The sequence below is a fragment of the Microcaecilia unicolor genome, chromosome 4 (assembly GCF_901765095.1).
Source record: "Microcaecilia unicolor chromosome 4, aMicUni1.1, whole genome shotgun sequence".
NCBI lineage: Eukaryota > Metazoa > Chordata > Amphibia > Gymnophiona > Siphonopidae > Microcaecilia > Microcaecilia unicolor.
Window position 1 is genome coordinate 96652572 of NC_044034.1, and position 459655 is coordinate 97112226.

General features: G+C 43.3%; 2 protein-coding genes, 1 long non-coding RNA gene and 1 pseudogene across 7 annotated transcripts; 2 read left to right on the forward strand and 2 right to left on the reverse strand.

Moving 5' to 3' along the window:
- The first annotated feature begins 19267 nt into the window (after positions 1-19267).
- On the forward strand, positions 19268-103653 carry SIAH3 (siah E3 ubiquitin protein ligase family member 3). The gene is made up of 2 exons (XM_030199420.1): positions 19268-19487; positions 102729-103653. Exons 1-2 carry the CDS (start codon positions 19353-19355, stop codon positions 103314-103316), a joined length of 723 nt encoding a protein of 240 aa, XP_030055280.1. The 5' UTR covers positions 19268-19352; the 3' UTR covers positions 103317-103653.
- Positions 103654-175152: 71499 nt separating this feature from the next.
- Positions 175153-323636, reverse strand: LOC115468648. Of its 2 annotated transcripts, XR_003941898.1 has the most exons (5): positions 323567-323636; positions 252362-252411; positions 244365-244410; positions 176916-177034; positions 175153-175238 (listed from the first exon to the last, which is right to left on the reverse strand). It is a non-coding gene; the product is annotated as an uncharacterized LOC115468648 (long non-coding RNA). The 2 variants fall into 2 exon arrangements; XR_003941899.1 differs by lacking the exons at positions 175153-175238; positions 176916-177034 and adding an exon at positions 239155-239776.
- A 4431-nt stretch (positions 323637-328067) lies between these two features.
- ERICH6B (glutamate rich 6B) lies at positions 328068-452922 on the forward strand. Of its 4 annotated transcripts, none has more exons than XM_030200510.1 (13): positions 328068-328105; positions 338208-338624; positions 348863-348923; positions 349644-349774; positions 364411-364485; positions 367841-367890; positions 381675-382609; positions 384209-384276; positions 397140-397273; positions 415678-415760; positions 419221-419376; positions 438688-438916; positions 452189-452922. In XM_030200510.1, exons 2-13 carry the CDS (start codon positions 338252-338254, stop codon positions 452510-452512), a joined length of 2619 nt encoding a protein of 872 aa, XP_030056370.1. In that variant the 5' UTR covers positions 328068-328105; positions 338208-338251; the 3' UTR covers positions 452513-452922. The 4 variants fall into 4 exon arrangements, with proteins under 4 accessions (XP_030056370.1, XP_030056369.1, XP_030056371.1 ...); XM_030200509.1 differs by lacking the exon at positions 328068-328105 and adding an exon at positions 332917-332960; XM_030200511.1 differs by lacking the exon at positions 328068-328105 and adding an exon at positions 332990-333074.
- LOC115469799 lies at positions 429940-430062 on the reverse strand (annotated as a pseudogene).
- Positions 452923-459655: the final 6733 nt, after the last annotated feature.

Here is a 459655-nt window from a genome sequence, read left to right on the forward strand (position 1 = left end):
GATGTATATATAACAGAATAAATTAAGACTAAGAAGAAGTCTAAGAATGCTTTTGAAGGCAGTTAATTGATCAAAAATATATATAAGAAATATTGAATTAAGTTAAAATATATATTAAAAAATACTGATGGGATTAATGAGGATTACGATACCAGCTCTATAAATATGCTTGGCTCATAAAGAAATATTTAGCCAATTAGGAGGTGGATACGTTGATCTGATGATCCTATTATGACAGTCTGATCATCTAGACCTGAGTAAGATAAAGGATAAGCGACTGGAGAGGTTGAGCGTATAGAGAAAGACTGCCTGAATGCTCCCTTCACTATTTAAAATTATATGAGTGCCGTTTGTTGACATTATATTCCTATGGGCATCTTGGCGTTTACCACCAGCTGATTTCTACTGTGAGCTAAAAACACTACCGCAGCTTAGTAAAAGACCCCCCTTAGCGTACTAATTGTTGGCCCATGCTAAAACACACCTTAGTTAAAGGACTTGTTTATATCTAAGATTGTGTGTATTTTATTTTGTTCGTTATTCATGTTAGGTTTTAAATGTATTTTCCTTGCTCCATTCTGGGAATGGAATAGAGGACAGATGGAAAAAAAATCCACTTACCTTTCTCCTCTGCTGCCTTCCTCTGTTCTCCTCTCAAGAAGGCATCTGACCTCACTTCTAAGCACTTTGGGTCTAATGGCACAGATCTGACACCCATTAACAGTCATAACAAAGTTTATTCTGGCAGCTTTGGGTCAAGAAAAGAAAACAGTTTTCTCAACAGCAGAAATCATAGCTTGTCGTCAGCTTTTCCCTAAACACAAGGCAGTTTTCAAATAGTCCAGTTTGGAGCAAAGCATACCGATAGTTTTTACCTGCAGACTTTTGTTTTGGAATTCGCCTCATTTGGACTTATGTTTTTAAAATTTTATCTTTATAATTTTTTTTACAGCACTTCTGTTTGTGCTGGTAGTTTTTTCATGGTAAATAATGCAAGGGGAGGTTGCCTATGTGTGAAGGCCAAGCAGGCACCTATATCAAGCCTATTTTATAACGGTACATAGCCTATAGCCCATGGAGGGGCATAATCAAACGGGGAAGACCATCTCTAAGGGTGTCCATCTCTAAGGACGTTCCGGCGAAGGGGCAGGGAAACCTGTATTATCAAAACAAGATGGACGTCCATCTTTCGTTTCGATAATACGGTCGGGAACGCCCAAATCTCAACATTTAGGTCAACCTTAGAGATGGTCGACCTAAATGTTGAGATGGTCGACCTTAGAGATGGTCGTCCCCGGTTTTCGGCCATAATGGAAACCGAGGACGCCCATCTCAAAAACGACCAAATCCAAGCCCTTTGGTCATGGGAGGAGCCAGCATTCCTAGTGCGCTGGTCGCCCTCACAAGCCAGGACACCAACCAAGCACCCAAGGGGGCACTGCAATGGACTTCACAAATTGCTCCCAGGTGCATAACTTCCTTACCTTGGGTGCTGAGCCCCCCACCCCCCCTAAAACCCACTCCCCACAACTGTACACCACTACCATAGCCCTTAGGGATGAAGGGGGGGCACCTACATGTGGGTAAAGAGGGTTTCAGGTGGGTTTTGGAGGGCTCACATTTACCACCACAAGTGTAACAGGTGGGGGGATGGGCCTGGGTCTGCCTGCCTGAAGTGCACTGCAGCACCCACTAAAAACTGCTCCGGGGACCTGCATACTGCTGTGATGGAGCTAGGTATGACATTTGAGGCTGGCATAGGGGCTGGAAAAAATGTTTTTTTAATTTTTTTTTGTAGGGTGAGAGGGGGTTGGTGACCACTGGGTGAGTAAGGGGAGGTCATCCCCGATTCCCTCCGTTGGTCATCTGGTCAGTTCAGGCACCTTTTCGAGGCTTGGTCGTGAAAAAAGGGACCAAGTAAAGTTGACCAAATGCTTGTGAGGGACGCCCTTCTTTTTTCCATTATCGGCCGAGGGCACCCATCTCTTAACCATGCCCCCATCCCGCCTTCGTTACACTGCTGACACGCCCCCATGAACTTTGGTCATCTCCGCGAAGGAAAGCAGTTGAGGACGCAAAAAAAATCGGCTTTCGATTATGCCGATTTGGGCGACCTCGGGAGAAGGACGCCCATCTCCCGATTTGTGTCGGAAGATGGGCGTCCTTCCCTTTTGAAAATAAGCTAGTTATTGTAAAAGCACTATATGCGATTTCCATATAGAAATGCCAGCATTTACAAGGGAAAATAGTATCTACATGGAAATAGTACAAGTATCAAGACTTTTTATTGTATTCTGTATTCAATTGGCAACCAATGTAAGTGTATCAAAGTTAGAGAGATATGATGAACTTTAGACAGTCCACACAGGACATAAGCCATAGCAGTTTCTGCTATTTGTAGTGATTTTATTAATTTTCTAGATATCGCCTAAGAGTAAGCTATTACAATAATCAAATTTTGAATAACCATCCTAAAGTTCTCCTTATTTAAGGAATCTTTTAAATGTCTAATAATTCTGAGTTTATAAAACATCACCCCAATCATCTTCTGCACATGATATTTCATTCTCAGGGTAGAGTCAATGATTACAACTATAGATCAAATCTTTTTGACAAACTCTCAGGGGCCCTTTTACTAAGCTGCATAGGTGCCTACGCTTGCCCAACGTGCATCAGTTTTGAGTTACCGCCTGTCTACTGCATGGCCCTTGCGGTATTTTCATTTTGACGTGCATCCGCTACGCATGCCAGAAAAATTTTTATTTTCTGTCTCAAGGGCAGTAGTCGGGCGGTAATCGGCATTTTATGTGTGCACACCATTACCGTCTGGTTACTGCATGAGACCTTACTGCTAGGTCAATTACTGGCGGTAACGTCTCAGACCCAAAATGGATGCATGGCAATTTTCATTTTGCTGCACGTCCATTTTTGGCAAAAAGTTTAAAAATGATTTTGCACGTGCCCAAAACACACATCTACACTACCGCAGACCATTTGGATTTTGGAGCATTGGTGATAGGATAGCTGGATAGCAACATCACTTGAGTTTTCACCATATTCGATTCCAGAAGATTAGCCATCATCCATTGATGAATTGTTCTCAAGTACAAATGAAGTATGTCAATGCTTTTTGCAACCAACTTCCCAATTCTAAAGAAAAATTGAATGTGTCTGTAGTTTGTTATACATATATTGAATTTTTTTTTTTATTATTGTAACCTACACTGGCAGTTACAGATTGTCCAAATGCCCAAATACATACATAAATTAGAAGGATAAATAGATAGGGTATGGCTGCACATGAATTTTTGTTAGTGTGTAAGTCCTATAAATAAAGCTAGTCCAATCATGCAAAACAATTTAATTTCATTTATTTCTCCATACATGTCAGTAAAACAGATACAAAAGGATGTTGGACATCTAATGACTGGGCTACAAAATGTGGTTTGCAGATTTCCTTTAAAGGACCTGGTGTTTTCCAGAAAAGAAAAATAACATTCAATCAATCTGACCTGTTCATATTTCAATGCTTACAATTTCCTTTCCAGTTGCCGCCTTCCAGACAATGATTTCCCTCTGCTGTTTATCACATAGATGGTTGTATTACTGAAAAGAAAAGAATAATAATTTTCTTATGATATGAATTATGTGGGCAGCAATTGCTGTTAAGATCTGGTGGCTAAAAGGCGACCTTCTGCCAAAGGAAGATATTCCAAAATGGAAATCAGAATTACAGCAGCCCTTCAGATATTCCAAACTTCCTGGTAAAAAAAAATATTGACAGAACTGGGTAAATTTATAATCAGATATCTATGTCAAAGTTATGAAAAGGTGCCCATTTTATAAAGGCAATGGAGACACATGATGTGCCTTCTTAAAACAGACACCAAGAATCAGCCCCAGTAGTGCATGAATTTATATTTGCTGCAAAATTGTGCATGTGTTCATGTATTTTATGTATGTGCTCACATAGTTTATAAAATATGCACGGACAAAATGAAGGCAGATAAAGACCATGGGCTATGTTTACTAAGGCGCGTTAGCATTTTTAACACACTTTTAAAGTTAAGGCACATTAAACGCTAACGCACCAATACATTCCTGAGCCTGCAAATAGGTGGGATAATGTGGGGTACAAATGCAGCAAATAAATAAATAAATTCCTATAGGTGTGTTAGCACTTAACGTGCGTTAGCATTTAACATGCGTTAAAAACACTAATGCACCTATAGCACGCCTTTGTACACACAGGTCCATATGATGTATCCAGTCTGCCCATCCATACCACCTACTGTCCCTTCCTCTCCTTTAGAGATCCCATGTACTTATTTCAAGTTTTCTTGAATTCAGCAACAGTCTTTGTCTCTTCCACCTCCACTGGGAGGCCATTCCACAAATTCACCACTCTTTTCATAAAGAAGTATTTCCTTCGGTTAGTCCTACGCCAGTCTCCTTTCACCTTCATCCTAAGCCCCCTCAATCCAGAGTTTCCTTTCAATTGAAAGAGACTCACATCCTGTGCATTTATGCCATGGAGGCATTTAAATGCTTCTATCATATTCCCCTCTCTCGCCTTTCTTCCAAAGTGGTACATATGATGAGATCTTTAAGCTTCTCGCCGCATGCTTTGTGATCAAGACCACTGACCATTTATTAGCTGCCCTCTGGACCAGCTCCATCCTGTTTATATCTCTGCCTGCACTTCACCCAAATTATGGGGGTCTTTTTTTAAAGCTGCAGTACTGTTTTTAGGCTCACCGTAAAAATCAGCTGGCAGTAAATGCCGAGACACCCACAGGAATAACCCACAGGAATATAATGGGTGTCTCAGCGTTTACCGCCAGCTGATTTTTACCATGAGCTACAAACATTACCACAGCTTAGTAAAAGATCCTCCATGTTCCCAGGAATGTGAAATTAGGCATACTTATTCTGTGCTTCTACTTTTATTTTATAAGCACTTTTCTGCATAGAAAATATGCTTTATATGTGGAAAAAGCTTTCTTCCAGTTACCTCTAAAATGGATTTTTTTTGTTGTGCTTCATTATTTTCTTTTGTTTCTGTTCATTTTATTTCTTCTAATTAATAAATCAGATTTATTTAATAAGCTGCATTAGGCGCCACTGTGCCTCTAACATAGCAAAATGGCCTAATGCAAGATATGTTGAAGTGACCTGCTTTGCTTTTGACGTTTGCATGTCCTAAGCAAGTGGTATTTATTTGGGGGGAAATTTTTAAGGGGGCAGGGCATGGGCTGGGAATGGGTAGAAAATGAGCTTGTAATCAGCTACCTGTTGGCTTTTCATGGCTGCGCAAGAAATGGGCTTACCCCCAGATTCTATAGCGCGCCTAGAGTTACATGCGATTCTGTGTATAACTCTATGTGTATTCTATAACTACATATGTAGATTAATTGTTTTAACAAGCCAATCAGCATTGTTAACAGCTCTTAACAAGCTACTAATTGTCAAAAACTAGAATTTACGCACATACATTGCTAAGCATATTCTGTAATATACTGCACCTAAATTCTAACATGTGCAGGCAAAAAAGGGCATGCTTAGGGGCATGGAAATGGGCGTTTCATGGGCATTCCAAAATCTATGCACGTTGTTATAAAATATGGACCAGTGTGTGCAAATCTATGCACAGGGATTTACACCAGCTTTTTGTTGGCATAAATGGACATGCGTAAATTTACATGCACAAACTACGCTAAGCGTATTCTAAATAGAATAGAGCTTAGGAAACTTACACATGGAAGTGCTTCTTATTGGTGCCGCAAAGGTATTTAACTGTAGGCGCCAAGTTATAAAATTGCCCTTCATGCTTTTATTCATCTTCATTCCATCTAGAGATCCTCTGTGTATATACATATCCTAGTCCTTTTTGAATTCCTTCACCATTTTTATCCCCACCACCTCCCACAGAAGAATATTCCAGACATCCACCACCCTCTCTTTGAAAAAGTATTTCCTGACGTTGCTTTTCAGTTTCCACTCTGGCAGCATTATTTTATACCCTGTATTTCTATAGTCTCTCAATTTTTAGAAAATGATTTTTTTTCATTTATATCTTTCAAATATTTAAATATCTGTAATATATCTTACCTATCCCTTCTCTCCTCCAGAGTATTCATCTTCATGCCTTCAAGTCTTTTTTCATACGTCTTCTAGTGGAGATCCCATACCATTTTGGTCACTTTACTCTGAACTGCATTTGAGTCTTTTTTTTGTCATTAGCAAGATATAACCTTCAAAACTGAACAAATGCAATCTCACCAATGACTTGTACAAGGGCATTATCACCTCATTTCTTCTCATTATGCTTCTTTCTATGCAACTGAGCACCTTTCTGGCCTTGGCCACTGCCTTATCACATTTTTTCACCACCTTGAGATCCTCAGATACTGTCACCCCAAGGTTCCTTTCCTGTTTCATGCACATCAGCCTCTCACCTTCTATCACACACAGCTCTTTTGGATTTATGCACCCCCCCCCCAAAAAAAAAAAAATGCAACATTCTATATTTCTTCACATTACAGCTTATCATTCCCACCTTAGTAATTCCCTTATCCCTTATTTGTCCTGTTTGTCTGTCCTGATTAGATTGTAAGCTCTGTCAAGCAGTGACTGTGTCTTCATTTCAAGTGTTCAGCGCTGTGTATGTCTAGTAGTGCTATAGAAATCATAAGTAGTAGTAGTACAGCTTACCTGCCAAGCATTTCCCCATATGTCTAAGTTTTGTAAATCATTTCTCATGCTTTCCACTCCCTCTAAGGTGTCCCCTCTGTTGCTAATCATTGTGTCTTTTGCAAAAATGCATACATTTCCATCTACTACTACTACTACTTATTATTATTATTTCTACAGCGCTACTAGACATATGCAGCGCTGTACACTTGAACATGAAGAGACAGTCCCTGCTTGACAGAGCTTACAATCTAATTATGACAGACAAACAGGACAAATAAGAGATAAGGGAATGTTAAAGTGAGAATGATAAAATAAGGGTTCTGAACAAGTGACTAAGGGTTAGGAGTTAAATGCAGCATCAAAAAAGTGGGCTTTTAGCTTAGATTTAAAGACGGCCAGAGATGGAGCTTGACGTACCGGCTCAGGAATTCTATTCTAAGCATATGGTGCATCAAGATAAAAGGAACAGAGTCTGGAGATAGCGGTGGAGGAGAAGGGTGCAGATAAGAGAGATTTACCCAGTGAACGGAGTTCCCAGGGAGGAATGTAGGAAGAGATAAGAGTGGAGAGGTACTGTGGAGCTGCAGAGTGAATGCACTTTTAAGTCAATAAGAGGAGTTTGAACTGTATGCGGAAACAGATAGGGAGCCAGTGAAGTGACTCAAGGAGAGGGCTAATATGAGCATAGTGACATTGGCGGAATATTATTCGTGCAGCAGAATTGTGAACAGATTGAAGAGGAGAGATTACTAAGTGGGAGACCTGTGAGAAGCAAGTTGCAATAGTCTAAGCGAGAGGTTATAAGAGTGTGTATGAGGGTTCTGGTAGTGTGCTCGGAAAGGAAAGGGTGAATTTTGGTGATATTTTAGAGAAAGAAACAACAGGTTTTAGTAGTCTGCTGAATATGTGCAGAGAAGGAGAGGGAGGAGTCGAAGATGACCCCAAGGTTATGAGCTGATGAGACAGGAAGGATGAGAGTGTTATCCACAGAAATAGAGAATGGGGGAAGAGGAGAGGTTGGTTTAGGTGGAAAGATAAGAAGCTCAGTCTTGGTCATGTTTAGTTTCAGATGGTGGTGAGACATCCAGGCAGCAATGTTAGACAGGCAGGCTGATACTTTTGCCTGGATTCCTGCTGAGATTTCTGGTGTAGGGAGGTAGATCTGGGAATCGTCAGTGTAAAGATGATACTGAAAACCATGGGATGAGATCTGAGTACCAAAGGAAGAAGTATAGATGGAGAAAAGAAGAGGTCCCAGGACAGATCCCTGAGGTACACCAACTGGCAGTGGGATAGAAGTAGAGGAGGATCCACCAGAGTATACAATCAAAGTATGCTGGGAGAGATAAGAAGAAAACCCAGAAAGAACAGAGCCCTGAAATCCAAGTGAGGACAGCGTATCAAGGAGTAGGCTGTGATCAACAGTGTCAAAAGTAGCAGATAGATCGAGAAGGATGAGAATAGAATAGAGCCGTTTGGATCTGGCAAGGAACAGGTCATTGGAGACTTTAGCATGCGCTGTTTCAGTTGAATGAAGGGGGCAAAAGCCAGATTGAAGTGGATCAAGAATAGCTTGAGATGAGAGAAAGTCAAGGCAATGACGGTGAAGAGCACGTTCAAGAATCTTGGATAAGAAAGGGAGGAGGGAGATGGGGCGATAGTTGGAAGAACAGGTAGGGTACAATGAAGGTTTTTTAAGGAGTGGTGTGACTAAGGCATATTTGAAGGCATCAGGAACAGTCGCAGTGGAAAGTGAAAGATTGAGGATTTGACAGATAAAAGGGATGACAGTAGGAGAGAATCCTCATATAGTAAAACTGCATCAGATTTCTGGTTTAGCAGTGTCATCAAATATTGGCTTCAGACATATTAACTCCTGTTAGAAGAGAGATGGGATTATCAGGGGAAGAGAGGCAGCAGGAAGACTCTCAGGCTCATTTTCAAAAGAGATAAACATCCAAAAAGTGACATAAGTCAGCATTTGAACGTTTATCTCACAGAAACGTCCAAATCAGTATTATCAAAACCTCCTTTTGGACATCTTTCTCTGAAATCCGCCAGAAGGATGTCCAAATCTCAAGGGGACATGATAGGGGTGTGTTCAAGGTGGGACTTGGGCGTTCCTAAGACATGGACATCTTTCAACGATAATGGAACAAAACAAAGATGTCCAAGAGTAAATTTTAGACTTTTTGAGTTAGACCTCTACTCTACTCAAGAGGTGCCCCAAATGACCAGATGACCACTGGAGGGACTCGGGCTTCACCTCCCCCTCCTCCCCCAAATCACAAAACATTTTACCAAACAGCACTTTCAGAAGGAAAAAATAGACTTTTTATTTTGTAGAAAATGACCTTTCCTGTTCTGATTTCGGACGTTTTGCAAAATAAATGTCCAAATTCAGACTTAGATGTCATATCCAAAAATGCTCTTTCTGTATTTGAGCTGCCCAAAGTCTCAAGGAGCAGCAGTGGGAATTGAACCCATGTTGCCAGGATCAAAGTCTGCTGCATTAACCATTAAGCCAATCCTCTTCTGTTTTGGATATCTTGCATTTGGACGTTTTTTTGTTCAAAATGGACCAAAAAACAGGGCCATCCAAATCACAAAGACATCCTTGGTATTTTCGAAACGAAAGATGGACGCCCATCTTTTTTTGAAAATGACCTTCTCCACGCCTCTGATTTGGACGTCTTTGTAAAACGTCCAAATTCTGACAGACATTTCTTTCGAAAATGCCCTTCTCTATATCCTAGTGAAGCTTCAGTTGCTTTGGATATGGACTCCCATGAAAATTGGGTGCTAGCTAAACTAAAAGTGGACAAAGTGATGGGTCCTGATGGGATACAGTCGATGGTACTCAAGGAACTCAGAGATATTCTGGTGATTCCCCTGTCTGACCTCTTCAATGTTTCCTTAGAGTCTGGAGAGGTCCTGGAGGACTGGAGAAGGGCAGATGTGGTCCCTCTGCACAAGAGCGGAAGCAAGGAGGAGGTTGGAAATTACAGACCTGTCAGTCTGGCCTCAGTGGTGAGTAAACTAATGGAAACGCTTCTAAAGCGGAGGATTATGAGGTTTCTCAAATTGAACGGACTGCAGGACCCGAGGCAGCATGACTTCACTAGAGGCAAATCATGTCAGATGAATCTGATTGATTTCTTTGACTGGGTGACCAAACAGTTGGATGTGGGAAGGGCGCTAGATATGGTGTACTTAGATTTTAGCAAAGCATTTGACATGGTCCCGCACAAGCAACTGATAAATAAACTGAGTGCCCTTGGTATGGGACCAAAAGTGACTGACTGGGTTAAAAACTGGTTAAATGGGAGGAGACTGAGGGTAGTGGTAAATGGAGCTTGCTCTGAGGAAAAGAATGTTATCAGTGGTGTACCACAGGGGTCAGTACTTGGGCCGTCTCTTTTTAACATCTTTGTGAGTGATATTGCAGAAGGACTGTCTCTTTGCGGATGATACCAAGCTTTGTAATAGGGTGGACACCCCGGCGGGTGTGGATGGCATGAGAAAGGATCTAGCGAAGCTTGAAGAATGGTATGAAAATTGGCAACTAAGATTTATTGCTAAGAAGTGCAAGGTCATGCACTTGGGTTACAAGAATTCAAGGGGATGGTGCAGTATAGGGGGTGAAGTGCTGTGTATTAAAGAACAGCGGGACTTGAGGGTGATTGTGTCTGATGACCTTAAGCCAGAAGAATGCTTGGGTGCTAAGAAAAGGGATGACCAGCAGGGGAAAAGAGGTGATAGTGCCCTTGTATAAGTCTCTGGTGAGACCCCATTTGGAGTACTGTGTGCAATTCTGGAGATCACACCTACAGAAAGATATAAACAAGATGGAGTCGGTTCAGAGGGTGGCAACAAATTTGTAAGAGGTCTATACCATAAAACGCATAGGGACAGGCTAATAAATCTCAAAATGTATACACTGGAAGAAAGGTGGGAGAGAGGGGATATGATAGAGATGTTAAATACTTCAGTGGCATTAATGTACAGGAGGTGAGCCTTTTTCAAATGAAGGAAAATTCTGGAATGAGAGGGTATAGGATGAAGTTTAGAGGAAATAGGCTTAGGAAGAATCTAAGGAAGTACTCTTTAATGGAAAGGGTGGTGGAAGCGTTGAATGGCCTCCTGGTGGAGTTTGTGGAGACGAGGACTGTGTCAGAATTTAAGAAAGCGTGGGACAGGCACATGGGATCCCTTAGGAAAAGAAGGAGTTAGTGGTTGCTGAGGAAGGGTAGACTGGCTGGGCATTTTGGCCCTTATCTGCCATCATGTTTCTATGTTTCTAAGAGAGTGGAGAGCCCTGGAGAAGGTGTATATATCCCCAGTAGCCCTCTTCAAAGACCTGCTAACATCACTCTAGATTTTATCTAAACAGCCCTGGTAACATTGGAAAAATCTATTTCTTCTTTAATATCTCTCACTACTGATATATCTAGTAAAATGATGTCACAGAAATATATTATTCATGTGGAGTCCCTCAGGGTTCTCTGATTTTACCCATACTTTTTAATACTGTCATGGCTTCACTGGGTAAAAAAATTAACTGATATGGAATTCTTCCCATTTATTTAAGCTGATGATATCATGCTATATATACCTTTTGCTGTGGATTTTGCTGAAGTTCTAAAAGACCTTATAAGAGGGTTAGTTTTATTCAAATGCTAGGCTTCTCAGTTTAAACTGAAGCTTAATAAGGAGAAGACAAATTAATTGTATTGAGTAGTGGTTTTAATTGTTTGCCGATGGTTGACTTTTCTGTCAATGGTGTAATGTACAAGTTAGAGAAAGAACTCAAAATTTTAGGAGTACTATTTGATAACATACTTTTTTTGAGTCACAAGTGAAAGTGGTATCTACTAAAGTATTTAGAACATTGTGGAAGCTTAGAAGGATAAGAGCTTATTTTGTGCCTGATATTTTTCAGGATCACTCTTAAAAGGCTGATTCCCTTGAACAGCAAATTAAACATCTAGCATCAGTACAAGCTAATCTGATCCAGGATAAGACTGCAGTAAAGAATACATTGTAAAATCTAGAAAATATATCCAGGCCTTAGAATTACATGTGCCGAAGTACTCTAGTTTCTCTGTGAAAGCTTTTAAAGGGCATATGACGGACATCTTGAAAATGCCTGGGAACTGAATACCACCAATATGGAAGGTCTATTTTCTGCTGTCTGGGAAAAGAATGGAGAACCCCGGAGAAGGTGTAGAAATCCCTAGTCTTATCATGGTAGCCTGGACATGGCCAGGGTCTTGGAAGAATCTTCTGGAGAGGAATATAATAGGGCTATCTTTGCGGTCTCCTTTGTCATTTTACAAGACCGGGACAATAATTTTGAATGTATTTTTGTAATATGCATGTTGTTGTTCTACGGGTCTAGGATATAAATGTTTCTTGACTTGGGTAAAACTACTGAAAACAGGGGGAGAGCTTTTACTGCTTTATACTAATAGGTTCTATCCTTTGATGCTACATTTCTGTTATGATTTCCATGTAAGTTCTTACTTAAAATGCAATGTATTCTATGACTCCTCACAACTGAAATTGTTTTTGGATTCTAAGTCTTCCGAACCCTCCAAATGAAGTAAGGAGTATGTTTCATTTGTAGCAGCCCCCTCAGTAGACAAGGAGGAGACTGAAGTGATCCTATTTTGTGCCTCAGAAGGACAGCTGTGGATCAGAATGACCCATCAACAGAATACTGCAAAACGGGAATACTTCAGCCTTTTTCTTCAGATTCAGTGGACAGCTATTTAACAGATTTGTTCCCCAGCCCCTTCATCAGAAAACTAATATCTTAGTGGGTCCCTGAGTGAGGTTCCCCACTCGCTTCTCCTCTCCATTCTTCATAGCTGGCCTCTTCTGAACCCCCTTTTGGGGAGAGAGGACCTGGCTTCTTTTTTGTAACTGGATTTTATATTTTCCTCCTAAAGCTCTTGTTTGAATCCTATTGGATCAGAGTCTGAGTGTATCATCTACTGTTACCCTTTGATTGATATCTGATTCATAGTGCAGAGACCAGAATGTTCTGTTTGCAACTGCAATGACATAACATTTTGGCAGCCTGCTACCTATTTTTGGGGAGGATGTTCTTGGGTAAAATAACACTTGAATGAGTAGTCTCTTTGTGGTACATTACGGATTTCCTTTTTCCTTTTTGTGATACATTTGTTTTACTTATTTGTAAAATGTGTTATATTGCAAGATCACAAGAGTATCAATGGGGTTTAAAATAATCTGTAATACAAAACAAGATATAAACAACAATCCATAATATAAAACGCCATAATCAATAATAAAAGCAAAACTAACAACATGTAGTAATCAAAATAGTACTTCAACAATAGTTCACCTAAGACAAAGATGATTAAAACAAACCAGAAAACAAAAGGGCAAATGGTAGGGTTAAAATTATACTAAAAAGGCCTTTTTAAACAACCGGGTCTTTAATGCAGATTTAAATCTGATACAAGAGAGGTCAGACTGCAGAATTATGGAAAGTTGAATCCAAAGGAGTGGAGTCACATAACCAAAAGCAAATGAGTGTGAAGATTCAAAAACCAGTTTTCTTGGAGATGGAATGATCAGAAGGCTAGAATCCAAAGAACTCAGAGTTCTTAAAAGTTGATAGGGTATGAAAAGATTAAACAGATATAAAGGACGTCCAGTATAAAAAGATTTGTGTGCTAAAAGAAGAATCTTAAACTGAATTTATTGGCCACGGCAAGCCAGTGTTGATCAATTAACAGAGGAGTAACGTGATCAGATTGTTTAGTTTTATAAAGAAGTTTGAGTGCTGTATTTTGAAGCACTTGTAGTCATCAAATGGAATACTGAGGAAGACCAGGGAAAAGTGAACTACAATAGTCCAAGTGGTTCATAATCAAAGTGAGAATAAGAGTCTTGAGAGCACAGCTCTCTATCTAATGGCTAATGGATCAAATCATCTGCAGCGCAAGAAAGATTTTCTGAGTCAGAAGCCAGATATATGGACCAAAGGCTAGGGCATCATCGAACATTATACCAAGTGAACGGACAGCTAAAATAAATTTAATAGAAAAATTATCTACATTTGTAGAGGCTGGTGGTGAAGAATTTGATCTCAAGAACCAAACTATTTCAGTTTATTTAAGGTTAACTTTGAAATTATGATCTGCAATCCAAGAAGTCACCTGAAGCAGTTTGGCTATAAGAGAATCACAAAAAGGTACATCCCAAAAGTTGTGGGCTATCAGTAACTGGATATCATCAGTAAAGCCCAGATGTAAAGCCCAGATCTTGCATTAAAGTGGCTTAGCAATGCAGTAAAGACATTAACAAGTACCAGAGGCAGGATGGAGTCTTGAGGAACTCCAGCTAACAGAGGGAATGGGGCAGAGAAAGTATCTCCACAATAACATAAAGAGTGTGGTTTGAGAAGTAAATCTGAACCAGTTCCAATAAATACCTGAAATGCCCGTTTCTTTAATATGAGAAAGGAGAATCAAATGATCCACCTTATCATAGGCTGATGTAAGGTCGATTTCTATCAACAAGACATCCTTACTAGAGTCTAAAAAGTAATGAACATCATTAAAGAGACAAACAAGTGTTTGTCTCGGTGCTGTGACCTACTCTATAACCAGTTTGTTTGGGATGAAAAACATTAATGGACTCCCAAAACTTAAGAACTTGGTTTAATACAGCTTTCTCCTTGACTTTTGCAAGAGGAGTGGCCTAGTGGTTAGGGTGGTGGACTTTGGTCCTGAGGAACTGAGTTCAATTCCCACTTCAGGCACAGGCAGCTCCTTGTGACTCTGGGCAAGTCACTTAACTCTCCATTGCCCCATGTAAGCCACATTGAGCCTGCAATGAGTGGGAAAGCACGGGGTACAAATGTAACCAAAAAAAAAAGAAAGGAAATATTAGCAACAGGATAGAAATTAGTTCTCAAGCATCTAGATTTGTTTTTCTTCAATAATGGCTGAATGGTAGACTTTTTCCAAGCATTAGGAACAATGCCCGATCTCAAACTGGTATTAATAAAATCAAGAAAAATCAGAGAGAGCAAATCCTCACAAGCTTTAAAAACCCCATGCCAGGGCTCCATCAGTACAAGATCCAGAAGGGCACATTGAACAGGTCAGTTTCTGTACACCTATAGGGCTAGATTCTATATACGGCGACTAATATCTAGGCATGTCCGATTTACACACCTAGCCGTATTCTATAAGCCGTGTCTAAATTTCAGAGGCAGTTTATAGAATAGTGTTCCTCTGAATTCTATAACCACGCTTGTAGACTTGATTGATTGTTCCAACATGCACACAGTCCTCCCATTGCCACACCCACTTTTTCACTATGCACGCTGAAATTTATGCCTAAAAAGATGCGCACATAAATTCCAATTATTGCCAATTAGTCTTAATAGTTGCTTATGATCAGCAAATTATCAACACTAAAAAGCTCATTAACTAACATGTAAATTGGCCATGCACACAATTTAACACATACTACTTGGTGCACCATTTAGAGAATCTGGAGATAATGGATGAGGGTGAAAATGATAATATACTAACTGGAATTGGGTTAACTGATGGTGGGAAAAGATCGGAAATTACAGACTGAAGGGAAAGTGGGGCAAAGAGATGAGGATGTAATACTGAAGGAGGAAGATTTAATTTAGAAATTAAAAAAGAACCAAATTCTGTAGGGGTAGCAGCTAAAGGGAGGACTGGTTGTGAAGGAGGGGAGGTAAAACCACGGACAATTTTGAAAGTTCATAGGGATAGTTAGAAGAGTTATTAATGTGATTGTTGATAAAAGAACATTTCTGAGAAGGAGTCTCATATTGATTTTTATGCATGTTTCTTTTACATCGCCTTTAGGGTTATTATTTCTGGTCTTTGATGCAAGTAACAATTGGTAATAATTCCAAATAAAGAGAAATAATAAACACATGTAATCAGGATCCTTTGTGATCCTTTAAGAACAAACATCTGAGCTCTTAAAAGCTCTGATACATCTTGTTTGGTTCATTCTTTGAAAGGTTTCAGTCTTCTCCAGGACCAAAACAGCTACTGGAATTCTTTATTACCAAAAATGTGTGAAATGAAAAGAAAGGGGTATGCTATTTTTAATTTTTCCCTTAGGCATATGTTTTTCCCATATGATTGTGGCATATGTGACAACTGAAATGTTTGTGATGGAATGTTGATAATTCTGTCTGACAATTACTTAGGTGCATAATATGTTTCTTTTACAACTATGAGGGATAGTGGCACACTCCATTTATTTATTTATTATTAGGATTTATTTACCACCTTTATGAAGGAATTCACTCAAGGCAGTTTACAACAAGAATAAGTCAAACAGAAGCAACAGACAATTACAGCAGTAAAAATATTCAAATAATACAAGGTATGGCATAAGATGTTTCATTACAATGTCAACACAGTACACAATAAAACACTTTAATAGCAATAAAACATTTTACAAGCATAGATGGAACATATAGATAGATAAGATAGAGTAGCAGGAGTAAAATAATAAGGGGATTAATTTAAGAAAGTTGCACATGAAGTTGGAAAGGTGCTTGAATATTATCTTAGCTGCAGTAGGAGCAGATAAACAGGTCTGAGGTACATAGTAGGAGATATAAAAGACACATGGCTCAGTGGATTTCTTGTCAATCAGTTCTTCCACTGATTTTATAAATGTATATATATTTACAGACAGCCTAGAAATGCAGAAGCAAAGAATGGCCTCTGCAGTCTGTCAGGATGGCACTGATGTATTGATCCCTTGTTGTAATTGTGACAGTTCAAGGCACATCATGAGCTTCGCTATGTGAATATGTGTTGACCAACCTGAGCAATATTCTAATCCTACAGCAACCTTCCAATCTGAAACTTCTTTTAAATTGTGGTATCTTGTGTTTTTAGGGGAGGGGAGAAAGAAAAAGAGAACAGAATTTGATAAAGCTAGCATGTGTTTCATCATCTTGAATGTTTTTTCACAGCTTTCGGGGCGTTTCTGGGAAAACAGTGCATTAACCAACTACAATAAATAAAATAAATGTAGAATTCAAAACAGCCCACTCTGATGTGAAGAACAGTGGCCAGAATCTTGATTTACAGACCCTTTTACCAAAGGATGTTAAGCCCTATCGCACTTAGTGTTACAAAAACTGGTTACTGCAAAATGCATTAAGCATTTTGCAGTATTTTGCCTGTTAACTACTACTACTACTACTATTTAGCATTTCTATAGCGCTACAAGGCATACGCAGTTGCTACCTCATGTGTTAGGCATTTTTTTTAAATATTTTGGGAAAGGGCAGATTATGGGTATGGAAGCATTAACCAGCTAATGCGTTCGGAGTACTATGTGTTAACTGGTTAACATGGAGTTGATGCAGAAGCACATAGGGATGGATTCAGTAAATGGTGCTCAAAAATGTATGCTAAACGCCCTTTATAGAATAGTGCTTAGCACTGATTCCTGCGCCCAACTTTGGGCTCAAGGACTTATGCCTGCTAAAAAACCTAGTGTAAATCCTGGCGTGCATGTTGGGCACATAACCCCAGTATAATATTGTGCCCAAAGTTTTGAAATGCCCCGACCCACCTGTGCCTCTCCCATGACCACACCCTCTTTTGATTTGTAGGTGAGACACATTGGGTGTACAGCGTTATGGAATAGCACATAGGTAGATACACACATAAGTCCAAATTGGAACCAATTAATGTGAATAATTATAGACAACTTGTTAACTAATTAGTTTGTGCACCGATCTCGGATCTGTGCCCAAATTTGGATGCCCAGCATTGGGCACCATATATAGAATCTGGGGTTAGTGCTTCCTAAATCTTCATTTCCCCAGCTGCAAGGGACTAAAATACAAATTAACACATGCATCCGGCTTTTCCTACATAGGCACGCAGCTATGGAATGCATTACCACTTGATGTGAAAAACCAGCGCGACCTAACCAACTTTCGGAAATCACTGAAAACCTGCCTCTTCAACAAGAGATACCGCAATGATCCTTCATATGAACTTTAACACATTACCACTTTATCTGTTATTCTGAATATGATCTCTTTATACCTGTTTGCTTAATTTTATTTTGTCATTCATGTTATCTATATAATACCACTTTCTTCTCTCACTCTGGAATGGCGATTGACATGACGGAACAATGTAAGCCACATTGAGCCTGCAAATAGGTGGGAAAATGTGGGATACAAATGCAACAAATAAATAAATAAATAGTAGGTGATAAGTGCTCCTACATTAACCTTTTGCAGGTACTGTGCCCTAATGCCAACATTAGTGCATGGCTTGCAAAAAAAAAAAAAGGAAAATGTTTTAAAACTGTGTTGGATTGAATCTGGGCTTAGCGCATTAAGGCTCACTAAAGTCCAGATTCTAATCCCCTTTAGTAGTGGGCCCCTTAATTAGCACGCCTTGATTTTGCATTACAAGCAGAGATGATATTCAGGAATCCCAACCAAAATGCTAAGCATTTGAATTTGCGCTTCCATCATGGACCACCTCACAGATCACAGCAAGAGAGGCTCTGTACTCTCTGTCCTTTCGTGTGTCTTAGCTCTGATGTTTTAGTGCTCACTTGCAGTCTGAAATCAAGTGATGTCTTGTTCACAGTCAAGTAAGGCAAATTATCTTGCATGCACACTCCTAATTCCTTTTATGTTTTTTCACATCTAGAACAATCCAATGATTAATTAGCAATTTGTGCCCACCGAAATGCAAATTGTTGAAGGTTCTGTTTGATTCACAGGCTACTTTGCCCTCATTGTGGTTCTTCTCTGCATGTACCAGGGATTTTATTACGTTTAAGAGTAAGCTGTAAGCATTCAAATACGTTCATAATTCTAACATCAGATCACTGCATATTCTGACACTAGTATCAGTAAGGAAGGTGTATTCCTTTCTTTGGAATACGTTTCTCCAGGACATCATTAGAAATATGACTGAGAAAGCATCTAAGTGGCATTAATCCTGATAGAAACATAAATGCAATCTTAGTGCTGTCACGTCCCCCATCAGGAAAGTCTGAAATCTTCTGCCTTCAGTAGAAACATTTCATTCTCTCTCAACCTGCTCTGAGAAGTGAAATGTAGAGCGGCTTAATCTACTTAACCACTTTGCCGCAGCTTTCCACCGATTCTCAGTCAAATTTTTTTTCTCCTCCGGATTAAAGAGTGCTTTCATGTTAAATTAAGCCAATTAATAAATGGAGACATTAAGCAATCAATTCTGCCTGCTTCCCTCCACAGCGCTGCATGGAGCTGGCTGTAATCACAAGATAAATGCAATGTGCTGATGTATGGTAATGTTCAATAATACATTCTCCACCAGCTCCAATTCATCAGGGAGTTTCTATTAGGGAGGGGGAGGGGGGAGAGGAAGCCATTTGTTATTGGTTGTCTCTGGACCTCAAGGATAACATTCCTGTCCTTTTGATTGGCCGACCCACTGCTGCAAGATTCTAAGCATCTTATTTTGATGCCCAATCTGAAGGCATGCTAAACTGTGCCGGAGAGTACTGCATACAGGGCTGTGCTCCCTCCAGGGCTCCCCTCCAGGACTGCATTGCTTTTCTCTAGCAAGAGGGTGAAAAAAGTTGTGATGCTTTTCTTCACACAGTGCTTTGGAGCTGTTTTAGATCTCATCCATCTCAGGTTTCAGCACTACAAGGCTAAGAGGGTCTTTTCGGCTGCTGGGCAACTTGTCTGTGTAGTGAACCCAAGGCACAGCCTAAAGGTGAGTTTATTCACTGTTACTTTCTGTTCAAATGTTTTCACTGGGGAGAAACGCAGGTTAAAACTGAGAGGTGCAACAGTCTTTCAGTCTTTTTCTCTCTATGGATATTGCTTAGAAACTACTGAAAAGGGGAGGGGGGGAGTCAGTGACCGTACTGTTTTTTAACATCATTTCGATTCATTTTCCGAGATGAAAACCTATGGGCAAAGCTCTGGAGGAAAAGATAAGTTTAAAATGTTGGTTGGGTGAAGAGCTCTGGAAAAGTATCCCAGCACTTTGCTTCTTAACACAGAGGGAGTTCTAATTTCACTGGCTGATTCTGTGGTCCAACAAGATACAGTGATAGCATGTGTTAGTCAAAAAGTGAACTGCTCTGATACATTCGAGCACTAACTAGCTTTTCAGAGCAAATCTATTTTTAGAACCAGCATTTTGACACAGAGAGAAAATGAGCATGCGGTGAGAGTTTCTATCTGCAAAGTTCTAGCGTATTCATTTTGCACGTCCTATCTATATGATACATACATGGTATCTTGCATGTTGTTAGCTGAACATCAGTCGAACTTCAAGATGTTTGACCATGAATATACTCTACTATACCAATTTATTTAGAGTGGGAGTGGAAAGTAGGGCTTGTACAGTTTGTTTTCAGCCTTGTGTTCATATCAATTAAAAAAAATCAGGGGCATTGTTCATGCCCATATCATTGAGGAACTTGTGCTCTGATCTTGGAGAGCTTCATCAGTTTCTACTAACTTGATACGTATTCCTAAAGTATAGAAGCCAGTTTGTTAACTGCTGGCACGTTATATAAAAGAGTGGATTTTCAAAACGGTGCCTAACAACAAATGCACATGTGTGCTTTTCAGCTTGCACAAACCAAACCTACCTGATCTTCAAAGCCAACCTGTTTGCACAGTTTTGTGCACCTAGGTCAGACTTACGTGGATAAAGAGCTTGTGTGCATTTTGAGTCATGTTGGCTACGCATAGACATTCTGAAATCTTTACTGTACGTATAGAGTTTTCATCCAAGACCTTGAGACACTGCCTGCTTCTGTCCTCCACTTCGTTTGCCCCCCTTGCAAATGGTTATGTTTACTGCAGCTAAAAGTGTGAAACTGCAGGCTTTTTTTAGGAGGCTGAAAACACACTTAGCTGGTTTCTTCCAGTCTACTCGCATAACTCCTGTTCATAGCCACGAAAATTCCGACTAAACCTGTGAAAATGTACCCTTCAGAGCCTCATTCATCAAGGTCTTTTCCCCGTAGACACAGAAAAGGCACTGCTATAACTGGGTGCGTACAGTAAATATACTACTACTTATCATTTCTAAAGCGCTACTAGACGTACGCAGCGCTACTTTGCAAGCATAAGTACACAGAAAAGTGGTACTTACTGTATGCACCCAAGTGCGCTATATGCTTTTCTATAAGATAGTGTGTATGTGGTGTGGTGTGTAACTGCAAGGGGGTGTGCACATGGGCAGGGAGGGGCTTGGATGTGTCTCCAGCATATACACACAATGTATAGAATACTATGGAGGTAAAATTCAGCCCCTGGGGGTAAAAGAAGCTTGTAAGCTGCTCACAGCCAGAGGCTAAACTAACCCTGTATATTCAATACAGGGGCATGCGTGGCTCCAGGTACTGAATGTCTAGGTATGTGCACCGACGTGGAAGTTAATCGCCGCACCCAGGGGTGACCCAAGGCAAGATGCCACCTGAGGCAGGGCTGAGATACCCCCCCCCCCCCAGCCAGGTTCTGGCATCTCCCTCCTTCCTATCTCCACCCTTTTTCCCAGTTTTACCTTCTTTTTACGTTTTTTAAAAGCCAGCGGCAGCAGCGATTCCCATAAGCTGCCCTGCCGCTGGCACCGTCTTCTCTACTGGGACCTGCCTCTGAGGAAACAGGAAGTTACACCAGAAAGGTGGCCACAGTAAAGTGAAAAGGTGGGTGCTGTTGGCAGGGCAGCGAATGGGAATTGCTGCTGCTGCCGGCTTAAAATTGGGGAACGAAGTGGAGGAAGGAAGGGGGAGATTGCGCTTCGGAAAGAGTGCTAACTGAAGCCCCTGCCTCAGGTGGCCTAATGGTCGGGCCACCCATGGCCACACTGGCTAATATTCAGATCAGTGCCTGTTCAACTCAGTGCATAAAGTTAGGGCAGCTTTTTCAGCTGAAAACACACTTGCATTTTTGGCTGAAACCAAAACAACACTGAATTAAGATTTCAAGTCGGTTTTAGCACAGAAACAAAACCAAAACCAAAATTTGGTCAGTCTGTAGAGCTTATTCTATAAACAAATGTAGGAAACTATCTAACTGGGTATATATACTCTTAAAAGTTAGTCATGAGCAATTTCAGCAGCTGGAATAAATGCTTGTGCCTAAATGTTGGAGATTCACGTGTAACTTACAGAATTCTGTAAGTTATGTGCATAAGTGGGAGCTCTACGTGTGTGTAAGTCTCCTTGCAAATATGCACGATCAAGGGAAATTTATATATGGTGCCCACTGTTAGACACTACTTCCGTGCTGAATTTTTGACGTGGGAAAGCATTCTAATGGATGCAAAATGCTGAAACTGGGCAGAAACAGCACATCCACTTGCAAACACACTTATGTGCTCATTTATAGAATATCACTTAAGTGTTTCCACGTGGATCTATGAAGGAGGCGGGGCATGGGTGGGTCAGGGATATTCCCTAAAAATGCACGCAGTATTATAGAATAGTGCAGATCCGTCTCCATCTTGCTTGCTGGGATTTATGCCTGGTTTCAGTTGGAGTAACTCCTCGTGCCCACAGTTGGACACCGATCCTCGTACTATGTGCTATTCTATAAAGGACACTGATCCCAGAACACCAGTTATAGAATGCCGTTCAGCGCCGATTTTTTTCAGCGCTGAATTTTGAGCACCATTTACTGAATCCACTCCTATGGGGGAAATTCTATAACTTGGCATCTCCAGTTAGTTGTTATAATAGCATCTGTGCACCAAGATGCCGTTAAAGAATACTAGCATAAGTCAGCACTGATGTGCATAAAGTTAGGCACAATTACGCCAGGTTCACACACATGTGAATGTGCACACCTAAGTGATCGATGATCTGCATATAAAGTTATATGTGTAACTTGGAGACAGGCCCATGCCCCTCCCATTCTCTGCCCCTCTTGGAGTTACGCAATATCTCAGCACTGGCACGAGTATGGCGTGTATAAGTACACGCATGCAGTTATAGATTTGCCCTTCGTGTACATTTTAAGCAGGTACTTGCAGAATAGCACTCGTGCAAAATTTTTGTAATTATGGGGCCCTTTTACTAAAGGGTTGCCATGTGGCAACCTGGAACTACCACTAGCCCATTGCAGGTGCCAGCAGTAGTTCCACCCCAGTGTGCGCCATTTCCGGCGCTAGCAGAAATATTTTAAAACTATTTCCTCAGGATGTTACCGCTGGGTTAGCACGGGAGCCCTTACTGCCACCTCAATGGGTGGCGGTAAGTGTTTCACCCGAAATGGCTGCACGGCAAGTGCAAACTTACCAGTTGGCCATTTCATTTTTGGGCCTTTTTACTCACTGCAGCAAAAGGGGCCCTGGCGCATGGTTAAAAACAGCCACCACCACTAGCATTTTACGTGTGTCCAGTAAGCACACCGAAAATTTTCTGGCGTGTGGCACTAACCAGGCAGTATACGGCATTGTACACGGATAGACCATTACCATACCTGGTTAACGCGTGAGACATTACCACTAGGCCAATGGGTGGTGGTAAGGTCTCAGGCCCAAAATGGAGATGCGCCAATTTTTATTTTGCTGCATGTCCATTTTCAGCGAAAAAAGGCCTTTTTTGCAGGCGCGCTGATAAATGAACCTGCGCACATCCAATACACACGTCTACACCAGTGCAGGCCATTTTTCAGCACACCTTATTAAAAGGACCCCTACATTTCTATTTAGTTATTTATTTTAAAATATTTATATTCTGCTTAGTTCACAGTCCCTAGCAGATTACAATAGTAGCATAAATATTTAAAATAACCAAATACTTAACATATACGAAAAAGTAAAAACTAAAACAAATTCACAAATCATGCAAAAGAAACTCCATACCATGTCACAAAAAAACATTTGATGGCTAGTCCCAGACTCTGTTCAGCTCTTATGAAAATTTCGTCTGAAATAAATAAGCCTTAAGCTGCTTCCTAAAGGAGAGATATGAATCAATCTTTTCTGAAAGCCTTCCTCTTTAAAAAATTCTGAATTAACTGTACAATTTACGGAATTTTTGAAAATTGTTATGTACTTTAATCAATCTGTAAATTTGAATAGTCCTTACATCTCTATTGTCATTCTTTTTGCTAGTTACTTTCCCTGGATTACGTGGAGGGGCATAATTGAACGGGGCGCCCAAGCTTTCATGAGACATCCCCGCGAAGGGGCGGAGAAACCCATATTATCGAAACAAGATGGGCGTCCATAACTTTCGTTTCGATAATATGGTCGGGGACGCCCAAATCTCATAGGTCGACCTTAGAGATGGTCGTCCTTAGAGATGGTCATTCCCGGTTTTCGGTGATATTGAAAACCAAGGACGCCCATCTCAGAAATGACCAAATCCAAGCCATTTGGTCGTGGGAGGAGCCAGCATCCGTAGTGCACTGGTCCCGCTCACATGCCAGGACACCAACCAGGCACCCTAGGGAGCACTGCAGTGGACTTCATAAATTGTTCCCAGGTGCATAGCTCCCTTACCTTTTGTGCTGAGCCCCCCAAAACCCACTCCCCACAACTGTACAACACTATCATAGCCCTAAGGGGTGAAGGGGGGCACCTAGATGTGGGTATAGTGGGTTTGTGGTGGATTTTGAAGGGCTCACATTTACCACCACAAGTGTAACATGCAAGGGGGGAGATGGGCCTGGGTCCGCCTGCCTGACGTGCACTGCAGTACCCACTAAAACTGCTCCAGAGACCTGCATACTGCTGTCAGGGAGCTGGGTATGACATTTGAGGCTGGCATAGAGGGTGTCAAAAAATATTTTAAAAGTTTTCTTTTTAGGGTGGGAGGGGGTTAGTGACCACTGGGGGAGTAAGGAGAGGTCATCCCCGATTCCCTCCGGTGGTCATCTGGTCAGTTTGGGCATATTTTTGAGGCTTGGTCGCAAGAAAAAATTGACCAAGTAAAGTTGGCCAAGTGTTCATCAGGGACAGCCTTCTTTTTTCCATTATTGGCCGAGGACGCCCATGTGTTAAGTACGTCCCAGTCCCACCTTTGCTACAGTTCCGACACGCCCCTGGGAACTTTGGTCGTCCCCGCAATGGAAAGCAGTTGGGGACGCCCAAAATCGGCTTTCAATTATGCCGATTTGGGCGACCCTGGGAGAAGGATGCCCATCTTCCGATTTGTGTCGAAATATGGGCGTCCTTCTCTTTCGAAAATAAGCCTGATAGCGCACCTAAAGATCGGCACCGAAATCAGTGCGGATTCTATAACAATTCGCATAAGTTAACAAGCTAATGAGCATTGATAACAGAACTTAACAAGATTGTATTGTAGCACATTGTATTTCCATCATTCAAAATGTATTGTAAGCCACACTGAACCCGCAAATAGGTGGGAAAATGCGGGATACAAATGCAATAAATAAATAAATAAATAAATAACCAATGAGCATTAATTGGCACTAATTAGAATTTACACGCACAACTTACTAACGAATTGCGCCAAACTTCTAATACATGCAGGCAAAAAGGGGCATGGTTATGGGTGGGGAAATGGGCATTTTGTGGGCATTCCAAAATTTATACACCTAGTTATAGAATATGTCCTAATGCGCCTAAATCTACGCACAGGGATTTACACCAAGTTTTTGTTGGTGTAAATGCATGCTCGTAAATTTAGGCGCTGAAATATAAACTAAGCGTGTTCTATAATCGGTGCCTAAATCTAGGCACTGATTATAGAATATGCTTAGTCAGCAACAATTTCAGCGCTGATTATTTTAGGCACGATAGATAGAATTTCCTCCTATATATTTTTTTGATATTGTAAGCCACATAGAACTGAATAACTGGAATTCGGATTATGTGGGATATAAGTTCCAATAAATACACAAATAAATAAATATATCTTCTGTAAGTCAACAGGCAATGAGTTTCATAAAGTGGGACTCATTACTTGAAATGAAGACCTAAGGCCAAGTATATTAACAGTATAAAAACTAGGAATTTCCAAAAGAAATTTATCAGCAGATCTTAAGGCCCTAAGTGGCTTATACATGTGTATGTTTGCATATATGCGTGAAAATGCTATGAATCTAAACATAAAGGTTAGCACCTATGGTATAGAACAGGCCCCTAAAGCTCAATTTTACTACTGTGTATAGGTGGCAGATATTGAAAACCTGTCCGTCCATGGGGAGCTGATGAAGGAGCTTATCCCCCGAAACCCATACTTTATTCTAGCACTTTTCTGATCCACTTGTCCAAAGGAGAAGTTAGCCAGAGGTTATACATGACTTGAGACAGGTGTAACTACTAAAGGGAAATATATCTGTACAGGAATGCCCAAACTGTGCCTAGAACACTCCTTTTTACTCTCTGCATGCTACTACTTATACAAAGAAGTAGCACCTTTTCTGAATTTGCTATTCATACATTTATGATCTATACATGAAATGGCGCCTATTAATTGCAAATTCAGGGCCCTTCCTGACCCTGCTCTCAAGGAATGCTTCTGCATATTTCAGGTACAGTTGCTTGTGTATAGGCTGTACTCATGTACCTCCATATGCGTACTGGATGTGCAATATTAGACACACCTGTTCTGTGTATAAAACACGATTTTACATGATGAAATGCCTTCCTTGTGAATTGGACCTTTCAGGGGTAATTTTATAAAGCATTGTCTGGATGTAAACCACGTTTTATGCACAAAAAAATTGCTGTCAAAAAATCATGCAGTGCATACACGCACAAAAGCTAGGGGGTAAATATTCAAAAGGGTTTAACTGGGCAGAACCCTGCTGAGCTAGTCAGCTGCTGAAACTCAGTGAGGGGCATAATCGAACGCGAACGCCTATCTCCATGGGCATCTATGTCCGAAAACGGGTACGTGAAGAGGCGGGACAGACCGTATTTTCGAAAAAATGGACGTTTTTGAGCTGGGCGTTTGTTTTTTTTTTAGCAATAATGGAAACTAAAAACGCCCAGCTCAAAAACGTCCTAATCCGAGCCATTTGGTTGTGGGAGGGGCCACGATTCGTAGTACACTCGCCCCCCCTGACATGCCAGGACACCAACTGGGCACCCTAGAGGTCAGTGCGGTGGACTTCAGACAACGCTCCCACATGCATAGCTCCCTTACCATGGGTGCTGAGCCCCCAACCCCCCTCCCCCAAAACCCACTACCCACAAATGTACAACACTACCATAGCTCTTAGGGGTGAAGGGGGCACCTACATGTGGGTACAGTGGGTTGTGGAGGCCTCCCATTTACCAGCACAAGTGTTACAGGTAGGGGGGATGGGCCTGGGTCCACCTGGCTGAAGTGCACTACGGTACCCACTAAAAGTGCTCCAGGGACCTGCATACACGCAGGCCTCTAGGATTTGTTGCTGCTATATAACATTGGCATACCAGTTGACACCTGAAGACTAATCTCTCCGAAAATGTCCTTTATTGGAATAAGCATGCTTACTCACAGTTAACTGCAGATCAGAGGTTGTGCCCCACTGGCACAGAGTCTCCCTGGTACTGAGATTAGCAGTATGTCAGAGCTGGCAGAATAATGTACAATGCCCTCTTTCAGCCACATTCAAGGTAAGAACTAAGTTCTGTAACGTGGCTAACACGTGAAAGGTATCTAAAACTGGCTTACAAAAATGGCCACTACCTCATGGACTACCGGAAACAAAACAGGGCACACTCTGACCCAGTAAGCAGGGGGAAAAGCACCATGGGAGTAGAGCCTACCAACTACCAACATCGTGAGCATTTAACACAAGCTAGTAGAATCACGGAGCCCAATACCCTACACCCACCACAATGCATTGCTGATGTGACTCTGCAGTGCCCTTAACAGAAAAGGTGTCACACTCACCCGAGACCCACATCAGAACCAGGGAAAGGCTGTCAGAGGATAGAACACATTCTGCTGTCAAGGAGGTGGGTACGGCATTTGAGGCTGGCATAGAGGCTGGAAAAAAACTTTTTAAAGTGGGGTTTTTTTTGGTGGGAGGGGGTTAGTGACCACTGGGGGAGTCCGGGGAGGTCATCCCCGATTCCCTCCAGTGGTCATCTGGTCAGTTGGGGCACTTTTTTGGGACTTGTTCGTGAAAAAAAAGGGTCCAAAAAAGTGACCCAAAATTGCGGTAAAAACGCCTTTTTTTCGATTATCAGCTAAAGATGCCCATCTCTCTTTCAGCCAATAACCACGCCCCAGTTCCGCCTTCGACACGCCTCTGACACGCCTCCGACACGCCCCATCAACTTTACCCATTTCTGCGATGGATTGCAGTTGGAAACGCCCAAAATCAGTTTTCGATTATACCGATTTGGGCGCCCACGGGAGAAAGACGCCCATCTCCCGATTTGGGTTGCAATATAGGCATTTTTCTCTTTCGATTATAAGCAGGAGTGGTACTTAACTGGGTAGTGCTGCTGAATATCACTGCTAACCGGTCATCCCCTAACCAACCAGATTAGGAGCAGGCCAGGGGTGGAGTTAGGCTTGAGCGGCAATTTACCTGGTTAGCGGTGATATTCAGTCTGCTAACCGGCTAAGTAAATGTATAAAGTTGAGACAGCAAAACAACTGTCCTAACTTTGTGTGCTGAGATAACCGGACACTGGTCTGAATATCAGCCTGTGCCCAGTTAACCTCCAGGTCAGCGGAAATACTCAGATATTCAATGCCAGGAGCAGCAAATGCCCCGGCATTGAATATCTGGGTTAGGTTGGCCTGTGGCTGGAAGCAGCTAAAAGCTGCTTACCACCCTAGGCCGAGTGTCGGCCCCTAGGTGTACTGAAAGAGAGAGTGCCAAATTTAACATGAGTTGCGTAGTTTTGGGTGGAGCTGGGGCAGAATTGCTGTGTACCATGTGCTTTATAAAATATGTATGTGCATGCACCCAAACTATAGCTACACAATGCAAAATTCCACACTAGGAGTCATCGCTCAGGAAGAGGATCTAGGTCTTATTGTTGATGATATGTTGAAATCCTCTGCTCGGTGTGTAGCGGCAGTTAAGAAAGCAAATAGAAATTTAGGAATTAATAGGAAAGGAATGGAAAACAAAAATGAGGATGTTATAATGCCTTTGTATTGCTCCATGGTGCCACCGCATCTCAAACACTGTACAACTCTGGTCATCGCATCTCAAAACATTTTATAAGAAGGTACAGAGAAGGGCAACAAAAATGCTAAAGAGAATGGGACGACTTCCCTTTGAGGAAAGGCTAAAGTGGTTAGGGTGCTTCAGCTTGGAGAAGAGACGGCAGAGGGGAGATAAGATAGAGGTCTATAAAATACTGAGTAGAATGGAATGGGTAGATTTGAATCGCTTATTTACTCTTTCCAAAAATACTAGGACTAGTGGGCATGCAATGAAGCTACAAAGTAGCAAATTTAAAACAAATTGGAGAAACTATTTCTTCACTCAATGTGTAATTAAACTCTGGAATTCTTTGCCAGAGAATGTGGTAAAAGCAGTTAGCTTAGCGGGGTTTAAAAAAGGTTTGTCTAGCTTCCTAAAAGAAAAGTCCATAAGTCATTATTAAGATAGACGTGGGGAAAATCCACTGCTTATTTCTAGGATAAGCAGCATAAAATGTATTGTACTATTCTGGGATCTTGTCAAGTACTTGTAACTTGGATTGGCCACTGTTGGAAACAGGATGCTGGACATGATGGACCTTTGGTGTGTCCAATTATGGCAACACTTATATACTTATGTACTTATAAATCCGATTTTGGAAGCTTTGCAAAAAATGTCCAAAAATTGAGTAGCGAACATGGCCATTTTCATAGCAGTGGCTAGAACTCTTCAGCTTGGAGAAAAGACGGCTGTGGGGAGACATGATAGAGGTCTATAAAATAATCAGTGGAGTGGAATGGGTAGATGTGAATTGTTTGTTTACTGTTTCCAAAAATACTAGGACTAGGGGCCATGCAATGAAGCTACTAAGTAGTAAATTTAAAATGAATCGGAGAAAATATTTCTTTACTCAATGTGTAATTAAACTCTGGAATTAATTGCCAGAGAATGTGCTAAAAATAGTTAGCAGGTTTTAAAAAAGAATCCATAAGCCATTATTAAGATGGAAAATCCACTGCTTATTTCTAGGATATAAAACCCACTACTGGAAGAGCATAAGACTCACAGTGCCAGTGATTTTTAGTTAGTATTGGAGAAGTCTCATACGGTCACTTAGGCAAACCTCTTTAGATCACCAATGAGGTGAGCCTATATAGCATGACAATATATAATCATCGACCACCTCCAACCTTCCGTGGTATAATGTGATGTGCAACAGTGTCTCGTGCTCTTTTTTATTATTATTTTCTTTAATTCTTTTTCTTCTTTCAGTATTTTTGTATTTTTTCAATATCTTGCACGTCTTATTGAAAAAATACAAAGACTGCACCTTGAATATTGTGTGGAATTCTCAGTCGATAAAGACACACAGGCACCACATTGCTTTTATAAAATAGGTGCCTTTTTGAGAATTTTTATAGGTGTCTTGTTACACAGTCACCCCCTTTAAATGTTTGTAATCTACACCGTGTACAATAGATGCCAGTGGCTTGTGCATTGGCATTATAACATCACAATGTAATAGGATACCCCAAGCACTTTCACTTAGTATTATAAATGGGACTGTGTCTCCATTATTCCTGGATACTGCCACTGGTTTGCACTTAGGAGTGTCCACTGTCCTGCTTCAGTAGCCTTTGTTGCTGTTATCTAGCTGTTGGGTATATGGCAGTTCACACAGAATAAGCATGTTACCTTGTATCAGTGGAGTATTTAAATCAGGTGTGTCAGTGGTGTACACACACCCCCTATCAGACCCAGGCCCCCACCCCCACCTTAAAATCCTCTTGGCTGCAGTCTTCACCCTCCCACCCCTTCTGATGCCACTTCCTGTGCTATGGATGGGAGGGTTCAGGGAAGAAGTCCCAGTGCAGGCTGCAGGCAGCCTATGAGTTCCACTGCCGCTGCCCAGGTGAAGACTGAGGCTTAGAGGATTTTAAGGTATGGGGGGGGGGGAGTGCAGTGGTGGCGGAGACGGGGGTGGCACAGGAGTTTGGGGGAGGACACGCACCCCTGTTTAAAATTCCTGGCTACGGTACTGCCTTCTATGAGACTATGATAATGGATTTTGATAAAAAATCAATGTTGGAGTTTGCTTGGCTTCCTTGTCCAAATTCCCTGCAGTGGTGTTCTCTCTACTGAGGGTAGATTACTGTTTCCAGGGACTGGCACCCCTGAATAGATGTGAAGCCTGCTCTGGTGGAGTACACACTGGATATTTGCTCTTTTAGATAAAGTCCACATCTCTGGTTGTATCTCTAGCTACTGCTGCACTGCATTCTTATCTGTCAGGGCTCTAAGCTTTCAGCAGTTCATGCCTAAACAAGAGCAGTCTTTTAAATACTGCCTGCACAAGGAGAGATATGTGTGCACACAGTATCTTATTGCAGCTAGGCACGTTCCTTGTTAAATAACACATCCAGAGATCCTGGCAAACATTTAAGTACAAGCTATAAAAACACTTTTAAAAATAAATGCACTCGGTGCATTATTGATTAGGAGCTCTGTTTACCATTATCCATTACCGGGTTCAGTAGTAACTTACACTCCATAAACTGACTTTAGAAATGATTAAAAAGTGGAAGAGATTTAGAAAGCGAGCTGGCCTAAACATAGAAACAAACCAGCCAATATTCAGCCCACAGCTGGCAGTGTTTTTATAAACACTGATTACAGTGGGTTAAATTGCTGCAGATATTTGATGCTGGGTCTAATCCAGCACAAGCATTGGATATCCTGGTTTGGCTGGCCGCTGGCAATTATCTAGCTGCAAGGTGACATTGAGTGACGGCACCAGTATAGCTATCCGAGCAAGTTAGGCCAGCGTATTTGTGCAGTCTTACTTGCCCAGATGGTTACCCAGGCACCAGCACTCAATATCACTGGGACCCAGAAAACTTCCAGATCTGTCCCCTGACTGCCCTGGCACTGCCCAACTAGTGACCGGGTAGTCTGCCAGCATATTCAGTGATGCTACCTGGATAAGTACAGCTTTGGCTCAGTCAGTGAGATCTAACCAGGGAAAAGCTTTCCTTCCCAATTAATTGTTGATAAATGTCAAACCCCAAAGCTTTGTTAGATGCTCTACTCCAGGTATGTCAAACTCATGACTAATGATGGGCCACTATGGTAGCCCATTCACTGATGGGTCTACTACTACTACTACTATTTATCATTTCTATAGCGCTACTAGACGTACGCAGCGCTGTACACTTGAACATGAAGAGACAGTCCCTGCTCGACAGAGTTTACAATCTAATTAGGACAGACAAACAGGACAAATAAGAGATAAGGGAATATTAAAGTGAGGATGATAAAATAAGGGTTCTGAGCCAGTGAATAAGGGTTAGGAGTTAAAAGCAGCATCAAAAAGGTGGGCTTTTAGCTTAGATTTGAAGACGTCCAGAGATGGAGCTTGACGTACCGGCTCAGGAAGTCTATTCCAGGCATATGGTGCAGCAAGATAAAAGGAACGGAGTCTGGAGTTAGCAGTGGAGGAGAAGGGTGCAGATAAGAGAGATTTACCCAGTGAACGGAGTTCCCGGGGAGGAATGTAGGGAGAGATGAGAGTGGAGAGGTACTGTGGAGCTGCAGAGTGAATGCACTTATAGGTCAATAAGAGGAGTTTGAACTGTATGCGGAAACGGATAGGAAGCCAGTGAAGTGACTTGAGGAGAGGGCTAACATGAGCATAACGACACTGGTGGAATATTAGTCGTGCAGCAGAATTTTGAACAGATTGAAGAGGAGCGAGATGGCTAAGTGGGAGACCTGTGAGAAGCAAGTTGCAATAGTCTATGCGAGAGGTGATAAGAGTGTGGATGAGGGTTCTGGTAGTGTGCTTAGAAAGGAAAGGGCAAATTTTGGTGATATTATAGAGAAAGAAATGACAGGTTTTAGCAGTCTGCTGTGCAGAGAAGGAGAGGGAGGAGTCAAAGATGGCCCCAAGGTTATGAGCTGATGAGACAGGAAGGATGAGAGTGTTATCCACAGAAATAGAGAATGGGGGAGGAGGAGAGGTTGGTTTAGGGGGAAAGATAAGAAGCTCAGTCTTGGTCATGGTTAGTTTCAGATGGCGCTGAGACATCCAGGCAGCAATGTCAGACAGGCAGGCTGATACTTTGGCCTGGATTTTGACTGAGATTTCTGGTGTGGAGAGGTAGATCTGGGAGTCATCAGTGTAAAGATGATACTGAAAACCATGGGATGAGATCAGAGTACCAAGGGAAGAAGTATAGATGGAGAAAAGAAGAGGTCCCAGGACAGATCCCTGAGGTACAAGTAGAGGAGGATCCACTAGAGTATACACTAAAGGTACACTTGGAGAGATAAGAAGAAAACCAGGAAAGAACAGAGCCCTGAAATCCAAGTGAGGACAGCGTATCAAGGAGTAGGCTGTGATCAACAGTGTCAAAAGCAGCAGACAGATCGAGAAGGATGAGGATCCCAATAAAACATTCATCCTCCCTGTTCTCCCCATTACAATTACTTAGGAGTCAAGTTTGCATTATGTAATTAACCATATGTTAAATTTAGAATGCACACAGAACTTCCCCTCGGGCTGCATGTTTGATACACCTGCCCTAAGCCATGTGACCAGATATGCTCATAAATAGCGTCTTATAGAATACTGATGAGCAGAAAAGTACACGCCATTATTTGGTGCTTACTTTATCGGTGGTCATGTGCATGGGCGAAGTATATGCACATGAACTGTATTTTACGAATGGAAATGGTTTATAAAATTACTTTTGAAATGTGTACAGAAATGTGTGAGTGGGTAAACATCTATTACAGAAATATTCCTTGGCTCAAACTGGTGAAATGAATTACAATAGAATGAACTATTGATTCCTGAAGCGGCAGTAATTCACACTTTAAGTATGAATAAGTCTTTCCCTGTATCTTATAAAACCGAGAAATCAACTGAGAGGGAAAGAAATCTCTTCAACAAAATCAACACAAGCAAACTACCAGCAATCAGACTCTCAATTAAATGAAATAACAATAACAACAATGACCAAACAAAGAACAACAACAACTTAGGAGTCAGGTAAAGGTGATATCTTTATAAGGTTGCTGAATCTTGAACAATAGGTTATGTTACCAGCTTGCACGGTTCAGTATTTGAATGTACTGCATTATCTCTAAGAGACTGCTTTCTTAGGGTTCTTTTAACTCCTTGCAGTTTTTGGAAAGCCAACAGAGTGCTCCCTTTCCACTTAAATGTACCAGTTCTGCAAAAGCTTGTGCTATACAGTTGTAAAGGTAATTCGTGCTGGTTCTGTATCACCTGCTTGATAGTTTAGTTCTGTAGCAACATTGGGAAAGCATGTGCTGCTTTCACTGTGTGACCGCACAAGAAAACACAATCTCATGTACCAGCAGGAACCTGCTAATGCAACCTGTCACTGACCAGCAGCAGTCAGTTCAGTTCAGGAGGGTCTGTTATTTTATATGAAGGGTTCAAATGAGCCATAGATTCTAATCAAATGGAAACAGCAGTCCAAAATTTTAAAAAAGAAAACAGGTGCTACCAGAAGATTAAGGGGCCCTTTTACTAAGCCATGTAAGCGTCTATGCGCACCCAAGGTGCGCCAAAATGGAGTTACCACCCTTCTATCGCGTGGTTCTTGCGGTAATTTCATTTTTGGCGCACGTCCAATACGCGCAGCTGAAAAATAATTTTTATTTTCAGACATGCATTTCAGACACGCGCCAAGTGGCATTTGACACGCATAGGTCATTACCGCCCGGTTACTGCGTGAGATGTTACCACTAGGTCAATTGCTGGCAGTAAGGTTGCAGACCCAAAATAGACGCATGGCAATTTTGAATTTGCCGCTCGTCCATTTTTGGCAAAAATATTAAAAAGTCCTTTTATACATAAGCACCACCATACTGGGAAAAGACCAAAGGTCCATCAAGCCCAACATCCTGTCTCCGACAGCAGCCAATCCAGGCTTCAAGAACCTGGCAACCCCCCCTCCCCCCCCCCAAATAATTTTAAATAATATTCAATGGACTTTTCCTTCAGGAATCTATCCAAACCCCCCTTAAACTCCGTAAGGCCAGCCGCTGCCACCACATTCTCTGGCAACGAGTTCCAGAGTCTAACTGCATGATGAGTAAAGAAAAACTTTCTCCTATTTGTTTTAAATCTACCATATTCTAGCTTCATCTTGTGTCCCCTGGTTCTATTATTGTTTGAAAGTGTAAACAAACGCTTCACGTCTGTCCGCTCTACTCCGCTCATTATCTTGTAGACTTCTATCATATCACCCCTCAGCCGCCTTTTCTCCAAGCTGAAGAGCCCTAACCTTCTCAGCCTTTCCTCATAGGGAAGTCGTTCCATCCCTTTTATCATTTTCGTCGCCCTTCTCTGCACCTTCTCCAATTCCTTTATATCTTTTTTAAGATGCGGCGACCAGAATTGGACACAATATTCGAGGTGCGGTTGCACCATGGAGCGATACAACGGCATTATAACATCCATTATAACATGCTTAAGTGCTTATACAGGTGCGCTGAAAAATGGATCAGTGCATGTCCAAAACCTGCGCCTACACTACCACAAGCCATTTTTCATCACACCCTAGTAAGGGGCAATTTTCAAATGTCTGCAGGTAGCTACAAAGTTCCTGAGAACTTTCACCCAAGGACTTTTCACCAGTTCTCAAAGGAAGTACCAGCAGACCTTTCCTTTGAAAACTGCCCAGGGAAAATGCAGCAGGAGAGACTTGCACCCGATTATTCTGAGAGCACATTTCCCTGCAATGCAAAACTGCATGCTTCCTTTTCTCTCCAGATCTAAGCGTGTCTCCAAATCTGCTTACTTTCCCATCAGTGAAAGTATAGCATTGTTAATTCCTGTGTAAACGTTTACCCAGGGATAGGGTGGGCAAGTTTCAATCAATTTACTTGGGTAAATAGCTTTTGAAAATTGCCCTCACTGTTAGTGGGTAAGTTTCTATTTACTTTGGTAAATAGCTTTTGAAAATTGCCGTCAACATTATTCCCCGGATTCTATGTAGCGCGCCTAGAGATGGCGTGGATTCTATAACAATACATGTAATTTAACAAGCTAACAAGCACTGATAACAACACTTGACAAGCAATAAAGAGCACTAATTGGCACTGATTAGAATTTAGGTGCACAACTCGTTAAGTGTATTCTATAACAATGTGTACTGAATGTCTAACGTGTGGAGGCAAAAAGGGGCATAGTTATTGATGGGGAAATAGACATTTCATGGGTGTTCCAAAATTGACATGCCTAGTTATAGAATATGGCCCAGTGTGCCTAAACCTACCTGCAGGAATTTACACCACATTTTCGTTGGTGTAAATGGATGCACATAGATTTAGGCGCTGAAATATCAACTACATGTATTCTATAATCAGCGCCTAAATCTAGGCACCGATTATAGATTATGCTTAGTTGGCACTGATTTCAATGCCAATTTTTTTTTAGGTGACATATATAGAATCCTCCCCTATATGCTTCAAAATTCAATAACATTTCTTGAAAAATGTGTGGTGCTGCTGCAGCTAGGAAAGCGAATAAAATGTTAGGTATTATTAGGAAAGGTATGGAGAACAGATGTGAGGATGTTATAATGCCGTTGTATCGCTCCATGGTGCAACCACACCTTGAGTATTGTGTTCAATTCTGGTCACCGCATCTCAAGAAAGATATAGTAGAATTGGAAAAGGTGCAGCGAAGGGTGACGAAAATGATAGCAGGGATGGGACGACTTCCCTATGAAGAAAGACTAAGGAGGCTAGGGCTTTTCAGCTTGGAGAAGAGACGGCTGAGGGGAGACATGATAGAGATATATAAAATAATGAGTGGAGTGGAACAGGTGGATGTGAAACGTCTGTTCACGCTTTCCAAAAATACTAGGACTAGGGGGCATGCAATGAAACTACAGTGTAGTAAATTTAAAACAAATAGGAGAAAAATTTTCTTCACCCAACGCATAATTAAACTCTGGAATTCATTGCCGGAGAACGTAGTGAAGGTGGTTAGCTTGGCAGAGTTTAAAAAGGGGTTGGGCGGTTTCCTAAAGGACAAGTCCATAGACCGCTATTTAATGGACTTGGGAAAAATCCACAATTTCGGGAATAACTTGTATAAAATGTTTGTACGTTTGGGTAGCTTGCCAGGTGCCCTTGACCTGGATTGGCTGCTGTCGGGGACAGGATGCTGGGCTCGATGGACCTTTGGTCTTTTCCCAGTATGGCATTACTTATGTACTTATGAAAAAGAAAAAAAAAGGAAAAGAAGAAATATGCCCTCACCATGTTAGAGAAATACAGAAGGCTGGACAATGGAAAAATATTTTTAAAAAACAAAACAAATTAATAATGGATCCTCCCTTGCATGTCATCCTCAAAAACCCCAGAAAGAAACCCTTGGGGGAGAATACGTGAGATTGTACTTCTCTAGGCCAAAACCAAACACAGCTTTGACGGAATTCTTCCACCACTGCATATATTCTATTACAAATAGGTAGCTTTCAAAGAATGATTGTATACTCTCTTAACCTGCAAACATTACATCAGTCTTCAATGGGAAAAATTCCCTGTGAAAACTGAGGGCCCCTTTTACCAAGCTGCAGCAAAAGGGGGCTGATGCTGGCATTGGCGCATGTTTTACATGTGTTCCGAGGCCCCCTTTTATCACAGCTGGTAAATGGGAAGTCTCGCTTTCCTACAGGAAATGGCCACGTGGCAAGCGAAGCACTTACCATGCAGCCATTTCGGGGGGGGGGGGGGGGAACTGCCTCCCATTGAGGTGGCGGTAAGGGTTCCCGCGTTAACGTGGTGGATTACCGCCAGGTACACTCCGGTGCTAATATAAAAGCCAGAATCAGCAGAAAGCCTCATGAAGCAAATATGTTTTCAATTGCTTTTTAAACATTGGCAAAGAAGCAATTTGGCACATTTCCAAAGGATGAGCTTTCCACAAGGTGGGCCCAGCTATAGAAAACATTTGCAAACTGTTCTCTTTAAGACAGACCTGGAAAAATGACGGAGCATCCAAAAAAACGTGGGTTTTGAGATCTGAAAACTCACGTAGACCATCAGACCCTGCATAATGGCTACTGGAGCATCACCATGCAGGGCCTTGAAGACCAACCTGTGGTCTTTGCACCATTGGTGAAAGGGAAAGTACATGCATATTTTCCCTTTGAAAACCAGCCCAGGAAAAAATACGCACACAGATTTGCACCTGCCTTTTTTGTGTGCTTTTATTGCTTTCAAACAATGCATGCAGTTATAAAAATGCAAAGGTAAGCATGTTATTAACTCCCACCAAACTACCCTGCCTACTTTTTCCATTAATCCATGCATCTATTTTCGGGCACATTTCAGACAGACAACTGGCACAAAAAAATTGCCTTCAAACTGTGGGGGAAGGTATAAGAGTCTGCAGCTTCCTTTACCCATGGAATTAGGAATGGACCTTCACACGTTCCCTTTGAAAATTGCCCAAAAGTACCTAGAGAGATTATCACCTGCTTTTTTTCCCTGGGTATAATTTTTAATTTAATTCTGGCATTTATAATCTGCATAACCATCAAGTTCAAAGCAGAGAGTAGACTCACATTATAAGCAGGTACTATCTCTGTCCCTAGAGGACTCACAATTTCAGTTTTTGTACCTGAGGCAATAGAGGGTTAGGTGACTTGCCCAGAGTCACAGGGAGCTGCAGTAAGAATTGAACCCAGGATGATGGGATCAAAGCCTACTGCCCTAACCATTAGGCAACTCTTCCACTCCAAAACCACATACCCAGTTCTGAAAATGAAAAATTATATCTGTTGTTGCTTATCCCCAGCCTACCCTCACTTCTGAAATGCATGCTTGGTATGATGCACTTTGTAGAACAACTTGTGTGTTTTTATCTACATACAGAGTAAGAATTTTCAAAACAAACAAATGAACAAGCAAACAAACTTTTACCCTGGTAAACTGCTATTTCTACTGGTAAATAGCCTTTGAAAAATCCCCTCAAACCCCCAGATTCTATATATAAATCTGTGTGCAATCCCGAGGTATGCGTGCAACTTAATTGACTTAACAAGCAATAATTGGCTACTAGCAGCTAATTATTGAAGTTAATTGGCACCAATAAGGATTTGCGTGTGCATCTGACTGTGTGCTATTCTATAACACATGGTGCCCAAATCCCATCGCATGCAACTCACGCATGACCAAAAAGATGCACATGTTACAGAATGCTGGGTCTCCATGCCCAAGTTAGGCGCCAGCATTTACACCAAGTTTCAGCACACGTATGTCTGGAACCCAAAGTTAAGGTGTAGGAACCGGTGCTAAGTGGGATTCTATAAATGGTGGCCCATTTTTGAGCACCATTTTTAGAATCCAGCCTTATGTGGCTACTTTTCTACACTTTTCCATATATGGAAAAGGACTTTTATAAAATTACCCTAGGGATTCCATGCTTTTTATATGACCTGTGTTGTGTGTAGGTGTGTTTTGGGGCAAAGTTTGGGAGAAATGCATGCGGTGTCCCAATTTACATAGGAGGAGTGCTCAATTTTGCAACTGGGCGTCTTCATTTAGGGGCCCCAAGGATGCACGGTGAGAGCCTATTTTATAACATAGTAACATAGTAGATGATGCAAATAAAGACCTGTACGGTCCGTCCCGTCTGCCCAACAAGATAACCTCATAGTATAAAGTATGATGAGATACTACTTAGGTATACTTGATCTTGATTTGTCCTTGCCATTTTCAGGGCACATACTGTAGAAGTCTGCCCGGCACTGGCCTTGTACTCCAGTTATTGAAGCTGAATCTGCCTGGCAGTGGCTTTGCTTCCCAGTTACTGGTGTTGCACCGCTAAGCTTGTTTGGTTCCATGCCTTCTATAAAGGATTGCTTTATGTTTATCCCACTCATTTTTGAATTCCGTTACTGTTTTCATCTCAACCACCTCCCACAGGAGGGCATTCCAAGTATCTACCAACCTCTCCAAGAAAAAGTACTTCCTGATATTATTCCTGAGTCAGCCCCCCCCCCCCCCCCTGCAACCTCAATGGCATCTGGGTGCCCGGATTCCCTTATAGAATAGTAGCGTAACCTAGCATGAGTGTGCCTTAACATTTACACACCCGTAGTTACATCATCCATAGTATTCTGTAAGTTATGCATGTAAGTGAAAGTTCTGCCCATGTATATGACTTCTTGCATTTATGCACTATGTAAGTTAGGAAAGCTGTTGTACAATTGGTGGCAACCCGCTGGCTAGTATTCTGTACATTTATGCCCACAAGGGGGTAAATGCTATAAATTGTGCCTAAAAATCGGTACCAAAAATGAAATGTGTTTAGCGTGGTTATATAAAAAGGATGCATCTTTTATAGAATCGTGCTTAGCACTAAGCTGAGCCTAACTGTATGTAGCTGAAATTAGGCGTGCTATAAGCAGGCTTAAATACTGGAGCCTAAGTTAGGCAAACTTAGGCATGATTTTGTATCAACACGCATAAAATCTTGGAATGTCCACAGGAATGCCCCTAAACATGCTCCCAAATTGCTACAATAAGATTTAGGTGCATTCTGTTATAGATATGCGCACAAATCCTAATGATGATAATTGGTTGTTAATTGCCAATTGTTGACGCTGATTGGCTTGTTCAATTAAGTTGTGTGCACAATTTGGTTGTATTGCCAAATTAGCGTGCACAGCTTTATGCACCATATATAGAATTTGGAGGAAGGGCATATAAATGCAGGTGCCTGGTTTATAGAATTGCCCTTATAGGTAGTAATTTTATGAAGTTATTTTAGCACATAGATGACAACATACATGTGTAATATAGCTCTTATGAGACTGCAGCAAGTGTAATAATGTGCACAATGGCATGAACACTTAATCAAACAAAAAGATGAACTATGGTTCAACTTCAAAAAATGTGTCAACACAACTGCAAACTGTGAAGAACCCTTTACCTAAATGTCACAATTATTCATTCAAAACATTTTACTTTTTATTTTACTTTTTTGCTTTTTTTATTAGTGGGGAAAAGACCTCAGATACCCAGCAACGTATACAAAGCCACTGATTTTTTTACTGGCTAAAATATGGCAAATGATGAGATACTATGGCAAATGTGTGAGTAAAGTATAATCATCGGTCTAAAAATCCACCACCACCACAATTACTGAAATGCAAAACACACAAACTCTTAATTTAAAAAAAATCATCATTTGAAGTAATTATTTTGCTCTATATTCAAAAGGCAAAAACAGCACTTATCTGCTATAGATCCTGAGAGGACCCATTTTGCGATAGCTTCGTCGGGGGATCGTCATATGTGCAATGCTGTATGTCAGTTTGCCGGGAGCTAATAGGTCATTTCAGCCAGAGTTTTTTACACACTGGATTAAGGGAGTCATTCTTCTTAATCCCAAATAGTTTATGTCCCCTTCTTCAATAAAACTATGTTAAAAAGGCGGCCTCGCTACTTAATTGGCAGCATGTACACATGTAGGTTTGTAAAACTAGACAACTACAGCTGAAGTGTTGACACTTATAGGTGGAAGAAATGGTGAAATCTCCTTGAACTCCTCCCCTCCAAAATATCATTGGAACAGAGCATATTCTGGCCTGGATTTCTCAATTCCAATCTCTACGTTCCTATTTAAAATGGCACTCCAAGGGGGCTCATTTTCAAAGAACTTGGATGTCTCAAAATGGCCAAAAACACATTCATCTACCAAAAACGTCCAAACTGTGATTTTGGAACGGCAACATTTGAATGTCCTAAACTGCAGTTTGTCCAAATAGCAAGGAGGTGTGTTGTGGGCAGGACTAGAGAGGGCCCAAAATTAGGATGTCCAACAGCGATAATTGAATGAGAAGAAACGTCCTAGTCTAAAAATAAAGATGTTTTTATTTAGACATGTTTCAGTCACATCCAGGGTACATAAAGGTGCTCTAATTGAGCAGCTGACCACTGGAGGGATTAAGGCATGACAAGGTGTAGCTGCAATCGTGCACTGCAAACTTAAAAATAAGCAATCTGCAGTGCACGTGATGCTTATCAAGTAAAGAGATACAAGCAGCAGTGAATATATTGACTGTTACGAAATTACAAGCAACAGAAATTCGAAAAGAAACACCTGATAAAGCTGTTGTGAAACAGTGGCCTTGTTGGGTTTTCTCTACGACTTCATTGAGGGTTTCTTATCGAATCACTTCACTTGCGATTTTTTCATAACATTCAATATATTCACACCCACTGGTATCTCTTTACTTTACATAGCAAGCACTTGACAAGTCACTCATACTGTAGGTTGCTTATTTTGAAGTTTGCACGATAAGAAACCACTGACAAAGCTGTTGTGAAATGGTGGCCCCACTGGGTTTTCTCATCTCAGATAAGTGCTTATTTAATTGTTTTTGGCACAGTTTGATTTTTGTTTGTACTTTCATACTTTCACAAAAAAAGTTGGAGGGTTTTTGACTGATGATTGTGTCACGTAACCCTTTGCTCTAGGCTTAACTTCCAAGTAAGTAGGGTTTCTGAGGCCTTTTTCCTCATGAAATTATTGAGCAATATTTAAATATTTTATTATTTAATTTGAATAATGGAAAGCTGATAGTCCTTTTCACTGAACTATTTCTGCATGTATGTAATCTATAGGAACCTATAGCCAGGTTTAATCACTATTCTCTTGGAAGTGTTTTATACATTATAGCCATTCTGAACAAATGAAAAAAGCAGGTCTGTGGTCAGTGCAATGGACTGTAAACAGAGAGGTCCAGGTTCAATTCCCAAGTCAGTTTTTTTGGGTTTTATTTTTTTCTTTAAATTGTGAGCCCTCCAGAAACAGACATATACCTACTGTACCTAAATATTTATGACACCTGCAAGCCTGAAGGCCATTGAGGTGGTATACAGTCAGATACAGTAGGTATTCACTATTCCAGGAGGACTCAGCATTTAAAATAAACCAGTTGTGGGGGGATATGAACCTGGGTGCCCTGGTTTATAGGCTGCTGCTTTGCTCTGCAAGGACATCTGTGTGGCCATTTCTGTAAAAATACTGCCAGACAAACATTCTTATCCATGGTTTGTGGCCATTCATAGCTTGGACATTTTGATTGTTCTCATGTATTTTCGAACAGGAAACCCCCAACATCTTTTTTTTTGGACATTATTATGAGCAGGATGTCCCAATTCTGACTTGGACTTCCTTTCGAAAATGCCCCATCCACGTCTCTTTATAACATAGTGTTAAAATAAAATAGGCACCTTCCTTCTTACTTAACCTAGGCAAACCATTATAACATTGGCCTCATTTTGTCTAAATCTGCAATAACATTTATGCCAGTTCCCTTACAGGAAATGTCAGTGGTTTCAATCTTCATTGAGTTTTTGCCGGTTTTACCTTTAGTATTTTATAAAGACACATACAGGGGCATTTTCAAAAAAACATCCACGTCAAATTTGGGATGTCTCGCTCATTACATTTAAAAAAATCCATCTTACAGCTATTTTTTGTTCAAAAATGCATGAGAAGGATATTTTTGTGCTGAAAATGTCCAAAATGAACAGCCATTTTCAGACTGAAATATCCAAAATGTGATCACCAAAAAAGCAGGAACAAACATAACACCACCGTGTAACTGTTTACACCGGAATTGGCGAACGCCTTTACAGTACTATGTAAGCCACATTGAGCCTGCAAATAGGTGGGAAAATGTGGGATACAAATGTAACAAATAAATTTATCTGGCATCATTTGTACAAAATGGCCACATAGACATCCCTGCAGAGCAGGAGGCCAGCCTAATGGTCAATGCAGTGGACTTTAATAAATGGCACCCAAGTACAAATCCCACCTTAACTCCTTTATTATGTATTGTGAGCCCTACAGGCACATAAAAACACCCTACTGTACACTACTACAATAGCCTTCAAGTGTGCAGGTGTCTCCTATATGTAGTATATTGTTATATTTGGAGGGCCCACAATTTCCACCATAAATGACCTAGTTACAGTGGGATTTCAGCCTGGGTCCCCTTGTTTACAGTCCACTACACTAACCACTAAGTTACTCCTAGGAGCTGCTTCTGCTCTGTTGGGTAGGCCCACAATAACTGATGCTGTTTCACTTATTTCAGGGGGTGGGAGGGGGACAGCATCAACTGAGGGATTATGGAGGGGTCATGCCTTAATCCCTCCAGTGGTCAACTGGGCAATCAGAGCTCCTTTTTTGTTACTTAGACGTGACTGAAACAGGTCTAAATACAAATGTCTTTCTTGACTTGAACGTTTCTTCCTGTTCCATTAGTGTTGAGAGACATCCTAATTTTGGACTCTCCCTAGTCCTGCCGGAAACATGCCCACAACACGCATCCTTGCTATTTGGCCAAACTGCAGTTCCATACGACTTAGTTTTGCTATCTGAAAATTGGCATTTGGATGTTTTTGGCAGATGGATCTTTTTTAACCTTTTGAGACGTCCATGTGCTTCGAAAATCAGCGCCATATGCATTTATGTGTCTTTCCAGCTGAAAATAGCCACTTTCTTGCCTTCTCAGCCTAGGTAACGTGTTATAAAATTACCTTCCACCAGTTAGTGAGGGTTTGAAAATTCCTCCTTCATTAAACTAATATTTTTGATGTTGATAGCACTGAGGCACGAGCTCTACGGAAAAAAAAAAAAAAAAGCAAAGTGATCCCAGGTCAAACTGGAGTCTTGAATACACCGATACACCATTCTTGTTCTATTGTAAGATGTGCATAAACTTCAGCATGGTATCAGTACCTTCTTTTGAAAACAGAGAGCTATTCTGTAGATTAGCTGCATTATTGATTACATTTGCTAGAGGGTTCAATTATTGACACAACCAACCGAGAAATGCACATGTGAGCTGCCAAGAAGCCATCAGATCAAGGCACACAGATAACCATCTACTTCTAAGTTGCTCTGAAGTCAGTGGGAACAGGCATGACAGCTTGTTATTTCATTTTTTTAAATTTGTTCCCTAGGGGAAAGACATTAAAGTACCTTTACAGGACTGAGCCAGCAGGAGAAGCCTATGGAACATGGTTACATCAAGGGATCTGGAAGCATTTGTGAATACAGTGTGCATTGCACTGCAGTAATGTTGCATGCTACAATTTAATGTTAAATTAGGTAGGGTAGAGCATCAAAAGATGTCGAAGCAGACAGACAAGGCTCAGTGCTCAAATGTCAAGTTTCTACAAGCAGACCTTAAGTTCAGTGTGGAAAATAGAGCCTGCGTACACTTTGACGTTTCTCTAATGCACACACTATATTGTCAGTGATCTATAAAATTCATGTCTCATTGCCAGTAGTTTGTGGTCTCTTTGTTGAATATGTCAGGACAAGTTTCAATAAATGTCCCCAAATCATTGTTCAATGTGGTGCCTTTTTACTGAGCTGCGTAGGCACGTACGCGCATCAGTTTTGAACTACCACCTGGCTACTGCGTGGCCCGGGTGGTAATTTTATTTTATACGCGTGTCAGGAAATGTTCCAGTGTGCGGAACTAACCGGGTGTAATTGGCAATGTACGTGCGCTGACAATTACCACCCAGTTAACCTGTGAGGCCTTACCACTAAGTCAAGGTAAAGTCTCAGGTCCAAAATGGACACGCGCCAATTTTCATTTTGCCACACATCCATTTCAGCCCCCCCCCCCCAAAAAAAGGCCTTTTTTGCAGGTGCATTGAAAAATGAACCTGCGCGCATCCAGTACATGCGTCTACACCAGCGCAGGCCATTTTTTCTGCACACCTTAGTAAAAGGACCCTTGTGTCTTCTTGAACACTAAGGGGCTGTTTTACTAAAGGGCGGTAGGGCTCCGCGTGGCTAGTGCATGGCAAAACAGCACTACCACAGGGCGCATCCAGGCATCCTACAGTATTTCTGTTCTTGCCGCGCACCATTTCCCACACTAGAAAATCAAAATTATTTTCTAGTGCAGGGGGGCAGGAAATAGGCATGGTTGGTGGTAATTAGGCAGCGCATGGCCATCGCCGCATGCTGCCCAATTACTGCTAGATTAGCGCGTGAGGCCTTACCACCCAGTAAATAGGTGGTGGTAAGGGCTCAGGCAGTTATGGCCACATGCTAATTGTGAAATTAATGCATGGCCATTAAGGATGCCAATTGAAAAAAAGGCTTTTTACGGCTGCAGTAAAAAGTGACCTTGGCGCATGGCAATCCCACGTGTCAACACTACCACAAGCCACTTTTTTTTACCACGGCTCTGTAAAGGGACCCCTTAGACAACTGTTAACGTGTTAAAACATATATGCCATCATGACTACTGAACTATTGCCCCCCAATACTCAGAGCTATTTAACCGGCCTGGAGCCGTTCCTGGCTGGTTAAATAGTACTTAGCCGCTAAGCATTAAATTTCAGTGCGAGATAGCCAGTTATCTCTGCTTAGGGTTACCATATTTGTCCCCCCAAAAGGAGGACATGCCCCGCCCCTTTCACACCCTCGCTCCGCCCCCTTTCACACCCTCATTCCGCCCCTGTCACATTTCCCCTCCCCCCTGTCACACACCCCGTCACTCCCCCTCCCCATCACCCCCCTCCCCTTACCTTACTACTGCCCTGGTGGTCTAGTGACCTCTTCGGGGCAGGAAAGAAACCCCCTCTTTCCTGCCAGGAGCACTGCCCTGCATGCATCCTTCCTGTTGCTGATCTCAGCGCCGATTCAAAATGGCTGCCGAGAGTTGAAGTCTCGCGAGGTCACGTCAACTCTCGGCAGCCATTTTGAATCGCTGCCAAGATCAGCAACAGGAAGGATGCATGCAGGGCAGCGCTCCAAGCAGGAAAGAGGGGGGCTCTTTCCTGCCCCGAAGGCGGAAGAGGTCACTAGACCAAAAGGGCAGTAGTAAGTAAGGGGAGCGGAGGCTACCAATCTGCCCGTTTGTCCAGCCTGCCCGCCCACCAGCCTGCCCGTTTGTCCAGAAATCCAGACAGATTGGCAAAACCCGCCCGGTTGCCAGTACATGTCCTCAAAAAGAGGATATTAGCGCTTAGGGCATAGCAACTAACCAGCTATATTGCGTTATATAACTGGCTAACTGCAAATATTCAGCGCTTTGCCGGCTAAGTTTATCAGCCAAATTGGGCCGCATAAATAGCAGTCTTGTCTTGTCTTTGGCTGCTATAACCTTAACCAGCCAGCGCTGAATATTATCTTATGGTTATGTTTAAGCCTGCCACAAAACAGCCCAGCATTGACTATCCAGGCTCAGAATTGGTCACGGCACTTAGCTGGCCTGCCTCCCGTAGGTTGAATATCAGCCAGATGGTCTTTGTCTCTGTCACATAAGGTGATTTATGGACCTGAAGACCTGTCTTTCCTAATCAGATTACCATGTTGGGCTATTTCATGCATGTCAACCATTCTATGAGTTCTGAACATTAGTAGTAAAAATTGATGCATAGTAACTGCAAACTCTGCACTAACTGCTAGGGACGTGCTCAGCATCTTTCCAAACAGTTAACACAGAAGCAATATATTTACCGTGCATTAACTGCATTGCAGATAACATGGATGAACTTAATGCTACCTACTAAGCTCTGTAGAAACATAGGATACAAGCAAAACCATGAACCATGGAGTGGGCCTAAGGATCCAGTAGCACCAGGCCTTAGTGACTTCTGTGTGACCTCTGCATGAGCTAAGAACTCATGATCTGTTGAGACACCCTTGTGGGCAAAAAAGAATGAGGAAGGGGCGAGGGTGCAGAAGCAAGACAATCCAGCTCATTTTCGAAAGTGATTGCTGGCCATTTTCCAACATAAATCGGGAGATGGCCGGCGATCTCTCAAAAGCGGCGAAATCGGTATAATCAAAAGGTGCTTTTTTGACACCTTCGCCGCTTTCCCGTCGCCGAGCCAGCAAAAGTTCAAGGGGGCGTGTTGGCAGCGTAGCGAAAGCGGGACAAGGGCGGGCATGGACGTGGCTACCAGATGGCCAGCTTCAGCACATAATGGAAAAAACAAAAGCGGCGTTAATGAGTATTTCGCTGGTTTTACTTGGTCCTTTTATTTTCAGGACTAAGCCTCAAAAAGGTGCCCAAACTGACCAGATGACCACCGGAGGGAATGGGAGATGACCTCCCCGTACTCCGCCAGTGGTCACCAACCCCCTCCCACACTAAAAAAAAAAAAAAATACCTTTTTTGCCAGCCTGTATGCCAGCCTCAAATGCCATACCCCAGGGGGGATTTGGGGGGCTCAGCACCCAAGGTAAGGGAGCTATGCACCTGGGAGCTATTTGTATATATTTGGTGTCCTGGCATGTCAGGGGGACCAGTGCACTACAAATGCTGGCTCCTCCCACGACCAAATGCCTTGGATTTAGCCAGGGTTGAGATGCCGCTTTTAGTTTCCATTATCGCTGAAAAACAAAAGCGGCCATCTCAAACCCGGCGAACTCTGGCATTTGGCCGGTCCAAACTGTATTATTGAAACAAAAGATTACCGGCCATCTTTTTCGATAATACGGTTCCAGCCAGCTGTTTGCGGCGCCGCCAAAATAGATCGCCGGCAATCTATTTTGCCGGCACCGTTCGATTATTCCCCTCTACATGTCCTATCCAGTCTGTCCATCCATGCCATCTACTCTCCTCATCACTCCCTTAGAGATCCTATGTACCTGTCCCAAGCTGTCTTGAATTCAGATGTTGTTTTCATCTCCACAACTTCCACCAGGAGGCCATTCCACAAATTCAGCACTCTTTCCATGAAGAAGTATTTCCTCAGGTTACTCCTGAGTCTGTCCCCTTTCACCTTCATTCTATGCCTCCTCATTCCAGAGCTTTCTTTCAATTGAGTCTCACCTCCTGTGCATTTATGCCACATAAGTATTTAAATATCTGTATCATATCTCCCCTCTCCTGCTTTTCTTCCAAAGTATACATATTGAGATCTTTATGTCTGTCCCTATATTCTTTATGAAGATCACTGACCATTTTAATAGCCACCCTCTGGACCGACTCCATCCTGATCTTGTTGAGGGTGCGGTCTCCAGAATTGTACACAATATTATAGCATAAGTCTGCAGTTATGTGCCACCATCTCTATGGCTGGTATAAATGGTGGAGTTGGGCGCGTAAACGGAACTATTCTATAAAGTGTGCATAAAAATAGAACACCCCTGACACGCCCATACCCTTCCCATGTTAATCTATGAGAGAAATTAGTCTCATCTGCCTGCAACCTCGGAGTCATCTTCGACTCCTCCCTCTCCTTCTCTGCCCATATCCAGCAGATAGCCAAGACCTGTCGCTTCTTTCTCTATAATATCAGCAAAATTCGCCCCTTCCTCTCCGAGCACACCACCCGAACTCTCATCCACTCTCTCATCACCTCCCGCCTTGACTACTGCAACCTACTCCTCACTGGCCTCCCACTTAACCATCTATCCCCCCTTCAATCTGTTCAGAACTCTGCTGCACGTTTTATCTTCCGCCTTGACCGATATGCTCGTATCACCCCTCTCCTCAAGTCACTTCACTGGCTTCCGATAAGGTACCACATACAGTTCAAGCTTCTCCTACTAACCTACAAATGCACTCAATCTGAAGCCCCTCATTACCTCTCTGCCCTCATCTCCCCTTACGCTCCTACCCGTAACCTCCGCTCACAGGACAAATCCCTCCTCTCTGTACCCTTCTCCACCACCGCCAACTCCAGGCTCCGCCCTTTCTGCCTCGTCTCACCCTATGCTTGGAATAAACTCCCTGAGCCCATACGCCAAGCCCCATCCCTGCCCATCTTCAAATCCTTGCTCAAAGCCCACCTCTTCAATGTCGCTTTCGGCACCTAACCATTGTACCTCTATTCAGGAAATCTAGACTGCCCCCAATTTGATTGACTGCACTTTTTTGGTCCTTTAGATTGTAAGCTCCTTTGAGCAGGGACTATCCTTCTTTGTTAAATTGTACAGCGCTGCGTAACCCTGGTAGCGCTTTAGAAATGTTAAATAGTAGTAGTAGTAGTAGTAGTAGTAGTAGAATAGGGCGTAAGTCTGTTACATGTGCAACAGCAAATAGGTGTTTTAGCACCAGTTATTAGTATTTATTGCCAATTAGTTAATTATGTTATGCACACAACTGCCCTGTTCTATAACTGCATGTCCAGTTGTGCACCTAAATGTGTGTGTCATGTATAGGGAATCTGAGATATGTGGTTAACACAGGATTTTGCACATGCTGTCAAGCTGCTGCATTAACTATTAATATGCATATGTGCTAACAGCGAGCACTAATTCCCACATTGACTGTACATAAGTGCATAAGTATTGCCATAGTGGGAAAGACCAAAGGTCCATCAAGCCCAGCATCCTGTTTCCAACAGTGGTCGATCCAGGTCACAAATACCTGGCAAGATCCCAAAAAAGTACAAAACATTTTCTACTGCTTATCCCAGAAATAGTGCATTTAATAATAGTTTATGGACTTTTCCTTTAGGAAGCCGTCCAAACCTTTTTAAAACTCCACTAAGCTAACCGCCTTTACCACATTCTCTGGCAACAAATTCCAGAGTTATTTACATGTTGAGTGAAGAAACGTTTTCTCCGATTTGTTTTAAATTTACTACATTGTAGCTTCATTGCATGCCCCCTAGTCATAGTATTTTTGGAAAGCGTAAACAGACGCTTCACATCTACCCTTTCAACTCCACTCATTGTTTTATAGACCTCTATCATATCTCCTCTCAGTCGCCTTTTCTCCAAGCTAAAGAGCCCTAGCCGCTTTAGCCTTTCCTGATAGGGAAGTCATCCCATCCCCTTTATCATTTTCGTCGCCCTTCTCTGCACCTTTTCTAATTCCACTATATCTTTTTTGAGATGCAGCGACCAGAATTGAACTGCTTAATATTTTAGTACAAGGGGCCCTAAATTTGAAAGTAGGCACTTAAAACTCAGGTACAGCTTATGCTGTGAGCCCATCTGGGTAAGCAAATAACTCATGTGCCTGAATGTAACTCGCCTTAAGCTCAAATTTGAAAAAGGGGAGTAGCACATCTAAGAATTCAATCTAAAAAAATCTAGTTTACATCTAATTAATCCTGAGTGTAAAGCCCTGTATTGCTGACCAAAGCAGTCTAATAATGGGTTGGCCTGGTTTCTCAGTGTCAATGCTGTAAACTGCCATGTGCAGGCACCTGGGTTGGGTTCCCTGATCAGGTCCTCTGTGCCCAGGGCAAAGTGACAACATTTCAAAATGATTGGGGGAGCTAACCACAATTTATTTATTAATTATTTATTTATTTAGATTTTGCTCACACCTTTTTCAGTAGTAGCTCAAGGTGAGTTACATTCAGGTACTCTGGATATTATTAATTGCCCCTTCCTGGACACAGTGAAGGAGCTTTTTCAATATTGGGGGGACTCAGCACCCACTGAGCTGGTTCTTGTGGACCAAGAATACCTGGCACTGAAACTGCTGCAGATGTATCGTTCACAATCCCTATGTTTCCCAAACTTTTATCATATATGACCCCATTTTGACACTTAATAATTCACATGACCCCCAGATGATGAAAACAAAATGGCAGATCGGGACCCTTTACCATATGACTCCAGGAAAAGGAGCACAGATTGAGCCAGTCTGGGTTTTACTTCCATTGCTTTCAATGGAAGTAAAGTCCAGACAGGCTCAATCTGTCCTCCTTTTTCTGGAGCTATATGATAACCCTCCTCCTTCCACTCCACTCCCCTCTCGCATTTATTTCTTCCTCCCCCCAATTATCTAAAGCATGAAGAAGGCGGTAGCAGCAGCAACAGTGGTGGTGGCAGTAGCATGGGACCCTGGGTATCAGTGTGTGCTCACAGACCCCAGTACTTGCCATGGGTTTGCAGTCTAACAGGAAACCCACATAGGAATAGGCAGTAGAGTCTGTGAGCAATCATTGACTTACAAGCATAGGTCATAGTGGAGGTCCGTTCTGTGCATAAATCTCTCTTGTCTGTCCCCTTCTCCTCTACTGCTAATTCCAGACTCTGTTCCTTTTATCTCGCTGCACCTCACGCCTGGAATAGACTTCCCGAGCCTGTACGTCTAGCCCCGTCTTTGGCCGTTTTCAAATCCAGGCTAAAAGCCCACCTCTTTAACGCTGCTTTTGACTCCTAACCACTACTCACTTGCCCTGTACCCTTTTATCCCCACCTCCCTTACCTCTTAGTTGTTCTGTCTGTTTGCCTGTCCTATTTAGATTGTGAGCTCTTTGAGCAGGGACTGTCTTTTCATGTATGGTGTACAGTGCTGCGTATGCCTTGTAGCGCTATAGAAATGATAAGTAGTAGTAGTAGTAGTAGGTCCAGAGGAGGGGACAGCCCTGTTTTTGACCCCATTCACTGATGACGACCCTATTTGGGGTCCTGACCCACAGTTTAGGAACCATTGCCCTAGGGGAGGGAGTTCCAATTATTGTGCTATGGCACCACCTAGTGGCCATATTTTGGATCGATGATGACAGAGATCTAGGAAAATGGCACTCAGCTCCCCAGTCAAGAAGTGTTGCTAAAATCAGAGAATTAAGGATGCCAAAAAATATAGGAAACCAGAAAGTCATAATAATATTTTATTATCAGACACATTCCTAATTATAATGTAGAGTAGGGCCAATATTCAGCCAGAACAGTCAGTTCGTTAATTTAAATGCTGCTGCTGGCATTTAAATTAATATGTATGTTCATTTATTTGGATTTTGCTCACACCTTTTGCAGTAGTTGCTCAAGCTGAGTTACATTCAAGTACACTGGGTATTTTGCTATCCCTGGAAGGCTCACAATCTAAGTTTGTACCTGATGTAATGGAGGGTTAAGTGAAGAGAGCAGCAGTGGGATTTAAACCAGGCACCTCTGAATGTCAGGACCACTCTGCTAACCATTAGGCCACTCCTCCACTCACTATCAATTTCACTATCCATATAGGTAGCCACGCTGAATATACATATAGCACAGGGACAGCATCAGAGTGAGGCCTAAACTAAATTTATAAATTATTCAGATATCAGTTGGAGAATGTTTTGGCTGCATTTGCCCCACCCGAAAACCGGCTCCAATACTATTCATATACACATGGATTCTATATACAGCACCCAAATTTGGGCACTCTTCTGAGATGCGCACACAACTTATTTTTTTAACAAGCTGTTAACCATCAATAATTGGATTCTAACAACTATTGAAGTTAACTGGCATCAATTAGGATTTATGCACGCATCAGACTGTGGGCTATTCTATAACACTGGGTACATAAAACCCATAGCGTGTAATTCAGAGTGGGTGTGGCCATGGGAGGGGCATGGGCTGTTCTATAACACGGTACATAAAACCCATAGTGTGTAATTCAGAGTGGGCGTGGCCATGGGAGGGGCACGGCCAGGGGCGTTCCAAAAATGTGCACAGAGTGTTATGGGGTCTCCACAGCCAACTTGGTCACCAGGATTTGCACCAGGTTTCAGCAGGCGTAAGTTTGGCACCCCAGGAACCAGAGCCCTTTATGGAATAGTGCTTCGTGCCGATCCTTTCCAGTGCACATTTTTGAGCAGCATTTATAGACTTCCTCCCATAAGTTCCTAAATCCATGGATAGTGGCGTTAGACATTCATTGGCTGTCAGTGAATGAGTAACTTCTTTTAAGTATCAGACATGGTGTCTCCACTTTAGTACAGAAAATATTCATGTTTGCTTGGGATCTTCTGCAAGACACATGAATGATAGAAAGAAAGGTTTCTCTAATATTAGCCCTGCAGGTAACACTTAGGCAAATCATTTACTCCAGGATTTTGATAGCCAGCCAAGGGGTATGCTCTGTGTACTTTCTTGGTTTTAGATGTATTTAGACCCTCTGCTACTGGGACACCTGTCATTCACAGGCGACTAACATATGTGTTGGACTGACATCGATATCATCTGGATGATTGGAAGCCAGATGTCTTCACAACCATGTTGCTATCTATTTTTTGCTGGAACATGAATGGATCTTTGTTTGCACATATGGCAAGTCTGTAATTTTCTCTCAGTGTTCTCAGAAATCACTGATCTTGCTTTCCCAGCCAAGGATAGCATTCTCAGTAGTTTCTAGAATCTTTTAAAAACTGAGAGTTGTAATGTCCATATTTGCTTTTAGTAATATCTAGTACAACTTCCATTTTCTTTTGTAACAGTTGTCTCTGTGTTTGGCTTGTCCTTATACCTGGAGTTTATATATGCCAGAGGTGGGCAACCATGGTCCTCAACCCAGCCAGGTTTTCAAGATTTCCACAAATGACTATGCATGAGATTTATTTGCATGCAATGCATATTCATTGAGGAAATCTTGAAAGTCCAACAGGTCTGTGGTCTTCAAGGACCATGGTTGCCCACCCCTAAACATAAGTTGCAGTACATAAAATAACATACACTTACTTCCACAAAATAACTGTTCTAAAGTATGTTGGGACAGGATATAAAATAGGGAAGTAATTCTTAGGTACAGATTTGGAAGGGAAAGGATGATGGATTAGAGTTAAGTGACTTGCCCGAAATCCCAATTAAGTGACTTGTTCAAAATCACAATGAGAGTTAATTGGGCTTTGAACCTTGACTTTCCTGCTTCTTTGCCTACTGATGTAACCATTATGCTGCTCCTGCAATTCCAGGGTAAATGTGAGGTCACAACCTCATTAATATAATGACAGAGTGTCCTAGTATGCATTTTATACCATTACTGTAGTAGGCTGTTTTTAGTGTGTGCTTTACCACGTTTCTTACATTTTATGGTTTATTTTATGGTTTATGGTTTATTTCAATTTACTATTCTGTCTGTCCTACAAATATTACAGGACAGTGCACAATCAGATAAATACAATGCAGAAAGGAAAGCCAATAATCACAGGACAGCCAACAATCATTCAAAGAGAGAGAGAGAGAGAGTCTTAATTGCATTTCATGAACATGCTCTGTGTAAATCAGCTTTACTGAAAGTGAAATCAAGCAGCAAATGTAGGGTAAGTCAGAAATGGGCACAATAAAGCCCTTTGCTTATAAAAACCTAAAATGTTTTGCCAACTTCTGCTATTGGACGTAAAGCGTCAATGAATCAGTCAGTGCTATATAAAAAAAAATAGGGACGTGCAAAGACAACAAAAGATTGATTTGGTTTTTTGTAATGTTCAGAAATATTCTCCATTTTGGGTGCTATTTGTGGCTTGTTTCACACATTTGGTTTATTATAAATTTTGTAAAGGGACATTAGAAATTTTTCATGCATATAAACATATTCCGGGCAATATTCAAAATGATTAAATCGCTTGTCTGTGGCTAACCACCAGTATTCAGTTTGACTTTACTAGAAATGGTAGGAGTAGCCTAATGGTTAATGCAGTGAAGTGAGATCCTTGCGAACTGGGTTCAAATCCCACTGCAGATCCTTGTGATCCTGGGCAAGTCATTTAACCCTCCATTGCCTCAGGTACAAAACTTAGGTTGTGAGCCTATTAGGGACAGAGAAAGTACTGGCATATAATGTGTACAGTGCTGTGTACGTTAAGCAGCACTATAGAAATGACTGCTAAATGTGCCAAAACCAGCTAACTTGTGGATGTTCCAGGGAAGGGGTTAGCACTTATGCAGTTAAATGACAATATTCAGCCCTTGACTGCATACGATATCTGCTTAAATTGGGCCACATAAATAGCAGTTAAGCTTGTGCAGTCAAGGTATTGTCATTTAACTGCATAAGCTGTAGCGGAGGAGTGGCCTAGTGGTTAGGGTGGTGGACTTTGGTCCTGGGGAACTGAGGAACTGAGTTCAAGTCCCACTTCAGGCACAGGCAGCTCCTTGTGACTCTGGGCAAGTCACTTAACCCTCCATTGCCCCATGTAAGCCGCATTGAGCCTGCCATGAGTGGGAAAGCACGGGGTACAAATGTAACAAAAAAACCCCAGATATTCAATGCCAGTGCCCTGACAAGGCCCAGCATTGAATACCCAAACATAGAGCCTGCAGCGATATAAAAATGCTGATGGCGCAGGCCAGGGGCGTAGGTAGGTGGGGCCACGGGGGCATGGGCCCCCACAGATTTAGTCCTGCCCACCTCCACTTTCGACCCCCTCCCCCACCACTGCCCCCGCTACCGCTGCAAGGTACCTTTGCTGGCGAGGGTCCCCAATCTCCGCCAGCCTTAGTCTTCTTCAGCACCGGTCTCCGGCGCGTTTGCTCACTTCGGCTGATCTGTGCTGTGAGTCCTGACGACCTGCACATCCTGATGTGCAGGATGTCAGGACTCAGCTCAGATAAGCAAAGTGAGCGAACGTGCCGGAGAGCGCCGGAGACTAGTGCTGAAGAAGACTAAGGCTGGCGGGGATTGGGGATCCCCACCAACAAAGGTACTTTGCAGCAGAGAGTTGATGGTGGTGGTGGTGGTGGCGCTGCGCTCCTCCGGGGTCTTACTCCAGTGACATGGAGGCGAGAGGAGGAGCAGCTGCAGAGCCGACAGCCAATGCCTGATGGCTGTCTGCGGTGCCGCGTTTCAGGTTTAAAAATATTTATGACTTTTTTTCTTTTTGTAGCGGCCGCTGCTGCTCAACAGGAGAAGCAGCAGCGGCCGGACAGTGTTACCAGTGGCAGCTGTGGGTGGCAAGGGGGTTGATGTGCCGGGGGGGGGGGAGGGTAGTGTTTGATGTGCCAAGGGGGAGGGGGCTTGGGTGATGCGCGGAGGGGGTGTTTGAGCAGCGCACTCACAGCTGATTCCCAGGCAGGGGGAGGAGTAGGGAAACACGCGGAGCAAGCTGCTCCACGTGTTTCCCTACTCCTCCCCCTGCCTGGGAATCAGCTGTGAGTGACGTCAGCCTGGCTACAGAGCCTAGCTCAGCAACTCCAGGAGCCACGGACACAGGCAGCTACTTTAGAACGTTGGAGATGAGAATTATTATATAGGATCTGTTTATTGATTGATTACAATGACTTGATATAACACAGTTCATGTTGAGGCACACCAAGATAGTTTACAACATAAAAAATAGAGAACGAGAAGAATTGAAGAATAATAGAAGAGGAAGTAGGAAAAGAGAGACAGAAGTGGAAGATAAGGGAAAGGAGAGAGTGGAAACTGAGAAGGAGATTGAGGGCCCCTTTTACTAAGCCACGTAAGCGTCTACATGCACCCAACATGCGGAAAAATGAACTTACTGCCCAACTACCGCGTGGCTCTTTAGGTAATTTCATTTTTGGCGCACGTCCTCTACGTGCATCTGAAAAATATTTTTTTATTTTCTGGCGTGCGTAGCGGACGCGCAGCAAGTGGCCTCTGGCACTCGTAGATCATTATCGCCCAAATTCTTTACCACTAGGTTAAGAGGCCTTTTTTTACAGGTGTGCTGAAAAATAATTCTGCGCAAATGCCGAAAACCCGCACCTACACTACCACAGGCCACTTTTTACTGCAGCTTAGTAAAAGGACCCCTGAACAAAAGAAAAAGATAAGTGTTAGGAATTGTTAATGAAGGCAGAGAACCCAGATAAGGGGACCTAGCTGGTAATATTGAAGGCTTGTCGGAAGAGTCCTGTCTTGGTGTCTTGCATAAATTTGGGACATGAAAGAGAAAGATGAATATCTAGGGGAACAAGACAACTGAATGCAGAATTTCAAGTAACATCCAGATGGACGTGTGATAGGCGTGGGAGAGTTAGGCGAGCGGATTCTGCTGAACAGAGAGCCAATTCGGAACATGGGGTAATAAGAGATTTGATAGATAGCTGGGAGCATAGGGACCCAACTGTTTGAAAACAAGGAGTAAGATTTTGCATAATGGCAGCGAAACATGGTCCTAATAATGGGTATTGTCCAGTAATGACTGGGGATTGTACAACTGCAAACACGTCAGAGAGAGGAGTTTGCCTGGACTGGATAAAAAGGATATTAACAAAACACAAGAAAAGCAGCCAAATGTGTCTGTATCCCTACCACTCAAGTTAGAACAACAAAAAATATGTTTGGTATGCCCTGTGTCCTATTGTCACTTATCATCAGATGACAGATGACATGAAAGAAAAGTCATGCAGCCCTCACACCAGTATAGTGTACTTAAGATTAATCCACTGTAACTGAAGCTGGGTGTCCTCATAAATCACGCCTTGCTTTTAAACTAGGACATAACCTCAGCTTTATTGATATTCATGCTTGGAGTAAAGAAAAATCAATCCTGCACATAAAAGGCCCTCCAGGTTTTTCACAATGAAATATTTTGTGTAGTAAAATGGCTTGTGTTTCTTTTCTTGGGCTCCGAATGGGAACAAAAGAAAACAGAAGATCATTTGTTTTTGACAAACATGTCAGCAGGAAACAAATTCCCATAACAGAAATGAGATCAGGTGGGGCTTTTTTTGTGTTTGTTTTTATTTTTGTTTTTTGCCACGGAGCACTAAATCAGCATCCAATGAGACATGGAGGGGCATAATCGAACGGGGTGCCCAGGTTTTCCTGAGGACATCCTCACAGGACGTCCCGGCGAAGGGGCCCTGTATTACTGAAACAAGATGGGTGACCATCTTTCGTTTCGATATTACGGTCGGAAACGCCCAAATCTCAACATTTAAGTCGACCTTAGAGATGGTCGTCCTTAGAGATGGTCGTTCCCGGTTTTCGGCGATAATGGAAACCGAGGACGCCCATCTCAGAAATGACCAAATCCAAGCCTTTTGGTCGTGGGAGGAGCCAGCATTCATAGTGCACTGGTCCCCCTCACATGCCAGGACACCAACCGGGCACCCTAGGGGGCATTGCAGTGGACTTCATAAATTGCTCCCAGGTGCATAGCTCCCTTACCTTGGGTGCTGAGCCCCCCCCCAAAACCCACTACTCACAAGACTACCATAGCCCTAAGGGGTGAAGGGGGGCACCTACATGTGGGTACAGTGGGTTTCTGGTGGGTTTTGAAGGGCTCACATTTACCACCACAAGTGTAACAGGTAGGGGGGGGGGCTGGGTCCGCCTGCCTGAAGTGCACTGCACCCACTAACAACTGCTCCAGGGACCTGCATACTGCTGTCAGGGAGCTGGGCATGACATTTTAGGCTGGCATAGAGGCTGGCAAAAAATATTTTTAAAGTTATTTTTTTAGGGTGGGAGGGGGTTAGTGACCACTGGGGGAGTCAGGGGAGGTCATCCCCGATTTCCTCCGGTGGTCATCTGGTCAGTTCGGGCACCTTTTTGAGGATTGGTCGCAAGAAAAATGGACCAAGTAAAGTCAGATGTGGAAAACAAACAAGCAGATCAGTATAATATCCTTGATAGCAGATTATTTATCCATTATCTGGCTTCACGCAGGATATGCTATTTTGAGCTGCTCATGCTGGTTTTTTATGAAGCAAATTCCTTGTATCCTTGTCCTGTTATATTATTTGATACCGCTCTTATTTGAGAAAGATACAGACTAGCCCCTGACGCAGCCCTATCGTTGGGCGAAACACGGCCTGTGTCGGGCATTTGTCTTATACACGGTATCTTCAATAAAGTTTTTTGGATATTATACTGATCTGCTTGTCTGTTTTCCATGTTGGATTTTGCAGATCAGTTGCCTTGCTGTTTTCTGGGACGCCCAAGTAAAGTTGGCCAAGTGCTTGTCAGGGGCGCCCTTCTTTTTTCCATTATCGGCCGAGGACGCCCATGTGTTAGGCACACCCCAGTCCCATCTTCGCTATGCTTCCGACACGCCCCCGGGAACTTTGGTCATCCCCGCGACGGAAAGCAGTTGAGGATGCCCAAAATCGGCTTTTGATTATGCTGATTTGGGCGATCCTGGGAGAAGGACACCCATCTCCCGATTTGTGTCGAAAGATGGGTGCCCTTCTCTTTCGAAAATGAGCCCAATAGTCTTGTAAAAAAAAAAAAAAGGATAAAAGAGAGTACTGCAGAATTTTTTATTTTCTCTCTGTTTTTCTAGTTGTAAAACAGAAACAGAAACACCCTGATGTACTAAGCCACAAGAGAACATGCAGAAATGAGTTGACACCATGAGGATATTTTTTCTCACAGTGCCAGTCCATTTAAATATTAAGCAAATTCAAATCACAGCATTTTCTTGCCAATGAGTTAATGTGAAATCACAGAATTATTTGAAAAGAATATATTAACTGCACCTCCAGGATATGAGGCCTTTTTATTATAGAATGGTAAGCTGCCCCTTTCCCCATGTGCAACATCTCTTCCTCTCTTGCTCCTCCCCCTATGCAGCATCACTTCCTCTCCCTCCATTGCAGCATCTCTTTCTCTTGCCCCTCTCCCCCCATATAGCATCTCTCCTTCCCTCCCTTACAGTGTCCAACATTTCTCCCTCCTCCCTTACAGTGTCCAACATTTCTCCCTCTCCCCGTGCAGCATCTCTCCTTCCCTTCCCTCTCTCCTGCCATATCCAACATTTCTCCTTCTCTTGCCCCTCCTCTCCCATGCATCTATCCCTCTCTTGCCCCTTTCCTCCATGTAGCATCTCCCCCCTCTCTTGCCCCTCTTTCCTCCCATGTAGCATCACTTCCTCTCTTGACCCTCTCCCCATGCATCTCTCTCTGTAGCCCCTCTCTCCCACATACAGCATCTCTCCCTCTCTTGCCCCTATCCCCCATGCAGCATCACTTCCTCTGTTGCTCATCTCCCCAATTATCAGTGCTGATTGACAGTGGCGTACCAAGGGGGGGGGCGGTCCGCCCCGGGTGCACGCCACTGTGGGGGTGCCGTGGCGCGTGCCTGTCAGCTGAGTTCGCTGACTTCGCTAAGTTCGCTGCAGCTCCCTCTGCCCCGGAACAGGTTACTTCCTGTTCCAGCCGGGGCAGAGGGAGCTGCAGCGAAGTTAGCGAAGTCAGCGAACTCAGCTGACAGGCGCGCGCCGCGGCACCCCCCCCCAGCGGCGTGCACCCGGGGGGGTGTCATTTCGCCTGGGGGGGGCCACGCTGCACCCGGGGGGGGGGGGGCGCATCGGTGCTCCGCCCCGGGTGTCATGCCGGCTAGGATCACCACTGCTGATTGACTTGTTAATCACTTAAGTTGTGGTGCAAATTTGGCCATGCAGCCAAACTAGCACGCACAAGTTAAGGCACCATATACAGAATTTGAGGGGTTAACACGCAAGAGAGTCCCGCATAAGGATGCGCTAAGCCCATTTCTTAATTCAGCTTAGTAAAAGGGCCCTTAAGCTTGTACCTGAGGCAATGGTGGGTTAAATGACTTGCCCAAGATCACAAGGGGCAGCACCTGAATTTGAACTGCACTTCCCTGTTTATCAGACCAGTGATCTAACCACCAGGTTACTCCTCCACTCCAGCACTCTGTTGGCCCTATCACTTTTGCCTCGAACTTAATATGAGGAAAAAGTGGCATCCACTATGTGGATCTCAAACTCAGCCTGTAGCTATGCTCTGCAATATTAATATCAGCAAGAAGGCTCCTTGGATGCTCCTGTTGACTGAAGATAAGTCAAGCTGCTTCCGCATGCCTAATCACCCCCAATTTAGTGTGACAGTTTCATTCTAGGTGAGGGACTTTCAGATCTTCAGGAATCTGACCTCAAAATGATGTGTTGTCACTTAAGCTCCAGGCCTCGTGGCATCAAAGTATATTATTTTCTTTGTGCTTCATCAGCTCATGTTATTCTGCTCACTGCGCTGCTGGTGTGGAACAGGAGGGAACCTGGCAGGCAGGGTATTTCATACAACATGCAGTATGGCACAGTCAGCAAAAAGCAAAAGGATGCGTGTAATTCATATCTGGAAAAGGTATTTGACATTTTTAATACAATCTGCTAGAATCTAGTTACACTGAATTTTCTTTAACCCGTTTCAGACATGCATTGTTGAGAGCTGCCCATTCCTTTTGCCTGCTTGTGAGGTCAGCCACCTTGACAAGTGACCATGGAATGCAAAGACAATGAGACACAGCACTAATTTCCATTCACATAATGTGACAGTAAGAAAAACATTATCAGGGAAGAGTGAGACATCTGAAATGTCTCACAGGGGCAAACTTCAATAAGCCACAAGGATGCAAAGGGCATAGGTTCTTTTGTACTTACATACTGTAAACCCAATTTTCAGAGAGAAACTGCATTTCAGTGAGGGATAGACAGCCAGAAAATGTTTGTTTTATGTCATTTCCCGTGTTGGTTACATGAATTTTCATTTTATTTATTAGAGATTTTTCCTGGCCATTTTTTGCCATTTTGTCAGTTTCTGATAATAGCACGTACTCCTTGGAAATATTACACAATATGGAGAGAATTCTATATACGGTGCCAAAAAAGCACGCTATTCTATAAACCGCGCTTAACGTTAGACGTGGTTTATAGAATAGCACTTTACGCCTGGGAATCGCAGCTAACTTTAGGAACGGTCATTTGCAACCACTGAAACGTAGTGCAAATGTGTGCACCTAAATTAGACGCATATCCCCCTCACTCAATAATAATGCATATAAATTTTGGGAATGCCCCTGTTCCGCATATGACCCCTCCCATTTCCATGCCCCCTTTTTAATCTCACATGTAAACTTTAGGCACGGGACGTGCATATATTTCAATTAAATCTGATTTGTGCCAATAATTGGTTGTTAAAAAGCCAAGTTTCAGCGCTAATTAGCTCATTATTCAGTTTATATTGATAATGCAAATTGCGCATGTGCCCAAATTTGCACGTGCAATTTTTAGTGACTTTTATAGAATCAGGGGGGTTATATGGAAATATGGTGCACTCATTCAGAAAGAGTGCTCTCTTTTCCTGTTAAGGTATTGTGAGGAACCCCTGAGGATCAGGGAAGAAGGGATCCGGGAGAGGAGCAAGATGGGTAGGTTTTATACCCGGGATTCCAACTACAAGTCCCAGGATCCTAGGGGCTGGGAAGCTACACCCCCACGGAGGCATAAGTTTCCCAAGAGCCGGAGAAGGGAGGAGGACTACAGTTCCCAAGAACACCTGCAAAGCCCTGGGGGCAAGCAAAGGGAGCAACAAGGGAACTACAAGTCCCAGGATCCCGAGGGAGAGGAGGGGGATTGGCTGAGGAGGAATAATCAGGAGGGAGAGGACCAGCTGGGGACCATAAAGGGAGAGGAGCCCATGGAATGGGGTGTGGAGAAAGAGGTTGGAGAGGAGATCCAAGCCCAAGATGACTGGGGAAGTGAGCCCATGGAGATTGCTGCTCTAGCTCAGGTACAAGGGAAGAAGTTGAAAGGCTTCATAGCAGACCTTCTTCAAGGCTGGGGAAAGCTTGGAGGAAAAGTTAAGCAGCTGTTCTACTCAAGGGAGAGAGAGGTGCCATGCTGTAAAGCAGTGAATATTTCAGCTGTGGCCAGAAGTCAGACTCGGCTGGAGAAACAGGTAGTGACTTGAACTGTGTCCAGGAACCTGTCCATGCTGGGGAGGCAGTGAGTGATTCAAACTACGTCCAGAAGTCATGCCATGCTGGGGAGGCGGTGAGTGATTTAAACTGTGTCCAGAAGTGGTGCCATGCTGGGGAAACAGTGAGTGACTTGAACTGTGTTCAAAAAACTGCCATGCTGGTGAAACAGTGAGTGATTTAAAACTGTGTCCAGGAATCAGGACATGCTGGGGAAGCAGTGAATGATTTAAACTGTATCCAGAAACTGTGGCCGGTGGGGGGTGGGGGGGAGGAACAAGGGGTGATATGTGCTTTAACCAAGGACTGTGTCTGGAAGAGGAAATGTCTTGGCCTTGCTGATGGCATAAAGCGGTTTTAAGCATATTTTTGGAGTCTACTTCTGGGAGTGCTGTGTCCAGGGAAGGGCCCTTCCAGGGTCAGCCGAGTTCATACCTGCAGGAAGGCCTGAAGGTGGTGGCCTGCTGACATATTTTGGTGGCAGTGGTGGGATCTGTTGAACTACCAGGTTCAGGAAACTCAGGGAATTCCGGACAGTCGTTGGCAGGACGGAGGTCAGGAGGCCACAAGGGTTCAAGCAGCCCATTCAAGGGGCCGATGCAGCTAAAGGCAAAATACTCTCCTGTTTCTGGTAAGCGTGTAAGGAAGCAGTTGAGGATTCTTGGGTGTTTACCTGGGCTTGAAAAAAAAAAAAAAGGGAAACATTTTTTTTTGGTGTGTTTCTTGTGTTTCCCTTTTCAGGGGCCGCTGGAAGGTGGTCATTATGGATCCTAAGGAGCTGTTCGCCTTCATGACTCATCCGTTCCAGAAGCAACAGGAGCTGGCCCAAAGGTTGATGGAAGAGTCCTTGGCAGCCACACAGGCGCAGCAGCAGCCCTTATTAGACTTATTCCAAGTCTTCTTGAGAGGAGGTGGGGCCGCCCAGGCGGAGAGGCTGACCTCAGTCCCGATGAGTTTAGAGGGACCTTCTGCGGCAGTATGATCTTTAAATATTAACTGGCTCTCATGGGGCAAGCTTGTGGACAATGATGATATAGAGGACTATTTGGGTGCTTTTGAAAGGGTGGCCACGGCTGCAGGGTGGCCCCTGGAGCAGTGGGCCATTCGCTTAGCCCCTTCCTAGTCAGGTGAGGCTCTAGCAGCTTTCCAAAGTCTTCCCTCATTAGAGGTAAGGGATTATGCTAAGTTAAAAGGGGCAATCCTGGACCGGTATGGGCTAAGCAGGCAAACCTATAGGAGGAAATTTAGGGAGTTAAGGTGGGCGGAGGGGGAGACACCCAGGGCCTTGGGCCAGAAATTAGGGGATCTGGCAGGGAAGTGGTTAGAGCCAGAGAGGAAAGCGGTTCCCCAGATAATGCAGGAATTAATCCTGGAGCAGTACTTAGAGGCCCTACCTACTGGATTAAGGGTGGATCTGGTGCGGAGGGGCTGTAAAACTTTAGAAGAGGCTATAGGAAGTATGGAATGCAATCTGGAATCTTGGCACCATGGGAAGGTGGGGGAGGGACCCCAAGGAGGTGAGCGTAGTCTCATAGTTTCTGTAATACTCTGGGATCTACAGAAAGTTCCTTGCTTGAAAATGGATTGCAGGTGTACATAATTTCTTTTAGTTAATTCTTAGCTCTGGACTGGCATACTAAGATGATCCAGACTGCACCTTCCTTCAGTCTGAGCTGGTCTAGCGGGACTCAAGAAATGGAAATTATCAGGTTAAGGTAAATTTCAGCTTCCACTAGGGACTATAATTAGTGCAACAAGGACCAGTACAAAAAGTTAAATGCCCTGGTTGAAGACGGTTACATTTAAGGAAAGGATTCAGCTTCATAATATAATTTAACCTCCACAGACTCATGCACTTAATTTTCTGACATGTGAAGTAGGAACTGTAAATGAATATTGGATGCAAATTTGCAGTTGGTCTAGACTTCTAAGTTCACAGTATGAAGCAATTTCATCTCTTTTCTTTTTGTGTTGACTACTATGAATTGTTTGAGGTAAGTGTGAAACACTGAACCGTCTGCCCCAAACACATGACACTTGGGTCATGTACAAGTACACACCTACTTGCAGGGCCTATCAAAGGGAAGGGAGGCAGCAGGGCATTTGGCTTAGGGTTACCATATGTCCGGATTTACCCGGACATGTCCTCTTTTTGAGGCGGGTTTTGCCAATCTGCCCATTTGTCCGGATTTCTGGACAAACGAGCAGGCTGGTGGGCGGGCCATCCTAGCCTGCCCGTTTGTTCAGAAATCCGGACAAACGGGCAGAAAGCTAGCCTCCCCTCCCCTTACTTACTACTGCCCTGGTGGTCTAGTGACCTCTTCCGCCTTCGGGGCAGGAAAGAGCCCCCTCTTTCCTGCCTGGAGCGCTGCCCTGCATGCATCCTTTCTGTTCGTGATCTCGGTGCCAATTCAAAATGGCCGCCGAGAGTTGAAGTGACCTCGCGAGACTTCAACTCTCAGCAGCCATTTTGAATCAGCCATTTTGAACTGGAAGGATGCATGCAGGGCAGCGCTCCGGGCAGGAAAGAGGGGACTCTTTCCTGCTCCGAAGAGGTCACTAGACCACCAGGGCAGTAGTAAGGTAAGGGGAGGGGGGTGACGGGGAGGGGAAAATGTGACAGGGGGCGGAGCGAGGGCGTGAAAGGGGGAGGTGTGGGGCGTGAAAGGGGCGGGGCATGTGTCCTCCTTTTGGGGGGACAAAATATGGTAACCCTAATTTGGCTCAGGTATCACACAGAAAAGAATGTTTATGTGTTTAATATAGGACAAAATAGACCTCAGTGATTCTCTGGCCTTGTCTATTTGACACATGGAGTAATCTTATAAAACGCTTTTTATGTGCATATAAGGGAATATACATATGAAAAAGCCTTTATAAAATTATCCACTCCATGTAAAAAAAACCTGTGATTTCATGCTCATAAAAGCCACAGCAGGGATGGAGTTAAGATGGTTTCCTGACTAGACGTGTTTGTGCCGAGCTCCTGCCTTACCTCTGATTTCCGTAACTCATCCGTGACTTCTTTGTTGTATGGGGCATAAGTGGAAGGTCAAACAGTATCCTCCACAGACTTCAGCACAGGCGTGGAGCCTGATAGATACGTTTGTGTTCCCAGGAATGTTAGCTTTGGGCAGCTCACTTCTTGTTTCGGGGGTGGAAGGAAGCTCACTGAACCTATTAGAACTGGAAACTTCTTTGAGCCTGGAGGCCTGAATATCACCACCGCCGCCGAGTGGGATAGGCGCTAAGTAATCTCTGGAGGGGCAGGGAGTAGTGTAGGCTCAAGCCCCGTCAGTAACGGCTTCCTCAGCGTTGCAGGGAGTGGTTGTGGTTTCTCAACTGCGTTCCTCATCTGGGGTGGACTCGGATCATGTTGGAGTTGAAGTTTCCTTGGTCTAAACCTTTGGATATCTCCTTAACTGTGAGTGATAAGAAGACTACCTTGGTGAGATCTTTTACTTTTAATTTTGAATTGTTGTGGGAAGGCATATCTCGGTTGGATCGGTCTCTTTCCACTCAGTTACAAATTATTAATGATAAGTTTGCAGAAGCGGTACAAAATGCAGCTGGGCAAGCTCAGAAATTTGGGTTCACTGAAACAATGAATGGGTGTTGTGGAAGATTCAATGAAAGCTGTTCAACAACATGGAGAACATTTTATGACAGTTTCTATGGACAAATTGGAAAATGCAGTATGCAATGAAAATCTTTAAGTTTTGAATTTTCCAAGGATACCTAACTTTTCTCCACAAGATCTGTTTAAGAATTTTTTGATTATGACTTTAAAAATTCCAGCAGAGAATACTGTTTCTATTGCAAGAGTGTTCTATCACCCTTCAGTAAGAGAGTTTCTGAAGAGCATTTGCAATCTCATCAGATTTCTATGGACAGTTTGGATTTGACACGAATCTTAGAAAGATCTGTTCCTGCTGGTTCTCATACAACTGTAATGATGCTTGTAATGCTAGCACTTGAAATGGATAGAGACTGGCTTATGCGTATGTTTTTCAGGGTTAAAGATTGTGTGTATATGAATTTCCATATACATATTTTTCCTGATGTATCTAAGGCAACACAGAAAGGCAGCAACAGTTTCTGTTGCTTTGCTCTAAGATTCAGCGATTAGGTGTTTGTTTGTTTTCCCTGTAAATTCTTAAAATTGAAGGTCAGAATTAAATTTTCTTTAATCCACAACAATTGACAATGTTTCTTACTAATAGGATGTCACCTGATCCACAATTAGTTCAGGGTTTGGAACAGGCCTTATGAGTAGAGAGGTTTTGCGATCTCAAGCATTATAAGGTGACTTTTCATTAGCTAGAGGACCTTATTTCCCTTTTTTCTTATTTATATATTGATTTGCGTTATCTCTGTACCCCCCTCCCCCTTATATTGTGGCCTAGTAGAAAAAGTGTGTTATTTTCTTCTTTATTTATTGCTTGTAGTATTGAATGGCTGTGTAATAATTTATCTTTTTCTTTTGCAAGTTTATGCTTGGACTATAAGTTTTGAAATGTATAAATAAAAATAAAAAACAGTGATTTTAGAAAGGGAAAGTGCACACATCACCACCTTCACATGCAATTAGCAGCAGCACATGTGTATATTTGTGCTTCCTCCAAAGCAAGTGTACTGTAACACATGTGTATGCCTGCCAGGTTATGCATGTACACCTTGGGCCCAATATTTATTAATTTAGATTTTGCTCACACCTTTTTCAGTAGTAGTTCAAGGTGAGTTATATTCAGGTACTCTGGATATTTCTCTGTCCCAGTAGGGCTCACAATCTAAGTTTGTACCTGAGACAATGGAGGGTTTATTTATTTGTTACATTTGTATCCCACATTTTCCCACCTATTTGCAGGCTCAATGTGGCTTACATAATACCGTAGAGGCGTTGGCCATCTCCGGCAGAGGAACAAAGAGTTATAGTGGTGAAGAAGGTTCACGTCGTAGAGAGGAAGAGTTATGCAATGTCTGTTAAATGACTTGCCCAAGATCACAAGGAACAGCAGTGGAATTTGAACCAGCCACTTCTGGATTGCAAGACTGGTGCTCTAACCACTAGGCCACTCCATTTCCAGTGACCTGCATTGAATGTCTGGGTGTTTTTTGGCTGTTTTAAATTTAACCGGCCAAGCCAGTATTCAGGGCTGGCCGGTTAAGTGTAAACCGGCCAAAGATACAGTGGTATTCCTAGGGTGGCTGACACCTGGGGCAGATCGCCGATGCGCACCTTCCCCCGGGTGCAGCGCCCCCCCTGGCGAAAGGAGATACACCCCGGGTGCATTTTTGCCTGCTGGGGGGGGTGCCGTGCACCTGTCGGCTTTGCTTGTTCCATGCTTCCTCTGCCCCGGAACAGGAAGTAACCTGTTCTGGGGCAGAGGGAGCACAGAACGAGCGGAGCCGACAGGCGCATGGCACCCCCCCTGCGGCGTGCACCCGGGGCGGATCGCACCCCCCCCCCCCCCCCAGGAACGCCACTGCAAAGATATACCTGCTATTTTGGCGGCCAGATTTAGGGGGGTCTTTTACTAAAGCTTAGCTTGAATTATCTGCAGCAGGGCCCATTTTATTCCTATGGGGCAGGGCCCATTTTATTCCTATGGGCCTTGCTGCAGATAACTCGAGCTAAGCTTTAGTAAAAGACCCCCTTGGCCACCAAACTTAGCTGGCAAAGCGCTGAATGTTCACAGATAGCTGGTTATATTGCATGATACCAGCTATCCACTAAATGCTAACCAGCAATATTCAACGGGAGATAGCCGGCTGTCTCCTGCTGAATATCGCCGGATAGCCAGTTAAGTACCATTTAACTGGCCAGGAGTTGTTTCTGGCTGGCTAAATGGTTTTAAATATCAACCGGTAAATATTTTGAGAGAGAAGGAAAATATGGGCCTGATTTTCAGTCTGCGGTGATCAGCTCTTTGCTGTCCACCATCGCCATTATCCCTAATAATTCAGTGCAAAAAGTTTACGTACCTATAGCACAGCTTAGTAAACAGGGCCAGGCAATGGAGGGTTGAGTGACTTGCCCAAAATCATAAGGAGAACCGATGCTCTAACTACTAGACCACTCTTCCACATGAGTGAGAGTGAGCTTAAAATTGCACAAACCAATCAAATATAGTAAAAACTCAGCTCAAATTAGCTTAAAACATCTTAAACATATTCATTTAGGCATGAGAGAATATAAATAAGAGCATAAATATTCTAAATACATCTCCTTAATTAGCAAAAAGGTAGCTAGGTTTCTCTGAGAAATGTTATATACCTTAACACAAACAGAAATGAATGTTTTGAACAAGGTCTCACCTTTGTCCCCACCCCTATATATAAAGGGGAAGGGGACTTGATATACCACCTTTCTGTGGTTTTTGCAACTACATTCAAAGTGGTTTACATAGTATATACAGGTACTTATTTTGTACCAGGGGCAATGGAGGGTTAAGTGACTTGCCCAGAGTCACAAGGAGCTGCAGTGGGAATTGAACCCAGTTCCCCACAATCAAAGTCCACTGCACTAACCACTAGGCTACCCCTTTCAGCACAAGAGTGGATTTATTCAAGTTTGTGAGGAAACAAAATTATTGATCACTTTCCCACCAGCATAGCCAGTAACATTGATATTTCTATTGTCAAGAATGACAGCAGGTGGTTACCTCCAAAGGTCATCAATCCCCTTATCAAAGCATATGAAAATTTAGTACAGAAGGATATCTCTAAGCTTGGAAAAGAGAACAACGTTTTTATGTAACACCACAAATGAAGAGCATATGGCTATTAACTAGCTCAGTTGTGACACATCTATTGATATTAAGCATGACGATAAGGGAGGTACTGTGGTGGTTATGGATAGAGTCACACACACACATCTGAGTTGGGCATTGTTTATAGAATTGCACTGGCGCCAGGATCCACACCCAATTGTGGGCGCCAGGAATTACACCAACTGAGACCTGGTGTAAATCTTCAACACAGATCTGCCTAATTCTGTAACACTGCACATAAATTCCAGGAACACCCCTGACCCTCCCATGGCTAAGCCCCCTTTTTGGATCCATGTGTAAAAACTTACATGTTCATCTTTATAGAATAGCGATTAAAAGATGTGCATGTAAATTTTAATTATTGCCAATTAGTGACAATAATTGTTAGTGCCCAAATTGCGCTGATTAGCAGTTTATGCAATTAAATTGCACTTGCAGATTGGGTGCTTGCAATTTTTAGCACCATATAGAGAATTAGGGGGTTAATGCACAGTTTGCACATGGTAACAAATTTAAGTGTTTTGCAGTACTTGTCCATTACTGAATCTTAAACCACATGTTATTGCATTTTTCTGAAATTTTCCCTGTAAGGTCATGGCATGGGTGGAGAGTGGGTGTGAAAGCTTTAGCTAGCTAGTGCCTAATACTTACGCCACGTTAACCCTCAGATTCTATATATGACGCCTAGATTTGTGCACCAACATTTGGGCATGCTCCCGAGATGCATGCGTAAATTGATTGGCTAAAAAGCCAATTAACATCAATAATTGGATGCAAACAACCAATTATTGACATTAATTGGCACCCATTAAAATTTGTGCACTCATCAGGTTGCATGCTGTTCTGTAAGGCATAGCAGCTAACTCTAATAGTTCATAACTCAAAAGGGGTCATGAATACTCACTAGGCTTAGACTTTGCTGAAGGCCAAGTCTTTCTCTTCCTGATTATACTGGTCAACCCCATTTTGTTTTCTTTGCTTTTTGTGGGGATTTGGTTCTTCTCTTTTTACGTTCTTTTTGCCACTATCAGGTTTCAATTATATCCCATGTCAATTTAAAATTCCCATCCATCATACTTTCTCAAATCTGATTCAGTTGACTCTTTTTAATAAAAGTGACTTGAAATGCCATATCAACTCGTCCCTATTAACATTCTAGTTCCAAATTGCCATTTGGAAAACTGAAAAGATTGCAGGTGATTAGTAGATTTCCACTCACAACTTAAAACTCTAAGGCATTTCAGCAGTAGGACTTATTTAATTCTCCCATAAGTTCAATTAGGAGCTAAGAAAATAAAATTTAATTCTCCCATTAGTTTAATTAAGAACCTAGAAATCAAGAGCTCAATGCAACAAATTTTAAAATTAGACATTTAAAAATATCATCCTTTAGCAGAGGGATTGATTCTTCATAAAATACTTTTAAAATTAAAATTACACCATGTCATTATGATAAATCTTCCTGTCACCTTCAGAGTCTCCTGACCCCCTTCATATAGAGCTCTTGGAAGCCAAAAATTACTATCATGACAGTTCCTTCATCCAGCTTCCTGTGTCCTACTCTCTTGGTCACTAAGGGACCCTTTTATTAAGCCACGGCAAAAAGTGGCCTGTGGCAGTGTGAGCGCATCTTTTGTGCGTGCACCGGGCCGGTTTTTACCGCATCCTGGAAAAAGGGCATTTTTTAAGGGGCCAGAAAATGGAGGTGCGGCAAAATAAAAACCAGCATGCGTCCATTTTCGGCCTGAAACCTTACCGTCACCCATTGACTTAGCGGTACTTATGTGCTACCTGGGTGGTAAGCATGCAGCACATGCACACTGTCATCCATGGTCAGGTAAGTGCCACATGGTATAAAATAGAAAATATTTTCTACTGCATCATTTCGGTGGACGCCAAATTCAGAATTAATGCCCGAGGCACACAGTAGCCAGGCGGTAATGCCAATTTGGCATGCACTGGACACACGTAGGCCCTTATGTGTCTTTGTAAAAGGGCCCCTAAGTAATTCCATCATAGTGCAACCCTTACTGCTGATCCAAGATTAGCTGCTTTGGGGACAATTCTGTACAGATCACCATAATTAGGAGCAGGGCCGCCGAGAGACTCAGCCGGGGGGCAAGGCCGCCCCACCTCCGCCCCCGTCGCTCCCCCTGCCGCTGCCGCCCCCCATTGCTGCAGTCCACGGTCTCACCTACCTGTCTGCCTCCACAGCTCCGGGCCCCCTGCGTTCAAGGCGGCAGTCGCAGATCGCCTCTTTTCTGGCCTTCCCTCCCTGTGTCCCACCCTCGTCTGATGTAACTTCTGGTTTCCACGAGGGCGGGACACAGGGAGGGAAGGCCGGAAGGGAGGTGATCTGTGACTGCCGCTTTGAATGCAGGGGGCCTGGAGCCGAGGAGGCAGGCAGGTGAGACTGGGAACTGCAGCGCCGGCGGCCTGACCCCGGCGCCGGGCCCCCCTTGGAGGCCCGGGCCTGGGGAATTTTGTCCCTCCTGCCCTCCCCTCTTGGTGGCCTTGATTAGGTGCCAGCACCACCATACTGGGAAAAGACCAAGGGCCCATCAAGCCCAGCATCCTGTCTCTGACAGCGGCCAATCCAGGCTTCAAGAACCCGGCAGCTAGGTACGCAAATGCAGGTATTCTATAACACCACACCTAAATTCTGGGATTGCCCCGGCCCACCCATGCCCTTCCATATCCACACCCCCTTCTGAGTTGTGCACTATGGGGGTCCTTTTACTAAGCTGCGGTAAAAAGTGGCCTGCAGTAGTGTGGACACAGTAAATTGGCATGTGCTGGGCCATTTTTTACCGCGGCTGGGGAAAAGGGCTTTTTAGGTGGGGCAGTAAATGGCCGTGCGGTAAAATTAAAAGTAGTGTGTGGCTATTTACTACCTGATCCCTTACTGCCACCCACTGACCTAGTGGTAAGGGCTAGTGCACTACTCATGCAGTAATGAGACAGTGCATGTGCCAATGTGGCGCGCTGCCGATTACCACCAGGACCCCCCCCCCCCCCCGGTGGTAGAAAGTAAACAATTATTTCTACCATGGGAAACAGAGCGCACCAACTTTGGAATTAGCGCCAGGTGCCCGTGCTACCCTGGCAATAGTGCCAAGTTGGCATGCGCTACCCCTGCATTAGCCCTACCACAGCTTAGTAAAAGGGCCCCTATAAAAATTAGGTGCAGATGTTATAGACTAGGGCATTGGGCAGATCCACATGTAACTCCTAATGGCTGCCAGTTAAGTGCTTGTTAATGCCAATTAATGATTGTTATCACCAATTAAGCCATTTACTTTGTGCGCTGATCTTGGATCCAAGCAAAAAACTGAGCACCCAACTTTGGGCGACCTTTACAGAATTCCTTTGATTATGCATAAAAGTATTCCAGTGAAGCTCCAAGGCATTATAATCTAAAGGACTTGGGAGACGCTTATAGCCTCAAGGTCCCCCTATTATAAACTCAGCCCCAACCCACCACAGCACCACCTTCCTTCTCCCTTGAAAAAGGTTGGGTGAGAGTCTAAATTCTTAATGTATTTACATAATGAGACTAAGTGCACTCTCAGACATATTAATGAGACAGATCCTTAACAATTTTTTCAGCGTAGTTCATAGCCTAAGGAAATACTGTCACGCTCTACTGTTTCCAAGCCAGCAGTTTTTCTAAGTACCATGTTGCACCATTAGACATGAGGCAGATATTAACATATTCTAGTTACACGCTGTCATTTGTGGTTATGTTATAGCTGAGATCAACAAAATAAGATCCAAACCAATAACCGGATGTGCAAAAAACTTAGCCTTCCTACAAAAATGTGTCACTAAAGCTCTTTTAGTGATGCAGTCTGCATAATTAATATGGTTTACTGTAGATAAAATCTCAGCTGAAATATCTCTCACCAGGCATTTGTTTTTAGATCTTAATTTCAGTTATAAAAGTCTGGCATATGTCAAAAAATGTTTTTTTTTAATCCAATATATAGTGGAACCTCTCTCTAAAGGAAGTGAGGGTAACCCCGGAGATGTTATATAAAAGAAAATGACAATAGTGCCTGGGAAAATAGGGTTAAACAGAGTAAAATGACTATTGGAAAAAAAAAGGATCCTGGTGCAACGGGGGGGGGGGGGGGGGGGGTAGAATGTGAAGGTGAATCAGACTATAGAAACTCTCAAAAGGCATATGGACATTTAAGGTGTTTCAGATTAAAATGTCTTAGGGGCCCTTTTACTAAGCCGCATAAGCGTGTACGGCCCCAAAACGCGCCAAAATGGAGTTACCCCATGGCTACCCCATTGCTCTTGCAGTAATTTCATTTTTGGCGCATGTTCGATATGCGCGTCTGAAAAATAATTTGGCATTTGACGCGCATAGGTCATTACTACCCGGTTACCACGTGAGACATTACCACTAGGTCAATGGCTGGCGGTAAGGTCTCAGACCCCAAATGGACATGCGGCAATTTTCATTTTGCCGCACGTCCATTTTCGGCAAAAATATAAAAAAGGCATTTTTTGCAGGTGCACTGAAAAATGATTCTGCGCACACCCAAAACACGTCTACACTACCACAGGCCATTTTTCAGCACACCTTAGTAAATGGACCCCTTAATGATGATCCCCAAACATCAACTGGCCAATGTTCAAAAGGATTTTTACAGGGCTTAATTTCCTGAAGCACTGTTTCACCAAGGGGTGTTCTGTTGCAGTTCCACTCTTTCAGGCAGCCTGCAGGAAAGAGGAGGTGAGTCTGGTGCAGGGCACAGAGCCCTTACACAGCCTCCTGATTTTGTTGCTCCTGTCCTAGGCCCTTCAACCCCCTCCCCCCATTTCCACTTCCTTTCTGTCTACAAATTAAGCCCTGAATTTAAACTTTCAACAGCTGCCCCTAAGGAAAGAGGAACCCAAACTATCGCTACGTGATACAAGGTTCCACATTAGTAATCATACCCAGGAAAAGGATCTAAGTGTCATCGTTGATGATACGTTGAAACCCCCTTCTCAGTGTGCAGCAGTGGCTAAGAAAACAAATAGAATGTTAGGAATTATTAGGAAAGGAATAGAAAACAAAAATGAGAATGTTATAATGCCTTTGTATCGCTCCATTGTGCGACCACACCTCGAATACTGTGTGCAACTCTGGTCACTGCATCTCAAAAAAGATATAGCGGAATTAGAAAAGGTACAGAGAAGGGTGACGAAAATGAAGGGGGATGGGAGGACTTCCTTATGAGCCCGATAATGAGCTGGCAGCGGGCAGCGCATTTGCTGCCCACCACTGGAGTTAAACCCAGATATTCAATGCCGGGCCGTTTCAGGTGACCGGCATTGAACGTCTGGGCTTATTTTGGCTGCTAAAAAGTTAACCAGCTATGCCGATATTCAGCGCTAACCGGTTAACTTTTTAGCAATCAAAGATAGGCCTGCTAGTTAAGTAGTTTATTTTGACTGCTCAACATAGCTGGTTTGGCGCTGAATATCCGTGCCTAACTGGCTATGTCATGTAATATAGCCAGTTAGTGGCTAACCACTAAGTGGGATATTCAGTGGAAAAATAACCGGTTATCTCCCACTGAATATCTGTGGTTAGGCGCTTAAACACTATTTAACTGTCCAGTAACCATTCCTGGCCAGTTAAATAGTTTTGAATATCAGGGTTTAGATGCTCAAAATCTATGCGCTAAAACAGTGTTCTCTAATGGCATCTGGTTGCCCACATTCTGTTTATGTTTGATTAAAACTTGATATACTGCCTTTTACAAAAAAAAAAAAATCAAAGTGGTTTACACTTTAAAACAATCTTATAAGAAAACATGAAAAGAACTACAAAACTTATAGAAAAGGGTAAAGTAAAGCCAGAAAATTAGAAAGTTAAAACATTCTTAGAGAGAGAGAGAAAAAAAAAAACATTTAGGCACTGACATTTACACTCCTTTGGGTATCTTCCACATCTTCTCTCTTCACTCTCCTTTATTTCAACTCTTAACCGTGGTTTAGTTTAGCCAGCTTAGGGAAAACAACATTCCCTGGCCTGTATGGCTTTGCCAACCATCAGAAATGCTGCCTCCCAGGCTGTACTCAAGTTCCCTTGGGCTCCTGCAGCCTCCCTTCCTTTCTCAGACCCCCATAGAGGGCATGAGAAAACACATGGCTTCTGGTCCCTTTATCCTTTATTCTGAAAGCACTGACTGACAGGCAAGTCCTTCCTCGGTTACCTCACATTTTAGGAAGGGACAGATAATCAGCAGGGACTCCAGAATGTTCCTCTGCTGAAACAAAGGGCACACTGTGGTGGTCCTGCTACAAATGTATTTACAACCTTTTGCCATACCAAACAAAACTCTACCAATTGGGAAATCAACTCAGAAATTAAGGGGCTCTTTTACTAAGCCGCGTAGGTGCCTATCCAGCTTATTTTTGAAAGAGAAAGACGCCCATATTTCGACCCAAATCGGGAGATGGGTTCCTTTACTACTACTATTTAGCATTTCTATAGTGCTACAAGGCGTACGCAGCGCTGCACAAACATAGAAGAAAGACAGTCCCTGCTCAAAGACCTTACAATCTAATAGACAAAAAATAAAGTAAGCAAATCAAATCAATTAATGTGTACAGGAAGGAGGAGAGGGCGCCCAAATCAGTATAATTGAAAGCCAATTTTGGGCGCCTCTAACTGCAGTCTGTTGTGGGAACGAACAAAGTTGACAGGGGCGTGTCGGAGGCGTGGTGAAGGCGGGACTGGGGCGTGTTTATTGGCTGAGGAGAGATGGGCGCGCTCGGCCGATAATGGAAAAAAGAAGGGCGGCAGTAGCGAGAATTTGGGCTGCTTTTTTTGGACCCTTTTTTTCACAAATAAGTCCCCAAAAAGTGCCCCAACTGCCCAGATGACCACCGGAGGGAATCGGGGGTGACCTCCCCTGACTCTCCCAGTGGTCACTAACCCCCTCCCACAAAAAAAAAAGAACTTTAAAAACTTTTTTTCCAGCCTGTATGCCAGCCTGAAATGTCATACCCAGCTCCCTGACAGCAATATGCAGGTCCCTGGAGCAGTTGTTAGTGGGTGCAGTGGACTTCAGCCAGGTGGACCCAGGCCCATCCCCCCCCCACCTGTTACACTTGTGCTGGTAAATGGGAGCCCTCCAAACCGCCCCCAAAACCCACTGTACCCACATCTAGGTACCCCCTTCACCCATAAGTGCTATGGTAATGGTGTAGAGTTGTGGGAAGTGGGTTTTGGGGGGGGGGGATTTGGGGGGCTCAGCACCCAAGGTAAGGGAGCTATGCACCTGGGAGGTATTGTAATTTTGTTTTAATTTTTTACAAGTGCCCCCTAGGGTGCCCGGTTGGAGTCCTGGCATGTGAGAGGGACCAGTGCATTACGAATCCTGGCCCCTCCCATGACCAAATGCCTTGGAGTTGTTCGTTTTTGAGCTGGCGCCTTCGGTTTCCATTATCGCTGAAAACCGATACCGCCCAGCTCAAATCCGTCCAAATCCGATGCATTTGCCCGGCACCAACCGTATTATCGAAACAAAAGATGGACGCCCATCTTTTTTGAAAATACGGTCTGTCCCGCCCCTTCGCGGACCCGTCCTCGGAGATAGTCGCCCATGGAGATGGGCGTTCGCATTCGATTATGCCCCTCTATGTGCGCCCATGTGTCAATTTAGAGTTACTGCCCAGCTACTATGTGGCTCGTGCTATAATTTTATTTTTGACACGCGTCCGCTACGTGCGCTAGAAAATATATTTTATTTTCTGGCATGGGTGAAAATCGTGCGGTAACTTCACGCACATAGGCGATTACCGCATGGTTAATTTGAGAGACTTTACCACTAAGTCAATGGCTGGCGGTAAGGTTTCAGGCCCCAAATGGATGCGCGCCAATTTTTATTTTGCCACACGTTCATTTTCAGCAAAAATTTTAAAAAGGCATTTTTTACAGGCTTGCTGAGAAATGGATCTGTGCACGCCCAAAACACGCACCTACACTAGCGCAGGCCATTTTTCAGCGCGCCTTAGTGAAAAGGCCCCTAATAGACTTGCTGACATAGCTGCTTCTAACATTTCCCAGAACATGTGCATAAAAGCAGGCATAGAGAAAACAAAGCACCTACTGTAGGTCTTCCTGGGGACAGAGAATTGGAGGGGTAGGGAATGGGATGAGCACTTATTCAAGCGTGTGGTCAGAGGAGTGCAATTTTTCCTTCCGTGGAGGAGTGGCCTAGTGGTTAGGGTGGTGGACTTTGGTCCTGAAGAACTGAGTTCAATTCCCACTTCAGGCACAGCCAGCTCCTTGTGACTGTGGGCAAGTCACTTAACCCTCCATTACCCCAGGTACAAATAAGTACCTGTATACAATATGTAAGCCACATTGAGCCTGCCATGAGTGGGAAAGCATAGGGTACAAAAATAAAAAAAACAAATAAGTCAGTCACCCTTATTTCTGTCTAACTCGTACATAAGTACATGCATCCTTGCTGTCTCTTAAGATGTTTTAATGTCTATTGTGTTGACATTGTAAGTAGCATACCATATTGTGTGTGAATATTTTTAACTGCTGTAATTGTCTGTTGCCTAGGTTCAGCTTATTCTTGCTGTATACTGTCTTGGGTAAATTTCTTCAAAAAGCTGGTAAATAAATCTTAATAAAAAGAGATAAACAAACAAATCAGCACTTTAAGTAACTTTTAAAATCCCTACCTAATGGGAGTAAATTAGTATGTGGTTAGTGAATAGTGAGCAAAATAATTTCAAGTAAAATGTAACTGTAGACTGGAAGGAATTCTTGGAGAATGTTCTCATAGCTGCAATGTAAATCAGGGAGAATGATGATAGATATCATGGCCTGGAAATCGCATAACTTAGCAAATTTCACAGTTTGTTGCAGATTAATGGATATGTAGCTGTACAGTAGAAGATAATTTATCCTCTGAAAAATGACTCTCAGAGGTTTCGAGGTTTTAAGTTCTTGTCTACTAAAACAAATAAAATGAATTATGAACACGCACACAGGACTTGGCTCATTTCATTAATGATGTCAAGTGGGTAGTGCAATGGTAGAGAGAACGGTCAGGATTATAAAAAAAACCATAAGTAGCATATGCTGTAATGCAGAGGTGTGCAAATCTGTCCTGAGGTATCCCCAGTCAGTCAGATTTTCAGGATATCCACACCACAATGAATATTCGTTAGATTTTCATGCATTGTCATGCAGTAAAACATTGAGGGGGGGGAGGGGGGATCCCCAGGTCAGTACATACTGTCATTCTTCTCTGGAGATCTGAGGAGAGGGTTCCAGAACCACAGCTGACCAAGTAACAGAGGAGAAAGAGTGTACGTGTACCTGCACACTAGTGATTCTGACAGTCCACCAAATGGATCTTTTTACTTGTGCATTGTTAGAACACGTTGCTTTTTTTCTTAAAAATACTGGGCTGGAGTTTCAGCCAGTGAGCTTAAGTGAAGGGCCTACACTGGAGCCTAACTAAACAACATATTCAGTCAGTGCTGCTATTCATATAGGTAGTAACACTGAATATACAGATTGAATAGTGACTGTGCCAGCACTGTCCATGCTTTTAAGCCTGCCAGCAGACCAGGGCAATTGAATGTATCTGCTGTGTTCGATACTGTCCACCATGGACTGATGCTACAATAACTGAAGCCATTAAGAATTAGTGGCACTCCTTTAAAATGGTTTACCGATTTCTTATCAGGTAGAAAGCAGATGGTGTACTAGGAAAATTCTTCTTGCGGGTTCAGCTCAGTATCCTATGGCATCCCTCAAGGACTAATACTATCCCCCATTTTTATTTAATCTAAATCTAATTCCATTAGCTATGGAATGAGATAGCTTTGAAACTGACTTCTGCTTTGTAGTTTATGTTCTGTCTGAGCAGTATGCTGCAATTTGTTTAGGTGTAGAAGTGGCCCACTTGGTTATATTGGCAAACTTAGGGGCCCCTTTACTAAGCCATGGCAGGCATTAGCGCGTAAAAAGCACTGCCACACGATGTGTTGAGGTGTCCCATAGTAGTGTGCCCATCAGTGCGCGCTAATCCCACGCCTAAAAATAATTATTAATTTTTTGGAGCGGGAGGAGTGTCTGTGGGTGGAGAGTAGGCGTGCCTTATGCTAATTGCTGTTAATCTTCTTCTTATATAATAATTCTCACCTCCAACATTCTAATGTGCCTGGGACCGTGCCTCCCTCGGAGGTGGTCTGCTAGGCAGCCTAGAATGCACTGACATCAGTGATGTCACTGACAGCTGATTCCAAGGCAAGGGGAGGAGTAGGGAAACACGCGTGTTTCCCTACTCCTCCCCCTGCCTACGAATCAGTTCTCAGTGCCCCCCCTCTCAACGCATCACCCAAGACCCTCCCCCCCAGTGCTTTACCAAAGCCCCTCCCCCCCTCCCAGTGGGCACATCAACCCCCTCGCCACCCGCAGCCGCCAATACTAACGCTGTCCGGCTGCTGCTGCTACTCCTGTGGAGCAGCAGCGGCCAGTACAAAAAGATAAAAGCCCCCCCAAAAATTTTAAACCTGCAGCCGCTCCTCCTCTCCCCTCCACGTCACTGCCCTTGCAGGAAGACCCCGAAGGAGCGCAGCAACGTCAGAGGGGAGAGGAGGAGCGGCTGCAGAGACGACAGCCAATGCCAGATGGCTGTCTACAGAGCCGTGTTTCAGGTTTAAAATCTTTTTTGGCTTTTTTCTTTTTGTACCGGCCGCTGCTGCTCAACAGGAGATGCAGCAGCGGCCAGACAGTGTTAGTATTGGTGGCTGCGGGTGGCAAGGGGGTTGATGTGCCAGAAGGGGGGGTAGGGGCTTGGTTGATGCGGAGGGGCTTGGGTGATGCACCGAGAGGGGAGGGGAGGGTCCCTGGACATGGGTGGCTGCAGGGGGGCAGGGGAGGGGAGGGTCGCTGGACATGGGTGGCTGTAGGGGGAGAGGAGGGTCACTGGACATGGATGACTGCAGGGGGGGCAAGGAAGAGGGAGGTGGGGAGGGGGTCCTTAGACCAGATGGGTGGCTGCAGGGGAGGGCAGGGGAGACAAAAGGGATGCTGCAGGGGGGCAGGGGGAGAGGAGGGTCGCTGGACATGGGTGGCTGCAGAGGGAGAGGAGGGTTGGTGGGGAGGGGGTCCTGAGACCAGATGGGTGGCTGCAGGGGGGGCAGGGGGCAGGAGGGACGCTGCGGGGGGGGGGGGGGGAATTACCTTGCTAGCGCCCGTTTCATTGCCTACCGAAACGGGCCTTTTATACTAGTTGTGTATATTATTCATACTGTTTCATGGTAATTCTGTTATTAGATTTCAATTTATTGTTTTCAAATTTATCTCATTTATTGTATATTATTTTACTATTGTAATGCCGTTAACTAAATCCTAAGTTTTATGTTAAACTATACCTGCTGTACACTGCCTTGGGTGAATCTCTTCATAAAGTGGTTATTAAATCCCAATAAATAAATAAATAAATAATTGGGTAGTGCGGGTACATTGCCGTGTGCTGCCCGATTGGTGTGGGGTTAGCGCCGGAGCCCTTAGTGGTAAGGCCATGGCCATGCAGTAATTGGGAAATTAGCATGTTGCCATGAATGGACAACATTGAAAGCGGCTATCTTACCGCCACATTAAAAGTGGCTGCAGCGCATGGGGAACCCACACCCTAAGAGTAGCACCTGTCACTTTTTAGCATGGCTTAGTAAAAGGACCCCTTAATATTGAGTCGGAAATGATTAGATTGTGAGCTCTGTTGAGCAGGAACTGTCTCTTCATGTTCAAGTTTACAGCGCTGCATACGTCTAGTAGCACTATAGAAATGATAAGTAGTAATAGTAGTAGTTTAAAAAAAAAGATTTGCCAATTTTACCAATGATAATAAGTGTACCAGTCAGTACTATGGTCAGTTTAGGAGTAGTGACTGATAATCAGTTGATAGTACAATGAAAATGTCTGCAGTGGTCTCCTCAAATTCACAGTTAAACTGTGACCATTTTTGGATAACACATATCTACGAGCAAGCTAGATCAGCGCAATTCCCTTTATCAAATGATTTCACAGGGAAGTGGGCTGGGAGAGGAGGAAGGGAAAGAGGGAGGCTGCTTTGGGGGGCATGAGGGAGAATCATGGGGCTTTAATAAAAAATTATGTGGGTCCTGGCTGATATTCAGTGCTGGCACCTGTATAACCGCCTGTTCCTCGCCAGTGCTGCCCTCTATACCGCACCTGATCTGCCCATTTTTAAAGTGGGTGATTAGACCCAATATTCAGTCTCACTACCTGGTTAAGTGCCGCTGAAAATTGGTGTTTGGGCAGTCCCAGGCAACTTAAGCGGTCTGGAGCCTCTCCTGCTACTTAAATCACTTTGAATATCAGGCCCTTAGTTTTATCAGGATCCATATTGAGGTTAGGAATTTTATGCATTTTGGAGCCCTTATACAATGCCGTGGTAGAGCTGCTGCGGTATTGGCATGCACCGATCTGGCACTATCGCTGACCTACAGTGAGAGCCGGCAGTAGTGACACTGCACACCATTTCCGGCACAACCGGAAGTATTTTTATTGCGGAGGGCTTACCTGGTGGTAATCAGTTTACAGTGGGTTAGCGCAGGAGCCCTTGTCACTTCCTATGTAAGGGCTCCCCCAGGAAATGGCCACCAACAAGGTTGTACTTACCATACAGCCATTTCCTTTTTTTAAAAAATGCTGTAGTAAAAGGGGCCTCGGTGCACAACAAATCCACACAGCAATGCTACCACAGGGCCCTTTTTACAGCAGCTTGGTAAAAGGGCCGCTTTGCTTACTAGCTGTTTGTGTTCTAATTTTGACTTAGTTTAAGCCAGGGATGTAGCTGTGGGGGGCCTCGGGGGACCAGGCCCCCCAATCTTGACTCAGGCTCCCCCATTCAGGTGCCCTGCCTGCCTCTGGAACAGATCTCTGGCTAGGTTGTGCGTTACCCATCTCCCTGGGGGTGCCAGTGCAGCTTGCGTGCCTTGGCATACTCTGTGGTTTGACATCAGCAATCTGTGCCTCTCCCTGGCTCCCCCCCCCCCCCCCTGCGCGCACCTTCCGTTGGTTGGACGGCCACCGCTGAGAGTCTATGCAGTGCTAAACTCTTGGTAGGGGGATGGTGCTGAGTGAGACCTGAGGCTGCTTTTTTGGTGCGGTTTTCCTTTCCCCCTCCCCGCTGGCCTTGCATCTCTCATCTCTTCCACTCCCTTGATCACTGCTGGTAGTGGCACTGCAGCGATTACAACAGTCTGCCTTGGAGCTTCGGCCTTCCCTGCCACACATCCTGCCTATGCAGAACAGGAATTTATATCAGAGGAGGCAGGACGTATAACAGGGAAGGCCGAGGCTCCGAGGCAGATTGCTGTAATCATTGCAGTGCCGCTACCAGCAGTGATCAATAGAAGTGCAAGGGATAATCGGACCATGGGGAGGGAGGGAAAGGGAGAGATGCTAGAACCACATGGGGGGAGGGAGGGAAATGGAGAGATGCTGGAACCACACAGGGGGAGGGAAGGAGAGAGATGGAGGTACTGTTCTGCTGGACCTTTAGGGGAGAGGAGGGATGGACAGAGAGGAAGAGATGATGGAACCACATGAGTGGGGGTGAAGGGAGAGGGGGAGGGAGGCTCAAGGTGGGAAGGGGAGAGATGGAAGATCTACAGGATGGAGGGAGAGAGGTGCAGGTCCTGCTCTCCTGGACCTTTGAAGGGGGGGTGATGGACAGAGAGTAAGAGGTGCTGGACTGTGGAGGGGGAGAGAAGGGATTGTTAGATGTGGATTAGCTGGTGGGAGGGAAAGAAGGAGACTGGACTTGGGGAAAGGGGGAGAGACATTGGACCATGAAGGGGTGGTGGGAATTGAGAGGGAGACATATTGGCCCCAGTAGAGGATGCAGGAGGAAGGGAAGGGAAAGAGGAGTGTCAGGGAGACAGAGAAGATAGATGCTGGGCATTGAGGGAGCATAGGGACAGGGACACAAAGAGACAATACTGGACAGAGAGAGGATAGGGACACACAGGGACAATTATAGGAGGAAAAAGGGATATTGGAGGATGCTGTACATAGGGTGAGTAGGAAGATGGGGGAGATGCTGGAAATGGGAGGGGGGTAAGAAAATGATGGGGGGTGCTAGACATTGGATTGGAACAGAGGAGATATGCTGGACATGGGAGGAATAGGGATATAGTGGAGAAGCTGACATGGAAGGGGAGAGGGACATGAAGGGATGTTAGATACGAGGGGGAGGTGGGGTGACAGGGAGAAATGTTGAATTGAGGTAGGGGAAGGAAGATATGCTGAACAGAAAAGAGTGAGAGAGAGGATACTGGTCAGATGAGTGAAAATAGAGAGAGAGAGTGCTATACAGAAGGGAGGAAATAGAAAGAGAAGGTGCTGGAAGAGGGGAGAGCTAGCAAAAAAACAGGAACAACAGGATGAAGAATGGGATGGTTGGGGTGAGGGACATGAAAAGCTGTAGGTAGATGTGGCTAAATATGTATATTTTTGATACTGTTTCACAGTAGTTCTATTATTAGGTTTCAATTTACTGTTTTCAGATTTTTCTCATTTATTGTATTTATGTTTATTCTTGCTTATTTTACTATTGTCATGCTGTTAACAAAATTATATGTTAAACTGTCTCTGCCTTGGGCAAATCTCTTAATAAAGGTGGTTAATAAAACCCAATAAAGCATAAATAAATAAACAAATAAATAAATAATTTATGCTCCTAAATTTACATTCATAAATTTAGGAGCGTAATTTCTGCTCTTAAATGTATGCTAAATCTATGAGCGTAATAGGCCCTAAATTAGGAACATAAATTTAGGAGCATAGATTATACTCGTAATTTAGGAGCATATATTTAAGGAACGAAAATTTAGGATTATAACCTTTATAGAATATGGCCCTTAGCAGATAACCGCCTATATTGCACGATATAGCCAGCTAACAATTAATGTTCAACGCATCGCCAGTTAAGTGTGGTGGCCAAATTGGGCCAACGAAATAGAAGGCCTGTCTTTGTCCAGTTTCAACTTAACTGGCCAGTGCTGAATATTTATTTTAGTTTAGTTACATTTGTACCCCGCGCTTTCCCACTCATGGCAGGCTCAATGCGGCTTACATATTGTATACAGGTACTTATTTGTACCTGGGGCAATGGAGGGTTAAGTGACTTGCCCAGAAACACAAGGAGCTGCCTGTGCCTGAAGTGGGAATCAAACTCAGTTCCTCAGGACCAAAGTCCACCACCCTAACCACTAGGCCACTCCTCTTTGCCAAAAATAAACTGGATAATCAATGCCAGTCACTGGAAACAGCCTGGCATTGAATATCCACAGAAGTCAGCCTGGCTAACTCCCACAGTCTGAATATCAGCCACCTAGTGCTCAATAGCGCACCCTATTACTCAAATAGTGCACCCTGTTGCTCAATAGTACACCCTGTTGTTTGACAGTGTACTCTATTGCTCAGTTCAGCTTGGGTGAAAGGTCTCTGAACATTTCATTTCGGCACCAAAAACACCACACACTAAGCGCTATTCTAGAAACTTTGCCTAAAGTTAGGAGCACTTTATAGAATATGCACATGTACCATTCTTATGCCTAAAATTTGGGCATACCCATTTAGGCCACCTAAAACCAGGCCTAAATACCTGTGCCTAACTTAGGTGCAGATCAGGTGTATTCCATAATAGTACACATGTTTTTTTAAAATGCCCACAACCCACCCATTCCATGCCCATACCATACCCCCTTTTCGGTTGTGTGCATTAGAATTTAGACATACCACATTATAGAATACACCTATAAGGTTGTGAGCATAAATTCTAATTGAATCCAATTAGTGCCACTAATTGGCTGTTAAGTACCAATTATCAGCACTGATTGGCTTGTTAATCAAGTTGTTGGTGGGGAGCGGAGCAATATGGCAGTGTGAGCATAGTGTGTGAGCGTTGCTCTGTATGGTTCCATTTTTCCTCTGTTTCCTGGTTCCAATGCTGCATACAAAGCGTAAAGGAGTGGTTCGGGTGCTTCCCCCACCAGCCAGAACCTCGTCTCCAGCACAGCAGACTATTGAATGCTTTGCCACCCAGAACCCCCAGAATGCCAGTGTGAGCTTTCCTGCTGACTGCGAGCTTGGAAGAGCAGCTGTGGTCTTGGGAATGGAAACATGTCTTTCTCTCCTGGAACCTGTTCCACCACCCAGAGCTCTCTACTCATGTGCAAGCTCTCTCTGTGTCTGAAGTAGCAGCAGATGAAGAGCTTTGTGAGGGGCCCGATATGGAACTTAGGGCTGCTGTTGAAGAGATCAGCTTGAGAGCTGGTAAAGTTCCAAGTATGGTGACTCTCGGTGAGATCTGGGAGATGCTCTGTAAGCTGGAAGGTATGGTGGCCAAATCTTCGTCAGAAGTTTCATCACTTGTGAGTAAAATGGATCTCTTAACTAAAACTGTTTCTGATATAAAGCAACAGAATTTAAGTCAGCTTTCTGAAGTCCAGGAGGAAATTGTGGCTTTAAAATCTGTTTCAGTTTCTTCGGTTAAAGATAAGACGTTGATTCATAATAAGCTTGAGCAATTTGAAAACTGTAATAGAAGATTAAATCTTCACTTTTTGAATTTTCCAAAACCACCTGGGATGAATCCTGTGGATATGTTTCAAAAGTATGCTGTGGAAATTTTGAAGTTATCCACTGAAGCTATTCCTCTTTTAAACAAAGCCTGCTTTCTACCTGTTTCGAAAACACCATCTGGTAGAGAAGATTGATCTTAATAATATCTCAGCCATCCTGGAGGATTCTAGGTCTGATATAACTGAAAGAGCTACTCTACTGGCACCATTTGTATTTCAGCAAGACCTGAATGCTGTCATTAAATTATACTTTAGAAATGCAGATGCTTTGTTTTGTGGGCAGCCTATTTGGATTTATCCAGACGTACTGTTTTTAATCGCCCCTCCTTATAGACCTCTTTCTGACTCCTTCACACGGGGGACTAAAGGTACTTATTTCATATATCAGGTTCTGTATAGTTTCTCTAACCTCCATTGTCACCCAATCATAAGGGGGTCTGTTCTGGGGTGGCATTAGGAGCTGTAATTGAAAACTAATTCCCATAACTACTGCTTTCTGTTTCTCTGGATCTAGGTATATTCTGGGCCATTTGTGCTCCCACATAAAGCCTATTAAAAATCTGTCTAAGTTTCTCCAAAGACTGAGTGTCACTTGTATGTGATCTGCCTTGTAGGCTAGATGTAAGGTAAAGAGAAGACAGAATCTATAAAAATAGAGACAGAGATAGGTTTAGATAAATAGATACATTTTATTTCTTACCCAAAGACAAGTCTTCAAATTGGTACAAATACAGACATCAGATTCTGGTTTCAACCGCACAGGGCTTCGCCGTCTGACTGAAGCCTTGGAGAAGAGACTCTCAAACTGAGCCAAACTCTCACACCTTTTATACTCTATCCTCTCCATAGAAGTGAATGGTGAGGAACCTAGCTCCTTATATGTCTCAACTTCCTGAGATCATACTTTCCCATGCGATCTGCGATCTGATGTGCCCACCTCCTTCCGTTCTCAGCTACTGCTAATTATCAACATGTTTTGGGAAGCGTTGAGATAACAGTTTCACATCTTCCGGCTGCAATACCTCTCATACCTTTCTCATGAACTTTGTATTACCTCTGTCTCATTTTTTTCCATCTGCTTTTTTTTTCAGATTCTATGAACTTGCAGGAAGAGCAAGTCCTTGCTCAGCCAGTCATAGATTTTTAAACCTAGCTGGTATTTTTACAGCCTGAGTCCTAAAATCTGGCCTTCCACCCTTCCGGTGGGCATCTTGCTGTAGTATAATTATACAGTACATAAGAGTAGGCAGGAGAGAAGGAAAGCCTTTTTGGCGTTGAGAAAGGCTAGTAAGGACCTTGGGGCTACTTTTCTCTTGGCTTATCCTTGTAAATGTTTAGTTCGTTTTGCCGGAGTGAAATATGCTTTCTTTTTACTGGATCAGCTGAAGACCTTTCTAGATCTAAAGAAGATCAGTACTGGGACAACAGGTCTTAAAGAATAAAGGAGGGTTTGTAACTTTATGCTAAGCCTTTCATATATACTGAGAGGGGCATAATCGAACGGCGCCGGCCATCTATGTGGCTGGCGCCGCAAACAGCTGTCCCGAACCGTATTATTGAAAAAGATGGCCGGCCATCTTTCATTTCGATAATACGGTTCGAGCCGGCCAAATGTCAGAGATGGCCGGGTTTGAGATGGCAGGCATCAGTTTTCGCCGATAATGAAAACCGAGGCCAGCCATTTCAAACCCGACCAAATCCAAGGCATTTGGTCATGAGAGGGGCCAGCATTTGTAGTGCACTGGTCCCCCCGACATGCCAGGACACCAACCGGGCACTCTAAGGGGCACTGCAGTGGACTTCAAAAATTGCTCCCAGGTGCATAGCTCTCTTACCTTGGGTGCTGAGCCCCCAAAACCCACTACCCACAACTGTACACCACTACCATAGCCCTTAGGGGTGAAGGGGGCACCTACATGTGGGTACAGTGAGTTTGGGGGGGGGGTTGGAGGGCTCAACTCTTACCACCACAAGTGTAACAGGTAGGGGGGAGATGGACCTGGGTCTGCCTGGCTGAAGTGCACTGCACCCACTGAAACTGCTCCAGGGACCTGCTTACTGCTGTCAGAGAGCTGGGTATGACATTTGATGCTGGCATAGAGGCTGGCAAAAAAATGTTTTTAATTTTTTTTTTTTTAGGTTGGGAGGGGGTTGGTGACCACTGGGTGAGTACGGGGAGGTCGTTCCCAATTCCCTCCGGTGGTCATCTGCTCAGTTGGGGCACTTTTTTGAGTCTTGGTCCTAAAAATAAATGCACCAAGTGAAGCCGGCGAAATGCTCCTCAGAGCCGGCCTTCTTTTTTCTATTATCAGCCGAAGCCATCTCGTAACCACGCCCCCGTCCCGCCTTCCATACCCTGCCGAAACGCCCCTTTCAACTTTGGCTGGCCCTGCGACGGAAAGCAGTTGAAGCCGGCGAAAATCGGCTTTCGATTATACCGATTTCGCCGGCTTCAGGAGATGGCCAGCCATCTCCCGATTTGTGTCGGAAGATGGCCGGCCTTCTCGTTCGAAAATAAGCAGGATAGTGAATTACATAGTCAAGTTTCTTCTTTTTTTTCCTTATTTTATATGGTCCCCCCCCCCCCCCCCATGGTTTAGTGGTCTAAGGAGAGTAATATGTTTACTTATTATTGTGATGGTTTTTAAATATTTCTTGATTAATTGTTACTATTCATGTTACTTTCAAAAAGTGTATGCTTGTGATTGTATTTTTCAAATTACAAATAAATATATTTTAAAAAATCAACTAAGTTGTGCATTCAATATGGCCGCATGGCCAAATTATTGCGTACAACTTAAGGTGCCATATAGAATATGCACTCCCTTCACTTAATGCAAGACTATCTCTACTGCAGGAAGCAGGTGAAAGTTTGGCTCTTCTCTGAAGCCTTTAATGGAAGAAGTAATTAAATTGCTGGTTGCACACACACAAGGACTAACATTCTTGCTTATACCCTGTGCTGTCCATTAAGATGTTTTATGGCAAATTGTGTTGACAATCTAAATAGCATGCGATGCCTTACAATGCTCTATTATTTGAATATTTTACTGCTGCAGTTGTCTGTTGTCTATGTTCAACTTATCCTTGCTGTACACAGCCTTGGGTGAATTTTTTCAAAAATGCGATAAATTCTAATTAATAATAAATAATAGTTCACCTATTCATAAATAAATGTGCATTATTGAGCAAAATTGTTATGTAGTAGTGGGCACTATTGATGACATTAGGAAAAAAATGAAATTTTGGATTTTTTTCCTATCAAGTTGGGTTAAAATAAAATGAAATCATGTGGGGAAATGTCATTGACAATTCTCAAGTTGCTTCAAGAAATTTACATCCCAACATTTTTTGCCCGACCTTTGCCTAAAACTTAAATTTGGCCCTTAACCTGGGCACATTTAGGAGTCCTTTTACTAAGCTGCGGTATGAAGTGGCCTGTGGTAGTGTAGGCGCATGTATTGGGTGTTTTTACCGTGTCTACAAAAAATGGCTTTTTGTAATGGGACAGGAAAAGGGCCTGCGGTAAAAATGAAACCAGTGTGTGCCCAAAACCGGCCCGAGCCCTTAACGCCACCCATTGATCTAGCGGTGAAGGCTCATGCGCTACACGTGCGATGATCAGTCAGTGCACGCCAACTGCCAATTACCGCCAGGACCAGCAGGCGTAGGAGGAAATAAATAAATAATTGATCCATATGTTATGGGTGCATGCCAACTCTGAAATTACCACCAGGAGGGTGCGCTGGCCTGGCGGTAGTCTCCTTTGGGCATACGCTGCATGTGCGTACAGCCTACCGTAGCTTAGTAAAAGGGCCCCTTAACAATAAATGCAAGCCGGCAAACTCTGCAGTACTCAGTTTGTAAACCTGTACCTAGCTCTGTTTCCCATTTATTTCTCATTAGAATGAAACCCAACAAAATTAAGTTATTTTCTTTCCATTCTGTTTCTCCTTTTTTTTTCTTTCTCTTTCCTTAAAACCAGAAAATCATTAATACGTCACTGCAGAATGATTTTTAGAGAGATAAGTTCATCCTTTCATCAGCCTGGGATTCAACTGCTTGAATTACCATTACATTCCACATCAAACCACCTTATTGAGTTAGGGTAAAGTAGTTTTAAAATTCAATTATAACGTAATTTAAAACGCTTTTGATTCTACTAATCTTTAGGGGGAGGAAAACCTCACAGTGCTCAACATTTCTTAACTTAATTTTTGAACATGACGTTAAAGGTTATTCTAAGATGTAATTCTCCAAGGAGTAAGGTTTATAGCTCCATAATTCTGAAATATGTTGGATGGCTTAGAGGCCTATCAGTAGTCAAGGGAGAGTCCATTAGTTTTAATTAGTGTAATCACTAATGTTGCATTAAGAGCCAGACTAGTGAAAGTAGTTATTCAAAGTAAGCGTATGCAATGCAGGGAATGGCATTATTTCATGAAATTACACTTTTAACAATGAAATGTTTATTGTAATCCAGTTACTGAATGTTTGTTTACACAAGAATGCCTTGAATTAAGCATATGTTTCACGCTTAAAAATGTGGGCTATTGCTCGCTCTATACTTTCTTAACAGACTCTACCAAATTGCGGGCTTTATTTTTATGGCTGGAGCAAAACATAACATAAACCAAAACTGAAAGCTAGTGAAGGAAAATAGGAAATGCCACAAGAAAGGAAATTGGAAATGACTGCAAGAAAAAAAAATCCAAGAATTTCATTGTGGCATTCAAATTTGGGATACTACCAGGCTCATTTTCAAAAGAGAAGGATGCCCATCTTTCGATACAAATCGGAAGATGGGCGTCCTCACAGGGTCGCCCAAATCGGTATAATCGAAAGCCAATTTTGGCCGTCCCCAACTGCCTTCTGTCACAGGGACGACCAAAGTTCATGGGGGCATGTCGGAGGAGTAGTGAAGGCGGGACTTGGGCGTGCCTAACATGTTGAACGTCCTCGATCCATAATGGAAAAAAAAGGGCATCCCTGACGAGCCCTTGGACGACTTTACCTGGTCCTGTTTTTTATGACCAAGGCACAAAAAGGTGCCCGAACTGACCAGATAACCACCGGAGAGAATTGGAGATGACCTCCCCTTACTCCCCCAGTGGTCACTAACCCCCTCCCACCCTCAAAAAAAATCTTTAAAAATATTTTTGCCAGCCTCTATGCCAGCCTAAATGTCATACTCAGGTCCATCACAGCAGTATGCAGGTCCCTGGAGCAGTTTTAGTGGGTGCAGTGCACTTCAGGCAGGTGGACCCAGGCCCAACCCCTCCTACCTGTTACACGTGTGGTGGTAAATGTGAGCCCTCCAAAACCCACCAGAAACCCACTGTACCCACATCCTGGTGCCCCCCTTCACCCATAAGGGCTATGGTAGTGGTGTACAGTTGTGGGTAGTGGGTTTTGGGGGGATTTGGTGGGGCTCAGCACACAAGGTAAGGGAGCTATGTACCTGGGAGCAATTTATGAAGTCCATTGCAGTGCCCCCTAGGGTGCCCGGTTGGTGTCCTGACATGTTATGGGGACCAATGCACTACGAATGCTGGCTCCTCCCACGACCAAAGGGCTTACATTTGGTCGTTTCTGAGATGGTCGTCCTTGGTTTCCATATCGCCGAAAATCAGAAATGACCAAGTCTAGGGACGACCATCTCTAAGGACTACCTAAATTTCAGGATTTGGGTGTCCCCGACCGCATTATCGAAACGAAAGATGGACGTCCATCTTGTTTCGATAATACGCAATTCCCTGCCCCTCCACCGGGACGTTTTGCGAGGACGTCCTCAGCAAAACTTGGGCATCCCTTTCGATTATGCCCCTCTATCTGACCCAGTTTCAGGTTTGCCCCATTGTTTCAAAAAATATGAATAGGACCAATTTCTCTAGGAAAAGCAGAACTCCAAGCCCATAGATGTAGGTGGGCAACACTAGGAATGTATTAGCATGTCAGGGTTGGGTGGCAATATTAATTCAAATTAGGGCTAGGATTGTTTCTAAAGGAGTTTGATTGTATACTAGGATACACACTAGGGTTGAATAGGGCGTTCAAGGGTATGAAAAAGAAGCATTCATAGCATCTAATTGCATGACACCTATCGAGCTACTATCATAAGCCTCCAGGCATACCTAATGACATCATCAGATCCCAATGCACAAAGTTCCATCATTAAACTTGGACAAGCATTCTGACAAGTACCAAAAGGAAAGGAAGCAACAGAATTTGCGAAGGAAGAGAAAACAACTCTTCAAGGAATTGGATCAGAAGGGGAAAAACAAGTGGCAAATGCATAAGTACAGCGGGAAATACAAAATGTTTTTCCAGGAACCATTCGTGGATCAAAACCAGACACATGAATGGTTAAGGAGAGGTGAAGTGAAACCTAAGGATGAGTGATTAATAGTTGCAGCCCAGGACAGCAGATTACAGATAAGATGGTTTAGAGCAAGCATTGAAAAAACTGGTGCAACAGACATTAGTAGATTCTGGCCTAGATGCACAAAACTCTAACGACCCTTTAATGACCCTCTAACGACAAAATTTGCGACCGTTGCATGCTTTATAGGCCTTTTTCTGAAGCCACTAGCAGATAACGAAAATGGAATGCAAACCAGAAACTACCATTGAAATGTGGACAATTCGCTATGCACTAACCATACCGACGATTCTAACGAATCATTTAACGTGACAAATTTAGCGAGCTCTCAGACCTGCCGTTCAGGCCTGAGCTGTCATCTCCTCGCTCCCTCCTGCACCTTAAAAATGCAAGCTGGCATGTAAAAAAAAAAAAGTTATATAAAAACGCAAACCGGTAGCTCCCCACTTCCCCCTGCACTAACCAAAACAAAAAAAAATTCAAATAGATCGAGAGGGGGCAAAGGCGCTCGTCAGGAGCGTCCTGTATGGGCACCCTTGCCCCCCCCCCGAGATCGCCGCTGTTCCCCGCTTCAGCCGGTTTTAATAAAAACAAATCTCCAAATTTTCTCATCCCCGGTCCCCCTCCCTTCCTGTGTTTCCTGTCCCTTGTTCCAGGGCTCCACCTCCGCCATCCTTCCGCCTCCGCCCCCGTGCCCCGCCCCCTGGGATCGTCATCGCCGCTCCCACCCTCCACCGGACCCCCCCTCCACATTACCGTCCCGTGCAGCGCCTCTCACCTGTATGCGAAGGTGCTGCACGGGATAAAACATCTGATTGCCAATTGTTTCTCCCTTCTCCGACGTCAGTCTGTTGTTCCTGGGCCCGCCCTCCATTGACGTAAGTTACCTACGTAGATATTTGGAGATTTGTTTTTATTAAAACCGGCTGAAGCAGGGAACAGCGGCGATCTCGGGGGGAGGGGGGCAAGGGCGCCCATACAGGACGCTCCTGATGAGCGCCATTGCCCCCTCCCGATCTATTTGGATTTTTTAAATGTTTTGGTTAGTGCAGGGGGAAGTGGGGAGCCACGTGTTTGTGTTGTGGTTTTTTTTGGACGTTTGTGGCATGCGCAGAGCAGCCAGCATAACGCCTGGCTGCTCTGCGCATGATTTAGGGGCTGATTACGACGGGGATTACGATTCAGTGATACATTGTACTTCTGGATACCGCAACTAACATGTTTGACCTGTTTTTTTGGTGCATGCTTCGGTTTTTCAAAATCGTTAAGGACTTTAACGATTTAGATTTTGTTACGTTTGTTTGATGCATCTGGGCCTCTGTAAGAAAGAGCTAGAAACAGTTACTCATCTTGTGGCTGGCTGCGAAGCACTGATGGTGGAAACATTTTATACAGAAAGGCACAATAATTCATTTGTAACTCTGTAAGCATTATGACATCAGTGTGACGGAAAAGCACTAGGATCATGACCCCAAGAGAATTGTGGAAAACGAAGCAGTTATGATCACCTGGGACATCCCCACCCTGACTAATAAAAAGCTGGATGCAAGAAAACCAGATATAATAGTAAAATAGAAAAACACAAGAACGGCATTGATTATAGAGGTAGAAGCCCAAGCAATTACTCGGTGAACTGCGTGGAGAGAAGGAAGATCCTCAAGTACCAAGAAAAGCAGTCCAAGATTAAGAAAATGTGGCAGAAAGATACAGAAATATTTCCCATTGTTTTGGGTGCCACAAGCTTGATCAAAAGAACTTCCAAGTGCACCTGGATAAGGTGCCTATACACATTACATCTTATGAACTACAGTTAAAGTTACAGTTAATTCACTTATAGCCCACTATTTCTCAACTATATAGTTCACAGCTGATAACAAATAGTCTAGGAAGTTACATAATGTGAAAACAGAATAGTGCTTAAACCTTAAACAGTATCCCAGAAAGAAGCTTTCTTTGGCACAATGCAAGTACTACAACGGGCATTAGCAGTAAATTTGAGAGACTGAGATCATACTCCACATGCCCTGGCTTAGTAGTAAGATTCATTCCTGTCATGGTATGCACAAAGCTAACCCACTTGGAGAAATTGCCCCCAGATTAGCACTGTAAGGTTGATCATGTTGCCTCATTTTACTGCCTGATATAATATCTTACATCGTAGTTGATCTCCTAGCTTCCCTTCTCTTTTTTGTAACTTGGAATCCTGTTTTGGCCTCCGTCACATCCCCTGAAAGCTATTCCATATATATTCTACCCTTTCCATGAAGATACTTTCTGACATTACTCCTCAGTCTACCTCTTCAGCACTTCATACCATGACCTCTTATTTTTATCTTAGCATACCACTTATGAATGTTTGATTCAGTGGCATACAGCTAGGGACACTGCAAAGATGACAGAAAAATAGTCTTAGACGATGTATAAAGGTCCTGTTTATTAAATGAGTTCAAACCAGTGTTGTTCAAATCGACTCGACATGGCCGTGTTTCTCAGGAGTCTTAATATTCTTTTTAAATGATCTGTGAGGTTGAAGTATATAATTTGATACCAAGCAAAGTGCTCAATTCTCGTTCAATGTTGAAAAAACGTTGTCCAGGGTACATGTCGCCTATTGAGCACTTTGCTTGGTAGCAGATTATATTCTTCAACCTCACAGACCATTTATAAAGAATATTAAGACTCCTGAGGCAAGCCGATTGGCCGAAACACGGCCGTGTCGAATCTATTTGAACAACACTGGTTTGAACTCATTTAATAAAGAGGACCTTTATACATCGTCTAAGACTATTTTTGTGTCATCTTCGCTGTGTCCCTAGCTGCTTTCAACTTGCGGAGATTGTGTTCTTCTGTGTTCACATTGATTCAGTGGCATAGCCAGATGGAAAATTTTGGGTAGGGGCCAACAGGTAAAATAGGTAAGCAAGACACATTTCCACTCCACCCAGGCCCATCTTCTTAACCATGTTATGTTAGTTGCCCTGTTCTCTGTGGCCATATCCTCTGGCAACAAATTCCACAGCTTAATTATGCATTGCACAAAAATAAATTCTACAATTTGTTTCAATCTGCTGGTCATTAGTTCATTGAGTGTCCTCTTGCTTTAATGTTGTTTGAAAGGTGTGGAGGGACATTTTCGATATGACGTCTAAATCTGATTTTGGCCGTTTTACTGAAATCGTCCAAAAATCAAGTGTTGAACGTGGTGACTTTCGAACCAGAAAAACGTCTATCTTTTTGTTTCAAGAATGGCCATTGCCGAGACATTTTTGTGCTCAGTGCATTTTTCTTTTGTGACCATTAAAAAAAAAAAAGTCCAAAGGAAAAACGCACAAAAACAAGCCATGGGGATGTAGGGGGAACCAGCAGTCTTAGTAGACTGGCCACACAGTCATCCCAGCAGAACAGTGGGGCACCCTAGGGGGCACTGCAGTGAACTTCACATAAAAGTCCCAGATACATATCTCACTGTTACTCCCCGATATTGTTTGGGGAGCCCTCCAAAACCCACCAAAAACCTACTGTACCCAACTGTACACCACTACAATAGCCCTTATACCTGCAGATGTCACCTCTATGTAGGTTTTTGGTGGGTTATGGGGGGCTCACACTTTCCTCCAAAAGTGTAACAGTTAAAGTGGGATATTGGCCTGGGTCCCCTTCTCTACAGTCCATTACATCAACCACTAGGCAACTCCAGGGACCTGCTTGCTGTACTTAAAGGACTGGCCATAACATCTGAAGCTGTCATAGAAGCTGTTATGTACTGTTTCTTTCACATCTTTGAGGGTAGGAGGGGCCAGTGATCACTGGAGGAGTAAGAGGGTGTCATACCTTAATCTCTCCAGTGGTTATCTGGTCATTTAGGGCACCTTTTGATGACTTAGTCCTGACTGAAACAGGTCTAGACCAAAATGTCTAACTTTTAGCTGTGGATGTTTTTGCTTTGTTCCATTATGGCAGAAAAACATCCAAGTTGTGGGAACACCAAAATCCTGCCCCAACATGCCACCGACATGCCCCCTTGTGAACTGGATGCACTGCAGATGAACTGCATAGAAAAACATCTTAAAAAATGAGTTTCAAAAATAGTGATTTGGACTTTTTGACAAAAAACATCCACCTGCCATTTTGTACTGCTTTTGGACATTTTTCTGTTTGAAAATGAGCCCCTAAATAACTGGTCCCTATTTAACTATTCCCCCTCATTACTTTATAAACTTCTATCATATTCCCTTTCAGCTGTCTTTTTTCAAGCTGAAGAGCTCTAACCATTCTCCCCTTCCCTCCTCAACCTTTTACTATAGTTTTTTCCAAAAGGTGGCAGCGATTCCCATAGGCTGCTTTGCCACGGTGCCACCGGCACCGGCCTCTTCTTCCACTGAAACCCGCCTCTGATGTAACTTCCTGTTTTCTCAGAGGAGAGATACAGTAGTGAAGAGGCCGATGCCGGCAGCACTGTGGCAGGGCAGCCTATGGGAATCGCAGCCACTGCCACCTTTTGGGGAAAAAAATAAGGTAAAGGGTAGAGGAGGGAAGGGGGAGATGCTAGACCGGGTGCTGGGGCATGAGGGTGGGCGCGGGGGCGGCATTTCATCCCTGCCTCAGGTGGCAGATTTCCTTGAGCCACCCCTGACGGAAAAAGCAATTAATTTGCTGGTCACACAGAACTAACACCGGCTGCACATACTGTAGCAGGACTTGTATGCCGTACTATGTATTGTTGTTTGAATACGTTTACTGCTGTAATAGACTGTTGCTTCTGTTCAAGTTATCCTTGCTGTACACTACCTCAGGGTGAATTTTTTCAAAAAGGTGGTATATGACTCCTAATAAAGAAATATAGCTTGACATAAATAATTTACAATTTTGTTAACAGCATAGCAATATAAAATGACTAAATATAAGTATTTATGCTTATATTTAGTCATTTTATATTGCTATGCTGTTAACAACGGAACAATGGAAGTAAAACCCAGACTGGCTCAATCTGTCCTTCCATACAATCAAGGAGGTAAAGGAGACAGGCAAATTGAATCCCAGTAATAAGAATAACATGATACAGTATCAGAAATATACACATTAAAACAGCACAATAGAACAGTCATATAACAGACATAAGATAAATGACAGCAGATGATTTACCATACTAGGCAGCATGGAAGAACATTCATATAGCACAGCTATGATACATTATGATGTCAGCACAATACAAATGAAACTGCTTAACAGTCACACATTAAAATATTCAAATAACATAGATATGATCCTCACCATGTCAGTATGATACAATGAAACATCTTAATAGACAGCCGAAGCGCCAAGTGCAGTTGAGATATAAGGCAGACGGATAGGAAAAAATCATTGGAATTAAATGGGTGGCTAAATTTAAAGTAAATTATATAAGGTATGTGAAACTGTTCTTAGTTACCTGGTGGCAAGGTATTCTCCTGTTTCCTGAGGTAGAAATAGTCCCTTCTGGGAGTGTGTTCTAGAGTATGGAGGCCACTCCTGAGGAGGTTTGTTGGCAGGTATATTGTGTGATTTTTTTTTAATAAGGATACAGAGAGTGATACTTCTTGATAGGACCTTACAGGCCTCAAAGGCTTGTAGAGAGCTAACTATTTTATAAGTATTCTATTCTCTGGCCCATTTTGTCTGAGAGCCTTGAAAATCAAAGATAGATTTTAAATATGACTCTGTAGGTGCATATGCTAGCCACACACTAAAAAATATTTTACATTTGTTTTTTGAGGGGTCGAATAGTAAGCATTTCTGTGTTAATCAGCTCAGTTATATTACCGCGTGCTATCTGGTTAGTGCAGGAATAGTGTGAGTGCTTATTGCCTACAAAATGAGTGGCAGTAAGGGCAAATGCACTAATTTTTTTAATGGCTGCATACTAATAGAAACATTAGCGCATAGTCAATTAATAGAAAAAGGCAAATTTTAAGGCAATTTTTACTGCTGCGGTAAAAATGGCCATAGAAGGGCATGCTAAGGCCACTTTTTGCCCCAGCTTAATAAAAGGATCCTTAAATCTTTTCTTCTATAAATGATGGATCAACTTAGCCACTGCCACTTTTCAGAGATGTCAAGGGTGGCCCACCCCAAAGCTGGAGATTTACCACCAATCTTTAAAGCCATTGAGTGAGATTTTTCTGTCGGGCCCCTGCCATGTCTTAAACCAGCTCTAGCATATATACATTCCAAAAACTGGCATATACTAATCAATTAAAATTCTACCTTTGTTGTCTGGCAATTTTACTTTTCTAATTGTGTTGACCCAGTGCTACGGCCCCCTCCCTGCAATTTGCACTGGCCTCTGGTACTCATTGGGAGCAGGGTCCATGACTGCTCGCTGCTGCAGCCGAGGGTCCTTGAGCAGAAGGGAAATTTGGGCTGCCCCAGGTGGTGCCTGTGAGAGACTACAGAACAGGCTTCCTGAAGAACTGTCTTTCTTCACAGGCACCACTTGGGACAGCCCATATCATCCTTCTGCCCAAGTACCCTGGCCTGCAGCGAGGAGGCCCTAGTCCCAATGAGTACTGGAGGTCACAGCGACACTGAAATGGCAAAACGCCAAAACAGCAATACCCACAAAGCCTGCTTCAACTTGGCTTAAGTGTGCATTAAACACCCACATACGCACTATTTTACAAAGAGGCCCTTTTACTAAAGCTTAGAGTATGCTAATAGAATTAGCATGCGCTAAATGACTAGCCCATAAGTATAAATGGGCTTCTTATATTTAGCCTTTGCTGATTCCTTTAGCGTGCACTAAGCTTTAGTTATGTACAGTGCAGTCTCGATTATCCGATATAAATAGGACCGACCTGTTGTCAGATAAATAAAAAGTCGGATAATACGGAAAACACTGCATAAACCCCTTAAGCAATGCATAAACAAAGACAAAGAGTTCCCGATTTTCAAAAATGTTTGTAAAATAAAGATTTTAATAGAAGTAAATGCAATGACATCACGGGGGGGGGGGGGGGGTCTGTCGGATATGCTGGATGATTGGGTTAGCAAAAATTGGATAATTGAGACTGTACTGTACATTTAATTCAGGTCAGGAGCAAAAGAAAATGTACATTGCTGAAGTAAATGCTCAGTTGCATATTTTATAACCTACATGGGTACTTCATGACTCTGTCCATGATCTGCCCCGATTCCTCCCCTGAACACGCCTATACTCGGATCATGTGCAAGTGCCCACCTGCTTGACATAGCACATGCTTGTAGGTGGGTGTAATCTTACAAGATGCAGTTTACATACTGGCATACAAGTGCCTCCAAAATATGCAGTCACTTTGGGGAGAAAACAATATCATGCAGAGCTTCCAAGTTACCGAGTTCCATGAGAGAGAATTTAGGTCAGTCCTGGATTTCTGCCAACCTCAATCCTGCTGCATGATGGGACTTTCAGATTGGATTTGAAAGGGTTGAATCAGAAGTACAAATACCACACTGCTTTGGGATATAAATTAAGACTAATACTGGGCAAGAAGTCTCTCTCCCGGAACTGCCTAACTTGGCAGCTCTGGCCATGGTAGTTTCAAAATGGCCAACTGAAGTTATAGCACATGCCCCTATAAAAAGCGCTAAAAAATGCATGCTCAAAATGTGGGCACCTGCCTGATTTGTGCATGCATTTTAATTTAGTAATGAGCCAATTATCACTGAGCAATTATTAGCATTACATAAGTACATAAGTATTGCTATACTGGGAAAGACCAAAGGTCCATCGAGCCCAGCATCCTGTTTCCAACAGTGGCCAATCCAGGTCACAAATACCTGACAAGATCCCAAAAATGTACAAAACATTTTATACTGCTTATCCCAGAAATAGTGGATTTTCCCCAAGTTCATTTAATAACGGTCTATGGACTTTTCCTTTAGGAAGCAGTTCAAACCTTTTTTAAACTCCGCTAAGCTAACCGCCTTTACCACATTCTCTGGCAACGAATTCCAGAGTTTAATTAAAATGTGCATGCGTAAATGTAGGTAGAGGATCTGCACCTAAATTTTATCCTGCTTATAATCGAAAGAGAAAAACGCCTATATTGTGACCCAAATCGGGAGATAGACGTTTATCTCACAAAAACGAATAAAGCGGTATAATCGAAAGCCGAATTTGGACGTTTTCAACTGCACTCCGTCGCGGATACGGACAAAGTTGATGGGGGCGTGTCAAAGGCGTGGTGAAGGTGGAACTGGGGCCTGGTTATCGGCCGATCAGAGATGGGTGCCTTTCGCCGATAATGGAAAAAAAATATGCGTTTTTAGCGAGAATTTAGGGCACTTTTTCTGGACCCTGTTTTTCCACGAATAAGGCCCCAAAAAGTGCCCTAAATGACCAGATGACCACTGGAGGGAATCGGGGATGACCTCCCCTGACTCCCCCAGTGGTCACAAACCCCCTCCCACCACAAAATATGCCGTTTCATAACTTTTTATTTTCACCCTCAAATGTCATACCCACCTCCCTGGCAGCAGTATGCAGGTCACTGGAGCAGTTATTAGGGGGTGCAGTGGACTTCAGGCAGGTGGACCCAGGCCCATCCCCCCCCCACCTGTTACACTTGTGCTGGTAAATGGGAGCCCTCCAAACCGCCCCCCCAAACCCACTGTACCCACATGTAGGTGCCCCCCTTCACCCCTTAGGGCTATAGTAATGGTGTAGACTTGTGGGCAGTGGGTTTTGAGGGGGATTTGGGGGGCTCAACACCCAAGGGAAGGGTGCTATGCTCCTGGGAGCTGTTTTACCTTTTTTTTTTTTTTGTAAAAGTGCCCCCTAGGGTGCCCGGTTGGTGTCCTGGCATGTGAGGGGGACCAGTGCAGTACGAATCCTGGCCCCTCCCACGAATAAATGTCTTGGAGTTATTCGTTTTTGAACTGGGCGCTTTCGGTTTCCATTATTGCTGAAAAACAAAAACGCCCAGCTCAAAAAAAGATAAACGTCCATGTTTTTCGAAAATACGGTTCAGTCCGCCCCTTCACGGACCTGTTCTCGGAGATAAACGCCCATGGAGATAGGCGTTTCCTTTCAATTATGCCCCTCCACATGTGTCTAAAATGTGGGCATGGAAATGGGAGGGTCATGGGTGGTTCAGCGGCGTTCTGAGAATATATGCATGTAATTTATAGAATAAGGGGGAAGTGCGCCTAATTTATGCGTGATGATCTGCACCACATTTCAGTTGGTGCAAATGGCTGCATCTAAAGTTAGGCGTGATTCCCCAGCCATAAGCACTAATTCTATAAACCATGCCTAACTTTAGGCACAGCTTATAGGATACCCATATGTGCTTTTATTTTGGCGCCAATTTTTTTTAGGTGCTATATATTGAATCTAGCCCTTAATTAACTATACAGGGCTCTTAAACTTTCAGTTCAATAAGAAGCTCCCTCTTGTAGCCCTCTTTATTAAATATCTGCTGAACTACTACTATTACTACTATTATTTAGCATTTCTATGGCGCTACACAGGAACTATTGAAGTTATTTCTTTAAATACATACAGCAGTTTTCAATAAGATGATTAATTGCAGAATCCCTAATTTATCCTTCTTTCTGCGAGATGTGACAACTGCTACCATCCTTTTGATATGAGACTTCATCTTGTTATGTTTGCTGCAATTTATGGTTCAGAGTTGTGTTCCACTTTCCATAATTCTTATTTTCTTCCCTTCTTGCAGTATGCATCGGATGGCTGTGCAGTCAGTCAGACTTCCACCGATCAAAGCGCTCATCGCCATTGCCGTGAGGTGGTCTATGACTCGCAGCTGACTTCTTGTACCTGCCCTTTGTTTTCTTGCAAATGGGATGGTCACCTGGAGGTCGTGGTATCACATCTGACACAGACACACAGGATCGGCATCCTTCATGGAGCGGAAATTGTGTTTCTAGCCACCGATGTGCACCTGCCAGCACCGGTGGATTGGATAGTTATGCACTCCTGCCTTGGGCATCATTTTCTGTTGGTGCTCAGGAAGCAGGAGAAATACGAGGGGTATCCACAGTTCTTTGCCACCATGATGCTGATTGGTACGCCCACACAAGCTGACACTTTTACCTACAAGCTGGAGCTTAACAGGAATCAAAGGCGCCTGACTTGGGAAGCCACTCCCAGGTCGCTGCTGGACTGTGTTGACTCTGTAATTACAGCTGGTGACTGCCTTGTCCTTAATGCCTCACTAGCTCAGCTCTTTTCTGATAATGGAAGTCTGTCTATTGCAATTGCAGTAACGGCAAGTGACATTCAAGCTGTGGAGCCAGACATGTAATGATCTCACAGGCTTATCACAACCACCAGCACTGATGGACAGCCCAGCTTAGTTTTGCTCTCAGGTCTCTGCATTATTTAGTACAATGTCCAGGATGAGAACTACACAGGCACCAGTGAACTCAATTTCCATTTGGTGCATTCACTCTTTTGCAAATGTAAATTTATGAGGACCTTCAAAGAATAGAAAAAACTAAATTACAGTTTACATTTGAAAGGATACCACTCAAAAAAGCTGAGGAAGAAGACTACAAAGAACTTGTTTTGTTATGTATGAATCACCTTCTCATTCCTTTCTTTACTTTATAATTAAGAAGCAACAAAATCCATGTTTTCATACTCTCTATGAAGTGTTTCCAATAAAATTAACTGATTTAAGTGTAGAGAAAATCAGTTTCATCTGATTGATCAGAGATCCTATAGGGGACCATGCTATGCATATACTGATCAGATGCACTGCTAATAGTTAAACGTAGCTGAAATTGGTGAAATGGAAAATCTTTAAATAGTTGCACTGGTTTATAAAGATCAATTTAAAACATGAAAAACGGATCTGGTTCACACAATACCTAAATCAAAAGTGCAAACACAAAAGGCCCTGTTTACCATGCTGCACTGTAGGCACGCTAGCGTTTTTAGCGGTCACTAAAATTTAGTGCGCACTACCGCTAAAGACACCCATATATTCCTATGGGTGTCTCTAGCATTAGCGCATGCTAACTTTTAGCACACACTAAAAACGCTAGCGCACCTTAGTAAACAGGGCCCAAAATCTCTTAATAGGTACTCTGAATTACAAATGTGAATAATGAAGGAAAAAGCCTCAGACCACTGCAGTATGCATAAATTCTTCAATATTAGCACCCAGCAGGCAAAAAGTAATCATCAGCAAAAAATCTCCAACCTCCAAAATCATTATGTGCAAAAAATAATATGAAAATCGCTTTTATATCACGATATATCTTCAAAGGCCATAAAAACACACTTATCTTTTTGAGTCAAGTTTCAAAGGGGACCTCTTTCACACAAAGCTTCTTCCAGAGACTGTACTGTTTGAGCGGTATTTCATGGTAAAGCATCGACCTTCTACAAGCTCACACGGCTCATGCTTGCGATGTCTGCGCTGTGTGACTGTTCTTTCCTATTTTAATAATGGCATTCCTTTTCTATTTTCTGGAATTTTGTATATGTATATTATTATCTTTTACATATTGCTTGCTTTATATGATACTTATTATCTTTACTTTTTACTATGTAAGCCGCATTGAGCCTGCTCTGTGTGGGAAAGCGCGGGGTACAAATGTAATAAATAAATAAATATGTAACCCATCTCAATTTGCCTGTGAGGTAGGTAGTATTTAAAATTAATAAACGATAAACGATTATCCACCTGAAGCTCTGTCTCCCTCTCAGTTGCCACTTATAGGGGCAGCAACTACTCTTTTACTCAGCCTGCATTTATTTCTTTTACTCCAGGATCCCCCAAGGGGCCTGGCAGGGATACAGAAAACCAAAGACCATGTGTACCTTGCCTCAATCCCCTTTATTATTTTCCAAGTCTACCCCTGCTGTCACTCGCCACAGGGAACCACTTTATCTCTGCAACTTCTCTGCCAACCCCTTCCCTGGGCAGGCCTCTCAATCTCACTCTGTAGCCCACTGGCATGGATATCCCTCCCCCCAGGGCCTCTGGAAAAATCTATCACTACTGTCTTAGTAATATTCATCTCATTGGATATTACATACATATTGAGGTTGGAGGTGTTTTGCCGATGATTACATTTTGCCTGCTAGTTGCTAATATTGAAGTATTGATGCATACATAGTAACATTGTAGATGATGGCAGAAAAAGACCTGCATGGTCCATCCAGTCTGCCCAACAAGATAAATTCATATGGGCTACTTTTTGTGTATACCTTACCTTGATTTGTACCTGTCCTTTTCAGGGCACAGACCGTGTAAGTCTGCCCAGCACTATCCCCGCCTCCCAACCACCAGCCCCTCCTCCCACCACCGGCTCTGGCACAGACCGTATAAGTCTGCCCAGCATTATCCCCACCTCCCGCCACCAGCTCTGCCACCCAATCTCGGCTAAGCTCCTTAGGATCCATTCCTTCTGAACAGGATTCCTTTATGTTTGTCCCACGCGTGTTTGAATTCTGTTACCGTTTTCATTTCCACCACCTCCCGCGGGAGGGCATTCCAAGCATCCACTACTTTCTCTGTGAAAAAATACTTCCTGACATTTTTCTTGAGTCTGCCCCCCTTCAATCTCATTTCATGTCCTCTCGTTCTACCTCCTTCGCATCTCCGGAAAAGGTTCGTTTGCAGATTAATACTTTTCAAATATTTGAACATCTGTATCATATCACCCCTGTTTCTTCCAGAGTATACATGTTCAGGTCATCAAGTCTCTCCTCATACGTCTTGTAACGCAAATCCCTTACCATTCTCGTAGCTTTTCTTTGCACCGCTTCAATTCTTTTTACATCCTTCACAAGGTACGGCCTACAAAACTGAACACAATACTCTAGGTGGGGCCTCACCAACGACTTATACAGGGGCATCAACACCCCCTTTCTTCTGCTGGTCACACCTCTCTCTATACAGCCTAACAACCTTCTAGCTACGGCCACCGCCTTGTCACACTGTTTTGTCGCCTTCAGATCCTCAGATACTATCACCCCAAGATCCCTCTCCCCGTCCGTACCTATCAGATTCTCCCCGCCTAACACATACGTCTCCCGAGGATTTCTATTCCCTAAGTGCATCACTTTGCATTTCTTCGCATTGAATTTTAATTGCCAAACCTTAGACCATTCTTCTAGCTTCCTCAGATCCTTTTTCATGTTTTCCACTCCCTCCCGGGTGTCCACTCTTACAGATCTTAGTATCATCCGCAAATAGGCAAACTTTACCTTCTAACCCTTCGGCAATGTCACTCACAAATATATTGAACAGAATCGGTCCCAGCACCGATCCTTGAGGCACTCCACTACTCACCTTCCCCTCCTCCGAGGAAATTCCATTCACCACCACCCTCTGGCTTCTGTCCGTCAACCAGGAGGTCATACCAAGGAGGTCTGAGGTTTTTCCCTCCATTATTCACATTTGTAATACAGAGTATCTATTAAGAGATTTTGGGCCCTGTTTACTAAGGTGCGCTAGCATTTTTAGTGCTTACTAGAGACACCCATAGGAATATATGGGTGTCTCTAGCACTAGCGCGTGCTAATTTTTAGCACACGCTGAAAATGCTAACGCATCTACAGCAAGGCTTAATAAACAGGGCCCTTTATGTTTGCACTTTTGAGTTAGCATTAGTTTATAACCATGTTGTAGCAAAGATGTGTAAACTACAGGTACAGGCAGTAGTGGATCTGCAATGCAGACACCTGAGCTAATGCCCAACTTAAAGGTCTGAACTAAAAAAACAAATTCAAAATAGCATTTCATTTCTGACCAGAAGACATCTGCCTATTGTCCAAGATGTCCGATTCTATTCAATGTAAAAGTGAAAATGGGGGAAACAGGAGTTTTCACCTATGCAGGAAAATCTGTGTAAAATATCTGCTTTGTACATCAACCACTGGTATATCTGTTACTTAACAGATCATGGTGTGAGTTATTTCTTTGCTGAAGAATGGGGCATATCTTCAAGAAGTGCATCAAGGTGAAAAGGAAACAGATGTGTTGGAGACAAGAAGTGTATCTAAATTCAAGAAAGCTTGGAATAAGTACATAGAATCTCTAAGGGAGAGGAAGGGACAGTAGATGATATGGATGAGCAGACGGGGCAGGCTATATAGTCTTTATCTGACTTTTTCTATTCTGTAAATTGTTTTGGGCCATGGAAAATATACTGGAAATATTTTTTCAAAAGCTATAGAAAATTTGTGCAATTCTCCCCTCTTTTTGCAGTCTGCAACCCCTCTTAAAATTGCAGAATAGTTGCAAAATGAAAATTGTGGGGTCAATATTCAGTGGTTCTTACACGGGTAGGAATGCGCTAGTATTCGATAAAGAAAAGGAGAAACCAACTTTTTTTTATAGAATAGACATGAAATAGGCACCATAACCAGCACCTTTGGTAGCTGCAGTGGCGTACCAAGGGGGGAGCGGTCCGCCCCGGGTGCACGCCGCTGGGGGGTGCCGCGGCACGCGCCTGCTGCGAGAGTTCGCTAACTTCTCTTGTTCGCTGCAGCTCACTCTGCTCCGGAACAGGTTACTTCCTGTTCCAGGGCAGAGGGAGCTGCAGCGAACGAGCAAAGTTAGTAAACTCGCAGCAGGCGCACGCTATGGTACCCCCCCCCAGCGGCATGCACCTGGGGGGCTCTTTCATGGGGGGGTCTTTCGCCAGGGGGGGTCCGTGCTGCATCGGGGGGGGGCGCTGCACCCGGGGGGGCGGGGCGCCGCCCCGGGTGTCCGCCCCCTAGGAACGCCACTGGGTAGCTGCTCCACTATCGAATTACCTTCCCTGTGCATCACTAGCCTTTTGTCACAGTGTCCTGCTACAGGAGTTTCTTCTTGGCAAGGTACAGAAACAACTGTTTTGCAAGAGCTCAGAAACATAAAGAACAAAGTTGAGAATTTTGCTCCACTGCAACTGCTACCAGATATGCACACAGGGATGGATCACAAGTTTGTAGGCCCCTGGGCCTACTAGCACTTAGGGAAGCGACTGCTAAGTACAGAGTTTTACTCTCCATCATACAAGGAACACAGTATTCATGCAACTGTGCAAGTGTTTTAAATTCATACAAGTACACGTATAACATCAAATCGTTGTTTAAAGTTAAACAAATATGAGTATAACATCAAGGTTCTAGCTCACTGGCTGTTGTAATTAGTCTAACAGATTAATAGTAGGCCTATTGTTCATGTAGACATAGGGCCTACAGTACAGCATCTTCATAGAGACTTTCTTTTCAAAGTTTGTGCTTAGTGGGACCACTTAAAGGTTTATGATCCATTTAACAATAAACAGTACTAACAATGACCAATAAAATTTTAACAACAAATGACAAACGATGGAAGTGCAAGTCGGTGGCATTGGGTGCGTAACGTAAAGATTGATAGATTTATCATGTTCCTAAAAAACACAGCCACACATTCCTGAAAAACAGAACTACCAGACTGTACGGGTAGGCTGCTACACAAAGCCCAACTTGATAATAAAACTGAAGCGGAATAAATAAAAAATAAAACTGAAGCGGAAAAAAAAGAAAAAGCAAGGAAGGGGGAACAAAAATATGAGAAGGTACCCAAAGAGAAAACACATACTAGGAAATGTACATGGAAAGCGATGACCACAAATGCTCGCAGTCTAAGCAATAAAATTCCTGACCTTCAAGCCCTGATTTTGGAGTCTGACTTGGACATAGTTGCAGTCACAGAGACATGGCTCAATGGTTCCCATGAATGGGATGTAAACATACCAGGCTATAATCTTTTTAGGAAGGATAGAGAGGGATGTATAGGTGGAGGAGTAGCTCTGTATGTGAGAAATGATATCCCAGCGACTGAAATGACAGGGAACTGGGGAAAGGAAGAAGCGATATGGATCACCTTAAAAAGAGAGGATAGAACCTTGGTCCACGTGGGTGTTGTTTATAGACCCCCGACACAATTGGAAGAACTAGATAAAGATCTGATCGCTGATATTCAAAAGTTGGGGAAGAAAAGAGAGGTGCTGTTGTTGGGAGATTTTAATCTGCCGGATGTAGATTGGAAGGTTCCGTCTGCAAAATCGGAAAGAAGTAGAGAGATTGTGGATGCTTTCCAAAGTGCTCTGCTCAGACAAATGGTGAACGAACCCACGAGGGAGGGAGCCACGTTGGATCTGGTGCTCACGAATGGGGATAGTGTGTCAAATGTCCGAGTGGCTGCACACCTGGGAAACAGTGACCATCAAACGGTTTGTTTTGATGTAACGGCTCATGTGGATGGCGGCCACTCTAAACTCAAAGTCCTGGATTTCAAGCGAGCTGACTTTAACAAAATGGGAGAATACCTGAGGAAGGAGCTGATTGGCTGGGAGGACATACGAGAAGTGGAAGGACAGTGGTCCAGGCTAAAAGAAGTAATAAACAGGGCCACAGACCTTTATGTAAGGAGAGTAAATAAAAGCAAGAGAAAAAGGAAACCGATATGGTTCTCAAAGCAAGTGGCTGAGAAAATAAAGATTAAAGAGTTAGCGTTCCAGAAATATAGAAAATCTCAAGAGGAGGAACACGGGGAGGAATACCGGATGAAACTGAAAGAAGCCAAGAGAGAGGTACGTCTGGCGAAGGCGCAAGCGGAAGAACAAATGGCTAGAAATGTAAGGAGGGGAGACAAAAACTTCTTCAGGTATATTAGTGAAAGGAGAAAGACTATAAAGGGAATTGTGAGACTAAAAGATACAACAAAACGCTATGTAGAAAATGATGAAGAAAAAGCCAATTTGCTAAATAGATACTTTTGTTCTGTTTTCACTGAAGAAACCCCTGGGGAAGGACCGAGAGGGACTGGCAAAAGTACACCTGAAAATGAGGTGGATAGAGCGCCGTTCACAGAAGAGAGTGTGTATCAACAACTTGGAAAGCTAAAGGTGGACAAAGCCATGGGGCCGGACGGGATCCACCCCAGAATACTGAGGGAGCTCAGAGAGGTTCTGGCGGGTCCTCTTAAAGACTTGTTTAATAAATCCTTGGAGACGGGAGAGGTTCCGAGGGATTGGAGAACGGCGGAGGTGGTCCCTCTTCACAAAAGTGGTGATAGGGAAGAAGCTGGAAACTACAGGCCGGTAAGCCTCACTTCGGTTATTGGAAAAGTAATGGAAGCCATGCTGAAGGAAAGGATAGTGAATTTCCTGGAAGCCAATAAGTTGCAAGATCCGAGACAACATGGTTTCACCAAAGGGAAATCGTGCCAAATGAATCTCATTGAATTCTTTGACTGGGTGACAGGAGAATTAAATCAAGGACGTGCTATGGACGTCATCTACTTAGATTTCAGCAAGGCTTTCGACACGGTTCCCCACAGGAGGCTCTTAAATAAACTAGACGGCCTGAAGATAGGACCCGAAGTGGTGAACTGGATTAGGAACTGGTTGACGGACAGACGCCAGAGGGTGGTGGTGAATGGAGTTCGCTCGGAGGAGGGAAAGGTGAGTAGTGGAGTGCCTCAGGGATCGGTGCTGGGGCCCATTCTGTTCAATATATTTGTGAGTGACATTGCCGAAGGGTTACAAGGTAAAGTTTGCCTTTTTGCGGATGACACCAAGATTTCCAACAGAGTGGACACCCCGGAGGGTGTGGAAAACATGAAAAAAGATCTGAAGAAGCTAGAAGAATGGTCTAACGTTTGGCAATTAAAATTTAATGCGAAGAAATGCAAAGTGATGCACTTAGGGAGTAGAAATCCAAGGGAGACGTATGTGTTAGGCGGGGAGAGTCTGATAGGCACGGACGGGGAGAGGGATCTTGGGGTGATAGTATCTGAGGACCTGAAGGCGACGAAACAGTGCGACAAGGCGGTGGCAGTAGCTAGAAGATTGCTAGGCTGTATAGAGAGAGGAGTGACCAGCAGAAGAAAGGAGGTTTTAATGCCCCTGTATAAGACGTTGGTGAGGCCCCACCTAGAGTATTGTGTTCAGTTTTGGAGGCCGTATCTTGCGAAGGATGTTAAAAAAATGGAAGCGGTGCAAAGAAAAGCTACGAGGATGGTATGGGATTTACGTTCCAAGACATATGAAGAGAGGCTTGCTGACCTGAACATGTACACCCTGGAGGAAAGGAGGAACAGGGGTGATATGATACAGACGTTCAAATATTTGAAAGGTATTAATCCGCAAACGAATCTTTTCCGGAGATGGGAAGGCGGTAGAACGAGAGGACATGAAATGAGATTGAAGGGTGGCAGACTCAGGAAAGATATCAGGAAGTATTTTTTCACGGAGAGGGTGGTGGACGCTTGGAATGCCCTCCCGCGGGAGGTGGTGGAGATGAAAACGGTAACGGAGTTCAAACATGCGTGGGATATGCATAGAGGAATCCTGTGCAGAAGGAATGGATCCTCAGAAGCTTAGCTGAAATTGGGTGGCGGAGCAGTTGGGGGGAAGAGGGGGTGGTGGTTGGGAGGCGAGGATAGGGGAGGGCAGACTTATATGGTCTGTACCAGAGCCGGTGATGGGAGGCGGGACTGGTGGTTGGGAGGCGGGAAATACTGCTGGGGCAGACTTATATGGTCTGTGCCCTGAAAAGGACAGGTACAAATTCAAGGTAAGGTATACACATATGAGTTTGTCTTGGGCAGACTGGATGGACCATGCAGGTCTTTTTCTGCCGTCATCTACTATGTTACTATGTTACTATAATGAGAAGGGCCCCCAGACCTTTGAGCCCCTGGGCCTGGGCCACTGTTCCCTCTAGGCTGAGCGGGAGTCCTCCAACTGCATTGCTGCCAGTGGCGGGTGATGCTTCAATATTGTGTTTTCAATCATTAGAGACAAACAGGTTCCTTGGAGTCCTGCAGAACTTACCTGTTCTTCACTATTGAAAATATGATAGTGAAACAGCACCTGTGATAAGGCTAGTAACCATGGACCCAAAGAGAAGCAGCTAATCCCCGAACTACAATCCCCAGAATCCCTTGCGAGAAGGAAAGAGAAGGGTAGACCTCAAAGGGCAGAAGGGATTTCTAACACAAGCAGGGGGAGAAATAGTTCAGTGCAAGGTGGGCCAGTTACTCCCTTCCCCACTAGAGGGAGAAGAAGAGAAGAAGCCCAGTTCCCTTGGCTGCGAAGGCAGTATATAATTCCCCCCAGCTGTGAGAAGGGAGGAACAGATTTTCTGAAAGCTTCCAGCTACCAGGAGGGGGAGGGGACTTACTCAGAGAAGGAATCCATGGAGGAGGGAAAGGACCTACCTCTGCGGGGTACAAATGTAACTAAAAAAAAAAAAAAACTTCCTTGCCTAGAGGAGCAGGATACCATGGATTGGGAGAATACAAACGCAGTCCTTTCCAGCACATAAAGGCAGTGTGGGAGGCCACAGACGTTGAGGTGATGTGAAGTGGGAGGTGAACTACCAGCCCTGCTCTCTGCAGGGCACCAGCAGTGCAAAGAAGAGGAAAGGTGAATAAATTATTGCTTTTCCTTTGAAGAGATTTTCTATGGGAGTTTATTTGAATTGTTTGTGCTATAGAGACAGCAGGCTGAACTGTTGTTAATGAGCCCTTCTTAGGGGGGGGTGGGGGGGGAAGGTCCATCTGGGAAAGAAGAGGGCAACCCCCACCTGGCCTTTGGGAGTGGGGGCCGAAGGGAACTGAATTTTGCCTGGGCTTTTTGAACTGGGCCTGAACTTATTTTGGGAACTGCCAGATTTCTTCCACGTCCACTTTCTGCCCATACCATGCCCCCTGATGCTCGGTTTACTGTGTGCTAACTGCAAAAATGCTGCAAAAACCCTTAATGTGGCTCTGTGCTAGCACTTAACATGTGATAGACAAATTGATAAGTGCCAGGACATAGCTACCATTGAACAAGCCCTAGCAAAATGCCCATGGCCGTTCAGTGTTAGAGGCCACCTAAAGTTGTTCCCTCCCTCCCTCTAAGAGTTTGTCTTTTCCTGGTGAATGTTGAAGTGGTTTAACTCACTGTTCAATACTTTATCAGTGCAGTGTGGGAACAGTAGTGTGGTGGATACATGGAATGACTTCCTAATACGGGTGATGAAAGCAAAACAGTAATGGAGTTTTAAAAAGACATGGAATAATCATAGAGGATCCTTTCTTGTGAAGAACTGAAAGGAAAGTCAGACATCAATAGGGTGCATGGCATTGCAAAAAGGTGCTCACTAGACAGACTAAAGGGCTTGTGCAGTACATTTCACGCAAAAAATGTTTTAGTGTGCATGATGGTAAAAATTCACCGTGCATGTTAAAACAGATCTGAACATGTTATGCAATAAAGATGTCCTTACACACAGAGACTTACATACTTTAATCCTCACTGGTTCTTTGACAGCCTCCTTCCTGTGTTATACATATATAAAGGTCTTATTAAATTATTCCTTCACAGCTTATGTCAATAAATTCTTAAGGTACTCACCTTTAGAAAATATTTTCAGATAATGTCGGCATGGGGGCTCTCTTTTCTGACACGGCACTTGTTTCGCTAAGTCATTTTATCAAGGAAGTCCCCTGAAACGAAAAGGTACCATAATTTCAAGACCCAAACTTTAATTAAATGATAAAGTAACAATATTACACTATCATAGCTTTTAAATTCACCTAAATGTTAGCCTCTGCTCATCAAGCCAACAGTCGCTAACTGCAAACAAGATGGCGGTAGCGGCGGTTTACTTCTACCATCTTTTATATTAACAGTTGACGGGGATCCCACCTATCCCAGGATTTGTTCAAATTAACATCATCCATTCTACTTCCATGTTAAGCCCACTAGGGGTTGCAGAATTTTATGTGAAAATCCATTTTTGCTCCTTATAATTAAGTAACCGCTCTGAGTGAGGATTAAAGTATGTAAGTCTCTGTGTGTAAGGACATCTTACATAGTGCATTTCGACTGAGGTTCACTGACTAAGCCTTCATTGGTGTTCATTACCTGGGATTTTTGGGAAGTCTATGAAGTATATTAGACATCCTGGTTTGTAGCTAGTAGTTACCCAGAGTAAAAGTGACAGCGTCCAATTGCCTTGGTCATTCAAACATAAATTTACTAATGGCATAATAAAAATCACCCTCAATACTCTATGCATGATAACACTGTCCAAAAGTAAACTCCATGCTAGCTACTGCAAAAATCCCCCGTGTTAACTATTTCAAGGTGAAAGAACCAGCTTAGCAAGAAGGATTTCATTCTCTTCAATTCCCCATCAACATCATAACCCCCCCCCCCCCCCACACTCAATCATCAGCCCCCCCCCCCCCCCAGGTATATGAACAGATTCCCTCTACAAGAGCTCCTGGTACCATCAACCACTTACACCCTCATTTATGATAACCTCTACCAGTAGCCAGACACTCCCTGACACCCCTTTGTAATGCCTTCTTGCTACAGTGCCAATTTTTCCTGACAAAAAGCTACGAGAGCCTTCCTCTTGGCACCATGCTTGCAACATCATTCACAGTTCAACAGAAGTGCTGACAAAAACCTTCTAAAATAATAAGATCTTCAGAAGTGGGGAGAGGGGAAGGAGAATATTGGGCTTTGTTGAGGTAGAAGTTACTGATGTGCTAAGGGGTATTCTGATAGTGGGGGGGGGGGGGCATTTCTCATTTGCAACAACATGGGAAATGTCAGTGACATATCCCATGTCATTGCATACCATTAACAAATGAGTATGAGTAGAAAAAAAATTGACATTTCATGGTTTTTCATGTGCCAATAGTAGCATGCAATTCTTCAAAATTACTGTCAATGACACAGGAAATGTCACAAAACCAAATCTTTCTGGCTGCTCATCCCGAACACTACATGCATATTGAGAATTTCTTAAGGCTATGAGGCATATTTTCAAAGCACTTTGGGAGGCTAAGTTCCATAGGTTTCTATGGAACTTTGGGAGGCTAAGTGCTTTGAAAATATGCCTCAATGTGTCTTAAACGCTTTGGAATTAGCAAGGACAGAAAAGTTATTTGGCTAGCCATTCATTTTCTCGCTTTATCGGTGTGAATGCTTCTGAAGAAGATACGATTTATTTACCTTCTGTAAAATCCTCCAGGATAAATTCTGGAAGGTAATTAGCAGATCAAATTCTGTGAAATGTGCACAGGAAAAGCCTGTGCATAACTTTTATGTATCTTGCAATTCTAAAATTAACCCCCAGCAACCCAAATTTTCAAATGCTCGTAATGTAATGAATGGTTCAAGGGTAGGTGCTAAAAGTTTAGCATTTGAAGGCAAACAATAAATTGTGGACTTAGGAGACAATAACTCTATGTATCACGCTCTCGGGTTGATACATTTGGCATTGTTTAAACAATTCACCTATATTCAGCACCACAGCACTGCCTTCTGGACTTAACTTGATAACAGTTATAGGCAGTCCATTATAAGGATAATTATCCAGACATCTGTAAGATATCTTCCTAATGTTACTAAATATCCAGTGCCAAAATCAAAGATGCCAAGTTACCCAATTCCAGGCTGGAGATTTTGGCACAGTCCTGGATTTCTGTCCACCACGTCCTAAGAAGAACATAAGTGTTGCCATACTGGGACAGATCGAAGGTCCATCAAGCCCAGTATCCTCTTTCCAACAGTGTCCAATCCAGGTCACAAGTACCTGGCAAGATCACAAAACAATAAAACAGATTTTATGCTGCTTATCCTAGAAAAAAGCAGTGGATTTTCCCCAAGTCCATCTTAAAAATGCCTTATGGACTTTTGTTCTAGAAAATTATCCAAACTTTTTAAATACCGTGCTAAGCTAACTGTTTTTACAATGTTTTCTGGCAAAGAAATCTAGAGTTTAATTTCATGTTGAGTGAAGAAATATTTTCTCTGGTTTGTTTTAAATATACTACTTAGTAGCTTCATTGTGTGCCTCCTAGACCTAGTATTTTTGGAAAGAGAAAACAAATGATTCACATCTATCCATTCCACTTCACTCAGTATTTTATAGACTTCTATCATATCTCCCCTCAGCCATCTCTTCGCCAAGCTGAAGAGCCTTAGCCACTTTAACCTTTCCCCATAGGGAAATCATCCCATCCATCCCCTTTATCATTTTCATTGCCCTTCTCTGTATCTTTTCTAATTCTGATATATCCTTTTTTTGAGATGCGTTGACCAGAATTGCACACAGTATTTGAGGTGTGGTTCCATAATGCACATGGGACTTGAAGCACTGATATTAATGAGTAGGATCAGGTACTGCAAATCCCACACTGCTTTGGAATGTAAGTTCAAAACCAGGATTGGACAAGAAGACTGCATCCTGGAACTGGGTAACTTAACATCTATGCAAAATCCGTAGAGGAGCTCCAACCATGGGCATAGACTGGGGGGGGCGAGGGGGGCAATGCCCCCCCAAACGACGACGAGGCGCCGCTGCGCCAGTAATTAAAAAAAAAAAAAAACAAGCAGACACGCACTCCTCTCCATCCGCTTGGCTTCCCTGCCCTCTCTGTCTGCGTCCCGCCTTCCTCTGATGTCATTTCCTTTCGGGCTGGATGCAGACAGAGAGGGCAGGGAAGCCAAGCGGATGGAGAGGAGCGTGTCTGTCTACCCCTCTCTCTCCCTCCCTCCCTCCCTCCGGCGCAGGCAGCAGTCTTTTCCAGCATTCCTGGCAGTGGTAGTGTTGTACATGCTGCCTTCGGCTCTGCCCCGAAGCCTTCTCTTCAAGTTCCTGTTCCCGCATAGGTGGGAACAGGAACTTGAAGAGAAGGCTTCCGGGGCAGACTGAAGGCAGTGTATACATCGCTACCGCTGCCAGGAACGCTGGAAAAGACTGCTGCCTGTGCCGGAGGGAGGGAGGGAGGAAGAGAGGGGGTAGACGGAGTCATGATCTTGGACCTCGCGGGGGGGGGGGGCAGCAGATGGAAGATGGTTGGGACTGGGAGGGGTGGGGAGCAGAGGAAAGGAGCAAGAGATGGTTGGGACTGGGAGGGGTGGGGAGCAGAGGGAAGGAGCAAGAGATGGATGGGACTGGGAGGGGTGGGGAGCAGAGGGAAGGAGCAAGAAATGGATGGGATTGGGAGCAGAGGGAAGGACCAGGAGATGGATTGGACTGGGAGCATTGGGAGCAGAGGGAAGGACCAGGAGATGGATTGGACTGGGAGGGGTGGGGAGCAGAGGGAAGGAGCAAGAGATGGATGGGACTGGGAGCGTGGGAGCAGAGGGAAGGACCAGGAGATGGATTGGACTGGGAGGGGTGGGGAGCAGAGGGAAGGAGCAAGAGATGGATGGGACTGGGAGCATTGGGAGCAGAGGGAAGGCCCAGGAGATGGATGGGACTGGGAGGGGTGGGGAGCAGAGGGAAGGAGCAAGAGATGGATGGGACTGGGAGGGGTGGGGAGCAGAGGGAAGGAGCAAGAGATGGATGGGACTGGGAGGGGTGGGGAGCAGAGGGAAGATGGATGGGACTGGGAGGGGTGGGGAGCAGAGGGATGGACCAGGAGATGAATGGGATTGGGACAGGTCAGGCACAGCAGAGGGAAGGAGCAGAAGATGGATGGGACGGAGGGATGGTGAGTAGAGGGAAGGAACAGAAGATGGATGGGTCTGGGAGGGGTGGGGAGCAGAGGGAAGGAGCAAGAGATGGATGGGACTCGGAGGATGGGGAGCAGAGGGAAGCCTACTGGAAAGAAGACACTGCATAACAGAAGACACTGGGACCAAAGCGAATAGAAAAACTAAATGATCAGACAACAAAGGTAGAGCTAATTAAAATAATTAAAATATTTAAGTAAGAAAATATTTAAGTAAGAGATGAGAACGCCGGCGCCATCTTGAGAAGGGGTAAACCCGCTATAATAAAGTAGAGCTGACGCTGGGAGAGACTGTAGGTAAGAGTTTCTGATATGTAGAATTTTAAATAACCTAGATTTTGAAAACTTATGAAGGAAGGTTTTCTAATTACTAGGAAAATATACTAATATATTGGGTTTTCTATTTTAGGGGATAGCCCTTGACACAGCTCGATGCAGAGCGAAACATGCATGTCGGGCAGTTGAACCCTTTGGTCTGATCACTAAAGATAAGTAACTAAACTGATAAAAATATAAAAAGAGTTTGAAATTTAAAAGTAAATAAATTGGCTGAACCAATGAAGAAGTGGGCGCTAGTTACATTGCCAAATCTAAATTTCTGGTAATGAGCGCTGCTGAGGTTGCCTTTGAAAAACATGAGAATATGAGAATGGTTAAGACACTGTTTTTCTATATGTTTGAGTAGTAGAAAACTCCAAAATAGTGTGAAGATCTTTGCTTCAATAGTACCAATCACCGGACCCAACTGTGAATGAGATACTAGCTTTTTGAAATGTGCATCTGTGATATTTTGCCTGTAAAATTCAATTCCTTACTCCATATTAGCATATTCATTTGCATATGAAACAGTCAAACTAAGCCTATGGCTCCAACTATGTTGATATTTGGCTTTGAATACTGACATGTCTAAGTATGTTCCTGCAAACTTGTTGACGGATTGTTTTAGTTTGCAAAACAAGAGGGGCATTTTTGATATAACGTCCAAATCCGATGTTGGATGTTTTGCTGAAAATGTCCAAAAATCAAGTGATGAACATGGCCATTTTTTAATATGAAAAACATCTACCCAGTGGCGTAGGAAGGCGGGGGCGGTGGGACGGTCCGCCCCGGGTGCACACGCTGGGGGGGGGGTGGGGGTGTCGGCTCGCTAGTTCTCTGCTCTTTCTGCCCCGGAACAGGTTACTTCCTGTTCCGGGGCAGAGAAAGCAGAGAAGCAGCAGAGCCGACGCAGCTCCCAGTGACATGCACTGGGGGCGGATCGGCCCTCCCGCCTGCCCCCCGCTGCAAGGTAGGGTGCGTTTCGGTGGGGGGGGGTGCGCTCCGGAGGGGGGGCGCTGTGCCCTGCACCCGGGGGGGGGGGGTGCGCAGCGGCGACCCGCCCCGGGTGTCAGGCACCCTCGCTACGGCACTGCATCTACCTTTGTTTTGAAAATGGCCATTTCCTAGATGTTTTTAGATGTTTTGTGCTCAGTGCATTTTTCTTTTGTGACTGTTTTTGAAAAAAAAGTCCAAGTGAAAAACGCACAAAATTAAGCCATTGGGATGTAGGCGGAAGCGGCATTCTTAGTGGACTGGCCACACAGACTTTCCAGCAGAGCAATGGGACACCCTAGGGGACTTTACAGTGGACTTCACATAAAAGGTCCCAGATATACATCTCACTATTACCCCCTTATACTGTATGGTGATCCCTCCAAATCCCACCAAAAACCTACTGTAACCAACTGTACACCACTACAATAGCCCTTATGCCTGCAGGTGTCACTTATATATTGGTACAGTGGGTTTTTGATGAGTTTTGGAGGGCTCAAACTTTCCAGCACACGTGTACCATTTAGAGTGGAATATAGGCCTAAGTCCCCCTCCTATACAGTGCACTGCACCCACCACTAGGCTACTCCAGGAACCTGCTTGCTGCTCTTATAGGACTGGCCATAACATCTGATGCTGTCATAGATCCTGGTATGTAATGTTTCTTTTACACTTTGGGGAGTGGGAGGGGGTCAGTGACCACTGGGGGAATAAGGGGATCGTGCCTTAATCCCTCCAGTGGTCATCTGGTCATTTAGGGCACCTTTTTATGACTTAGTCCTGATTGAAACAGGTCCAGATCAAAACGGCCAACTTTTAGCCCTGGATGTTTTTTTCTATGTTCCATTATGGCAGAAAAACATCCAAGTTGTGGGAACACCCAAATCCCATCCCAACATACCCCTGACATGCTTCCCTTGTGATCTGGATGCACTGCAGATGAACTGCATAGAAAAATGTCTAAAATTATTTTGAAAATAGTGATTTGGATGTTGCAAGAAAAACGTCCATTTGCCACTTTGTGACACCTTTTGAACATTTTTCTCTTTCAAAAATAATCCGAAAAGTCGTAGGCCCCAATGTTCAGACCACGAGAGATAGCCTGGCTATCTCCCACAGTCGGCACAAACCCAATTATTCAATGCCAGTCCGTTTCCGGTGACTGGCTTTGAATATCTGTTTTAATTTTGGCCGGTCCGACTTTAACCGGCCAAGTTGATATTCAGCGCTGGCCGGTTAAAATCAGAACAGTCATAGTTAATCCACCTATTGTGGCAGCCAAATATGGCCACCAAACTTGACCAGTCTGGTATTGAAAATTGGCAGATAGCTGGTTATATCGCCTGATATAACCGGCTATCTTTAAGCCGCTACCCGGCAATATTGATTGCTGGACAGCTGGCTACCTGGCACTGAATACCGCTGGATAGCCACTTAAGTGCTGTTTTAGTGGCCATTTGCTTTTAAATATCAGGCAGTTACTGTATTGTATGCTAATTTTTTCCCACATGCAAAACAAACTTTTACACACAAAACTTTATTGCATAGGTCTTATAATCTTTACCTGACATCATATCCCCTGTTTTTATGTTTCTAAAAGCATTTCATATCCATAGTACTGAGACCATCTTATTTATTGTATTTCTAGACAGGAACAATTTACTTTTTTGTGAGATAATGTGATAGAAAGTTATTTATGATGTAATGACAAAACAAAGGATTCTAATTTATTGTCATCTATAACTTAAAGTTTCTGTACTGTCCTGCATTTATGTTAGAATCATAAGCCTACTATACTTTGACAAGGATTTTTCATTGGCTTTCCTAGTTTATTTAGCATTGTTTAGTATTTCATGCATAGTGATAGCATACCATTATGAATATATATAGGTAAAAAATGCCTCTGTCTCAGTAGCAATACTGTCTCACTACCAATGCAAACTGATGTTCACAGTGATAGCAAACCACTATAGATATGACACTAATAATTTTGAAAGACTGTATTGGCTCTTGAAGAATTGAAAGTATAAATAAACCATTGTCGGCTGACCAGAAGTGAATTTGCAGGCACCTGTCAGTACATGTGGGCTTTCATAATATCTATAAATTTGGCTGCAGAAAAGAAAAAAATGTAGCATTCGGGGGTAGAGGATGGAGGGTATGTTACTGTAGATGTCTACACCAAACAAAAGAGTGAGGCGAATACAAAGAGGATATCCAATATTCGAGGACCTTTATTGTAGGAATCACATAGAAGGACCCAACATGGCCGTGTTTTGGCATGTGAGCCTGCCTCAGGGGTCAAAAAGCCTGTCTAGCCAAAGTTGATAAAAAGGAATATGAAGATTAGAGTCCTTTGCTGTGTAAATCACTTTGTCTTTTAAATTGCTTTGCCCATGTTTGAATCATTCATTATGTCTCCAGCTTTCCAGAGTGAGTTTTGCATTGTAAAGCAGCAGGGGCTAATTCAAACACAGGCAAATCAATTTAAAAGGCAAAGTGATTTACACAGCAAAGGACTCTGTAATCTTCAGATTCAAGTTTCCTCTTTATCAACTTTGGCTTGACGGGTTTACTGACCCCTGAGGCTATAAGATGGCACCTACACTGATGTACCAATAGTGCTCCCAGTTTATAGAATAGTAGTGGTTACGTACATGATTGGTGCCAATAATTGGCAGATACACTCTTAAAACCTAGACACTATTCTATAAACAGCACCTAAATCGCTAAGTTTGTAACTGTCAGGGGTGCACACATGGGCAGAGCATGGACACATCATGGATGTGTTGCCAAACGATGGGACCCTTTTACTAAGGTGCATAGGCGCCTACACGCATCCAATGCACGTGAAATTGGAACTACCACCTGGCTACTGCGTGCCCTGGGTGGCAATTCCATTTTTAATGTGCGTCCAAAACACGGGGTACAAAATATTTTCTATTTTCTACAGTGTGGTGTTTACCTGGCGGTAATCGGCAGTTTACACTCTCTGACGCTCACTGCCCGGTTAGTTCATGAGACCTTACCACTAAGTCAATGGGTGGCGGTAAGGTATCAGGCCGAAAATGGACACACGCTAGTTTTAATTTTGACGCACGTCCATTTTCAGCCACAAAAAAGTCCTTTTTTCCAGGCGCACTAAAAAATGGACCTGAGTGCATCCAAAACATGCACCTACACCAGCGCAGGCCACTTTTCGACGTGCCTTAGTGAAAGGGCCCTGATGTGTGCAATTTATAAAATAATCAGTTGTGCATGTTGTATGGCACACTTAGATGAACCCACTTATTGCCCTGTCATAAGTGAGTGACTACCTTCTGCCGTGCTGATGCAGCTGTGCTCTAGTATCCTATAATTGTGGTAAACCAATATACTCAAAAATTCCCCCAATAAATTCAAAATTCTCTGGATGAGATAAACCAAACAGTATAATACCAGAGACAATCCTATCTAGCAAAACCGCAAGGGAGAGGGTTGTCCTAGAATGGTTCCAGATTGCTAATCAGCATGTGACAATTCAATAATAATAAAAATTGAAAGAGAAATTCTCAGAGTAGTAAACTCACCCACGACGAGAGACGAAAGTAATTGTTCCAGCAATTTTCATTTCAAGGCGGATTATTCATCTCGAGTTCCTGAAGATTTCGAAACCCTGCAGAGTCGAGCTCGTGTGGCTTTGGTTTTGAAAAATTTGTGTGGAGTGGCAGGATTGAGAGGATATGAAAGGACACTTTGAACTTTGGACAATTTATGTCTCACGTTAGTATCGGGAGGAAAGAGCATTGAGGTTAAGAGACTGCTTGAAGCTGAAAGTGGCAATGGAAATGTACAATAATCATAGTCCACATTAAGGACTGTCGTCCAGAGGAATCTCTCGACCACTGCATTTCACATTACAAGCTAAGTGCTGGACTTTTTTGAACTTTACAGTTTTGAAAGATATAGAATAAATGAGATTTTTGCACATTTGAACACAGACTAAGGGGTGGTTAGTAGGAACAAGAGACAGGGCTGACCTATTAGGTTCTTGATGAGTGACAATCAAGTAATTGTTAATTCAGATTTAGGATTTGACACATTGTGTGAAAAAAATTTCTTGTGCAAATAGTATTAAAGTAGTTGAGAGAAGTTCCATGATAGAGAAAATTTATCCATCCGTAGATACGGTACTGTTGGTATCGTTTTGATATTGGGTGAGTTTACTACTCTGAGAATTTCTCTTTCAATTTTTATTATTATTGAATTGTCACATGCTGATTAGCGATCTGGAACCATTCTAGGACAACCCTCTCCCTTGCGGTTTTCCTAGATAGGATTATCTCTGGTATTATACTGTCTAGTATCCTATAATGACTTAGGTGTGCTCTTAAACTATTATAGAATTTACACTACGAATGCTTTTTTATAGCATGTAAAATGAGGCACCAGTTTATAAAAGTGCCATCATAGTTTGCCAAATTGCCATTGGTCAAGGTAGATTACTATCTAACCTCTATAGCAAATAACACAGACACAAGAACTGAGAAAGCTACAGAATCAAATGCAATAGCCTCCACGGGAATACACCTGCCTAAATAAATGGGTCTTCAAAGCTCTGTGGAAATCACAAACATCCAACAGGGAATGAAATGCAGCAGGTAAGGGATTCCACAAACACGGACCATAACAAGAAAATGCCTATCTGTGGGTTAAAGAGAACCTTCTGTCAGCTTATGAGGCTAATTCATAAGTAGAACGTGAACACTGATGCCATGGACAGCTTGCTATATGCAAAGAGAAAAGCATATAAACAATCCCTACTATTTGGAAGAATGGGACCTGGATTTGAAGATGGACTGCCAAAACAATGGAAAACGTCACACCCTGGTGCTGTATGATCAAGATGTCTTTAGCAAGTTTTTAAGTCCGATTTGTTCTGATTAAGTAACCTGTAGTTTGGTTGTCAAGATATCCACAATGAATATGCAGGAGATAGATCTTCATGCTTTAAAGTGCTTCCCCTATTTATATAGAAAAAGAAAAATACAGAAGGTGATGGCAGATAAATGTTATACAGCTTATCCTTCAACTCTAATCCTGCTCCACTCAAATGTCACCTATAGAATGTCTATGCACAAGCCATGTACAAGTCTGTATGTACTTGTATGCATGCATACATGTGTGCAATTTTATAATTGCCATTTCCTGCTTGCAAAACGTGCTAGACACTTAGAAAATGTTTTATAACATTGCATTACCCCCTTTGAGTCTTATTTATCAAGCTGAATTAGCTATTCTTGCAGGAATTAATGCACACTAACAACATAGCATCAGTTTCACAGGTAATGTAGCACATTAACTTTTTGTGCACGCACATTGCAGCATTAAATAGCCAATGCGGAAATCACCATTAGGGGACGTGGAAATAGTGTGAATAGGCAGGGACTCCATCATGCATTAACTGCTAGCATGTCAGATAGCATGATGCAGATAACTGAACATCCAGTGTGTATGTGTAGATAACCGCATTCCATGATATTTGCTATGCTTTTCAGACATTTATTTCACAATGCACCAATTTAGTTGATTCCCTTCCAGCTCCCTCTGAGTCCTCGCCCTTCTACCACTTTTTCTCCTTCATTCTATTGTGTTCAGTTATTTTTTTTTATGCTAAAAAGGAAAAATTATTCTATACATTTTGTTGTATGTAAGTAATTATTGCTTTGTAGTACCACCTCCTTCCTGTACATATCTAGTTTTTCTCTTGTTGTGTCTATTATCTGTGTGCTGTGGTCTACTCGGCCTATATATTCTTTTTTGGATGGCTGCATTTCAATACAAATTTTAATCCTAATTAATCATGCGATTAATCACGATTACAAACTTTAATCGACATGCAGCCCTAAAAAAATAATAAAATAATAATAAAAAGATAAAAAATACAAAATACAAATTTAAAAATTACAAGCTATAAAACAGCCTTACAGTCTTCACAGCCTTCTTCAGAAAAGCAAGCCTACTTTTTTGTAAACCGCCTTGATTATATCTGGATCATTTGGCAGTATAACAAATGCTCAAAATAAATAAATAAATGCACTTAGTGGGTAAACTTTAGTCTGCGTTACTAAATGCCTGCCCGCCCCACAGTGCTGGGAATGATCCCAACAGTTACTGCAGAAGTTTTGCTCCTAGCAAGCCTTAACTTTTACTGTAAAATCATGTTAGATATAAAACCATAGCATTCCTTAGTCAATAGGTACATTTGTTCTATGAGAAAAATGCTTAATACTTATCTGGCCACAGAACAGAGAGAGAGAAAAAAGATTCCAATTCCATAATATTTATTGTTTATGATTAGCAGAGGTATGTGAAGGAAAATAATTCAGTTTGATTAACCTTACTTGGCTTATCTCCTTACTACAAGTGACAGAGAAGTCTGACTCAGAATCTGGCTACTAAGATATGAAAGTCCTGTAGGGAACTTATTTATGTCAAGCAAGGGTCTGATTTTACAGCTTGGCTTCTTTGGATGACAGGAGACCTAAATATTTCAACAGCTTTCTAACGTGAGTTAGAATCTAATTAAACTTTCAGCTGACTAGTCAACTCTTGATCACATTTTTAATTAACAATAAAACCTAGCAGGCACATGCAAGCAAAATAGTACAAAGAGAGCAAATGCTGGAGTGTAATGGCTGCCACACCATCTAGTCTGCCTACCCTGATGCAGTAATGCACAGCCTATCCAGTTCAGACCCTCCACATGTTTTCCATTTTTTTCATGAGTTCTGTTATTCTTTTAGGGGCCCTTTTACTAAGCTGCGTAAGCGTCTACACGCACCCAAAGTGCGCCAAAATGGAGTTACCATCCAGCTACCGCATGGCTCTTGCGGTAATTTCATGTTTGACATGCGTCTGATCATTTTTATTTTCGGATGAGCGTATTAGATGCATGCCAAGTGGCATTTGACACGCGTAGGTCATTACTGCCTGGTTACCGTGTCAGACTTTACCACTAGGGTAATGGCTGGTGGTAAGGTTTCAGACCCAAAATGGACGTGCACTAATTTTGATTTTGCCGCATGTCCATTTTCACCAAAAATGTTTTTAAAAAAAAGGCCTTTTTTACAGGCGTGCTAAAAAATGGACCTGCGCGCTCCCAAAACCCATGCCTACACTACCGCAGGCTATTTTTCAGCACACCTTAGTAAAAGGACCCCTTATTCTCCACTATTGTTAGTTTTATATACCGCCTTATTTGCCTTGCAAGTCAAGACAGTTTACAACACTACCTTCATGAGGTCAGTACATCATATGGGACCAAATTCTATAAATGGTGCCTAAAAAAAAAGCCCCCCCAAAATTGTGCTTAGCGCTATTCTATAAACCTCACCTAAAGTTAGGTGTAGTTTATAGAATATGAATAGCACCTGTCCTTGCTACTAAAATTTAGGCACGACTATTTACACCAATACCCGATGTTAATGCCCATGCCTAACTTAGGCAAACAAAGTGGCTGATCTCTACTTATACTATTAACAATATCAAATTGATCGGAAGTAGATCTTCTGTTTAGAGTAATACCCGCTGCTGTGATACGTGATCAAATAGCCACTGCTAATGGAGGAGGAGTCTCATAAACTTACACAGCTGATTTCACTTCACCATGCGGTGAGTCTTAGCTTTCGTGTATATTGATAATCATCGACTCGCCTTCCTCCTCCCTGCTATCTAGTGACTTCTATTGTAATCACACTCTGGAGCGGTCTTAACAACATCGATGGCTGTGCTTACTAAGGCACGGATCAGGCATATTCTATAACAGTGTGCATAGTTTTTAGATTTTTGGTGGGTAATGTACAAGATGGAGCATATGGAATGAGAAATATAGATAAGTAGTCAGGTGCTGATGAAGTTAGTCCTTTATATAATAATGCTAACAGTTTGTATTGTATGCGTGCTAATACTCTCTTTGGAGTAAAAATGTTACATAATTGAATTTAAGACAAGCTTTGAAGGCTTCCCAGGTGGGAAGTGGTGGAGGATCTATATTATCGTGCCATGTGTAGAAATTCGTTATAAAATTATCAATTGTTTGGATGAAATCTGAATCCTCAGAGAATTTATTATTAAAACTTCATCCCTCTAATTCTATAAAAGTCATTAAAAATTGTACATGGAAATTTGGGCACACCCCCAATTTATGCACACAATTTAATTGAATACCAAGCTAATTTGCACTGATAATTGGCTTAACAACCAATTATTGGCATAAATAGATTTAATTGGCATTTACGTGTGTAAATTTAGGCATGGGATCCGCACCTAAAGTTTACATGTGAGTTGAAAAGGGGAGCACAGAAATGGGAGGGTCATGATTGGAATAGGGGCATTCCTAACATTTACATGCGTTATAGAATGAGGGGGAATACGCACCTAATTTAGGGGCCGTTTTACTAAGCTGCATACCCACGTGGCTGTTGCGGTAATTTCATTTTTGGCACACGTCCGTTAAGCGTGTCCAAAAAATAATTTTTATTTTTGGACGCGTGTATTGGGCACGCACCAAGTGGCATTAGATGCACAAAGGTCATTACCACCCAGTTACCGTGTAAGACTTTACTGCTAGGTCAATGGCTGTCAATGGTCAGAAAAGTGCAAATCAATTCAGACCCAAAATGGATGCATGGCAATTTTCATTTTGCCACATGTCCATTTTTGGCAAAAATTTTAAAAAGGCATTTTTTTACAGGTGCGCTGAAAAATGATTCTGCGCGTACCCAAAAACGCGTCTACACTATCATAGGCCATTTTTCAGCACAGCTTTGTAAAGGGCCCCTTAGGCATGTACATTTACATGACATTTCAGTTGGTGCAAATGGCAACACATAAAGTTAGGCGCAATTCCTGGGTATAAGCAAAACTGTGCCTTACTTTAAGTGTGGCTTATAGAATAGCGCTTTTTTCAGTGCCAGTTTTTTTGGGCACCATATATAGAATTCACCTCCATATGTGCTTTGGTTTACTATAGACAAGCTGTAACTTAAGATGGATCATTGTGTGATCAGTAATTAAAACTGGATCAATTTTTGTGTCAATGGTCTGAGTTATTTAAAGTGATGAAAAAAGTCTATTCTCCAGTATGAGTGATGACGAGCAGAACAAAATGAGTATCCACAACCATTAGGGTATTGAAGGTGCCATATATCCACAAGAACTAATGCTTGGATGGTTGCAAGAAGCTCCTTTCCCATTTTGGTTTGTCTTTGAATGCAGTTGGACTGAAAATTCAGGATGCTGTCCAGAGTAACATTTATATCTCCAGCCAACAAGTTTGGTACAGTACTATATTCCAATAAAACCTTTCTGATTCGATGCATGACGTCAGGTGTATCAATATTGGGTGCATCAACCATTAAGATCAAAAGATTGTTGGAGAATATGAATTGGAAGACTCTTTTTGAATAACATAGCTACTCCTCCTTTTTTAGAATGAGCAGGTCATAAACTGACTGACTAATCCATAGAGGATTAAACCTCATACAATTAGAGTCTGATAAGTGAGTCTCTTGCAATAGTAATACGTCAAGATTGCATTTTTTAATATGATTGAAGATTTTTTGGCATTTAGTTAATGACACATTAGTTAATTGGTAAGATGGTGACCAGTGGGCCCTTTCAATTTCAAGGGTTGAAGTAAAATCAATATTCAAAACTTCAGGTAACCAATCTGTCAAAAAGATATTATATTTTGATTTTCTACTCCTTCTGGAAGGTCTTATATTATTTCTATGGGATCTGTTTGCTAAATCTTCAAGATCCTCTCTTAGGCCTTTAATGGCATCAGCATTAGATTCGATTAGATGCAACACAGCTCCCACTTTCGTTGTGCGTTTCTTTAAGGCCTCAGCATACAATTGAGAAGCTACAAGTTTAGCACATACTTCCTCAATCTCCTTTCTCATGTCAAGGGATAATTCAATATGTGAGTAAAGAATGTCTTTAATAGACTTAAGTTCAAATATTACCGTGTCTTCAATATTTCCTGAAGTTCTAGATCTGTCAGGTTTGTAAGAATTTGAGGCGTTTAAGACCACAGGCCAAATTAAATTGATTTTTAGCTTTCGTAGACTTCATTATAAAAAATAGTATTGAAAAAGAACACCAACTTGGATGACAAGGTGATTTGCTACAACAATAATCTGGGTAGAAAAGAGAGAGCTCTACGCTTAAGCTGTCATGCTGTTCATGAGCAGAACTGGAAGCCTCCTCACAAAGTCTTTAGAAAATAATTTGAGGTCTTCCTCACTCCCATTCCTATTTGTCTTCTGTCGATGTACTCCCATACCTTCCTCAGTGGACACCAAACAGAAATATTTGTTAGCAATTCTGCTTTTTCCTCATCAGCCTCTACATATTCCTTCCCTTTACTTTTGAGTATCACAAATAAGTTACTCATTTAGATTTAGGCCTGCTAAATAATAAGCCTAAGTCTAGACAGATATTTGCAGGTGCAATCACTACTTTTTCAGATAAAAAGATCTACAATAAACCCTTCTAAGTATTGAACATGTAGCAATATGTGCCATGGACAATGCTATTAAACTGCATTTGTTATTCTTTCCATGTATCATTGTTGGTTTGTTCTTAAGTCTTGGTTATTTAAAGGCAAGCAATGTAGTCTATTGATTAAACCATATAACATATGTCTCTAAACTCATCTTGTTTAATTAAGAGCAGCAATTAGCTAGCTAACCAAACTCAAAGCTTATTTGATTCTTCTAAAGCAGCACTTGCAGCCAGCCCAATAGCACAGGTGGCAGTTGCTATGTACTGTCATACAAAAGCTCTTTAGTTTGAGCCCCACATCAAACCTTCCATTCCCCAGTTTGGCTAGGAATGGGGATGCTGCAGAGGTAAGGGTGGGGAAATAGTTAAGAGAGTCAGCATCATTTCTTAGGGGTGACACAAGTGGCCAGATTTAAGATCCGTGATTCCAGGAGACCTGGTACCTGGCTGAAGACTGTCATTGCAATGACCAAAAAAGACATGTTGGGAGAAGATAGAAAATACATTTAAAAATTCCCTGGATAGTTGAAAGGAAGGCTTATAATCCTAGTTCTGATTCCCAACAGAGCCAGATGCATAATGGAGCAGGAGGAAATGGCCAGATGAAAAGAAAACTAAAAACAGTACCTCAGATTAGGTCAGCATCTTCTGTAAACATTGAAAAACAGTCAAATATTTTGTTAATATATACATGTAGCATAGCCCTGAAAAATATTCTTTTTTCTTTAAAGCCAAGAAATTTCTGAAGCCACTGCTACTAACAGCTGAATATTGGAGTGGTGTAATAAAGGATGGGCTTTAGGTATCTGCCGAATAAAGGCAGTCCCCATCTTTGCTTTTGGAGGGAACTGTGAGAGGCTGTGCATAATGTAAAGTGAGAGAAGGGACTAGAAGCTGGAGGCAAGGGTTGTTGCTGAGAGACAGCAACAACCAAAACCGAGCTTCTCATTTTCCCCCCAAACCCACCTCCCCGCTCCCCCCGTTTTCTATTTCTGTTGATGGCTCTCTCATTCTCCCTGTCTTCTCAGCTCGAAACCTTGGGGTCATCTTTGACTCTTCTCTCTCCTTCTCTGCTCATATCCAGCAGATTGCCAAGACCTGTCGTTTCTTTCTTTACAACATCCGTAAAATCCGCCCCTTTCTTTCCGAGCACTCTACCAAAACCCTCATCCACACCCTTGTCACCTCTCGTTTAGACTACTGCAATCTGCTTCTTGCTGGCCTCCCACTTAGTCACCTCTCCCCTCTCCAGTCGGTTCAAAACTCTGCTGCCCATCTCGTCTTCCGCCAGGGTCGCTTTACTCATACTACCCCTCTCCTCAAGACCCTTCACTGGCTCCCTATCCGTTTTCGCATCCTGTTCAAACTTCTTCTACTAACCTATAAATGTACTCACTCTGCTGCTCCCCAGTATCTCTCCACACTCGTCCTTCCCTACACCCCTTCCCGTGCACTCCGCTCCATGGATAAATCCTTCTTATCTGTTCCCTTCTCCACTACTGCCAACTCCAGACTTCGCGCCTTCTGTCTCGTTGCACCCTACGCCTGGAATAAACTTCCTGAGCCCCTACGTCTTGCCCCATCCTTGGCCACCTTTAAATCTAGACTGAAAGCCCACCTCTTTAACATTGCTTTTGACTCGTAACCACTTGTAACCACTCGCCTCCACCTACCCTCCTCTCTTCCTTCCCATTCACATTAATTGATTTGATTTGCTTACTTTATTTTTTTTTTTGTCTATTAGATTGTAAGCTCTTTGAGCAGGGACTGTCTTTCTTCTATGTTTGTGCAGCGCTGCGTACGCCTTGTAGCGCTATAGAAATGCTAAATAGTAGTAGTAGTAGTAGTAGCTTCCTGTCTTTCTAATGCTACCATACCCTTGTCCGGGGTGGGCTGCCTCTTAATAAATCAGATGTCTCATTTCCTTTGTTGTAAATTCTACTGTGAAGTGACTGAACTGTATGACTTTCTTAATAGCTGCAATAAAAAGAGGGAGCTTGAAGACAGGATGGTGAGAAGGAAGAAAAATGGAAGAAAACTGAGCAAGAAAGATCAGGGCCATAGATTATTATAGGGCAGGAAGTGAAGAAGACAGATGGAGAGAAAAGAAATAACAAGTTTACAGGAGGCTCTGGAAATCGAGTTAAGAGGACAGACAGAGGAAAGCAGAACCAGAGACTGGGACTAACATGATTAGAAAAATCTGATCACCAAACAACAAAATAGAAAAAATAAGTTTATTTTCATTTTAGTGATTGGAATATATCAGCTTTGAGAATTTATATTTGCTATCTTTATATTTTGTACAGTAGAGAAGGAAATGTATCTTTTTTTCTATTTATCTGATGTTGCACTATATGAAGAGTCTGGTTTCTTGGGGTTTCAGTTTAATGCTTGCCTACATTAATACTTTTGGGCCTCTTTTACAAAGCCGCACTACCAATTCCCAGTGCGGCAAATGAAAGGAAGCACATTCAATTCCTATGGGCTTCTTCTCATTTGCCGTACGGGAATCGCTAGTGCGATTTTGTAAAAGAAGTCCTTAGTTTATGGTCACTTATCCTGTATTTGAAGAGAGACTATCTCTGTTCTGCATTTGTGACAGAAGCCAGGTGTCCTATTAGCAATTAGGGACCCTTTCACTAAGCTGCGGAAAACAGGGCCCTGCGCTAGCGGTGAGGCCCTTTTTAGTGCAGCAGGTAAAAAGGCTGAAAAAAGAAATAGCTTTGCCGTAAGCTTAATGCGTGACCAAGTTGGAGGACAGCACTTAGGCCCAGATGCATCAACCAAACGTTAAAACATAAGAATCGTAAAAGTGCTTAACGATTTTTTAAAAAACGAGGAATGCACTACAAAAACACTCCAGAAATGTTCGGATCAATATTGCAAAGTAGGATGTATCACAGAATCGTTAAACCCATCGTTAATCAGCGCCTAAAGCATGCGCAGAGCAGCCCAAGCGTTATGCTGGCTGCTCTGCGCATGCCACAAAGGCCCAGCTGTCAAAACAAAAAAAAAACACCTCACAAACACGTGTGTTTCAGGAGGGGGCAAAGGCACTCGTCATGAGCGTCCTATATGGACGCCTTGCCCCCTCCCCGCTGCTCCCCGCTTCCCCCCCCCCGCACGAAAAATCTCCAATTTTAGCAGCCCCAGGCCAGCCCTCCTCCCTTCCTGTATTCTCCCACACTAGCTCCGCCTCCTGCCATGCTCCAGTCCCGTGCCCGCCCCCGCCGCCCCCCCTTTGGTCGTGGCTGCCGGTCCCCCCTCCAACGACCCCCCCCTTTGCCTTACCGGCCCGTGCATCAGAGGAGGGCGGGCCCAGGAAGAAAGAAGGGACGTCTGAGGAGGCCTTCTGACTCGCCGATCAGCTGTTCTTGCCCGCGCAGCAGAGGTGACAGGCGCTGCACGGGCCGGTAAGGCAAAGGGGGGGGTCGTTGGAGGGGGGACCGGCAGCCACGACCAAAGGGGGGGCGGCGGGGGCGGGCACGGGACTGGAGCATGGCAGGAGGTGGAGCTAGTGTGGGAGAATACAGGAAGGGAGGAGGGCTGGCCCGGGGCTGCTAAAATTGGAGATCTTTCGTGCGGGGGGGGGGGGAGGGCAAGGCGTCCATACAGGACGCTCATGATGAGTGCCTTTGCCCCCTCCCGATCCTTTTTTTTTTTTTTCTTTTTTGGTGCTGAGGGAGAGGGGAGCAGCGGCGACCTGGGGCGTCAATAAAGGACGCCCCTGACGCGTTTCCCCCCCCCCCCCCAGTTATTTTTTTTATTGGATTTTGTAAACTTCTAGCAGACAGACAGCCCTAACCAGAGGTACAGACTCTCGTTAGATTTCACGGTGTTCTCCTGCGTTAAACGAATCGGAAAAGGTTAGTGCATGTCATTTCAATGGGATTTGTAGAAGAATTGCTCATCTGCATTCAGTTTTCGTTAGCTGCTACTGTCGTCGGAAAATAGGCTTTAGTGCATGGAAAGGATAGGAAATTCTTCCTTGAGGGCTCATTTAACGATGAAAAACGTTTAGTGCATCTGGGCCTTACTGTGGTAAGAGCTCCCACGCTAATGCGGTGGTAACGATTACCACCAGGTAACCCTCTGTAGAAATATTTTTCAAATATTTTTGCTAGTGCCGGAAATGCTGCATGCTGGGGGTGGAACTACCACCAATGCCCGTGTTGGGCAGGTGGTAGTTCGGGATTGCCAAGCAGTAAGCTTGCATTGGGCTTACCACCACTTAGCAAAATGGCCCCTTAGTGTCTGAATAGAGATATTTAGTAATCCAGCTTGTTCAAGTTTTCCAATGGGTGCATTAATGTTCTAGGGCTCATTATGATATTATAGTGCTGTCTTCTTCTAGGGAGATCCTTGTGGGAATTTTGAAAGTTGGTGCATGTTATGTAGAATTTTGAGTTACTTCTCCAATTGCCTGGTTCTGGAGAAGATTTGTGTTGCTGTTATTGATATGACCCCAGAATCAGATATTTATTTTGCATGGTGAGTTTTATGGGGACACGTCCTAGGTCTGCTCTGCATCCACTGTTGCCTGAAAAAGGTTTTTCTGGATGCAGAATATGTGTTTACATTTACCAACTTGATGGTCCAGTATACAGGAACAGGGGTCATTATTTTCTAAGCTATATAATTTAACTGCAACAATTGTTTACTTTGTATATCCAACGTTCCCAAAGTTTTCATTTTTTGTAGTATATAGGAGAGACTTAGCCAGAACTCAATATTTGTAGGGGCTCAGGGGTGCCAGAAAACAGCAAGGCAAACGATCTGCGAAATCCACCGTGGAAAATGAGCAAGCAGATCAGTATATTATCCAAAATATTTTATTGAAGATACCGTATCTAAGACAGTTGCCCGACACAGGCCGTGTTTTGCATTTCCTTTTTCCTTGTCCTGATATGCAATTTGCAATTGTTCTTATTCGTAGAGATACAGACTAGCCCCTGACGCAGCCCTTTTGTGGGCGAAACATGGCCTGTGTCGGGCAACTGTCTTAGATATGGTATCTTCAATAAAATATTTTGGATAATATACTGATCTGCTTGCTCATTTTCCACGGGGCTCGGGGGGGGGGCAAGTATTTCCTGTCATTTCTCCCCCCTCCCTCTGTTCCCCAAATCATACCTTTACTGGCAGGGATGCTCAAGCCCTGCCAGCGGAAGAGATTCTCTGCCAGAGCCATGCCCATACTGCTGAAGCAGCAAGGAAGCACCTTTCCAACTTCCTTGATGCTTCAGTAGTATAGGCGCGACACTAGCAAAGAATCTATTTGGTTGGCAGGGCTTGGGTATCCCTGCCAGCCATGTAACTGATGCCACAATTTTTAAGGGGACCTGACCCAAAGTGGAGGGGGCCCAGGCTCCCTGTGGCTATGCCACTGATATATAGTCCTTTTTATGGTCTCCCACTGATAACTATGAACCATGGATGGTCACCCCACTCCCTAATGTTGACCCTGTATGAGTGCTGATACTTTTTTTCTCCTAGAAACAAATCAGCACGTAGTGAAGAAGGGAAAGTGATGAAAGATCAAGCCTGAAGTTATAGGTGGGACCAGAGGGGAGTCCCTGAAGATCTACAACCAGTAGCTCAGTTCCAATTGGGGAAGGAACCATCTACTAAGGACTTTGTATCGTAAGGCTCAGAGAGCCCTGAAGAAATAGAGACCTACAGAGAAGCTTCGCTCTGGAGAAGGGGCTCCCAGATTGAGTAAAACTGTAAAAGGTCTTTTGTCTAGGACCTCTAGCACAGTGAAAGTACCCAATAGAAAACCTACTAAAGAGAACTATTTTTCCTCTTTACTTCTGCCTACATATAGTTTATGCTGAACTAGCTCATGTTTTTACCTGAAGAATCCAAGTTTAAAGAAACTCTTTGGCTTAAAATTTAAATTCTGGCCGGAATGACTTATTGGATGAAAGGAGAGTGTTGTGGTGAGTGAGTTTATTTGTGCCAACCCTGACCTCAATTCAAACTATTAAAATTTATTGAAATAATCTGCCTGATGCTCATCCACCACAAAAGGGTTATATATGGAAGACTGAATCAGATTTAATGGAAATATTAATATTATTATTTCAATTCATAATCATTTGGTTCCTTTGGAAACTTTAATGTGGATAATGTACAAAAACTAGTCATATATTCCAACACGGCAGTGGCTGCATAGATGTTTCAATACTGTTTTGATTAATAATAGCCTTAGGATAGCAAATGAATGTAAGATTCTTTCCAAATGCCTTGCATTATTAGTACTGTTGGGCAAGTGCTCATGGGAGAGTAAAATATGATAACATGGCGTGAAAAAATGATGCTTTTATAGATGCTCAGTGGCTGTGAAAATGACTTATTTTCCCTTGATTTACAATTATAATTGGCATACGCAAAAAAAAAAAACACAAGGGGAGAATAAAACTGTAGAATTCTCCGTGCTTTTATGGTCTAAAGAAGCTCATTGTGTGGAAACTGAAGGAAAGGAAAAACGATTTCTGAAAGCCTGACATTTCTCCCCTTTTTTGACTATGAAGTAAGGAGGGGGGGCACAGCCTGCCTTCATTTTCACCCCCACTACTGACTGACAGGAGAAAGCTTTTGAAATAGACTTCCCAAGCTATCAGATCAGTTGTCAAAAAACCCTTCATGGTTTAATTCTTTAATTTCAGGCCTCCGTTGGCTATTCACAAAAGCAGGCTTCGCCAGGACTTCTAATGCTATTGCCTGTCAATTTGTCTTAACCTCAGTCTCCAACTTTACTGTCTCATAGCCAGAACCTCTCTCCTAGTCTCATGAATTCTGATAGAATTTGACTTGAACAGCCCTGAATTATCGAAGATGACCTGATGCATCTTGTGAATATTCATGAGTTCCCTGTTTGTATCCTCTTGCTTCTTGAATCAGGCTCTGTCCTGAAGTTTCATATATCATGTGGATTAGCACCTCATTACAACTTAATCCTGTCTGAATTAGGCAAAGCTTCGCTCGTGTTATATTAAACAATGAAGAAATAAAAGTGTATTTGCTCATGTATTTTGCCGAGCATATCTGCATTAAAGTTCCGCAACCTCCATAGTCAAGTCTATTCATGCCTGAAGCAGTTGAAAAGTTTAAAGCTATAAATTGCTTTCTACTAAAAATGATGTGCTAGTCTTTAAATACAGCCATGTAAATGGCTCCCAGTAGTCTATTGCTACAGGACATAAAACATAAAGCTGAGCGGAAATTGTCAATTCTGCACTCAGCTGTGTACTGGGAATATTGGTCAGAGATGGTGGTGAGGTTATACACCACACTGCATCCTATCTTTGCTGTAACAAAATGGTAATTACCAGAAGATAATTCATACAGTATTATACTAGTATACCACCAGTATATCACTCACAGCAGCTACATTTTGAATATTATTCATTCTCTAATTTTGCAGTAGTTCCATTTCTCTAAATGCAAATAAATCTACTTCTTGAGCTAGTAATTTCAATTTGTAGTCCCTAGTACTGCTTTATCTCTTTTTGACTTGGAGGACATAATCAAATGGCGCCGGCCAAATCGATGGCCGGCCATCTTCGGGGCCGGCGCCGTAAGTGGGCGGAGCCAAGCATATTTTTGAAATACGCTTGGTGCCAGACAAATCGCTCGCCGGGTCTAGAGAAGGATTGCTGGATTTATATGAGATGGCTGGCTTCATTTTTCAGCCATAATGGAAACCGGGCCCAGCCATCTCAAACCCGGCGAAATGCAAGGCATTTGGCCATGGGAGGAGCCAGCATTTGTAGTGCACTGGCCCCCCTCACATGCCAGGACACCAACCAGGCACCCTAGGGGGCACTTAAAAAATTAAAAACAAAAATAGCTTCCAGGTGCATAGCACCCTTATCTTGTGTTCTGAGCCCCCCAAATCTCCCCCCAAAACCCACTCGCCCCAACTCTACACCATTACCATAGCCCTAAGGGGTGAAGGGGGCACCTACATGTGGGTACAGTGGGTTTAGGGGGGTTTTGGAGGGCTCTATATTAACCACCACAAGTGGAACAGGTAGGGGGGGATGGGCCTGGGACCACCTGCCTGAAGTGAACTGCACCCACTAAAAACTGCTCCAGGGACCTGCATACTGCTGTCAAGGAGCTGAGTATGACATTTCAGGGTGGCATACAGGCTGGCAAAAAAAGTTTTAGTTTTTTTTTTTTTTGGGGGGGGTGGGAGGGTGTTGATGACCACTGGGGAAGTAAGGGGAGGTGATCCCCCGCTTCCCTCAGGTGGTCATCTGGTCAGTTGGGGCACTTTTTCCAAACTTGATCCTAAAAATAAATGGACCAAGTCCAGCCGGCAAAATGCTCGTTCGAGCCGGCCTCTTTTTTTCCATTATAAGGCGAAGCCGGACATCTCGTACCCACACCCCCGCCCCTCGTCTTGCCTTCACTACCCTACCAACATGCCCCCTTGAAGGTTGGCCGGCGCCGCAACGAAACAGCAGTTGAAGCTGGCCAAAATCGGCTTTTTATAATACCAATCTGGCCGGGATCAGGAGATCACCAGCGATCTCCCGATTTGTGTCAGAAGATCGCCGGCGATCCCTTTTGAAAATAAGCCTGTTGGGGCCCTTTTACAAAGCAGCAGTAAGAAGTGACCTTAGTGCACCCTTAAGTTGGTCTTTCCCATATGCTAAGATAATCTTTACCACTGCAGTAAGATGGCCGATTTTCCTATTTTTTTCTATTAATGGCCACATGCTAATTTTGCCATTAGCGCACGATCATTGAAAAAGATTAGCACATGAGCCCTTACTGCCACCTATGATTTATTATTTATTATTATTTGTGACATTTATATCCCACATTATCCCAAACAAGTTTGAGTTCAATGTGGCGTACAATAAACAGTATAGGATACAGGGCAAAGAATAATGCATAAGAAAGTAATTTGTTGTAAGAATCCAGTTTTACAATACAGTATCATAAACGTACTGGGATAGCTATGGATGTTTAACATTTAGAAAATCAATTATGAATGAGAAATTGTACATGAAGCAAAGAGAAAGTTAATGGTAAATAGAGTAATAACCAATCCAGGTAATAATTGTTTGAGCTATGGTTGTTCTTTGTGAGGGTTTGTTTGAATAGGAATGATTTGAGGATTTTGCGGATTCTAGTATATTCCTGTATATTTCTTATTTTGGGTAGTAAGTGTTTCACCATTTGGTTCCTAGGTAAGTGAAGTCTGCAGAGTGGACAGTTTTGTAGATCACTTTTTTGTAATTTAAGAGGTGTAGTCTGAGATAATTTCTTGCCCCATTTTTAGTGTTTCTTTGAGGTATTTTGTGGGCGGAAAGGGCTCATGCACTAAACAGTTACCGTGCAGCAATCTGACAGGGCTAACTGATTAGCGCACACATGCCCAGTCTCTGCCACCAGACACACCCCCTCAGCAAAAAAATTGTATTTCATTTTTTAGCATGTCAGTAGCATGCACACATATCAAAAGTAATGCGGGATGCCTCAGTGCACCCCGCAGTATGCCATATTAAGCTGCGGTAAGCACGCATTACTAGTCCCATTTTAGATCTTGTTTTGTCCCATAGCAGCAATGCCCTGATGATTAGAAATTTCTCAACCCTAGAAATTCCATGGTCAGACCATTATTTTATATCTTTTCAGATTGTGATTCAGTGGCATAGCTATGTGGGGCCGGGGGGGGGCTGGGCCCCCATACATTTGGCCCTGGACCCCCCCCTGCCGACAACCCTCTTGACCCCCCTCCCACCGCAAACCCGCCACCGCAGTCGTCGCCTAACTTTGCTGGCGGGGGACCCCAACCCCCGCCAGCCGAGGTCCTCTGTCTTTTCCCGCGTATGGCTTCATTCTGCAGGACGTCAGACTCAGAAGAACGAAGCCTTACACGGGAAAAGACAGAGGACCTTGGCTGTGGGGGTTGGGGTCCTCCGCCAGCAAAGGTAGGCGATGACTGCGGCGGCAGGGGAGGGTTAGCAGCGGGAGGGGGCGAGAGGGTTGTTGGCAGGGAGGAAGTCAAAGTTCTTGGTGGTGGTGGAGGCGGGGGGTGTCACCAATGGCAGGGGGGTTGGCGTCGTCGGGCGGGGGCTAAAATGTACCCCCTCACCTCGGGCTCTGGACCCCCCTCCCGCTGAAGTCTGGCTACGCTCCTGCTGTGATTCCAGTCTCTTGCCACAAACTGCATCAAGACTGTAAATCAGCTCAAATTCATGGAGAGGTAGCCCCATCTACCTTAGCCTCTCTCTGTACTCTGTTCCTATCTGACTTAGGGGTCTTTTTACAAAGGTGCACTTAAAAATGGCCTGCAGTAGTGTAGACGCGTGTTTTGGGTGCGCGTAGAATCCTTTTTCAGCGCACCTGCAAAAAAAATGCCTTTTTAAAATTTTTGCTGAAAATAGACGTGCAGCAAAATGAAAATTGCTGCACGTCCATTTTGTGTCTGAGACCTTACCACCAGCCATTAACCTAGCAGTAAAGTCTCACGTGGTAACTGGGTGGTAATGACCTACATGTGTCAAATGCCACTTGGCGCACGCCCAATACACACGTCCAAAAATAATTTTTCAGACGTGCATATCGGACGCGAGCCAAAAGTGAAATTACCACAAGAACCACATAGTAGCTGGAAGCTAGGGGAGTGTGGGCCCCTTACTGCTTTGGCCCTCAAAAACTGCCCTATTTTCCCAATGGTAAGTCCGCCTTTGAGCTATGTGATAGAAACCTCTCACAGACCTCAGAATGCATGGGTAAGGACTCAACTCTCAAGACACCAAGCAAGAGAATCTCTCTGATGCATTTTCTACTCTGTAGTGGTTTTTGCTTTCTATCACTTTTTCCCTCTGGGTGAAATGCTTTAAGTCCTTACTGGATATAAGGTCAAAGTGTCTCTTTTCCTGCTATTGAGACGCAGAACATGCAGGTTTAGGTAAGCCAGGATTCATATGAAAATTAGTCTCAGGGACTCCTTATACTGGTTACTCTCAGCAAAACTCTTCTTCCTGAAACATAATGTTCTTCATAGTCAAAAAAGTATTCTCCATTCTTTTATCTAGAAATGCACCACAGCTGTAGTCAAATCACCAGTACCTTCAAAGCATAGGGAACAGGCTGACATCCTGACCTTTGCAGCACTGTCTTGAACAGTCTCCTTCCTCTCCCCAGACAGTAGAAAAAAGCTCAAACCAAACTTACTATCCTCAACCCCTCAGATGTTTTTACACACTTGGAAAAAAAAAAAATTAGAGAACAAAACCATTCACCTAGCTTCACTTCTTCAGGTTCTAGTCTTAACTGAAAACTTAATACCTTCTACTTAATCCCTTTCTTGAGCACTCTGGAAACCTCACGCTGTCAAGATCCACACCTTTTGCATTGGTCTCTATCAGCACGTTCCTGCACAGTGTGCCTTTGTGGGGAGGACTCCAGTCCCTCCTTTTTTCCACTGTCCCCTCGGAAGACAGTTGTACTGCCTCTTGGGAAATGGGGTCTCCTCTTTCCTTTGCCCTGATTGGTGTATTGCAAAAGACTGGGCAGAGTAATGACCTCAGCTTTCTAAAGTACAAAGATCCTTCTGGTGAACTCCCCTCCCCCAATCCTTAAAAGCCAAGAATTTTTTATAGAAATTTCCTAAACCCCTGGTCAATCCTAGTTGTTTTACCTGGCCAGGGACAGTGTCAGCTTCTAAATGAATTGAGGGAGTCCTGGCCCCTGCCTTCATAGGATCTTAATTCTAGGGTCTTCCCACCCCAGGCATAACAGAATAGAACTTCCTCTCTATTCTGGTGAAAGCTTGGCTGTTCAACCAGGCCTTTAATGAAAGAAGTAACTAACGTGTTAGTCTCACTCACGCACACAAGGAGTGACTCAGGCTGCGCATATAGTAAATGATGGCAGATAAAGACCTGTACGGTCCATCCAGTCTGCCCAACAAGATAAACTCATTTTACATGGTATGTGATACTCTATATATGTATACCCGAGTTTGATTTGTCCTTGCCTTTCTCAGGGCACAGACCGTAGAAGTCTGCCCAGTACTGTTCTTGTAATAAGTTCTGAAGCTAACATCGAAGCCCCTTAAAATCTACACTCCAGCCCATCCCTATCTATTCAGTCATGATCAGGGCATAGACCGTAGAAGTCTGCCCAGCTCCCATTTTGTTTCCAATTACCGGTGTCGCCACCCAATCTCCGCAAAGATTCCACAGAACCATTCCTTCTAAACAGGATTCCTTTGTGTTTATCCCACGCTTGTTTGAATTCCATTACCATTTTCATCTCACCACCTCCCGTGGGATGGCATTCCACATATCCACCACCCTCTCCATGAAAAAATACTTCCTGACATTAGTCCTGAGTCTGTCCCCCTTCAACCTCAATTCATGTCCTCTAGTTCTACCGCCTTCCCGTCTCCGGAAAAGGTTCATTTGCGGATTAATACCTTTCAAATATTTGAACATCTGTATCATATCACCCCTGTTTCTCTTTTCCTCCAAGGTATACATGTTCAGGTCGGCAAGTCTCTCCTCGTATGGTTTGCAACGCAAATGCCATACCATTTTTGTAGCTTTTCTTTGCACCGCTTCCAGTCTTTGTACATCTTTAGCAAGATACGGCCTCCAAAACTGAACACAATACTCCAAGTGGGGCCTCACCAACGACTTGTAGAGGGGCATCAACACCTCCTTTCTTCTGTTGGTTATGCCCCTCTCTACGCAGCCTAGCATCCTTCTGGCCACGGCTGTTGCCTTGGCGCATTGTTTCTTCACCTTTAGATCCTCCGACACCAACACCCCAAGGTCTCTCTCCTGAGTCGAGCTTACTAATCTCTCCCCTCCTATCCAGTATCTCTCTTTTGGGTTTCTGCACACCAAGTGTATCACTCTACACTTCTTGGCGTTAACGTTTAACTGCCAGACCCTCAACCATTCTTCTAATGTTCGGAGATCCCTTCTCATCATTTCTACTCCCTCCAGGGTATCCACTCTATTGGCTATTTTCGTGTCATCCGCAAAAAGGCACACCTTTCCTTCCAACCCTTCAGCAATATCTCCCACAAATATATTAAACAGAATAGGCCCCAGAACTGACCCCTGAGGAACTCCACTGCTCACCTTCCTTTCCTCCGAGCGGATTCCATTTACCACCACCCTGTGCCACATGTCGGTCAACCGGTTTCTTATCCAGCAGCAAGATATGTTTACCCACTCCTACCCTAGCTGAGATCATATAAAACCATCTCTCTGACCTCATGTGCAACTTTCTTTAAATCAGTCAACTTACTTTCTAACTCTTCTCACTCTCCTACCTATCTATATGTTCCATCTTTGCTTTACCCTTCACTATCAATTATAATGTTCTATTACATATTGTGTTGCCATTGTAAGTAGTATACGATGCCATACTTTGTATTGTTACCTGAATATTTTTACTGCTGTAATTGCCTATTGCTCATGTTTGATCTATTCTTACTGTACACCGCCTTGAATGAATTCCTTTAAAAAGGTGGTAAATAAATCCTAATAAATAAATAAATATTTTAATCCAGTGGGAATTTTCCTTCAATACTTTCAGGTGCAGTCTCTTCAAAGCTTTTAATACCTACTACTACTACTACTATCATTTCTTTAGCGCTACTAGATGTACGCAGCGCTGTACACTGGACAGTCCTTGTTTGACAGCGCTTACAATCTAATTAGGACAGACAAACAGGACAAATAAGAGATAAGGGAATTAATAAGGTGGGAATGATAAAACATGGGTACTGAACAACTGCTTTTTGGTAGGGAAGAGTAGATTCTCTGTAACATGAGGTTTTATTCCTGGCTTTTAAACTGTCTCTTACAAAGCTTTTCCATCAGCTGCCCTTATACCAGGACCCCTCAGTATCACAGTTCTCACTTATACAATTGCCCCCTTAGTGGGCAGTACTACAAAGAAACACTTTACTGAATTACTGTAATCCAAAAGACAGTAGTAATATCCTATACTCTTATCATGCAAATTTTCTTTTTACTTCAAAGTACGTATGGCTAATTTCTCCAAACTGTGGAATCCTGAAGGACATACTCATTAATCTACAAAAATCAAGCATCTTCCCTTGAATTGATCAAACTTGACAAGTAATTTCAATCTAATGTTCACGGTGACTCTCTCCTCTCCACACCATCTGTAGGTGAGAAAACCTATTTTCTGGTGGTGACAAGGTAAGGTACGAGACTCCTGATGTCTGAAAAGTGCTTTTGTCTGAAAGACAAAAATAATAATATATTTGTACATTCAGTAGTTGTCCCTCTTCTGTCCAACTTCATTGCTAAAATAAATAATTAATGACATATATCGACAGATCCACTCTGTAATGTTATTTGATTGATGACTCTCTCTGCTCTAAGACTGCTCTACTTTGATTCCTAGTTCCATCCACATCATTAGAAATCTCTGCAAAATATAAAACATGCCAATTGCTTAGCTCCTTCAATCAGCCTTCCTTAGGAGTAAACAACAAGGAGCCTGATATTCAGCCAGCAGCGATCAGTGTTTTGCTGACCAATGCCAGCACTAAGCCCGGAAATACAATTCCAGGGACTGGCATTGAATTTCCAGGTTTGCAGAATCATGATATTCAGCACTTAACTGGCCATGGGTTACTGCATAAAGATAAGACCGACTTTTATGCAGTCCTATTTATGTGATTAACCTGGCTAGTTCAGGGCCGCCGAGGGGGGGGGGGCAGAGGGGGCAAAATTCCCCAGATCTGGGCCTCCAAGGGTGGCCCGACACCGGGGTCTCTCTCTCTCCTGTTCCTGACAGGACACAGGTGATCGCATCCCAACAGAAGCGAGAAAGAGAAAACTCCAGCACTGGGCCCCCCCCCCCCCTTGGAGGCTGAGGAGGACCCAGAGGAGAAGACACAGCAGCACCTCTGGTTTGGCTGGCGGCCCGTCAGCACAAGAGATCTTCCTCCAGTGCTGCTCTTCACTCTGCCGCATGGCCTGCCAAGCAGCTGCTTTTCCCCTCAGGCCGCAAATGCTCGGTTTTGAAACTGAGCATGCGCCAAGTGAGAGAAAAAGCAGCCACAGGGGCAGGCAATGCGGCAGAGGAAAGAGCAGTGCTGGAGGAAGTCCTCTTCTGCTGGCGGAGCCTCAGGATTCCCGTCAGCCATGGTATTTGCAGTTCCAGCAGGTGGGTGGGGCGGCAGCAGCAGCGGCAATCCTGGGGGGGGGGAGTGTGGCAGTGATCCTGGGGGGGGGGCAGCCCTGCCCCGGGCCCAGCTCAGTCTCTATGGCCCTGGGCTGGTTATGTTCTGAATATCAGCCTGCAGAATTCCTCCAAAATAGCTGATTGTGAATTCGATGCTAACCAGTTAAGTGCCGCTGAAAATGAGTGGTTAGCCCCGAACAAGCAATTTAACCAGCCAGGAGCCATTTCTGGCTGGTTAAATCACGTTGAATATTGACCCCGACATCTCTAGGTTTATTTTAAACACGGAAATATTCTTATATAAAGAGCAATTCTGTACTCCAGGGACTCACATTTACATGCCCCTTGAATGCTTAAAGGTCTAAAATACACACACTTCCCTGGGAGTGCCTCCAGGGCACCTAAGCGCTATTCTGCAACTACCCGCTTAACTTTCATAGCATGCATTTGCAAGATGGGTGTTCACACTTACGCACGTAACTTACAGAATACTGTAAATTGCATGCGTCCCTGCCACATTTAGATGCTTGCAGTTGCTCCATGTCCATGGCTGTTCTAACTGTGGTCACGTACTTTAAACGTGAGGTACACTAATACCAGGTTATCCTAGTATTCTGTAATGGAAGCCGGGAACCCAGATTCAGTTACAGAATAGGCTCCTGGCATGCATCCTTGAAGGTGCTCAGTTTTAGAATTGCTCCCATAATTTCCCTGTTCTACCACTGAAAATTGAAGAGATAGGGTTAGATTCTGAAGATGACACCCAAAGTTAGGCATCAAAATGATACGCACTATGCTAGTGTCCTTGCTGTCAGGCTGCACCGTCCTGAAGAAGCGGGTTATCCCCTCCTACCAGCAGCTGGAGGTAGAACAAAAGCTAGTCTTTCCTAGTGAACTCACTGGTATAACCTGGTGGTGCTCAGTAGAAATCTGTATTTTTCTCAGTGCATCTTTTCTACCAAAAAAGGTGCCGGTACTCAAATGCTAGGCCACCCTTCAGGAATGGGGTGATCACTGAGAGACCCACCCTACAATAGCCAGGCCCCCTGCAACCAATCACAGAATCTATGACAAGGCAGAATTGTTGTGTAGCGCCTGAAATCTTTCATTAACACTTGGGGACCATGGGTCAATTTTAACAGACAGTAGAAAAAGTGCCGGTACTCAGTACCCCCAAGTACCCCCTCAAAAAAAGCCCTAATTTTTCTCTAGCTCTAGCAGATAGTAGGTTGTTCAGACAGGTGCTCATGGTCCCTGTCCTTGCTCCCTGCTTTGCTGGCTGAGGTCATACAGCAAAGCTGTGCCTAATGGCCGCTCTCAAGTTACCCGGTACCCTGACCAGATCTGGGTCAACTGGGCTCCACTGTCCCCAGTCATGCTTTTTAATGTCTACTGGATGAGGGCTCAGTCCTCAGGACCCTGTTGGAGGGGCATAGGCCCCCATCCCCCGCCCCTCTGTCCCTCTGTTTGGGTGTTTCTCTCCTAGGCACCCCTGCAATTCCCAGGCACTGTTTAAAAAAAAAAAAAAGAAAGAAAGAAAATTTGGATCTGCTTGATTTAGCTTTATTCCCAAATAATAAAAAACACTTTGTTAAAAAAATAAAAATAAAAAGAGCAGTTTAAGCACACTTGCAGAGCAGGGGGATGGTGGAGATGCCGGGGCCTTGAGCCAAAGTCAACCTGAGTGAGCAGGCAGGCCTGCACACGTGCCAGCCACATGATTTGGCATTCCTCCTGCTAGCATGCTCTGTCCTGTATGCAAGAGTCAGCAGCGGAGTACAGCTGCTGGCTCTCTGCCCCTCCTATGATGGGCCATGTCTGACTTTGGAAACAGCCTTGAGAGGGAGATGCGGGGGTCACTGGAAATGCCTGTTCTCTTTCCTTGCTTAAGCATCGGGATTTGCTGTCCCAATGGCTTCTGCAGGAACAGCAGCCATGTTGGAATCTTTTCTCTTTTCTCCTGCTGTTGTTTCAGTGCAGCAGGAGAACTCTCAGCCCCCATCAGGGGGACCTTTCTCTTCCATCCAACCAGAGTCCATCAGTGAGGGAGGTTCCCAAAATGAAGCTCCCAGAGGACCCTATGGGTTGGTAGGGGAGCCTAGCTCTTTTTGGTCTCAGAGCTTAACCCAAGTGGTTGAGAAAGCCCTGCAGGTAGAGGCAGGTCCTTCAGCTAGTGACAGGGCTCCTAGGGTCCTGAAGGCTGGCAGTCAGGGCTGTGTTCTGGTGGCCATACAGCAGAGAAGAGACTGGGGGGGGGGGGCTTCTGATTCCCTGAGTGGTTCATATGTTCCCCAGAGAATCAGGAGGCTCTCTCAGACCCTCAGATTCAGATCTTGAGGAGGATTCTCTCCCCAGGGAGGAGGAACTGAAGCAATCCCATGTGATTCAGCTTTTCAGTTGGGAAGAGCATTTATCCTGCTGCTACTCCTTGTGATCTCGGCAAGTCACTTACCCCTGGATTCTGTGTAAGTCACCCAAAGGCATTAACAATCAAAGGGGTATGTTTACTAACGTGCGTTAGCATTTCTAAGGTGCCCTTAAATTTAAGGCACATTAAACGCTAACACGCCTATACATTTCTATGGGCACATTAGCGTTTAACACGCGGAAATCATTTACGTGCATTAAAAATGCTAACGCACCCTTAGCACACCTTAGTAAACATAGGCAAAACAAGCGCTTGGCAGTAATTAGGAGTTACCTGTGGATCTACCCAACACCCTAATCTATAACATGTGTACCTAAATTTCATAGCATGCAACTCCAAAGGGGCATGGCCATCGGAGGGGCATGGGCAGGTCAGAGACGTTCTCAGAAATTGTTATAGAATACCAGGATTTGCACGGTAACTGTCATCAGTTGGGCGCGAGCAATTGCATCAGCCTTTGATTGGCATAAATGGTCATGCAAAAAGTTAAACACAAACCCCCAAATTCCATATATATATTGCACCTCAATTTCCATATGGAAATCAAAGCATATTCTGTACCAATGTGCATAACATAAATTGGTTAACTAGCTAATCAATGCTGTTAATTGGATGTTAACAAGTGTTGTGAATTGAGGGGTCCCGAGCCCCCCCAAGAAGGCTGGAGTGACCTTAAATCTGACTCCATCTCTAAATAGCATTAGTACTGGGGTAATCAAGGAGTTGTGAAGTTCTAAAAGGAATTGCCACTGAGAGAGACGTTAGGTCTAAGGGACCTGCATTAGTCCGCCTCTCAGCACTGGCAAGGAGTAGATACCAGCCTTATGACAAACTGGATTTAGGCTACAAGTTATACAATGCAGCGAATGATAGCCTGATACAGCAAAAGCATCTATACTTACAGCCTTTCATCATTAAGTGAAGCCCACAAATCGTCATTTGGAATGAGGAGTTTATTTGCTAAGGTATAAGTCAAATCAGTGATTGACAACAGGCACGTACAATCAATTAATTATAGGACTATAATAAGCTGCAAACAGGTGTTAATTAGTTCCTAATCTTTTATAATTTCTCTTACCAATTAGAGGTTTTACAAGGGAAAGCAATTAGATAATTTGTCAATTCTGCTGGACACATTGGTTTCCCTTGGAGAGAGAGTGCCAACCCTTTTCTCTCTAACTTAAACCAGGAAAAACCCTGATTTTTATAGGTGCCCTCAGGATATGGATAATATGACAGTAGATATACCTGATTGGATCTATGCTAATGTCATGGTTGTCACTGATTGGCTCATGCTAATGAGTAGCTTCTATCTTGCTACGCCTTTCCTTTCTCGCACCATAGCTGACCACAATCCTGCTCACAGGAAAGTCTCCCTCCTCTCTTGGACAGCTAGTTCCCTATTTTCTATGCACCTGGCATGACTCACTCATTTCTCAACTTGTTTTTCTAACTTACATTAGAGAAAATTCCACTTTGCAACAGATACGGCTTCCATTTTGTGTTGAAATCCTCCATTTTGTTTCCATATCTATTCCTAACTTTTCCTAATTTAGCTTATTTAGGCCTCAATCCGGGCTACAAACTAGGCCATACTTTTCCAGTAAGCTCCCAGTTATGCCAGCCATCAGATTTCTGACTCAGCCAAGGTCTGTAATGGCCTGAGCTCTATGACTGGGCCCTCCACCATTCCAGTGGGGGGGTCCCTGGCTGTACCATAATTATACACAAGCAATTATCAGCACTAATTGGCATTAATTTTCACATGCACAACTCACTAAGGGTCCTGTTTAGTAAGATGCTCTAGCATTTTTAGCACACTCCTAAAATTAGAACGCACTAAACACTAGAGACACCCATATATTCCTATAGGTGTCTTTAGCATTTAGCACATACTAATGTTTAACGTGCACTAAAAAACACTAGCTCGCCCTTAGCGCTGCTTAGTAAACAGGGCCCTAAGTGTATTCTATAATGTGGTGCGTGTAAATTCTATGTCACATAGTTGAAAAGAGGGCATGGTCAGGGGTGGTACATGGGTGTTTCTAAAATCAATGCACATTATTGTAGAATACACCCACTCTGCGCCTAATTTAAGCGTTGGGATTTACGCCAAGTAAAAGCCTAAATGGATATGACCAAATTTGGTCACATGGAGAGTTGCTGGGCATATTCTATATACCGCTCAGAAATTTAAGCCTAATCTAAAAATTTAAGCATACTTTAGAGAATATGCCTAGGTGTATTTTTTTTTCACGCGGATTTTTCAGGCACCATATGTAGGGCCCTGTTTACTAAGCCACATTATAGGCGCATTAGTGTTTGTAACGCGCATTAAACATGTACGCACGTTAACTGTGTATGTGCCTACAATATCCCTATAGGCGCCTAGACGGTTAACGCATTCGCTAATTGTTGGTGCGTTAAAAATGCTAACACGCCGTAGTAAACAGGGCCCATAGAGTCTAGCCCAAAATGCATTCTAAGCTAGTATTCTATAAAGGTTGTGACACGCTGAGCAACCTTTAGAGAATATTAGCGTAGCATGCATCATTTTGACTCCTAACTTGGGTGCCATTTAGAGAATCTAGCCTTTAATCTTCCATTATCTCAGGTACAGATAAATATTTATTTTTCTTACATTTGTACCCTGCGCTTTCCCACTCATGGCAGGCTCAATGCGGCTTACATATTATATACAGGTACTTATTTGTACCTGGGGCAATGGAGGGTTAAGTGACTTGCCCAGAGTCACAAGGAGCTGCCTGTGCCTGCAGTGGGCATTGAACCCAGTTCCCCAGGACCAAAGTCCACCACTCTACCCACTAGGCCACTCCTCCACTACTTTGGGATATCATTCTTTTGTTTTTACAAATGTCTTCTCTTTTGCATTTAAGAACAGCTCCATCCAAATAATTTTCCAGATTTTCTGCAAAGCGTTGAACGCTATTAATTTTGAGGTTTAGAAGACCATGCATACTTGAAGGTACCTGAGGGTCTTCAGAGTTGCTAAATAGAAAAGCATAGTCATTTGGGGTTTAAATCAGGAAGATTCTCCCATCTAGCTGCTGATGGAATACAGTTTTTGGACTCTGTAATATTTCCATTTCTGATCTCAAGGCAAATCAGCTTCACATCTCAACCGATGAAAGATTTTACATTTACTTAATGAAAGGATATTGCTAACAGTATGAAATGTCAGCTCATATCCACAGCAACCAGTAGAGAGTGTAGGAGCTCCAATCTTGAGAAAATTATTTCTCCAATAGGAAATTTAGAGGAAACAGTGACATGAAAATAAAGGTCAACAAAGAAAAAAATATATAAGGTGAACTCCTTTCATTAGACTAACTAAGGGGCCCCTTTTACTAAAGCTTAGTGTATGCTAAGGACATTGTGATTCTCAGCATTTAGCATTAATTTCCATTAATGTGCACCAAGTTTTAGTAAAAGGACCACACTTAGTACATCTCATGACTAGCATTCTGGAGTGAACCCTCCCTTCCTCAGCATGAGCAGTCTAGAGCAAAAGATTACATTCTCAGAAAATATTTGAAAGTAAAGGTGGCTGTTCATTTTTCTTTCCTTTTCAGTGAGTTTGATCATTCGTTTTCTCTTGAACAAGAAGCAAGAGTAAGTTTCATGGGTATTTGAACCAGCGCTCTAAATCCAAACCCATATTCAGTTTACCTCCCCTTTTACAAAGCCGTGCTAGCGGCTGCCAGTGTGATAATGCCGACACAGAATGGGCTGTGTCGGCATTACCGCACAGCAGCTGTTGGTGTGGCTTTGTAAAAGTGGGGGATTAATTAATAGGCATTCAATCTCTACAAACCCAAGGCAGTTAAACAATACAACCAGACCATACAAATATACATAAAGATAAAACAGTAATTTTAAAAAAGGAATTTTCATTTAATTAGAAAAAAATATCTTAATAATATAAATCAATTTAATAAGGCTTCGATTAAATTCTATTAAAATTTCTCCACCTTATTTAGGGGGCCTTTTACTAAGCCACATTAGAATATGGGCTTAGTGCATTTTAACATGGGACTTTCCCACGCACTATGCCCATTTCTAATACGGCAGTATTTTAGACATTTTTCAATTATTTCTTTTCAGGTCGTGCAGTGTCATATTAGCGCACATTACCTGAAAAAAGTTAATACGGGAGCATTTACCACCTCCTATTTGGGAGAAGCTAAGTTCTCCCGCATTAACTATGTGTTAACCAGTTAGCATCTGCAAATATGAAGATGCCCATTCTCTGCCCATGATATACCCCAGCAAAAAATGTTTTAAAAAATTTCTAAAGTGTGAGTTAGCAGGCACCGAGAGATAAACGACTGCAAAACACTTTAACAGGTTTTACAGTAAGTCTTTTCCCCCATGTTAAGTACCTCTTAGCACTTAACACAATTTAGTAAAAAGGGACTCTTTTACCAAAAACTGCATTAAAAGGTGGCCTTAGCTTGTCCTTACATGGGTCATTCCCATGCACTAAGGCAATTTGTACTGCTAGGGTAAAATGGCCGATTTTTAAATTTTTTATATAAATGGCCACATGCTGATTTTGCTAATAGCGTGTGAGCCTCTAGGCATTATGGACTCATGCACTAAACCTGTGCTAATCAGTTAGGGGGCCTTTTACTAAGCCACGATAGCGTTTTTAGCTCATGGTAGAAATCAGCTGGCGGTAAATGCCAAGACACCATAGGAATATAATGGGTATCTCAGTGTTTACTGTCAGCTGATTTCTACCATGAGCTAAAAACACTACCGCGACTTGATAAAAGATCCCCTCAGCACACGGCAATGCCCACGCTATAACCAATTAGCACAAAACATGCTAACTCTCTGCCCCCAGACCCACCCCCAGTGTTAAAAAATGTTATTTTTTAGTGGGTACATAGCGCATGCACATCCAAAAATTACCATAGGACGCCTCAACATGCTACGTGGTAAGCCATTTTTTCCTGTGGTAAGCACGCATTAGTGCTTATCACAGCTTTGTAAATGGGCCCCTAAGAAGGTCTTTTACTAAAGATTAGCACTTGTTATCTGCATTAGGGCCCATAGGAATAAACTGGGTTTTGAGGCAGATAAGAGGTGCTAATCTTTAGTAAAAGACCCTCCAACTCTATTATTTGTAGTATTAACTACATTTACAAAAAGACTGGCCCATTAAACACTTTAATTAAGATTTTAATCAATTCATTTAGGACTCCTTTTACAAAGCAGTGCTACCGATTAGAATGTGCTGAGTGCAAAGAAGACCATGAGAACTGAATAGGCTTCTACGCATTCAGCGCACGCTAATTGGTAGCGCCGCTTCATAAAAAGAGCCCTTAGTTAAAAAGCCTCAACAAATAACCAGGCCTTTACTTAGTTCCTGAAAACTGGGAAATCTCCAACAAAGCAAATTTCTTTTTGCAAGTTATTCCAAAATCTAGATGCCTTCCCTGCAGCTAGAACTTGTAAGCAGTCTAGCTGCTAAGTTCTGAATTATCTAGAGGTGTTTGATGGACTTTTGTGGCAAACCTGCCAGTAATTAAATTAAAAGACTCCCAATTTGTGTGCTGTCATGGAGAAAGGCAGAGAGACACAATCTATTAGAAAATGTGCTAAGATCTATTCCAGCTTCTGATGAATATTAGAACAACTACAGATAATACACAATTTAAGAATCTTTTAAAAATCTTCTATTTATCAGAGCCTATAAGTCAATGTAAAATTAAATCAGCAGGTAGGCACGTGAATCTGAATTGAACATGAGGAGAACACAGCAGCAGGCAGAGGAGTATGATGTGACAATGAAGATTGTTTTTGTATTTGTTTATATATATGTTTTATTTTAAAGTATGTTTTATTACCTTTTAGAAATTGTGAGTCATTTTACAAAACTGCACTAATGATTAGCGGCACGCTGAATGTGAAAAAGCCCATGGGAATAAAATGGGTTTCTTTGCATTCACCACACTGCTAAGTGGTAGCACAGCTTTGTAAAAAGAGTCCTGTATATTTTAACGTTTATATGTGTTTTCTTTTCTTTTATTTGCACTCCACTTGGATATAAACATTAGTATTATTCTTGATAATATTTGGGCTAGTTCTTCCCACCAAGAGTATCCCATCTTTGATCTTTTTTTTTTTAATTAAAATGCAACTTACTTGTTCTTCACACATTCTATTAACATTATAATTTGGTTAAGGCCCATTTTATGTAGAGCTTTGAGACTGGAACTGTGATGTCCATGCCAGAATGTGCACAGTTCCAGCGGCATTCTATAAAAGCTCTGGGGTCCTTTTACTAAGGTGCACTGAAAAATGGCTTGTGGTAGTGTATGCGCGGGTTTTGAGCAAGCGCTGATCCATTTTTGGGGGGGTTCAGCACCCAAGGTAAGGGAGCTATGCACCTGGGAGCAATTTCTGAACTCCACTGCAGTGCCCACTAGGGGAATGTGAGGGGGACCAGTGCACTACAAATGCTGGCTCCTCCTATGACCAAAGGGCTTGGGTTTGGACATTTTTGAGTTAGACGTCTTTGGTTTCCATTATCGCCGAAAACCGAGGACGTCCATCTCTAAGGTCGACCTAAATGTCAAGATTTGGGCGTCCCCAACTGTATTATCGAAATGAAAGATGGACATCCATCTTGTTTCGATAATATGTGTTGCCCCGCCCCTTCGCGGCACCGTCCTTAGAGATGGGCGCACTTAGAGATGGTCGTCCCCGTTCGAAAATGCCCCCCCACGTCTCCTGATTCACCAAGGAAGTGTGAATTCCGGTGAACTAGCACAGTTTATGGAGACAGTGGTTTTATTTCTATTGTTTTCCTGTGTAGATTTTGGTTTGTTTTATTGCTTGGAAGCACAGGTGTTATTATTTGTTATTTGTTACAATTGTACCCCACATTTTCCTACCTATTTGCAGGCTCAATGTGGCTTACATAGTACTGTAGAGGCGTTTGCCAATTCGGTTGATAGCAGATACAAAGTTATATTGTGGTCAGATGAGGTAGGTGTGGATCAGGCGTCATGGGGTCGAAGGAAGTGAAGATTATAAATTGTCCAGTACAATCGTTAGTTATGCTGTGTTGCTGGGTGCTGGGATTTATGTTGGATCAGTGGGATAGGCCTTTTTGAAGAGGTGAGTTTTGAGTGATTTCCTGACGTTTAAGTGGGAAGTTTAAGTTTAGTATATGTTAAAATGATTAACTCAATAATTTCCCTACAAGGAGGGTGAACAGTGGAGTGCTACATCCTGTCTTTCACTGACATTCCCAGGGATCAGACTATGAGGGGAGGAGGGAATTTCAGAGCTGCTCACCCTGAGGTCTTAGGCTGTCACAGAGTAGGCTCTGAAGCCTCAGTTAGGCTAACTCCTAGGGTAAGGTAATGCTGACAACAGTAATCAGCATGTAAATGTTCGTGCTCACTTTATAAGTACATAAGTACATAAGTAATGCCATACTGGGAAAAGACCAAGGGTCCATCGAGCCCAGCATCTTGTCCACGACAGCGGCCAATCCAGGCCAAGGGCACCTGGCAAGCTTCCCAAACATACAAACATTCTATACATGTTATTCCTGGGATTTTGGATTTTTCCCAAGTCCGTTTAGTAGCGGTTTATGGACTCGTCCTTTAGGAAACCGTCCAACCCCTTTTTAAACTCTGCTAAGCTAACCGCCTTCACCACATTTTCCGGCAATGAATTCCAGAGTTTAATTACACGTTGGGTGAAGAAAACTTTTCTCCGATTTGTTTTAAATTTACTACACTGTAGTTTAATCGCATGCCCCCTAGTCTTAGTATTTTTGGAAAGCATGAACAGACGCTTCACATCCACCTGTTCCACTCCACTCATTATTTTATATACCTCTATCATGTCTCCCCTCAGCCGTCTCTTCTCCAAGCTGAATAGCCCTAGCCTCCTTAGTCTTTCTTCATAGGGAAGTCGTCCCATCCCCGCTATCATTTTAGTCGCCCTTCGCTACACCTTTTCCAATTCTACTATGTCTTTCTTGAGATGCGGCGACCAGAATTGAACACAATACTCAAGGTGCGGTCGCACCATGGAGCGATACAACGGCATTATAACATCCTCACACCTGTTTTCCACACCTTTCCTAACAATACCCAACATTCTATTCGCTTTCCTAGCCGCAGCAGCACACTGAGCAGAAGGTTTCAGTGTGTTATCGACGACGACACCCAGATCCCTTTCTTGGTCCGTAACTCCTAACTAGCCCTAGGTATCAAGGCAGCGCATTAACTATTAGTGCATCCTTGTGTTATCGGCGTGAGCAAATTTACGTGTTAACTCCTTAATGCAATTTATTAAAAGTGTCCTTTTTGCCACTATAGGTGGTTATACAATTACCGCCTTAAAGCTTTCAGAAATATAAAACAATACTTTTTTTCCGTGATAAAATTTGGACACCGAGATTCTGAAATTACGTTTCATTATTTGCACTTTTGAGCTTTTCAAGAATACCTTCTGAACTCATGTGGCGTAATTAGCAGAGATCACAGTCAGAATGAAATGTATTTCATGTTAATATACAATGATGCTTTCTTTCCCAATTAAACCATTAGTCTGAATGTGTGTGTATGAATTGATGTGCTTATGTATGCACACTTGTGTGTAAGATGGCAAAGGCTTTTTCATCTTGGAGAAGATTAGTATTTTTTTTTGCATCGAATGTAAGGCGCAGATAGAGTTATCTGGACAGGAAGACATTCCAGGCTTCATTTTCACCGAGGGATTAGGGGTGGACTTGAGGATTTACAGTTTTAATCAGAGAAGGCACTGGAAGTGTCATCATTTTCTTAGGATTATTTCAGTTTCAGCATCTGCTAGTCCCCTGAATAACGATGAGAATGTCACGAGATTGAATCCCCTCTTATTGACACTCCGGGGTTTTATGGTGTTATGAGAATTTACAATCATTCAAGCAGCAGTACCAGTAATTGTTTTTAAGACAACTGGGCTGGCAGTTAAACAATCCCATTTTTAGCTTTGATTTATATTTCAGTCCTAAAACATTAACATTCAAGGTTAGTGAAAGCTCCCCCTACTCAACCTCTCCTACCATTAGGAATGACAGTAGATCAGGACTTTGAGGGGCCGATCCTTCTCAGGCATTCCTCACACTGACAGGTAATATAATCTAGATAACTGATTAGTAGATTTATGGAGGGAGATTTAAAAAAAAGAAGAAGATGTGACCAAAATAAAAGTTACACACCTTCTATTTCAAAACAGTATAAAAAGCCTAAAGAATGAAGTACATTAGGACAAAAAATGAAGAACACCTATAAATACTATCCAAAGAGGAAGCAATGCCATTGGAAGAGGGGAATGCTTTTATCAGGATGAATCTACCTGACCGAGGACTACAGACATAAAAGTGTGCTTTCCTTTAACAAATTCACAGCATTCAAGAATACTAAGGGCCAGTTAATGAACAGGATGCATTCTTTTGTTGACCTTTGGAATTATAATTAAAGTCATTTCTGATCCAAGAAACCATTGTATTAAGACAAATTTCTTGCTTAGTCTCTGCTGTACATCACCTTCTCAGCCCTCTGTTTAAGATGCGCTTAGAGTGGCACTGTCAAAGCTAGTTATCTTTTCCAGCACTCACTATAGTTATTGATTAGCAGGACTTTCTGCAGTGGCCTGACAGTCAACTGTAATGTATTGCAATGCAATGCAGCTAGGAAGGGTATTTGAAAACCTAGTAACGTTTATTGTATATAAAACTTGAATTTATTCAGAAATCCCAGGCCATTACTCTGGAGGGATTTCCATTTCCAATCATGTTTATTACCTGCTTTTGTGTATTTCCGATGAGCATGCACTAGCATTGGATCACTGGTTGTCATTGGGATAGGCACTCTAACTGCTTGCTTATGCACTGCTCTGATTTATTTATTTAAAACAATTTATATAACACAAGTGTAATGCAAATACCATTTTAAGTAGTTTAAAATAATTCCATGCACAAACCATACAATCAAAAATAAAAACATAATTTAAAAACTCAAAAATAACAAATTCAGGGGTCTTTTTACTAAGGTGCACTGAAAATGGCCTGCACTGTTGTAGACGTGCGTATTAGACATGCGCAGATCCATTTTTCAGCCACCTGCAAAAATGGCTTTCTTTTTTTGGCCGATAATGGACATGCGGCAAAATGAAAACTGGTACGCATCCATTTTGGGCCTGAGACCTTACCGCCACCCATTCACTTAGCGGTAAGGTTTCACACATTAACCATGCGGTAATCATCAGTGCACGTACAATGCCAATTATCGCCCGGTTAGTGCCGCACACCAGAAAATAAAATATTTTTTCCGCCACGCATACAGGACACACGTAAAAAATTAAATTACCGCCTGGGCCACACGGTAGCTGGGCAGTAGTTCCAAATTGACGCACATTGGGTGGGCATAGGTGCGTACATGGCTTAGTAAAAGGGCCCCTCAGATTTAAAGAATGTAAATAACTAAACTCAAGATAAAATAATTAAAAGCTTCACCAAACAAATGTGCCTTTTACTTCTTTCTAAATGTAGGACTATTTTGAATAGGTGACAGGTAAGTAACTTATTTTCATGTTCTGTTTTGCTGGTTCTCACCAATTTTTCTACGTGGAAACATTCCTTGCCACTCTGCATTAGAAAATAATGATTCTGTAGCCAGTAACACTCACAAACTTGCTTGGACAAGATTACTTGGATATAGAAATTTAGATTGTACTTACATTCATGCTGAGCAAAATATTACTACATGATTTGTAATTGTTATGCTCAAGGCATCACTGTAAACATGCCTCCTTCCATATCGCTTATTAGTTTAATATACCGCCTCTCTTTATCAGGCAGTTCAAAATGGTTTACAATTCAATAAAAAGAAAATAACTCCATAAAATTATAGGAAAAAGACCAATCACTCTACATACTCAGGAAAGAAAGATCATTCATTCATATAAGAACCAAAGAATAATAATAACTCTGAAACAAAAGTATAACTCTCATACCACATATAAGAACAATTTGAGATACTTTCTCTGCTGCAAGGGGAGAAACACCTGACTGAGATCTGAGATAACTATTGATTATGGTTTTACTTCACTTCCTCTTACATACTACTGACCAAACAGCAAAAACGAAGTGATTGTCAACATACTAACGGGTTTTCCTGTAAATAGAGAAGACTAGTCTAGAGTTCTGCCTGTGCCTGCAGAATATCGATGTACTAATATGTGAACCAAATTATAACTGTGTGCAAGGCATAGGTCCAAGCAGGTAGGAAGTGGAACTAGAATTGTGAGTGCTGTATACATAAGTCAATCAGTTGCCCTGAACTGTTGAGTACTCATCTGGGAATCCAAGGGGTGTGGGGTGGGGGTGAGATATGGATGCTGGTATTTCACTGCAGTCTAGTTATTGTTTTAATTCCGAGTGTGTCTGCCTGTACAAAAACACTGTAAACCTTTGTCAGGTTGCAGTTTACTGAAGCCATGTTCCCAACCATTTTGTACATCCACTGTAAAAAACAAAGAGCTCTCCATGTGTATAGGTGTCATTAAGATAGATGATTTTCTTACTACTGAAAGCACTTGGCTGTTGAACTCTTCCCTAGACCTATAAATCTTTATGAACTCAGGAATTCCTGATATGGGGTTCTATAAGTACTGGGTATACCAACTGAATGCTGTTAGGAATGGAAAAAGAGAACCGTTTGCTAAATGACTATACCTGTTCAGACTCAGAGAGGGAGAATAAATGTTACGGCTGGTGAAGACTTGTGTATTTGTTGTATTGTCATGTATTCTCTCTTCTCTGATATCAGCCATAAAGAATTAGGGGGATTGTTAATAACATGAGCATTAATAGAATAGCACACGTTTTGTCAAATAATGGGGCCCATTTACTATAGTACAGTAAAATTTGGTCTTAGCGCGTTTTAACGCAGGACTTTCCTGCATGCTAAGCCCAGATTTAACACAGCACTTTTAGGGCTTTTTTTTCAGATTGTGTACTAATGTTCCCATTAACATGTGAGACCTGCAATCAATTAACATAAGTCACTTTTCACTTCCTATTTAGGAGGCGCAAAGGGCTAGATTCTATATAAAGCGCTTAAAAATTCCACGCAGAAAAAAAATACACCTGGGTGTATTCTGTAAAGTATGCCTAGATTTTACAGAATAGGCTTAAATTTCCAGGTGCTACACAGAATTATGCCAAGCACTGCTCCACATGACCAAATTCAGTAGCAGCCATTTACGCCATGTTTTACTTGGTATAAATCCCAATATCTAAATTAGGCACAGACCCCCGGATTCTATATAGTGCACTTAGATTTAGGCACCAAAATTGGCATGGATTCTATAACACCATGCATAATTTAACTGGCTTAACAAGCTAATGAGCGCTGATAACAGTATTTTACATGCACTAATGAGCACTAATTGGCACTGATTAGAATTTAGGCGCACAACTTGATAAGCGTATTCTGTAACAATGTGCACCAAACTTCTAACGTACACAGACAAAAATGGGCATGGTTATGGGTGGGGAAGGGGACCTAGTTATAGAATAGATTTATACCAGGATTTCATTGGTGTAAATGGATGCGCACATATATTGGCACTGAAATATCAACTAATCTAATATCAACTAATCAACTAATAACCCAAATCTAGGTGCCAATTATAGAGTGCGCTTAGTCGGCACTGATTTCACAGCGGATTTTTTAGGCACCATATATAGAATCTCTTCCAGAGTGGCTGTATTCTTTAACAATGCGCATAGATTTTAGAAAGGCCATGCCCCCTTTTCAACTATGTGACTTAGAATTTAAATTCACCATGTTGTGTGTGTAAATCTTAATTAATGCCAATTAGTACTGATAATTGCTTGTTAACATCCAATTAACAGCATTGATTAGCTAATTAAACAATAAAGTTACATGCATTATTATAGAATATGCTTTGATTTCCATGCGGAAATTATGGTGCGATATATAGAATCCCAGGGAAAGTGCTCCCACATTAACCCTGCATTATCCAGTTAGCATGTGCTAATCATATGCTAGCCAGAAAATGCAGGAACAGCCACTCTCCGCCCATGACACACCTACCTCAAAAATATATTTTTTAAAATACCTAATGCACGCTTATCCTAGGATTCATTATATATGGCACGTTAATTTCTGTGCAGAAATCGAAGCATATTCTATAGCTTTTTAAAAAAAAACACCAGCTGTAGAGCTTTTTAAAAAAACACATAGGACTATATATGGCGCCTGAAAAATCCATGTGGCAAAAAAATACACCTAGGTGAATTCTATAAAGTATGCCTAAATCTAGGCATACTTTACAGAATAAGCCTAAATTTCTGCACAGATTATAGAATACGCTGAGCGCCCATCCACATGACTAAATTTAGTTGCGGGCAGTTATGCCAACTAAAACTTGGTGTAAAGCCTGATGCTTAAATTAGGTACAGACTGTTTGTATTCTATAACAATGCACATAGATTTGTGAAACACCCATGACCCTCCCATTCCACGTCCTTGGCCACTCTCCCTTTTCAACTATGCACATTAGAGTTTACATGCATCACGTTACAGGTTATACTTAGACATTTGTGTGCGTAAATTCTAATTAATGCCAATTAGTGTCAATAATTGCTTGTTAATTGGCAATTATCAGTGCTGATTGGCTTGTTAACTAAGAGGGGCATAATCGAACGTCGCCGGCGATCTATTTTGGCTGTGGTGCAACAGTTGGCCAGAACTGTATTATTGAAAAAGATGGCCGGCCATCTTTTTTTTCGATAATACGGTTTAGCCCGGCCAAATGCCAGAGTTCGCTGGGTTTGAGATGGCCGGTTTTGTTTTTCAGCTATAATGGAAAAAAATGCCGGCCATCTCAAACCCGGCAAAATCCAAGGCATTTGGTCATGGGAGGAGCCAGCATTTGTAGTGCACTGGTCCCCCTGACATGCCGGGACAGCAACCGGGCACCCTAGGGGGCACTTCTAAAAATTGTAAAAATATATACAAATACCTCCCAGGTGCATAGCTCCCTTACCTTGGGTGCTGAGCCCCCCAATCCCCCCCCAAAACCCACTCCCCACAACTCTACACCACTACCATAGTCCTTATGGGTGAAGGGGGGCACCTACATGTGGGTACAGTGGGTTTTGGGGGGATTTGGAGGGCTCAACACTTAGCACCACAAGTGTAACAGGTCTGCCTGCCTGAAATGCACTGCACCCATTAAAGACTGCTCCAGGGACTTGCATACTGCTGTCAGGGAGCTGGGTATGACATTTGAGGCTGGCATACAGGCTGGCAAAAAAGGTTTTGATTTTGATTTTTTTAGTGTGGGAGGGGGTTGGTGACCACTGGGGGAGCATGGGGAGGTCATTCCCCATTTCCTCCGGTGGTCATCTGGTGAGTTGGGGCAACGTTTTGAGGCTTGGTCATGAAAATAAAAGGACCAAGTAAACCCGGCGAAATACTGATGAACGCCGCTTTTTTTTCCATTATCCATGAAAGCGGGCCATCTGGTAGCCACACCCATGCCCGCCCATGTCCCACCTTCGTTACGCCACCGACACGCCCCCTTGAACTTTCGCCAGCTCGGCGACGGGAAAGCGGTGATGCTGTCAAAAAAGCAGCTTTTGATTATACAGATTTCGCCGCTTTTGAGAGATCACCGGCCATCTCCCGATTTATGTCGGAAGATGGCCGGCGATCACTTTCGAAAATAAGCCTGTAAGTTGCATGTGCAAATCCAGAATATGATCGGATTTGCGCGTACAACTTAAATTGCACTATATAGAATCTGGAAGATAACAATCTTTAAATCTATCTAAACTTAGTGACTCAGACCTTTTACAGCTAAATGCTCCTCTGAAGGGAGAACAGATTGCAAAGGCAATGGGTCAGTTGGCTAGCCACAAAACCCCAGGCCTGGATGGATTTATCATATATTGGGTCATCATATGATATCTACTCAGGCAGCAGATTTTGAAGCCACCTTACAGAGTGGAGATTTGCCGGATACTTCCAATATTGTATTGGTATTGACAAACCCCCAAACCAGGAAAGGATCCCACTAGAGAGATGTTTTATAGACCCATCTCCCATATTAATACAGAGCTAAACATTTATGCAAAAATTATAACTCAGATTGTGACCCCTTATTCCTAAAAATTGGTTGGATCCCAGCAGGTTGGTTTTGTTTTGGATCGATCCGGGGTTGGTGGTGGCAGTGATAGTCAGGTGTGGTGAGGTAGTAGCGACATGGGTTAGGTGCTCCAGGACCCCACGAGGCATGGGGATCTGGCACAGGTCCTGCAGCTGAAAAGCCTGGAGCCAGCGGGCCCGGGGAACCAGAGTGCATGTTAAGATGATAGTAGCCCCCGTCAATCCATCTGACATCAATATGGTGCAAGGTACACACGCCATCCTTCCTGAGTGGCAACGAAAGGGGTTGGAGAAGTGTTGGAGGTTGGCAGTCATGTGATCTCCTTAATTTCATTTCATTTCTTTTATTTAGTCTTATATCCCACATTATCTAAATCAAGTTTGGTTCTATGTGGCACACAGTGTAACAGGCACAGTTTACATGGTTTACATTTGAAAAGGAACAGCAAATAACACGGTTTACATTTTAAACAGAGTAGCAAATAACAGCAAACAACAAGTTTAATACCATAATGAGCTAGCTATAGTAATGATTCATAATGAATCTATAATCTTCAGGTATATTAACAGATTAGTTGTGTAGTATGGGATTACTATCCAGCTCATTTTCGAAAGTGATCGCTGGCCATCTTCCAACACATATTGATGGCCATGGACTAATGTTGCCATTAGCATGTGGCCATTAAAATATTTTACGCGTTTGCACTGAGTGTCACCCATTTTGTAGATGGTAAGGGATTATTATGTGGTAATCCTGCGCTTCCAGTTAGTTTTCAGTAAAGTAGCTTTGCTAACTGATTAGCACAGGAACACCCATTCTCTGTCCCCTGATATGCCTAAAAAATAATTAAAATATTTTTTAGTGTATGGTTACCGTACACTAATTTGGCAGTTACCGCAGGACACCTGAGTGCTTCACACAGTATACAATTTTAAGCTGCTCTAAGCATATGTTAGTGTCTAACAGAGCTTAGTCAAAGAGCCCTTAAATGGCCTGTTAAAATTTGATAGACCTATTCCATTAATTAGTTAACATTTCTTTATATGGTTTTTTTTTTCTTAATAGAAGTTACTCCTCACCTTTTTGTGCAGAGTAGCTACAATTAAGCACCTTACAGAGGAAGCCTTCTGGGTGGATTTAGGTCTCACCTCCCTTCACTAGAAAAGCTGTTCCTGTTTTATTAAAATAGAAATAATATTTATTTATTTATTTCTATTGTATACCACCTAGGGTATGCTTTGGACAGATTAATAAAGGTTAGGAATCAGTAAATAATTTAAAATATAGCTCAATTTGTTGAATTTTACCAATGCTAACAAGGCTGTAGAAAAGAAAAAGGACCGAATGTTTGATTTTAAGTGACATGTCAGTGTTCTAATTTGGTTTTGCAAAGATTTAAAAAAAAGTTAGGTGGGGAGAATTTGGGATCTAAGTGCCCCTGATAATTGGCACATAACCATGTAACATAATTGATGTAATTAGGAAAGGAAGGAAAGCTGGCTTTCTGAGGCACTTTCACACTGCATATAAAATGTGCAAAAGCACTATAATACATAGATGTGTGAAATATTTGATCTGTTATGTCTAATCTGTCTCATCACTGCTTTCAAATTCACTTGAATTTTCCATATTGTGTCTCTGCTAAAATAATGAGTGGGCGATAAAAAGGAGAATCAGACAATAAGACTGGTTCCCAACATGTGGGGTTTGACCCTAAATGGGCCCATAGACTTAGTGGATGATGTCATAAGTAACTAGGCCTTTCCTTCCACTTTCACATGAATCTCGACTCATCCTCCCTCTATATCGCTACTCCAAACGAGGAAATATGAACACGTACATTCACAATCCTTGCCCTTTTCACCTTTATGGACTCTGTGTTAAGCCAGAGACTTACAGAGGGCCTGGGCCTGTGAGCAGACACTGATTCACAAGGTCTAAACTGAGGACCCCGGCCTGCAAGCAGACACTGATTCACAAGGCCTATTGCTGTTGTTTCTGCTACTTTTCTACTTTGGGTGACTGGAAATGATGCAGAGTGCAGATCTGTTGCTTTGTGTTGGTCATCTAGGGTCATAGGAACTTTCAAGTTTTAAAATGGAGTCATGCTGAATAAACGTCTGGTGTAGGGGACAGGAAACAAAATAAGAAGGAAAACAGGGTCTATGGGATTATCTTTCAAATTTTATTATGATCAAACAGTATTCTAGAGTACTAGGGAAGAACAAAAGATTCAAAAAGAAAAATTGGCAAACTATAAACACATAAAGAGGGTAATTTTTTAAGACAGCACCTAGGTTAATAGGAAGGATGATATTTATTTTAGCCTATTTTATAAACTAACACATAGATGCTTAGGCATAATTATAAAATACTACCACAAATCCTGCAGAAATCATTCCTAGATTGAAGGCATGGATCTTTTGCCTCGATGAGAGCAGGCACATACAATATGCGTGAAAAATACATGCGTAAATCATGATTCCACCAACATTCTGCCCAAGCTCCACCCCTAAGATTGCATTACGCATACTTTTAGGCAAGACTTATTAGTCCATTTTGCATGTGTAAATCAGTGCTTCATGCCTCAAAATGGTTTATAAGAGTACCCTCTGTGCTGGGCCAAATCAATGGTGCCTTGAGATCTGGCAAACAATATCTTTTAGAAGTCCCCAGTTTCATGCATATCAGACTGGAGGAGTGCAGGAATTCTTTGTTTATGGTTAAAGGTCCACCATTCAGATCACTGTTCTTCAATCATAACTTATGTACCTCAATCTGGGAAAGGTGAGTAATCAAATCTAAACCCAACCCATATTCCTTTGTCCCTAACCTACATTTCTCTATATATGAGACTCCTAGACCTCATCCAGTGTATTTTTGTATCCTGTATGTATAAAGGGGGGAAATTTTCAGAAACAGTGATACAAGGTAGAAGGAGGTATTACCCATTTCAGGAGTAGGGAGGGGTTAAAATAGAGACACTGCTTAATGTAGTGCCACCTTGTGGGCATTCCTAGGTGTGTTACTGATCTGGCTGGATACCCCCTTGGCACAATCTGTCAGTCCTTCAATACTTGGTGCCTGGTGCCTCCACCTGAGGAAGAAGGGTATTAGCAGGTGGAATTTTCATTGCTCCTCCACGGAAAAATCCAAATAAGTGTGACTGTCAACAAGGCTGACCTAAAAATATTTAAAACTATTCAATTTACACAACTCAAGGTTTATGATAAGTACCAATAGGAAATTAAACAGTGGAAATATTACATTCTATGAAACATAACCGCTAAAGAAGAACAATCATCTCTCATATGATACATCCCTATAAAACACAAAATAATTATTCAGATCATTTGTGGTACCTATCCCAAAGCTACATTATCACCTGAATAAGGAATTGTACTATTGTGGCCCCATATCCCATCACTAGTTGTCCTCCCCAGTCTCCTTCCCTGCCATGCCCCAGGTCTCACCCATAGGCTGGAATAGAACTGGGCCGCTGGTTGCTGGAGGTCCTGGGAGGATCTGTGGTGCCTGGCCTAGCCTACCTGTGCTACTCTGCTGTCTGGTCCCAAAGCCAACCTCTCCAGGTCTGTGGCTTTGCTGTCTCTCATCTGCTGGATCACTCTCCTGCCTGGAGGGGGCACTGCTCTGTCGCCTCGGCTGCATGACTGTTGCAGCTCTGCCCAAGCTGCCTGGGGCCAGCAGCCGCTGCAGCCCCGCCTTGAGCTCTCAAGAGCAGGATTTGGAAGGGTTAGCTTCCATTTGTCAGAGGAATAAGAGTCTGATCCTAGCACACCTCAAAGGTATTGAAATGATTTTGACAAAAGATGGGGAAAATGCCTTAGGGCTTCTTTTACAAAGCCACATTAACGATTTCTATGTAGCAAATGAGAGGAAGCCCATTCAGTTCCTATGGGTTTTGTCTCATTTTCTAGTGTGGCTTTGTAACAGAAGCTCTTAGTTATTGATGTCCTACAAGAGAAGGTAATAACATATCAATATAATTGTAATAAACCAAGGGCTCCTTTTACAAAGCAGTGCTACCGATAAGCAGCACGCTGAATGCAAAGAAGCCCATTCAATTCCCACGGGCTTCTTCGCATTCAGCACATGCTAATCAGTAGCACTACTTTGTAAAAAGAGCCCTAAATGTGATTTACTTTTTCTATCTGAATCTCCCCTAAGGTGATTTTTAAAATACACTTCTGGAAAAAAAATCTGATTATTTATTTTTTATTCCACACCACTGTTTTTATCATAAACTCTACAAAGACACTGCATATTTAAAAGCTGCTGATATGGTAGTTAATGTTAATGGCGACGTAATAGACCGATCTGCTTTTAAAAATATCAGACCTAGCAGAGTTGGAAAAGACGTTAATGAAATTTTAATGAGAAATAAGCTTGCAGTAATTTAAGACATAATGATTATTTTCATCCTGATTGCAGCTGGAATAACTTTGTCACCGCTGTGATATGTTTGCAAGGTATTTATTAGAATGATGAATAGGGTACTGTAGGGTATAGTGATGCATTTTATGCAAAACTATATTATTTTCTTTATAAATGTGCTAACTGCCTGCCAGATCAGATGTATTACACAAAAGAAACATGTTTTTATGGGTTTCTGGTGTGCTGTGAAATTATATTTTTGCTGCTAAATCCAAATGCCATGCCAGCACAATCAAGGCAACATTTTGTCCCGAATAAATTACAAGAACTTTTGTTTCAACAAAGAAGACATTTGGTTTCTTGCTCTTAATATACAAAGAGAGGAAAATAGAGCCAGAATATTACCATAAAAACTAAAGAACATGTGTTACAAAGCTGATCTGTGCCTCTCTGCTTTCAGGGCCCTGTGTGGCAAGTTTGTTGCCCCCCCTCCCCCCACCTCCCTCAAAACCTGGGACAAGATTTCTATGGTCCCTTTTACAAAGCGGTGGTAATCCCACATGAGGCTTACCACTTGCTAAAGAGGAAGTACAGCCAGGTTACTGCAGCAGCCCAACGGCAGTTCCCAGCCCCCAGCGCGCCGTCATATCCAGTGCTAGAAAAAAGTATTTATTTTTGTAGTGCTGGTGTGTACTTGGTGGTATTTGGGCAGTGCCTCGTGCTGCCCGGTTACTACCAGGTTAGCGTGGGAGCCCTTACCACCACCTCAGTGGGTGGCGGTAAGGGCTTCCCCCCAAAAATGGCCGCACAGCAAGTGCTTCACTTGTCACATGGCCATTTCCTTAAAAAAAAAGAAAGACCTACCTTTTACCCGCTGCGGTAAAAGGGGGCCTCGATGCATGTCAAAAACACGTTGACGCCAGCGCAGGCACCTTTTTGCTGCAGCTTGGTAAAAGGGGACCCAAACGATGTGTCAGGGATATATATATTTGCTTAAATAGAATTCTTTAATTGCTGACTACTATTGCCAAAAAGGTAATAAACTTGTGCTATCCCTCTGAGAAATGAAAACCAAAGGGTGAGGGGGAGTGAGAGAGAGATGTAGGGTCTGGCTGGCAGTACAATGGGAAGAACGTAGAGTGTCTGAGGAGCACAATTACCAAGGGGAAGGAGGAGAGAAAGAGAAGTAGATAGAGAGGGAGATTAAGATAGATATGAAAAGGGAAAAGACGCTTTCTTTTGGTCAGCCGCCAATTGCAAAGCTGACTTAGTTCAGCACTGGTCATCTAGGAGTGCAGGGCTCTGCGCGACCACTCCTATTGCCCCTGTTAAGACCAGCCCTGTCTGCTTTAGATCCATTGTAAGACAGTGAGGAGGTCTTTTACAAAGCTGCGCTAGTGTTTTTAGCTGGCGGTAAACACTGAGATGCCCATTTTATTCCTACGGGTGTCTCAGCATGTACCTCCAGCTGATTTTTACCGCAAGCTAAAAACACTAGCGCGGCTTTGTAAAAGACCCCCTGAATTTGTCAGACATAAAGGCCACTGGGACAACAAGGGAAAAGCATACATCCAAAATCTTTCACTAAGTAATAGTCAAATGGTTTTCAACCCATATACAAAAGGAGGCACATGACAATCAACATTGTCTTGGTGCCAGCACTGCCAAAGGGAGCCTGATGTCTCCATGCCCACCTGACCCTCATAGAAGAGTCTGGAGGTAGCAGAACCATCTGCCACTTCCTTCCTACTTGCCCATGGAAGTAGAAAGGGGCTGAGGATGAGTGGGACCACCTATCTCATCCTCCCCACCCATATCAGAGAGGAGAGGAGCTACCTGAAGCTCCACTGTCAATGGAGAGAGGATGATACCAGAGAGGTAATTCACCTGCTCTTAAAAGATCAGAGGAGCAAGTGAGGTAGCTTCAAGTTCAAGTTTATTAAGGGTTTATACCCCGCCCATCAAATAATGTCTGAGCGGCTTACAATAATAAAAGAAGAGAGAAATGAAAAGATAGAGGTGCAGAGATAATCGACAGAGAGGGAAGAGGGGAGGAAATGCAATAACTAAAGGAAAGCTCAAAAAGGCCACAAATTTCAAGAACATTGTGATCATTGTGTTTGGAGCTCCTCAGGACTGAGCATACCTTATCTGTTTTATAACAGTAGTCCATGTTCATATACATCACTACATACTTACTGGCTCCATACAGCACCCCTGATGAAGGCTAATGTGCCAAAATACGGCCCATGTCGGGTTTTGCTTGTATTTATTATTGGAGAATAAACAATTTGGAACATTTCAACTGAATGTCCTTAAAATTTGTGGCCTTTGAACTTGTGGGTTTGGTGACTTCCACCCCTTTGGCTTATGCTTGCAGATTCTCTGTGGAAGATTTTTTTTGTTCTTCTCCTTTTTAATTTTTTTCTAAAAGAACGCTCAACCAATGCAAGAGAGTAAAAAGTCAGAGAGGAAGTGCACTGATAGGCAGATGATCAAAAGCCCTGCGCTCTTCCAAACAGCGCTCTAAAAATAGCGCTGAAACAGCACAGGGCTTTTCAAGACCTATGATCAGAGATAATTGCATACAAATTTAAGTACACAATTCTCTCTGATCATGGGGTAGAAGTGTGGGAGGATTGTGCCTGAGCATGTGTTCATTCACAATCGTCTGGGCTGTCAAAAGCCTAGACCTGTCAAACACAGGGGCTGGAGGTCCATGGGACCACCAGCCCCCAACTACCCCCACCAGAGCCAAGCGAAATGAGGGCTGGAGGTCCCCTCGACACAGGTTCAGCAGCCCCGGCAGGAATCCCGACCCGACCCCCCCCCTTCCCCCAGAAACAGGGGCGCCGCCATTTTGCCAGCAGGGACATCTCAGGAATGCTGGGGGGGGGGGTAGGGAGGCTGGAGACTCACCAGATCTCCAGCCCCCCCCCCATCCTGTGTCTTGGGGGGGGGTCGGTCGGGTCGAGGTTCCTGCGGAGGGCTGTTGCATTGGAGGGAATGGAAGCCTGCTAGCATGCAAATGCATGCTGGACAGGGCTCACCATTCCTCCCCAATGGTCTGCAAACCCTAATGCCAGCTTCGAGCCGGCATAGGGTTTGCCGCGTCCAGCAAGCCAATCTATGGCACGCTGGTCGCTGATCATTGGGGATGAATAAGTTTAGCCCTGTTTTGCATGTATTTCCATGCTACTTGCATTAAGAGCCCATGAGCACATTGTTTCACGTGTTCGGGGGCTCTGATCATGGAGCGGTAACAAATGCAGGCAGTAGTATGGCACTAACAGCTTCTAGCGCCTGCATTTGCTTCTGATCATCGGCCCATGAGGGAGCAAGGAACCAGAGAGGTAACACGCCTATCCCACCACCAATGAAGTTGATAGAATCCTGAGAGGCAATCCAATTACTCCATTACCACCAATAGAGACAGGAAGTGAAAGGAGGGAAGTGTCACCACCCATGGAGAGAGAAACCAGAGATGTTTTCTATATTCATATATGTTGTACCAAAAGTGCTTCAACTCCCCAGAAACCAAGTTGGTAATTTCTTCTTCAATGACCACCTATCTTCTCAAACTGAATTCTGAAAAACAACACTTCCGAAATGGGGAGGATGGAATATCACGCAACAAAGGAATAGTCAATAGGGGCTGTTGGCTAGAACGTAAAAGTTGTCCAGCAGTATAGGACTGTAAACAAGGTGACAAAAATTCAGGTAACCCTGTATGATACATTTTTACAATATAGGCAAAGAAAGACAAGGACAGATTAACAATAAAACAAGAAGAAGAATAAAAACAAACCTGCTGTATCTCACAGAATCCTAAGGCTAAAGCAGTCCAACAGTTAGAAACAAATTTCAGCTCATAAAGGCTGACTGAAAGAGATGTGTTTTAAGTAAAACCTTAAATGAGGAGAGCGAGGGCCCTTAATGTTGCTGTCAGTTTTATTCATGTTAAATAGATCAGTGGCCAAATGATACACTTTGGTGAAAAATGTTTAAAAAATTGCTCTTGCATTCCTATGTGGCAATTGTATTGCTTGTTTCCTTTTTGTCTGTACCATTGTAGGTCCTTTCTTGCTATGTCTCTCCTAGGGACATTTAATTATTGTAAACCGCTGAGATGGTACGTCCCTTCGGTGGTATATCAAATAAAGATGAACATTTTACAGCTATGGTAGAAATGGTCTTAGCACATGGGAACCCCACCCCCATCCCCCATAAGGGTGTGTGGCAGCCACTTTTTACAGCAGATTAGTGAAAAGATCCTACTTTTCTTTATAAAAGATACTTGAAATAAGTACATTTTTACTGTCTTAAACTAGGCACCTGGTTATAAAATTACACTCATTATATATTAGAAAAAATATTCATTTGTATATATTTGTTGACTGTTAGTCATGCTTAGATTTGTCCTTTGCCAAGCATTATTTTTAATTACCGGTGATTGGCTGAATGTCAAAGCAAAGCTACTCAATCAGACCTCATTCCTAAGAGAATATTATGATAATATTTTCGTACTGTTTTTAAGGTAATGAGCTGACTGAAATTCACATGCCCTGATTGAACATACTGGTGAGTTCTGGAGGTACGCCTGTAAATAAATAGGCATGGAGCCTAAATCAAAAATTAATCTGCCTTCCCACTCTTTCATTACTGCTAAAATAATGTGTCAAAATACCTGTCAGCTGTGACAAACGACTGGCACTGGCCCTTAATGCCGCTGTCAGTTTTAGTCATGTTAAATAGATCAGTGGCCAAATGATACACTTTACTGCAAAATAAAAAAAAAATAAAAAAGCTCCCCCCCCCCCCCTTCCTGACAAATTTGTCTCTTAACAAGTATCAACAAGAACTAAACCCCCAGCATCTCAGCAGTTTAAAATCTCACCATAGAATCTGGAATATCAAGGTTTTATTTCTTGTGTGTACAAAGAAGTCTAGGCCCTTTCTGAGTTCCTGCAAAATGCTATCGCTTGTTTTGACATATTACATAGGGTGATGGGGTTCTCTTGCACTTAGATCCAGATTGTTCTAGGGAATCATGTAAAACCTTCTCAAATTATTTAATCACATTTCTATACTGTTTTTCCAACATGATAACAAAACGATACATAAACTTCATCAGTCATGGCTTCGGAACATATAGGCCCTCATCTTACAAGCCTTGTTTGGGTTTAAAACACACATAAACAGGCACTTAAACTTTTATCTTGCATTAATGTCTAAGGGCCCCTTTTACTAAGCTGCACTAAGGGATTAACGTGTATTTTGATGTGCGTACATAGTCATCACGGACGCGCACAGGTTCTAGACGTACTAAAATCAGAACCTGTGCACGTCAATGCCGGTGGTACTACATACCACATGAATGGGCGGAGAAGTGGGCGGAAGGGAGGTGTGCCATCAAATGAATGACAGAATGAGGTGTTAATACCACACTTTACTGGTGTTTTTGAAGGTGTTAGTAATGCCAGGGTAGAGGCTGGCATTAAACGATTGCAAGAGCATGTACACATGTCTGTGTGCACGCACGTCCCTGTGTAACATCACTAGTCCCGCCTACAATCACCTTCTGTCACTTCAATAAAAGGTCAGCATCATTCTAGTATGCTCAGACCTCAAACATGGGTCACCGGGCAATATTTCTCATATAATTGAAGGGAACAAACTCAGAAACTTCTGGTACGGGGATACCACCCCCCCCCCCCCCCCCCCAGGATTGTGCGAAAAGCTTATTTACGAGCTTGTTTTGCTCAGCGGACTTTGCTGTTGACATATAAAGAAAAAGAAGAGCAGAATCAGATAGTTTGTGTTTTACCATATTCTTCATTGGCAAAAAGTATTTCTCAGATTATTTTGTCACACTGGCATATATTGCAAATGGATAAAGTATTCTCTGAGAGTCCAGTGATAGCATATACACGTTCAAAGAATATTGGAGAAATGCTTACATGGAAGAACTGTTTCCGGAAAAATATACAGACAAACGTACAAGATACATTTAATCATGGAGTATGTGGTCAATGTCAATGGTGTTGTAATTCAATGATAGGTCACTCTTGGCGGGATCCAAATACGAATCGTACTATTAAAGCTATTGGTAACTCGGACTGTACCACAAAGATGGTAGTTTATATCATCCAATGTCCTTGTAAAAAAGTGTATGTGGGGCGCAGTATGAGATCAGTAAAAATGCGCCTAACGGAACATAAATCTAGAATAACAACTAGTAAATTGGAAGCCCCATTAGTACAACACTGGATTGAAAATCAACATAACATTGCAGATTTGAAATGGAGAATTATTGATTTGATTAAAGAAAGGTGGGAGGGAGGTGATTATGAGAAACTTCTGAATTATAGAGAACAGTTTTGGATATATTCCTTAAACACTGTTGAACCTCATGGTTTAAATCGTGAAATTGAGTGGATGACGCTGATTTAAAGTGTCTTCTCTGTCATCTGATCAGCTGTTTTCAGCCCGGAAGTTAGAATGACGTCAAGCTTAAGTTGTATAAGAAACTTGCTTTAGTAAGTGACGGCCATCTTAGAGAAAACCGCCATAAAGATACAGGTCTGGTTTGTTTTTGATCTGAGAAACCTTTACCTTGAGATGTTGTAATGTATTTGCGGGAAACTTTCCTGCTTCATTTTTGATTTTTAGGAGACTACCTTGATACAGCGTTCATCGCGAAACATGGCACCATGTCGGTTTAACCGAGTCTCCATTTGTATATTGAAGTGAATGAGTGAACCCAGTTAAAAAAAGCTAAGTAAATGCTAAATAATTTAAATAATTTAAGAAATTTTGAAAAAATTGAAAAAGAGGATCAATGAGGATTATGTCACTGACCCCAAGACATGCTTGGCTCATTTTTAGCCATAACAGGGGTAGGTGCGCAGATCTGAAGATCCTATAAAGGTATTATATCAGACCATGAAGTACGTGAATATATAGAATTGTATTGAAGTTGAGTACTCTGTGTGTACAGACCTCAAACATGGCATCTGTATATACCCCAGTGTGGGGTGATATTGTGCAGGAAGCTGAGACTGAGCCTCAGCCTCAGCTGCAGCCACAGCCACTACCAAGACTTAATATCTGCTGAAACCAGGTGTTATTCCCCGCACTCAGTTCAGGTGCATATCCTCGGTATTCTATAACATTGAGCACAAATTTTCGGAACGCCTCTGACCCTCTCATGCTCCTGCCATGGCCATGCCCCCTTATGGGATTTGGGTACATATTGTTCTAGAATATTGCATAGCAAAATGTGTACACAAATTCAATTTGGCACCAATTAGCACCCAATTCTTGGCATTAATTGGCTCATTAACCAATTTAGTTGGGTGCACATCTTGGACTGGCGCTCAAATATTAGTGTCCAATTTTGGGCAACATATATAGAATCTGGGGGTTATTCTCTATATCAGAAGGGGACTAAAACATCTAGGGCCTGATATTCAAAGCAATTTAGCCGGCTGCTAACTGATTAAATCACTTGGTTGTGATTAGCTGCTAATTTTCAGTGACGCTTAACTGTGTGACTGCTGCTGAATATCACATTTAGCACCAAACACCCCTGGGGGCGTTCCAGGGGCGGAGTCAGCACTTGGCCACTTAAGTATTGATATTCAGCTCTTAAGTGGCCAAATTTACTGCATAACTGGGACCACATAAAAGTTTGTCTTATTTTTATGCAGTTACCCATGGATGCTTAAGTGATGAATGTTGACTTAAGCGGCTATATCTTAGCTGGCTTTAAAATAACCGGATATTCAAGGCCGAAGCCCGCACAGGTCCCAGATTTGAATATCCAGGAATATCGCCGTTGGAGGTGAGCAAAAGGCTCACTGCTGACCAGTTGTATAGCCAGAAATTTTGAACATAAGGTGAGTCTCACGCCACATCTCCTTCCTTCCTTTCTCCCTCCTGCTTCTTCCCGCCCCCTAGCCCTCCAAACTGGTGTGAATATTATACACTTATCCACAGCAGTGCTGGAATTCCATATATTTACTTGAACAAACGGCACATAAAGGCATGAACCCAGTTACAGATTTCCCTTACAGAGGTGCTGACTATTGGGCCCTTTTACTAAAATGTGCTAAGCAGTTAGGGTTAAATTCTCAACAGGTCACGGAAATTAAGATGCCAGGATGATGCGTGCCAAGTGCAAATTCTATAATCAAACACAACAAATGAGTACCCTTTTCCAATAAAATCTCTATACATTTTTATAAAAGGACCATCAGAAGGTGGATAGAGCCCAACATTTAGTTGTATCTCGTGACTCTAATATTCACACCTATTTTCCTCTTTAGTCCATAAATATTTTGTGAAACATTTTGTTGAAAAAGTAACTTCGCCTTATATTCCTAATAATCCCATCACAATAATGATATCTTCAAAGAGAATAGTTTAAATGTACATTCAAAATGACTACTTATCTCAAATTTTTGTTTTATTTTCCTTTTTCCAGTAAATTAAACATCCAATTGATCAATCACCCCCATCTAAAATAGCGCTACATTTTGCTAGTCCAGCTGCATCAGGGAATTCGGGGTCTGGAATACAAGAAAAACTATTAATCAACCACCCTCACAAAACATAGTCCATAATTTCCAAAAAAACGTACTATGTTCAGCTTTTTCTTCAAGGCACCATTTCATTCAATAGCTTCCAAAATGGTGGCAGCATTTATTTCACACTATATATATGTCACCTATTTGATGATATGTACCAATCAGATTAAATCAATGAAAAGCAGTCTAATTCTTTACTCATATTTATAGAGATTTTATTGAAAAAGGGTACTCATTTGTTGTGTTTGATATATATTAAGGTCCCTTGTTAAACAACATTTAAAACCACAATTAGTGCTTCCAAATTCTATAATGGCAGTTGTGTGTGAAACTACAATTATAGAACACTAGTGCAAGTCCACATTTATGTGCCTAACTTTACTACTACTACTACTTATCATTTCTATAGCACTACAAGGCATACGCAGCGCTGTACACACTTTAGTCGTGAGCACTTAAATCAACTCAATGCCTGGCATAAAGGCTCAAACCTAATTGTAGGCAGTTAGGCGTGTAAATGATAGTATTCTATTTACTGTGTTCGTAACTGCCTGGCACACCCCCCGACCCACCCGTGCCCTCCCAGGTTGTGCACTCCGGAATTTAAGCGCACATCTTAGCAAATAGCAACTAAGGCCAGTTATGTCCATAACTGCCAGTTAGTGCCAATAGTGCCGATTCAGGCTATTTATAACCAATAATTGACTGTTAACGCCAATTATTGAATTGTTATATGTGCAACTGAATTTATTCTATAAGTTGTGCAGGCAAATTTGTACTGTACTCAGAAATGTGAGCACACATGTTTATAGAATTAGGGGTTTAGTGTGGGTTTTAGTGCACATTAACCGTTACCACGTACTAATAATAGCCAGTGCAGATTTGATACTGGCAAGTTCAGCCTTTGAAACTCACAGTCACAGCTTAGCCCTAGCTCATGCCCGCTACAGGCTGGGTATCATCCCTACTGTCAGAGGGAGACTGTATGTGTGTGTGTGGTTCAGAGCTGCAGGGCCAGAGGGAAGGGGGAGCAGGTGAGGAAGAGAAGAGGAAGGTAAAGGTAAACGGGAATGAGAGGAAGCAAGGGGAAAATGTAGACCAGCATGAACAGTGGTGTGAGAAAATGTGTCATTCCCCATCATCCACCCATTTTCTATGGAGAAGATGCTAGGAAAAGGGGAATGCAAGGGGTATGGTTATCTGCCACATCCCTAGGAATATTGCCTCCTTCCTCCCTTCTTTTCCAGCATTTGATATAGCTGAAAAGGAATCAGACATGATTTCCTCTTCTCCCAGCCCAGTAGACTTGGCTCTGAAGGGGACCTAGACCCCATTTGGCTGTCTCAGTGATTTGAAATGTACTATGTGGAAATGTCCTGGGATTCCTACCTTACACAAACTTTTCTCTCTCCGTTCTGGTAGCACCATAAACCATAGTGATAATATTCATTCAGAAATGCTAGCTTGGTCTTTGCATAGCCTCCCCTTTACAGACATAAGAGTTATTGCTCTCTTCCCATTTCACATGCAGGAAAACTTAAGACTCTCTCTCTCTCCCCCCCCCCCCCCCTTTCATGTCACCTTCTCTTTCCTCACATATGGAGTTGGGTAATCACCTAAAGTCCTAGATCCAATAGACAAGATGTCAGTGCAAATTACCTACTCCAATTGTGTTCATCTTTTCTCGATTTTTCTCACCATCAATTAGAGTTCCCAACATCACATTCACCCTGATCCACTTAGTCTGTTTGATTGGAAGGTGTCACAGTTGACATTTTCTAGTAATGAAAAACAGGGCTGGAATTAACATCTCAGGAACAGTAAAACAGGCAGGTTGAGCTATATTGCATGGAATAAAGAACGTGCTCCTATGGAAAAAAGAACACCAACGCACATTGCTGTCTAATCATATAATTGCTTTCCTTTTACCTTTGTAAGTAGAATGTGCAACTGGCAATATGATTCTGTTAACGTGATTTGCTCATTGTATCAAGGCTTTTGACCCTTTAGAATGCACTGTAAGGAAATAGGACCCCTGGCTAATGTTCATAGCAGGGTGTCAGGGAAGTGACTGGAAGAGAACAGAGCTATAGGCCCTTGGCTGAGAGCTCCAACACCTGACCAAATAAATGCCAAAAGCAAGAATGGCAAAGGGCAAAAGCAATTATTCCAGTAATAGAAACTTTTACCGAGGGGATTATTGCTTTAGAAAATGGAATTGGAAGAAAAGATTAAACAAATAACTGGTAATGTTGGGGTTTTTTTTTCATCTTTCACCTGGCTATTCAGCCGTGAAATTCCAGCAGGCTTCTGTCGACATCACGGTCTTCTGGAACTTTCAACTGTTGGCTCACATAAACTTTCTAGGTTCTAAGTGTACACCGCCTTGGGTGAATCTTTTCACAAAGGCGGTTAATAAATCCCAATAAATAAATAAGTGTTCTACCAGGGTTCTGTTTAGTGCTATGCTATGTCCCATTACACTACTATGCTGTGTTCCTCAAACACAAGACTGGCCTAAAACGGTTTACATCAAATATGATAATAATAAAATAATCAAATATATCATAATAACAATCCAGTACATCAATAAAATGCAATAATATTTCAAAATATATAATGAAGTCCAGATAACAGTCCAGGTATATGTAGAGGACAGATAGATTATGTCTGTCAGGGGCATCAGCAATAATCTCTGTGCCTCTACTAAAGATAATGGAAACTTCTGATTTACCAAGTTCTTTCAGTTTTCAGAGAGAGTGATGCTCCTGAGGAGTGTAAAACACCCATACCAGGAAGAGGTTACTGTCTATGGTTCAGAACCTTGGACAGAGCACCTCCATGCAAACATAAAGGGTAAAGGGTCATAGATTTGATACACCATCTTTCTGTAGTAAAATCAAAGCAGTTTAGGGGGGCCAGAGTCCCGCAGAGCCCCTGGCCATTCCCCTAACATCAATGCAAGCAGACTAAAGAAACTTTTAATCTACCAAGGCTGCAACCCTGGGAGGAAGCAGTACCATATAAGGAAGGCTGTAATGAGTGAAGCCATTATCCTAATTGGAGATAAGGAATGAGTGAACCCATGGATAGTTTAGGGAGCTAATTAGAAGGGAAGGGTAAACAGAAGAAAGTGGGGGAGAAGAAGGAAGAACCCACAGCCTAGAGATGGGAAGAATTTATGGCCTGGAAAGCCCATGGGAAAAGATCTACAGATGGACAAAGAAGGAAAAGGGTACTTACCTTGAAAGTTGGAACAATGTTCTCTTGCATTTTATTGGTTAGAGTACTAATTTGTTCTACATTTTAAATCATTGTGTCATTTGTAGGAGCTGGCTATAAGGACTCCCTGTATTAAACAGACATCATGCTATGAGAATCAGGTACTTAATCAGACTTACTATTTATAAGTACAATTTAAAAAAAACATTAATTAGGTTGAAACTGGGAGCATTTAACATCTTTTTTTTCCTGTGACTACATCAAGGGAAAAAATGGCATGTGGGAACTTGCTCCTTTTGCTTTGTACAATGCAGTGGTATATTATAAAAATGCCTTTTTTATTACTACTATTTCACAGAGAAAATATTGAATAATGAGGGAAGGGTTTCCTTCGTGCAGAACTGTCCAGAGTCAGTCTAAATGTGCCGATTGTCCAATTCAGCACACTATTAGCTGCCAAGTTCATGCAACATTGATTATGTTCAGTGGAAAATAAATCTGATGGCTCAGACTGCTTGCTATGTGAATATTCAATCAATGTTTCATTATTGCTACCAAGTATTACATATTAAGGGCATTTGTTTTAATTAATTTATCCAGTCCTTACTTGCACATGGTTGTGCTTTCTAAACCCAAAGGTTTCCTACAACAGCATTGTGCTTATTTGAATTAGTTTTTTTGTACAAGTTTTGCTTGATTTGTCTTTATTTGAAATAAACATTTTTTAAAACACATCTTGTCAACAAGGGACAGGACTAGGTGAGGGCGGAACTAGGTGGGGGCAGGGGGCCCTACCGAACTGGTCTGTACAGGGCCCCACAATTGCTAACATCGGCCCTGCCCAGAACATCCCCCAAATAGCCAGTTTTCACTTAAGCACTATCTACAAAGTGCTGGTGAAAATTAACAGATAGCCCCGACCAAGCGATTTAACAGGTCAGCAGCCATTTCTGGCCAGTTAAATTATTTTAAATATCAATCAGCATAAGAATATTAGTGTTAAAAGCATAAGCCTATATATATTTAGCTTTTAACCCCAATGCAGTCCTAATCTATTAGGCCACTTTGTCTTCAAGGAGAAAACACTAGACTTGATATTCAAGAACACTTATTGGTAGAGTTTCAGTTGCCCTATCCATCAATTTTCAGCAGTATTATTCAGATAGAGTTGCTGGAAATTCTTACAGACCACACAGACAAAAGCTGGATTTAATATAAGACAACAAAAAGACTGTCCTAAATTAAGCCACGTGGTTATATGAATTGTGGTTGAATATCACTGAAATCTGTAGAGTTAGGCAGAACACCCACTCCTTAGTACTAGGGTGGTCTGTAAGCATTTATAGTGCCACTGAAAAATGACAAACACTTAATATGGGTAGCGGCTGTCTATGGCCACTGTCCATAGAAATGGCAACAAACCGCGTATAATTAGCACCACTTGCTATCCAGAAAATGGCACCAAATATATACATTTTTGGTTCTCATTTTCAAAGCACATAGACTTACACAGTTATGTGGAGGAGCATTTTCAAAATGACATCTAAGTCAGACTTTAGATGTCTTGCGCTAACCCCCGGATTCTATATAGTGCGCCTAGAGATCCACACGAAACTCCAGGCAGATTCTATAACAACACACATAACTTAACAAACTAATTAGCATTGATAACAGCACTTAACAAGCAATAATGAGCATGAATTGGCAATAATTAGAATTTATGTGCACAACTCGTTAAGTATATTCTGTAACACACTGCACCTAACTTCTAACACACACGGAGAAAAAAGGGTGTGGCTATGGGTAAGAAAATGGGTATTTTGTCAGTGTTCTAAAATCTACACACAGTTATAGTATATGAAATTTACACGCGTAGTTATAAATATGGACCTCTGCGCCTAAATCTATATGCTGGGATTTACGCCATGTTATTGTTGATGTAAATGGGTGTACACAGCTTTAAGTGTTGGGATATCAACTAAATGTATTCTACAAACCGCACTTAAATCTAGACACCACTTACAGAATACACTTAGGCAAAAATGTTTTCTGTGTGGATTTTTTAGGCGCCATATATAGAAGCCCCCCCCCCCCTAAACGACCCAGATCCAAATAGGAAATATAGCCATTTTCAAAACAGCAAAATGTCTATCTTTTTTTTTAATGGACACATGCTAGATCTTTGTGTGCTCTGTGCATTTCTTTTTCATCCATTTTTGAAAAAGCACATCCAAGTACAAAACGCACAAAATCAAGCCATTGGGATGTAGGAGGAACCAGTATTCTTAGTAGACTGGCCACACAGTCATCCCAGCAGAGCAATGGGGCACTCTAGAGGCAATCAAGTACACATCTCACCGTTACCCCCTATCTTGTCTGCTGAGACCTCCAAAACCCACTGCCCACAACTGTACGCCACTAAAATAGCCCTTATGGGTGAAGGGGTCATCTATATATGGGTACAGTAAGTTTTTTTGGTGAGTTTTGGAGGCTTCACACTTTCCACCACAAGTATGATAGGTTGAGAAAGACATGGGCCTGGGTCCCCTTCTCTACAGTGCGCTGCACCGACCACTACACTACTCCAGGGACCTGCTTGCCGCTCTAGTAGAACTGGCTATAACATCTGAAGCTGTCGTAGAGGCTGGTAAGTGCTATTTTTATTCACACCTTTGGGGGATGGTGGGTCAGTGACCACTGAGGGAGTGAGGGGGGGTCACCTCTGATTCCCTCCAGTGGTCATCTGGTCATTTAGGCACCTTTTTGTGCCTTATTCATTCTAAAAATAGGTCTAGATCAAAATGTTGAAGTTTTAGCCCTTGAAGCTTTCGCTTTGTTCCATTATGACTATAAAATATCCAAGTGTTAGGAATGTGCTAAGCCCACCCCTGATGCCCTCTTGTGATTTGGATGCACTGAAGATGTTGCATAGAAAAACGTCTCCAAACTAGGTTTTGAAAATACCAGTTTGGATGTTTTGAGAAGAAATTTGTCCGAACACTGCTTTATGACAGTTTTTGGATGTTTTCTCTTTCGAAAATGACCCCCATGGTAACCTATGTAACTTTGTAAGTCTATGTGCTTTGAAGAAATGAGCCTAATAATATTTAAATGCCACAGCTAGTATTTTAAAAATGTGCTGATCGCAGCATTTGAATATTGGTTGGAGCCATTGTTTTTTTTACCCCAGGTAGAAAAGCCTATAAGATTAAAACACACACATACACAAAGTATGGCTTGATGAGACTTGTACTGTCTGTAAAAAGAGATCCCATTTAACAGCAAAATGAAACACTGCAGTGGGCACAAAACTAATCAGAGAAATACTAAAGCGAATAGATACATCCTTCAGCTGTTCCTGCGCCACCTGAACACAAAGTCACCTCTTCAAAGTTCAGCGCCAAGCAATTACCCATGCAACACTGAATGCAAGGCTTTCTGTGATTGCAGAGTATACTCAGGACATCAGAAAAAACACAGTAATAAATGGCAAGGTTAATGGGCATCGAGTGCAAACTAAATTGCTTCTGAGAAATAGCACAGGCCCATAACCTGGAGCTCAGGTTAACTCTTTGAACCATGTCTTTTTCATATGTCAACATACCCTTTTCTTATGTCTCTATAGGTCACTGATCATTTTCAGTATCGTCCCCATCGCCAAATTTCTATGCATGATTGCAAGAGTTTCAAGTGTGGGACCAGGTTCAAGTCACATAATACAAACTGAAATATACTATTTACTATACATGTTTCTCAGTTCAGTATACATCTAAGAGAGTAAATTGATGTTTGATCTGAGTTGTGATTAGGCTGCCAGAGCTTGCTTTCCTTTGTAATTTACATTGAAATGATCGAGGTTCTCAAAGCTGTCACTCCCTCAGCATGATCTCCCTCCATGTTTATTCAGTTTGCCCCATTTTCTTGCTTTTCCTAAAAATCAGTAGTTTCTGTGCCTCAGAGCCATGGTGGCAGATGAAATTTAAAGTGGACAAGTGCAAAGTGATGCACATTGGGAAGAATAATCCAAATCATAGTTACTTGATGTTAAAGTCCACCTTAGTTGTCAGCACCCAAAAAAAAGACCTAGGTGTCATTATAGACAATACACTGAAATCTTCTGCCCAGTGTGCAGCAGCTGCCAATATAGCAAATGGGATGCTAGGAATTATTAGGAAAGGGATGGAAACTAAGACAAAAAAGATTATAATGCCTCTGTATTGATCCATGGTGTGACCTCACCTTGAGTTTTGCATTCAGTTCTAGGCACCATATCTCAGAAAAGATTAAGTGGAAAATGGAAATAGAAAAGGTTTAAAGAAGGATGATGAAAATGATAAAGGGCATGGAACTCCTCTAATATGAGGAAAGGCTGAAGAAATTTGGGCTCTTCAGCTTGGAAAAGAGACGGCTGAGGGGAGATATGATTGAGGTCTACAAAATCCTGATTGGTGTAGAATGGGTAAAAGTGAATCGATTTTTTACTCTTTCAAAAACTACAGAGACCAGGGGGCAGTCAATGAAGTTACATGGAAATACTTTTAAAACAAATAGGAGAAAATATTTTATCATTCAATGAATAGTTAAACTCTGGAATTTGTTGCTAAAGGATGTGGTTACAGGGGTTAATGCATCTGGGTTTAAAAAAAGTTTGGACAAGTTCCTGAAGGAAAGTCCATAATCTGCTATTGAGACAGACATAGGGAAGCCACTGCTTGCCCTGGGATTTTTAGTATGGAATATTGCTAGTATTTGGGTTTCTGCCAGGTACTTGTGACCTGGATTGGCCACTGTTGGAAGCAGGATACTGGGCTAGGAGGACCATTGGTCTGACCCAGTATGGCTATTCTTATGTTCTTACGGCAAAAGTGGAAGAAGGAAATGGGCCCAGGCATCTGGAAGACCAAACACAATTAGGGGGTAATTCTATAAGGAGCCACCTACATTTGGGCTGCAAAAACATGTGAGGAAATGCCAGTATGGTAGTCATTTAGGGGGAAGTGGCCACTTACGCATGTAAATGACAATATTCCGGCTACATGCTATTCGTACGTATGGGTAAACTTTGATGGTGCATACTTTTAGAAGAGGGCATTCACATGGGTGGAGTGTGAGCGGAGCATGGGCAGGGTGCATAATTATATGCATACTATGATTTACACACTAGGTTTTCACAATCTAGGCACTTAAAATATAGGCAGATATTTAACCTGCTACACTGGTAGGTGCCTGCTTTCCTTTATAGAGCAGGCTGCAACAAGGGGCCTCCTTGGTGCCTAAAAATAGGTGCCCTTTATAGAATTATAGATGTTTCCCAGGTGTAACACCTGTTATACATGTGGAAAAGGTTTTTTTTTTTTAATAAAATTGAACAGTGGTTTGTACTCGTATAAATACATCTGATGACAGGATGATACATGCTTATAAGCACACCCTGTGTAGGCATTCCTGGAGGCATTGTTTGGGTGGAATAGCAGTAGAGTTATGACGTTCTCATCTATTTCATAAAATACGTGAGTACAAACTTAGGGCTGGATTCAGTAAATGACACTCAAAATTCAGAGATGAAAAAAAACTGGCACCTAACAGTATTCTATAATGGTGTTCTGGGATCAGCGCCCTTTAAAGAATAGCGCAGAGCACCAGGATCCACACCCAACTTTGGGTGCGAGGAGTTACACCAATCGAAACCAGGTATAAATCCCACCTTGCAAGTTGCACACAGATCCGCACTATTCTATAACACCACATGCCCCGACCCATCTGTGCCCTTCCCATGGCCACGCTCCCTTTGCAGAGTCACATGGAAACACATGGAGCGGCATAATCGAATGGGGGCAGCCATCTATAAGGGCGGCCATCTCTCATGACTGCCCCATCAAGCGGCGTACCTGACTGTATTATCGAAACAAGATGGCCGGCCATCTTTTTTTTCGATAAAATGGTCGGGGCCGGCCAAATCTCAACATTTGGGCCGCCCTTAGAGATTGCCGGCATTAGAGATGGCCGCCATTGGTTTTCGCCGATAATGGAAACTAATGGCGGCCATCTCAAACCCGGCCAAATCTAAGCCATTTGGTCATGGGAGGAGCCAGCACTTGTAGAGCACTGGTCCCCCTCACATGCCATGACACCAACTGGGCACCCTAGGGGGCACTGCAGTGGACTTCACAAATTGATCCCAGGTGCATAGCTCCCATACCTTGTTTGCTGAGCCCCCCCGAACCCCCCCCGAACCCCCCCAAACCCACTACCCACAACTGTACAACACTACCATAGCCCTAAAAGGGTAAAGGGGGGCACCTACATGTGGGTACAGTGGGTTATGGGTGGGTTTTGGATGGCTCCCATTTACCACCACAAGTGTAACAGGTAGGAGGGGATGGGCCTGGGTCCATCTGCCTGAAGTGCACTGCAGTACCCATTAAAAACTGCTCCAAGGACTTGCATAGTGCTGTGATGGAGCTGGGTATGACATTTGAGGCTGGCATAGAGGCTGGCAAAAAAATGTGTTTTAATTTTTTTTTTTGGGTGGGAGGGGGTTGGTGACCACTGGAGGAGTAAGGGGAGGTGATCCCCGATTCCCTCCGGTGGTCATCTGGTCAGTTCAGGCACCTTTTTGAGGCTTGGTCGTGAACAAAAAGGGACCAAGTAAAGTCGGCCAAATGTTCGTCAGGGCCGGCCTTCTTTTTTCCATTATCGGCCGAGCTGGCCATCTCTTAACCACGCCCCGTCCCGCCTTCGGTACACTGCCGACACGCCCCCTTGAACTTTGGCCAGCCCTGCGACGGAAAGCAGTTGAAGCCGGCCAAAATCTGCTTTCGATTATACCGATTTGTCCGGCAATAGGAGAAGGCCAGCCATCTCCCGATTTGTGTTGGAAGATGGCCGCCTTTCTCCTTAGAAAATAAGCAGGTTAGGCGCTATTCTATAAATGAGCGCATAAGTGTTTTTCCGCATGGATCTGTCATTTCTTCACCTTTTTGGTGTCTTGCATCCATGATGACGCTTTTCCATGCAAAAAATTCAGCACAGAAGTAGCACCTAATGTTCGGCACCATATATAGACTTCTCCTGTTAGGGTACATGCATACATTTACCCGAACTTTGGAGTAGGCATAAATGCGTGCATCAAAATTTGTGTGCTATGGGGATAATTCTCTGGATGTTTATAATCTGTAACCTGTGGGTGTTACTCATAGCCACACCCATGACCTGCCCATACCCCTCCCATGGCCATGAACCCTTATTAAAAAAACACAGTCAAAACAGTCTGATAGCATCTTCCCTTTATGAATCTAAGCTGTCTTATAGCTTACTTATTTCAAAGTGCAGTACAATATTTTGGTTAATATGATGGGTTCTGTTTCAATGGTAGTCAATAAATCCATATTGGTGAACCTGAGTGCCAATTTATCTGTGTTAGGAATTTTTGAATGAATTGATTCCTGAACTACAGCCAGTCAGCTCAGTTTGTTTCCCGTATTTTACTGCAGCAGCATGGAAGTTACTGGAGGCTGTTGCTTCTCCTGTGGTTTTACTCAGGTCTTCCACACTGCTGAAGCAAGAGCACTGGAATGCCCTGCTATTGCTGCTGTTAATGCCCTGCACCAGAAGCAGACTGGAAAGAGAAAAAGGACAGTCTTGGATGTAGGAGATGGCAGGGGAGACAGGAGGCTAGGCAGAAGTGGAGGAAAGATGTGGTGATGGAGGGCTAGAAGGAGTAAGAAGAAGAGGGGAAGAGGAAGACTTAGGAAGACAGGAAGGAACTGTGGACAGGCAGTGGGCTTATAAAGGGTGAGGGGAAAGTGGAAATGGAGTTTTGAGAGATGACGGAGGGAAAGGGAGATGGGTTTAATAAGTTAGAGAAAGCTGGGAAGATAGAAGGCTGTAAGGATGTGAAAAACAGGGTTAGTGAGGGCTAAGAAGTGGGGTGGAAAAACAGAAAAAAGGTGGTATCTTGGGGCTACTCCCTAAGGTATATGAACATTTCATTGGAGTCATGAAAAAACTGCCAAAAATAGCAACTTTCCAAATCTTTCATAGAAAGATCCCCCTTCCCTAAATGTAGATGAACCTCAGGAGAAACCACGAAAGTGATAAAATAATGGCCTATATCAGAGCTACTCAATTCCGTCCCTCGGGGTTCACAGGCTGGCCAGATTTTCAGGGTATTCACAATGAATATTCATGAGAGAGATTTGCGTGCACTGCCACCTTGGTTTGCAAATCTCTTTTATGCATATTCATTGTGGATATCCTGAAAATCTGCCTGCCTGTGGACTTTGAGGACCAGAAATGGGATTGCCCTGGCCTACATCATTCAGTTGAACTTGTCTTTGATACTGTGTAAATATTACAATTTATTAAGCACATTTTAAAACTGGTTGAAGGATAGGAAACAGAGAGTGGGGTTAAATGGGCAGTATTCACAATGGAGAAGGGTAGTTAGTGGGGTTCCTCAGGGGTCTGTGCTAGGACCGCTGCTTTTTAATATATTTATAAATGATTTAGAGATGGGAGTAACTAGCGAGGTAATTAAATTTGCTGATGACACCAAGTTATTCAAAGTTGTTAAATCGCGACAGGATTGTGAAAAATTACAAGAGGACCTTACGAGACTGGGAGACTGGGCGGCTAAATGGCAGATGACGTTTAATGTGAGCAAGTGCAAGGTGATGCATGTGGGAAAAAAGAACCCGAATTATAGCTACGTCATGCAAGGTTCCACATTAGGAGTTACGGACCAAGAAAGGGATCTGGGTGTCGTCGTCGATAATACACTGAAACCTTCTGCTCAGTGTGCTGCTGCGGCTAGGAAAGCGAATAGAATGTTGGGTATTATTAGGAAAGGTATGGAAAACAGGTGTGAGGATGTTATAATGCCGTTGTATCGCTCCATGGTGCGACTGCACCTTGAGTATTGTGTTCAATTCTGGTCGCCGCATCTCAAGAAAGATATAGTAGAATTGGAAAAGGTGCAGCGAAGGGCGACTAAAATGATAGCAGGGATGGGATGACTTCCCTATGAAGAAAGATTAAGGAGGCTAGGGCTATTCAGCTTGGAGAAGAGATGGCTGAGGGGAGACATGATAGAGGTATATAAAATAATGAGTGGAGTGGAACAGGTGGATGTGAAGCGTCTGTTCACGCTTTCCAAAAATACTAGGACTAGGGGGCATGCGATTAAACTACAGTGTAGTAAATTTAAAACAAATTGGAGAAAATTTTTCTTCACCCAACGTATAATTAAACTCTGGAATTCGTTGCCAGAGAAAGTGGTGAAGGAGGTTAGCTTAGCAGAGTTTAAAAAGGGGTTGGACGGTTTCCTAAAGGACAAGTCCATAAACCGCTACTAAATGGACTTGGGAAAAATCCACAATTCCAGGAATAACGTATAGAATGTTTGTACGTTTGGGAAGCTTGCCAGGTGCCCTTGGCCTGGATTGGCCGCTGTCGAGGACAGGATGCTGGGCTCGATGGACCCTTGGACTTTTCCCAGTATGGCATTACTTATGTACTTATGTACTTATTACAGAATGTGCAAAAAATGCAGTTTTGTTTTAAAAGTACTCCAGAAGAAAATGATATGCTAATACATACCATCTCAAATCAACCTCATGCACTCTTCATACGAAGACCTCCTAAAATGGAACCACAGCAGAATCCACATGTGACAAAACTGCTGAAGCCCTACATCCAAATGATCCAAGTGCTTTTAATAAAACGTCTTTTGTTCCAAGGCAGTCATGAACAATAAAGCTTCCTTTTAGGAATTTATGGACAATTTATTGGGCTCTTAAAGTAAGTTATTGGCACAACGATTTGTCCACTCTAGATAAGAGTCAGCTGTCATAAAATCTCAGTGGACCCCAGCCTAACTGCAGTAGAATGAATATAAAGGAAGAAGTCTAGGAAACTAGGCCAGCAGCCAGCTCTGTGGAGTGTTTCCTAATGCATTAAAATCATACTCTATAAAGCTTTGTCATGGTCCTTATCCCCTGAGCTATGGAAATTTCAGTGCTATTTGGTCACAGCAATGTGTAGAAAGCACAAAAGAGCACTTAAGACTGGTACAACAGAGAAATCTTTAATGCAACAGACCTGACGGGTCGTGTTTCAGCACAAAATTGTTTAAGAATCACTTAGGGCCCTGTTTACTAAGCTGCGCTATAGGCGCACTAACGTTTTTAGCACGCATTAAAAATTAGCACACATTAATTTTTAGTGTGTGATAAAAAAAGTTAGTGTGCCTTAGTAAACAGGGCCCTTATTATGCATTTTATCTTTGTTTCATATCACTATCATTTTTTTTTTTAGTTTAATTTCTTTTATTGATTTTCGATACAAATACAATCAAGAGCTCACAACATTACAACAAGTAACATTTTACAAAGGAAGGCAATACCGGAGTTCACATGTAAGAAGTAACTATCTATATCTAGGGTTAAAATTAAGTTAAGAAAAGAGATAGGCAGAAAAGAGAAAAAGGAGGGAAGGAGGGGGGGATGGAGGGTACAGATCAAAGTATAAAACATGCATAGGCCATAAAATACATCTAATTGAGTGCTTATCGCTGTACAATGCCGAAATATGATACAAGTGGTAGCCATTTCTCCCTATATGCAGCAAAGCGAGAAGATGTCTTTGCAAGGTGTGATTCGTATTTGTAGATTTGGAGCACTAAGTTCCACCATTCTTGGTAGGTGACTTGGTGCAAGGATTTCCAATGCAAGAAAATTACTTTCAATAGTAAAGATACCATGATGCTAAGAAGAGACCCTTCACTATGAATCAGCAAACTTCTATAGCACTATCATTTTAATTATCATTTTTGTAGTTTAAGTGCTTGCAATCACAATGCACGCTGTTGACATTTTTGATATTATGTATGTATATTTACGTACATTATTGTAATATATGACACTCATCTTTGATGTAATTTTATTTTTGAAATATAATGATTATATCCACACTCATTGTTTATCTGATTATTGCATATTATTCAATATATATGTTTACATTGTATTGTAATGTTATTTTTTACCAGACCCTTGAGGCAGGTCCTATTTTGCACCAAAACACGATCCTTGTAAGGTCTTTTGCATTAAAGATTTCTCCATTGTTCTAGTCTTGAGGGCTGTTTTGAGATTTCTTTGCTGTCTTGGTTCATGTACTTTTGAACTCTCTCATTTTCTACCACATAACGATGTGTACCATTTCAAATCTCATATTTAAGATTCAAATTTTAAAAAGCACCACTGGGCCTTCAAGACTGAGACAACAGGAGTATTTTATTGATAAATGACCCGACACAGGCCGTGTTTCGGCATCAAATGACGCCTGCCTCAGGGGTCTAAAAACAACAAAACATATATAATTCACCTTAAGGAATAATTAAATAATCAGAAAATAATATCAAGAGAACATTCATAAAATAAATTATAAAACATGAATATATGTTCCAGGAGGTCCATATATATTCTGATTATCCTTGGAAAAAAGCACATATATTGTTCTAAAATGTGTATTTTTACCCACATTTGTTGAAGGGTTTTCCTAGAAAAGATTTAGGGCGGGGATTCTAAAATGAATTCTTTAGCATTTTCAAAAATGCACTCGTTATTATGGTTGGAAAAAGTGTCTGCAGGTACTTTTTCCATAGGCAATTTTCAGAGTGAAACACACACGTTATTTCACTTTGAAAATAGATGATAACTTCAAGTATAAAAGTAATTTGCCCTCAAAGTTTTTTCAAGCACAGCCCCTTCTACAGTTGGATCAGTTCGTAGAGTGTTCAATTCCTGGATTAGTCACATTTTCTGCCTTTTCCATTCACAGTGTTTTCATTGGGCCTCTTTCACTGGTCTTTCCCCATGGCTTCTTGTCCTGAGGTAACTCTGGTTATGTTGTCTATGTGCTATCTTAGGCTTCTGTAGCTACATAGGAAACAGAGTACCAGGATTCTGTGTTTGCTGTCACAGTCTCATAGCAGATGGTTTCTCTGGGCTCTCTTATACAAGTTTTAGGGGAGAGCAGGGCGTAGCTAGGTGGGGGCAAGGGCCCCCACAGATTTAGCCCTAGCCCCCTCTACTTTTGACCCACCCACCCCCGCCGCCGACCCTCCCCCGCCACTTTCGATCCCCACCGACCCTCTCCCACCGCCGCCAGGTACCTTTGTTGGCAGGGGTCTCCAACCCCCACCAGACGAAGTCTTCTTCAGCGCTGGTCTCCAGCGCATTAGCTGATCTGTTTCTGTCAGTCCTGACGTCCTGCCTGCATGTCCTGTATGTAGCCCCGTGCAGGACGTGCATACAGGATGTCAGGAGTCAGAAACAGATCAGCGAAGGCGCCTGAGACCGGTGCTGAAGAAGACTTCGGCTGGCGGGGGTTGGGGACCCCCACCAGCAAAGGTACCTGGCGGTGGTGGCAACGGGGGAGGGTGAGCGGTGGGGGGGGGGTCAAAAGTGGCAGAGGGGTCGGCGGTGGCAGGGGAGTCGGCGGCTGGGGGAGGCGGGCTAAACTGTGCCCCCCACCTCGAGCTCTGGACCCCCCTCTCGCCGAGGTCTGGCTACGCCCCTGGGGGAGAGGTTATCAACGTATGCTACCATTAAGATGAGTTTTTTTTACTGCTAACTCATGCTATTTTAGCACAGGTCCAGCTATTAGTAACCTAGGTGCCCTTTTACTAAAGGGTTGCCATGTGGCAATCCTGAACTACTAATCAATGATCAAGTGAGGGAACCAATAATATGACTGGTGTAGGTAATCAATCAATTCTCTATAACACCAGAATACTTTGTTCTTACTCCAGTTCAATTTTTTATGAATTTTTTATGAATTTTCCACAGAATATTAAAAATTCATAAAAAATTGAACTGGAGTAAGAAGAACAAAGTATTCTGGTGTTATAGAGAATTAATCCTGAGCTACTGCCAGCCCAGTGGGTAGTTCCGCCTCCAGTGCGCACCATTTCCAGTACTAGCATAAATATTGAAAAAAATACTTCCATAGGGGGTTACCCGGCGGTAATCGAGCAGCATCGCACACTGCCCAGTTACCGCCGGGTTAGTGCAGGAGCCCTTTACCCCCACCTCAATGGGTGGCGGAAAGTGCTCCTTCCTGAAATGGCCACACGGCAAGTGCAAACTTACCGCATGGCCATTTCATTTTTGGCTATTTTCAGCTCTGTGGTAAAAAGGGCCCTGGCGCATGACAAAAACAGCCACCACTGCTAGCACAGGGCCCCTTTTACCACAGCTTAGTAAAAGGGCCTCCTAGCTACTAATATAATAGCTGGAGTTCTTCTTTTTCATGCCAGGCAGCTGTGCACATTTATCTTTCAAATAATATATGGAACCGCACACAGTTATATGCAAGGACTTATCCAGTTGTCAGATAGGAATACTCAGTCTAGGAATTACTTAACTCTTTCTTTTCCCAGCTGTAGGAAAATTATTTATAAAGCTTACATTCAGTCAGCTTTCCTTATTCGGCATCACAATGGTGGAATACTCTACTACTAGAAATCAGGTCTTTGAGATCTTACGGACTGTTTTGAAAAGCGTTAAATCTTTTTTATTCCAGAAATTTTTGGATTAACAATGTAATACTGTATTTTCTTTCTTTCTTTTTTAAATTTCTTTTAACTTTCTTGTGCTTTACCAACTTCCAATTTATAGTGGAGGAGTGCCCTAGTGGTTAGGGAGTAGAGGAGTGACCTAGTGGTTAGAGCACTGGTCTTACAATCCAGAGGTGGCCAGTTTAAAATCCTGCTGCTGTTCCTTATGATCTTGGGCAAGTCACTTAACCCTCCATTGCCTCAGGTACAAACTTAGATTGTGAGCCCTCCTGGGACAGAGAAATATCCAGAGTACCTGAATGTAACTCACCTTGAGCTACTACTAAAAAATGTGTGAGCAAAAATCTAAATAAATAAATAGTTGTAAGCTACATTGAACTTTAAGGCTAATGTGGGATAGAAATGGCAAATAATACTAATGTAATATTGTAGAATAAGCTCCCAAATTTCCTATTTATTGTTTCTTCGCTGTTTAAAAGCATATTTGTTTGAAAGAAGTTTTGAAATTTTAGCACCTTGATTTTATTGTTGATCTATTAATAATGTATCGCTAAACTGAGGCTCTGAAATTATTATACTTCCTAGTGATGAGTAACTAATGTTATTGTAATCTGCTCTGAAATAATGAGGGATTCAGCAGAATATAGACTATTGAATTAGATTAGATTAGATTCAGCCATCTTGTCAACAAAATGCACGTCTCTCACATTCTCATCTGCACATCCTTAAGGATGTTGTGAATGGACACAATCATGCCTTCCTTAGGGGAGGCAAGAAATCAAAAGATGTACAACATTTCTGCCCTGGTCTCAGCCTCCTACACTAACTCAAATGGAATGATGTCAGCCATTTTCCTGACAAAACTGAAGGAAATAACACATCTTAACGATAACTCCCCTCTAAGTCTCAAATCATTTGAAATAGCAGCTTTTCGGAAGCATTCATTATTTGTATCTATTAAAAAAAGCTTTTCTGAATCATCCTGAAAACAAATTTGTGCAACATGAAACCACCCATTCAAATCTGAGGGGGACCTGGAAGTTTCCAACAGCTCTCCAACAGCACTATGAGAAAAAAATGTTAAAAAAGGGAAAGCATGATGTTGATTTTTTTTAATTGATTCTTGGCTGTTGGATTTCTGAGATGCATGCTGGAATTTATATGATGAAGTAGTGGGATGTTTTGATTGACAGATGACTTGATTGATAGGTTTTTCATTCCTAGATGTATAGATATAAAGGATGGAGCTAACTCAGCAGTAAGCCCTAAGTCTGCAGTCTTAAAGATTTGTGCGCACAGACAGAAATGTTCTGAATAGGAAAGACACAGTGAGAGGGGGGAGAGAGAGAGAGAGAGAGACATTACTGTCTATTTTAATATGCACAGAGTTTCACAGCACTCGTATGTCTCAGACCAGATACATTTCTTTATTGCTTTGGATAACTAGCTCCTTCAGATTGTAGAGAATCTGGGGTTTAACCAGCTGCTCTGTTAGTCCCCAATTATAGGGGTCCTTTTACAAAGGCGCGCTGAAAAATCGCTTGCGGTAGTGTAGGCGCAGGTTATTGGGATGCGCTGATCCACTTTTTAGTGCACCTGTAATAAAAGGCCTTTTTTTTTGCTGAAAATGGACATGCAGCAAAATGAAAATTGCCACACGTTCATTTTGGGTCTAAGACCTCTTACCACCAGACATTGCCCTAGCAATAAAGACTCACACACTAACTGGGCAGTAATGACCTACGCATGCCAAATGCCAGTTGGCGCGCGTCCATTACGTGTGCCTGAAAATAAAAAATATTTTTCAGACGTGCGTATTGGACGCACACCAAAAATGAAATTACCACAAGAGCCTTGCGGAAGTCTGGTGGTAACTCCATTGTGGCACGCTTTGGGCACACATAGAGGGGAATAATCGAAAGGGGCGCCCAAGTGTTCCTGAGGACATCCTCGCAGGACGTTCCAGCGAAGGGGCGGGAAAACCCGTATTATTGAAACAAGATGGGCGTCCATCTTTCGTTTCAATAATATGGTCAGGGACGTCCAAATCTCAACATTTAGGTTGACCTTAGAGATGGTCGTCCTTAGAGATGGTCATCCCCAATTTTCGGCGATAATAGAAACCGAGGATGCCCATCTCAGAAATGACCAATGCAAGCCATTTGGTCATGGAAGGAGCCAGCATTCGTAGTGCACTGGTCCCCCTGACATACCAAGACACCAACCGGGCACCCTAGGGGGCACTGCAGTGGACTTCAGAAATTGCTCCCAAGTGCATAGCTCTCTTACCTTGGGTGCTCAGCCCCCCAACCTCCCCCCAAAAAAAACCACTACCCACAACTGTACAACACTACCATAGCCCTTAAAGGGTAACGGGGGGGGGGCACCTACATGTGGGTACAGTGGGTTTTGGGTGGGTTTTGGAGGGCTCCCATTTACCACCACAAGTGTAACAGGTAGGGGGGGATGGGCCTGGGTCCGCCTGCCTGAAGTGCACTGCAGTACCCACTAAAACTGCTCCAGGGACCTGCATACTGCTGTCAGGGAGCTGGGTATGACATTTGAGACTGGCAAAGAGGCTGGCAAAAAATATTTTTAAAGTTTTTTTTTAGAGTGGGAGGGGGTTAGTGACCACTGGGGGAGTAAGGAGAGGTCATCCCCGATTCCCTCCGGTGGTCATCTGGTCAGTTCGGGCACCCTTTTGATGCTTGGTCTTAAGAAAAAAATGGCCCAAATAAAGTTGCCCAAGTGCTCGTCAGGGACGCCCTTCTTTTTTCCAGTATCAGTCGAGGACGCCCATGTGTTAGGCACGCCCCAGCCTCGCCTTTGCTATGCTTTTGGCACGCCCCTGTGAACTTTGGTCATCCCCACGATGGAAAGCAGTTGAGGACGCCCAAAATCGGCTTTCGATTATGCCAATCTGGGTGACCCTGGGAGAAGAACACCCATCTCCCGATTTGTGTCGAAAGATGGGCGCCCTTCTCTTTCGAAAATAAGCCTGACAGACACTTACGCGGCTTAGTAAAAGGGCCCCATAATGTGCCAGCAGGGCAACATTTAGTCGACAGTTGATCCCCACTTTGTTTACTCAGTATTGAGCCCAGAATCTGTTTACTCAGTGTTGAGCCCAGAATCCATCCAGCCCCGTCTCTTTGTATATCTTTAGTTTCTCTAGTTCCTCATGAATACAATCTTCTGAAAATTGTTCAGGGCCTACCTCACTCCCATTAAAATATGTGTTTGTTTTCTGAGGTTCTACCCCCAGCAGTGGCGTAGGAAGGGGGGGCGGTGGGGTGGTCCGCCCCGGGTGCATGCCGCTGGGGGGGTGTCGGCTCTGCTGTTCACTGCTCTCTCTCTCTCGCCCCTTTCTTTCCGAGCACTCTACCAAAACCCTCATCCACACCCTTGTCACCTCTCGTTTAGACTACTGCAATCTGCTTCTTGCTGGCCTCCCACTTAGTCACCTCTCCCCTCTCCAGTCGGTTCAAAACTCTGCTGCCCGTCTCATCTTCCGCCAGGGTCGCTTTACTCATACTACCCCTCTCCTCAAGACCCTTCACTGGCTCCCTATCCGTTTTCGCATCCTGTTCAAACTTCTTCTACTAACCTATAAATGTATTCACTCTGCTGCTCCCCAGTATCTCTCCACACTCGTCCTTCCCTACACCCCTTCCCTTGCACTCCGCTCCATGGATAAATCCTTCTTATCTGTTCCCTTCTCCACTACTGCCAATAGTAGTAGTAGTAGTACTCTCTGCCCCGGAACAGGTTACTTCCTGTTCCGGGGCAGAGAGAGCAGGGAACCAGCGGAGCCGATGCAGGTCCCCGCAACGTGCATTCGGGGCGGAGCGGCCCTCCTGCTCGTCCTCTTTGGTAAGAATGCACTCGTGGGGGGGGGGGGGGAGTGCGCGCTCCGGGGGGGCGTGCGTGCGCTGAGGGGGGTGCGCCATGCTGCACCCGGGGGGTGCGCAGCAGCAAACCGCCCCGGGTGTCAGCCGTCCTCGCTATGGCACTGACCCCCAGCCCTTCTTCTGTGGACACAAACTTTATAGTGGCTACTGCACTCTCATGTTAAGGTTCAATATATAGTTAGGTTTAGATTCAACAGGGCTAGCTGCAATCAAGCCTGGCTGAATCTACAGAACAGAAACAATTGTTAAGCAATTATCCTCCTCAGCTACATATTCCTCCCTTCGTTTCCCCCTTGACAATGCCATTTTTACAATTCCTCCTATCACTAACATATCTGAAAAAAAAAAAGTCTTGGCTCTTCATTGTACTGTATTGGTCAGAAAGAAACACATACAGCCTTTTCTTCCAGGAAATGCAAGGGCTTGAAAACTTCCACAGAGGTAGCATTGTTAGTCTACAGGAGTAAAAATGAGAGAAGTTGGTGGCACCTTACTGACTAACCTATTTATTGATGCATGAGCTTTTGAGGACAAGAGACTGCTACGCAAAAGTTAACTTGAACAGTTTTCGGCTCAGGGAGTGTTGTGTGAGGGAAAATACTGCATGTTCCAGATAAGCAGGCTACATTTACAGACTGGCTGACAATCTCTAGCAGTCTACTTTTAAAAACTAGTTCAGACTGATTGACAGGTGCAGCAGGAATATCCTTTCTGTTAGGATAAAAGCCTCTAGGGAAATGAGAAATGCTAAAGAAGGGAAACCGAAGACACGCTATAACCCCACTGGAGAGAAAGCTGAGCTACTTCCTGGGACAGAGAAATATCCAGAGTACCTGAATGTAACTCACCTTGAGCTACTACTGAAAAAGGTGTGAGCAAAATCTAAATAAATAAATAACTGACATCCAGGTTCAATCTACTAGAGCTACCAAAATAGGCCTTCTTTTCCTACTATCTGGATATTAAAAGCTACCAGAAAGTAAGGTACTCTGCAATGATTACATCAGGGCTAAATCTTGACTGTATTACTGTGACATAATGATATAATAACAATTTATGGTTTATGGTTTATTAAAACTTGCTATACTGCTGGAGCGGTGTACAATCTAAAAACTTCAGAAAAGAAAGGAATTCCATTACTGGAAAGGCACATAGTTACACTGGTAAAGTGCGAAGATAGAAGAACAGGACATTAAAACTAAGTTGCAGGTATTGGTCTCAGCTACCACTCACCAGGGAATCCAATGGGACTCAGTCTCCAAAAGCCTGCCTAAAATGCCAAGTCTTCAGATTGGCCTTGAAGAACTTGAGCTCAGGGTCACTATGAAGAGAAAGAGGTAGAGCGTTCCAAATATGAGGGGAGAAGAAAAAGAAGGCACAGTGTCTTCTGGTTTCTAAGTGAGTGAATTTGCGGCTAGGCAGGACCAAACGATGGTCATTAATTAAATGGAGAACTCTAGCAGGTGAATAGGGTATCATGAGATGAGAGAGATAATCAGGGGTACCAATTCTAAAAGCTTTGAAAGTCAGAAGTGCTATTTTGTAAGTGATTCGGTGTTCTACGGGCAGCCAGTGTTGACATTTCAGAAGAGGAGTGATGTGATCCGTACGATGAGTATGGTACAGAAGTCTTACTGCAAAATTTTGTGAAGTTTGTAATCTTTTTAATATTGAGCACGGTAAACCTGCATAAGTTATATTACAGTAGTTGATGCAAGAAGTAAAGAGTGAGAGAACTAGTGTATGAAAGCTGTTGTGGTCAAGGAAGCGGCAAACAGTCCACAGTTGACGGAAAGTAAAGAAATAGAGTCTTGATAAATGGGAAAGCTGAGGTATGAGAGGGAAGAGTCCAGGATAAACCCTATGTAATGAAATGATGGAATCAGTTGAATCAGAGACCCAAAAAGAGTGATAGGGGAAGACAGAGGGTCAGTGAATCCTGAGAATCAGCAAATAATGGTTTTATCCTTATTAAGAACAAGTTGATGTTTGTGGAGCTAAGTTGGTACTGCACCAAGACAAGCTTGTAGTGGAGTGATTGAGAGAGATGAATCTGTAGGAAAAATGAGAAGAATATCGTCCACATAGAAATAAGCTGAGATACCAAGCAATTGAATAAGAGCTACCAGAGGACTCAAGAACAGATTGAATAGGAGAGGGGAAAGGATTGTACACTGGGGAACACCACATTGAAGTTGTTGCTTTTGGGAGATAGAGGTAGGGGTATGCACCTGAAAAGAACAGTGGGAAAGAAAGGATGTGAACCAGGTCAAAACTACACCTGAAATTCTCAAAAATGACAGATGAGAGAGAAGAAAAGAGTGGTTAACAAGATCAAAAATGGCTGAGAGATTGAGGGAGACTGTAGTTTATGTTGATCAAAGTGAGAATGAAGTTCACTCAGTAAAGGTTTCTGTGCTGTGGTGAGTTTGAAAACAGGATTGACAGGGATGTAGAGCAAGTATCTTTTCAGAATAGTCAGATAGCTGTGTGAATATAATTTTCTCAAGAATTTTGGACATAAAGGAGAGGTTTGATCCAGGACGATAATGACCTGGCACAGTTGGACCAGAGTTCAGTTTCTTCAAGATAGGACTACTGTGGCTATTTTCCTTAAGTGTGGGAATTGGCCAGAGGTTAAGCTAAGAAAAATGATTGATAAGCGTGTGAGAAGTAGCCCTAATTCAGGAATTTTAAGCCACGGAGATGGGATAGGAACACAATAGCAATATGTGGACCTCGTTGTGGAGATAACAGACATGAGGGAGTGGAGAGATTGTGACTGAAAGGAAGAAGCTGGATGAGGGGGAGGTGTCAACAGGGAGAGAGGATGATGGAGAGATCAGTGTCGAAAAAGTGAGGAAGTTGAAAAGGGCTTCAAAAGGTATCAATTTTGTCAACAAAAAAACAAAGGGCTGCTGGCTCTGGCAAGACCCTGATAGGAATGGATGAACTAAAGGTTTGCATAAGTGCTCTTTTGTTTTGATGGTTTTGTTTGTTTCCAGTCTTTGTATGCGGGTTGAATTGTTGTATGTTGAATAAACCTTGCTTTCAGCCAATGCTTGCATTCCCATGATTTATATATGTAAGATGCAAGTCCATGGAAAATAGTACAATGAGGCCTGACTAGCCAGTACTACATCACAGATGTATTATAAAACAGCTACTTGCATATCTGATTATCAGCCAGTGATAGCAAAGCACATTTCACAATGATTAACAGAATTACAGCTGTCCAGTTTTTCGTTATTGTTTGTTTTTTATTATTTACAGTGATGTGAAAAAGTTTTCCCCCCTTCTGATTTCCTCTATTCGTATATGTCACACTGATCTTTAAACAAAATGCAATACTGTATTAGATAACGGGAACCTCAGTAAACACATAACACAGTTTTAAAATTATTATTTCTATGAAAATTACCTTCTTGAAGAAATGTGATCCAATCACATAAATAATTAGGAGGATCACCACTCATAATTTTAAAAATAATAGCACACAACTTAATGTATCCTGGCTTCCACTAGCAGCGGGGTAATGAAATAAATGGAAAGTCTGGGCCATTGTAAAAATGGTCTTAGTGCATGGGAATGACCCATTTAAGGGTGTGCTTACTGTGCTAAGGTGATTTGTACCACAGTTTACTAAAAGGACCCTTTAGACCAGTGTTTCTCAAGTAGGTCCTGGAGTACCCCCTTGCCATTCAGGATATCCTGAATATGCATATGATTGATTTGCATATACTGCCTCTTTCATGCATATTCATTGTCGATATCCTGAAAACCTGACTGGCAAGGGGGTACTCTTGGGAAACACTGTCTTAGATTATAAACTCCAGAAACAGGGAAATATCTACTCAGGGTTGGTCTGAGGCAAGGGCAACAGGGGCAGTCGCACAAGGCCTCGCGCTCCTAGGGGCCCCGCATCTGTGGCACGTCTGTCCTCCTGTCTCGGAACACCTCTCTGCTCTGTACCTTAATGTGCATCCACATCTCAGTAGAGAGCATCAGGCAGTGGCAACGATTTTCATATCTTGTCAGCTGCCAAGCCCAGAGCCTCCTCACTGCGGCATCCTGCCCCCTTTTGATGTCACTTCCTGCTTCTGCAAGGGCAGGATGCAGCAGCAAGGAGGCTCTGGGCTTGGCAGCTGACGGGATATGAAAATTGCTGCCGCTGTCTGCTGCTCTTTACTGAAACGTGGTGGATGCATATTGAGGTATGGGGTGAGGTGGGGTTCCAAGAGCTCTAAACCTCCTTTTAAGCTGATAACTTATGGCTTATGGTGGCAGGCGCGGGTGCAGGCAGACATGGGTGGACGTGGGTGGGGGGTAGGTGGTCGCGGGTGGGGGGCCCACTGAACTGGTCTGCACAGGGCCCCATAATTGCTAAGACCAGCCCTGTATCTACTGTACTTGCCTTAAACTATGACTTAAAAGGTGTGAGCTGAATCCTCCAAAAAACGAATACCTTCTTTCCTTAAGGTTAGTCTCACCATAGATTTTTTTTTATTTGTTTTTTTGTTTGTTTTGCAGAAGATTCTCATGACATGTTTTTTTGTGCTGTGACTTCTCTTCCTGAGGTTGCAGAAAATGAGTGTCTTGGGGAAAAGATGTTCTATGCTGAATCTATGATAAGTAAATCTACTTCTACTCTGCCACAAATATTCAACTACAAATGCTTTCTCCCTTCATGTTGTTTACGTTTTCTCACTATACCATGCTGATTACGGATAAAAGTCTCTTACAGGGCCCTTTTTCCCTGAATAATCTTGATTTAATATAAATTGTAAACCTCATACAAAAAAAAGGCTCTGTGAAGCATATATGTAAAGCTATTCTTTCCCTCCTAGAGCAAACTGCAAAACCTGAGGAGGTTCAGCTTTCTGGTTTTGATCACTATAATCGTTCCAGGTTTAATGGAGAAAAAGCATGGCAGATAAGCCAAACATCACCCTGTTGCCAGTGACATTTATAAATTGTCATTAAAGGGAAAAAAAAGGAATTTCAAGATGATTTAGGGTTGACCCTCCTCATCAGCCAAAATGGGTTTTCAAAAGTGAATTCCTGCACTATAATTATTATCAATCTCTTTGACAGCAATCAGAGGGAGCATTGTGTGTCATACAAAATAGCAGAGCCATAAATAGAATCCATGTGTGTCTTAGTAATTTTAAAGAAATGCAAATTGTCCTAAGTGTTTCTGCATCCTTCCTGCCATTTTGTTAGAGCCCACACTTTCCACTCTAGCATCCTTCCACCATTCATCACTATTAATGTTTCATTCACATCTGCCACAACACTGTCATATTTCGGAAAATGTCTTACCTGACTTTTAACAGATGGATGTTAATGGGATATTTATTTACAGAGCAAAATTAAATCAGGGCTGAATCTTGATGTGTCATTTGCATAATCATTTTTGTTCAGAGCTGATAAGCTGTTTTGCCCAGCACTTGGGACTGGCCTTCAGACACAGCAGCTGCATTAAATTCACAGCCATGGAGAACAGAGATTAAACAGTTTTCCTCTTAATGCTTGATGAGACTGTTTCCCCATGTTAGAATCCTATGATTCCTGCAGACAACTGCTGTAGGATCAAAGAATTTCTGTTATAAATACGATATAGCCCAGAGCCCGATGAATGAGATATTCAGTTGGGAGTCGGAAAACATTCCTGCTTTTCGTAATGATTTTCCCGTAATAGAAAACTGAGCAACTTTATATTTTATTGCAGCATCTGGTCCAAAAAATGCAGGTGCAGGTAATATCTTCCGAAGCAAGCTTAATATAGTAGCATTTGCATTTAAATGTTGATCACTCTTTTATGCATTTTATTGGATATTTATGCAAAGATATGACCTGAATACATTTCCCAATATAATCATATATAGAGCCCCATGAAAATCAAAAGAGAATAAGCATATATGCTAATAATGCAAACTTTAAGTTAAAAAGCCATCAGTAATTAGATAAAATTAGAGCACCAGGATAATGTTGTCACAGGTGTTTCTATTCCTCGAATCAGACTAGCAAAGTTGGCAGGGGAAATGCAAAACTGAAACAGAATTGTTCTTTTTTTTCAGCTGTTGGATTAATTAGAAAAAAGTTTTTCTCCCATTTAATCTGAGCAAGTTAATCAAGTAGAAAGCTTTACTAAGCATTCTGATCTGTGGTCTTTAGGTCCCCTGCAAAATAAAGTATAAGCTTCTTCATTCCGATTTGAAAATTTGTGGAGTAGGAAAGACCATAATACCTGTCTCAAGCTAAAGACGATGGCATTATCTGGCTGAGGACCCTGCCACTGATGTGAGTCCACTGTTGGGGCTGTGTAAGAGCTGGGAGTTGGGGAGGATCAGCCTCTATGACATCACTAAATGGCATTATCCCCCTGATATAAGAAATGGGATGATAAAGAGAGAGGTGGAAAGACAGTGGTACCTGCCTCAAATCAAGGATGTCAGTATTACCTAGTCATTGAACATGATTGTGATGTTATATGTTATATGTGATGTTATACAGTCTGTGCCCTGAGAATGGCAAGGACAAATCAAACTCGGGTATAAAGTATTGCATACCATGCAAAATGAGTTTATCTTGTTGGGCAGACTGTATGGACCGTACAGGTCTTTATCTGATGTCGTTTACTATGTTACTCACGTGGTGCTGCTCTTGTGAGTCAACTGTTGGGGCCATGTAAGAGCCACAGTTGAGGTGGAGTGTCTGCTAAGAGTCAGCCTTCAATTGCTCTTATATGCTCTACTCCAACAATGTTGCAAGATATTAGCACAATTACTATCAAGTTTAACACTATGAATTATTCAAGTGTTTACTCACTAGAGAGGAAAAGGACTTCAGATGCTCAGATTATATGTCCCCATTTTCAATATAGAACCAAACTGAGTGAGCTCCTCATAAATCCACAAAAACTTCTCAAGTCTTCCAATTTTTAACAATATTTTCATTTCTCTTATTCATATTTTTCAATTATTTTCTATCATTCATTTCTCAATAAAAGCTTTTCACTAATGCAACTTATCAGTGCAGGTCACTTAAATGGATTGGTGTATGGAGCACTCAAGAGAGTGAACTATTTCACTATAGCTTCATCAGAAGTGACACCAACTCCACCAGCAAATTGTGCCCTGCCACCTCATATCATTATATTAGCAGAGAATATGATTTAGGCAGCTACGGATATTCAGTACTTGGCTGGCTAAGTTTAGCGGCCAAATTGGGCTGCCTAAATAGACCTATCGTTGGCCGCTATAAACTTAACCAGCCAGTGCTGAATATTGACTGGGCTGATTAAGTTTAAGCCCACCCAAAGAAACCCAGATATTCTATGCTGGTCACTGGAAACGGCCTGGCGTTGAATTTCCGGGTTCAGCGCCAATCACGGTACAGAGCTGGCCTGCCTTTGAATATCGTCCGAAATGTTTTTAGGACTGAAGCACACTTCTAGTGTTCTTTTCCTCTTCTTTCTGCCTTTGGATCCAAACCTGGGTACCTTACTTCTCTGCCTCTCTAAGAGGTCTTTTTACTAAGCCACGGTAAGTGCTAGCATGTGCTTACTGCATCTTAAAATGGCTTACAGGCAGGGCCGCCAAGAGACAAAGCCGGGCCCAGGGCAAACTTCCCCTGGGTCCAACCCCTTCTGGGCCCGCCCTCCCCACTGCCGCCCCGCTTACTTGTTCTGCTCCTGTCACTGTGCACAGCAAACTTTCCCAGGGCCCGGTGCTAGCACCACTCTCCTGTTTCTGTGCGCGGCAGCACCACAGAGCAGAGCCCTTCCTTCCTTCCGGCTGCGTCCAAAGTGGCTGTTTGGACACAGCAGGAAGGAAGTACTTTGCTCTGCAGTGCTGCCACGCACAGGAACAGGAGAGTAATGCTAGCGCCAGGCAAGCCCCGCTTGGATGCTAGGCCCTGGGGAATTATTCCCCCCTGCCCCCCCCCTCTCGGCAGCCCTGCTTACAGGTGTCCTGTGGCAAGTTCTAAATGGGCATGCACTACCCCCTTACCAAAAAAAAATATATATTTTTTTTGTTGGAAGGGTGTGTCTGGAGGGCAAAGAGTAGTAGTTTCTGCGCTAATCAGCATGTCTGAATTACCACACACTAACTGGTTAGCGCAGGATTATCGTATGAGCCCTTAGGGGTCCTTTTACTAAAATGGCCTATGCTAGTTTTGGATGTGTGCAGATCCATTTTTCAGTGTGCCTATAAAAAAGGTCTCTTTTTTTTTTACCAAAAATGGACATGCAGCAAAATGAAAATTAGCGTACGTCTATTTTGGGTCTGAGACCTTACTGCCACCCATTCACTTAGTGGTAAGGTCTTGTGTGTTAACCAGGCAGTAATCATCTGCGCACATACAATGCCCATTATCACCCAGTCAGCACTGCGCACCAGAAAATAAATAAAATATATTTTCCGGAGCGAGTAGTGGACGTGCATAAAAAATGAAATTACTGCCCAGGCCATGCGGTAGCTGGGCGGTAGCTCTGAGTTGGCGTGCAATGGGCGTGTGTAGGCACCTACACAGCTTAGTATAAGGGCCCCTTATGGCCTACAAAAGAAATGTCAGTAAGTGCTTCTGTCTGGTGGGTGCCAAAGTATTTCATCATTTTAACTTCAAAGGTTGCCTTTGAAAACTCATCAAAAAAATGTATTGTTAGTCCAATTTTTTTTTAAAAAAGGTATCATCTTATTTTCTTTTCTATGTTAATCTAATCAATTGTTCTCAGGTAATGTTGCATTCAATTGATAGAGTACAGGAATATAGAAGATCAAAGCGTTTTCAACCAACAAATAACCACTCTTCTTTGCATAACTTGATTTCAATACATCAGATTACTACTTCATCATCACGGGTGTATACAGCTATCCCATGTAATTATATTAATAGTAGATCAGTCAGTAATAAAACAATTATTATCAGGAAGTTCCTAGAAGAAAATCAACCAGGCGTCTTGTTTGTTACTGAGACATGGTTGACAAGTCTAGAAGATCCACGGTAAAGAGACTTATGTCCACCAGGATATACAATCTTACATCTACCAAGGTTAGATAAACATGGAGGAGGATTGGCAATTTTTTAAGAGATTTTCTTTAAAATTAGATTATTAGACTCCTCAGGTTCATCTTCTTTAGAGACAATGGCAATTGAAATAAAAAAACAGTCATTTCACAATGATTTATGTTGTTTTTTATATTGTCCACCAGGTAAATGGGAAGAAGCACAATCAATATTTATAGATTTTTTAGCAAAAAATTCTTTACATTATAAATTTAACTTGTTATTAGGAGATGTGAACTTGCATATAGAGAAAACTCATGATTCTAAAGTTAGAGATTTTTTTCAGAAATTTGAATTGTTGGGCTTTAATAGGTCTGAGACTTATATTACTCATGAAAAGGGTAATCAATTAGATGTTTTAGCTTTTACTAAGGGGTCCTTTTACTAAGCTGTGGTAAAACGTGGCCTGCAGTAGTGTAGGCGCGTGTTTTGGATGCGCGCCAGGCCAGTTTTTTCCATGTCTGCAAAAAAGGGCTTTTTTTAAAGGGGATGGGAAAAGAGCATGTGTCAAAACTGAAACCAGCGCGTGCCTAAAACCGACCTGAGCCCTTAATGCCACCCTAGCCTTAAGGGTTCACATGCTACATGTGCAGTGACTGATCAGCACATGCCAACTGATGATTACCGCCGGAAAGACTGCACGTGGGAGGAAATAAATAAATAAATCATCCAGACATTATGGGCACGCGGCAAATCTGAAATCACTGAACGCACATTTGTACAAGGGCCCCTAAATGATAAGATGCCCATTATCCCCCAGATTCTATACATTGCGTCTAGAGCTCCACACCAAAATCCAAGTATATTATATAAAAATGCGCATAACTTAATTGGCTTAACAAGCTAATTAGTATTGTTAACAGCACTTAACAAAGAATAATGAGCACTAATTAACAATAATTAGAATTTACATGCAAAACTTGCTAAACGTATACTGTAACACAGTGCATCAAACTTCTAATACTCACAGGTAAAAGGGGGCATGGTTATGGGCAGGGAAATGGGAATTTCATTGGTGTTCCAAAGTTTACGCACACTGTTATAAAATATGACTCTCTGTGCCTAAATCTACATGTCAGGATTTACGCCATATTTTCACTTGTGTAAATGAAGTTGTGTAGATGTAGGCGCTATGATTTCTATATACTGCGCCTAACTATAGGCGTGGCTTATAGAATAGGCTTAGGCGGAACTGTTTTCCGTGTAGACTTTTTAGGCACCATATATAGAATTCTCCCCTATATTTCTATGGCATCTTTATCATTTAGTGTGTGCTAATTGTTAGCATGCACTAAATCTGTTAGCATGCCTTAATAAAAAGACCAAGTATCAACCAGGTAGGATTTTAATACAGTTTAATTCTTCTACTTAAATTCTCTGGTCTGACCATTATATGTTGGATTTTATCCTCTTTTGGCAGGAAAAGGGAGATCATAAAAGGCTAAGTACTAAGAAATTAATTAATACAAGAGGTAAAATTATTCAAGACAAGTTCTGGGACTGTGTGAATGAAAAATTACAAACAGATAATATATCAAAAGTTGATCTGATTAGAAATTGGAATATAATTAGTGAAAACATTTTAGATAGCACAGCACCTAAGACTGTGAAATTGAAAATTAGAAGAAAAACTGATCCTTGCTATACAAAAGAAATACTAACCCCCCCCCACCCCCATTGTACAACGCTGCACTAGCAGCTGCGGGTAATGTAAAGTCAACATTGTAAATTCAATTTGAATGGGCTGTGTTGTCATTGTCACGCGGCAGCCAATAGTGCAGCTTTGTAAAAGGGGGCCAAAACTAAAGAGGGAATGTAAATAATTACAAAGAAAATGGAAGAAAACAAATTGTAAGAATTATAGACTAAAATGGAGGAAAATGATTTAAGACACAATTAATTAATACCAAAAAGATGTATTTTTCTAAGCAGGTAGGTAAGGAGTGTATAGATAGCAAAAAGACTCTCCTTACTATTGCTAAAGGCAAATTCTATGGAACTGGAAATCTGCACAGCTATTGAATGTTCATTTTTGGTGGAATACAGTTCTACAACACCAGAAACTCCAGTTTGCCATGGCAGAGAAGTCTCGGGCGACAATTTCCACAAAAAAAAGTCTGGTCTTCTCTGGAAAGCTACTCAGACCTAATCCTAGCCCAATACAAAAGACTTACATATCAGACACCTGGAATTTTTTTTTCCTGTTCTGTCTCTCCCTTCTTTTTTTCTTTCTGTTATCCCTTTTCTTTCCTTAATGTTTCCTCCCTGATATTGTTATATATTGAAAACTAATAAAATATTTTGGCAAAAAAAAGATTTGTTCCTTGGTGAATTATGTCACTAATGTAGATGATTTGCAAGTTGAATATAATTTAAATACTTCTACCTCGGAAGACTTAGGGGCTCATTTTTGAAATAGAAAAACATCCAAAAAGCAGCACAAAGTGGCAGATGGATTTTTTTTTTTTTTTTTGCTAAACTGTCCAAACTGCTATTTTTGAAACCCATTTTAAGAAACTTTTCTAGGCAGTTTGCAGTGCATCCAAATCATAAGGGGGTATGTTGGGGGCAGGATTTGGACATTCCCAGAACTTGGATGTTTTTCTGCCATAATGGAACAAAGCAAAAACATCCAGTGCTAAAAGATGTTTTGGTCTAGACTTGGTTCAGTCATGACTAAGTCACAAAAAGGTACCCTAAATGAGCAGATGACCACTAGAGGGACTAAGACATGCCCCTCTTACTCCCCAAGGAGTATCTGACCCCCTGTCACCCCCAAAGATGTGAAAGAAACAGTATATACCAGCCTCTATGACACCTTCAGATGTTATGGCCAAGCCTATCAGAGCAGCAAGCAGGTCCCTGGAGTAGCTTAGTGGTTAATGCAGTGCACCATTGAGAAGGAGACCCAGGCCCATATCTCACTCTAACTGGTGGAAAGTATGAGCCCTCCAATACCCACCCAAGCCTACTATACCCACATATAGGTGACACCTGCAAAAATAAGGGATATTGTAGTGGTGTATAGATGGGTATAGTAGATTTTTTTGTGGGTTTTGGAGGGTCCCCATACAATATAAGGGGGTAACGGTGAGATGTGTACCTGGGACCTTTTATGTGAAGTCCACTGCTGCACCCCCTAGGGTGCCCCACTGCCCTGCTGGGATGTCTATATGGCCAGTCTACTAAGAATGCTGCCCCCCCCCCCATGCATCCCGATAGCTTGTTTTTATGCATTTTCCCCTTGGCTGTTTTAATTTGTTTTTTGGGGGGGGTTAATGGTCACACAAAAAAATGAACTGAGCACAAAATGTCTAGGAAATGGGCATTTTCAAAACAAAAAGATAATTTTTCTGGTTTGAAAATGGCCATGTTCACCACTTGATTTTTGGACGTTTTCAGCAAAACATCAAAAATTGGATTTAGACGTCATATCAAAAATACCCCTCATAGCATCCTATTTTAGCTCTAAAGTGAAAAAACTTTGAAAGGGTTTTGAGAATGCAGATTCGCCTTCATTGCTTAGCTATGATTTGATTAATGGTATTCCTGTAGATAGAACTTGGACAGAATTTCTGGTTGTGTCTAAACAATTGGTTATCGTATTATTTAAGAAATTTGCAAAGAAACAAATTTGTCTTGATAAACATCTGGTACATTTAATACATAATTGCCCATTCTCACTTTTTGAAATTATATCATATTGTTTAAATAATGAGCTGTCACTGGGCAATTTCTACTTGTTGGAGGGAAACATCATATTGACTCCAATTTTGAAAAATAAAAAAAAGTGGGCGTACAGGAAATCACCAACTATCGTCAGTGGCTTCTATACCACCATTTACAAAAATTATGGAGGGATGGGTTAGTGTTTAATTGGTTAATTTTAACATTTTGACATATTACATTATTCTCAATCAGGGTTTCGAACAAGTTACAGTACAGAGACTGTGGTATGTTCCCTGATAGACTAGAATAGACACTTGCTATGGGAAACAGTTCTTTACTTATAACTGTTGAGTGCATTTGATTTGATCGATCATTGAATACTACTAAAAGAACTGAAAGAAATAGGAATTTCTGGGTTAGTTTTAATTATTTATTTATTTAGCTTTTCAATCCAGCGCTCTTATAGAATGAAGATGGAGAGAGCATTGTCTGATTCTTGGGATGCAGAGTGTGGGGTTCTGAAGGGCTCACCACTTTCCCCTATATTATTCAATATTTTAATGAGGTCTTTAGGGAAAGAGTTGGAGCAAACAAAAACTGAATATTTAATGTATGCAGATGACATCTGCATTTTATTCTCCTTGGTAGCTGATGATTATGAAAACTTGGGAGGACTGAGAAATTGCTTACATTTAGTAGAAAAGTGGATTTATTTGCATAAACTCAAGCTAAACATATTTCTGAGGTTTGGTACAATAGACAGTATTAGAACACAGCTATTACTCTCCTTAGGAAGTAATTTGAAGTTTGAGACAGTAGCTTGAACATTTGGGATTGTAGTTGATAGTCAGCTCACAATGGAATACCAGATTAATAAATTGGTGAACAATTCATTCAATATGTTTAAAAAACTAAGGGCCGTTAGAAAGAACTTTGAAGAATCAGCTTTTCAATTAATAGTTCAAGCGCTTATTCTTACAAATATTGACTATTGTAATATAGTATATATAGGATGTACCAAATCTCTTATTAGAAGATTATAAACAATACAGAATACTGCAGCTCGATTAATACATGGTGTGAGTCATTACGATAGCTTCCCCTATGTTTTTGAAATTTCACTGGCTCCGATAGAGGCAAGGGTTAAATTTAAATTAAGTGTTATAATATTTAAGATCTTGTATGGTCAGGTTCCAAAGTATTTGATGTCATTAATTAAGGGGGTCTTTTACTAGTGTGTAAGCATTTTAGCTCGTGCTAAAACTTAGCTGGTGCTAAACGCTGAGACAGCGTTATATTCCTATGGGCGTCTCAGCATTTAGCGCCAGCTACTAACACACCTTAGGAAAAGACCCCCTAAGTTACCTGCAAGTAGGCAATCTTGTTTGTTACAGAATCAAATGTAGCTTAGTTTTCCATCTTTGAAAGCAATTAGGATTCATGGGCATTTAACATCAGCCATTTCTTATTAATCTTCTTCTAGCAGGAACTCATTACCAGCATCTATACGATTTGAGTCAAATCAACAATCCAGTTTAGGAAATATTTGAAGACTTTTTTATTTCAACAATTTATTACTACAATGCCAATCTCAGACAGTCTACTGTAAGAGTTTGATCCACAAAATCAAAGGTCACTCAAATCTAAAGACACCACTAATGCAACTGTACCAGATTTGAAAATGATAAGAGAAGTGACTACTGTTTCGGTGTTATGATGAAAGTCAGTTTGGCATTGATGTAAGATATTAAATGTTTCGATGTGTTGAGTCAATTGTGTAAAAACTGTCTCTATTATATCTCCCTTGGTCCATTTCACAGTGGCAGTGTGTAAGCTACATGAAAAAGAAGAGTAACATACGTGAGTAACATAGTAGATGGCGGCAGAAAAAGACCTGCACAGTACTGTAATTTTTTGTGGCAATGTGGCCAATAGAAATATCAGAACCTCATCTTTCCTTGTAATTGCCAACATCTTCATTCACTGTTGTGCCTCTTGCTTCATATTAGATAAGTAGTGATTTTGGGAGGTATGAAGGAAGCTATACAATGTTACAAATTCTTATTCTAACTGCTAATTTTGGAAATATGGTGGAAATAAAACCCTTCAAACATTCAGTTTGTGCTGCCTTGTTTTTCTGTTATTTCTTTTCACACTCAAGGAGCCTCCGGGGCATTTACATGAAATTAGTAAATCAAGTTCCAAAGGAAATAAATGTTTCATCTCGCTCTATTTATAGAGAGTTGCCATGTGCTTCTCTGCTGGATTCCCCTCATCTCATCAAAATAAGAGCTTTAACACCTGACATTTATTTAGCTCTTGCAATGAATGGGACAACAAACATCTGGAAAACCAGTAATATATATTTAAATAACATGTCCTCCTAGGGTTCAGAAATGCAGAAAGTGTCCTGGAATGTTTTGGAATCCAGATGTGAAGAGCCAGGGAAGACATCAGAGAGACTGGAGCAAGGGTATAGTAAAGAGTAAGGCCCTTATGATGTACATAAAGGGTCTCTTCTGATTGCCAGTCCATATGGTAGACAAATTTGTGGTGAATTAGTTGTAAAGTGCTCAGCAGTATATAGCAAATCATGCTAAATACAAATGTGGATACAAAGTCACATGACACACTCTACTGACTAATCACACTCTTGATGCAGAAATAAAAATAAAATAAAGAGCCTGGTGGTTGTTTTTTAACAAATAAAAAATTAAACAAAAGTACCAGGTCAAGACCAGCAGCAACTTCCAGATTCTAGTCCAGTTGCAGTGGAGTAAAGGAAACAAGTTCAATATGGTTCCAAATCAGTAGCAAAAGGTTCCAGATCATCCCTTTCTTTATCAGATGGTGGAGGTCTTGGTCCAGGATGTAACTGCACATTTTATTTGACTTTATAGGGAGCATTCCAAGCTACTCAGTTAAATTCAGGTTGCTCTCCATAGCATTGGTATGATCTACAGAGAGGGGTAGTTAGACTAGAGTGATTATGCAGTCACCAGTGAACTAGAGAGTATGATCACGGTCCAGGGTGCTGCTCAGGGTACGAAAGGAGACTCTCTTCCACCATTCCAACTCACTTGCTGGAAGAGGTCATCATAGGTTACTGTATTCTGGGTCTCAACCTCCAAAGGAAACATGAATGTGTAGAGTCTCAATTAGAGTCTCAAATGTTGTTAATACTGTACACAGTGCTCACTTTTCTTAAAGAATGTGTAGTATATTCACGTGGAAGAGATTTTTGAAAGAACATCCAAGTCAAAACGTCCATCTCACAGCCATTTTCAAACAGGAAAAACATCAGAGTTTCCTGTTTGATAATACGTGAGAACATCCAAAATACACAGCCATTTTTCAAAATAAACATCCAAATTATAAACGCCAAAAAACCAGGGACAAGGATACGTGTCTGGCAACATTTGTTCTAAAATGACCACTCAGATGTCACTGCAGAGCAGAGAGGCAGCCTAGTGGTCAGTGCAGTGGGATTTAATCCAGGGCACCCAGGTTCATATTCCACTGTAACTTTGTTATTTTAAATGGTGAGCCCTCCAGAGACAGGGAAATAACTACTGTACCTAAATGTGCACCACTTCAATAGTCTTAAGGCTTACAGGTGTCTTTAATATTTAGGTACAGGGCTTACAGTTTAAAGGTTAAAAAAAAGAGAGAGTTGAAGTGGAATTTGAACCTGAGTTCCCTGGTTTACAGTCCATACTAATCACTAGGCTACGCTTCAGATCTGCTTGCTACTTTCTTCAGAATGCCTATAATATCTGATGTTTGTCAAGAAGCCTAATTTCCCTTTCTGGTGTCACTTTCAGGGATGAGGGAAGGGGGACAGTAACCACTAGGAGATTCATGAGGGGTCCTGCCTTAATCTCTCCAGTGGTAGCTGCTCAATCAGAGCACCTTTTTGTACCCTGGACGTGGTTGAAACAGGCCTAAATTAAAAAAAAATCCTTCTTTTAGACTTGGACATTTCTTCCCACTCGATTATCTATTTATTTATTTATTGCATTTGTGTCCCACAATTTCCACCTATTTGCAGGCTCAATGTGGCTTACATAGTGACCGTGATGGCGATCGCCAATTCCGGTGTAACAGATACATAGTGACATTGTACAAGATTTATGAACGATAGACACATCAGGGAATAAGGAGGAAGGGTTGAGGTGTGACCACGAGTATTAGTTTCGTTGTGTTGCAGGATCAAGGCATTTAGATTGGGTTGTTAGGGTATGCCTTTTTAAATAAATTAGTTTTTAGTGATTTCCAAAAGTTTGATAGGTTGTGGGTTGTTTTTCAAGACGTTTAGTAGTGCGTTCCATAGTTGCATGCTTATAAAAGAGAAGCTGGATGCATACGTTGATTTATATTTGAGTCCTTTGCAGCTTGGGTGATGGAGGTTGAAGTATGTGCGTGTAGATGTTGTTGTGTTTCTGGCTGGTAGATCAATGAGGTCGGTCATGTATCCCATAGATGATTTTATGCACTAGTGTGCAGATTTTGAAAGCAATACGATGTTGGACACCCTAATTTTGGGTCCTCCCTAACCTCCACAAAACACACCCACAACACGCCCCCTTGCTATTTCGATGCACTGCAGTATAGAACGTCCAAATTCTGTTATTCCAAAATTGCAACTTGGATGTTTTGAGCAGATGGACATTTTTATGGGCATTTTGAGATATCCATTTGCTTTGAAATTGAGTGCCATGGTGGGAATTCTATAAATAGTTCTCAAAAATGAGCACCCCCAAAAATCAGGTTCTATTTTTGAAATTTGAAGCTAAGTAGCTTTATTTTTTCCTGCAATGTTATTTAAACAAAAAAATCTTGAAAAATTATTTTGGATCAATGGCGATTCACACTCGGCTGCTTAAGATAAGTTGATTCTGCAGTACCTGTGTTGTTATATCTGAAGATCCATATTATCAAAATGATATGTTTTGCAAAGTAGTTAAACATATGTAAGTTGTGTATGATGCTGGGAATGATTTTGGGCATGTTTTAAGGTCCCTGCACATAAAACATATTTTTGTCCTATCTATTTGATTTTACATTTAGGTGCAGCCATTTATGCCACTGAAAACCTGTTATGAATACCTGCACCTAAATGTAGGTGAGTTCCCCTGAATTCTATAACCATAAAGGGAAATTTGAGGAATGCCCCAATTTATCTGTCCCCTTCTCCTCTACTGCTAATTCTAGACTCCGTTCCTTTTGTCTTTCTGCACCTCATGCCTGGAATAGACTTCCTGAGCCTGTGCGTCTAGCCCCGTCTTTGGCAGTTTTCAAGTCCAAACTTAAAGCCCACCTCTTTACCACTGCTTTTGACTCCTAGCCACTACTCACTTGCCCTGTCCTTTTACTACTACTACTACTACTATTTAGCATTTCTATAGCGCTACAAGGCATACGCAGCGCTGCACAAACATAGAAAAAAAGACAGTCCCTGCTCAAAGAGCTTACAATCTAATAGACAAAAAATAAATAAAGTAAGCAAATCAAATCAATTAATGTGAACTTGTTCTGTCTGTTTACCTGTCTTATCTAGATTGTAAGCTCTTTGAGCAGGGGCTGTCTTTTTGTGTATGGTGTACAACGCTGCGTATGCCTTGTAGCGCTATAGAAATGATAAATAGTAGTAGTAGTAGTAGTAGTAGTATATGCACATTCTTCCTATGGCCCCCTTTTCAGCTACGCACGTTAGAATTTGCGTGAGCCTCTTTTTAGAATACGTCTAAAAAGATGCACATGTAAATTCCAATTATTGCCAATTAGTGGGTTGTTTTTTAGTGCTTTTCTCTAGGACTTTTTTTTTAATGTTACCTAAAAAAAAATACATACTAAGCACAAAAATATCTGGAAAATAACAATTCTTGAAACAAAAAAATAGACATTTTTCTGGTTTGAAAATTGCCATATTAATGATTTTAGACATTTTCAGCAAAACGTCTACAATTGAACTTGAATATCATATAGAAAAGGCTCCTTACTGGAATATCCAGACAGCAATGTCAAACAAGCAGGCTGAGATTTCCAATCAAACTCTTGCAGATGCTCAAAAGCAAATGCGGGCCATTCGTGCAAGACTAGGGTCCGCATTTGCTGGTGCACAATAATCAGAGCTCGCCAGCTCTGATCACAATTTCATGCAAATGCATGCAAAAGAGGGTCTCTTGCATTCCTCCCTAATGTTCAACGGGCAGCATGCCAAACAAGGGCGCTCCTCTTGTGGCAAACCCTACGCCAGCTTAGAGCTGGTGTTAGGGTTTGCCAAAGCATTGGGGTGGAATGGGGAGACCTCCAAGATGTGACAGTCTGGTGGTTCAGTAGACCCCAGACTCCTCACTCCCCAGCACATAACACCCCTCTGCAAATACATAGAACCCTGGTGGTCCAGTGGGACCCTTGTCAGGCCTAACCTAACCCCACTCCCAAAGGCTAGCCCTGGTGGTCTAGTGGTGATGCCTTCCTTCTCCTACCTTTGAGAAGGAAGAGGGAATAGCACTTCCTCCCTGCTCCTGTGGGTGCCTCCTCAAAATGGCAGCATCCTGCCCTGCCTGGTGCATCCTGGGATGCACTGGACGGAACTCAACTACCATATATGGGAGTTTTTTAAATTTGCGATGGGAGCTATGTGCTTGGGTGGATAAAGGGCCTGGGGTTCCACCAGACCTTCAGGCCCTTGTGTTTGGTGGTGAGGGACCTGGGGTCCATTGGACCACCATGACTTTAAGTTTTCCTGTAGGAGAAAAACCTGGACCTGTCAAACCTCTTCTGCAGGAGGCTTGTGCCTAGGCTCCTGAGCACATTTCCAGACACAATTCTCCTGCAGAACTGGAAACAGCTCACTAATGCTCAGCGCTGACATTGTGCCTAACTTTGCTTGTCATTAGCACTGAACATTAGGGAACTGTTTAGCAGCACTGATCGAGTGGTATTTCTCCAGCACTGCTCAGAACAGCACCAGAGCTTTGAGTATCTGAGCCTTGGTGAGGTTTCTGGAACAAAGGTAGATCTGGGAGTCATCCATGTAGAAAAGATAGCTTCCAATGATGACTGACACATTTTTTATATAGAAAACTGAAATAAAGAGAACATTATTTTTAAAATGCTCCTTTTGTTGTCTTCCAACCCCAGTTCATCCACCTTTTAATTCATAAGGGCTCCCAAAAGTTATGTAAACTTGAACGAACCAATCATACCATCTGAATCCTCCTGCCTTTCTGTACACTTTGTTTTGCTTCTTGTACATTATTTTTGGAAGTGAAAGTTTCCAGCAATTTCTCTTCCTTGTAACTTTCAAACTTGTAGTAATTTGCAATTAAAAATAAAATTGTTTCTTTCTTTCCTTCCTTTTGTTCACACCTCATTGGCTTCAAGATCTTTTGTCTTGATGTGCAAACTGCTGTAGAGTTAGGTGTTAAAACTTGCTTCTAGCATCTACACATCAATCACATTTTTGAGTGAAGGAGAAAAGGAAAGGAGAAATGAATTGTTCCATCTATGCTACACATGTATGTGTATTTAGTTATGTATAAATGCATATATTTAGGATCAGATATTACACTGCTGTTCAACTGGAACAATTTTGCTGTCAGCAATGATGGATATAAAAAATCTTTGAAAGTGAAGGTTAACGATATGCAATTTCCATTCGACCAAGTAAGATATAGGTTAATATTTTTTTTCATAAGTGGTAATAAAGAAATAGCAGATTTGTTGCATGTTCAGAAGTGAATGATGTAGTAGCAGGATTTTAGTGGAGTGCTAGCATAAATATAGAATGAGAAGAAGGTGCTTACAATTCATGCCCAAATTATGTAAAGAGAAAAAGAGAATTGAATAGTTCAGTCTGTAATAGTGATGTAGATTTATTTCAAATGAATGAAAAAAATGCAAAGATTAATGGCATTTTGGGTTTGTATATCTTTAAATGACCTCAATGATCAGACACAGTAGAGCTGCTTTGGGAGAGGGAGTCACTTCATCAATCGCACTGGGTCTTTCTAACAAGCAACTACACAAACCTCACTTCTCCTAAATCCCATGATATCAGCAGTTCATCAGGAAACTGCATTCAGAGAAAGAGGGCCAAAGAGAAATTACTTTATTGAAGTCAAAACTTTTAAAATTTAGAGAAAGCATCCAGGGGCCCTTTTGCTAAGCCGCGTGGAGGGGCATAATCGAAAGGGACGCCCGCGTTTTCCTGCAAGGAGTGGAGAAACCCGAATTATTGAAACAAGATGGGCGTCCATCTTTCGTTTTGATAATACGGTCGGGGACGCCCAAATCAGCAAATTTAGGTTGACCTTAGAGATGGTTGTCCCCAGGACTTGGTTGTTTCTGATTTTCAGCGATAATGAAAGCAAGGACGCCCATCTCAGAAATGACCAAATCCAAGTCACTTGGTCATGGGAGGAGCCAGCATTCGTAGTGCACTGGTCCCCCTGACATACCAGGACACCAACCGGGCACCCTAGGGGGCACTGCAGTGGACTTCACAAATTGCTCCCAGGTACATAGCTCCCTTACCTTCAGCCAGATGCACTAACTGAACGGAAAAAGCCCTTCCCTTACCGATCCCTGGCGCACAGCAGAAACCAGGCGGTAATCGTCATTCTACATGTGTAGATGATTACCGCACGGTTTCCATGTGAGACCTTACTGCTAAGTCAATGGCTGGTGGTAAGGTCTCAGGCCCAAAATGGATGTGCACCAATTTTTATTTTGCCACATGTCCATTTTCAGCAAAAAATTTTAAAAGGCCTTTTTTACAGGTGCGCTGAAAAATGGATCTGTGCATGCCCAAAACACGCACCTACACTAGCACAGCCCATTTTTCAGTAACAGAGAAAAGTGAGTTTTAAAACTTGGTGGGTCCAGACAGTTTGTATATTAAAATCAGAGAGAAAAGGAAATCGAACAGTGTAGGCAAAGCAGACAAATAGAGTCAGGCAGATAGCCATCTACTACTGCTTATCATTTCTTAAGTGCTAATCAGGCGTATGCAAATCTATACAGACATATTTACCCTATTCCATAGAGCTTACAATCAAATCTCATCAAATAGTAATGCATGGAGAGGAAAGGTGTAGAAATTATAGAAGAAGCGGGGGAGGGGGATGTTAATGCTTCTGACAGATGAAACAACACCACTGGAGAGGAACAGAGAAGAAGGTTCAGATGAACCCATCAGCCAAGTTAACAGATAGTTCTTTAAAAAAAAAAAAGTGAGCCAATAGATCTGGAAAGTCCAAATCCAGTGGGTTAAAAACAGAAAATCCCCAATTGCAAGATGCTGGTAATGGAACACTGGAATAACTTCCATGAAAAAGCAGTTCAGCCCCAGAGTAATGAAATTTGCTTCCAAAAAGGTGATGGAATAACCTGCATGGAAAAACAGTTACTGTACAACGCAAAATAGAAAGTATAGGGTAACATTCATAGAACAGTTCTTATCCTAAACACCTTACTAGGCAAACTAAACGGGCTCTTATGTGGTCTAAAATGTTGGCACAGACAATGTTTCAATTTCAGCCCTATAGACAAGAAGCTATCAATATGGGATACTGTTAAGATGTCTACATTGGGAAGAACAATCCAAATCATAGTTACCCAATGCTAGGGTCTACCTTGAGAGTCAGCATCCATAAAAATATCTAGGTGTCATTGTAGACAATACGCTGAAATCTTCTGCCCAGTGTGTGGTGATGGCCAAATAAGCAAACAGGATGCTAGTAATTATTAGGAAAGGAATGGTAAATAAGACCAAGAATACTATAATGCCTCTGTATCACTCCATGGTGCAACCTCACCTTGAGTATTGTGTTCAAGTCTGATAACCGTATCACAAAAAAGATATAGCAGAATTAGGCAAGATTCAAAGAAGGGTGACCGAAATGATAAAGGAGATGGAACTTCTCTCATATAAGAAAAGGCTAAAAAGGTTAGGGCTTTTTCAGCTTAGAAAAGAGACAGTTGAGGGGATATATGATTGAGGTCTACAAAATCCTGAGTGGTATAGAATGGATAAAAGTGAATCAATATTTTACTCTTTCAAAAAGTACAAAGACCAGTGGATACTCAATGAAGTTACATGGAAATACTTTTCAAACAAATAGGAGGAAATATTTTTTCATTCAACAAATAGTTAAACTCTGGAACTCATTGCTAGAGGATGTGGTGACAGTGGATAGCGTATCTGGGTTTAAAAAAGGTCTGAACAAATTCCTGGAGGAAAAGTCCATAATCTGCTATTGAAATAGACGTGGGGAAGCCACTACTTGCCCTGGGATTGGTAGCTACTATTTGAGTTGCTACTATTTGGGTTTCTGCCAGGTACTTGTGACCTTGATTGGCCACTGTTGGAAGCAGAATACTGGGCTGGATAGACCATTGGTCTGACCCAGTATGACTATTCTTATGTTCCTATGTACTGGTATCTCCAGTTATTAGTAACTAGGTGTCATTGCATAAAATGTGGCCTGTACGATAGCCTACATTGATAATTAGACGGGGGGGGGGGGGGCGGAGGCGGGCCGGCCTTGCCCCGGGCCCGGCCTAGTCTCTCGGCAGCCCTGATGCGTACCACCCAGGTAGCACATGAGACCTTACTACTAAGTGAATGGGTGACGGTAAGGTCTCAGGCCAAAAATGGACGCACGCTGGTTTTTATTTTGCCGCATCTCCATTTTACAGCCCCTTAAACAAAAGCCCTTTTTCCAGGACACTGTAAAACTGGCCCAGCATGCGCCCAAAAGAATAGATCGCACTGCCGCAGGCCACTTTTTGCACAGCTTAGTAAAAGGGCCCCTTTGTGAGGTACAAGACTTTCTTTCACTTTTCATGGTTCATGCCTGTCTAAAAACATATGGGGGTAATATTCAGCCATGGCAGTCAGTGTTTGATTTAAATACTGGCTGCCACAGTTATTTTATACCTGGGTATTCAATACAGGTATGTGGACACCAGCCTATGCTGACATTTCAGCTACAGATAAATGGGTCAATGAAAATTCTTTTTTTAAATTAAGACCAGTGGCGTAGGAAGGGGGGGCGGTGGGGCAGTCCGCCCCGGGTGCACGCCGCTGGAGGGGTGTCGGCTCCGCTGGTTCCCTGCTCGCTCTGCAGAGAGAGCAGGGAACCAGCGGAGCCGACGCAGCTCCCAGTAATGTGCAGTCGGGGCAGATCGGCCCTACCGCCCGTCCCTCGCCGCTTTGCGATGTAAGTATGCGCTCCAGGAGGGGGTGCGCTCCAGAGGGGGGAGGGTGCACTGTGCTGCACCCGGGGGGGTGCGCAGCGGCGACCCGCCCCGGGTGTCAGCTGCCCTCGCTACGGCACTGATTAAGACAACTAAGATCTATCTGTTCTCTGTTTGACCCTACTCATTTGCTGTATTAGTTCAATTTACAGTCCTATCACAGCTTGATTATTGCAACTCCCTCTGTAGGGGTATTGCAGCAGGGTCTCTAAGGAAATTGCAACTGATCCAAAACACTGCTGCCCATGTTTTTCAAATAGTCAAAGTTTGATCATGTTACTTCACTCCTCAGGAAGTTCCTTTCGCTCCCTTTACAGGTGAGGATTGATTTTAAAATTTCTTGTTTTGTTTCTAACATTTTTAATGAGTTGGGGGCAGGAGGCATTCCAGGGGGAGGGAGGAATAGTTTCTTGTTGTGGGCTGGGGGGAGGGGCAGGGAAAAAGAGGGCAGGAGGTGATTGGGAGGTGGCTCAGGGGAACAGATTTAAAAAAATGTTATGCAGATGCCTGCCCAATATTCAGTCAGGGCCCACATAACTATCTTATGCAGGCTTCAGCTGAATATTGGCCAGGCCTGCATAAGCTCCAGGCAGCCAGCCCACCCCAAATTAGCCCTCTATATTCACTGCTGGTGCACAGACATGGCCCGGAGCCGAATATCGAGGGTTAATTTAACCAGCGACGATCAGCATTTTAAAAAAATTGACCACTGTCGGCTGAATATCGGGGGGGGGGGGGGGGGGGGGGGAGTGAGTTTTGGCACAGGAATAAGCTACTGTAAATTAATCTTGCCTTAATGAACGAAATTAATCCCCTAGCTCACAACGGAAAAAAAATGGACTGAGTGAGTTTTGGAAAAGTGCTCAATTGATTTTTTTTCTGTTATTGTCTACCATGTTACATGTAATGAATCAAACTCGTCAGACTAAGCCAAATGAAGTGGAAACCATTGGTGCAATTGCCCTAGTAACCCTCCAATTTGGTGTGGTTGCACCTTCCATGCTATCCAAAGACAACTTTGCAGTATACCAAGATTTAATTTACATAGATATAACATGAAGAAAGCTGGTGCCAGTCAGGTTCCCACCCCTGTGGGCCAGCACTTTACAAGACCAGAACACTGCACCAGTGATTTCACAGTAAGAATCCTGAAAGGTAACTTTAAAACAATACAAGAACGTAAGACCTTTGAAGTCAGAATGATTGAATATTTTGACACCCAACAGACAGGACTTAACAAGGATCTGGGTTTTCTAGCCCATTATAAACCATAAAGTTGTATTTCTCTGTTTATCACCCTCCTCTCACCTACCCACACCCATCCTGTTAGACTATCAATGTAATGCTTTGATGTCCCCATGCATACCTCCTACCCACCCCCACCCTGCTAGACTGTCAATGAAATGCTTGGATGTTTCACTTATATATACTATCAGCTAACACATTTGCTTATTTCCAATCTGACGAAGAAGGGCAACCTTCGAAAGCTAATCAAGAAATGTATTAAACTATGTCCAATAAAAAAGGTATCATCTTATTTTCTTTTCCATGTTTTATTTTGTTTGATTTCTATTGATAACCTTTAAGAGTGGACTAACATGGCTACCACAGCTCTCTACCAGTATACCAAGAAAACTATTTCCATAGGTGCTTCTGCTTTCAAGAAGCCAGGTGGTCAACAACTTTACAGCTTTACTCTTTTTGTGATGTATCATCTGATACTGGACTGAGACCATCAATTTATTTCACAGAGGGCACCATAGCTTGCACCTAACCCCATGACTGGTGCTTTATATCTCTTCATCAGTCTACACTGCTCCAGTAAAAAAAACAAGACCTTTTGATCATTATTACTCACACCACAGCAAAGAAACACAACCATACGGCAAAAAATGGAGAAACTACATAGTATATGTTTGGAACCCAAGAACTTTATGTCACTATGAATTCAAACAACAGAGCTGACACAGAGTTCATCCCATGTCCACATTAATCATCACTTGCCTATTTCCATAATTCGCTTCTAATTAGTTGGACACTAAAGGCTCTATCATAAAGAAACACTTTCTGTGCCATTAATAATTCATTTAGTTTTATTCATTGTAGTAATGCTAATCATAGCGAATTCATTAGACAAGAATGGGCATGATAACATTTTCTTTCTTCCGAATTCATTAAAATGTGCCTCCTCTGCCATGTTCAATACAATCCCATCCGTTCACATGGCTGAACAGCATAATAAGAAATGATCTCAAAAACATTAAAATACTATAAAAAGCTTTTGATAATTTGTTTTGTACAGTAGTCAAATTTTATCAGTCAGTTCTCATGTTTTTCCTATTATTACAGTATATCTCTTTTTTGGGTGAGAGGGGGTTGCATTTTCCCTATCTGTGCTTTCAGTTCAACTCAAACCAGCCTCTACTGTGGCTATCACACTATAAGCCTTCAGTTGCAACTACTAGCCATTGTGGCAATAATCCCCAGCCAGAGGCCATGTGCTACAACTCTTGCTAGAACCCAGTACATGTGTGAAGTAGTCCAGTTGTTCCCAGGGTCATTAAGGCAGGCTCTGTGCCCAAAAAAGGGCCAGGATGGAGCATGAGGGTACAAAAAAGCAAAAACATTGCTCTCTGTGTCAGATCTGGTCTAAGGGCAATGGACCAGCGTATGTCCAAAACACAACGCCTACACCAGCGCAAGCCACTTTTAGGCGCACCTTAGTGAAAGGGTCCCTATGTTAAAATGTACTTATCACCCGACTACCGCGTGGCTCTTATGGTAATTTCATTTTTGGCACGCGTCCGATACGTGCATCTGAACATTTTTTATTTTAATGGCACTTGTAGCGGACATGCGCCAAGTAGCATCTGACACGCGTAGGTCATTACCGCCCAAATTCTTTACCGCTAGGTCTAAGGCTGGTGGTAAGGTCAGAGACCCAAAATGGACGTGTGGCAAATTTTGATTTTGCCGCACGTCCATTTTCGGGGGAAAAAAGAGGCCTTTTTTACAGGCACGCTGAAAAATGATTCTCCGCGCACCCAAAACCTGCACCTACACTACCGCAAGCCATTTTTCAGCGCGCCTTTGTAAAAGGACCCCTTTAAAACTAATGTTATTTGTGGCTTCATGGAAAGGGTACTATCCAATTCAATATCCAAACTAGGAATTTGTACCAAAGGCATCAGAGCTCAAATCCCACTTAAAAATCAGCCACAAAGGATGTTTTATTTGTCCAGCAACTCTAGGGCCAATATTCAGACTCCGGGAGGTAACCAGGCTGCGTCCTGTGGTAAGCGCTGAGCCCAAATATTTAATGCCAGGATCTTCCACTGACACCGGTTTATTTTTGGCCTGCTACAACTTAACCAGCCAAGTCGATATTCAGCACTGGCTAGTTAAGTTGGAATCGGCCAAGGTTAGGCTTGCTATTGACATGGCCAAATTTGGCTGCCACACTTAGCTGGCGGCGTGCCGAAAATCGGTGGATAGCTGGTTATATTGCGCAATTTAACTGGGTATCTGCTAGTTGCTATCCCAAACTCTGCACTGTACTTCCAGGTCTGACTATTGCCTTCTGTATTTCTGAGCATTCGGTATCCTGGAGCAACTGATTTAGCAAAGACAAAAGTCAGAATCCTAAAATACTCGAGTTTTAAAGTAAATTAATGGTTTGAGGTGCCTCATCATCTCTTTGACAATGTGAACTGTAGACCTGTCACTTTCCACTCACTTCCCATTGTACAAGCCCAGTAATTATCTATCTGTCCCACACAATCAGCATTGTGATTCTCTGCTCATCCCTGAAAAATGGAGAGAAGAAATGTCTAGGCATGTAATAAAGACATGCTGCTAATGAAATAGGGCTGGCTAATAGACTGAATAAATGTAACTGTAAAAATAGCATTCTCTTGATTTCTATATGCCACCTAGGTGAACAAAAAGTATGTTCATTCACTTGGTCCTGATCACACTGAAAAATTTGTAATCTTGAATAAACTTTGTCTCAATTAGCACAGAGACACTTACGGTCAGATTCTATATATGGCGCCTAAATAATCCGTGCAGAAAACATTTCCGACTAAGCATTTCCAACTAGATTTAGATGCCACTTATAGAATATGCTTGATATCCTAGCGCCTAAAACTACTGGCCTCTATTTACACCAACAAAAATGCGACAAATCCCGGCATGTAGATTTAGGCACAGAGGGCCGATATTCAGACCCCAGGCGGTAACAGGGCTGCCTCCTGCGGTCTGCGATGAGCCCAGATACTTAATGCCAGGCCCTTTCCGCTGACAATGGTTTATTTTTGGCCGGTTCCAACTTAACCAGCCAAGTTGATATTCAGCATTTCCCCGCCTGTAACCACGCTTATAACCGTGCCCCTTTTTGCCTGTCCGCATTAGAATTTAGGCGCATTACTTCACAGAATACGCTGAGTTATGCACGTAAATTCTAATTATTGCCAATTAGTACTCATTATTGCTTGTTAAGTGCTGTTAAAAGTGCTGATTAGCTTGTTAAGCCAATTAAGTTATGCACATTATTATAGAATACGCTTGGATTTCAACGCAGAATGCTAGATGCGATATATAGAATCCATGGGTTAGGGCTAGATTCTATACATCACACCTAAAAAAAGTGGCACCAAAAAATATACCTAGGTATATTCTATAAAGTACGCCTAAATTTAGGTATGGCTTATGGAATACACTTAGCGCCCGTCCAAGCATTAAATTTAGTCACAGGCAGTTACACCAAGTAAAACTTGGTGTAACCACCTATGCCTAAATTAGGCATGGACCGGGTGTATTCTATAACAATGTGCACAGTTTTTAGAAACATTCATGACCTGCCTATTCCATGGCCATGGCCACGCCCCTTTTCAACTGTGCACCTTAGAATTTACATGCATTACTTTACAAAATACGCTTAGACAGTAATGCGCATAAATTCTAAGTAATGCCGATTAGTGTCAATAATTCCTTGCTAATTGGCAATTATCAGCTTGGATTGGCTTCTTAGCTAATTATGTTACGTGATCAAATCCAGAATACAACTGGATTTGCGCAATTTAAATCACAATATATAGATTTAACATCATTCAAACAGTACAATTGTGTCCACCCCCAACTTTAACACAGGCCTTCAATCGCTTTAGGAACTTCTTATCCGCCTTGTCGATTGGTCCCTGTGACAGGCTGTGGGTGGAGATTGTGATAGGCCTCTAACATTGCTCCCCAAACAAAAGCCTACATCACTGTGATGTCATTAACAGTAAACTGGTACCCCCTGGTTTTGGTGTGTGTGTGGCTCTTTGTGCCTATGCATACAGACAGATGGTTCTCTCCAAAACACCCCATTGTGTGGACAAAATTTGATAAAAAATAAAAAGGAAAAAAAATAATAAGACTTACCTCTCCAGGCATAGGAGCCAACTTTTCAAAATTATTGGGGGTGCTAAGCCCAATGGAAATAACCCCTCATTGGACCCCTACAAGCAATGTTCTCAATATTGGAGGTGCTCAAGCACCCACAGCACCCACAGAGTCAGCTCCAATGTCTCCAGGGTATGACTCACATACAAACTGGGCCAGCACACTATAAAAAAAACTATTCAGTAGACCTATTGGATCTTCTAATAAATAAATGGCTATGTGCATATTGTATAAATGAACCTTTTTTGGATTGTATATAAAGCAACTGGAAAAACAACTCAACAAGAATACAGGAAAATATCATCATTACCTCCAGTGGTGCTGTTTAGAAAATTGATGTTCATCAGACCACCAACAGAAACGTTAGGGGGTAGAAACTCTTGCTATGTCAAAGATTGTTTCTCCTGGTTGGGGGGGGGGGTGTCTCCAAATGAGTTACTTTGGGGGGGGGGGGGTGTATCCAAATGAGTTACTTTTTGCACATAACCTTGCAAAAAATGTTTTTAAAACTTAGACAACTTGGATGGATTCACTTCTATTTTTGTAGGAATCATTTTTCTTTAGTGGTACAATCACTAATTTTAACCCAGATGGACTACTGCAACTCTCTGTATGTAAGAATCTAAGAAAACAAAACTAGAAAAAACTTTAGATGCTGCAGAATACTGCATCTCAATTCATTTTTAAAATGAAAAAAAAATTGATCATGCATCCCCTTTAGTAATCCAGCTTCACTGGTTGCCTGAGGAGGCTCGAATCATTTTTAACATATCTTGTTTAGTTTATAAAATACTATCTGGGCAATCATCTAAAAGTTGCTTTAGGAATTTCTCCAGTAAGTCTCTGTTTCCTATCTGTTTCAGGTCCAGGGCTTTCTTTGAGGGGGTACTTGGGGGTACTGAGTAGCGGCACCTTTTCCACTGTCTGCTAAAATTGACCTATGATCCCCAAGTTTTAATGAAAGAGCTCAGGTTCTACACACCAATTCTGCCTTGTCATAGATTCTGTGACTGGTTGCAGGGGGCCTGGCTATTGTGGGGTGGATCCCTCAGTGATCACCTCACTGCTGTAGGGTAGCCTAGCATTTGAGTACCAGCACCTTTTTTGCTAGTAAAAACGTACAGTTCAAGTCTAAAAGGAAAATGATTTTTAGAAAGTTCATTCTGTTTTCAGTCTGTTAAAATGTGGAACTCACTTCCTCTGATTACTCTTATTATCTTTTTCGAAGACATATCTTTTGCATACATTTTAATACTGCAATATCATTTTTTTGTAATATTCCTAGTGATATTCACTTGATTCTTGATTTGTGACTTCGCTTTGGACCTTACAGGGAGAAAGTGGGTTATAAATACATAGCATAACATACCATGAAAGAAATGAACCTCACTCTTAAGCCAGGGTATGTGGAGTATGATCTCAGTCTCTCAAATTTACTGCTAACACTTGTCGTAGTACTTGCATCGTGCCAAAGACAGTTTCCTTCTGGAGTTTATAAGATGTAAAGAATATAGACAACATACCCAGGTGTGCTCAAAAATTCCTTTAATCAAGCCTGTGGCACCTAAAACAATGGGAAATATTTCTGTGTCTTTTTGCCATGTTATTATGGTCTCTGACTGCATTTCTTGGTACTTAAGGATCTTCTCTCTCTGTTCATGATTTTTGCCAATTACCACCCAGTTAGCGCCGCACAGCAGAAAATAAAAAATATTTTCCGGCACGCGTATTGGATGTGTGTAAAAATTAGAATTTCCACCAGAGGCATGCAATAGTTGGGCGGTAGTTTTAATTTGACACGTGTTGTATGTGCATATGCGCCTACGTGCCTTAGTAAAAGGGTCCCTTAGTGAGCTATGCGTAAAAATTCTAATTATTGCTAATTAGTGCTGCTTATTGCTTGTTAAGTTCTGTTAACAACACTGATTGGCTTGTTAAGCCAATTAAGTTACACGTGTTGTTACAGAATACGCTTGGATTTTGGTGTGGATCTCTAGGTGTACTATATAGAATCTGGGGATTAGTGTGCACAGGAAAGAACCGTGTAAGAGTACACTAGGACTATTTTTTACTGCACCTTTGAAAAAGGACCACTAACAGACTAGAACATTTCCATCTTCTTTGTAAAAACATTTTTTTTCAAACAATTCACACACAATTATATATAGGGGCCCTTTTACTAAGCAGCGCTACACATTAATGCTTACCGCATGCAAAAAGGCACTATCATGGGACACCTCAGGCATTCCGCGGTAGTTCTGGGATCAGCATACGTCAATCGTGTGCTAAAAAAATTATAAAATAAAATATTTCTTTAGCACGGGAGCATGTTTTGGGGTGGAGAGTAGACATGCCCTTATGAAGCTTCGGTTCTGCTGACAATAACCTCCTCACTCTTCCATCCCGCTCTCAAATATGTCTCTCTTCCACTCATGACTCAGTTTTCAGCTATTTGGACCCCAAGCTCTGGAACACCTTCTCCTCTCATGTCAGGAACCAACCCTTCCTCCCTACCTACCTTCAAGCAAGCTTTGAAAACCTATCTTTTTCTATATCCTTCCACAATGACTCTTGAGTCCCTTTTCCTTTTTTTGCTGCTTTTCTATCAATACTTTTATCAGACATTAAGCGGTTTCCGCTCATGTGTGGGACATAGCATTACATCAAATTTGTTCAAATAAATAAGGGGCCCCTGGGAGGTCACGTGATGCTGGAGGAGCAGTAGCCACGCTTTTGCACTGCTCCGCGGTCCCTGCCCAATTCCCGCCCGATATTGCCGGTAAATAGCCCCGAAAACCGACTGACCTGGTATATTACGGCTGGCTGAGAGTGCATGGACCAATATTTAGTGTCCATGTCGCCGGGAACAACAAGAAAGAGCGCTAAGCCAGAGAAAGACAAAGCGGCTGGCACGAGCGGCGAATCCAAGATGGCGCCCGGAACGCCGAGAAGCGAAGCGGAGTTTTCAACCCGCCAATTATCGCAGCTGGTAGCAGCGGTGGAAACGGCGCTGAAACCCAGGTTCACATCGCTAAATGATCGCCTGGGAAAGGTGGATGGGCTGATGGCAACGCTGGCGAGCCGCGCAACGGAGGTGGAGACGAGGGTGTCCACGCTGGAGGACGCATGGCAGCAGTGTGACCCGGAGATGAAGAGCCTCAAAGACAAGCTACAACAGCAGGCGGAGAAACTGGATGAGTTGGAAAATCGGGCTAGATGGAGTAATCTCCGGCTAGTGGGACTGCCAGAAACTATCCCGGAGAAAAGCTTGAGCACAGTTCTGGAGGAATGGCTCGTGAAAGAATTTGCCTTGTCAGATAGTTGTGGGCCGCTTTGTTTAGAGAGAGCGCACAGGATTGGGAGACAACATCAGAATAATCAGCGCCCCAGAGTTGTCATTATAAAAGTACTGAACTATATTCATAAAGAAGAGATTCTTCGGGGCTATCGTTTGAAAAGGGAATCTCTGTCATATGCTGGAGCACAAATAAGAATCTTTCAGGATTATTCAACTAGCTTACAAGAGAGGAGACGGAAGTTTCATCCAGTCTGTACCTCACTAGTGGAAAGAAACCAGCGTTTCATGTTGATGTATCCAGCTACTCTAAAGATTCAACATGAGGGGAAATGGTTCCCGTTTGTATCAGACCAAGCAGCCATGCAGTTTATTAATAGAGAACTGAACCCAACTGGGACATCTACTTGAAAGAGAACATTGGTTTGGCGGGTCAGTCGGTCATGTAAGCTATTATGTACTTGCAGAATGCAGGGGCAAGTATGCAATGTTTTGTAAGTTTGTGTTCAAGAAGTTTCACTTGATTAAAATGTGCGGTTGAAGGGTGGGGGTGGGGTGGGGACCGCAGCATGTTGTGACTCAGGTGTCATGGGAGTTTTACAGTTGTGGGTTAACGAAGGGGGAGAGAAAGTAGGGGGGGGAGGGAGGGTGGGTTTGTCAAGGGGGGGTTTTGAGGGGAACAAGGATGATGGGAATGTCGCACAGGAATTTGAACTTGGGTGAAGGGAAAACTACGCACTATGTGGAATGGATAGGAGGGGAAGGTTCCGGGGTGGGGGCTGGGCACCCAGGGGCCTTGAAAACATCACTGCATTTAGGGGGAGCAGAGAGGGAGTCCTGGGATCCGTGTTAGATGCATTCGGTTAGATTAATATCGTGGAATGTGGCTGGGATTGGATCGCCAATAAAAAGAACAAAAATTTTAAATGCCTTGCAACGTCACACAGCTTCCATAGCATGTTTACAAGAGACAAAACTGTCTGAGGAGGAAAGTCAAAAGCTCAAGCAAAGGTGGGTGGGGGAATGTTTTTTCGCACCAGCAAAAGGCCGAAGAGGGGGCGTGGCAATCCTGATTCACAAATCCCTACAATGCAAGGCCAGAGTGGTAGCCCGGGATGCACAGGGGAGGTATATCCTTATACACTTGAACATAATGGGACAAGAAGTATTCTTGCTTAATATTTATGGCCCAAATGTACATGATCCTACATTTTTTCAGCATATAATTCACTTGGGTCTTCAATACACAACTGCCCCCTGGCTCTTAGCGGGTGATTTCAACCAGGTGATGGATGGGCAATTAGACAGATCAGCGCCGTCAGCGGGGATAGCATTGAGCAGAGGTAGGGGCATACAACATCTGTGTAGGGCATTGAACCTAATCGACCCATGGCGTTTGGTCAATCCCACGGCACGCGATTATACTCACCTATCCTGGGCACACGGCACGTGGTCTAGGTTAGACTATATTTTAGCTGAGGGTACACTGTTCCCACAGATCGTGAAAGCAGAGGTGGGGCCTATGGAGGTTTCAGACCACGCTATGATATGGGTGGATATGGAGCTAGGAGTGGGTAGACTTAGAGGACACCAGTGGAAATTTCCATCACACATAGTGGGGGAAGTACACTTTCAAGAACATCTTAGGCAGAGATGGCAGTTGTTTGCGGACACTAATGCGCAGCATGAGGATGATGCCCTTCTCTATTGGGAAACATCAAAAGCAGTTATGAGGGGGGAGGTCATCTCCTATATGTGTGCCCGGGCAAAGAGGTTAGCACAGGGTATTGTCCAGTTGGAACATAAATTCCAGGTAGCAAAACGTAAACACTTAGCGGCCCCCTCACCCAGAAGTAGGGAAGAGATGGTGTCGGCACTTGCGGCACTGAATTCTCTCATCCATGAACGTACTAAAAAACAACTGTTCCACCGATCATTCACTTTTCATAGATTCGGCAATAAATCAGGGAAATTACTGGCAAGAGTAGTAAAGAGGTGGGGGGGGTAATAGGTTCATCCCATCTTTGATAAAGCCAGATGGCACACGTGAAACCCGGCCTGGAGGGATAGTACAGATTTTACATGACTTTTATGCAGCCCTTTATAGCAATCCAGGCGAGCGGAGTGGACCTGATTTAGTAGACTATTTAGAAGACTCGGGTATCCCACAACTAACAGCGGAGGTGAGAGATCGGTTGAACTCTCCTTTGAGCGCTAAGGAAATTCAGAAAGTAGTCAAAGCGTTAAAAAGGGGTACGGCCCCGGGTCCCGATGGGTACACGACAGAATATTACCAGTGTATGTTGCCACAATTGTGTGGCGCCCTGGTCTCCTTTTTTGAAGCCTCGGTGGAGGGAGGAGGGGTTCCACGGAACTCCAACGAGGCGTGGATCACTTTGATACCGAAGCCGGGGAAGGACCCAGAACGTCCGGAATCATACAGACCGATTTCTCTCATCAATGTTGATCTTAAAATTTTAGCTAGGGTGTTGGCAGAGAGGCTAAGTCCACACATGGCCACATTGGTGGGAGAGGGGCAGGTGGGATTTGTGAGGGGTAGGCACTCTTCTATTAATGTCCGTAAAGTCTGCATGGCTGTAGCATATAGTCATATGTCACAAGAACCTTTGCTTTTGGTGAGCCTTGACGCCGAGAAGGCGTTCGATAAAGTACGCTGGGATTACCTGTTTGGAGTTCTAGAATACGTGGGTGTGAGGGGCTGGTTTGCACGTGCGATTGCTGCCTTGTATTTTCATCCCCAGGCCGCTATACTAGTAAATGGAACCCGTTCTGCCAAGTTTCAGATATTGAGGGGAACAAGGCAGGGATGTCCGCTTTCCCCGTTGCTGTTCCTGCTTTATCTGGAACCTTTATTGCGCACGATTCAAAGAGACCCGGGGGTTACGGGAGTTGAGATGCCCTCCCTTTCAGTAAAAACCTTGGCATTCGCAGACGATATTCTGTTGACTTTGACAAACCCTTATAGGTCATTACCGTGCCTCCTGGATATTATTGGAGAATTTAGCTTCTTTTCGGGGTTTACTCTTAACTTACAGAAATCAGTGGCATTCCCAGTTCAGAGCTCGATTAGAGAGACGTGGGAAGGAGAATTTCCCCTTACCTGGTCTGAGGGGCCCTTAAAGTATCTGGGAGTACTAATCCCTGTGGATTTATCTGATTTGTATAATGTGAATGTTGAACCGCTTCGACATAGCACACGGCACACACTGCAGGGCTGGCACTCGCTCCCGTTGTCCCTCATGGGGAGAATTGCACTATATAACATGATATTGGTGCCTAAGTGGACCTATGTGCTCCAAATGGTGCCGCTGTGTCTGTCACAAAGGGATGACCAGTGGGTAACACGGTTGGTAGCAAAGTTTATATGGCAGGGTAAGAAGTCGCGTATGCGAGCGACTCAGCTCTTTTTACCAAGAACAGGGGGGGGACTGGGGCTGCTGAGTATCAGACTCTTTTCAATTGCCAGTAACATGCGCCATCTCACGGATTGGTTCCGGGGATCATCTTACTTTTCATGTACGGGAGCTGAGACGAAGCTGTTTGCCCCGGACCACTTTAGTGCCTGGTTGCATGCGGCGCCGGGGAGGCTTCAGACACCGCTGGCTTTTGCACCAATAGTGATGCCCCTGAGGAAAGCTTGGAGGTGGGTCTGTAGGTTTTACGGTTTGTCTGTGGAGTCCTCTCCGCTACTGCCAATCCAGGGTAACAAAGACTTCATGCCAGGCACCAGCTCAGAGGAGTTTACCAGGTGGGGCACAAAAAATTTACAATATCTATATCAGCTATATAACGCGGAGGGCACTCTGAAATCTTCTGAGGAACTGCAGTTGGAGTATGGGGTTAGGGGACTAAATTTATTTTCTATGTTCCAGCTGCGTCACTATCTGAGATCCCTGCCGGCTTCCACTATGACAACGCAGGCGTGGGAACAATTAGTTACCATATTGGGGTTAGATGCACAATTAAGGGTCCCACTCAAATACTATCACGCTTCATTGCGGGAACAGTTGGGAGAGGTGGAATATGGTAAATTGACCAATTGCTGGAATAAGGAGCTAGCGATGAACCTCCAGATGGAAACGGTAAAGGTTTGTCTTTTGGGAACCCAAAGACTGACGGAGAATGTGACATTGCAAGAAACACATTATAAATTTGTGATGAGGATGTATATTTCACCCCATAGAGCATACAGGGCAACAATGGGGACGGAGGATAGATGCAAGAAGTGCGCTCAATCCCCAGCTGACCTAGGACATATGTTCTGGAGGTGTCCGAGGATCCTTGGGTTTTGGCGTCAAGTTAGTCAGCATGTGTCTGGGTTATGGGGGGTGGTTTGGAGACCAGCTCCATCTCAACTGTTTGAGGTGTTCAGAGTGTCACCATTTGCTCCTCGGGGCCTTAAATGCTTCTTGAAAAAAACAGTCTTGGTTGGAAAGAAATCGATTCTTCAACAGTGGATAACTGGGGACCCGCCTACATTGCAACACTGGCGATCTAATATGATACACCTCTGCGCATTGGAGCATAGGGGAATAGAAGACCTATCCTCGCCACAAGGAGATAGACTTTGCCAAGTTTGGTCCCCTTTCTGGGACTCATTGACTGCAGTAGCGCGTAGTAGAATTTTGAATTCTTAAGTGCGATATAGAGTGGAGGAGTCTGGGGGGGGGGCGGGGGAGTTGAGCTGTTCAAGAGAAAGGGGATGGGGGTAAGGTGTGGGGGGGGGGGGGGGGGAAAGCAAAATGTATTTGCACTGTTTTGTATTTGATCCTTATGAGAAAACTTTAGTGGTGTATGGAGTATCCCTCCAAGGACAGTATTGTGTTTGTTTCTCATTGCACTAATAAACATATTTAAACATAAATAAGGGGCCCTTTTACAAAGGTGCGGTAGGCTTTAGGTGCATGCAGTATGTGCCAAAACAAGACTATCGCCAGGCTAACGTGCCCCCTGGCGGTAATTTTGGATTTGGCACGCATCCATACTACCAGGACAAATATTTTTTTAATTTCCTGCCGCATGCAGTGTTTACGTCATTAATCAGCAGTTTGTGCGCCGACTGGTTACCATGCCTGTAGCACGTGAGCCCTTACCGCTAGATCAACGGGTGGCATTAAGGGCTCAGGCCATAAATAGGCATGCGCCGGCTTCAGTTTTACCACAGGCCCTTTTCTTGGCCCATTGGGAAAAAAAAACCCTTTTTCCCAGAAGCGGTAAAAACTGGCCCAGTGCGTGTCAAAAACATGCGCTCACGCTACCACAGACCACTTTTTGCTGTGGCTTAGTAAAAGGGCCCCTAAATAATTGGTTAGCAAAGGCAAATAGCCGTACACTACCAATTAACGCAGGTTTAGCACCGCCTACAAAAGAGGTGGAGGTAAGGCTCATGCAGTAATGGGCACATGCTAACTAGGAAATTAACACGTGGCCATTAATGGAAAACAATTGTGGCCATTTTACAGCCATGCTAAAAGTGGCCCCAGTATGCAGGAAACCTACATGCTAAAAACAGCACATGCTGCTCTTTAGCACAGCTTTCTAAAAGGGCCCCTTATATTGTAAATCTGACAAGCAATTTTCTTCTTTAAACACTACTAAGTGATTGCATTAAAATTAATTTTCTCTTTATTGCTGGTTGTCACTTTTCAAATTTCTGAACAGGTAAATAACCCTATGAATAATTAAACCATTCTGAAACATTCCATCTAAATTTTCCTGATCTGTAATTTTCTATTTTATAGGACTCAATTTTACAGTCAATTCAACTAAGTATTCTTCAGTACATACAGAAGTGCTTTTAAAATTCTTTGAAATCTCTTTTCTTGGTATCTAATTATGTAGTCACTCAATTTCCAGTAATGTGTGGATGTACTAACAGTTTGGATTATGCAACGGGCATGCATAGTAACATAGGGTTCCTTTTACTAAGCTGTGATAAAAAATGAACTTAGCATGCCCTTATCCCCTGGATATATTTTGTGCACCTAGCGATCCGTGCCATAATCCAGGTGGATTCTATACCAACGCGCATAACTTAATTGACTTCAAAAACGTTTGGGCAAATTCCTGGAGGAAAAATCCATAGTCTGCTATTGAGACAGACGTGGAGGGGCATAATTGAACGAAAACGTCTATCTCCATGGGCGTTTATCTACGAGAACGGGTCCGTGAAGGGGCGGACCGAACTGTATTTTCGAAAAAAATAGACGTCCATGTTTTATTCGACAATTTGTGAGTTGGGCGTTTTTGTTTTTCAGTGATAATGGAAAATGAAAGCGCCCAGCTCAAAAACGAATAAATCCAAGGCATTTGTTCGTGGGAGGGGCCAGGAGTCGTAGTGCACTGGTCCCCCTCACATGCCAGGACACCAACCGGGCACCCTAGGGGGCACTTTTACAAAAACAAAAAAAAAGGTAAAAGAGCTCCCAGGTGCATAGCACCCTTCCCTTGTGTGTTGAGCCCCCCAAATCCCCCTCAAAACCCACTGCCCACAAGTCTACACCATTACTATAGCCCTAAGGGATGAAGGGGGGCACCTACATGTGGGTACAGTGGGTTTGGGGGGGTTGGATGACTAAGCATTAAGCAGCACATTTGTAACAGGTAGGGGGGGATGGGCCTGGGTCCACCTGCCTGAAGTCCACTGCACCCCCTAACAACTGCTCCAGGGACCTGCATACTGCTGCCAGGGAGGTGGGTATGACATTTCAGGGTGAAAATAAAAAGCTGTGAAACATCATTTTTTGTGGTGGGAGGGGGTTAGTGACCACTGGGGGAGTCAGGGGAGGTCATCCCCGATTCCCTCTGGTGGTAATCTGGTCATTTAGGGCACTTTTTGGGGCCTTATTCGTGAAAAAACAGGGTCCAGGAAAAGTGCCCTAAATTCTAGCTACAAATGCATACTTTTTTTCCATTATCGGCGAAAGGCGCCCATCTCTCCTCAGCCGATAACCACACCCCAGTTCCACCTTCGACACGCCTCCGACATGCCCCCGTCAACTTTGTATGCTTCCGCGATGGAGTGCAGTTGAAAACGTCCAAAATCGGCTTTCCATTATACCGATTTATTCGTTTTTGTGAGATAAACGTCTATCTCCCGATTTGGGTCGAAATCTAGGCGTTTTTCTCTTTCAATTATAAGGTGGATAGGGAAGCAACTGCTTGCCCTGCCTGGGATTGGCAGTATGGAATGTTGCTGCTAATTGGGTTTCTGCCAGGTACTTGTGACCTGGCTTGGCCACTGTTTGGAAAACAGGATACTGGGCTAGATGGACCATTGGTATGACCCAGTATGGCTACTCTTATGTTCTAATTAGCACTGATAACAGTACTTAACAAATAATAATGAGCACTAATGGGCAATAATTAGAATTTACACACACAACTCGCTAGGCGTATTCTGTAATGTACTGCGCCTAACTTCTAACAAGTGCAGACAAAAAAGGGCATGATTATGGGCGGTGAAATGGGCATTTCACATACGTTCTGAAATTTACACACATAGTTCTAGAATATGGCCCTCTGTGCCTAAATCTATACACCGGGATTTACACCATGTTTTCATTGATGTAAATGGACATGCGTAGTTTTAGGCACTGGGATATCAACTAAGCATGCTAAATTTATAGAATATGCTTAAGCGGAAATGTTTTCCGCATGGATTTTTTAGGTGCCATATATAGAATTCTCCCCGTGCGGATTTTTCCTGCAAGCTAATACCATTTTTACTACAGAAGTAAAAGGCCAATTTCTATTTTTCCTATTTATAACCAGGCATTAATATTGCCATTAGCAGCAGCCATTTAAAAATGTTAGCGTGTGAGCACTTACCAACATCTATTTTGTAGGCATAAGGGCTCATACGCTAATCCTGTGTTAATTAGCTAGTGTGTGGTAATGTAGTTGCACTAACTGATTACCACAGAAACTCCCACTCTCTGCTCCTCGTCATGCGCCTCTGTGATAAAATAAAAAATATTTTTTAGCACGCAGTTTGTGTGCACAGATCAGGAATTACTACAGGGCACCTAAGCATGTCCCGCAGGAAGCGCAGGGCCGCCGAGCAACATAGCCAGGCCTGGGACAGAACTGGACTGCCTCAAGCCACCCCCCCCCACTCGCGCCACCCCCGCCCACTCGTGCTGCCCCCAAATTGCAATGCACCCCCCACTCGCAACACTGCTCCCGCTTGCTACCATTAGGCTACAGATTTTCTTTTAAACTACCGTACCTAAAGGTACACCACTACAATAGCCATCATGCTTGCAGGTGTCTTATAAATTCAGGTACAGTAGGTATTTCTATGTTCCAAGAGGGCTCACATATTTGTACAGAAATAAAAGAGTTAAAGTGAAAGTTACACCTGGGTCCCATTGATCAAAGTCCACTGCACTCACCACTAGGCTACTCCTTACACTTGCTTGTAGCTCTATTAGGAATGGCCATAATACCTGAAGCTGTCATAGAGCCTGGTATCCAGGGCTGTGGAGATGCGGTAAGCGGGGTAAGCGCCGCAGGGGGGCGCTATCCTCTGGGGGGCACCGCCGCTGCGTGCTTACCCTGCCCTCCCGCTCCCATGTAGGAACTGCCCGCCCTCTTCTCCCCCCCAAGATCCCGGGGCAGTGAGCAGCGAACAAGGGAAGGCTTAAGGCTAGAGACGTCGGGACTGGGAGCGCCGCCTCCTTCACTGATGCTGCGCTGCCGGAGGAAGGTAAATTTAAAAGAAAAAAAAAAGGAACGGGATCTTGGGGGGGGAGAAGAGGGCGGGCAGTTCCTACATGGGAGCGGGAGGGCAGGGGAGAGAGGGGAATCGCTGCCTTGGAGCCAGGCAGGTGCGGGGGGGGGGGGGGCACCAACTGGTAGTCTGCAGGGGGGCGCCAGAGACCCTTGGCACAGCCCTGCTGGTATCTACTGTCACTTTCACTGATTATGGGGGTGAAAGGGAGTCAGTAACCATTGGAAGACTAAGGAAGGGCCGTGCCTTTATTCCTCCAGTGGTCAGGTTCTCAGAACACTTTTTGTACCATGGATATGATTGAAACAAGACTAGATAAAAATGTCCTTCTTTTTTGCCTTGGACATTTCTTCCCATTCTATTATCACTGAAAGACATCCTAATTTTGGGCCTGTTCTAATCCCGCCCAAACACACCTCCAACACGTCCCCTTGTTATTTGGACAAACTGCATTGTAAAACATCCAAATTCTGCCTTTCAAAAATTGCAGTGTGGATGTTTTCAGCAGATGGACTTTTTTGGCCATTTTGAGACATCCACCTGCTTCGAAAATGAGCGCCATTACCAATATATTCCACCCCAGGTTTTTAAACATCTCCATCACATCCTCCCTTCCCCCATCTTATTTCTGGTTAGAAATACATTATTTTTTTATTCTTATAGTGAGTTCATATGACCAAAAGGCCCAGTGCCAAAAGGGATAATGCAAATCCCAAAGACGGCATTTCTCAGCAAGGTTGTTCTATGGTCCCATAGGTCAGGGCGAAACATGGTCCACGTTTGGCACTTTTCTGAGCTCTTCTTTATTGAATTAAAATTTCTTTGACACCAAGACGTGTATTCTGCTTCTTTGGATTGCCTGGCGCATTATCTGCATACTACTGATTCCTCGACTACATCTATCCTAATGTTTTTAATTTGTCACTTTTACTGTTCAAGTGAATTAACTATTCATTTCTAGGCTGCAGTCTCTGACCTTTGCTGTTCCTTTCAATTCCCACAGCAGTCATGTTTACTTAGAGTATTCTCATAGGACTGTTGTGTACATTGTTCAAATCTGGCTGTCTTTTCTCAGATTCCCGATGTCACAAATTTCTTCTTCGAATTATACAGATATCCTCTTATTTGATCATCTCCAGGGTTTTTGTGTTTTTATATTTTCCCTCAAGCTATTGATTTCTTGGCCCCCTCAAAACACTGTTCTCACTGGAGGGGAGCACTGGCAGCTTCTCACTGAACTTTTCTAGTTAATTCTCACACACTCATTCACAAAGAAAAAGCTCTAATTTCCCCCAAGGACCCATTAACCTGTGACATCAGTCATTCAGTTTGTCACTGCTGATTTCCTTTGCAGCCTCTCTGAAAGCTGATGACATCACTCACAGCATGGTTGACAGTGGCCTGGTGAGTGCAAATTTTTTTTCATCTGAGCAACAAGTTTTAAACAACAACAATTTTTGAGCACCAGTATTAGCAATGCATTTCACGAGACCAGAAGTGACAAAGAAACAACAGCATAGACTATTTCATATAGCATCATTTTATTTGAAACTCGTTTAAATCGGGTTGGTAATTGATTTAGTTTAATTTTTATTTCATTTTTACGGTTTAATTTTGTGTGAAAGACAGGGAGGTATTTTTGTGAGCAACCATGTAAAACCTGTGAGCAACGCTCCTAAAATGTATGAGCAATCACTCACACACTCCACTTTGAGGGAACATTGCAGTGCGTCCCTATGCAAGTTGGAATTTCCATGAGGAAACCTCTTGCTACTGCATTTTGAGAATCCTATTGCTGCATCAGTGCCAAACTCAGCTCCATTTTCCCCAGCAATACATAATATTGTGACACTTCCCATTCAGCTTCATGCTGCTTACTTTCCCTGCAATTCCATGATTTTTAAGAAAAAAAGGTATGCAGAGTTTATTTTCTTTATTAAATTTGAACTTAGTGGGGCTGCTTCAACTTCAGAATCTCCTTAAAAGTAACAGTACCAGCTATCCTCATCAATGCATGACAACAAACAGAACTTCTTTTTCCTAACCTTTTCTTGGTAATAGGTTTCCAATCTCATCCCTTGTACTGGGTTCTTCAGAATGGTGGTCGAGCAGGTAGTATAGTTAGCACACCATACTCACAGAAATTCCCTCTACTGAACAGGGGAATGACAATCCCCTATTTGGCAAGCAGACTTGCCTTCTTCTTCATAGTTGGGTAATTTCAGCAAGGCACTGGATTCCTCAGATTAACATCACCAGTCTTCTGGAAACAGATTCCTCATCCTCACTCGAACCCAAACCCTAGAAAAATAGTCAATCCAAGTTCTTTCAGATAAGTACATAAGTAATGCCACACTGGGAAAAGACCAAGGGTACATTGAGCCCAGCATCCTGTCCACGACAGCGGCCAATCCAGGCCAAGGGCACCTGGCAAGCTTCCCAAACGTACAAACATTCTATACATGTTATTCCTGGAATTGTGGATTTTTCCCAAGTCCATTTAGTAGCGGTTTATGGACTTGTCCTTTAGGAAACTGTCTAACCCCTTTTTAAACTCTGCCAAGCTAACCGCCTTCACCACGTTCTCCGGCAATGAATTCCAGAGTTTAATTACGCGTTGGGTGAAGAAAGCTTTTCTCCGATTTGTTTTAAATTTACTACACTATAGTTTCATCGCATGCCCCCTAGTCCTAGTATTTTTGGAAAGCGTGAACAGATGCATCACATCCACCTGTTCACTCTAGAGTTTTATATACCTCTATCATGTCTCCCCTCAGCCGTCTCTTCTCCAAGCTGAAAAGCCCTAGCCTCCTTAGTCTTTCTTCATAGGGAAGTCGTCCCATCCCCGCTATCATTTTAGTCGCCCTTCGCTGCACCTTTTCCAATTCCAATAGATGGTACCTATTTGATGAATTTTATTAAAGGGAAAAAATAACAAAGAAAACAACCAGCTTTCAAAACCCTAGACACTCCACAGTGAAGGCCACCGAAAACAACATGATAGCAGAAACAAAATGACAAAGCTTGCTCATCACACAGAATTCATGTTCTGGCTAATACAATTCATCATTAAAATGAAGCAAATGCTTTCTTCTCTGTCACAATGAGTTAAACAATGGGCAGTAATTTCTATTCTGGTGTCACCAGATTTCTCCTAAGGCTGGGCTCAAGGCCTAGGAGAAGAATTTTGAATTCAATCCTCCTACTTAACAAAATAGATATCACTGGCCAGAACAGGTTGCAGTTAAAGTCAAACACACATAAAGGGGTAATTTTAAAGCGGTTTGCCTGGACTAAGAAGGCAAAACGGTATCTATTTGAAGGCTATTTTATAAAGACACCTAGATGCCTATTGAGCTCATTTTCGAAAGAGAAGGGCGCCTATCTTTCGACACAAATCAGGAGATGGGCGTCCTTCTCCCAGAGTCGCCCAAATCGGCATAATTGAAAGCCGATTTTGGGCGCTCTCAACTGTTTTCCGTCATGGGGATGACCAAAGTCCCCAGGGACGTGTCGGAAGCATAGCGAAGGCGGGACTGGGGCATGCTTAACACATGGGCGTCCTTGGCCGATAATGGAAAAAAAAAGGGTGTCCCTGACAAACACTTGGACAACTTTACTTGGTCCTTTTTTTTTACAACCAAGCCACAAAAATGTGCCCTAAATAACCAGATGACCACCAGAGGGAATCGGGGATGACCTCCCCCTACTCCCCCAGTGGTCACTAACTCCCTCCCACCCTCAAAAACAAATTTTTAAATATTTTTTCCAGCCTATATGCCAGCCTCAAATATCATTGCCAGCTCCATGACAGCAGTATGCAGGTCCCTGGAGCAGTTTTAGTGGGTACTGCAGTGCACTTCAGGCAGGCAGACCCAGGCCCATCCCCCCCCTCACCTGTTAAACTTGTGGTGGTAAATGTGAGTCCTCCAAAACCCACCACAAACCCACTGTACCCACATCTAGGTGCCCCCTTCATCCCTAAGGGCTTTGGTGTGGTGTACAGTTGTGGGGAGTGGGTTTGGGGGGTGGGGTTGAGGGGCTCAGCACACAAGGTAAGTTATGCACCTGGCAGCTTTTTCTGAAGTCCACCGCAGTGCCCCCTAGGGTGCCCGGTTGGTGTCCTGGCATGTCAGGGGGACCAGTGCACTACGAATGCTGGCTCCTCCCATGACCAAAGGGCTTGCATTTAGTCGTTTCTGAGATGGGCGTCCTCAGTTTCCATTATCGCTGAAAATCGGGGACGACCATCTCTAGGGACAACCATCTCTAAGGTCGACCTAAATGTGAAGATTTGGGCATCCCCAACCGTATTATCGAAATGAAAGATGGCCGCCCATCTTGTTTCGATAATATGGGTTTCCCCGCCCCTTCGCAGGGACATCCTGCGAGGACACCCTCAGGAAAACTTGGACGCCCTGTTCGATTATGCCCCTCCACGGCACTCATTTTTGAAGCATATGGATGTCTCAAAAGGCTGAAATGGACATCAGTGTGCTTGATACGTCCAAATCCCGATTTTGCAAAGGCAGAATATGGACGTCCAACCCTGCAGTACATACAAATATTAAGGGTGCGTGTTCTAGGCATGGTTTGGGTGCAATTCTGATCACCGCATCTCAAAGAGATATAGCAAAATTAGAAAAAGTACAGAGAAGGGTGAAGAAATGAGAAAGGGGATGGGACAACTTCCCTATGAGGAAAGGCTAAAGCGGCTAAGGTTCTTCAGCTTGGAGAAGAGACAACTGAGGGGAGATAAGATAGAAGTATATAAATACTGAGTGGAGTGGAACAGGTTGACGTGAATCACTTGTTTACTCTTTCCAAAAATATTAGGACTAGAGGACATGCAAAGAAGCTACTGAGTAGTAAATTTCAAATGGCAACACTTATGTTCTTATGCTGTTAACTAGGGAGGACCTGAAATCTGGACCTCCAACAGTGATTACCAAAAGGGAAGAAACCTCCATGTCTAAAAAGAAGGATGTTCTTATTTAAACCTGTTTCAGGAACATCCAGGCTACAGTAAGGTGCTCTGATTGAGCAGCTGACACCTCCTTAATCCCCCAGTGGTTGCTTTCCCCCTCCCTTTCCCTTGAAAGTGAAACCAGAAGTGGATACCAAACTCTATGACAGCTTCATGTATTATGGGCATTCTTAATGGAGCAGGAAGCAAGTCTGGGCATTCTTAATGGAGCAGGAAGCAAGTCTGAGGAGTAGCTTAGTGGTTAGTACAGTGGAAAATAGCTTGTTATTCAAAGTCGTTAAATCGCGGGAGGATTGTGAAAAATTACAAGAGGACCTTACGAGACTGGGAGACTGGGCGTCTAAATGGCAGATGACGTTTAATGTGAGCAAGTGCAAAGTGATGCATGTGGGAAAGAGGAACCTGAATTATAGCTATGTCATGCAAGGTTCCACGTTAGGAGTCATGGACCAAGAAAGGGATCTAGGTGTCATCATTGATGATACGTTGAAACCTTCTGTTCAGTGTACTGCTGCGGCTAAGAAAGCAAATAGAATGTTAGGTATTATTAGGAAAGGAATGGAAAACAAAAATGAGGATGTTATAATGCCTTTGTATCGCCCCTTGGTGCAACCACACCTCGAATATTGTGTTCAATTCTGGTCGCCGCATCTCAAAAAAGATATAGTGGAATTAGAAAAGGTGCAGAGAAGGGCGATGAAAATGATAAAGGGAATGGGATGACTTCAGCTTGGAGAAAAGGCAGCTGAGGGGAGATATGATAGAGGTCTATAAAATAATGAGTGGATTTGAACGGGTAGATGTGAAGCGTCTGTTTACGCTTTCCAAAAATACTAGGACTGGGGGTCATGCGATGAAGCTAAAATGTAGTAAATTTAAAATGAATCTGGGAAAAAGTTTCTTCACTCAATGTGCAATTAAACTCTGGAATTCGTTGCCAGAGAATGTGGTAAAGGCGGTTAGCTTAGCGGAGTTTTAAAAAGGTTTGGACGGCTTCCTAAAGGAAAACTCCATAGACCAATATTAAATGGACTTGGGGAAAATCCACTATTTCTGGGATAAGCAGTATAAAATGTTTTGTACTTTTGGGGGATCTTGCCAGGTATTTGTGACCTGGATTGGCCATTGTTGGAAACAGGATGCTGGGCTTGATGGACCTTTGATCTTTCCCAGTATGGCAATACTTATGTACTTATGTACTTTTAATTTCAGCACACATACCAGTGAGTTGCCCTGTCGATAGAGACCCCCTTTCTCAAAGTTGTTCCTTCACTTGGTATAATCCAACACTAATCCATGATGGTACTGCCTGCTGATGTGGAGCCTCCTCCCTGCATGGGTTTGGTGCAGCTGCCTCCTCTATTCCCACTGTATTCATCACCTATATATGTGCATATTCAACAATGCAATTTTATAAGACCAATTATCTGTATGTAAAACATGCTTTATAAATTACCCCAATAATGTATATACTGAAGGAAGGCCAGCCTACTTTATCAAAGGACTCATCGGCATCTAGAGATATGGAAAGGCCACAGACTTCTAAGACACTAGTTTATGATGTGAAGGGCCTTATAAAATATAGGTCCTTTCCCGAAAGAGCTCATTCTGTACTAAGATCTGGATTTGCAGGGGTTGTCATGGCTTAGTAGTTAAGGTAATGAACTCAAAATCCATTGGGTTCTCCCTGTGCAGATTCAAATCTTCTGTTCTAAAAGAAGAGGAAGCCTCTTTGGGTAAATTAATATTTTTTTGTGTGAGACTTGCTAAAATATGTTTTAATTTTATTTAAAAGCAAACTAACTATTAGCTTGGTCAAATAGTCTAAAGTTCTATTGTCCTAGTTTAGATTTAATTGTTAGAGCCATAGAGCAGTCAAAAGTAAGGTATTAGATAACTCACCAGCTTTAAATTCTTTTGCAGTAGTTTTTATTTTATTGTTGGAGACCTAGAACAATTAAAAATAAGGCATTAGCTTATCAATTCTAAATTCTGTTGACCTAGTAGGGCTATACCACCATCCACCTGGTCAGAACAAAAAGACAGATGATGAAATGTTATAAAAAATAGAGAAGCTAACACATTTGGCAACACTACAATAATGGGGTTATTTCAATTACCCAGAGCAATAGAAGAAACAACAGGTTCAATCATCCATTATCAAAATATAGCTGTTTTTGAAAAAAGCTGAATAACTGCAGATGTATTACAAAAATCCTGGTGCAACAAAAATAGGGAAAATGGTCCTCGGAGTCCCATACCTTTATTGTCACAATAATCTGGAATTACAGGACAATCTTCTAGTCATCAGATCACAAACCCCTCCTTCAGTGTAAACCTATGGCTTTAAAAAGGGAAAAATCTAACAAAAAAGTATCCAACAATGAGTGCTGTTATATATATATCTGTGCCAGAGCCGGTGGTTGGGAGGCAGGGCTGGTGGTTGGGAGGCGGGGATAGTGCTGGACAGACTTATACGGTCTGTGCCAGAGCCGGTGGTTGGGAGGCGGGGCTGGTGGTTGGGAGGCGGGGATAGTGCTGGGCAGACTTATACGGTCTGTGCCCTGAAGAGCACAGGTACAAATCAAAGTAGGGTATACACAAAAAGTAGCACATATGAGTTGTCTTGTTGGGCAGACTGGATGGACCGTGCAGGTCTTTTTCTGCTGTCATCTACTATGTTACTATGTTACTATATATTATGGAGAAAAAGTCTCTCACCTCACAGAAGAAAGTTAAAAACTTTACAATACTGCAAAGCCAACACTTATACAGTTTAATTCAAAATATATTTCAGCAAATGCCCAACAGAACAGAGTATTCAAATAATCAGTCTCTTACAGTTAATGAATCTATGTTGAGCTATGAAGATACCATTAACTCGGAGCGTATATAGATGAACTATCATCAAACTGCAACAGACCTGCCTGGCCATTCAGGGCCTGTCCAGAATTCTTCATGTGATCCTAATAGAGTTTTTTGGAAGGGTATTTTGAGTTAACTTAAATAGAAAGCCTAAAAGTCAATAGGTAAGAAAATCCTTAGAAGTCAGTGAGTTCATTATTCCTTTAATTAACTACAGGAGAAAGAATTTGACTTAAGTAGTAGTGATTAGTGGTCCCCATAGAAGGTGATATTGATGCAGATTGTAAGGCAAACACAAGCTTCAGCTTCTGATGAGGTCCAAGCTTATTCCTTACAGCTGGCATGTGTTGGATAAGACAATAACTGATACATGACCCTAACAGAATTTGTGGACATTACTTAATGGAACCTACATAAAACAGAGAAAGGATGACAGCTAATGACTAGGGATGGGCAGCCAGAAAACGTTCCTGTGTTTTTTTCAGGAATGTTAGTTGTATTCATTTTTGGTTGGCCATTTGTCATCATGAGAGCAAAGACACTGAGCCCCTGATTATATAAAGTTACCAACAATTGTGTATGTAAATTTAAGTGTGGTCCCATTTTGTGCATGCAATTTAATAGAATAATGAGCCAATTAGTGCCAATAATTGGCTTTTTAACAAGCAATTATTGGCACTAATTAGATTTAATTGGGGATTACGCATATAAAGTTAGGTGCAGGATCTGGGCCTAAAATTTGTGTGTGGCCTGAAAATAAAGGCACAGAAAAGGGAGGGTCATGAGTGTTTCAGGGCAGATCGGGGGCATGATTTTGAGTTACATGTGTAATTATAGAATAATAGTGCTCCGCATGAATCACATTTACGTTGGTGCAAATAGCAGTGGCTAAATTTACACATGACCTGTCCGCTTAAGCATTTATTCTATGAACCATGCCAAACTTTAGGCATGGCTTATAGGATACCACTTAAGCAGGAGAGGAGTAGCCTAGTGATTAGTGCAGTAGACTTTGATCCTGGGGAACTGAGTTCAATTCCCACTGCAGCTCCTTATGACTCTGGGCAAGTCACTTAACCCTCCATTGCCCCTGGTACAAAATAAGTAACTGAATATATGTAAACCACTTTGAATGTAGTTGCAAAAACCTCAGAAAGGCAGCATATCAAGTCCCCTTTCCTTTTCCCTTTTTTGGTGCCTATTTTTTAGACACCATATATAGAATCTAATCCTGAGTATGTGCTCTTCCAAAAGAGTGCGCATTGTTTGCAAAAAGGATGCACTCTTTTGGAAAGAGTGTGCATTCTTTTCTCAATAGTGCATGCATGTGCACACTATTTGCACATGCTCAGCGGTTCCTGCTTGTGCAATAGTTTGTGCAGGCCCAGTGGTTTGAATGGGTGCACAATTGGGAAACAGTGCTCACTCTTTCAAAACTCTTTGCAAATAGTGTTCCCTGTTTTTAAGGAGTGTGCACTATTATCAGCAAATGAAAAAACATGAAATGTGATGTTCTTTTTCTGCTCATTTTCATTTGTTAATGACATGCAACTACATGAGATATGTCACTGACATTTCCCACGTCACTGCAAATAACAGCCCATGCCCAGTGCACATGCACATGTAACTGCCACAGTTCCGCCCATCATAGAAGCCAGCTCTGTAGGCTCCTGTGGGTGCTGAGCAACATCAATATTGAGCAACTCTTTCATTGTGTCCAGAAAGAGGTCATTTGTATTGTGTTTAACACCCCAATCATTTTAAAATATTGGCAGTATTGTGTAAATATACTCTTAACTTAGTGCATATTTGCAAGGGGGTGTACATGTGTGCAAAGCTTGGGCAAAGCATGGGCAAGACTTACACTCACATGCATAACTTATATTATAAGTTATTTAACAGTAGTAATAGTAATACATAATTTTTATATACCATCAAACATCAAAAAAGTACAAAACAGTTTACAATAATATAGCATAGCAAAAAATAAAGATAGATAGATAGATAGATAGATAGATAGATAGATAGATAGATAGATAGATAGATAGATACTTTTGAAATAACCAAGTTTTTAACAGTTTGTGGAAATGCATGTAGTTTTTTTCAAATCATAATTCATATTTAAGTGACTATCCTGCTTATTTTTGAAAGAGAAAGCCGGCCATCTTCCGACACAAATCGGGAGATGGCTGGCCATCTCTCAAGTCCGGTGAAATCGGCATAATCGAAAGCCGATTTTGGCCGGCCTCAACTGCAGTCCGTGGCAGAGCCGGCCAAACTTCAAGGGGGCGTGTCAGCAGGGTACAGAAGGCAGGACGGGGGCATGCTTAAGAGATAGCCGGCTTCGCCCGATAATGGAAAAAAGAAAGCCGGCCTTGACGAGCATTTGGCTGACTTTACTTGGTCCCTTTTTGTTCACGGCCAAGCCTCAAAAAGGTGCCCCAACTGACCAGATGACCACTGGAGGGAATGGGGAATCACCTCCCCTTACTCCCCCAGTGGTCACCAACCCCCTCCCACCCAAAAAATAAAAATAAAAAACATGCTAGCCTCAAATGTCATACCCAGCTCCATGACAGCAGTATGCAGGTCCCTGGAGCAGTTTTTAGTGGGTGCAGTGCACTTCAGGCAGGTGGACCCAGGCCCACCCCCACCTGCCTGTTACACTTGTGGTGGTAAATGGGAGCCCTCCAACCCCCCCCAAAAAAACCCCACTGTAGACAAGATGGCGCCGAGAGCGGAGGTTTAGTAACTTGCTCCAGCTTTGCCTCGACAATTTTTCTTTTTCCTTCTATCAAAATGCCTCATTCAAAACGTAAAGGGATAGTCCGGACAGTCCCCACACCTACCGGCACCTCCACGCCGATGAGGTCGGGGCTGGAGCGTTTCTTCCCTGCTCTCGCTCGTGAAGGCAGCGGATTGGAGTCCATAGCGGGCAGAGCCGGTGAAGCGGCTGTCTCGCGGGAAGCGGAAACATCTCTATCTCCTCCGCCGGTCTCTATGATTCCTCCGTGCCCCGCGCACACAGCGAGTCGCGAGGGGAATCCATTGCAAGCCGGAAAGGCTGAAGCTGGAGGACCCTGTGGGGTAACCAACCCTGTGAAGCTAACAACTGCTACGGGGAGAGAACCGGAGGTCAGCCTAGGTCAGATATGGCTGAAATTGGTGGATATGGATAAAACCTTGCAGCAGTCCTCAATGGAGGTAAAAACTTTAAATAATACTGTACAGGAATTGAAGGACTCCATTGAAATTGTTAAACAAGATTTTTCCTCTAAGATAGAGACCTTACAGAAAGAGATGAACCAAACTATAGAATTTAAAGTGGCTGTAATAAAAGATAATACGGAGTTAAGAAGAAAAGTGGAGCAAATCGAGAATTTTAATAAAAGACTAAACCTCCGACTACTTAATTTTCCTAAATTAGTAGGGATACCTCCATTAGAACTTTTTACAAGATTTTTGAGAGAAAATTTAAATTTTCCACATGAGGCAATCCCACCATTGAATAAAATATTTTTTATACCTAATACAGTCAAAAAAGTAGAAGGAGAGAGATCAATGGACTTAGAAAATATTACAGCCATTTTGGAACAAACTTTAGAAGAGGCTACGGAAAGAGCGACGTTGCTTGTTTCCTTCGTATTCCAACAAGATTTGAACTCAGTGATGAAACTTTACTTAAAATCAACAAATCGTATATTTGGAGGACAAAAAATCTGGATTTTTCCAGATGTGACTAAGACTACTCAACAAAAAAGAAAATTGTTCCTTTCTATGAGGTCTAAAATAATAGAAATAGGAGGATCCTTCCTTCTTGTATATCCATGTAAATGTCTTGTAAGGTTAAACCAAACAAAATATGTGTTCTTTAATCCAGATCAGCTTAAATCTTTCCTAGACTCTAAACAACAATAGAGAAGTTATTGGAGTACACGAGAATGATGGGGCCATCAATTCTTTATAATTTAGAAATAATATAGTATAATCTTCACAAATTCCTCCCTCCCTCTTTTATTGTGGTCTAATGAAGCTAAATGTTATGATTTTGAGGAAAGTAATTTCTGTTTCGTTTATCTTGTTTCTAAAGCTGCATTTCACTTAGCAGTTTTTAAGTCTGTATAAGTTGTAAAATTCAATAAACAAATAAAAAAAAAAAAAAACCCCCACTGTACCCACATGTAGGTGCCCCCCTTCATCCCTAATCCCTAAGGGCTATGGTAGTGGTGTACAGTTGTGGGGAGTGGGTTTTGGGGGGGGATTTAGAAGCTCAGCACACAAGATAAGGGAGGTATGCACCTGGGAGCAATTTTTGAAGTTCACTGCAGTGCCCCCTAGGGTGCCCGGTTGGTGTCCTAGCATGTGAGGGGGACCAGTGCACTACAAATGCTGGCCCCTCCCACAACCAAATGCCTTGGATTTGGCCGGGTTTGAGATGGCCGGCAACGGTTTCCATTATCGGTGGAGCTGGAGCTGGAGACTGGATACTGGAACAGGAACAGCAGAGCTGAAGACTGGATATTGGAACAGGAACCATTGGGAGTATTTTTATAACTTGCGCCTGTAGACAGGACCAGCAGAATTGAAGACTGGAATACTAGAGACAGGACCAGCGGAGCTGGAGACTGGATACTGGAACAGGAACAGCAGAGCTGGAACTCTGGATATTAGAACAGGAACAGGGCAGGGCAACAGGCACATGGAGCCCTAAGCGACATGTTGCAAAGGCAAGGCGGAAGGGTGGTCCAGACACTGAAATACCTCCTCTGGGGAATGTCACAACAGAGCGCCTCCCTCAGCTTCAGGTTGCCTGCCCCTTTAATAGAAGAGCTTTCGTGTGTGCATGTGCCTAGAGACAACAGCGTCGCAACATGGGAGATGGATGCAAGATTAGTATAAATAGCCATAAATGCATCTATTGCTGCTTCCATTATCAGTGCTGCTGCTGTGGTTGTCTTCATGATTTGGATAAGTGGGAGAATGAGAGGAAGTGGAGTGGAGGTTTTCTATTTCTTTTCCTGATCATCTGAGTCACATGAGTTTTTAAGTAATAAGAAAAGGTTATATTGGATCAAAGTTTGGGAAGCAGATGGATGTATGTAGAGTTTTGCAAACTATCAAAAGGCCAGTATGGAGCCTTAAAATGGTCAAAGCAGCTGGAATTGCAACTGAAAATACAATCTTAGAAGCAGAAGTCAAAAGGAGCATGCAAGCAATTGAAAAACAAATGTGGAATCTATGCATGATTTTTTAGCCTAAATATATTTGTTATTTTCAAATTTCTACTGAACAAGCTTTGTCTACCCCTTCCAGCTTGTCCAGCTGCCGTTGCCAGATAAACACTTCTCTCTGAACAGCACTATATTTGCATCATTTAAAAGCAGCAGAAAAGAAAAGGGAAGGGAAAACAAATCATTTACAAAGACCTGGTCCTTTCTGACAAAAGCAGCTGACTTGCTGCACTGTATTTTTTGCGTGGACTCCTTTGTACAAAAATGCACTGGAGAAATGGCTGCACACAGGGAGACAGCGGAACTGGCAAGGACTAGAAACCTGACAGCAATTAACACCATTGTCAGCCTTCCACAGTTCTTCCTGTTCACTCAGCCATCTTTTAGAAATATTCACCCTCCAAATCCAGCTCATCACAACAGGTGTTAAAGAAGTGAGAGTAGGGAAAATGGAGACTGTTTGAAGGGCCAAGCGCTGAAGCGGAGAAAAATGATTAAATTAGCCTGAGTCTGAAATCTGAAAGGAGAGCCATCGAAAAGGAAAGATAAGAGAAACACACAGACCCATGCAATCTTCTCAAGGAGAAGCCATAAAGGGGCATGTATATTAATTACTACAGCTAAATTATCCTGTCAACTTGCATGGACAAAGAGCAATTTTCAAAGCCATTATCACAGATTAAATAGTGTCTTTCCTGTGAAAATGGGCTCTTTGAAAATGCCAACCCTATATGTCCTGGATATAAGTACTAGGGTTTGCAGCCCCAAACCTTTCATTTTGTTTCATTTCCCATGTCATTTACATGAATTTTCATTTTGTTTTGTTGCTAACCGATTAGCGCAGAATACACCCATGGGTCTGGGGTGGAGAGCGGCTGTATTCTGTGCTAATTGGTTAGTGCATGAGCCCTTACCACCTACATAATGGGAAAATTAGTGTGTGACCATTAATGGGGGAATAGAAAATCACTATAGTATAATGGAATATGTAAAACTTAATATCAGAACTTATGCACTAATTCTACAGTGATTAAGGTATTCAAAGGCATTTGTGACACGTTTCAATGAAAACTCTGTGGAGAAAAAAAAGACCTCAGTAATCCCAGAGACACCTCGTTTTAAAGGACCAAACCTTTTTAGTGAAGAGGACTCCTTTTTATAATCATAAGTCTTTAAAAAAAAAACTCCACGTAATTCAAATATTCATGAAACAAATGGCCAACCACCTTATCAAATACTTATGGGGTGAGACATTCAACAAAAAAAGTTTTTTAAGTGAAAGTAAACGATCAAACGTTACTTATCTTAGACGACCAATATCAATTATTTTCTTGCTGTAGTACTCCAATCTTCCAACATATATAATAATCCTGCAATCAGCCATTTTACCCTGGGTAGCGTGCACCCATGCAAAAATTATCGCAGGACACATGAGTGCACCCCACGGTAAGCCCTCTTTTGCTGCAGAAAGCACGTTAGTGCTTACCGTAGCTTAGTAAAATGACCCCTTAGACACCTATGACATGATGAATTTAATCGTTGATAAGTTCTGTAACTCGATGTGGGCTAACAGATTAAAACTCAATCCAGAAGGGAGTAAGATAGCAACAGGCATACAGTACTCTTAACCTCAGCCCAGTTTCCCTACTATTTTGCCTTCATAGTGACAATATGGGCAGGAACAATCCCATGCACAATCAAGGCCGGCCCCAACCCAGCCCATTTCAGGATGTATTACAAGATTTGTGACCCGAGGTTCAGGTGGAATGTATCCTCCAGAGATGTAGCCACTGGAGAGCTTACCTTCAGCAAGAGAGGTGGAGTTGTCCTTGGCATTCAAAACAACTTTTAACCTGGAAGAGAGAAGGCAACCATACTTCAGCAGTGGTGTTTACTGGGTGCCAGCAAGACTGAAAGCACTGCTCAGAAGGGCCTTTTACCACCTAAAATACAGGAGAGTCTTGGAACGGCGTCTGTTATTGAGTGGGAATCTGTTTCAGTGGTTCAAACTACTGCTACTTCTATATTGGCAGAGTCAGCATGAAACCTTATATTAAGCCCACTGAGATTTTTTGCTGGACAACCCATCTGTTATCACATTGGAATCTTTGTGGATGGCGATTGATTCTCTGACTTGCCAGTTTAAAATTTCTGAGAACCAGATTAATTTCTTAACAGAAACTGCTAAGGAACAGAATATTAGAATATTTGATTTGGAAGAAAAAGTGACAGTCATGCTTTGAAACTTGGCAAACTGAGACATCCGACTTGACAATAATTACAAATAATGGGTCAGATTCAATAAATGGTGCCAAAAATTAAGCACTGGGAAAAATCTGTGCTCACTGCTATTCCATAAATGCTCCAGGAAGAGCACCCTTTATTGAATAGCGCTGAAACCTGATGGAAATCCTGGCTAGCAAGTTGGGCACGGATCTCCATAATTCTATAACATTGGGTCAGATATTCAGACCGCGGGAATTAACCCCGATAACTCCCGCACTAAACCCAGATATTCAATGCCAGGCCATTTCCAATGAACGGCATTGAATGTCCGGTTTATTTTTGGCCAGTTTGAACATAGCCGGCTAAGTCGATATTCAGACAGCCGGTTATCTTCAAACCAGCCAAAAATATCCCATGAATTCATGTGGCCAAATATAGCCACTAAAGTGGGGCTTGAAATCAGCAGATAGCCAGTTATATTACCCGATATAACTGGCTAGCCGTTAACCGGTGATATTCATCAGGAAATTGATGGCTATCCCCCCGCTAAATATCGCCAGATAACCAGTTATGAGGCATTTAACCAACAAGGTGCTAATCCTGGCCAGTTAAATGCTTTTGAATATCGGAGGATAGTACCTAAATCTTATGAATGCTCCTGACCTGCCCATGCCCCTCCCCTTTTGAGTTGTGCACGATCCAATTTAGGTGCCGTTTGTTATAGAATAGCACACAGCTAGATCCACACGCAAATCATAAATAGTGCCAATTAAGTGCTTGTTAACTCCAATAATTAAATCATTGAAGTTCATTAACTAATTATTTTGCATGCAGATCTGGGAATTGCACCCAATTTTGGGCACTACTACTACTATTTGAGCGACCTTTTTGGAATCCGGAGGAATATGTCTATTGCAAGGAAGCTGGAAAACACAGAAAATCTTTCTCAAGCTAGAAATATCCAGCTTGTTAATTTCTCATGAGTAGCTGATATGCAGCCTAAGGCTGCACTTGATAAATATGCAATAGGAGTATTGAAATTAAAAAGCAGCGGTCCCAACACAGACCCCTTTAAAACCCCAAGATGTACCAAGACAGCCCCAGCACTATCTAAAATCCTGTCTAGGGAACACATGAGGTCTGCCACCTTCACACCAGGCAGGCAAGTGACCAGGTGATCCTCATGTCCACCAGCCATCCAGCTATCTAAATGCCTAATAATTGAATCACCAACTACAACAGCCATCAAAAATGCCCCTCTACATTAATTGACATCAGTTTTGTGTCTTGTTTTCTGCCTTGAGCTCCTTGGTTAAGAAGCATTCATTCAAATGTTCATATTAAATTAAATGTCAGAAATAGTGTGTACTCTTCAGAAAATGTATGCACTGTTTGTGAAAAGTGCACACTTTCCCCACTGTGCATGCATGTGTACTAACCTCCAGATTCTATAGATGGCACCCAAATTTGGGCATAAATGGAAGATGCACGCACAAATCAATTGGAATACGAGCCAATTAATGCAAAAAATTGATGTCAAGAGAGCAGAGATGATGGAGAGTAGATATTACTAAGTCATTGCAGGCTAAATTAGCAATGACACTTAATGAAAATTAGCAATATGCTACAGTATTTCAGACACTGAAACAAAGAAGTGAATTTTTGAAAATGGTTATTTCGCAAGAACACTTTGAGATATTCTGCAAAGGACAGTGTAACAGCACAGCTAAGAGTAGTTACACTTTCAAACTCTCTATTCTCTTTTTGTATCAGCTCCCTTTCCTTCACAGGTGTTAACAAGCTTTACAATTATAATAAACTCAACAGGGGAGCCTCAATCTGTTTCAAACAGACAAGTTTCTCATTGTGCCTCCAGGAGAAGGTTGTGAAGCACTGCTCTAGATATGGCAGCTAATTGTTTATGCACTGAAGCCTTTAAAAGAAGATTCTGGCCTTGTCAGGGTGTGCAGAAAGCAAAGTTACTTACCTGTTATGGCCCTGGGGTTTCTCCTTAGATAGCAGGAATAGTCATCCATGTACTGGTGGAGTCATTCTAGAGCTCAGAAAAGACTGGAAAGACCTATCAGACCAGGTGAAAGCTACCCCCTACATGTAATTGCTTACCTGTTTCCACTCCACTGTGTTCTGCAGCAGTAGGCAGGTTCATCTGAGAAGGGAAGGTTGGGAGAGTTTGTGTAGTTGACTTGTCCTGCTGTCCACAGAGAATCCCCGCTACATATAAGTATCTTTGCTTTCTTCATGGACAAGCAGGATGAGTCAGCCACATACTGGTGACTCCCTAATAAAGGCCTGGGAAGGGGTGTTATGTAGAGGCATGTTTATATACCCTTTACAGCCCAGGAAGAGAGCTGTAATAGGATTAAGCTGTATAAAGCAGACAAAGCTTACAGTTAGAAAAGGGCAACTATGAGATATCTTTCAGCCCCGAAATGAGGCTTCCTCCTCCCATGCCGGCTACGACGTCGATTTCGGACCAGAGAACCCTTGGTGCGCAAGTCGCGACGGGGTTTTCTGGCACGGGCCCTGAGTCGACGCCTGAGATGCCGGGGAATCCTTCTGTGGAGATCGCAGAAGTGAGGTGAGGAGAAGTTGTTCTTGTGGAGGTCAACCAGCTTTAACTCCAACTTTTACAACTGATTTCTCAAGTAAGTCGTTTTTACCTGAAAAGCCTCAACAAATAACGTTGGATAATATCTGGGAAGCGCTTGTAGGCTTAGAAGCCTCATTTACACAACAATTTACTCAGTTAAATAAGAAATTCACGTTAGACAATGAAAGGATCACTGAAATGGGCATGACGTTAAAGTCTTTGGGCAAGGAAGTTGAAACTAACTCTTCTGCAATTAAAAATTCTCAACAAATACAAGTAAATTTAATTAAAGAGAATATATATCTTCAAAATAGGATCGAAGTACTAGAGAATTATCAACGTTCAAATGCCCTCAGACTGATAAATTTTCCTAAGCAAATTGCTATTTCCCCATTGATAACCTTCAAGCAGTATTTAACAGAAGCTTTAAAAATCCCGGAAGAAACACATCCACCTATCTCAAAGATTTTCTATATAGAACCGTTTCGTAAGAAAGATTCTTTACAAAGTGAGGAAGTTAAAGCTCAATCATTGGATTTAAACTTGACTCAAATTATTGAAGGAGACAATGTGGGTTTAACAACTGCAACGCTTAAAGTGATTTTCATACTTCAACCGGATAGAGACTGGATACTCAATTTTTTTTGAATAAGAGACCTGATTTCCTAGACTGTAAAATTAGAATGTATCCGGATGTCTCAAGAAATACCCAAAAGAAAAGACAGGAATTTCTGAAACTGAGACCAAAGGCAATACAACTTGGAGCATTGTTTTGGCTGAACTTCCCCTGCAAGTGCGTGATAAAACTCAATTCAATTAAGTATGTATTTTTTGAGGCTAGTCAATTAAACTCTTTTTTGGAGGCAAAGCTGAGAGACTTACACCCTCCATTACCAGGAACATTAATAACTTCAACTCCATAAGTATTGTATATTGCTTGGAACGCTTATATCAGCCTCCATTTGTTAGATTTTGAAGTTGTCTTCAAAAAGTTGAAATAATTTCCTGAAAATTGTGATAATTCTCCCCAATATTGTGGACTATAGACGAGTAATGATCTTCTTGTTATTATAATTTTCCTTTTTTTTTCTTTTGATGTATTTTCTAGAAATTTACCAAGATACTAAATCGTCTTTATCTGTACTCAAGATATCATACTTGAATGTATTTTGAAATATATAAATAAATTAATTAAAAAAAAAGAAAAGGGCAACTATGGGTATCTCTGCAGGGAGCACCAACAGATCATAAGCAATATAAGAAAGTAACAGAGGAAAAAGAAAGGACACTGAAGGCCATGCAGCACAGTGGAGTAAATAAAGAAAGAAATGCATGCAGAAATAATCTAAGCCCACTAGGACAACAAAGTCCAAAAGACCAGGCCAGTGTTCTTGGTTTATCAAATAAAAGCAGTCACTGGATACCAAGATTTGGAGCTGTGTGCCAGGAGCAGACTATGAAACCACTTGTACACCAATGATGAAAGCATTGTTGAAAGGACCATTTGACCCCAGGCACTGACGATCTGCTTGCAAACTGAAAATGAATGCATTCCAGTGATGACATAGCAAAAGTGTGACTAGCATAAGTTAAGGCCAGGTGATCGGGGTCAAAGGTACCAGACAATAGTGGACATTTTCTAAGGTGTTTGGTTTCTTCAAAATGACAGACAAGAGCTCCTTTACAATCTAAAGCAGCAGTTCTCAACCAGTGTCCAAGACCTGGGAGATGTATCACCAAAGATTTCAGATAGACAGCAAGTACATGCTTTCCTTAACAACCCTAGAGATCTTTTTTGGCACCAGCCCAAGCTGGAAATGTTGCATCCTGCTCCCTCCCCTGTCACCAAGATGACTGCTGCCAGCATGGCCCATACATATGAGGTGCTGCTTCCTCGCCTATGTCCACAATCACCACTACTGCTGACTGCAGAAGAAGAAGAGATGGTCTGATATAGAAGGTTTGCAATGTAGGTTCAGAATGGCTTATTTGTAGGGTTTCTATTACTTCCTAAAGGGGCCCTTTTACTAAGCCTATGCGCGCCCGTGTGCCAATTCAGAACTACCGCCCAGCTACCGCCTGGCCCATGTGATAATTTCATTTTTTACACGCGCCCACTACGCACGCTGTAAAATTTCTGGCTTGTGGCGCTAACCAGGCAGTAATCAGCATTGTGCGCGTGCTGATTAACGAATGAGACCTTACCGCTAAGTCAATGGGTGGCGATAAGGTCTCAAGCCCAAAATGGACGCACGCCAATTTTCATTTTACCGCACATCCATTTTCAGCCAAAAAAAAAGCCTTTTTTGCAGGCGTGCTGAAAAATGAACCTGTGCACATCCAATACACACGTGTACACCAGCGCAGGCCACTTTAGTAAAAGGACCCCAAGGTGTTTGGCAGTGGAAAGTTTTATGATGTTGTTACTCTGGTGATACAAGAATTTTAATATTTTATGGCATGGCAAGCTGTCCTAACTCTGCTAGACTCCAGAACATATTCCATCACGGAACCTTTGCGTACTAAGTTTAAAGTGGCACAAGATACATCTGTTTAGTCTTGCCTTTCCCTCTTGAAAGATGTGGCCTGGTTGATCCTTTGGCATGAAGGCAGTACTTACTTTTCTCTTACCTCTTAGTAGACTCTTATGTTGCTTAATTTTAAACTTTATTTTATCCTTTACCTATATTGACTTTTTCTTCAGTCCTCTATGATTATGGTGTTCCCTTTCTTAACTTGTATTTAGTCTATAAACCACTATGATGTGTCCTACTAAAGGCAGTATAGTTAAATGCTCCTTGTGTCCCGCCCTCGCAGAAGTTATGTCAGACAAGGGCGGGACACTGGGAGGGAAGGAGGGCCGAAGGGAGACGTTCTGCTGCCTGCAGCGCTGCTTTCACGGAGGTGAGACTGCGATTTCAATGCAGGAGGGGCAGACAGTCGACGACGGAGGGCAGGTGGGACTGCGGTGCCGGGCCCCCCTTGGAGGCCCGGGGAATTTTGTCCCCCCTGCCACCCCCCTCTCGGCGGCTATGAATGTAGCTGTGTTAAACATGCCTACTCACTGCCCCCCCCCCCAAACACACCCTCACCAGCTTATAATCGAACGAGAATAACGCCCAAGTTCCGACCTAAATCGGGAGATGGGCGTTCTTCTCACAAAAACAAATAAAGCGGTATAATCGAAAGCCGAACTTTGGACGCTTTCAACTGCACTCCGTCGCGGATGCGGACAAAGTTGACGGGGGCGTGTTGGAGGCGTGGTGAAGGCGGAACTGGGGCGTGGTTATCGGGCGAACAGAGATGGGCGCCCTTCGCCGATAATGGATGCGTTTGTAGCTAGAATTTAGGGCACTTTTCCTGGACCCTGTTTTTTCACGAATAAGGCCCCAAAAAGTGCCCTAAATGACCAGATGACCATCGGAGGGAGTCGGGGATGACCTCCCCTGACTCCCCCAGTGGTCACTAACCCCCTCCCACCACAAAAAAATGATGTTTCACAACTTTTTACTTTCACCCTCAAATGTCATACCCTCCTCCCAAGCAGCAGTATGCAGGTCCCTGGAGCAGTTGTTAGGGGGTGCAGTGGACGTCAGGCAGGTGGACCCAGGCCCATCCCCCCCCCACCTGTTACAATTGTGCTGCTTAATGCTACTAGTCGTCCAACCCCCCCAAACCCACTGTACCCACATATAGGTGCCCCCCTTCACCTCTTAGGGCTATAGTACTGGTGTAGACTTGTGGGCAGTGGGTTTTGAGGGGGATTTGGGGGGCTCAACACCCAAGGGAAGGGTGCTATGCACCTGGGAGCTCTTTTACCTTTTTGTTTGTTTTTGTAAATGTGCCCCCTAGGGTGCCCGGTTGGTGTCCTGGCATGTGAGGGGGACCAGTGCACTATGAATCCTGGCCCCTCCCACGAACAAATGCCTTGGATGTATTCGTTTTTGAGCTGGGCGATTTCATTTTCCATTATCGGTGAAAAGCAAAAACGCCCAGCTCACACCTTGACGAATAAAACATGGGCGTCTTTTTCTTTTAAAAATACGATCCGCTCCGCCCCTTCACGGACCCGTTCTCGGAGATAAACGCCCATGGAGATAGGCGTTTCTGGTCGATTATGCCCCTCTCAGTGCTAAAAAATAAAAAGTACCCTTTCTGTCTGGATGCGAATGCTGCCATAAAATGTCACTTAATTGAGTAATTGACTTGCACCATAGACCAGCATAAAACCTGGGTAAAACTGTAGAAATGTGAAGGCAACAATGAAGAAACCTTAGGCAATACTTCAGGTGACCACTCAAGAACTACTCTGTTCTAATGGGGTAAAGTGTATGTAGTAGAAGGTACCCGAGCTTGAAACACATAGCTTTTGTTGTTGTTGTTGTTGTTGTTTTTGTTTTTGTTGTTGTTGAGGTAAGAGCTGCAAGAAATGGCCATTTCCAGCACAGGTTCAAAAACTGAGAAAAGACCAAAGGAATGTTGTAGGGTATTGTAACAAGCAGGAAATGGGGGAGGGGAAGGAGCCAGGTTTATTGGATCATGAAGACCTGAGAGGCATTGAACACAGGAAGACCTCAGTTTAGCTTGAGGCAGGTGATAAGGGTATTAGAGAATGACATGGGGACAGGGGCCCACAGTAACCCCAGGCTATCGGAGGGACTTTCCTTAAGGGAAAGGGACAGTGTTCTGTAGACACCCTCACATACCCTCCCCCTCAGTTCAACCATACCTGGTTGAGCACCTGCCATTTTAGGGTCCACTTCCCTGGACAAAACGTCTGCATTAGCATGCTCTCAGCCCACTCAATGTTGTACCCTATACCTAAAAGGTTGGAGGCTGAGGAACCATCGCATTACATGTGTATGGACTCCTTATGTTGAGCTGCAGGGGCTGATGGTCAGTGACCAGCAGAAAGTTTCAGCCCAACAGATAGTACTGGAAAATCTCCAGGGCCCACTTGACCACGAGAGCCTTCTTCTCAATCACTGCATAGTTCTTTTCTCTTGGGAACAGTTTCTAGCTAATGTATGCTACTGGGTAGTCTTCCCCATTAACTTCCTGGGCCAGAACAGTTCCCAGCCCTACTTCTGAGGCATTCATCTATACAACAAAGGGTTGGTTAAAATCCAGGCTGCCCAGCACCAGTTCTGAACAGATATCCTTCTTCAGAGTTTGAAAGGCCACATCCAGTTCTTCAGTCCAGTGTATCTTCTCAGGGGACTTCTTCTGTAGGAGGCGGGTTAGTGGTTCTGCTTCCTCAGCAAATCTGGGGACAAACTGGCAGTAATAACCCACAATCCCAAGGAAAGCTCGTACTTGCTTCTTCGTTTGGGGTATTGGCACCCTGGTGATCACTTCTACCTTCCAGATCTTGGGTCTCACTTGTCCTTTCCTAACTGAGTACCCTAGATACTGAACTTCTTATCCTCCCAAGAAACACTTTTTGGGGTTTGCTGTTAACCCAGCGGTCCATAGACTATCTAGTACTGCTTCTACCTGGATAGATGGGACCTCCAATCCTTACTGTAGACGACAAAGTCGTCTAGGTAGGCAGCCACATAGCCACTATGGGGTCTAAGTAGGTGATCCACAAGGCGTTGGAAGGTTCATGAAAGCCAAACGGGAGTACCATAAATTAAAACAGACCCTGAGGTATTGAAAAAGCTGTCTTCTCCTTGGTGGCTGGGTTAAGAGGTACCTGCCAATATCCCTTGGTGAGGTCTAGGGTCAAAATGAATTGAACTCCTCCCAGTCGCTCTATGAGTTCATCCACTCTTGGCTTTGTATAGGCCTCTAGTTTAGAGACAGCAGTCACCTTTTCAAAATCGATACAGAACCGGATACTCCCATCGGGCTTGAGTACCAGTACAATGGGAGATGTCCAATTACTTGTGGACTCTTCAATAACTCCCAGTTTTAACATTTCAGCAACCTCCATCGCCACTGCTTGTTGCCAGACTTTTGGGATTCGATAGGGACACTGCCAGTTTGGTAATGATATCATGAGTCACAAGATGGGTCCGGCCTGGCCCTTCAGAAAACACATCTTCATTCTGGCATACCAACTGTTCCAGGTCAGCGTTCTGTGAATCAGAGAGCTGATCACAAAATGGGACTTGCAAGGGTCTGGAGTCTATTGGGACCTCTGGCCCAAAGTCATCTTGTTGTACTAGGGCGGCCGTGATGGGGACCCACTTCTTCAACAAGTTGATGTGGAAGACCTTCATCTCCCTTCTTGTCAGGTTGTTCCACCTTGTAGTTGACAGGTCCTGTCCTTTCTACAACTTCATGAGGACCTTGCCACTTACATAACAGCTTGCTCTCAGAAGAGAGTAGAAGGACTAAGACTCTATCCCCTAGCTGGAAGGTTCACTGAACTGCCTTCTGGTTGTAGGCTCGGGCTTGACCCACTTGAGCCTTCTCCAGGCAGAGCTTGGTGGCCTCACTGGCTTTCTGTAGCCTCACTTGCATGGTGAATACAAGCCAGGTCCTTCCCCAGGTTGGGTTCCTCTTCCCAAGTTTCTCAAACTACATCTAGGATTCCTCTGGGTCTTCTTCCATATAATAGTTCAAATGGAGAGAATCCTGTTGAGCCCTGAGGTACCTCCTGGATGGCGAACAGTTTATATAGGAGTAGGGAATCCCAGTTTTTCCCATCTTTGGCCACAAACTTCCTCAGCATCTGTTTCAAAGTCTTAGTGAAACATTCCACCAGGCCTTCTGTCTGTGGGTGTTACACTGAAGTCCGTAAAGTTTTCACCTTGAGCAAGGCACACACTTGCTTCATCACCCTGGATATGAAGGTAGTATCTTGGTCTGTCAATATCTTCCAGAATCCCCATCTGGGAGGATCCATCTAGAATGCTGTGTGCAATTCTAGAGACCTCACCTATGAAAAGATGTAGGCAGGGTGGAGTTGGTTCAGAGGGCAGCTACAAAATTGGTCAAAATTGGTCAGTAGTCTCTGTCTTAAAGCATATGGGGATATACTTAAGGCTCTCAATATTGTAATAACCCAAGGTTCAGAGCCACTCACAGCCCTCTGAGCAGCCATTTCATGCCTTCAGGTGACCACTGGGGGAGTCAGGGGAGGTCATCCCCGATTCCCTCTGGGGGTCATCTGGTCATTTAGGGCACTTTTTTGGGACTTGTTCGTGAAAAAAAAGGTCCAAAAAAGTGACCTAAATTCTCGCTAAAAACGGCTATTTTTTTTTTCCATTATCAGCGAAAGCCGCCCATTTCTGTTCGGCCGAAAACCATGCCCCAGTCCCGCCTTCACCATGCCTCTGACACGCCCCCGTCAACTTTGGCTGTTTCCAAGACGGAGTGCAGTTGAAGACGCCCAAAATCGGCTTTTGATTATACCGATGTGGCCACCCAAGGGAGAAAGACGCCCATCTCCCGATTTGGGTCGAAATATGGGCATCTTTCTCTTTCGAAAATAAGGTGGATTGTGTTGTCATTGCAAGTAGTATACCATGTCATACTTTGTATTGTTGTTCGAATATTTTTACTGCTCTAATTGCCTAATGCTTGTGTTTGATCTATTCTTACTGTACACTGCCTTGAGTGAATTCCTTCAAAAAGGCGGTAAATAAATCATAATAAATAAATAAATATGCTCATTTCATGAGGAAACATAACCTCCACAATTATATATACAGTGTTCAAAAACTTTAAAGAAAGAGCACAATAATGCAAAGGAAACTAACGTTCCCCAGCGGTCCCACAGGAAGCAGGAAGCAGTATTGTAAGGAAGTTTGAGTGACATTTAATGAGTGCATCTTGATGGAGGAATTGATAATTGAATAGCTTCCAAATAAACCAATGGAAGCGTAAGTGCCTACTAATCAAGCTGAACCTTCTTTGGATATTTCAGGTATTCTAGAATCCTCTGATACGGATTTGGTTACTTCTACTTTATTAGCAACTGTTGCGTTAACTTTGGATAAAGTTTTGATTATGAGAATGTTCTTTAAAAATAAAGATAAAAAATGTCTAGATCTTAAATTATCAATATTCCCGGATGTAACAAAAGAGACTCAAAAAAGACGTAAGCAGTTTTTGCTGCTTAAGCCAGGAGTACCTCAGATTGGGGCTACTTTCCATCTTCGATATCCTTGTAAATGTATAGTCAGATTTCAATCAGTTAAATATGTTTTCTTTTTTAGCCATTTCAGCTTACAGAATTCCTTGTAACCAAACTCTGTTAGGGGTTGAGAGAATGTTATTATTGACATTTATTATAGCTCCGTTAAATAATGTCACTTCGATGTTAGACAGTTTCTAAATCTTTCAGGAAAATGTGTTAAGTTTTCTCCACGATTGGTAATCTTGGATTCAAAAATGAGGACTTGAGTATATTTACATACTAATAATTTTTACTTTGTTAGTTTTGTTCTTCATATAATTATGCTTGCATTTCATACTTTTCTGTACAAGCTTAGGCTTGATAAAGATTGTATATCAATTATATTTGGAGAGAAACAAAGCAGATCAATCAGTGATATGGTTCAAAACTTTATTTTCAGAGATTCGCCTGACACAGACTGTGTTTCGCCCACAAGGGCTGCGTCAGGGGCTCTACAAAAGCAAATAAAATCAAATACAATTAAAAACATATATATTTGTATAATACTATATCATAAAACGTTAATAATGAAAAAGAAACCATATCAGATATATAAAATCAATCAAACACTTGGAAGGAGAAATCAAATATCGTCGAGGAAATAAACATAAATACTTGCATAAACCTATGTTTACAAACATACAAATTTGAGTAACACAAATAAGACATAACCATAAATTCTCTGTTATGCATATGATAATAATCTGAAATAGAGATAACTGATTTAGATAGCATAAAAACAATAGTCCAAACAATAATTAGCATAATGAAATATCATTTATACTTACATATATAAAGAATCAGACTCACAACAATTATAACAAAATACCTCATACAATTTTATCACTCAATAAAACTCACAAAAAAAAAAATATATATATATATGGCGATATATATTTATAATACATTTAAAATGTCAATTATCTCTCTATATAAAACGCACCTCCAACGTTCTAATGAAGCCTCTGTTAGCCAACATTCTAAAGTGAAGGGGGTGAGATTGCATTGTGTCTGCCCCGCCCACGCGTCAAACGTGATGACATCGAGGGCGGAGCAATGACACTCAACCAATCGCAACGCTCGGCAGCGAAGCGTCAGGGAAGGAGGCGGAGCTCTCGACGTCTAGCCTTCCCTTCGCTGTGTTCCGCCTTCTTCTGACGTGAAGGATGACGTCAAAAGAAGGCGGAACACAGCGAAGGAAAACCTAGACGTCGGGAGCACCGCCTCCTTCCCTGACGCTTCGCTGCCACGGAGGTAAATTTAAAAACAATAAAAATAAAAAAACCAACCATGTTGGGGGGAGAGAAGAGGGTGGCCACTAAACAACAACAATGGGAGCGGGAGAAACGACAGCATGGATGCGAAGGGGGGGGGGGGGGAAAGAAGAGGGCGGCCCAGGCTGGGACATGGGAGAGAGAGGAGCATGGATGCAAGGGGGGGGGTCATGAAAGGGAGACAGGGGACTTGCTGCAAAAGGATGAATGGAGGCGGCAGGGGACAGAGGGGCATGGATTGGGAGGGCAGGACTCAGGGACAGAGGGAAATTGCTGGATAGGGATGAATAGTGGGGACAGATGGGCATGGATGGAAATGGATTGCAGGGCAGGCCTCAGGGAGAGAGGGCAATTGCTGGATAGGGAAAAATGGAGGGGCCAGGTGACAGATGAGCATGGATGGGCATGGATTCGAAGGGCAGGACTCAGGGAGACGGGAATTGCTGGATAGGGATGAATGGAGGGGAAAGATGGCCATGGATGGATATGGATTGCAGGGCAGGCAGAGAGGGGAAATGCTGGATAGGGAAAAATGGAGGGGCCAGGTGACAGATGAGCATGGATGGGCATGGATTGGAAGGGCAGGACTCAGGGAGAGGGGAATTGCTGGATAGGGATGAATGGAGGGCACAGATGGCCATGGATGCATATGGATTGCAGGGCAGGCCTCAGGCAGAGAGGGGAATTGCTGGATAGGGATGAATGGAGGGGCCAGGTGACAGAGGAGCATGGATTGGAAGGGCAGGACTCAGGGAGAGGGGAATTGCTGAATAGGGATGAATGGAGGGCACAGATGGCCATGGATGGATATGGATTGCAGGACAGGCCTCAGGCAGAGAGGGGAAATGCTGGATACGGAAAAATGGAGGGGCCAGGTGACAGATGAGCATGGATGGCCATGTATTGGAAGGGCAGGACTCAGGGAGAGGGGAATTGCTGGATAGGGATGAATGGAGGGCACAGATGGCCATGGATGCATATGGATTGCAGGGCAGGCCTCAGGCAGAGAGGGGAATTGCTGGATAGGGATGAATGGAGGGGCCAGGTGACAGAGGCGCATGCATTGGAAGGGCAGGACTCAGGGAGAGGGGAATTGCTGAATAGGGATGAATGGAGGGGACAGATGGCCATGGATGGATATGGATTGCAGGACAGGCCTCAGGCAGAGAGGGGAAATGCTGGATACGGAAAAATGGAGGGACCAGGTGACAGATGAGCATGGATGGGCATGTATTGGAAGGGCAGGACTCAGGGAGAGGGGAATTGCTGGATAGGGATGAATGGAGGGCACAGATGGCCATGGATGCATATGGATTGCAGGGCAGGCCTCAGGCAGAGAGGGGAATTGCTGGATAGGGATGAATGGAGGGGCCAGGTGACAGAGGAGCATGGATGGGCATGGATTGGAAGGGCAAGACTCAGGGAGAGGGGAATTGCTGAATAGGGATGAATGGAGGGGACAGATGGCCATGGATGCATATGGATTGCAGGGCAGGCCTCAGGGAGACAGCGGAATTGCTGGATAGGGATGAATGGAGGGGCCAGGTGACAGAGGAGCATGGATTGGACTCACACTTTCACTCTGACTCTCAAACACTCACTCTCACATACACTCTCCCAAACATACACACTCCGAGGAAAACCTTGCTAGCGCCCGTTTCATTTGTGTCAGAAACGGGCCTTTTTTACTAGTAATTATATATATACAAAAAAGGTAAAATAAAATATTAAAAGGACCAAAATAAATCATATGATTCAACAAGACAACGGCCACACAGAAAAGATTCTATGGTAGTACTTATTTAAAATGTCATTTGTTATCAGTTATCTCTTTCAGAAAGGAATGGCATATATGTTGGATGAATACCTTAATATGAGAAGTCTATTACTATAATGTTACTTGAAAACATACATCATCAAAATAATAAAAACACAGATAACTCACAATAGTCCAAGGAGGACATGAGATTGAAACGTAAAAAACCAGCAGGGTGCTTTCCTCAATCAAGATGAGGACACTGCAAACAAATTGCGAAAAGTGAGAAAAAAAAAAGGAAAGAAAAACTTTCCATATGCTACTTGGAGACTTAAATTTTTATATATTAAAAGTTAAATCTTCCTTTAATAATGATAATAAATCACCATAGCTGTTATCTTATTTAATAAATAAACAGAGTGCTAGCATAACACAAACAGGCTATATACATAAAGCTCTCAATCTCTACACTTGCCTTAAGGAACCATTACTTGCTACAAAGAACTAACTATCAACAGTCCACTATAGAAAGCAAAGTGAAACTGAACTGAAAACATGGGATAAATCCAGAGCTGGCAAGTGTGCACAAACACCTACTCTGCTTGATTGCTCAGCTATAAACCACTCAGGGAGTAAAAGTCAAGAAATCACCAAAGATGTAAAGGAACTAAAACCAACATGTAACATACCTCCAAAAATAATGCAGAAAATATTTATATGTATATAAAAATATAATAAATAACAATATTATAAAATTTTTACAACATTTATAAATATCAAACTATACAAAGGGTTTGTTTTTTTTAAAAAGAACTCCAACCAAACCTCTCAAACTCTACACATGCCTAAATTGGGCATTAATTGCTGCAAAAAGCAACAGTCCACTACGGAAATCAAAGTGAAACTGAACTGAAAGCATGGAAAACTCAGAGCTGACAAGTATACACAAACACCTACTCTGCTTGATTGCTCAGCTGTTGTAAACCACAAAGGAAGTGGCGTCTTTTAAAACAGAAGCCTTAAAACACCAAAATTGTTAAATGTCACAACCACTGCCAAATAAAACTGAGCCTCAGTCCCTACTAAGGCCCAGATGCACTAAACGTTTTTCATCGTTAAATGAGCCCTTAAGGAAGAATTTCCGATCCTTTCCATGCACTAAAGCCTATTTTTCGACGGTAGTAGCAGCTAACGAAAACGGAATGTAGATGAGCAATTAGTGTGAAAACCCCATTGAAACGACATGCACTAACCTTTTCCGATTGCCTTTACGCAGGAAAAAGGCAGGAAAACTAACGAGAGGTCTGGACCTCTCGTTAGGACAGCTCTGTGCCAGGAAAAAGTGTTAAGTGAAAAAATAAACAAACTTTGAGCCAATCCCAGCGCATTAGCAGAGCTAAAAGCGCTGTGATTGGTCCAAAGGACCTCAGAAAACACATAAAAAAATAAAAATAAAAAAAGGATCGGGAGGGGGCAAGGGCGCTCATCAGGAGCGTCCTGTACGGACGGCCTTGCCCCCCCCCCGCTGCTCCCCGCTGCTCCCCCCACCCCGAAAAAGCAAACTTCTAGAAGCCCCTGCCCCCCTCCCTTCCTCACTACTCTGTCACCTCAGCTCCGCCTCCCGACATCCTCCGTCCGCGCCCCGCCCCCTTTTGGGGTCGTCGCCGCCATTCCCCTCCTCCATCGGGCCCCCCTTCCTCTTACCGGGCCCGTGCAGCGCCTCTCTCCTCTGTCCGAAGGCGCTGCACGGGCAAGAAGAACGCTGAATCAGCTGATGCCTGCCTTCGCGATGGCGCGTCTTTCTCCTGCTGCGCCCGCCCCTGTCTGACGTCAGTAACCTACGTAGGTTACTGACGTCAGACAGGGGCGGGCCCAGCAGGAGAAAGACGCTCTATCGAAGCTAGGCGAAGGCAGGCATCAGCTGATTCAGCGTTCTTCTTGCCCGTGCAGCGCCTTCGGACAGAGGAGAGAGGCGCTGCACGGGCCCGGTAAGAGGAAGGGGGGCCCGATGGAGGAGGGGAATGGCGGCGACGACCCCAAAAGGGGGCGGGGCACGGACGGAGGATGTCGGGAGGCGGAGCTTAGGTGAGAGTAGTGAGGAAGGGAGGGGGGCAGGGGCTTCTAGAAGTTTGCTTTTTCGGGGTGGGGGGAGCGGCGGAAAGTGGGGAGCAGCGGGGGGGGGCAAGGCCGTCCGTACAGGACGCTCCTGATGAGCGCCCTTGCCCCCTCCCGATCCTTTTTTTATTTTTATTTTGATTTGGGAGCCATGTGCTTGCGATTTGACTGTGTTTTGAACGTTTCTGGCATGCGCAGAGCAGCCAGCATAACGCTTGGCTGCTTTGCGCATGCTTTACGAGCCGATTACCGACGGGGATTGGTGCATCGTTCTTTCCAATACCGCACCAAACTTTTTGGGGCTGTGTTTTTGGAGCATGCTTCGTTATTTTAAATTCGGTAAAAGTTTTAACGTTTCTGATTTTTTTACGTTTGCTTGATGCATCTACCCCTAACAGTCTTAATATTTAAGATGGAATAAAACCCTAGCACTTGTAGAAACGTCTAAATAATAAAAAAAAATAAAAAATAAAAAAGATAATTGAATAGCTGACGATACTCCACCTCTTCTTTGTGATTACACTTACCTCTAGACTCTATATATGGTGAACAAGCCAATTGGTACTGATAATTGGCCACTAACAATCAATTATCAACACTAATTGGCACAATAAGAATTTATATGTGCGACTTTCTGAGCATATTCTGTAAAGTGGTGTGCATAAATTCTAATGTGCAGATCTCAGAAGGGAGTGTGGCCATAAGAGGGGCATGGGCATTTCTAGAAATTACGTGCACTGTTTAGAATACGCCTGATCCAGTCCTAAGATAGGCACGGGCATTTACACCAGGTTTTAGATAGCTTAAATGGTTGTGCCTAAATTTAGTCGTGGGTCCGGGTACTACGTGTATTCTATAAATCATGCCTAATGGTATAGAATAGCGCTAAGCATGTTTTTTACGCTGATTTTTTCAGTGGCATATATAGAATCTAGTCTTTTGTGCTCAATATTATGCACACAAGTTATAGAATAGTGCCAGTTACATGTATAACTAATTGTTAAATTAGCTGCTAATTAGCTATAATAGATGTTACTTGATGCTAATTGGCACTAATTTGCATTTATGTATGTAACTGCATTTAGTTGGTGTTCTGTAACCCTGGTGCCTAATTCCTTTAGGGGACCTGTTACCAGGGCCAGTCCTAGGGTCTCTGGTGCCCCCCTGCAGACTATCAGTTGTTGCCCCCTCTCTGCCCTCTTCTCCCCCCAACATCCTCCTTTTTCTTCCTGCCACCCTGCATGGTTTGTCTTTTTTAATTTACCTCCGTCCCAGCGGCCGCGTCATTTCAAAGCTTTGCTCGTCTCTCGCTTTGTGAGTTTGTTCCCTCAGAGTCCCGCCCTTGAGGAAAGAGGAAATTATGTCAGAAGGCGGGACTCTGAGGGAACAAACTCATGAAGGGAGGGAAGGCTAGAGATGGGCAAGGCTTTGAAATGACGCAGCCGCTGGGACGGAGGTAAATAAAGATTTAAACCCCCAAGGGCGGCGCAGTATGGCGATGCAGTGCCACAGCGGCGCCCTTGAAGGCAGGCGCCCCCCTGCAGTGCTTACCCCGCTTACTGGGTTTGACTGGCCCTGCCTGTTACTAAGCTGTGATAAAAGGTGGCCTGCGTAAGCATCAGCGTGTGGTTTTGATGCATGTTGAGCCTCCCTTTTACCACAGCGGGTAAAAGGCAGTCCATTTTTGGCAAAAAGAAATAGCTATGTGGTAAGTGAGGGTGACAAAGGAAAGACCAGCAGAAGATGTCCAAATAAATGTCTTTATTATAGCATCCAAGACTCGACACGAGTCGTGTTTCAGCCTAAGAAGGCCTTCCTCGGGAGTCTTCTAATGGATGTATGTTGATTATGAGCTAGTCTTGATAGAATACACTTGATGTCTGAAACCTGTTGCTGCTATCTTCCAAATTAAAAAACTGTGTGAATGTTCGGACTCTACAGAGTCTACACCCTCGCTGTGTTTGACTCATTTGCGTGACTGCAAGGGTTACTGTTCTTCTGTTTTGTTGCCGTGTGGTAAGTGAACCACTTACCACACAGCCATTTTGATGGGGAGCCCTTACTACCACCCATTGAGATGGCAGTAAGGGCTCTTGTGCTAACCCAGTTACGCTGCCCAATTACCGCCAGTTAAGTTCTGGTGCTGCAAAACTTGGAAAAATTCCTGTAGCGTCAGAAATGGAGTGCACTGGGGGTGGGAATTACCGCCGGGCTACTGCTGTAGCCTGGCGGTAGTTCTGGATTGGCGCACGGCAAGCCTGTCGCCACACACCAAACCTTTAGTGAAAGGGCCCCTCAGGGGCATAGGGGGTCAGGGGCATGCCCAGCAGTTACATGCTAAGTTTACAGAATACTGTCAGTTATGCACCTATGACAGCGGTTAGGGACAAGCCATTGAGCTAGAGTAAGTGCTCATGCCTATAGTAAGGCATGCAATGGCAGACTTATGCGTGTATTCTGCAATGCTAATTACATGTGGAATTGCCGATATAGAATTCACATTTACACCCGGATTCTATATAATGTTCCTAGAGTTATGTGTGGTTCTGCCCATAAATCTAGGCCTATTCTATAACTGCGCACATAGATTAATTGTTTTAACAAGCTGTTAAGCGTTGTTAACAGCTCTTAACAAGCAATAACGAGCACTAAATTTTAACGCATGCAAGCAAAAAGGAGCGTGCTTAGGGGCGTGGAAATGGGCATTTCATGGGCATTCCAAAATCTGCATGCATTGTTATAAAATATGGGCCACTGCACGTAAATCTATACACAGGGATTTACACCAGCTTTTCATTGGTGTAAATGGACGTGTGCAGATTTAGTCACATGAACTATGCCTAAGCGTATTCTAAATACCGTACGTAGATTTACATGCGGTATTTAGAATACGCTTACGCGCAATTGCCTAATGCATGTTAATTTTAGGCGCCATATATAGAATCTAGCCCTTAGTGTCCAACATCCCGGTGGCTAACTTTGGTCGACCTGTAGAGAAATACCTCCATTGTGTGGTAGCTGCTCCTGTACTGTAGAGAAAGGATGAAGTGATAGTGTCCATTAATTGAGCTGTACCTCAAACTTTCATAAGTATCTCTCACTGTCTCTGACATATTGGAAAAGAGCACTGTTCTGCCTACTTTACAAGACATATTAACAAAATAAAAAGCATTTGCTAATCCTGTGGCCTCTGATTATCTTCTGGAATTAAACACGCTGGAAGTGCCTGATCTCTGTATGCACCAACTGCACTGTTCCTAACTAAAAATCAAATATTTAAAAAAAAACAAGTCTGCTAGTCAATTCTCTTTATTTTCACATAAAAGACAACAAGGTATTACTGGGCTAGACTTTTCTGTGTCAAATAATTCTTCTGTGCCCACTGACAGTTAACACATATCACCAACAGCCAATGGCCACTTAATTTACTAGCTTTGGCACTTTGTATGCCTATTTGTCTTATCTTCAAATCCCTGTAACAGTAATTCCAAAACCAGACAGGCCAGACAGACTCAGTTCCAAGAACCACTGGGCCCTCTGCCACCAGACTGATTTCCAGTTTGCTTCCCTAACCTGTGACTCCTCCAGCAGCCTGTTCAAAGCTAGAAAAAATGTTCCTTCAAAGTCACACTTCTACCCTCAGCCACTGTATCCTGCTCCAGAGGCAGGTAAGTGCAGTATTCTCCAATGAAAGATCAGTCCCTACTAGCTAAAGGTTATAGACTGAGTTCTAGAAGGCTTAGGCATCATTTACATGTCTAAATGATGGATTTACTTGAGTAAATCAGGCTATACAATGATTTCAGAGCCAATGCAAGGGTATTGGGTGCCTTAGGCAAACTTTCAGCCTTACTGTCCCATCCCGCCACCACCTTGCCTTCAAATAACTTTCAGGCCCCTAGCTAGCTCCCCTCCCCCAAGAGATTTTAATCATCTCAACAAGGATGATTAACCCAACACCACTCCACCTGCAACAATCTTGTAGAAATGCATTACTGGACATTATAAGGTAGATTCAAGAAAGAGCGCCAAAAAGTTGACACAAAAATTATGGATGCTAAGTGCCAATTCTATAACAGCAATTGTTTGCAAAACTGGTATTACAGAATACAGCATAAGTCAACATATGCATGCCTAACTTTAGGTGTGAGTGCTTACGCCATGTCAAAGGCCATGCCTAAAGTCAGCAGCTGCAAACGTAAGTAATAGCATTCTATAACTTATGCCCACAATTGCAAGATCCACCCCTGATCCGCCCATGTGCACGCCCCCTTTGTAGTTGCATGCGATAGCATTTAGGTGCTGTTTATAGAATAGTGTCTCTAAGGCCGATGCTCAAATGCTAGAGGCGATTAGCGCTGGACTAGCGCAGACAGCGCAGAATGCTTAGAGGGCTCTAGAGTGGAAGACAATGTGCGCACCAAAGGTTAGCGCAAATAGCATGCAAATGTAGTCAAACAGATGTTAATGAGGTCATTTCCTATTCCATCCAATACTCAGAGAACAGCGCACAAAACAAAGCCGCCCTTACCGCTGAAAACCTAATGCCAGCACGCGTTAGGGTGTTTGAAGAGAGGATTTCTCACGAGTCTTTCTTTTTAAAATCTGCCGGTTTTGATTTCTTTTGGAAGTGGAAGAAAGCCCGTGCAAGCCTGTAAGCACCAGTACTAAGAAATAAATATGCACAAGACCGAGTAAACCTGAAAGTGAAAGCTTCATTGGCACCTGTTTCCTGCACTTAAATATAACCCTTCCAAATAAAATAAAAGGTTGAAAAGCTGATATTTAAAGGCGCAGAAAATAGGCACTGTGTGCTTTGCTTTCGGGTTTACCTGGCACATGCGCATAAAATCTAAGCCTACATAGAAATTCTTCTGCGCATGCACTAAGCATGTTCTCTCCTTGCTTTCACTTTTACAGAACGCATATAATTTGAATACCATTTCCTTTGAGCATTGGTGAACTAGTTTTCTGCACTGTTCTGGTGGTATGGGTTCTGCGCTACTGGCTTTACCGTGTGAGTTCTGAGCATCAGCCTCTAAGTGCAGTTATGCACTTAACTACAAATTAATGTCAGTTACAAATTAGTGCCAATTGGTGCCTAATTTAACAATTAAGCATGCAACTGGCATGGCAGGTTTGTTGTATCAGTGACTTTTTACAGGGTTCTCTGTTCTTTCACTACTAATGAAAGCAGCTGACAATAAACTGCAGTAGTAGACTGGCAGCTTCAGATTAAAGAGGAATGGAAGAGGTTGGATAGGAAAAGGAGGGTAGTGTTCAATGTGGAAAAGTTACAAGAGGGGCCACCCACTAAAGTTTGTCCAGAGCTCCTTAAGTAGGTAAAGCAGCCCTGTGTGTGTCATCTGCAATTTATTCACCTCACCCATCGCTCCCTTCTCCAGGTCTTTTATAAATCTGTTAAAAAGCACCAGTCCCTGTTATTTTTATTTTATTTATTTATTCCCAGGGGCTTGATGTACCGCAAGAAGTCCAGCATGGCTACTGTGTGGTTTTTGCAATTCTAATATAAAATAAATGGGAAGGAGAGAGGAGGGAGAGGTGACAACAGAAAGCAGATTATCCAAACATCTCAGAGAATAGGTAGGTTTTTAGTTGTGAATTTACTATCAGAGGTTTCCATGCAGAAAAGGGGAGGGAAGGCATTCCAAAGAGTGGGACCTACAAAGCTGAAAGAAGATTCCCAAGTAATTGTTAGGCAAAAAGAAGGGAGGGAAGGTATCACTAACAGTATCACAGTGGAAGAACGAAGGGAGCATGCAGGGGTATAGGGGAGTATGACCAAGTGAAGATAAGCAGGGGCAGTCGAGAAACATGATTTGTAAAGAAAACAAATAATAGCATTTCATTCTCTGATTCTGACCATTCCTGTAGAGAATCCAGACACCATTAGTCTGACCCAGTATGACTATTCTTATGTTCGCTGACCTTATAATCTAAAGTTTGTTCCTAAGATATAGAGAGCGACATCTAAGGTGACAAGGAACATCAGTGAAAGAAGTAGGATTTGAACCCTACCTTCCTGGTGCTCAGCCAGTGGCTTGTCTAACCACTAGACTATTGCTATATATATAGTGCTTAATTTCCCTTTGAAAATTGCCATGAGCATAATGTACCAGCAAGTTTTTGCATGTGCATTGGGTAGAGGTAGAATTTTTATAGAAAATAATACATGTATATAAGAAAATATAATCGGTGTGCATTCCTTTCTGCTCCTGCCCAAAGCACTATCCTGCTAATGCTTCCCCGAAACCAGGGAACAGTAGATGTGTTTTGGAACACTATGTGCGCTTTTAGCCAACCTGTGGAAGGCCAATTTTCAAACATTTTAACCTGCTATTTACCTATGGCTGTGTCTTTGAAATGTGTTCTCTAATTGATTATGGTTTTGAAGCAACTCTTGTATTCCCTTTCCCTTGTCCTTCTACCCCGCTGCCCACCACCACCATCACCAAAAATGATTTTGGCTCAATAGAGACAGATGGGGCAGATTATCATTGCTCATTCATAATATTTATTGATCTTTATTTCCATCATGTTCAAAAATCATAATTGCACTAATACTGGTAAATCAAGCTCCCTCAACCCTCCCTCAGTAGCAAAATCTGTTAACATGTAATTTACAACAATCTAAAATGATCTATGGCAGGTAAGAACAAATAAGACAACTATAAACTATTCTCTTTCGTGCATCTCAAACAGTTCAATCAAAGAGTTCAATCAAACAGCAACTCTTACTTCTCAACCAGATATCCTTCTGTCATAACATCAGCTTTCATGAAAATTAGTTATGATAAAATGTGAGGAAAAAATTAGCTGAGGCAAGAAGTCACGTGTCAGTTGTGCAGGAATTATCTAAAATGTTTGAAACTGGATGCACCCCCACTCACCCAGTAGATAATCAGGGCAAACACCTTTCACACACATCACACAATGCTCATTTCCTAATAATGAGCAAGTAAGCTTTGCAAGTTGCAACCACGAGGAAATGAACGCTAGGGGCGCCAAGTTTGACACTGTGTAGTTGCCATGGGAATAGGACGCCTAACACAGACCCCTCTCCTTGACCCCTGTTGCTCACTGGACGTTCGAAGTGGGCAGCGCTGACCGGGTGAGCGAGCCAAGGAACGCGCGCGCCCCTTCGCTTGCAGGTAGGAAAGCCGGGACTGGGGTTGTGCGCCGCGTTAGTAGCTGAAGTTCTGCAGACAATAATAGGAGGATAATGGGCCGAACGCTGCCTTTGTCCCTAAATAGAGGCGGCTGTAGCTGCCGCTTCTGGGGCTGCATTGGAGATTTCAGCCTTAGGTTGGTCCTTGGGATCCGATGGCTGGAAAAAGTTTACAAAAGTATTAGACGGAAACGGATTTCTTGTTTCATGACCTCCTGATGGAAGCAGTGCTTATTTCTCCCTGGACAGATTTCTCTTGCAGCCACACAAGTGAAGTTACTCCCCCATGACGTAACGGACCCGGACATATAGCAAAGCTTAAAGCTTTAATTGAAACGCAGTTTACTACGCCTGCGTGCAGCTTCCCGCCATATCTCCCCCCCATAACCCCTCAGAAGTCACCGCCCCTTTCCAGTTTTATTCTTCCCGCTCTGGCGGTCAGACCCGTTGATAAATCGTTAGTGCAGCTCTCGCGTTTATTTTTTTCTTTTGTTATTTTTTCTAATCTCTCTTTCTCTCAAAAATTATCAAACAATTTAATTTAGCAGCCCTCCTCTTCCCGACCATGTCGGCGAAGAAACATGGATTTAAAAGCTGCTCACGCTGTACCAATAAAATGTCCCTCACAGACCCGCATGACCTGTGCGTCCACTGCCTAGGCACGACGCACTTAGACTCCAGCTGTGAGAAATGTGCAGCCATGCTCCCTCGGACGAGGCAGATAAGACATTTGAAACTGAAAGCAGTACAGGACTTACCTCAGCAGTCGGGTAAGAAAGCCAAGAGTAAAAAACGGCACTGTGAGGAACCCCCGGAGAGTGCCTTGCCTAGCAAAAGGCAACAGTCTCTGCCACCACAACTCCAACTAGTTGTCGGTGCTCAGACTCAACCCCAGCAAGCACCATCTGCTGAGAAAAACCAGCATGGTCGTTCTGGGCACCGCAGCACCTCTTCCCCTCTGCATCCTCGGCACCGGGAGAGTGCCTCTGATCAGATTCGGCACCGGGAGAGCCTTTCCCCTGGCCATAGGCACCGAGGAAGCTTTTCTCCTGCACATCGGCACCGAAGCAGCTCCTCCTCTGCTCATCGGCACCGTCAGGACTCCTCCCACTCGCATCACAAAGCTGGCTCCTCCCACTCATCGCATCACATGGCTGGCTCCGCCCACTCTGTGCATCACAGCCACAGCTCCTCCCCTGCTTCACTCCATCAGGGTTACTCCTCCCCTCCTGAATTGCAGACTGCTACAAAGCATTTCTCTGACACCTCTCCTCCTGCTCTGGCTCAGGCAATGCCTCTCTCTCCACAGGACAAACAGGCGATACTCTCTCCTCACCACCATTCAGGAGTTCAGACAGCAGTCTCTCCTGCGGATTTCTCCTCTATGCCACTGTCCCAATCAAACCAGGATATTCTCCATCTGCTGCGTGCTTTTTTGGCTAATCACAATCTCTCAGCTCAACAGCACCCCACGACCAGCCAGCAGCCACCACGTCCGGCGGCGGCAGGGTTTTCGCCCCCGGATCGACCAGCCCCTCGGCAGCGCTCACGCTCCGAGTCCTTTTCAGACTCTCTGGCTGCAGACAATTTTTCAGACTCTGGCTCTTCCCCACCCCCATCTCAGAGATGCTCCAGATCATCCTCTCCTGACGCCCACTCCGATCTCCTCGCGGGCTCTCCGGGTCTACCTTCTGACCCCTCTCCCCTGCTACCATCTAAATCATCTCAACCAGAGGATACTTCCTATCCAAAATTTCTCATGAAATTGGCATCAGCCTTGGATATTTCCTCCTCTTCTCAACCGGATCCCCGATCCAAAAAATTACAGGCTCTGCGCTATAAGGAGGCACCGAAAGACATTATCGCGTTGCCTTTGCACGAAGTGTTGGCGGACCAGCACAAGTTAGTGTGGTCTACCCCATTAACATCTCTCCCCACCAAGAAGAGTTTGGATACAAAATACAAAGTCCAAGATACTTGGGGCTTCGGTAAACCACAACTATCTCACCACTCCATAGTGGTCCAGTCCGCCATGCGTAAACACAAAAGCTCACGAGACCATTCCAATTTTCCACCAACGAAAGACATGAAGCTCATGGATCTCATGGGTAAGAAGATGTATCAAAGCTCCATGCTCAATGCCCGCATAAGGCTTCACATCTTCCATTACACCGACTACCAATTCACCATACTAGACAACTTCTCACGAGCACTGGATTCCCTCCCTGCGACACTACAACCTCAATTCCGGCCACTGCTTCAAAATCTGGAAGAATCCGCCACCAATCTAAATAGAGCCGCCCACGACTCATATGACACGTCGGTTCGAGGGGCCGCGGTAGGCCTTTCCACACGCCGGTTAGCGTGGCTAAAAGCATCCGGCCTAAGGGAGGACGTTCATAACAGAGTGGCTGATGCTCCCTGCACAGGGGATAACCTGTTTGGTGACGGGGTTAAGGATATCATCGACAACATCAAACAAGATTGCACCACTCTGGACACCTTGGAAGAGGACAACATCAATCAGCCCAGGTCCTCCTTTCATCGCTCGTCCTATGGCACGCCTAAGAGGAGGTATCAACCTCGGCGACAGTACCCCTTCAATAAATACAACACAAACTACAGGTTTAACAACAAGCAACATAGACCTCAGCAGTCTAACAAAGCATATCGTGAGCGAAGGACATCCAAACCAGCGCCCTCAACGGCGCCCAAACCCTTATCCTCTTTTTGACAAGCAGATGGCTATGCAGCTACCGGTGGGAGGTCGTCTTCAGTTTTTTGCCCCTCATTGGCCCCCTATAACATCAGACAAGTGGGTCCTCTCCATTGTCAACCAGGGGTACCTACTTCACTTTACGACCCCCCCACCTCTCCCCCGCATAGTCACTTCACAGGTTCCTTCGTCTCACGTCCACCTACTTCACGACGAGATTTCCCGCCTCCTGCGCATCAGGGCAATCGAACCGGTACCAGAATGTTCCCAGAATACAGGATTTTATTCCAGGTTCTTTCTTATTCAGAAGAAGAACGGCGGTTTGCGTTCTATTCTGGACTTACGCTCCCTGAACAAATTTCTAAAAAAAGAAAAGTTCCGCATGACGACTCTCCAAATGATTCTGCCACTGCTCGATCAGAACGCATGGCTCGTGTCCCTGGACCTGCAGGATGCATATCTCCACATCCCAATCCACCCGGCGTCCAGAAGCTACCTGCGTTTTCAAGTCCACTCTCACCACTATCAATTCCGAGTCCTTCCCTTCGGCCTCTCCTCAGCACCACGAGTGTTCACAAAATGTGTCATCACCATCATCACTCACCTTCGCCAGCAAAGGGTCACGATCTTCCCTTACCTCGACGACTGGCTCATCGCGTCGCCAACTGCTCAGGAGGCCCTCCACTCTCTAGACAAGGTCACCTCACTTCTCCAGACTCTGGGATTCCTCATCAACTTGGACAAATCTCACCTCATTCCCACGCAACATCTCGAGTTCATAGGAGCGGTCCTCCAGACCCCGCAGATGTTAGCGTTTTTGCCCCTCAACAGGGCCACACGGATTTCCATCCTCATCGCCCACCTAACCCAGGTCTCAGTCACCTCTGCCCGAACGTTACTCGTGCTTCTGGGCCACATGGCAGCTACCATTCCAGTACTTCCGCTAGCCAGGCTCCATATGAGACCCCTACAGTGGCACCTCCGGGACAAGTGGATCCAAGCTCTTCAACCGCTATCTGCAAAGATACCGCTCTCTCACAGTCTAAAGACCTCGCTGCAATGGTGGGCCCACGCCCCCCATCTCCTCCAGGGTATGCCCTTCCGGCCTCCCCTGCCGTCCGTTTATCTAACAACCGACGCCTCCAAGCAAGGGTGGGGAGCGCATCTGGGCTCCTTCATGACTCAAGGACTTTGGACGCCCAAAGAAATGACATACAGTATCAACCTGCTAGAGTTGCGAGCCATCAGATTAGCGCTTCAAGCTTTTCAGCCACACCTCTCGCAACAGCGGATTCATGTGCAGACAGACAATCAGGTGGCCATGTACTATGTCAACAAGCAAGGCGGCACCGGCTCCCGACAGCTGTGCCGGGAAGCTCTACATCTCTGGCAGGTGGTCCTGAAGCTTCGGTCCACCATCTCGGCCTCCTACCTGCCCGGAGTGCAGAATACCTTGGCAGACTCACTCAGCAGGAAACTACAACCGCACGAGTGGTCACTCAAGACCACTGTTACGCAAGATCTGTTCGACAAGTGGGGTCACCCTCTCGTCGATCTCTTCGCATCCCCACTCAACGCCAAGTGTCGCAGATTCTGCTCCAAGTTTCCCAGTCAGCGCAGACTGGCAGAAGATGCCTTTCACATTCCGTGGACAGAAGGCCTCCTCTATGCATTTCCTCCAATCCCTCTCATCTCCAAGACAATCCAAAAGGCCAAGTCAGACGGAGCATCTCTGTTGTTAATAGCTCCGTACTGGCCGAGACAAGCCTGGTTCACGGCTCTCCTGAACCTCACGACATGCCCTCCACTTCCGCTGCCGCTGGAACCGGACCTTCTCACACAGCAGCAGGGCAGTCTTCTGCACCCAAACCTCGCATCCCTCCGCCTCATGGCCTGGCGGATCAGCCCCACTCCAGCCTGATGTTCTCACACGGAGTGCTGAGGGTCCTCCTCGCGTCCAGGAAGGACTCTACTCTCAAGTCTTACAATGCAAAATGGCAGCGTTTCTCTAGCTGGTGTTCCGCCCATCACCTCCACCCTGCCAACGCTTCTCTCTCCCGCGTCTTGGATTACCTGCTCCATCTTTCAGAGTCACAGCTGTCTTACTCCTCCATCCGGCTCCATCTCTCAGCTCTCTCGGTGTTCCATGACCCGGTGGATGACTTATCCCTCATGCAGCACCCTGTGGTGAAACGTTTTCTCAAAGGACTCATGCATCTCTATCCTCCCATTCGCCCTCCAACTCAGGCATGGGACCTTAACCTAGTACTCAATGCACTCACAGCCTCTCCATTTGAGCCACTTCAGTCTACCGACCTCAAATATCTCACTTGGAAAACACTGTTCTTGATCACGTTGACTTCGGCACGGCGCATCGGCGAAATCCAGGCTCTCGTCCACTATCCACCCTATACTCAACTATTACACGATAAGGCTGTGCTCCGTACTCATCCGAAGTTTCTACCGAAGGTGGTCTCACCTTCCCATCTCAATCAAACCATCATGCTGCCTACCTTCTTTCCTCCTCCACATGTTTCCGAGGACCATAAGAGATTTCATACGCTGGATTGCCTGAGAGCCCTTACCATCTACTTGAATAGAACTAAAGGCACCAATAGGCCTTCTCAATTATTCCTTTCACTCCGCTCCCCTCACTGCTCAAGGCCGGTAACCAAGGGGACTCTATCCCAGTGGATTGCGAACTGTATCACCTTATGCTACCAGCTCGCCGCAGCCACTCCCTCACAGATTCCGCATGTTACAGCTCATAATCTGAGGGCCATGGCGGCCACGAAAGCTCATCTGCAACGAACTTCCCTGCAGGATATTTGCAGAGCAGCTACGTGGTCCACTGTGCACACTTTTGTGAAACATTACTGCCTGGATACCGCTTCAGCTACTGATGCGGCGTTCGGCCAGGCGGTCCTGTCTTCTGTGTCCTGAGGCGTCAACTACCACCTCCTCCTCTCACAGGTACCAGTTTTACCTTTTTTCTTCTGTTCCTTTTACAGTACCATGTATGCCCGCAGGGGCGTCTTGTTCACCTGTTACCTGTGGAGCTGGGGAATCTTCACTTGTGTGGCTGCAAGAGAAATCTGTCCAGGGAGAAATAGAAGTTGCTTACCTGTAACGGTAGTTCTCCTTGGACAGATGATCTTGCAGCCACACAATCCCTCCCAACCCTCCCTTAAGTTGCCGCTAGCTTTTTTACCAAACTGGAAAGGGGCGGTGACTTCTGAGGGGTTATGGGGGGGAGATATGGCGGGAAGCTGCACGCAGGCGTAGTAAACTGCGTTTCAATTAAAGCTTTAAGCTTTGCTATATGTCCGGGTCCGTTACGTCATGGGGGAGTAACTTCACTTGTGTGGCTGCAAGATCATCTGTCCAAGGAGAACTACCGTTACAGGTAAGCAACTTCTATTTGTTTCTGTATGGTCATTGCTTGCACGTTCGCTTGTAGAAAGAAATTTGCATCTCAAATCCCACTGGTCGACTCGGTTGAAAATGCATTTTGTGTTTAGTTGCAAAGCAAAATGAGACATGCTGTTGAACACTATGTAGCAAATTTCTTGAGCCCCCCACCCAATAGTTTTTAAGTCGAAGGTGCAATGGTCTGATTCATTAAAGGCTTTCTTGCATTCTGTGTCTGTGAGAAAAAGAATAATGAAAGAGGGCACCAACATCTAGGTGTCAAAAAGCATGTGAATGAGCAGAAGGCATTTGTTTACTGGATGTTCTTGCTGTGAGCACATTTCACCATTGGTTGCTGATTGGCAAATACGCTTTAAAATTTTGACATTGATTTTTAAAGTTCTTACTGATAAACTTCCTTCTTGCCTTGCTGCCACCTGAAGATCCATGTTCCAGTACATACTTTGAGATCTAGTAGTCAGTATCTTTCGGAGATTCCCAGTTTTAGGCATATTAGATTGGAAGAATACAGGAATTCGCTGCTCATGGTCAGGGGTTCTTAATCGTTTTTGGTTCCCACACCTCTTGAACAGATCAGTGAACCCTTGCACACCCTTCCTAAACCACGTGTCCACTAGTGATTACGGACAGATACATATGTTGTTAATTGTTAGCCACTAACAGTGCTAATTGCCATCATGTCACTAAAATTACAGCAATACACAATTATTCTACCAGTGACTAGCCTAATAACTGCCTTTATCTAAAAACTTTCAAGGCCCTTCTCTACACCCTATTTGACCTCTTCCTGCACCCCTTAAGGGTGCAGGTACCACTGGTTATAAAGCCCTGCGCTACGTCAAAGTGCTACACTGCCAGTATAGAGGCTGGTACTATTTGGGTCTCACAATGGGATTTATTGATTATATAGGTGCACAGATACAATTATGACTCTTGGGTTTGGGCTTACCCCCTCATTCTATAATTTGACACAAAGTGATGCACCGACTCCCAGATTCTATACAGTGCGCCTAGAGATCTGCCCTGAAATCCAAGTGGACTCTATAATACTGTGTGCAATTTAATTGGCTTAACCAGCTAATCAGGGGGCCAAGCTGGAACTCAAGAGAATAACCTTGCTAGCGCCCGTTTCATTTGTGCGAGAAACGAGCCTGTTTTACTAGTAAGCAATAATAAGCACTAATTAGAACTTAGGTGCACAACTCGTTAAGTGTATTCTGTAACAAAGTGTATCTAATTTCTAATATTCACAGGTAAAAAGGGATGTGGTTATGGGCAGGGAAATGGGTGTTTCATGGGTGGTCCCAAATTTATGCGCATAGTCAGGGCCGGTCTTAGGCAGAGGCGACCAAGGCGGCCGCATAGGGCCCCGCGCTTAGGGGGGCCCCACGCAGCGCGCCTCAACTCTGCCTCACTCTGACCGACCCCCGCTCGGACAACTGCATCATGATCCCGCTCGGCCGCTGCCGCTCCGCTCCCACCATGTTGCGGCACGGTGCCCACCCCCCGCTGAGCCCGCCATCAGAAGCCTCCCCGGACCCCGACAGTTACACCGACGGCCCTGACAGACAGTTGCAGCGCCAGCGCGATGGCCCCAGCTCCCGACAGAGAGTTGCAGGGCTCACCCCAACGTTTCACTTCCCGCTCAATGTCCTGCCTTCTGATGAGGTATTTCCTGTTTGGCGGGCGGGAGTCACTGAGCGGGAAAGCTGCCTGGAGCCTGGTCGGAGGTGAGTCGGTGTGCGAGTGTGACTTAAAAATAAATAAAGACAGTCAAGTGGAGCTCGAGCTGGAGCAAGTTTGTGCCACTGCCATTCAAAGGCAAGCCAGGTATGATGATAGCTTTTCTTATAAGTAAGAAGGAAGTTTCAAACCCCTCTTGTGCCATTTTAAAGGTAAATACTATTGCAGTAGTCTATTATTCTCCCATCAGTGATTAATTCAGTGGTTTATGAAGGGCAGTGACAGGAAAAGATCAAGAGGTTAGCTAAAGTGGTGCGTGTATGTGAGGGGTGGGGACAGGGGCAAGTGGAGAGGGCTAGTAGTGTCAGACTTTACTGTTAATTTGCCCAAAGTTATTGAAAACCTAAAGAATCCCAAGTGGGCAGACTAAAAATTGTCCATCTAAAGGTACTTATCTTGCTAAGCTGGCCAGATCATGTGTATTTAGCAGGAGAATTTGAGTTTCCAAAGTAAATAGCATTGTAGCCTCAAGAAAGAGGAGCATTTCTCTAAGATTGTTCAGCTTAGGAGAGGAAGAGAGCACATATAAAATCCATTTCCAAGGAACCTTTTTAAATTAAAAAATAGGGGAATTTGAAAGTACTGGATCTTTTCTTAGTATTTTTCCTTTATTCTCCTTTGTTATGAGAATTGGAACTACTAATTGTAGTGGACTTGAACTGAATTTCTGGGGAGGGGGGTTCATGATAGCATTGGGCTTATTATTTCAATCAGTTTTTTTTTTTACAAGTTGTACAAGTTTAGCTTCATTTGTCTTTATTTGAAATTGCATAAACCAAAAATTCTCTAAAAATGGAACAATCTTATCAATGGGGTGGAGCTAGGGTGGGGGTGGAGCTAGGGTGGGGGCAGGGCTAGGGTGGGGAGGGGCTAGGATGGGGCCTCACCATATTGGTCTGCACAGGGCCCCACACTTGCTAAGACCGGCCCTGCGCATAGTTATAGAATATGGCCCAGTGCGCATAATTCTACATGCCGGGATTTACACCAAGTTTTAGCTGGTGTAAATGGATGTATATATTTAGGTGCTAAAATATCAACTAGGCATATTCTATATACCATGCCTAAATCTATGCACCGTTTATAGAATTTGCTTAGTTAGGCGCCATATATAGAATCTTCCCACCAAAAGTGAACATATGTTATATGGTAGGATACCTGCACTTACACGTGTATAATGCACATATACATGTGTAGGTGCTATTACATTACATTATGGGGCCCTTTTACTAAGCTGTGTAGGTGCCTACGCGCGCATAACACATGTCAAGTAGAACTACCGCCCGGCTACCGCATGCACTCGGTGGTAATTCTAATTTTGACGTGTCCAAAACGCGTGGCAGAAAATAAATTCAGTTTACCGCATGGCGCTATCCAGGTGGTAATCGGCACTGTATGTGCGCTGATGATTACCGCCTAGTTAACCTTACCGCTAAGTCAGTGGGAGTATAAAATAAATGTGCTTGATGATTTGATCATATCTGCTACAACAGCGTTTTTTTTACATATAGAAGAAAAATTATTTAATTGAAATATGAAACTGTGATAACTTACAGAGGAAGAAAATAAAGTATAATAAAGTGAATTAATAGAAAAGCAGAAGATTTTTGGCCAGTGATGATTTTGAGTCTTGTTGATGCCTATTCTTGTTAAATACAATTTGATCACCATAGATGGTTTTGAGTCCCTTTTTCCTCCATATTTTCCTCTATGTGTACAGCAGGGGGAGTGTGACACGTGGAGGGGCATTTTCGAAAGGGACGTCCAAGTTTCGATTTGGACGTCCTTGCAAAACGTCCCAATCCAGGGACGGGGAAACCCATATTTTCGAAACAAGATGGACGTCCATCTTTCGTTTCGAAAATACCATCAGGGACGGCCAAATTCTTAAATTTCGCCGTCCCTAGATTTGGACGTCCCTAGACATGGACGTTTCTGATTTCGGTGATTTTCGAAACCAAGGACGTCCATCTCAGAAACGACCAAATGCAAGCCATTTGGTCGTGGGAGGAGCCAGCATTTGTAGTGCACTGGTCCCCCTGACATGCCAGGACACCAACCGGGCACCCTAGGGGGCACTGTAGTGGACTTCATAAAATTCTCCCAGGAACATAGCTCCCTTACCTTGTGTTGCTGAGCCCCCCCAAAACCCACTACCCCCAACTGTACACCACTACCATAGACCTTCCGGATGAAGGGGGCACCTAGATGTGGGTACAGTGGGTTTGTGGTGGGTTTTGGAGGGCTCGCTGTTTCCTCCACAAACGTAACAGGTGGGGGGGGGTGGGGAATGGTGCTGGGTCCACTTGTCTGAACTGCACTCACTGACTAAAACTGCTCCAGGGACCTGCATACTGCTGTCATAGACCTGAGTATGACATCTGAGGCTGGAATAGAGGCTGGCAAAAAATATTTTTAAAGAATTTTTTTGAGGGTGGGAGGGGGTTAGTGACCACTGGGGGGAGTATCTAGAGGTCATCCCCGATTCTCTCGTGGTCATTTCTGGCACCTTTTTGTGCCTTAGTCGTAAGAAAAACGGGTTCAGGTGAAAATGTCCAAGTGCTCGTCAGGGACGCCCTTCTTTTTTTTCGATTATGGATCAAGGACGTCCAAGTGTTAGGCACACCCAAGTCCCGCTTTCCCTACTCCTCCAATACACCCACTTGAACTTTGGCTGTTCCTGCGATGGAGTGCAGTTGGGGACGTCCAAAATCGGCTTTCGATTATACCGATTTGGATGTTTCTGTGAGAAGGGCGTCCATCTTCTGATTTATGTTGAAAGATTGGTGTCCTTCTCCTTCGAAAATGAGCCCCAAAGTGTTCTTGTGATCCACAATATACGTCAATATGAAACGATTTTCAAGAGAGGTTGTAGAGTGTTCCTTGTGTTTGAAGAGGTGCTACAAGTAGCACATTCTCTGCTTCCTTTTCTTGATTTTATAATTTTGTTTATAGAATATATTTTCTGGCTTTCTTATTTTTAACTTAGCTGGAGTTCCTTTCCGTCTTTATATAAGACAAGGTTTTCTGTAAACCACTTTGCCCTTTTTTTAAGTAAACATAAACATAAATTGTGGCACCCAGATATAGACTTGCTCCCTATAATATGTGTTCTTATGTGTTTTGACTCCCATCTTCTAAAAGTTTGTCTTTATGTTGTCCAGTTGGACTATTCATTAGCCCTATAAGCACAAAGGTAATATTGTGTCTAATTGAGTTTATGAGGGTACGTATCAGGTTTTAAAGTGGTTTTTATTTTATTTTATGTGGTTCCTTGTCTTGTTTTTGGTGGGTTTTTTTTTCTTTTGTTTTGTTTTTGGGTTTTTTTAATGATTTAGCATCTTATTTTTTTTTTCTTTTTCTCCTCTTCCTTTTTTGTTTGACGGCTCATCTTTCTTGTTTTATATTATAGGGCCATTATCGCATTCCATTGTATAGAAATATTTGATGTGCCCCTAAAGCAGATTGTTGAGCTGAAACATGTCAGGCTCAGTGTAACTGTGAACATGTACTGGAATCAGGACCAGCTCAAGGAACAGTGGAGCCCTGAGCCAACTCTCTTCTGGTGCCCCCTCCCTTCCCCCCCTCCAAACAGGTTCGACTTCTTCCTTTCCCCCCAGTCCAGTCTCTCTTTTCCCCTCCCTGCCGGTCCAACACTGCTCCCTCACCTCTCACTGCCCTGCAGTACTGTAAAGTTTAGGTCGGTCACCAGCGGGTTTCTGCCAGGTACTTGTGACTTGGATTGGCTACTGTTGGAAACAAGATGCTGGGCTAGATGGATCATTGGTCTGACCCAGTATGGCTATTCTTATGATAGGCTGCTTTTGGCCAGCCCCTGGGTCTTCTTTCTGCTGAGTTCCATCCAAAGGAAATTCACCAGAGGATACAGGACATGGCAGAGGGAAGATCCAGGGGCTTTCGAAGGCAGCCTGTCATGGTGCTGTTGCTGCTGTTGGTGACAGATGTGAACTTTATAGGACTGCAGGGGAGTGAGATAGGTGAGGGAGCAGTGCCAGAACTAAAAGGGGGGGAGGAAGAGAGAAGGTGAGAGACTAGACTGGGAGAGGGGGTGAGAAAAGGCTTAACCAGTTGAAATCAGAGGCTGGTTGTTTTGTCACCCTTAATTACCAGGACCCTGGGCTAGATCCTCACCTCTTCCAATGGCTAAGCCAGCCCTGACTGGATTTATTGAATGTGGCTGCTATTCCATTGGGTTGTACATAGGACTTTGAATGTAAAATATTTTATCATCACTAGACTGTGTCTCCTCTGTTCCTTTCCTTTGGTATTGAATATTGTGTTTGGACTTTGCCTCTTGGCTTGTTATTAACTGATAAGTTTAGACCAGGATTCTGTCATGATTAGATATCTCCAACGAAAATCCTGGTCCACCTCCATCTCTGCCTCCATTTGTGCTGTTAAAGTTGATTGGACAACATTGAACTGCTGAGCAGGGGGAAAGGGGTGAATTTTAAAAACTCAGGGTGTGTCTGTGTAACTCCCAGAATTATCTGGATAAATATTTTGATTATCAGCCTCCATGTGTTGTGCTACCATGAAATAGTTTCCATATCACTTCCACAGTTCTATATTTGGAAGAAAATTCATTCATTTAGGTTAAAGAAGAGCACAAAACATGTCATTTTTGGACAGAATAATTTGTAGTGATGTCTGACAGGAGGGGAAGTGAACAACCTCACTGGAGCAGATTGGATTTTTCTATGAACTCAGCCGGTGCACTTGTCTTTGAGCAACAGTAATTGAGATGTAAACTGGCAAAATCAAGAAACACCTTTCAGGAGAGAACACACTGGTATCTTTTCACATTTGTGTGGCAGATATTTAGTGGTCAGGTGGTTACTTGTCGCTAGGAAAACTTTGTAGACCATAGCTTTTTTTTAAGTTAATGGCCATATAAGCACAAAACTTATAAAGTAATGGGACAGACATCCAGTGGCCAATGGCAGCTCTAAAAATCTGTCCAAACAAGGTACTGAAGTAGTAGGTTTCCATATTTTCCCCTGTTAAATGAAAAGCTAGAGCCACTTGGAAGAGTAAATGCTGATCATTCTGAAATCTGTCTGGCTCCCAAAATGAGGGCTTGAGCCCCCTCAGAGCAGCAGAAGGCTGGTACTTCTCATGCATGTACGAGAAGTCCCAGCATGCTGCTCAGAGCCAGAAATGGGGAGTGGTTGCAGTTTTTTTATTGGCTGGTGGGGCTCAGAATCCCTGCCAGCAAAGGTATGCCTAGCGTGTCCACACGAGAGGGGGAGAGAGAGGCATTTATTGCCCCCCCCCCCAAGTTACAGGACTGGCTATGCCCAGAGAGAGAGAGAGAGAGACCATTGTTAAAAATTTACTAGCACACCCCTGTATATGTCCTACCTCAATTCCTTTATATGTTACCGTGAGCCCTCCGGAAACATATAAAAGGTACACCAGTTTGCTATTTTAACTGGCTTACAGATTTTAGATGGTTTCTATTATATATTTATTCATGATCAGTCATTTTTAGTAGTGCGTGTTTATTTACATGGTGTGATACTTTATATGTATACCCGAGTTTGACAGTTAATTGTGATTAGCAGGTTTTAGCGGAGTATGTTGGATTGTTTCATGTTTTATATCAGCCATCAACGTGAACTGTATCCCTACATTTCCTCACAGTAAATCCAGTGCAATCTTTTATTCTGGAATCTACATTCATCTATTGCACCTGGTTCAAATTCTGTTTGCTTAGACATAGAGGTAGGAGTGCATTTTGATATCCCCTAAATAGTGCATATTTGTTTTGATCATATCCCCTGTATAAGGGCAAGCATATCATCAGCATATTTCTTAACATTTTTATTCACATGCACTTTTGAGTAACATATTGTTTTTACTTTGCTTTTCCACTTCCTATTTATCATCCATCAGTTTTTATGATACTTGTTTTCATGACACATGTTTTTATGGCATAAGTTACTTCTTTTAACTTTATATTTTTAACATGTCTGGTACACTGTTTTATACAATCTGCTTTGTTTAAATTATATTCATTGTATTTATGTTTTATATACTTTTTATGTATGATTTGACATTCTGTTTTATATTCTGTACACAATGTTTCTTGTGACCCCTGTGGCAGGCAGCTGCATCTGCTGAAACACGGACCTCCCAGGCTGATAATCAGTTTGTTGCCCTCTGCTCCTGTGTGGCTTTTCTTTGGTGTTCCGCAGAGGGTTAATTTTATTTATTAGGCTTTATTTACCGCCTTTTTGAAGGAATTCACTCAAGGCGGTGTACAGTAAGAATAGATCAAACATGAGCAATAGGCAATTACAGCAGTAAAAATATTCAAAAACAATTCAAAGTATGCCATCTCCCTCCTCCCTTTTCTCTCCAAATTACTTGAGCGTGCTGTTCACCGCCGCTGCCTTGATTTTCTCTCCTCACATGCTATTCTTGACCCACTACAATCTGGTTTTCACCCTCTCCACTCAACCGAAACTGCTCTTACTAAAGTCTCCAATGACCTATTACTGGCTAAATCCAGAGGTCAATATTCCATCCTCATTCTTCTTGATTTTTCCGCTGCTTTTGACACTGTCGATCACAGCATACTCCTTGATATCCTGTCCTCACTTGGATTCCAGGGCTCTCTCCTTTCCTGGTTCTCTTCCTACCTCTCCCTCCGCACCTTTAGTGTTCACTCTGGTGGATCCTCTTCTACTTCTATCCCTCTGCCTGTCGGCGTACCTCAGGGTTCTGTTCTTGGTCCCCTCCTCTTTTCTATCTACACTTCTTCCCTTGGTTCATTAATCTCATCCCATGGCTTTTCCTACCATCTCTATGCTGATGACTCCCAAATCTACCTTTCTACCCCTGATATCTCACCTTGCATCCAAACCAAAGTTTCAGCGTGCTTGTCTGACATTGCTATCTGGATGTCTCAATGCCACCTGAAATTAAACATGACCAAAACCGAACTTCTCATTTTTCCCCCCAAACCCACCTCCCTACTCCCCCCGTTTTCTATTTCTGTTGATGGCTCTCTCATTCTCCCTGTCTCCTCGGCTCGAAACCTTGGGGTCATCTTTGACTCTTCTCTCTCCTTCTCTGCTCACATCCAGCAGACCGCCAGGACCTGTCATTTCTTTCTTTACAACATCCGTAAAATCCGCCCCTTTCTTTCCGAGCACTCTACCAAAACCCTCATCCACACCCTTGTCACCTCTCATTTAGACTACTGCAATCTGCTTCTTGCTGGCCTCCCACTTAGTCACCTCTCCCCCCTCCAGTCGGTTCAAAACTCTGCTGCCCGTCTCGTCTTCCGCCAGGGTCGCTTTACTCATACTACCCCTCTCCTCAAGTCGCTTCACTGGCTCCCTATCCGTTTTCGCATCCTGTTCAAACTTCTTCTACTAACCTATAAATGTACTCACTCTGCTGCTCCCCAGTATCTCTCCACACTCGTCCTTCCCTACACCCCTTCCCGTGCACTCCGCTCCATGGATAAATCCTTCTTATCTGTTCCCTTCTCCACTACTGCCAACTCCAGACTTCGCGCCTTCTGTCTCGCTGCACCCTACGCCTGGAATAAACTTCCTGAGCCCCTACGTCTTGCCCCTTCCTTGGCCACCTTTAAATCTAGACTGAAAGCCCACCTCTTTAACATTGCTTTTGACTCGTAACCACTTGTAACCACCTGCCTCCACCTACCCTCCTCCTTCCTGTACACAATAATTGATTTGATTTGCTTACTTTATTTTTTGTCTATTAGATTGTAAGCTCTTTGAGCAGGGACTGTCTTTCTTCTATGTTTGTGCAGCGCTGCGTATGCCTTGTAGCGCTATAGAAATGCTAAATAGTAGTAGTAGTAGCATGGTATACTACTTACAATGAGGGGCATAATCGAACGGGGGCGCCCATCTATAAGGTTGCCCATCTCTAATGACGGGCCCGTAAAGCGGCATACCCGACCTTATTATCGAAACAAGATGGGCGGCCATCTTTCATTTCGATAATACGGTCGGGGCCGGCCAAATCTTAACATTTGGGTCGCCCTTAGAGATGGCCGCCATTGGTTTTTGCCGATAATGGAAACTAATTGCGGCCATCTCAAAACCGGCCAAATCCAAGCTATTTGGTCATGGGAGGAGCCAGCATTTGTAGTGCACTGGCCCCCCTCACATGCCAGGACACCAACCAGGCACCCTAGGGGGCAATGCAGTGGACTTCACAAATTGATCCCAGGTGCATAGCTCCCTTACCTTGGGTGCTGGGCCCCCCAAAACCCACTACCCACTACTGTACAACACTACCATAGCCCTTAAAGGGTAACGGGGGGCACCTAGATGTGGGTACAGTGGGTTTTGGGTGAGTTTTGGAGGGCTCCCATTTACCACCACAAGTGTAACAGGTAGGGGAGGATGGACCTGGATCCGTCTGCCTGAAGTGCACTGCAGTACCCACTAAAAACTGCTCCAGGGACCTGTATAGTGCTGTGATGGAGCTGGGTATGACATTTGAGGCTGGCAAAGAGGCTGGCAAAAAATGTTTTTTAATTTTATTTTGGGTGGGAGGGGGTTGGTGACCACTGGGGGAGTAAGGGGAGGTGATTCTTGATTTCCTCCAGTGGTCATCTGGTCAGTTCGGGCACCTTTTCAAGTCTTGGTCGTGAACAAAAAGGGACCAAGTAAAGTCAGCCAAATGCTCGTCAGGGCCGGTCATCTTTTCTCCATTATCGGCCGAGGACAGCCATCTCTTAACCACGCCCCCGTCCCGCCTTTGGTACACTGCCGACACACCCCCTTGAACTTTGGCCGGACCTGCGACGGAAAGCAGTTGAAGCCAGCCAAAATCAGCTTTTGATTATACTGATTTGGCCGGCCTTAGGAGAAGGCCGGCCAGCTCCCGATTTGTGTCGGAAGATGGCCGCCCTTCTCCTTCGAAAATAAGCAGGAATGTCAACACAATACCTAATAGAACATTATAATTGATAGTGAAAGGTAAAGCAAGGATGTAACATATAGATAGGTAAGAAAGTAAGGTGATTGATTTAAAGAAAGTTGCACATGGGGTCAGAGAGATAGTTAAATATTATCTCAGCTAGGGTACAAGTGGATAAACAGGTTTGTCCTGCTTCTGCTTTTTGGCACCACTACAATAGCATCACACTTTGAGGTGTCTTATAAATTCAGGTACAGTAGGTATTTCTATGTTCCGAGAAACAAAAGAGTTACACCTGGGTCCTGTTGTTCAAAGTCCGCTACACTGCCCACCTAGGCTACTCCTTACACTTGCTTGCTGCTCTGTTAGGAATGGCCGTAATACCTGAAGCTGTTATAGAGCCAGGTATTCACTTCACTTTCACTTCTTAGGAGGGTGGGAGGGGGTCAGTAACCACTGGGAGACTAAGGAGGGTTATGCCTTCAGCCCTCCAGTGCTTGGTGGCTCCATCAGGGAACCTTTATGTATTCTGGATGGGCTCAAAACAGGTCTAGATAAAAAATGTTCTTTTTTGCCTTGGATGTTTCTTCCTGTTCTGTTATCGCTGAAAAGCGTCCAAATGTTGGGCCCACCCTAGTCCCGCCTAAAACACGTCTCTAACACCCCCTCTTGCTATCTGGATGAACTGCAGTGTAAAACATCCAAATTCTGTCTTTCAAAAATCGCATTTTGGCCATTTTTGGCCATTTTGGCCATTATGAGACGTACATCTGTTTCTACTACTAATGCTATTGCTTATTTCTATAGTGCTACTAGACATACACAGCGCTGTACACTAAACATGTAAGAGACCATCCCTGCTCGGCAGAGCTTACAATTTAATAAGACAAACAGGACAAATAAGGGATAAGGGAATTTCTTAAGGTGGGAATGATAAAACAGACATGAGCACTGAAAAACTGAATAGGAGTTAAAAGCCTCAAAAAGGTGGGCTTTTAACCCAGATTTGAAGATGGCCAGAGCCGGAGCTTGACATACTGATTCAGGAAGTCTATTCCAGGCACATGGTGCCGCAAGATAAAAGGAACGGAGTCTGGAGTTGGCAGTGGAGGAGAAGGGTACAGATAAAAGAGATTTGCCCGATGAACAGAGTTCCCGGTGAGGAGTATAGGGAGAGATAACTTTGAAAATGAGCGCCATAGTAACATAGTAAATGGATGTCAGATAAAGACCTGCATGGTCCATCCAGTCTGGCCAGGCCAACAGTCACATTCATTATCAAACTGTTATTGAACCAAGAATCCAATAGTATTATTACAACATTTTATTCGCTAAGTTCCACTTTACAATGTCTTCCCCTCCCTCACTGAGATATACAGGTCCCACACTCATAGCATATGATATGAATGTGGTATAAAAAATACGCATACTTGATTCTGATCCATCCTTGCCAATGTCAGGGCTCAGGCCTTTAGAAAGTCTACCCTCACTGGCCCTACTTCCTAACTATTGGAGTTGCCATCAAAACCCATTCCAGTCCATCCTGTTCTGTCTTGCCATATACAGGACACAGACCATAGAAGTCTGGCATTGTCCTCACATTTAACTACAGGACTTGCCATCAAAGCCCTCTCCAGCACATCCTAACCTGTCTTGCCATATAGGACAAAGGCCATAGAAGGCTGTCCAGCATTGGCCTCACTTTCCAACTGCTGGAGTTGACATTGAAACTCACTCCACCCCATACTGTTCTGTCTTGCCATATATGGAACACAGTCCATATATCCATAGTATTCCAGCACATGTATGGATGTATATGCATACAACTCATAGATATGAGGCAAGAAACTATCTCAGACTACACCTCCCAAATTTCAAAACTGTCCACTCTGCAGACGTCACTTACCTAGGAACCAAATGGTGGAACTCCTTACCACCCAAAATAAGAAATATACAAGAATATACTAGATTCCGCAAAATCCTCAGATCATTCCTATTCAAACAAACCCTCACAGAGAACAACCATATCTCAAACAACTAATTTTTACCTGAATTGGTTATTACTCTTATTTACCTTTAACTTTCTCTTTGCTTCATGTACAATTTCTCATTCATAATAGATTTTCTAAATGTTAAACATCCATAGTTATCCCAGTATGTTGGATTCTTACAACAAATTACTTTCTTATGCATTATTCTTTGTTATGCATCCTGCACTGTTTATTGTAAGCCACATTGAACTCAAACTTGTTGGGATAATGTGGGATATAAATGTCACAAATAAACAAAACTCTGAGTTCCAATACTCTGTGTGTGCATGCATCCAGAATGCTCTCCCCTGTTAGCGCACAATCTATGGTCACAGCTTATTTGCATACTATTTTGCTGCTTCATTGGGCGCAAAATGAGGCTTTTACACTTACAATGTCAGGAAAACCTGTGCTGAAGTTTAGGGAATGGTTTTCTGTGTCAGCCCTTCAATATCTGAGAGTTTCAGGAAGAATAAGTTGTCTCCTTTCTGCATCTTGCTTCTTTATTTGAAATCATCTATGAGCCAGGAGAGAGAATGGACATCCAGATTATGCCGATGAATCCCAGTGGGGATGGTGGGTGAAGAAGAAAAGAATGTGGCAGGATAGCTGTAAGGTATGATTTAACTACCCTGATAAAGAAACCTTGTTTGATAGCAAAACCCAACCAGGTTTATGCAAGGAAGACAGGGAAACAAGCAGGGTTTGCCCTGCAGAGCAGATTATCTTAACTGGACTTCCTTGTAAATGGACACATTTGTTCTGGGCTTGGCTGTCAGGGATCGATATATGGTTTTTTTTCCTTTTACCAAGGGAGGTTTGCCCTGACACTAACTTGCCTGTCTCAATCAATTTATATTCCTCTGTTGCTCCCAATAAACATATCACCACTGATTACCACTGAGAATTAAAGAGCCCCCGCAATGCCAAGGAGCCTCAAGCAAAGGATGAAATACGAGACAGGTTTGCTCACTAGTCACTTTGTCTTATTAAAATGAATGAAGAAGGCATATTTCTTTCTTTGTTGCTTGCAACACAGATCACCTTTGTGTGTGCTACTGACTAATTTATTTTGCCAAAAAGAGATGCTTTAATAATTTTTCCTGTTTCCCTAATATCATCTTTTTATATATAATTTATGAAGCATTCTTATTGAACTTTTTATTTATGTACATTTTCATAATACATCAAGTACATGTTGAATAGAAAACAGTATGTTTCAGGAACAAACAACATAAGAAAACAGAAACAAAACTCTTGTCCCTCATTCTATAACAAGGTGCTTAAATTTAAGCACCATCCCTACTAATTCTATAAAAGCCACCAAAAATTGTGTGTGCAAATTTGGGCATGTACACAATTTAATTGAATAACAAGTCAATTAGTGTCAATAATTGACTTTTTTTATAATCAATTATCGGCACCAATTCAATTGGAGTTTACGCGCATAAATTTAGGCACAGGATCCTGCCTAAATTTTACATGTGATCTTTTTCAGTGCTGATTTTTTAGGCACCTGTGTGAGAGTTTATAGAACACTGCCCCTCATCCTTAAGGAAAGTCCCTCTCTAACTAGCCTAGGCCACCTTAAGACCACTGATACCACCCCGGGAGGAAGTGAGCTGGGAGGGGTGGAGTCAGTACCTGGGAGTTTGAAAGACAGGGCCAGGCTGAGGTTAAGGAGGCCCAGGGAAGGAGGAACTGAAGCTCAAGTCTTTTACTGCATATGTTTAGCTGCTGTGATTTGACTGAGGTAAGCCAACTTTGCTTTTTGCAGTGGCGTAGCAGGGGGGGCTGACACCTGTGGCGGGGCGGTTCACCGTTGCAACCCCCCCCCCCCCCGGGTGCAGCACGATGACACCCCCCTCCCCCCGACCAGCTCCCACACCCTACCTTTAAAAAGAATATCGGGAGGCGAGGCGCAGCGCCTCGCGCCTGCCCTGCACGTAAAAGAAATGTGGACCGGTGTCGGGTCTTCCCTCGCTCTGTCTGTCCCGCCCTTGCGGAAATAGGAAGTTGTGTCAGCGGAGGGCGGGACAGATAGAGCGAGGGAAGACCCGACACCGGTCCACATTTCTTTTACGTGCAGGACAGGTGCTGCGCCTCACCTCCCGATATTCTTTTTAAAGGTAGGGTGCGGGAGCTGGTGGGGGGGTATCGATTCGCCGAGGGGGGGAGCTGGCAGGGAGCACCCCCCCCCCCTGAGCTGACACCCGGGGCGGACCGCCCCTCCCGCCCCCCCCTTGCTACGCCACTGGCTTTTTGTTAAGATTTGCAAGCCTTGCTGAGGTCTGGCTGGGGCCAGACCTGAGTCTCAGAAGACATGAGAACTTACAGGCTGTGTTTGGGGCAAGGCAGCCCCACCAGCCACAGAATGCTTGGCCTGCTAGCCAGAGGCCTATTTGAGACTGTTACTAAATAAGAGAAACTGTTGCATCTGAGGTTCCTGGCCTGTGAGGTAACAGGTCCCAGGGCCCAGGTGAATAAAAGCATTTCACCTTTATATGCCTTGTCTGCCTGAATTATGCCCAGGGCCACCCTATAACCAGGCTTCACCCGAAGTCTCACAGCACCATATATAGAATGTAGCCCCATTTACACACTTACATTTATAGAATCTTAGCATTTACACATGTTGAATGTACACTTATTTGCATAAATGCTAGCAGAGTGCTTAGAGCTATTCTGTAATTTAAGCATGCAAAGCACTTAGGGGTCAATATTCAAAGTAGAGGTGTGTGCGGGGATGGGGACAAACAAGTCAATACTACTGCAGAGACAGGAAGGAATGCAAGAAAAGTGAATGGGATGGGGGGGTGGATTTGAAGTGAATGGGAACAGGAGGGGTCAAGGACCAGATTATGTCCCCATGCATACCCTTGACTCAGAACTTTGACATCAACACCGCAGCTAAAAAGAAAAATCAAAAGTGGAGCTTACCTTTTGGCAATGAGGGAGACCACTGATAAACAAATTAGTGAGAATATTCGTTGATTAGTTTCAATAATTTTGGCAGCGTATAATCTCCACCAAGTAGTCTCATCTACGAGACCGGTAATGCAGCGAATATGAAAGCTGCATTTCGAGATGAGGCTTGGATAGGTTGTGCAGATCATAATCTCAATCTTGTACTCTCTCTCTCATGGATCCGGTCATCAAAAACTGAAGATGATCCAATGACTTCCTCAGTGAGGTATGCGAGCTTATAACATTGTGCAAGGAGGTGGTTACACTCACCAATCGAATATATTTATTTTTTTATTAATAGTTTTTGATATACTGCAAGGGATCCGACAATGGCAACTATGCAGTTTGCAATCATTAATTAAAATAAGGAAAAGAAAAAGATAGAGAAGGCAGAAGAGAAAATAAGAGAGGGACGAGGATGGGGGGAGGGGAAGTGGTATACAAAAGGGGTCAGGCTACAGGGGCACCAAAAGCTTTAGAGAAAAGGTTAGTTTTGAGGAATGTCTTAAATTTGTAGAGATGGTTTGGTTCTGAGGTGAAGTGGTAGTGAATTCCAGAGTTTTGGACCAAGGTAGCTGAAGGCTGTTTCACAGGAGATGTTAAGAGCAGAGGGAGCTGGAAGGGTTAGGAGATTGGTGTTGGAAGAGCGAAGAACACGAGTGGGGTGATAGTGGGATTCCCACCCCTTAGGACACAAACTTCCTGTTTCCGACAAGCAGAAAGTTTGTGTCCTAAGGGGCGGGAGTCGGGACACTGCAGAGCTGTTAGTGGGCATGCGGCTGGTCCTGCATTGCAGTCTGAGGAATGGATGACATCTCCCCATGGATCTTCGGGTGATGAGGTGGCATGCACTAATGAAGGGCCAGCAGGGTTGCAGGGAAAGGAGCTGATGCAGTGAACAGGAAGATCTGGAAGAGAGCTGGAGGGAGGGAGGGGAGAGGGATGGAATCTTAGCCTCAAGCAGTGTCATGAAGCTTTCATGGTAAAGAAGACTGCGGAAACCCAGGCCAAAGTATCGGCCTGCTTATCCGACATTGCCGCCTGGATGTCCAACCGCCACCTGAAACTGAACATGGCCAAGACTGAACTTATTGTTTTCCCACCCAAATCCATTTCTCCTCTCCCTTCACTCTCTATCTCAGTTGATAACACCCTCATCATCCCCGTCTCATCTGCCCGCAACCTCGGTGTCATCTTGGACTCCTCCCTCTCCTTCTCTGCGCATATCCAGCATATAGCCAAGACCTGTCGCTTCTTCCTCTACAACATTAGCAAAATTCACCCCTTCCTCTCTGAGCACACCACCCGAACTCTCATCCACTCTCTCATTACCTCTCGCCTTGACTACTGCAACCTACTCCTCACCGGCCTCCCACTTAGCCACCTATCCCCCCTTCAGTCCATCCAGAACTCTGCCGCACGTCTTATCTTCCGCCTTGACCGATATACTCATATCACCCCTCTCCTCAAGTCACTTCACTGGCTTCCAATCAGATACCGCATACAGTTCAAGCTTCTCCTACTAACCTACAAATGCACTCGATCTGCAGCCCCTCCTTACCTCTCTACCCTCATCTCCCCTTACGTCCCTACCCGTAACCTCCGCTCTCAAGACAAATCCCTCCTTTCAGTACCCTTCTCCACCACCGCCAACTCTAGGCTCCACCCTTTCTGCCTCGCCTCACCCCATGCTTGGAACAAACTCCCTGAGCACATACGCCAGGGCCCCCTCCCTACCATCTTCAAATCATTGCTCAAAGCCCACCTCTTCAATGTCGCTTTCGGCACCTAATCACAACACCTCTACTCAGGAAATCGAGACTACCCCAACTTGACATTTCGTCCTTTAGATTGTACGCTCTTCTCAGCAGGGACCGTCCTTAGTTATTAATTTGTACAGCGCTGCGTAACCCTAGTAGCGCTCTAGAAATGTTAAGTAGTAGTAGTAGTAGTAGTAAAGAAGACTATAATTTATTAATAGCTTGATATTATTTTCTGATCAGTGATGGAGATTCCTTTGAAGATTTTTATGTGCTGCTGACCTTTCAGCAAGAGACATTCTCTCATTGTCTTTCCAAGACAAAACTACCAGTTTTAAGTGATCCTTTTTTTTTTTTTACTCCTTAAGCGATACATAGTAATATAGTAACATAGTAAATGTTGGCAGATAAAGACCTGCATGGTCCAGTGGAGGTGCTACGTGAGGCAATGGGGGCCTGGGCCCCCCAAGTTCCTCTGGGCCCCTGGTTTTGCTGGCGGGGGTCTCCAACCCCCGCCAGCTGAAGCCTTGTCCAGCACTGGTCTCCAGCGCCACTGCATTGCCTGCCCTGCTCTGTTTCCCCTTCACGTCCGGCACGCTTCTTTAGTGCAACTGAGCATGGATTTTTTTTACTTTCTTTTTTTGCCCACCTCTCATACCCTTTCCTGTCGTCCTGCGACTCTTTGGAGACACAGCTGCTGTTTTCTCTTTGTTTCCTTGTGGTTCCTGTTTTGTCACTGACATTGGTAGCTAGGAATTTGGCCACAATTAATTCTTCTTTTCCCTTCAGTAAACATCCTTCACCACTTAATTGGACCCATACATTTCATTGCCTTAATGTCTGCAGGATATTGGACTCCTTATCACTCAAGGTCTACATGTACTGTTCTCTCTTACTGAATTATATCAATTATTTGTTAACAAAGCTCCCTGACTCCTTCATAAAACTACCTCAGTGAACTCAAAATTTATCAGTCTACGTTGCCTAATTTTTGCACGTACAGGGAACTGAATGCCTGAGTGCAGTGACCCAAGGTTATGGAGTCCTTCATATCTAGCTTACCAGTTCAAATCTGGCTCATATTGGTAGTGATTGACAGTGATTACCATCTGAAGACCTCTTTATAGATGTTTGTACACAGTACAGAAAGCCCTATGGGGAGATCATGTCTGTCCATCTGTCTCTGCTATCAGCAGACAAACTACAGAATGGATTGAGGTGATATTTAGCTCTATGGACTTAGGAGAATGACAGTAGGGCAGGGAATTCAATATGTAACCATATGTCTGGATATTCCTAAATTTTAAAAATCTGATTATTGTATTGTAATGACTTAGTTTCTCTGTACTTTTCCTCCTAATACTGATTTCCTTTTTCCTTCTATTCTTGAAGCTATCATTTATACTATGGGGGTGGTTTACAATGCTGTGCTAGCATTTTTAGCGTGTGCTGAACACTAAGACACCCATTATATTTGTATGGGCATCTTGAGGACCTGTTTACTAAGCCGCACTACGGGCACATTAGTGCTTTTAGCGCATGCTAACCATGTATATGCCCATAATATTCCTATGAGCGTCTACACGGTTAGCGCATGCTTATTATTAGCACGCAGTAAGAATGCTAGCACACCTTAGTAAACAGGGCCCTTAGTGCTTAGCGTGTGCTTAAAATACTAGTGCACCATTGTAAATGGGGCTCTATCAGGGACATTTTCAAAAGAGAAGGGCGCCCATCTTCCGACACAAATTGGGAGATGGGCGTCCTTCTCTCAGGGTCGCCCAAATCGGCATAATCAAAAGCCGATTTTGGGCATCCTCAACTGCTTTCCATCATGGGGACGACCAAAGTTCCTTGGGGATGTGTCGGCAGTGTAGCGAAGGCAGGACGGGGGTGTGCTTAACAGATGGGCGTCCTCGGCCAATAATGGAAAAAAAGAAGGGCGTCCCTGATGAGCATTTGGCCGACTTTACTTGGTCCCTTTTTTTTTCACGACCAAGCCTCGAAAAGGTGCCCGAACTGACCAGATGACCACTGGAGGGAATCGGGGATTACCTCCCCTTACTCCCCCCAGTGGTCACCAACCCCCTCCCACCCTTAAAAAAACCTTAAATTTTTTTTGCCAGCCTCAAATGTCATACCCAGCTCCATGACAGCAGTATGCAGTTTTTAGTGGGTGCAGTGCACTTCAGCCAGGCGGACCCAGGCCCATCCCCCCCCACCTGTTACACTTGTGGTGGTAAATGTGAGCCCTCCAAAACCCACTGGACCCACATCTAGGTGCCCCCATTCACCTATAAGGGCTATGGTAGTGTTGTACATTTGTGGGGAGTGGGGTTTGGGGGGGTTGGGGGCTCAGCACCCAAGGTAAGGGAGCTATGCACCTGGGATCAATTTGTGAAGTCCACTGCAGTGCCTCCTAGGGTGCCCGGTTGGTGTCCTGGCATGTGAGGGGGACTAGTGCACTACGAATGCTGGCTCCTCCCACGACCAAATGCCTTGGATTTGGTCATTTTTGAGATGGGTGTCCTCGGTTTCCATTATCGGCAAAAACTGAGGTCGCCCATCTCTAAAGTCAAACATCTCAATATTTAGGTTGACCATCTCTAAGGTCGACCTAAATGTTGAGATTTGGGCGTCCCCGACCGTATTATCAAAACGAAAGATGGATGCCCATCTTGTTTCGATAATACGGGTTTCCCCACCCTTTCGCTGGGACGTCCTCAGAGATGGGCGACTTAGAGATGGTCATCCCCGTTCGATTATGCCCTTCCACATAAACCACTTTGACGGCATCCCCAATGGGCAGTATATCAAGATGGAAATACACTTGAAGCTTCATTTGAGATTCTACATTTTGGGAGCAAATATCATCGGATCTGATTGTTTGGGGGGGGATAATTTGTTCTGTTTGCTTCCATTTCCTCTTCTTACATTGTAGTCAGCATTGGCACCCACTAGCTACATTGGCGATTTGTTAAAAGGCAGTTAACATCCACCTGTTACTGCAAAGTCACTCATTTTAAATTGCAACTACCTCAGTTGATTCCACAGTTTCCCTGCTTTAACTCTAAACTTTAGTTAGTTTATATCTGTTTGTTTGGTTGGCTATACTAATTTGTAAATTCTAAGGAGAAGAGACTGTGTTATCTTTATAAAATAAGTACATAAGTACATAAGTAGTGCCATACTGGGAAAGACCAAAGGTCCATCTAGCCCAGCATCCTGTCACCGACAGTGGCCAATCCAGGTCAAGGGCACCTGGCACGCTCCCCAAACGTAAAAACATTCCAGACAAGTTATACCTAAAAATGAGGAATTTTTCCAGTCCATTTAATAGCGGTCTATGGACTTGTCCTTTAGGAATCTATCCAACCCCCTTTTAAACTCCGTCAAGCTAACCGCCCGTACCACGCTCTCCGGCAATGAATTCCAGAGTCTAATTACACGTTGGGTGAAGAAAAATTTTCTCCGATTCGTTTTAAATTTACCACACTGTAGCTTCAACTCATGCCCTCTAGTCCTAGTATTTTTGGATAGCGTGAACAGTCGCTTCACATCCACCCGATCCATTCCACTCATTATTTTATACACTTCTATCATATCTCCCCTCAGCCGTCTCTTCTCCAAGCTGAAAAGCCCTAGCCTTCTCAGCCTCTCTTCATAGGAAAGTCGTCCCATCCCCACTATCATTTTCGTCGCCCTTCGCTGTACCTTTTCCAATTCTACTATATCTTTTTTGAGATACGGAGACCAGTACTGAACACAATACTCCAGGTGCGGTCGCACCATGGAGCGATACAACGGCATTATAACATCCGCACACCTGGACTCCATACCCTTCTTAATAACACCCAACATTCTATTCGCTTTCCTAGCCGCAGCAGCACACTGAGCAGAAGGTTTCAGCGTATCATCGACGACGACACCCAGATCCCTTTCTTGATCCGTAACTCCTAACGCGGAACCTTGCAAGACGTAGCTATAATTCGGGTTCCTCTTACCCACATGCATCACTTTGCACTTGTCAACATTGAACTTCATCTGCCACTTGCACGCCCATTCTCCCAGTCTCGCAAGGTCCTCCTGTAATCGTTCACATTCCTCCTGCGACTTGACGACCCTGAATAATTTTGTGTCATCGGCGAATTTAATTACCTCACTAGTTATTCCCATCTCTAGGTCATTTATAAATACATTAAAAAGCAACGGGCCCAGCACAGACCCCTGCGGGACCCCACTAACTACCCTCCTCCACTGAGAATACTGGCCACGCAATCCTACTCTCTGCTTCCTATCTTTCAACCAGTTCTTAATCCATAATAATACCCTACCTCCGATTCCATGACTCTGCAATTTCTTCAGGAGTCTTTCGTGCGGCACTTTGTCAAACGCCTTCTGAAAATCCAGATATACAATATCAACCGGCTCCCCATTGTCCACATGTTTGCTTACCCCCTCAAAAAAATGCTACACAAATGCTACACAAATGCTACACAAATAGCAATATTAATAATAACACTGCATAGGAAAGTTAACTAGTCCATATTAAAAGCAACACAAGGTTTCTGGTTCAGATGCAAAATTACATCCTAATGGTTAGTGCGGTGGCCTGAGACCCAGCATAACTGGGTTTGATTCCCATTGCAGCTCCTTGTGACTTTGGACAAGTCACTTAACTCTCCATTGCCCCAGGTATAAAATAAGTACCTACCTTATTTTTCGGACTATAAGACGCACCGGACCATAAGACGCACCTAGGTTTTAGAGGAGGGAAATAGGAAAAAAAAAATTTCCTTTTTCCCTCCTCTAAAACCTAGGTGCTCCGGTGCATCTTGTCCGAGTTCGGGATCGCCCTTCCCCCGGCCGTGTCACCACTTCTCCCTACTCACGTCACGCGATCTTCCCTGGTGGTCTAGTGACGTCGGGGCAGGAAAGAGCCCCCTCTTTCCTGCCCAGCACGCTGCTCTCCGTCCTCCTGTATGCTGCCTGACGGTCTCGGCGAGATTCAAAATGGCCACCGAGAATTGAAGTCTCGGCGGCCATTTGGAATCTCGCCGAGACCATCAGGCAGCATACAGGAGGACGGAGAGCAGCGCGCTGGGTAGGAAAGAGGGGGCTCTTTCCTGCCCTGACATCACTAGACCACCAGGGAAGATCGCGTGACGTGAGTAGGGAGAAGTGGTGACACGGCCGGGGGGAGGGCGATCCCGAACTCAGAGGGCGGGCGATCCTGAACTCGGAGGGAGGGAAATCTCTACCTTCGGACTATAAGACGCACCCTCCATTTTCCTCCCAAATTTGGGGGGAAAAAAGTGCGTCTTATAGTCCGAAAAATACGGTATATATAATATGTAAACCGCTTTGATTGTAACTAAAGAAAGGCGGTATTTCTAGGATTTCCCCCTTTCCTTAACTCCATTCCCAGTGGAAGTACTTCCTTTAACATTTGGGCTCATGTGGAAATGAGTTGCTGGTCTCAGTCCAGATATCTATCTCACTACACAAAGAAGAAAAACACAACACAATCCCAGTGTGACGTTCATTGGCACTATTGATGACTTTCTCAGCAGAGAGGTTAAAAATTGCAGAGCCATGGAGGCTAAGTTAATCTTTCACCTTGGGATGGGCACCCGGAAAATGTTCATTTCCTGTTGCTCTTGTGGTATTTACTGAAATTTTTGTTTTATTTGTTTTCATTTGGCTATTTTGTTTTTTTATCCATTTCCGATAATAGTGCACACTAACCCCCAAATTCTATAAATGGCAATTGGGGTGCACGGTCAATTTTGCTCTAACCCACAGTCACTTAAGTTCTGAATAGCGACGTAACTATGCATTAGCTGGCTCTGTATAAACCAGATACTGAATGCCGAAGCCTGGACATGGCTCGGTATTATATATCCAGTAATAACGCTGGCAACGGTCAGCAAAATAGCTGAATATTGACCTCTTTATTTTCATCTGCTTAAAAAATGTTCTTAGAGAATTTTACAGTGCAGATTTTCCTGATGCCCTAAATAGATTTATGACCTGATTTGAAATTTATTTGACCTATGTATTCAATAAAACTAAACACCCTCATATCCAGGGCCGGTCCAAGGAATGATGCCTCCTGAGGCAAGGATGAGATGCTGCCCCCCACTCTGGGCCACAATTTGGCATCTCCTCCCTTCCTCCACCTCCTTCATCGAGTTTACCTTCTTGTCCCATTTTCCAAAAGATGGCAGTGGCAGCGATTCTCACACGCAGTCCTTCCACCGGCTCCAGCCTCTTCTCTACTGCGGCTCACCTCTGAGGAAACAGGAAGTTACATCAGAGAGGTGGGCCACAGTAAAGAGAAGAGACCGGTGCCAGCAGCAGGGCAGCGTATGTGAATCACTGCTGCCACCGCCTTTTGACAAATGGAAAAAGAAGATAAACTCGTGGAAGGGGTGGAGGAAGGAAGGGGGAAAGATTACACTCCAGGAAGAGTTCCACCTGAGGCCCCCGCCTCAGGTGGCCAAATAGTAGGGCCACCACTGCTCATATCAATTTCCTATACTGTATTTCAAAGTTTTTCGACAGCCTTTATTTTTCTGCCATAGCTCAGGGCTGTGCTGTGGATGCTTGAGCACCCCCAATATTGAGAGAATTCTTTGTATGTGTCCAGGGAGGGGTTATTTCCATTGGGCTTAGCAACCCCAATAATTCTGAAAAGTTGACTCCTATGGCTGAGGGATAGAACCTGCAACAAAAGTGAGTAAAGTTTGCAGCACATTTGCATAAATTTGACTCATATTGTATATTAAGTATTGAAAATTTGTGTTTGCAATTAAAAAGTAAAGTAGTTTTCTAAACCTGAATTGAGCCTGTATAATTTATTTCATTCTTTTGGGAGTTTTATGGGTGAAGATCTGAGGAGGAGAGAGGGAGGGGAAATCCCAGGGATTGGGAAAGGACAGCAAGGAAGAATCAGGGATGGGAAGAAGAGAGGGATGAAGGGAGGATTAGGGATGGGGTAGATCAGGTTATAGGAGAGAAGAAGGGAAGACTGAGGTTTCTTGAGGAGAGAAAAACAGGGATAGGGAAAAGAGGAGAAATGTTCTGGGATCTTGGAGGGATGCAGAAGAGGAAGATAGTGGCTCTGAGAGGCTCACAGAAGTGGAGAGGGAAAGGTTCCTTCTTCAGCTTCTACCACTGTCTTGCACAAAGTTACACCTACACTAAAGGTGTACACATGTATTTAATAAATATATACCCATATTTCTCCACTCCAGCTCCACCCAAGCTACACCCTGGGGGATACCAACAAGCTTGATCCAAGATGGCTACTTAAAGCTTGAGCTCCAAATAGCTTGCCATTAAGAGATCCTGACCACATAATCATTGGTGCTTTTTGGACCAGAAAGAGTGTTCTACTCTTCTTTTGGGATGACTTCTTTGAAACCAGGAAAGCTGGACTTTGTCAATACAATAAGTACTCCAATTGTGAACTGCCATACACATTCAGATGACTCAGGAATTATAAACTATTTTGTAAGAGTAAATTCAGTTAAAATACATGATAAAAGAGAATAAAGAAGTGATAGCTGAGTCCACAAAGATGTTGCGGAGCTAAAGTGGAAATTTGAACAGTGGAAAATAAGTTGCAGGTAGGGGTGAACTGACAATTGGAACAATAGGGCAATGCCCGAGGGTCCACATCAGTGGGGGGCCCGCTCTCCTCTAGCTTAATCACTTTTAATAGGTAGTTAGGGGCCCATGACCCTTAGAGCCCTGAGCACTGTCAGTCCACCCTGGTTGCAGGCCTGAGTGGAGTAGATTCAGCAACTGTAACAGATGGGCAAATCAATATAGATCTTAGAATGACACCCAGAAGACCTAAATAACCACAGCAGGAAGAGTAATCTCCAGGTGTTGGGAGTGCCTGAAGGTGAGGAAGACATAGATGTGGTAAACTTATGCAAGAATTGTTGCCAAACCTGAGCACCCCTTTGAGATGGAGCAAGCCCATAGGACACCATCACATTGGATCTCACAGTCCAAGTTTCTGTGACTCATCATAAGTGCTGAGGTATTTGTAATTCCTAATCTCACAGGCTGCAAGACAGCAAGGGACCCCCTAAGATGGATGGTAAAATGATCCTGATACTGCCAGATCTGAGCATAGCTGCCGGGGGGGGGGGGCAAAATTCCAGGGTGGGCCCGGTGCAGGGGTCTCTCCTGCTCCTGACGGGACCTGGGTAATCGCATCCCGACAGGATCAGGAGAGAGAAAACTCTGGCGCTGGGCCACCCTTGCATTGCCTGTCTAGCAGGTTCTGGGCCTTCAGGCCGCGCATGCTCAATTTTGAGTCTGAGCTTGTGTGACCTGAGGAAAGCAGCCGCAGAGGCAGGCAATGCTGGGCAGAGGAAGGAGCCGCATTGCCTGCAGCTGGTGGGGCAGCCAAGGTACTTCCGGCGGGCGGGAGGGGGGCGGCAGCGATGACGATTTTGGGGGGGCAGTGATGACGATTCTGCCCCGGGCCCAGCAGCAGCGGCCCTGCCCCAGGTCCGGCTCAGTCTCTCGGCGGCCCTGGATCTGAGCAAGACAATGCAATATCGATTGAAACAACTCTTAGCTCTGTAAGACTCATTGAAGAAGCTTGCTAGATACCGATTGCTTCACACACTGCTTGCGTGAGAGTCACTGTTCATAACATAATGGAAACCTTAGAGAATTGAGCAATGCTCCAAGCTTACATTGAAGAAACCGGAGTGCAGAAGTGAAAGCTAAAGGAAGATTGTCCTTTTAGTTTTATTGGCAGAGGGGTCAGTCCTTGTATCGTCATATATGAGAACACAGATTTGCAGTCTGTAATGTGCAGTGTCTCAGTGGTGTGGTCAGGGTGTATGAGTGATTTGTGGGGGGGGGGAGTGGAGAGATCAAGTGTTGAACGTGTGTACGTGTATCTGTTGAATTGGGAGGCAGTGAATGTGGTTGGGGGAGGGTTGTGCTATGATCTGTTAAGGAGTTGTCACCATTTTCCACATGCTTTACATGTAGAAAAAGCTTTATAGAATTACCCCCTTCACGTGGTTCTTATGTTATACTGAAACAACATCAAATCTTAAAAACTGTGAAGGTTGCATACTAATTGCATTGGCATCCATTTACTGTTGTTAACGAATTTAATAAAAGAACAAATTTTTAGAAATGGGAAATTTTGCACAGAAATGTAAAGCATAGGAAGATTTTCCACTCCATATCGCTAGATGATATTCATAATGGTCATGATGGACATATTCTGTGGATAAATGGAGGCTATTGGATTCCAGAGGTTTCAGTATTCAAAAAAATTGGTTTCCTTGTTACAGGAAATATATACATGCTATTGCATATGCATCTGTTCTCCTCCTAAGGCTATGCTTTTAACCCAGCCAGGTGATGGTGATAAAAGAAAGCTCATTCTAAATAAATTAAAAGTTTTATTCAGCCATCAATGTGAAGTGAATTACAATGCAATAATTAATGGTACAGAGATGGAGTGAAAAGGAAAAGAAAATACAAATTTGAAGCAGTTCAAACACATTTCTAACTCTCAATATTCTAGGTTTAAGCTTTAAATTATGTTCCTGTCACCAAACTGCGACAGACAATGTTCCCCAGACGTGTTTACTTTTGATCAAGTTAAACAGTATTGAAAATCTTACCCAATGCTTTTCTCTGTCTAACAGCAAAACAGCTGATCAGATTACAACAGCACACAGCAGGCTCTGATGTTCTGTTTATAGGGGTTGTCAAACAACTTCCCCTATCCTCCTACCATTTTGCCTCAGATTAATGTCTTTTATAATGAATTCACATAATGGACCCAAATGGAAAATGTCCACTCATGTTCTATGTGTCCTAGGGTACTGATGATGTATCAGGGGGTGGGGAACACTTATAGGCTTATTTTCGAAAGAGAAGGGTGCCCATCTTCCGACACAAATCAGGAGATGGGCATCCTTCTCTCAGGGTCGCCCAAATCGGCATAATTGAAAGCCGATTTTGAGTGTCCTCAACTGCTTCCCGTCGCGGGGATGACCAAAGTTCACAGGGGGGTGTTGGCACCGTAGTGAAGGCGGGACTGGGGCGTGATTAAGAGATGGGTGTCTACAGCAAATAATGGAAAAAAGAAGGGCGTCCCTGATGAGCACTTGGCCGACTTTACTTGGTCCATTTCTTCTTGCGTCCAAGCCGTGAAAAGGTGCCTGAACTGACCAGATGACCACCGGAGGGAATCAGGGATGACCTCCCCTTACTCCCCCAGTGGTCACTAACACCCTCCCACCCTAAAAAAAAACCTTTAAAAAATTTTTTTGCCAGCCTCAAATGTCATACCCAGTTCCATGACAGCAGTCTGCAGGTCCCTGGAGCAGTTTTAGTGGGTGCAGTGCACTTCAAGCAGGCGGACCCAGGCCCATCCCCCCTTCCTGTTACACTTGTGGTGATAAATGTGAGCCCTCCAAAACCCACCTGAAACCCACTGTACCCACATGTAGATGCCCCCCTTCACCCCTTAGGGCTATGGTAGTGATGTACAGTTGTGGGGAGTGGGTTTTGGGGGGCTCAGCATCCAAGGTAAAGGAGCTATGCACCTAGGAGCAATTTGTGAAGTCCACTGCAGTGCCCCCTAGGGTTCCCGGTTGGTGTCCTGGCATGTCAGGGGGACCAGTGCACTACGAATTCTGGCTTCTCCCATGACCAAAGGGCTTGGATTTGGTCGTTTTTGAGATGGGCATCCTCAGTTTCCATTTTGGCCAAAACCCGGCGACGACTATCTCTAAGGTCGACCTAAATGTTGAGATTCGGGTGTCCCCGACTGTATTATCAAAACGAAAGATGGACGCCCATCTTGTTTCGATAATACAGGTTTCCCCGCCCCTTCACGGGGCCATCCTAAAAGGACACCCTCATGAAAACATGGGCCCCTCCATGGCACCTACTCAGCCTCCTACTCTACTCTGTGCAATTCATTTGTCCAGCTCATCATAGCTCATTTATCCTTAGGTACCTGTACTTTCAGAAACACATGTTAGCTCACCCAGGCATTTCCTTCCAAATGTAAACATACCCTGGTTGTTCTTGAACATGTGAACTTATTTTAGGTCCACTTTAAACACTGTGGCTTGAAAATAACAACCAAAAGTGATTTGCAGAGAGCCAACTAGGAATGCATCCTATTCAGGCCTGTACTTGTCAGCCATCTTAGAGAGAAAAGTTTTTCTCTGGCTTCCATCTTTAACACTATGAATCTATAGTTTCCCCTGTTATCTCAAGAAGTTCTTATAAAACTTCATTCCTAACATCCTTAGAGACAATGGAGCTCTTTTACTAAAGTTTAGCGCACGCTAAATGCTGCACATCCTATTTTGTAACTATGGGTCACCTGGCACTTAACACACACTAATGTCCATTAGTGCAGCTCCAAATGGATTAGTTTTGGCTCAGCTGCTAAACTGCCTTTCGCTCTTCAGCTTTATATTATGCAAAAAATGTTCTCCAAAGAACAAAGATTGATTTTTGATTGGAAAACCATGAGCCTGCATGGGTTAAACAAAGAAGTGGAATGGCTGGGAATAAACACATGACATAAGTACATAAGTAATGCCACACTAGGAAAAGACCAAGGGTCCATCGAGCCCAGCATCCTGTCCACGACAGCGGCCAATCCAGGCCAAGGGCACCTGGCAAGCTTCCCAAACGTATAAACATTCTATACATGTTATTCCTGGAATTGTGGATTTTTCCTAAGTCCATTTAGTAGCGGTTTATGGACTTGTACTTTAGGAAACCGTCTAACCCCTTTTTAAACTCTGCCAAGCTAACCACCTTCACCATGTTCTCCAGCAACGAATTCCAGAGTTTAATTATGCGTTGGGAGAAGAAAATGTTTCTCTGATTTGTTTTAAATTTACTACACTCTAGTTTCATCGCATGCCCCCTAGTCCTAGTATTTTTGGAAAGCGTGAACAGACGCTTCACATCCACCTGTTCCACTCCACTCATGTTCAATTAGTTTAAAGGGAGCGATAGGATATTCAATGCATATGCTCCGCCGTTATAGGGAGAGGAGCGCCATTGTTCCCAGTTTCTCCCAGCCTCTTTGTATGTTGGCAAGCAAGCTTAGGGGCATTGACTGATGGAGACTCATTTATCACTCAGAAGGGCTCCATCACTACATCGCCTGCTCTGCATCTTCAGCAGTAGTCATATCAGATTACATAAAGTGTTGCATTCCTCAGTCCTACATCTGCAAGCATTCTGCCTCTTCTATAACACAGTTATCATATGTATTGGTTAGCGTAGTGCCTTCAAAGAACTGATACCCTCCCTCACATCATCTGCTGTCACTGCTCTCAACAAGGATATATGTCAGAACATTTGGTTACACATATGCAATGCATCATATACGGGCCAGAGAGGGACATTTGACATTCCTTCTCCTTGCCCCACTATTTAGAAACTCTGAAGAGCATATCTTGCTGATCAGTGGTACCCATTGAAGTCAGCTATGTGGGTGCCAATAGGTGCTGAGTATCCCCCAATATTGAGTAAGATCCTTCATTGTGTCCAGGAGGGGTAATTTGTATTGTGTTTGGCAACGCCTGCCAAAAGCTGGTGTAAATGCTGGCGCCTAACTAATTGCAGTTGGGCTCTCATAAATGACACTATTCCATAACATCATACCTAAATTCAGGGAACGCCACTGACCTGCCCATGCCCATGCCCCTGCCAGGCAATGTTCTGGTGTGGATTAGGACTTAGATTTTAGACAAAAAACAGACGATAGGGCTAAATGGTCATTTCTATCAATGTAGGAGGGTGAACAGTGGAATGCCGCAGGGATCAGTACTGGGACCAATGCTATTTAACATATTTATAAATGATATGGAAATCGGAACGACGAGTGAGCAGATTAAATTTGCAGATGACACAAAACTGTTCAAGGTTGTTAAAACACGTGTTGACTGTGAAATATTGCAGGAAGACCTTAGGAAATTGGAAGACTAGGCATCCAGATGGCAGATGAAATTTAATGTGGAAATTTAATGGGGACAAATGCAAGGTGATGCACATTGGAAAGAATAAACTGAATCATGGCTACCTGATGCTAGGGTCCACATTGTGGGTCAGCACACAAGAAAAATATATCGGTGTTATAGATAATATGCTGAAATCTTCTGCTGAGTGTGTGGTGGTGGCCAAAAAAGCAAACAGGAAGCTAGGAATTATTAGGAAAGGGATTGTGGATAAGACCAAAAATACTATAATGCCTCTGTATTGCTTTATGGTGCAACCACACCTTGAGTGTTGCATTCAGCTCTGGTCGGTGTATCTCAAAAAGATATAGTGGAATTAGAAAAGGTTCAAAGAAAAGCGACCAAAATGATAAAGGGTATGGAACTCTTCTCGTATGAGGAAAGGCTATAAAGGTTAGGCTGTTCAGCTTGGAAAAGAGATAGATGAGGAGAGATATGGTTGAGACCTACAAAATCCTGAGTGGTCTAGAACAAGTAGAAGTAAATCGATTTTTTTTTTACTCATTCCAAAAGTACAAAGACTAGAGGACACTCAAGGAAATTACATGGAAATACTTTTAAAACAAATAGGAGGAAATATTTTTTCACTCAATGAATAGTTAAGCTCTGCAACTCTTTGCCGGAGGATGTGGTAACAATGGTTAGCGTTACCTGGGTTTAAAAAAGGTTTGGGAGCAAACCCCTATGCTAGCTAAATTGCTGCTGTCAGGTGCATAACTGCTAGTATTGTATAACATGTTCATAAGTGCTAGACACCCCCCCCCCCCCCCCCCCCACCGCCTGTCTATGCCCCTAAGATGAAACAAAAAAGTGGAGTCAGTCAGTCAAATGTAGGAACCGGATGATTCTTTAATTGCCAGTATCCAAAACATTCAAAGAACCCACACAGCTGTGTTTCGGCATAAGAATAGTAGTTTAAATATAACTCAATTTCCACTCTAATTGAACGCCACACTCACTGTTAGAACGGAAAATTGAATTATATTTAAACTACTTTGCTGAAGAACATTAGAACTGAGAACCAGTTATTGATTCCTTCTACTGTCGTCTGTATACAAAATTGTCTTTTGACCCCTGATGCAGGCTTATTCTTATGCTGAAACACAGCTGTGTTTGGTTCTTTGAATATTTTGGATACTGGCAATTAAAGAATCATCTGGTTTCTACTTTTGACTGACTGACTCCACGTTTTTGTTCCATCTTTGGTTCATTCCTTCCTTGGCGGTTTTCTTCCTTCTTTGTTTTGTGCTATCCATGCCCCTCCCAGATCCTCGCCCCCCTCGCAGATACACACAATAGATTTTGTGTGCTTAATCTCTAGAATCCCAAGTAAGGGCAGTTAAGCACTGTCACGCTCAGCCGCCAGATCCGCGCCACTCTTTCTCAGTCTCTTCCTTTCTTTACCCAGCACGCCCTTCACTCACGAGTCGACAGTCTGCAATCAGGGTCTCCGGACAACAGGCAAATCACCAGAAGTGCTTTATTAGCTCCTGAGTACATTTACTCTGCTTTAAGGCTTCACAGGCCTTTCTCTCTCCTCAGTGTAGCTCCACTTTTAAACCCAGTTCATTGGAGCCCTGCTTGCAATATAGTTCAGCGCGGGCCTGCTTTCCACACAGTTCACTTTGGCCCTGCTTTCAATATGGTTTCCCCCCCCCAGCACTGCTTCTAATCCAGTACTTAGTTGCACTGCTCTTTCCCACAGTTACTGAGCACTGCTCACAATTCAGTTCAGTTAGCAATGTTTTCCTCCTCAATTCAGTTTAGCACTGCTTTCAAACACAGTTTGGTTTAGCATTGCCTTCACACACAGTTCATCTTAGAAATGAAATTAAACAGTTCAATTCAATGGCAATATGGTCTAAGTCACTTTCTCACTCTTAGACCTAATGACCCACCTCCCTCATTTGTCAGCACAAAACCACCTGACATCCACCCACCGGGTCAATTCACCAAGGCTTCATTCACTCTCTCCAGTTCAGTTCATAACTCACTTTAAGAGCCCTCCACCAGCACTTCCATTTCCTCCTCATTCTCCCCTCCTTTCTCCTCCTCCAGTTCCATTCTCTCCTCCCCTTCCTCCCGGTCTAGGGGCTCCTCCCTTCCCCCATCTGATTCCATCTCCCAATCACACCTCGGCTCCTCCCTCCCTTGCATAGATTCTTCTCCCTTCACCTGATCTGTCTGCTGGTGCTGCACTGCCTTCTGGGGCTTGTAGTTTCTTAGCTCCTGGCTTCTCTGACGTTGCCCTGCCTTCTGGGCTTTGTAGTTCCTTGGTTCTGAATCTCTCTGGTGCTGCACTGCCTTCTGGGGCTTGTAGTTTCTTTGCTCTTCACATACCCCCCCAGTCAAACGATTGCTAGTCCGTTTGTTTTTTTCCTTCCTTTACTACCGGACTAGCAATCCTTGACAGAACATCAACATGCTGCATTAATTTCCCTGCTTGATGTTCCACCTGAAACTGAAATGGTTGCAACGCCAAATACCACCTCATCAATCTAGCATTATGGTTCTTCATCTGACCCAGCCACTTTAAGGGGGCATGATCCGTGACCAGCTTAAAGGGACGCCCCTCAAGATAGAACTCACAGGCTTGTATCGCCCACTTAACTGCCAGGCATTCCCTTTCAATCGTGGCATATCTAGTTTCATGAGGGAGAAGCTTCCTGCTCAAGTACATAATCGGGTGCTCCTCTCCCTCATGCACTTGTGATAACACCGCACCTAATCCTACCCCAGATGCATCAGTATGCAATACAAAAGGTTTCTCAAAGTCCACTGCTTTAAGTAGAGGCTCCTGGCATAATGCTGACCGCATCCCCGCAAATACCCTTTCCGAGTCCTCCTGCCACTGGAGCTGATTCGGTCTACCACCCTTCAACATATCTGTCAAGGGGGCGGCTCGAGAGGCGAAGTGAGGTATAAATCTTCTGTAATAACCTATCAATCCCAAAAAACTTCTTAGCGCTTTCTTATTTGTAGGAAGGGGAAACTCCTGAATACTTTTCACCTTATCACACAATGGCTTAACCTGACCATTTCCTACCCGATAGCCCAAGTATTTTACCTCTCGCTGGGCAAAATGGCATTTTTGAGGGTTAAGGGTGAGACCTGCTTCCAGAAAAGATTGCAATACCCCCCTAACCTGGACTACATGGGTCTCCCAATCTGGACTATGAATGATAACATCATCCAAATATGCAGCAGCATATTCCTGGTGTGATCTCAATACTCTGTCCAGCAGGCGTTGGCAAGAAGCCGCAGCTGAATTTAAGCCAAATGGCATTCGCTTGAATTGAAACAACCCAAGCGGGGTGCAAAAAGCGGTCTTAGGCCGGGCCTTCCTCGATAAGGGAATTTGCCAGTACCCCTTAGTTAAGTCAAGAGTAGACAAGAACTGTGCCGAACCCAGCCTATCTATCAAATCCTCAATACGAGGCATAGGATAAGCGTCTGGCACAGACAGCGCATTAACTCGCCGAAAATCAATACAAAAACGCCAGGATCCATCCCTCTTAGGCACTAGCACCACCGGACTCGCCCACGGACTAAAGGATTCCTCGATCACCCCAAAGTCCAGCATTTCCTTCACTTGTTTAACTACCTCCTGCTTTTTACCTGGGGATAACCTATAAGGTCGCTGACGAACCACCCTCCCTTTCTCCGTCTCAATTTCATGTACTATTAAGTGTGTCTCCCCAGGACACGCTGTGAGAACATCCTGAAACTCCAGCAACAGAGCTTGCATCTGTTCCTTCTGGGGACCCTCTAAGCTGTCTCCCACTGTCACTTCCCTAGGAATAAAGATCTCCGATATCTGCGGTCCTAAGTCCTCCTCCAATTCCTCCTCCCCTTTTGCCCAATAGGCTTTCCTTTCCTGCCAAGGCTGGAGTAAGTTCGCATGATAGGTCTGAGGCTTCCCTCGCTCATTCAATACCTCATAAGTGACCGGGCCCAACCGTTTCCTCACCGTACAGGGTCCCTTCCATTTACTTAAAAATTTATGTGGATTATCCGGGACCCTAACCACCACCTTATCCCCTTCCTGAAATACTCTGACCTGCGCTCCCTGATCATAATGCGTCTTCTGATAACTTGGGTTTTCTCTAGATTACCCCGGGAATAAGTGCCTAACCTCCACAACCGCCCTTTCAAATCATGAAGATATTCTACTACCGTCTTATCCTCCCGTTCCGGCGGTACCCACTGCTCCCGGAGAATATCCAACACTCCCCTTGGGGCCCTCCCATATAATAATTCAAAGGGGGATACCCCTAGGGAAGCCTGCACACATTCCCTAGATACATACAATGCAAAAGGCAAAAGTTGATCCCAGTTCTCATAGTGTGATCCTAACCCCTTCCTTAACAACATCTTCAAAGTTTTGTTGAACCTCTCCACTAGGCCGTTGGTTTGAGGGTGATAGGCTGAAGTACAAATGTGTTTAATACCAAAAGCCTCCCAAACCTGTACCAGGGAGCGAGAAAGAAAATTGGTGCCTCTATCAGTTAACACCTCCCTAGGAAAGCCAACCTCACAAAAGAGCCGAATCAGCTCCGCAGCAATCACCTTTGCCGAGATATTTCGCAAGGGTATGGCCCAGGGGAAACGGGTAGCCATATCAACAATCACCAGAATATAAGAAAACCCTCTCCTGGATTTAAGTAGGGGACCGATAATATCCATTGCCAACCTCCCACACGGATTCTCAATTCGGGGAAGAGGGTGCAATGGAGCAGGCCTTGGCCCTTTCTCTGTCAGCTTCTGACATACCACACAGGATTTACAGTATTCCTCTACCTCTTTATATACCCCAGGCCAGTAAAACCGCCCTAGTAACTGTTTCACTGTATTCTGGATCCCTTTATGTCCTCCCAGAGGATGGTCATGCGCTAACTGTAACACCAACTTCCGGAATCCCCTAGGTACAATAAGTTGTTTAATCTCCTCCTCACTGCCCTCAGCTGGCATCACCCGAAACAGTAAACCCTTCTCTATCACAAACTTGGGTCCCTGTGTGCCCCCCACCGGCTCCCTCGCCCGTTCCCAGGCATATTTCAATGTGAGATCTGACTCCTGTTCCCTGCTAAATAAGGGAACCTGCTCAACAACTCCTCAGGATCCTCCGGAAACTCCCCTCCCTGCTCAATCCCTTTCATTGTCTGAGTCCTGTGCCTCTGCGTTAATTTTTTTACTTGCCCTGACTCCCGCGTCTTCCCAGGTGCCCCTAGTACCTCCAAATGAAAGGGAAAAATATGTGACAAGTTCTGCTCTACTCCTTCTTGCTCTTTCCTCTGCCCCCGAGTAACAACCAACCCTTCCTTTTCTCTTAAACAGTGCACAAATGGGGGCCAATCCCTCCCCAAAATTAGTTCCTGAGGTAGCCGGGGTAATATTGCCACCCATACCCAGTGTGACCCTGAAGGACCTTTTATACCAACTCGCTTAAGGGGATATGTAGTGGTAGCCCCATGAACACACTGAATGCTAACCTCCCGGCCCCTATTATCATTACATACTCCTCTCTTTCCCTTTATTCTTTCCCACAGGGCCCGAGACAGCATGGTCTGATCCGCCCCTGAATCTAGCAGAGCATTGACCCAGACCCCACATATCTCCACTGCTTGCCTCAATTGTTTCACCACTGGCCCTTGGGAGTACGAGGTGAACCCTAGTTTAGCAAAACAGTCCCTCCTCAGATGTCCTTTCCTTCCACACCGGTAACACATTCTCTCCTCATTCACTGAAGGTCTGGCCCCTGTTACTCTTGCCACTTTCTCCCCCATTCGTCCCCCTCCCCCTTCACACCGCTGGGCCTCCAGGAAGCATTCCATGCTTTTAATGGCCTCCTCAAGTGACATACACCCCTTCTTTATCAAATCCACCCGAAACTTTTCAGGTAGTGCCTCCAAAAATTGTTCCAGCACAAGCTCTTGCATTACCTGATTCATAGTTCTCTTTTCAGGCTCTAACCACTTTCCTGCTAAATCCAAAAGCTTTTGAGCCAACGCCCGGGATGTTTCACTCTCCACCCAGCGTAATTCTCTGAATCGCCTTCTATATGTGTGGCGGCTCACTCCATACCTGTCCAGAATAGCTTCTTTCAATTTGGTATAGTCCGCCACCTCCAGTGTAGGCAAAGCCCTAAAGGCGGCCAAGGCCTCACCAGACAGCGCAGGGGCTAATCGAATTGTCCATTGTTCCCGGGGCCACCCTGCAGCCACCGCCACCCTTTCAAATGCCCCTAAGTAATCTTCAATATTGTCCGACTCAGTCAGCTTACCCCACGGCAGCCAGTTCACTCCGGGAGTCCTCCTACTCCCACCGCTCCTTCTGCTCGGTCCACTCTTCCATCCGGCCCCCTGTCAGACAACCGTCCTCCACCTCGAAGAGCAACTCCTGAAATAAGTCCAAGAGCGGTTGCTGCTGTGCCCGGGAAGCCGCCAACGACTCCTCCAACAGCTGATGAGCCATCTCTTGCTGTTTCTGAAATTGATGCGTCATAAACGCAAACAGCTCTTTGGGATCCATATCCTTCACCGGATTCCCCGCACCTGCAAAAAGACAAAAAAAAACAACCACCCAAGTGCGGTATCTCACAAACTCTTTTCCACTGCACAGAAACTGTGCTTCTCCAATTACTGTATCCTCCCTCGCCTCCTCCCTAGGTACCCTTTACCTGGGTAGGCGAGTAATACGCCTTTGTCAGCGTTGGCCCACACGACGGGCTTCCGAAAACCTCCAGGACTCCTGCACCTCGCTCCGACTGCTCGACTGGTCTGGTCCGGAACCCACTCCACTCCTTCCAGGACACTACTCCTTCCCGTGGAGGTTCACTGCGATCCCACCACTGCCACCATAATATGTCACGCTCAGCCGCCAGATCCGCGCCACTCTTTCTCAGTCTCTTCCTTTCTTTACCCAGCACGCCCTTCACTCACGAGTCGACAGTCTGCAATCAGGGTCTCCGGACAACAGGCAAATCACCAGAAGTGCTTTATTAGCTCCTGAGTACATTTACTCTGCTTTAAGGCTTCACAGGCCTTTCTCTCTCCTCAGTGTAGCTCCACTTTTAAACCCAGTTCATTGGAGCCCTGCTTGCAATATAGTTCAGCGCGGGCCTGCTTTCCACACAGTTCACTTTGGCCCTGCTTTCAATATGGTTTTCCCCCCCCCCAGCACTGCTTCTAATCCAGTACTTAGTTGCACTGCTCTTTCCCACAGTTACTGAGCACTGCTCACAATTCAGTTCAGTTAGCAATGTTTTCCTCCTCAATTCAGTTTAGCACTGCTTTCAAACACAGTTTGGTTTAGCATTGCCTTCACACACAGTTCATCTTAGAAATGAAATTAAACAGTTCAATTCAATGGCAATATGGTCTAAGTCACTTTCTCACTCTTAGACCTAATGACCCACCTCCCTCATTTGTCAGCACAAAACCACCTGACATCCACCCACCGGGTCAATTCACCAAGGCTTCATTCACTCTCTCCAGTTCAGTTCATAACTCACTTTAAGAGCCCTCCACCAGCACTTCCATTTCCTCCTCATTCTCCCCTCCTTTCTCCTCCTCCAGTTCCATTCTCTCCTCCCCTTCCTCCAGGGTTGCCAGGTAGAAATTTTTTTTCCAGCCCAATCCGGGCCAGAAACCAGCCCAAAACCCGCCCAAACACAAACCCCGCCCCCTCACACCCCCACCCCCGCGTCACCGGCCCCGCCCCCGCCGTCACCGGCCCCGCCTCCCACGTCATCGGGCCCACCTCCCCGTCATCAGCCCCGCCTCCCACGTCATCGGGCCCGCCTCCCCGTCATCGGCCCCGCCTCCCCGTCATCGGCCCCGCCTCCCACGTCATCGACCCCGCCTCCCACGTCATCGGCCCCGCCCAAAACGTCACTAACCCCGCCCAAAAACGTCACTAACCCCGCCCCCCGCGGCCGAAAAAAATCAAAAAGCAGCCCAAAAAGCCGCCCGGAAGCCTAAAAAACCGCCCAAAAAACCGCAACCCGCCGCGGGCAAAAATTTCCCGCAGCGGGGCGCGGAAAACCGCCCAATTGGGCGGTAAAACCGCCCACCTGGCAACACTGCCTTCCTCCCGGTCTAGGGGCTCCTCCCTTCCCCCATCTGATTCCATCTCCCAATCACACCCCGGCTCCTCCCTCCCTTGCATAGATTCTTCTCCCTTCACCTGATCTGTCTGCTGGTGCTGCACTGCCTTCTGGGGCTTGTAGTTTCTTAGCTCCTGGCTTCTCTGACGTTGCCCTGCCTTCTGGGCTTTGTAGTTCCTTGGTTCTGAATCTCTCTGGTGCTGCACTGCCTTCTGGGGCTTGTAGTTTCTTTGCTCTTCACAGCACGTAACTGCTGATTAGTGCCAATGAACATCAATTATAGTCAATAATTCATTGTTAATGCCAGTTTAGCAGATAATTATTAAAATAAGTTGCACACATAACTTGACACTAGTCTATAACTTCCACATGGAACTTTGTGCTCTGAGCATAAAATTGTGTACATAAGTTTATAGAATTAGGAGATCTGTGTACTTGTATATTTTATAAAATATGAAGTAAATATTCAACCAGCAGCTATCAATAGTTTGTTTGCTTTTTTGTCGTCACCAACGTTATACCTGGATATTGAATGCCAGGTCATGTCCAGGCACCAGCATTGAATAACCAGGTTTATGCAGCTGGCTCTCTCTTATCCAATTAAGTGTGATATTCACAAAGACACTAAGGAGGCTAAAGCTGGTGTTTGGTTCCGCTCTTTCATTGGTTTACAAAGGACCAAATTCTATATATGGCACCTACAAAATCAGCGCAAAAAAATGCACTTAATGCAATTCTATAAGGGATATGTGTCCTTTATTTCAATTTACTATACCACTATTCCTGAGTACACATCTAAGTGATTTACAGAATAGTAACAGTAAGAAAGGAACTCCATAATGTTGATAAGACAGTAAACAATGAAACACAGTTCTGCTTAAAAGAAAAGAAAGGAAAGAAGAGAGTGGAAAGAGAACGGAAAAAAGAGTCTTTGCTCCTGACCGTTCCACTTATGTGCCAAAGGCTTGCCTAAATAGCCAAGTCTTAATGGCAGTTTTAAATTTGCTCTGAGCAGGTCTAAATACAGATGCCTACATTTAGGTGTGACTCTATATTTATGCGTGCAAATTTTGGGAATGCCACCAGAAAACTCCCAAAATACCCTAACCACACCCCCATATAATTACACGCAATAGAAGTTAGGCACAGATCTGATATGCATGCAGTATCATAGGCGCAGATCCGATGTGCGCCTAACTTCTAATTAAGCCCAATTAGTGCTGATAATTGGTTGTTACCACCCGATTATGAGCACTGATTAGCTCATTATTCAATTAAGTTACATATGTAAATTGGGCACAAACGTGTAACTCTAGGCGCCATGTATAGAATTTGGGGGGGAAATGCTTTCCCCTTCAGTTTGTTCCAGAGACAGTTGCAAACTTTTTTTGCCCTTGAGAACCAAGGGCCTCTTAATGTTTGCATTTTGCGATTTATCTCAGATTTTATAGACTCCTAAAGCAGGCGGTAGTGCCAAAACCGACCCGTCTCGAGTCCTTTGATTCTCATGAAGTGGATATTGGTCACCTTTTTACTAAATAAAGGACGACTTTAGAAATTTGGTTGCCTTCCGCCCATTTGTTTGGTCATCCCCGCTTCTCCTGGTTCACTGCCGCACAATGTGGGGGTTTTGTGTCTTCTTTTTGTGCTTCTTTGTAAATATTCAACCAGCAGCGGTAAGTGAGATTTTTGGCCACCACCAGCCTTATGCCTGGATCTTTAACCTAGCAGTAAAGTCTCACACGGTAACCGGGCAGTAATGACCCACGCAAGCCACTTGGCACGCGTCTGATACACACATCCAAAAATAAAAATGATTTTTCGGCCACGCATATTGGACATGCACCAAAAATGAAATTACCACAAAAGCCACGCGGTAGCCGGGCAGTAACTCCATTTTGCGTGCATTGGGCGTGCGTAGAGCCTTATGTGGCTTAATAAAAGGGTCCCAAATTCTGAGCACCATTTATAGAATTTGGGACTGGCTTCTGATGTAGGCTCAAATACAATGTAAATTGTTGTTGATTATGTTAAAAATTCTACATGGAATGACCTCAAGTTAATATGGCATTTTGGGTTTCTTGGTATGTGCTGGAACACAGTTTACATTCTGAGGGATAATGCAGGAGCATGGAATAAAACAGAGTAAGACCAAGGATAAATGAAGTCAACTTATTAAAATTCAGTTAAAAGTAGAAATCCCGACATCAGTGGCGTAGCCATAGGTGGGCCTGGGTGGGCCAGGGCCCGCCAACTTTGGACTCAGGCCCACCCAAAATTGTGAGACTCTTGCTGTGGCTGGTATGGATCCTCAAACCTTGCCAGCTGAAAATGTTCCCCCCTTGGACAGCCAGCGCTCTTCCAAATGTCAGCCAGCAGCACTTGCATTGAGCTGGCGCTGAGACCGGCCCTTCTGCACATGCTCAGTTTTCACACATGCAAAAGCACTGAGCATGTACAGCCTGAACAGCAGCATCAGTGTGAGGCAAGTGCGGCTGGCTGCCGTTTGGAAGTGTGCTGGAGGAACTCTTCAGCTGGCAGGGTTTGGGGATCCCCGCCAGTTCAAGTATTTAATATTTGGGGTTTGTGGGCAGGGAAGGATGGAGAAAGGAGCAAGAGCAAACCGGAGGAGGGGCGGGGCAAATTCCATGCCCACCCACCTTGGGCTCAGGCCCACCCAAAATTAGCCATCTGGCTATGGCCCTGCCCGACATAGTCATGTTTCAGCACATGCCTGCTTCAGGAGTATTGAAAACAAACACACATACGTAAAGTCAGAATTTCCAAAATAAATTACAGTTAAATCGGGAGAGACAATACCAATATATGCGTAATCCTACCTTTTCTTTAAAAAAAGTAGAGGTAGAAGATGAAAGGAATGCATATCAAAAAGAAAAATTAAAATATTCAAAATAGAGACAAAAGCCATTAGAACATAAAGGATACGTTTCAACGCACTTAAATTTACCTTCACTTTCAAGTTAGATCAAACAATGCAAAATCTTCAATTCCATAGCATTCATTAACTACTCTCAAATGACACTTTACAGGAAACAAGAAACCAAAACAAGAAGAGCTTTTTTTAAAAAAAGTAATGCCATCTAATACGTTGCTTAAAAAATATGTTATGAAACAGTCATATTACAAAGAGAGATGTAACACCACAAAGAAAACAAATGAACACAATAATCACAGTGTATGAAGGATATACATGAATAATGTACTTTGAGGGTAATATATAGTCTTTTATTGAATTACCTTTCTCTTAGGAATAAATCAAACTAATGGACCAAATCCAATTACACTGAGTCCTTTGAACCAAATGGTTCTCATCTGTTCTCCTATAAAGACCACCATGAATGGAAATGTTAAGAGGGAATTTAATTACTAGCAAGGCATGAACGTCTTTAAAATATTCTCACAGATAGAAAATATTGTCTAGTTGTATATTTACACACCCCTCTCAGTCAAAAATATAGCTTGTTTCTTCTCATTCCAAGCCACTTCTAAAAAATGTACGTGAAAAAAATCTATAAAGAACAAACAATTCTCTCTATACTCATTTGTAACAAGCTTTGGGGTCCTTTAACCAAGCTGCAATAAAAAGGGCCCTGCGCGATCAGTGGGGGCTGTTTTTGCCACTCACTGAGGCCCTTTTTACCACAGCGGGGTAAAAAGGCTGAAAAAAGACATGGCCATGCAGTAAGATTTCACTTACCGCATGGTCATGTGTGGGGGAGCACATAATGCCACCCATTGAGGTGGCCTTAAAGGCTCCCACGCTAACCTAGCGGTATTTTTGAATATTCTGCTAATGCAGGAAATGGCACGCACTGGGGCTAGAACTATCGCCGGTGCCCGAGTTGAGCCGGCAGTAGCTCCAGATTGGCGCGCGGTAAACCCATGTTGGGCTTATCGCCACTTTTTAAAAGGGTCCCTTTGTTATTTCTATTGTACACTTAGGAGCCTTTTTACTAAAGTGTGTTAGAATTAGACACGTTCCCAATTGCATAGAATAATGAGCCAATTAGTGCAAATAATTGTCTTTTTAACAAGCAATTTTTATTGGCACTAATTAGATTTAATTGGAATTAACGTGTGTAAAGTTAGGAACAGGATCTGCACCTAAAATTTATGTGTGGTCCAAAAAAGGGGGCACGGAAACGAGCGGGTCATGAGCATTTCAGGGTGGATTGGGGGCGTGGTTTTGATTATACATGTGTAATTACAGGATAATGGTGCTGTGCGCATAAATTTAGGCATGAGCGTTTGCACCATGTTTTCACTAGTGCAAATGGCGGTGCCTAAATTTATGCACAACCTGTCTGCTTAAGCATTTATTCTATACACTGCACTGATCTTTAGGTGTGGTTTATAGAATACTGTTTAAGCGAGTATTTTTGGTGCCGATTTTAAAGGCGCCACATATAGAAACTAGCCTATTAACTGCAGGGTGCTGACAGTGCTCTGCTTCTGCCCATGCCCCGCCTACCTACATCCCCTAAGAAAAAGTACCATTAACATATGACTTACTGAGCACTAATGAACATTTTACTGCAAACCTTGTTATCAAGGTCGGGCAATAGCTGTTACTGCGTGCTAAGCTGTGCATTAAGGACTAAATTCTATATATGGTACCGAGAAAATCGGCGCCAAACAAAACCGTGCTTGGCACTATTCTATAAACCTCTTCTAAAGTTAGGTGCAGTTTATAGAATATGCATAGCGCCCGTTCCTGTGCCTAAATTTAGTCACGGCCATTTACGCTAACTAAAACCTGCTGTAAAATCACATGACTAATTTAGGCATTGATCAGGCATATTCTATAACACTGAGCATAAATTTTAGGAACACCACAACCCACTCATGCCCCTCCCATGACCACACCCCCTTTTGAGATCTGCATGGTCCGATTTACTCGCATCACTTTTATAGAATATGCTTAGCGAGTTAGCCGCATAAATCCTAATTAGTCCTAATTAGTGCTGATAATTGCTTAACATCCAATTATTATCGCTGATTGGCTTCTTAACCAATTAAGTTCCACACGCAAATTGAATAAGCGTACTGATTTGCATGCGGAACTTTAGATGGGAGTAACAGCATTACACGGTTTAGTAAAATGTCCCTTTATAACACTATTTCTATAAACAAGATATATGCCACCAATAAAGTTTATTTGTCATGATATAATTTGCATACATCTCCACACAAAGTACTTTGAGCTGCTGCTAGAGATCACAGCAGCAATTTTAGATTGTCGCCGCAAGGAGCAGGAGTGAGAGGGCTGCACTCCTGCCCCCAGGAACCCCGCTGGACCACCAGGGATACAGGTAGGCCCGGGAAGGAGGGCCTGTCTGCACGGCTGGGGGGGGGGGGGGTGGGTCTTCCGGGGGGGGGAGGGGTATTGATGTGGCTGGGAGGGGGGAGGGAAAGAAGGGAACATTGGCAGGGAGCTTGAGGTAGCTCACGGGCTTTAGTTAAAAATAAAAATTTTTAACTTTTAAAAAAGGTATGCGGGTGCCGACCTGATATTCAGAGCCGGCACCCCCACAGCTAAGCGGCCTTATTTAGGATAGCTCTTGAAGTGTCCTAAATGAAGCCACTTACTGGTAAGCTGTATTGTAGAAAAACATTAGCATCATATCTATGTTATTTGAATACTAGTAAAAAAGGCCCGTTTCTGACACAAATGAAACGGGCGCTAGCAAGGTTTTCCTTGGAGTGTGTATGTTTGGGAGAGTGTATGTGAGAGTGACTGTTTGAGAGTCAGAGTGAAAGTGTGAGTGTGTGAGAGAGAGAGTGAGTCTGGGTGTGAGTGTGTTTGTGAGAGAGTGTGTGTGAGAATGAGAGTGTGTGCAAGTCTGTATGTGAGACACAGTGTGAGAGAGAGTGTTTTGTGTGTGGCAAGAGAGAGAGTGTGTGTGAGACACAGATTCTCTGTGAGAGTGAGTGTATGACACCAAGCGAGTGTGTGAGTGACTGTGTGGCACATAGAGAGTGAATGTGATACTGTGTGAGACAGAGTGTGTGAGAGTGAGAGTCAGAAAGACATTGTATATGAGAGAGAGAGTGTGAGCCGTGCCCTCCCAATCCATGCCCATCTGTCCCCTGCCCCCTCCATTCATCCTTTTCCAGCAATTCCCCTCTGTCCCTGAGTCGTGCCCTCCCAATCCATGGCCATCCATGTTTGTCTGTCACCTGCCCCCTCCATTCATCCCTATCCAGCATTTCCCCTCTCTGCCTGAGGCCTGCCCTGCAATCCATATCCATCCATGCCCATCTGTGCCCTCCATTCATCCCTATGCAGCAATTCCCCTCTCCCTGAGTCCTGCCTTCCAATCCATGCCCATCCATGCTCCTCTGTCACCTGGCCCCTCCATTTTTCCCTATCCAGCATTTCCCCTCTCTGCCTGAGGCCTGCTGTGCAATCCATATCCATCCATGCCCATCTGTCCCCTCCATTCATCCCTATCCAGCAATTCCCCTCTCCCTGAGTCCTGCCCTTCCAATCCATGCCCATCCATGCTCCTCTGTCACCTGGCCCCTCCATTTTTCCCTATCCAGCATTTCCCCTCTCTGCCTGAGGCCTGCTGTGCAATCCATATCCATCCATGCCCATCTGTCCCCTCCATTCATCCCTATCCAGCAATTCCCCTCTCCCTGAGTCCTGCCCTTCCAATCCATGCCCATCCATGCTCCTCTGTCACCTGGCCCCTCCATTTTTCCCTATCCAGCATTTCCCCTCTCTGCCTGAGGCCTGCTGTGCAATCCATATCCATCCATGCCCATCTGTCCCATCCATTCATCCCTATCCAGCAATTCCCCTCTCCCTGTGTCCTGCCCCTTCCAATCCATGCCCATCCATGCTCATCTGTCACCTGGCCCCTCCATTTTTCCCTATCCAGCAATTTCCCTCTCTCCCTGTCCTGCCCTCCCAATCCATGCCCATCCATGCTCCTCTTTCCCCTGCCCCCTCCATTCATCCTTTTCCAGCAAGTCCCCTCTCGCCCTTCCATGACCCCCCCCCCTCGCATCCATGCTACTCTCTCTCCCATGTCCCAGCCTGGCCCGCCCTCTTCTCCTCCCCCCTTCGCATCCATGCCTCGCATCCATGCCCCCCCCCCCCTTCGCATCCATGCATCCCTTTTTTTTTTTTTTTCTTCTTCGTTTTAACTTTACCTCCGTGGCGGTTCGTGCAGCGAAGCGTCAGGGAAGGAGGCGGCGCTCCCGACGTCTAGCTTTCCCTTCGCTGTGTTCCGCCCGAACACAGCGAAGGGAAGGCTAGACGTCGGGAGCGCCGCCTCCTTCCCTGACGCTCGCTTCCCGATTTGTTTGGTTTGAGGCGAGGGCGGGGCAGAGACGGCTGGCTGGCTTGAAGGCTTCACTGGGAGTGACGTCAGATGGCTTCAAGGCTTCAAGGCTTCAGGGCTTCAGGGCTTCAGGCTTCAAGGCTTCAGGCTTCCGGCTTCAGGGCTTCACAGAACGTGGCTTCAGAACGTTGAGGGTGCGTTTTATTATATTAGATTCTAATGTGTGTTTATTAAGTGTTTCAATAGTATTATGCTGACATCTAATATAATAAAACGCACCCTCAACGTTCTGAAGCCACGTTCTGTGAAGCCGGAAACTTGAAGCCGGAAGCCTGAGTTCTGTGAAGTCGGAAACTTGAAGCCGGAAGCCTGAAGCCTTGAAGCCTGAAGCCTTGAAGCCATCTGACGTCACTCCCAGGCTGAGGCTGAAGGGTTCAGCCTGCCGTCTCTGCCCCGCCCTCGCGACAAAACAAACAAATCCGGAAGCGAAACGTCAGGGAAGGAGGCGGCGCTCCCGACGTCTACCCTTCCCTTCGCTGTGTTCCGCCTTCAAAACAAGGCGGAACACAGCAAAGGGAAAGCTAGACGTCGGGAGCACCGCCTCCTTCCCTGACGCTTCGCTGCACGAACCGCCACGGAGGTAAAGTTAAAAAGAATAAAAAAAAAAAAAAAGGATGCATGGATGCGAAGGGGGGGGAGGCATGGATGCGAGGCAAGGATGCGAAGGGGGGGGAGAAGAGGGCGGGCCAGGCTGGGACATGGGAGAGAGCGTAGCATGGATGCGAGGGGGGGGAAGGGAACATGGAAGGACGAGAGGGGACTTGCTGGAAAAGGATGAATGGAGGCGGGCAGGGGACAGAGGAGCATGGATGGGCATGGATTGGGAGGGCAGGACTCAGGGAGAGAGGGAAATTGCTGGATAGGGAAAAATGGAGGGGACAGGTGACAGATGAGCATGGATGGCCATGGATTGCAAGGGCAGGACTCAGGGAGAGGGGAATTGCGGGATAGGGATGAATGGAGGGGACAGATGGGCATGGATGGATATGGATTGCAGAGCAGGCCTCAGGCAGAGAGGGGGAAATGCTGGATAGGGAAAAAAGGAGGGACCAGGTGACAGAGGAGCATGGATGGGCATGGATTGGAAGGGCAGGACTCAGGGAGAGGGGAATTGCTGGATAGGGATGAATGGAGGGGACAGATGGGCATGGATGGATATGGATTGCAGAGCAGGCCTCAGGCAGAGAGGGGAAATGCTGGATAGGGAAAAATGGAGGGGCCAGGTGACAGATGAGCATGGATGGGCATGGATTGGAAGGGCAGGACTCAGGGAGAGGGGAATTGCTGGATAGGGATGAATGGAGGGGACAGATGGGCATGGATGGATATGGATTGCAGAGCAGGCCTCAGGCAGAGAGGGAAAATGCTGGATAGGGAAAAATGGAGGGGCCAGGTGACAGAGGAGCATGGATGGCATGGATTGGAAGGGCAGGATTCAGGGAGAGGGGAATTGCTGGATAGGGATGAATGGAGGGGACAGATGGGCATGGATGGATATGGATTGCAGAGCAGGCCTCAGGCAGAGAGGGGAAATGCTGGATAGGGAAAAATGGAGGGGCCAGGTGACAGATGAGCATGGATGGGCATGGATTGGAAGGGCAGGACTCAGGGAGAGGGGAATTGCTGGATAGGGATGAATGGAGGGGACAGATGGGCATGGATGGATATGGATTGCAGAGCAGGCCTCAGGCAGAGAGGGGAAATGCAGGATAGGGATGAATGGAGGGGGCAGGTGACAGACAAAACATGGATGGCCATGGATTGGAAGGGCAGGGCTCAGGGACAGAGGGGAATTGCTGGAAAAGGATGAATGGAGGGGGCAGGGGACAGATGGCCATGGATTGGGAGGGCACGGCTCACACTCTCTCTCTCATATACAATGTCTTTCTGACTCTCACTCTCACACACTCTGTCTCACACTGTATCACATTCACTCTCTATGTGCCACACAGTCACTCACACACTCGCTTGGTCTCATACACTCACTCAAACAGAGAATCTGTGTCTCACACACACTCTCTCTCTCGCCCACACACACACACTCTCACTCACACTGTGTCTCACATACACACTTGCACACACTCTCATTCTCGCACACACTCTCATTCTCACACACACACTCTCTCACAAACACACTCACACCCAGACTCACGCTCTCTCTCACACAATCACACTTTCACTCTGACTCTCAAACAGACACTCTCACATACACTCTCCCAAACATACACACTCCGAGGAAAACCTTGCTAGCGCCCGTTTCATTTGTGTCAGAAACGGGCCTTTTTTACTAGTTGTATTATATCTCTGTTATTTGAATTTCAATCCTGTTAAATGTGTATATTTTTGATACTGTCCACAAACAAAGAAGGAAAAGCCTCCACTGATGAAAAGAATCCAGATGAGAAACAAAGAATGGAGATTTTGGTTCCTGTTCTTTTTGTGGACTTCACTCCCTGTTTCTCATCTGGTTTATTTTTGATACTGTTTCATGGTAATCCTGTTATTAGGTTTTAATTGGCTGTTCTCAAGTTTAACCTTATTTATTGTATTCATGTTTACAGTTGATCATTTTTACCATTGTTATGCTGTTAACAAAATTGTAAGTTTTGTGTTAAACTGTATCTGCTGTACACCGTCATAAAGGGCCCCTTTTACTAAACCGCTCTAATGATTCCCGGCACGGCAAATGTGACACAGCCCATTCATTTCAAAAGAGCTTGGTCGTATTTACCATGAGGGAATCACTAGTGCAGTTTAATAAAAAGGGCTCAAGGACAGTAATAATCCCAATAAATAAATAAATGGAAAAATATTAACAAGCATGTAAAAAAAGAGGGATGTGTTCATACTAATTCTCTCTTAAAACATGTAATACTGCTTCAGCAAAAGAGGTAGTTAACATTTCCTCCTCCAGGAATTACAAAAACTACCACTCAAATATTGTAATACTAGTAAAAAAGGCCCGTTTCTGACACAAATGAACGGGCGCTAGCAAGGTTTTCCTCGGAGTGTGTATGTTTGGGAGAGTGTATGTGAGAGTGACTGTTTGAGAGTCGGAGTGAAAGTGTGATTGTGTGAGAGAGAGCGTGAGTCTGGGTGTGAGTGTGTTTGTGAGAGAGTGTGTGTGTGAGAATGAGAGTGTGTGCAAGTGTGTATGTGAGACACAGTGTGAGTGAGAGTGTGTGTGTGTGGGCGAGAGAGAGAGTGTGTGTGAGACACAGATTCTCTGTTTGAGTGAGTGTATGAGACCAAGCGAGTGTGTGAGTGACTGTGTGGCACATAGAGAGTGAATGTGATACAATGTGAGACAGAGTGTGTGAGAGTGAGAAAGACATTGTATATGAGAGAGAGAGTGTGAGCCGTGCCCTCCCAATCCATGGCCATCTGTCCCCTGCCCCCTCCATTCATCCTTTTCCAGCAATTCCCCTCTGTCCCTGAGCCCTGCCCTCCCAATCCATGGCCATCCATGTTTGTCTGTCACCTGCCCCCTCCATTCATCCCTATCCAGCATTTCCCCTCTCTGCTTGAGGCCTGCCCTGCAATCCATATCCATCCATGCCCATCTGTCCCTCCATTCATCCCTATGCAGCAATTCCCCTCTCCCTGAGTCCTGCCCTTCCAATCCATGCCCATCCATGCTCCTCTGTCACCTGGCCCCTCCATTTTTCCCTATCCAGCATTTCCCCCTCTCTGCCTGAGGCCTGCCCTGCAATCCATATCCATCCATGCCCATCTGTCCCCTCCATTCATCCCTATGCAGCAATTCCCCTCTCCCTGAGTCCTGCCCTTCCAATCCATGCCCATCCATGCTCCTCTGTCAACTGGCCCCTCCATTTTTCCCTATCCAGCATTTCCCCTCTCTGCCTGAGGCCTGCTCTGCAATCCATATCCATCCATGCCCATCTGTCCCCTCCATTCATCCCTATGCAGCAATTCCCCTCTCCCTGAGTCCTGCCCTTCCAATCCATGCCCATCCATGCTCCTCTGTCAACTGGCCCCTCCATTTTTCCCTATCCAGCATTTCCCCTCTCTGCCTGAGGCCTGCTCTGCAATCCATATCCATCCATGCCCATCTGTCCCCTCCATTCATCCCTATCCAGCAATTCCCCTCTCCCTGAGTCCTGCCCTTCCAATCCATGCCCATCCATGCTCCTCTGTCACCTGGCCCCTCCATTTTTCCCTATCCAGCATTTCCCCTCTCTGCCTGAGGCCTGCTCTGTAATCCATGCTCCTCTGTCCCCTGCCGCCTCCATTCATCCTTTTCCAGCAAGTCCCCTCTCGCCCTTCCATGACCCCCCCCCCTCGCATCCATGCTACGCTCTCTCCCATGTCCCAGCCTGGCCCGCCCTCTTCTTTCCCCCCCCCCCCCTTCGCATCCATGCCTCGCATCCATGCCCCCCCCTCGCATCCATGCCCCCCCACCCCTTCGCATCCATGCCCCCCCTTCGCATCCATGCCTCGCATCCATGCCCCCCCACCCCTTCGCATCCATGCCCCCCCACCCCTTCGCATCCATGCCCCCTCCTTCGCATCCATGCCTCGCATCCATGCCTCCCTTTTTTTTTTTTTTTAATTCTTTTTAACTTTACCTCCGTGGCGGTTCGTGCAGCGAAGCGTCAGGGAAGGAGGCGGCGCTCCCGACGTCTAGCTTTCCCTTCGCTGTGTTCCGCCTTGTTTTGAAGGCGGAACACAGCGAAGGGAAGGCTAGACGTCGGGAGCGCCGCCTCCTTCCCTGACGTTTCGCTTCCGGATTTGTTTGTTTTGTCGCGAGGGCGGGGCAGAGACGGCTGGCTGGCTGGCTTGAAGGGAGGCTTCACACCACGAATCCCCGAACCCTTCAGCCTCAGCCTGGGAGTGACGTCAGATGGCTTCAAGGCTTCAGGCTTCAGGCTTCAAGGCTTCAAGGCTTCAGACTTCCGGCTTTACAGAACGTTGTCCTGAGAACTTAGGCTTCCGGCTTCACAGAACGTTGTCTTCAGAACGTTCACGGTGCGTTTTATTATATTAGATTCTTTGTAGAAAAAGAAACATCAAAAAGCATTCAGGGGCCCTTTTACTAAGCTGAGTTAGGCGCTCAAGCATCCTGTGACAACTTCGAAATCTGTGTGTGCTAACAGTGCTAAAAAAAATTCTTATTTTTTTTATTGAGGTGGCATGACAGGGTAGAGAGTAGGTGTTCCTGTGCCATCCAGTTTGTGCATCGATCTATATTACTGCACACTAACTGGTTAGCGCAGGGCCCGGCCTCCAAGGGCCTGGAGGGGGGTGGCGCGCAGGTCTGAAGGAGGACAGCGTGCGAGCCCAGAGGAGGGGGCAGCGCGCAGGCCCAGGAAATGTTTGCCCCGGGCCTGGCTTTGTCTCTCGGTTGCCCTTCCTACAAAACAGGTAGCAGTAAGTGATCCTGTGCGTGTGTAGGGGGGGGTTAATTTTGAAAAAAATTATAATTTTATCCCAAGACAAAAAATTCTTGATATAGCAAGAGGACAAGATAGTTACCATCCAGCTGATATTCAAAGCGATTTAAGATATAGGCGGAGAGGAGTTTGAAAACGTTAAAACTTTGTTGAAAACACTTTTTTATAGGCTTACTTTTGAGATATCACTTTAGGGGGGTGGGTAAATTTCTGATAAAATTCTTTTTTATCTCGATTGATTGGTCTGTGAGAATGTATTAGAGTCTTTCCTATTGATTTTGTAATTCCTTTCTCTTGATGTTTTATGCGTAGTTTAATTGTAAACCGCTGAGATCTGCACAAGTTAAGCGGTATATCTAGTTTTTAATAACTATATATGCATGTGTATGCCATCATGCCACTTATGTGCTATTCTGTAAATATGCACTTAATTTACGTGGGTATTCTATAAGTGGTGCTTAGATTTAGGAGCTGTATATAGAATACGCTTAAGTTGATATCCTAGCGCCTAAAGCTACACGCATCCATTTAGGCCAGTGAAATTGTGACCTAAATCTCTGCACTTAGACTTATGTGCACTAGGCCATATTCTATAACTAGGTGTGTACATTTTGGAATGCCCATGAAACACCCATTTCCCTGCCCTTTTTGAACTATGCACACTAGAATTTAGGTAAAAGGACCCCATAATTCTTTGGAATGACCCTGACCCATCCATGCCCCTCCCATAGCCACACCCCCTTGTGGGTTGCACATTGGTATATGAGAAAATCCGCCACTAGGCAGAGAACTCAAAACTCCCCACGGAAAACAACATAAAATAAAAGTGGGAGGGCGACCAAGGATGCCAAAGACTGATAAGATGTATAATAAAAGAGAAATTTATTGAAGTATGAAGACTCGACACAACGTTGTGTTTCGGCCATTAGGCCTGCATCAGGAGTCACTTGACACAACGTTGTGTTTCGGCCGTTCTCAACACAACATATTATTTTTGAATATTTCACCAGCTTATCAGTGTACTTTTTTTCCACATTTTTCTATTCATTACTATCTTAATGAGATATAAATATTTTATTTTTCCATTTTCTAGACATGGTTTGTTTACTTTTATTTTCTGTAAGACATTTTTAGTAAATGTGTTTTCACCACATCTACTATAATAAAACTCACCCTCAACGTTCTGAGGGCACTGACGTCAGTGAAGCCAAGCCCTGACTTCCTTCAAAAAGGTTCGAAGGTTCGTGGTGGTGAAGCCACCAAAATCGCTCCGGGCCCCACCCTCGAGGGCGGAGCAATGGCAGAACAACGAAGGGGTTGGCAGGGAGGGAGGCGGGGGGGGTGGGAAATTGCCCCGGGCCCCGCCCTCGCATCAAACGTCATGACGTTGGGGCGGAGCAATGGCAGAACAATGAAGGGGTTGGCCAGGGAGGGAGGGGGGTGTTGGCGACGAAAACCTTGCTAGCGCCCATTTCATTTGCTCTGAAACGAGCCTCTTTTACTAGTATTTATATAGTTTTTACTATATGATATACTTCATCTTTAAATGATCTTAATATAAATATAGGAAACTGGTCATACAGTAAGCATGTCAAGGAACTTATATGAGTTTACGGGGAAAATGCCTCAAGAAGCTCCTTTTCCACAAATCAAGCGGTAAATGGGCTAGGACTTCTTCATCCATCGGCGAACCCCCCCCCCCCCCCCCCCCCCACCCCCCCCCCCCCCCCCCCCCCCCCCCCCCCCCCCCCCCCACCCCCCCCCACCCCCCCCCGGTGTTAGTAGCTGGCCCCTTCTTGTCTAATATTGAGAGCCACAGTGAAAGAAATATAATTATCGTCTTCTACTTACTCCTCATCTTAATTTAAAGAGATGGTACTTAGCTCGAAGCACAAATCTTTCTTCAAGGCTCCTTGGTGTTCTGACCGTGGTCAACGTTGGCCTCCATTTCGCCCACTGCTGCATGTTGAACCACAGTCAGTAGATGCTTCCGTTCAGTCTGCCGACGGAAGCTAGACGGATTTTATTGAGTTTAAAACTATTTTAGCCCAGCACACAAACAGTTAGCTATCTTGTTTTAAAACATATATTCCCTGTTAAAAATGTATGTGATATTGTTTGAACTTAAATACTATTTTTAAATTATTTTTTTATCATCGATTTTTCATTTTCTATATTCGTTTATTGAGTGAATTAAAATATAATTGATTTTTATTTCGTTATACCTTACATGCACATTTTTTATCTATTCTAATATTGTATGTTATTTATTTGTGTATTGTTTTTTTATAATTTATGCATTTAAATTTGGTTATAGACTCCTGATGCAGGCCTAACGGCCGAAACACAACGTTGTGTTGAGTCTTCGTACTTCAATAAATTTCTCTTTTATTATATACTAGTAAAAAAGGCCCGTTTCTGACACAAATGAAACGGGCGCTAGCAAGGTTTTCCTCGGAGTGTGTATGTTTGGGAGAGTGTATGTGAGAGTGACTGTTTGAGAGTCAGAGTGAAAGTGTGAGTGTGTGTGAGAGAGAGTGAGTCTGGGTGTGAGTGTGTTTGTGAGAGAGTGTGTGTGTGAGAATGAGAGTGTGTGCAAGTGTGTATGTGAGACACAGTGTGAGAGAGAGTGTGTGTGTGTGGGCGAGAGAGAGAGTGTGTGTGAGACACAGATTCTCTGTTTGAGTGAGTGTATGAGACCAAGCGAGTGTGTGAGTGACTGTGTGGCACATAGAGAGTGAATGTGATACAGTGTGAGACAGAGTGTGTGAGAGTGAGAGTCAGAAAGACATTGTATATCAGAGAGAGAGTGTGAGCCGTGCCCTCCCAATCCATGGCCATCTGTCCCCTGGCCCCTCCATTCATCCTTTTCCAGCAATTCCCCTCTCTCCCTGAGCCCTGCCCTCCCAATCAATGCCCATCCATGCTCCTCTGTCCCCTGCCCCCTCCATTCATCCCTTTCCAGCAATTCCCCTCTCTCCCTGAGCCCTGCCCTCCCAATCCATGCCCATCCATGTTTCTCTGTCACCTGCCCCCTCCATTCATCCCTATCCAGCATTTTCCCTCTCTGCCTGAGGCCTGTCCTGCAATCCATATCCATCCATGCCCATCTGTTCCCTCCATTCATCCCTATCCAGCATTTCCCCTCTCCCTGAGTCCTGCCCTTCCAATCCATGCCCATCCATGCTCCTTTGTCACCTGGCCCCTCCATTCATCCCTATCCAGCAATTGCCCTCTCTCCCTGAGGCCTGCCCTGCAATCCATATCCATCCATGCCCATCTGTCTCCTCTATTCATCCCTAGCCAGCAATTTCCCTCTCTCCCTGAGTCCTGCCCTCCCAATCCATGCTCCTCTGTCCCCTGCCCCCTCCATTCATCCATTTCCAGCAATTCCCCTCTCTCCCTGAGCCCTGCCCTCGCAATCCATGCCCATCCATGCTCCTCTGTCCCCTGCCGCCTCCATTCATCCTTTTCCAGCAAGTCCCCTCTCTCCTTCCATGACCCCCCCCCCCTCGCATCCATGCTCCTCTCTATCCCATGTCCCAGCCTGGCCCGCCCTCTTCTCCTCCCCCCCTTCGCATCCATGTCCCCCCTTCGCATCCATGCATCGTTTTGTTTTTTTTTTTTCTTCTTTTTCAATTTACCTCCGTGGCGTTTCCGGCAGCGAAGCGTCAGGGAAGGAGGCGGCGCTCCCGACGTGTAGCTTTCCCTTCGCTGTGTTCCGCCTTATTTTGAAGGCGGAACACAGCGAAGGGAAGGCTAGACGTCGGGAGCGCCGCCTCCTTCCCTGACGTTTCGCTTCCGGATTTGTTTGTTTTGTCGCGAGGGCGGGGCAGAGACGGCTGGCTGGCTGGCTTGAAGGGAGGCTTCACACCACGAATCCACGAACCCTACAGCTTCAGTGACGTCAGATGGCTTCAGGGCATGGCTTCAGGGCTTCAGGGCTTCACAGAACGTTGTCCTCATTAGAACGTTCACGGTGCGTTTTATTATATTAGATCTTATCAGTCTTTGCCATCCTTGGTCGCCCTCCCACTTTTATTTTACATTAGAGAATTGGGGCATAGATACTTACAGAATCGCTTGCAGCCATATCCGCTCACAAATCAGCTCACAAAAATTAATGTCAATAATTGTTAGCATCCAATTATCAATTGTTAATAGCTCATTAACTAATTTATTGGTGCGCAGATCTCAGGATCATGCACAATTTTTGGCACCCAGATTTGGATGCCATTTCTAGAATCTGGGAGTTAGAGCCTAGGCCAAGGAGGTTTGATGAACAGGAGATGGCAGGAGCATGCTTGGTCCATTATTTGAACTGAAGCCAGTCACCCTATCAATTACATTGTTTTGAGTGTACCAAAATTGCGGTGGCTGCATTGGGGAGAATGGAAACCTCCTTTGGTGGACCAACTTCAGCTTTGTGATATCACAGCATCTCCTGTTCACCAAACCTCCTTGGCCTGGGCCTCCTGCTAGCATTTACACAGGTATGTGCGCACATAGGCACATAAGCATTAGAATACTAAACATTTACGTGCATAACACATATATAAATGTGGATGTCTCAGCTACAGAATTGCCCTTCATGTGCATCATTCTGCCTGCACACTGGGAAGGCAAATTTATAAAAGACGATTTCTGCATGCAAAGCACTGTTTTACCCACAGATATGCCTTGGATAAAATTTTGTCTCAGCATGCATGAAATGGCTTTACTGCATCCTAAACAAAATGAAACCCCTTCTCCCCTATATGAAATCTTTTTTCCTGCATCCACTGCATAATGTGATTATGAGGTCTTCTCTCTCTTTTCTCAGGACAATGACCCGGTGATTGGCTCCTGACCATTATCATCCACATAATGCACTCCGACACGTATCGCAAAGATGGGCAGGATGGTGAGAACGAGTCTTCATTAAACCCCTCCTCTTCCCAGGACCACATTCCACCAGAACCCAAGCCTCTAGTTCTTTTACTCAGTGAAGAAAATGTGAAGAATCTTGAGAAAGAGTATGAGGAAGCGACAGGCTCTCTCTCGAAGTGCTCGATGCAGGAATACCTTCAGCACATGTATTTCTCAAAGATGGACCTATCCAAGAGCAGTGGAACCGGAGCAGTGAATATTTCAGAGGAAAGAGATCCTGGGGTGTCACCCCAAACCCCACAATGGGAAGAGGATGGAAAAAGTCCCTGGCAAGCAGGCACAAGCAGTACAGCAGAAACACCGGAACAAGGTGCCACCTTAACAAATCTATTGATTCATGATCAATAGTTTCCTTTTAAAATATTCAAATTAGTCAGCTGTGCAGCAAAACCATGATCTAGCCTAGGTTTTATGTGAACATAAATTAAGCTTTATACTATACAAAGATGTGATGATGCTAAGTAAATATTCTGGCCCAGTGGTTCTCAGCCCAGGCCTTTGGACCTACCCAGTCTGTCAGTTTTTTAGGACAGCCAAAATAAATATGTTTGAAATGAATTTGCATGTACTTTCTCCACTGTAAGCACATCTGTCTAATATATATATTCATTGTGGAGATCCCGTCTGGATACATCCTGAGAACTGGGTTGGGACTTCCTGCTCTAGTCTAACCTAGTCCACTTGCATTACTTGAACTGTTTGCCTAATATCAGAACCCTAAAAACACACGTAAGGGGCAGTTTTCTAACTGAGCACCTCCTGTTAAGTACCAAAGTGCTGCACAGGGAATGTCTATTCTATACCTGCATCTGTGTTCACAGATGCTGCTATACAATACTGGCGTAAACCCACATTGGCATGACTAAAATTAACTGTACTCACTTATGTCAGGTCAATGGCAGACGTAAATGGGCACACGTTAGTAGATCAGGCTCATTTTCGAAAGAGAAGGGCGCCCATCTTTCGGCACAAATCGGGAGATGGGCGTCCTTCTCCCAAGGTCGCCCAAATCGGCATAATCAAAAGCCGATTTTGGGTGTCCCCAACTGCTTTCCATCGCAGGGACGACCAAAGTTCACGGGGGCGTGTTGGAAGCATAGTGAAGGCAGGACTGGGGCGTGCTTAACACATGGGCAGCCGATAATGGAAAAAAGAAGGGCGTCCCTGACGAGCACTTAGCTGACTTTACTTGGTCAATTTTTTCTTGCGACTAAGCCTCAAAAAGGTGCCCGAACTGACCAGATGACCACCGGAGGGAATTGTGGATGACCTCCCCTTACTCCCCCAGTGGTCACTAACCCCCTCCCACCCTAAAAAAAAAAACTTTAAAAATATTTTTTGCCAGCCTCTATGCCAGCCTCAAATGTCATACCCAGCTGCCTGACAGCAGCATGCGGGTCCCTGGAGCAGTTTTAGTGGGTGCAGTGCACTTCAGGCAGGCGGACCCAGGCCCATCCCCCCTACCTCTTACACTTGTGGTGGTAAATGTGAGCCCTTCAAAACCCACCACAAACCCACTGTACCCACATGTAGGTGCCCCCTTCACCCCTTAGGTCTATGGTAGTGTTGTACAGTTGTGGGTAGTGGGTTTTGGGGGGGGGGGGGGTTGGGGGGCTCAGCACCGAAGGTAAGGGAGCAATTTGTGAAGTCCACTGCAGTGCCCCCTAGGGTGCCTGGTCGGTGTACTGGCATGTGAGGGCGACCAGTGCACTACGAATGCTGGCAACTCCCATGACCAAATGGCTTGGATTTGGTAGTTTCTGAGATGGGCGTCCTCGATTTCTATTATCACCAAAAACCGGGGACGACCATCTCTAAGGATGACCATCTCTAAGGTCAACCTAAATGTTGAGATTTGGGCGTCCCTGACTATATTATCGAAACGAAAGATGGCCGCCCATCTTGTTTCGATAATACGGGTTTCTCCGCCCCTTCGCTGGGACGTCCTGCAAGGACGTCCTCAGGAAAACTTGGGTGCCCCATTCGATTATGCCCCTTTATGTCGTGCAAAACTTACAGTATTGCCCTTTTAGCAATTAGGGAGGGTAATCTGCAAAGACATCCCATCAATTCTGGCCTTTTATCAAACTACAATTTACCTGCTATTTGAGAGGGTTCTCCTGAGAGTGAGTTAGGACAGGATTTACAATTCCACACATACTTGAGAGTGTAGGTGCATAATTTAACCCAGATTAATTGTATGTCCCAGATATCAGGAATACATGTGAGCTCATAGTTTTCCATAGATATTTTTCAAAGTGGAAGGATATGCCTGCTTTCTCTTTGAAAATCTGGCAGAGTCCACACAGAGAAAAGTATATATTTGTCACCTAGGTGTACAGCTAAAAAAAAACTATTCTGAGATTTGCAGGGAGCAATTTTTAATAATATCTGTATAGATGCCACAGATAATGTCACTAGCTCTCAAAGGTTAAAAAAATAAAACATGGGTACTTTCCTTTGAAAATTTCCCCAAGGAAAGTTCCTACACAGATTTGCACCTGCTTTATCTTCAGGTATTTTTCCCTTAAGAAAAACACACATAGATTTTAAAATGTAATCTGCCTGCAATATTTTCCTTCTCCAACCTTAACAAACCTCCAAAAATGCCTAATTTTTGTGAGTCTAAAAATGTATGCATTTTTTTTATCCCTGTGCAATTTTCAATTAGGCAATTTATCCAGAGAAATAATTATTTCCTTGGGTTAATGGTTTCTGAAAATTGACCTCCCTGTTACCTAGAATTGTTTCATATTCCGAGTGGCCCAGCCACTTTGTTTTCTTTGGTTTATCCATACATTGCACCATCCTCTTAGGCATCAGAACATTCTTGTTTGCAGTGAGTTTGAGTCATTTATTGAAGGTGTCAGTCTAATGCTGCCTAAGTGGAAGAAATCGCACCTACCTTGTAGCTGCTGACACGTACACCTGTTCTCAAACAGGTGTAAGTAAGGTGCTCATTTTCAAAGCAGATGGACACCTCAAAATGCCCCAAAAAGTCTACTTGCTAAAAACGTCCCAATCCTGATTTTGGAACAGCAGAATCTGGACGTTTCAAACTGCAGTTCTTCCAAATAGCAAGGGGACATGTTTTGGATGGGACTAGGGAGGGCCCAAAAGTTGGATGTCCAACAGCAATTTTCGAACAGAAGGAAACATCTATGTCTAAAAAGAAGAGTGTTTTTATCTAGACCTGTTTCAGTCACGTCCAAGTTGCACAGTGATACTCCGATTTAGCAGCTGACCACTGGAGGGATTAAGGCATGACCCCCTTCTTAATCCCCCAGTGGTTGCTGTCCCCCTTCCTCTCCCCTGAGAGTGAAAAGTGAAAGGAAAACCAGGCTGTATGTCATCTGCAGGTATTATGACCATTCTGAGCAAAGCAGCAAGCAGGTCAGAGGAGCAACCTTGTGGCTACTACAGTAGACTGTAAACCAAGGGATCCCACTGTAACATTATTAATTTATTTTCTGGGGCTCCCTCCAGGAACACTAAAATAATTACCTAAAAATATAGGACACCTGCAAGCCTGAAGGCTATTGAGGTGGTGTACATTCAGTTACAATAAGCAGTGGATTTTCCCCAAGTCAATTTTAATAATGGCTTGTGGACTTTTCTTTTAGGAAGCTATCCAAACTTTATTTACACCCTGCTAAGCTAACTGCTTTTACTACATTCTCTGGCAACGAATTCCAGAGTTTAATTACACGTTGAGTGAAGAAATATTTTCTCCAATTCATTTTAAATTTACTACTTTGTAGCTTCATTGCGTGCCCCAAGCGATTCACATCTGCCCATTCTACTTCACTCATTATTTTATAGACCTCTATCATATCTCCCCTCAGCCATCTTTTCTCCAAGCTGAAGAGTCCTAGATGCTTTAACCTTTCCTCATAGGGAAGTCATTCCATCCCCTTTATCATTTTCGTCGCCCTTCTCTGTACCTTTTCTAATTCCACTATAACTTTTTTGAAATGCGGAGACCAGAATTGCAGATAATATTTGAGATGCAGTCAGACCATGGAGCAATACAATAGCATTATAATGTCCTCATTTTTGTTTTCCATTCCTTTCCTAATATAACATTTTATTTGCTTTCTTAGTCGCTGCCGCACACTGAGCAGAGGGTTTCAACGTATCATCGATGACACCTAGATCCCTTTCCTGGTTGGTGACTCCTAATGTGAAACCTTGCATTAAGTAGCTATAGTTCAGATTCCTCTTTCCCACATGCATCACTTTGCACTTGCTCACATTAAACGTCATCTGCCATTTGGTCGCCCAGAGTCCCAGTCTCATAAAGGTCCTCTTGCAATTTTTCACAGAACATAAATTGACACTTGGCTAGACCTGCGTAAGCAATGTTGCAATAGTCAACTCATGACATTCTAGCATATGAAGGCCAGAAGTGGTGAGAATGTTACGAAATGAGTGAATTTGCATCTCATTAGCTTACTGGATCACCACACAAATATTTTCTTTCTAGTCTCATGGTAGAAGCTGTACACTCAGCCATCATCCCACAGTTCCACCGCATGACTTTCTGCATCAGCCTCTCTATCGAGTAAACTAATTGAGCAATAGGAGCCCATCTCTCCATTAACAACCACCATTAACAATCTATGAGGCCCTTTTACTCAGCTGGGCTAAAAGGTGGCCTACACTATTATTATCACATGGGTTTCCCCGTGCACCAAGGCTATTTTTATTGTGGTCATAAAATGGCCACATTTCCATTTTTCCTATTAATGACCTGGTACTAATTTCCAAATTACCACATGGCCATTAGCATATGAGCCCTTACTGGCACCTATTTAGTAGGTGGAAAGGGGTCATGCACTAATCATAAGTACATAAGCATCGCCATGCTGGGACAGAACAAGGGTCCACTGAACCAACACCCTGTCACCGACAGCGGCCAAAAGAACAAGCAATTTGTCCCGCCCATCCTAGAAATACTGTATTCTCTCGTCCATTCAATAACATTCTATCGCTTTTTCCTCCAGGAAGCCATCCAACCCTTTTTTTGAAGTCCGCTAAGTTAACCGCCTTAACCATCTTTTCCGGCAGCGAATTCCAGAGTTTAACTACGCGTTGAGTGACGAAAAATTTCCTCCAATTCGTTTTAAATTTACCACACTGCAGCTTCCTCACATGCCCCCTTGTCCTAGTATTTTTGGAAAGCGTAAACAGATGCTCCACATCATGTGCTAATTGGTTAGTGTTCGGCAATGTAGCTGTACTAACTGATTAGCGCTGGGCACGCCCACTCTTCTCCCCCCCAAACATGCCCCCAGTATGCACAGATGCCTGAAGTACTACTGGGAGCCTAAGTGCATTTTGGCGAGCAGGATGCACGCACGCATTAGTGCTTACTACCGCTTAGTAAAAGGACCCCTACATCAGCGCAGTGAGTGTTATCAAAACTCAGAAAGCAGCATTTCCTGGCTGCTGATCTCATGCACGTCTCAGTGCATTTCAGAAAGCAGGAAAGCATAACCTAGCCTTGAGACTGAACTAAGCATATTTATGTCCACATTCTGTGCAGGTTTACAGTTAGGGTAGTTACTGTCATGTTTTCTTAGTATGCTAGTTAGTGAAGCCTGAGCTTTGACATTTGACACTTGCCAGTAGCAACCCTATTTTGCAGTAGTTCTGAGCAGGTTTTATTTATGTTTCTTAATACTATAGTTTTGAATGAGGTCCACCCCAGTTTTTGAGGATAGGACTATCAAATGCCAAGTTTCACAGTTCAGGCTTCACAAACTAGCATACTAAGAAAACATCACAGCAACTACCCAGGGTCGCCGAAAGACAAAAGCAGGCCCAGGGCAAAAACTCTAAGAGGGGCATAATCGAACGGAGCACCCAAGTTTTCATGAGGGCATCCTCGCAGGATGGCCCCGTAAAGGGGCGGGGCAACCTGTATTATCAAAACAAGATGGGCGTCCATCTTTCGTTTCGATAATACGGCCGGGGATGCCCAAATCATGAAATTTAGGTCGACCTTAGAGATGGTCGTCCCCGGTTTTCGGCGATAATGGAAACCGAGGACGCCCATCTCAAAAATGACCAAATCCAAGCCATTTGTTCGTGGGAGGAGTCAGCATTCGTAGTGCACTGGTCCCCCTGACATGCCAGGACACCAACCGGGCACCCTAGGGGGCACTGCAGTGGACTTCAGAAAAAGGTCCCAGGTGCATAGCTCCCTTACCTTGGGTGCTGAGCCCCCCAACCCTCCCCCAAAACCCACTCCCCACAACTGTACATCACTACCATAGCCCTTAGGGATGAAGGGGGGCACCTGCCAGCCATTCAAGGTACTGCAGTTGGGCAGGCCTGAGTCCAAAGTGGAGGGGGCCAGGCCCCCCAAGCCACTGGGTCAGCCGGGCTCCCCTTCAAGACCAGGCCTGGGGAATCTTGCACCCCTGTCCTCCCCCCCCCCCCCCCCCCCCCCCATTATCTCGGCAGGCCTGCAACTACCCTGACTGTAAGCTGCACAGACTGTGGTAATAAATATGCTTAGTTCAGTCTTGCTTTTCTTAGGGAATCCAGTTTGGAAATCAAAAGTACAAGCTCCTGCATGCAATGTGGTAAAACTTGGATTGTATTAACCCTGCCAGGCGAATCTGTAGCTAGTTGGCACCCCTGCTACAGTATGTCTCTCAAGAATATCACAGTCAGCCACCAGGAAGTGCTGGCTCATTAGGTTTGAAAATGCTCATAGTGCTGACACAAACTGTACTTAGCAGTCAGCATCCATAAGATGGGCTCCCTACACTTCTTCCAGGTTCTGAGTGATGATGGTGCAGCAGACTGTTAAGCAAACACAGCCAGTGGAATTTTCATATACCTTAAAATGGAACTTTCCCCAGGAACCCAGCACAGGAAAGTGTTGAGTACAGGTGTCGGGCTCCTACTGGAGCAATCCTGAACCAGAAGACAGGCTAGAAACAATGGCAGAACACTGAGCCAATGGGAACAGATAGAACAAAAGTGAAGAACTGTACAAATCAGAATTAGAATGAAATGAGAAAACGAGTTCTGTTTCTAACATTATTTTCAGAATAACTCCTTGAAAATTGATCAGAATTTTCAGAATTCCAGATACTTGTTAGTTTAGGGGCCCTTTTACTAAAACGCGTTAAGATCTGGGATTAATGCATTTTAATGCAGGACCTTCCCATGCGTTAAACCCAGATTTTCTGTGGTAGTATTTAGTACTTTTTAAATAATTGTTTTTTGCAGATCCTGAGCTAATTTTTCCATTAGCACATGGGCCTTGCAAAAAGTTAATGTGGGAGCACTTACAACCTCCTATTTAGGAGACTTTAAGTGTTCCCGCATTAAGGGGACCTTGTACTAAGGGGTTGGTGTGTGGCAGTGAGCTTGCTGTGTGCCAATCCAGAACTACCGCCAGCCCAACGCGGTTGCCGGCAGTAATTCCACCCCTAGCGTGCACCATTTCTGGTGCTAGCGGTAATTAGGGAAAAATATTACCGCAGGGGGTTGCCCAGTGGTAATCGGGTAGTGCTGCGCGCTGTCCAATTACCATTGGTTAGCGCGGGAGCCCTTACCGCCACCTCAATGGGCGGTGGTACGTGCTCTCTCTGAAATGGCCACGCGACAAGTGCAAACTTGCCATGTGGCCAGAGTGGAGGAGTAGCCTAGTGGTTAGTGCAGCACACTTTGATCCTGGGGAACTGGGTTCTATTCCCACTGCAGCTCCTTGTGACTTAACCCTCCATTGCCCCAGGTACAAAATAAGTACCTGTATATATGTAAACTACTTTGAATTTAGTTGCAAAATACCACAGAAAGGCAGTATATCAAGTCCCATTTCCCTTCCCTTCCCTTCCCCTTCCCAAACTTATTGCATGGCCATTTCATTTTTTCCAATTTTCACCCAGTTTCGTAAAAATGGCCACTGCCCTAGCATAGGGCCCCTTAGGGTGCCCTAAGTCTATTAAATCCAGTCAATGCACGCTAATTAGAATGCGCTAGCTGGATATTACTTCCATGCCCATTCCCCACCTATGGCACCCCCGCCGCCTCCCCTGAGGTCATCGCCGCTGCTGCCCCCCTCCACCGGGCCCCCCTCCGTCTGAAACGGGGCCCGTGCAGTGCCTCTCACCTCTGTGTGAAGGCGCTGCACAGGCAAGAACAGCTGATCGCCTCCTCCGACGTCCCTCCGTTCCTCCTGGGCCCGCCCTCGTCTGATGTAAGTAACATATGTAGGTTAATTACGTCACACGAGGGCGGGCCCAGGAGGAACGGAGGGACGTCAGAGGAGGCGATCAGCTGTTCTTGCCCGTGGAGCGCCTTCACACAGAGGTGAGAGGCGCTGCACGGGCCCAGTTTTAGACGGAGGGGGGCCCGGTGGAGGGGGGAGCGGCGGCGATGACCTCAGGGGGAGTGGTGGGGGCGGGGCACGGGGCGGAGGATGGCGGGAGCTGTTTTTTCTAAAAAGGAGGAAGGGAGGGGGGGACGGGGTTGCCTAAAAAAGTCACGATTTAATGCAGGGGGAGCGGGGAGCAGCGGCGACCTCGGGTGGGGCGGGGAGGGGCAAGGCCGTCCATAAAGGACGTGTTTGGTTTTGGTTTTTTTAATGTTTTTGGCATGCGCAGAGCAGCCAGCATAATGCTTGGCTGCTCTGAGCATGCTTTACGGGCTGATTCGACGGTTTTAACAAAGGGTTAGAGGATGCAAGTGAGCTGCAACGAGCAGCTCATTTGCATTCCCTTTCCTTCGTGCATAGCTGTTCTGTACCGATTCATTATGGAATTCGGTACGGAACGGCTCTAACGAGGACTTTTGTGCATCTTGCCCTCAATGTTTTTGTACGTGTCGTAAAAGTAGGTGTTTCTTCATCACAGCTGGGGGACACATGAATAAGTTAGAAGGGAATATAATAATCCTCTATGCACATTTTGAGAAATTTCAGGGTGGTCATTAAATATATCTATATTGATTGTGCTCCCAAGAGGCAAAAAGAGAAATCAATTGAATTTATTACTGAGATGTGAATGTAAATGGATTTTTTACTTGAACATGGTTAAACCTCAAGGGTTGAATGATAACTAAGTTAAAGCATCCTTTCTAATGAATTGTTAAAGTATTGTCAAAATAATGAGAAATCAATTTGCATGGGATGTGTACTGATGAAAACTAATCATTGATGAATTTGGAGTAATTGATTTTAATTACATAAGAAAATAAGTGTTGCCATACTGGGACAGACTGAAGGTCCTTCAACCCCAGTATCCTGTTTCCAATAGTGGCCAATTCAGGCCACAAGTACCTGGCAAGATCCCAAAACAGTAAAACAGATTTTATGCTGCTTATCTTAGAAATAAGCAGTGGATTTTTGCAAGTCCATCTTATTAAGGGCTTATGACCTTTTCATTTAGGAAATTATCCAAACCTTTTTTAAATCCTGCTAAGCTAACTGCCTTTACCACATTCTCTAGCAATGAATTCCAGATTTTAATTACACATTGAGGGCCAAATTCTATAAGTAGCCTCTAAAAATCAGCGCTGAACATTTAACGCATTTAGGGTGATTCTATAAGGGATATGCATCCTTTATAGAATCACGCTTAGCACATAACTACACCTAACTGTAGGTGCCTGCAGTCTATGAGCAGTCTAGAAAAGGAATCAAGCACCGAATAAGTACTGCAGTTTACTGAGAGGGTCATTTATTAACAGTGTGTCCTAAGTCCATTAATGTGTGTTCATTGCCGGCCCAACCATTAAGCAAGACTAGGCGGTCACCTAGGGCAGCAGCTTCTAGTGGCAGCAAAAAGTAGCTGCAGTCAAAGCAAAACAGTGAAGTCCTGACAATCACACTAACTCAATCAGCATCCTCCTTTTACTTGCAAATCAAAGTGGATTATTTACAAATATGATATCCAATTATGTGTTGTTATACAATTATTGTAGGCACTGTTCCCTCTAAGCTGAGTGAGAGTCCTCCAATTACATTGTTGCCGGGAGAGGGGTGGTGGTGTGTCAATATTATGTTTTCAATCACTAGGGATAGGCAGGTTTCCTGGAGTCCTGCAGAGCTTGCCTGTCCCTCACTATTAAAAATGTAATAGTGAAACAGCACCCCCCACTGGCAGAACTGTAATGGAGGACTCCCACTCTGCTTAGAGGGAACAGTGATCATCAGTGAATGTGACTGTAGATGTTAATTATCAAAATCCTGAACGGGGAGAAGAGGGGCTAGAGACCTAAAAATTAATTTTGGGGGGTGTAAAACTGAAGGTTTGACAAGGACAGCCAATACTCTTGCACTGGTCCGTTGCCACAGGCTCATTGCATAAAATGGACCTTCACCAAATAACGTGCGTTGACTGCATTAGTGCATACTGCTAGTAAATGACGTCCTGAATGATTCAGATGCCTGGCCAGTGCATTTATAGCAGATAAAAGTGTCTCTGTTACGTTGTGTTACAGTATAGACATATAATCGTATAGTGAGAGGACAAAGCTTCTCCAAGATGGTGGATTTTTACACAAAAGGATTCTTTCCTTCCCTAGAGTTCTGGACAATGTTGCCAACACATTCCCAGGATGGATCCAGCTCAGAAACCAAGTCGAGGTGAGGAAAATAAATGATAAGCTTTTCTAGATCATTCCATTGACTTATTCACATGGGCTTTATAAACCATCTGTGAAAAGGGTTAAGTAACTCTGATGTTTTACATAAGGATAATTTTGTGAAAGATGTGGCAGATTAACCGAGAGGTCCCTAGAAGTGCTACATTGATATCTTGGAGACTTGAATACAGTCATTGAGGAGGCATGTTCATAATGACAGTTCGTGCCTTGCTTAATACTGTAGGTTGCACAGTCTTACAAAGAAAATTAAAAACAATGTTAGAAATGTCTTCCTAAGCTGTCATTTTGTCAGATGTGCAAGAGCACCTAAGAAAATCTAACTTGTAGGCTTGCCAAATGTTATGTTAAGGACCTCTGGGATCCTAGACCTCCAGAGAGACACTGAGAATAGCATACAACGAAGAATAGTAAATTGTCAGAGGCTAGATGCATGTTACCCTGTTTTTTTCACAAGTCCTTAGGACTTTCTATTAACTTGTCCTCACACCACCTTCCTTCCCATTGCTTTGTACCTTCTCCCTCTCACCATTCTTTCCGTCTTCTACCCCCTGCTTGTCTGAAGAGGATTATATGGAAGCCTGACTAGAACAGGAGATGCATGTTACAGTATCTCACTTATCACCAAGAGTCAAGTATTAATGATCAGTTTTCCTGTGCCTGAAATTGCTGAAGCTGCTATTCTGGTCTGGCCTCTTTGTAGTGTGTACGCAGCGTCAAGTTTTGTTTCTTCCGGGAGTTTGAATGACAACACACCGGATAGTAAAGGGCCTTTGCACGCGACTGCCCAGACGCAGACAGATTGGAGCTCATCTGGCTCTTCAGTTGAAAAAGGTGAGCCCAGTTAAGTACAACACTAACAGCAAAAAAATGAACTTCCAGAGCAATATATGCATGTATAGACAGGGGCGTAGCCAGACCTCGCAATGGTAGAGGACCAGAGTTCGAGGTAGGGGGCACATTTTAGTCTGCCGCCCCACCATTGCCCCCCCCCCCACCTCACTCCCCTCCGCCACCTCTCCGCTCCCCCTAGCGCCCTGCCACTCCCCACCAGGGCCGCCGAGAGACTGGGCCGGGCCCGGGACAAGGCCGCCCCTGGGCCCCACCCCCATTGCCATCCCCCAGGTTGTCGTTGCCCCCCCCCCCGAGGGGGCCCGGCACCACAGTCCCACCTGCCTCCGCCACCGGGCCTGGCCCCTTCCAGCCAAACCTTCGCCAGCAGAAGTGCTGTCTTCTGACTCCGGCATGCACGGCCCACACAGACGTGCTCCTCTCAGCTGATCTTCGCTGTACTCTGCAGGGCTTCTGTGCATCTGACGTCCTGCACATCAGACGCACAGAAGCCCTGCAGAGTACACCGAAGATCAGCTGAGAGGAGGGTGTCTGTGTGGGCCGCGCACGCCGGAGTCAGAACAGAAGACAGCACTTCTGCTGGCAGGGGTTCGGGTGGAAGGGGCCCGGTGGCGGTGGCGGGTGGGACTGCGGCGCCAGGCCCCCTTGGAGGCCCGGGCCCCGGGAATTTTGTCCCCCCTGTCCCCCCCTCTCGGCGGCCCTGCTCCCCACCCACTGTTGCAGCAAAGTACCTTGGCTGGCAGGGGTTGCTCAGTTTCACTAAAAGGAGAGTGCAGGATGTGAGGGGGAAGAGAGAGCAGGGCGGTGCCGGAGACCGGCACTGGACAAGGCTTCAGCTGGCGGGGTTGAGGACTCCCGCCAGCAAACCAGGGGCCCGGAGGTAATTTTGGGGGGGCAGGTCCCCGTGGCCCCACCTAGCTATGCCACTGATAGATAGAGAGGAAAAATTTTCCTTCTCTTTCTGCAAGGTTTTAGTTGCCATATTTTAAAACAGAGACATTTTGCCTATAGAATAAATAAGCCTTTTGTTGCTCTCAAGTTACTGATGACAGTATAGAGCCGTATCCTAGAGACAGTTGTTTTTCCCGAGAGGGATTTCATAAGCAAAGCTACCGGTACTTTCTGCAGAGATTACTAGCTATAACGCTTCGTAACCAACTTAAAGCTGTGCATCTTGATTATATTAGCTAGAAATGCCAAGCTGATTTGACCTTTGGCTATTTCCTACTAATAGTTTGCTATGCATAGCTAACCAATAGCGTAATAGGCAGCCAATCTTTCTTACAGAGCAACAAATGTGAAATGTTTGTCACCAAAGCAAAAGATATTGGACACACTGTTGTTGTTGTTTTTTTCTAAGATTAACCATGAAGGTAATTTTATCATAGGGCGCCTAGTTTAAGTAGCTAAGTCAGTACCTAATTAGGAGCTATTTTATAAACACACATAGGTGCTTATGTGTCTTTATAAAACACTAATGTTCTTGGCAGAAATCACACCTTGACTGCAGGTACAGGCATGAACACCTGCTTAAGAGTAGGTGTAAATGTTTGCACATAAAGAGGGAAGTTCTATATATATGGCGCCTAAAAAAATTGGTGCTGAAATCAGTGCCGATTAAGCGTATTCTATAATCTGTGCCTAGATTTAGGCACCAGTTATAGAATATGCTTAATGGATATCTCAGCGCCTAAAACTACGTGCATCCATTTACACCAAATCCCGGTGCATAGATTTGTATGCGCAGGGCCATATTCTATAACTATGCGCTTCAATTTTAGAACACCCATGAGACGCCCATTTCCCCGCTCATAACCATGCCCCTTTTGCCTGCATGCGTTAGAAGTTCAGCGCAGTTTGTTACAGAATATGCTTAGCGAGTTCTGCTCGTAAATTGTAATCAGTGCCAATTAGTGCTCATTATTGCTTGTTAAGTGCTGTGCTGTTATCAGCGCTCATTATCTTGTTAAAGATATGTACGTTGTTACAAATCCGCTTGGATCTCTAGGTGCACTATATAGAATCTCCACCCAGCTATGCCTACCAGCAAATCATGCAGCTTCTTGGCAAGATGTGTACTTTTAAAGCATTTGGTATTTTTTGAAAGTCATATCCCGAATGATCTCTCCCTCCATGGTGATACCCCCAAACCTTCCTGAGGCTAGCAAACCTGGCAGAGAACTGAAAGGCAGGTCTATACTTGCCATCTAGAAACAAATAAATGCTTTTTTTATTGAAAATATTTACTGTACATTGATCCTTATAGATCTAAGTGGAGCATAGAAAATATGAATGAAACTACCGGAAATGCAGCAACAATATAAAAATACAACAGAAAAAGAAAACTGTAGAAAACAGATGAACTGTGAACAATATTCAGACCAAGGAGTTAGCTGGGCTGCCTCCTGTGGCCAGCAGCAAGCCTAGAAATTCAATGTCAGGCCCTATCCAGAGACCGGCGTTGATTTCCAGGGTTTTTTTGGCCGCTATGCAAATAGCTGGTTAAGCCGATATTCGTTGGTAGACCAGCTAAGTTATAGCAGTCAAAGATAGACCTCTATTTTCATAGGTCTATCTGGCTGCTAAGCTTAGCCATTCGGCTAATCAATATTGGCACAACAGAGTCAGTGACTGGGCTAGCTTCTAAGCACTAATATTCAGCAGAGATAGCTGGCTATTTCGCGCTGAATGTTAGCACTTAGCCTGCTTTAACCATTCCTGGCCAATTAAATAGCGCTGAATATCAGGCAGCTTGAGTATGAAAATAAGCTCTCACCATTTTTCTGTGCTTGAGAAAATCATCCCCTAAGCATCCTTTGAGGTGTACCATAATGCAATGCCGGCAACCACAAAAGAGAGATAGTGAGTCTTTGCTTGCACCGTAATCCTTGTCCCTCAAACTGAACTGAACAGATTGGAGAAATCAGTTTCAAATAATCAGGGGGTAAAGATCAAAGAGACCATTTTAAACCTGATTGCCAGGTAATAGAGACCCAGTGTAATGAAGGCAAAACAAGTATGATGTGATCATATGAATGGTGGAGATGACCAAAGACCAGTATGGAGCCAAAACAGTCTCTTAGATAATCTTTCATATAGATATATTTTTTAATTTATTTATGCATTCTTGTATCCCAGTATTATCCAAAAACAAGTTTCAGTTCAAAGTGGCTTACAATTTACATTTTGGTGGAGTTACAATAGTGTTGTGCAATGTGGAGAGGACATTTATAGTTTGTGTGGTTATTCATAGAGTTTTTGAAGAGATAGATTTGAAGAGGAGAAGGTAGTGGTAGCTGTTGTGTTCACTTGTAGAGTTTTGGTGATATTTATTCATATAGTTTTTGAAGAGGTAGATTTGAAATGAAGGCAACAATATCTTTGTGCTTAGCTGTAGAATTTTTTGAAGAGGTAGGTTTTCTGAATTGGAGGAGATTTGTGATGCTTCTTATGGTTTTTGGTATTGAGTTCTACCATTTGGAACCCAGGTAGCTAAATCCTGCTGTGTAGATAGTTTTGTAGATGGTGTTTTTGCATTGGGTAGATGTACGAGTAGATAGTTTCTGTTTAGTGGGCTGGCATTTCTTGAGGATAGTTCATATATATCAAAAAAGGTCCAAAAATTTCCACAAAAGTCCAACACAGAAAAAAACAAGTGGAAAAACAACTTCAAGGGATCAATCCAAGACAAGAGATAAGATGCTCCAAAAGACTTTATTGAGGACCCAACACGGTCCGTGTTTCGGTTTTTGAAAAAACCTTCATCAGGGGTCTATAACATAACAACAAAAATATATAAAATAACAAAACACATATATGATTAAATAAAAGAAAATAATAAACAAATCAAATCACATGTCTTACAATCAATTTTTTTTAAAAACATAATGATATTAAAAATTTAAAAGATGAAAATATTAGAAATATTAAAAATATATTAATCATCCCTAATATAAATCAAATATACTCACATAGAATCTAATATATTAACAAAATATTATTATTATACCAACAGACAAGCGACCAAGTGTTATTATTATACCAACAGACAAGCGACCAAATGGGTAATGAGCAAATCGACTCTATCTAGTTTAATTGACATTATAGAAATTTATCTACAATAGAACACAGTGACTCAATGAATAATTATGTATAATGTTAATAATTTTAAATGAAAGAACAGATAGTGTTTTAAATGGGTAACGAAAAATTTCTTAGTCCATACATATAAATAAGGATATGATTAAATATCAAATAAAAATAGAATTGAAATAAAATTAAACATACCAATCAGTAGTTGCACAGAAGATATACTGATAGACAATGGAGCTCATAAAATGTGGTCTCTATTAAAATTTGTAAATGAGGAAAATAGTTAAATATTACAAAAAGATTAAATAAATTATATCGACACGTTAATCGACCAATATCGTAAATGTCCGAATTGTTATTGCTCAAAAACTTACTAAATATTGAAATATATCACAGTAATATCAAAATGATAGACATAACAAAAGGAAATTTTTAATTAATAGAAGGTACATGATTAAAAATATAAATATAAGATCCATAACTTATTTTTAATCATGTACCTTCTATTAATTAAAAATTTCCTTTTGTTATGTCTATCATTTTGATATTACTGTGATATATTTCAATATTTAGTAAGTTTTTGAGCAATAACAATTTTATTATTTTCTTTTATTTAATCATATATGTGTTTTGTTATTTTATATATTTTTGTTGTTATGTTATAGACCCCTGATGAAGGTTTTTTCAAAAACCGAAACACGGACCGTGTTGGGTCCTCAATAAAGTCTTTTGGAGCATCTTATCTCTTGTCTTGGATTGATCCTTTGAAGTTGTTTTTCCACTTGTCTTTTTCTGTGTTGAGGATAGTTCATTCATGTTAAGCATATATTAATAATTAATAAGGGTTAGCATGAATACACTTGGAGAGTTCACAACCACTATCCAGCTCATAATCGAAAGTGATCGCCGGCCATTTCCTGACACAAATCGGGAGATGGCCGGCGATCTGGGAAAAGCGGCAAAATCGGTATAACCGAAAGCTGCTTTTTTTGACAGCATCGCCGCTTTCCCGTCGCCTCGCCGGCGAAAGTTCAAACGGGCGTGTCGGTGGCAAAGTGAAGGCGGGACATGGGCGGGTATGGGCATGGCTACCAGATAGCCGGCTTTCGCCGATAATGGAAAAAAAATACGGCGTTAAGCAGTATTTCGCCGGCTTTACTTGTTCCTTTTATTTTCACGACTAAGCCTCAAAAAGGTGCCTCAACTGACCACATGACCACCGGAAGGAAGCGGAGATGACCTCCCCATACTCCCCCATTGGTCACTAACCCCCTCCCACCAAAAAAACCCCACTTTAAACACTTTTTTTTCCAGCCTGTATGCCAGCCTCAAATGCCGTACCCACCTCCATGACAGCAGAATGTGTTCTGTCCTCCGACAGCCTTTTCCTGCTTGTGATGTGGCTCTGGGGTGAGTGTGACACCTTTTCTGTTATTTGCATCAGCAATGCATTGTGGTGGGTGTAGGTATTGGTAGTTGATAGGCTCTACTCCCCTGGTGCTTTCCCCCTGCTTACTGGGTCAGAGTGTGCCCTGTTTTGTTTCCTGTTGTAGTCCATGCGGTAGTGGCCATTTTTTAAAGCCACTTTTCCTCTACGACCCTCCAGACCGGTCAAGACGCGTGGGTTATGTCCTCCTACCAGCAGAGGGAGACTGAGAAACACTGAGCTTTTGAATACTGTATATATAACCTGTGCAGTACATCCACTAGCCAGTATTTTCTCAGTCTCAGCAGAGGTAGATGGACAGCCTGTGCAGTCTTCAATAGTCTGGTGAGGTAGCTGGATTATACGGTTAAGGGATTTATTCTCTGATTGCCAAATTTAATGTGTTTTCACTATTCCCTGTACGTGGTTTAAAAAAAAAAAAAAAAAAAAAAAAAAAGTAAGTGCTTCGGGGCCCTGGGTCCAGTGGGGCCCAGTTTTTCCCCCCTGGGGTGTCACACCTGTGTTCAGGTCCCTCCCCCTGTGCTGCTCTCCTTGGAGACCCTGGCAGCTTTGTGCCTCGGCTGCTTTTCTAATATTGTAGCCTTGAGAGCCCCTCACTTCTCAGCTGCCAAAAATTTGGGTGATGTCTCTTTAAGAGCTATCTGAAGCTGTTTCTGCATAGGAACGGACGGCAGGTCCGTTCCCTGTTTGTAGCGAGTGAGAGCAGTGCGAGTGCTTGTGCTGGGGAAGCGGTGAGTGAAAAGTTTCTTTTGGCGCCGTTTTGCACAGCGTGTTGGGAGCTTCGGGGTCATGGCAGGCAAACTCCTTCGCTGTCGCGCGTGCTCGCGCCGAGGAGTAGAAGCTCCGGGAGGTCAGTGCCGGTTGTGCGGCGAACCGAAGCAGGCCTCGCCGATGGCGGCACCCCCGGTATTGAGCGCGGAGGTCCCGGCGAGTTCGGGGGTGTTGGGGGCGGCAGGAGCGTCGGCAGGGACGGTTTCGGCGAATTTAGTTTTGGCGGGAACGGCCGCCATTTTGGATTCCGCGCGTCCCGCGGAATCAGCTGTTTTTGGCCCTGCTGCTCCCGGATCGGCTCCAAAAGGGGGGCCTGAGGGTACAGGAGGCGTTGGTTTTCCGCCGGATTTTGTTTGGACCCTCTATCAAGCCTGGAAGGCGGGACCCACTCCTTTAGGGGAGGGGCCTAGTTCGGCAGTGTCTAAGAGGCCTCGTTTTGAGTGGGACGACGAGGAGGGATTCTCTCCTGTAGGCTCTGAAGGTGCTTTTAGTGATGTAGGGGACCCTGAGGGGTTTGAGGGTCCTCAGGATCCGGAGTTGGTGGTTCCTGGGGAGGACCCCTCCGTAGTGCGGATTTTTCACAGGGAGGAGCTTGCGGAGCTCATTGAGCAGGTCTCTTCAACCCTTAAGTTTGAGCAGCCAGAAGCGGCTTTGGGGGAGGCTAGACAGGTGGACCCCTTGGTTAAGGGGATTCAGAGGCAGGCTAGGTCTTTTCCCATGAATAAGGACATCCGGGATATGGTGTTTCAAGAGTGGCATTCGCCGGATTCTCCCTGTAAAGTGTCTAAAGCAATGTCTAGACTGTACCCGCTCCCACAGGAGGATAGAGATTCCTTTAAGGCACCCACAGTAGATGCGGTGGTGACAGCAGTTACAAAAGCCACGGCTATTCCGGTGGACGGGGGGACTGCTCTCCGGGATCCCCAGGATAGGAGGCTTGAGTCATTCCTCAAGCGGAGTTTCGATTTGTCGGCCCTGGCCCTGCAGGCCTCGGTTTGTGGGGGGCTGGTTGCGCGGGCGTGTTTCCGATGGGCCGAGAAGCTGCTTGATGATTCAGTGGAGGTTGGGACCTCCGGTGTGCAGGAATTAGCCAAATTGGAAATGGGATCGTCCTTTTTGTCGGACGCGCTGTATGATTTGCTCCGTGCCTCGGCCAAGAATATGGCTATGCTGGTGGGGGCACGTAGAGCACTGTGGTTGCGAGGTTGGGTCGCAGATGCGGCTTCCAAAGCCAAGCTTTGTTCGCTTCCTTTTAAGGGGTCCATGCTTTTTGGTGAGGATTTGGATAAGTTGGTGCGCGGGCTCAGTGATACCAAGGCCCCTCGCCTTCCGGATTTTCGTCCTAAGGCGGCTTTCAGGGGTACTTCCTCCCGAGGTCGGTTTAAGGAGGCTCGCCGGTATAGGCCCGGGAGGACTAGTGGTCCCTTTAGAGGTCGGTTCTTTCAGCGCACTCAGTCCTTTCGGGGCAATCGGCGCGGAGGGCGTGATTTTCCCGCAGGAGGACAGGCGTCGGGGCGTAATTCGCAATGAAGGTGTGCGGGCCCAGGCTCTGGTTCGGGTAGGGGCTCGGCTGAGTCTGTTTTACCAGGACTGGGCCCAAATCACTTCGGATCATTGGGTTCTCGAGGTGGTGCGAGACGGATACGCTCTGGAGTTCGACGGCCCGCCTCCCGAAAGGTTTCTGGAGTCTCCTTGTCATTCGAGGCTCAAGCGGGCAGCGGTGCGGGACACTCTGGCTCGTTTGATCAGTCTGGGGGCGGTGGTCCCTGTTCCCCCCGCTCAGCGCCGCTTGGGCTGCTATTCAATCTATTTTGTGGTCCCGAAGAAGGAGGATGCCTTTCGGCCTATACTAGATCTGAAGGCGGTCAATGCAGCTCTCAGAGTCCCCTCTTTTCGCATGGAGACATTGAGGTCGGTCATTGTCGCGGTGCAGGAAGGGGAGTTTCTCACGTCTTTGGATTTGACGGAGGCTTATTTGCACATCCCCATTCGGGCCGCTCATCAGCGATTTCTGCGCTTTGCGGTTTTAGGAAAGCATTTTCAGTTTTGTGCTCTGCCTTTCGGATTAGCAACGGCTCCTCGGACATTTTCCAAGATCATGGTTGTAGTGGCGGCGGCCTTGCGGAAGCAGGGTATTCTGGTGCACCCGTACCTGGACGATTGGTTGATTCGGGCCAAGTCCCAGTCGGAGAGCGAGGTGTCTACTGCTCGGGTGGTGCAGTTTCTTCAGTCTCTGGGCTGGGTAGTGAACTTCGCCAAGAGTCACCTGGTGCCGTCGCAGTCGCTGGAGTATCTGGGAGTTCGTTTCGATACCAGAACCGGTCGAGTCTTCCTGCCGGGCCCTCGGATTTGCAAGTTGCAGGGTCAGATTCGTCTGTTCCTGTCGGAGGCGGCTCCGACGGCCCGGGAGTATCTACAAGTCCTAGGGTTGATGGCGGCCACCATAGAGGTAGTTCCGTGGGCCCGGGCGCACATGCGGCAGTTGCAGTCAGCTCTTCTCAGTCGGTGGTCACCCCTGTCGCAGGAGTTGGACGTACGTCTTCAGTTGCCGGTAAGCCCACGCCTCAGTCTCCGGTGGTGGCTAAACCCAGGAAATCTGGACACGGGAATGCCGTTGGAGGCTCCACAGTGGGTGGTCCTCGTCACAGACGCCAGTCTTCAGGGCTGGGGGGCCCATTGTCTCGGTCAGGTAGCTCAAGGTCGTTGGTCCCAGGTAGAAGCTCAGTGGTCCATCAATCGTTTGGAAACTCGGGCCATTCGACTGGCGCTTCTGGCGTTTCAGAGTGTGCTGTTGCGGAAAGCAGTCCGGGTGTTCTGCGACAACGCCACCGCCGTGGCTTATGTCAACCGTCAGGGGGGCACAAAGAGTCAGGCGGTCGCGGAGGAGGCGGCGCTGTTGTGTCAGTGGGCGGAGGTTCATCTTCTAGCGCTCTCCGCGGCACATGTGGCTGGAGTAGACAACGTGGAGGCAGATTACCTAAGCAGGCATGCTCTAGACCCAGGAGAATGGGCGCTTCATCGGGCGGTGTTCAATCGCATTGTGTCGGTCTGGGGACTTCCCGTGATGGATCTCATGGCAACAGCCCGCAATACTCACGTTCAGAGGTTTTTCAGTCGACGGAGGGATCCGCGAGCGGAAGGCATAGACGCGCTCCTGATGGTTTGGCCGCAGGAGTTGCTGTATGTGTTTCCTCCATGGCCGTTGGTCGGTCGAGTGGTTCAGCGCATTGCTCGGCATCACGGTCAAGTGATTTTGGTAGCCCCGAATTGGCCGCGTCGGCCGTGGTACGGAGATCTGGTTCGGTTGGCAGTAGCGGACCCTCTGCCGTTGTCAGAGTCAGTGGTGTTGTGTCAGGGACCGATAGTTATGCCGGATCCGGCTCGGTTCTCGCTTACGGCCTGGCTCTTGAGAGGCACAGGTTAAGGAAGAAAGGTTTTTCGCCCAGAGTTATCGAGACGATGTTGAGTTCGCGTAGGCAGTCCACTTCGTTGGCGTATGTCCGGGTCTGGAGAGTATTTGAGCATTGGTGTGCGGGTAGACAAATTCTTCCCTTTCGAGCGTCGGTGACAGATGTCTTGGAGTTTTTGCAGGATGGTATGGACAGGGGTCTGGCCTTGTCTTCTTTGAAGGTACAGGTGGCAGCTTTGTCGTGTTTTCGTGGAAAGATCCAGGGGAAGTCGTTAGCTTCTAGTCCGGATGTGGTTCGATTTTTGAAGGGTGTTAAGTTACTGCGGCCGCCCCGGCGGCGGATGGTGCCTCCGTGGGATTTGAATCTCGTACTGGATGCTTTGGTGAGGCCGCCGTTTGAGCCCTTGGTTTCTGTTTCGGATAAGGATCTGTCCCTAAAGACTGTGTTCTTGGTGGCTATTACTTCAGCCCGGCGGGTGTCAGAACTTCAGGCTTTGTCTTGTAGAGAACCCTTTTTGTCCTTTTCCAAGGAGAAGGTTTCGTTGCGCCCGGTGCCGTCCTTTGTGCCCAAGGTGGTTTCAGAGTTCCATGTGAATCAAGTTATTTCCTTGCCAGTCTTGGGTGATTCTGCGGGGGATGCGGAACAGCGTCGACTGGCCAAGTTAGATGTGCGAAGAGTCTTGCGCTGTTATATCTCCAGAACTCGGCACTATAGACTGTCTGATCGCTTGTTCGTTCTCCATGGTGGTGCAAGAAAGGGTGCGGCAGCTTCCAAAGCTACAATAGCTAGGTGGTTGAAAGAGTCAATTGCGTCGGCGTATTTGCTGAAGGGCCGCGTGGTCCCTAAGGAATTTTCGGCTCATTCTACCAGGGGAATGGCGACCTCCTGGGCGGAGAGTAGTATGATTCCGCCGTTAGATATTTGTCGAGCGGCGGTTTGGTCGTCATTGCATTCGTTTGTTAAGCATTACAGGATTGATGTGCATGCCAAGGACGAGGCAGGTTTTGGGGCTGCAGTGTTGACCTCTGGCCTTCGTGGTTCCCGCCCTTAGGATGTTTACTGCTTTGGTACTTCCCACGCGTCTTGACCGGTCTGGAGGGTCGTAGAGGAAGGTGAAATTAGATCTTACCTGCTAATTTTCTTTCCTCTAGACCCTCCAGACCGGTCAAGGCCCGCCCTGTCTGTACTTTAGGCCAGGAGGTTTTGTTTGGTCTGGTCTCTTTGTTGTTCTATCTTGGCAGCTGTTGAGTGTGGTTTCTATGTTTCAGACTTTTGTTGGTCTGAGTCTGGTTAGGTGTGACCGTGTTTGAGAGTCCACCTGTGGAAGCACACACAATAAAAAGGGCACAATGAAAGATATGAAGAAAGTGTCCAGTTGGCAGTGACCACGTACAGGGTTGTTAGTTGTAGTTGCTGTTTTGGTTTCTCTGCTTTGTCAGGGTTATACTGGCTAGTGGATGTACTGCACAGGTTATATATACAGTATTCAAAAGCTCAGTGTTTCTCAGTCTCCCTCTGCTGGTAGGAGGACATAACCCACGCGTCTTGACCGGTCTGGAGGGTCTAGAGGAAAGAAAATTAGCAGGTAAGATCTAATTTCACCTTAGTTCCCTTTCCTGTGTTACCCATGTTAGAGAACTTAGTTATTACCTTGAATGGTGCTGAAAGAGGGCATTGTACACCACTGTGCCAGCTCTGACCTACTGCTAATCTTAGTACCAGGGGACTCTTTGCTAGTGGGGCACAACCTCTGATCTGCAGTTAACTGTGAGTAAACGTGCTTATTTCAAGAAAGGACTTTTTCAGAGAGATTAGTCTTCAGGTGTGAACTGGTGTGCCAAAGTTATACAGCAGCAACAAGTCCTAGAGGCTGTATGCAGGTCCCTGGAGCAGTTTTAGTAGGTGCAGTACATTTATGGGTAGTGGGTTTTGGAGGGGTTGGGGGGGCTCAGCTCCCAAAGTAAGGGAGTTATCCACCGCACTGACCCCTAGGGAGCCCGGTTGGTGTCCTGCCATGTCAGGGGGGCCAGTGCACTAAAAATGCTGGCTCCTCCCACGGCCAAATGCCTTGGATTTGGCCCGGGTTTGAGATGGCCAACATAACTTTCCATTATCGCTAAAAAACGAAGCCAGCCATCTCAAACCCCAGCCAAATCCAAGGCATTTGGCTGGCCAGAACCGTATTATCGAAACAAAAGTTGGCCGGCCATCTTTTTCGAAAATACGGGTCTGGCCAGCTGTTTGCGGCACCGCCAAAATACATCGCCAGCCATGTATTTTGCCGGCGCCGTTTGATTATTCCCCTCCATGGGGACTTGACCTTCAGTAGGGTCAGTCCAACATTGCTCCTATATAAAGTGGAGAAGTGCTGTTGGACTGACCCTATTGAAGATTATGACTAACAGGTTTGTACCTGCTTTTTAGCGCCCAGAGGAAGGTACTTTTTAAGTATCCCTATAGGTTCATTGCTACATATTGTGAGTTCATACACAGCTTTGTGCATTTGATGTATGCACTTTTGGACTTATGTACTGTGGACTCTCCGAAACACGGCCCATGTCGATTTCCCATAGTGGTTGTGTACCTCTCGCAGTGTATTCATAAGACATAAGGCATAAGCATCGCCACACTGGGACAGACCAAAGGTCCATCTAGCCCAGCACCCTGTCTCCGACAGTGGCCAATCCAGGTCACAATCACCCAACAAGATCCACGGAACAAAGCATTTTGTACTTCTTGTCCCAGGAATAGTGGATTTTTCCCTACGTCCATTTAATAACATTCTATGGCCTTTTCCTTCAGGAAGCCGTCCAAACCTTTCTTAAACTCTGCTAAGCTAACCCTGGTTAATTAAAGATTACCTGTTTTGACGCCATACTGGTCTTTGGTCATCTCTGCTGCTCTTTGGTTTCTGCTTCCTGACCCATGGAGATCGGTCCTTTTTTTGCTTCTGTTCATGATCATATGAATGACATCCTAAGAGGCCTGATGGTATTCCGGACAAGGTGCAAAACCTTTGGAGGTCTAATTACTAAGGTGCCAAACCTCTGAGTTAAATGTTAGGAGTGCCCTCGCACTTTGGAGTTAATGCAGAGCAATGGTGACTAAGGTGTGTTAACAGCATTGATAACATGAAATGCATTCAGCTACATCATGTAAAATACGATGTTAGCTATCAACTTGTGAAAATGACCTCTATATTAACTGCAAACTGCATTCCTTGCCCATTCAAAAAAAATCTTTAAAAGCTTCAAACAATACAAAACGCAGCAGTGCACCTTATTTTTGTGCTACCCAGATCTGATCGTTTTTCTAGTTTTTATATGCTCCTCCATTGGCTTCCAGTGGAGGCTAGAATATTATTTTAATTTTATTGTTTCCTTTTCAAAATTGTATATGCTGATGCTCCATCCTATATGCAAAAATTCAAAACACAGCCTTCTACAGGACAAATCATGGTTACAATCTTTTTGGACATGGATGATGTTGTTCACATGAATTTCCATGAACCTGGTACAACCACCAACTCAAAAGCATTACATTGCAATCCTGAAAACTTTGAATTGAGTTCGGAAGCACAAGAAGGAAATTTTGTTGCAACATGACAACACTATGCCTTGCATAGCATGAAATACCACAGAGGCAATTGTGAAGATGGATCTCACAGTCTTACCCCATCTGCCAAACAGCCCAAACATAGGGCCATGCAATTTCCATCTTTTTTCAAAATTGAAGGAATACATTTGGAAGCATCTGTTCGACTTGAATGAAGAGGTGGAAAGGACTGTGAGCAACTGGGTGAAGAGGCAAGAAGTGAAGTTCTTTAGTGATGGCTTTCAAAAACTTGCAGAAATGTGTGGCGAATGGTGACAACTATGTAGAAAAGTAAATATATGTAATAGAGCAAGTTTTAAGCATTATTTTTGTTTTTTTTATTCATTGCAATATCGTCATTTAAACAAAAGCTATGGAGGTGGAGGCATTACTTTTCATTCAATCTTCGTATACATTTTAATAGATCACAGACTGGCCTCTATCTAGTCTCTAAGACAGTAAATAAGGTAGAGCTTTCTTGTACTTCAGTACATAAAGATTTCCAATGGGATAAATTGGTATTATTCTTTACCTGCTGAACACGCTCTCTTAAAACAGACCTAAACTAGGAGTGAATAGTGGGGCCTACACCAGCAGATTTGTCACTTAAGGAGGATATCAATAAATAATGCAGTCAAAAGTTGATGATTTATCTAGAAACACCATAAAAAAATATAATACCTAGGGATGTACAATGCCATTCAACCCTTATCCATTCACTTTTGTTTTGGCGAGACTGGTTGGTGACTTAACTGTTCAGTCTGTCATGTCCAGAGAGTCAGTCCAGACCTAAATATTTATCCATCTAGAGCAGTTTATATGAGCCAAACTGCCAAATAAGCCAGACTTACTGGCCAAACTGGTAACTTCCTACATGAAAAGAACTTTTGGCATGGTCTAATGTGCTGCTAATATCCCAGTACAGCACATCAACCGCACCTCAGAAAAATTAGTTTTATCGAATTCGGCCATCTGCCTAATAAAGAAAAAATATATTACAGGAACAGGCATAATTTTACAAAACAGTTTTTTGAGGTATACAGGGCATATGTTAACAAAATGTGGGCTGAATTACGTGGTCATTATGTTTAAGCAAAGCAAAGCTGCTTTCATCCATCAAACAACCCTCAGTTCTCTTGGTTATTAATTTTTAAAATCCAATTTTAGTATCATTGATCTGTCACTGGATTTAGAATTTATTTCAGACCCTTAGCAAGCAAGCAGTATTAAATCACCTTGTTGACCTTACAGTAAATGTGTTTTCGTTATTAATACATAATGTTGATATTGTCTGCCGGTGACAGCAACGGAATGGCTGAAAATGCAGAACGCAGAAGATGCCCATGTGAAGAACAAGTCCAAAGGGGCAAAAAGTCAAGGTAAGAAATACTGGAAAAAGAAGCAGAGAGTGGGGGAGGGGAAATGGGTCCTGGAAAACAGATATTGTGTCTTTGTAGAACATTTAATAATCATAATAACAGTATGGAGATTTTTAGCATTCTTTGCAAATAATGTTCAATGCAGCTCACAATAGTATTCAGGTATAATACATCCTTTCCAAAAGAGCTTACTAAATGGGTACAAGCCTCTCAAACTTCTATCCAGTATGATTGTTCTGCCCCCATGACTGTGTGTGCATGTTTCTGTTCAGTTGTATTATGCTGACAGCTAATGTAAGTTGCTTCCTAATTAGTTTTGTAACCTTTACTCCTATTGGTCATCTCCTTGCATGTGACCACCTTTTTCTCCTCAGCAGAGACCTACCCTGGTCCTTTCTCATTCCACTGTCACATGTCTTTTCCTCATTAACTGGGCCTATGTCCTCCTGCCTTCTGGATAGGCCATCTTTACCTCAGCCTTGCAAGCAAGGTTTTCTGCCTTTTATTCCTTTCCATCCCCTTTGAACTACGTTAAGCATTATATACTTTATTGTAAAAATAGGTTTCCAGACATGCTTTAAACTTTGAAAATAAAGGTTCGAGACGTAAAGAAAGTGGCATGGCATTCAATAAAAAAGGGGCAGTTACGTTGAACAGTGAGTTACCTATATGCTCATAACAGATTTGTCTGTAGGATGACACACCAGCAATTGGTGTTCAGTAGAGCATAGAGCCTGATTAGGTACATAGGGGATGAGATAGCAAAAAAGAAACAATAGGAACCCTGAGAAACAAATCTAGTGAGTTAGCTTGAGAAGTTTATAAGTGATCCTGGTAGCAAAGGTGTTGCGTGGCATTTTCTAGCACCAGTAACAAGTCTTATGGCCGTATTCTGGATTGTCTTAAGGTGACTCAAGTCCTGCATTTGGAGGCCATGAAAAACAAGAATTACAGTAGTCCAACTGACTAAGAATCAGAGAGCGGACAAAAACCCAAATAGATTTTGAGCTCGATATTCAGGCTGCTGGAGGGAACATGGCTAACTCCCACAGTCCGCAGTCAGCCTGGATATTCAATGCTGGCAGTTTCCAGTGACCAACATTGAATACCCCGGTGTTTTTTGGCTGGTTTAAATGTAACCGAACAAAATATTCAGAGCTGGCTGGTTAAGTTTAAACCAGCCAAAGATAAGCCTGTTATTTTGGTGGCCCAATTTGGCCGCCAAACCTAGCCGGCGAAGCGCTGAATATTAGTGGATAGCCGGTTATATTGCGTAATATACCTGTTTACCTACTAAGTGCTAAGAGGCTGGACTGATACAGAAAATGGCCTAACAAGCTAACTTCTTGTCCCATCAGAAAAATATAAAAGCCTTTGACTTAGCAGGATTCAGTACAAGTTCATGCTCTATCCTACCTTTAAGAAACAAAACAGACCAGTGTTTCTCACGGTTTCGTGAGGTTCCTCTCCTCCTCTTGTTGTTTTCTTTGCTATCCTAACTTTATCCAGTTTTGTTACCTGGTTAACTGCCTGAGACACCCATAGGAATATAATGGGCGTCTCTGTGTTTATCACCAGCTGATTTCTACCGCAAGCTAAAAACACTACCCTGGCTAAGACCCCCTGAATCTGATCTCATAATCTCCAGTTTCACCCAAGCTCCACACATGGACTGCCCCAGCACAGTTAGTGACACTGCATATTCTTCTCATCAACACTTATCCAGTGAGCAGCACCTGTGAAAATTGGTCCCGGCATTTCTTTTTCTGCAAGCAGACTCAAACATTAGTGCAGAAAGCAGCACGAACTGATTATTTGCAGAAATCCCAGCTGTATTAACTTTTCATCTACAAATTAACTATAAATAAAGGTTCTCCCATGCATGCTTAAGTAGCCCTGGAAGGGCCAGCTGTGTATCAAACCAGCCCAGCATAAAAGAATCCCAGATTTTCAAATCTAATTGTCATCAGAAGCCTAGCAATGCTATTCCTTTTCCTGAAACCAAACTTCAAAAGTTGTTCTCAAACCCAGTGCATTCACGTTGCTTTCACTGGTGTTAATTCAGTGCTCTGAACAGTACCTTTTTTTTTTTAAAAGAAGACTTAAAGTTTCATTTATCAAAAGGTTTTCTCTCATTTTGTGCCCAAGGGTAAAACCATCATAAATCATAGCCCATAGTCTATTTTTTTTTTTCTTTTTGAAGGAGGGAATTTAATGCTCACATTACTGGAAGAAAGTAGATACAGAGACAGATGCAGGAACCCTGGGGTCTGGAGAGCCTCATAAGCTCTGAGAGCAACTGCAGAAGCTTGACAAACCTCCTCGGCTTAACAAGATTTTGTACTGGGCAGCTGAGCCTGATGAAGTCATTGTCATGATGTGAGGAGCTGAGGTCCCTGTGTCTGGTAAAATCCCCCAGGGATGTAATTACATCTTAACGATCACAGCCCTATTACTTATTATGCAGAGGATTTCTCATGAGGCAGGAAACAGGACCCGAGTCTGAGCATACAGTTTTGTGCCAGTGAAAGTTTTGACAGCTGTACAAATTGATCACATTCAAAATGCACATGAGAATGTGTGAAAGTATCCCCTTGGAGAAATGTAGGACTTTGTGGAAAGGAAAAAAAAAGAACTCTGATGTTTCAAACATCTGGGGCCTTGCCATACCATGTATGTTTTGTTTGTTTAGGTTTTATTTTTTTAAGAAAAAATGACTTGCCTTAAATCAGGTTAAAATGGCTCATGAGAGTCAACCCCTTACCTCTCTATGCATCATCATATATTGCCATAAATAGTAGCAAATCAGAATTAGCAAGTTTTCTTGCAAATGACATCCCAGGAATGAAGGAATGCAAAGGAAATCAAGCCCTAGTTCATTTTTACAGATAGACATCAGCGTGAAATGTGTAGAAGAGTGCATAAATTACCTTGTTATTGTCGAACATGGTGCACACTGTCAAACCCTTATTCATTTATCTTAAACCTAGACACGCATGTGTGTGTATATATATATATTTTTTTTTCAGGAATTACCTCAGGCTTTATCTTTCCTTTGTTTCTTGATCCATCACGTTTTGAGACATTACTGATTACTGAACCCATGCACTAGGGGCCAGCTTTAGTAGTTAGCTATCTGAAGAGGGGTTGTGCAGAAAATAAAATAATTTCTCCCTGTTCCTTTCCCATAATATATTCTACAATGCTTCATTAAAGCAGTCAATGAAGCTGATAGCTAGACAAGCATCCTCCAGTCTTGCTCCTTCTTCAGCACTATCTTTAATGGGTATTTGCATGTTAATCTAAAGTTTCTTTTAGGTGGGAAAAAAAACCCTCTTGTCTGTTTGTTCCATAGGTAGAACAGTAGAGAAAGTCTGGACTTCAAAAAACAAGGAAGATGAGCAGGTAGGCACAGAAGTCCATGAAAATTCAGACCTTCTCTTCTCCTTGGATGCTAGACATGTTGCAAAAACTGACTGTGTCAGTTCATTTATGTATTTAAAAAAATATTGCCTGCTCTATCCACAGATCTAGGCAAGGTACAATAAAATGTTCATAAAATCAACGTGTAAAGCATATATTAAAACAAATAAAAACATACAATAGGAAATGAGAAACATTTCAACAAAGAAAGTTACAATATTGAGCCACCATAATCCCTCAAGTCCAGGTTTTTTTCTCCCCCCCCCCCCCCCCCTCACCCCCCGTCCTGGAAACTCACTGCTAATCTCACCAAAGCCCAAAAATAATTCTATTCACTGTTATGTATAGTCAGTGCAGTGACATAGCAGAAATTACAGTTTATCATTTTGGAAATTCCTAATCCTCATGACTATAGGATACTGACCTCATTGTATAGTTGTTGTAGTGATGCAGCCTCCAAGGTATTGAGGGGGTCTTTTACTAAAGATTAGCTCGAGTTATGTGCAGCATAGCCCATAGGAATAAAATGGGCCCTGTTGCACATAACTCGAGCTAATCTTTAGTAAAAGACCCCCTGAATGAGCTTCTAGGAGGGTTAAAAATGGAGTCTTATTATTGGGTGTTTTGAAGCCATTTAAAAACATGGCTTTTTGGCCCCCTTCCTGGGGGTGGGGGGTAGAGGTATGCTGGACATGGGGGTCGGGAAGGGAAGAAAAATAGTGATATACTAGATGGTGGGGGGGGAGAAGAAAGGTGGAGATATACTGGTACTGGAGAAGATGAGAGAAAAGGCGATATGTTAGATCTGCCAGGAAAGGGGGGGGAACAACAGTAGAGAGAGCAGTGGCGTACCAAGGGGGGGGCGGTGGGGGTGGTCTGCCCCGGGTGCACACCGCTGGGAGGTGCCGCGGCGCACGCCTGTGGGCTCCGACTTCGCGAACTTCGTTCGTTCACTGCAGCTCCCTCTGCCCCGGAACAGGTTACTTCCTGTTCCGGGGCAGAGGGAGCTGCAGCAAACGAGCGAAGTTCACGAAGTCAGAGCCCACAGGCGCGCGCCGTGGCACCCCCCCAGTGGCGTGCACCCGGGGGTGTCATTTCGCAGGCGGGGGGCGCATCGGCGATCCGCCCCGGGTGCCATCCACACTAGGAACGCCACTGAGAGAGAGAGAGACTGGACTGGACTGGACTGGAGGAAGGAAAGAGAAGGGATGCTAGACCTGGGGAGGGAGACAGAGACCAGATTTGGGAGGGAGGTGAAATAGAGAAAACAGAGAAAAAAGAATAGAAAAATGAAGGCAGATAAAGACCATATGGCCTATCCAGTTTCCCATCCATGCCATCTACTATCCCTTCTTCTCCCTTAGAGATCCTATGTACCTGTCCCAAGCTTTCCTGAATTTAGATACAGTTTTCAACTCCACCACCTCCACTGAAAGGCCATTCCATGAATTCATCACCCTTTCCATGAAGAATTATTTCCTCAGGTTACTACTGAATCTGTCCCCTGTCACCTTCATCCTATGTCCCCTCATTCCAGAGCTTTTTGTCAATTGAAAGAGACTCGCATTTAAGCCATGATAGTATTTAAACATCTCTATCATAGTTCCCCATTCTAGGAGAGACACTGGACCCATGTAGGGAGAGAGGGAGACATGCCGGACTACAAGGGGGGAGGGACAGGAGAGAGAGAAGGGGAGAAATGCTAGACCCCGAATGGGGGAAGTGCAGGAATGAGGGAAAAGAGAAGGGAGGGACAGGGCATAGCGAAGACATGGTGGGTAAGGGTAAGCTTAGATACAAGGATACAGAGGGGCAATGATGGAAAAGGGTTGGTATAGAGACAGAGATGGGTCATGCTGAATATAAGTTGAGAATAGAGACACTAAGAGGTCAGATGCTGAATATGGTGGGGGAGGATAAGAACAGGGGCACAGAGGAAATATGCTGGATAGGACAAACAGGGATGCAGAGAGAAGATGGACAGTGGACATAGAGAGAAGAAATGCCAAATCGACAGGAGATCCTGGAAAGGCAGAAAGAACAGAGAAAAATAGAAGAGAGACAGATCAAATTAAATGAAAAAGTAGATACTCAAACTACAAAGGTAGAAAATTTTTTTATTTTGAATGTATTAATTTTGAATGTATTAATTGGGAAATGTGCATCAGCTGGTGCAAGACTGTTATATGTTTTTTAGTCAGTTTTAATCGAGTTATCATCCGGTGGCTTTGGGTTCTTCTTTTATTGTGTGGGTTGAGGCCTCCCTCAATTGTAACGTTATTCTTACAGAAATTCCTACGGTGATTAGCCTTAACGAAAAGCCTAAACTGTTTAATAATATACCTACAATATGATATTTGCTGGATGTGTTTCAGTCTTCTAATCAAACAATTGAGACCATAATTTCTACAAGGTCTAATGTATTTATTAAAAAATGTAGGGGCAATCATTCAAAGTTAAGAACTGTACAATGGGATGAGAATTATGCTAAACCTGATGTTGGTAGCTACACTGTTAAATGTTTGATGAATTTAAAGGAAATTAAGTAAATAAATATGTGTTTGGGAAGATAATGAACTGATGAAACCCGATGTTACAACACCAGTTCCTTGCTTATATTTTAATGCTTGTTCTTTAAATAATAAGTTATTGTTAGTTCATGATTTAATCATACATAATGATCCAGGTTTTGTTTGTATAACCAAGACTAGGCTGAATAAATTGGAAAGTCCTATTATATCACAGATTTGTCCTCCAGGATATAGTTTTCTTCACTCTTGTCAAACTATTAGGAAGGGTGGAGATGTAGCTGTTATCTTTAAATCTTTTTAAACCTAAATGTTGTTGAATTTAAGTTTGCAGAAGGTTTAGAGTTAGCATTGTTTTAGTTAAGTGATGATTCTATGAAGGCATCTAATTTGGTAGGGCTTCTTCTATCATCCTCTAGGCTTATGGTTGAGAATTCAGCAGATCTTCTTTGACTTAATTTCACACTATGCTTCCTTATATGCTAGATTTGTTTTAATAGGTGACTTAAATTTACATCTTGAGAATGATTTGGATACTAATGTGCAGCAATTTAAATCTTTTTTTTTAATTTTTGAGCCAGATTAAAAAAAAGTAATATGGGACACTCATTGGATTTAATTGTATCTTATCCATCTATTCTAATTTCTGATGTTAATTGGCAGTTTTTTGGTCAGATCATTTCATGCCAATGTTTACTTTAAGCATATCAATGTCTAAATAAATCTATAATTCTAAGTGTGAGGTTCTGTTAACAAGAGGTAAGATCAAGACAGATAGATTTTGGCAACTATTTATTGATTGTCTCAAAAATGATATTGAAAATCCATCTCATTTGCTATCTGTATGGAATGATTCAGTTATAAACACTCTGGACTGAACTCCCTTCTTCCTGGAAGCCTTTCATTGCTGCACATGCTCTCTAGCAGCTTTATTTTATTTATTTGAAAGCTTCCCATATGTAGTTCCTCTGTGTATATCCCTTTGCTACACATGCTGGCATGTTTCTAAATATAACTGAGATAAAACAATGTATGATAACAATGTGGATGCACTGATGCAGCAACTTATAGTTTGTTTTGGACATACCAAGATGGCAGCTCCTGGGAGAGCAGGCTTCAGCTTTTTGACATCATGCCATTTCCTGTCATTAAACCTCCTTTGTTCTGACACTGTGAAGGAGTATCCTTAAGGGGAATTGGCAGTGTCCAATTGACTCCCTCATGCTGTGCCTGCCCTAATTAAATTATCATTGGGCTCTCCATTGCCAGTTTCTCTAGCTGGTACTGATCTAACTAGTAGTAACATTTCTGAGGAAATTTTTTAAAGGATAGTGGGTCAGCAATATTTAGAACGAAGAAGATTTTGTATGATAATCTGCTTGTATTATCTAAATTCTCTGAAGACACTTCTCAAAAGCCCTCTGAACACGATAACTGAATTGATTCTTTGGAACAACAAGTGCTCAAGACTGATTCCCAGCTTAAATCTGTTCTTGCTGCAGTAGTTTCTAAGGATAATTTAATGATTCTTATGCAGATGGAAGCAATTGAGAACTCAGATCGTGCACCTAATCTGGGACTTCAACTTTAGAGTGACATATTATTCATCTTCCCTTGGCGTTGTTCAAGATGTATATGAGAGATATGTTGCAATTTCCTAACCTTGATATTCTGACAGTATTAAATCTATATTATTTCCCATTGTTTATGTCCCATTATTATTATGCCATTTCCTGCACTGGGGAAAATAGGGCTGTATATTTTAGCCTGGCGGTAATTAGGCAGCATCGCGCACTACCCGGTTATTGCCAGGCTAGTGTAGGAGCTCTTACCGCCCTCACATGGCCATGCGGTAAGAGCAATCTTACCATATGGCCATGGCTATTTTCAGCCTTTTATAACCGCTGCAGTAAAAAATGGCCACAGCATGCGGCAAAAACAGCCCCTACCACTAATGCAGGGCGCTTTTTACCGCAGCTGCATATAATTGGCTGCATTTACATGTCTAGGTTTGTAAAGTGGAATTGCTTCACATGGAAGTGTCGGCATTGCCACATGGAAGCTATTGATTTCATGTTATTTTTTTTGTCAACGCGTATGTTTGTAAAATGACTGCTCCTGGTATATTTGCAAGCATTAAAAACAACAAAGAGAGTCCAATTCTCCCGTAAACAACAACAGAAAAAACAAAAGAACGGAAGAACTCAAAAGAACCAGACTCAAAAAATAAATAAAAAGCCAAATTTATTGCACGAGACCCTACACGGTCCGTGTTTCGGCCAAACAAGCCTTCCTCAGGGGTCTAAAAACAAAAACAGAATATTCAATACATCATAAAACTAACATATAAATTTAAGATAAAAATACAAACATATAAATTTAAGATAAGAATTAAAATGTCAATGATAAACCGCAAAGATGGCATATTACTATAATGGTAAGAATATAAACCATAAATATGTTACTATAATGGTAGGAATATAAACCATAGATATATGAGAGTATCTTAAGCAAAAGAAGGATGATAATATAACCAAGAACATATGCAATAAATAATAATAATAATGCGTACAAAGACTGCACAAAATTGAATTTATATAAATATTTTCATGAAAAAAATGAGGTAATGACATACCTATAAATTGGCTTATATATTTGCAAGCATTTACATGTGCACTCCTGCATGTCCATGTATATATTTAACAAAACACTCTACATTCAGTGGATCCTTTGTAAAATAGTGTCAGACTGGAGTGCATCCTGACCTGGACATCTCAATTCCAATCTCAACATTCTATGTGTAAAGTGGTGTGGTATCCGTGTTAGTCCACTTTTAAAGGTAATAACTAGAATCCAGGAACGTAAGACCTTTGAAGTCAAAATAATTAAATATCTTGACACTCACCAGACAGGACTCATTTCCTAGCCCATCATAAACCATAACATTCTACTGCCTTGTCACCCTCTTATCTACCATCCATCTCTCCCTGACTCTCATCCATCCAGCTCTCCCTGTTTCTCACCTAATCTACCCCTCCCTCTTCCTGCGAGACTGTCATTGGAATGCTTTTGTACCTTTGTGTTTCACTTATATATTCCGATATTGTCGCTAATTTCTAATCTGAAGAAGGGTTACCTTTGAAAGCTAATCAAAAAATGTATTAAGTTAGTCCAATAAAAAAGGTATCATCTTATTTTCCTTTCTATGTTCTGATTTATTTCTATTTATTAACATTCTATGTAAAATGGGCCTTTTATTGTATTAACTATCCTTATGTATCCTAACCTCTGGCATTCCTTCCTTCTACTTCCTGTGCATATGTCATACCTTAATATTTGTAAACCACCTTGCTGTTAATGATGAAGTGTGGACAATCAAATTCAATTAAACCTTAAACTTTAGGATAAGTGTCTACCAGCTTTGCACAACTTCTTGGTAGAAGAACTCAAACTCTTTCACGTTATCTTGTGATATTTGTGGACTGCAATTGTTGATTTAGTTGTTGTTGTTTGGGTTTTTTTTTTTTTTTTTTTTTGCTTTTTTTCATTGTTTTGTTTTCTTTGCTTTAGTAGAAGGGAATGTTATTAAGGAGCTTATTTGCTCTAGTGTTTCTTTTTTTACCTCTACTTTAAAGAGGGAGGCAGGATAATTACATTCTTTGATATCAGTCACAACCCTTCTAAAGTATTAGTTCCCTTTGGGGCTCATTTCCAAAGCACTTAGCCTTACAAAGTTCCACAGAGGGGCATAATCGAACGCGAACGCCCATCTCCATGGGCGTTTATCTCCGAGGACGGGTCTGCGAAGGGGCGGGCCAGACCGTATTTTCGAAAAAAATGGGTGTCCATCTTTTGTTTCTATAATACGGTTTGTACCCGGCAAATGCATCGCATTTGGCAGATTTGAGCTGGGCGGTATCGGTTTTCAGCGATAATGGAAACCAAAGGTGCCCAGCTCAAAAACAAACAAATCCAAGGCATTTGGTCGTGGGAGGGGCCAGGATTCGTAGTGCACTGGTCCTCCTCACATGCCAGGACACCAACCGGGCACCCTAGGGGGCACTTGTAACAATTAAAAAAAAATTTTTAAATACCTCCCAGGTGCATCTCCCTTACCTTGGGTGCTGAGCCCCCCAAATCCCCCCCAAACCCACTGCCCACAACTCTACACCATTACCATAGCACTTATGGCTGAAGGGGGGCACCAAGATGTGGGTACAGTGGGTTTTGGGGGCAGTTTGGAGAGCTCCCATTTAGCAGCACAGTGTAACAGCTGGGAGGGGATGGGCCTGGGTCCACCTGCCTGAAGTCCACTGCACCCACTAACAACTGCTCCAGGGACCTGCATACTGCTGTGATGGAGCTGGGTATGACATTTGAGGCTGGCATACAGGCTGATAAAAAAAGTTTTTAAAGTTCTATTTTTTTGGTGGGAGGAGATTAGTGACCACTGGGGGAGTCAGGGGAGGTCATCCCCGATTCCCTCTGGTGATCATCTGGGCAGTTGGGGCACTTTTGGGGGACTTGTTTGTGAAAAAAAGGGTCCAAAAAAAGTGACCCAAATTCTCGCTTCTGGCGCCCTTCGGCCGAGCACGCCCATCTCTCCTCGGCCCATAAACACGCCCCAGTCCCGCCTTCACCATGCCTCTGACACGCCCCGTCAACTTTGTCTGTTCCCGCGACAGACTGCAGTTGGAGGCGCCCAAAATCAGCTTTCGATTATACCGATTTGGGCGCCTATGAGAGAAAGGCGCCCATCTCCCGATTTGGGTCGAAATATGGGCATCTTTCTCTTTCGAAAATAAGCTGGATAGTGACCTATGGAACTTTGTAAGGCTAAGTGCTTTGAAAATACGCCTCTTTCTATCGCAACTCCCACCCAAATTTCAGGTGAATCTTTTTATCTATACTGATCACATTACTGTTTCCTACCAGTATTCGAGTCTTGGCCAGATACTCTGTCCCTTATTCAAACTTGTATTAGATCAATAGAGGACTGGGTTGCAGTTCACTTAAAACTAAATGGAGAAAAAAAGATTTTATTGAGAGGATTTTCTAAAAACCCTAGATTTCTTCAACCTTTGAAGGTAGGCTCTGACCAATTTACAATCTAAAATACTTGATGTAGAGCTTGACAACTAGCTATCTATGTATAGATGCATTCAGGCTATTGAAATCTTTTTACTCTCTCAGGAAACTAAGGGTCCTTTTTACAAAGCTGTGGTAAAAGAGGCCCTGTGATAGCATCAACACTTGTTTTTGCCGCAGTGGGTAAAAGGCTGGGTTTTGTAATGGACATGGCCATGCGGTAAGTGAACCGCTTGCCATGCAGCCATTTCTAGGGAAAGCCCTTACCGCCACCTATTTAGGTAACATGAATAACATAGTAAATGACAGCAGATAAAGACCTGTACGGTCCATCCAGTCTGCCCAACAAGATAAACTCATTTTACATGGTATGTGATACTTTATATGTATACCCAAGTTTGATTTTCCTTGCCTTTCTCAGGGCACAGACCGTAGAAGTCTGCCCAATACTGTTCTTGTACTATGTTCTGAAACTAACATTGAAGCCCCTTAAAATTTACACTCCAGCCCATCCCTATCTATTCAGTCACAATCAGGGTGTAGACCGTAGAAGTCTGCCCAGCTCCTATTTTGTTTCCCAATTACCGGCATCGCCACCCAATCTCCGCTAAGATTCCACGGAACCATTCCTTCTAAACAGGATTCCTTTGTGTTTGTCCCACGCATGTTTGAATTCCATTACCGTTTTCATCTCCACCACCTCCCGCGGGAGGGCATTCCACATATCCACCACCCTCTCCGTGAAAAAAATACTTCCTGACATTAGTCCTGAGTCTGCCCCCCTTCAACCTCAATTCATGTCCTCTAGTTCTACCGCCTTCCCGTCTCCAGAAGAGGTTCATTTGCTGATTAATACCGTTCAAATATTTGAATGTCTGTATCATATCTCCCCCGTTTCTCCTTTTCTCCAAGTTATACATGTTCAGGTCAGCAAGTTTCTCCTCATACGGTTTGCAACGCAAATCCCATACCATTTTTGTAGCTTTTCTTTGCACTGCTTCCAGTCTTTTTACATCTTTAGCAAGATACAGCCTCCAAACCTGAACACAGTACTCCAAGTGGGGCCTCACCAACAACTTGTAGAGGGGCATCAACATCTCCTTTCTTCAGCTGGTTATGCCCCTCTCTACACTGCCTAGCATCCTTCTGGCCACGGCCGTCGCCTTGTCACATTGTTTCTTCACCTTCAGATCCTCCAACACCAACACCCCAAGGTTTCTCTCCTGAGTCGAGCTTACTAATCTCTCCCCTCCTATCCGGTATCTCTCTTTTGGGTTTCCGCACCCCAAGTGCATCACTCTACACTTCTTGGCATTAAATTTACACTTTTAGTCCGTTGTTCCCCTGAGGACGCTTAGGGCAAAACATGCACGCATGTCGGGAACTACCAGCATGATGAAATAAGAATTTAAGAGCAAGGACTATGAACACTTTTGAGATTATGAGGAACTTTATAGCACAAGCACACAGGAGCTGGGATTGGCCTCGCACGGAGCTGCACCACCCATTCGGGAGTTTGATAAGTACCCCACGCACCGTGGTGTTGGAATTATATTATCTATACCTGCTAGATATTGATATGCATCTAATGAAAAACACCTTAATGAAATACCACGGGTAGGCGGTAGGGAGTGCAATGATGTGATTAAGGGTTATACCCTATCAGTGGATGGTCAGCAGTTGCAGTATGGGATACCCAGATACTGAGCACAAATAGCATAAGAAAAAAATATATAAAAGGTTTTTGTGTTCACATATTTTTCACATGATTTTTTGATTTGTTTTTTATTTTGTTTTTTTTATTTTAGTTTTTTTTTATTTTAATTTGAAAACGTTTATATGGTTTTTGGGAGTAGTATTGAGCCAATAATAGAAAAACCAAGACATCATTTATACCCCAGAGGAGTATACCCATTAAATTTTAACTGCCAGACCCTCGACCATTCTTCTAACGTTCGGAGATCCCTTCTCATCGTTTCTACTGCCTCCAGGGTATCCACTCTATTGACTATTTTCGTGTCATCCGCAAAAAGGCACATCTTTCCTTCCAACCCTTCATCAATATGTTAATAGAATTTTACCAGTACTCAGGAACACCACGAGACCACGTCAGGCTTAAAGCAGTTAAAGCAGCTTTATTACTTGCAAGGAGACAACATCCAGGAGATTAATCCAACACACAGGAGACAAATCCAACACACAAGCAGGAGGTTGTTGTCTAACTCTATACGAATTCCCCTGTTATTATATACCTTCTTTCACCATTAGATCAATTCCTATCCTGTTTGTCCAATTATCTATTCCCTTATATGGTCTATCTGCCCAGTTTCCCATCTACATTTCTCCATGTCTTACCTCATCCTGCACCTGCATCATTACTTTTCATTTTCTCAGTAACCTCCTTTTGGATGAACTTCATGACCCATACAATTAGTACATTCTTGTACTTTTATTTACATGCAGCTGTATCATACCTTCTAAGCTTGGATAAACAAGTGTTATAAGCTAGCCAAAAGCATGTCTAAGAACAAATTACAGTGCTTCTTGTCCAGAAGCTGTATATGTAAAAAATGATTAACCCAATACTTTCCCTACACAATATCTCCCACAAATATATTAAACAGAATAGGCCCCAGCACCGACCCCTGAGGAACTCCACTGCTCACCTTCCTTTCCTCCGAGCGGATTCCATTTACCACCACACTCTGCCACCTGTCGGTCAACCAGTTTCTTATCCAATTCACCACTTTCAGTGCTAAGTTCAACCCTTTCAGCTTATTCACAAGTCTTCTGTTGGGAACCGTATCAAAGGCTTTGCTGAAGTCCAAGTAGATTACATCTACCGCACGTTCCTCATCCAGTTCTTTGGTCACCCAGTCAAAAAAGTCAGTAAGATTCGTTTGGCAGGATTTTTCTTTGGTAAAGCCATGTTTCCTTGGGTCCTGTAACCCATCAGCTTCTAGAAAGTTAACTATCCTTTCTTTCTGCAGCGACTCCATTATTTTTCCTACCACCAACGTGAGACTTACCAGTCTGTAGTTTTCCACTTCTTTCCTGTCTCCACTTTTGTGAAGAGGGACCACATCTGCTCTTCTCCAATCTCGCAGAACCTCTCCCATCTCTAAAGATCTATTAAATAAATTTTTAAGAGGTCCCGCCAGGCCCTCTCTGAGCTCCTTCAGTATCCTGGGATATATCCCATCCGGCCCCATAGCTTTGCCCACCTTCAGATTCTGCAGCTGTTTATAAACTCTTTCTTCCGTAAACAGCGCAGTATCCACTCCATTCCCAGACATTCCCTCGGCAGCCACCCGCGGTCCTTCTCCAGGATTTTCCTCCATGAACACTGAAGAGAAATAATTGTTTAGCACGTTCGCTTTGAGGCTTATTTTCAAAGCACTTAGCCTCCCAAAGTTCCATAGAAACATATGGAACTTAGCCTCCCAAAGTGCTTTGAAAATATGCCTCTTTATCTTCATCACTCTCCACATAGCCATTCTCATTATCTTTCAGTCTCGCAATTCCATTCCTATCTCTTCTCCTTTCTCCAATATATCCGAAAAAAGTCTTGTCACCTCTCTTTACATCTTTAGCCATTTTTTTTTAAGTGATCCCGCGTTAACCCAGCAGTAACCAGACAGTGCACTGTGCTGCCTGATTATCGCCAGGTAAGCCCCAGCACTACAAAAATAGAAAATATTTTTATTGTGCTAGAAATGGTGCATGCTGTGGGTGGGAACTACCACTGGGATCTTGCGGTAAACCAGCGGTAGTCCCGATTTGGTGCATGACAATGCCATGGTAGCTCTGCCATGGCGTTGTAAAAGGGCACCTAAGAGCTGTAAGGAAATATTTTGAGCCATTAGCTTTTAGGCTTTTTGTCCAATCTTTGATCTTATCGACACTAGAATACCATAATGTTGTTTTTATTGGTTGTACCAAATTCCTTCTCTATCAACTACAATTAGTTCAGAATACAGCCGTTTGACTAATTTATAGATTGAAAAGATGTGGTTCTGTGAAAACTTTCTATTCTAAGCTACACTGGCTTCCAGTAGAGGCACGAATACAATTTAAAGTAAGAATATCAGTTTTTAAGATATTGATGGATGAAGCTCCGTCTTGTCAAGCCTAGTCACTTTTCTCCATGGTTCAAAGAACACTCATAATACTTTTCTTGCTACGGTTCCCTGTGGCTCATAAGTTGAAGTCTGTAAAGCAGTTTACTACCTCTTTGTCATACCAAACGGTGGCAATTTTGGAGCTCCATACCAACTGCTGCAAGACTTTGTAGAAACCGTTTGGGGCTCCGGAAAAATCTAAAAACCTATCTGTACTATAAATTTGGTTTATCAAGCGATGTTTAATACCATTTTTTATTACCGATTTCATAGAACTGGCATTCCTAGACAAATTGGTTCTAGCCTCTTAAATTGTAATCCGCTTTGAACTGATAAGGTATTTGTGTAATATAAGATTGGATTGTAATGTAATTAGACAGAAGGTTTTGGTATTGGCTGGAAGGGAAATTAAGGAAATAAATAGGTCAAAATTTGGTAATTTAATAAAAAGAGAATGATTATCTGCCAGTTAGTTTGAGCAGTATAGTAAATGTCAATAAACTATAAACTATTTCAGTGGGCTTTAATTAGTAATAACTTGTTAAATCTTTGAGATAAGTCTACGAAAGAACAAACTAGATTCACACCTCGGATATATAAAGCATTTTTTTTATTTTGAACAGATAAATAAACTGTAGCATTCACTAATAACAAGTTAGAAAGCAAGGGTGTGAAAACTGTATATCCCAAGGCAGTATAGTAATTGTAGCCCCTGATTCTACCCATTGAAATCCATGTTGCAGATCTCATACTGAATTAGGATAGGATTCTCAGAGTGGTCTAGAATCTCCATCCTGGAACTAGATAACTTGGCAGTTCTGCTTCTGTGAACAGCAGAGAAGGATTTTCAGGAGGAGGTGAGGAAGATAGAGTCCCTTCTTCAAACTTTACATTAACCCATAATAGCAATTCTTTAACAAATAAAACACTTTCATGTGAAGGCTCATTTTACATTGAATGAGACATCTAGGTCGGGACCTACTCAGTTCTGGCAGTGTTTTACAAAAGGGGAGCCTTTGGCAAAATACATGTAAGGATATGCAGGAGGCCTCATGTATCTGCCAGCTCACACAGTAGGAGCAGCCATTTTACAGATATACATGTGGAAAAATGAGCAACATCAACTCAGCAACACCCACATGCAAATTCCAGCACTTCTATGTGGAAAAGTCAATTTTGCAGCCTCCACATATAGGTAGCGCCAATTCCATGTGTATCCGACCCATTTTAGAAATGTATACAATTAAGTAGTGAGGCCACAATGTGGGGGGGGGGGGGGTTCATTGTAGGGGCAGAATAAACTATAGGGGATTAAGGAGAATTAATCCCTCATGTAAAACTCTGACCAAACTGAGCATTTTTTAAAAATTTGTGCGTGCATCTGAACGAGTTCAAAATCCAATAGGGAATTTTCCCCCCACAAATACGTATTCCTATTGCAAAATGAGGAATACACATGCTCATTCTGGGCCTTCTTGAACCCCATGTAAAATAGCAGCTTTCTGAAATCGACATTTACACATGTATGCAATCTGTACATGTAAATGCCACTATTAACATGTGGAGATGTTTCTAAATAAACTCTATAATTTTCTAGTAGTTTTTGTCTCATTGCATGCATAGCACAAGCCATTTTTAATATGTGTGTTATTGCTTTTAATTTACTGTACTACCTTTATTTTTATTAGTATTTTACAGTAGGTTATTTTCAATCTTTATATATTGCCAAGACATTTGAGCAATTGAATAAATGAAACACATTTCCACACTGCCCAACAGATGGAGAAAAATATTGCTACATTTATTTCTGACTATATGTAAATAATCTACTGTTGATGTTGCTTCACTTTTGCCCACTCCCATGTCTCCCACAGTTGGCAAGGTCCAACCCATAAACATATAACCGTACGTGGGTATAGTGCAACTGTTTTGTTTTCTTCAAGAATATTAATTAGTAGTTATAGAACTAAGCATTAAGAAATTCACTTTTATTCTTACTAAGTATTTGTAAACGATGCATGCTTTGTAGTCATCCTACAGGTCTACACCAAAGAATGTGAATCAGGCTGAAGAAAATGGCAAGAAAACCATTCCTGACCAAAACATACATCAGAGATCTAGCAAGAGCCAACCAAAAAGGTCCACGGCTCAGAAGGTGCAAAAAAGCAAAGACCACAAATTTGAGGAATCTACAGCCAGTGAAGCAACAACAAAGGACATCAGTACACAATCTCAGTCTCCACCTCCTTTCCTAAAGAAGCCTATAAGAGTTGTACAGGAGGGGCAGGAAAGCGTAACTCAGGAGGGGGTGGAGCAACTATCCCAGAAGACTGAAGTCGCTGTTGATGGAGAAACAGCAGAAGACACCAGTAAGCAAGCTCAGTTGCTGACTCCCACTTTAAAGAAACCTAAGAGAGCTGACAAGGAGGAGCAGGACAACATACAGTGGAAGGGGGTGGAACACACATCCCAAATGACAGAAACCACTGCAAGTGGAGGAAAAATAAAGGACACTTCTCCGACTACCGTCTTAAAGAAACCCAAGAGGGCTGCAAAGAATCTACTTGAGATCCAGGAGGAGAGTGAGCCTGGTGAACTTTTAACTAGTGAAGAGATGGAGGGAGACATCAACAAACAATCCTTTACTAACTTAAAGAAGTATAAGAGGACCATTACAAAGTTGCAAGAGAGTCAAGTGCTCCAGGGGGTGAATTCACAGTCAGCCCTGCAGCTCTCTGAATCCTTTTCCAATTCAGAAATCAATCAGCAGCAGAACTCTCGCTTTCTTAAAAGGAAGAGATCTCTGAAAAGATTGCAGAATGCTTATGAGCCCCAGCAGGTGAAAGTTGGTGCAAGGAGAGAACATGCTGAAGCTGATTCCAGTGATGAAGTGGAGGACACCAGCACAGAAGCTCATTCTCTTGAAAAGAAACCGATAGCATCCTCAAGCGAACAATTTAAAAAGTATGTGCTTCAGAAGATTTTTCTAGTGTTTACTTTCTTTCTCTTCCATGCTTAGCAGAAATAAGTCTTCAGGAAAATCAAACATCAGACTTTAAGGAGTAGATTCAATAAATGGCTCCCAAAGTCAGACACTGGGATGATCTATGATAAGCCGGTATTCTGTAAAAGGGTGCTCTGCGTGGAGTGTCCTTTATAGAATAATAGCTTAGCATGTATTTCCTACCTAACTAATTTATGCCTGCCAAAGGCTGGTGTAAATGCTTGCACCCAACTGATGGCAGTTAGGCATTCAAATGCAGATTAATGCCCCTCCTATGGCCACACCCTATTTGGAGTTGTGCACTATAAAATTTAGGCGTGCATATTATAGAATGGGGCATAGGGCAGATCCACGCATAACTCCTAATTACTCCCAATTAAGTGTTTGTTAACTCCAGTCTGTGATTGTTAATGTCTAACTGACTAATTAGTTTATGTGTGGATCTGGGATCTATGCCCAATTTGGGGTGACCTGTACAGAATCCAGGGGTAAGCTTGTTGGCTCAGTGACACTGCCATATGGAAGGTTCTGGATTCAATTCCCAGGTTGAGTCTTCAGGTCAGCTGGGGCCAGGGGATACCACAGAGGCAGCATTCACAGCCCCCTGAGTTATGGTCATTGCTCAAGTGTCAAGAAACCCCTTGTTTGTATTATTTAAATATAGAAATGCTGACCTCACAGAACTGACTTAAGGTGGATCCAGCATTGTGAAATAAGGGTTTTTTTGATGCCAGTGAAGATACAACAGCCCTTTGATTTTCCTCAACCCTCGTCTTCATTAACGACTCTTTGGGTTGGTGGTTGGGCTTTTTAGAGGCTGTTTCCCCTTTTTAAAAAAAAAATTTTAATTATGCACTTCACAGAGCATTAGTCTTATGAAAGTACTTATTGCCATTATATGAGAGAAATTGTGGTGTTACATAGTACTAACACTCTCAAGCCCCCTTTTTGTGATACGCATTGCTCAAGTGTGACATCTTGTGGCTTGATTCCAAGACCATGATTGTAAGGCTCCAGAAAGAGCCCTGGTGCATGGCCCCTCACCCAGAATGTTGCTGCAATCCCAGACTAGATACATTGGAAGTGGGGGGGAAATCTCTTGGTAGCTGCAAACAAAGTTCCAACTGAGGTAGCGGCCCAAAAATTCAGGAAGCACCTATACCTGTTTAAGTTATGAGGGTATTCATATCATATGGATATGCAGGCTGTTCTGTAACCATACACATCATTTTGTGGTTAAAAAAAAACAAACAAACCCACTCTTATTAACAGGCTGTCTCCTGCCTGTTTTAGGGGCTGATTATGGGTGATGTGTTTCTGTCTGTTGAACCCAGCCAATAGCTTATGGGATACACTTACCCTTAAATGGATGAGAAAGTTATTTAAAAGGAAATTATTCCTTTGTCTTCCAAGTAGCCCAGTATCTCATCATGGCTGATTTTCAGGCACACTATATTGGAATGCCTCTTTCACTGAGATAGGAATACTGTTCTCTGAATAATAAAGGGTGTTTTTGATTGAACTATTTTTAAATGCTTGTTTATCCTGAAATTCTCTAGAAAGATGTTGAAAGGACATGTGTCGGCGTTTAAGTCTGCTCTTCAAAAGAGTGTGCTCAACATGGCCTGTAAGTATCAGGTTAACCATGCACAATCATTTATTTTATCCACCTTATCATATGAAAGGCAATTCCATAACTGGACACTCATGTTTATGCACCTTTTTGCACGCATAATTGCACAATAAAAGTAGCAATTACACACATAAGTGCACTAAGCACTATTCTGTAAGGGTGCATGTAGGAGCTATAGTGTGCAACTGCAAAAGGGGGGGTACAAGTGGGCGGAGCACGGGCAGGGCTACTAGTTATGCATGTAACTTGCAGAATACTGCAGTGGCGTAGCCAGACCTATCATTTTGGGTAGGCTCACAGTTAGGATAGGTGGGCCTCCTAAAACTACCCCCCCCCCCTTTGTCCTGCGTCTCTCTCCCTTTTCTCCAACCCCGGATCCAGTATTATCCCCCTGTCCATGGCCTGGCAGCCCTGCAGGTGTACCTCAGCATTTTCTCTGGCATGGCAGCAACAAGCCTTCATTGTCTGCACCACCGCCATGATCCTGCATCTATCTCCCTATGTCTCAGCAGCAGCGGACCAGCGGTAGCGATTCATGCTGCCTCCTGCTTCGTTCTAACCCGGAAGCGTCTCCTCTGCCGCGTGCCCGCGTCCTGCCCCAGGGGGTGGGACGCAGCAGAGGAGATGCTTCCGGGTTAGAAGCAGGAGGCAGCATGAACCACTACCATTGGTCCGCTGCTGCTGAGACAGAGGGAGGTAGATGCAGGATCGTAGCGGCGGTAGGCAGCGTCTGGAAAGCAGATGCAGGATCGGAGCTCAGCCTGCTCCCTCCGCTGCCGTTCTGACGAAGGTGCTCCACTGCTGGGTGGGCCTGAACCCAAACTGGGTGGGCCTAGGCCCACCCAGGCCCACCCATGGCTACGCCCCTGGAATACCGTAAGTTACAAGTACCTTTGCTGCACCAGGTCTATGGCTGGTATAACTGCAGGTGCCTAAATGTAAGGCGTGTCAGTGGCAGGTTACACTAGAATTCTATAATGGGATCTGGGTGCCCAGATGCCATTATAGTGTAGGCTTTCACCCTGAGGCATTGGTGGTGCCCACTTATAGAATTGCCTCCTAAATGTTTTAGCAAAAGTATACAGGATCTCTCTTGCTGGGGAAACTTACAACCAGATCCAAATGTTATAGCTACACAAAGTTTTGTAAAGGTGATTTACTTGCTTTGTTATTCTCCCTGATCTAAATATGCCTCTGAGAATGCCTCCTCATCATGCTGTTAAAAGTACATGTGCTCTGGAACAGGTGTTCTCTGTAAGATTAATCAGACACACAAGAGGGATGACATCATTTGAGGGCACCAGGAGGGAACGGTTCTCCCAGGACTCAGAACTAGTGAAAGGTTCTAAGCCTGCGTGAACCATCCTGCATGTAGCAGTTGTTTCACAGTTAGTTTACATTTCAGAATCATCTCTCAGGGAAGTAGGCGGATTGTGTTTGGTGAATGCCAATTATAGGGAAGCAACTTTGCTTTCTCCATCAACAAGAAGAATTGAATGAAGCACACAAGTAGATGAAAGAATTGTCCTACTACTGAGGAGCAATTGAAAGTTTATACAAGAGTTGAATAAGTCATACAAATAGATTGTTTAATACTCTTGCACTAAAGACATAACTGCTTTGCAGATACTCTCTTAATGGAGTAGACTTCAACATAGACCTCAACAGAGCTTCCGTAGTGTCAGTGGCTTGTTTGAAGAGATTTATCTCTGTTAGATCAAGGAACACTGGTTTGATAGTTACAAACTATATATATATAGAGAGAGAGATATAGATATATATGATGATGATTATGCAAATCAATTTGATAGTATACAGCTTGCCACAGGAATGCCAAGACCGTTGAAGACAAAGGAAATGAAAAGTTGTATAGACTTCCTGACAAAATCTGTCCTTTTTAGGTAGTATGCAAGAGCTGAGTGTGGAGAGTTTTAGCTATTTTGGGTCCCTTGTACTAAGCTGCATTAGCCACTAACTCATGCCTAAAGCAGCTTAAAATGGCATAGCATGCAGGAAAACCCCACTCAATGGCACACTAAGGCCACTTTTTGCTGCACCTTGGTAAAAAGGTCCTTTAGTTATTTTGTAAAAACCTTATATCCTGCCTATCTAAAACTCTAAGCAGGTTACAACAATGAAAACAAGCATAAAATCAAATAAAATACGAACAACAATAAACTCAAAACTTCAACGTACAAAACAAAAATACATAAAGGACTCCATTACATACATTTCACAAATTCGTTTTTGACTGAGTACACAATTACTAGCGAGAATGAGTACTTTCTTTTTTTTTTTTTCAATTATTTAAATTTTCCAATATATCACCACATAAAGTGAATATGCAATCGGCATTATTTAACATTAGGAAACAAAAATGATAAGTATATATCTTTACAGTCCATTTGTCCACAAGTTAAAGAAATTTGATTCCAAGATTAAGGAAATTACAAAAAGAAAAAAAAATACAAAAATTAATAATCAATAGATGCTTCCTCTGGTTCAGACCCCAGCCTGCTAAATTAGGGAAGGTTTACTATATTCACATCAACTCTTGCATCAATAAACTCTTTCAACTGTTTTGGATCTACAAACTGAAAATGTTTACCCTCAAGCATCACATTACAAAAACAAGGAAATCGCAAAACAAAATTTGCTCCCAATGCCACCACCCTGGGGCGAAGTTCCAAAAAGGCCCTTCGTCTCATCTGTGTAGGCCGTGAGAGATCTGGAAAGATACGGGCCTTTGAGCCCAAAAACAGATTTTCTAAGTGTCTCAACAAAAGCCGTAGTACAGCATTCCTATCAGGCTCCAACGCAAAAGTGGCAAGCAGAGTTAACCTCTGAGTAACTATTTCTAATGAGCTTTCTAGGAATGAGGTAAGATTCATTCCCTCCCCTATTACGGGGGGGTTTCCCACCACCACTTCAGTACTCCCGATATAATAAGCCCGTGTAATGGGAGGGAGTGAGTCCTTGTCCATTCCCAGGATGTCCACCAAATATTTTTTAACCATCTCCAAAGGAGAAATTAATGGCGATTTGGGAAAATTAAGAAACCTAAGGTTAAGTCTTTTAGTCTGATTTTCAAGGTATTCAAGTCGTTTATGTAGGAAAATATTGTCTTTAACCAAAGCTGTTTCTATAGATCCCATTTCTTGAATTTTGATATCCACACGTTCCAATTTCTGGGTTTGCTGTGCAGTCACTTGTGCTTGAAGCAGGGCAGCCTCAGAAAGAACTTCAATATCAGAAGAATTCTGCTTTAAAGTAGTTTGCATAGAGGTTTGGATATTGTAAACCATGTCCCATAGTGACTCCAGCGTCACAATTGCTGGTCTAATCACTCCACTAGCCACAGGAGGAGATTGAGATAGACTATCAGCCCGAGCTAACTTGGAAACAATAGCTTGAGGCAATACCTTTGAAGCCTGTTGTAGTAATGTCTCCCGAAGTTGAGAATCTAACTCCGTTGCTGCAGTCACACCCTCAGACAGGACCAGCTGAGCCACTTCGGCGTCTGTCTCTGTTTGAATAGCCAGCAACTCTCTTCCAGGCTGGGGAGGTGCAATTCGCTCCACAGGGCTCAAGGAAGCCCCGTTTCCACTCTCAATCGACTCCGAAGGGCCGAGAGCTGCAGTGGGGGTCGAAGTTCCCTGAGGACCCGGTTGCTGCCTGGGAAATTGCAGGGTTGTTTGTTTCATCGTCAAGGAGGTCACAGGAACCGAGGGAAATTCCTTTACCTTCCCCCTCCGCTTCCCCATGGTTAACGAGGCTACAGAGGCACCGAGAGAAACTCACAAACAAAGCAGCCTCCAGGAGCAAACACAGGTGCGTCTATTCACAGCACCATCTTGGAATCCAGAGAATGAGTACTTTCTAATAACAGGTACCAGTACTGTTGCTGCCTAATAAAGGTAAAAAATCACACATCTCTCCTTATCATGATAACCACTTCTGAAATGCCTGCTGGAACAAATAGGCTTTTAAAAGATTCATGATCTCATAAGGATTCTATATAGTTGGTTCCTGTCACATAGAAAATAGAAAATCAATATTCTTCCAACTGAATTTGTTTAAATGTGGGAATCTGTAAAAGTAATTTATCTATAGAACGTAATTTTCATTGAACCACTATTATCTACTCATTAATGTCGAACGTTGTGTCTACCTATGCTAGGAACTTAGGCTACATCCTTAAGACTACCTAATGATGGAATTGTATGTACAGTTGTTATATGTGACCATGCTTGTAGCTCACTGATCTTTCTGACTGAGGCGACTGCAACCAGGAAAAGTATCTTCCATGTCAGAGAGATTAGCTAAAATGAAGGTTCTAGGAGGGAAGAAAGCACAATGTTCAGGTACCATGGAACTGACAGTTTTCGAATTAGAGGTTTTATATGAAGACGATGTTTCATGAACGTGGAGACAGTTGGACACTCGAGAATGCTCAGTCTATTAGAACATGATAGGTGGATAAGGTGCACTGTGACAGATGATGTCTGAAGACTCTGCGGATAGAGATAGTATAGATATGGTGTTTGGTGGATATTGAAAGGGTTCGTGGCCTTGGGCAAAACACCAGTTTCCATGCCCTTAGAGCCAGAGATTTGAAACTAGGATTCACGTTTTCCATTATAAAGGTTGGAGTATAAGTTGAACCTATAGCCTCTTGAAAAGGTGAAAACAGTTCTGTAGAGTCAAATACAATGCTATGAAAATAATTGCACCCAGTTTTCTTTGAAATTTCTGCAGTTTTAGCTATTAGGAGTATAGATTGATATGCATGGAGGAGAGACTAAGTCCAGTCTATGGCTAGCACATCTTGTGCAAGGTGAGTCAGAGATATCTGCCTTGAACAGTAGAGGAGAAGCTTGGTATTTTCGCTGGGCGCAAACAAGCCTATTTGTAATGTTTATCTCTTTTGGAAGATGGATTGTACCACTTCTGGGTCCAGTGACTACTTATGAGGTTGGAGAACTCTGCTGAATCTGTCCAGTAGCTGGTTTTGTATTCTGGGGATGTAATTGGCTTGTTTGGATATGTGACTGAGGATCATATAGTCAAAGGGATCCAGTCTCTTCTTGTTTATTGATATAAAACTTTACTTCCTGATTGAGTGATCATTTTTGATCAGCACTGACTGATCATGTAGAAGATGTACAAATAGCCAAAGAAAGTAAAGTATTTGCTCTTAACTTTAGATGGCTGATGTGGAGAAGCCTCTCAGCTCTTGAACAGATGCCCTTGTGTGTGCCAAAACTCAAGAAGAGCTCTCCCACCAGTGTTTGAAGCATTTGTAGTATGTACACAGTGATTCTGCTGATGCATAAAGGGGGTTCACTTTACCAGGTTGGATTCTGTGGTCCATCATTGCAGTAGGTCCTCACAGACATGCAGAAGGAAAGATCTTGTAAGATGAGTGGTTGAAAGTCAGATTCCATTGAAACTTCAGGTCCCTTTCCATCTTTCTCAGTTTGAGATGAAGAAAAGGGACTATATGTACTGTGAATGCCACATGGCCTAACGTTTCTAAGCAAAAGCTGGCCATGACCTAGGGAAAAGCTGTTTAGATAATACATTCTTGACAATTTTCTGCTGTCTGTCTTCCAGAGCAAAAGCTGATCAGTGTCCACAGACATGCCCCAGTGAAAGGATTCTTCTGGGATGGTAGAAGGTTGAATTTGTTGACATTTATCAAGAACCTTAAAAACTGATAGAAAACTAAGGCCTCGTTTCTCAAAGAGGATCCAAGAGCTTGAGGCAGAGCTGATAGAACCTAGTCATCTGCCTATTGAAAAATAAGGAGACCTTGACTCTGTAGGTGAGCTGTTATGGCTACTAGGTGTTATGTGTTGATTCTGTGAGCAGCCATGGGTAAACGTTTTGGTAGAATTGTGGATCATAAATCTATAAATAAATAATTTTGCTGAGCTGGTATATGAATATAAGCAAATATCTTTGAAACATTTGGTTAAGTAGGGAAGTATGATGGACAAGGTGTTAATTTTGAACCTTTCTTTTTGCAAGGAAGAGGCTGAGATCTGAAATGGGGTGCAGTCCCCCCTCTTACCCCCACTTCTCACCCCCATCCTAGTCACTGACTTCTTCAGGGTAAAGAATTACATGGATTAGAACACTGTTTTTCTCTTGGGATAAGACAATTTCTATTGTGTTGGTTTGAAGTATGTTGACCTCATTGTAGTGAAGGTGGTTATGAGATCGTGATGAGTGTTCCCAGCTAAGCAACCTCCATGGAAAAATAAAGACAATTTAATTATTCTGAGCACTCAAGAGTCTGTTATTTTCTTCCTTACCTTCAGCAAAAATTGTATGCAGTCTCCCACAGGAAGGGCATTAACTGTGTGAAGAATAAGGGGCTGTCCTATCCTGGGTAGGCCACTAGATGGTGCTGTTCCCATAGAAATGGGGGGAAATGCCCGGGATGAGTCACTAGAGGGAGCCAGTAGGGGAATGTCCAGGTGGAGGTTGCTAGGACCAAGGAGACGCCTGGGCTAGAAACAGGTGTAGGTGGTTATGGGCTGGGTCCTGCCTGGAATTAGGGGGAAGAGCCTAAAGGGGTGGAGAAGCTAATTAACCACCTTATACCTGCCTGAGTGGTGAAAGTGGAGAGAGGAGCTGGAGACCTGGCAGCTGGAGGAAGAAGATCCCCTTGAAGGTACTGGCTGAACTCTGTGGACTTTTGAAACTCTCTGCTGAAAAGGTGACAGCTGCACTACCCTCTGAGAACGAAAAGTAAATGCTTTTGTTTGGCTGTTTGAACTGTGAAAGTTTGAGGAACTACTTTTAAGTCTGAAAAGGGTTTAATTACAAGACTCTGAGTAAATGCCTTTTTGGTTATGGTTGAGTTAAAGAAGAAATGTTTGAATTGGAGAAGAAATGTTTAAGTTGAAGAAGGAATAAGCCATGAAGATTATGTTAAATGGCAACTAATAAAACCTTTAGTTATAAGAAGCCTGGTGTTGATGAACATTTGTGAAGGAAGCTAAGCAGGGTCAGCCCTGGCCAGGTCCTGGAAAGGTGACCAGTTCACAACTGGTAGAAAAAGATGTTTCTGTCATAAAGATTACGTTTATTTGGATAGAGCTAGAGCAGTTTGCTAGGCTTCCTTCTTTCTTTCTGATGGGGCCTAGAATAAGCTTGGCCCTACACCTGCTGATTTTTTCTTGCAAAAGGGAAGAGGCTTCTTTTTCTAAAGAAAAACCATATGGGGTGATGCTCATATGTCTAGAAGATGATGTGGTCTCAGAGATTAGAGTAGGCAGTTGATAAAGGTTAATGCAGTTGTCTTTGATAGTGTCAACCATTTCTTTGACCTTGTCCCAGAAAAAGAGCAAGGAGCAACCACCAATTTAGCTTGCACAGTACCATATCCATCAATCTCTGAGGTGACAGATGTAAAATTGTGCTGTAGAAGGAAGGGTGTCAGATATTCTTTGTACATTTTTGGATCAATGTGTGTATATGTTGCACTGGACAGAGTTAATGGGAAGGAGTAGGTGGAACATAAGGATAGAGCCGGGCAGACTTCTACGGTCTATGTCCCAGAAATGCCCACGAAAGATTCATGATAAAGTATATAATATCACATTCATTGTTGATTTAATCATTAATTGATAATAAGTATGACTGTTGGGCACACTGGATGGACCGTTCAGGTCTTTATCTGCCATCACTTACTATGTTACTATATATATGATAGAGCCAAATGGTTTAGGAATCTCAGGTACTTTATTAGAGTGGTCTCTGCACCTTTTAGCCTTTCTTATAGCAGATTTAACTACCACTAAACAATGGGAAACTTTGTTGAATTCAGGCATAGGCTGTACTTTATATATGAAGTATAATTTCTTAGACACAGATTGTGCCTAAACAGGCATTTTCCACATGTGGGTTTGCTGTTCTGGAAGGAGTCTGTGAACTGGGACTCCTTAAGAGCTTTAATAAATTGTGACAAACTAATATCTGGCCTTGACTCAGGTTCTTGTTGAAATGGAAAAGGCTTTGCCATCTTTTGCACAAACTTTTTTCATATCAATAAGAACCTGAGTCAAGGTCAGATATGTTTGGTCTAAAGAAGTACTGGTGGATAAATAATCTGGAGAAATACTGGTGGATAAATAATTTCCTCCAGAGGAGCCATCAGTCTGAGTCTATATAGATCCTTTTAGCCTTCCAGAGCAGTCTAGTATTGGACCAGGAGAAGAGAGGATGGTGGCAAGGAATGGTCTTTGTGCAACTCAAAATCTGAGAAAGATAATAATGAAATTACTGGATCCTGAAAAGATTGTGCTCTTCTTTGTGCCAGAGTGATCTGGATGGACTGAGATATTGGAAGCATAAATTAGCATGGAGCTTCATAAATGAATCTCAAATACTTATGCAGGACCCTTTCATAAAGTCATTGAGCATTCTTTACAAAAAGGAATGAGGTTGGTCCAGTAAGAAAATGAAATCAAAGAAAAGGATTTCTATGCCACTGTAACCTAGATTGGAATGGAAGTTAGTAGAGTTGTATTTGTAGACTTGACCTTTGTGAACTTTTTCCTACGGTAGTTGCACCCAGAAGGTGGCAAAAGCATAGAGTTTTGCACAGACAAAGGAGATGAAGAGGATGTATGTGTCTGTTCATAATAATGGAGTCTATTTGTGGAGCTGTTGGGGATGCAGATGGACAAACTATATCAATATTTGCAGAGCATTGCACTGAAGCCAGCACATTACTTGAGTCTGTGCCAGAAAGCTGATGGTAGGATTTCTTGAATACAGAAGAGCCAGCGCAGGAGGTAGCAAGTTTTTCTGCTTCAGAAGAGTGTCATGACAGACGTCTTTTGCTTATAAACCTCCTTGGAACTACACGCTTTGGGGAGTTGCTGTTGCATGGATCAGTGTGTCAGCACTGAGGATCTATGAGCTTGTAGTGAAGAAGCCTCAGCCAAGTCATGTGCTTATTCCCAAGACGTTCAGTGCATCCCCTATTTCATTATAACACTCTTTGGCCACTGCATTAGGGTACAGAGACAGTTTTTCAAGAAAGATCTATTGGGACTCTGCAGAGCCAGTGGGTTACAGCACCAAAGACTTTCTCTTCATCTAGAAGAGGAATTCTCAACCTTATTTATTTATTGATTTATTGATTTAATTGAGATTTATTAACTGCCTTTATGAAGAGATTCACCCAAGGCAGTGTTCAGCAAGTACAGTTTAACATAAAACTTACAATTTTGTTAACAGCATAACAGTAGTAAAATAACCAAGAATAAACATAAATACAATAAAAGAGGTAAACTTGAAAACAGTACATTGAAACCTAATAATACCTTATATTTGCATAGCCAGAAGGGATATTGTTTTCTGGGCCCCAGGAATATACTTCCACACTTGCTACAGTTGTCTTGCTAGTGTGTGGTACATATCTCATGCTATTGATCATCCTTCTGTTGCAGGTAGAGAAAGTTTACAATCCCAGTTTGGAGAGTGCCATGGCTCCATGGTGAGAAATAAACTAAAACTGAGAGATGAATTAACTTTTTAAATAAGAAAAAATGACAAAATGAAGAATTCTCTTCAAAAAAAACTTTTTTTGATGACAACTTTCTTTGTGTGTCTGTTGGGCAGAGTGGGAAAAAAAACTGAGGAGACTGAGGGAATTGCTACACGTGGGAAGTGTTGTGTATGCTCAATGTTATACTGGTGCTGAGCTTTGGGAAAACTGTTCCATCCCATTGTCATTGGATGATGTCACTCCCCTTGTGTGCCTGATTTAGTTTTACTCGTCAGAGGAGAAAAAGAGATATTCTGGAATCAGAACTTTTTAAAAGACTTCCACACTTGCAGTTTGCATTATATAGCACTAAACTATAACTCCACATACAGTCCAGCCAATATTCAGTGCTATTTAAACAGCCAGGACCGGCTCCTGGCCAGTTAAATAGCAGATAACTGGCTAAATGTTAATATTCAGCATGAGAGAGCCAGTTGTAAGTACATAAGTATTACCAAACTGGGACAGACCAAAGGTCCATCAAGCCCAGCATACAGTTTCCAACAGTGGACAATCCAGGTCACAAGTACCTGGCAAGATCCCAAAACAGTACAAAACATTTTATGCTGCTTATTCTAGAAATAAGCAGTGGATTTTCCACAAGTCCATTTTAATAATGGTCTATGGCCTGTTCCTTTAGGAAGCCATCCAAACCTTTTTTAAACCGTGCTAAGCTAACTGCTTTTACTACATTCTCCTACAATGAAGTCCAGAGAGTTGAGTAAAGAAATATTTTCTCCATTCATTTTAAATTTACTACTTTGTAGCTTCATTACATTCCCCCTAGTCCTAGTATTTTTGGAAAGAGTAAACAAGCGATTGACATCTACCCATTCCACTCCACTCATTATAATTATTTTATAGACCTCTATCATATCTCCCCTCATCCATCTTTTGTACAAGCTGAAGAACCCTAGCCGCTTTAGCCTTTCCTCATAGAGAAGTCGTCCCATCCCCTTTATCATTTTCATCGCCCTTCTCTGTACCTTTTCTAATTAAACTATATCTTTTTTGAGATGTGGTGACCAGAACTGAACACAATATTCAAGGTGCGGTTGCACCATGGAGGGATACAAATATAACATCCTCATTTTTGTTTTCCATTCTTTTCCTAATAATACCTAACATTCTATTTGCTTTCTTAGCCGCCGCCACCACACACTGAGGAGAGGGTTTCAACATATCATCAACGATGACTCCTAGATCCCTTTCCTGGTCAGTGACTCCTAATGTAGAACCTTGCATTAAGTAACTATAATAATTTTTCACAATCCTCTTGCGATTTTAACAACTTTGAATAACATTGTATTGTCAGCAAATTTAATTCCCTCACTAGTTACAACCATCTCATTTATAAATATGTTAAAAAGCAGCAGTCCCGACACAGACCCCTGGGGAACCACACTATCTACCCTTATCCATTGAGAATACTGACCATTTAACCCTACTCTCTGTTTTCTATCTTTTAACCAGTTTTTAATCCACAGTAGGACACTACCTCCTATCCCATGGCTCTCCAATTTCCTCTGGAGTCTTTCATGAGGTACTTTGTCAAACGCCTTTTGAAAATCCAGATACACAATATCGACCGGATCACCTTTATCCATATGTTCGTTCACCCCTTCAAAATATGTAATAGATTGGAGAGGCAAGATTTTCTTTCACTAAATCCATGTTGGCTTTGTCTCATTAATCCATGCTTTTGAATATGTTCTGTAATTTTGTTCTTTATAATAGTCTCTATCATTTTGCCTGGCACTGACGTCAAGCTCACCAGTCTATAATTTCCCGGATCTCCTCTGGAACCATTTTAAAAAATTGGCGATACATTGGCCACCCTCCAATCTTCCAGAACCATGCTTGATTTTAAAGATAAATTACATATTACTAACAATAGTTCCGCAAGTTCATTTTTCTCCGCTGAATATTAATCCTTATCGCATAGTGCTAACCATCTAAATTGTGCAATATAACCAGCTAGTTGCAAATATTCAGCACTTCAAATTGTACTACATAAATAGCAATCCTATCCTTGGCCACTATAAACTTAACCAGCCAACGCTAAATATTAACATGGCCAATTAAGTTTAAGCTGGCCGGAAAAAAAACCAGATACTCCATGCCAGTCACCGAAAACAGCCCGGCATTGAATATCCTGGCTTACCGCCAATTGTAGCATTTAGCTGTCCTGCCTCCCATGGGCTGAATAGCGGCCGGAGTGTATTTTTACAGTGCTTTAGTACACAGTTTTGATCTCCTTATCTTAAAGGTTTATTTTAGAAAAGGGACATTCATTCTGTCTGAAAAGATTATGGCATCTAGGAATTCTTTCCTTCATGTGGATTTAAATTTCAGGTATAAAGGGCGAATTTTTATAATAGAGTATCTGTAAAATTTTCAAATAAAATGTGTGCATGAATGAGTCCTGGAATTATGGTTATTTCTTCTGGAGATAAAGGGATTCTTTGACTTTTTAGGCCTGGTCCCTAACGGAAATCAATATCCACTAGGAGCCTATCTAACCAAAATAATACAAATTGCTGATAGACCATCATTTCTATAACATAGGATCCAGAATCTTATAAGGACCACACATCTCAGGCTGGGTCAAAACACCAATATTATCAAACTAAAAGGGTGCTATTTCCTGATTATGATTTCCTGAATCCTCTCTCACACACTGATGGTTCATTCACACTAGCGATTGTGAAGCTTTCTAATCTATTGACTTTGGATGTCATAGAACTTTATCAATTCAACCCACTGTATCAACTCAGAATTTATGGACTGTGCCAAAACACCATCCGTATTGACTCCTTATGCACTCAATGATCTGGCATTGATATGGTTTCATTTCAATAAAGGACACTTTTGTGCACCAGGTTTCCTTTTCCTCATTTGCTTGGTCATCCCCACTTGCCTTTGCAACTTGTGGGGTCATGGTTCATCTCCCTTGGTGTATATCACACCTAAGATCCAAATCTTAGACCATACCTCCCAGGCTGGTGCTGGAATAGGCAGGATCAAAATACCAATGTTATCAAGCTAAAAGGGCACTGTCTCCTGCTTTCCTGCATCCTCTCTCACTAAAGTATTACGAAGAATCCTGCCTTTACAAGGCTTTAACATACTTCCATGTCTCAATCTGTGAAAGTGATAGAGGTGGAAATTAAACCACTTTAGAAACTCTTTATTCACTATGGGTTGTGGGATAGATTCCCCAGTACTTAGAATTCAAGACATCGAATTAGAATATTAGAATCTCAAAAATATTTTTGTACCGTTCCAGCTATGCTTGATAGAAAAATTTCATTCAGGTTATCGGAAGCAAAGAACTTATGGTCTTCTTTTCCTGTGGAAGAAGAAGAAGAACCTGATGATTTGTTCATGTCAGCTGCTATAATACAGACCAAGTATTTAAAGGTATGTTAACAACATCATTGATATATTTTTAATCCAGGGGTGCTTTGTATTTCTCAACTCAACACGCATTCACAATGAATTTGTACATTAATTCATCAAGCAAATGGAATGTTAGGAAATATTTGGAAAGGAAAAGTGAATAAAATGAGCATGTCGTAATGCCTCAATATAAATCCATGGAGTGACCACACCTTACATATTTTTCACAGTTCTGGTCACCCCATCTAAAAAAAAAAGATGCAGTAGAACTACAAGAGAGGGCAACAAAAATGATAAAGGGGATGGAATGCCCTTATGAAGAAATGTTAAAAATGTTAGAATTCTAAAAGAGACAACCAAGAAGGGCTATGATACAGGTTGTAAAATCATAAGTGGTATAGAGCAAGTTAACAGAGAACAGCTATTTGCCTCTTCAAATAATGTCAGATTTAAAATAAATTTAAGAAAAAAAATGTTTCAGTTTACACAGAGTTAAGCTGTGGAGTTTGTTGCTAGTGGATAGCCAAAGTTAATAGTGAGCAGAGTTTAAAGCAAGTTTGAACAAGTTCCTGAAGGAAAAATCCGTTAATGACCATTAACCAGGTTGACTTGGAGAGTTGCTATCTGCAGTTTCTGGAAGTGAGCAACAAGGAATGCAGCTCCTCATTCATATTTTGTGAGTACTTCCTAGTGGGCCCGAATGACCACTGTCAGAGACAGAATAAAGAGTTCAATGGGCCATTCATATATCACTTTTCATATATCTTTTCCCATAGACACAGAATGGGAAAAGAACCGTGGAGGGACATTTTCGAAAGGGACATCCAAGTTGCGATTTGGACGTCCTTGAAAAACGGCGAAATCCAGGGGCAGGGGAAACCGTACTTTCGAAACAAGATGGACGTCCATCTTCCGATTTATGTCGAAAGATGGACGTCCTTCTCTTTTGAAAATGAGCCCAATAGTGATTCAAGCCCTTTAATTATCCTCTATTGATAAAGACAGAGGGGAAACTCTGATTTTAAAAGGTTTCTTTGGAGTTTCTTCTCGAGTTCTTGTTCTAGAGGAAGGGAGAAGAGTAGGGGCTAAAATAGCAAATAGTAGAAAGGGAACTAGCCCCAACATACTCATTCTGTCATGCCCAATTTTTAAACTATCCTTCATTTAGGAGTCCTAAGGCCACACAATATAAGCCTGTTCTATAACAGAACACAAAGTGCCCAGGTTCCATTATAGAATACTAGCCTAACCTGGTATTGGTGCCATAGAGCTGCTGTGAGTGTTAGCACCTAAATGTGTCACAACATGTGTAACTTACAGTGTTCTGTTAGTTAAATGTGTAAGTGGGAGTCTTATGTATGTCCTACCCATGCATGTGTACACCCCTTGCAAATATGAGCTATGCATGATCAGCACCTATTTACAGAATACACATAGGTGGAATATTGGCATATATGGGTACCTGTGTGCACATATGTGCTTATATGCAAATATTCTAACCATTTATACATGTGATATGCACATAAATGTTAGTGCCTAGTTTACAGAATTGCCCTTTAAATATGGCTGACATATATGAAGTGTCCTCCAGATACTTGTCGGTATATGAGACAATGCACCTTATTTTCGAAAGAGAAAGACGCCCATATTTCGACCCAAATCGGGAGATGGGCGTCTTTCTCCCGTGGACGCCCAAATCGGTATAATCGAAACCCGATTTTTGGCGTCCTCAACTGCAGTCCATCACGGAGATGAACAAAGATCACGGGGGCGTATTGGAGGCATGGCGAAGGCGTGGTTATCGGCCGAACAGAAATGGGCGGCTTTCGCCGATAATGGAAAAAAAATAGCCGTTTTTAGCGAGAATTTAGGTCACTTTTTTGGACCCTTTTTTTTTTTCACGAACAAGTCCCAAAAAAGTGCCCTAAATGACCAGATGACCACCGGAGGGAATCGGGGATGACCTCCCCTGACTCCCCCAGTGGTCACTAACCCCCTCCCACCCAAAAAAAAGAACTTTAACAACTTTTTCCCAGCCTGTATGCCAGTCTCAAATGTTATACCCAGCTCCATCACAGCAGTATGCAGGTCCCTGGAGCAGTTGTTAGTGGGTGCAGTGGACTTCAGCCAGGCGGACCCAGGCCTATCCCCCCTACCTGTTACACTTGTGCTGGTTAATGCTGAGCCCTCCAAAACCCACTGTACCCACATGCAGGTGCCCGCCTTCACCCCTTAGGGCTATGGTAATGGTATAGATTTGTGGGCAGTGGGTTTTGGGGGGATTTGGGGGGCTCAGCACACAAGGGAAGGGTGCTATGCACCTGGGAGCTCTTTTACTGTTTTTTGTTAATTTGTAAAAGTGCCCCCTAGGGTGCCCAGTTGGTGTCCTGGCATGTGAGGGGGACCAGTGCACTACAAATCCTGGCCCCTCCCACGACCCAATGCCTTTGATTTGTTTGTTTTTGAGATGGGCGCCTTCGGTTTTCATTATCGCTGAAAACCAATAGCGCCCAGCTGAAAAACGGCCAACTCCTAGGCATTTGCCCCGCACAACCCATATCGGAAAAAGATGGGCGCCCATCTTTTTTCGAAAATACGGGTTGTCCCGCCCATGGAAATAGGCGTCCACAGATATAGGCGCCCATAGAGATGGGCGTTCGCGTTCGATTATGCCCCTCAATGTAGCTTAAAGATGAGTAGTTGATGTGCTGGGGAGGGCTCCTGGGGGACCCTCATTAAATTTTGTTATAATATCAAAGAATATTTCACAAATTGGAATAAAGCTGATAAGAGTCCCTTAATAAAAGTTTGGTTGCAGATCAGTGATGCCAACATTTTTCTTCTCTTTATATATATATATATCCTCAGCAAAATTAAAAGGTGCATAAATATTATAAACAATTTTACAAAATTACGTAGAACTATTAGCAAACATCTATGTAAATGTATCTACTACAACCATACAAAGGTGTTCTGGGAAGGGGCATAGAATCCTGTACCTTTGCTAGTATCAGATTTGAATGCACATATTTCCAAATCCAAGCTCAAGACAAGTTGTATACAGGTTGGCAGGAAACTGAAAGAATACTGGCATAAATGAGTAAAAAGGAGAATAGTGTAGTCTCTGGAATTCAAAATACTGAAGGATCCTAGGCCTCATGGTTTTAGTGTACTTAGATCTTGTCAGATGAATCTGGTTCATTTATTTGACTGAGTGGCCAAACAGTTATATTGAGGGAGAGTGTTAAATGTGGTTTACTTACAGGCTCATTTTCGAAAGAGGTCACCCAGCTTTCGACACAAATCGGAAGATGGGCGTCCTTCTCACAGGGTCATCCAAATCGGTATAATTGAAAGCCGATTTTGGACGTCCCCAACTGCTTTCCGTCACAGGGATGGCCAAAGTTCAAGGGGGCGTATCGGAGGCATAGCGAAGGCGGGACTTGGGTGCGCCTAACACATGGACGTCCTCAACCCATAATGGAAAAAAAAGGGTATCCCTGACGAGCACTTGGACTACTTTACCTGGTCCTGTTTTTCTTACAACCAAGGCACAAAGAGGTGGCCGAAATGACCAGATGACCACCGGAGAGAATTGAGGATGATCTCCCCTTACTCCCCCAGTGTTCACTAACCCCCTCCCACCCTCAAAAAACATCTTTCAAAATATTTTTGACAGCCTCTATGCCAGCCTCAGATGTCAGCTCCATCACAGCAGCATGCAGGTCCCTGGAGCAGTTTAGTGGGTGCAGTGCACTTCAGGCAGGCGGACCCAGGCCCATCCCCCTCCCTACCTGTTACGTTTGTGGAGGAAACAGCGAGCCCTCCATAACCCACCAGAAACCCACTGTACCCACATCTAGGTGCCCCCCTTCACCTGTAAGGGCTATGGTAGTGGTGTACAGTTGTGGGTAGTGGGTTTTAGGGGAGGCTCAGCAGACAAAGTAAGGGAGCTATGTTCCTGGAAGCATTTTATGAAGTCCACTGCAGTGCCCCTAGGGTGTCCGGTTGGTGTCCTGGCATGTCAGGGGACCAGTGCACTACAAATGCTGGCTCCTCCCATGACCAAAGGGCTTGCATTTGGTCATTTCTGAGATGGGCGTCCTTGGTTTCCATTATCGCCGAAAATCAGAAACGACCAAGTCTAGGGACGACCATCTCTAAGGATGACCTAAATTTCAAGATTTGGGTGTCCCCGACCGTATTATTGAAATGAAAGATGGACGTCCATCTTGTTTTGATAATACGGGTTTCCCTGCCCCTCCATCGGGACATTTTGCGAGGACGTCCTCAACAAAACTTGGGCGTCCATTTTGATTATACCCCTCTTAGAGTCCAGCAAAGTCTTTGACACAGTACCATATGGGTGACTTATAAACTGAGTGCAGTTAGTGACTGACTTGGTTAAAAACTGGTTGAGTGGAAGGTGACAAAGGGTAGTGGTAAATGGAGTTCACTCTGAGGATAAGGGTGATGTGCTGCAGGGATTGGTTTTTAGTCTAGTTCTTTTTAACATTTTGTAAGTGATATTGCAGTTGGGCAGTCAGGAAAGGGTTGCCTCTTTGCAGGTGATATCAAAATCTGCAATAGAGTAGATATCCTAAAATGTCTGAATAACAGGAGAGATCCAGCAACACTGCTAAAAATGTGGGGTCATGCACTTGGGTTGCAAAAAGCCAAGAGAACATTACCGTATAGGGCTGAAATACTTCTATGTGTGTAAGAACTGCAGGACAAGAGTAATTGTATCTGTTGCTCTTAGGTGGTCAAACAGGTTGAAAAGGTGGCTGCAAAAGGAAAATGAATGCTTGGGTGCATAGGAAGAGGAATAGTCAGCAGGAAAAAGGACATAATGCTGTCTCTGTATAATTTTCTGGTGAGACCTCATTTTGACTACTGTGTACAGTTCTGAAGAACGTAACTTCAAAAGATCTAAACAGAATGAAGTTGCTCCAGGGGACAGCTACTAAAATAGTCTTCATCATAAAGCATATGGGGACAGACTTAAAGACCACAATATGAATACGTTGGAGGAAAAGCAGGAGACAGGAGATATGATAGAGACATGTAAATCCCTCTAAATGCACCATTTAAATCCTATGAATGCACAGGAGGCAAGTCTCTTTCAATCAAATGGAAGTTCTGGAACAAGGGGGCATAGGTTGAAGGTGAAAGAGGATAGACTCAGGAGTAATCTAAGCAATATTTATTATGGAAAGGATGCTAAATTCATAGAATGACCCCTCAGCAGAGATGGTGAAGATGAGGATTGTACCTGAATTTCAAGAAAGCGAGGGCCAAGCACAGAGGATCTCTAAGGGAGAAGAAGGGATTGTAGAACCTAGTAGTTGGTACAGATGGGAAGACTCAATAGGCCATATGGTCTTTATTTGCCATCAGTTTTTCTGTTTGAATGTGACAAACAAGAAACATTGATTCATAAAGAACATCATGATTTATTATACAGTTTAGTCTTGCCCTGAGGAAGCTAATTGTCTGGTGAAACATGACATATGTTGGACATAAATATGGGACGGTGCTGCTTCTTGAAATATGGAATTACACTGTTTTTTGGAGATTTCATCATTCAGCACTGTTCTGTTCTGTGGTGTTGTGTAAAGTTTTTTTCTACAATAGTCTTTTGATCCACGTTAGTCATCAGAGTCATCTTTGATTTTTCTCTTTGGATCTCTGCCTTGGATATACAACTATTGAGCTCCCTGTGGATTACTGTGTTTAGATGTTGCTTTCACCATGAAAGAATCCTATGACCAAGTACTTTATTTTTTATCTGCAAATTAAATATAGTTAAGTTAATTTCAAGCTCTGCAGATTGTATGGTTGGGGTTAATACATATTTATATATGTTTACTAATTGTTGTAAATAAAATATGTAAGATTGCTTATAATATTTATGCTACTTTTATTTGGTTGCGTATTGGTGGTATCGAGCCTTTTTTGTACTAATATTAATTCTGAAATATGCTACTCTACGGTCACTTAAGATTATAAATCATGCCTCCCTGACCTACTGTAGACCCAAATATTAAAGAACATTAATAAAATTGTAGGAACTTGCACGTTTCTTAGGGAAGCACTAGTTTGTGGGTCCATTCAGCTGATCAGTTCAGGAAGTGGTGGGTCATAAAAACATAAGAATAGCCATACTGGGTCAGACAAATGGTCCGTCTCGTCCAGTATCCTGCTTCCAACAGTGGTCAATCCAGGTCACAAGTACCTGGCAGAAACCCAATTAGTAGCAACATTCCATGCTATCAATCCCAGGGCAAGCAGTGGTTTCCCCCATGTCCATCTCAATAACAGACTATGGACTTTTTTTTTTGTTACATTTGTACCCCGCGCTTTCCCACTCATGGCAGGCTCAATGCGGCTTACATGGGGCAATGGAGGGTTAAGTGACTTGCCCAGAGTCACAAGGAGCTGCCTGTGCCTGAAGTGGGAATCGAACTCAGTTCCTCAGTTCCCCAGGACCAAAGTCCACCACCCTAACCACTAGGCCTTTCCTCCAGGAACCAGTCCAAACCTTTTAAGCCCAGGTATGCTAAGCGCCATTACCGCATCCTCCAGTAACAAGTTCCAGAGCTTAACTATTCTTTGAGGTGCTTAGACAGCGACTCCAACTGTGAGGAGCTAAGGCCAGTGCCAGGCATGCTTCTATAGTCTGTGTCCTATGTATAGCAAGACAGATTACTATGTGCTGAAGAGGGTTTCACAGCAACTCCAGTATTTGGAGCGTAAGGACAGTGCCAGGCAGACTTCGACGGTCTATATCCCCTATATGGCAAGATAGAGTAGAATGTACTAGAGAGGGCTTTGACAGCAACTCCAGTATCTGAGACATAAGGACAGTGCCGGGCAGCCTTCCTCAGTCTGTGTCCCACAAATGGCAAAGAAAGATGAGGATCAGATATACTTATGGTTTAATCATGAACTGATGAGTGTGACTGTTGGACAGACTAGATGGGCCATTCAGGTCTTTATCTGCTGTCATCTACTGTGCTACTGTGGTGCTTATTTTCGGAGTATATGAATGTCTCAAATTGCCAAAACAGACGGCCATGTGCTTGAAATGTCCAAATTCCAATTTAGCAAAGGCAGGATTTGGATATCTGACACTGCCATACATCCAAACAACAAGGGGGAGTGTTGTGGATGTGTGTTTGGAGTCTAGGGAGGGCCCAAATTCAGGACTTCCAACAGCAATTACTGAAGGAAAGGAAACGTTCAAATTTAAAAGAAGGATGTCCTTAGTCTACAGCTGTTCTAATCACGTCTATGGAAGTGTTTGTATAGCAACTAAGTATATGTAACTAGTTTATTTATTTATTTATTTATTTATTTATTTATTTGTTGCATTTGTATCCCACATTTTCCCACCTTTTGCAGGCTCAATGTGGCTTACATATAACCGTTAACGGTGTTAGCTGATTGCGGTTTGAACAAATACATAGTATGAATGAATACAAAGTGATATTGTGGTATAATGAGGTATATGTATGGTAGGAAACAGTTGGGGGAACTTAGAGAGAGAAAGGGGGAAGAAGAGTCAGGTAATGTCCTGTTATAGTCTTTGGTTATGTTGTCGCAAGTGACCAGTATTTTTATGTCGGATCATTGGGGTATGCTCTTCTGAACAGGTCTGTCTTTAGTGCTTTCCGAAAATTTAGGTGGTCGAGCGTAGTTTTTACTGCTTTTGGCAATGCGTTCCATAGTTATGCGCTTAGGTAGGAAAAGCTGGTTGCATAGGTGGATTTGTATTTCAGTCCTTCGCTGCTTGGGTAGTGGAGGTTTAGATATGATCGTGCAGATTTTGTGGAGTTTCTGATTGGCAGGTCGATGAGGTCTGTTATTTAGCCCGGTGCTTCGCCCTAAATTTTGTGAACAGTCGTGCAGATTTTGAAAGTGATGCGTTCTTTGATTGGTAGCCAGTGCAACTTTTCTCTTAGTGGTTTGGTGCTGTCGAAACGTGTTTTTCCAAATATAAGCCTGGCTGCTGTATTTTGGGCGGTCTGAAGTTTATGATTTGATCCTTGCATCCCGCATAGATTCTATTACAGTAATCTGCGTGGCTTAATACCATGGACTGTACCAGGTTACGAAATATTTCTCTCGGGAAGAATGGTTTTACCTATTTGAGTTTCCACATTGAGAAACACATTTTCTTTATGGTGGACTTTGCTTGGGTCTCTAGTGATAGGTTACAGTCGATTATTACTCCGAGAATTTTCAGGCTGTCTGAGACAGAGAGGGTGTATCCTGGGGTGTTAATTTGTGGGTTTGTATGTATTGTATTGGGTTGAGATAATGAGACAGTGTGTTTTTTCTGTATTGAGTTTTAGTTGGAATGCATTTGCCCATGAATTCATGATGTTTAAGCTTAGTTTGATTTCGTTGATGATTTCCGCCAGATCATGTTTGTATGGAATATATAATGTAACGTCATCAGCATAGATAAATGGGTTGAGGCCTTGGGTGGATAGGGTCTTGGTTAGTGGAGTCATCATGAGGTTGAAGAGGATCGGTGATAGTGGTGATCCTTGTGGTACTCCGCAGCCTGGTTTCCATGCTGACGATATGTTTTTTATTTCACTTGATATGTTCTTGTGGTTAGAAAGCCCTTAATCCAATTCAGAGTGCCACCACTGATTCCGAAGTATTCTAGGATTCCTAGCAGTATGTTATGGTTAACCATGTCGAATGCACTTGACATGTCAAATTGGAGGAGGAGAATGCTCTTGCCTATTGCTGTTTCCTGCTTGAATTTGGTTAGAAGAGTGAGTAGTACTGTTTCGGTGCTATATAGGGGTCAAAATCCTGATTGTGACTCATGTAGTATAGTGAATTTGTTTATGTAGTCATTGAGTTGCTTGGTCACCAGTCCTTCCATGAGTTTGACTACTAATGGGATAGAAGCTACTAGGCGGTAGTTGGTAATATCGTTTGTTTTCTTCTTAGTGTCATTCGGTATTGGAGTGAGCAGGATGTTGCCTTTTTCTTGAGGGTATATACCCTGTTGTAGCATGAAGTTTGGTGTGATGTGAGATCTATTATGAAGCGTTGGGGAGCAGATCGTATTAGGTAGCTGGGGCAGATGTCCAGTTGACAGTGGCTGTTTGAGTATTGTTTAATCGCCTGGGTAACTGTGTCGGCGGTGAGTAGAGCAAAATTGGACCAAATTCGGTCAGCAGGGTATTCACCAGGGGTTGGGTCTAGACCATCAATGAAGTTTTCGGTGTCCATGTTGTTCTGAGGTAGGGTTTGCGTAGGTTTATGATTTTTTCATTGAAATATTTAGCAAGGTTGTCTGCGAATGGGATATCAGTATGGTTGTGGTAACCGGTGTTGTGTCTAGTAGTTTGTTCACGAGATGGTATAGTTTCTTCGTTGTCTTATAGTCTGGCCCCATTTTAGTTTGTAGTACGACCTTTTGGTCTGTTTTATTGCTTATTTATATTTCCTTGTAGTGTTCCATGCGTTAGTGTTCATCTTTTAATTTTCTCCATACGCGTTCCAGTTTCCTAGTTTTGTGTTTAGTTTTTTCAGTTCTTCATTGAACCACGGTATCGAGTTGTGTCTGTGTGAGGTTCTTATTGTAAGGGTGCAATTTTGTCTAGTATGTGTCTGCATCTTTGTCCCATTCTGAGAGATAATGTATGTGCTGACCAGTCGTTGTTGTATATTTGTTGCCAGAACGGATCCGGGTCTATTGTCCTCTCGTAGTATAAGTTGTGTGTTCTCATGTGTGGAGAGAACCCCTTTTTTGCCATTTTAGGGCTAGGTTTAGTTTGTAATGGTCAGTCCATGGTGTTTCTGTCCAACTAGTTTGTATTATGGTTAGGTTCTGGTCAGTGGATAATTTGTATGAGATGAGGTCGAGTGTGTGGCCCTTCATGTGGGTTGTTTGCATGTTTGGCCATGTAATGTCGCATAGATGAAGGAAGTCCTTGCAATCTCGTGAGTTGGTAGAGTTTGGGTCTTCAAGGTGAAGGTTAATGTCTCCTAATATTAGTGTATTGGAGTTAGATACACATGTATTTGAAACGAAGTCCATGAAGTCCGCCTGGCTTTCGCTTCAGTTACATGGTGGTCTGTAGAATAGGACACAGTTTAGGTGGTCGAGTAGGGTTTTATGGTAGATTCTGATTGAGGCTATTTTGAGTTGGGTTGTTATAGATTCCGCAGTGGTTTCAATAGTGAGGTGAGATCGGTATATGAGTGCTATGCCCGCTCCTCTTTTATCTTTTCTTGTCCATTGGGTGATTTTGTATCCTGGGGGACATAGGTTTAAGATGATAGGGTCCTTCTGGTCATGGATCCAGGTTTCAGTGATGAAGAGTAGGTCAAGCTTTTCTGACATGATCCAGTCTGTTATTATTGTTTTGTTTACTACGGATCTGGCGTTGACATAGCCTACTTGACTTTTTTGGTATGGGTCATCTATGTTTGATGTTATGTGGACTTTTGTTAGTTGTCGTTCCTTGGTTTGTGTGGGTTTTTTGTGATCTTTCTTATCATTTTGTTGAGGTTGTACACTTGTTGGTTCTTTTCTTTTGTTTTGGTTTGTCGTTTTGGTGTGATGTGATGTGTTTGGTCAGTATTCGGTTATTGATTAGGCTGGGTATATTATTGATTTCTGCAATAGGGGTGGTAATTGTTAGGTGGATCATGGATAAGGAGTAGATTGTAAGGAACAGTATGGTGGTGTTCATTATAGTATCATTTCAGTAGTATTTAGAAGAAGATTGTTGCTGTGTTCAGCGTTGGAGGTTATTCTCCCGGACCCTCGTATTTATGTAGCAATCTTGTCCACCTTAAGAGTTGCAAGGTCTCCGTCTTGTGAAGGTAGCGTTATGTCACAGGGGCGTGGTTTATTAGGATCTAGCAATCTCGGGATAATTAAAGTTTAGTCCAAGAAAGCACAAAGGCAGACGGTCTGCAAACTCCAAGATGGAAAATGAACAGAGCAGATCGTTAAAAGACAAACGTAATTTATTGTTAAGAACCAATTTAAAAAAAAATATATATATATATACACAAACAGCCCGGCACAGGCCATGTTTCGCCCAACAGGGCTGCTTCAGGGGCTACAAAAGAGATAATAAAATAATGTAAATAAAATAGACATATATATTGTTTGTCATATACATCTGATTTAAAATAATATTATCAAGCAATCACATATAAACATGTATGTGTACATATGCAGAGATTTCAACATAAAATATAGGAGTGTGGTAGCCATGTTAGTCCACTCTTAAGGTTATCAATAGAAATCAAACAAAATAAAACATGGAAAAGAAAATAAGATGATACCTTTTTTATTGGACATAACTTAATACATTTCTTGATTAGCTTTCGAAGGTTGCCCTTCTTTGTCAGATCGGAAATAAGCAAATGTGCTAGCTGACAGTGTATATAAGTGAAAACATTCAAGCATTACTATGACAGTCTGACAGGGTGGGAGGATGGGGGTAGGTCGGAGGTATGCATGGGGACATCAAAGCATATCATTGATATTCTAACAGGATGGGTGTGGATAGGTGAGGGGTGGGGTGGGGTGATCAACAGAGACATACAGCTTTATGGTTTATAATGGGCTAGGAACCCCAGATCCTTGTTAAGTCCTTTCTGTTGGGTGTTAAAATATTCAATCATTCTGACTTCAAAGGTCTTACGTTCTTGTATGGTTTTAAAGTTACCTTTCAGTATTCTCACTGTGAAATCACTGGTACAGTGTCCTGGTTCTGTGAAGTGCTGTCCCACCGGGGTGGGGGCCCTACTAGCTAATCAAGAAATGTATTAAGTTATGTCCAATAAAAAAGGTATCATCTTATTTTCTTTTCCATGTTTTATTTTGCTTGATGTCTATTGATAACATAAAATATGAAATAACATTAATATAAAATCCATGAGAGATAAAATATATTGTAATATAACACCAATATCCCAAACAAAAAGCTATGGTGTTATATTACAATATATTTTATCTCTCATGGATTTTATATTAATGTTATTTCATATTTTATGTTGAAATCTCTGCATATGTACACATACATGTTTATATGTGATTGTTTGATAATATTATTTTAAATCAGATGTATATGACAAGCAATATATATGTCTATTTTATTTACATTATTTTATTATCTCTTTTGTAGCCCCTGAAGCCCTGTTGGGCGAAACACGGCCTGTGTCGGGCTATTTATGTGTATATATTTATTTTTTTAATTGGTTCTTAACAATAAATTACGATCTGCTCTGTTCATTTTCCATAATTAAAGTTTAGTTACAGGACATGCGGTTCTTTGTTTTGATGGCTGGCGCCACTTACGGTATGCAGTGATCATCGGTCCCAAACAAGATGTCATTTTCTAGGATCTTTATACAATCCGAGTGTTGGCATGTTCAGGGGAGAGTCCCAAAGATGTGTAGTTTGTCTTAATTCTGTCTCAACAAAATATATTCATCCAGATGAGTTTGCTGCTAACTCAACAAGGGTGCTTTGTTTTGTTGGAGCTATCTCAAGAGTCCATTGCTGCCGTTCTTGAAGAATCAAACATGCACCCTTCCGCCTCGCTGACCGTCTCCGACGCTGTTTCCTCTCAACCGCTTCTCGCGTCCGTCTCTCACCGTCTCACTGCACCGATCATGCGGTGTTCCACTTGCACCCCTGTCGGCCGTCTCACTGCACCGATCATGTGGCGTTCCACTCGCACTTCTGCGGCATTCCACTCGCACCCCTGTCGGCTGTCTCCCCATGCACTTTACCTGGTTGGCGATGCTGGGGTTGGGTGCAGCGGGTAGCAGCGGCGCCGGAGGTGGTCTCTGGTGGAGAGGTGGTTGGCAGCGCAGGCAGAGGCCATCGGCGATGCTGGGGTCGGGCTCAGTGGGTGGCGGCAAGGCAGGAGATGGGCTCTGTTGGAGGGGTGGTCAGCGGCGCGATCTGGCACTAATTTGTCACACTGCTCCGGCGCCTATGCCCCCATCGCCTGGTCCTTCCTCAGCACGGATGCCCCTTTGGTCGTCGGATCCCGCGGTTCCCTTGACCCTTGGTGCCTGAGTGGGTGAGGGTTAGGGACTGGTTCGCGGCTCTTTCCGGGATCTTGGTACGACCAGGTCACTTTTGCTGCTTTTGCTGCTCATCTTCAAGTCTCGGTCAGGCGGGTAGAGCTGGCTCGCAGAGTGCCCTTTGCGTACCTCGTGGAGAGAGGTTCACTTGCCTCTCTCTGCTCTGTGGAGATCACCGGTCTACCGTCGGGCTCAACCGGGTTTCATCGGTAGTCTTGTGCGCCCGGAGCTCTGTTTATAGTCATGGCACAGGCCTCATTTCATTCTTTTGGCCAGATGCCATTTCGAAGGGTCAGAGCTCCTTCAGGTAGGTCTTACATTGGCGCCATCTTGTTAAAGTTAAGGTTTGTCACTTTTCCTTGTAAAGAAGTACAGAAAACATTTGTTACTTTTACTGAAGTAATAATTTTACCAATTTTTACTACTTTTACCAAGTTGCCTCTGATGCTTGCAGTTAAAAGTAAAAAGTAAAAGTGAAAGAGAGACCTTAATGATTCCTCAGTAAACCAAATGAAACAGCAAAATCTGGAACAGGATTTTGCTATTGCAATTCTCGTCATGCAAACAGTGGATCATCTCATCTTAAATTTTGCTGTTCAGGGAATATAGCCTATGAGAAAAGTGGAGGTGTCTGTGTTTGTTGAATTGATTTCCAGCTGAATGGAATAGTAATGAGTTTGATCACTTTGAAACGGAGATGAGACTGAATCTGGTTGCAATTCTTGTTGAACAGACATATGTCTCTACCACAACAGAGTGTTGGTCATCTAATTGGGATCACTATTCACTGGATAGGGTCTTTAGAGAGGAAGTCTGCATGCCTGACTTCAAGACTGAAGGGTTTGCATACATTTGACATTCTTGCATCAGTTCTTGAAGACCACCGACCAGGCAAAGGATCTAAGTGTCATCGTTGACGATACATTGAAACCCTCTCCTCAGTGTGCAACAGCGGCAAAGAAAGCAAATAGAATGTTAAGTATTATTAGGAAAGGAATGGAAAACAAAAATGAGGATGTTATAATGCCTTTGTATTGCTCCAACCGCACCTTGAGTACTGTGTGCAATTCTGGTCACCGCATCTCAAAAAAGATATAGTGAAATTAGAAAAGGTACGGAGAAGGGTGACAAAAATGATAAGGGGGATAGGACAGTTCCCTATGAGGAAAGACTGAAGTGGCTAGGGCTCTTCAGCTTGGAGAAAAGACGGCTGAGGGGAGATATGATAGAGGTCTATAAAATAATGAGTGGAGCGGAACAGGTAGACGTGAATCGATTTTTTACTCTTTCCAAAAATACTAGGACTAGGGGGCATGCAATGAAGCTACAAAGTAATAAATTTAAAACAAATTGGAGAAAATATTTCTTCACTCAACTTGTAATTAAACTCTATAACTCATTGTCAGAGAATGTGGTAAAAGCAGTTAACTTAGCGGGGTTTAAAAAAGCTTTGGATATCTTCCTAAAAGAGAAGTCCATAAGCCATTATTAAGATGGACTTGGAGAAATCCACTGCTTATTTCTAAAATAAGTAGCATAAAATGTATTGCACTGTTTTGGGATCTTGCCAGGTACTTGTGACCTGGATTGGCCACTGTTGGAAACAGGATACTGAGCTTGATGGACACTTATGTTCTTATAAGATATTCAGTTTGCCATCAAATGAAAAACTGTTAGAACAATAACAGACAATGATTCCAACTTTGTGAAAGCCTTTCCTGTAATTGGACAGTAAGACAATGATAAAGATGAAGATACAAGTGATAAATTAGATGCCCTACTTCTAATACAGTTGATAATGACAATGATGATGATAAAGGAAATCAAGAGTTTCAGGCAGAGATTCTCTCAATCCCTGCAGACCCATTAGCATCCTGGCCTGATGTGAAGGAACTTTTTATCAAACTGAACAATCCACTTCCTGCTAGCACAATTGTTGAACACATTTGTAGCTGTGCTGGATTAATGACTCAGAAGCACACTCCTATGAGTGACGGTCATTTTCATGTGAAGTGGATTGAATTGTAGAGCAATAAAGTTGTTGGGATAAAAATGTTAACAATGGTTGCATTCATTGTAGTTGTAGTATTTTTATTTTTTTACTCTAAAAGTGTTATATTATGCAATAACTTTTTAATTTTTACTGAAGTAAATTTTGTAATGTGTTCTTCATTGTACTTTTACTTTAGTATTAAAATATACATTTATTTTTACTCTTATTTAACTACTTTGACCTAGCACTTTGTGCAACACTGCATCTAAGGTACAAAAAGGTGCTCTGATCGAGCAACTGGCCACTGGAGGTATTGAAGCATGATGCCTCCTTAAACACCCAGTGGTTACTGTCCCCCTCCCTCTCCCCTCAAAGTGAAACTGGAAAGGAATACCAGGCTCTGTGACAAACTTCAGGTATTATAGGCATTCTGAACAGAGCAGCATACAGATCTGAGAAGTAGCCTAGTGGTTTATACAGTGGACTGTAAACCAATGGATCTAGGTTCAAATCCCACTTTAACTTTTTTTTCTATTTTGTTTTTTAATTGTGTGTCCTCCAGGAACAGAAAAATACCAACTGTACATAAATATGTAAGCCACATGCAAGCATGAAGCTATTGAAGTGCTGTACATTCAGGTATTTTTCTGTTCCCGGAGGGCTCACAATTACAAAAAAACCAAAGGGGCCCTTTTACTAAGCCGCGTAGGCGCCTACATGCACCCATCGTGCATCAATTTTGATTTACCGCCCAGCTACCGCGTGGCCTTTGTGGTAATTTAATTTTTGACGCTTTTTTCTTTTCTGGTGTGCGTCTGGTAATTGAGCAGTATTCAGCATTTTACGCGCATAGACCATTACCACCCGGTTACCGCATGAGGCTAGCAGTAAGGTCTCAGACCCAAAATGTACACGCAGCAATTTTCATTTTGCCGCACGTCCATTTTCAGCAAAAAGTTTTTAAAAGGCATTTTTTACAGGTGCGCTGAAAAATAATTCTGCGTGTGCCCAAAACACGCATCTACACTAGCGCAGCCCAGTTTTCAGCATACCTTAGTAAAAGGACCCCAAAGAGTTATATTTAAATCTTTTTTTATTGATGGCAAAGTACATATATAATAATTTTACCGTTGCTATTCTAAGAAAGTCCGTAGTCTGCAAGTTAGCAATTACAAAATAACAGCAGCCATCAGCAACATGTTTTGCTTGATCTCCCTAATACCCCTTCCTTCCCCCCCCCCCCCCCCCAACCTGGAAGGACCCCAAAGAGTTAGAACAGGATTTGAACCTGGGCTGCTCCTCTGTTCTGCACGAATATCTGTGTGGCCATTTTCTACAAATGCTGCCATACAGACATCCATATCCCTTGTTTTCCCTCCTTGTCATAATTTGGGCATTTCATTTTGTAAAATAGCTGTTCATGCTGGACGTCTCCAGCACATGGAAGTCCATTTCATGTGTTTTCGAACAGGAAATCTTGACATATTTCCTGTTCAAAAATACATGTGAGATGGACTTTGGGACATTCTGACATGGATGCCTCTATTCTTACTTGGATGTCCTTTCGAAAATGCCTTTCCACATTACTGTGGTATGTGCATAAATGTTTAGAATATTGGCATTTATATGCATACGTGTCAATATTCCATCTAAGACTGATAGTACATGCTTAACTTGGATGGCGCATATTTGCAAGAGAGGCATACACAGGGCAGAACATGGGTGTGATTCCCACTTAAGCATTTAACAAGTGGGAGCTTTTAGACCAGCTCTATGGCTGGCATATCTACTTGCACCTAAATGCTACACACATATATACCTGGTTATGCTAGTATTCTATAAAGAATACTATTTTCTTTTATGGAATAGGCTTCTACGACTACCAGGCACCCTACTGTAGAATTTCTTAGCTGGTTTCCTTCTGATAACTGACTATAACAGGGATGGGCAACACAACCCAGTCGGGTTTTCAAGATTTCCACAAGAAATCGATTTGCATACAATGGAAGCAGTACATACAAATCAATCTCATGCATACTAATTGTGGAAATCTTGAATACCCATCTGGGTTGTGGCCCTCGAAGGCTGTGGTTGCCTATACCTGGACTGTAAGGTGCCTTCATACTCTGCAGCAATACAAGCCCCTCCCCTCCAAATGAGCACATAGGGAAAGATATCCCTGAGTTTTTCGCCACCAAAAATCCTGGGAGATTTTAATTCATAAATCAGGAGCAAGCTTTGCACTGAAGCAAATACTGGATAGAACTGCCGCTTCTGTGCTGTGCTCTAACTGCAGGGTTGAACTGGTGCTGCAGTCAGGGTAGTTGAATGTGATCATGTGAAGTTAAAATGGATAAAATTGTAACAAAGTACTGTAGATGATGGCAGGGAAAGACCAGTTAATTCATCCAGCTTGCCCCTCTGTGCCTATCCACAATCCAAGAGGACCTCTCCAGGGCTGCCGAGAGACACAGCCGGGCCTGGGCAGGACTGGACTGCCGCATGCACCCCTCCCCCGGGCTGCTGCCGCCGCCTCCCACCCCCCATACCTTTCTGTCTTTGAGTCACCGCTGCGCTGTTCTCTGTCCTCTTCTGCTCCTGTGTGCCGGGAGTCAGGACCTGGATGATTGCATTAATGTGATATTGCATTAATGTAATCATCCAAGTCTTGGGCGGCATGCAGGAACAGGAGAGGACAGACCTGGAAACAGGCAGGAAGAAGCTTGCCCATGCAGGGCCCGGACAATTTTGCCCCCGCCCCCACCCCTTGGCGGCCCTGGACTCTCAACTGTTTGCAGATTAACATTCCTTATCCAAATCAATTTTTCACTTGCCTCCTCATTGGTCCTCAACCATTCTGGGTGGATGCTCATACAAGGACCAATAAAATCACGAGCTCTGCGCTTGCTACTTCTCACAGGAGTTCTACCCACAGGCATAGCTAGGTGGGGACATGGGCCCCCACAAATTTAGTCTGGGCCCCCCTCCACTTTCAACCCCCCCCCCCTGCTGTCGTAAGGTACCTTTGCTGGTGGGGGTCCCCAACCCCCACCAGCCTTAGTCTTCTTCAGCACTGGTCTCTGGCGCATTCGCTCACTTCGCTGATCTGTGCTGAGTCCTGACATCCAGCACGTCCTACACATTCCTTTAAGTGGGGGGGGTCCAGAAGTGGTGGGGGAGGGTCGGTGGCAGGGGGGTCGGCAGTGGGGGGAGGCGGGCTAAAATGTGCTCTCCCACCTTGGGCTTTGGACCCCCCTTCTGCCGAGGTCTGGCTACACTCCTGGTTCTACCAATTATTACTGGAATGTCTAACTCTTCCTAAAGTTTCTTTCTATTTTCACAGAAACCCAATGAGGCTGTCCGCAAGTTCTACCCCAGTGGGAAGATTTTCTTTATCTTTTTTCCAGATGGGACAGGTCAGGTTCAGTATCCATTCAAAGGTGTAATGTGCATTCTGGAGAATCATCTTGTTATTAATGAACTTGTCAACTGTTCTGTGCATGGAAGGAATAGAAATAAAAAAGGGGGGGTTCTGCTTTTAATAAACCTTCCCCTGTTTTTATTTTCAAAATTTCTATTTCACACCTCTCCTAGTGGGTTAGTTTTAAACCGTAACTAATCTAATGCCAGAATTACTGTCCAAAAAGATGAATGAGAAATCTTCCCCAAGGCATCTGTCCATGCCGCTCAACATTTTTCCATGAGAAGAATATTGTGTTGCCTGTGTACATCCATCTCCCCTCTCCCCCCACCATTGCTGAGTGCTTCACCTATGCAGCACCCCTAAATGCTATTAATCCAACTCAATTTAGTGCTCAAGGCCAATAAATTTATACACCGTGTGCTGTTGCTGTTAAGCAGTATACAAAAACAAACAACAAAAAGTGGAGAAACTAGATCCGCTACATGGATAAAAATAGAGGAACAGCAAAAGAGTAGCGAGATCAACATGACACTCCCAAGACACCATGTCTTGGGAGTGTCATGTTGATCTCGCTACATTTTTACTGTTCCGCTGTTAAGCAGTTGTCAGACTTATGTGAGTTCTTGTACCAAGTACAGCACTGCTGAACCCGGTATTCGGACCAGGTTCTGCTTGGCGGCCGGACAACCCCGGGTTTCACCTGCGCTGGCCGCTGTTCCCCAGAGGTTGAGCCCCTAGGTGTGGGCGGCCTGCAGGACTTACGAGACGGAGCTGGAAGTGGGGTGGTGAACGTATCCGCCAGGCAGGCAGCAGGCAAGAGAGTGATCCAGGTTCAGGCAAAGTCAATAGGCAGGCAGGGGAGTAATCCAGGAACAGGCAATGTCAACAGGCAAGCAGCAGGCAGGGGAGTAATCCAGGTACAGGCAAAGTCAATAGGCAAAAACAGGCAAGAGAGTAATTCAGGCACAGGTAAAGTCAATAGGCAGGCAGCAGGCAGGGGAGTAGTTCAGGTACAGGCAATGTCAGGCAAACAGCAGGCAGCGGAGTAATCCAGGTACAGGCAATGTCAATAGGCAAACAACAGGCAAGAGAGTAATCTAGGCACAGGTAAAGTCAGTAGGCAGGCAGCAGGTCAAGAGGGTAATCCAGGTACAGGCAAAGTCAGTAGGCAGGCAGCAGGTCAAGAGAGTAATCCAGGTACAGGCAAAGTCAATAGGCATGCAGCAGGCAAGAGAGTAATCCAGGTACAAGCAAAGTCAGCAACAAGAGACAAGCAGATAAGAAGCAAACTACTGAGCAAGTAACACCTACCAAAGTAGAAGCCGAAGCATGGAGCCCAGGAAGAGCTCAGCTGATAAAGTGCTGGCGTCTGACATCAGCAGGAACCAGCAGGGAGAAGGAGCACAACCACAGGACAAGAGCAGGGGAAGGAGGAACCGGAAGACCAATAGGAGAGAAGCAAGGGAAGCCAGGCAGAGGGAGAGCAAACCCAGGTGCATGGAAGCAAAGCAATTAAGGAGCCTGCAACCACCGCTCTCTGAACAAACCCAGAGAAGAACTACACACACATGGCTCAGGGCAGTGCAAGTCAAGTGTGCGTGTCCACGGGACCCCGTGCAGCCTGAGGACGCTGCTTGTGTTGAGGTAGGGGACATGACAGCAGAATATCATTAGAGAACAGGTGGGCAAACCTCATAGGCTGAGGGCTACATCAGGTGGCACATTGAACTGCCAAGCCAAGAGCTAGGAGCAGGGCTGACCTTAGAAGTTGTGGGACCTTGTGCAGACATGTTTGGTGGGCACCCTCCCCTCCTCAGGACTCCTTCTGAAAGGCACAAATCCAAAGGGTGAGATGTAACAGTGGCCAATATTGTGGTGGGAGGTATATAGAGCATCAGTGCTGAGGAGCACAGTTACCAAGGGGGAGGGGAAGGAAGAGAAAGAGACAGAGAGGGAGATAGAGATGGAAAGGAAAAAGAAGCTTTAACTTTTGGCCAGCTGCCAGTTGCAAAGCTGATTCAGTTTAGCACAGGGCCCTATGCAGATGCCCATACTTTATGCCAGCCTGGTTGGTGGGAGGGGGTTGAAGATTCAAAGAAGAACAGGGTGTCCTCTGGAGCACCACTGCAACACCCTTATCTGCTGCCACTTTCTTCAGAACAGCTGGAAATGCAGGCAGGATACAACCACTGCATGTCTAGCCCCTAGGAGTTCGACGCCGATAGTCTAGATTTCCCTGTTGTAATGGAGAGAGCTCATGAATCTGTTTGAATGGTTGAGATAAACTCTAAAGGGGCAATTCTATAAAATGGGCAGAGCCTGGGCAGGACTCACATTTACACTTATACTTTATAGCAGTGGCGTATCCAGTCCTCTCATTTTGGGTGATCCGACAGTTAAGATGGGTGATGTCACTTCCTGTTTCCTCCCTGGCAAGACACGGCAGAGGGAAGCCTACAGGGCTGGGAGCGGACAAATGTAGCACCTGAAGCCCACGAAGGCGATGAAGTACACTGGGGAGGGGGAATTGCTAGGCTGCAGGTGGGAGGGGGGTTGGCAAATGCCAGATTTGGGAATGGAAGAGACAGAGAGAGATAAGTGTGGCAGCAGCCTCTGAACTGTTTTGGGGGAACCAGACAGGGAGGGCCTATGTTCACCCAGGCCCACCCTTAGTTATGCCACTGCCTTACAGATTACTCTAAAGTGGTGCGTATCTTCAGCTTTTAGGTGTCCGCATTCACACAAGCCATAGTGCCTAAATACCACACAATATATTACCTGTTATGCTAGTTCTCTATAAAGGAAAGTAGGCCAATTGTCAGGCTTGGTTATAGAATTGCCTTTCAAAGCAATTTGTGTATCTGTGACCTGCTAAGTGAAAAAGTACCAAAAGTGAGGTTACAAATAACAGAGATAGAGCCCTGTTTACTAAGCTGCGCTGTAGGCACGCTAACGCTAAAGACACCCATAGGAATATATGGGTGTCTCTAGCATTAGCGCGTGCTAAAAAGTTAGCGCGCCTACAGCGCAGCCTAGTAAACAGGCCCCAAAGGCTATAAAGTTTGGAGGGGTAAATCTGTGCAGCTTTCAGTTTTGAAAATTGTGTGTACTATAGGATCAGTAGAAAGGGAAAATGGAATTTTTTTTCATAACTTTGGATTACAGAGATATAAAAGTTTGCAGTTTGCTATTTTTCAAATGCGTTTTTCCAAAAAACGTAATTTTAATGATAAACGGTTCTCATTTTTTTAAAGACATAAATAACCCATACCTGAGGCTGAAATTTTGCAGAGTTATGCAACTGATATCCCTCTAGCCTATGGTGTAAATAAGTCGCATCCCCCACTTTTGGTACCTTTTTGCTCAGCGGGTCACATTTATTTTCCTTGTGGAATAAGGTGGAGAGAGTCCCTATTTATTTGTTAACTAAATAAGCAGGTTTTTTCCTTAACTGTTCACAAGTTATCCATCAGGGAGAGTTGCAATCATGATCATACGTGACAGTCCAAATCATATCGCCTACATAATATTGGAGGATCAAGCGATGGAACAGCCAGTTCGAGCAGTCTTTAAGAGCGATGGCCACGCAACATGCTACCAGCAAAATAAGCTACTGTGGTAAGGTGGATTGGGTTTAAAATTACCTATTGTAACCACTCAAGTGCAATGAAACATATATATTTGCTACCACATCATCTGCATGCTGATTTCAGTGCTTCATAAGACACAGGCCCATGATTTTTTTTTTCTTCCTTCTCACATTGCCTGCTTCTGTCAGGGTTTTCAAATCGACTTTTAGAAATTGCTATTGAAATGTGCAAGAGAAAAGCAAAATTCACAAGACTCATTACTAAATCCATGTAGTAGAGTAATGGATATTGATCCTCAGCCTGCACAGGTTGGAGATCAGCATTCATTGCCCCTCCTCACCTTCACCTACTCAGTTTCCCTTGGCAACTTTAGAAAGCCTTGCCTGTAGGTAGGAAGTTTCATTTGTAGAGACACGTACAGGAAGGATACAAGATTTATTTTTATTTATTTAGTTTCAAACTTCTGTACCGCTTAAATCTAAGCAGTTTACAAAATACAAACAAAATATACATTAAAAACCTATTACAAGTAAACATCAAATTACAAATAACGCCCCCCCCCCAAAAAAAAAAAAAAAAAACCTCATACACTCTCTTCTAATAACACAGGATGCTGTTGCAACTACTCCATGTACCACTGTTCCAATCTAAAATTACATCAGCAAATAAAGAGGTCTTCAAATGTTTAAACTGTGAAGCTTCTGTACACAACCTCAAGATTACTTCCAAGAACAAATTTTCTATGGAGCCTTCTTACTAAGCCATGGCAAAATCTGGGCTTAGGGCTTGATTCCGGTGGTCTTTTACTAAAGCTTAGCTCGAGTTATCTGCAGCAGGGCCCATAGGAATAAAGTGGACCCTGCTGCAGATAACTTAAGCTAAGCTTCAGTAAAAGACCCCCTCAGTAAATGGCACTCAAAAATCGGTGCTCAGTGCTATTCTATAATGAAAAAGTCAAAGATGATCAGCCATTATAGAATGCATCGAGCGCCGTTATGCCTGCTGAAGCCAGGTGTAATTCCCAATGCCCAATTTGGCCGCATATCCCTGGTATTTTATAACACTGTGCAAAACTTTAGGAATGCCTCTGACCCGCCCAAGCACTCCTCATGGCCACACCCCCTTTTGTGTTGTGGGCTATGGGATTTGGGTGCACATTGTTATAGAATAGCGCATAGCAAGATGTGTGTGCAAATTCAAATTGGTGCCAGTTAGTTGCAATTAGCACCCAGTTATTGGCACTGATTGGCTCATGCCAGTTTAGTTGGGCACACATCTTGCATCGGTGCCCAAATATCAGCGCCCAATTTTGTGCGCCATATATAAAATCCAGGAGTTAGTGTGTGCTAATGTGGGACTTAACTGCGCACTAAGCCCAGATTTACCACAGCAGTACACTGAGGATTTTTTTAAATCTCTTTTTATTTTTTTGCAGGTCCCATGCTAATTTTTCTATTAGTGCACAGGACTTGCAAAAAAAAAAAATGCAGCAGCACTAAGAGTTCCCGTGTTAAGGTTTCCTTTTACTAAGCTGCATTGAAAGGGGGTCTGCGCTAGCATGCGCACATGTTTTTTGCACGCGCTGATGCCCCCTTTTACCACAGTGGGCAAAAGGCTGTCTCTTTTCTCAACAAGAAATGGCTATGCGGTAAGTGAACCTTTTACCACGCGGCCATTTCAGGGAGGAGCACTTACCGCCACCCACTGAGGTGGTATTAAGGGCTCTTGCACTATCCCGGTGGTAACCGGACAGAGATTACCGCCGGGTAAGCATTGGTGCTACAAAAATAGAAAATATTTCTGTAGCTCCAGAAATAGCGCTCGCTGGGGGTGGGAACTACCGCTGGGCTCCTGCGGTAGTTCCAGATTGGCGTGCAGCAAGCCCTGCCCATTCCGCACCCATCCAATGCCCCCTTTCAAAAAATATTAGTGTTCCAAAAAAGAAAACTACTACAAAATGTTTTAACATGCTTTCGATGGGCCTTTTACCCACGTTAAGCACACGTTAGTGCTTAACTCAGTTTAGTAATAGGGCCCCTATATCATGCTGTGGGAGCAGAGTCACATTTATGTTGTTAAGTGGTGTTTGAAAATTTAAGGTCACTGGGAAACAAAGATTGTTAGGAATCAGATCCCCCCTCACACAGTTCCTATGGCTCAGGCCACTGCATGCTGCCGGGTAGGAGATCCAGGTTTGTATTCCCATTCATCAGGAGTTTGGCATGTCTGAACTGAACCTACAGGTGGTATGCTTGGACCTTATGAACGGAGAAAAGATAGTTACTGCTATGGTACACCTCAGACAGGGTGCACTCCGGCTGATGAACCCCCCCCCCCCCTCCCCGAATTTCCTGGGAATGTTACCTGAGAGGAAGGAGTAACAGAGTACTGAAGAAGAAATTTTTCATTTAAAATTCAAGATTTATTTTCCACCTTAACCAAACAAGCTCAAAGCGGATCACAATATTCTGTATAAATCATATAGCAATTACAGAAAGATTGCACAGAATGGCAAGTCACGACTTCTATCCAATCTTCCCACATGTAATGCTTAGTAAACTCTTGTACATATATATCAAGGCAAATTAAAATAATCTAAATAAAAATCAACCAACAGTTGTAAAAAGTCACATAACTCATCTAGCTACAAGTTATTTAAAAAAAAGTTATACTATTCAAGCCTCTAACTATACTAACCCATCCTCATTCACTAACTTATTCATTTAAGGCCTATAAAATACTGGCCAAATAGCCATGTTTTAAACTCTTTCTAAAATCTTTAGAAAAGATTGGGGGGAAAGGCTAAAAACAAACACCTCCCCCCCTCCTTTTTTTACAAAGCTGCGCTAGCGACTGCCGGTGCGGTAATGCCGACACAGCCCATTCAAAGTGAATGGGCTGTGTCGGCATTACCACATGGCTTTGTAAAAGGAGGGAAATCAGGGTTTCATACCTCATATCCAGAAAATATAAGGGCTGAAGATGATCTGAGAAGGTGGAAGAGATCAGATTGAGAGATAGGACTGAAGTTGTAAAAGATTTTTGTTGATTGTTTTTTTGTTATTTTATTTTACTTTAGTTAGTTCAGTAATGTTATGTCAGTGTGAAGAATTGTATTTTGATTTTATGTATGTATGTCTTGTAAACCGTTGAGAATTTTGGAATTGTGTGTTATAATAATTTTTAAATAAATAAAATGGGCAATTTTCTTTCTGCCAGTAAAAAGCTGTTTACTTGCAAGAAAAGACCAGTGAAAAATTGCTGTCCCCTGCCCTAGTGCAGGTAAAAGTACTCCCACCAGCACAATGCTGGCACTTATACCTGTAGGTGAAAAAAGGTGGGAATGAATTGGGGAAGAGAGAGTATAGGTGGGGATTTAATTTCTGTTCCTCTCCTCCCCCCCCCCCCCCCTTTTTCTCTGCCTTTCTCATGTGCTCTGTGGAATGTCTGCGCGGTCTGCAACAAACTTTCCTGCATCCATGACCTCTTTATCTCTCGTACTCTCCATCTGATTGCCATAACCAAGACTTGGCTTTACCCTGAAGACTCTGCTTCAGCCATGGCACTGTGTCATGGAGGCTACCTTTTCTCCCGTACTCCTCACCTGGTTGGCCATGTAAGTGGTGTCGGGCTACTATTTTCACCCTCCTGTGCATTTCAACCTCTTCTTCCACCTCAGTCTCATTGCTTTTCTTCCTTCGAAGTCCACTCCATTCATCTAGTCACTCCTCTGCCTCTCCAAGTAGCAGCCATTTATCGACCCCTGGAAAAGTCCCTTCCTTCCTTTCTTTCTTGAACCTTCATCTCTATTCCTCATTCTTGGATTTTAACATTCATGCTAATGATCCCTCTAACTCATGCTTCTCGGTTTCTCACTTTAACATCCTCTTTCAATCTTCAACAGTGCTCCACTACCCCCACTCACCAGAATGGCCACTGTCTTGATCTTATCTTCTTCTCCAACCACTTAGTCTCCAGTTTCTGCACCTCAGCTGTGCCCCGCTCTGACCATCATCTGATAGCTTTCATACTTAAACACCCTCCACCCCAATCCTGTCCAGTCTCAACCAGTACATTTAGGAATCTTCAGGCTATTGACCCTTCTACCCTGCCCTTCAGTGTTTCAAATCTCTTCTCAACCACTATGTTATCCAAGTCTGTCAATGAGGCTGTCTCTTCCTATAATACTACTCTCTTCTCTGCTCTGGACACTCTCGCTCCTCCCCTTCCTCATTTTGTAAGGTGTACCAAACCCCAGCCTTGGCCGACCTGTAGAATCTGCTACCTACGTTCCTGTGCCCGCTCTGCCGAATGGCTTCGGCTGAAATCCCATGCCCATGCTGACTTCATACATTTCAAATTCTTGATGACCTCCTTCCAGTCTGCTCTTTCACTTGTCAAACAGGACTACTACATCCAGTTGACAAATTCTCTTGGACCCCAAATACACCCCCTCCCACCCTCCAAAAATGTGAATAAATATATGACTTACCAGCCTCTATGACAGCTGCAGATGTTCAAGTCAGGTCTATTAGGTCCCTGGAGTAGTGTAGTGCTCAGTGCAGTACAGTGAGGGACCCAGGTCCCTTCTCTACCTGTCACACTTGTGGTGAAAACTGTGACCCCTCCCAAAGTCAACAAAACTACACTGTACCCACATATAGGTGCCCCCTTCATCCATAAGGGTTATTGTAGTGGGGGACAGTGGATTTTGGGTGGGTTTTGGAGGGCTCAGGGGTAAGATAAGGGAGCAAAAGTGAGATGTGTACCTGGGAGCATTTTTATGAAGTGCACAGAAGTGCCCTCTAGGGTGTCCCATTGTTCTCCAGTGATGTCTGGGAGACCAGGCTATTAAAAATGCTGGCTCCTCCTACATCCCAATGGCATGAATCTCTACGTTTTGCACCTATTCGTTGTTTTTTTTTCTTCTGAAAATGGGCCAAAAAACAAAACATCCAAATCACAAAACTTTGTTCAAAACAGTATTTTGAAGAAAAAAATAGATGTTTTTTCTTTTTGAAAATTACCTTCTTTGTTATTAGGATTGTGGGTGTTTTGTGCAAAACATCCAAATTGGACTTAGACGTCATATCGAAAATGCCCCTCTTAGTATCACGGCTGTCTTCTAGCCTTTATTGTTATGTTATTGGTAATTCTTTTTACCTATGGTTTCCCTGAGTTTCTACTTAATTTCCTTTCCGCAATGTCATGGACTAGAGTTTGTTTGATTTCAATTTTGAAATGATTCCGTATTTGTGATTAAGAGTAATATTATTTACTTTTATATTTCTTGTATTTCTACACAAGTAGTTGATACCTTGTATGTTAATTTGAAATTTGCAATAAAAAGAAAGTTTTTAAAAATGAAGGTCTATTAAGAAGTTAAAATAGTTTTAAAATTAGTACCATTAACATTCATAGTTCCTACAAATAAGTACCTGTATATACTATGTAAACCGCTTTGAATGTAGTTGCAAAAACCACAGCAAGGTGGTATATCAAGTACCATTTCCCTTCCCTTCCTGAAGCTGTCACAGAGCCTGGTATCCCTTGCCAGTTTCAAATTCAGGAGAGGGAGGGGGACAGCAACCACTGTTGGATATTAAGGAGGTGACTTGCCGTGATCCCTCTAGTGGGCAGCTGCTCATTCAGAGAATCTTTCTGTAACCTGGATGTGCCAAGTATCAGGTCTAAATAACAATGTCCATCTTTTTGGACTTAGACATCCCTTCCCCTTTTGAAATTGGAGTTGGATGTCCATATTTTGGTGCCTCCCTTGTCCTGCCCAAAACATTTTCAGACTACGCCCTCTTGCCATAAGGACATGCTGCAGTTTTAGATGTCCATATATCAACTTCATAAAATTGGAGTTTGGAAGTCCATGCAATATGGATGTCTAAATGTTCCTCTATTCAAGAAATCTCAACTGCCCCAACTTGACATTTTGTCCTTTAGATTGTAAGCTCCTTCGAGCAGGGACTGTCCTTTGTTTAACTGTACAGCGCTGCGTAACCCTAGTAGCGCTCTATAAATGTTAAGTAGTAGTAGTAGTTTTCAGATGTACAAACCCAAACAGAGCCACAACAATAAAATCCACACATAGCATTTGAAAGCATTCCCAAAACCCTGCCAGTGCATGCTTTCCCTACTTGTTCATAATTTATTTGCCAAAGGACTTACCAACAAGAGAAAAGACTGAAATACCACCCTAATTGTCACAATCTTCTCTGCTTGGCCTTTCTTCTGCATGTTCCTATCTTGCCTGCCTGCTAAGGCCAACTTTGTCTCCAGTCTCCAAACCATCAGATGTAGGTCATGCCTGCCATCAGCAGAAATTATAATATTAGGGGTCCAGATCTTGTAGAATCTTTTTTAAATACCTTCACAGTTTAATATTGTCAAACCAAGGACCCTGCTTCTGCAGACTTTTCCAAATCACCTTCACTCACAAGATGACATGCTATGAAGAGTTGCCTGCTCCCCCATATCATTTGATTCCACAGACTTCGATGAATCAGCCCCTAAAATATTAAAAATTAAAATTATATAGTGCAACACTTCAAAATAGTATAACAATGCAGTGCATCATGAAACTTCAGGGATTATGGAAACATTTTTAAATAAATTCCTATTTTCTTACACTTCTTTAAAAAAAAAAAAAGGAACTTTTCAATCTTTTTCAAACAAAGAATCAGAAAATTGGCAAGAGATATGAGAGCTAAAGCAGGTAAGCTTTTCTTTTTTATTTCCATGTAATTTTAAAAACTGGAAAATAAAATTCAGTAAGATGTATAAATACTAAACCTGGTAAGGATGTTTGATCAGCATAAACAAGTCCTCTCAGTGCATTAAAAAAAATCAATGAGCACATTAAATCCAGAATGGGCTCTTACAAATCATTATAAGCAGCCTTTACCATTACCCTTCCAGAAAGACCAGCACGGTGTCAGATTTTGCCTGCAGAGATGGTGCTTCTCCATCCATCACGGAGTATTATGATTTGTAAGGAATTACAGCCTCGTCTTCTGGAAACTGTAAAACACCACTGCCCTGGGTGCCTGACACCTTTGGCTCTGATCAATTTTTCTTTTTCCTGTTTTTCACGTCATGCTGCTGCTATATCACCCCTTTGGATGAAAAGTCATTGCGTTCTGCGCTGAATACCCTAATAACTTACTTTTGGAAAGCCACAAAGGAAATATATATTCTTTGTGCTAATCACTCTTCTTCGATGTACATTTAGGTTTACTGGAATTAGATTTTTGTTTCTATTTTCTGAAGGATTTTTCTCTAAATGTGTTCTGTTTTTTTCAATGCTTTCTTCTGTTGCCTGTGAGCAAGACATATCACCCAGTGACATTTGTTATTTTTAAGTGACTGAGCTGCAATAATAGTTACAGATCGAGAAAAAAGGGGAATAAAATTTTATAGTACAGTAAGCAATAAATCCTAAGCAAAGGTTACTATCGCAGGTACCACTTTATTTTCCTAGGGATAAGTCATTTTGTTAAAATAAAAAAAACAACAAGTTTACATATAGAAGTGGAGGGACATTTTGGAATGGGTGTCCATCTCACATGCATTTTAGAACAGGACACAACCTGTTTTAAAATACATGTGAGATGGACATCCAAGTGCTGGAAATGTCCAGCATGAACCATCCATTTTACAAACTGAAACATCCAAATTATGAACGGGGAAAAACAAGAGACATGGATGTCTGGCAGCATAGGAATCTTATAAAATGGCCACATAGATGTCCATAGAGAGCAGAGGGGTAGCTTAATGGTTAGAGCAGTGAATTGAGAACGGGGAGGGGGGGGGGATCCAGGTTCAAATCCTGCTTCAGCTGTTTCTGACTCTTTTGGGGGGGGGGATCCAGGTTCAAATCCTGCTTCAGCGGTTTCTGACTCTTTTTTTTTTTTTTAATTTTGAGCCCTCAAAGAGGACAGAAAAATACCTACTGTACCTGAACATATACTATTTCAGTAGCCTTCAGGTGTCTTCTATAGGGAAAGGGAATGGAACCTTTCTGTGGTTTTTGCAACTACATTCAAAGCAGTTTACATAGTATATACAGGTACTTATTTGTACCTGGGGCAATGGAGGGTTGAATGACTTGCCCAGAGTCACAAGGAGCTGCAGTGGGAATCAAATCCAGTTTCCCAGGATCAAAATCTGCTGCACTAACCACTAGGCTACTCCTCCACTCATACAGTAGTGATTTTTCTGTCCCTGTCGGGAGTGCGTTTTGAACCTGTGTCCCTTTGTTCTCAGGGCCAGATGCACTAAACTTAATGAGCCATTAACGAGCAAGTAGTAAACCCTGGCATGCACCAAAGGCCATTTTCCGATCACGGTAGCAGCTAACGAAAACAGAATGCAAATGATCCAAAGGAGCTGCACTACCATTGCAAGGCTATTATAATGAGATGCACTAACGTTTACCGATTCCCCTTACCGTGGAAAGAGGTCTGCACCTCTCGTTAGGCTGGGGCTGCTGTGAACGGACCCATGGAGACCAGTGGGAAAGCGCCTAACACCCATGTAAAAAAAAAAAAAAAAAGAACAAACTGCATGTCCCAAGTGCTCATCAGGGACGTCCTTCTAAAGTGCCTAACATTGACGTCCTTCAAGGACGTCCCTGACATGCACTTGGCTTTTTATTTCCCCGCTGACGCCGACGCCCCCGAGGTCGCCGCTGCTCCCCCCTCCCCCTCCCCCCTGCATTGAAATGGCAGCTTCCCGCAGCCCCGGCCTCCCCGCCATCCTCCGCACCCCCGTGGCCCCGTTGAACTAACTATTGAACTAATTATTAGGCTGACTGCACAGTGGCGTTCCTAGGGGGGCTGACACCCGGGGCGGATCGCTGATGCGCCCCGCCCCCCTGGGTGCAGTGCGACCCCCCCCCCCCCCAGCGAAGGGACACCCCCCATGAAAGAACCCCCTGGGTGCACGCCGCTGGGGGGGGGGGGGGCTGCCGCGCGCACCTGTCCTTCGTTCGTTCCATGCTCCCTCTGCCCCGGAACAGGTTACAAGAATCTACGCAATCTGATTAAATGCTAGCTAGCTTCAGCTTGTCTTAAATATGTGTCATGTGTACCTATTATTTTGCTCTTCTTTGCCTCCTGAATGACTGAATTCTGCCCTGTTGGTGATTGTAGTTCCTTTCTTACATTCGTAAACCGCTCTGCACTGCAGTTTATAGCAATACATCAAAAATAAATAAACTAGCCTAACGAATGACACCATAACCCCAATCTCATTTTGCATGGGTTTTTTTTTTGTGTGTGTGTGCTGTTTTCCTGTCCAAGGGCTGCTTGAGATAGATCATTGTAAATGTTGCTTCCTAGGATACGGGAGATAAATGCTTTCCAGCAGTACCGTACTTTTCACCACACACTGAGGCATCTCTCTTGTAAGAAAGCTGTAAATCACTCTAATATGGACTGCAGGGACTGTCAAGACAAGAACTATAGAGCACACTAAAAACCTGTTCTAAACCTTTGCTATCATTGTTTATTTTATAGCTTGTTATACCTGCTAGAGCCAGCTCTCCAACCAGCATCAGTCTTTATACATTTCCTTTATTTAAACCGGCAGACAGGGCCGGTTTTAGACATGGTAGGGCCCAGGGCAGAAGTTAAGGAGGGGAACCCTAATCTCCCCTCCCCCCCATCTCCCCACCTGCATTGGTACTGTGTGGTCCCGGCACCTCTTCCCCTTCTCCCCACCTTCCCCTCACCTTGCAGTCTACTTTAAAATGTTTATTTCCCTTCTCAGAGGGGCCCCGGCCTGGCAGGCCATTCTCATAAGCTGCCTCCATCTGTCCTGAAATTTTCCCTCTCTACCACAATCCACCCAGGCGGAAATAGGAAATTGCATCAGAAGGAGGCGGATTGCAGCAGAGAGGGAAAGATTCAGGGCAGCCAGAGGCAGCTTATGAGGATGGCTGCCACACCGGTGCCCCTCTAAGAAGAGAAATACATATTTTAAAAAGATTGGGAAGGTGAGGGGAAGAGGAGACAGACTGTGGTTGGGGAGAAGGGGAAGAGATGCCTGAACCATGGGGCTCCCTGGAGCTGTGAGGCCCAGGGCAGCTGTCCTGTTTCCCCCCCCCCCCCCCCCCTAACTCTGGCCCTGCCGGCAGGGCTGGCACACCTGGTAAGCACAATAAGTGTGGCAAGAGGTCACTGACCTTTAGGGGTGTGCCAAAAGCTGCTGCAAGCTAGGCTTACCTGTTGCTCCAGTCTAGTCTCTTCTCCCTTCCCTTCCCTTCCCTTCCCTCCCCTCCCCTCCCCTAACCCCCTTCTCCAAATCCTGTGTTTCCGGCGTCTCTCCCTGCTGTTCTTTTCTTCTGACCCCTCCTCATGTAGTTAGGCATCTCGCCCTCTTCCTCCCTCCTACTCCACCTCTCTCCTTCCTTGTGCTAACTCCTCCCCCCCCCCCCCCCCCCCCCCCCCCCCCCAAGTTCAGCGCCTCTCTTCGTCTGTGCCTCCCCAAGCCCAGGGCCTCTCTTCTTTTCTGCCCCCTAGAGTTTTTTTTGCTATTTTCTCAGCAAACACTTGGAAATTCATTTTTTTTATTTTCAAGCCCCATCAGCGACAGGATGTTCAAAAATTGAGTGAAACTCATTAGTGTTCCACTTCACGGAAATCTTTAGTAAAAGATTTGTTCTTACTATCTACATTTATGTGCTGAGTGGAAAGAGATTACCTTGAAACATGGCGAAGTTATATACTTTTTAGTGTGATCACCTAGCGATTTTTGTGCATTCAAAAATGTTTGAACTGTAAACTTACCATTATGTGAAAAAAATGGGGTACCAGCTTACTGTTAATGGTGTCACAGTGATGTAGACTTTTGTCTGGGGAGCAATATTGGAGGCCTTTCACAAGCTCCACCCAAAGCCTCAAACAATCGCCGAACTCAAGGAAGCGCTGGAGATGGTCTGGGACAGCCTCCCACATGGACCAATCGAGAAGGTTGTTAAGAACTTCCCAAAGTGACTGAAGGTCTGTGGTGGACACTTTGAGCATTGACAGTGACTGCAAAAATCTGACACATTGTTAATTGTAGCATTTGAATGATGTTATTTTACTGTGTTTTATCTTAAACATTTTTAATACACAAAATCGCTAGATAGTAAAGCTAAAATTTCAGCAACATCAACATAGTTTAAGATTAATAGTAATATGATGACTAAATAAGTACATAAAATTTCTCATTGAAATTCAAAGCGGTTGCTGAGAAAATGGCAAAAAAACTCTAGGAGGTTACTATTTTTTGGCCTCACTCTATAAATTCATACAAATTCATTGGGGGAATCCTGAAAACCTTACTTGGTTGTGGCCCTTGAGGACCAAGCTTGCCCACCCTTGGTACAGACAGTGAAAGAAAGAGAGAATGAGAAGAAAAATCGAATGGGCAAATATAAAGGCAGAAAAAAAAAGATCAATGGCAGATAGATATAAAGAAAGGAAGGAAGGAGAGAGAAGACCTGTAAAGGCAAACCTGGAAAATAATTTAGAAGACTGACACATGGAAAGTGAAAAAGAGACTGGGTCCTGCCCAATTCCAAATTAAAATGCCCAGATAACAAATGTAGAAATAATATTATTTAATTCTTTTTAATGATTGGGATGTGTCCGCTCTGGGAACATTACATATATGTTTGTATTTTCCAGAGGTCAAGAGAAAATGCATGTTTGTTTCTGTTGTACTATTATTGCACTGTTTAGTTATTTTTAACATTTGTATCCCACATTTCCCCACCTATTTGCAGGCTCAATGTGGCTTACATAGTTCCGTAAGTGGTGATTACCAGTTCCAGATAGGAGAAATACATAGTTGAGGTAGAGGGACAGATTAAGTTAGGTTACAGGAGGAAAGTTCGTCCTAGGATAAGAACTAAAAGTAATAGGTTAAACTTCATTCATGACAAAAATAGCTTCTTAGTTTCTTGCTTGCTTGGATGGAGGGAAAGGGGTTCTCCATTTCAGTTTCTGTCTGCATGTTTTTTTTGTGGCCCCCTATTTTGTATCAGAAGAGGGTCTGTCCATGCTCTACATATGTGAGTGAAGTAGAGGACTCTGCTAGTATGTATGTCTGTATAGGAATCTGTATCAGTACATTGGTGTTGTAGGTCCCAGTGTAATATTTACAGCAGTCTTTTCATAGGTGGGTTTGGGCTGTCATAGTTTGATATGTTTGCTATATAGGTTTTGTGTATCATTTTGCAGGGTTTTGTGTTATTTTGCAAATGTCTGGCCCTATTTGAAAGCAGAAAGCAACAAGGCAGGGAGTCTGCCAAATCCAACATGGATGATATAAGACAGGGCGGCAGATGATATTTTAAAAAACAATATTTAATAAAAGGGAAAGGGATTTGATATACTGCCTTTCTGTGGTTACATTCAAAGCGGTTTACATATTATATACAGGCACTTATTTTGGAGGGTTAATTTTGACTTACCCATAGTCACAAAGAGCTGTAGTGGGAATTGAACCCAGTTCACCAGGATGAATGCCTGCTGCACTGACTCAGATATTTTTCACCATAGTTGTGCATTCCTTTTGTGAAATGGAGAATTCAAGTGTAGGTGTTTACCCTACTAAAGCCCTGCTCAAACCATACTCCACCTGTAAATAGCAACGTTACATCACTATACACGTGTGTGCAATCTACATGTATAACTGTTGCTATTTATATACTGAGATACTTTTCAAATAGAGGCCACAGTGTGGCACAATGACACATTTTTCCTTCTTCCATTTGCAGATTCAGGCATGTCTGTGTGGAAGGGTGGGGAGAGGCATGGTAAAGTGTCTCTTAGTAGGGTGGCAGAGGCTGTGTGCTTTGGGGGTAGTAAATGGGGTCTTTGTGGGGACTGGTGAGGTATGTGTATGGGATAGTGTATATATTATATGGCTATGTAGGGCGGATTCTGTAGATGGTGTATGGTTGAATGGGCAGATGTGGGGTTAGAGACTACTGAGGTTGTGTTATGGGGCTCAGAACTGTATGGGGGTGCTGGGTTGTTTAGAGGTTAGGATGTAGAAGTAATATGGGATTGGGGATGTATGTCTCATGGTGTTCTCACTGCCCTTCCACTTCCTACACCATTTTCCCCTTTCCCTCCCCTTCTACTCTCCCTTGCCCTCCCCATTACCCACTTGCATTCACTCCCTTCTGTCTCCCTCCACATAAGTACATAAGTAATGCCATACTGGGAAAAGACCAAAGGTCCATCGAGCCCAGCATCCTGTCCCGGACAGCGGCCAAACCAGGTCAAGGGCACCTGGCAAGCTACCCAAATGTACAAACATTTTGTACAAGTTATTCCCGAAATTGTGGATTTTTCCCAAGTCCATTTAGTAGCGGTCTATGGACTTGTCCTTTAGGAAACCGTCCAACCCTTTTTTAAACTCTACCAAGCTAACCGCCTTCTCTACGTTCTCCGGCAACAAATTCCAGAGTTTAATTATGTGTTGGGTGAAGAAAAAGTTTCTCCGATTTGTTTTAAATTTACTACACTGTAGTTTCATCGCATGCCCCCTAGTCCTAGTATTTTTGGAAAGCATGAACAGACGCTTCACATCCACCTGTTCCACTCCACTCATTATTTTATATACCTCTATCATGTCTCCCCTCAGCCGTCTCTTCTCCAAGCTGAAAAGCCCTAGCCTCCTTAGTCTTTCTTCATAGGGAAGTCGTCCCATCCCCATCCCTTTTCTCCTCTGTACATACTGCTCTTTGCTACAGCTCAGCATAGTCTGTTGATATGGTACTTGGGATCCCTGCAGCCAGTGGCAGAAGGACTAGGGAGCATGTGATGAAGCTACAATGTAGTAAATTTAAAACAAATTGGATAAAATGTTTCTTCACTCAACGTGTAATTAAACTCTGGAATTCGTTGCCAGAGAACATGGTAAAGGCAGTTAGCTTAGTGGAATTTAAAAAAGGTTTGGATGGCTTCCTAAAGGAAAAGTCCATAGGCCATTATTAAATGGACTTGGGGAAAATCCACTATTTCTGGGATAAGCAGTATAAAATGGTTTGTACTTTTTTGGGATCTTGCCAGGTATGTGTGACCTGGATTGGCCAATGTTGGAAACAGGATGCTGGGCTTGATGGACCTTTGGTCTGTCCCAGTATGGCAATACTTATGTACTTATGTTTTTCTTGGCCAGGTAGTGCTGCTCCCTTGAGTGTTGACTGTGGTACTTGGGATCCCCATGCCATAATTTCTTTTTCTTCACTGCAGCCCAGCAGTGCTATTTCTTACAGAATTATGGCATAATTTCTTCTTCTTTGCTGTGCAACTTGGATCCAAGGGCACAATTTCTTCTTTGCTGCAGTCCCCAGCACTGCCTGTCCCTCTGCTGCTATGGAACTGTGGATCCCCGCAACCCAACTATCTTCTAGTGGTGAGCCCTGCCCTACCCACCGCCCTATACTTCCTCTTAGCTTTATGCTTAGGTTTGTTTGCACACTCACAAAAAACATATGCGTACGAACAGATTCTCCCCATTAGGCACTACCACCAGAGCAAAACACACCTAAAACTATGCAAAATATTAAAAAAAAATACAAATACTCTAATTCCAAAACTTCAAATCACGAATACCAAAAACCTTCTAAAAATTGAAAATAAAAAAAGATGTCATAAGAAAGCCCACAACAGCTATCATTAAATCAAAGAATCTAATGCACAGGTCCATATTTGAGAATGCACGTCTCACCACATTGTCCACCAAAAGTTTGCTTCAAAGGATATGAAAGTGCCTCTTCTAATTTGTCCCATTTGAGGCTTCACATTCCTTGTATTCTCGAGGATGGAGCAGGGGAGCTCACTTATTGTTGAATTCAATATGGAATCTTATATGTTTACCTACCCTCTTGTGTTATAATCCACCTAGAATTCAACCGAAATAAGATGGAATATAAATCATAGAACAGAAGATAGAGAAACAATGAGGAAGGCAACCAAAACTAACCTCGATAAAGCATGATATCCAACAGGTGGTCAAGCTTTTTGGGCTGGCTGTTGGACTATATCTGTAGTAGCATATAAAGGAGTAAGTGGGCAGACAGGTGTTTTCTACTACCATGTAACATGTCCTTTCAAAGCACTTGCTAGCGCTACAGTAGCAAACATCCAATTCAAAGCCAACGGGCATGGCTTCAGTGAACCAACACCGCCCCACCCCCAAAGCTGGTACAGCAAGCTGCAGCATTACTTCTGTTTCTGAAACCCCAGCCACTCCTTTCTACTCCGCCACTTGTCTTTAGATGCTAAGGTGGAGCAAAGAAGCCATCTCCTGTCAAAACCTCAGGTTCCTGCAGTACTCCCATTGCACCTGACATCACCAAAGCAGTCAAATATTCCAATGCCCTCCATAGTCTTTGGTCAAATTGCAGGGCAATGTCCATGAACACCTGCCTAGGAACCTTATGTGGCTGAAGAAAGTGAGGGTGTGAGGGTCAGAAGCCTGGTCTAAATTTATTTATTTAAATAAGATAACATTTTATATACTGCCTTCCTTAGTCATTAAAAGTGGTTCACAATGAATAATAAAATTACAAAGGTATAAAACCATAAAAACACATAAAATAATTTCAACTTGCGATGCCTTTTTGTATATTCCCCAGCACCAATAACCAATCCCAACAACTACCATACTAAAACAGGAACCATCATAATCATGCAGAAGCAACCTGTGGGGAACGCAAAGGGATGTGAGGTCATGCGTGGAGACTCATTGTGGGACCTCATGAGGCTGAAAAGTGGGGCCACATGGGAAAAAAAAACAGTCACTCACTGGTAGGACTGGCTATGCAGCCGTGGTTGGCTCAGACAGTGCTCTCATCTGAATTCCACTTGTGAGAAAGGGAAGAATGGCACTGGATTAAGGATCCTTGAAGTGACAGACCTGTTTGCCTCTTTCTTTTTATCATTTCTGTGAAATTCCAGGGAGCAAAAACAGTAGGTCTACGACTGGGATCTCCCGGTGTCTGTGAACACCACCACCTCAACATTCCTTGGCCCAATCAGCAGAAATTAGATTTGAGAATCCAACCCAGGTTCCCTGTAGGTCAGTACATAACACTGCAATTGACTCACTGAGCAAGACATCCTTCCTTTCTTCACACTGAAACTGAAGAACTGGTTTAAAGACTACAGAGGAATTAAGCTTCTCTCCCTTTTTCCATTAGAACCTGCCACACATTTTATTTTTAATATTTGATATGGAATTTTCTTTCTACTTAAATACGAAGATAGTAATTTCCATTACCCAGGTATAATTTTGTTACTACTAATTGGGTCAATATTCAGCCCCAATGGCAAGCATTTTCTTTTACATGCCAGCTGTGGTGTTAAAAAAACAAAAAAAAAAACCACACGTATATAAGCAGTGCAATGAACATACAATAATGGAGAGAGGTCACTGCCAGCTGCTTTAAGAATAGAGGCAATTTTCTATCTGCAAGGCTAACCTAAATTAAACTACTAACTATACGGAGAGCAGCTGAGTATTGCTGTTATCCATATAGCTAGCTGGAATGCCCTCACTTCATTCCGGCACTATCTAGATGGGGGTCAGCATTTAGAGAGTTTTTCATTAGCACTGCTACTAAAAAGAGGGTGTTCACAGGGGAAGAGTATGGGCATATCATAGGCATGGCCGATATTTATACAGGCTATTTACAGAATATTGTAAGTTACACACATAAATGCCGCATTTAGTTGTGCCCATTACATCAGCCATAGACCTGGTACAAATGTGCAAACCTGCATTTAGGAACACTAATGCCGGTTTACGATAGCATTCTATAAGAACTAAACACCTACACACATACTTGTTCCTATAGCATAGGCTCACTAGCAGTGCAAATTGAGCCAGGGTCACTGAGAAGGGGGGGGGGCAGGCTAGCGGGGGTCCCCCTCCCTAGGCCTCGCAACCAGAACAAATCTTCCTCCAGTGCTACTCTTCTTCACTCTGCCACATTGCCTGGGCTGCTTTTCCCCTCAGGCCATGCATGCTCAGTTTTGAAACCAGCAATGGAAAAATTCAAAAATATCATAGTCTCTGATAACATCCACAAGTAAACATATCAACCAGGACCTTAGCCACCAAAATATGAACTCAAATCTCAGCTATCACCAATGCACCGTTTCACCTGTATAGTACACATGATATAATGTACACATTATATTAAGTATAAAGGGAACCCTCGGATGTTTTTCCACTTCTCATGCAGTCAATAATGCTGCTATGAAGTGGTATAGCATTTCTTTCATCGGGTCTCCCCAAAGTGTTTGCAGAAGACTTTTTTTCTTTTTTTCTTTCTGTTATTTTTTTGGCTTCCCAACACCACAGTGCTACAAACTTTAAATCTTTAAAACAAATGTGCTAGGTGAAAAGCTGAGTACTTATCAGTCTCTTTGAAATTCTTCTAGAAACATTCAGCAATGCCTTCCCCTGAGAACCGCCGGACTCTGCAGGTTTCAATTACTTGCTTCAGGGACAAGGGTTAAGGCAAAAAAAGGAGAACAATTCCTTCCTCAGACTCAAATTAACAGGAGACTTCCTCCTCAGATACTCCATGTGGCTTTAAAAAGGCACCAGCAAGTACTTATTGGCCGGAAGAGTCCTTCTACTGATGTCAGAAGCACAACAAACTTCATTACACACGCAGGGACCGAGAACACAACAATCCAGCCTAAACATTATCAACAGCAGGAGACAATGCCAAAAGAAAACCTAAATTATGGTGTTCCATTCCACACTTTCATTAAGTCCTTGCGGATTCATAGTTTTTAAAGTGAAGATCCACCATTGCTCTAAACGAGCCAGCTTTATATTATAATCCATTCCCCTCGATGACATAGGAACGTGATCTATAATAAACCAACGAAGATCTGCAAAAGTATGTCTAAATTGTTCACAATGCATTAATATGGGAGCAGTCACAGTTTTTGTAGCTAATCTACTTTTGTGTTCCATGAGCCTGACCTTCATGTGTCTAGTAGTGCGCCCTAAGTAATATAAATGACAAGGACATTCAATAATATAGATGACAAAAGATGTTTTACATGTAGTCTTATATCTCAACCTAAATGTCTGAGAAGAACCATACGGGATCCATTGTGTCATGCACACAGTCTGGCTACAGAACTGGCAAGCGCCACATGGTTGATGTAAACCTTCCTCTCTTGGATGGCTCTCAATAGCCCCAGATGTGTGCACTAGACGGTTCCTGCTGGATCATTGTGTTCTCGGTCCCTGCGTGTGTAATAAAGTTTGTTGTGCTTCTGACATCAGTTGAAGGACTCTTCCGGCCAATAAGTACTTGCTGGTGCCTTTTTAAAGCCACATGGAGTATCTGAGGAGGAAGTCTCCTGTTAATTTGAGTCTGAGGAAGGAATTGTTCTCCTTTTTTTGCCTTAACCCTTGTCCCTGAAGCAAGTAATTGAAACCTGCAGAGTCCGGCGGTTCTCAGGGGAAGGCGTTGCTGAATGTTTCTAGAAGAATTTCAACAAGACTGATAAGTACTCAGCTTTTCACCTAGCACATTTGTTTTAAATATTTAAAGTTTGTAGCACTGTGGTGTTGGGAAGCCAAAAAAAATAACAGAAAGAAAAAAAGTCTTCTGCAAACACTTTGGGGAGACCCGATGAAAGAAATGCTATACCACTTCATAGCAGCATTATTGACTGCATGAGAAGTGGAAAAACATCCGAGGGTTCCCTTTATACTTAATATAATGTATACATTATATCATGTGTACCATACAGGTGAAACGGTGCATTGGTGATAGCTGAGATTTGAGTTCATATTTTGGTGGCTAAGGTCCTGGTTTATATGTTTACCAGTTTTGAAACCAAGCATTCGCGACATGAGAGAAAAAGCAGCTGCAGGGCAAGCAAGCCATTCGGCAGAGTGAAGAAAAGCAGCGCTTGAGGAAGACTCTTCTGCTGGCGGGGCCTTGGGATCCCCACCAGCCAAGGTATTTACAGTTGCAGTGGGCAGGGGGCGGCAGCAATCCTTTAGGGGCAATGGCAGCGGGGAGGGGAGGTGGCCCTGCCCTGGGCCCAGCTCAGTCTCTCGGCAGCCCTGAATTGAGCATCTAAAATGAATATTGGGCCAAATGTTTCTTATAGGTTTTCTAGGGCCTTTTGGCTCACGAAAAAGCAGCACCACAGAATATAATTCAGTGAAGCTCAAAGAAGCAGCACTTTGTGGTGTATCTTATTTTATCCTGTTGCATGAATTATTCTCACTTTGACCCATAAGGAAAGAGCTGTCTTTAATATATGGACTCTCTGTATAGGCTAAACCTGAAACCCACTGGTGGCTACTACTTTGACAAGGATGGAAAAACACTCAAGCGATGGAGTTGGTGGGACTTCAGTCAACATATTCATGCACCCCCTTTCCAATCCATCAACATGAAAATAAATGCCAACATCAGAATTCGTGTTATAAGCCAGGATCAAATTTATCTAATCTTTTCTAAAAAAGATCACCTTGTTGGTTTCAACATAGGTGCCAAGCTGACGGTAAGTTTTCTTGACTGATGGATGAATCATTAAAGGAAGTACAGGTAATCTCTTCCTTTATATATTATATTTTATTTATTCATTCATTCATTCTTATAATCCACAGTTATCCAAAGACATAGTTTTGGTTTAATGTGGTTTACATACAACAAGAAAAAATACTAGTGAGTTGTAGAATTACATAACAATATGGAAACATGAATACATTTAACCTTAAAATTTCTTGAATAAGTAGGTGTCTAAGTCTTTTCTGAATTGAAGATAATTTGCCATTCTTCTTATGTTCTTGGGAATTGAGTTTCACCATTTAGAGCCCAAGTAATTGAATCCAGCATTGTAGATAGACTTGTAAATTATGTTTTTACAGTTGGGTATATGTAGTAATAAATATCCTCTAGTTTCTGGGCTCATATTTCTTGTTGATAACTCTATCATGTATTCAGGAGTCATGCCGTACAATATTTTGAAAATAAGAGTGCTAGTTTTAAAAAATAATCTGGCTTTAATTGGGAGCCAATGTGGCAATGGGGTTACTCTTTCATATTTTGATTCATTTTTTTGAATATCAATCTCGCTGCCATGTTTTGAACGGTCTGCAATGATTTTATAAGTTTTCTTTGTACCCCACATAAACTGCATTGCAATAATCTAATTAATATCATTGATTGTAGTCAAGTTCCATAAAGTTTTGAAACTTTTTGATATGACTGCTGAAATTTGTTTTTAAAGACAGATGTTTATCAAAAATAATACCTTAAATATTTTGTTGTATTTCAGTTAGGTACGTTTGTTGGTCAATTTTGAAGTATTGGTAGGAAGTGGGATTATGCAAGCTGGACGTGACCAGGAATTTGGTTTTATCTCTATTATGTTTAAGCTTAAATACTGTAGCCCAATTTTCCATAAGATACAGACCACTTTTAACCTTGTCCAGTATCTCTGAGATATCATTGCAAAAGGGTAAATATATAGTGACATCAGCGTATACGAAAGGATTAAATCCCAATTTGTCCAGTTTTTTTTTCCAAGTGGAGCCATCATAACATTGAATAACATAGGTGATATTGGAGAACCTTGAGGCACTCCCCATTCTGAGATCCAAGAGGTTGGAAATTGGTTGGATATCTTAACATAGTAGGATCTGGTTTTAAGGAAGCCAATGAACCTAGTAGCTACTGTACCATTGATTCCCATATTGTCAAGTAGATTTGTTAGTATTGTGTGGTCTACTGCATCGAAAGCACTCAACATATCAAATTGCAGTGGTAGAATATAGAAATACCACATGGACCCAGCCCAATGGCTCAGTGCAGAGGGACTTAAGTTCACTTTCCTACTCAGGTCTTCAACTCTCTTGGCTGACTGAGGTTGCGGATACTGCAGAGACATCATTCACAACCGCTGATGGAAGGGGTTGATAGTCATTGTGCAATGGTGACACCTCATGGCTGGATTCAGGGTACATGATTGCAGAGTTCAAGAATGAGTCCTGTTCCACACCCCTTGACTGAATTGTTACTGCAATGACCAGTCTAAAGCATGGGTTCTCAACCCAGTCCTCAGGACACACCTAGCCAGTCAGGTTGTCAGAATACCCCTTTCAGAGGCTGCTTTTAACTCTCAGCCCCCTATTCACCTGTTCTGTACCCCTGGTTTCTTTAATTATTCTCAAATACATAACTCCCTAATCCCTTGTTTGTGTGTCTTGAATAGATTGTAAGCTCTGTCGAGCAGGGACTGTCTCATTCGTGTTTTGTGTAGGGCGCTTCAAATGTCTTGTAGTAGTAATAGTAATGAAATATGCATGAGATAAATTTGCCCACAGTGGAGGTAGTGCTTACAAATTTATCTCATGCATATTCATTGTGGATATCCTGAAAAGTTGATTGGCTGGGTGTGTCCTGAGAACTGGGTAGTGAACCCCTGGCCTAAAGTAATTTGGAGAGGGTATAAAATAGGGATGAAAAATAGTTGTGAATGAAAGTTCAATGAGCCAGATCCAAATCTGATCTTTTTTGACCTGGAAACTCAAAGAAACAAAGAGGAAACCAATAGGTCAAGGTAAAAAAAAAAAAAAAAATCACATGAATGAGGGACAGAATTACTTTGTTCTTTGCTAACAATTAGCCATGGATGAATGTCTCTGTCTGTGTTTAAGATTTAAATGGGATTCCGCTTTGATCTATTTAATTCCTTAATTGCTTTGTGGACAGCATCTTCAGTGACAATTGTGTTTGCAGGGTTTATCAGAGCTTAAGGTTCATATTTAATTTATGACGATTAAAATTCAGGCATTGATAAACGTTTGACTTCATCTAGTGACTTGCATCCCCCTTTGATGTCATTCAATGCACAGTAAATATATCCAGCCTTGAGCAAGTATGGCCCAAGAAGCAGATAACAGACCTCATATTTAATGGAGGGAAACCGTGAACTTGTATCTGACATGCTAAAGTTTAGCAGAACCCAGGCAGCGTGTAGTAAAGCTGATTGCTGGTAGCAATAAAGAGATGAATATTTTAAATAATTTTAAAGAGATAAAGGAAGCTTTATTGCACAAACAGACATTAAAACTGATTACTTTGCATCTATTAATATGGTGGAGGGGATGCCCGAGAGGTTCGTTAAAATGTCAAATTCTCATACTTTTCCCTTCATTTCAGTGCTATTGTACCGCCTTTTATAAAGTGTGTGAATCTCATTAACAATGGTGTATGGAGACTGGATATACTATGCATCTATTCTGCTTATGCCACTTTAATCTTCTGGTAAAGGCCTTCAGTGTACATTTCATAGCAATGAATGGATATACATCATAGGCCTGATATAACGGGGTTCGAATTTTTACACCGCATTGTGTCTGCATTATATCAGGTCTCTGTTACCCGCACCAGCACCTGCACTCCAGTTCAGTAAAAGGCTGCATGTTTCATTGAAAAATCAAATGGACTTTATTAAACATCATATCCTCTCATTAAAAGTGAATGTGGTCACAACACAGAAAACACAGGCTTTAACATTAACATCCTGGTTTAGTAAATGAGTCCAGAGTTGACTGTTTTGATGTTTCTCATTCTTCCATTTTGCACTTTCAATAATCAATTTCAAATGAAGAATATGAATCATCATTATCAGATTGCAGCCATTAAAGAACAGTATCCATTGCCACTAAAGCCAATGTTAATTTTTGTTGGTGGAGAGTCATCATCACTGCTGTCCTGAGATTGATTTTCACTATGTGCATGATGACAAGCATTTGCTGCAATTGTCTGATCATTTAGACAATCACATGTAGGGCACTCGTCATCGATATAAATCCAATCCATAGTATCTGCAATACCACACTGCAAGAATAGTTCTTGACACAGAGCTTCCGTCTTCTCTTCAGAGTCCGACTCACCTTCCGGTTCCCCTGTTTCTGGTGCAAACGCTTCATATAACCCTCTCTCCCAACACTTTTCTATTGTAGATGGTGCTATTACATCCCATGCCCTTCCTTCTAGATCAAAAACACTGGCGAGTGTTAGACGTTCAGTTATGGTTATTTCCTCATCAATGATCAGCTTTATTAAATTTCTGTGATAATGCATCTTGAATGTTGAAATGACACCTTGATCCAAAGGTCAAATCTTGGAGGTGGTGTTTTTTGGGAGGTAAATTACCTTAATTTTCCCATCACGGCTGATAAGGCATTCTTCCGAGGATGGGGCAGGGCAGTTCTCCAGTAGCAGAAGTGCTTTAGGTTCTAACCTTTTCTTCTTTAAATGTGCACGCATGGATGGTACAAAACGTTTGTGAAACCACTCCTCAAAAATGTTGGCAGTCATCCATGCATTTTTACTGTAATGGTAAGAAAATACTAGGATTTGTAAGTTTTTGTGGAGGAAACACTGGGGAGACCTCGATTTCCCTATACACAGCAGTTTTACTATGTGTGTTGTGATATCCCCCTTCTCACTCAGGGTGACCTGGTTCTCAATATGCAGATCATATGCAAATTAGTGTGCTACCCCTTCTCGCTCAGGGTGACCTGGTTCCCACTAAGCAAATTAAACAGGTCTCACCAACTGCATATTTCTCAGGCAACTCTTTATTCCAGCCCCTGGGCACACTTCTTCTAGCTTAATACTTTATACTTTCATAGATCTTCACACTGAGCCTCCCCACCCAGATACATGGGCTCAGTACAACACCAATACTTTGGGGACTCTCAACCCCAGGCTTTGCAGCCTGCTTCTCTCAGTACTTTGGACACACAGTCCCCTCTTTGAACACACACTTCCTATAAGTACTGAGGACACACAGTCAAACACTAATGCTTTAGGGACTTCTTACCCCAGGACTTTCAGCCTGCTGATCTCCTTTGGACACCCAGTCCACCCCAAGTCCATAAGGTTAGCCAGTATCTTTCAGGGGCTCTCTCTTCTTCTGCTGCTAGCTCACTTCCCTTCCTTTCACACCTCAGGTGGGGTATAAAGTGGTTAATTAGCTACACAGGACCCAGCCCATAACCGCCTGCACCTGTGGACCTCCCAGGGCTCTCCCCGGTCCTAGCGACCTCCAGTTCTTCTAGCGCCCTCTAGTGGCCTACACCGTATAGGACACCCTCTTACTTATCACAGCGTGCCAGGCTTATTGACACAAAACTGCAAAGGCACACTGTCTTTCATCAATTTGAAACCCTGTGCCTTTTGTTCCTCAGATTTACTGGCTAAGGTCTGCTCAGGAAGCATGTGATAGCAAAGTCCTGTCTCTTCGCAATTATAAATTTGCTCTGGAACGTACCCTTCTTCATCGATGATAGCTTTTAACTTTGATGGATAATCATCAGCCGCTTGAGTGTCAGCTGATTGAACTTCACCAGAAATTGCAACTTTTCCGATGGCGTGCCTCTTTTTAAATCGGGTAAACCAACTCTTACTTGCTTTAAATTCCTTTTCCTCTGCTTGTAGCCCACGCTGTTGGTCTAGTTTCTTTTTCACAGGGAGGGAGGCGGGGTGCCCTGGAACTCTGAGCACAGGGAGGGCGGCAGGTAGGGGGACATGGAACTCGAAGGGAGGGGGAGGGAAGAGTGCCGCCGTACAACTCAATGGGGAGGAATGCCTGATGACACACAGAGGGACGGAGAGAGGTAGGGAGGGGGCCATGGAACCTTGCTAGTGCCCGTTTCATTGCTGAGAATAACCATAATGAATATGTATGACCTCATACATATTCATTATGGTTATTCCCAAAAAAGCCAGCTCTTTCTCCCTTCCTTCCTCCTTACCCAGCACTCCCTCTTCCTCTCCAGTAGTATTTCCCCACCCCCTTTCACATACCATGCCAGTGTAGACCTTAGAAATGCATAAGCTCTATATGTAGATCCTTCAAGAGGTAGTGTGTCATGATTTATTCTCTACACCCTTTCTGATGTTTTGGTGCCACCTCAGTAAGGCAATCTATCCATTGCAAAACACTATACACAAACTTGTGCAAAAACACACTCAGAACCTTACCAAACCATAACAGCACTAATTCCAAGGACATGACAAGCTACAACCTTATGCGTGGAAAGGCAGCACTGTAATTACACCGGGCTCTAAAACACCAGTACACTACCTAGTGAAAAACAAAACAAAAATGGCTGCAAATACTACACGCTAGCAGAATACTGCACCTTGATCACACATGAAAAACACATGACACAACAGATGTGACACAAGGAACTAGAAATAAAAAAAATATGAAGGCAAAATAACTGGAAAGTTACCTCAAGAAGTCAGACTCAGCAGGCAGCAATACCAGAAAAATTGGAACTTACATGCAAAATATCACAGATTCACATTTCCAAAAGCTGACATATTCCAATTAATAAATTCTGAATAAAATACTTTTTTCTACCTTTGTTGTTTGATCATTTAGGTTTTCTATTCGCTTTGGTCCCAGTGTCTTCTTTCTTTTTTTTTTTTTAATTCTTTAGTTATTATCATTTTACATTATCTTTACAAGTTAAACACTTGTTAAACAGAAACACAGCTTGTATTAAAGTAAAGTAAAGAATTTACATTTGACAAAATTATTATCGGCTTTCTTAGACCACTATAAACGTGGGGGCGTGATAGAATCAATAGGAGGTATCAAGTAGAATTTTAACTTTAAAGAAAAGACTACGTGTGATTTACCTCACCAAATTTTACAATATCCAACATTATTTTAACCTTTTCAAATCAAGAAATGCTTTTAATTGTTCAGGTGTATAAAATATGTACCTTGCATCTACATAACGAATCAAACATTTACACAGGCAAGGAAAAAAAGTCCCCCTCCCCCCCGCCGAGTTTCATTCATAGTCAAGAAAAGATTTCTCCTTTCTTGGGTCAATTTAGTAACATCTGGGTAAATCCAAATCCTGCACCAAAAGGAGCTTTTGAATATCTATATAGTCTTAAGGTCTATAGTATTGAGGTCTTGTTCAAATACAAAAGACACCAAGAGCGTGGCTCTTTCCTTAGTATTTTCTATCGATTGCTCCAGAATGGCAGATATATTGTTCACATCGATATTCATATCTTCTCCACCTTTATTCTCTCCTTCATTTTTCGCCGGGTTCTTAGGTAGATAATAAATCTTATTAATAGAGGGAATTGCTTCCTGGGGAATTTTCAAATTTTCAAGCAAATATCTTTTAAATAAGTCAATAGGCAAAGTCCCGGGAACTTTAGGAAAATTTAAAAGGCTGAGGTTTAAACACCTATTAAAATTCTGTATCTGCTCAATTTTTTTTTATAGAGATCCAATTTATCTTTAGCTGTTGTAAAATTAAATTCTTGAAGTTGTTTCACTTCAGTTTGTATTTGTTTAACCTGGGTAGAGAGATCTTCTTTCACTGAATCCACTTTCTTAATCAAATCTTCAAACTTGAGATACAAAGCAGATACCTCACCTGAAGATTTTTGAAGAGTTAAGTTTATATTATTAAGCATTGTCCATATTTGTCCAAGATTTATCTCCTTGTCTCCGAGGCCTCCGGAAACCCACGGGCCTCAATTTCCAGATTCCCTTTCTGCGACGCTATACCCTCGCCAGAGAACTCAGACGCTGCACTTCTGGAAGCGTGTGGGCTTTCTCTAAGCGAAGCAGCAGAAGCCGGACAGGGAGGATTGTTGGAAGCTGAGGGAGGAGATAACGATGTTTCTTGTCCTGGCAGAGGCTCTGCTCCTTTGGTTTCCTCCGCTTCTGGAATCACCCTCAGTTTGAAGAGTTATGCTAGCCCTTGCTCTCAGTAAAATACAGGCCAATGGCTCATAATAAGAGCTAGGCTTCTTAAAATCAGAGATCACCTTTGACACAGTTACATTTCACTGTGGCAAGTGCTGAACTGGCAAGGGTGGGGGCAATCTACTCTGTAAACAATCCTAAGATTGGCACCTGCAAGACGTCATAAGCAAGAGTTGCTATGGTTACGTAGAGATAGTGCTGGGTCAGCTGCACCCCAGGTGAGAACATCCAAAGGGGGGGGCTACAGGAAGGTTTGGGAACATGTGAAGTCATTCTGATCGACTGATAAGGACTAGGAGCCCAGTTGAGACAGCTGGGGTCCATTGAAATGAATAGGGCCAAAATTGTATATAAGCAGCAGTTTGAGGAGTATTAGTTCAGATGAGACGAGAAGAAGAAGGAGATGAGAGGAAGAAGACGAACAGAGAAGGGAGACTCCAGAAGGCTAGAGAGAGAGGACGTGCCATGATATGCGGTTCCATTATGTGAATGCTTAACCTACCTGTATTACCATTGGTAAGATTGTAATAAACTATTTTATTATATCTACTACATACTGGGTTCCTTTCTAATTACAAGAGTCCATACTGCCTGACGGTATAAGCCTGTCATGAGCAGATTCAAGGTTGGGAAAGCTAGATATTTGGAGGGCATATGTAACTTTGCCCAGAGAGAGATGAGACGGGCCACTGCTTCCGCTGCTTGATTAGCAAAGGCAGATTCAGAGAAAATAAACAAGTTCCGCTAGGGAGGTTCCGGTGAGGAGTCGATCTAGTCTCTGCTGGATTGGGGACGATGTAGATGTAGGCGAGGGAACAAACCTCACATTCCCTTACCTCTTAGTATGTGGCATATTGAAAAAGGAAAAAGTTTCTTGAAGAAAACCTTCCAACTAGAGCACAGCATTCTCTCACCGTCTGAATCACACCGCCATCTTGCCACGCCCCACCCCCTTTCCATTTGATATTTTTTCACTCACCATGTCCAGCATCCTCCTGTGTCCTTATGCATCCTGTCTACCATCTGTAGCCATAACTATCCTTCCTCCATTTTCAGTAAATGCCCTCAAAGTGTTCCAATCCAGCCCTTAAATTCAGCAGTTTTCCCTCCATCCATATCCAGCATTTCTCCTCACTCCCCTCCCCTCCCCTCCATCCATGTGCATCTCCTTCCTCTGTCTTCCCTCCCCTCCATCCTTGTCCAGCATTTCTCCTCTCTTCCCTCCCCTCCATCCATGTGCATCTCCTTCCTTACTTCACTCCCCTCCATCCATCTATTTCCAGCAACTCTCCATTCTCCCCTGCCCTCTCCTCCATCCACTCATATCTAGCAAATTTTCTCTCTCCCCTGCCCCTCCATCCATGTCCAGCAATTCTCCTGTCTCCCCTGCCTTCCCCTCCATCCATCCATGTCCAGCAACTCTCCATTCTTCCCTGCCCTCTCCTCCATCCACCCATATCCAGTAAATTTGCTCTCTCCCCTGCCCCCTCTATTCATCCATCCATGTCCAGCAATTCTCCTCTCTTCCCTGCCCTCCCCTCCATCCATCCATCCATGTCCAGCAACTCTCCATTCTCCCCTGCCCTCTCCTCCATCCATCCATATCCAGCAAATTTGTTCTCTCCCCTGCCCCCTCCATTCATCCATCCATTGCCAGCAATTCTCTTTTCTCCCCTGCCCTCCCCTCCATCCATCCATGTCCAGTAACTCTCCATTCTCTCCTGCCCTCTCCTCCATCCATCCATGTCCAGCAACTCTCCATTCTCCCCTGCCCTCTCCTCCATCCATCCATATCCAGCAATTTTCCTCTCTCCCCTGCCCCCTCCATCCATCGAGGTCCAGCAATTCTCCTCTCTCCCGTGCCCTCCCCTCCATCCATCCATCCATGTCCAGCAACTCTCCATTCTCCCCTGCCCTCTCCTCCATCCACCCATATCTAGCAAATTTGCTTTCTCCCCTGCCCCCTCCATTCATCTATCCATGTCCAGCAATTGTCCTCTCTCCCCTGCCCTCCCCTCCATCCATCCATGTCCAGCAATTCTTTTCCCTGCCCTCCCTTCCTCTCCACATCCAGCAATTCTCCTCTCCCCTCCCCTCCTCTCCACGTCCAGCGATCTCTTCTCTCCCCCTGCCCTCTCCTCCTCTCCATATCCAGCAATCTCTTCTCTCCCCTCCCATCCATGTCCAGCGATTTTCCCTGCCCTCCCTCAGCTCCCCGACAGCCTTCCTCTTCGTACCTTCCTCCCCCTCCCCCCCGCGCGCATGTTTAAACCTTTTATTTTCCTCACAGCAACGGCAGTGAAGCACACAACACAGCGGGCTCGCCTCCAGCCTTTCCCTTCCCTCACACAGTGTCCTGCCCTTGCGGAAACAGGAAATACATCATCGCAAGAAGGCAGGACACTGAGTGAGGGAAGGGAAAGGCTGGAGGCGAGCCTGCTGTGTTGTGTGCTTCACTGCCGTCGCTGCAAGGAAAATAAAAGGTTTAAACATGCACGCGGGGGGGGGGGGGGGGGCAGGAAGGAACAAAGAGGAAGCCTGTCCAGGAGCTAAGGGCGGGAAGAGCTACCTGCAGTGTTGCGCCAGCCCTGCGTTTGGGGGGCAATGCCCGCCTCACCCCCCCAAACTATGCCCATGGTCACAAGTACCTGCAGAAACCCAAATAGTAGCAAAATTCCATGCTACAAATCCCAGGACAAACAGTGGCTTCCCCCTCCCTCCCTCCCCCCCCCTCTCAGTAGCAGACTATGGACATTATTTAAGATTGCTTATAATATTTATGATACTTATATTTGGTTGTGTATTGGTGGTATTGAGCCTTTTTTGTACTAATATTACTTCTGCAATATGCTACTCTACGGTCACATGTAGATTATAAATCATGCCTCCCTGTGTATAAATTTATGCACACGAGCATTTTATAAATGGCTACTTCTGTGCATAAAATAGTTTTATGTGCAGAAATGCATTTTAAAATGACCTCTCTCCTTAACCTGCAAAGATCAGCTTTGAAGTAGCTGCTCATGGTCATCTGGTGGCATAAGGGCCTCTGCCTGTCTATTTGGACAACAACAGTAAGTAAGTACAATTCTTGTGTAAAAGATTTAGCACTCTATGGAGCCATTTTACTAAGCCGTGCTCAAAAAGCAGCCAGCACTGTTTGTAGTGCGTGGGTTTACCTTTTAGCATGGTGGTAAAATGGCCGTACTTATATACTTTCCTGTAATGGCCATGCACTAATTTCCCAATCACTGCGTGGCCATTACCGCAGGAGCCCTTCCCACCACCTATTTGGGAGGCAATAAGGGCTCTCACACTAATCGGGCAGCATGCAGCAATGTACCCATGCTACCCGATTAGTACAGGGCACGCCTACTCTCTGCCAATAGACACGCCTCCTGCACCAACAAGTAAAAACTAGTCTTTAGCGTGGGATTGGCGTGCACTGATCGGCACACTACTGCAGGACGGGCAGTGCTTTTTGGTGCACAGTAGGCATGCACTAGTGCATACCGTGGCTTAATAAAAGGACCCCAGGTATGTATGCCCTATTAGCAATATAATGGGTGGTTTTATGGATCTTTGTGTTCCTGTCCTATACTATTTTTGGCATTCCATTTCCAATCTGTAAATTATTATTTTAGCAATTGTAAACCACTTTGCTGTGTTACACAAAAGGAGGTATAGAAAGTATCAACTAAACATTAAATATAAACATAGGTCATAGGTTAATATTTGTTCATGTCACTTTTTAAATTGTCCTTTGGTTTTCAACAGTCTAACATGATCATTTTTAAAAGGGTCTTTGCAGGTCTGAGTTTAATGTTGACTATAGGCAATTTTCCATATCTTTAGAGAGTTCATTGGTGTCACATCTGCAGGTCTAGCTTGGATTGTTTTATGAAAGCCTTGATTACAGTTGTGTAAAAAAAGATAGAAACTCATTATAATAGGAAAAAAGTGCTATATCCTCACTTTTAAGGTTTTCTTAAACTTTTTGACTACCACTACCTTCAAAAGAATGTTATCAAACAAATTTCTCTACATTTAACACGTATTTCAGAGAGAGCTATTTAACAATTCTTTACCCCCTCTACCTGTAGTTTTAAAGGGCACACTTGGAGGTGTCTTCTGAAGGTTGAAGTTATTTTGTCACCTGTCTTTGCTGTCAGATTTACAGCACAGAACAAAAACAATAAAAGGGCCCTTTAACTAAAGGTGTGCTAGAATCTAGGCTTTGCACATCTTAAACACATGACTTTCCTGTGCACTCAGCCTCAATTCAATGCAGCACTTTTTAGGCCATTTAAAAAGCTTTTTTTATTTCAGGACATGTGCTAATGTTGTCATTAGCTTGCATTACCTGTCAAAAATTAACACGCTAACCCTCGGATTCTATATAGCGCACCTAGAGATCCGTGCTGAAAGCCAGGCAGATTCTATAATAACACGTATAACTTAATTGGCCTAACAAGCTAATTAGCATAGATAACAGCACAACAAGCAATCATGAGCACTAATTGGCAATAATTAAAAGTTATGCACACAACTCACTAAGCATGTTCTGTAATACACTGTGCCTCACTTCTAACACACACAGACAAAAAGGGGTGTGGTTATGGGCGTGGAAATGGGCATTTCGTGGGCGTTCAGAAATTTACGCGTAGTTATAGAATATGGCCCTCTGCACCTAAATCTACATGCTTGGATTTAAGCCATGTTTTCATTGGTGTAAATGGACATGCATAGTTTTAGGTGCTGGGATGTCAACTAAGCGTATTCTATATACCTCGCCTAAACTTAGGTGCCGATTATAGAATATGCTTAGGGGGAAGTGTTTTCCACATGGATTTTTAGGTGACATATATACAATCCCCCCCCCCCCCCCCCCCAAGTGCTGTCGTATTAGTTTCCCTTTATTGAGTTAGTACATGGCAATCTGAACATGCTACCTGGTTAATGCTTCCATACCCATTCTTTGCCCATGACATGCACCCAAAAAATATCTAACATGTAGGATAGCACGCTAGCAGGCAAAATACTTCAAAATGCTTTAACACATTTTGTGGTAGCCTTTTTATTTTTTGCGCATTAAGCACACATTAGGGCTTAACACCCTTTAGTAAAAGGGCCCAAAAGGTTGACAGTGTACAAATTAATTAAAACACAAAGACTATTACCACAAGGACATTACTACTACTAATATTTCTAATAGCGCTACTAGACATATACAGTGCTATAAACTTGAACATGAAGAGATAGTCCCTGCTCGACAGAGCTTACAATCTAACCAAGACAGACAAACAGGACAAATAAGGGATAAGGGAATTACTTAAGGTGGGAATGATAAAACAGATATGGGTACTGAACAAGTGAATAGGAGTTAGGAGTTAAAAGCAACCTCGAAAAGGTGGGCTTTTAGCCTAGATTTGAAGATGGCCAGAGATAGAGCTTGTGGAAAGGTATTGAGGACCTGCAGAGTGAATGCACTTGTAAGTCAATAAGAGAAGTCTGAACTATATAGAGAATTGGATATAGCAGATGACGGCAGATAAAGACCTGTACGGTCCATCCAGTCTGCCCAACAAGATAAACTCATATGTGTTACTTTATATGTATACCTGACCTTGATTTATCCTTGCCATTTTTGGGGCATAGACCATAGAAGTCTGCCCAGCACTTGCCCCACCTCCCTACCACCGGTTCTGCCACCCAATCTCTGCTAAGCTTCTGAGGATCCATTCCTTCTGAACAGGATTCCTTTATGTTTATCCCATGCATGTTTGAATTCCGTTACAGGACCAGAAGTGGGTGAACTTGATCAGAAACAGACAAGGGTGGGTGATTAAAATTTGATTTACAGTGCACCAATCAACTACTCTCCAGTTGTTGAGCCGAAACAGGCTTTCCATATAACATAAATAGTGTGGAGTCTATATGCTGATTCTATCTTTACCTCCAGGTTCCACTGTGCTAAATTACAGTGTTTTGTTTCAATTGGATTTTTTGCAGTTGAGAGACCAAAAGAATCTTGAAAGTCCAAAGGCACAGATATGCAAGATAGAGCATTATCTTCATTTACAAACTGCTGTAATCCGTAGACTCCTACAGCAGATCCACAATATGCTAAAGCACCCGACTCGCCATCTGGTTGAAACACTACGGCCCCAGGATCTCATTGTTCAGTTCCAGAAGGCCAAAAAAAGGCAAGAAAGCTACTACAAAAAGAAAAATGATTCATCAACATCAATTGAGCAGATACCACCACGGAGTAAGACAGCTAAGCCTTACAGCACAAATAAACGAAGAGTAACACGCAAGACTGCTAGTTCCTAAACAAACGTTATGATGTAGAATTATTCCTGAAGAAATAAATGGACTTCCATGTATTAAGACAGATTATCATCACAGCAGCACAAATGATTCCACAAGCATATCATCAAGATAATAAAAAATTATTTTCATGCAAGAATCAACAGCTACAAAGTGCACCTCATTTTAGAGGAGCTCCATCAGAGTCAAATTCCTAGTACAAATGTCTCATTAGCATAATGCACCCACACTACTAAAAGAAAAACATATTTACATCATTATGCTTTCTTTGTTGTAAATATTTTTTTTAAATTCACTTTTAATATATTCCTGATTGGTCTTGTACACATACTTCAGTTTTATTAAGTACTAGTAAAAAAGGCCCGTTTCTGACACAAATGAAACGGGCGCTAGCAAGGTTTTCCTCGGCTCCCCTGCAGCTACCCATATCCAGCGACCCTCCTCTCTCCCCTGCCCCCCCAGCCACCCATGTCCAGTGACCCTCCTCTCTCCCCTGCCCCCCCTGCAGCCACCATGTCCAGCGACCCTCCTCTCTCCCCTGCCCCCCCTCCAGCCACCCATGTCCAACGACCCTCCTCTCTCCCCTGCCCCTCTCCAGCCACCCATGTCCAGTGACCCTCCTCTGGACATGGATCAGCTGTGAGGCATGTTTTTCCCACCCTGGGTTCTGAAGCTGACATCATAATGGCTACGGTGATGCCAGCCTGATCTACGGAGCTGTCCTGACCAACTCGGAATGAGCTACGGTCCCAGGCAGCAAGTCAGAACGTTGGAGGTGAGAATTATTATATAGGATTGTAGTGGATTTAACACACCCAAGCTGGTAGTGCCCTTTGTAAATGTCACACTTTTGCACATTACTAGAGGTGGGATGTTTATAGTTGGTACAAAACATGGGAAGATGCAATGTGAACTTTAAAATTAACTGGTAGTTGATTTACGAGAACAGTGATGAATGTAATTATTAATAAGCCTAACATGAAGATCATTTTTTTCACCTGTTAAAGCAACATGGAATGTACTGTAGCTGGAGTGCTCCTTTAGAGGTCCTTCCCATAAAATATGCCAACGTTTTGTCCCTGCACTTGGGATTCCTCTTTCCTGTTGGGCTGGTGAGCTGGTCTCCCATTTGCATCAAGATCCATTAGGCTTCCCTTGGTACCGGTCTTTTGTCCCTCAAAAACTAAGCTTCCAAGTTGTTCTTTTCAACACAGAACTTTCTTCTACTCTGTGCCACCTGGTGTATCATGAAAGTTTCCTACCTGTATCTCTCTCCCAGCCTGTCAAACAATTCTGCTGTACTGTTCCTTTCTCCCACCCTTCTTTTTGTTCTACTGTTTCTCAGGCTACCCTTAATCATGTCTGGCAATGTGTCATTAAAAAATATAATAATAAAAGTTGTATATAATCTTGAAATACTATTTTTTCCTAAATAACCATGCTCTCTCCAACTGTAGCCATACAGTGAAATGTTTTATTTTGTGTATTTATCCTTAAGCATTCATAGATTGGATGTAATGATTCAACCTATATCAGTTTGTCCTTTTTGCTCAATGGTGTTTATTAGTTTGATATACCACTTTTCATCATACATAGCCTATCTCCAAAAGGCTGAAATGCATTCATCAGCATATAAAAGGACTCGTAATATTGCAAAACAAAACAAAAGACAGCAAAACATTGATTTGAACATAAAGCTCAGCCAGTGCTTCTTCACAGAGTTTTAGAAAGAAGAGAATTATCAGTAAATGCCAGTGCATTATGGACAACCTACTCAAATATGAATAATACAAGTTTTTCTCCTGCAGTACAGATTATTTCAACGTCAATTACCAATGTGAACACTGGTGTTTTGTCAAGATTTTTAATTCTTGATCCTGACATGAGTACCTTATAAAATCAAAATAGGAAATGCCTTGAAAAAGTGGGAGGTGTCAATCAGTTTTTTTTTTCCAGGTGTTCCCATACAGGAGCTTGATTACTTCAGGTTGAGGCCTCTACTAGGTGACTAGTGGCCAAATGTGTTTTCCCACATATCTACCGCTGAAGTAAAGGCTACTGTATGAGTGCCTTTCAATCACTCAAAACTTTAATTGGAAGGACCCAGAAAAAGATATTTCGAGTAGTCAAGAAGCAGAGCCTGCTTATATCCTCCTTCATCATACTCTACCCACCTACATCTGCAACCTTTAGTTGCCTATCTGAGGTCTCCACTCCAAATAGATTTACTTCTGTTGAGAGCAGGAGTAAGACCCAGGAGCCTCCCTGATACCTGCATAGTTCCCATTATTTCATGAGAGGACATTATATTGAAATCATCTGAGCTATTTCAAGCCTTCACCATTTCTTTCACTCTAGTGAAGTCAATTCCACTGAAATGGAAAAACAGAAAAGTTGCAGAGCATTTCAGAGCAGTTTCAGGACACTTTTAAAGAGGTACCTGGAGAAACACAGTCCTACCAAGGCACTTTTCTGCTGAGAAGCCATTTTGGTAGTCCATAAGAACATACTGGATGCCATGAAGCCTATTAATTCCTTACATTCTATTTGCTTTATTAATTGCTATCACATAGGAGTAGCCTAGTGGTTAGAGCACCGGTCTTGCAATCCAGAGGTGGCTGGTTCAAATCCTGCTGCTGCTCCTTGTGATCTTGGGCAAGTCACTTAACCCCCTCAGGTACAAACTTAGACTGTGAGCCCTCCTGGGACAAAGAAATATCCAGTGTACCTGAATGTAACTCACCTTGAGCTACTACTGAAAACAGGTGTGAGCAAAATCTAAATACTGAACTGATGATTTCAAAGTACTTGTTGGCAATGACCCAATATCCTTCTGGCTGGTGCCACCTACACAGAACCCAGCATTGTATATCTTAGATTATTTTTCCCTGTATGCATTACTTTACATTTTCCATATTAAACTTCACCTGTCATGTAGAAGCCCAACCCCCCAGTCTTGCTGCAGTTCCTCAAAAGTAGCTTGTGATTTAACTATTTTGAATAATTTTGTATGATTAGCAAATCTGACCATTGAACTTGCTACTCTACTTTCCAGTTCATGTATAAATACTGAAAAAAAAAGCCCCACTGGCCACAGTATCAATCCCTGGCACACTCCACTATTTTGCTCTCCATTGAGAGAAGTGATCCTAATCTGTTTTCCTTTTTTTTTTTTTCAGGAAGTTACCAATAACATGGTATTGTCTCCTGTTCTATGACTTTTTAATTTTCTGATGAGTTTCTCATGAGAAAACACCTGAAAATCCAGGTACACTATGTTTTCCAACTCAGCCTTACCCATGTGCTTATTAACACCTTCATTAACAGATTTAGTAAAGGGAAATAAGGCTTTACCAATCCATATTGACTCTGCACCATTAAACTCTGCCAGTTCAGATGGCCAATAATATTGCTCTTCAGAAAAGATTTTATCATTTGCCCAGCATCAGGTTCACCTGTCTGCAATTTCCTAGCAGTGCTTCTCAACCCAGCCCTCAGGGCACACCCTGCTAGTTGGGTTTTCAGGATATCCACAATGAATATGCATGATATTTATATATCCAGTCCTTGTCCTGTTTAGCCTTGTCCAAGCTTGTCTTACTCCTTGTTGTGTCCAGATCCAGTTCTTGCCCTGCCTTGCTTTGCCTTGTGGAGGAGTGGCCTAGTTGGACTTTGGTCCTGGGGAACTGCGTTCAATTCCCACTGCAGGCACAGGCAGCTCTTTGTGACTCTGGGCAAGTCACTTAACCTTCCATTGCCCCAGGTACAAAGAAGTACCTGTATATAATATGTAAGCCGCATTGAGCCTGCCATGAGTGGGAAAGCGCGGGGTACAAATGTAATAAAATAAACCCAGTTCTAGCCTTGTTTCCTTGTCTTTTTCCTGTCTGGGTTTGGTTCTAGCCCTGTTGCCTTGCTTACCATTTCTTCTCTGGATCCAGTTCCTGTCTTGCCTAGTGTAGTCCTGCTTACTCAGTCTTGCCCTGTTCTATCTCATCTAGCCTTGCCTTGTCCTGCCTTGTATAATCACGCTTGTTCAGTCTTGCCCTGTCATGTCTTGCCTAGTCCTGTATGCCCTTGTTCTAGTCTTGCCTCAGTTCCTACTTTGTGCCAGCCCAGAAGACTTGTCTGCTGCAGCTCTCTGACTGCGGGCCAAGGGCTCACTGTTCTTGTAGTTATGCCATTAGGAACCATGCCCCAGAGTCTTACAAAGAACTTTGCATTGCTTAACCTGAAAGAACTACCACCTTAACAATTGCATAAATTAGCCTTATTCAGAACTGCATATAGCCTATGATACGTCTACAATTCTTGGGCAGGATTTGAAGTTGTGGAGGACTCAACCAGGTTTTGATGATATATAGACAGATACACTCCCTTCCGTCCCCTTCTATTGTGCCTGTGTGTGTATATAGATAGGATAGATAATATTAATTAAATGGCTTTTCTCCATCTTAGCTGGTTTTATGCATTGTAGAGGTAGTGCCATGATTGCAGTTCCAAATAAAACTGTCTTTTGCAACTGGCAGGGTGTTCTTTCTTCAATTTTAAGTGATTACTAGTGGAGAGGAGGGGGTATGGGGGGGGGGGGGGAGGGGTTCAATGTATTTGGTATGGCTCCAAAAGCCCCTAGTATAATTGGTACTATTTTTGATTCTTCTTCCATAATCTTTCAAGTTGTACATTTCTGTATTTTGTGACTTTTTCAAGTAATTTCTCTTCTACTTAGCTGTGTGCTGGTGTAGGCACATCTATGAAACACACAAACCTTATTTCTATTATTAATAGATAACAATTTCAAATTTATATTCCACGATACCTCTCAGTTCTTAGCAGAAGTTGAAAATTACCAGGAATTATAAATGGAAAATACTCTACTCAACCCTGATCAAATATTACCAGCTTTTGTTGCCCAGTACATATTTGCTGAAAAAGAAATGTTCTAATATTCTGTCTAAACATTTTATAATTCTACTACTACTACTACTACTTAACATTTCTAAAGCGCTACTAGGGTTACGCAGCGCTGTACAATTTAACAGGGATGGACAGTCCCTGCTCAAGGAGCTTACAATCTAAAAGACAGGTGTACAATCTAAAGACGATCAAACAATCTAAAGACAAGTGTAGAGTCCGTCTGATAGGGCATACTATATTTCATGAAAGGTTAGGTGCCGAAATCAACAATGAAGAGGTGAGTTTTAAGCAGAGATTTGAAGATGGGTAGGGAGGGGGCTTGGCGTAGGGGTTGAGGAAGATTGTTCCAGGCAGAGAAGCTAACAAAGGAGGTATCTTCTTTCCAAATATTGCTGCTTAAAAGGCCAATAGTTTCTCCTTATACCTCTAGAAGTTTGAAAAAGGAAGAAACTAGGCTTCCTGTATGACTTAGGTGAATTAATGAATAAGCAGTGATCATACCAATAGTAAACGGATGTCCATTTAATATTTTAAATAAAAATCATGCCAGTTTAAAAAGGGTCCTTGCCGCTACTAGAAGCCAGTGTAATTTTATATAAAAGTGGGAAACTATCATGCCTTAATGAAAAAATTAAGTCTTACTGCCATGTTTTGAATACACAAGCTTTTTTCAATGTATATTTAGGGCATCTTAAATAGATTATATTGCAATAATATAGCTGACTTGATAATAAAGCTTGCACTAATAAGTGAAACAGATTCTCTTCAAAGAATTTATGAATTGTATGGCATTTTAAAGTGCTATCCAGGTAAATTCCCAATATTCTTATAACCAATGGAAGCTTATTTATTTGAGACATTTATATCCCACATTAACCCAAACAAGTTCGGATTCAATGTGGCTAACAAGAAACAATTACTACAATACAATGCAAAGCTTAAGTTCTGATTGATAAATAACAACAGAAGAGAGGTTAGGATCTGAGCGATAATCAAGATGTAAAAATTTAGTTTTCTCAGTATTCAATTTCAGTTTATGTACAAGCATCCAATCTTTCACCATATTAATTGAATTTGTAATGACTGAGGTCTTTGTCTGAATGAAATGTGTAAAAAAATGGTGATATCATCTGCGTAACTATGGGATAAAAACCCATGATCCTGACATTTTAGTCCCAGAGCATGCATAAATACATTAAGCGGTATATGTGATAAAGGTGAACCCTATGGAACTCCACAAGGGTTACACAATTGCTCAGAGACAGCCCATCTTAACACTATATGAGCGCTTGTTAAGAATTCCATAGAACCAATTATAAACATGGCCTGTTATCCCTACATCAAGAGTGCATAAGTTGCCATGATCGACAAGATCAAATGCACTTGAGAGATCGAACTGAAGGAAAACAGTTGTTTAAACTTCACTAGAGATTCAATGTACTTTATCTAAAAGGGAACCTACAACCACTTCAGTACTGTAACAGGTTCTAAAACCTGATTGAGTTTATGTAATTTATTGTTGTGTTCAAGATAGTTTGCTGAACTGTAACTAGTTCCTCTGACATTTTTACAAAAAAAGGTATAGACACTACTGGTCTATAATCAGGTGGTAGATCAGGCACTTCATTTGTGCTCTTCAAAATTGAAGTAACAATTTCCAAAAGTTCTGAAGGAAAAATACCATTAGATAATTAAAAACTGTAACCAACTGAAAAATTAGTAATGGAAGCTCATGGACACTGAATTAACAGTAAGATTTAATATATTTGATAAATAATTGTGCTCCACTTCAAAGTAGAAAAAAATGACCAAATCCTGTCTACTGGGATAGTCTCTTGATTATGTAATAGATTTGCAAACTCATAATTGCTTATTAAATTGTAGCTGAATGGACAGTATTTTGGTTTCAAAGAATTCTGCTGAGATGAAGGCACATTATCACCTAAACCACCTAAATGAAAATGGGTATCTATTAAATCATTAACTAATCTAAATAAATATTTAGCATTTAAAACATCAGTGCCAACCAATTTGGAATAATATTCTCTGCATTTTAATTTACACAAGGTCTTATAATCATGAATTGTGCATCTCCATCTTATATAATTCATTCACTATACAGCAAATTAAAATTTTTCAGCTACGTGCCATAGAATCCAGTTCTCATAAATGTCTCAAAATCTGTCCATAGATGACTTGAACAGAACTTGCTGGCAGTAACCATAAATC

Coding starts and splice junctions, on each gene's coding strand:
- SIAH3 (XM_030199420.1), top strand. CDS start 19,353: ATGCTTTTCTTCACACAGTGCTTTGGAGCTGTTTTAGATCTCATCCAT. Junction 19,488..102,728: donor ACCCAAGGCACAGCCTAAAG/GTGAGTTTATTC, acceptor CCCTTCTTGCAG/TATGCATCGGATGGCTGTGC.
- ERICH6B (XM_030200510.1), top strand. CDS start 338,252: ATGCACTCCGACACGTATCGCAAAGATGGGCAGGATGGTGAGAACGAG. Junction 349,775..364,410: donor TGGCTCTTCAGTTGAAAAAG/GTGAGCCCAGTT, acceptor TGCCGGTGACAG/CAACGGAATGGCTGAAAATG. Junction 419,377..438,687: donor CAGCAAAATAAGCTACTGTG/GTAAGGTGGATT, acceptor CTCTCTGTATAG/GCTAAACCTGAAACCCACTG.